General features: G+C 41.5%; 1 protein-coding gene, 2 long non-coding RNA genes and 2 other non-coding genes across 6 annotated transcripts; all 5 read left to right on the forward strand.

The window, feature by feature from the left end:
• The first annotated feature begins 6027 nt into the window (after positions 1-6027).
• Positions 6028-333025, forward strand: LOC124555150 (transforming growth factor-beta-induced protein ig-h3-like). The gene is made up of 14 exons (XM_047128967.1): positions 6028-6157; positions 158782-158880; positions 192194-192258; positions 234479-234624; positions 241529-241687; positions 256875-257006; positions 262529-262697; positions 284881-285090; positions 288977-289114; positions 289203-289318; positions 295719-295909; positions 314053-314302; positions 319057-319179; positions 332322-333025. The coding sequence occupies exons 1-14, from the start codon at positions 6036-6038 to the stop codon at positions 332409-332411; spliced, it is 2010 nt and encodes a 669-aa protein (XP_046984923.1). The 5' UTR covers positions 6028-6035; the 3' UTR covers positions 332412-333025.
• A 53349-nt stretch (positions 333026-386374) lies between these two features.
• LOC124556637 lies at positions 386375-418473 on the forward strand. 2 transcript variants are annotated; one of them, XR_006968635.1, is made up of 5 exons: positions 386375-386574; positions 386689-386726; positions 391498-391602; positions 414030-414138; positions 417897-418473. It is a non-coding gene; the product is annotated as an uncharacterized LOC124556637 (long non-coding RNA). The 2 variants fall into 2 exon arrangements; XR_006968634.1 differs by lacking the exon at positions 414030-414138.
• Positions 418474-425367: 6894 nt separating this feature from the next.
• On the forward strand, positions 425368-450666 carry LOC124556639. The gene is made up of 4 exons (XR_006968636.1): positions 425368-425732; positions 431511-431855; positions 432217-432316; positions 448055-450666. It is a non-coding gene; the product is annotated as an uncharacterized LOC124556639 (long non-coding RNA).
• Positions 450085-450157, forward strand: Trnat-agu. Its single transcript has one exon. It is a non-coding gene; the product is annotated as a tRNA-Thr (tRNA).
• Positions 450667-478233: 27567 nt separating the features above from the next.
• On the forward strand, positions 478234-478307 carry Trnat-ugu. The gene has a single exon. It is a non-coding gene; the product is annotated as a tRNA-Thr (tRNA).
• The last annotated feature ends 98409 nt before the right edge of the window (positions 478308-576716 follow it).

The raw sequence follows: 576716 nt of genomic DNA on the forward strand, positions 1-576716 counted from the left end.
ATCCGAAAAGATTGGCAGAGATGGGAGTACGGTAACTCATTCCGGCGCTCTTCAAACCACCACATACAACACGAGAAGCACGACACGTTCCATTGTCCTACGGATAGATGCCACCGAGCCGACGAAAAAAAAAAAAACCGCATGTGGCAGTGGACATGGTCCCCAAGGACATGTGTCTTTCAGAATAACAAGATCACGCAGGGAATGCCACAAAACATTCCATAACGCCCCCTCCGCCGGCCTGCGAACTTCCGATGATTGTTGCTGGGCGGTATATGCCAACGGACATCTGTCCGATATACATCTACATGATTACTCTGGAGTTCACAGTTAAGTGCCTCTAGAGGGACCATCGAACCACCTTTAAGCTTCTTCTCTAGCGTAACACTCACGAACAGCACGTGAGAAAAACAAGCACTTAAATCTTTCTGCGCGAGCTCTGATTTCTCTTATTTTATTGTGATGATCAGTGCATGCTACGTAGGTGGTCGCCAACAAAATATGATCACATTCTGAGCAGAAAGTTAGTTATTTAAATTTCGTGAGAATGTCGTGCCGCAGCCAGAAATGCCTTTGTTTCAATGAACGCCTCCCCCATTTGTGTAGCATATCCGTGCACTCTCTCTCCTGTTTCGCGATAATACAAAACGATCTGCCCTTCTTCGAAGTCAGAATCATCTGCAAACATTCTAAAGGGACTGCTCAGATTGTCTCCTAAATATTTTATGTAGGTCAGGAACAACAGAGGACCTGTAACACTTCCTTGAGAAACGCCAGATATTACTTCCGTTCTGCTCGATGACTCTCCGTCAGTTACCGCGAAATGTAACCGTTCTGACAGGGAATGACGACCCAGTCACACAATTGAGACGCTACCCTATAGACACGAAATTTAATTAGAAGTCGCTTGTGAGGACGGTGTCAAAAGCCTTCTGGAACTCTAAAAATTTGGAATCAATGTGACATCCCCTGTCGATAGGACTCATTACTTCGGGAGAGTAAAGAGCTAGTTGTGTTTCACAAGAACGATATTTTCCGTATCCGTGTCAATAAATGTTTTTTTTAAAATGATTTATAATGTTCGAGCACAGTATGTGTTCCAAAATCATACAACAAACCGATGTTAGTAATATCGGTTTGTAATTTAGCAGATTATTCTTATTTCCTTTCTTGGGTATAGGTGTGACTTGTGCAACTTTCCAGTCTCTGGGTACTGATCTTTATACGAGCGAGCGCTTCTGTATGATTGCTAAGTATGGAGCTATAGTATCAGCATACTCTAACAGGAACGTGACTTATGTACGATCTGGACCGGAAGCCTTGCCTTCCTTAAGTGTTTTAAGCTGCTTCGCATCACCGAGGATGTCTACTTCTAAGTTACTCATGTTGGCAGTTGTTCTTGATTCGAATTCTGGAGTATTTACTTCGTCTTCTTTGTGAAGGAATTTCAGAAAATCGTGTTTAGTAACTCTTCTTTGGCGGCAGTCATCAATAACATCACCATTGTTATCGCGCAGTGAAGTTATTGGTTGCGTCTTGCCACTGATGTACTTTACATACGACCAGAATCTCGTCGAGTTTTCTCTCAGATTTCGAGACTGAAATTCGTTGTGCGAGCTACTGAAAGTATCTCCTACTGAAGTTCGCGCTAAATTTCGAGCCTCTATATAACTTCGCCAATCTTGGGGATTTTTTGTTCTTTTAAATTTAGCGTGCTGTTTTCGTTGTTTCTACAATAGTGCTTTGACCCGTTATGCGCACCATGGGGGACCAGTATCATCTCTTTTTAATTTAATTGGTATATGTCTCTCAACTGCCGTCGATATTATTTCTTTGAATTTACACCACATCTGGGCTACGCTTACATAGTCAGACTGAGAGAAGTAGAGACTGCCTCTTAGGAAGGTGTCATGCGAATTTTTATCTGATTTTTTTTAATAGATGTATTTTTCGTTTCTTTTTGGTGGGTTTTGATGTTACGGTATTCAGTCTAGTTACAACAACCTTGTGGTCAGTGATCATTGTGTATCTGTCATGATGCTCCTTATTTGGTTAGGATTATTTGTTACTAACGGATCAAGTATGTTTTCGCAACAATGTACACTTCGAGTGGGCTCCTGAACTAGTTGCTTAAAGCAGTTTTCAGAGAGGCGTCCAGTACGATTTCGGACGATTGTTTATGTCAACCACCGACTTTAAACATTTATTTTCGTCAAAATATCGAGGGCAGATTGAAATCACCGGTAGTCGATAAAAATGAACCAGCTATTAATTTATTCCGGTTGTCAGGTATAACGTCTACCCGTACTAATTCACACGAACTTTTGTGCTTCAATTTCACTACCAGGTAAACTACTTCTGACACGAGTATAAAATGTGACTCATCAGTAGGACCACCTGTCACCACTCAGTGAACGTCAAGTTGCATACTGGCGTGCAAATTCCAGCCTTCGTCGCCGATGGACAGCAGTGAGCATGGGTGCATGAACCAGGCGCCTGCAGCGAAGGCCCATAAGCAGCCACGTGTGCTAAACGGTCGTTGAAGAGACACTGCTGGTAATCCCTTAGTTCATCTGGTGGGTCAGTTGCTGAACCGTTGCACGTCTATTCGCCCGTGCATCTCCGTAGCCGTCGTTCAGGATGGTTCAGATGGCTCTGAGCACGATGGGACTTAACTTCTGAGGTCATCAGTCCCCAAGAACTTAGAACTACTTAAATCTAACTAACACTAAGGACATCACACACATCCATGTCCGAGGCATGACTCGAACCTGCGACCGTAGCAGTCGCGCTGTTCCAGACTGTAGCGCCTAGAAGCGCTCGGCCACCCCGGCCGGCCCGTCGTTCAACCCAGTCATCTATGGCCCGTGGTGCACCACTGTTCAAAAATGGCTCTAAGCACGATGGGATTTAACATCTGAGGTCATCAGTCTCCTAGACTTAGAACTACTTCAACCTAACTAACCGCTCGGTCACAGCGGCCGGCCTGACCACTGTTGCCACAGCGCCGCTTTTGGGTAGTGCCATTTTGTCATGCGCAGTATATTTTAATCACGGAGACGCGCGAACAGTTTACAAAGTTAGCTGTTTCGGAAATGCTTCCACCCTTTGCCCGAAAGCCACTCATACTCCCTTTCGGACGTCAGATAAATCGCTCCGTTTCCACATTCCGACAACGACTACACTTTTAGGCGCGTCCCCAACACACGCGTTGTGTATCCTCCACTGCTATTCCTGCCACCTGACGTCTGTGAGTGGTTATTGGACGTGGACGTCGAACATAAGCGGTGGTCATATTAATGTGACTTAACGCTGCAGTTTAAGTTGGTTTCTTTTTTCTTTTTTGGGGGGGGGGGGCACCAGACAGCGAGGTCATGAGTCTCATTGGATTAGGAAAGGACGGGGAAGGAAATCGGCCGTGCCCTTTGGAAGGAACTATCCTGGTATTTGCCTGGAGCGATTTAAGGAAATCACGGAAAAACCTAAATCAGGATGGCTGGACACAAGATTGAACCGTCGTCCTCCCTAATGCGATTCCAGGCAGTTTAAGTGAACAGGTTTGGGGAAACACGTGAATAGTATACAAGCTTGTTACAGTGGCGAAACCTGGCACGAATGCCTCACTTGGACGTGTGTGCGCCGCAGCTTCATTTTCCGGCCGACTTGTCTTTCAGTTTTCACATATTCCTCTCATATTGCCCGCATCTCGTGGTCGTGCGGTAGCGTTCTCGATCCCACGCCCGGGTTCCCGGGTTCGATTCCCGGCGGGGTCAGGGATTTTCTCTACCTCGTGATGGCTGGGTGTTGTGTGCTGTCCTTAGGTTAGTTAGGTTTAAGTAGTTCTAAGTTCTAGGGGACTTATGACCACAGCAGTTGAGTCCCATAGTGCTCAGAGCCATTTGAACCCTCTCATATTTTTGCGAAAAGTTTCAATGCCGAGACTGGCAAGCGATATATTTCTACACTACTGGCCATTAAAATTGTTACACCAAGAAGAAATGCAGATGATATACGGGTATTCATTGGACAAATATATTATAATAGAACTGACATGTGATTACATTTTCACGCAATTTGAGTGCATAGATCCTGAGAAATCAGTACCCAGAACAACCACCTCTGGCCGTAATAACGGCCTTGAGACGCCTGGGCATTGAGTCAAACAGAGCTTGGATGGCATGTACAGATTCAGCTATTCAGCTGCCGAGCGGTCTAAGGCGCTGCAGACATGGACTGTGCGACTGGTCCCGGCGGAGGTTCGAGTCCTCCTTGGGGCATGGGTGTGTGTGTTTGTCCTTAGGATAATTTAGGTTAAGTACTGTATAAGCTTAAGGACTGATGACCTTAGCAGTTAAGTCCTATAAGATTTCACACACATTTCTGAACACGTACAGCTGCCCATGCAGCTTCAACACGATACCACAGTTCATCAACAGTAGTGACTGGCGTATTGTGACGAGCCAGTTGCTCGGCCACCATTGACCAGACGTTGTCAGTTGGTGAGAGATCTGGAAAATGTGCTGGCCAGGGCAGCAGTCGAACATTTTCTGTGTCCAGAAAGGCCCGTACAGGACCTGCAACATGCGGTCGTGCATTATCCTGCTGAAATGTAGAGTTTCGCAGGGATCGAATGGAGGGTAGAGCTACGGGTCGTAACACATCTGAAATGTAACGTCCACTGTTCAAAGTACCGTCAATGCGAACAAGAGGTGACCGAGGCGTGTAACCAATGGCACCCCATACCATCACGCCGGGTGATACGCCAGTATGGCGATGACGAATGCACGCTTCCAATGTGCGTTCACCGCGATGTTGCAAACACGGATGCGACCATCAAGATTCTGTAAACAGAATCTGGATTCATCCGAAAAAATGAGGTTTTGCCATTCGTGCACCCAGGTTCGTCGTTGAGTACACCATCGCAGGCGCTCCTGTCTGAGATGCAGCGCCAAGGGTAACCGCAGCCACGGTCTCCGAGCTGATAGTCCATGCTACTGCAAACGTCGTCGAACTGTTCGTGCAGATGGTTGTTGTCTTGCAAACGTTCCCATCTGTTGACTCAGGGATGGAGACGTGGCTGCACGATCCGTTACAGCCATGCGGATAAGATGCCTGTCATCTCGACTGCTAGTGATACGGGGCCGTTGGGATCCAGCACGGCGTTCCGTATTACCCTTCTGAACCCACCTATTCCATATTCTGCTAACAGTCATTGGATCTCGACCAACGCGAGAGCATTGTCGCGATGCGATAAACCGCAATCGCGATAGGCTACAATCCGACCTTTATCAAAGTCGGAAACGTTATGGTACGCGTTTCTCCTCCTTACACGAGGTATCATAACAACGTTTCACCTGGCAACGCCGGTCAACTGCTGTTTTTGAATGAGAAATCGGTTGGAAACTTTCCTCATGTCAGCACGTTATAGGTGTCGCCACCGGCGCCAACCTTTTGTGATTGCTCTGAAAAGGTAATCATTTGCATATCACAGCATCTTCTCCCTGTCGGTTAAATTTCGCGTCTGTAGCACGTCATCTTCGTGGTGTAGCAGTTTTAATGGCCAGTAGTGTGTACTTATGATTTAATTTTACTCATTACTGTCAGTGTTGCTTCGTGATTTCTGGAACTTTCGAATGGCTTTAAAGAGCACATCGTTCCATATATGTTAATTAAAGAATATTACCCGTAGAACAAAATTGTGTGCTCCTCTGTCCTCATCCATTTGCCGCAAACCTCGCTCCAATGTCTCGAACGGCTCACGAAATAAAAGAGGTACAAGTTTCGAGTTTTGTGCTATAGGTCTGGTCTTTACTAGTTCCCACCGACGGAGCAAGATTTCTAACTCTAACGACCTCGACGTAGACGGCAGCCGAAAGAGCGAGGAAAAAAGCGTTCGCGAATGGGCGCAAGTGACGGCCAAAAAGACGGTCTGGAGGCCGGACTGGTTGGAGGGCGTGGGCGTGTGGGTGGGGGCCTGCGGTCGGCGGCGGCAGCGGCGGCGGCGGTCCGCGGCAGCGAGCAGTGAGCAGGCAGCCATGGCCCCGCGCACCGCCCTCTCTCTGCTGGCGCTGCTACTCGCGCTCGCCCTGGGAGCCGCCAGGCAGCGCTCGCCGTCGCGCATCCCCTGGTGGAACATCAAGGTCGCCCAGGAGCAGGGGTAAGTCGCATGCACGCGCTAACTCCCCCTTCCCTAAATTTCCCTACTTCTTTCTCCGGATGCAATGACAGCCTCGTCACTAGGAGCCGTGAATAAATCGCCGATGTTTTTCTATTACTGCTGACCAGCTCAGTTACCACATTTACAACCTGAAGCCTTTGACATCCAGCTATTCTGTACTATTCCAGAACGGATCAAACCTAGTCACATGTTATACGGCACATGAATCTCATGAGGTCATTACACTTTGTAACGCCTCGCGCTACCACTATTGTACATCGTGACTTCCCATTTTGGTCTAATTGCCTTATAACAGCTGATTTTTAACGCCTTATATTTTGTGAAGTATGCTTCCGTATATCTTCCTATATCCAGTATCTTCTCAACCGTAGTTTCATTTCTTTTGAGCATACAACCAACGTTCCATCTCATACGAGCACAGTGCATATTTAAGACATGGAGTTGCTAGACTTGCAGTGGTAGGATTGTGGTTCAGGTCATCAAGTTTTATGCGTCCTGTAGCTACAGACAAATATAACTTCCGCCGTAACGTTTGCTACAGCTGCGTATGTCAAATCTTAAACAATCGTTCGTGTATGTGGAAATAGGAAAATTAACAATGGAAACCAAAATCTTCCGCAAATTATCTTTGTTACGGAGGATTTCGTCAGCGGCAACTATAATGGTTTTCTCACATTGCTCTGAAATACATCACGTTACTCACGTCCCCATGTCGTTCATTAAAGTCTGCCCATACTTAATATTTATGTCCTCAGACGAGCCAGTGAGAAATTACTTACTTCGGCATGTATATATCTGTATAGCTTTCCATCAATTTGTCTTTTATTTTATTTAATATTATCGCCTTCAAATTTACCCGTGAGACTTCTAAGACACGTGCACAGTAAAACCTTTCTTCCTGCTAGAGAATTCCTCGTCTGATATACCGCTATTAAAGACTGTAATTTACTAAATCATATCATTGTTGGAAAGATACTATCAGAATGTTGTAGACCTGACAGTGCCGGCCGTTGTGGCCGAGCGGTTCTAGGCGCTTCAGTCTGGAACCACGTGACCGCTACGGTCGCAGGTTCGAATCCTGCCTCGAGTATGGATGTGTGTAATGTCCTTAGGTTACTTAGGTTTAAGTAGTTACAAGTTCTAGGGGACTGATGACCTCAGATGTTAAGTCCCATAGTGCTCAGAACCATTTGAACCATTTTTTTGTCGCTGCCGTAACAACAGTTCCACTGCCTCTGCCCACGTAGTGCTTTGCTAGGTCAGCCCAACCAATAACTGACGAATTCACAGCTCTGACCCTTCCATGCGGTACGATCTTCCCTTTCTCTGACCTGTGGACTGGTATACCCAGGTAACTGTAGGAGGACCTATAATTCAACGTCCTTCCCGAACAACGCTGCATTGTAGCCAGTTTCACGTACAGCGTGGTAGGAAAGTTGATATTAACACTTAAACATTACGTGTTTACATTATTTCAAGACAAAAATGATCCCAGCTTACTGTACTGCATTAAAACAGCGCATCGATATGGGGATCACCAACGTTGTTACAGTCATTGTATCTAACAAGCATGTTGTGGTACACACTCTCTATCCCATCTGGTGTGTCTTCAGTTTCTAGTGTGGCTGCCAGAACTCGTGCAAGCGGATCTTCCTCTGTCTATACAGAAGTCTCGTAAATTATACGACACCATAAGAAGTAGACCAGACGAGTTAAATCCGACGATCACGGCAGCCACGCGGTTGGACCGCCTCGGCCTAGACATCTTTCACCATATTGTCCCTCGAGATGTCTCCGAACTGCACGTGAGAAAAGAGGTGGTGCACCATCGTGCGGAAACCACATTTCCTAACGGAAATTCAGTGGCACAGCCTCCAAGAACCGGTCATCCTGTCTATCCTATTGCATGCCAGGACAAGCAACTCTTGAGATTATTCTCTTTCCCTCAGCAGACGTGGACTAGTTATACATCTGACGGACATGGGTTCCTACTATGTACTCACTCCCCTCTACAAGATCGAAACAGGAATTTTCGAAAGCGCTGTATACAGCTGATTGCCAGAAAACTTTTTAATTCCCCAAAATATATATCGAGAAATTTCTCCTAAAGCAATCCCACATATCATATTCTTGAGCTGGAAATGATGGCAACCATCCAAAATTCACACGTGGTACGATTCAAATAAGGATGTATTCTCTCGTGGTACGTGACGGTCGGAAAGATGACGCAAACCATATCACTCATTTTGTTAAATTGTCATTTCTCTTCCGCCTATCTGAACACTTAGCTGTCATTTGCCTCTTGCTTAACGAACTTCGCTACACGTTACTTTCAGCACCTTTGAGATAAATTAATCGAACTGCTAAAAATCTGCAGCGTGAATCAGCGTCGTTGCTTCTGCGTAAACTGGAACAAGGAAGAGCTGTCGGCGATAAGTCGGTCTGCCGAACCAATAACAGGCAGTTTCTCGGGTATGACCCGTTCGTTTCGAGAAGTCCCATTAAGATAGGGGAGAGAATCAGAAAAACGCAGCGGTCTTGTGGTAGCATAACGAAGCTTTTGAAATGGTGAGATATTTGCAGTCTTCCTGGATCCCATTCGTATTCCAAGTCTAACGCAAGTACTTGCCGCTCTCTTTATCGTCGAGAACTACGTCTGATGACGTAAGGATGCAATGTTTTGTTCACATAAAATATTCCGTATCAGCGTTCCTTAGCCGCAAATCTATTGCAGACTTTTTACGTACTCCGGAAGAACTTACTTTTTTATTTCAAGATTCAGGACATTTTTGGCGTATCACTGTTTTTTGGTACTTCAGGCTCCTAAGAAGGCTGCACACTCACTGCGACGTGTAACAACTCGTTCTCTTTTATTCTTTTTCGTTATTCTTGTTCTTTCTGCGATTTAGTGACTCATCTACGGAGAGGTCATGGAGACGGCACAGTGGTTCAACTGGACGTAAACGACGCCAAAAATATGCCACGTCTTACTTGAAGGAAATATCTCACCACTCGGATAGCGTGAGTTAAAGCTACGACAAAACCTAAATGAGGACGGACAAACTGGGGTTCGAACCTCGCGAGAATTTTCACACCAACTGCCTCAGTTCTCATGCAAACAGTGTGCAAGAAGAGTGGCTTGTTGGGATTTATGATAAAGATGGTAGCATTGTTAAAAAGCTCAGATACGACGATCGCATGTGTACATGTGAGAAGATTTTTTTCAACTTTCAGTGTTCGTAAATCACAGCCTCTTGCAATGTATCACTTGATGATAACCACGAGGCCAAAAACTGTATTAGTGAAAATAGATAATTTCTACAGTCAATGGCGACTACTATGTCTTTTTAAAAAGTTTTACATGACTGCAAACCCTAAGCATGAGAATGTAACGCAGTATACTGTTCAGAAAATGAAAACGTGAACTCATGTTTCACATGCATGTTCATTTCAATGGACCACATGGTTTCACATGATCATACAGATACAAAAGACCAAGCAAATCACAAACCCTAAGCATGAGAATGTAACGCAGTATACTGTTCAGAAAATGAAAACGTGAACTCATGTTTCACATGCATGTTCATTTCAATGGACCACATGGTTTCACATGATCATACATATACAAAAGACCAAGCAAATCACCGTGTATTCGTATTAGCGCCCATGATATTATTTAATAGTGGAAAAGCAATGAAATTTTTTTGGAAATTTGTGGTGATCTCCAGTAGGACCAAACCGCTGAGGTCATCGGTACCTAGGCTTACGCTCTACTTAATCTAACTTAAACTGACTTACGCTAAGGACGACACACACCCCATGCCCGAGGGACGACTCGAACCTCCGGCGGAGGGAGTCGCGCGAACCGTGGCAAGCCGCCCTAGACCTGGCGGTTCAAAGCAATGAGATATTAAAATTGCAAGCACAGATGACTGGATGGAAACTGGATACTGATTCCCACGTGTTATATGGAAACAGTGAACTCCAATAAAGAAGTAATATTGTCCACGTTGAATACATACGACTGCAAATTATCTCGCGTAGATAAATTTGAGTGGCCGAGCGGTTCTAGGCGCTTCAGTGCGGAACCACGAAGCTGCCACGGTCGCAGGTTCGAATCCTGCAGCGGGCATAGATGTGTGTGATGTCCTTATGTTAGTTAGGTTTACGTAGTTCTAAGTCTAGGGGAATGATGACCTCAAATGTTAAGTTTCATAGTGCTCAGAGCCATTTTTGTTGTTGTTGATAAATTTGATGTTTCACGAAACACGACTACACAAATGCAGTGCAAACAAGCACCCATCTCACCACAATTCAGAAAGATGTCACTTCAGTGTACCCATTTCTTTATCACAAGGCGGTGTCTGTACTCAACAGACCGACACGTCCTCACGCCACCAAGTGGAAGAACAAATTTTTCGCTTTGTCCTCCAATCTTGCGGCCCATACTAACCAACTCTGCCCTCCTAGCTTTTATACTGGCTAGCTCATCTCGGAGTTTAGGCGACTTGCTTGAGACATGTCTTGCAGTTCCCATCTAAAGATAAATTACTCTAGCAGACGGATAAGGGACTGAGGTTCTGTAAGAAAGAGAAGTGCTTGTAGATGCGTGCATGAATCGCTGATGAAAGACTGTAGGAGAAAGATGTGGAGCTCCGTTTCATCTCATATAAACGTCCCACACGCGAGAGTACCTTCAGCATCTGCCTGAAGAGCGCCATGTTGGCACATCAGTATACAAGGCCACGAGTGATTGTCAACTAACTCGCGCACTGCCATTGGCGTATACCAACGTTTGCCACGAATGATCAGTGCGAACGATCTCTTTCCATGCTTCAAGAGTCCAATGGCAGTATTTCTCCGTCCACGCTGCGTGACGGCAAACGTGTTCTGCGCATCACAAAAAGGAGGCGTTTCTGGACGGCGTCATTGCTCATTTGTTGTTCGTGTCCAGCACTCAGCTTCTGAATGATTTTCTGCGCTGTGGTACATCTATCCGCTGTCAACAACCCTCGCTAGTTGAGAGTGACCGCTATCAACCGTGCGTTCTTAGCTGCGGCAGTTGGCTCTGGCTACCGAGAATCTCACGGTAAGCACACGAGACGATGTACGTGAAGTCCTCAGAGAGAGCCTCGTACACGCTGTGCAGACGGCTGGTACAAGGTCTTGCGACATTCGAGTAATGTGGCACGCCTAACCATTTCATCCGCCGTGGTAGCAGGAGCATTTTTATCTTCAGCACAGCTGCTTTCTCTTATTCGGTTCTACATGTTCATATTTTTTGGGATGAAAGTAAGATTGTTATTACTCTTTTATTTTCTCTTGCGTTCTACATACATGACGAGTTCTAAGTTACGCAGTCGACTGTGGAATACCCTTTGGACAAATTAGCTCGTTATCATTAACTGATGCTCCAAGGCTCAGTAGTGCCACGTGCACAGTCCACATCTTAAGCTCATCATCGGGTCAGTATAACGACAGGCAGAGACCATGTGAATTTCAGTATTTTACGAATACGTAATATTTGGTTCACAAGCCACATTATGCAGATACTGTGGCGTCGAGACTCTGACACGCGACAGGTGAGATGTTGCAGGGAAGTTAGTCAACATACAGGCTAAGGTGTGACGCTGCGCGTTCATGCGAATATGCACATTACTGTGTACATGTTAACTGTTGCCGGCCGCGGTGGTCTAGCGGTTCTGGCGCTGCAGTCCGGAACCGCGGGACTGCTACGGTCGCAGGTTCGAATCCTGCCTCGGGCATGGGTGTGTGTGATGTCCTTAGGTTAGTTAGGTTTAAGTAGTTCTAAGTTCTAGGGGACTTATGACCTGAGAAGTTGAGTCCCATAGTGCTCAGAGCCATTTGAACCATTTGTTAATTGTTGGTTTTTTCTCCGACCCCGCTTGTTTGGTTCCTAGCTTCAATAGTTTTTCGCTAAGGCATGAATTGTACTTCTTAGACTGAATTTTGGGTTGCATACATTTTCTAGATGCATTCATAGTTTTGAAAACAGGCTAATTTCTTTCCTACTGTTGTGTTTCTCCTGTCATAAAATGCATTCTCCCATATTATTATTGTTACATTTCGGTACACCTGTGCTATCATTACCTGGTAGTCATTTATTTCTTCAAAATTTCAATTACGCTTAGTGGCTACAATGGTACATTCACAACAAGGGTTCTCTGATAATCTTCACCATCGGAATGGAATCAAAGCAACAATAAAGAACAGTTAGAAGCATACATCTGTGCACACACCTAGAATGCAAAGTCATATCCTGTGAACTATGATTCGCAGAAACTGACGATATGTTCCTCTAGGATATCGCCGTCCCTCACGCTTTGCCAGAACGAGTAGTCTGTAGCCTCAAAGATGTGCTACTGATGGTAGCGAACTCGAATAGGGTTCATTGTTGGAAGTGTCGTTCCAAGTCTTTGCGGTAGCCCATCCCAAACAGAAATTGAAGGTAGCATTTAGGTGTTAGGAGTTGTCGGTCAGGCATTCTTTACTGGGGAAGTGGAGTCGTTATTTATCTCAAATGATAATTTAGACATTACTTTTGGGATTTCAGATTTCCTTCCCCAACACTCCCCAATATGAGCTCGTTTTCCATTCCTAATAATGTCGTCATCAACAGGAAACAAATGCATCAACGGGTGAATTTCGGGAAGAGACACTCGTCCACCGTTTCTAGTTCTGCTTTTGTTTGGTGTGCTCTTAATGTGGAAGATTACAGAAAGTATCAACATAGGATAGTTCTTCTAAAAGCGTTCACCATTGGCTCAAAGTAATTTGCACTACTTTTGCGTACAGTGGGAGCAGATTGGGTTCTGCGTATTTTGTGTCTCTTCCCTCAGACTGAGTGCATGGAAGTACAGGTATACATGTTTCCTCTGTTCTTTATCTGTAACGTGGTATGTATTTGACATTAAACGATGTTCACTCCTCATCAGAGATCGTACAGAATAAACGAGGGTATGCTGCAGAGTTATGCCTATGCATTTTATATGAAATCTCTTTAAATTTTTAAATAAAATAAACGCTACTAACATTCTACATCTTGAAACTTCCTGGCAGATTAAAACTGTGTGCCGGACCGAGACTCGAATTCGGGACCGTTGGCTTTCGCGGGCAAGTGCTCTACCATCTGAGCTACCCAAATACGACTGACGCCGCCTCCTTACAGCTTTACTTCTGCGAGTACCTCGCCTCATACTGCCAGGAAGTTTCATATCAGTGCACACTCCACTGCAGAGTGAAAATCTCATTCTGGAAACATCCCCCAGGCTGTGGCTAAGCCATGTCTCCGCAATTTCCTTTCTTTCAGGAGTGCTAGTTCTGCAAGGATCGCAGGATAGCTTCTGTGAAGTTTGAAAAGTAGGAGACGAGGTACTGGCAGGACGGGGCGTGACTCGTGCTTGGGTAGCTCAGATGGCAGCCGGCACGGTAGCTCAACGTGTTCGGTCAGAGGGTTAACTGCCCTCTGTAATAAAAAAAAACTGAGTGAATGGATCATTAACGAACTTCAACGGGCGTCAGGTGACGTCCGCCACGAACAATTGAAACGAAAAATAACGAACAAAATGAGATCACAAAAAAAAGATGGTAGAGCACTTGCCCGCAAAAGGCAAAGGTACCGTGTTCGAGTCTCGGTCCGGCACACAGTTTTAATGTGCCAGGAAGTTTCATATCAGCGCACACTCTGCTGCAGAGTGAAAATCTCATTCTACATCTTTTTTCTTCATCTCTACATATATATTTCTCAACATAGTAACCCCGGTGATAAACACATTTCTTCCAACAAGGGACCAGTTTGTTGATACCGTCACTGTGGAATGTTTGACTTTGTTGACAGAGCCACAACCTTGTACCGCTTCAACAATATCGAACAGAAGTTCTAGAAGGTGTTCTTTAAAGATTCGGTAATAGACGAAAATCGGATGGGGCCAAGTCGGGGCTGTATGGAGGATTCTCGATGACAGTGAACCCAAGGCGTGGATTATTGCAGACGTCACGGCGCTTGTGTGTGGTCTGGCATTTTCATATTGAAGGAGAGGGTGTTCTTTATGTGCAACAGCCCTTCGAATTCGTGCTTTCAGTTTTCTGAGGATATCTCACGCGCCGACGTACAGTAGTTACGTTACACACTGCCACTTTACACGCGACAATGAGGAGCCCTCTATCGGCAGAGGGTTGCAACTTGTGTCATCGAAACGAAAAAGTCGACCGAGTAATATGCACGACATGTAATACCTGAATCGATATTGTGAGCAGAATAAAAAGCTCGGAGGCATTACTTTCATCACCTTGGAAGGCTAGTTACCATTAGTAATCTTCAGGTTGTCAGATTCTGGCGCTTCAGTTCTCTGATTCTTCTTAGTTATAATGTCTATGTTTGTATTTGATATTGTTTGCTTCTGATACAGCAAATAAAATATAATCGTACGATTACATTATAATGAATAACAAAACACCAAATATGATTTAATTTCTATACTCTGTTCCTCACCACCAACAACAACGTTCGACGGGTGACCGCATCTAGTTCTGCATTTCAAATAGTGGAAAAAGTATATCCGCTCTTGTCCAAGCCTTAGATTACCCTCAAAAATAGCAACAAAATCTTCACTAGCGTAGTACAGTAGCTAAATTCGGAAACTTTCGACTTCGAAAAGTATTCTTTTCAGTTTGATGTACAGGGAAGACGAAACGCAGCTCACTACAGACCAAAGTGAGACGAAAACGTGGACGAACAAATTTCGATGTACTTGTTTTGCTTATTTTACCGTGAAAGGATGAGCGAACAAGCATACGCAGGACTGTATTGATACGTTCACTGTTTGGTTGTTCTTATAAAGACATTCGCTCTAGTCAGTGACACCCTTTACTGTTGTGACAACAGTTACGGGCCTTTCCGTAAGTACAGAAATAAGTAAGTCAGGACGACTTGACAGGGATTAAGTTATTTTCTGCAAATCCTAATTACCGGTTACTACAGCAGAGCGATATGTGAAAGACCCAATCGAGCGAGGTGGCACAGTGGTTAAGGCTCTGTACCCATCTCTGGGAAACGCGAGGTTCAAATACCCGTCCGACAGTCCAGATTTGAGTTTTCCGTGGTTTTCCTAAATCGATTAAGTTGAACATCAGAATCATTGCTTTGAAAAGGCTACTGAAATATTATTCGCAATTCTAGTCTAAGATGAACTCGCGATTCTTCTCCAAAAACGTTGACGGACCGTTATATCCTTTCGTCTCACTTTCCCACGAGAATGTGGCTACGACCCCGACGTTGAAAAGTATTTTTCTCTTGTGGAGGTATAAGTTGGCGAATGGAGGGGGGCGAGTGGGGGGGGGGGGGGGGGGGTTGGAAGGCACGCAGCTTCTTAGGATAACTGAGGAGGTGAACCACGGCCTGTTCACTGTTGTCGTCAATGAGCCTTAGAAAGATGAAACAGCAGTGTGTAGCAATGCACGTTCATTTTCACTTGATCATGTAGTTAAATTATTCATGTAACTTTTAATTCTGTTACGTCACTGTGTATATGACACAAGACCAACAGAACGTAACATAAACATATTTCTTAAAGAACTAAAAAGCACATTAATAGCACATTGAACCATGAAACGCCAAAATGAAACCGGATATGAAAATAGGAACAATAATAATCATAAGAGATATAAAGATTAAGAATTTTTTATTCTACGATGCTTAGCAACGAGAAAGGGAAGGGACAGGTGTTGGTCGTTGTCTATCAGACTGATACAGTTAGGCGTTTCCATAGTAATAATTTGAGACAAATACGGAATATTAAAATCAGGATGTAGTCAGTTAAATACACAGTGTCCGCGGACTAGTTGTTAGCTTCGCTAGTAGCTGACGCCAAGGTGTCAGTTACATTTCGGCGTGAACATGTCAAATTTTTATGAGATAGGCAGACCTGAACCGGGGTTTATTCTGCTGTGTAGAGCCAAATGAGAAGCTGTCTGACAAAATCAGTAGGAAATTTGACAAAAGAGTTGAAGTGGTTCCCATTTTTATTTATCTGAATCGTGCAACAATGAAAAGTGAGGTGCCAAGTACGGCATTACCCCTTTTAAATCTCATACTATTTTTTTTTCTCTGCGGGCTAAAGGAATGCTTACGACACGACTTGCTTACGACAGGAGCGTGCATCAAATGTCCGTTGGGAAATCTTGAATTACATTTGCTATTTTCCCTGTATCGCTCCAGATTAATGATTGGATGGTTTCACGAATAAATCCAGTCCTAATCCTTCCCTCATCCTCGTCTAGTAGCGCTAGTAACGAATCTGAAGCGTTAAATCATAACATTTCTGCTCTACTTTCCTTCCTCCACAAAATTAGACGATGAACTGGTGAGTTCGTGGTGGCACAGCGGCTACGTTTAAAGTTGAGCTGTTTAACGTAGGTATTCTAGTCAGTGGATCGTGTTACAAAAGTATTTTTGGCTGAGCGATGCTGAAACGCGGGTTGCACCAGAAAAGCGTGTGCAAATTCTGGTATAAGTTCGGAGCGGACAATGTAAGAAGCGATATTTTCAATGGCAACAAGTGCGGAGTTCCTGATGACTTGGCGATGCCACTCTTAATCATAAATAGCGGTCATAACGCAGCAGTTACAAAAAAAAAAAAATCTGTGATAGCTTTAAGTTTGACAGTTAGCAGTTAATAATCATTGACTGAAACACTTGAAATTACATTTTTGACACGCAGTCTTAGCTTCCGCAGAGCGTGTGGAGAAAAAACAATTGATTTCTCTATAATACAACGTTGGGCGTTGTATATGGGTTAGATAAGCTGATAAAAGATTGAGACATTAGTCACATAAATGCAAGCATAAAAAGTCTCTTTCAAAGAGATTCATCTAATACTGGTGTGTGTAATTGCAGAAAATTGCTCTTTACTTTTAGCGATGAAGAAATCATGGTGTGATGAAACAAAGTAATTGTTTAAAGCGTGTAATATTGAGTAAAAAGGGAATTATTCTAGCTAATAAAATTAAAATATAACGTTGTATTTTCTGGGCCCTTTGATACAAATGTTGGATACGTCAAGTAAAATGCTATTTTTGCGCGAAAAGCAACGAATCTGTTCGTATTGAAGTTGCATAAAAGGCAACAGATCTCAAATGGCTCATGCACTATAGTACGATGGACTTCTCAGACATGTAACTGGCCTGTTGTTATTAGTTTACTGTTTAATAAATTAAAACAGGTATCTGTGACAGCCACTTTTCATTTTCTCCCACGTCGCGTTTCGACGGCTTACACGCACATCGTCAGGTAGATTACGGGATTACATTTTTGTTTGCTGGAGATTGCCAATAGTCTGCTTTGAATTTCATTTCGACTGTGTTCCAGAAGAAAGAACCCTGAGTATCGGCATAAATATACATTTGCAAATGGTTCAAATGGCTCTGAACATTATGGGACATAACATCTGAGGTAAGCAGTCCTCTACAACTCAGAACTACTTAAACCTAGCTAACCCAAGGACATCACACACATCCATTCCCGAGGCAGGATCTACCGTAGCGGTCGCGCGGTTCCAGACTGCAGCGCCTAGAACCGCTCGGCCACCACGGCCGGATACATTTACATCTTTCTTGTTTGTATGCCATCTAAACATGTCGGCACAGTAGCTCAGCGTGTTCGGTCAGAGGGATGCCTAGGTGAAATATTCAGTGATGAACTTGAAGGGGTGTCATGTGACGTCCGCCCAGACTAAATGACGAGAACAATAACGAACAAAATTGGGAAAAAATGAAAATCTGTATTTATGACCACACGCAGGGTTCTTTCTGCTGGAACATATTCGAAAAGAAACTCAGAAAAGACAACTGGCTACACACGGCAACCAAAAATGTAATATAATCCACTTATCGACCTGAAGATGAAGGCGCAAGACCTCGAAACGCGTCGTGGCAGAAAATAAAAGTGACTGACAAAGACATTGGTATTAATTCATATTTTAAGTTTCAAATAAGCGCAGTTTTCGAACCATAGTCCAACTTGGACAATATAAGATACAGTTTATTGTTGCCTGGATTTGACTAAAACTAGGTTACGATGAGTGTGAAACTAAGAAGTCCCGCTAGATGTTTAGACTGGTAAGGGGTTAGGTATCACGACGATAAAGGACGTAGCGATGCCTACAGTAATGTAAAATATGTTGACTTTCCTCTTTGATTAAGGAAATCATGAGTACAAGAAAACCTTTCAAGGGAAACGAGTTACAACCCGCCTGTGTCGCATTCATGTATTAGAAGAGCGATGGCAGCTTCGCCTTGCTATTCAAAGTAAAAAATTGAAAATGTGGGGTCGCCTTCATATTTGCGATGGCATTGCTGGCCACTGTATTTCATGATTAGCCACCGCACGCCTGGCATCGCGCCATAATAGCTATCACCTGCCAGCACCACATGAACGGGTTTATACCTCTGCGTATCAGACCACCTTTAGTTCCCAATTGGCTGAACTCCCAGCTTATTCGGGAGGACGTCAGTTGAAATCCGCGTCCGACAATCCAGATTAAGGTTTTCCGTGATTTTTATAAACTGATCCAGACAAATGTCGGGATGGGTCCTTCGCCAGAGCACGGTCGGCTCCCTTCCCGATCCTTGACAATCGGAGCTTCCTCTCCGTCTCTAATTACGTTAAACTCTAATCTTATTTCCTTCCTTTCCAAAATTAATTCACGATATCATATGTAGCAAGAAGAAATTAAGAATACATACAGGAATAACGTGACGATATGTGTACTGAAAACTATTAAAGAGTTTTATTTTTCTTAGTAGTCCATAGCTTCTTAATCAGTGGATGCAAACTTTTGAAATTGGCCACTAGCATTCTGTAAGAATAGTGGGCGCCGGGGATGTGGTGTAGCAATAAAGAAAAGTCGTATGGCATGGCTGAAAGACCCGGAATGGCAGGCAACGCATTATCTGCATGTCTTCTATAAGCAACTGTATCGATTTTGCTCTTGAGTGTTTACAAGAATACATATTTTTCAAAAGTTCTACTTCCTTCTTTGGAGCATTCCGATCTTTCGAAACAGCTTGTTTGTTATTTGATAAACGAAGTTCTAGTGAACCATAATGAAGATACACAATGAATTGCGAATACATACCTTGTAACGCGCAGCATCTTCTGCCGGCCTGATGGCGACAACGGTGTGTTATCACATAAACTCCATGGGACAACGAAAGCGTTGGGTACCGCCACTGTCCATTACCGCTCAACAGACGCTCACAGATCATTGTTCGGAGATAAATCGAATGGGCACAAGGCACGCACGATGGTATCCTAGATGGGGTCAGTAGGAATGAGGTCAGGTTACCATGGTGGGCACACGTGCCGTGGAGAGTTCTGCAGTTAATTTTAAGACACTTCGGGAGAATTGGGGTAGTGCAGGTCGTCCGCGGTTTTTCTGTAAAGTCCACATTATCGACCAGTTGGTTTTTGACGGAGAGAGACGATGGCGGACCCCACTGAATCCCATGAAAACGTCGTCAGTATGATAACGTTTCCTAACATAGCTCTTTTGGCTAGCGCGATTTGACTTCCAACGAGTATACCGGCTCATCAATCTAGGTGACCGTTTTTCATACTCCAATTGTCCCTTGTTGGTTCTCCTAACCCTGTGCCCCGTGACATGCGGCGAACAGCGGTTCACATGACTTTTCTATCACACAGGAAGGAGACGGCTGTGTGTGGCCAGGCCGCTCACCAGTTGTTAAGCCGTCGGCACACGGATCGTGCTGTCGAACGTTAACGTTGAGCGTGCGAAGTTCAACGTGCTGCTGAACGCTCAGGAACGATGCTACTTGTGCATACGGTACGTGGGTCCCAACGTGGTGTACGCGATCGCAACGCACTCCAGCGGCAGTTGTTTCTAGTAGTTCGTAAATCACACTATTTACTCAACGAGCGTGCGTAAAATTTCCACGTTAGCTCTATTAAAACGCACATTTTCTCCATCGTCCACGAAAAGGAAAGTACCATGTCCAATCAATAAGGACACAGGCTTATAACAGTTCCATTACAAACAGCGGGGTACAAGTTGGAATACTTCTCTGCATACGATAAACATTATTTCATCATTCCCACATTTTAGTAAAACTCCAGGGTCAGGCTTACTTGATCACTGTTCCTACCCAGTAGCAGAATCCTTGCAACATGTGAATTACGAAGCGTAAAAGAAAAAGGAACAAAATAACTTTATACAAGTAGCGCAAGCTGTCCTGTAGATTAAGCCAATCGAACAAAGTCACCCCTCAAAAAAAGGTGAACTTATATTTACATAACATCAAATATTATAGCGTATAATTATATTAAACTAATAATAAAGTATCAGAACCTAATAATGCGAATGTTAGGAAAAAAATTTTTTGTACTGTTAAGACGCGAACCACCGCCCCAACAAAAAGAGCTTATCAGAGAGAGACGCTAACCATTACGCTAAACCCCTTCGACCCATGGTGTACTTAATCATATTGTATTACAGCTTGCTAAAACCGTTAATCGTAGATAATTATGTTACTAATTGAAATTTAATTATAACAAATTTTACCAAGAACAATGCGTTTTTGGTGGATCTTCAGTGTGTCGCTGCCTTCAAATAGCCTACTTTTATAATACGCAGGTTACAATAATTCTTTTGCCACGAATACGATGTTCCTCACAATGTTATTGGAACGAATCACACAACTAACAACGGGTTTTTCAGTGATTCTCAATTTGCTGGTGCTCAGAAACGGCATATATACATATAGGTTTGAAATGAACGCCAATATGGCGCCTCACAACTCTGTACTGATGGGAGACGGCGTGCGTGTGGCGTAGTGGCGCTGTGCCATCTCATTGGTCAACGCTCAGACGCACGCTCAGAATATCTGACATGCCAGATATTGCTCTGCACGTTCGGAAAGACTCCCGAACGTGCTATTCCACACTATGACGTCAGAAACTCGGCACGCTCAACGCTCAACGTTCAGATGCACGGTCCGTGTGCCGACGGCTTTACTATCCAGCGCTGAATCGACGAGTGCTTTGCTGCAAGCTGCACCGTGACTTTACCCACGATATTCAACAGCGACCTGTTATCAATAGTTTGTTGCCTGCGAGAGTCGACTCAGGTCGCGGCGTCTACAACCGTATTGAATTATTTGTGGTGCAGGCGACACACAGCAGCACGTGTGGGGACAGTGCCAGGTTATGGACTGTCCCATGCTATCCGTATCCACAATCACATGTGCCAATATATGACGCGTCTAGTCTAATCTGCATCTTCATCCCCCTCAATCGATTAATTTCATTTCAGTTCATTAAAATCAGTTCAAATAGTCTGTAGGTTTTATAGTAGGATAAGCTCTTATAGTGGCAATCTACCGTAATTATTATAGATAAAATAAAATAAGCTCTCTGTGATCGGCGATGAACTACTCTAAACTAAACCCAGGGCTTAGGTACAGAGGACCACGCGATGTCGACAGAGCTCTGCTACATAGTGTCCCAATGGCATCATTGGACGTCAGTTTGGTTGGAGAGGGGTATAGTTTCGTACCGTGGTCGAAAAATACACCTCGCGTAGTATTTATTCACAATATGACCAATTCTGATGGAAATACTGTTTTAGGGTAGATTTCGAAGAATGTGCTCTGCGGTCGGTGACGTTGAAACTTTCGTGCTTTTTCGCATTATTTGTGGTACAGCCGACTCACAGCAGCACGTGTGGGGACAGTGCCAGGCTATGGACTGTCCCATGCTATCCGTATCCACAATCACATGTGCCAATACACCTCGCGTAGTATTTATTCACAGTATGACCAATTCTGATGGAAATACTGTTTTAGGGTAGATTTCGAAGAATGTGCTCTGCGGTCGGTGACGTTGAAACTTTCGTGCATCATTGGTCTAATGGCAGTGGGAATTTCCGCAGACTTTTAGAACAGATTTACTGAATGCGATAAACCTCCATATTTCATACGAATGCTGGGTTTGTTCCTATGATAAAGATATCGGCCAGTTTGCTTCTCAATCCTTTTGCAATCAAAGATCCGGTCCGTTCCTATTGACCTTGTCGTCTACGGGATGGCAAACCCTTAACCTTTATCCTTCCCCCTTCCTACCACGCTTCAGTGATGCTTACTAACCAGGAAGAGACTGAGTGTGTGAGCGCAGTAGTAAATACGTATTGAGGAGGAGCGGGTGCGATGCAAATGCTCAGCCATACTGATTTACAGTGACGAGTCAAATCATTATGACTTATGCGCACAGTGAGACTGAATCCCGCCTTGTGGCTTTGCGGGAATGTGACACGGTAAGGAAAGTATATAAGAAGAACAGAGACAAATGGGGAATCATTCTAGCGACGATTAGGGCTGCAAATGAGGAATCTATAGCAGACTGTTATGGACCGACGCCTGGGAATGAGGATATCGGAAACTGTGAAGCTGGCTGGCGTGCAGTGCTCTTGCTGTCATCAGCATCTACGGAAAGTGGTAGAGGGATAGTGAAAGCACAAGTAGGCGACCACGTGTTGATCATCTACAGACCCTCACAGGTCGTTAGGTCAGAGGCTTACCCGCTCTGTAAAGTAGGATAAGCGGCGACCTGTGTCACATCTGACGACAGCATACAATGTTGGTGCAAGAACAAGTGTTTCAGAGCACACCGGTCAGGGCACATTGTTAACGTGGGGCTGCGAAGCAGACAGCCCTTACGTGTTCCCATGTCGATCTAACGATTGCAGTAGACACAGAATCATCGTGACTGGACCGCGGAGCAATGGAAACATGTCACCTGCTCGGAGAAATCATTTTTGTTGTTACACTTGCTCGATGGTCGTGTCCGTATACACCGCCATTCAAGCGAACGGCTGTTCGAAACGTGCAACATGACGTGGACGCATGTCGGTGGGGGCGATATTATGCTGTTGGGGGACGTTCACCTAGGCTTCTATGGGACGTGAAGCAGTAATCGAGTGCAGCGTGTTAGCTGTGGAATACGTGAACATTACTGTTGACCACTCGCATCGCTTCCCCGACGGCGATGGGCTCTTCCAGCAGGATAACTGACCGCGTCAAAAGGCCAGAATCCTGCTGCAGTGGTTTGAGGAGCATGGTAGTGAACTCATGTTGATGTCTTGGCCATCAAATTCGCCTGGTCTGAACGCTATGGAACACATCTGGTACGTTATCGGGCACACAAACCACAGGCGCGTTGTTTATGAAACCTGTGTGACTTGCGCATCAACGTCTGGTGCCACATACCTCAGGAGACCTACCAAGAACTTGTCTAACTCATTCCATGCATAATAGATGCTGTATTGCGCTGCGGAGGAGGAGCTGCACGTTATTAAGCATGTGGTCATAATGTTTATGCTCATCAACGTGTTTTTAGTTGGTCTCTATAGTTACATAGGTGAATCTCATGATCAGATTCTTAAGCTGTCATGTGCAAAAATGTTGTGAGTAACGGGAAAAACACACGCAGACGTGAGTGAATTCAAGTGGGCCATACGAGGTCTATTTTTTTTCTTTTTTTCAAACACTGATGGGTGGCGACATGGAAACCACAGTGAATATCAAAATTTGTTATTTTCAACCTTTAGCTACACCTTCCAGCTATTTCTCTGCACAGCTTCCGCTCAGACTTAGAGATTTATCGAAGCGTGGTACCAACTTTCCAGTACCCTCATCACAGAAGGCAGCCGACTGTGATATCCGCCAATTCCTTACGCTGGTCGGCAGCGCGTTGTCTGTGTCAATATGTTGTCCTCATAACCAACGGTTCATGTTAGGGTGGATGATTAGAGACTTCCCAGCGGAATCGCTGCAGGAGCGTCCTCGTTGCCCCTGCCATATGGGTCCGAGAATTGCCATGAAGATTGAAACGTATGACAGTTCTGTTATGTGGCAAGCATGAAATCAGGCGAAATCAGTAAGACTTCACACTTGGCGGGAGACTCTTCTTCTAGGCATCCTGACGTGCTCACTGTGCGCTCAGAACTGAAAAGGGCGACGTGACGCGATTAACGGGCATACTAGAGACACTGCGCGACACATCTGCGCAAAGCTGCACCGGATATTCAATGTGGTTTTAATTTCGCGACCAATCGGAGGTTGAAAAAAGATAGCCCTCGAGCCTTGAAGGTAATCGCCACAAATCGAACATACACTCCTGGAAATTGAAATAAGAACACCGTGAATTCATTGTCCCAGGAAGGGGAAACTTTATTGACACATTCCTGGGGTCAGATACATCACATGATCACACTGACAGAACCACAGGCACATAGACACAGGCAACAGAGCATGCACAATGTCGGCACTAGTACAGTGTATATCCACCTTTCGCAGCAATGCAGGCTGCTATTCTCCCATGGAGACGATCGTAGAGATGCTGGATGTAGTCCTGTGGAACGGCTTGCCATGCCATTTCCACCTGGCGCCTCAGTTGGACCAGCGTTCGTGCTGGACGTGCAGACCGCGTGAGACGACGCTTCATCCAGTCCCAAACATGCTCAATGGGGGTCAGATCCGGAGATCTTGCTGGCCAGGGTAGTTGACTTACACCTTCTAGAGCACGTTGGGTGGCACGGGATACATGCGGACGTGCATTGTCCTGTTGGAACAGCAAGTTCCCTTGCCGGTCTAGGAATGGTAGAACGATGGGTTCGATGACGGTTTGGATGTACCGTGCACTATTCAGTGTCCCCTCGACGATCACCAGTGGTGTACGGCCAGTGTAGGAGATCGCTCCCCACACCATGATGCCGGGTGTTGGCCTTGTGTGCCTCGGTCGTATGCAGTCCTGATTGTGGCGCTCACCTGCACGGCGCCAAACACGCATACGACCATCATTGGCACCAAGGCAGAAGCGACTCTCATCGCTGAAGACAACACATCTCCATTCGTCCCTCCATTCACGCCTGTCGCGACACCACTGGAGGCGGGCTGCACGATGTTGGGGCGTGAGCGGAAGACGGCCTAACGGTGTGAGGGACCGTAGCCCAGCTTCATGGAGACGGTTGCGAATGGTCCTCGCCGATACCCCAGGAGCAACAGTGTCCCTAATTTGCTGGGAAGTGGCGGTGCGGTCCCCTACGGCACTGCGTAGGATCCTACAGTCTTGGCGTGCATCCGTGCGTCGCTGCGGTCCGGTCCCAGGTCGACGGGCACGTGCACCTTCCGCCGACCACTGGCGACAACATCGATGTACTGTGGAGACCTCACGCCCCACGTGTTGAGCAATTCGGCGGTACGTCCACCCGGCCTCCCGCATGCCCACTATACGCCCTCGCTCAAAGTCCGTCAACTGCACATACGGTTCACGTCCACGCTGTCGCGGCATGCTACCAGTGTTAAAGACTGCGATGGAGCTCCGTATGCCACGGCAAACTGGCTGACACTGACGGCGGCGGTGCACAAATGCTGCGCAGCTAGCGCCATTCGACGGCCAACACAGCGGTTCCTGGTGTGTCCGCTGTGCCGTGCGTGTGATCATTGCTTGCACAGCCCTCTCGCAGTGTCCGGAGCAAGTATGGTGGGTCTGACACACCGGTGTCAATGTGTTCTTTTTTCCATTTCCAGGAGTGTATTAGGTACGCACAGAAATCTGCAGTATCAGAACTGTTTCTTTTGGCTCAGACGTCATACAAATTTTCAGCGGAACGCAAGAACAGACTGTTGTAAAGTGTTCATCCACTTCTAGTGAGATTGTCTAGTTTGGTCAAGCTTATCACGGCGTAAGGACGCAGTTGAAAATCATAAAACTGCACGCACTTACACGACATAACGAGTAGTTCCTTAGCAAAGCAAGAAGCCTCCTTTTTCTTTTTTTGTCTAACGTGATATGTAAGCAAACAGACAAAAAAATAAGCTAGTCATGGGCAGTAATCTGGCCATCTGACTTGCAGACACCTGTGTACGAGGGTTGGAACATTAATAGTAGCAACTATTTACTTAAAAATAATACAAAATAGATATATGTTTCAAATTTTTATTGTCCCTCAAAGGAGTCACTAGCATTGTGTATAGCCCATTGTGCGTGATATGGAAGTAGTAGGATGCCCTTAGCAGAGTCAGTTGTGTTGATAGCTCGAGTGGAGCGATCTATTGCCCGACGAATCTCTGTAACAGTTCTGAAGAGAATGCAATGAAGTGCATCCTTCAATTTAGGAATCAATTTAAAGTCATAGGGGCCTAAATCCGAGGAGTGTAGTGGGTGGTACAGCTCTTCCCAGCTCCATCGATCGAACAAATCAGTCACAATTTGCGCCATATGCTCCAGAACTTCTTTCTCTAAGCTGTTCGCATGTTGTGTTTCAAAATTCATCAGTTTATAGAAAGAAGCAGCGGCTCTTTCCGGAGGACCCGTACCTAATTTTACAGGACAATACTCGTGCGAATATGGCGCAAGTTTGTTCGATCGATTGGTCTGGGAAATGCTTTACCACTCACCACATTCCCCGTTTTAGGCACTTGTGACGTCAACGTGATTCCTAAATTGAATGAAAACATCATGGCATTCGCTGCAACACTGTTAAAAGATTCGTCGGACAGTAGACGGCTCCACTCGAACTATCAACACAATTGGGGCTTCTATGTGTGTCCTACATTTTCCACATCGCTGGTGACTACTTTGAAGGACAGTAAAACTTTGAAAGATATACCTATTTTACCTTGTACATAAATAGCTGCAACTATTAAAATTCCAACCCTCGAGCATAATTTAAAGTATTAATTTTTCGATACATGCAGCTTAATTAAAATGTAATATATTACAACAAGTAGGTGCACGACTATTAATTCGTCTTAATACGCCAAGTCCACCTCTGGTTTGGTGCCTTGGGCTGAAGGTTGGAGAAACACTTAAAAACATCAGTTTTTTGGCAACAGTGTCGAAGCTTAAATCGTTTATTTATGAGACCGTTAGTTATCTGTGGGATAAATATTAGCTCTTTTTGCTGGTTCCTCCAGGCTATTAGAGATTCTTTTTTCTAGCAGTGTTCTCTTTCTTGACTACTGCCAACCTTCGTGCTCGTTTTTGTCATTACTATGTTAATGTGCTGTTAAAATATGGCTACACAGCTAAACAAGCGATTACTGGCCACAGCCTGAAATTTATATTTTATTTATTAATGTGCAACATGTTTAGAATTTTTTGGCTCATGTATCACGTAGTTCCTGCGTAAGAACAAACTAAAACTACACGCAACGATGAGCTACTAAGCTTGGAACACGTAGCACAAATAACGAATGAAACAGGGTTCTCCCATGTTGCTGCAACACGTTTGCACTACGACAGCGGAAAGATTTATTTATTTATTTATTTATTTTTTGTTTTCGCCCTTGTGCTTAGAAGTAAAGTGTTGTCTGAACGTACATTGTGTGTGTGTGTGTGTGTGTGTGTGTGTGTGTGTGTGTGTGTGACCCTGTAGGAAACGAAACGTGTCTGCCGGCCGCGGTGGACGAGCGGTTCTAGGCGCTTCAGTCCGGAACCGCGCTACTGCTACGGTCGCAGGTTCGAATCCTGCCTCGGGCATGGATGTGTGTGATGTCCTTAGGTGAGTTAGGTTTAAGTAGTTCTAACTTCTAGGGGACTGATGACCTCAGATGTTAAGTCCCATAGTGCTCAGAGCCATTTCAACCATTTTTCGAAACGCGTCTTGTGAATCCATAAATAACAAAATTGGTGACAGGCTTAAAATATGAGCAGTAACATAAGCATTCTGTTGGCATCCGACAAAATATGTTCTACATCTACATTTACATCTACATCTACATTGATATCCTGTGAATCGTTTTTAATTACTTGGAGGAATGTTCCTTTTATTATATCTTATGATAGCAGTTCTTCGTGTTCCATTCACAGATAGAGAGTGGAAAGAATGCATGCTTGTACGACTCTTGACTGATTTTAAATGTATGTGTACTGTCTCTAAGATACGTAGGAGATTGAAGAATATTCGTACCTTTTGTCCTGAAAGACCGTTCTTATAGTTTCCTACGTAATTTTTTGTGAGATGTAGCGTGTGTCCCAGTTAAAACTTATCAACATTTATGGAACATAGCCTTTTGCCCCCGTTACCTGCACCACCGTTCTTTGAAAAGCTTCGTATTCCCTGATGTGGCTCCCATAAACCTGAGCAGTTTTTGAGTGTGAGCTGTAACAGCACGAAAACGGCCGTGAGCCAGGAAACGGGTTACGGACTCGCACGCTCCCGCTAAGATTCTTGAACTCTGTGGCAACGTTATCTGTGGTCGTGCAGGAGAAGACTGCTGGGAATTGCGCAAGCCGAGGTGAGTGTACGCGATCTTGCGGCGCCACTCCCGCGCCGTCACAGATCCCCGTCTCTTTTCCGGCCTGCAGATAGCCTTATCTCGGGAAGTGGAGCTTCCTCGGTTAGCGAACCCTTGTCGCGCACTCTCGCACACTTTTTACGGCTCCGGCGACACTGCGACCTCTGTTTGTTACGCTTAGGCAATCCACGCTGCAGGCCAACGCACAGGGTGCACGCCCTGGGGATCAAAGCATAGCGATTTTGATCGAATTCCAAATGCTTTACGTGTTCTGTGACCTACTGCAAGAGAAAACTAGAACGTCCTTGACACGGATGCTGCGTTAAAGTCGCGCGCTGCTCGCCCACCACCGACGTTGCCCAACGTGTCTCCTTCCCCGCTCCTCATTCGGAAGGTTACCGAATGGTCAAGTTGAAATTACGCAACGTTTCAGCGGTACGCCACTCGCGATCGTGATGTAATTGTAGGCACAGTGAGCTATTGATGGAGAGGTCATGACGCACTGAGGAGATATTTTGCAGCCTCGGCGTCGTTACCTGCCATTATGTGAGATACATATGCTCCACTGATCGAATTCCCTGTTACTCTTGTATGCCAGTAAGAGTTTCTTACGAAATAATAGCAAATGGCTTTTGATAAAATGAAATATTATAGAAAACGAGTAAGAAAATGAGTAGGCAAGTGTGAAAGAGCGACAGTGATTCGGCATGTTTCTTTCGAGGGGGGGATCGTTTTTTTTTCTCTTTAATTCAGTTTCATCTACATCTACATTTATACTCCGCAAGCCACCCAACGGTGTGTGGCGGAGGGCACTTTACGTGCCACTGTCATTACCTCCCTTTCCTGTTCCAGTCGCGTATGGTTCGCGGGAAGAACGACTGCCGGAAAGCCTCCGTGCGCGCTCGAATCTCTCTACTTTTACATTCGTGATCTCCTCGGGAGGTATAAGTAGGGGCAAGCAATATATTCGATACCTCATCCAGAAACGCACCCTCTCGAAACCTGGCGAGCAAGCTACACCGCGATGCAGAGCGCCTCTCCTGCAGAGTCTGCCACTTGATTTTGCTAAACATCTCCGTAACGCTATCACGCTTACCAAATATCCCTGTGACGAAACGCGCCGCTCTTCTTTGGATCTTCTCTATCTCCTCCGTCAACCCGATCTGGTACGGATCCCTCACTGATGAGCACTACTCAAGTATAGGTCGAACGAGTGTTTTGTAAGCCACCTCTTTTGTTGATGGACTACATCTTCTAAGGACTCTCCCAATGAATCTCAACCTGGTACCCGCCATACCAACAATTAATTTTATATGATCATTCCACTTCAAATCGTTCCGCACGCATACTCCCAGATATTTTACAGAAGTAACTGCTACCAGTGTTTGTTCCGTTATCATATAATCATACAATAAAGGATCCTTCTTTCTATGTATTCGCAATACATTATATTTGACTATGTTAAGGGTCAGTTGCCACTCCCTGCACCAAGTGCCTATCCGCTGCAGATCTTCCTGCATTTCGCTACAATTTTCTAGTGCTGCAACTTCTCTGTATACTACAGCATCATCGACGAAAAGCCGCATGGAAATTCCGACACTATCTACTAGGACATTTATATATATATTGTGAAAAGCAATGGTCCCCTAACACTTCCCTGTGGCACGCCAGAGGTTACTTTAACGTCTGTAGACGTCTCTCCATTGAGAACAACATGCTGAGTTCTGTTTGCTAAAAACTCTTCAATCCAGCCACACAGCTGGTCTGATATTCCGTAGGCTCTTACTTTCTTTATCGGGCGACAGTGCGGAACTGTATCGAACGCCTTCCTTTCGAATAACACAAGACTTGCGTTGGCTTTCTAAATCAATAGATGCGAGTCATCTCGAAATATTATTAACATCTAGATTACATTACCCTGTAGCATATGTCAACGCTAGTGATTCAGGGCCCTTAAACTAAAAGAGGCGATCAGAAAGATTCCATTGGAAGGCCACACTAACCCTTTGGCTACCTTTCGGTGCATATATACCCACATCCGAGGCGCGCTGCGTTGCATATACATTTCAGCAACGCTTTCAAGCGGAAATTTTAGTAGCTGCAGGTTTGCTCTCCAGAACGTCCAAACACTGATACATTGCTACCTAAATGGGTAATTCGTACTTGGAGATGGCGTTTTCTACAAATAGATACACTCGTGCTTTTTTCAGCTACATTATAACGTCCTCCCCCTCCCCCCCCCCCCCCCCCCACACACACACACAGATGTGCGTCTAGCGCGCAAAGTGCTGTAACTTCGTGTAAGTAACCTCGGCAGACTGTTTGTTCCCATTGTCGTGAAGTTCATATTCGCAGTTCAGTGACATATCAGATGAACTGAATACGTTGGCATTACGTTCTATTGATCTCACTGGTAGGATTTGTTAACAAAAAAGTACAAATAAACATCGAGGGCAACAAGATGACAGCAGAACTGCCTATGTTACAATGTAGGTAGTAGGTGGTGGTGGTGGTGGTGGTTAGTGTTTAACGTCCCGTCGACAACGAGGTCATTAGAGACGGAGCGCAAGCTCGGGTGAGGGAAGGATTGGGAAGGAAATCGGCCGTGCACTTTCAAAGGAACCATCCCGGCATTTTCCTGAAACGATTTAGGGAAATCACGGAAAACCTAAATCAGGATGGCCGGAGACGGGATTGAACCGTCGTCCTCCCGAATGCGAGTCCAGTGTGCTAACCACTGCGCCACCTCGCTCGGTTGTGTAGGTAGTAGCTCTGTCAGTTATACATGAGTGAGTGGACAGTAGGTGACTTTAATTTTTGTCGTGTAATTTGGTGGAATCAACAGAGACTTGAAGTCTCATCTCCTTCTAACATCTTGCTCACTGCTTGTTTAGTGATAATAGGAACATTATTTTCTGTACAATGTACAGCACTTTTACTTTAATTTTGTTGCTACTGTTTGAACAATCTGGAATCGTTGGTACTTTTCCCATTTGCTATGCCACAACGACTCACTGTTAAGTTTCCTTATATTAGCTGGTGTCTAGAGAACTAGAGAATGGACTAATCAAAGAAAGCAACGTTTAGATAATACGTTCAAAACTATTCACACATTAATTACTTGGAAAACTGCAGCTTCATTCAAGAAGCGTACAGACCATACGACACTTAAAAGATACACGGATCTGACAACAGCATGTGAATAATTGGACTTAAGTAACGATAACACGTGTATGAACGAACAACACTTCTTCAATAGCTACGCTAGATGTATGTGTACACGGTATCCACAAAGGACCGTTATCATTTCAAAAAATCATAGCTTGGAAACTATTAGAGAGAGAGAATCACGGTTTATTGTAAAATGTTTAGTAGCTCTCAAAAATTTTTCTTTTGTCGTTTGCTGTAAATTTGACTCGGAGTGCATCAAAATGTCGGTAGATCAAGAGAAGCCACAGTGTGTCATCTTAAATGCAGACTCCAAGTCTGTGACACAGGTACTGCGGAATTACCTTCAGCAGTATTGGACGATACCACCGGTAAAAACAAGCATAATGATCAAAAACTTTAAAGAGAGAGGCAGTATGAAAGTATTTCCTCGATGTGGACGTCCCCTGTGCTTCAGTCTCGTCGTGACAAAGTGCAAGCAGCATTTCTACACATCCCCCAGAAGTAAATTCGTTGTGCATCACAAGAATTGTAGGAAGAAAAATCACCTGTCTGTAAAGTATTACATAAGCGGTTACGCCTTTTCGGATACAAAGAGCAAGTGGCCCAAGCATTGCAGCCAAACGAGCACCCTCTGCAGTATGCATTCGAATGTTCCAAGCTGGTCTCCACAGATCCTGACGACGACTATCTAAAAAAGTGCCTGTTTTCAGGTGACACAACGCTCCATATTTTTGGACACGGGGATCGCCACAACATTAGGATTTGCGTTTCGGAAAACCCACGCAACACACGTGAACACATCCACAATAGCCTAAAGCTTAATCTTTGATGTGGCCTAATGCATCATAGAGTGATAGGTCCATTTTTCTTCGGAGAGGAAACAATAACGGGAAATCTTTATCTGGATGTGCTCGAACAGTTCCTGGTATCGAAGAACTACGGCCATTCATCATCTTCCAGCAAGAAGGAGCACCCCTCCCCCCCTCCCCAACACACACACACTTGAGTTTGAACGTGTGGGATGTGCTCGATGACACATTTCCTGAGAGGTGGATGAGCCTTAATTGTATCTTCGCATGGCTTCCGCGCTCTCCAGGTGCCACGCCATTAGACCGCATTTTGTGTGGCTACGTCAAGGGTCGCGTGTACATAACACCAGTGAATGACTTGCTATCCTTCGTGCACAAATCAATGAAGAAATCAGAGCTGATGATGCAGCAATGCTGACTCGTACCTGGGCAGAACTCGACTACCGCCTTGATGCTCTACGAGCAACGAGTGGGGCGCACAATGAAAGTCTGACATAACTGAAAAAAACTTTGAAAGCTGCTAAACTGTATACAACAAACCACGATGTTCTTTCTCTAATAATTTACAAATCGCGATTTTTTGAAATGACAGCAGGACTTTATGGACATCCTGTAAAATGTGCTGTAAGGAGTTGTGCGTCGTTGTAAGCCAACAGTAAATGTTAGGAGGCGCCATGTTACCAAGAGACGGAGTTTGAATAGAACGAATGGTCAGCGTTCGCGAATGTCGTTGGCCGTGTCGTGAAGTCATATACCTACAGCCGTGTCAGTGGGTGTTTGCAGCCCATGGACCGAAGAGCTTCAAACACTCGTAAACCTGGAAGAGTAATGTCCTTGTTTGGTGTCAGATACCTCCAGCGACGGAGCACATAAATCTTAATGTCGGTGTAGAGCGATGTCTGTTACGCAGTTGAAGGTGTGAACATTATTCTTCACGCACGGCATGACGATGTAAACATTTTACTGGAATTTGGCAGAATCGGGATTCAAGTTCGTGTCTGCCTATACTCATTCAGTTCCCCTAAACCAGATAGGGCAGATGCTTCAAAGATTCATTAAACATACGGTTCTTATTGCGTAGTGTGCCGCTTATGCTGGTGGTGGTCATGCGGGGGGTCCTGGTTCGATTCCTGACCGGATCGGAGAATTTCGCTGCTCGAGAACTGGGTGTTGTGTTGTCCTCATCATCATTTCGTTACCATCGCTAACGTCAGTTCCCAAAGTGGCGTCAAATAAAATGGCGAGGCGGCCGAAATCCCCGAAAGCGGACTCCCGGCCAAAATATGCCATACACACATTTCATCGATTTATTGTTCTGTATATGTAATCAATCTTTGTATCATTCTGGTTTATATATGGGCTACTTATCATCTTGCTGATGATAGTAAGCAGTAAAGGAAATAAAAGAAAAATTTGGAGTAGGAATTAAAGTCCATGGAGAAGAAATAAAAACTTTGAGGTTTGCGGATGACATTGTAATTCTGTCAGAGACAGCAAAGGACATGGAAGTGCAGTTGAATAGAATGGACAGTGTCTTGAAAGGAGGATATAAGATGAACATCAACAAAAGCAAAACGAGAATAATGGAATGTAGTCGAATTAAATCAGGTAATGCTGCGGGAATTAGATTAGGAAATGAGACAGTTAAAGTAGTAGATCAGTTTTGCTATTTGGGGAGCAAAATAACTGATGATGGTCGAAGTAGAGAGGATATAAAATGTAGACTGACAATGGTAAGGAAAGTGTTTCTGGAGAAGAGAAATTTGTTAACATCGAGTATAGATTTGTCAAGAAGTCTTTTCTGAAAGTATTTGCATGGAGCGCAGCTATGTATGGAAGTGAAACATGGACGATAAGTAGTTTAGACAAGACGAGAACAGAAGCCTTCGAAATGTGGTGCTGCAAAAGAATGCTGGAGATTGGATGGGTAGATCATGTAACTGATGAGGAGGTACTGAATAGAACTGGGAAGAAGAAGAATTAGTGGTACAACTTGACTAGAAAAAGGGATCGGTTGGTAGGACATGTTCTGAGGCATCAAGAGATAACCTATTTAGTATTGGAGGGAAGCGGGGAGTGTAAAAATCGTAGAGGGAGGTCAAGAGTTGAATACGCTAAGCAGATTCAGAAGGATGTAGGTTGCAGTAGTTACTTGGAGATGAAGAAACTTGTGCAGGATAGAGTAGCATGGAGAGCTGCATCAAATCAGTCTCTGGACTGATGACCACAACAACAATAACATCATCTTACTCTGATTCTGTTCCAATTTTCAAAAATAGTACTAAATAACACAATAAACCGTATGTATTATGGACTACAGTAGGATGCAAGATTTACGATGATATATCGCTGTTAGTACTGCATTAAGATTATAATAAGTAGTGTTACATAAATAAGATTTCTTCATTCTAATAAAGAAAATTATGTGAATGAAGAGTACTCCACTGTGACCCCGAAGTTAATGTCAAGGAACCGCTGCGGTATAAAAACTGTGGCAGAAAAATTGTGGCGGCACACATCCCGGGTAACAGGAAGCTGTTTACTGTGCCGGTGACTAACTCGCCGCCTCTCTGAAATCTGCGGTGAAGCGTAGCTTCCTGAAACACAGCAGCTTTAGGCGCTGACGTGTCGCGTCTTCTTCTGTACTCTGTGGTGACGTGCATATGTAACACTCGTTTCAATTTTAGCAGCAGTGTAATGTGGTCTGGCCTGCGAAATCCGTCATAGCCCGAATAGGTCATCTTTCTACACATGGTTCCTGATGTACAAATATCGTCTTGACTTCATCGACATGTATCTGAAATGACTTACATTTACGCGTGTACTCTGAACGTCATCTAACGGTATTTGGCAGAATGTAATTATGATACCATCACGTTTCCCCATGTCGCTGTTCCTTTCGCGAATTCTGCATTGGAAGAACGATACACGGTGAGCGTCCATCATGGCTCAAATTCCACTGATTTATCATTTCACGAGACGTACATGTGAGGTAAAAAATGTTGCTTGGCTGTACTTTGAACGTACACTCTCAGAATTTCAAAGGTAAACCTCTCCGTGATGAATAACCGTCTCTTATAACGTGCCACTGGCATTCCCGCAACGCTCTTACACTTACTAAACGACCTCGTGACGAAACGCGCTGTTCTTCGTTGGAACTACTCTATTTCTTCTACTAATACAACCTGATAAGGGTCGCAGACTGCTAAGCAATCGTCACAAATCGTTGTACTCATTGCTGAGTGTCGTGACGCCATCAACCAAGCGTCACCGTCGAGTATGGTTACCAACTAAGAGCCTGCTGAAGAGGTACATCTACTCGCTGCTCTCCCACTCGGCCTTTCGTTAAATGATTATTTGTTCTAGATTTTCTATACCTCTTCTTAAAACAAGGCCAAAGAACCTGAAAATTTTTTGGTTACACGAGAAGAACGACGCCTGTGAGATACTGAGTTGCTCAATAATGGACACATTAGGTATTACGGTCCGAAGCTTGAATGCACCAACACGATGTAAAAGAAGACGAAAAATGTAATGTTTCAACAAGCTGGATCTTTGTATTATTCGTTATTGGTTCAAATGGCTCTGAGCACTATTGGACTTAACTTCTGAGGTCATCAGTCCCCTAGAACTTAGAACTACTTAAACCTAACTAACTTAAGGACATCACACACATCCATGCCCGGGGCAGGAATCGAACCTGCGACCGTAGCAGTCGCGCGGTTCCGGACTGAGCGCCTAGAACCGCTCGGCCACTGCGGCCAGCGCAGTTGGTGGGATAGGACACAACTCTGCCTGACACTTCTTGAATCGTTGAAGAAATCAGACGTGCGAACACTTGTCTTCACAACTGCAAGGTGATTATTGTATATATTTCTGATAAGTGCTATCAAGTGCGGTGGGAGACGGAACTCTATAAGCACCTGTCACATTTTTTCCCACACACCACAGTTAAAGGCTTTACTACGGCGAAGCTAGCAGATGTTAACAGGAATTCTTGCAATTTCTCTACTAACTGTCGCATGTTGAGAATCTGTTCACGAGTTCCTTTTCCTCCCAGAACACACGCTTGTTCTGTGGATATGTGAGGCCAAATGAACTCCTACAAGCGGTGGTTCAAGACGTATAGCAAAACTTTGCTTGAGTGGGACGTGAGAGCAATAGTTCCGTAGTTGGAGCAATTTCGGATTGATTCTTGTTGTGCAGCGGAATGAAAACAGACTGCAATCATTCTTCTGTCCACTCTCCTGTTTCCCACATTCTTTTTAAACAAATGATGTAGCACATCGACACCTTCCTGCCTCAATAGTTTAGTCATCTCCCCAGATATGCCGTCTAGACCAAAAGATTATAGTTCTTCAGATGCTGAATTGCATTCTCAATTTCGCTGATTATGAGCAATACTCAGAAACAATTCGAAATAAAACTTCCTGGCAGATTAAAACTGTGTGGCCGACCGAGACTCGAACTCGGGACCTTTGCCTTTCGCGGGCAAGTGCTCTACCATCTGAGCTACCGAAGCACGACTCAGGCCCGGTCCTCACAGCTTTACTTCTGCCAGGAAGTTTCATATCAGCGCACAGTCCGCTGCAGAGTGAAAATCTCATTCTGAATTCGAAATAAGTTGGAATAGAAAATAAATACGACTGCAGTGTGCATAACCCGACAAAGTCGTTAGTTTTCGAATTTAAAAATGTTGCGTTATCTGAATAATGTACCGTTCATCGAAATTACAACGTCAAGCAGGATATACAGGGGGGTCAGAAACAGTGTGAAAAGCACGTAATGGTGTTGCAGGGTAGGTTTTGCTCAGAAATAATTATTAAGAAAGAAATTCGATACGTTGCACCGTTTCCGAATTAATTAGCTCTGAAATTAGTCAGTCAAGCCGTTGCGCGCGAAATTCCAAGCAGCCCGACAGAAATAATTAGTGTCAGTTTTTCTCATCGAGGAGATAATAGCGCACGGGACTGCTCTACCTTTGGCTCCGGTTCGATCCTTACTACCACTTCATGTCCAGTTTTTGAATCAGCCTTTTGTTCGGTGTTAGGAACCTAAATGTAGGACACATTTGCCGACACCGTCACTGGCGGGCCGCTTGAATTTGTGCGTGCAAAGGCCTGATTGGCTAACTTCAATGATAATTAACTCGGAAACGGCCCATCGTATCGAATTTTGTTCAACAGTTATTTCTCAGCACACCTTTCCCTGCAACACACTTACAAGCTTTTCAGACTGTTTCTGACCACCCTATATCTAAGTGAAACTAACTTTTACGTGACAGGCGACGCATGTATGGTATTACAGAGCTGTACGTGGTCTGATAATTTAGCGTGGTGTGAAGCCCGCGCTGCAGTCACAAGGTCTAGCCGTCGTGGCATGGACTCAGGGAGGACCTGGATATGCTCGTAGGACACATCCTTCCTCGCGCTTTATGGCTCTGAGCACTATGGTACTTAACATCTGAGGTCATCAGTCCCGTAGAACTTAGAACTACTTGAACCTAACTAACCTAAGGACATCACACACATCCATGCCCGAGGCAAGATTCGAGCTTGCGACCGTAGCAGAAGCACGGTTCCGGACTGAAGCGCCTAGAACCGCTCGGCCACCGCGGCCAGCTATCTTTCTTCAACTGGATCTGGTACGGATCCCAAACACTCGAGCAATACTCAAGAATAGGACTCACCAGCGTCCTATATGCGGCCTCCTATAGAGGTGAACCACTCTTACCTAAAATTCTCCCAATAAACCGAAGTCGACCACAGTTCTCACATGCTTGTTCCATCTCATTTCGCTTAGCAACGTTACGCACAGATGCTTCCTCCGAGGCTGCTAAATTTGGTAATATAAATTTTTGTCCCTGAGCTTTTTTTTAGAAAGCGTTTTGGTTCAGTTTCATTATTATTGCTAGAAAGATATTATTCGGCAAAAACAATGTCGCTTCAGTTTCATTTTATGGTGGATGTTTGATTACCATCTACAGGCATACTGCTTGCCGAAATTTCTAAAGAAATGCTGCGGCCGAATATAGCCACTTTTGCAATATTCATCAAATTGACTTTTATTTACCCATGTCTGCGAATAAGGATGATATTTCAGAATGTGAACTCCATACTGCCATATGCGTTGTGGAGGAGGATTTCACGTCAATACTGCCGTGTTTAGGAATAATAAGTAATGTTGCAGACGTGTTGGAATATTCAGGTATATCTCACGAAAAGACCATGAAGATAAAATTAGAGAGATTCGAGCCCACAGTGGGGCTTACCAGCGATCGTTCTTCCCGCAAACTGGAAGTGTTTGGAAGAGGAACAGGGGGAAGTGACTATGGTAATCAAAATACCCTCCGCCACACACCGTAAGGTGCCTTTTGGAGTAAATACGTAGATGTAGATGTACTGCAGTGACAATTAGAACGGATTTCTCTTATTAGATTAGACTGCTTTCCCATAGGCAACGCTATCGCTACACGATCTCGGTACTGCTGTCACTGTATTGCGAAAGCTGTACACGTGCTAGGGAAGGCTCCCTTTGCCAGCAGCCGCGATGTGCAGTTTTAGTGATCACACCGCAGCAAAGTCCGCTAGCACGCGCAAAAACGCTCTGCGGTAGCAACAAATAGCTTGTGACGTCATGCAGTGCGCTGAGTAACAGGAAACAGCTGGCGGCTCCCTCGGTTTGAACTCCTGCCCTATTTAGCGGTGATTATCCGGGTCACACATCTAGTCACCACGGCGAGACAGACGTAAACAAATTCTCCAGCGAGACTACTTTTATACGCGGCTTGTGCGCGGGTAGTGGGTAGTCGCGCATTTTTGCCGTCTCGTCCGCACGGCTGTCGCTACGGCGAACGAGATACGGTACACCTCTATTTTTAAATCTTTTATTATCTAGCTCAGTCACATCAGCCACCGGCCTTGTGGCAGTGGGAGCACCGGTTCCCGTCAGATCACCGAAGTTATGCGTTGCTGGGCTTGGCTAGCACTTAGATGGGTGACCGTCCGGGTCAGCCGATCGTTGTTGGCAAGCGGGCTGCACTCAGCGCTTGTGAGACCTATTGAGGAGCTACCTGATTGAGAAGTAGCGGCCGCGGTCACGAAAGCTGACAACGGCCGGGAGAGCGATTTGATGACCACATGACCGTTCTTAACCGCATTAAGTGACGCCGGTTGGCTAAGGATGACACGGCGGTCGGTCGTTACCGGAAGGAGTCAATCACATAAGTTTTCAAAAAGAAATCATTGATGTAGGGCATCATATGTCATCTTCAAGACGTGAAAGGGAGCAATACTACACTCACAAGCATATTGAGATTGTGGTTTTGCCAATATAGTTCTGAATACACAACTGCTTCCTCTCGTGATCAGAATGGTCGATGGCTGCCGAAATAGGTAGTTTCTTTCTGAAATTTTATGTGACAGTGTTGGACAATAAACCAATTAAAAATAAATTTATCAGTCGCAGTCGCCTCCATTAGGACTGAAATGTCTTTTTATGCTTATCCATTACGGATATTTTAGAACCGTGACTGTATATTGAATCTAAATAAGTAATACAGAACTGCAACCAGTCACATTTTTTAATAATTATGTTTTATTCTATGAACCGGTTTTCGAACCTTTTCAGGTTCATCTTCAGATGGTTTCAGGAAGTAATGATGTAACTCCTTGAAACAATCTGAAGATGAACCTGAAAAGGTTCGAAAACCGGTTCATGGAATAAAACATAATTATTCAAAAAAGTGACTGGTTGCAGTTCTGTACAACCTATTTACATGAAATGTCTTTGTTTCCAAAACACTATTAAGAGCCAGTATCTGGTCTTATTAACTAAATAATTAAAATAATTTTATGGTGGTGACGTGGCACTGTACACGATGGGGCAAAGTAGGCAGGAGCCAGGAATTGCTGCTTATCTCGTTTCTCGTATCTACATATTTCGTACTAATATTAGCAGTGAAGAAGCTTAAGGTAGGAAACTCACTCAAGGCAGGTAACGCAGCATTCAGCAAGACATTACGCTGTATAGGAAATCCTAATCCTTGTGTATGTTGTTCTGTCTAAGTTTAATAATATTCTAGAACAATAATTCGCTGTTTCTTCAGGTGCATAGTACAGTTATTTAAGGCAATTGAAAATCTCACGCTACGTCTTTCAAGAATAAGTGGCCATTTAATTCGATATTCACCATTCTAGCAGATGCTGTCTTACAAAACCCTCATTGTGATGACAGTGTATAATTTTCTTCTTAGGTTCTTATTTCCGTCAGCGGCAGCCAGTGATGCTCACACAAAAGTCCCGTGACCAGATCGTCCTCGGCCGAAACTTACGGCTGCAAAGTGGATGTGATCCATTTGATTTCTTCAATAAAACTCGATTCCTGTGCATTAGAAACTCCACATGTTACACTCGTCAACCATGACATGTATGGCGGTTGAATCCTGAGAACATGCCCAAGAGGAAGATGTGGAGAAGGATAAGATGATGGGTGTCTTGTAAACTGCGCCCACCAAAGGTCCACTAATCTCATTGTCCGAACTCACCACGCTGCCGACAGGTAGAGTAGCAGAGGACTCTTCCGTGGTGTGTTACCTTACAATGACTACTGGTGAAGGGTACTGGAGATACTCGAGCAAGAACTGTAATAAAGCCCAAATTTTAAAACTCTTACATTCGAAGTAATAACTTACTATATTTTTTGTGAGACGCAATCACCAAGTGTTTACTTATGATCATATCTTCAGAAACTACAATGTAAAATATGAAAACCAAAATACAAACACGGAATTTAAAAATATAAAATTAGATATAGTCGTGGATCAGTACATGGCACATGTAATGTACGAGGGCGTGCTGAAAACTAATGCCCCAGAATTTTTTAAGTGAAAACTCTTTAAGATTTTTAAATAAAACAAACATTATTAACATTTTACATCTTTATTCCTCAGACATACATATTTGCACCCCTCTGCTGCTAGAGGGCTCCGTATTTTAACGTGTGACATGGTGGTCTGTAACGTTAACTATGTCAGTGCGTGAAAAACAGCATGCTCTGCCCGAATTTTCAATTCGAAGAGTTCGTCCGCACATGGGGCACTCTCTCCATCAAATGTGGACTGAAAGGACGAAAACTGTTTTCTTTATCATTATAGTGCTGCATATGAGTCATTATTGCCAAGTAAGTGACATATGAGCATTATAAAATTGTATATTAAGTAAGCTATAATAATTCCAATCCCAAAGAAAGCAGGTGTTGACAGATGTGAAAATTACCGAACAATCAGTTTAATAAGTCACAGCTGCAAAATACTAACGCGAATTCTTTACAGACGAATGGAAAAACTGGCAGAAGCCGACCTCGGAGAATATCAGTTTGGATTCCGTAGAAATATTGAAACACGTGAGGCAATACTGACCCTACGACTTGTCTTAGAAGAAAGATTAAGGAAAGGCAAACCGACGCTTCTAGCATTTGTAGACTTAGAGAAAGCCTTTGACAATGTTGACTGGAATACTCTCTTTCAAATTCTAAAGGTGGCAGGGGTAAAATACAGGGAGCGAAAGGCTATTTACAATTTGTACAGAAACCAGACGGCAGTTATAAGAGTCGAGGGGCATGAAAGGGAAGGGAGTGAGACAGGGTTGTAGCCTCTCCCCGATGTTATTCAATCTGTATATTGAGCAAGCAGTAAAGGAAACAAATGAAAAATTCGGAGTAGGAATTAAAATCCATGGAGAAGAAATTAAAACTTTGAGGTTCGCCGATGACATTGTAATTCTAACAGAGACAGCAAAGGACTTGGAAGAGCAGCTGAAAGGAATGGACAGTGTCTTGAAAGGAGGATATAAGATGAACATCAACAAAATCAAAACGAGGATAATGGAATTTAGTCGAATTAAGTCGGGTGATGCTGAGTGAATCAGATTAGGAAATGAGACACTTAAATTAGTAAAGCAGTTTTGCTATTTGGGGAGCAAAATAACTGATGATGGTCGAAGTAGAGAGGATATAAAATGTAGACTGGCAATGGCAAGGAAAGCGTTTCTGAAGAAGAGAAATTTGTTAACATCGAGTATAGATTTGAGTGTCAGGTAGTCGCTTCTGAAAGTATTTGTATGGAGTGTAGCCATGTATGGAAGTGAAACATGGACGATAAATAGTTTAGACAAGAAGAGAAAAGAAGCTTTCAAAATATGGTGCTACAGAAGAATGCTGAAGATTAGATGGGTAGATCACATAACTAATGAGGAGGTATTGAATACAATTGGGGAGAAGAGGAGTTTGTGGCACAACTTGACTAGAAGAAGGGTTCGGCTGGTAGGACATGTTCTGAGGCATCAAGGGATCACCAACTTAGTATTTGAGGGCAGCGTGGAGGTTAAAAATCGTAGAGAGAAACCAAGAGATTAATACACTAAGCAGATTCAGAAGGATGTAGGTTGCAGTAGGTACTGGGAGATGAAGAAGCTTGCACAGGATAGAGTAGCATGGAGAGCTGCATCAAACCAGTCTCAGGACTGAAGACCACAACAACAACAACAACATACTTCAAAAAGGCAGAGCAAGCACTAAAAAACGTACATTAATATTTTTTTTAAAAGTTGAAATGAAATGTGTGTATGGCATATTTGGCCGGGGATCCCCTCCTGGGGAGTTAGGCCATACAATGCAAATAATTTTTAGTTCATGCCACTTCGGCGACTTGTTTGTCGATGATGGTGAGCTGATGATGAAGACAAAGACCGAAATTTACGACACGACTGTGAATCGAAACCGGGACCTCATGATCGATAGTCATCAACGCTGACCACAAGACCGTGAGACCACGAGGTGCTGACTTTCTAAAGTGACAACACGTAACCTGATTTTTCATATTGGAACAGAACATTCGCAAAAAGTAATTGCGTATCTGCTTTGTGACGTCTTCTTCCGTTGTAGGAACTGTATTTCTACCATTAACAAAACCACTGGTAAGCTACCAAACACTTTAGTCAAAGAAGTTGTTTTCCTGAGGCTGCTGTAATGCTGAGTAGCGGAGGCGCTATGTTAGTTGCAGAAATCGTGCCACCGTTGGCTGTAGATACTCTCAGTTTCAAAACATCTTGGGCATTGTGGAGCCACAGAAAATACGTCGCAAACTTCTAAGTTGTAATCATTAATTACCTATAACACGTCTTATTTAGTATCGTACAGAATCAAAAATTCTGTAGTAAATCTCTAGTCTTTAAATTGTTGTTTTGTCGGCTGCATTTGTAGCTTCTGTTGACTTGTTGGTAGATCTTTCTTACTATTCGCTGCATAGTCCAATGTTGTTGTTATGGCAATTTTGATTGTCTCTAATTTGAAGTCCAACATGTACTACAGTTCCAACTTCCTGCTGTATTAAAGCATTATGTTGTCGGTAAACCTTGTTAACAGTCTAATGCATGCACACGCATGAGTCCAATTTTGTACAGTCACTTATTTTATGCTGCTCCTTATCGGTTCTTTAGAAGTTTTAAACTAAGGATCGTTGACGTTTGTTGTCGAAATTTTTTGTTCAACTATGGTTACAACCCTGACGTCACCAGGCGTCGGAGACGCAGCAGTCTCTATTATTAATTACAAATTTGATCGCAAAATCAGAAAATAATCCAGTAGTCTCTAAACTTCAGGTTGCAGTTGAGCAACAACCATCTTCAGATCACGCTTTCATTGTAACGGTTACCTGAGACATCATACTGTGCTAACAATCAAAAAACAGTTACTACAAGTAACTCCAAAATATACTACACTCCTGGAAATTGAAATAAGAACACCATGAATTCATTGTCCCAGGAAGGGGAAACTTTATTGACACATTCCTGGCGTCAGATACATCACATGATCACACTGACAGAACCACAGGCACATAGACACAGGCAACACAGCATGCACAATGTCGGCACTAGTACAGTGTATATCCACCTTTCGCAGCAATGCAGGCTGCTATTCTCCCATGGAGACGATCGTAGAGATGCTGGTTGTAGTCCTGTGGAACGGCTTGCCATGCCATTTCCACCTGGCGCCTCAGTTGGACCAGCGTTCGTGCTGGACGTGCAGACCGCGTGAGACGACGCTTCATCCAGTCCCAAACATGCTCAGTGGGGGACAGATCCGGAGATCTTGCTGGCCAGGGTAGTTGACTTACACCTTCTAGAGCACGTTGGGTGGCACGGGATACATGCGGACGTGCATTGTCCTGTTGGAACAGCAAGTTCCCTTGCCAGTCTAGGAATGGTAGAACGATGGGTTCGATGACGGTTTGGATGTACCGTGCACTATTCAGTGTCCCCTCGACGATCACCAGTGGTGTACGGCCAGTGTAGGAGATCGCTCCCCACACTATGATGCCGGGTGTTGGCCCTGTGTGCCTCGGTCGTATGCAGTCCTGATTGTGGCGCTCACCTGCACGGCGCCAAACACGCATACGACCATCATTGGCACCAAGGCAGAAGCGACTCTCATCGCTGAAGACGACACGTCTCCATTCGTCCCTCCATTCAAGCCTGTCGCGACACCACTGGAGGCGGACTGCACGATGTTGGGGCGTGAGCGGAAGACGGCCTAACGGTGTGCGGGACCGTAGCCCAGCTTCATGGAGACGGTTGCGAATGGTCCTCGCCGATACCCCAGGAGCAACAGTGTCCCTAATTTGCTGGGAAGTGGCGGTGTGGTCCCCTACGGCACTGCGTAGGATCCTACGGTCTTGGCGTGCATCCGTGCGTCGCTGCGGTCCGGTCCCAGGTCGACGGGCACGTGCACCTTCCGCCGACGGCTGGCGACAACATCGATGTACTGTGGAGACCTCACGCCCCACGTGTTGAGCAATTCGGCGGTACGTCCACCCGGCCTCCCGCATGCCCACTATACGCCCTCGCTCAAAGTCCGTCAACTGCACATACGGTTCACCACGCTGTCGCGGCATGCTACCAGTGTTAAAGACTGCGATGGAGCTCCGTATGCCACGGCAAACTGGCTGACACTGACGGCGGCGGTGCACAAATGCTGCGCAGCTAGCGCCATTCGACGGCCAACACCGCGGTCCTGGTGTGTCCGCTGTGCCGTGCGTGTGATCATTGCTTGTACAGCCCTCTCGCAGTGTCCGGAGCAAGTATGGTGGGTCTGACACACCGGTGTCAATGTGTTCTTTTTTCCATTTCCAGTAGTGTAAATACGCCAACGGCATGTCTCTCGCGGTCTAGAACCAGATTTTCTTGTGGTTCTATCTGCTGCTTAAATTGTATGCTAGAGTTTATCAATCGTAGTGCTTGGTGTGTGGTGCGGTGCCAGTCTCTGGGTAGATGTTTTCAGCGGGTCACATATCTGGAGTACACGCTGGTGAGGGCAACAGTCGAGTATCCTATGTATCTAGGTAGGGATGGACAACACGGTCATGTGGTCTTGTGTTTTCTTGTTGAAAGATGACATCACACACCTCGAAGACAGACCTCAGCCACTGCCCAGAAATGTAACGGTTCCTGACCTAATTGACAAATATGAGAACAAGAGATGACCGTTTCGTGTAGCCAATGACACAACATGTTGTTTCACTGCTTGGAGGCAGGAAAGGACAGTCCTAAATCAGTAAGCAATGGAGACACAATCTTAACTGAAATATATTTATGGGTCATTACATCGATACGCTATATGAAGGAAGTAGTGTCCAGGTCACTGATAACTGTTCAATAATATGCAGAGTCTTTCCGTGGGGAATAAACGGGTTGTACTGAGTCCACTGTAGCTTGCTGCAAGTCTGTAGCACACTCAATAAGCTCTGCGTTAGTCAGACACGAGGCCGAATACAGTCTGCCGACTCAGTTTTTCTTTTTCTTCATTGTTAATTCATCCCCCACGTCTTAATGGGCGGTTCAAATGGCTCTGAGCACTATGGGACTTAATTTCTGAGGCCATCAGTGCCCTAGAACTTAGAACTGCTTAAACCTAACTAACCTAAGGACATCACACACATCCATGCCCGAGGCAGGATTCGAACCTGCGACCATAGCAGCAGCGCGGTTCCAGACTGTAGCGCCTAGAACCGCTCGGCCACTCCGGCCGGCAAGTTTTATGGGCGGGGGTGGGCTGTCAGCAGTGCGAGACTCCGGACTTCAGCCAAGACAATTCATAAGAGATAACAAAGGTGGTAGAAAAATAAAAATATGGGGACTGTTTACGTTCTAATTATAAATGATTAATGACGGACAGCTAAAAGACCGAACAATAGATACAATTTAAAAACACAGTTGCGACGAAATGGAATTCTTCCATGAAAAAACAGTGTAGCATTGCACTTTCACTTAACATCTGAAGGACCTGCACTGGGTGAGAAAGATTCTGAGAGTTGAGAATATGTTCCATAGAGGTTTGGGGGAAGTGAGTAAGGAGACAGAGGCCTGTTAGGTGGAGAAACTATGGAGATGATACTTAGGAGGTGAAGCAGATAATGTAAATATAGATAGTTGGAAGGACAGAGGGTAAGGAGGAGTAATGGTGTGTGGGAAGGGTAGTAGCACAAGAAGAAAGGGATAAGGGTGGGTGTAGAGGCATAAGGAGAGAGGAGTCCTGATGTGAACTGGGAGAGGTGGGGAAGGGTTAACGTTGGTAGGAGGCATAAATATAGGACCGCATCTCATTGTTTGCGAGAGGCCGTTGGTTGAAGTTGCGTGGAAACAGGATATGGAGTGTGTGTAGGTGTAGGGATGACGGGATGTGTTTGTGGATCTGCTCACTCAGCTCTGCGGACGGAAATAAATGCTAGCCGGCAGCGGCGGCACACTGAATCTTCCTTCAAGGCGCGATCGTAGGCCGCGTTATGGTTGATCATTCCGGCGGGCAGCAACTTCCCTCCTAGTGGTGTCGGTAGTGGAGCCAAGTGTGAGACTTGCCCTTCGATATCTCGATGCCACCACAATCATGTCAAGTCCTGGGCCCATATCACGAAGACGAATGCAATCCGGTTCAAAATGGTTCAAATGGCTCTGAGCACTATGGGACTTAACATCTATGGTCATCAGTCCCCTAGAACTTAGAACTACTTAAACCTAACTAACCTAAGGACAGCACACAACACCCAGCCATCACGAGGCAGAGAAAATCCCTAACCCCGCCGGGATTCGAACCCGGGAACCCGGGCGTGGGAAGCGAGAACGCTACCGCACGACCACGAGATGCGGGCTGCAATCCGGCAAAGCTCACTCACCCAGGAGCCTTTATCAGACGTATACGTACACGATGTGCTCAGTGTCACATTGATCGGAAGGGGAGGTCCAACTGTATGGTCACCTCGCACCCTTGACTGAAGCCTTTTGATATTGTTTGCGGGAATATATGAAAAGCCTCGTGTACATGACACCAGTCCCCGACAAAGAAACACTTCTCGCCAGAATACTTGCAGCATCTGATGAGCTTCCTGGGATACTTGGTGTACGTGATAGACTGCGCCAGAATTCCCTACGAAGATGTTAGTATAGAATGTGGTGGTCACTATTTTGAACAACTTTTGTAATTTACAATATTGTTGAGTAAACAGTAAACTGTCTATGAACGAGAGAGGTAGTGCAATGGTTAGAAAACTGGATTCGCATTCGGGAGGACGACGGTTCCAATCCTTGTTCGGTCATCCAGATTTAGGTTTTCCGTGATTTTCCTAAATCGCCCGAGGCAAATGAGGGGATGGTTCCTTTGAAAAAGGGAGGCCAGTTTTCTTCTCCATCCTTCCGCAATCCGAGCTTGTACTCCGTCTCTAATGACCACGCTGTCGACGGGACATTGCACCCCATCTTCCTTCAATTATCTTTTTTGAATTTAAGGTGCATTTGCATTGATTGTCCCAGTTTTTCCTAACATTCCTAGAGCTTTCACTGGTTCAGAGTTACTTCCAAAACCATAAGTCGTTGTACCAAAGTTAATGTATTTCAACTTTTCTCTCAGTTCCTTCAGTTTGTGCGCAATCGTTTGACTCACCCTCTGTGTTAATTAACAGTGGAGTGTAATAGATAGGATCAAGACATGTCAACACGTCTGCGGTCAGCGTTTATAGTTCAGGGACAACTGATTATCGCTTATCATTCTGTTCTTGTATTAAGTACTGAAGGAATTGTTTACTTCCAGGCAACAGTGCAGTTGTTGCTCACAATTCTATATTCAGCTACCTGCCTCCGTTGATGAGTTCGTTAATTCAAGACAGCAACACTGATGTCTACTATATGGGTCTCCAGTAAGGAGACTAGAATTAAATAGTATAGGTAGCATTACATTATATATAGGGTGTAAATTTTAAGTTGACAAACCAGAATTACTCGAAAAATAAGCTTCACTCGCAAAAATGTGTAGAATCCAAAGTTGCTTATTTTCGAGGGGGACATCTGCTGGTGCTAAAATTAGCCCGCCACCCCAGCCCCCTGGGAGCTGGGCGGGAGGAAACTTCAAAATTTCAGATGGGAACCACCATTTTTTATTGCAGACTCAGATTCTGCATAAAAAACTACGTACATTTTGTCTTAAACATTTGTTTTGATACTTGGTGGTTGGCGCTGTAAGTCAAGAAAATCCATGTCCTCATTTTTGCATGGAAAATGGTTACTGATAAATAAAAAATACTTATTTAATTCGTTGGATGTTTGGTTACTTAGTTAGCTAGTAAGCAGATTTGTTTGATAATTAAAAGTTGTGTGGTCTCATGACCACGAAACAAACAAAACTTCTCTGAATGTGCGGAAAAAATTAATATTTGGGTCAACATTTGTAAAACTCTAAGTTCTCTGTCTCTAACTCCACCCTATGGGGAGAGAGGGAGAGTTTTAATTTTAGCGAATCAAAATTTACGAAGTAAATAAGTATTTTTTATTTATCCGTAGCCATTTTCCACTCAAAAATGAGAACATGGATTTTCTTGACTTACAGCGCCAACCACCAAGAATTGAAACAAATGTGTAATACAAAATGTACGTAGTTTTTTATGTTGAATCTGATTCTGCAATAAAAAATGGGAGTTCCCATTTGAAATTTTAAAGTTGACTCCCGCCCCACCCCAGGGGCTGGGGTAGCGGGCTAATTTTAGCACCAGCAGATGTCCCCCTCGAAAATAATCAACTTTGAATTCTACACATTTTTTCGTGTGAAGCTTATTTTTCGAGTTATTCTGGTTTGTCAACTTAAAATTTACACCCTGTATATCAGAAAATTACGAACGAGAGCGGCAGCGCAGTGATACACGTCACGAAATGAAGTATGTTTAGTGAAATACATCACATCGTCTATGAATTCCTCTCATGTAGTGCCGCCTTTGACTTTCCTCTCAGTTCTGTTTACACTGATTGAGATTATCGGACAGAGGCAATTTTCCATTTTTTTTTTTTTTTTCGAATCCCTATCGTTTACCCTGTCTAGCACGAGATTCGCTTTTTTCCCAAGATTTGACTAATTTTATTTTAATATTTAAATATTTTTTATTTCAGTCTTTGATCACAATATGAATTGTTTAGACGATGACCGGTTTCAGTCCGTAATGACCATCTTCAGATCTCTTTAACAAAAAAATGGTTCAAATGGCTCTGAGCACTATGGGACTCAACATCTGAGGTCATAAGTCCCCTAGAACTACTTAAACCTAACTAACCTAAGGACATCACACACACCCATGCCCGAGCAGGATTCGAACCTGCGACCGCGGTTCCAGACTGAAGCGCCTAGAACCGCTCAGCCACACTGGCCGGCATCTTTTTTACACCATGTCCCAAAGTGATAAGGCCATAATAAGGACATGGTGCAACTTGGTAGTGGCTCCACAACGAGTGTGGGCTTTGTTTACATGGATTGAACAGATCATTAACCGGAAATGCTTATGTTCGGCTACTTGGAGACTATTTGCAGCCAATCATGGACTTCATCTTCCCTGTAAACGATAGAACAATGCGTTATCTCACCGGGCTACAATTTTTTGTAATTGGTTTTAAGAACATTGCGGACAGTTCGAGCTAATGATTCGGCCACCCAGATCGCCCAACATGAATTCCATCAAACATTTATGGGACGTAATCGAGAGGTTATTTCGTACACAAAATCCTGTAACAACAACTCTTTCGCAATTATGGACAGCCACGAAGGCAGCATGGCTCAATATTTCTGCAGTGGACTTCCAACGTAGAGGTGAAAAACGAGGTCCGACAAGATATTACGAGGTATCTCATGACTTCTGATACCTCAGTGTATAGTAGAATAGTATACTGAAGAATAGGATTTCTTCTCTGAAATCTTCTTATCACAAAGAGCATGTTTATTAATGTTTGTTGTCCCTAAAAGAGAGATCATTAGAGGCCAATCATTAGTTTTGCTGGACAAATACAGTGAAACTGTTTATTTATAAAATTACTGAGGGGGCAACCACAGCATTTGATGGTGCCACTGGGGAAACAAGACCAACCTAGAATACATAGGTTGATATGTAATTTCTGGTCTTAGTGAATGTAAATACACTGCCGGAAAAAGAATGCAACACCATTAGGAACTGTGTTCAGTGGCACCAGTGTAATACTTAGGAATTGTAGTGTCAGTGATTCATTTGTCATTGTCCTCGGGAATCAGATGGCGCTCAGGAATCCTGTCTGTGCACCTTGTATTTTGACTGTACAGGAGGTAAGTGTACTGAGTCAGAGGTGAATATGGTTTGTAACATTCATTCCAGGACACAACCACGCCCCACCGACAAGTACTTCCTGCTGCTGAACAGTTTCAGCCATTTGAACTGGGTCGAATTGTGAGCTTATGGGAAGCTGCATGAACATATCGACGAATTGCCTGAATTGCTGCATATGGTGGGTATAGTGTATCGGTGGTTCAAATGGCTCTGAGCACTATGGGACTCAACTGCTGAGGTCATTAGTCCCCTAGAACTTAGAACTAGTTAAACCTAACTAACCTAAGGACATCACACACATCCATGTCCGAGGCAGGATTCGAACTTGCGACCGTAGCGGTCTCGCGGTTCCAGACTGCAGCGCCAGAACCGCGCGGCCACTTCGGCCGGCGTGTATCGGTGGTGTGGAACATTCGCATACCTGTAGACCAGGATCTGGAAATCCGTGTAATACAGACGCACGTCAGGATCTACGTATTCAGCGGTGGGCACATGTTGTACCTTCTTTGTCATCACGAATCATTGGGGAGCGTCTGCTTGTAGCAGGATCAAGAACACGCGTCCCTCTGGCCAGGCTACCATTGAAACCACGACACCGCTAAGCATGGTGTCGTTGAGTGGGGAGTGAAATGGCGTTCTGTTATCTTCAGTGATGAGAGTAGGTTCTGTCCGTATGCGAATGAAGGACGTACTCTTGCATGGAATAGATGTGGTGAGCTACCTAATCTAACAGCGTATTAGCCTACGACACACAGGCTCTGTCCCAGGTTTCATGGTAAGGGGAGTGGGGGAGGAGGGAGGCGCATCAATTACAACTCGCAGCCACGTTTGCTGTTCCTGCACGGTAGAGTAACCAGTGCTCACTTCACTGCACAGGCGTTTATCCCTGTACTACTGTCATTTCTTCGACAAGAAGGTGATTTGCTTTTTCAGCACTACAATGCACGTCCACATATGGATGCTGCGGCGCAACGTGCTCTTCGTGGTGTACAACAATTACCCTGGCTAGTAAGCTCACCAAATAAATCGCCAGTTGAACACGTATGGCACCTCATGAAGCGGCAACTTACTCGTTTTCCAGGGTCTGCAAGAACCACTGACGAACTGCAACAAAAGGCGCAAGATGCTTGTGATAATCTATCTCAAGATGCCATTCGGCACTTTATGATCGTTTGCATGCGAGAACACACACCTGCGTTTCCGCCAGAGCGGAATATACTGTGTGCTGATGCAACTGGGTACTCTTTAATGTGACGTGTCATTCATATGGTTTGAATTTGTTATCATATACTCCTGCAGTGATGAACTACCTGTCACCTCACTTGTTAATAAAATGACCTCTTGCTTGAGGACGTTGCACTTTCTTCTTCCGGCAGCGTATATACACTATGTGATCCAAAGTATCCGGACACCTGGCTGAAAATGACTTACAAGGTCGTGGCGCCCTCCATTGGTAATGCAAGAATTCAATGTGGTGTTGGCCCATCCTTAGCCTTGATGACAGCTTCCACTCTCGCAGGCATACGTTCAATCAGGTGCTGGAAGGTTTCCTGGGGAATGGTAGCCCATTCTTCACGGAGTGCTCCACTGAGCAGAGGTATCGATGTCGGTCGGTGAGACCTGGGACGAAGTCAACGTTCCAAAACGTCCCAATGGTGTTCTACTGGATTCAGGTCATGACTCTGTACACGTCAGTCCATTACAGGGCTGTTACTGTCGTGTAACCACTCCGCCACAGGCTGTGAATTAAGACCAGGTGCTCGATCGTGTTGAAAGATGCAATCGCCATCCCCGAAATGCTCTGCAACAGTGGGAAACAAGAAGGCGCTTAAAACATCAATGTAGACCTGTGCTGTGATAGTGCCACACAAAACAACAAGGGGTGCAAGCCCCCTCCATGAAAAACACGACCTCACCATAACACCACCGCCTCCGAATTTTACTGTTAGCAGTAAACATACTGGCAGATTACGTTCACCGGGCATACCCACACTCGGCCATCGGATCGCCACATTGTGTACCGTGATTCGTCACTCCACACAACGTTTTTCCACTGTTCGATCGTCCAATGACACTCCTTACACCAAGCGAGGCTTCGTTTGGCATTTACCGGCGTGATGTGTGGCTAATGAGTGGCCGCTCGACCATGAAATCCAAATTTTCTCACCTTCCGCCTAACTGTCATAGTACTAGCAGTGGATCCTGATGCAGTTCGAAATTCCTATGTGATGGTCTGGATAGATGTCTGCCTATTACACATTACCACCCTCTTCAACCGTTGGCGGTCTCTGTCAGTCAACAGACGAGGTCAGCCTGTACGCTTTTGTGCTGTACGTGTCCCTTCACGTTTCCACTTCACTATCGCATCGGAAACAGTGGACCTAGGGATGTTTAGGAGTGGGGAAATCTCGTGTACAGACGTATGACACAATTGATACCCAATCACCTGACCACGTTCTAGGTCTGTCGGTTCCGCGGAGCGCCCGATTCTGCTCTCTCACGATGTCTAATGACTACTGATGTCGCTGATATGGTGTACCTGGCTGTAGGTGGCAGCACAATGCACCTAATATGAGAAACGTATGTTTTTGGGGGTGTCCGGATACTTTCGATCACATAATGTAGTTTTACAGTATTTCTGTATTGCACCATACCAATAAAACTGGTAACGTAGCGTCTCCAAAAGTTTAAAACACGTATCTTGATTAAAACTCTGCGTAGCTTATGAATCGTAATTTTGTGAATACATTTGTTTTGTGTGTGCATTTGTTTTCCTTAGTAATGTTAGGGCCTCCAGGTCTTGTCTTACATCTAACCAGACAGTCTTAGTGAGCCAAAACTACAATTTGTGTAGTACATGAACAATATGTAATAATAATAATAATAATAATAATAATAATGGAATTCAAGAAATGTTATTCTTATTAACATCGTGATAAGCTTCCGCAGCCAGTGTTATTTTGGATTAAATAATTTTGTGTATTAGGCCGCGTCATTGTAAACTTCTAAACAAGCTAATTTGCCGACGTTTCGATCGACTTACTGCGGCCTTTTTCAGGTCAGTTCACTGCTGCAGTGAACCGCAGCAAGTCGGCCGAACCGTCGGCAATTTAGTTGTTTTAGTAGTTTACAATGCAGCGGTCTAATACCCAAAATTATTGAATCCAAAATCGTGTCGTAGTTACGTCATTGTGAACTTGTCAAACGTGATTTGTGACATATAACAGAAATGTATGGCAACAGTACAAAATAATAGATTAGGATTAGCAGATGAGGTGGAAGGAAGAATAAGAGATAGTAAGCTATGAAAAAATACGATAGTTTTCAGTGTGACAGACATACTTGTTCCTTGTTAGACAAAAAGAAAACAGCTGGCATATGCCGAAAGGGGAGCTCCGCCGATAATAACAGATAAAGTTTTAATCTTCTTTTGAATGCAAACTTATTTTTGACAGCACGCAGGTCACAGGGTAGTTTATTCCAAAATCGTATGTCGGAAATGGAGATATTATTCTAAATTTTTGGGTGACATGTAAGCAAGAGAGATATTTCCTGCATGCTCCAAAATTTGCCAGTTAGATGCTCAACCAAGATTACCTTTTCACCGTTTTCTATTGAGTATTTGGATACAATCAAGAAGAGTTGGAGGAAGTCTTTCACGAAAGAATCCGTTACTCAACTTATGGTAAGACGCGAAGATTGTCTGTGACTTGTTAGGGTTTAGTTTAAGACCCATGTTTTCTGCTTATCTTGATATTGAACAAAGATCATCATACGTACTTGAAACGGCAGCAGCAGTGTTCTCAGGACTGCTGCTTTGAAGAGTACATGTTTCCGTCTTCACTTCTCTGACTCACATACGAGTCGCTGCCTTCTATATCTGCATGGATACACTGCAAAACACACTTGGGTGCCTGGCAGACGGTTCATCGAACCACCGGCGCAATAATTCGCTGTTATTCCACTCTCGAAAGCGAGCACTACGAACGAACATCTACATCTTTCCGTGTGAATTCTGATTTTCCTTAGTTCATTATTATGATCGATTCTCCCCATGTAGGTCGGCGACAGCAAAAAATTTTCGCATTCGGAGAAGAAAATTGGTGACTGAAATTTCGTGAGAAATTCTTACCACAACGCCTTTGCTTTAAAGATGTCGACCCCAAATTCAGAATCATTTTCGTCACACTCGCTCCCATATTTCTAGATAGCAAAAAACGTACTGCCCTTCTTTGAACTTTCTCGGTGTACTCCGTTAATCCTATCTGATAACAATCCCACAGCGTGCAGCAGTACTCAAAAACAGAACGGACAAGCGTAGTCTAGGCAGTCTCTTTAGTAGATCTGTTACATCCTGTAAGTGTCTACCAATAAAATACAGTCTTTTGTTCGCCTTCCCTACAACATTTTCTATATGTTCTTTCCTCGTAATTGTAATTTCTAGGAATCTAGTTGAATTTACGTCCTTTAGATTTGATTGATATATCGTGTAACCGAAGTTTAGAAGTTTTCTTTTAGCACTCATGTGGATGACCTCACACGTTATTATTTAGGGTCAATTGCCAATTTTCGCACCATACAGACATCATATCTAAATCGTTTCGCAATTGGTTTTGATCTTCTGATGACTTCACTAGGTGATAAACAACAGCCTCATCTGCAAACAACCTAAGACGGCTGTTCAGATTGTCTCCTAAATCGCTCATATAGACAAGGAAGAACAGAGGGCCTATAGATTAGATTAGATTACGTTGGGGAACGGCAGAAATAACTTCTGTTTTACTCGATGACTTTCTATAAATTACTACAAACTGTGACCTCTCTGACAGGAAATCACGAATCCAGTCGCATAACTGAGACGATATTCCATAATCACGCAGTTTGATTACAAGCCGCTAGTGAGGTACGACGTCAAAAACCTTCTGAAATCTGGAAATACTGTATCAATCTGAAACCCCCATGTCAATAGCACTCAACACTTAGTGTGACTAAATAGCTAGTTATGTTTCACAAGAGCGATCTTTTCTAGATCCGTGTTGACTGTGTGTCAGTAAACCGTTCTTCGAGGTAATTCATGGTGCTGGAACACAGTATACGTTCCAAAGTCCTGCTGAATATCGACATTAATGATATGGGCCTGTAATTTAGTGAAGTATTTCTATTGCCTTTCTTGTACGTTGGTGTGACCTGTGCAACTTTCCAGTCTTTGGGTACAGATCTTCATTCGAGCGAAGGGTTGTATATGAGTGTTAAGTATGGAGCTATTGCATCAGCATACTCTGAAAGGCTCCTAATTGGTGAGAAATTTGAACCGAAAAACTGTCAAACACATTATTGCACTGCTTCATTTTCATGATTAATATATCGGAATCAGTTGCTTCAGAAGCCTTGATGAAATCAAGAAATGCTAACATGGCCGCTTCTAGCCTGTCCATAGCTCGTTAGATGACTCGCTTTGATAGTGCAACTGCCGAGCTATGGTGTTTTCGGATGCCTGATTCATATCTATCGTAATTTTAGGTGTTTTCAGATAATCCGTCAGCTGTGAATGAAAAATGTGCTCCAAGGCTTTACATCTACGTCTACGTCTACATACATATTCCACAAGCCATGATATGGTGCGTGGTGGGGGGTACCTTGTATCACTACCAGTCAATTCGCTTTCCTATTTCACTCGCAAAGCGAGTGAGGCAAAGACGCGTACGACCCCTCATTTCTCTTATCTTGTCTTAGCGGTCCTTACGCTAAATGTACGTTGGCGGAGTAAAATCGTTCTGCAGTCAGCTGCAACTGCGTGTTCTCTAAATTTTCTTAACAGTCTTCCCTCCAGGGAAGTCCTTTTCAGTTCATGAAGCAACTCCGTAATACTCTTGTGTTGATCGAACTTATCGGTAACAAATCTAACAGCATGGCTCTGAATTGCTTCGACGTCTTCCATCAATCCGACCTGTTGGGGGTCCCAAACACTCTATCAGTACTCAAGAAAGGGTCGCTCTATTTTTCTATACCTGGTCTCCTTTATAAATGAGCTACACTTTCCTAGAATCTCCCAATAAACCGAAGTCTACGATTTGCCTTCCCTGCTACCTATAAAATTACATGCTCGTTCCATTTCACATTGTTCTGTTGCGTTATGGCCGGCCGGAGTGGCCGTGCGGTCCTAGGCGCTACAGTCTGGAGCCGAGCGACCGCTACGGTCGCAGGTTCGAATCCTACCTCGGGCATGGATGTGTGTGATTTCCTTAGGTTAGTTAGGTTTAATTAGTTCTAAGTTCTAGGCGACTGATGACCTCAGAAGTTAAGTCGCATAGTGCTCAGAGCCATTTGAACCATTTGTTACGTTATGCCTACATGTTTAATGGACGAGACTGTGTGAAGCAACACGCCGCTAACATTGTATTCGAATGTTACAGGATTGTTTTTCCTACTCATTTGCTGTAGCTTACTTTTTTCTTTAAGATTTGGAGCAAGCTGCCGTTCCTCTCACCTAATAAAAATTATAAATCATCTTGTACTCTGGCGTCCAAAATTAAAGCAACAAACGGAAATTTTGCAAGGTTGCGTTTATTTTGCCACAAAACACTAAGCAGAAACAATATAAAGAATACAGAACGTAATCAACTGCGATAAGCATAACGGCAGACAAAACTGTTCTTAGTTTCTTTTCCAACTAACCGGATTTGCACACATATTCCGACAACTGGTTAATGTGCTCAGCATAGGGTTTGATCACCTTTGGCACTAATAGAACCCTGACAAGGATGGGACATGCTGTGAATGATGTCATCAATCTCATGTTGAGGCAATAACGCCCATTCTTCGTAGAGAACTGCTCACAGGTCTCACAGGTCTTGGAGAGTGGTTGGTGGATACTGACGTGATGCAACCTGTCTCACTAGTACATCCCAGACACGCTCTATGGGATTCAAATCTGCAGAGCGAGCAGGACATGCCATGCGTACAATATATTCCGTTTCCAAAAAAAAAAAAAAAAAAAAAGTCTGGGCCCACAGCACCTCACTGATTCACACATACAATTTCATCATGAAGAGGTGTTTGAGTGGTCAAGCTGTCCACACCATTATGGAGCTTCCTCGATGTCTTTTTCTTTCCACAATTTTTGGGTCCCGAAATCGTGTTCCACGTGCCCTCCAGATGCGAATCCGTCGAGAATCGCTCTCCAGACCAAATCGGGGCTCATCTGAGACAAGAGCATCAGCCCACCGTTCGACCGTCCAGGTGGCATGCTGAAGGCTCCACTCTAGACGTTCCCTTCTGTGAAGACAGCAGGTCTCCAACAATAAAGGCCACTCTGCTGGAGCTTGCTGCACACCGTTTGCCTCGATATAACACGACCAGGGGATGATGCGAGGTCAAATGTTGGATGCAGTGCTGTACTAAGGCGGTACCCTCGTGCCCTTACCGCCAAATAACGGTCCACTCTTTCCGATATCACACGTGGTCCGCCCCGTCCTTGTCTCCGGGATACAGTTTCGGTCTCTATGAACTGTCACCTCATCCGAGAAACAAACATAACGATTCACATTTAGCCATCGGGCGACATTAGTTTGCGACTCTCCTGCTTCCATTCTTCCTATTTCCCTCCACATAGTCTGTAGGCGTCTTCTCTGTGCCATACTGCACCGTCTGTGACTGTCTACACAGCGATTGTGGATGTGGGACTACCCTGCAAACACTACCCCGCTTGATAGGTACCTTGACGTCATTGCTGGAGTGGTTGTCCGTTGATTGGAATGCCATCCCCTGTGCAGAACACGATCGTAACGACATCTGTTGACAGTTTGTATGATTGTATCTTGAATTAGACACAGTACGGGGGTAAAGCAGTTTGCTGCTTTAATTTTGGACGCCAGCATATTTTCCTACACTTTCTGAAAGGTAACACTTTCCAGAAAACTGTAGTGTCATCAGCAAACAGTCGCAGATTGGCTCTCACTCTATACGTCAGGTCATTTGTGTATGTAGCGAACAAGAGCGGTCCTGTCATACTTCCCTGAGGCACTCGTGAAGATACCTTTGTCTCTGAGGGACACTCGCCGCCCAAAGAAACGCACTGGGTTTTGTTACTTAAGACATCTTCGAGACACTCACATATCTGAGAACCTATTCCGTATACTCGGACCTTCGTTAACAGTCTTTACCGTGTCAAATGTGTTCCGAAAATCTAGAAACATACTCTGTGTGTTGCCATTCTTCCACGGATCGCAGGGTATCACACAGGGGAAGGTTAACCTGAGTTTCGCGGAAGCGATACATCCAAAATACGTGCTTATCTGCGGACAGAAGTTTTTCTCTGTCTCAAGGAAGTTTACCATTTTTGAACTTAGAATACGCTCAAGAATTCTGCATCAAGCCGATGTTAAGGATGTTGGCCTGTAACTTTAGGGTTTCGCCTATTTCCAGTCGCTTGGGTCTTCGAACTGAACGAGAGATTGGCGATAAGTGCAAGCTAAGTAAGGGGCCGATGACGAAGAATGCTTTCTGTAAAACCGAATTCAGAATCCGGACCTGGCAAGTTGTTTGGTTTCAACTCTTTCAGATGTTTCTCAGCGCCAGGGATGTCTACGTCTATTTGCTCCATACAGCAGTCTGTGCGACGGTCAAACGATGGTATGCCTACACAATCAACCTGTGTGCGTGATTTTTTTTAAGGAGAATGTTGAAACTTCAGCTTTCCTCTTTCTTTCTTTTATTGTCACGCCAGACTGGTTGACGAGTGACTGGATTGAAGACTTCAACCCGCTTAGCTATTTTGCATGGGACCAGCATTTTCTCGAGTTCTCGGGAAGATCTTTTCTAAGTTGTGACAATGAAAGCTGTAAGCTTCGCGCATTAGTCTCTTTGTAGACACACGAATTTCTACTAACTTTTGCCTGCAGACAATTCTGCGTTCTGTTTTGAACCAAGAGTGCAACAATATCTCTTTTTTCAACATTTTCTGAATTTTGTTCTTAAACCACAGTGGGTCTTTCCTGTCCTTAACCCATTTACACGGCACATAATTCTCCGGAGCGCGATTTACAGTCAGTTTAAACGTTTGCCATAAGTCTTCTGAGTCCATTACATTGAAAATAAGTGATGACCATTCAGTGCTTAAGAAGGGTGCTATAACTGTTTATCTGCTCTTTCTAGTATAAATACTCTCCTAGCCTTCTTGATTTATTAACTTTAGTGAACACCGTCTGTATGACGACATTATGATCACTATTCCCTGTCTCTATACTGACACAGTCGTTGAGGTCAGGCCTGCTTGTAACTACAAAGTCTAAAATATTCCCGTTGTGTGTGGGTTTCTATCTATCTGTTCAAGGCGTTGGTTACTTTAAGCTTCCACTCAGTACGATATGTATCACTAGCAACAGAGAGATTGAAAATGTCTGTGAGAACCAGAATATTAGAATTGGCAACTTTTTAATGATACCTACGCTCACTCCATCTTTACGTAGAGTATCCTGAAGAGATTCTCGTGAATACTTTTTGTACTCTATGTACAAACAAGGTTACAGAAAATTGCGTCTGTGAAGAAAGTGTAGTCTTGTAATTAATAATTTATCACAACTTGAGAACTGACTGCTGCTGAAAAATAGTCGTTTAATTAGACTGCAGAGGCTTGAAAAATAGCACCAAATTTTATCTTTCCTATGCAGAAGAAGCTCCGATTTTCCGACGGTACTGCAGGATTCAACTCACTGTATGCAGCAGAACGGGTGTGCCTATGTTAACGTTGCTCTTGCTTCGCTCCACTGTATTCGGCAGGTCCCTATATACTTCACATAGCTCACGTGTTGGATTTCGCTTCACTTTTCCATATACAGAGACTCGTGTATCCATTAACCGACGTAGTTAGCCATGCAGCCATGCAGCAAGAGGCCACTTTACTTTCACAGGCCTTAAAAAAGGTACAAAATGCACATATTACATTGCTATACTTTTCATCACATAATCCCAGATCTTAGTGCCTTGTTGTTTCTGAGAAACACAAAACGAGATGTTTCAATTTCAGGCTCGATTTTATTGAGCGTGACGGAAAAAAGTGATAGCTGTTAATGCGACGCAGCATTATAATGGCAAGAATAATGATTTAACGGTATCAAGTGCTGTCAACGTCCTTCTCTGAAGTAATAAGCAACACTAGGCCTGCAGAGTGACATTAGATAGCTATTCATCGCTGTGATGAATGGACTCATTCTGCTTGGCTGAAGAAGGAAAAAAAATGACATGAGCTCCGTTTTTGCTGCTGTGATGAATGTGCTCATTCATCTTCACTCGAGGAGACGCGAGAGAGAAAGGAGATTTGACTTCGGAAAAGATCTTATCTGGCGATGTAACATTGGCTTACGGGTTAGTTCCAGACTCTTAAGTGATATTTAATGACCTGAGGAATCTCCACGTTCGTTGACGACAAAACAAAAAATAGCACCCGTCTAAAATGAAATGGTGACAATCCTCTGATTGTACTCTTGTCACCTCATGTTGTGCGAGGTTCTTCCAATGGTAGAGGAAGCAAACTACCAATACCCCACACTACTAACAATGATTTATAATTTCGTATTTCCATTAGACGGCAAAGGTCCATGACAGAGAATTCTGTGTGATGCGATAGCACATCACACATTTAAACAAAAAAAGTCTCAACTAAAAAGTATTTCACATTGACGAAGCCCCCACCCTGAACAGCCGAAATCAAGCAGCGCATTAACTTTGAATTTTAACCCCCTGCGGGAGAAGTGAGGTTCAAATCCTCACCAGGTTGGACTGCTTTATATTTACCCAAATCACCTGAGGAGAGTAATACAACTGATATCGTGCTGCACGTCATCAAAGGCGTGTCGGTGTCAACATTTAACTACAGTCCGCTTTCTAATATCTAATGAGCTTATCGGTAATGTTATGCCGATCTGCATCATTTTTCCACGGCAGGAATACTTGCAGCCCTAGCTTCCCAGAATAAATGCTGGAAGACTGGTATGTAACCAGATAAACAATAATATTGTTGGTATACACTGAGCATTAGTTATAATTTGCACATGATATTGAGAAAGCGACGATTTACAGTTTTGAAATACTTTTCAAAAATCGTAATGTGGCACAATACACCTCTCAGACAAACAGAAGCTAAACGATGTCAAAGTTAGCGTAAGGACGGCTATGCGTGAAGCGTTCAGTGAATTCGAAAGTAAAATTCTATGTACCGACTTGACAGAAAATCCTAGAAAGTTCTGGTCTTACGTTAAATCAGTAAGTGACTCGAAACAGCATATCCAGACACTCCGGGATCATGATGGCATTGAAACAGAGGATGACACGCGTAAAGCTGAAATACTAAACACCTTTTTCCAAAGCTGTTTCACAGAGGAAGACCGCAGTGCAGTTCCTTCTCTAAATCCTCGCACAAACGAAAAAATGGCTGACATCGAAATAAGTGTCTAAGGAATAGAAAAGCAACTGGAATCACTCAACAGAGGAACGTCCACTGGACCTGACGGAATACCAATTCGATTCTACACAGAGTACGCGAAAGAACTTGCCCCCCTTCTAACAGCCGTGTACCGCAAGTCTCTAGAGGAACGGAAGATTCCAAATGATTGGAAAAGAGCACAGGTAGTCCCAGTCTTCAAGAAGGGTCGTCGAGCAGATGCGCAAAACTATAGACCTATATCTCTGACGTCGATCTGTTGTAGAATTTTAGAACATGTTTTTTGCTCTAGTATCATGTCGTTTTTGGAAACCCAGAACCTACTCTGGAGGAATCAACATGGATTCCGGAAACAGCTATCGTGTGAGACCCAACTCGCTTTATTTGTTCATGACACCCAGAAAATATTAGATACAGGCTCCCAGGTAGATGCTATTTTCCTTGACTTCCGGAAGGCGTTCGATACAGTTCCGCACTGTCGCCTGATAAACAAAGTAAGAGCCTACGGAATATCAGACCAGCTGTGTGGCTGGATTGAAGAGTTTTTAGCAAACAGAACACAGCATGTTGTTATCAATGGAGAGAAGTCTACAGACGTTAAAGTAACCTCTGGCGTGCCACAGGGGAGTGTTATGGGACCATTGCTTTTCACAATATATATAAATGACCTAGTAGATAGTGTCGGAAGTTCCATGCGGCTTTTCGCGGATGATGCTGTAGTATATAGAGAAGTTGCAGCATTAGAAAATTGTAGCGAAATGCAGGAAGATCTGCAGCGGATAGGCACTTGGTGCAGGGAGTGGAAACTGACCCTTAACATAGACAAATGTAATGTATTACGAATACATAGAAAGAAGGATCCTTTATTGTATGATTATATGATAGCGGAACAAACACTGGTAGCAGTTACTTCTGTAAAATATCTGGGAGTATGCGTGCGGAACGATCTGAAGTGGAATGATCATATAAAATTAATTGTTGGTAAGGCGGGTACCAGGTTGAGATTCATTGGGAGAGTCCTTAGAAAATGTAGTCCATCAACAAAGGAGGTGGCTTACAAAACACTCGTTCGACCTATACTTGAGTATTGTTCATCAGTGTGGGATCCGTACCAGATCGGGTTGACGGAGGAGATAGAGAAGATCCAAAGAAGAGCGGCGCGTTTCGTCACAGGGTTATTTGGTAACCGTGATAGCGTTACGGAGATGTTTAGCAAACTCAAGTGGCAGACTCTGAAAGAGAGGCGCTGTGCATCGCGGTGTAGCTTCCTCGCCAGGTTTCGAGAGGGTGCGTTTCTGGCTGAGGTATGGAATATATTGCTTGCCCCTACTTATACCTCCCGAGGAGATCACGAATGTAAAATTAGAGAGATTCGAGAGGGCACAGAGGTGTTCCGGCAGTCGTTCTTCCCGCGAACCATACTCGACTGGAACAGAAAAGGGAGGTAATGACAGTGGCACGTAAAGTGCCCTCCGCCACACACCGTTGGGTGGCTTGCGGAGTATAAATGTAGATGTAGATGTAGATGTATCTGCATATAATGTCTTCGTTGAAGCAATAGCAGTTTCGGTCACGCAACAGACCATGTTCAGGCATTAATAAAAAGATTCATTACAACGCATACGTGCAAATATGATAATTAGTTTCGAAATCATAGATATCAATTTTCTGTATCAAAATTGTAAAATGTAGGGAAGCAACAGCGTGACACATGAAGCAATACGTTGTCAGGGCGGAGCACTAGGCCAGCATCTGCGTGGGGTTGGTCTGTTATTTGACCGATATTTTTGTTGTAGTAAAGAAGTGACGTACGGCTGTTGTACCAAATCATGATTTTGGAAAGATATGATTCGGATCTGTTTCTTGATTATCGAACGATACTTTTAACAGGCTTGAACCGTTACGTGGATTCTGCTATAGTCTCCAACGAATGATTTACAAATTCTCTCAGCAAAAACTAGCGAGTGGAACCTATTTCTGAGGAAATCTGCAACGGTCGCTGTTTATAAAATGTAGTTGGTCCAAAGTGGACAACATATGGCACTTCGTGTAGATTTTCGCACACGGTGAACACCTGTTTCGTTTCAAAAACTTCGAGCTTCAAGAGCACAATGGATGATCGCTTGATTACACTAACAAGCGTACTTTGTTTCAGACATACATAACGAATAACTTTATAGTTATCAGTAAGAGGAATTTAATGTCCAAAAGCAATCAGCTGAACCGTAAAAGATCTTTTCCGTAGCGTGAATCACTTTGTACACAATGAAGTAGTGATGATAATATCAACGTTACTTCCACTCTCTTCTAATTCAATTGCTCGTAGCGCAGTTTCGCGGCATACAGATTGAAAAAACAATTGTCTTTCATGTTACATGATTGTGATCATAAATATGCATTATGTTTCTGAGGTTAGAATAAGGTTAGTGTAACTTATAAACTGTTGAAGATGGAGTTTCAAATTGAGGAAAATGACCGGATGCTATGTATTCTTATGTTTGAACAATGACTGGGTCATCCCAGTAACTTGGCATATTCAGAAGGACCATTAAACTCATTTAAAATGCTTTATAGTGGTTACCCACGATGATTAATGTCAATCAGACTGACTCACCACTTGGTGATCTGTGCTGCTCTGGTTGCTTATGAAGGACTTCGACCATTTCTGTAAAGGGCTGTTACCCTTTCCTTCGTCTCAACATGAAGAAACATGGTAAGAAGCAGCTGAGTCCCCAGAAAACGTAACTCTCTGAGCAAAAGCCAGTGAACCCAACATGAAGTGTCTGATGAGACAAGTAGCGTCTTGTTCTGAGAAATCCCTCCCAGGCACATAACGCTCCGTGCTGACGTTTATGGCCAATAACTCAGACGCTTTGCGGGAGCGACTCAGACAAGGGCTTACTGAGTGACCGGTTCACGGCCGCATCACACGAGCATTTATCCACGAGTGGCGTGTGTCCTTTGTGTACACCATGACTATGTAGTCAATTAATTATATGTGCATGCAATCGCCTCGTAAAATTCTTATTTATACAATTAGTTTCGCGCCATTTATCATTCACGCTCAGATGGGTGGATTAAATGCTTGTATTTTTGTAACTAAATCATCATGCCAGAAACAGATAATGGAGTTTAATATTACCGATCTACGTGATTTGCAGAGAAGTGAATGAAAATTGTAGCTATACCATCTCTTTGTCAATACGTTCCGAAGTTTCGAAGAGCTTTTTACAAAACTATAAAAGAAATGTTGTATTCAGCTCTAGCAATTAATATCATCACCTTTAAGAACTTTTCCCTGTTAATCCCTTTATGTGTGAGTCCACAACCTCGACGTGATTTCTGAACGCTAAAACCATTTTTTATGCCCACTGTAAGCTGTTGGACCTTTTTCATACAGATGAACTTTATTACATATTGTATGACATCACTGACAATTTTCAGCCTATGGGCATTTTCAAATGCCTGAAGTATCAAATATCAACGAGGTAATACAAGCTAAAGAAGTAAAGCACTCCGTCTTCAGGCCACCAGTGGCCCATCGGGACCGTCCGACTGCCGTGTCATACTCAGATGAGGATGCGGATAGGAGTGACGTGTGGTCAGCAAACCGCACTGCCGGTCGTTATGATGATTTTCTTAGACCGGAGCAGCTATTATTCGGTCGAATAGCTTTTCAGTTGGCATCACGAGGCTGAGTGCACCCCGAAAAATGGCAACAGCTCATGGCGGCCCAGATAGTCACTCATCCAAGTGCCGGCCACGCCCGCTTAACTTCGGTAATCTGACGGGAACAGGTGTATCCACTGCGGCAAGGCCGTTGCGTCTAAAGAAGTAAAACACTTTTTTTAATGTTGTCATACTCTACAAATTACAAGAGTTGTTATATTACTTACAGTTGCGTTCGTGAAATATATGTCGCTACACAGAGTGATTCCGTGATGATGTTACAAACTTTCAGGAATAATGGAGAAGGGTGGATATATTTAGACTTCTCCATCATTCGCTACTGTGAAGCATGTCTCTTCTACTGAACAAGTGCTCACAGCCCTTAAGGGCTGTTTGCTAGACATTTTTTTCTTGTTTTCGTCCATACTGCCACCTCTGAAAGTTGCCTACCCTACAATCTCAACAACAAGAGTAGTTGTAGATTTACTCCACTGTCAGAGGTATCAGAACAATTTTCATTTATAACTTTTGACTCGGCCGTTTTCGGAACGTGGTTCCTTATCTCAAGCTGATACATTTACCCTTCTGCACCATTCCCGACAGCTTGTAGTATCATCACAGAATCACCCTGTATTTAATACGTTCACGCCGGTGCTGAGAATTGTTTCTTGCTGTGAGGTGGCGCACATAGGGGTACTATGCCCTAAAAGCTGGCCAAAAGTGCACTTTTCAAATGCGAATAATTCATGGAATGCATAAATTCCTACGGTAGTCTCATAAATGAGGCCGTATATTATTTGCTTATTATGCACTGATACGCCGGCCGCAGTGGCCGAGCGGTTCTAGGCGCTACAGTCTGGAACCACGCGACCGCTACGGTCACAGTTTCGAATCCTGCCTCGGGCATGGATGTGTGTGATGTCCTTAGGTTAGTTAGGTTTAAGTAGTTCTAAGTTCTAGAGGACTCATGACCTCAGAAGTTAAGTCCCATAGTGCTCAGAGCCATTTCAACCATTTTGCACTGATACGCCGTAGAGCTACTTATTTACGTCTCACTTGCAGTGAATCTGAAGCTTCTCTGCTGGCTTGAAACCACTCTGCGTTTGTGAATGTGTAAAGTGAGTTTTTACTTGAAGTGTGGTGACAAGCAACATGGATTCCGAAGATCCGAGTATGTACGGTTACTTATCATTATTTTTATTCATATTATTTTCTACTTTTAAAAAATGGTTCAAATGGCTCTGAGCACTATGGGACTTAACATCTGAGGTCATCAGTCCCCTAGAACTTAGAACTACTTGAACCTAACTAACCTAAGGACATTACACACATCCATTCCCGAGGCAGGATTCGAACCTGCGACCGTATCGGTCACGTGGTTCCAGACTGAAGCGCCTAGAACCACTCTGCCACACCGGCCGGCTTCTACTTTTACTAGCAATCATTCTTTTTGTTATAGGTCAGGGTGTTTCCCTGCATATTTGCTAACAAAGTGTGATATAAAAATCATTTCCTCACAGTAAATTAAAAAACGTAGCTGTTGAATACTGCAGTTTGATTATGTAAGATTGTTTTACATTAATGAGTTGTCAGCTGTAATCATGTCATCTCCGAAATGAATTCCGAAAACATTAGTATTAAGCACTTTCGTCTGTACAGACAAGCGTTTGCTAGGAAATTCTCAAGAGAAGAATACAGTCTGGACATAATAAACAGGATACTTTTGACATCTGATCCATTAATAAGAGGTGTGAGACCGAAGTTAAAGAGAACCAGCAAATCTTTCTTGAAGAAATATTACATTTACTGCTCTCAAGCGAAGGCTGGATTAGGCAGGTTCCTCAAGCTGAAAATGATGATAAGAGGAGACCGCAATAGAAACAGACGGCTCAGATGAACAAGACTGGCAGACATCATTTGAATAATACATAGTATTGTAGCTAAAAAATAAAGAATCTAATAAAAATACCATAATTTTGTTTTATATAATATTATAAAGCACGTAAATGCATTGTTATTCTACCAATAACATCTAGTGTCTCACATTACAGAAAATACCAAACATTAATTTGGGCTAACTTTTTGCGTGAAACACTCCTATGTGCATCGGCCGTTTTCATTTTTTCCTCCGTGTGGCGGCGATGCTTTTCCTGTTTCTGCCGCGGGGCAGCGGTCGTATTCAAATGCCCTAGACTACTGTTTTAATATATTCTCCTTTTATTTTGAAAGTCCATTCTCTTAATACAACGAGAGATCGCATTAAGTAATTTTACACTAAATTAATCAAAATTTATGTGATATCTCATTTATTCAGAAAGCTCTCTCGTTGAAGGGTCACAAAAATCGTATTCGCAGCTGTTTTTGCGCCTAGCTGATAGGCAGTACATCATGTATTGCTGGTACCACTATTGCTAGCGTCGAGCGTGAACCACCGATGGTACACTCCGACCCAGGGGAGGATCTAGCGTGAGCCACCAGTGGTATACGTCGACGTGAACGTGTTAGAGTGGGAACAGATTTCCATTCCCACGTAGAATTAAGTAGTTTTCGAATATAATGCCACACATTTCACTGACACAAATGTACGTAATGGAACATCAGTTGTGATTTCCTAAGTGTGACAGTGTTAAAAATGGGTTTTAACATTTTGCCTTGCATTGCAGGCATTTCCAGTCTCTGTGTTCGAAAAGCAATTCATAACATTTGTATGATCAGTGAAGGAGTTGAAAGCACGTGAAAAAAAGTTACGAGCAACCTACGAATTCTCTTCTGCCTTTACGGACAGCTATTATCCCCATGAACAATGTTATGTGATCTAAGATTCCTCATTTCAACCTGTCTCTAATACCAGACATATTTTGAATCACAGGAATAAATAACTATAAGTAAAAATCATTTTCGAATGGAGCCTGTTCAGCTGTAAAGAGTGTGCTTTGAGAATCATTGTCTAAAAAAGAGTTCTCGATGCAGTGGTTCGCCTTTTCAGAAGTCGTGTAGGCACCTTTCATATAGCATGAGCTGAGTGTCTCGATTCGGTGAAAACTGTTGCCATCAGAGTCTTTCATCATGGACAACGTGTTGATGACAGGGCCATCGTTGAGTACTGTTAATTGTAACAGCGGGTAGGCTATCCAGATTGCAGTAAACCATTCCTCAGTTCAAAAACCGATCACCGTATCGCCCAGAAGCACCTCCTCGCTATGGGTTGCAGATGACAGTCCCAGATGAATCTACCTCTGCTTACCCCGTATGCCGACTGAAGGGTACAAGAACCGCTAAAACCAACGTGGTTGGCAACGCGATACCTTTAGGACTTTTTGTTGAGGCTCTTTGGTGTACAAATGTTTATACGGGGTAAAATACTTCTACCCTCGTCTTACTATAATCGTTTCAGTTAAAACTGAGTTTTGCTATTCTAAATCTGTTCGGAGTAATGGGCTGAGGCGTCTTGTCACGGTCCGCGCGGCTCCCCCCGTCAGAGGTTCGAGTCCTCCCTCGGGCATGGTTGTGTGTGTCGTCTTTAGCGTAAGTTAAAGAAAGATTAAATAGTGTGTAAGCTTAAGGACGGATGACCTCAGCAGTTTGGTCCCATAAGTCCTTACCACAAATTTCCAAAATTTCTAATGGGCTGAATTTTTCTACCGAACTGAACCGCCCCTTCTAAAATATTAAATTACTTACTGAAATACTCCAACTGTATTTTTTGACATATCTGAATGTCTTATTTGAATATTTTATCGACGTAAGAAGGTGTTTCCCACTGACATGGACATTAGTAATCTGAATTAGCTGGTATTTAACATGAACAGGCCCACTGTGGAGTCGTGCCAGTCTCTTGAGAAAGATCTGTCGTTGACGACGTGTTGTCAATGCATATCAGATTCAATGTAGCAAAACCAGTTTCTATATTTACTTAAAAAGTACTCGCATTGCTCCATATATTCCTCTTAGCTATAATTGGTTCAAAAATGGTTCAAATGGCTCTGAGCACTATGGGACTGAACATCTGTGGTTATCAGTACCCTAGAACTTAGAACTACTTAAACCTAACTAACCTAAGGACATCACACACATCCATGCCCGAGGCAGGATTCGAACCTGCGACCGTAGCAGTCGCGCTGTTCCGGACTGAGCGCCTAGAACCGCGAGACCACCGCGGCCGGCATAATTGGTTAAATTTAAAGTCTAATTCAATTGTGGCCAAGGATTAACAGATGTAGAAACTTCATTTATCACTACACTTCTCCGATATTACATCGCCGCAATTCATTTCTTCTTTTTTTTATTCTTAAGCAAAGACAACTGTGGCTTGTATCGTTAACCTTGATTCGGAAGAAAATAAAATTTTCTATTGAAAGGATAATTGCAAGAGTTACAGTACCTCTCTTAGCTGTCGTGGAGAAAAATGGACAAAAATGTCCGTACTGTTCAAAAGCACAGGTATAAAGTCAGAAGCAATGTTCAATTTAAACATTGTTTTGCAGGAACATTTGTATTGATTATAATTTTCTATTGAGACCTGTATTCACTTTGCTAATAGGTAGCTGTTAGACATGCAAGAATTGACCTGTGTATTCCGCCAGGAAATGAAATTCAGTGTACAAAAAACAAAAATCAAAATCCCATCGACGACGAGTTCATTACAGTCGGAGCACAACGTTGTATTGCGGGAGGATGTGAAAAGGCATCGGGATTGTCCTCACTGCAGCGGAGCCATCCCAGCATTCGTCTTATCACTAAAATCCTAAATCTGGATGGGCGAAGGGCGATTTCAACAAACGTCCTCGCAAACGAGTGTCCAGGGTTTCAGTGCACAAGTGTTCCATACAGAACCTGGACGCGTTGTGGTCAAAGTACTAAACGGAAGGTCACAGTGGGCATTACATTACAGAATGAGATGTGGTTCGCCATCTCCATCACCTGACCGGGTAACCAAGCGCGTCAAGTGTTCGTTTTAGGGACGGGGAAGCGACAACCCCGTTTCGAATCCGCGCGGTGGATTAACGATGACGGTCGGTGTGCCGACCAGCCTCTGGATGTGGTTTTCTGGCGGTTCCCCACATCCCACTAGGTGACTGCCGGGTTGATACCCCAGTCCCGCCACAGTTACGCGCAACGCAAAAAAATGTTCAAATTTGTGTGAATTCCTAAGGAGCCAAACTGCTGAGATCATCGGTCCCTAGACTTACACATTATCTAAACTTACGTATGCTAAGAACAACACACACACCCCTCCGGCGGGAGGGGCCGTGCAATCCGTGACATGGCGCCTCAAACCGCGCGGGCACACGCAAACTGGGTTCATGCTATTCGACTCAGGATAATCTATCTCGATCCGTAGCCAAAAGTGGAAAATACTGAATGAAAATATCTGTAAAGTGTGACATGATGAAATCTTAAGGCGTGTGCCATGGGTTGAGGCAGTTATGTGTATTCGATGTTCCAGCTCTGATTCAAAACATTTGATTCAGTATCAGAACGCCTACTACAGAAATAAATTTTAAAAGAATATTGATTCATGTTAACGAGTTAACTGAATACTTGTTGACAGGGACAACACAGCACATTATCCTCGACGAAGAGTTATTCATAGGAACAATTAATATCTGGTGTGTTCCAAGGACGTGCCACACATTCATTACTGTCTATGGAGTACATTGATGACTTTGAGGTTAATACTAGTTACACTCTCAGACTTTTCGCTTATTATTCATTTATTTGTGAGGATGTGTTATCCAGTGCAAATTGCAGTAATATCTGATTAGGGCACGGAAGGCTAACAACCTGCTGCAAAAATCTTGCACACAGCTCTTAACGCACAAAAATATAAAGCTTTGAGCTTTACGAAAGGCAAAAACGTAATAGCCTTTCACAGCACAATGTAAATGTATTAAGTTAATTGTGTCATAAAAATACGTGAGAGTAGCAGCAGTGTGTGGAAATCACATGGGCTCAAGCTTTGATTCGTTGGTATGACACTGGGAAACTGTAGTTTGCTTAGAAAACACTCTAGTTGCGCTGCTGTCACTAGAATATACCTCAACTGTTCGGAATCCATATCAAGTCGAACTGAAAGCGGACGTCGAGAGTATACGAAAAAGGTGGAGTGAACGGTGGTCGGTATGTTTAGCTGAAGGAGAGTTTCACAGCAATGCTAAAAAAGTGTATCTCCATAAACCTATTTGTAAAATTCAAATAACGAGCTTTCAGGGATAAATTACGAATATTGTTCAGGCCCACACGCATCGCTCCATTAAAGACCGTGAACAAATAAATGAACCTCTCACGCGTAAGTAGTAGATAGAGATATGGTGATGAAGCTCCAACTTCATTTATCGGCTTTCACGGAATCTATGAATTGATTTCGTATAGCATGGTAGGTCCGCAGCTGTAGCTGTGTATCAGGAGATGGTTAAAATTTTAGATATCGAAGACTTTTGATGGAAGTGGCTCAAAGACTATTTTAGAAAGGTTGTAAGAAGTTACGATAATAATAGTAGGACAAATAATGGCAAGTCTATCAGATAACTAGAAGAAAACACTGCACACGAATAAAATCAGTAATAGCAACAAGGCGGTGTTATAAGGCACTCACGTGTACATCGAAATTTGCAGTTACCATAGCGCCTGCAGTTCAACTACTGCTGCTTTGCACAACACCTATACTTCATTAACATAGCGCCATCTCCTCTTTGTCCTTGCGGCGAAACGAAAAACACAATTCATACATTTTTTGTACGCATCAACTTATAGGGCCTGTGATCAAAGCCACGAAGGAATGTTGAGTAAGAAATACCACTTATCACCACCCCCACATTGGTAGCTAGCAAAAAACTTGCAGTATATAAGAACGTTACTACTTCCTAAGGGAACCGAAAAGATGAATATGAGCTAACAGGTGTAAATCAACGAGTATTGCGCAATCCTAGAAGGTCTTGATATCTATTTTATTCTTTGTTTTTATATCATCAGAATGCGTTCTATTATCAAGTGCTTAAGTTACATCAAAAATGTATAATTTTGTGGTATCAGTTTGATTTGTTTCTTTATATGTATTCATTGTAGGTATGTCAAACTTATTCAGGTTCATAGGTTGTTACGGATCAGTCAGAGTTTGAAAAGATTTCAAAGTGGAGCAAAGATTGGCAACTTGCTTTATATGCTCTGAAATGTAAGGCTATGCACTTCACAAAACGAAAAACAGTAGTATTCCATGACTGTAACATCAGTGAGTGACAGCTGGAATCGATCAGCACATTCAAATACTTTTACAAAAAAAAAATTGCAACACCAAAAAATAATTAATGTAGAGTAATGAAATTTCGGGAACACATTTGTCTAGGGAACATATTTAAGTTCAAATGGTTCAAATGGCTCTAAGCACTATGGGACATAACATCTGAGGTCATCAGTCTCCTAGGCTTAGAACTACTTAAACACAACTAACCTAAGGACATCACACACATCCATGCCCGAGGCAGGATTCGAACGTGCGACAGTAGCAGCCGCGTGGTTCTGGACTGAAGCGCCTAGAACCGCTCTGCCACAGCGCCCGCCTCATATTTAAGTGATTAACATTGCAAGATCACAGGGTAATGCAAGCTCGAGATAAGCCATCGCAAATATGAAATGCTGGTACATTAATAACCGATGAAACCGTCAGAATGTTGAATATAAGCATACAAACGTGCATGTATTGTGTTCTAAAGGACCCGGATGTCAGTGTGTGGGACTGATTTCCATGCCTGTCGTACTTGGTCAGTCAATATAGGGACGATTAGTGCTGTTTAGGATGACACTGGCGATGTTATCAGATGATGTCCCATGTGTGTTCGACTGGAGACAGATCTGGTGATCGAGCAGTCCAAGTCAACATATCGACACTGTTGATCATGTTGGGTTGCAGCAGAGGCATGTGGGCGAGCGTTATCCTGTTGGAAAACACCACCTGCTCTTGCTGTCATAGGACGTGGCACCCCAGATAATAACTCCAGGTGTAGGTACAGCTTGTGTAGCACGCAGACAGATTGGTTGCTGGCTTCCTTCTAACGAAAACACGGCCATCATTGGCAGCGAGGCAGAACCAGCTTTCATCAGAAAATACAACAGACCTCCACGCTGCCCTCCAATGAGCTCTCGCTGACGCCACTGAAGCAAATAGTGGTGGTTTGGCGTCAGTGGAATGCACACTATAGGGAGCCTGACTCTGAGCTGTCCTTGAAGTTACAGATTTTTAACAGTGCTTTGTGCCACTGTGGTGCCAACTATTGCTCAGATTGATGGTGCAGATGCAGTACGATGCGCCAGAGCCATATGCAGAGGACGACGATTTTGCGTCTCGGTGGTGCCAAGTGGCCTTCACGAGCCCTGACCATACACTCATGTGACCACTGCTGCCAGAAATCATGTACAGTAACTACATTCCTGTCAAGTCTTTCTGCAGTATAGCAGAAGGAACGTACAGATTCTCGTAGTCCTATTACACGACCTCGTTCAAACTAACTGAGGTGAGGTGTTGATAATGACGTCTTTGTCACCTTAAAGGCATTCTGAAATAACATTAACTCACCACTCCATTCTCAAGAGTAACTAACTCTCCTCACCGTTACAGGGTATATTTAAAGCAAACCTGATTTTCATCCTGATATTGGCGCTACTAGCGCCACTCCTATGCAACTGGCGCGAAATTTGAATAGACATCATCATTCAGATTTAGAAACACATCTACCAACTTTCGTTTATGTCGCACAACTCCTTGTTGGTGTTGCCATTTTATTTGCCGTCAGTGTACCTGGCTGTAACACCTTGTAGCTATATGAAACGAAACGATCACATAGGCTCAGTCATAGATAAAGATGTGGTAGACTTCGATTTATTGGTCCCATACTAGGGAAATGCAATCAGTCAACAAAAGAGATTACTTACAAATTTCTCGTGCGACGCATCCTAGAACATTGCTCAAGTAAGTGGGACCCCCATCAAATAGGACTAATAGGGGATAAATGGCAGCACGAGTGGCCACCAGTTTGTTTGACGCGTGGGAAAGTGCTGAAAGAACTAAACGGGCAGACTCTTGAAGATGGACGTAAGCTATCCCGAGGAAGCGTGCTTAGAAAGTTTCAAGAAACGGCTTGAAATGGTGACTCCAGGAACATACTGCATCCCTTACTTATCGCTCCCTTAGGGATCGTGACAACAAGATGAAATACAGCGCGCATAGAGTCACTTAAATAGTCACTCTTCCCGCAGTCCATACGTGAATGGAATGGGAACAAGTCCTAATAACTGATACAATGGAATGTACAGTCGTGGACAAAACGTGCAAGACCCCTCGCCTTTTCGTTATGCTGATCCACACAGTTTTAAAGTCTGCTACACAGCATAACAGGCAAGGCGACCAAGTGCTACCAACATACTACGCACAGGCGTGAAATTGAAAAACTATCCGAACTTGGTCAGACTGTTTTCAATCATGTGTAAGACTATATTAATGCTGATTAGTGTGGTAAACACAACACGTAAATATAAGATATAAATGAAACAAGAAACGCTAATTAGTATGAACTGTACTAATAAAAATTAATTTCAGATTGTCGAGATAACATAACTGATTTAGTAAGACAAAGTACCCCAGATCGTTACGAATTAGCAAAATATTATGAGCGTTCGGCCGCGAAACGGTCTGTGTCAACTGGATTACCGTTGCTGACCGTGAAAGTGTGGAAATTTAGCAATGCGTTAAGATTCATAACGAAATTCAGCTAAAAATCATTCAGTGCCACACTTAAGTCAATTGAATTATTGACTGAAGCGGAAAAAGTACGCAGTAACAAGTATGAAATTCTACAAAAGTTTCATATTGACATCCACAGAGCGCCAGTACAGAATAAAGGTAGCAATAAAACGTATTGAAGGCGCGAGAATTTCTTACAAATGCTTTACTGATAGTCTATCTGCCTCCATCGAGATTAGAACCGAAAACAAACCAGACCTCCCTTGAAGTAGCAAACATCTTTCACTACGCTAGCAGACAACCCAGGCAAACAGCCCTCTATTATTACCCCAGACATGAATAAGTCAGCAATTCCGCAATGAAAATGGCAAAATGATCTGCAGTTTCTGTTGCATAGAGCTTTCTGCACTCAAAAACATGAATTCTCTACCTTTATGTCACCGCTTATGTGACAATCATTCTGGATGTTTATCGAAATAACAAAATACTGTTATTAGCGAGTAAATTTCGTAGGATAATCCTGCACCACACGAGGAAATAAACGGCGACATAGCTGCCAAACGTGTTCTACAATGTTTCGAATTCTCCATTAGACTCGCCACAGCCAGAAAACGTTCATTAGCCGAAGCGTTTCTTAAGCTAGCTAGCAATGGGAATGATCGCACTTCTAAAACGCGGTGGGATTAATAATGGGATCTGAATTACCACGTGTGTAGGCAAATGGATTTTATTTGGATTCCTGTAAACGTGATTTGGATCGAAAGCGTAACTGGAGGCAGCGGCAGGGGCATACAGGCTAAAATCTGGAAGAAAACTGGAAATCTTTAGGATATCCAGAATCCCACACAAATGCAATGAATTTCGGAAATATAAGAATGGGTGGAGAAGTTATGGCTGCCTATACATTAGCGTCCAGCTGCTTCAACATAACTTTCATCGTAACAATTCGAAGTTGGGAGCACTGGAAGAATGACTACGATACCGCTCAGGTCGCAAGTTCTGCTTTTCTGATGGGTCGAAAACAGACGGAGCTGGGGCCGGGGTATGTGGGGTACAGACTAGGCTATGAGAGCGCATTCTCTCTAAGGGGAGGCTCCAGACGGAGGTATCTGCTGTCAAGGTCTGCGAAAGAGATTTTACGTAGTAGATGCTACAGGGATCGTAGCTTCTCCATCATTCAGACAGCCAAGCAGCACTATACTCTCCATCAGCTCCTGCAACGTCTGTCAGCTCCTGCAACGAAGTCTTAGATCGTCAACCGTATGCCAGAACTCCTTGTGAGGCTAGGGGAAAGCAACAGAGTTAACCCGCTGTGGGTCTCTAGTCTCCCCAGTACTACTGGTAACGAATAAGCCGATAGGCTAACAAGGACAGGGGCAACGACCCCATTTGTTGGACCGGAACCTATCCTATCAGCAAGCTGATGACAAAATCTAAACTACGTGGCTGGTTGAGAAAGCAGAACGCAGAACTTTTGATTAAGATACGAAAACAGAAATATGCCAAGTTAATGATGCCAGGAGTTCTGGAATCCTGGGCTTGAACGAAGACACAGAAAGCTCATAGTAAGTTTAATGACTGACCACGGTAACATCAAGAAACATCTACACACGGTGGAAATAGAGAAAGAAGCCCGTAAGTGTAGACTATGTGAGGAAGGGGATGAAACCGTAGCAGATTTCACCTTCCATTATGAAGCACTGGAGGCCGAAAGACACAAAATATTTGGGCCACTAACTCCTAAAGAGACTGTCTGTAGCAAAGACCCAGCAAAAGGACTCCTTTACCAAATTCTGCAATAAATTGCAAAAAAATCGTCGAAGTAGCAATATTACAACTTCGACGGTTTTTGTAATTTATTGCATAAATTGGTAAACCGTACAGTTGCTGACATCATACCTTCCAGACTCCTGGAAATAAGTTAAAAAGTGACTCCCGCTACTCTTCAGAGGGCCGGCCGCTGTGGCCGAGCGGTTCTAGGCGCTTCAGTCCGGAACCACGTGGCTGCTACGGGCGCAGGTTCGAATCCTGCCTCGGGCATGGATGTGTGTGATGTCCTTAGGTTAGTTAGGTTTAAGTAGTTCTAAGTCTGGGGGACTCATGACCTCAGATGTTTAGTCCCATAGTACTTAGAGCCATTTGAACCATTTGAACTCTTCAGAGGTACTGGCTTGCTTCTCAAGAATGGCAGGGAGAGATACGGCAGTATTAATTTACTTTCGATGTGGACAACAGGGGACAAAGTCCACTGTTGTTTTGGCTTCCTGATTAAATACAATTAAATCAATAGGTTATTATCAACCGCAAACGAAAAAAACTACACGCCCCAGAAAAGTTAAATCAGATATAGCCGCCGCGTTGGTTAGAGAGAGGACGCTTATTTCGCTGCGGCGAATGGAATAGTTCCGCGAAACGTGTGACCTGGTACAGGCCGTGGGCTTTGCATTCTACTTCATTGTAGGCAAGAAGTGCATTTGATCGCGGTCATATGATGGGCGTCCGACGCAAGGGAGTCCGACCACCGCGGACGTACGCACCACCGTGTCAAGATTGGACCACTACTACCTCGAGCTGAGTAAAACGACCGCCGTTTGACGTAGGAAATAACGTATTGATGAATACTTTTCACTCCCAATTCGAAAAATAATGAGATAGTGCTGAATCGAATCCGTTTTCTTCATCCTGATCTTTGGTCTAATTTCGGAATTAATGGGAACTTCCATCTTCATAGAGCGATGGTGTTGACAGCGCGGCATAATGCCTCTGATTGGTACAAAAAAACAACCTTGTAGACGATGGCGTAATTTTTTCAGGTAGCGTATGATGGAGACGGGTGTTTTCGAAGAAATGCTCGCTATGACGTAAAAGGGGACTTGGAAATAGATGTTGTGTGACAGCAGGGAGAAAGTGGGTCCGCGGCAGGGAAAGCTGCTTTGCGCAACGCTTTGCGACCTCGGCCGCACCGCCTCCGCCTCCGCCTAAATCCGCGCCGCATGACCCCGGAAGATCTATGTTTAGCTTCCACTTATCATACCGCCTGCTCTTTCCACACTCAAACCAGTACCCACGTGCTTTTATTGCACATGTAACCCCCAATCGTGTTCTAACGCCCCGAGGCCGTTTTGCTCCATTACACAGAAGTCTATCGAGCTACCTGCTATTGAGAACGCGGCTTCTATCGACATTAACTTCCGCATTATGCGTGTTACGTGACTACTTCAAATGAAACAAACTGTCGTATTTAGTAGACTTTATTTATTCTTTACTTATTTGGTAACGTCATGTTTGTGTGAGTGGCCGTGTGTTTTCTTTACATTTGAAAGTTTTTTCTTCATAGTTGCACGTAAAACAGAATAATGTACTTATAAAAGAGTGCATGGTTTTGATAAAAAGCAGAACGACGAGCGCTTCACTTTTTACTAAGAATGTCATTATTACCCAAAGAAAATGTAAGTTTTATATTAGTACTTTCAATTTTCATTTGCTGAATAGGGAAGTGAGGATGAACATCAAAATCTTAGTGAGAAAGATGTGGATTACTAAAGACGATGTTCAGACCCGTCCCTGTGTAATTCAGTTATGGTTATAATTAGTAGGAACTAGTCAACTCATGATACTACAAACCTAAATGATTCATGCGTATGTTTGCGGCAGTTACACTCCAAAAACAGAGAAAACTCTACCCTAACTTTCTCTTAATTATCGAGTATGACGCAACAGTCCAGTCAAGCTTGGAATGCCTTCGAATTTCTTTCGAAGATGGAGCAAGTACGAATCGCAGACACATGTAAGGACACGAACGTTCACTTGTTGCTCGAAAACCACTGGTACAAACACTGATAATTAATTTGAACTGCACCGCATACGAAATGGACGCATGAGCAGCCACTGTCACACTTCTTTCCAATTCTCTGTAGACAATGATTCTCGACGAAGACTGGAAAGCGATAGAGGTTGGCACACTAGACTCACATTTGAGAAGATGGTAGGTTGTAACATTACATGAGTATTTCCAATATAGTAGGATCTACTTTGCGTCACGTGAGTGTAGGGGAGTCGAAACAAGTAGTGACCCATGACGTTATATCAACTTGAGATACTTTTATACACGTAATTCATTGTTAAATTTTATTGATTATTTGCAGAGTTAAAAAATTTAATTATGTACAACATTTAATAGGTATTGAGTTTTAATGAGATAGATATAAATATGTTTTGACATAGCAAATCACCTTGTTGCATTATGCATGATATGTTTTCTCTTCGTAAGAACAAAAACTTCCGTGAAACTTCCTGGCAGATTAAAACTGTGTGCCCGACCGAGACTCGAACTCGGGACCTTTGCCTTTCGCGGGCAAGTGCTCTACCAACTTTTTTATTTTATTTTTTTATTTTCATTTTTTTTTTATTTTTTTGCATTTTTGTTCGTTGATGATCGTTGTGTTTGGTCGTTGCGGACGTCACATGACATCCATTCAAGTTCGTTTTGTTGATCCTTCCACTCAGTTTTTTATTACAGAGGCCAACACGCTCTCTGACCGAACACGCTGAGCTACCGTGCCGGCAATACCAACTGAGCTACCGAAGCACGACTCACACCCGGTACTCACAGCTTTACTTCTGCCAGTACCTCGTCTTGCTCGAGTGCGCGGTCAAGTAGCGTCGAGTGCGGATCTGCTGTAACTTTCATGAATGTGCATAGAAATGTTAATTTACAACCCGGAGTTTATTTAAAAATTTTTCTAGGGAACCACGGCCCGACTTTGGTGCAAACAAATCGCGCGCGAATTCTCAAATATCGGCGCGGAATTTAAAATACGCGGCTGGATATTGGGCGTTATCCTCGCGTGAAGGATTCAATAACATTAACCGCAATTTACGGACATTAGCTTGATAATAACTATCAAAGACTTATATGAGCGGCATAGTAATCGTCTTGATGCTTAAAGCAAGCGAGAAGCGATTTACTGTCGGGATGCGACAAATATTAATCATTGCATAGTCAGCTTGTCGATACGTTGCTTAGCAACTCATAAACGGACAGTGATAGAATTACGAAACGATCTTTCAAGTATCAATGACCACTATAAAACACATCAGAAACTAATTACTCTAACTGTCAGTGACTTCTGGATTGGATGAGTTTCTAATTGCTATTAATAAACTTCTTTCTAGGTTGAAACTTGATCAATGGTGTCGCGCTCATTCAGTTTATTAGAACGATAGATAGCACTAGCTACGCTACTATTTATAGTTTTAAAAGAAAAGAGAGCACATACCTGTTTTTCTTTTGAGAAATGTTCGTACTACAGTCATACGTATTCTCAAAGCAGAGGCACGAGTGACGCTCCCTCACAGCACTACGATATCGTGAACCACCACACACATGTGCCCCCTTCTCACTACATTTCTGCATTGAAAACCCTGAGATATAGCGGCTGTACGAAGAAGGAAGAAAGAAGAGGAAAGATCAGCGAAAGAAACGGAGCAAAGAGAGAAGGGGAGGTCACATGGTCAAATCCGTCCAGATTTAGGTTCCTCTTGAAAGAACACGGCGTTTTTCCTTCCCGAGTTTCAGTTTGTGTTGTGACTCTTACGACGCTGGGATGTTAAATTTTCCTTCTAGAAGACTGAACAGGAAACAAAGGATACAACTTGTCAGTTACAACTTATACGTGGAACTAGTCAATGGAAAGTGTATGATCGTCGGGTGATAATGATACCTCGTGAGAGACACGAAATTCTTAGACAGTATAATAATGGGAAGGGAAAACACGGGCCAGTTCGATAATAACCGTCTACCCAAAGCAAACAGGAACTCGTGGGATGCCGCGCGGGATTAGCCGAGCGGTCTCAGGCGCTGCAGTCATGGGCTGTGCGGCTGGTCCCGGCGGAGGTTCGAGTCCTCCCTCGGGCATGGGTGTGTGTGTTTGTCCTTAGGATAATTTAGGTTAAGTAGTGTGTAAGCTTAAGGACTGATGACCTTAGCCGTTAAGTCCCATAAGATTTCACACACATTTGAACATTTTTGAACTCGTGGGATGTATTAGAGTGAATCTTCGTATTCCTTAAACGCTTTTGCGAGTCCTACAAAAGTTTCAAACTGCTTTTCGAACACAGATGACGATGTCTCGAACGTTCACATCTTTAATAACGCTAGTCTATAGTACCGAGTTATGTGAATATTGTGAATGATGATATCCCTTACAAGAGCTGATTACAATCACTTTTGTTATTGTTTTATACACTTCTTCTACGCGAGAGTTCCGTTCTCGTTAACAGATTTTGTATCCACGAACTTCAGTCAAATCTAAGTAAACAATGTGCAGTGCATCGTTTTTATTCAACTCGATTACGCAGTGCCCACTATGATGATTTAATGACAGCATACACGTCTTTTGCACTAACAGTCTGAAGATGACGGAGAAATGGCGCGAAATTATTATTGATGCGAGTTCTTCGTGGGGTGACTGGGCGCAGCTATAATTAATTGACTACACAGTCGTGATGTTCACGAAGTACCCGCTGCACACCTGGATAAATGCTTACGTCATGTGAGCACAGTGGAGCCGTGAGGTGCTCAGTCTGTCATCTCGCGTTTCTTGAGCTGCGTCCGGAATGCGTATGAGATACTGGCCGTAAACGCTAGTACTGATCATTACGCGTCTGGAAAACCTGCCTCAGAACAAGTCTAGTCTTGTCTGCAGCTTTCGCGTGGAGAGTTACGTTTTCTTGGAACTCATTTACTACCTTTTTTCTCAGTGCTGAAATTAAGGAGCCACTAATAAACCTTGAGAGGAATGATGCCAGAGCAGCACAAATCACTGAGTGATGAGTTCTACCACTTGTCAAGCAACTAATTACGGAACGTTTAGCAAGTAATATGAATGTCACACAGTAATTGATATGTCGTACATTACCGTATTTTGCATTTCTTGGTCCATCATCGTGACGTTACGAGTGCAAATAAATTAAATTCCTCCCCATAGTGATAATTATACATGAAATATATTCGCAGCTGCGAATATGGACTACCATCAGCTGTACGAGTATAATGGAATGACGACAATGAAAATTTGTGCCTGACCGGGAATCGAACCCGGATTCCCCGTTTATCGCTAGCGGTCGCCTTACCATTTGACTATCCGAGCACGATTCACGACGAAACCCTAACTTTTATATGTCGTCAGCCATGTATCTACAACCTGTACCCGTCAATCTATTATGTATTTTCCCGCACAGGGGAGATATTTTACTTGAAAGTCGCTCGCCTGGTGTCGGTGGATGATTACGATATTGCAGTGCCTATGTTATTGCGATTTAGACGCAAGGTTGCTTCGACATGCATCCATACATGTCCGAAGGAACTTTGCGTTGTAATTAGCAATAGCACAGGCACTCCAATCGTAATCATTGTTGTTTCTTGTACAGATCTCGCTATTTTTTTCAAAAGGGCTTTGTAGCACATAACATTCTTTTGCCATCATAAGAATGATACGTCGTGCCACTGAATCAGCGCGACACTGAAACTACTGGGCAACTTTCCCAAAGCATGACGACAGAACCCCATCATACGACTCACTACATTTTGGCAGGGCTGAGTCCAAGTTTCGTACATCTCAATCGATGGCGTCCAAGATGTGCTCAAGAGGAATGAGGTTGGCTTCCTTGTGTGAGACGCGCGGCTCCCCCCGTCGGAGGTTCGAGTCCTCCCTCGGGCATGGGTGTGTGTGTTGTCCTTAGCGTAAGTTAGTTTAAGTTAGATTAAGTAGAGCGTAAGCCTATGGATCGATGACCTCAGTAGTTTGGTTCCATAGTCCTTACCACAAATTTCCAAATTATTTTCCATGTGTGAGAGAGAAAGACTAACGGAGTGCTGCAATGCCTTGTGGTTAGTGCAAGTCGCGTGCAGGCTCTGCAGACGACCAAATGGACACATACAGTCCGCCACCAGGATCCAGTATCATTCGCCAAAGAGCGACATATCTTCTATCATCAACACGTCGCCGTCCACGTCAGCTGACGTAGGTGGCACTGGTTTTATCCCTCTCGAGATAAAAGTGCTACACCCTTGACACTACGGAACTTGAGAATCTGTGTGTGTACGACCACGGGGATTGGGTGTTCCTTTGGTCGTATCCCCATTATGTTGCCCCTATCTAACGCACTTCTTGTTCATAACGCACTATATTGTAACGCCAGTGGCTAAGGTAAGTTCACGTGTCTAGCAGATCCCATTTAAAACCATGTAAACAACGTCACTCAGGAATTCCTCTACTATCTTCCTGTACGCTGTCTTGTCGCCAACAGGATGCATCGCCTCACGTGGTTTTCACCTCATTCGTACCCTGCTATCACTGTGTGTCAATATGTGCCGCAACTCATCAATCCAGTCATCCAATTATCACGCCTCGAGTATGTAATTGCGGTGGCAGTACGCCCAAACTAGATCATGTGTCGTGTAGTGGTTGTTTTAGATGGTATGAATACTCAGTCTTGTTGGCCATCAAGTAAATTGCCGCACTGTGGCCCGTCCACACGTTGTTACAATCGGTTCTTGCCGACGGCCACTTCTATCATCAATACGTTGCCGTCCACGTCAGCTGACGTAGGTGGCGGTGGTTTTATCCCTCTCGACATACAAGTGGAACACTCTTGACACTATGGCACTTGAGAATCTGTGTGTGTACGACCACGGCGACCACGGGATTGGGTGTTCCTTTGGTCGTGTCCCCATTATGTTGCCCCTATCTAACACACTTCTTGTTCATAATGCACTAGATTGTAACGCCAGTGGCTAGGGTAAGTTCATGTGTCTAGCAGAACTTTTCCATCCTGACGCGAAATAAGTGCCCTCTCTCTCACCAAAGCGGTAGCGTTATCTGGTTTAATTCATCTGGTGTGTAAACTATTTTCTTTTGCGTTTGATAACATCCTACACAGCAATCCACTTCATGTCATGTCATCCACAATATGCCGTGTTCACTAAAACAGTTCTAGCGCCCAACACACAATGTAGCAGAAAGCGAAACTCTTAACACAGAACTTTCGTTGCTGTAAAAGGTAGGTGGTTTGCATGGTTTTCGACGTATTTTATCACGGGGTGTAATCTCTAAATTAATTATTATCGGCAATAGAATATGAAATATATAATAAACATTTATTAAAATAATGTATAGCACAATACTCAACTCGGAGTGCGGATAGCTGTGTGACACTGGGGTTCCAGTCCTATCTTCTGAAAGTTAATTGTCTAATCTATAGAGTCCTGTTTTGGCGGCTGTCTGTAGCAATTATTGAGCACAGTTTTCGCTAGACACCTGGCTTTCAACTGACCGATGATCGCTCGGAAATAGCGGCTTGCCTTTACAGCAGCAATGGATGATCAGCGCGGTTGGAAATATAAACTGGACTGTAGCACGGACGAACTGGTCAGCCGCAACTGGATCAGCAACTATAAAGCTACAGAAACATGCTGGGTGTGGTACCGCCTCTCCATGTATCGGCGACCGGCGGAATAATCTTCCATCTGCGATCTCACTGGCGATAGCAGAAAAGTAGTTCCGGGTTTCAGCGTCGCCTGTGGTGGCTGACGGAACTAGTGGCGGATGGGTCTGACGCTTTGAACAGCCCGTAGCGGAAGAATAAATTAGTTTCAGTATGTAAGCGCCATCAAGCGGAGGTTTGCTCGGATCTGTGAGACGCCTGGTGTGAACAGCGTCCGCTTCGTGGCGCCCTCTTGTGATTTCGCTGTGTATCTATTGACTGCGTACATAGCAGATAAATATAAATAAATAGATCAATTAGATATGTCATAAAACTAAACTATTTCCCATTGATATACCTTAAGTAATTGATAATAAACGCTTTCTGATGATATAAAAGCAGATTTAAAAAACAAACACTATCTGATCAAAAGTATCCGCACATTCCTACGTGATGTGGAACTGGCAAACACATGTTACCAGAGGCGGACCCGCCAGTATAAAAGCAGACAGGGTGTCCGTTCTCCACTAGAGCCTCACATGGGCGCAGAATATTCGTGACGTCGTAAACACAGCAGGGGGGCGTCTCCGCGCCCTGTATCCACTGCTAAATCCCCCGTCGTCGCTGCCTCCGTACCACAGCATTAGGCTCTAACACTGGTCACACCACTGCTAGAATACCCGGCCCTAGTGTGGGGAAAGGCCGCAGACGCACACATCGCAGCGCTGTAGAAGGTGCAGAAACGGGCTCTGAAACTCGCTCTATGCCTCCCGAGACTGTATTCAACTTGTCTGCTGCATAAGGAAATGGGCATCCTGCCGCTGCAACCCAGAATCCCGCAGAGTGCTCGAGCATCCTGCGACAATTCAGGTGAATACCGCAGTCGGCTCGTCCTACAACTGCGCCAACAACAACACCGCATGCCGACAACACGTTGACCGGACATGCTGCGAGAACAATTTTCTCCGCAGTAGCCTAAGGGCATCTCACCTCCACATCACCACAGGCCAACCTTGCTGCGAGAATAATTTTCTTCACAGCATTTTGAGGACAAGCATATCCACATTACCTGAGGCCAATCCTACACGTCAGATAATCATAACACGACATCGAGATGCTCAACAAGAATAACATTCTTATGTTTAACCTGCACACATGTGGAGCAAGGAATGCGCTACAGATAAGCGGCTAGCAAGTTTGTTGTCAGTAGGGAAACAGTAACAACAGTCATTAGATGTTACCAGTATAACAAATCCATAAGGGAAATTTCAACCCTTCTGAAGCTCCCCGGGTTGACTGTTGGTGATTTGGCTGTAAGGTGGAAATATACAGGAACAACCGCAGATAAACGAAAACCAGACATGCCTCACTTGCTGACGGACAGGAGCTGTCGAGCAGAAGGAGTCACTCCTGAGTTCTGAAGTGCTGCCAACAGTCCAGCTGGCACAATGATTGTACGTAGGGAGTTAAAATTATGGGCTTCAATGGTCGAGCAGCTCATCGTAAAGCCACACATTTCCGTTATTATTGCTAAGCGACACTTGAGGTGGTGTAAAGTGGACGCCACTGGACAGCAGATAACTGGAAACGAGTGATTTGGAGTGATGAATCACCCTATACCCTGTGGCAAACGGATGGATCGTTTTGGATTACGCGAATGCTTGGAGAACAATATCTGTCATTATGGGTAGCCCCAACACTGAAGTACGGAGATGGTGGGGTAACGGTATGGGGGTGATCGGCGTGGTTTGTTTCTGGCCCCCCTATTGCGCTTAAGAAAGGGCTCTACATGAGGAAGGATATGAAAACATTTAACAACATTATGTACAACGAACAGTAGAGGAACAGGTCGGAGACAACAACTGTTCCTGTTAGCATGGCAATGTACCCTGTCATAAAGCAGCACCTGTGCGCCAGCGGTTGGAGGACAATGGAATGGCCTGACCAGAGTCCTGACCTGGAACCAATGGTACACCTTTGGGATGAGTTAGGACCCAAGCGTCCGACATCACTAACTTCTCTGGTTTCGGCTCTTGGGGAAGAATGGACCTTCCTCCACCTTCCATTCGGAGCAGTAAAATTCTTTATATACTGCAAATTTTTTTGCTTGCTAACATTATGGGCTTATATACCGATTAATGGCATTACGTTGTGGCTTTTATGTCAGGTCCCACAAGTTGATGCGTTCAAAGAATACATGATTTGTGTCTTCCGTTTCGCCGTAGGCACTAAGTGGAGATGGTGTTATGTTAATGTGGGGTCGGCGCTGTACAAAGCAACAATAGTTGACCTGCAGCCGCACTATGGTAACTGCAAATTTCCGTGAACACGAAAGTTCGTGACATAAACGGCTGGCTTGTATGCCTGACGTTGTTTGTGCGTAGCATTTTCCTCTAGGTATCTCATTATTTGTACTACTCATTACAAATCCTCTTCTCGTAGTTCGGTAAGAGATCATTAGCGGGAATGAGTGCACAGTCTTCTTAACCTGAAATTACTGCGTTCTTCGCAAGGGAATAAACAGTTTCATTTCTCGATGTGTTGAGTGGGCTTTAATCCAATACGGACTCATTACGATCCTTTCTTTCCAGTCGGGCTCAATATGCCATCATCTCTTAGTTTGTACGCTTCAGGAGAGTGAGCGCAGATTTTGAGTTCGACAAGACTCCGATACCATTTGACAATAGTAAAAGGCGTCCAAAATCTCCGTAAATTCAGCTTAAGTTGTGGTAACTCGGCCGGCCGCGGTGGTCTCGCGGTTCTAGGCGCGCAGTCCGGAACCGCGTGACTGCTACGGTCGCAGGTTCGAAACCTGCCTCGGGCATGGATGTGTGTGATGTCCTTAGGTTAGTTAGGTTTAACTAGTTCTAAGTTCTAGGGGACTGATGACCAAAGATGTTAAGTCCCATAGTGCTCAGAGCCATTTGATTTGTGGTAACTCTCGTCGACAACATGCACTCAAGTCCATCTTAGGTATGAGAATCCCCAAAAGCGTATCCTGTACGCTCCTTCTTTTTTGAATCGAAAGTGCAGAGTATCCTTGCTTGTGTATAATCGGCCCCGGATTCAAGAAGAACGATCTTTTTAAACTGTTAGCCGGCCGGGGTGGCCGAGCGGTTCTAGGCGCTACAGTCTGGAACCGCGCGACCACTACGGTCGCAGGTTGGAATCCTGTCTTGGGCATGGATGTGTGTGATGTCCTTAGGTTAGTTAGGTTTAAGTAGTTCTAAGTTCTAGGGGATTGATAACCTCAGAAGTTAAGTCACATAGTGCTCAGAAACCATTTTTTAAACTTAATTTAACCGAAACATCAAGTCTCAAGTTTGATTCAAACTTTATACTCTGTACATTACCTTTGTGCAAACTTGATGAGCCGTCCTTCAGAACTGGTTAATCGGATGTTCGACGATGCCTCTACATACTCCCCTGTGAATGGAGATAGCTCTTCGCGCAACCAGCTATTTATGTCCAGAAAATTACAGGAAGTTTCTCTATGTGATCTAACAAAGCATCTTACGAAAAGTAATCTCTATTAATTAATAATGTTATACTTAGTTATTTTCGCCTCAAGTGGAGGTATGGTTCGTTACTTTCAACCAGTAATGCATCTGTTGGTATCGTTTTCTTGGCATCAAGACGTGCTCTAAGTGCCTTGTATTGTATTCTGTTAATTTTTATAATAAGCTGTCCGTCGCCGATCAGCACCATTTGCTTCTATTTCCGCAGTTTAGGTGCCGTCGTTCTAGGTGTTGTAGTCGGACGCCATGTTACGCCAGCCACTAATCTTAGCTCGTTAATACTTTTCTAACATGATACAGTTTGCTGTCGATGCATGGGAAAAGATAAAGGATATTGCACGTACGACACCAGTGTTGTCTCCGTCGCTGCGCGGGAACCAGCAACACTTGCCTGCCTTCCGTCACTGCATGACGTCCCAGCCCGCTGCTCGGACAGTGTGTCATGCGAGGTAATGGCGTGGAGTTATTTCTTGTATAGCGCAGCTGCATGACCGTAGTTCGCATACTACGTGCGCTCATTTGTTCCCACCTCAGTTGCTGCATGACAGCTCGGCGCGTCTTCCCCGAGGTAAAAATTCAGCAAGAGGCAATCCGAATAAATAAAGCGGACCCTTAATTTACAGCATGTAAACAACGTGACATCCATCTGCGAAAGAGTATCTTGACACCTTCTGAACACTGTGTCAAACACTCGTAGAATTTCGACAGCCGAAATTTTAGGAATCTACATCTACGTCGCTACTCGGCATTTCACTCTTAACTGCTCTCTATGTAAATGATAGGGATCTTCATAATGTTTTGGCTCATCAGTAGACACGCTATTAGTAGCTGGTTGCTGCTGAGGCAAAACTGGATATCTGTAATGGACTGTACTTGTATTTCATTGTTTCCACTTTCTCTGTGGAATCGCACTTGTCTAATACGTAATGGATGTGATGTTCGTATCACCGTTCTGTCCTACGTTATATCAGTCGTTCTCAAGATTTGCTTAAAATACTCTACAAATGAATTTTTCTCTTCATCTCAAGTTAAACAGCCTGTGGATATTGTCGGAGCACGATGCTCAGCTTGGTCCAACAGCGTTCAGTTTATATATTTGGATTACTGTTAGGGCTCCTTTAAGAAATATGTCCAGCGTTTGTATTACTAACATCGAGGTCCACGGAATCAGCTGTAATACATTATAGAAACAGCTCCATCATATTAATTGCGAAGAACGAGGGGTTAGATTTCTATACCTGTAATTTTCTGATACCTTTAATTTTTTCCCCTGTATACGAAATGGATGATCTTATATTTAAGATTTCTGAGTAGTTCTTCCAGTCATGTAATTTAAAAGTCATTTCACTTTCGCCTGCGCAAGGTTGAAATCAATGTACTTTGATTTGTCGTTTGCACACTTTCAGTATTTTTCAACGTTCCTCCACAGCATGTTTACAATCTTTATACCACCAGCCTGTCAAAGTTTTCTCTTGGAACGAACACTTTACGCTATCGTATGAACATCTTCAATGTTTTCTCAATATTTTTACTGAAATGTATGTAATGCTCTACAGGGTTTCCTCCAACTTAAAATATGTTTATTAGGGGTACTACAACCATTTTGCACTACCTCCAGTCTTCCTGTGGTGTTTTCCAACGCTAGCTAGAGTATACAATCGATTTCACGTGATCTCTTGGTATAAATTTGAGGATAACTGGTAAATAGTCCGAACCTAGTAATTCCTCCGACACCTTCCACGTGAAAGTTATAACTGTGGATGAGAACGCTAAGCGAAGGTCAGCTGCACTCCTCCGTCGCTAATGTTGGCTGATTGTCATTTGTCCCCAGCAGTGATTATTTCTAAGTTGTTTTCACCGATGAACTCTGCAGTTAACTTCCTAGAGCCTTCATCACAACCTAGACCAAATGCAGGTTGCTGCCTAATTAAGTTCCCCACTATTAATTTTTGGTTAATAGTGGTATTATTGTGAGTACGCCTCTAGCCTATCTTTATTTTATTATTTGGTGCTCTGTATACAGCGATTATATCAACGTTCCCAGTTTCTGAAAGAAAATCCTGCATCGGTAAGCGCTGAATCAAAATTTTTTGTATTGAACGCCATATTTATTTTGAAATACTATCTCTCCATAACCGTCCAATCGTTCCCCATGGACAATGTTATAACCCGACATGGAGAAGTCATCCGGTGCAGCTAACAATATCTCATTAACTGCGCAAATTGATATGCGCTGCTCTTCCATAAATGGCAGTAACCTATTTTTGTTACTCCCTATAGGAGGCTAGTTGTAAAGTATTAATCATCACTTCGACAAAAAGCAAGTTGTCACCATGAAACTTGGTAGTGGTGTTGGTCACCCTCCAATGTTTTCAAACAATGAATGGCTTGGCAGTGACATAAGTTGTAGAAGTGCGCATTTTGGTTGTTTAGGTAACGTTACACATTATAAATCACTACGTCATCACTCTGGAAACGCCCGTTAAGCAATGTTTTCTTCATCCGAAAAAAAAGAGTAAATGGGTGCCACATCAGGAGAATAGGTCGAGTGAGGCCAACGGAAACAACATGTGTGATTCTATCATGTGCAAAACTAGCCGGTTTTTTTTTTCGTGTAGCAAAAGTATCCCTTTGGACAAATACCAGTGACAGTTATGACGCCACCGAAATCTGACGAGGTTACAGAAGGCTATGTTGCTGCGAGAGTCAGATTCTTTCGAGAATTAAATGTTAGCACCACACCGTGGCAGTCCCGAAAACACTCAGTATCAACTATACCGATGATAGTCGATTCGTGCTCATTTTTTGACGGTAGTGAATCCACAAGTCCCGACTGGTTCCTTTGCTCTGTCTCTGGTCATAGTGATACACACAGAATACATCCACGACGATTAGGTGGCGTGTCGTCGCGCTTAAAGTATACCGTGCATGGCAAAACGGCACTATCAAAAACTGGCGCCAGGGGAACAGTGGTGCACAATGGGCCAAAGATGACAGAGATGAACGACGATTGTGGAGATGTGTACTGGCGAATAGACCCTGCAACAATCTTTGGAGCGTTATGGTCTGAGCAATGTTTTCTTGGCATTACCTGTGTGATCCCGTCATTCTGAAAGGCACAATGGATCAACACAAGTAGGCATCTATTGTTGGGGGCCATTTACACCCTTGCGTGTAGTTTGTTTTTCCTCGGCACGGTGGCACGTACCAGCAGGACAGTGCAACTTGTCACACAGTTCGCAGTGCACGTGCGTGGTTCGAAAACCACCATGATGAGTTTGTCACACTCCCCTGGTGCCAGCCGGTGTGGCCGTGCGGTTCTAGGCGCTTCAGTCTGGAACCGCGTGACCGATACGGTCGCAGGTTCGAATCCTGCCTCGGACATGGATGTGTGTGATGTCCTTAGGTTAGTTAGGTTTAAGTAGTTCTAAGTTCTAGGGGACTGATGACCACAGATGTTAAGTCCCATAGTTCTCAGAGCCATTTGAACCATTTTGAACTCCCCTGGTCACCAAGCTCCCCGGGTTTAAACCCTATCGAGAATCTGCGGGACCACCTCTGTTGGGCTGTTCGCTCCATAGGTTCTCAACCGGAAAACCTGCGCAGCTGGCCATGGCACTCCCTGTCAGTACCTTCCAGAACCCCAATGACTGTCTTCTTGCACGTCTCGCAGCGGTCCTGCGCTGCAAGAGGAGGTTATTCAGGCTTTTGACGGGTGGTCTTATTAATGTGACTGGACAGTGTATAAACAATTGTTACTCGGAGAATTTCCTTAGCTTTCTTTGGAGAATGTAACGGAACTCATAAATCAATACATTCATGTTAAAGGTGTTGTTCAGTGAGAGTCGTACGCATCCAAATTACACGTTCTCCTAGGGAAAAATAATTCAGTTTGGTAGCACAAAAACCCTGTGCATTCGAGCATATATTGCAGCGCCTAGCGACTACATTAAACATATTGTGCTGCATAAAAATCACCGATAACACTGTTACGTAATTGAGCAATTATTTGGAAAGAGCTTAAATTGACGTTGGTGTCATCTGAATAACGCATAAAAATATACCAGCTGATTTAGTCACCTAGGGTGACTTAGGTAAACGTAAGTGCAGCCTGACGGAGATTTGAGCGTCGGTCGTCCTGCAGACAACTGAATTTCCTCCCATGTCTGTACAGCTGGTTATTTATGCTGTTGTTGACAAGAGTTTCCTTGATGGACGGAATACGTGAAAACATGATCGTGCTCGATCCGAACAAAAATGAGGATGCTGCACACATATTCTGGAGATACTTTTCTGTTCAATATTTTCTTTTGATGTCTGGGTTTCCATCACATTAGGCAAAAATTTCATTACTTCACTTCTTTTGCTTAATGACGAAAAGCTGTTACGTATGGTTTTTGCGCTGTGCGTCACTGTTTTTTTTTTTTTCTTTTTTTTTTACCTTTTCTGGTGGGAAAAACTTAAACGGTATGAGGCGACGGGAGTCACAGAAGAGGGTCGCCACTTGACTAGAGATGACTAATCCTTTAACGTTTTAGTCGTCCGTCAAACTCGATGTTTTCAAGGTCACAGCGTTTCCTTTGCATTCTGGAACGACGTACATGGATATATCACATTACCGTAAAAGTCCCAGTTTGAACGTAAATGTCATTCATTTAGGGAACCTCACAATTTCGGGTAAGTCAGAAAGTAAGTATTTCTTCTGTTAGCCCCCGTTAACTGTTGCATAACCCAGTGATCACGCATTTAATCAGTTTATGAACTTCGTGTCTGTGAATTTCCATGATCTTACCTTTAATAATGCCTTACATGTTACCTGGTCTGGTTTTATTTTGTTCTTGATTTCATGAAGGTACTCTTCAGCGAAGTATTTTCAACACAAGCGCACTGTCGTTTGATACAGTACACCTTGGCTTTAACCAGTTTCCATTGTAAATTGGAATTCAGTGTCCTTATGCTTGTAGATCCCTATTGATTCTTACGGTGGAATGGACTTCATAAGGGGATCGCACTTACTCATCACCGATTTCGTCCAAATTGGTGGTATATGCAGGGCTTGACAGCAAACGAAAGTGACAAAAGTGAGAGCTACAGATGGTCAAACATTTACAAAAAATAACATATTCGGCGCCGGTCGTGCGGGACATGAGCCATTTACGTTAGCTGATTTTCCAGGCAGCGGTTTGAGCAGTGGAATGAGTGCAGAGCGATAATCCAAGTGTCATGGGGTTGAGTCCCTATGCGGAAACGTTGTTTTATTTTGAATTTTTACGATACTTATACTACAAATACACCGAAATAATGCTCAATATATTGTATTTATTAATATCATCATAGAAGGCATGAAAAGGAGAGGGAAAGGAAAATTTGGGGATTGCAAATGAATTTCCAAGATAGGATTGTGTATACAGCATCCACGAGGATTCTGCAAATAACTTTTGAAGAATGGATTTTAATTAAAGCATACAGGACACCGTATACCGTAAGTTTCATTCTGACCTTCGAATAGCCCTACGTAGTTACACACGATCAATGTGTTCCCGGAGTAAGAAGCCAAGATAATTCCTGCTTCCTCTGTTTTGACGATTTATATCACACAGAACGCATAAATCATCAACTGTACAATAATAAAAGTGTCTAATTATATATACGAAGTTCTCGTGTGCGCCTGATAATCCCTTCTCGGAAATTTATTTGCAATACCAAATTTTCCTCTATTTTTAAAATATTAATATAAACAATATGTTGTGCATTGTTTCGGTTTATGTGCAGCGTAAGTGACGTAAACTTTCAAAATTAAAAAATGGTTCCACATAGGGTTCCGACCCCAGGATCCTTGTATTATCGTTCCGTTCTCTTGTACTCTTATAGAAACCAGACGGCAGTTTTAAGAGTCGAGGGTCATGAGAAGGAAACACTGGTTGAGAAGGGAGTGAGACAGGGTTGTAGCCTGACGCCGATGTTATTCAGTCTGTACACTGAGCAAGCAGTAAAGAAAAGCAAAGAAAAATGTGGAGTAGGAAGAAAGCGGGAGGAATAAAACTTTGAGCTTTGCCTATGACATTGTAATTCTGTCAGGGGCAGCGAAGGACTTAGACGAGCAGTTGAATGTAATGGACAGTGACTTGACAGGAGGATATAAGATGAGCATCAACAAAAGCAAAACAAGGATAATTGAATGTAGTCGAATTAAATGAGGTGATGCTGAGAGAATTAGATTAGGAAACGAGACGGTTAGAGTATTAGATGATTTTTGCTCTTTGGGCAACAAAATAACTAATGATGGCCGAAGTAGAGAGGATAAAAATGTAGACTGGCAATGACAACAAAAGCGTTTCTGGAGAAGAGGAGTTTGCTAACGTCGACTAGAGATTCAAGTGTGGAGTGTAGCCATTTATGGAAATGAAACATGAATGATAAACAGTTTAGACAATATAATCTTTTGAAATGTAGTGCTACAGAAGAAAAATACATTAAAATTTTGACTGGATTAGGAAATTTGAAAATGATATGACTTCAGCGGCAAAGAATCCTCGTACTATTCTTGAACACCGTCTTGTTGTTTGTGATAACTATGAAGCAATTGGACCCACGCAGGTCGTGGGACAGCACACCAGGCTGTGCACAACACGTCACAAACATTGCATTATTGTCTGACACTTTCTCTAGAACTTAATGCACCTAAATGAGAAACGTTTTATGTATTCATACTTCATTGGCACTTCATTTTGCAAATTGCATCTGTTATGTGTGAAGCGAAACTCTTCTCGCCTATTTGGCTGTGGTGAGTGTGTGTAGGTTTTAGTGTGTTGTTCGTGTTGTTGATGACGTGAAAGGGAGAAGAGGGAAGGGAGAGGGGGAAATACTGTGGCATCACATAGCCTTTTCCTTCTGAGTAGAATCAAGATTTCCACCGAGCCTAACGCATCCTCCTGACCCATTGATCACCATCGATTAACACTCTTCCAAGTCCTTAATTTATGAGACACAAGAATTGTGCTTGAGATTTAACATAGGATTTAGAGCGAGGTCTGGTTGTCAGGAAATACACGAACCACCACTTCTCCTCATGGTCAGCGAATACTGATGTTGGCCATTTGGCCATTTCTTTCTCCAGGATTAGAACTGAAACAGCGATTTGTGATCATGTGCGCAGAATTTTTGCGGCCCTTTGAGCAATAAATTGACGTGTGACTGGTAGGAGTGTCTTCTGCGGATGAAATACAGTGCCAAATACCATAAATCAAAAGGATGTACCAAGAAATGTCGTTTTTCTCAAGCAATGCAAAAGTTTTGAGCGTGTATTCCTGCAACGAAGGTAACGACGACCCTTTTTGTGTGATAAACAGGGCATAATATTGGTGTGAACTCTTGCACAATTTCGTCATATTAAGACTTCTCATGCATGTTTTTTCTTGTCTTGTTCTGAAATGAATTGCACTCTGACTGTTCTTCCAATGGCTCTAAGCACTGTGGGACTTAACATCTGAGGTCATCAGTACCCTAGAACTTAGAACTACTTAAACCTAAGGACATTACACACATCCATGCCCGAGGCAGGATTCGAACCTGCGACCGTAGCGGTCGCGCGGTTCCAGACCTGACTGTTGTAACTGGATATCACGTTGTACATTATAATTGAAGGCCACGAACTGCCTGCCCAACAGTTCAAACATAAGCTAAACACTGGAACGCATTGTTAAAACACGGCTGGAATGGTGGTTGGATAGCCATTTATTACTGCCAAACAGCAAAAATCAGTTTAGCAACGGAAGGGCAATTTATGATAATAATGAAATATGAACGACCGACTTTTTAGCCGCGTGCATGCGACGTAGCGTTCTTGGTTTACTCTTAATCCGTATGTCAGTTGCGTATAACGACGTTAAACCTTTATGCAAATATACAAGATTTGCACTCTTAGAATTCGAGAGTCATTCGTCACGGCAATCTATGTGTTGCTTCACACTAGATGAAGTCACATTCAGCTGAGCAATGAAATGGTGAGAAAAACGACTGCTACAACCTTCTCTCCCCAGAATACGGTAGTTTATTAATCAGACGTGAGGTAGACGATGCCCAACGACCATCATATGGATGCGCTTCCAGTACAGAAACTTGTTATCTCCTCCATAGCAGAGGTTTGATCGACCCCAGCATCAGAAGGTGATTTTAATTACGTGCTCTTTTCGTGTGGGTGATACTGCAATCAGGAAGTAACTAAGAAAACTGAGACACTAATTCACCACTTATAACACCACTAACCTGGCATCAGAAAATGCAACAACTTACAGGACAAGAGTGGAGTTTTTAAGAAATTGTAACCTGCACGTATAATTAAGAGTCTGCTAATGTGGAAAGCTTCTGTCTGTCAAGGATAGTGCCATAGCTATGTACTGCTTAATCTTTACCTTTTGGAAAGCACCGTATAAACATAACATAATGTCACGATATTACTTCAGAACAAATTATTATATTTGTAGCGTTCTTAACCTTTTTTGTTTCATGTACATTTTTTGTTATAGGTTATCAGCTTGTAATCTTACCCTCCCACACATCACTATTAAATTTTTCTTAGTATCTTCATTAGTTCCAAAAGCTTCGAGAGGCGTAAGATATACAAACGAAAACATTTTTACTTATCCTCATTTTCTCTTGTTGTTGTTGGCTGCAGTTATTGCGTCTAGGGGTACATAATTGCAGCTGAAATTTTGATTTAACGTTTTGGGTTCCTGATAACTAAATAACTGGTGAAGATTTGCCTATATATTTCTTGAATTATATTCTTTGTCACATTTTTCAGTATCACACTGTCGTTACAATGTCCACTTAATATTCCAAATTGCATTGTTAGCGTCGATAAAAGAAAATTGCCCGTCTCCATCGGAGCCATACCCACTACTCCTTACATTATGCGGTACTCACAATATTCCAAAGAGTTTACAACGCATAAAGAGTTTACAAACTTTCTTGGGAAAAGAAGAATCATCACCAAGATGTAACATTATTTTATAAATGAATCCAGAAATAAATGTAATAATTAACGTTAGATTGCGCAATTAATAATATAAATTTTAAGTATGGCAGATATTTCATAATTTCAACTATTTTTGAAAGGAACAGTAATTTTAACTGCACATACAGATTAGTATGTTACGATTTTAACAAATTAATTCCTTTTTATACATTTTTGTCTGAAACATAATACATCGTATACAAAATCAAATGAAATTCTTTCAATGAAACAGCCGAGAATGTTCACAGGGATAAATCCTGGTATCTGCTACTTCTATATAAAAAAAGAAGGTTATGTTAGAAAAGGGTGTCCCATTACAAGCTCGTTTGTGTGTACGTACACAAATTTGCTTTAATTATCAGATGTAGCACTACACAGGGTTGTCAGAAACAGTGTGAAAAGCCTGTGAGGGTATTGCAGCGTACGCTGTGTTGCCAAATAATTACTGAGGAAAGAATTCGATACGTTGCGCCGTATCCGATTTAATTAGCATTGAAGTCAGACAATCAGGTCCTTGAGCGAGCAAATTCAAACAGCCTGACAGAGAAATTGTCGCCAAGCGTGTTCATCATTGGATCCCTTAAACCGAACAAACGTAGCTTTTGCTCAGCTAGGTTAAATTTATCACTTCTGAAAAAGGCTCATTTTTAACTGGTAACAATCATCTAAACAAGTGATATCTCACGGATCCATAGATGTCTGTACGCTACCGCATTTTAGTGCGTGCAAGGGCTTGAATTGGCGCGCGGAACGACGTGATTGGGTAACGCCAATGCTAATTAAATCGGAAGCGACGCAACAAATCGATTTTTTTCTTAACCATCATTTCTCAGAGTAACCGACCCTGCAACACCCTTACAAGCTTTTCAGACTGCTTCTGTCTACTCTGTATATTGTTTTTCTGGATGCACGGAATGTACACCACATTCTAATAAACTTCAATAAATAAATTAAAGATAAAGAAACTGTGAAAAGTATCAAGAATTTCTATGTTTAGCGTATCCCTCAGCCACCACAGGCTGTTGACCCCGCCTCTCGTACTTCCCATGTGTTTATGCCGGTAAGAGTGCCATTGAGAGAAGCGATGTTCTGTTCTCACGACGACTTAATAATTTCTATTTTGCTGGAATCATTTAGAAAGCGCCCGCACGACATTTATTGAACGTTAAGTACAATAAATTGAAAAATTTGGAGCACCATTATCATTACCTCATTACCTGTCCATTCGCTGGAAGAGTGGCTGCGGGCAAGTCTAGGTACGAACTTGAATTTATTTAATTTCTCCGGTCATGGTCATTTCGCGAGACATGTGTGTATATTATCGAGAGTAATAAAGTAACCACTTTTCGAGTTATCTTTGATCAGGTGAAACAAAAACAAAAATCAAACAAACTTTGATCCGGCGCATATGGGGCTGTGGAGTCACAGAAATTCTTTTTTCATCAAAAACTAGTTGACTTAATGGGCCGTACAACTGGGAGAGTGGTCATGCTGTAGAATAAAAATATCCGCAGTAGGCGATCTACTACAAATCTGCTATACAGAGCCGGCCGGAGTGACCGAGCGGTTCTAGGCGCTACAGTCTGGAACCGTGCGACCGCTACGGTCACAGGTTCGAATCCTGCCTCGGGCATGGGTGTTTGTGATGTTCTTACGTTAGTTAGGTTTAAGTAGTTCTAAGTTCTAGGCGACTGATGACCTCAAATGTCATAGTGCTCAGAGCCATTTGAACCATTTGCTATACAGAGTCATCTAAAGCCCCCTTATAAAAATAACTGGTTTATAGTTCAAACAAGAGTCACAAATTTTTGTGAATGATGCCGCTAATATAAAAAAAAAACGTATGGCCTTGATTTTGGACTTGCCCAGTAGAGCTTTTTTGAATCAAAGAGATTGGGCAGTGTCGTTAAATATAACGCATTCGAGAAATTCCATTGCCTTCTTTCCGCATTATTGATCACACATTTTTTTCTGTTTGTATTTCAAGGACTTACTATCTAATTCCGAAGTTTTTAGGAAGAAAGATTTATCGTAAATCAAGAGGAACTCATTATTCGTCTCATATGATAACAGATTTGAACTCGTAACCTTAAGAATGACTCTATCACTATGCCGCGGGGAGTGCCAAACGATATCTTTATGATACATAAGATCTATTTTCCAAGGTGAACACAGCTATAACAAGTAACAAGTGTCTAATGTCCCCTAAAAATCACAAAAACAGTACTTTCCTTACAAACGTCAGAATTTTTGCATTTTATCGAACATATGTAACACTGCAAGAAATTTCAATTTGACGAGAGAAGAAACGAATACTTTTAAATACATTATTTCTTTATCCAATTTAGGGAAATCATTGCCACAAAGACCCTAAATGGATGAAGAGACTTCAGTTTTAATTTTACAAAAGCATTAACTGTTATTGTTTTATTAAATGCATAATAGATACTCAATCAGCTGCCCTCTTTTTCTTTTAACTGACAGTTAAAGAAACCGAAACATTACTTTTGGTGTGACTTTTGTGGATGTGTGATACTTGTGTCTAGTGGACACACATCACAAAGTTCCATTGTAGAGTTGTGGAAATACGTTAGTCAATAGGTGTACACTGGTGCCGATGTGCTGGTTGTCTAAGAAAGTGACCTCGTCGACCCAGTTTATGCTGATTTGTAAAAACCTTGCTCTGTGATTTAAACAAAATCGAGTGACCTTGCAAGGTGACAGAAACTTCAAAGGTACCCTGCATATACAACTTTTTGTGTGACCTGCAGCAACCTTTTCTGTAGAAAGCCCTCTTTCTAAGGCCATTGCTAATTTAACCGATTCCTTACTCACACCTTCTCACAGAGATCTTTCCAAATTACAATTACGTCACACTAAGCTCATTACACATCTGCTTTCTTCTGGCGAATATTCACAATATTTCTTCTGTATATTTACCCATAATAAATCGACATCTTTATATTCCAAATTATATTCCCGATTTCTAAATTATAGTTACAAACTTTTATAGTCTATAAGTATATAATAGTACATGGGATAGAGTAGCATGGAGAGCTGCATCAAAGCAGTCTTTGGACTGAAGACCAGACAACAACAAGTATACAAATATTCTTTCTCAATTCTTTTCCCTAATTTTTAAGAAGTCTCACATCACTTCACCGAGCCACACCACGTAGGGTGTGTTGGTAATGAGACTTACCACACTGTCTACGATATATTTTTGTAGTATTTTCCGAATCTTGAGTACCATTTCATGTTACGCAGCCCAAGGGTCAAACTGTATCCAATGAAGTTGCGACATGCACATTAATAGAAAGGGAAATCTCACTTAACATTGTGATATTTTGCTCTTCCAAATTCTATGAAAAACGCTGTAATATCATATAAGCCTAACGCTGTGATATCGTATAGGACTAATGCTGCAAGTTAGTAAACATGTAAATGTGTTAGAATCATTATGGTTGTCATATCGGAAAATTCTACTCATCTACTTATTTTCCAATCATCATATACACAGTGGTGACAAAAGTCATGTGATACCTCCCAATATCGTGCCGGATCTCCTTTTGTCCTGCTTAGTGAGGCAGCTCGACATGGCACGGACTCAACAAGTTGTTGCAAGTGCCTTGCAGAAATGTTGAGTTATGCTGTCTCTATCTTTCTTTCTTTTGCTACTGCCTTTATCCCGCATTGTGCGCAGGGTTGGCAGGGTTAAGGACAGATGTGGCATAGTTAATTCTGAAGGGGTGGCCAGATGGCCAGATGCCCTTCCTGCCGCCACCCCGTACCCCCCGGGATGGAATTAGTGTACCCCAGCTGTCTGCATCTAGTGTAAATCGTGAAAGAGTGTGAATGTGTGTCAAATGTCTGCGAGTCGTGTAAGTGAGGCGGGACGTGGGGACCAGCCCAGTATTCACATAGTAGGATGTGAAAACCGCCTAAAAACCACGTCCAGGCTGACCGGCACACCGACCGTCGTCGTTAATCCGTCGGGCGGATTCGATCCGGGGCCGGCGCCCCTACCTGAATCCAGTAAGCAGCGCGTTAGCGCTCTCGGCTGCCCTGGCGGGTCTGTGCTGTCTCTGTAACAGCGTACAATTACGGAACTGTTGTCGGTGCAGGATTTTCTGAACGCACTGTCCTCTCTATTAGGTCCGTTAAATGTTAGATGGGATGCACGTCGGGCGATCTTGGTGGCTAGATCATTCGTTCTAATTGCCCAGAATGTTCTGACATGGCACATTGTCATTCATAAAAATTCCATGTTTGTTTGGGATCATGAAGCGCATGAACGGCTACAAATGGCCTCCACGTAGCCGAACGTAACCATTTAGACTATATATCAAGGCAGTATCTGTTCCCGAAAGAACAGATACCATTGATGACCGTGCAGCTTCTCTAGACTGAAATGATAATTAAATCGACACCCTAGCTGCAAACAGGCGTTGATATACATCATTGTAAGCACACGAGACCCGAGAACCAATGAAATGTGCAAATTTCTTCATTTTGGTACAAGTTTTATCAGTGCAGTTTAACACTGGTGTTTACCAGAAGATGGCTCCAGAGCGATTATCTCGACTTATAGATCTGAGGCACAAAGCCCTACTGAAACGTGCGGGGAACTCTGAATTCCGATTGTCTAGTACGTGAAGCAGCCAATGAGACCATATCAAGCATTTCTATACTCGTGGTATGTCAGCCAATCAGATTACTTCAAGTAATTTAGACAACAAATCTCGTAATTCCGAAACCAAATAAAATTTTATGAAAACAAAATACAATTCCTTTCCACAAAATAAATTACTAAAATTTTTATACTCACTTACCCTTCTAGCTGCCTTTTACAAAATTAAGCTCACCCGGACAAAAAAATGTGTGTAAAATCTAATGGGACTTAGCTGCTAAGGTCATCAGTCCCTAAGCTTACTGCTTAACCTAAATTTTCCTAAGGACAACACACACACCCATGTCCGAGGGAGGACTCGAACCTCCGCCGGGACCAGCCGCACAGTCCATGACTGCAGCGCCTTAGACCGCTCGGCTAAATCCGGGCGGCTCACCCGGACATACGGCACAAATTCCCCTATTGCGCAACAACTTTCTCACGCTTACATTTACATGGTTTAATAAAATATCTCATTCTCTCTTTGCGTATGTCCTCCATTCACTCTCTCAGTCTCTCCAAAACACTCACACAACCAAAACACGATGAAATAAAAATTTGCCAAAGTACTTTTAATTGCGAAAGAAATCTGTCCTAATCAAACTAAAGAAAATTCCAGAAAATTAGATTATATGAGTGTATACTCTTGGTTGTTGTTTCAGTTGATTCTATAGATAAATACATTAGAGTCCATAGCTCGGTTTCACAATGCCAGCATGACTATTATGGGTTTTATGTAAAAATTTATATCTCCGAAAGTATTGAAGATTTGAAATTTTAACAGTTGGGTTGTGTTATCCATAGAATTTGGTATACTAAGCATGAAAAAATCGATAATATTTAATAGTACTTCCTCAGATTTATAATGTGTATGTGTAACGTACTGCGCCGGCCGGAGTCGCCGAGCGGTTCTAGGCGCTACAGTCTGGAGCTGCGCGACCGCTACGGTCGCAGGTTCGAATCCTGCCTCAGGCATGGGTGTGTGTGATGTCTTTAGGTTAGTTAGATTTAAGTAGTTCCAAGTCTAGGGGACTGATGACCTCAGAAGTTAAGTCCCATAGGGCCCAGAGCCATTTTTTTTTGTAACGTACTGCACGCAGCATTAGTCAAGTACACGGCTCGCTGGCCCAGTAGCCAGCGTCAGCTATGCCAGCGCAAGAACCAATATCCGCTCTCCTTCCGGCTACACGTCAAGCTACGCTTTCATTGCAAGTTGACAACTCGTAACAGTTTGAACGTTACAAGGGGATATTAAACGTATACAGAGAAGGGCAGCACGAATGGTCACGCCGGCCGCTGTGGCCAAGCGGTTCTAGGCACTCCAGTCCGGAACTGCGCTGCTGCTACGGTCGCAGGTTCGAATCCTGCTTCGGGCATGGCTGTGTGTGCTTTCTTTAGGTTAGTTAGGTTTAAGAAGTTCTATGTCTAGGGGACTGATGACCTCAGATGTCTCATTGTGCTTAGAGCCATTTGAACTAATGGTCACAGGTTTGTTTGACCTTTGAGAGGTTGAAGGAACTAAACTGGCAGATACCTGAAGATACATGTAAACTAGGCCGAGTAAGCCTACTTACAAAGTTTCAAGAATTGGCTTTAAATGATGACTCTAGGAATATACCACAACCCCCTACACGTCGCTCCGATGTGGGTCGTATGGACAGGGATAGACTAATTACAGCACGCATAGAGGCATTTAAACAGTCATTTTTCCGCGTTCCATATGTGAAGGGTGCCATAGGACACACCCACTGCCACGCACTTCACAGCGGTTTACGGAGCATAGATGTAGATGTAGAATTACGTCTAGATACACAAAAAAAGAAGTAAGATCTTGGATACAGTTTCGCAGAAGTGGCGCTTGGTTCTCTTTTCTTTAAAGGTATTCGTTTATTCAAATGTAATACTGTAGCAGTCTACGAAACTACCCATTACTGAAAATGCAACATAGGTAGCTCTGCAGTTAACTGCGTTATGAGACAGTTGAAAGAATATCTCTGTGGCTACGACAGGCTCAGCTTGATAAATGTTGACACGGTTCAGATTTGTGTAGTTGTGAAAAACGTGCCATATTTTATGCTAACTTGCTTTACTGTCTTGAAAATGGTAGAACGTTCTACTTGAAGTGAAAATTCTTCTCAAAAGCTTTTCTGACTAGATCTAACCTGAAGAACTCACAGAACTTTGTCTTCGTTTAATAAATAACGATTGATAAGTGTCAAAAACTAAATTTTTATCAAGCCTTGTCAGCAAGATAGAACACGTTTCAGCTATTCCATTACGCAACTATTGGAATGAAATGTCTTCTTCTTCATCATCATCGTTTTCTTCCAGCAGAAAGTTCAATAATAATTCGCGATCACTAGTTTGGAAAAGATGCGCATATTTCCACGAAATGTTCATGACTGCGCTGCAGGCTACGGTAAATGGCCGCGGCGCGCTCAGGCAGCGCACACAAATAAAGTACTTTAACTTTTATTTTCTCCATACTGTACCGAGATATGGCTTTCGTTCAAACTTTAAAACAATTTCGATATATTAGCTACGTTTAGTTGGAAGCAACATATCACCTAAAACGAACGAAACGTAAAGTAGCCAGCGACCACATTTTTCACTGCAAACCCTTCAAAATTTGTGCTAAGTAGCACTTGGAAAGTAGGTATCACAGTTACTATGATCAACATCAACAAAATACGCACTTCATCATCAAGCTATAATTTGAAACTGTAAGATATGCAAATATCAACTTTTTGTCCTTATTAGACTCGAATGAGACGTATTTTATAGTGAGGAAAATGCACAAAACCGAAAGAATTGGTTTTTAATTTTTTTTTAAAGAAGAGAATCGCTACCGGAAAGCTAACTACGGGAGTCGGTGTAATTTTGCCTCATTTACATATAGTATTTTTTTATAGCAAGAAATTCGGAAAACTCATTTTTCTCTTGCACCACTATCTGCAGCTCTGTGGCGTGACTGGCGTCCCTCGCCGCTGAAAGACGCTGCTAGCCAGCGCGACGTGAACCGCACAGTCTGACCAGGCCTTTAGAGCTACGATTTCCGATCGGTGATTGTCGGTAAGCGTCTGAGGCAAGGGCACTGTTTTCGTAGCTGTAGTAGATTACAGTTAATAATACAGGCAAACAGTAAAACGAAGTACACTATTTTATTTTGACGATTTATTTTACAATCCTTTTCTGGCTTTAGTTTTTGCGAAATCGTCAATACGTACCGTTACATCTAGACTTAATGCGGCCTTGTTTTCGATTGCTATGAGTGCTAGATGTCGTAGTCGAGCTTGACCCAACTATTCCTTAAGTAAGTTTCGATTATTTTTAATTTGCTGTTGCCGAAGTGACAGGTATTGTATAAAGTAATAAAATTGTGGTAAACACTTTCGTAATGTCGCATTCTAGCACTGCATGTTTAGTTATAAGCGCCTTACATAATTGGTGAACAGTCCAGTTCACTTTCAATTTAGGTAGAACAAGGTGATGAGTATTTATAAACTGAAGTGAAAAATTAGGGCCTGTTATATCAAAGTATTTACTTTGGAACATATCACATTCTTGTAATAAATGGCTTCAAATGGCTCTGAGCACTACGGGACTCAACTGCTGTGGTCATCAGTCCCCTAGAACCTAGAACTACTTAAACCTAACTAACCTAAGGACATCACACACACCCATGCCCGAGCAGGATTCGAACCTGCGAATGTAGCGGTCGCGCTGTTCCAGACGGAAGCGCCTAGAACCGCTCGGCCACCTTGGCGCGAAAAACGTTTATTTAACTGAGCTATTATTGTGTCTAGTACATTTCTGAAAATAATAACTTTAAATATTCCTCCCCTGTTTCGAAATCGGTGGTCAGAAGCTAGTTCATTAAAACGTTTTTTTTTTAACTTTCTTTTGCCGTTTCTAGTGAAAATTGGGATCTATGTAATATTTTGTTTGCATTTTCAGTGGCTTTGTGCTTGAATGATGCGAATTCATTTCTGCAAAATATCAATCGAGTTTGTGTAAAATTTTAGATGCATAATTGATGTCATTCAATATTTGGTACATGAATTCACAAAGAAATACGAACTCGAAATTTAGCATTTTTGTTTTAATACTTTCTGCTTCGCTACGCTAATCTTTTCTGGAACTCTTCAGTACTATTTCTGACAATGCCTTGATTACTTATAAAAAAACCGAAGTTTTATTGCAGATATCGTATTACCTCTACTAGACGATCTAGTCGGATTTTTTTATTTATTTATTTTGAGTGGTTTCTGATTCGCCAGCGAATTTTAGCAGTAGATCCCAACGCTTCATTCCATTCCCGAAAAAATGATACCATTCTTACATTGTTGCGAAAAGATCTGTACTTCCACACAACTGCTAACGGCATCCTATATCACTAAACTCAAATTATGATTGGCGCAATGCACATAATCCACATTTGGCTGAATATCAAATCAATATTTCTGTCAATACAAAATAATTTAGTCACTTGCTTGACTAAATCTGCTGCGCCATTTTTGATGACTGCATAAATGCCTAGAAGTAATTCTTTTTCTTCTATATCGATTGGTTGTCCATTTTCCGATCTGGTTATTACTGCATATCTCAGAACAATGCTTAGCTGATATACCATCGTTATATACTATGTAGTGTTCATTATGATGGTGAAAAACGGTGATGCTCTAATTTGTTTAGCAGCTCATTTTCAAGTTTGTTCCCTAAGCACTCTATCGTTTCATTCTGAAATGTTGGACTCAGATAGCTTGTAGATCCTAAAAAGAAAATGGGTGATTTTAAAAGTCTGCTCCGATACTCCGCAAGCTCGTATTTTTTTCATTAAACGGCAAATCCGGGACGGTGTCAAATGCCTTACTGAAATCAAGAAACACGGCATCAACCTGAGCACCGTTGTCCACTGCGCAGTGGATCTCACGGAGGAACAGAGCGAGCTGAGTTTCGCAGGATCTCTTTTTGCAGAATCCACGTTGATTTTAAAAATACGAGCTTGCGGAGTATCGGAGCAGATTTGCGATAGGATTCAAGACTTTCTTGCAGATAGAAAAAATGGCTTGGCTCTGAGCACTATGGGACTTAACTTCTGAGGTCATCAGTCCCCTAGAACTTAGAACTACTTAAACCTAAGTAACCTAAGGACATCACACACATTCGTGCCCGAGGCAGGATTCGAACCTGCGACCATAGCGCCTAGAACCGCTCGACCACCCAGGCCGGCTGGTGCAGTAATTAACATAGTGGTTAATTATGCAAAGATTATTACATGCCTTAGTTGTGGATAGACCAGAATTACCCTGCTGGGGGAAGATAGTTCATTCAGTGTAAAATACTGCTATAAAAAGAAGTCAGCAATAACTTAATATAGAAGCAGTAACAGTCAGGTTTACGTTGTCAACTGGTAACTAAAATACATTTCTCATATAATCTCATTTACAGGAACTTTCAGCAAAGCATATTAATCCAGGAACCTTACACACACATAACTGAGTTAGAAAATATGTGAGCAGCATAGAAGTAAAACACAATACCAAGTGCCTGAAAAGTTTGTTACTGTGATATAATAAAATACTGGTTTTGTTATCTCAGGTATTTTAAGGAGCAATCACCCTATGTGATACAATTTGTAATGCATTATTGCATTTCTGGAAGCTTATTATGGGTACTTCATATTGTCCCACTCTTCTATTATATTTCATACGCAAACTTGCATGCTGCAATGAGGCTGCAGTCCCACGTTATTCGTTCGCCTTTGTTCACTCGCACCACCTGTCCCCCACGCTGTTGTCGGCCTCTATTTTCCTGCCCCCATTTTTTCTTCACCTGCCCCATTTTTCTATCTTCTTAAACTTCATTATACACGTCTGCCAGCTCACCTCTTCTCCCATGCCCCATTTTTCTCATCCTCCTTCCCCTCTGACATCAATATTATACCAACCCAATACAATGTGGATTTCTCTCCTTCCTCCATCCCCCATTTCTTCAGCTCCTTGTGCATCATGATGTCTGTTATAGTTTCTTCTGTCCTCCCCTCCCCCCTCCCCTAAGCTTTCAGCACCTTCGTAATCTGCCTGTCAGTCATAATTTCTTGACCTCCCCCTCCCAAGCCTACTCCCACTCCCTCATCACCAGTCTGATCTATCCAACTTCAACACTCAGTCGAATATTCATTCATGTTTCTTATGCAGTTTCCCTCTTCCAACCCCCCCCCCCCCCCCCCCCCTTCTACATCCCGCTCTGTCCTCCCCACCCCTACATGTACCGAATTTTCACACAAGATTTCATGCTTATTCATTCCACAAACTGACCTCTATAGGTTGGCCACCCCTCCCCCTACATTCCCCTCAGATCCTACCCATTCTTACCCTTCCAATAACACTCTTCACTTTCTTCCTTTTCTTAATCTTATAACCGTGAGAGGAGGTGCATTGACTGGCGCACTGGACTCGCGTTCGGAAGGATGACGATTCAAGCCTGCGTCCGGCCATTCGGATTTAGGTTTAACGTGATTTCGCTAAATCGTTTCAGGCAAACGCCGCGATGATTCCTTTGTAAGGACACAGCCGGTTTCCTTCCCCATCCTTCCCTAATCCGAGCTCCGTCTCTAATGACCTCGCTGTCGACGGGACGTTAGATACTAATCTTCTCCTCCTCCTCCTACTTCTCTTAATCTTATACGACTTTCACATAATAATATCCACTCCTACTTCAACTTCTCCCATTTCCACCCCCGCCTTTGTCCCCCCCCCCCCCCCCCCCTCCCCGCCGTTTCTTCACTCGTATATTTATGTTTAGTACCTTTTATATTATTGCTGGCACTTACTATATCGTTATGTGCGATTCATTGCCTTCTCTACGCTATTTCGTCTGTTTCTTACGGACTTCCGTTTTTTCGTGTTGTGTAAACGTATGTTCACTTCATATTACTCACGATCTGATGTACACGTCTAAATGCAAAGGTGATGATTCAAAATGCTGCCTCCAAAGGGAATGACATGCGGTCGGATGACACCTAACACTTGTTACCCTATTTCTGTAATACTTCTATATTTACTATATCTCCTACAGTCGACGTTCTTTGACAGTTCATCTTAAAGACATATGTTAGTCTTCTTTACCTGCTTTGGACTGCCTTAACAGATTTGTTCATAATAATGGTCTAACAAGTAAGTGAATGTCTTGTAATTTGATATCAGTGTGCCTGTAATATTTTTTTTAATTATCATTATTTTTACTATGTGTCTTACTATTTGCACGCTACAACTTTTAGCATTTTACTTGAGAATAACGTAAGAGCCGAAATCTAGATGGTACAGAAGATAAAAATATCGCATGACTGCGGCTCGACACCGTCGAAAACTGTATTCTAAGAGAGTTAGTAACAAGAACGGCACATATCGTGCCACCATTGAGTGGGAAGCACTCTAATTTCATATATTGTCGGACGTTGAACGAACTCCAGGATTCACAGCGTGTTTGTTAGCCAGCAGACAGGGTCACTGCAGTCATTTTTTGCCACACTGTCCTTCATTGTCTGCCTTCAAAGTGGCCAGCTGACAACGCGTGGGTGATAACCCGACTCATTACATTCAAATGCACCAATTTCAATGAAAATTAAATACAAACATACATAACTAACCGTAAGACTCTCACTTGCAGTCTCGCTCCGTTTACTTGCGTAAGTTGGAAGTGAAACGCGAAAATATACTGTCTGGAAAACGTTGAACTGGTCACAGCAGTAGTTTATCGCCGAAAACTACAATTTTCCACCCTCACAATACATGCACTAATAATGGAACTTTCCTTTCCTAGGCAGTATCGCCGGAAGGCCATCCTCGTCGTTTCCACGTGGTCCCGACGTCCATCCATGTTACTTTCTCCTCGTAGATACGTCTGTGCGGTACAAGTTGTGAACACATCTTTCGCCTTGTGACTGAAAGGGGTAACCCTGTCTTTTACTAATCTTCACTTACTCCAGTTTCAATCGCAGCAACAGTCGCTAATTTTGTAGCATTGTCTACTAACTATGACGGTAATTAAAATTAAAAGGAGCAGGACGCGACCTATATTCAGGGAAATCGATGGCAAATTGGCCAAGGGAATTAGCCGGCCGCTGTGGCCGAGCAGTTCTAGGCGCTTCAGTCTGGAACCGCGCGACTGCTACGGTTGGAGCTTCGAATCCTGCCTCGGGCATGGATGTCTGTGATGTCCTTAGGTTAGTTAGGTTTAAGTAGTTCTAAGTTCTAGGGGACTGATGACCTCAGATGTTAAGTCCCATAGTGCTCAGAGCCATTTTAACCAAGGGAATTCTTTGTTAGATTCCAAGAGATGAGGAAAGACAGAGATAAAAGTGGGAAGATGACATAACAGAACAATCGTAAATTGCGTGGATTCGTATCGCTGAACAGCAGAATGCATGGAAAATTCTAGAGGATGTCTTTATGCAAAGGTTTTTGCTAAAATAGCTAATTATATACACTATCTGATCAAAAGTATCCTGACATCCCTATTTATTGCGAAATTGACCATTAGATGTCATGAGAGGCGGATCTACCAGCATAAAAGGCAGCAGCTCAGTGACTTCAAATGTGGACCAGTCATTGGGTGTCACCTGAGCAACAAATCCATCAAAGTCATTTCAACCCCACTCGTGAGTTCTAAGTGCTCCCAGCAGTTCAGCTAGCATTATGACTGTGTGTACGGAGTTACAAAGGATGGACTGGAATGGTCGAGCATCTCCACATAAGCCACGCAGTTTTATAGTTAATGCCAGGAGACGCTTGAGCCGATTTGAAGAGCAGCGCCATTGGACAGTGGACGACGGGCAACGAGAGACTGGGAGTGATGAGTCACACTATAAACTATGCCAGTCAGATGGAACTGTTTGGTTTTGAACGAATGCCCGAAGAGCCTTACATGCTGTTATATATAGTGCTAACAACGATGTGCATAGATGATGGGGTTACGATCTGGGACTGGGTTTCGTGGTTGGGGTGTGGTCGCATTATTGAGCTTAATAAAACGCTACATGCATCAAGATATGAAAAAATTACACAGAATTATGTACTACATACAATAGAGGAACAGATCGAAAACGATGACTGTATCAGCAATACAACACACGCTGTCATAACCAGCATCTGTGAGTGAATGGTTTGTGGACAATGACATTCTTGAAATGGACTTGCCTGCCCTGAGTCCCGACCTGAACCGTATGGAACATATTTGTTATGAGTCAGAACGTCGTCATCGCTTCAGATCACAGCGTCGAGCCTCACTACCTTTTATGGCTTCGGCTGTTGAGGAAGAATGGTTTGCCATTCCTCCAAAGACACTCAGACACCTCATTCAAAGTGTCCCCAGCTGAATTCGAGCCGTTATAAAGGAGAAGAGCGGACCCATCCCATACTAAAGTCCGCTAATAGGTGTCCGGATACTTTTGATCGTATATTGATAGTTCCTTGCTCCAGTGATTGTACAGTTCCGCGGTGTAGAAACGTTAGCTAGAGATATGGAGGGCTAGTCATATGCACATCTGTCACCGTCCCCCGCAATTTGTACACCAAATTGGACATTTATGAGTTGCTTCACAGCACTATGACACACTCCCACACCTCCACTATGTGTTTGTTGGCTGCAGCAAACAAATATACGTCAGCTTAAGTGTGTTCGAAGTTACTTATCTTTCAGGAAATGTTCCTCCACGCCGTGGACATTTACACATTTCTAATACACGGTAAAATTTAGATATTAGTCAATAATGAGACGTTTTAAGAGCAACTTGTATTTCTAAAATTTTTTCCCTGTGTATTAGTGTCGTTTGTTACAATACAATGCACAAATTCAGCTGTTAAAGTACACTACCTAACAAAGAAGTCAAGTATCCGGAAGACATGATCGGATGTCAATGTAACTTGACACACGTACATGTCTTCGGTAGTTATGTAAAGTACTAGAGTTGTAATTCTCTGTAACAGGTAGAACGGCCACCAGAATGCGTTAATGCTGTTCGTGTTTAGTGTTGTTACCAGGTCTGAAAGGGTATATAAGGAGCTTAAACAGCGTCAGATGTTGCATATCATTGTGAAGGACACGGAGATATTGTGCACTCGTGTGAGACAACGTTATCAGCACCAGACAGAGTTCGAAAGGGGCCTCATTGTTGGTCTCCGTTTGGCCGGTTGTTGAATCATGGAATATCTAGATTTGTGGAACATACTGATGTGACAACGGCCCAATACTGGACTGCATGGGAACACGAGGGCACGTATACTCGTCGTCAAGGTTCCCTTCTAACACCTCTGACCGTCACAATGGAGGACTGCTGCATCGTGCACCAAGCACGCTATAACAATTTGAAATCTGCATCTGCCATCCGAAAACAGATACTGGACTCCCAGCAACATTCTGTGTCATGCTTCACCATTGGTCAGAGACTAGCACCAGCTGGACAAGAGAATTAGCGTCCCATACCCAGGCTGCCACTAACACCAGAACACAAACAGCTGCACTTGAAGAGGTGCCGTGGCCAGGAAGCATGCACTGCTAATCAGTTATGTAGTATTGTGTTCAGCGATTAATCACGGTTCTGCACCACTCCAACTGACAATCGTCGGCGTGTATGGTGGCGACCCGGGGAGAGGTCCTGTAATTCCAATGTTTTCGAGAGGCACACCGGTGTTACTCTTAACATCATGTTGTGGGTATCCATCGAGTATAACTTCAGGTCATGGCTAGTAGTGACTTAGTGAAGTCTGAAGGTACAATAGTACATCACGGAATTTCTGCATCCACATGCATCACCTTTCGTGCGACATTATAGATGTGTCGTTTTTCAACAGGACAATGCTCGTCTACATATGGCACGTGTCTGTAGGAACTGTCTTTGTGATGCTGAGGTACTCATGTGGCCAGCAAAATCGCCAGATCTGCCCCCGACAGAACGTGAGTGGGACCATGTCAGACGTTGTCTTTGTCTTAGTGCCACTATCCAGTATATGGACGAATACTTAAAACAGTTTTGGGCCAGTTTACGACACTCAGCCCAACCGAATCAGTGTATGCGTCCAGGTTAGAGGGGATGCAACGTCACACTGAGAAGTGGACCAAGTTCTTTTGTAAATTTGGCTCTACAGGGTGGTCCATTGATCGTGACAGGGCCAAATATCTCACGAAATAAGCGTCAAACGAAAAAACCACAAAGAACGAATCTTGTCTGGCTTGAATGGGGAAGCCAGATGGCGCTATGGTTGGCCCGCTAGATGGCGCTGCCATAGGTCAAACGGATATCAACTGCTTTTTTTTTAAAATGGGAACCCCCAATTTTTATTACATATTCGTGTAGTACGGAAAGAAATATGAATGTTTCAGTTGGACCACTTTTTTCGCCTTGTGATACATGGCGCTGTAATAGTCACAAACGTATAAGTACATGGTATCACGCAACATTCCGCCAGTGCGGACGGTATTTGCTTAAATAACTTAACTATCCGGCGAACGGTCCGGGCACTTGGATGATGTCGTCCAGGATACCGAGCAGCATACATAGCACACGCCCATTGGGCATTTTGGTCACAACAGCCATACATCAACACGATATCGACCTTTTCCGCAATTGGTAAACGGTCCATTTTAACAAGGGTAATGTATCACGAGGCAAATACCGTCCGCACTGGAGGAATGTTACGTGATACCATGTACTTATACGTTTGTGACTATTACAGCGCCATCTATCACAAAGCGAAAAAAGTGGTCCAACTAAAACATTCATATTTCTTTACGTACTACACGAATATGTAATAAAAATGGGGGTTCCTATTTAAAAAAACGCGGTTGATATCCGTTTGATCTATGGCAGCGCCATCTAGCGGGCCAACCATAGCGCCATTTGGCTTCCCCCTTCAAGCTAGACGAGTTTCGTTCTTTGTAGTTTTTTCGTTTGATGCTTATTTCGTGAGACATTTGGCCCGGTCACTATCAATGGACCACCCTGTATATTGTAATCACTGAATTAACAGTATTACTTCGTTACTACTAACTGTATTAGCAACACGTTTAGCAAACAGTATTCACATATACCACTGAATGTACTTGCAGAAGTAAATGATTGAACGACACAGAGTTCAGGAGATACGGCGTCATAAACACTGAGATGCGTGAAAAACTGCCGTATCATACATAACGTTTTAATTTATTACTTTTTTTACTACTAACTCTAACCGAAACACATTTCGCAGACAGTATCCGCATGTACCACTGGATGTACCCGTAAAATTATATCACTGTACAATACATAGTTCAGGAGATATCACCGAGCGGGGTGGCGCAGTGGTTAGACACTGGACTCGCATTCGGGAGGACGACGGTTCAATCCCGCGTCTGGCCATCCTGATTTAGGTTTTCCGTGATTTCCCTAAATCACTCCAGGCAAATGCCGGGATGGTTCCTCTGAAAGGGCACGGCCGACTTCCTTCCCAATCCTTCCCTAATCCGATGAGACCGATGACCACGCTGTCTGGTCTCCTTCCCCAAACCAACCAACCAACCATCAGGAGATATCAAGTCACAAACATTGAGCTACATGGAAACGAAACTGCAGGGTGAAATTCGCTACAGATATAGGTGAAATATGTGTACAAATATGAGTGAAATATGTTAAATATATGTGAAATATATAGTGTCTGTGACAAGTGTGCATGCAGGCAAAGCCTCGGGTGAAAAGCTCATCCTAAAGCCCTGGATCAGTTTCAGCCAGACTTAGCACACATGTTACTTACTATCTGGAAATAAATACTTTGGGGATAAGAACAAACAACCTCCCATTTGGGTGAGAGTGATAATGTGGAGAGAGAAGGGGGAGGAGGAGATTAACAGAGAGTGGGCGCTGGAGGAGCTGGAGAGAGAGAGAGGCAGAAGGAGGAGGCGGACTAATAGAAGATGAGAATAAATACACACCCCATCAACGCCTGGGACTCAGCTAGTACACCAACAATTAAAACTAACCTTTGGGAGACAGAAGCAGTACCTTACTGTAGAATCAAGTGTAACCGAGACAAAAAAAGCAGATGTTTTAAAAAATAAATGAAAAACCCTAGTTTCCTTAATAGCAAAAGGACACTGCGTGGGAAGATGACTGCCCTGTAATTGGCTGGCGAATCTGAAAAAGTGCTGAGCTAACAGAACGTTCCTTCAAGCCCGGATTGTCTTTTACTTCCCAAGGGGACGTTGCAAAGTTCACTTCTAGCGGAGACTTCGTGGCTTTGACTTCTCATGGCTTGATAGACTGAAGAAGGCGCAGTGTTATGCCATGATGGTAGTTGGTAGTGGCAATGAAACTAGATTCTGCCAGCAAAGCGTAAGACACGTTTATGTTTCTGTTACCATCGTGAAATATTTGTGGATAGATCTACTACTAATCAGGTATTTAAACCAACAGCAAATTGACGTGCTGATATTTGTAACGCTATCCTGATGCTTTTCTAATGGCCGTTAACAATGATGATGTAATAAGCTCTAATGTACACTGTCTGATGAAAAGTATCGAAAAACCCGTGCGTAATGGTAGTGAAATGCAAAGGTCCTAGGTTCAAGTCTCGGTCCGGCACGAAGTTGTAATCTGCCAGGAAGTTTCAGTATACCCTTTTCACAGACGTACTCATTGTTGGTAGAGTCTTTCAACATCTGGTGCATGCATAAAAAGAATAATTACCATCACAGATTCTGTTTTATATTGTTACTCGCTTAGCTTCATTGCACAAAAAGCTCGGCTTAGTGAAATGTTCACTTGAGCTAATAAGCAAAGCAGAATATATAGAGGAAAAGTGGTTTTCATTCCTAGAAGCAACATTTAATGAAATTCATATCCACTAAAAATTAAAAGCACCTTGAAGAGAAAAACAGATAGAATTTTCAAACAAATACAAAAAAGTGAGTACTATACAAGAGAATATTAAATAATGACATGTCAAGAAAGCTACATACAGGACATTTTCATCAGATCAGTAGCTGCCATACACCAACTGGCCAATCTTTTGTTAACACATCTTACTCAATACTACATTATGAAAAAACAGCAAAAACAGCTATTCGTCTTTGAAGACACATGGAAAGAGTCATCCCACACCAAATGTCGTCACGAAAACTTGCTGTTGAGGACAGATATTATTTACATGAGACTATACAGCAATTGAAAGACAACTTGAGAATGCACAACCAACTAACAAATTTACACTAACAGCAGATAATGCCAGAATTAAAGATGATAGAGGAACAACTCTTTTGAATTCTGCATGAACAGCAAACACAAGGGATGGCTACCTTCATGTTCCCCAATATAATTGTGGAAAAAGAAGAGCAAGTACCAACGTGTCGTCTCCAAAAACTAATAATCAAAACAACTGTGCATACACATTGACAGCACACTGCAGACAGGCCGGCCGCGGTGGTCTAGCGGTTCTAGGCGCTCAGTCTGGAACCGCGCGACGGCTACGGTCGCAGGTTCGAATCCTGCCTCGGGCATGGATGTGTGTGATGTCCTTAGGTTAGTTAGGTTTAAGTAGTTCTAAGTTCTAGGGGACTGATGACCACAGATGTTAAGTCCCATAGTGCTCAGAGCCATTTGAACCACATTGCAGACAGATGCTTGAAACGTGAAAATGAAACCACAAAAAGGACACACTTCAACATATAAGAACAAAACACAGACAAAGTAGGGTATGTAGTGAGATAATGAGGCGTTGACACAGCTTACAGAAGTAGCACTTTGGTACAGAAACATGCACCAAAACGCAGACGTCAATTGTTTACCAGTTAAGCTATCACAATTGTTAGAGACGAAACGCCCAGCAGAACCACTTCAATAATGTACAAAGAAACTAACGGAATTTTGAAGCAAATAGATCACTCAACAGAAAAAAACATACTTGGTACTCTTCCGGTAAACTATCACACGTAAACAGCAATAAAAAAAACTAAACACATTGAATATATTTCAGATCAGATGAATGCAGGTAAAAACATCCTCAAAAAAACGGGTGGAGATGGACATTCACAAACTATGTCTGTGGATCTCTCATCTATCAGAAAATTTGGCACGTGCATTATACATGAAATGTGATAATACGATACTCACTTCACTTCCATAATTTATCCTCGTATGAGATTTTAGGCCGTGTAAATTTGTGCCAATAGTCGATAGCAGAATTTCTTCTATTGCTGGATCTTCTTCACGAAATCAATCCCATCTGTATTGGAGTCGTTAAGATTACTGGTTAATGTTACGATAAGAGACAGAAAACGAGATTCTCTTGCCTGATGGTGCATAGATCTTCTTTCAAAGTCTGCGCAAAGCAGGAAATCCTTGAGGCACGAATAGAAAAAATACATATGAACAATAAAGTGGAAGTCAAGAACCAAAAGCAGTCGCTGTATAGACCAATATCTAATATTAATGCGTGTAAAAAATGGTTTCTTCTGTTGAAACAGTGGTAACTGATTAACCACGACAGACGGAAACTGAAGGGTAGCTGATCGACTTCTTCATTCTCCCAACAGAATGTCAATTTCCTTTCAACATCCGACGAGTTTCAAAACCATGAGATGGACTCTTTTAATATTCCTAGCACAAATAAAAAGCAGAATGAATTTACGAACTGTGTACTCCTAGAACTGATCATGCTGAACTGGCTTTTATACCTCGAATGATCGTAACAGATTCACTGACGCGTTCTGTACAGGGGGTAAAAATCAAACAGAATTCATTTCACTGACGGAGGAGTTGATTTTGAGTGTTTGGTCACAAATCGGAATTGTGTTACCTACATAAGGGAGAATAATTTCTTCCTTCGAATAACTTCGACAGACATAGATAACGAAAATCGATTTCTTACAACCAAGATGTTTCAGTAGTGTTTTCACTTTTGTTGTCGGCAGAGTGTATCATCTAGTTGAACCATAGAGAGTCTGTCTAGTATGTGTTGAGGAGATAAAATGCAGCTCACCAGCTACCAAACGAGGGCATCTCCAGATATCCAAACAGCGGTTATTCAGGAATGTGTTCGGCTGGTAGCAGAGATCTTGCAGCACTCACAGAGAACGTAGCAAGTGACTGCAGCCATAGGTAACCCTGTTTACTGTTCAGTGTTGTGTTGTGTGGAAGAAATTTTCTGTTAAAATGTGTCTTAGATTCCAGGATTTTTCTAAATACATACGTGTTTTGGACACTGTTTTGTACCATAAGGCTTTTTAATTGTTTTGTAATCCTTCTAATTAGTATCCTCTCATATTTTATCACACTAAAATTTACAATATATACAATGAGGTGACAAAAGTCATGGGATATCGATATGCACAAACACAGATGGCTGTAGCATCACGTACACATGGTATAAAAGGGAAGAGTTATTGACGGATCCGTCATTTGGACGCGGGTGATTCATGTGAAAAGGTTTCCGACGTCATTATGACCGCACGACGGGAAATAACAGACTTTGAACACGGATTGCAAATGATATAAACAAAACGACGTGGAAATATCTCAAAGAGAGGCAGGATTATAATACATTCTCGAATCATCGAGAATGAGTTCATCTCATAGTAATTATATTCGCGCTGGTGAGAAACAATTTTTTTTTTCGGTACAGTTCACTGAAGATCTTGCTTATACCATGTACGAACAGACCAAAACCTACCGTAAGAAGAAAGTTGTGGAAGAGCGTATGAAAGCAGCTGATAAACTAACAATGCGAAAATGTTGAATTTTTATCCCTATATCTTGGCTATGTGTATAAAGAGGCAGTATTTTATCCAATATCAAAATAATTCCTCCCGTTAAAATACATTGCGACAGAGTCTTCTGCTACAGTTGTGTGTGTGTGTGTGTGTGTGTGTGTGTGTGTGAATTCCTAACGGACCAAACTTTGAGGTCATCGGTCTCTAGACTTACAGACAACATAAACTGACTTATGCTAAGAATAACACACACACACCCATGACCGCGGGAGGACTCGAACTTTCGGCGGGACAGGCAACGCAATTTGAACATGGCACCTTAAACCCCGCGGCCACTCCGCGGGTCTGCTACAGATGCCTGAGGTACGGAGAGTTAAAAACAGTTAATGTTTTTCTCTAGGGAACTCAATGTCCTAGTTCTAGAGGAGAGTGAAACGACACTAGACATTACAGTTCAAGTACTTTGTATTGCTGACAGAGCGATACAGTAGAAATGGTTAAACATTTCCTCCTTCAGAATTCAAACAGATCGTGCATGTCTTGACTATTGGACTTCGTCAAACATACCGAGGATTTGAAATTCTATTTTGAAACAGCTGAAATACGAACGATGAAAGCCGGGCCTACAGTAAGTATTCCGCTACAGGCGAATCTGTTTCTCAGGAGAACAGCCCAGAGAAAAACATCTATGCGTTTGCAGGCTGTACTTTGTTAACTAAAGACCTAAAGTCATCCCTCGAAGCTATAAAAGTATACACTCCGCATCCCGCATGTAAATAGATATTGCTTCAGAAGGGTCATTTACTTTCTATAGCAAATATATCCTCTACAATTTTTAATACACAGCCCTTTCAGTTAGACAGTTCGTAATGTATTGCTCAATAAGCAGCATCATAATAGTGCACGCGTGCGTCACGGGATAGCTGATTATTGATCGCCGTCTCGCGACCGTCTGCCTGCATCACGATTACTCGCATCTGTTGCGTTTTGCAGCCTGCTTTAGATGCTGGGCAAACAAAGACTGGCACTAAATGGAACAGAAGTGACAATAAGTCCCGGTTCACACGTTACTCATTTACTCGACTGAATGCGCTAGGGATGGCGATAGTTAGGTCTCGTTCATAGTAATGCCTAGTTGAAACACGTTTCAGATATTATTTGACAGATGATGCGAGGAGTAGGTAACGATAGGACCGAACGTTTCTATCTATGTTAGTTAAGCCAGTAAGGGGACCAGACACTTTCTCATGGTAAAAAATAGTCAAAAATTCAGATGCTTCAAATGGCTCTGAGCACTATGGGACTTAACATCTGAGGTCATCAGTCCCCTAGAACTTAGAACTACTTAAACCTAAGTAACCTAAGGACATCACACACATCCATGCCCCATGCAGGATTCGAACCTGCCACCGTAACGGTCGCGCGGTTCCAGACTGAAGCGCCTGGAACCTCTCGGTCATAGCGGCCGGCAAAAAGTAGTCCTATGGCATTATTGGCTGTGTGTTTAAGTACATCAGGTAAGTGTAGCACAATCCCTCCTCCCCTCTGCTGTAATGGAAAAGGGAAATCAGGCAGTAACACCAGGCGTAACCAAGCGGTTACCCATCCAAGTACTGGCCACGTCCATACGCAGCTTAACTTCGGTCATCACACGAGAACCGCTGTATTCAACGAGGCAAGGTCGTTGGCACTCTTTTTCGTGGTCATAGTGTTCGTCGGTGTAACGTGACAATGTTTCTTCAGTTAACTGACGCTTCGTTTTATAGTACAAGGATCCCCTTGTTCCTGCTATAACTTCGTTCGTTTTATAGTTCAAGGACCTCTTGTTTCCGGTATAACTTCGTTCGCGATCGTCTTCGACAAGATCATTAGAGGCGGGGTACAAGCTGAGAGTGAACAGGGGAAGGAAATCGACCGTGATCTTTCGAAAGGATCCATTACGACACTCGCCTAAATTGATTTAGATTAATTGCAGAAAACCGATCCGTGGATGATTCGACAAGGATTCGAACACTACACCTCCCGAAGAGAAATCACTTAGAACGTCAGCAATCTCTCTTCCAGAAGCTCGATAAATGTGTTTCCATCCATCTGCTGTTAGTCACAATCAAAACAAAGCCATTAATGACACGTTACAGCAGAAAATCTTAACCAGATGTTCCTATGCACTGTGAAGTACTGTAAAACGTTCCATAAAAATTTAGGAAGAAAGCTCACTCCGTGTGTAACAATTTTAGTTCTTCTGTACTTCATTCTCACTTTACCGCGTCCCCTCATCACCACTGCACCACCTTCACCAGCTGACTGGCGCCTGTCTTCCCTCATCTGTCTTATACCATGCTTCCTCATTTTACCCATATTCACACATCGAGTACAATGAAATGAAATGAGCGTTTGGCGTCATTGGCCGGGAGACCCCTTACGGGGCAGGTCCGTCTGCCTTGGTGCAGGTCTTATTACATTCGATGCCACATTGGGCGATCTGCGCGCCGGATGGGGACGAAATGATGATGAAGACAGCACAACACCCAGTCCCTGAGCGGAGAAAATCTCCAACCCAGCCGGGAATCGAACCCGGGCCCGTAGGACGGCAGTCCGTCACGAAGACCACTCAGCTATCGGGGCGGATATCGAGTGCACTTGAATACCACAACTGCCCTCTTGTCTCCGCTACTTCGTCGTCGAGACAATCTGTTTATTTATCAAGTACACAAGCATTTACGTGCAACCTTGCTTTAGTAGTATGGCAAAATGCAAGGCTACCAGCAAAAGTAGACTTCCTGACAGTACCATCCGATGACTTTATAATTCTTATGTTCGCTTGTCGACATACAACGAACCATTCCATTCACGGATACCCACATTACTACTTCACACCAATAAACGCTGTGGATGTGCTTCCTGGATTGCTTCTCCTTACATGTTTTATTTATCTTCTCTAAATTCGTTGACATTCGCCCGCACATTATTATGAGCTCTATTATTGTTATTCACGTTTGGGCCCAACTGGACCAAGCGACGCACAAGGAAGAGCATATCCAGAGTTTTGCTTTAGCTCTTCTTTGTGCCCATATTACTTTAATTATCTCACAACGGGTTCTTTTCTGCTCGTCAGAGCAAGTTGTTCTGGTTTTATTTAGATTTTCTGCCAGGCCAGCTGTCCAGTGGTGAATGTTCTGCCTGAAATGTTTCGGTCCGGAATATTAAGTTGTGTTATTCCTGCTCCTTCGGGGTTTCTTTTATTGCACCGATTCATTTTATAGTCTTAATTTTAGCTTTACTGCAAATTTCGTAGAACTGCACAAACAGTCTAGCTAATACGGTTGCTTCTATTTTTTTAAATACTCCCACTGTTTTTTGGAGTTCTTTTTCTCATATCCGAATAAATGTTGGCATAATTTTCAATTTCTTTATTTGTTCTTAGTCCGGAGTTCCATCTTCAGTATAATTAAGGTATAAGACTTTCCTAATTACTTTTCGTTCTCTCTTTTGGATATTTTCAATATTTCTCCCCCTGTTTAAAATGCGTTTCAGCTTTATAAAGACGTTCTGGTTTTACTTACTGTGTTATGGTGTCCTCGCTTTTTATGTATTAAAATGTATTTTTTACATATTTGTTCGTAGTAATCTCAATGGTTCGTCAATTTCAATTTTAACTAAAGTTCCGCCACTCTCGGATTACTTTTAAAAATAATAGAGAGAGTCCACGATCTTGTCTCACTCCTCTTTTAATTTCTAACTGTTCAGAAATTTCTTCCTTGAATTTTACTTTAAATTTTTTACCATTTATTGTTCCACGAATAACTGTAGTGGTTTTGACGTCATGTCCAGACCTTGTTCTTTCATGATCTGGAAGAGAGATTTACGGGCCGCTGAGTCATAAGATTTTTTTAAAATCTGCTAAGGACAAAATAGTATGATGAGTTTTATTGTTAATTTCTTCGCTTTATCCGTTATAGAAAATCTAAAAAATGTTTATCAATTGAAGGGCGCAATATTTAACTCCACTGCTGCACTGTTACAGTACAGTAAAGGCCGAGATATGCCCAGTTACACAGCAGAAAGAAATTCTGTAGAAAAGTGTCAGGTTGTAAGGTTGCAACGCCCCATCAATACCGGGATCTCTAGGGACAGACTGGATTGTGTGCTCGTTTTGGACGAAGACGGATAAGCAAATCGATAGTTTTCTTGTTTAGAAAATCGCCTCAGTATTCGCCACAAATGTTTTACAAAAATACAGAAAGCCTAAATTATGATGATCGAATACTGATTTGAGCCCTGCTCCTCCCGGTTAATAGCCTGGTAACTGACTACTTCACTACTGGTCTTATAGTCAAAATGCTTCATACTATTACAACTCAAATCACACTAATCACACAGCATTCCAGAATAAAATCACATGAAATATATTACTTTCAAATATTGGTGTGGGGTAAAACATTAGGTTTTCACATTTAATAATAAGAGAATAATCTGTAGCGCCTCCCAGTATTTTACAGTGTATGCGCAACTTTAAAATAGTGTCAGATAGATGGCTCATAGCAAACGTTTCACGTTTTAAATGTGACTGTTCATTCAGTTTTTCTATCTCTAGGCGTTGTGTGTTCATAAACCTCAGAAGATTCGTAGAATGATGAGCTCCAGCTGAGAACCTTGGTTTGGAGGCATGCGAAATATTGTGGTTCCATTTCACCGCAAAGCTACAACACTGCTCTGCTTGGAAGGTTTGAATTCCCACCCGTGGTTGAATTTAACTGAATTTAGCATTTTTTGTTCTAATCGGAACGAGACCTGACTTATTTATACATTGCTTTATATAAAGAGAAAATAAAAGCAAAAAACTTAACATACAATATAATATAGTACAAACTGCCAGACATAGTAAGTGGAGAGCTAACAGTTGCGCGTGTCTGAGTTACCACACAGACCTACCTTCCGTTGCTGCATACTCCAAGTCCAGCCGTATATATTCGACGTGTTAATCATACCTGCCCTTACCTATTACGCAGTTTTTCATTCTCTGCATTCCCATATGTGAACATAACAAATCTCCAGGGGAGGTTGGCACAACATCATATAAAGAACTATATAATTTGCCGAGGCCCTGCGTCCTTCAATTTTGCTGGTGTACATGTGTTCCAACAATATTAAGCAAGGTTACAAGAGTGCGTATTAGAATTCAAGAAGTTTACGCTACCGAATACTACTCCCAGTTGGGAGCTCCTTTCTGCCCCCAGCATAATGGTTACTCGTGTATAAAATACCACTGTGCCACTGTCTACCAAACAGTTTCTGCTATCTGCCACGTGGGACTTAGAAACGAAACGCCAGGATTGTTTTGATTATATTGGGAATAAGTCACATGATTTTCTCTAGGACACAAAATAACCTAAACCCACCTTTGAGACAAGAAGGTCATCAGTGATGGCCTATTGACAACAGTGACATAGTATACTATTAGACAATCAACATCGTCCAACTCTCCGACAGCAGCACAAATCGTTGTAGATATGGCAACTGCAGCTGTGACTAATGATCTTGGGGACTAACAAACCGCTTCATCTGTATTTAATATTTGTATTATCGTTTCACAATCGGTTTTGTGGCACTGAAAACCACATCCTCAGGTGACATGTAACTAAGTCATAAGGGCTAAGCCCAACATTCATAGTCAGAATGCTAAATGGTGGTATGTCCGGCTGATTTTGATTCATTGACCTATCGCCATTTAGCAGTTTGTTAGTTTAATCTGACAAATAATTTTGATCTTCCATGTGCGGGGCTGCTAAGCTCTTATTACTTAGTTACATATAATCTGAGGATATGGTTTTAAGTGCCACGAAACTGATTGTGATCTTGTAACAGAAAGACTAACTACAACTGAAGTGGCAAGATGATTGGACTATAGTTCGAGTGATGGTGCATTACTCGACATATGCACGTTACATTCTTTGCACATTCGTCTAAGTCTGCCAAATACTGTTACCATACTTCAAACACCAGTTAAAAGGACTTCCTACGTGACAGCACTTCATCAGACATTGTCAACTTAAAATGAATAAGGGCAAAGCTTGTTAATCAGGTGAGTTGGAGCTGCCGTTCGACACCCACACTACCTCGCCCTATATCCGACACATTCTCCGAAACAATGGTCCATAACCCCTACTTCTAATTTTCTTGGGCTGCAGTGATGTCAGCCAATCAACTTTAATTTCCCTTTTTGTGGATGTGGGTTCAAAAATGACTCTGAGCACTATGGGACTTAACATCTGTGGTCATCAGACCCCTAGAACTTAGAACTACTTGAACCTAACTAACCTAAGGACATCACATACATCCATGCCCGAGGCAGGATTCGAACCTGCGACCGTAGCAGTCGCGCGGTTCCCGACTGAGCGCCTAGAACCGCGAGACCACCGCGGCCGGCTGTGGATGTGAGGTCTTACATCGGTTCCTCTAGGCTACACAACAATACATGAAACAATTTTCCATCCAAGTTAAGTCTTAAATACTGTAATTTTCTGATGGACCACTTTCCCATTCCCGAATTGCACAACCTTGACTGGGTCCACCTGTTTGTCGCCAAAGGGATGTCCAACTTTTACTTCTTACCCCTTCTAACTTCTTACGCCAGCCTTCCAGATCTGGTTGTATTTGGGCTAATTGGCCTCTTCCCAATTCCCGCCCTCTCCCCCCTCTCCCCCCTCTCCCTACCCCTCCTCCACCCACACACCTTCACCCCACGCGACAATGGCTGCTTGCTCGCTGTCATCAATTCCGGTTATAGCGCTTAATCAAAATTAAAATATATCGTGATCACAAGCTCGTATCATGATGTAGTTTACATCACTCTCTCATAAATAAAAATCTGCATCCACACAGCTTTTGTTTCTAACTGATTTCTTATCTTAATTAGATGCTATAATACCAGACCTTAGGGATTGGCACATCTCATACTGACTCCGACATCACAGAGCAACCAGTGAATGTTGGGTTAACAATTTCTTGCCGCAGAATGAGCAAACCAGTTCCTTTATAAAAACATTTAAATAGTTTCTGCCATCTAGGCCTACATTACAAATCACACTGCCCACTATTTTCCGCATGTCAGAAAATCTACGAAATAAATGTGATGGATGTTATGCAATCTTGGCAACTACACCCTGCTCTGTTCTGAACAGCTTCTCGTTCTGCAGTGAACAGTTCACTGATGAACTGTATACTCCTGCCCGCAATCCCATAAGCTGTCTCCTTAGAACAAGCCAGTTCATTAAATAACGCAATGTTCTTGCGAGACCTGTTCCCTGTACGTTGAATCAGCACCATAGGGCATAAACCAGCCACAAACGTGTGAACACTAAGTAGATTTTAATTATATATTACCTGACTCCAGCCAACATTCTAGTGACAGACGTAATGGTGAGGGAGCGAAGAACTCGAAAATTTGCCGGCCGGAGTGGCCGAGCGATTACAGTCTGGAACCGCGCAACCGCTACGGTAGCAGGTTCGAATCCTGCCTCGGGCATGGATGTGTGTGATGTCCTTAGGTTCGTTAGGTTTAAGTAGTTCTAAGTTCTAGGGGACTGATGACCTCAGAAGTTAAGTCCCATAGTGCTCAGAGCCCAACTCGAAAATTTATTTTCATATTGACGTCTACACAAACGAATTCGTGAATTAACTGAGCTGCTACTTTACCCATGTCAATTTTTATATGTTCCGCTGATTTCATTAATATCCTACTATATCTCTATCACCAGCAGAAGAAAGTGAAAGTGTGACAAGAGGTTTCGTCAAGTGCTTAGGCACCTTAAACTAGTGTTTAGTGGTAGAATTTGTGATAAAGAACTGGAGATCCAGCTTCAAGACCTAGCAGAAACAGGAACTGTAGTTGTAAATTGTCGTAGCTGTGTTGGAAAAGAATCTGAGCACCAAGCGCTAATAGAAAGTACTGAAGCTCAAATAGCTACAGGTACGCAAAGCTGGCTAAAGCCGGAAATAAGTTCAGCCAAAGTTTTTACAAAGGACCTAACCGTGATCAGAAAGGACAGATTAAGTGCAGTTCATGGTGAAGTGCTCATTGCTATCAGAAGTAGTTTAACTTGTTCTGAAATTGAAGTATATAGTTCCTGTGAGTTAGTATGGGTAGAGAGTATACTTGACAACCTGTATAAATTAATAATTGGTTCCTTTTACCGACCTCCCCCTCCCCCCCCCCCCTCACCCAACACTTACAGAACAGTTCAAAGGAAGCTTGAGTCTCATTTCAATAGATACCCCACACACACAACTATAGTTGGTGATAACTTCACTCTACTCTCGACATGTTGGCGAAAAATACATGTTCAGAGTCGATGATAAGCATAAAATGTCCGAAATAGTTGTGAATGCGTTCTCAGAAAATTACTTTGAGCATTTAGTTCAGGAGCCCACTCGAAATGCACTTGTTTGCGAAAACATAGATGACCTCGCTACAACAAATGGTGCTGAGCAGGCAGGGAGCATCCTGACAGATACAGGAATTAGTGACGACAAGGTTGTTTTAGCTAGACTAAACACTGTAACACCCAAACCGACCAAAAAATAAACTAAAAACACATCTATTTAAAAACAGATAAAAATTCACTTGACACCTTCCTAAGAGACGGTCTCCACTCCATCTGATCTGAGTATGTTAGCATAGAGCAGATGTGGTTTAAATTCAAAGAAATAGTATCGACGGCTATTGAGAGATACACACCACATAAATTAATAAGAGAGAGTACCGATACGCCATGGCACATAAAATAGGATAGAACACTGTTGCATAAGCGACGAAACAATCGCCCCAAATTTAAAAGAACGAAAACTCCGAAGATTGGAACAGTTTTACAGGAGCTCGAAATTTAGCGCGAACTTCAATTGAGGCGCTTTTAATAGTTTCCACAATGACGCGGAATCTTGCAAAAAATCCAAAGAGATTCTAACCGTATAGTACACCAGCGGAAAGACGCAATAAATACCTTCATTGCGCAATGACAATGGTGATGTTATGGGTGAGAGTGCCACTAATGTCAAGTTACTAAACACAGAGTTCCGAAATTACTTCAGTAAAGAAGACGAAGCAAATACACAATTCGTATCGATAACAACTGTCAATATGAGTAACTTAGAAGTAAATATCCACTGTGCAGCAAAACAGCTTAAATCACTTAATAAAGGCAATACCTTCTGGCCAGACTGTATACTAGTGAGGTTACTTTCAGAGTGTGCTGATACAACAGCTCCACACTTAGCTTAATTACGATCAAATACAACCGTTCACTCGTCGAACGTACCTAAGGACTGTAAAGTTGCACACGTCACACCCTATATACAAGAAAGAAAACAGAAGTAATCTGCTGAATTACAGACCCATATCACTAACGTGGATTTTCAGTAAGATTTTAGAATATGTACTTTATTCGAACATTATTAATTACGTCGAAAACAACAGTTTATTGACAGTTAATCAACATAGATTCGGAAAATATCGTTCTTGTGAAACACAACTAGCTCTCTGTCCTCACGAAGTAATGTATGCCAAATCGAGTCCATGTTTTTAGATTTCTGGAAGACTTTTGTCATCGTTCCTCCCAAGCAACTTCTAACCGAACTGCTTGCTATGCTGTACCGTCTCAATTGTGCGGCTGGATTCGTGACTTCATATCAGAAAGATCACAATTCGTAGTATCTGACGAAAAGACAAGGAGTAAAATAGATATAATATTAGGCGTTACCCAAGAAAGTGTTACAGGACTTCTGCTCTTCCTAATCTACATAAAGGATCTAGGAGACAAATTCAGCAGTCCTCTTAGATTTTTTGCGGATGATGCTGTCATTTACCGTCTTGCAGATTCAGATCAGATGATCAAACCAAAATTCAAAACGATTTAGACAAGATATCTGTATGGTGCGAAAAGTAGCAATTGACTCTAAATAAGGAAAACTGAAAGAAATTCGCTAAATTTCGGCTACATGATAGATCTCGCAAATCTAAAGGCTGTAGATTCAACTTTAATACTTACGAATTACAGTTACGAATAGCTTAAATTGGAGCGTTCGCATAAATAATGTTGTGGGGAAAGCAAATTGCAGCCTGTGATTTATTGGCAGAACACTTAAAAAATACAGCAGGTCTACTAAAGACCTGCCCGCCCTCTTTTGGAGTACTGCTGTGCGGTGTGTGATCCACATTACATGGGATTGACGAAGGACGTCTAAAAAGTTCAAACAAGGGCAGCTCGTTTTGTATTGTCATGAAATAGGGTAGAGAATGCCACGGATATGATACGCGAATTGGGGTGGTAGTCATTAAAACAAAGGCGTTTTTCTTTGCTCAGGATCTTCTCATGAAATTTCAGTCACCGTCTTTCTCTTCAGAATGTAAAATATTTTACTGGGTCTCATTCACATACGGAGAAATAAACATTATTATAAAATAAGAGAACTCAGAGCTTGCTCCGAAAGATTGAAGTGTTCGTTTTTCCGGCGCGGCCTTCGAGAGTGGAGCGGTAGAGAAATTCTTAAAGGTGGTTCGATGAACCCTTTGCCAGCCACTTAATTGTGACTTGCAGAGTAACCATGTAGATGTAGATGCAGAAGTGTGCGAAGATGAATGTGAAATACCATATGGAATTCACAGCGGGTGCGTCATTGGGTCTGCGTGGGTGACAGTATAGTATTTCGCATCTTCACCTACATTTACATGTATACTTCGCAAGCCACGTTACGATTTGTGGTGGAGGGTACTCCTGGTGGTACCACTAGCTTTTCCCCTCTTCCCTATTCCACTCGCGACACGTGCGTGGGAAGAATGACTGTCGGTGAACCTCCGTATGGCTCTAATTTCTCATATTTTCTCGTTGAGGTCATTTCGCGAGGCGTATGTGAGGGGAAGTAATATGTTGCCCCACTCCTTACGGAACTTGCTCAGTCGGAGCGGCAGTAATAAATCTCTCTGTAATGTGCAGCGCCCCTTTTGCTGACCACCTCCTTAACGCTCTCGCGCAGACTGAATGACCATGTGACGAACCGCGGCGCTCTTCGTTGCATCTTCATTCTCTCTCTCTCTTTCTCTTTCTCTCTCTCCACTATTAATTCACCCCGGTAAGGGTTGCAGACCGACGAGCAATACTCTAGAAACGGTAGAACAAGATTCTTCCAATGGATGTTAACCTGTCATCTGATTTTGCTACAATTTGTGCTATACGGTCACACTTTAGGTCGATCCGGATTGTTATGCCTATGTATTATGCGTTAGTTGCTGTTTCCAGTGATTAATCACGTACTGTAGTGGCTTTTTTCACCCTTTTATGCGCAACACGTTTCATCTACATACATACTCCGCAATCCACCACGCGGTGCGTGGCGGAGGGTACCTCGTACCACAACTAGCATCTTCTCTCCCTGTTCCACTCCCAAACAGAACGAGGGAAAAATGACTGCTTATATGCCTCTGTACGAGCCCTAATCTCTCTTATCTTATCTTTGTGGTCTTTCAGCGAAATGTAAGTTGGCGGTAGTAAAATTGTACTGCAGTCAGCCTCAAATGCTGGTTCTCTAAATTTCCTCAGTAGCGATTCAAGAAAAGAACGCCTCCTTTCCTCTAGAGACTCCCACCCGAGTTCCTGAAGCATTTCCGTAACACTCGCGTGATGATCAAACCTACCAGTAACAAATCTACCAGCCCGCCTCTGAATTGCTTCTACGTCCTCCCGCAATCCGACCTGATAGGGATCCCAAACGCTCGAGCAGTACTCAAGAATAGGTCGTATTAGTGTTTTATAAGCGGTCTCCTTTACAGATGAACCACATCTTCCCAAAATTCTACCAATGAACCGAAGACGACTATCCGCCTTCCCAACTGCCATTACATGCTTGTCCCACTTCATATCGCTCTGCAATGTTACGCCCAAATATTTAATCGACGTGACTGTGTCAAGCGCTACAGTACTAATGGAGTATTCAAACATTACTGGATTCTTTTTCCTATTCATCTGCATTAATTTACATTTACCTACATTTAGAGTTAGCTGCCATTCTGTACACCAATCACAAATCCTGTCCAAGTCAGCTTGTATCCTCCTACAGTCACTCAACGACGACACCTTCCCGTACACCACAGCATCATCAGCAAACGTCGCACATTGCTATCCACCCTATCCAAAAGATCATTTATGTAGATAGAAAACAACAGCGGACCTACCACACTTTCCTGGGGCACTCCAGATGATACCCTCACCTCCGATGAACTCTCACCATCGAGGACAACGTACTGGGTTCTATTACTTAAGAAGTCTTCGAGCCACTCACATACTTGGGAACCAATCCTATATGCTCGTACCTTAGTTAGGAGTCTGCAGTGGGGCACCGAGTCAAACGCTTTCCGGAAGTCAAGGAATATGGCATCCGTCTGATACCCTTCATCCATGGTTCGCAAGATATCATGTGAAAAAAGGGCGAGTTGCGTTTCGCAGGAGCGATGCTTTCTAAAGCCGTGCTGATGCGTGGACAGCAACTTCTCTGTCTCAAGGAAACTCATTATATTCGAACTGAGTATATGTTCGAGAATCCTGCAACAAACCGATGTTAAGGATATTGGTCTGTAATTTTGAGGATCCGTCCTTCTACCCTTCTTATATACAGGCGTCACCTGCCCTTTTTTCCAGTCGCTCGGAACTTTACGTTGGGCAAGAGATTCGCGATAAATGCAAGCTAAGTAAGGAGCCAATGCAGTAGAGTACTCTCTGTAAAACCGAATTGGAATACTCAATACTCAATACATTTATTTGCGTTCAGTGTTAACTGTCAGTCTTTGCACCAGTCATCGATCTTCCGCAGAATACAGTCCTCTCGCTTCTCTATCTTCTTATAGACGACCAAATCATCTGCGAATAGCTTCACGGAGCGTCCACTTTATCCACTAGATTATTTGTATATACTGTACACTGTAAGACGAAAACAGACTCACCATGAAGAAATTATCCGAATGGGACGGAAATCGGTAGGTGTGTTGTATATGTACAGAGAAACGAATGATTACAATTTCAGAAAAATAGGGTGATTTATTTGGGGGCCATGACCATAATGCTACAATTGGGGAGAGATACGGTGACATTGCTGCTCAAGGTAGGGTTCCTTTCCCCCTCTTCTCTTTCCACATTATCACCTGCCCCCCAATAGGAGGCAGGAGGTTATCACCCCCACAGAATTTCTTTCCAGATGGTAATTAATATGTGTACCAAATTTGATTCAAATTGTTCCAGGGGTTTAGGATGTCCTTTTTACCTGTGACTTTGCTTACGTACGTACATGACAAACATATTTCACATATATTTCAAGTATTTCACGCGTATCTGTACACATATTTCACCTGTATTCTTAGCGAATTTTGCCCTGAAGTTTCATTTTCAGACAGCTCAATGTTTATGACATATAATCTTCAGCACGATGTGTCGTACAATGATACAGTTTTGCCGGTACATCCAGTTGTATATGTGCTTACTGACTACAAAATGTGTTGCCAATAGAGTTGGTAGTAAAGAAAAAGTAAATTAAAACGTCATGCCTGATGCGGTAGTTTTTCACGCATCTCAATGAGTATGACGTCATATCTCCTGAACTGTGTGTCGTACAGCGATATAATTTTGTTGCTGCATTCAGTGATATATGTGAATATTGGCAAAGAGTGTGGCGAATACAGTCAGTAGTAGAGAAGTAATGAATTAAAACGTCATGTATCATGCGGCAGTTTTACTGCACGGACAGCGAAAACGTAGTAAGCGATAAACGTTCTTCCTTGCATCGTTTTGTGGTGGTTGTAAGCAAGAAAAAGTTTCGTACAGGTTTAAAATAATGTTTAATGTTTTTTGCAGGCCTTTAAGTCCTCTCATTTTCAATAACTGGATGAATAAAATGTGGGTATTCACGAGTCGTGCGCTACACTGCTTTTCACCCTCACCCCTTTAATAAGCAGGTGGTTATTACCCCACAGCGATTCTTTCCAGCCGGCCGAAGTGGCCGCGCGGTTCTGGCACTGCAGTCTGGAATCGCGAGACCGCTACGGTCGCAGGTTCGAATCCTGCCTCTGGCATGGATGTGTGAGATGTCCTTAGGTTAGTTAGGTTTAACTAGTTCTAAGTTCTAGGGGACTAATGACCTCAGCAGTTCAGTCCCATAGTGCTCAGAGCCATTTGAACCATTTTTTGATTCTTTCCAGATAGTAATTCAAACATATACCATGTTTCGTCGAAATCGGTACAGTGATTTAGGAGGAGATGTAGAACATAGATATATACATACTTCAAGTTTCATAATGTGTATGGACTGTAAAATGTAACTGTCCTATCACACTTCATTGGAATACTCTTGATATTATCTATATATTTGTCGATTTTGTTCCAATACGAAAGACGTATTTAGTTCGTCTACAAGTAAGTCCTGGATCCAGTCAAAAATTTGGTTCAATACTCGGTAAGCTTGTATTTTGTTCATTTAACAACGGTTCGGAACTGTGCCAAATGCCTTCCTGAAATCAAGGAACACGGCATTAACCTGGACGCAGATATCTGTGGCGCTCTGGGTTTCATGGGCTAACAGAACGAGCTGAGTCTGCAAGATCTGTGTTTGCATCGAGAGAAATGATGTAAGTATGGAAGATTAGGTTCTAACCTCGCGTTGACGATGAGGATGTACGTAGCGGAGACAATCTTTAATTGGACTACTATGGAAAAGTAAATTGGTGGCGTTCATTTAGAAGAAACTACCTGGAATTCAGGCATTCACTTCAAACTATTTAAAAAAAGCCTAGGAAAACCTAAACCAAAATGGTCGGACGAGATCTGTACCGACGCTCCTCTCGAATGTAGGTCCAGTTTCCTGGCCAGTGCTCCACATACCTTGGCGTCTCGCAGACAAGAAACGTGCGTAACGCACATCGCTGAAAGCACCAGAGTACTCATTATTCCTCAAACACACATGTGCTCGTCTTCCACTTCAATTAACTATATAGTCCAGCGAGGTCATACGGTGGTCCTGCGATCGACAATTCTATATTTCTCGTTTTCACGGTTTTCTGGACTGTCCACTGTCCACTTTAACGACGCTCTGATTCCTTAGATAGTTCCGCGACAGGTTCGTTTCAGATGGTAAAAAGGGAGTCCTTAGTTGACAGAGTGCCATTGAACCTTAACTAATTGGTAAATTCTATCTGAGAAATCTCTTGATACTTAAGCTCTGAAGAGAGAAGTTTTAAGATTCAGTCAATGTTAACAAGAACGCAGGATACTATAAACGTCTAATGACGCTATAACGGTGAAGTGGTCATATAGTGCGGACATTCATGCCGTCGAAGATACGGCTATTGATGTCGATTGAATAATATGGAGAACAAAACATCCGAATCAGTAGTTTCAGGATGTTTGCTTTTTCTGTTCTTTCTATTACACCATCTCAATGATGAAAATCTTTTGTGTTGCGTTAGTCATTTGCTCCACAATTAAACAATTAATATGTGATGTTAGGATATACCGGAAAGATATTAGTTTACTTCTGAACACAAATACGGACGTAAGCAGTCATTTTTACCAAACTATGAACAGTTTTCTGCCACAAACTGACGGCTACACTGCATTCTCATTTTTCCTCCTAGAATCCGAGTAAACAAACATTACTTGGTCTTGAAACAAGTTACTACATACTTCGTAGGATTGTGAACAAAAACATAAAAAAATAAACTGGTCGCATGCACTGTTACAAAGGTCTTAAATTGAAAAAGACATTAAACTCTAATAAATGATTCTGAACTGCGGAGAGGAATTCCTGTAAATAATAAGATCTGTCTGCAACAAGGAAGCCTTTCAACATTGATTTGAGAGTTTCTCTTCGAAACATAATAATAATAGAATCTACAGAAATGTGCACTTCTCTCTGTAAAATTATTACGGAAGTGCTATCCAGATTTAAATCCATTTCTCTCGATTTTTGACTGATGTAATGCAACAAGTCCATTTGAATAAGTCCATATTATTAATATTATTAGCTACAAATCCCAGGAGACCTTATATGTACAGGGGCGGTAGGGTTTTCATTCTGAGATTATTGAACAATGGTATGCACGATGTACGAGAATTGACACCATAGATTTCCCTGACCACACTTTTCAGGACTACGAATGTGCATTTGTAAACGCTATGCTTTTTCCCAAAATATGGTAACAGATAAGGCAATAGAGTGAAAATAACAAAAGTAAGCTGGTTTTCCTACTTCATAGTCAGTGACAATGTAGACTATGCGTATAGTGAAGCAGGCAGCTTTCAGTTTCCACAAACCACGCTGAATATAATACGCCTAAGGAATTTTTTAAAACTATTTTCAGTTCTAAGCATTTGAACTCTTCTACATCACCGATTGTTTGATCGCTCTATGATGGTAGCATTTTTCTTTAACGGAAGTGCTTCACCAGAAACTGTAGGCCTATGAACTATCAACTATCCTACTTGTAAGTTACATAACATTCCATGTCTTTCATGATAATACTTGTATCTTCTACAAAAAAGATACTGTTGTTAATAACCTGTCACATTTTATTGTGCTTTATTGATACTTTATAACTAAAGCCTTGGACCCAGAACAGCTTTGAGACCATTACCCTCCTCTGTCCCCTCAGCACCGCTTTATAACACCACTGTCAGACTCAAATGTGTCCCTGCTTGGTGACACTAGAGCAGACATGGGAAAACTTTGATTACCCGCAGGCCCCTATTCGCATACTTGCAGCTCGCAGGCCGCCTCGTCACGTAACGTAACAGCAGCTCTCCTGGCGCATAAGTCGAAATTTTATCGCTCGTCACAATGTTAATGGCGCGACACACCGGTGTGAATGGCACCCCTTCCCCGATACATCACGCTAACAATTTATGCCCCATAGAACGTGTTTCTTGAGAGAACATTCTTTTTATGTTTAGCCCGTCTTCAAAAATTCCGCTGAAAATTTCTGCAAAGCCGTTATAAAAGGAAAAAAGTTCAGGACACATAGATAAATGTAAACGTCTGAAAGTGGGATGAGCCGACCGGTGTGGCCGAGCGGTTCTAGGCGCTTCAGTCTGGAACCGGGCGACCGCTACGGTCGCAGGTTCGAATCCTGCCTCGGGCATGGATGTGTGTGATGTCCTTAGGTTAGTTAGGTTTAAGTAGTTCTAAGTTATAGGGGACTGATGACCTCAGATGTTAAGTCCCATAGTGCTCAGAGCCATTTGAACCATTTTTGAAATTGGGATGCCAAGCACCTTGACATGTCATCATGGAAAAACAAATCCCTGTAAAAGCAACTGGTTTCAGTTAATTCATTATAAATTAGATTGAGATTCAACAAGTGAAGTGTTCTAATACGTCACTCTTTCTATCATGATTTTTTTTCCTTGGGTCTGATTGAAACCAATAGCGAGCTCGATCTGACCCACATGCCAACGGTTGCCCATTAATATAGCAGAGGAAGTTTCCCGACAGCTAATTTTTGGGTATTAGACATTAAATGAATCAGTAATGAGCTATTCTCTTAATTCCACGACTCCAAAAGATCAATATGGTTTACACAAACCATGTAATCTAACTGCGATCCTGACAGCAAATTTCGCATACTGATATGTGTTATTACTCTCTAGCACAGTTCTCCCCAAAACTTTCTAACCCCTAGTGTGCATAGGTAACAGATCTAAGTAGATTTGTTTGCATCACACCGATGTGAGTCTTACCTCACGAATGATCTCATGATTTATGCAGTTTCCTCCTCACTTGTGTTATGTATCTTTAGTCGACGTAGATACATCGGGAATTCTTCTTTTGTGGCACTACAGTCACTGAGAGTCTTTTCCTCTTTAACAGTTTTCCGCCACTTATCTCGGTCCGTTGCCAGTGGTCTCCAGTTTCTATAACATCTTTTCCGTAGATCCTCAGTGACCCCATTATCTCGTATGATTCTCGGCCAACCACGGCCTCTCTGTCATCCTGTATTTCCTTATAATACCTTTTCAGGTACTTCCGCATCACTCGTCCGTGCTGCATGCCCAGACCAGAAATCTGGATGATTTCACTATTCTTCTGATAGGTGAGTCTTTATAAACCATGTGCAACTCATGATTGTATCATTTCCTCCATACTCCTCTTTCAAAAATTGGAGCGATTGTTCTTGGAAGAATCTTTCTTTAGAATGCGCTCAACATTCGATGTCTTTTGCTATTAGGGTCCAAGTTTCGGAGGCATATGTGAGCACTGGTCTTGTGGAGTTTTGTATATGGGTAACATGGTGGTACGGAATGGGGATCAATGTGATAAGAGTATTGTTAGAGCAAAATAGGGTCTATTGGCTGTTATTAGTCTCTGTTTGATTCCGTAGAAAGCGTGTTTCAGTAGGTGACTGTCGAGTCGATATACCTGAATTGCTTAACTCTTTCAAAGGCATAGTTTCCCACCATTATTGGGGAGCCATGGTATTTTGTTTTCTGCTGGTTGATGTTTAATACCATGTTAGCGTGGTCGAGGTTGATAAATGTCTCTTCCACCTTCTTTCGCGTTCTTGCTACTGTATGTATGTCATTCATTTAGTCGCGTATCTGTACTGATTTACGGAAGATCGTCCCCTTGCTCAAAAGGTTTGCATCTCTCACCACCTTTTCTAGAGCAGCATTAAAAAGGAAACAGGCCAGCGCGTCTCCTTGCCCTGCCCCATTTGCGATGTTTGCTGTGTCAGACCTCATTCTTCCAGTTTTTATGCTGCATCGCGTCTTCCTAGGGATTTCCATTTCAGCCATGGCATAACATAATTGCTCTCTATCTGTACTATCAGATGCTGGTTTAAAGTCTATAAGATGATACGTGCCAAAACCGAATTCAATCTTCTGCAGGTTTTGCCTTAGAGTATAGATCTGATCTAAAGATGATTTTGCTGAGGGAAATCCACATTGATATGCCCCCGTCTCTTAACTATTGAGAGGAGGCGATTGAATATTACGTTGGAGGATACTCAATATCCAAAATTAAGTAATGTGCTTCCCCTCCAGTTATCACATTTTAACTGATCTTCCTTCTTGTATATGAGGCATATTGTTCCTTTTTCCACTGAAGGCGCATTGCCTCCTCTTCCTATTCTAAAGTAAGCCATCTCTAACAAGATCCGTTCCAGTTCGCATCCTTCTTGCCTTAGCAGCTGTGTCGGGATACAGTCTGTTCTTGCCATCTGGTTGTTTTCCAGTTTCTTCATGGCAATTCTTATTTCTTCTGGGTTTAGTAGCTCTGACCTATCAGTCATTTCCTTCGTGCACCTACGTTGGATCTCTTTATGTTACTGTACTGGGGTTGAAGAATTTGTCAAAGTTTCGGCACCATCTTTCACATATCTCTTCCCAGCCACTTAAAATTATTCCCGTTTCATCTTTTATCAGGCTTATTTTACCACCACAGGGTTTCTGTGCTGCATTTACTTCTCTCTAAAATTTCCTTGCCTCCCTCTTATTCCTCACAAGCTCCATTTCTTCAGTGTTCTGTTTCATTCGCTCTCTCTTTCTTCTTTGATGGGCCCTCTTTTCAATCGACCGTTTGTCTTTATAGTCTTCCACCATCATTCTTGTAAAATGTGACTGTATTGTCCTGCTCCCATAGAAGAGGTTTAATATGTTGAGCGCTCGTCTTCTCCACTGATACTTTTTTCACAGCTGGCCATAATATGTTGAGAGATCTCCGAATCCCATCGTTGTATTATATGCTTTAGCCATTTATTTGATGGAAAAGAAATATGAAACAATACGATGTTATATATTTTTCATTAACCTGGACTTCTTGCCAAGAATACCCTTCTTAGTTTTAAACGTCAGTTTTCACGTGGGCCTGTATCCTTAAAATTTTTGTTTACTATCTTGGGATATAAACTGTGCCATGATTCTTCCAGTGCTATTATTATTACAGCATAATGTTACTAGCCATTACTGATTTTTCTCGCTGTGTTCTTCAGCTAGATAATAAGTTATAAACAGGTTAGTTTCACAGCTCCTTTTTACAGACTTACATCTTTAGAATAAAATTACTCGTAACAGCCGATCCTGTATACAATTTACATAGAAACATTGCGGTTAAAAACGCACAAGGCACACATTGACTGAAAACGTGAATCAAATCCTTGGGAGTCCAACAATCTTTGTTGTTACGTCATCCAACAGTAGCTCCACTTAAGGGTATTATTTCTTTCGCAATACTAATAATCTTAACAAAATAGTCTACTTCCATGACCAAAGTAGAGGTTACACTGAGCATAGTTAGAGAAAAGAATAGAAGCCGCAGGAGTTCCAGTCTTAGGACAGAAGTTTACGTAGTGTTTCCCAGAATAACGCTGCAAGTAGGTTCTGCGGTGTTGTGTAATTAAGTTGTGACAGCTTAACAGCTCCTGCAAAGGTTACAGAGCGGTGCAGCTGTAATAGCCACGGCATGTCACCGCCACGGGCAGATGTTAGATGACTGGTGCCCGTGGAAGGCGGCGCGAAAAGGCCACGACACACTTATACCTTCAGGAGGACTCAATTTATACGCCAAAGCAGAACGGCAAATGCACTGTCTTTCATATGCGAGCGTACGATCATTTCTGCGATGTAATTTGTAATTACACAAATTTTAATTGCACATATGAAACACTTTCGCTGTCAATACTTGCCTTTTGAACTTGATTCTGAAACACTTGGGTAAGATCTGTCTGTCAAAGAGGCTAACATCAAGCGAAAAAACTACAGTTGATGTTATATGATTACATGACTGCGAAAGAACAGACACCACACATTCATATAATTGATATGGCTCGATGCGCTATGAATCCACAATCTTCAGCGCAGATGCACATATACGTTCGTTCTCAGGCGGGAATCTAAAATTAGCGAGCACGGAGGACATGGACGGGGACTGGGGATAAGTGGTGGCGCTACTTGACTTGGAGCGTGCCGAAATAGTCTGCGCATTTGCGATGAACACTGTATCCTCCGTAGTTAAAGTAACTGCCTGCTACCCAGGAGATCCCGGGTTCGAGTTCCGTTCCGGCACACATTTTCAACCGTGGCCGCTGATTCTGCATGAAGTCCCAGTTCCTTCCCTTTCCTGTCCCCCCCCCCCCCCCGCCTCCCTCCTACCTTCAATTTACATAACAACTGAAGTTCACTTATTTTATTTGCTACTACCATCGAGGGCGCCATGAGGAAATAGATAAATATAACTACACAGATATCTGACCGCAGAAAGTAACTTTGAGTTCCATTCCTACGCTGACAAGATTATAAATACTCAAACAATGGAAGGAAGATCATCTTGATAACAAAATAAGCAAACGGGTGCAACTACACCTTGAACTTTATTGGCATGCACAGACCATTTAGACCTTCAATCAGTGTGACTTACGACTCTTATATTTGGTGGTAAGTGAAGAAAACTTCACAACCCAAGACCGCTAAAAAAGAATTTTAGCAGATGACTAGTTTCAGTAGAGCTATGCTGTCATCATCGGATCTTTTGGTTCCGAATTTTTATAACATATTATCCATCAGTGTTACACGTCGCTTCACATTGCATTGTAACACTGATGGATAATTTGTTGTAAAAATTCAAAAGCGTAAGTTCCAATGACGACAGCATAGCTCTCTCGAAACCGGTCATCCAATAAATGCTTTTTTTAGCTATCTCGGCTTGTGCAGTTTTCTTCAGTTACCATACATCGCAGATCGCTCCCAGACTGACCATGTCAGGAATATATATCTTATGCTTTTGATGAAAGTTGACGGTATTAAGTAATACGATGTATGTTAGTCATGCATTACTGTTATATCTATCCAGGAACAATTATGCAGGGCGATTTACTGATCTACGAACTGTCAATAGCGTTTGGTCCAATTATATTTACTGCTGATCGTTTTCTAAAATGCGTTGACATCCGTGTTTTAAACATGGCTGTTCGTCATCAGAAATTACACTCTTGGAAATGGAAAAAAGAACACATTGACACCGGTGTGTCAGACCCACCATACTTGCTCCGGACACTGCGAGAGGGCTGTACAAGCAATGATCACACGCACGGCACAGCGGACACACCAGGAACTGCGGTGTTGGCCGTCGAATGGCGCTAGCTGCGCAGCATTTGTGCACCGCCGCCGTCAGTGTCAGCCAGTTTGCCGTGGCATACGGAGCTCCATCGCAGTCTTTAACACTGGTAGCATGCCGCGACAGCGTGGACGTGAACCGTATGTGCAGTTGACGGACTTTGAGCGAGGGCGTATAGTGGGCGTGCGGGAGGCCGGGTGGACGTACCGCCGAATTGCTCAACACGTAGGGCGTGAGGTCTCCACAGTACATCGATGTTGCCGCCAGTGGTCGGCGGAAGGTGCACGTGCCCGTCGACCTGGGACCGGACCGCAGCGACGCACGGATGCACGCCAAGACCGTAGGATCCTACGCAGTGCCGTAGGGGACCGCACCGCCACTTCCCAGCAAATTAGGGACACTGTTGCTCCTGGGGTATCGGCGAGGACCATTCGCAACCGTCTCCATGAAGCTGGGCTACGGTCCCGCACACCGTTAGGCCGTCTTCCGCTCACGCCCCAACATCGTGCAGCCCGCCTCCAGTGGTGTCGCGACAGGCGTGAATGGAGGGACGAATGGAGACGTGTCGTCTTCAGCGATGAGAGTCGCTTCTGCCTTGGTGCCAATGATGGTCGTATGCGTGTTTGGCGCCGTGCAGGTGAGCGCCACAATCAGGACTGCATACGACCGAGGCACACAGGGCCAACACCCGGCATCATGGTGTGGGGAGCGATCTCCTACACTGGCCGTACACCACTGGTGATCGTCGAGGGGACACTGAATAGTGCACAGTACATCCAAACCGTCATCGAACCCATCGTTCTACCATTCCTAGACCGGCAAGGGAACTTGCTGTTCCAACAGGACAATGCACGTCCGCATGTATCCCGTGCCACCCAACGTGCTCTACAAGGTGTAAGTCAACTACCCTGGCCAGCAAGATCTCCGGATCTGTCCCCCATTGAGCATGTTTGGGACTGGATGAAGCGTCGTCTCACGCAGTCTGCACGTCCAGCACGAACGCTGGTCCAACTGAGGCGCCAGGTGGAAATGGCATGGCAAGCCGTTCCACAGGACTACATCCAGCATCTCTACGATCGTCTCCATGGGAGAATAGCAGCCTGCATTGCTGCGAAAGGTGGATATACACTGTACTAGTGCCGACATTGTGCATGCTCTGTTGCCTGTGTCTATGTGCCTGTGGTTCTGTCAGTGTGATCATGTGATGTATCTGACCCCAGGAATGTGTCAATAAAGTTTCCCCTTCCTGGGACAATGAATTCACGGTGTTCTTATTTCAATTTCCAGGAGTGTACCTAATGTTTCAGTGCAGGTTACTGGTGCAATACTTTTACAACTGGATCATATCTAATATTCTTTTTCATTCATACTTCTAAGTATTGTTGTGGGTGCACTGCCTCCTGAGTATGCATTCCATATTGACAGTTGTTTTTTTTATACTAGAGGAGTCTCTAGATAGCTTCTTGTTGCAATCACTTGGTTCTGCGAAGCCACCTAGGAACCAAAAGTTACTGGGAACAGCTGCCTGGGTGTCAACTAGCAGTATAACACTTCTGTGTCTGCTAGCTGATATCCATGTGGACCAGTCTCTCAATAGTTCTGAATTACTTTTCGAGCTTTTGTCTTTAATACTCGACATTTTCGCTGTAGTTCTTCAGCATCAATATTGGTCGAGTCGACCATTCAAAATGAATAACCTAATACAATATAAGGTCAGTTATTGGTGGCAGTGATAATTACCTTAGAATTAAGGCTAATGATAAAACTGTGACAAATGTGACAAAGCCAAGGTGAAAATCTCTCAGCCTAACGTGAATTCCCAACTGAAAGTAGGCCAGAACTCCTACTTACCCGTGGACTCCTTCCTCCTGCAACTAAACTCCTGTCTTTTTTGAGTTTCTACCCTTTCCGTACCTCATTTTTTCTGTGAGATCGTGTGTTCGAGTTCTCAAATCGATATATTTTTTATTATTCTAGATTAAAATCTACCAAATGCTCTTCCTGTTATAATGTCATTATTTTACATTCTTTTAGTGTTACAGAAAAGTCCAGTTATTGCCACTTCTAGTTTAAATCCTGTTATCCTTGTTTTGTCGGCTGAGCTATGCCCAGTGCATGCCCGAGGGATGACAGTTTCGCAAATTTCACGTATTTTAGCAAATCTTCATACTTATTAGTAACGATGAATTTGAGCTCCAGAGTCTGTATCTTTTATGAATCGCTACCCAGACCTCTCTTGTATGTAAGTTTGCTCCTCATAATTGTGTGTTTGAACTCAGATAACGTAGTTTTGCTCTTCTTAAAAATTGCACAAGGATCCTTTCTTCTCCTCCTTTCCCCCTCCTACACAAGCTCTTGTCTGAAATAGAACCACGTATCTCAATTTTTTCCATCACTTTTTCATTGTTCAGTCAAGAGAACGAGCGTACTGCTGTTTCCCACTGAGCACAAACTGAACTGTAATATCAGCTATTATAGGTGTTGCGACAATGCCCTCAGAATGTCAAATTTAACTTGTAGTAATCTTTGAAAATCGATGATTTAAAGATAGGAAACGTGTATCATACGTTGGCGATCTCACAGTCACATTCGTAGGTTGCATTTCATTTCTGTATCGTGTATTGTGTATATTGAACCGGCGACCTAGAAACGACGGAGAGGCTTCGGCCCGCCGTAGCCCTCAGTGGTTTGCAATCCACCCATCCCACCGCCGCCCCACACTGAACCCAGGGTTATTGAGCGGTTCGGCCCCAAGTGGATCCCAGAGGACCCCCCGGGAACGTCTCATACCAGACAAGTGTAATCCCAAATGCTTGCGTGGTAGAGTAATGATGGTGTACGCGTACGTGGATGGTTCAAATGGCTCTGAGCACTATGGGACTTAACATCTGAGGTCATCAGTCCCCTAGAACGTAGAACTACTTAAACATAACTAACCCAAGGACATCACACACATCCATGCCCGAGAGGGGATTCGAACCTGTCACGCGGTTCCGGACTGAAGCGCCGAGAGCCGCTCGGCCACCGCGGCCGGCACACGTACGTGGAGACAGTGTTTGCGCAGCAATCTCCGACATAGTGTAATTCAGGCGGAATAGGGGGATAGAAAGTAATATAGAGGACAGTATTACATACTGTACCAATGACCATGGGATTCTTTCATATAGCCGTAATTGGCAAAGTCGTGATCTTTCTGCAAGAGTATAGCTACATCCTAGTCTGTGACTGGAGGGTACATCTCTCTCTGTGAAGTGTTCTCGTTGTGAACTGACGTACTGCTTTCCTAATTATTCTTGCTGCACAGTTTACAGGTAGCACATCTGTAATATTGCCCTTCGTTTAGAGATTGATTAGTGGTTGATCATTCACAAAATATTCCGAATACCAATAATGACTACCTAACAAACCCGGTGATAACTTCACTAAGGGCAGTCAACAATTCTTATCTGGTTATCTCTCGCAGACGAATGCCTAAGGCAGACTGTAAACAGTTACTTGTTGCTCCCTGCAGAATGGCAACAGACTGGACTCGAGCAACCTTATACAGTTAATATTATTAGGCAAACAGGGAGACTGGCACTAGTGTGGATGTCAGCAAGTTCTCGTTTATTACGGAAGAGAGGATTACTGCGTGGGGTATAAAATATAAATGGTGCTCTTCTGCATATAATTCTGTTTTTATTATTAAACTAATTGGGTAAAAAGGTAATTTTATGTCTTCCCACTCATATCTCATCATCGAAAATAAACGGATAAAAATTAATGAGAACCAGTATTTACAACCGATGATGCATCTCACATTCTCTACACCTACGGGTAGAAATTTTTTTATCATTGAAAATGTCCAGTCGTTCTCTTTTGTTCATCCGTGGCAGTGTGGCCAACGAAACTAAGCATCTGCTTGAGTACAGATTCTCCCACTGACCTATTTTTCCGTTTAAGTTCCTGGAGGGGGGGGGCGGAGGGGGGTGAGAGGGGGAGCGAAGTACTAGTTGTCCCGGCGCGCTAGCGAAAGTACCGAACAAGACACAAAGGAATTAAGGCCATTAACTGTCTGTGGTCATTGATTTATAGCAATGGGGCAAGTTGGAAAGCTCGTAACGGTCAATGTAGATATTATCAGGAACCTCAAAGATATCTTTCAAGAGGGTAGCAGAGACAAATGAGGATGTCAACATGTTCTCACTTAGTATTCAGGAAAGGACGATAACATGGGGAATCCATGCCTGTAAGTAGGTCGAATGCTAAAACAACGCCGATAATTAGCCTGTTTCTGTAACTGCCACGTGATGTTAGTGCAGCTAATAAAGCAAAGTCGCATGGCATTGCTGGCTACGACATCCCAAAGGGCAGGTCCAGCCGCCTAACTAAAACACTTTTTCTTCCTTCGCGCACAATATCACCTTTCCTTCGAGAAGTGCGAAAGTTGTGTGTTTAGGTGTATCTGATACCTGTAGGTGACTGTAATGGGTACGTGTAGTGTGGTGCCATGTTTGTCACGGATGATGATGAGAAAAGGGGAAAGGGGAAACCTGGTTCCGGCACATAGCCTACTCCTATCGAATAGCAGCAAGGGGGCCGCCAATCTGAATGTCCCCATGCGCAGGACGGATCACCGTCAACGACATCACATGTCCCCACTATGTAGGACGCTGCGTAGAGTCCTGAAATTTAATTAATTTATTTTCTTATTTCTCAAGTAAAGACCTGCTGCCTGTTGTAATATAGCAGGTCGTACATTTTGTGATTTTATATTTTATATCACACAAATTCAGTTTTATTGCAATTTCTTTTGAGAATTTTGCAAAAGGATATATATATATATATATATATATATATATATATATATATATATATATTATATATACATATATATTTTATATCACACAAATTCAGTTTTATTGCAAAAAGAAATTGCAATAAAACTGAATTTGTGTGATATAAAATATAAAATCACAAAATGTACGACCTGCTATATTACAACAGGCAGCAGGTCTTTACTTGAGAAATAAGAAAATAAATAATATATATATATATATATATATATATATATATATATATGTGTGTGTAAATTTGTTGCTAACCTATATAAAGATAATAAAAAGATACATAATGAGCTGTGAATGTATTTTAAGTTAACATTAAAATTGTATGTAATGGAAGAAATAACATAACAATGAATTTTACTTACATATGATGTGTTTGGTATACATCTTTTACATATGATTCCTTGAGTGTGCCAATACTTAGTTAACCCTTTCAGACTTGAATTTTTTCTGGAGGAAGGAAAATTTTTATTTACTTGGTACTGCTTTTAGGTGATTTTTAATGATTTTTGATGTTAGATTTATACAAAAATATCTACTCGTTATCAAAACATTCTTTGTACACTTGACTTCATTTCATGGTCTAAAATAACTAATTACGAGATATTCTTTGTTGTAATAAATAGTAAAATGATCATTCAATAATTATCATGCAAAAAACAATAACAGTATTCAATTATACAGTGGAATATAGCGAACCAACCACATTCGTGTATTCTGGTGGTCACGAGCAGCTGCGCACTGTTAACGTTGACTTGCTGATGGCCAACAGTTGACACCACTTGCCAGATTGGACATTCAAAAATGTCTACCTCAGGTTTCCATTGGGAAAAAATACTTCTGTTGCAGCGAAGACACAGTAAAAGTTATGCACACAATTGTAGCCAGAGGGTCTGGAAGAGTTAATAATGTACTGGTCAGTTAGGTTACAATGCGTTTCCACCCTTAAGGTAACAGTGGACATTGGGAGTTGATAGTCAGCGGCATCACTCGCACCTGATGCAGCGAAAGTAGAAGAAATGTTACATCTTTATATAGTGTTACACGTTATGAAATGGTATAACAACCAACTACGTATAGAGTTACATTTTCAGATTGATTCGATTTAGTATTGGAGAACCTAAGCTTACTTTTACTATGTTCGTATGTGATCTCGTCTTCACTTCCTGTGCGTGGCATAGCATCTGAATCAGTGTCTGTGTTTGAATCTATGTCGTTTAAAATGTACTGCTGATCTGTCAGATGTGGAGCCTGTTGTATTCTAGCGTGTGGTCTCTCCTGTTTGTATGCCGCATGTACCACTCTCGATACTTCGTCTGCGATGTTGTTCATGGAGTTCCAGACATCCTGTCTGCGTATTAAGTGTCCTATTACTTGGTTCCCTATCCTCGGTCTTATATGTCCTAGGGCATCGCGGATGAGCACTACGCGTTTTGGTGTACCACCTTCACCACAGGCACAGGCGTGAGTTTTTTTTGGGCCAAACCTGTGAAGGTGCACAGGATACGGACCGTGACCCGTGAGGAAGTACGTGCTACATATTGGGTTTATGTACTTCAAATTCAACCGCCCTCTGATACTGGGGAAGAAAGAGTAGACCCGTCTTCACTTATCAGCTGCGTCCCACTCTGTTTGCCATGCACCAGTTCTCCACTTGCTTAATTTCCGTTTCTCTGTTACGTCTTGTCCAGTTATTTCTCTTATTTTGTTGCGTCTTTTCCTCTTCAGCCAGTAGGCCGCTGCTTTGTAGCGAATTGTAATAGCTATAGGGAAAACTCCCGGTACCACACACAGTGCCTCAATCGAGGTCGTGCCGGAAGCCCCCGAGATTCCGAGAAGAACACTTCTCTGGCCGCGCCTCACAATAGTTTTGTAAGTACCTAAGCACAATCGATGTACCCGAGCACTATCTGCGAAACAAGTTATTGACCCAAAGAGCACTATGTAATATGTCCTCATTGACTGTAGGGGTATTCTGTATCGTATAGTGTTCAGTCTTGCAAGTTCATGCACGAGTTTCGTCACTGTTAATTGTTAGTCTGCCATGTTCGTTAAAGCGTAAATGTTCGTCAGAACATATGCCGAATTATCTTGTCATAGCTTTCCTTTTTATAGATACGTTGTTTATATTTATAACTGGATTTCTTTTTTGTGAGCCTCTTAGAAGTAGGTAAACAGTTTCATTAGTTGCTATTGTTTGCTGTTCGTGCACCATTCACCAATGAACGCGAGGAGCTGCGAGGCTTTACTCTCTAATTGGAACCTGGAGTTTGCAGATACCATGACCATAAGATCATCAGCGTACGCAACCACTCTGTTTATCATGTGTTGTCTTCTAGCGCATTCAATAGCCTTTCTGTCGCTATGTCAGATTACATAAGTAACGGGCAAGGCGAACTCTAGCTTGCGGTTTATTGGCAGAATCCTGAAGCGATGCAGTCCTTCAACAAAGGAAATTGCTTACAATACGTTAGTTCGTCCAGTCTTAGAGTATTGTTCGTCTGTATGGTACCCTTACCAGTTGGGTCTGATTCAAGAGATTGAGAAGGTCCAAAGAAGAGCGGAAAGATTCGTGACTGGTACATTTAGCCATCGCGAGAGCGTTACAAATCTCATATAAAGTTTGAAGTGGGACACACTTGCAGTTAGACGACGCGATAAGCGGAAGGGGCTGCTCACTAAATTCCGAAATCCGATCTTCGCCGACAATGTAGAGCTTATATTATTATCACCAACTTTCAAATCGCGCAATAATCACCATTCAAAGATAAGGGAAATTAGGGCTCGTACTGAGACGTTCAGACAGTCGTTTTTCCCTCGCGCCATCCGCGAGTGGAATAGAATGGGGAAAATACGACTTATGCGCGAATTGTGCCCTCCGCCACACACCGCTTGGTGTAGATGTAGATGTAGATGACCCAGAAAAGCGGTCCGCATATGGATCCTTGCGGACAACCTCCGATTACTCTCTTTATAGCCTTTTGGTGACCAGTCTCCCATTGCACTATCCTGTTTTTACAATAATCTCTAAGGCTGTTATATAGAGCCAGCGGAGTACTCATTTCTCTAAGTCTTGCAGACAGGGCCGACCACCAAAGTTTGTCGAAAGCACCAGCTATGTCAATTTGTATTCCTACTATTTATTTGTCATGTCTTGTCTGCCGCACGGCAATCTCTCCTGTACATTTGCCAGAATGTTAATGAGGCATATTGGTCTGTATGTCTTAGGGACAGTCAGGTCTTTGTCCTCTGCTTTCTTGATTATAACTGCATTTGCCGTTGTCGATCTAGTCGGTATTCTTGTAGAGCATCATTCAGTAAGTTTGTCAGGTACGGTAAGATAAGTGGAGCAGCTTGTTTGATGGTTTCTTGTGGATGCCATTCGGGCCCGGAGGCTTTTTGTTTTTTATTTTGTGTACTGCAGTTTCCTCTCGTGAAAAGGGGATGGTCATACCTTCGTTTTCGTATTTGTCATCAGGTAGTCTGCGAAGGTCGTTGTGAAGTTGATTGTCCTGAGTGTGGTCATCGACAGGAAGTAGCTTGTTGAGGAGATACTGTGCTGTGCATCTCCAGCCCCTTGTATTTGTACCATCTGGTTTCTTCAGTGTTGAAAACACTGTAGGAGTCTGCAGTTTAAATGGCTCCCCCCAGATATCGCAGGTATTGTTCTGTAAGTTTGTCCCAATATATGTGTCCCAATGTTCTTTCGTAGTCCTATGTAGTTCTTCTTTGTATAGTGTTTTAGCGTCGCGGTAGTGCTAAATGTCTAATTTCTCTTTCCTGTACTGTCTTGAATTTTTGGTAATATCGTCGTTTATAAAAAAACGTTTCAAATGGCTCTGAGCACTATGGGACTTAACATCTGATGTCATCAGCCCCCTAGAACTTAGAACTCCTTAAACCTAACTAACCTAAGGACATCACACACATCCATGCCCGAGGCAGGATTCGAACCTGCACCGTAGGGGTCGCGCAGTTCCAGAGTGAAGCGCCTAGAACCGCTCGGCTACAACGGCCGGCGTCGTTTATCACGAATGTCTTTTCTTAGTCTAGTTAATAATACTGACCATGGTGGGTTTTGTTTGGCTACGTTGCGTTCTGCAGGCATTGCTGTAGCTAGTGCTCTCTGGAGGACGTCTGTAAGAATGTGACCTCTGTAATCTATGCTTCCTTGGGTGACACATTCAGTAAACTCTTGAGTCACGTGCATGCGTTTTTGCCACTTTGCTTTACGCAGCAGCAACCTTGGGTGTTGTGATGTGTCTGTTTTAGTGAATATAAATAAAAATAAAATAACTGAGTATTCTCCTATCGAGCATCTGCCAGTTCGATAACTGTGTTAATGATGCGCCGTTTTCCAGAGAAATATCAATGTTGCTTCCTATTCCACTATTTCCGCGGTTAAGTTGGCAGCTGGGCTAGTTTGCTTCAAACGAAAAGTTTACATTCATTTATAACGTTGATTATTATTTGTCCTCTGGCATTCGTTGTGTCAGAGGGTTTATCTAGGTTTATGTCTATCACGATAAGTAGTCGTCTGCCATTTGCAAATCGCGCAACTTCTTTTATTACTTCAGCTAAAGACTCTGTATCATTTAGTACTTGGCGTAGATCGACGAGATAATTCATGTTTCCCTGCCTGAAGTTATTTCGGCGGTAACCGTGTGTTGTGTGTATAGTTGCGTTATTTGTGTTACTGTAAAGTTAGTGTTCACTACAACGATTGCACCCATGGCCTTGTTTGCACCTGTGGTTTGCATGTACTGCCTCGGAAGGCCTGAAAATCTTCGACCTCGTCTGTATGAAAAAAGCATTTCCGCGCGTTCTGGATGTTATCGAAGTACACGCGTCCGTGCACCCTTACTAGGTCCTTGTAGACATTGTTAAGATTAAGGCCTCCATTTCTTCGTCCACATGATTTTCTTAAAAAAATTACAGAGTTCTCGTTTATATGTGTGTATGTTTTCGGTTCGTAGAATTATTCTGTCTGTTTGTTCAGTGGCGAGGTAGCATATAATGTTTCCCAGTGGGTGATTCATTCTTGTTACTAGTCCTAGTGAAGTATGAAAAACTTCTTTCTTTCCCAGTTGACTGAGGCGCAAGTTCTCTTCGATGTCGTCGTAGTCTATTTTGTTTCTTATTTCATGGCTTTGTAACTCTATCTGTTGTACTGGATCGTGGTGTTTATCTCTTACCGTAGTTTTCGGTTTTGGGTTAGTGCTCATATAGGCATATAGGCAGTCGTTTTTCCCTCGCTCTGTCTGCAAGTGGAACAGGAAAGGAAACGACTAGTTGTGGTACAGAGTACCCTCCTTCACGCACCGTGCGGTGGTTCGCGGAGTATGTATGTAAGTGTAGATGTAGTTTTGGTGTCTCGTCAAGTGGAGATTGTTGTGATATTTCAGTGTGAGCTTTTTTGTGTTTATGTTGTTTTTAGCGTCCGGATGGTCTATGGTCACGTCTTGTTTGAAGTTTTCTGTTCGCGTTCATTTCTCATTCATAATTGTTTGTTGCACCTGAGGTGCCTTTCGTGCGTATTCCCACCGTGGATGAGACATACGATTTGCATGTATTGTTTACATTTTGATGTAGTTGTTATTTTGTTATACTGTAAAATGTCCTCTGCCAACGGCCTTGCCTCAGTGGTAACACCGGTTCCCGGCAGATCACCGAAGTTAAGCGCTGCCGGGCTCGGTTAGCACTTGGATGGGTGAATATCCGGTATGCCGAGCGCTGTTAGCAACCGGGGTGCACTCAGCCCTTGTGAGGCAAACTGAGGAGCTACTTGATTGAGAAGTAGCGGCTCCGGTCTCGTAAACTGCAACACGGCCAGAAGAGCGGTGTGCTGACGACATGCCCCTCCGTATCCGCATCCAGTGACGCCTGTGAGCGAGGATGACACGGCGGCTGATCGGTACCGTTGCGCCTTCAAGGCCTGTTCGGGCGGAGTTTAGTTTAGTAGGCTGTCTTCTGGTGGGGGAAGATTTAATTCATGTATATGTTGTTTCGATGTGTCCTGAAGTACTGGTGTTTCGTCTGTGTTATGAACCTGTCTGTGTTATGAATGGGCTTGACCGTGTCTCTGATGTCTGTTGCCATTTTTCTGCATATCTACTGAGTGTAGCGTGTTGTTTTTGATGTCTTCTTTACTGAGGGCTTCCTCTTCCAGTTCTTCTACTCTAAGAAATGTCGCCGTTTGGAGAGTTGCCCACTGGAAAAGTTCATGTTTGATGTGCCTCCCCACATTGTAGTCCATGGAGCCGTAGAAGCACGCATCGTCGACGTAATCTGTTAGGCTAATATATATCTGCACAATGTTGCAACTTTTGAGGGGATTCATGTCCGTTGGAGAGTCTGTGATCAGCAGCGTTGTTGCCTCTAGGCTACTGCACGTCGCCATGCTCTTGTTTTGGTTCCTGGTGATTTGTGTTTGCTTCTGCGATTGGGAATGCTGGTATTCATATCTGTTTTGTTGGGAAGACGTTTGCACATTTCCGTTGTTGGTATTTGTATTCGTATCCCTACCTATATTTCCAGAGAATGTTATCTCACCGCTTTTGTTTTGGTGTGTGCTAGTTGACATTGTTGGTGACATCATACTCCGTTTTTTCTGTTTGTCTTTAGTAGAGTTCATTGTAAGTAGGGTATTCTACTCTAACCGCTTTGTTAAATGTTCTTTTTCTGTTCATGCAACGAATACAGCCAACGCTTGTTTCTTCATTACATTAGAATTTTTTGTGACCATGTTTCGCACATTTTCCGGAGATAGCTTCCCTGTCAACTCTTCTCGACGAATGGCCAGAATTCCAACAGTTGAGGTACTTTTGCTATGAAACGTAGTTCCTAATGCGTGGTGATTCAGATTGTATTTACACCCTATCCCTCTGTAACACCAGTAATCTGACCCTTGGTGTTACCTCTAGAATATTATTTACCGTTATTTTCCCTTTCGGACATGTTGTCAATCGTATATTGACTTCCTGAAGTTCCTCTTTGGTGATGTTACTTTAAACAGTTCTTCTACAATGTCTTGATCTTTAAGTGTCGTCGGAACGCTGCGTACTGACAGCAGTGGTTTTAGTTTCGTCGGCTCTTCGCATCGAACGTCCGTTAAGTGTGATGTTTTTTCAGTAATCTTCCTCTCGTCAGTCTCAAGAATTACTGTGTTTGCGGTATTCCTTGTTGTTTTGACTTTTATTTTGTCAAGTCAAGGGTTTATTGCTTTAGTACAAGACTAGTGATCAGGGACTTTACGCCACCAACCATCCTCCCCTCTGCCAAAAAGGCAAACGAAAAACAGCCAACACCACGTCCCTTTCCCAGCCGGTTACCCATCCAAGTACCGGTCACGTCCGATGTTGCTTAACATGAGGAATCTGACGAGAACCGGTATATTCAACGAGAGATGGCCGTTGGCTACTAGTAATACTTCACAAATTTCATGAAGTAATCAAATGACGAATCTGATTCTATTCACATCTAGGCAGAGGTAAGGCAAAGTCGCCTTCCACCTGGAAATTCGCTCGGATACCACAGAGCTTTACTAGGTATGGTCCTATTTGATGTTGCATACCGTTGCCTTCCGCCGATCTTTGAATTAGCTTACCCAGCTAGTTACAGCTGTCCTCCAGTTCAGCGTGGACTCCTAACGATATTATAATTTGATGTTTCTCACACATAAATATAATTGCCAGGGGTGAAAGAAGCGATAACAGAAAAAATCCTAGAAGGGAATGGGAATCAAACCCCGGACTTTTCGGTTTGTAATTTAACCTTCTGAGCTATTATTACGCTGATTTATACACATCGACATAAAAGGAGATACACCTTCAAGGACGATGAGAATATTCCAAAGTTGACAGATGGTTCCGCATTGCACAATATTCTAACGACTTCTTCTCAGTGCCAGGACATCCATGGTACTTTATCAGAGGTCGTACGATTCGTTTGCTATACCAGTAACTGGTGATGAACTTAAAGTGTGACCTCCAATAATACATCCGACCGAGGCGCCAATCAGCCATAGTTGCCCATGCATACATGATGGTAGCAGTCAGCAACTTACAACGAAGAATTTTACTCGTATTGGCAACTAAAATACGTTTTGAGTGCTTTTGCGTTAGCATGTGTGTATGTGTGTGTGTGTGTGTGTGTGAGTGTGTATTGTCTACTGCAAAACAACACGTTTCATTTCATTTGTAAATCTATATAGCCACTGTATCTCATGACTTGACTACAGTGCAGTATCTGACTTCGGCACAGCATGAGTGCAGTAAAGCGATCTGTGTAAGTAACCATCCAACTCTGTTTTTTTGTTTCTGACGATGCTTGGCTACAGTAGCCTTGTAACTATCTTATGGAATTCAATATGTGTACATTTAAATGTTTATGGTAATTCTTTAATTAATGTGCAAATTAAAAAATATGTGTAAAACTTTTGATTTTTTACGCAGTGTTGAAGACCAACTCACTTAGGTTCGGTGGAAAGAATAATAGCATATCAGCTCTTCCGTTAATATTTTTTTCAATTTTATTAACACGTCAAGTTCCGTAGAACTAAATTGAGGAACAAATCTCCAAGGTCATGGAACGTCTCAGTACATGAAATTACAACATAAAAGTAATAACAGATAAAAAGAAAATGTTTATGAACCCGAAAAATGTCAATCCATAAGTTTAAGTAAACGCAGTCAACAATGCAACAAGAATCAGCTTAATTTTTCAAGGAACTCCTCGACAGAACAGAAGAAGTGAGCCATGAGGAAACCTTGCAGTTTCGATTTGTTTGAAAACGAGTGGTAGCATACTGAAAATGGATGGAGCACTACAGTACAGGATTCTGATAGCTAGGCGACGTTGGCCAATCAGTGTGGTGGATATCTTCACCTTCGAGAAATTTGTCCACTACAGAAGGTGACTGCGGACAGACAACACTATCCATAGCGTGGTAGTATGCAACAGCCTCTCCTTCGAGACATAACACGTACGACTACAGGACATTGTCTCCGCGCCTCTAGGATTAACAGTGTTCTGGACTACCAACGAAGATATGAAGCTTTTTTAAATATCTATTTTCTGGCATAATAACAAAATAATTCACATAAATAACGATTTTCAGGCGCTCTTCAGTTCTATAAGAACCAAATGAAAGTGAATTTCAGATACAATTTTAAATATTTTAACATGGAACATTGTTAAAATTTAAATCTTGCGAGACTGTCACACCGTAGTGGGAAACAGTGATAATCTCGGTGTTACATGTAACAGCATTATTAACCAGTACAAACGGTGAGAAAATCTTACATTTTCATAGCATTGACGCATTGGAGTTGCCACAGCGTGAAACATTCGATGGTATACAGAATTGAAAACAATGATCTTACAAGACCAGTGCAAAATAAAATGCAAACTTCAAAAATAAAATAAAAGAAAAGAAAACAAGACGGTTATATAAGAACATTTTCCTACAAACAAATGGATATAACCTGCCCTCAATTACATTAAATAGCTACGTGTCTGATCTACATCACAGTATGACATAACTGCATTACTCGAACTACAATTTGGCCACTTATAATACCTGAAAAAATCCACATCGTAACTGTTTACGTCCTTTAAAAACTCTTTTCCGAGATAAGATGTGTACTAAATATTAAAGATGCGTATTACATACATAGCAAAAATATATTCAAACATTTTATTTAAACAAGGTTTTTTTCCATCTTAAAGTACCATACGAAATAAACAACATTTGTATATACAGGATGTTCCGAAACTATCCGTTCAAATTAACACAGGAGATAGACAGCATTAAAACGAATATATTTCAATAAGGAAAATATGGTCTCCGAAGTCAGCTTGTAATGTTAGTGGTGCTGACGTAAGTTGTATCGGTTTCGCTGACTGGAAATGTGTACTGCCATTCAAATATCAACAATTCGCATGTTGGGACAAATGTGGGTCCACGACGTACTCGATATCGTGCTCATCAATGGGATTCGGTGTTAATATGTGCGCGGCATTCTCAGTGGTAGGCTAATTGGACCATACATACTTTCATTCCGCCTCAACGGAAAGAGATATCGCGTTTTCACGGAACATGTGTTGTCAGAACTGCTGGAGGATGTAGCTCTCAATGCTAGACAAAGTATGTCCCGCCAGCACGATAACGTGCCTAACCGTTTCAGCACTGCTGTGGGAAATCATCTGAAAGCTACTTTCGGGAATCGATGGATCGATAGAGGTGGCTCTTTGGCCTGGCCTTCCGCGTCACTTGACCTCGAGTGTTTAGATTTCTTCTTCTGGGGGCATATGAAGCAGCTGGTGTAGGAAGCCGTTGTGGAAACAGAAGAAGACCTCTTCACTTGAATTGCGGTCGCTCCTGGTGCCATTCCCGACGTGCCAGCAGATTTCGAACGGGCTGGATAATCTATGGTCCGACGATGCATTGCGTGCATACAGGCCAATGGTAGCGCATCCGAGCAGTTCCTGAGAAGGCCACTGCTGTAAATTAGCATACTGAACTACCTCCTGTGTAAATCGTCCACAGCATCAGAAATTGCGGTCACACAACATATGTACCGTAACTAAATATATTTGTTTTGGTGTGTTTCTTTGCATGGCCAACTTCCGCAGCAATTGTTGACATCAGTTATTATTTGTTTCTTCGTCTTAAGCTTAATGCAATTTAACTAAATAGAGTATTACATCTGACGGTTTTCGCCTGAATTTATAAAGTATCTTCTGTGGTTATTGTTTTGCTGTTCTCTACCTCCTGTAGGTGTGTGGAAAATTTAAACAGTCATTCATCTCTGTACAGTGAGTAGTACTCATAATATTATAAACAATGTATCAATAACTTTCTACATTTACAAATAAAAAAGTAGAACTGTATTTCGATTGTATGGATCTGTAAACGCTTGATGTCTGCTGGGCAGATTGTTTCTATGAAATACTTCGTAAATAAACATTTTAAACATTTTGTAAGTCACTGTTTTTTTCCACACAGTGACAAACACATCATATTTTCCAAAAACATTAATATTCGTACATACATCGAGTATGATCTCTGTTCACACCAAGGTCCCATCGCCACCAGTCTGGTTCCTGTCCACGAGGTTCCCGTGACTCCAGTAGTTACCATTTCCCCTGCTGATGCTTGTGCAACAAAAATAATTATGAGAAATCAGTTGGGTTCATTTCTGGGGAATCTGCATCAAGGCACTTAAGGATTCCAAATGAAGTCTTTGGACCACTACGTTGTAAATTTCACCAGGCCTTATTCACAGTTATGCTTAACTTTTGGACACTAGTTTCATGTTTTCTAAGCACGAGGCTCCTCTCGTAGGAAAACCAGGAGGACTGCCCTTAGATGTTGACGTCATAAATTGCGTCTCTGAGTCTTCTGTACTACTGCAGTTACTGGCAATAACATCACCTCTTAAAGAACGGCCTTTTATCGTTACAAACTGTGGAATATACTTATAGAATGGTTCCCGCGATGTACTTACTGTCGACTATTTCAGTAGAGTTTCCGTCATGGTCATTACTTCTCGGGTTAAAGTGCCTGGAATTCGGCTAGATCTCCTGATCTTTCCCCAATAAAAAGCTTACAGGGTGAAATTAGAAGCGACCTCCAGAAAGCACGTTCAGTGCTCAGGCTTATCACGGGACGTCATCAGACAGCTGTGCGAAGCCTGGCAGCTATTCTCAAAACGAAGGCAAGAACACTACCTGCTCGCAAGAGACGTATCGAAACGTTCAGTAATAGTGTGAATGACTCGCTGAGGTTGAAATCGTTTCCTATCATCGATACTTTCTCCCTTCGTCCTAAATTTCACTCCATGAGAAAGTGCCCATTCTGTGCAACAGTTTCTCCCTCAGGTGTTTGTGGCATTAAGCCTGCGTATTACACACAAAAGCCATATACTTACTTCCTTCAAACGTGTCTAATGCTGCGCAGGAAGATGAAATCACAAGAAAGAAAAAGAAGCGAAGCAGGTGATAAACCTGAAAGAATCTTTGTCTTGTCATATATAGTTGGAAGATGACAATGGTAAACCACCTTCACCACGATCTTTTCCGGAAACGAATGGGCCTTTCATTGACTCCAAATGTAATTAACGAAACTTTTCATTTAATATACACAGGTAGAGGCTTACGTAAACGCTCATCTGAACTACGGTTTTTCTCTCAAAATATCAGATATTAACACAAATCAATATATTAGGCACATTTTTTGGTTTATATGGAGAAAATGTGTTTGAGATATATCTTTAAAATATCTTTGGCCTTCATTTTATTACAGATGATCTTACTTTATGGGTGGAAATAGTGCTTATATTATTCTATACTTACCTTTAGCTATACACTAAATATGCTTTCCACACTTCGTTTCAGGCCCAACGCTTGTGTTGTGGAGGAAGTACCCGGGACGAAGCTGCGATTCTACACAGAGTGCAAGTACTGGCGCAACAGAGACATCTGCGGACAAAAAACGTAAGTTATTCTGAAGTGTCAGTCCTCGTGTTTAGCTCATTCACAAATAATGTAACTAACAACATGCTACATAACGCAGACAGGACATACGCAGGCAAAAATTTTCGCTGTTTTATTTTTTTATTTTTTTTTTTTTTTTTGTAGCACTATGGGACATAACATCTATGGTCAGCAGTCCCCTAGAACTTAGAACTACTTAAACCTAACTAACCTAAGGACATCACACAACACCCAGTCATCAAGAGGCAGAGAAAATCCCTGACCCCGCCGGGAATCGAATCCGGGAACCCGGGCGTGGGAAGCGAGAACGCTACCGCACGACCACGAGCTGCGGACCTTTTCGCTGTTGCTCGGATGAATTCTTTTCGGTTATTGCCTATTACAAAAACTTTTTTATCACTTAAGACGATAACATTTTATCCTTGTGACAATGGAAATGATTTTCTATCAATTATGAAATGTCGCAGAGGCAGCGTACCTTGAAAATATTTTCATTCACCAGACTCGAGGTAGAGTTCGGAGTCAAATTCTCTTCTCCGTCTTTCAGGGTACAAGAACTATGATTAACTGATAAGAAAGGGTAATAAACTGTTCAATGAGAAAAATTAAGTACCTCGTTTTGGTGACTCGTTTGTCTGTCTTTTATTTGTTATTTGTCCACGGGAAGACTACTCGAAAAATCTGAAAAAAGCAAGATTAGCCAGCAAGACAACATTCGTCGTATGATCTATGTCTAGGCGTTACAACCCGCCACACCTTTTCCCGTTCGTTACGCGCGTACAATTTTTCCTATATAACCTACCTTCTCCGCGTTTCCTCCAGTACAGTCAAGCCGGTATCATATATAAAACCCATTTCATACCTCTTCTTGTGATGATAAATATTTCATATTTCACTCACGTGATCTGCTTCATTAGAGTAACACAATTGAGTAGATATTTGCAACTACGTTTCTCCTCCTTAACATTTAGTGCAGTCAGTGCCGTATTATTCAGTGTTACGATTACAGTAAGCTGAGTTCACCACATTATCGAAACATTTTTGGGTACTTCACTTCTTTGGCAACGCTGTTGCACATACCGTGTCTGATGGGTCCGCCACACTATCTCTAAACTCATACTGTGTACACTTTATAGGCTCAGTCTGTAACAAATCGTCTACGAAGTGATGTATGCACGAAGATGTCGCATGGGAAATTATGTGTCGTAAAGTAACGAAGGAATCATTAAATAATTTTAGAAATAAGATGATCTATTCCTTCAACAACATCCATTCTTCAGAAAAAAGGAGAGGACTTGACTCTCACGCGGGGTGTTACCCTGATATATTCTCTTCCTATTGTAGGAAATTTATTCTGTACGCTCAGGGAGAATTTGTTTTCAATTTTCCATGAGACAGACGTCAGGGAAATCAATTTTCAACTTGAAGTGTCTCTTCACTTTAGTATAATGGGGGTGAGGTATTCTAATCTACCTTACATGTTATCCTCAAAGTTAACACCAGACAGTTCATCTCCAGCAAAAATAAACGCGTAGGATTCTGCAACTTTGTGAATTTGGATCAGTAGACCTTGTTTTGGTTAATGTGCAATGTGATATTCGAGTGCTTTATGGTAAACTAGAGTAGCTCTCTCCTGTGTCAAGAAATCCCGGTGTCACAGTTTGCCTGTCTTCTGCAAATATAGCATTTCTCAAAAGAGTATTCTCTTTTGTAATGTGAGAAGCCACTTTACTAAGCAAATACTGAGATACACTTTCATGTATTCGTAAGTATGTTACGTCCTCCACAAGCTGCTCACGTAACACATTTTGCTGAATGCTTTTACTTTCTCGACGTAATACCTATGGCTTCATTGAAGTATGTTTCCTTTTTTTCCGCCGCTTTTCTGCCAAACACACACACAGTGCAGTTGTGGAACTAGCAACTGCAGTGCATAATAATAGGTTGTCGTCCGCCATCTTGAAATTTGATGAAAAATATGAAGACAGTGTAATACCCCTCTTTAGCGCCACGTCAGATATCTTTTTCAAACAAATTTGATGAATATTTGATCATATCTTTGACCAAATCTTTGTCAAACAAATATGATAATGTAATACCGGCCGAAGTCCACTAGACAAAATCTTAGACATCTCCTTTTAGAGGGCGCGATATTCGCTTTACAGTGTCGTTGCTGTTGCAGAACTGGTACCATGTGGTCATGTGACCTTCCACCGTTGACGCAAGTCATAGGAATACAGTGGTATACAGTGAAGAGCCAAAGAAACTGGTACACCTGTCCAATGTCGTGTAGGGCCCCCGCGAACACGCAGAAGTACCGCAATACGACGCGGCATGGGCTCGACTAATGTCTGAAGTAGCGCTGGAGGGAACTGACACCATGGATCCTGCAGGGCTGTCGATAAATCCGTAAGAGTACGAGGGAGTGGTAATCTCTTCTGAACAGCACGTTGCAAAGATGCAGGTGATCAGACAGGATGTTTATGTACGTGTCACCTGTCAAAGTCGTATCTAGACGTATCTGGGGTCCCATATCATTCCAATTGCACACGCCTCACACAATTACAGAGCCTCCACCAGCTTGAACAGTCCCCTGCCGACATGAGGGGCCATGGATTCATGCGGTTATCTCTGTACCCGTACACGTCCATCCGCTCGATACAATTTAAAACGAGACTCGTCCAACCAGGCAACATGATTGTAGTCATCAACAGTCCAATTTCTGTTTTGACGGGCGCAGGTGAGTCGTAAACCTTTGTTTAGTGTAATCATCAAGGGTACACGAGTAGACCTTCGGCTCCGAAAGCCCATATCGATCATGTTTCGTTGAATGGTTCGCACGCTGACACTTCTTGCTGGCCCAGAATTGAAATCTGCAGCAATTTGCGGAAGGGTTGCACTTCTGTCACGCTGAACATTTCTCTTCAATCGTCGTTGGTCCCTTTCTTGCAGGATCTTTTTCCGGCTGCAGTGATTTCGGAGATTCGATGTTTTACCGGATTCCTGATATTCACAGTACACTCGTGAAATGGTCGTAAGGGAAAATCCCTACTTCATCGCTACCTCGGAGATGGTGTGTCCCATGGCCGTACACCGACTATAATACCACGTTCGAACTCACTTAAATCTTCAGCCGGCCGAGCGGTTCTAGGCGCTACAGTCTGGAACCGAGCGACCGCTACGGTCGCAGTTTCGAATCCTGCCTTGGGCATGGATGTGTGTGATGTCCTTAGATTAGTTAGGTTTAAGTAGTTCTAAGTTCTAGGGGACTGATGACCTCAGAAGTTAAGTCCCATAGTGCTCACAACCATTTGAACCATTTTTTTGAAAAAAAGTTAGTTCCAGTTTCGGCCATCAAGTGCCAATCTTGTGCTGTGAAAGACGAAAGAAATGTAGTAGAGCATGCATATCCGAAGGAGCATTTCATCGAACTATATACACACTGTAAAATACAGACACTGTCCTAATGTATTTAATACCAAAGCAAGGCAATCTAACAACCAAAACACTGTCTCTCCCTGTGCGGGAAACATACAATTTGTTTGCGAGCACTATGGTTTGTAGACACTGGGACGTATGGAAGTTTGGCTCTGGCCGTTGAGTCGTGCACGTATAGCCATAGCGGTAAAGGCGACAGGTCGCCTAAAGCGAGAAATCCGGTTTCGCGTCCCAGTCTGGCACAAATTTTCGAATGTTACAAATTAATCGCGCAGCCGTTGTAGAATCCTCAATTTGCGAATGCATTTCATAATACAATAGAAATGTTTCTATATGTAATGGATTAGGAAAAGGATGTGGGCAGCATCTCGTCTACGTCTCCGGTGATGATATTGAAGAAATTGTGTAAGCGGCGATTAACAATAAAATCAACATTGTGCCTTTCTAGTGAGAAACCTTTTCTGCACTCGTCCTGTTGCTAATCCATTATATGTGGACACATTTCTTGCTTTCACAGAGCCAGATTTGTACCTGGCAGCCCAAATTCAAACTATTTTTTTCCAGCGCAGATCGGTTTCGCATTAACGCATGAGAATATCTACCAAGTTTCACTGTCAGCCGATAACTACAGCCCCCACTTTCTAAGAGTAGCTGCACTTAAATTACAACCATCGACAACAGCACTAAACATAGAGTAATGCAACAGCTCTGAGACGAATCGTGTACCCTGTGATGTGGTTACTGTCTATGCGGAAACAATTCAGCATAACGTCGCTGTGACGCTTTCCTATTGCGTTCAGTGAACCCACAGTCGAGCTGCACATTGGCAACTCTTCATTAGTAAACCTGCCTACGCTGGTGTGTATCATTCTTAAGGTACAGCTAACACTGCCGGAGAAGCAAACTCGAGACAGACCCGGGCAGCACTCAATTCAAGTTTGAGGACGAAGAGTAAATGGTCATTACTTTTGTCTACAGCAGTTTTCTTGAGTGAACGAAAAAATGGTTCAAATGGCTCTGAGCACTATGGGACTTAACATCTATGGTCATCAGTCCCCTAGAACTTAGAACTACTTAAACCTAACTAACCTAAGGACATCACACAACACCCAGCCATCACGAGGCAGAGAAAATCCCTGACCCCGCCGGGAATCGAACCCGGGAACCCGGGCGTGGGAAGCGAGAACGCTACCGCACGACCACGAGATGCGGGCAAAAGTTGAGTGAACGGAACAAGTTTGTTTCCAAGCAAGACACACACCGCATACCGACGGCATTTGCACTGTTGTGTCAATATTTTTACTGCAACGCAGATACAAAGATAAACGAGGGTAGGAAGTCAAATAAAATGCAGTTACTCAGTGCACTACAGGCAGTCTCATTACTGGCTAGAGTAGGTATTCACTATATCTACTTGAAATGAGTTGTAGGCAATAATTAACAACAACAGTCTTTTGCACGTTAGTTTTCGGAAAGAAACTCCATCGCTCCCCAGTTCATAGATGTTGCCTGTTGGTTCCTTGGACGCTTCCAAGGGCGTTGTAATGGAATTATTACTAATAATTCCGTCTAGGTTTCGTATATTTTGTATAATAATCCTTTTTCAATCTATACTGAATTTATTGTACGGGTAATTAAGTAAGCGGCCTCGTACTGGAGATTTTACCTCATTACTTATTAGTAATGACATATGCATCTAGCGTTATCTCCTGGCTATCTGATTGTAGAGTACGACTCCCTCGATTGGAAGAAACATCATTGTCGTCGCTGTTGACAACAGGAGTCTATTTTCGATCTGATTGGGCAGTTTGCGCGCTGCTAGCTGTCCAGATACTGGAGTTGTTGACATCAAACGTCTGCGCCGAGTAGCTTCTCGGTCTTCCGTCAAAATCGCCCATAGCACAGCGGATAGCGAGTGCCGCGCTATCCAACCCGTTTCTGAAATGATTTCTCTATCGAGGTAGAAGTTAAGTGTGACAGTGAAGTTACCTGGTCACGAATAACAGGTGTAGGTGAAAACAAGTAAATTGTTGAACGATTTTACAGGACACCCAGTTCCGCTGTGACAATTCTAGAATCATTCAAAGATAGTTTACTGTCAGAAGCGCGTAAATACCCAGATCATGCAATACTAGTTGGAGGAGACTTTAACCTACCGAGTAGAGACTGGGATGTCTATGGATTCACTGCCAGGGGTACAGAAATACTGGAAACTGTCTTGAGCAGCTGGCTCGGCAGCCCACACGCAATGGAATTATCTTAGATGTTGTAGCTACGAATAGGCCTGACCTTATCGACAGTGTCAGTATAGAACGGGGATTAGCGATCGTGATGTCATTATAGAAACTATGGTTATGAAAATTAATTAATCAATCAAGAAGGCTAGGAGAGTGTTTGTGCCAGGTAGATCAAATAAACAGTTGTTAACGTCACACTTAGACAATGAACTGACATCACTTAGTTCCAGTAAGACGGACGTAGAGGAATTACGTTCCATCAACAAAGGAGGTGGCTTACAAAACACTCGTTCGACCTATACTTGAGTATTGCTGACCAGTGTGGGATCCGTACCAGATCGGTTTGACGGAGGAGATAGAGAAGATCCAAAGAAGAGCGGCGCGTTTTGTCACAGGGTTATTTGGTAACCGTGATAGCGTTACGGAGATGTTTAATAAACTCAAGTGGCATACTCTGCAAGAGAGGCGCTCTGCATCGCGGTGTAGCTTGCTCGCCAGGTTTCGAGAGGGTGCGTTTCTGGATGAGGTATCGAATATGTTGCTTCCCCCTACTTATACCTCCCGAGGAGATCACGAATGTAAAATTAGAGAGATTCGAGCGCGCACGGAGGCTTTCCGGCAGTCGTTCTTCCCGCGAACCATACGCGACTGGAACAGGAAAGGGAGGTAATGCCAGTGGCACGTAAAGTGCCCTCCGCCACACACCGTTGGGTGGCTTGCGGAGTATAAATGTAGATGTAGATGTAGATGAAATGTGCGTGAATTCCTAAGGGACGAAACTGCTGTGGTCATCGGTCCCTAGACTTACACACTACTTAAACTAGCTTAAACTAACTTATGCTAAGAACAACACACACACCCATGCCCGAGGGAGGACACGAGGTTGCCTCCATACCCGCACACGTCCGTCCGCACAACACAATTTGAAACGAGACTCGTCCGACCAGGCAACATGTTTCCAGTCACCAACAGTCCAATTTCGGTGTTGACGAGCCCAGGCGAGGCGTAAAGCTTTGTGTCGTGCAGTCATCAAGAGTACATGGGTAGGCCATCGACTCCGAAATCCCATATCGATGATGTTTCGTTAAATGGTTCGCACGCTGACACTTGTTGATGGCCCAGCCTTGAAACCTGCAGCAGTTTGCGGAAGGATTGCACTTCTATCACGTTGAACGATTCTCTTCAGTCGTCGTTGGTCCCGTTCTGGCAGGATCTTTTTCCGGCCCAGCGATGTCGAAAATTCGATGTTTTACCAGACTCCTTGCTCGTGAAATGGTCGTACGAAAAAATCCCCATTTCATGCTATGTCCCATAGCTCGCTCGCCGATTAAACACCACTTTCAAACTCACTTAAATCTTGAGAACCTGCTATTGTAGCAGCAGTAACCTATCTAACAAATGTGCCAGACGATAATTGTCTTATATAGGTGTTTCCAACCGCAGCACGGTATTGTGATGTTTAAATATCTCTTTATTTGAATGCGCATGCCTATACCAGTTTCTTTGACGCTTCGGTGTAGATACTGCATGCAGAAAAATTAACGAGACCTTTGGATACAAGAGAACCACCTGCTCGAATATCAAGAGCTCATATCGAAAACCAGTCCTCAGCAAAGAAGGGAATGTAGAAGGGTGGACGGAGTATATAGAGGGTCTATACAAGGGAGATGTAATTTGCCCGCATCTCGTGGTCGTGCGGTAGCGTTCTCGCTTCCCACGCCCGGGTTCCCGGGTTCGATTCCCGGCGGGGTCAGGGATTTTCTCTGCCTCGTGATGGCTGGGTGTTGTGTGCTGTCCTTAGGTTAGTTAGGTTTAAGTAGTTCTAAGTCCTAGGGGACTGATGACCATAGATGTTAAGTCCCATAGTGCTCAGAGCCATTTTTGGAGATGTACTTCAGGGCAATATTATGGAAATGGAACAGGACGTAGATAAAGATGAGAAGGAAGATACGATACTGCGTGAAGAGTTTGACAAAGTACTGAAAGACTTAAGTTAAAACAAGGGCCCGGGAGGAGACAACATTCCTTTAGAGCTACTGATAGCCTTGGGAGAGGCAGCCATGACAAACCTCTTCCGTCTGGTGAGGAAGATGTATGAGATAGGTGAAATACCCGCAGACTTCAAGGAGAATGTAATAAGTCCAATTCCAAAGAAAGCAGGCACCGACAGGTGTGAAAATCACCGAAATATCAATGTAATAAGTCACGGTTGCAAAATACTAACACGAATCCTTCACAGAAGAATGGAAAATCTGGTTGAAGCCGACCTCGGGGGAGATCAGTTTGGCTTCCGGAAAAATGCAGGAACACGCGAAGCAATACTGACCCTAAGATTTCTCATAGAAGATAGGTTAAGGAAAAATAAACCTACGTTTATGGCATTTGTAAACTTACAGAAAGTTTTTGTAAGTGTTGACTGGAATACTCTCTCTCAAATTCTAAAGGTGGCAGGGGTAAAATACAGGGACCGACAGGCTATTTACAACTTGTACAGAAACCAGATGGCAGTTACAAGAGCCGATGGGCACGAAAAGGAAACAGGGAATAAGACGGGTTTGTAGCCTATCCCCGATGTTATTAAGCAAGCAAAAGAAAAATTTGGAGTAGGGATTAAAGAAAAGGGAGAAGAAATAAAAACACTGAGGTTTGCCGATGACATTGTGATTCTGTCAGAGACATCAAAGAATTTGGAAGAGCAGTTGATCGGAATGGACAGTGTCTTGAGAGGAGGAATAAGATGAACCTCAACAAAAGAAAAACGACGATAATGGAATGTAATCGAATTAAATCAGTTGATGCTGAGAGAATTAGATTAGGAAATGAGCCACTTAAAGTTGTAGATGGGTTTTGCTGTTTGGGAAGCAAAATAACTGATGATGGTCGAAGCAGGGAGGATATAAAATGTAGACTGGCAATGGCAGGAAAAGTGTTTCTGAAGAACAGAAATTTGTTAACATCGAGTATAGATTTAAGTGTCAGGCAGTCCTTTATGAATGTATTTGTATGGAGTGTAGCTATGTATGGAAGTGAAACATGGACGATAAACGGTTTAGACAAGAATAGAATAGAAGCTTTTGAGATGTGATGCTACAGAAGAATGCTAAAGATAGCAGGGGTAGATCACAGAACTAATGAGGAGGTAATGAATAGAATTGGGAAGAACAGAAACTTGTGGTACAGCCTGACTAGAAGAAGGGATCGGTTGATAGGACACATTCTGAGGCATCAAAGGTTCACTAATTTAGTACTGGAGGGAAGCGTGGGTGTAAAAATCGGCCGGCCGCGGTGGCCTAGTGGTTCTAGGCGCTCAGTCCGGAACCGCGCGACTGCTACGGTCGCAGGTTCGAATCCTGCCTCGGGCATGGATGTGTGTGATATCCTTAGGTTAGTTAGGTTTAAGTAGTTCTAAGTTCTAGGGGACTGATGACCACAGAAGTTAACTCCCATAGTGCTCAGAGCCATTTGAACTTGAAGCTTGCACAGCATAGAGTAGCATGGAGAGCTGCAACAAACCAGTCTCTGGACTGGAGACAACAACAACTGCATGCGATACTACCGCCATCCGTACATATGCACATCGCTATCTCATAGCTTTTGTTTCCTCAGTGTATTCCGACTAACAGAGTATTTATTATCTCTGATTTCTCGACTGACAGTACGAATATCCTTCCTTTACAAAAGAAATGTTCCACACTGGACACTGGTAACTGTCCGTGCTGGTGTTACGTGCAAAAGTCTATGCGCCCAGTTACAGGGTCAATAAATATCTTGCTCACTTTTGCGCACAAATTTTGTCACTCGCATGGAGAAGAAATAAAAACTTTGAGGTTCGCCGATGACATTCTAATTCTGTCAGAGACAGCAAAGGACTTGGAAGAGCAGTTGAATGGAATGGATAGCGTCTTGAAAGGGGGATATAAGATGAACATCAACAAAAGCAAAACGAGGATAATGGAATGTAGTCGAATTAAGTCGGGTTATGCTGAGGGAATTAGATTAGGATTTGAGACACTTAAAGTAGTAAAGGAGTTTTGCTATTTGGGGAGCAAAATAACTGATGATGGTCGAAGTAGAGAGGATATAAAATGTAGACTGGCAGTGGCAAGGAAAGCGTTTCTGAAGAAGAGAAATTTGTTAACATCGAGTACAGATTTAAGTGTCAGGAAGTCTTTTCTGAAAGTATTTGTATGGAGTGTAGCGATGTATGGAAGTGAAACATGGACGATAAATAGTTTGGACAGGAAGAGAATAGAAGCTTTCGAAATGTGGTGCTACAGAAGAATGCTGAGGATTAGATGGGTAGATCACATAACTAATGAGGAAGTATTGAATAGGATTGGGGAGAAGAGAAGTTTGTGGCACAACTTGACCAGAAGAAGGGATCGGTTGGTAGGACATGTTCTGAGGCATCAAGGGATCACCAATTTAGTATTGGAGGGCAGCGTGGAAAGTAAAAATCGTAGAGGGAGACCAAGAGATGAATACACTAAGCAGATTCAGAAGGGTGTAGGTTGCAGTAGGTACTGGGAGATGAAGAAGCTTGCACAGGATAGAGTAGCATGGAGAGCTGCATCAAACCAGTCTCAGGACTGAAGACCACAACAACAACTTCATTGTAGGTTTCCACTTGGCCAGCTGATCGAATCGTGCAATGTACACGTTCGTGAAACATTCGAACGTGACAGTGGCCCGATGTTGGACCGTATGGGGAGGTGAGGGCAGGCTTATTCGTCATCAAGGTTCCGGTCGAATACGTCTGACCACCAGAAGAGGTGTTTGCGGCATTGGGCACTATGAGCAGATAGCCGTATCGTAGGTGCAACCACAACGGAGGGGTATCTGTTGAGAGACGAGACAAACGTGTGGTTCCTGAAGAGGGGCAGCAGCCTTGTCAGTAGTTGCAGGGGCAACAGTCTGGATGATTGACTGATCTGACCTTGTAACATTAACCAAAACGGCGTTGTTGTGCTGGTACTGTGAACGGCTGAAAGCGAAAGGAAACTACAGCCGTAATTTTTCCCGAGGGCATGCAGCTTTACTGTATGGTTAAATGATGATGGAGTCCACTTGGGTAAAATATTCCGGAGGTAACATAGTCCCCCATTCGCATCTCCGGGCGGGGACTACTCAGGACGTCGTTATCAGGAGAAAGAAAACTGGCGTTCTACGGATCGGAGCGTGGCATGTCAGACCCCTCAATCGGGCAGGTAGATTGGAAAATATAAAAAGGGAAATGGATACGTTAAAGTTAGAGATAATGGAAATTAGTGAAGTTCGGTGGCAGGAGGAACAAGACTTCAGCTCATGTGAATACAGGGTTATAAATACTAAATCAAATAGTGGTAATACAGGAGTAGGTTTAATAACGAATAAAAAAAATAGGAGCGCAGGTCAGCTATTACGAACAGCATACTGAATGCTTTATTGTAGCCAAGACAGGCACGAAGCCCACGCCTACCACAGCAGCACAAGTTTATATGCCAACTATCTCCGCAGATGACGAAGAGATTGAAGAAATGTATGATGAGATGAAAGAAACTAGTCAGACAGTGAAGGGAGACGAAAATTTAATAGTTGTGGGGGACTGGAATTCGAGAGAGAAGGAAAAGTAGTAGGTGAATATGAAATGGGGGTAAGGAATGAAAGAGGAAGCCGCCTGGTAGAATTTTGCACAGAGCATAAATTAATCATAGCTAACACTTGACTTAAGAATCATGAAAGAAGTTTGCCTACATGGAAGAGACCTGGAGACACTGGAAGGCTTAAGATAGATTATATAATGGTAAGACGGAGATTTAGGAACCAGGTTTTAAATTGTAAGACATTTCCAGGGGCAGATGTGGACTCGGACAGCAATCTATTGGTTATGAACCGTAGATTAAAACTGAAGAAACTGAATAGAGGTAGAAATTTAAGGACATGGGATATGGATAAACTGAAAGAACCAGAAGATGTAGAGTGTTTCAGAGATAGAATTAGGGAACGATTGACAGGAACAGGGGAAAGAAATACAGTAGAAGAAGAATGGGTAGCTTTGAGAGATGAAATAGTGAAGGCAGCAGAGGATCAGGTAGGTAAAAAGACGCGGGCTAGTAGAAATCCTTGGGTAACAGAAGAGGTATTGAATTTCATTGATGAAAGGAGAAAGTATAAAAATGCAGTAAATGAAGCAGGCAGAAAAGGAATACAAACGTCTCAAAAATGAGATCGACAGGAAGTGCAAAATGGCTAAGCAGGGATGGCTAGAGGACAAATGTGAGGATGTAGAGGCATATATCACAAGGGGTACGATAGATACTGCCTACAGGAAAATTAAAGAGACCTTTGGAGAAAAGAGAACCACTTGTATGAATATCAAGAGCTCAGATGGAAAACCAGTTCTAAGCAAAGAAGTGAACACAGAAAGGTTGAGGGAGTATATAGAAGGTCTATACAAGGGCGATGTACTTACGGGCAGTTTTATGGAAATGGAAGAATACATAGGTGAAGATGAAATGGGAGATACGATATTGCGTGAAGAATTCGACAGAGCACTGAAATACCTATGTCGAAACAAGGCCCCGGAAGTAGACAACATTTCATTAGACTACTGATAGCCTTGGGAGAGCCAGCCTATACAAAACTCTACCGTCTGGTGAGCAAGATGTATGAGACAGGCGAAATACCCTCAGACATCAAGTAGAATATAATAATTCCAATCCCAAAGAAAGCAGGTGTTGACAGGTGTGAAAATTTTCGAACTATCGGTTTAATAAGTCACGGCTGCAAAATACTGACACGAACTCTTTACAGACGAATGGAAAAAGTGGTAGAAGCCGTCCTTGGGGAAGATCAGTTCGAATTCTGTAGAGATGTTGGAACACGTGACGCAATACTGACCATATTACTTATCTTAGAAGATAGATTAAGGAAAGGTAAACCTACGTTTCTAGCATTTGTAGACTTAGAGAAAGCTTTTGACAATGTTGACTGGAATACTCTCTTTCAAATTCTGAAGGTGGCACGGATCAAATACAGAGAGCGAAATGCTATTTACGAGTACAATTTGTACAGAGACCAGATGGCAGTTATAAGAGTCGAGGGGCATGAAAGGGAAGCAGTGGTTGGGAAGGAAGTGAGACAGGGTTGTAGCCTGGTCCCGATGTTACTCAATCTATCAATCTATATACTGAGCAAGCAGTAAAGGAAACAAAAGAAAAATTTGGAGAAGGAGTTAAAATCCATGGAGAAGAAATAAAAACTTTGCGGTTTGCCGATGAAATCGGAATTCTGTCAGAGACGTAAAAGGACCTGGAAGAGCAGCTGAACGGAATGGAAAGTGTCTTGAAAGGAGGATACAAATGAAGATCAACAAAAGCAAAACGAGGATAATGCAATGTAGTCCAGTTAAATCAGGCGATGCTGAGGGAATTAGATTAGGAAATGAGACACGTAAAGTAGTAGATGAGGTTTGCTATTTGGGAAGCAAAATAACTGATGATGGTCGAAATAGGGAGGATAAAAAATGTAGACAGGCAATGGCAAGAAACATGTTCCTTAAGAAGAGAAATTTGTTAACATCGAGTATAGGTTTAAGTGTCAATAAGTCCTGTTTGAAAGTATTTGTATGGAGTGTAGCCATGTATGAAAGTGAAACATGTACGATAAATAGTTTAGACAAGAAGAGAATAGAAGCTTTCGACATATGGTGCTACAGAAGAATGCTGAAGATTGGATGGGTACATCACGTAACTAATGAGGAGGTACCGAATAGAATTGGGGAGAAGAGGAATTTGTGGCACAACTTGACCAGAAGAAGGGATCGGTTGGTAGGACATCTTCTGAGGCATCAAGCGAACACCAACTTCGTATTGGAGGGCAGCGTGGAGGGTAAAAATCGTAGAGGGAGACCAAGAGTTGAATACACTAAACAGATTCAGAAGGATGTAGGTGCATTAGTTACTCGGAGATGAAGAGGCTTGCACAGGATAGAGTAGCATGGAGAGCAGCATCAAACCAGTCTCTGGATTGAGGACCACAGCAACAGTGTGTGACTGACCTCTCCTTACATTCAAGAAACAGAGTTGGTACTTTTTGTAGATCATACGAGTGTTATAATAAATCCCACAGAAGAGATTGTTAATGATGTTTATCAAAGAAGTAATAAGTCGTTGTCTGAAAATAGGCTCTCCCTAAATTCTGGGAAAACACATTATATTCTGTTCTGTTCAACAAATAGTTATAGCAATAATTAATGTAGCAGATGAGTAGGAGTCGGTGAGTAAGGTAGAAGGTCTCATATGTTTGGGTGCATATATTGACGAAAACTTGGACGGGAAGAAGCATATTACAGAACTTCACGAACAACGTAGAGAAAAAATCTTTTTTTAAGCATAGTTGCGTAAGTAGGACTAAAAAATTAAGTGTTCATTAATATTAACACTAATCATGCATACATATTCTGTAGACGGATTCGTTCCACATCATTTCGGTAAGAGAATCGTTCAAATGGACTATGGAATATGTAAATAACTAACTAACTCAAAATTTAAAGGCGTGTAGGTTTGTGCGACAACCTAAAGGTATAATATCCCACACATACGCTGTCACGACTGGGAGCATTTAGGCTTCTTAGCACATCAAAATAAATTCGCTGTCACCGTTACTCAACAATGACGAAAATGGTCTTCCATTGGACTGCAGTCCAGTGTATATCTTCGACTGCTCGTTACAAGCGTTCCTCCTGTTACGTTTGATGGGTGATAAATATTTGAGTGGCCGTCTCACATACACTGCCTGACAAAAAAAATGAAGCTCCCAGAAGACATGGTTGGTTGTGAAGGTAACTTCGTACATGTACACATCATCAGAGGGTATGTAAATGAATATCGCTGCAGTTCTCTGTGACAGGTCGAACGTTCACCAGAGTGCGTTAGTATTGTTCGTTTTTGGTTCTGTTACCAGACCTCGTAGGGTATATAACGGGCGTGAACAGTGTCGGATGTTGAGTGATCACTGTGAAGGACACGGAGCTGCCGCACACCAATGCGAGACTGCGCTAGCAGCACCTGACAGAGTTTGAAAGCAGCCTCATTGTGAGTCTCCATTTAGCCGGAGGGTCTAATCGTGCAATATCCAGGTCTGTGGGGAATTCAGATATGACAGTGGCCCCATGTTGGACCTATTCAAAAAAGCAGGTAAAAATTCACTTTTCGCCTTCCAGAGAGACAATCTCCACTCGCTCCAAATTAATAATATAAGTGTAGACCAGATGTGGCTTAAATTCGAAGAACTAGTATCGACAGCAATTGAGGGATTTATACCAAATAACTTAACAACCGACGGAGCTGATCTTCCTTGGTACACAAAACGGGTTAGAACACTGTTGCATAAACAACGAAACAAACATGCCAAATTTAAACAGACGCAAAATCCCCAAGATTGGCGGTCTTTTACACAAGCTCGAAATTTAGTGCCAACTTCAATGCGAGATGCTTATAACAGTTTCCACAACGAAACTTTGTCTCGAAAGCTGGCAGAAAATCCAAAGAGATTCTGGTCGTATGTGAACTATATTAGCGGCAAGAAACAATCAATGCCTTCTCTGCGCGATAGCAATGGAGATACTATCGAAGACAGTGCTGCAAAAGCAGAGTTACTAAACACAGCCTTCCGAAATGCCTTCACAAAAGAAGACGAAGTAAGTATCCACAATTCGAATCGAGACTGCCAACATGAGTAACATAGAAGTAAATATCCTTCGAGTAGTGAAGCAACTTAAATCACATAATAAAAGCAAGTCTTCTGGTCCAGACTGTATACCAATTTGGTTCCTTTCGGAGTATACTGATGCATTAGCTCCATACTTAACAATCATATACAACCGTTCGTTCGACGAAAGATCCGTACCCAAAGACTGGAAAGTTGCACAGGTCACACCAATATTCAAGAAAGGTAGTAGGAGTAATCCACTAAATTACAGGCCCATATAGTTAACGTCGATATGCAGCAGGATTTTGGAACATAAGTTGTGTCTGAACATTATGAATTACCTCGAAGAAAACGGTCTAGCCGGCCGGAGTAGCCGAGCGGTTCTAGGTGCTTCAGTCCTGCCTCGGAAATGGTCGTGTGTAATTTCCTTAGGTTAGTTAGGTTTAAGTAGTTCTAAATTCTGGGGGACTGATGACCTCAGACGTTAAGTCCCATAGTGCTCAGAGCCATTTGAACCATTTTGAAAACGGTCTATTGACACACAGACACCATGGTTTAGAAAACATCGTTCCTGTGAAACACAACTAGCTCTTTATTCACATGAAGTGTTGAGTGCTATTGACAAGGGATTTGAGATCTATTCAGTATTTCTGGATTTCCGGAAAGCTTTTGACACCGTACCATACAAGTGGCTCGTAGTAAAATTGCGTGCTTATGGAATATCTCCTCAGTTATGTGATTGGATTTGTGATTTCCTGTCAGAGAGGTCACAGTTCGTAGAAATTGACGGAAAGTCATCGAGTAAAACAGAAGTGATTTCTGACGTTCCGCAAGGTAGTGTTATAGGCCCATTTGCTGTTCCTTATCTGTATAAACGATTTGGGAGACAATCTGAGCAGCCGTCTTGGGTTGTTTGCAGATGACGCTGTCGTTTATCGACTAATAAAGTCATCGAAAGATCAAAACAAACAGCAAAACGATTTACAAAAGATATGTGAATGGTGCGAAAATTGGCAGTTGACCCTAAATAACGAAAAGTGTGAGGTCATCCACATGAGTGCTAAAAGGAACTCGTTAAACTTCGGTTACACGATAAATCAGTCTAATGTCAAAGCCGTAAATTCAACTAAATACCTAGGTATTACAATTACGAACAACTTAAATTGGAAGAAACACACAGAAAATGTTGTGGGGAAGGCTAACCAAAGACTGCGTTTTATAGGCAGGACACTTAGAAAATGTAACTGACCTACACTACGCTTGTCCGTCCTCTTTTAGAATACCTCTGCGCTGTGTGGGATCCTTACCAGATAGGACTGACAGAGTACATCGAAAAAGTTCAAAGAAAGGCAGCACGTTTTGTATTATCGCGAAATATGGGAGTGTCACAGAAATGATACAGGATTTGGACTGGAAATCATTAAAAGAATGGCGTTTTTCGTTGCGACGGAATCTTCTCACGAAATTGCAATCACCATCTTTCTCGTCAGAATGCGAAATTATTTTGTTGACACCGACCTACATAGGGAGGAACGATCACCACGATAAAATAAGGGAAATCAGAGCTCGTACGGAAAGACATAGATGTCCATTCTTTCCGCGCGCTGTGCGAGATTGGAATAATAGAGAATTGTGAAGGTGGTTCGATGAACCCTCTGCCAGGCACTTAAATGTGATTTGCAGAGTATCTACGTAGATGTAGATGTAGAAGGGAACGTGAGAGTGGGCATACTCATCGTCAAGGCTCCACTCGACCACCACAAGGGATGATCATCGTAGAGTGCATCAGGCGCATAGTAAGCCCTCACTTCTTCACCTGCCTTCCGAGAACAAGTAATGGACTTCCTGCTACGTTCTGTATCATCATGCACCGTTGGTCAGAGACTAGCAACAGCCAGACAAGGGAATTACCATCACATGCGTAGGCTGCCATTAACACCACAACGCAAACGGTTGCATTTGGAGCGGACTCGTGACCTTGAAGCATGAACTACTGGTGAATGGTGTCGCATTGCGTACAGCATGAATCGCCGTTGTGCACTATACCGGACGACCATTGACAGCTAGTATGGCGATGACCTTGCTCATACTGTCGTATTCTTTGTAAATTTTTCTCAATATTGCAATCACTGAAATAACATCACCTACTCTTTCAACCCGTGAAGCTGCGCTTCATTTCTTCGAATGATGTCTCGAGTCTTGCCTTTTGACTGAATAACAACAAAAATCAGTTGTCGATGCGTGTCGTAACTCTTGACCAGAGCTGAACGTATCTTCTCTCTATCCAACCTTAGGTTAGATATTGTTTTCATACTTCGACTTGAGGCCAATCCAGTTACCTTTGACAGGCAACCACTTAACCCCGCTGTTTAGCGTAGGTATTAACAGTTTGTGCTGTAAATTCGTATTTCCTGACTCAGCTGCCTGCCAGCCACTAGATTCCAATATATAGACTTTGTTAAAAATTGTACCTCCTTTGTAATTTCCGAGTGATTTCAGAACTCCTATGCGAATATGAAGTGTTTCTTTCGAGGTACCTAACAAATTCATCTTACCATCCTAGCCAGCAGATGAGAAATTCTCTTGGTTTTGTCATAAAAACAAAATCAAGAGTTGCGAGATTACACTGAATGCTTACTGTCTATGGTCTCCTTCCTTTCTCTAGCATTGATCCCGTTCAGTCCGGGTCAACTGTTTCGGGATTTGGAAAATTTTATTTTATCGTTGAACATTGTTGCCAGGTGCCCCTCTTGAAGTCACAGTCATCAAGGCAACCTAAGGCAGAGAATCGTGTGCACCCATTGCCTGTGAATCTGTAAATTTCGTTCTGTTCAAATGGCTCTGAGCACTATGGGACTCAACTGCTGTGGTCATAAGTCCCCTAGAACTTAGAACTACTTAAACCTAACTAACCTAAGGACGGTCTAGCGGTTCTGGCGCTGCAGTCCGGAACCGCGGGACTGCTACGGTCGCAGGTTCGAATCCTGCCTCGGGCATGGGTGTGTGTGATGTCCTTAGGTTAGTTAGGTTTAAGTAGTTCTAAGTTCTAGGGGACTTATGACCTAAGATGTTGAGTCCCATAGTGCTCAGAGCCATTTGAACCATTTTTTTTAACCTAAGCACAGCACACAACACCCAGCCATCACGAGGCAGAGAAAATCCCTGACCCCGCCGGGAATCGAACCCGGGAACCCGGGCATGGGAAGCGAGAACGCTACCGCACGACCACGAGATGCGGGCTTTCGTTCTGTTCATTATTATGTTTTAACTATTTGTGTATCGTATTCTGTGAGACGGGAATTGGGGACCACCCCAGCATTTACCTAAATGAGTGTGGGAAACCACCTAAAAATTACACTTAGGTTAACCAGTGTACCAGTCCTGGGTCGTTAATCCGCCGCGCGGGACTACCCACCTCCCTTTCACGCTAGGTAGTGCGCTGCGCATTATAATTTACGAGCATATCATTCAGTGAAGTTCGAGAATGAATCTTGTACTCATTTATTTGAAAGAGTACTCGTTCATACACAATTAGAGCGAATACCCGGGAAGAAATCTACTGACAACACTGTATCTTAGCCTCTGCTTAGATGGCACCTTGTTCTGTTTGGGTGACTGTGCTTGTAGTCATTATTAATACGTTTCTATATTCATATCGTTTTGAATGGCTTGGCTTCGTTCTTTTTTCTTCCTCACCATCCTATAGTCTCAATATGATGTTTCACATATTCTTATCTTCGCCTACTAGGTACTGTAGTGATACATTCTCAATGCTTCCAGTCTTTATTAAACTCGACGCTTGTTTTCCCTACAATTCCATACTCCAGAAATAATGTTTTTCACAAATTCTGATCTTCGCCTGTCACATACTGAATCAATACATTCCAAGTGCTTCCAGTCTTTATTACAGTCGATGCTTCTTTTCCATTTAATTTCATATTCCAGAAATAAAGTTTCTTAAACATTTCCATTAATTCAGTATTTCATACAACTGCAACTATTCGATAAATAACATTTTCATTTCCATTCTGCTTCTCGTGTCTTCCTTGTTTCACCCACCCGCTTTCTAGGTTAAAAAATCTTGCCATTCATTCTATTTTACCATTCCTAGTTTCGATGTTTTGACGGACGCTTTTCTTGTTTCCACAATTCTCCGTGAATGTTATCGTTATTTTGTTTGTCGTTAACAAATGTTCTGAGCTAAGTAGCCTCCCCATTTCACTCTTCAATTCTTCAACGGCTTTATACTTTCACCCAAAGAGCTATGTCACCAGAGTAACATATCGCTTGTGTCTGTTCGCGCTGTACTTTTATTCCTGTCCTGTTTGAAAATTTCTTTCATTTCCTTAATTGCATCATCGACATACAAGTTAAAATGTAGTTGCAATTACCTGCAATCTTGCCATACATCCTTCTCGTCACTGGCTTCTCATTATAACTTTTCTGATGTCATTGTTCCCACTTTCTTGTGGTAGATATTGTCGGTTACACGTGTTTCCGCTTAGGATTTCGATCATATTACATCACCTTACAAAGTCCAAGTGCTTTTACACTCGTAAGTCCATAAATGTTATGATGGTTTACCCAACTTTTTTCAACGTTCCTTTCAGTTCAAAGCGTACCATCACAATTTATTTTATTTTCTCTTAACTCTCTTGCAGCCAGCTGACCTTCATGTATTACGCCTTCGATTTTTCTTTCCATTCTTCTGAGTCTTATGTTAGCCATCAAGTTCCAAACCTGAAATGTCACATATATCATCCGAAGATGTTTACGTTTATCAGCTCCTGCCTTCTTCGGTAAGCTGGTGATAATTCTGGAAATCTGTTTGTAAGGCTTTTGTTCGATAGATTTTGGACACCAGCTCGAATAACTTTGACGTTGCGGTATTTCTTCTGATATCAGCGACTGCGAGTACATCTCAATGACTGCTTCTGAGTTATTTGATTTCGCATCATGCACCACTGTTAAAAAATCTGAGGCCATTATTGGTTCACCTATTTCTTTCGCATTAAACCCATCCTCCTCTATGTCATTGCGTGTCAGCTATTCTCTGGTTTTAGATATTTTGCTGCTGTCTTTATGCTGCATTTAACAGTCATTCTATTTGCGTTCCATACATTTGCATTTCATATACGTATATTTCACTGCCCGGTATTGTCGTTCAGTCTTCCTGAACACTGTGAATTTTACCACGAAAAATAACTTGCATTGCTGGCTACCCACGTAATCCTTGTACTTCAAGTATTTACTTTTTGCATCAATACATTTGCGTATTTTTAGTGTTACCCATAGCTTTTTCACTTCTAGCTTTCCTGTACCCATACAGGCGTTTACACTTTAAATTACTTTCTTCTTTGTGACATTCGCTAGCTCTTTCACTAAACTGACTTCAACTCCCTAACTCAGTCCTGTAGTCATCGTCTCGGAGAATGTCGACTTTGTCTTATTCTTTCTTAGATGATAAATGCCCCACTCCAAAGTATCAGCTCCGATACACTCTAATGAATTTAGTGATACAGCTCGTTGAATCCGTAGGCGTATCTGTATGCACTTAACAGGCAAACATTTAGTTCTCAACTCCTTATCTAATGTTTATGCGATCCACTCGATATCTTTTCGTATTAGTGTTTCATTTTCAGGTATATCTTCTTCCTTTGTGATTTTGAAGACTATATTTCTTGCAGTCATTTTTAACATATCGCAGATTTTAATTGTTTCTCCCCCTTCGTTTCGATTCTCTGTCGAATATTCTTCAATAACGTTGCCCTCGTTTTTCTCCTCTATTGTAACATTCCACATTCGGTAGTACGGTGATTCAAATCCCCGCCCAGCCATCAGTATTTAAGTTTTCGGTGGTTTCCCCAATTCGCTTGAGGCTAGTGCGAAGATGTTTCATTTGATGAGAACAAGATCGATTTCTTTCCCATCCTCTCCTAGCTAGTGCTAGTCTGTAATAACCTCGTCATCGACAGGACGTTAAACTCTATTATTCCTTTTTCATAGCATTTCAGTTAATCAAACTTACCACATTTTCGAACATCATCACACATTTTATGAAGTACTCAGTTTCCAATATAATCCCTCTGTCTCGTAATAATTAACCCGTCACATACATATAAGTCTGTTCAGCTGTTATTGCCGAAGATTTTTTCCAATACTGAAAAGATTAATTCCTCACTGTGTTGCTTATAGTAACTCACTCCGTTTGCCATATTGCTATTCATTACGAAGCTACCACTGTTTTACTAACTGCAATACTGTTGTTATTACCCTATAGTCTCCTGCTGAGAAGTACCTGTACATTCTCCGTTTTACGTTGCTAAACCCCACTGAATCTAATTTCATCATATTCATGCCGTTATGGAGGGTGAGTCTTAATTTTTAAAACCTCCGAAGTGCTGTAGATGACGCTGAGATAAGCAATTTAATATAAGATACATGCCGGGAAATACCCCAGGAGTGGAGGAGAAATGTTGAACATGTGACGTCACCAGATGACGTACCTCGCTACAAGTGCAGCTGTTGAGCCTGTAGGTCTGAAGCACCTGATCGTCCCACCCCAAGTCAAGTATTCAGGTCGGTGTCGCTCTAAGCCTACGGATGCGACTTTAGCACCTCGGGCTCGGGTTTCGATACTTGTTTCTGGCAGTCAGTATTTTTTCACTGCGTTCGACACTTATATGTCGACATTGAGGTAAGATTTATTATTTTATTTACCGGGCTCACGATCTCCACAGGTTAATTGCAAAGTACAGTACAACAGAAACCTACGTATTGCGTCAGAAGTAAAGCTTCCGAGTTGCATCGTTAGCAGTAAATGATCTATCCTTTCTTTGCTAAATAATATCTGTAAACAAAAAAAAGGCGAAAGGAAAGAAACACAAAAGAAGAATAGCTTTTACTTGGTTACAGAGAGGACAATAATTTTGCAACTTATAGGTTCTCAACAAATCACATTTACAAAAGGAGTTCGAAATCTGCGCCGTTTGCTGGAATGCAAGTACTACATCGCTCAGTCATCCCTTCACACCCGAGCTCAACCACTACACGTGCGGCGAAGTACGTCATCCGACGACGTGACGAAACGAAACTTCGGGGGTTGGATGTTGTGTGATGTTTTCAGTCATTATAACATAGAATCAAATTTACAACCATCTTTGCCATAGGAGCTCATTTATCAGTACGACGTAACACTCCTTCCAGCCTGTATGCGTGCGTTGATTTGCTTGGGAAGAATGTCATGAACCTGTTATGTCCTCTCCTGAGGCAAGCTGGCCCACAACTGTTGTAACTGATCCTTGGAATCTTGGGGATACTAGCACTGGGACTGAGATTACGTCCGAGCTGGTCCCGCACATGATCTATCGGGGACACATCTGGCAATCTTGCTGGCCACGGGGCTGCCTCAGCATCACTCCGACATGTCGTAGAGACGCGTGCCATTTTTGGACGAGCATTATCCTGTTGAAAAATAGCTCCTCGATACTGTCGCATGGGAGGACGCACGAGGACACAGGGTATAGGTGACTTACAGTTGCGCCATCAGAGTTTTCTCAGTCATTAGCAGCTGTGACCTGATGTAATATTCGATGACTCGCCACACTATGACGCCATGTGTAACACAGCTGTGCCTCTCCAAAACATTGAAAAATGGGGCGTCTACTCAGGTCGTCGCCATAATGCTTCCCGGTTACAGCACCACTCTAAACGCAACCGTTGGTGATGCAGTGCTAGTGGCAACCTGCTCATGGGACGGTAATTCCCTAGTCTGGCTGCTGTTAGTTTTCGACCAGTGGTGCGAGATGACACAGAATGTCACAAGCAGTTGATTACTTGTTCTCTGATGGCAGGCCCAGATGCGAACGGTTTACAATATGCTTGGTGCGCAATACGACGATCCTTCTTTGTGGTGGTCAGATGTGGTCGAACCTGACGTACCCATGCTGTCCAACACTGAGCCGCTGACACATCTGAATGTCTCACAAATCTCGATATTCCTCGATTTGACTAGCTGTCGAATGGAGAACTACAATGAGAACCCTTTCAGTATCTGTAAGGTGCTGATAACGCTACCTCACAGAGTGCGTGGTATCTCCGCGTCCTTCACGGTAAGAGCTCAACATCTGATGCTGTCCATGACCTTTATATACTCTACCAAGTCTGTTACAATATTAAACAAGGACAACACAAATCAACTTGGTGGCCGTTCTGCATGTCGTAGACAATTGCAACTCAAATTGTTTATATACCCACCGACGTTTTGTGCATGTACAAAGCTACACTGACATCAACTCATGTCTTTTCGGTGCTTCACTTATTTTATGGAAGTTTTCTATCTAGGAACATTTATTGATGTGAAAATATTTATTTAGTTAGTCTGACAAGAAACACTCACTGTAGTAGTGACATTTGCTTGTTTGTAGAAAAGACTGCTTGCAATCGAGATGGCAACCACATAGATTAAATCAACTCTATGTATGCTAGAAACGATATTACAGTATTTCATTTTTATAAAAATTATTTTTAACGAGGAAATTGATGAAAGTGAAATAAATTACGCTACACTCACTCGTAGATCACAGTGTGGAAGAATGCCATGAATCGTCACATTTAGAAGCATTTTTAATAGTTGGTATCCACTGAATTCACGTACTCGTTGCAAAAGACCCGTAGTTTTCGAGTATTCTTCTGTATTAAGCACTGACTACACTTTGACTTTCCCCTGGAATAGTCCAAATTATGTGAGATTTCACTGCATGGACACCAAGAATAAATAGTTTTGGGTCCATTGTTGTGTTGTTTGGTCAGTTATTATGTAGTGCTTCATCTTTTGGCACGCTTACTTCGAATATTAACCTTTTCGTGTACGTCAAAATTTTGCTGATGGTTCTTCGTTTCCCCATCACGTAATTGTCGAAGCGCTCGAGCAACACAAAATAGCATCCATTTGTGAGCGTGATGTGCCTGCACCAGGGCTCAGAAATTCTGTATACTATTAGGTTCTTATGAATCCTTCCGTTACTTTATCATTCACGAACGTTCACTACCTACTGCCCGACAAGGGCAGTTTTTATACGTTCTGGGTTGCACGATGATTCATCGCTGAGTACATACATTCGTAATGGACAAAGGCTTCTTTCAGACTTACTCACTTGTTATCTTCATCATTAGTCCAGTCGCACACTGGGCGTGTGTGTTGTTAGAGATTTAAACCCCCGCACGGCAATCCTGATCTAGATTTTCCATGGGTTCTCTAAATCGCTTCCGACGAATATCAGTATAGTACTTTAACTAACCCATGACTGAATTCCTGCTTCAGTGGTATCTAACTGAGAGTTTGCAACGTCCCTATTTATCCTCTATTCGCCATCCTGGTCGTCTAAATGTTACCTGTAGTAGTGAATGCAGCACAGAAGATTCTTAGTTCATTTTCGGTCAGATAGTGTGGCTATACGCACAAATCCTCTCCGTTCCAACTATGTAATAATTACTATGACCCCCTCAAATCCTGCCTTTCTTCTTTCTGATCTGTTCATCTTCCTGGGAAACACTGATATTCGTAGTATGCTTCTTTCCTTAGCGCGTCGAGTTAATCTCATTGGTTGGAAAGTTTGCGCATTTGTCGTCCATGTCCAGTAATCGTCCGTTCCGCGAATCGTAGGAGGAAGTGACAGTGGCTCACAAACTACCCTCCGTCACACACCATAAGGTGGCTTGCGAAGTGTAGATGTAGATGTCTCACTGCCATAGGCTGTAACTCAGAGTATGTGCTGGGTACTGACTTTATTATTTAAGCAAACGGTAAATTCACTTTTAAGTCGGCAGTTCCCAAGTGAATCTTTTTTTTTTTTATTTATTTATTTTGGTCTCCAACCGCTCGCTCTTTTCAGGTAGCTTAAGTAACTGACTTGTTGAAAAGCTCATTACCACCGTTGTAAGGCTTAACTGTCATCCTTTAAGCATACTGGTATGTTTTAGGTCTAAATGTACTTAATTTTCTGGTCTACTCTCACACTGTCCCATTTCAGTTCATTCATTCTTCATTGAAGATCTTGCTTATTACAAGCAAACAAAATAATGATATCTACAGACTGAAAATTGTTTAAGTAAGATTCGCTGGTGCAAACACTTTCTTTGCCCTAACATAGAGATTCGTAACATTTCTCTTAAGACTGCAGTACATGCACTCCCTAATTGCTTTCAAATTCTTTACTCTCTTGGTCTAACGGGGTAAGTAAAGCAAGGGAAATTACTGTTTAATACCCGTAGACAACGAGGTCATTGGGAGCAGAGAAAACGTTTCTATAGCACCAGGAAAGGAAAGGAAAATGGTAGCGCGCTTTCAAAAGAACCACTCCCACTTTCGCCGTAAACGATTAAGGCGAAAGTACAGCCTGAATGGCCTACTGAAGATTTGAACACCACTACTTCCCAGTGACTTGACCACTACTCACCTCGCTCTGAGGATGCGATTCCCCGTTTCTCAAATATTGTCAGCATGTATTCTGTTGAAGGGTGGCAAATAACGTTGTTAGAACCATAAGTTCCACATGAAGTGGCAACACCCACTCGTTGCTTCTGTTACATCGTTTAAAACTTGTGATTATACCATTGAGCTTCTCAGTTTTTTGTAACCAACTTGATTTCTGCTCTAGGTAAAGTATGGTGTATTTCTTGTTGTCATTTAGTGAGAAATTGGGTAAAACTTGTATTCAACTAACAGAAAGTTAATTACCTCACACATCTTCAACCTTTTGTTTCTCATGTATTACACGAGTTGATAATAATGGAAGTTTACTGCAATGACTTTGCAGCTAATTGAAAACAGTTGTCAGTTACGGTGGTCTTCTAAATATGGTGTACGATCTCCTTATGAAAACTTACTGTAATTAATTCTGAGTGTTTTCCCTTGTTTTTATCTTCCGCGTAGTTACCTCGACCTTCCCAGAAGACTTTCCTTCCCCAGTGATGAGACTGTCGCTATCTACTTTTATCCAATATTTTACTGATACACTCGTCCTATTGCCTGTATTTGGTTTTGATGGTTAAAACGTGAACAATGTTCTGGAGATATCTTCGAACACTTTCAAATTCGCTTCCCTTTGGACGTAATGGTGTCATATGACGTCCATCAACTATAGCTGCCTATTTTGATTTCTTCGTACTTCCGCATTTGAGATTGTCTCTGTCGTGGTCTCTTCACTACATTTTCCGGTGTCATCAACTAAGAGTATCAAAAGAGTTTTGGAAGGTTCAAATTGCTCTGAGCACTATGGGGCTTAACATCTGAGGTGAACAGTCCTCGAGAACTTAGAACTACTTAAACCTAACTAACCTAAGAACATCACACACATCCATGACCAAGGCAGGATTCGAACCTGCGACCGCAGCAGTCGTGCGGTTCCGGACTGAAGCGCCTAGAACCGCTCGGCCACAGCAGCCGGCTTTATGCGGTATAAATCTTCGATACAATGCCTCTTGGATTACGTAACACTTCGGCTTTCTTGGTTACGGGAGCACCGACCACACAAGCAACAACTATTTGCCCACATTCGAATTCGAATTTATTTAGCTCTTACTCGTATTTATGCAGTCATACCCACAGAGAACACTGTTGCGAATAACTGACACTTGGAACGTACTGAGCGCACGTGGTCAAACAGCTGCAGGCTCGTAATGGCAACAACCGAATGAAAAGAGTCGATTCAGTTCATTATCTTGTAGTTCTGCATATTGATGGAATTATTCATTCACTCTTTTCAGTGAAACCAGTCTGTGGGAGCAACTGGATAAAAACAATCGACATAGCGTATTATAGTTTCCAATATTGACTGAATTATTGATTTTAGGTTTTCTGTCAAGTAAAATGACTGTTTAGTTTTTCAGTTGACTACCCATTAATTCTTCTGAGTGAAACCAGTCTGTAGTACTTTTATTAGTTGAACTTAAGCAGTGATATACAACTGGGGTACGCGTACCCTCGGAGGGTTCATTTAATTATGTACTATAAAGACTAATTCTTTTTTTCATCATTTAAAATAATTAATGCATTGCTGGGGATGAAGATGCTCCAGATGTAATTAACATGTAAGTAATTAAGCTGATGTATCGTTGGTGCTACAGAATTGAGCATTAAAGTTTCAAACAAAATTTTAGCGACTGTTTGCATTCCGTTTTACTGAAAAGATGTCATGATGTCCATTAATTAAAAATCATTTGAAGCTAGCCCTTAAACGCTTATTGAACCATATATTTGTGTGGAAGGTAAATATATTGTGCAGAAGAGTTACGTTACCGGGCTACATACGTACAAATCATACTCATGCACACAGCACGCCTGATAACATTTTACAGCCTTTAAAAAGTAGCAGGTATAGTATTCCACGGGCATGACGAAGTACTATTCTCATTCATATTTTCGTACTTCAGTTTCACAGTTAGCCTATCTTAATCCATCACTGTAAACAGTGTTGCCAACCCCCTACGGACCGCTGGGAGCGACGTGTTACGTCACCTGCGCTGGCGCGCAGGGTAGCAGGAGCAGCGGGGAGGTGGCGCCTGTCATCCACTGGTTGCAGCCACCTGTTGCTCTAGCTCGACTCCCTACCCACTACTTCCTGCGTTCGGCTGCTATCCTGGCCGACAAGGAGACTATAGTCTAAGATCCTGTAGTAAAATATATATAATTTATACAATATAATGTCTATAATAAATATACAAAACGTACTAGGGATGCCGCTCCACATCCCTGCCCAGCTGTTTCTGATTAAAACTGTTTAGTTTAATTATTTCGATATTTACACTTGTGCAGATTCTTTAAAACATCAGCAACAATCAAGACATAAAGAAAACCCTGAAATAATTACCTTTTTCCAGGCAATAATGAAAGGTTGCTAGGAGAAAATAGGTATGCGTGTAGGAGTAAATTACCTTCATCGAGTTTCCTTATACAATAATATACACAATGTAGGTACTTTTACTGCGAACACGATGGTACAGGGTTTCCTTAGCAAAACTGGGACTAGTACTGCTGTGGCTTAGGTTGCAGTAACAGAGAAACACTGAACGTACAAATCTATGCGACAGAGAAAGACGCAGAATAGTAGCTGTGTGTGAGTCGCCGAGTAAAGGAAAGAGGGCATGCTCTTTTCTCCGTGTAACCAGACTCCAAGATAATGAATCGCGAAACTTCCACAGTTTTCTTGCAACCGCTACTGCAGCGCTGCCAACCGACTGGAGTGTAATAAACACTCTGTCAAATGATTGTGTATTGTATTTATTTAGTGTAGAAGCACGCTCAAAACGCAAATCTACACTCAGTGTTCAACGTTTTAAAGTACCTAATAATTTCCACTATATAAATTCACAATATACTAATAATAAGAAATATTCACTCACCTTTCATATTTTATGTATTTATTTATAAAATAGGGTCAATAAATGAAGAAAATAAATCAACACCTTAAAAACCTATCAGCACATTTGTTGTAACAGAAACAATATAGTACAATTTAAAATACAAAGATTTCAAATACTAATATTTATTCAGAATCTGAATACTGAAATACTGAAATACTTAAATCAAATTCTGAGGGATTGTCATCATTACTATCCCTGTGTGTAACCCGTAAAATTGCAGCCACAAGATTCAGGCTGTAGATTTACAATAAGGGTCGGTAGCATTAAGCCACATTGAATTTACATATATAGTGCGTAAAATTTTTTGTTTAACGATTTCCAGTACGGTGGTATTATATTTGAATTGAAGATTTTAATTTTTTAATATATTCCTCATTACCTTTTTAGTTTGAATAATTCGTTTGGAACATACGAAATTTTGCGTCGTTAACACTTTCGTACTGCTTTATGCCACACATAAAAGCAGTAGACTCCTGAACCAATTTACATTTTTCGTCAAACGTCGATGTCATCTGTAAATGACACAAAACTTGTTTTGCAGATTTTTGCAAGAAATTGAAAGGCTGTGACTTTTCCTGTATTGCAGAAAGCAGAGCTGTAATCACAGCTTGTAAATGCGTCGAATGCTGGTAAACTTAGACATAATGGGGTTCCAACATCGATGCTAATTCTGCGCAGTTGATACAATTAATATGTTCATTGTTTTTTTGTCTTAGGTGCTGAACCTGCCAACCAAATTTCAGACTCAGAGACTTTATGCATATTGGCCAGCAAAATTATTAAAACATCAGTATCAGAGAATTTTACTAAAATTTTTGAACTTAGTGGCATTTTGCTAATATGAATAATAATCCCCATATCCACTTCTTCATCAATTTCTTCAGTTTTCACGAAATTATTTTCTTTATTTGATAAGAGTACCTGTGACTTCCAACGGCTATAAATACTTCCTTAGTTTGCATTATTGATGCCAAATAGTCATTCTCCCAGTAATTGGCTAATAACTGTACCAAAGCCTTCTTAAAACGATAATTCTTAAGGCATCCAAAAAATCAGTATATCTGGGTTGTAAAGATTCTGTAATTCTATAAGTAATATCAAATCCTTGTCGATTTTGACGTTTAGACTTCAGTACTGCCTCTTTATTTTTATTCACCTGAGCTCTGGAGGTGCATTGTGATGCGGAATTAAAAATTCTGTCTCGTAATATCGGTTTCTCAAATTTTCCCGTAACGAAGTAGCTTTTAGATATAAAACTTAACTTTTGTTAACCTCCAGCTGACTTAGCAGCTAGCAAGAAATCAGTAACAGCGGATGCTGCTGCTTTACCTGTAGAAATGTTAAATAAAACCTATTTATCGACACTACTATCAAATGGATATGTTATTTTTAATCGTTATAATAATTTTTGTCCTTTTTATCCTGATTTTTTGCAAAGAATATGTCTCATCTTGTTGTGACAAAGCAATATTCTTCTTGACAGCAGTCAATATTTTCGTTCTCATACTATAGCTGATTGTGAGAGTCCATCTTTGACGCGAACTTATGGAGTCGATGGTAAGTTTATTAGCTGAGTGTAGATATGGGTTTTGAGGGTGCTTCTACCCTCCAATACACAATCATTTCGCAGTGTGTTTAGACATTCAAATCGTTTGGCGGTGCTGCAGTAGAAGTTACAAAAAAACTGTGGGAATTTCGCGAGTCATTATCTTGGACTCGACACGACAAGCTCTCGTACTCAGTTACTGAAACTTGAAACTGCAGCAACCCTAAAGTAGGCCCAGTTTTTCTGAGGCAATGCTATGCTGTCGTGTTTGCAACAAAGTTATCTACATTTTACGTATGATTGTATAAGGAAACTCAATGAGAACAATTTACTCTTACAAGTGTGCCTGTTTGCTCCTAGCTACATCCATTATTGAGGGGAAAAAAGACAGGCAACCTTACTTTAGTTTTTATTTACATCTTTTACTCCTCGTTGATGGTAATTAAAAAAACTACATGAGAGCAAATAGCGAAAAACATTTAATTAAACAATCCTTAATTAAAACAGCGGTGCAGCGACATGGGGCGGCAATCCTATCGCGTTTTGTTTATTTATTCTTTATAATATATTAAATATACGTTTTATTAGGAAACTCGATGAGGGAAGGTTGGCTTAAGTCGAGATCTTAGACTACTAGCTGTGTTCCGTTTTGCGCAGCAGGTACGTAAATTGCCGGAGAAGGGGGAGAAGGAGGGGAAGGGGGAAGGAGCCGTTATAAGTTCTTTTTTATCATAAAACTTATGAAAAGTCCGTATTTTACAACTGAATTTATTTCTGTTTACCAGGTATGTTTCGCCGGTTCATGTTAGGCATCTTCAGTGGTCTATAATATACAAAAAGATTATTTACTTATAAATATCTTGATATTAGATATGTGGTGATTTTTTGACAGTTTTGTTTAATTCTAGCTATTTCTATTTATACTTATGTGGCTGTATTTTTTTACTTACATTCCATACAGTTATGAATAGAAACAGATTTAAACAAAACCGCCACGAAGCTGTAAAAAATCTCATAACAAGATATGTGTAACTAAATAATCTTCTTACATATTATAGACCACTGAAGATGCCTAACATGAATAGGCGAAACGTGTCTGGTTCACAGAAAAAAGATTCATCTGGATAAGACGGAATTTTTATTATTTTTTTTATTGAGATTTTTCTCTATACAAAGATTTTTCTCCAACATAACAAATACACGGAAATTATTACATCTGTTACATAAGATCTTAATTTATCTCCTCAGGATGTCCCTCCAGGTGTTTCGATTTTATATATCTTCTTCCTCTGCGCAAAGTCTTCCCACTGTTAATCATACATTGTAGAGCTAGGTGATCATAAGGCGTCCTCTTTTCTTTCCCTCCGGTTCCCATTCCAGGATCATTTTCGGAATTCTAGCTTCCTCAGTTCTTCTTGCATGCCCGTACATTTGTAATTTCCTTTTATCCATCACATCATGTATTCTTTCTCTTACTTTCATTCTCTTCATTGTTTCGTCGTTTCTTACTTTCTCTTTTCTAGAAATTCTTGCTGATCTCTAGGAGTCCATTTCTACTGCTTGCAGCTTTTTATGTGTTTCAGATTAGTAATCCAAGTCTCCACTCCGCACATAACTATGCTCTCTAGTATCGATTTATATGATTTTTTGTTTTGTTTTGGTTTATTACATTTCTGCTCCATAAGACTGAGTTGAGCATCCCAGTGACCTTCCTTCCACTGGCAATCTTTTATTAATTTCTACCTCTGATGATCCCTTCATCTCTAAAATGGATCCCAAATAACAGAAAGTATTGACCTTCTAATTTTCATTCCCTCTATGAATAAGACATCTGGATCATTAGTGAGGTATTCTGTTTTGTGGTAAATAATCTTCAATCCCCAGTTTCTGTATTCCATTGCTAATTGGTTACATATATAATCTTTGCTATAACTACTTGATCATCAGCAAATAATAGGTGATGCAGATAAACTCCCTCTGTAATTCATAGCCCCATCCCATTGCATTTACGAGACTATGTATTAAGATTGATGTCTGTATCGATTTTAAATAATGTTGGTGTAACGGGGCAGCCTTGTAACAGACCATTGCTTGTTCTAAATTTCAGTGAAAGTGTGCTACCAATTTTCACTTGACATATGTTACCTTTATACATTTCTTGTACTATTTTAATTAAAGTATCCCTTATGTTTGTCGTATGTAATGCTCTCAAAAGTAGTTTGCTTGGGACAGTGTCATATGCTTTTTGTAAATCTATGAAATTTAATCCTATGTTTTTTTTATTTTCGCTATGTTTCTCTAAGATATGTCGTAATGTAAAAATATGGTCTAGGCATGATCTACCAGCTGTAAAACCACATTGTTCTTCCTGCGTTTTAATTTTTTTTTCCGGCTTATTTTCCCAAAACTTCTCATTAATGTGTTTATAACACAAATTGCTCGATAATTCGAGCATCTTTTGCGATCTTTTTTCTTAAAAATAGTATTAATATCGCCCAGCTTCATTTCCTTGGGTATTGTATCTCCACGTAACATTTTATTGAACAACCGCGTTAATAGTTTCACTATTTCGTCACCACCATATTTTAAAAGCTTCGGATTGATACTGCCTGGTCCAGGTGATTTGCCATTCTTTCCTGTTCTTAATACCTTACTCACCTCTCTTTCTAAAACTTGGATCTTCTCCCCTCCCTGTTTCTTTCCTTCCACTTTTCCTTCCTCTGGATACTCTTCTCTATCCTCATTTTATAACTTTCGGAAATATTCTTCCCGTTATTGTCCGTACTAACCCCCGCCTCTCCTCTCTCCTCCCCCTTCTCCCCCCCCCCCCCCCCCCAATTCTGGCATCGTACTCAGCGTTATACCTGTCAGCAGAATTGCGTACTAAAGCCTCTAACCAGCGTCATATATCACAGAACAAAAGCAAAACATCTATAATGAAAGTGCAGAGTATGAGCAAAGGCTGTGTTGTGTTTTGCAGGGTGATCCGCTACGAGTGCTGTGAAGGCTACCAGCAAGTCGCCCGCGAGCCAGGCTGCGCAGGAGGTAAGCCGCGTTTCTTACTATCATCTCTTATCTTCCGATTTCAGCCAGTGTTAACTTTTACTTTTACACTGCTTATTGATTATTTAAGCTCATACGAAAAATTTAACTTACTACAGTCACATACATTCTTGGTATGCCTTATTAGGCAATGAAGGCTTTCACGACCGGATGGTACTCTTGTTGATAATTCTTCCGGGTTATAAGGCCGTGGTCCATGGAATACTTATATTCCTAACGTTTCATCCAATACTACGTTGGACATCCTCAGAGGTATGGCTGGTCCTGTTGAGTCCTGCCGACTGACGAGTCGGGCGTCGGAGAGCGGCCTAAATACCGAGGGAAGGGGGCGTGGTCTAGCTTGCACACAGTAGCAGAGAGAAAACTAGTCAAAGATAAAATGTAACTATCGATAATAGTCCGTCATAGATAAAAATCACTTATCGATTCTGTAACGCCACTGTCCATATCTCGCTTAATTTCAAGGCCTCTTCTCTTCTATTAAAATTATCTTCATGTTTATAAATTTCAATAGCCTCCCTATACAGTCGTGGATAAAGTTCGTGGTAGCACTTAAAACTGTAGTTTCAGAAAACTTAACTACATGGTCTCCGGACTGAAGTGCATGTTCCGCATTATCTATTTTACCCAGTCGGAAAAAAGTTTTGTGCTCCTTTACCCTCGTATTCACACTTCTTTTCGTAGTAACAATATAGACCTTGCCACAGGTACACGGAGTTTTATACACACCGCTAGATGATAATGGTGGCCTTCTGTCTTTAACAGGACGAAGTACTTGTCCTATTTTTCTGGTAGGTTTGAATACCGGTTTCACTTTATGTTTCAGCAAGACCTAATTACAGCACGCCAAAGGACAAGGATGGTACACAACAATGGAAGAACACGGTGTCTTTACCTTTCATTAGTGAGGTTACAGATCGAATCGGCAAAATTTTGCTGAAACATAAAGTGAAACCGGTATTTAAACCTACCAGAAAAATAGGACAAGTACTTCGTTCTGTTAAAGATAGAAGGCCACCATAATCATCTAGCTGTGTGTATAAAATTCCGTGTACCTGTGGCAAGGTCTATATTGGTACTACGAAAAGAAGTGTGAATACGAGGGTAAAGGAGCATAAAAGTCTTTTCCGACTGGGTAAAATAGATAATGCGGAACATGCACTTCAGTCCGGAGACCATGTAGTTAAGTTTTCTGAAACTACAGTTTTAAGTGCTACCACGAACTTTATCCACGACTGTATAGGGAGGCTATTGAAATTTATAAACATGAAGATAATTTTAATAGAAGAGAAGAGGCCTTGAAATTAAGCGAGATATGGACAGTGGCGTTACAGAATCGATAAGTGATTTTTATCTATGACGGACTATTATCGATAGTTACATTTTATCTTTGACTAGTTTTCTCTCTGCTACTGTGTGCAAGCTAGACCACGCCCCCTTCCCTCGGTATTTAGGCCGCTCTCCGAAGCCCGACTCGTCAGTCGGCAGGACTCAACAGGACCAGCCATACCTCTGAGGATGTCCAACGTAGTATTGGACGAAACGTTAGGAATATAAGTATTCCATGGACCACGCCCTTATAACCCGGAAGAATTATCAACAACAATGCCTTATTAGGATTTCAGCTTGCTAACACTGATGTGGTGATCACCACGCTTTTCGTGCTAACTGCACAACCTCATATCACCTGTCACATGCTGTACAGAATGCCCTATCAGGAAATTTCAGTATTCTGAGAGATGCTATAAATGATCATTTGAAGCAAAAACTTCATGAAGACATATAATCCGCTCCGAATGGATCCAGGGGTAAACTCTTGTAAATTTTAATAATTTTATGAAATGGAGCGATGGTATTTTTCGGTTGGCTGACTGGAGGCAACAGGACTAGCAAAGCCTGACCGAGATTTCCCACAAGTGAACCAGGGTACTTCTAGCTGGTGATCGGAACACCAAAGTGTTTATTGGCTTTGTAGCGCAAAAAGACCAGGGCAATGCCAGGTGTCATTTGCCACAATCCGCGGCACGTCCGCAAACCAATTGGGCCTACTGACCGCAGCTGCCGGCACGCAGTTACGTGCTTTGAAGCCGCGGTGGCAGCGAGCCACACGCTACATTCCTGCCTGCCGGCGGTGCGTGCGCCTAAAACAGGCCTCTCCACGTTTGTGCACCACGTACTTGATATTCTAGGAACATCTAGCGTCGGAATTATGTGCGAGAATAAAGTTTTATGCTACGACGAGGTGTTCTGTGTGAAAGGCAAGCATTTTTTTTATGGTCAGTGTGCTGGTGTTGTTGAACCCGTTAAGACTTCTATGTGTGCATGTACGTTTGTTTAGGTGTGGAAGGTCGTTATGTTACCTTGTATGATTCCCTCTTCTTTAATATATTCTTCTGTTTTAGTGACATATTTTGTGTTTTTTGCTAATTTGGAGTTTTCCATAGTGAGCCTGTTCTTGTTCATCCTGTGAATATGTCCATAGAATTTTATCCTTTTTCCAGAGATGTCCGTTATTGTTTCTGTCTGTTTGCAGAGCTTTCACGACGGCCTCTTTGTCTAGACTCCCTTGCGAAAATTAGGTCCAAATATTTTCCTCATAAATTTCCTTTCCTGCTTTTCAGTCTCTCTTGTGTTTGTTTGACCAAGAATCGTCGTATTTCTGCAGCGTGGAGTTCCGCTAATACTACTGTGTTGTAATACCTTAATTTCGCATTGACAAAGAGAGATTTGTTACTGAAATGACGCAAATTGAGCTTGTGTGCTTCTTGTAATGTTGAGATTCTTCCTTGATTGGGACTATTGTGTTCAGTCCTGATGTCAGGATGGTCTCTCCTAGATACCTAGATTTTTTAAAGTGCGTAACTTAGGACACTTCCCTTCACCGACTTATAATGGAAAGATTATCTGCAAGCTTCCTCCGATCTATTTAATTTCCACGTAGGAAATTCGTAGGCCAGTTTGCTGTGAGCTTTCGTGACATTTCTCCAGGACAAGTTTGGCTTCTCCTCTAATGTTTGTAAAGCAGCGATATCGTCTGCGAAAGCCAGACGCTTCATATCGATTCTCTGCTCTTTTTTAATCCCGAGTTGGAGTCCCTTTATTTCCTTTTCCCATTATTTCACAGTTTTTTACAGGATTGTATTAAATGGGAGAGGGAGAGTCCGTCTGATTCGCGAACATCGGTGTGGATTTGAAATGCTTATGAAGTTTCTCCCATGAATTTAACTTTGGAGGCTGTAGCTGTTAACATCAGCTGGATAACTGCCATTGATTACCTGTCAATCGTGAATTCCTAGAAAATATATGTTTGGCTATCTATGAAATAATAAATCTTTTTGTAGTCGACAAAAGCTACAACAATGCACACGCGTAAGCTGCCCAAGAGATATTCGTTTTATTTATTTATTTAATGACAGAATGGTATCTGGCACATGCCAATCATCACTGGCGCCTGCATTACAGAAGGCAAAATATCTCTCAATATACATTTATCTCTAGTGTACAGTGTTTCCTGTTACTTAATGTGACTGCTACTTTTTCATACATCTTAATTTGCCTTATACATGGTGTTCCTAAATTCCCGTTATGAACTTATGGGACTTGTACAGAGGAATGAGTACATAGTATTTTCCATAGGAACCCTTGTCCGGAAACGTAGCGTTTCCGTTCTAGGATGGTCTCAGTTCAGGTGTTTAACTCATCCACTTCTGCTGAGGAGTTGAATTAGGCTTGACGCAATACAGTTATTGGGTAACAGTCCGAGAAGAAACATAACGAAACATCCATTTATCAATTAAGCATATTTGCTTGTATTAACATCTAAACAGTACGTGTTCACATTATTCCTAAACAAAAAATGATCCAGCATACTTTACGTACAGAACTGTACTGCTGCATTATAAAAGCTGCTCAATGTGGCGACCACCAGTGTTGTTACAGACATTGTACCTACGAGCATGTTCTGGCATACACTCTCCATTCCCCCTGGTGTCTCTTCAGTTTATACGAGTAGTGCAGCGGGCAGAACTCGTGCCAACAGAACTTCCTCCATCTCCACATGAGTCTCGTAAATTAAATTTTACATACGACCCCACAAGAAGTGGTCCATAGGAGTAAATCCGATGAACGCGTAATCCTGTATACACTATTGCATACCAGGAAAAGCAAGTCTGCGGCTTTTCTCTTTCCTCAGAAGACGTGGACGTGCTACTCATCTGAATTCAAAGCGTCGTAAAACGGAAACGACACGTTTCCGAACATGGGTTCCTCTTCAAAATGTCATGTAGTCAGTCCCCTCTACATGTCGCAGAAGTTTGTAACGGGAATTTCCTAACACCCTGTATACTGGTGTCTTAACACGTGTCAAAGACATTTGCCAATAACAGTCATATAATTATCTAGTTATATGTCAGTTTTAATTAGCATGATAATTTCGGATGTTATGTAATTGTCAATGATGATATGCCTAACATACGTATATACTCATTTAGTCGTTTATTTCATAGTTTATGTAATGATATTTCTAAACTGTATTATATGTGTTAAATACGAGGAATGCATAAGGTTAATGTTTCAGTAAAAGGTGTCTCACCAATCTAGTTACACCATTACATGCTTACGTGATTATAAAACAAATGAAAAAAGTTGCCAGATGTGTAAAACAAAAAGGTTAAATGATGTAGATCAAAAATAAATACGAGAAAAGTATAAAAAGTATTAAAGACCAAACTGTATTTATCACAACTAAAAATAGGAAAACGACTAAAAAATCGTGCATTTGAAATAATTATGAGATCGATTAACAAATTTGACAAAAGCGAACATCAAACGATAAGATTTAAGCACCAGAAAGAAAACATAATATTTTATTCCATCATCATAATCAGACACGGGCAATTTTGGAGTTCGATTCAGAATTTAAATGTTTCGATATAGTTACATGTTGTCAAATAGAATCCATACATATTGCAAAAATGGTTGTAAGTATGCGTGTATGTATGTATTATGTATGTATGCATGTTTGTTTGTTTCACATTTCCTCCTAAAGCACTGGACCGATTTCAACCAAACTTGGTACACTTATTACTTACTGTCTGCAAAGACCCATTGTTGGCGTAAAAACCACCTGCCTATCAAAGGGGTAGTGGTGGGTGTGGAAAGGCAGTGTCGACCACGACGTGTGGAAGCACAGATTTTATTAATCCAGTATTTGAGAATGAGAGCACTTAGTGACTTGCAACAAACTTTAACATAATTTCAAACTTTTACGAGAATTTCTCTCATCCACAAAATGATGAACGGGAAAAGGTTTATCACTTACTACATTTTCGATGTTCGTGCAATATAAATGCCACATCAGGCATGACATTTTAATTAATTACTTCCTTATTACTAACTTTATTCGCGACACATATTGCAGACAGAATTCACATACACTATTGAATATACCTGTAAAATTATATCAGGATGCTGCATGTCTATGTCTACATCTACATCTACATGGACACTCTGCAAATCACATTTAAGTGCCCGGCAAAGAGTTCATCGAATCACCTTCACAATTCTCCATTATTCCAATCTCATATAGCGCGTTGAAAAAACGAATACCTATATCCTTTCGGATGAACTATGATTTACCTTATTTTATTATGGTGATAGTTTCTCCCTATGGACATCGGCTTCAACAAAATATTTTCGCATTCGGAGGAGAAAGTCTGTGATTGAAATTTCGTAAGAAGATTCCGCCGCAACGAAAAACGCCTTTGTTTCAATGACGTCCAGCTGAAATCCTGTATCATTTCAGTGGCACTCTCTCCCCTGTTTCACGATAATACAAAACGTGCTGCCCTTCTTTGAACTTTTTCGATGTACTACGTCGATCCTGTCTGGTAAGGATCCCACACCACGCAGCAGTCTTCTAAAACATGACGGACAAGCGTAGTGTAGGCAGCCTCTTTAGTAGATCTGTTACATTTTCTAAATGTCCTGCCAGTAAAACGCAATCTTTGGTTCACCTTCCCCACAACATTTTCTGTGTGCTCCTTCCAATTTAAGTTGTTCGCAACTGTAATTCCTAGGGATTTCGCTGAATTTGCAACCTGTAGATTTGACTGCTATATCGTGTAACCGAAGTTTAACGGATTCCTTTTAGCGCTCATGTGGATAACCTCACATTTTTCATTATTTAGGGTCAACTGCCAATTTTCGCACCATACAGATTTCTATTCTAAATCGTTTTGCAATTTGTTTTGATTTTCTGATGACTTTACTACTCGATAAGTGACAGACTCGTCTGCAAACAACCTAAGGCAGCTGCTCAGATTGTCTCCCAAATCGTTTATACAAATAAGGTACAACAAAGGGCCGACAACACTACCTTGGGGAACGCCAGAACTCACTTCTGTTTAATTCGATGACTTTCCGTCAGTTACTACGAACCGTGACCTCTCTAACAGAAAATCACGAATCCAGTCACATAACTGAGCGGATATTCCACACAAAATACAAAGATGTGGTATTGCAAATGAAGAAATGTGTGTGTGTGTGTGTGTGTGTGTGTGTGTGTGTGTGTGTGTGTGTAAGTACAATCTAACTTCGGCACCATTTCAGTGCAGTAATGTGTTCATTGTAAATAAGTATTGTAGTAGTTCTATTACATGTTTATAACCTTATAAATAAAAAAACTTTTTTTATTTTAAATTCAGTGCATTAGTGTTTGTAAAATGATTCTTTCATATAGTGTTCATTAAAAAAATGACGATCATTCCACTTGGGACCTGTGGAAGGTAGGTACATTAGCTTATTTGTTTCAGTTGTAAATATTTGTCATGTATTATTGTTTTTCTAACATGTTCTACATCCTGGAGGACCTCCTCACTGCGGATCAATTGGAATGAAAGTAAATCTAATCTAATATCTGCTTTTTTGAATAGGTATATTTTTCGTTTATTTTTGGATGGTTTTGGGCTTACAATATTCAGTCTCGCTACGACAACCCTGTGTTCACTAATTTTTGTATCCGTTTCGATGCTCGTTATTAGCTCAGGATTATTTGTTGCTAAGAGGTCAAGCGTGTTTTCACAGCCGTTTATTATTCGCATGGGCTCATGAACTAACTGCTGGAAATAATTTTCAGAGAAAGCGTTTAGCACAGTTCCGGGTGATTTTTTATGTTTATCTCCGGAATTGAACTTGTATTTTCGCCAACATATCGAGGCTAAATTAAAGTCATCGCCAACTACAGTTGTACTGAAATCAAACTCAAGTTTTCTTTGAACCTTTCAGCAATCGTATCATCTGAATTGGGAGGTCGGTAAAAGAATCCAATTATTATTTTATTTCGACTGCCAAGGATGACCTTCGCCCATACTAACTCACAGAAACTATCTGCTTTAATTTCGTGACAAGGTATAAACTACTTCTAACAGCAACAAACACGCCATAGCCAACTGTGTTTAGCCTATACTTTCGGAACACCGTTAGACCAATTAGATTTCTTCCAGAGTATGCTGATACAGTAGCTCGATTCCTAGCAATCATAGACAACCGCTCGGTCGACGAAAGATCAGTGTCTAAAGATTGGAAAGTTTCACAGGTCACACCAATAATTAAGAGAGGAAATAAGAGTAATCCAGTGAATTACAGGTCCGTATCACCGACGTCGATTTGCAGCAGGATTTTGGAGCATATACTGTGTTCGAGCATTATGAATTACTTCGAAGAAAGCGATCTATTGACACACAGTCAGCACGGATTCAGAAAATATCTCTCTTGTGCAACAAAACTAGCTCTTTATTCTCATCAAGTAATGAGTGATATCGACAGGGGATATCAAATTGATTCCATACCCTTAGATTTCCAGAAGGCCCTTGACATCGTTCTTCACATGCGACCTCTACTCAAATAGCCTGCATATGGAGTATTATCTCAGTTGTGAGACTGGTTACGTAATTTCCTGCCACAAAGGTCACAGTTCGTACTAACTGACTGAAACCAATCGAGTAAAAAAGAAGTAACACCTGGCATTCCTCAGTGAAGTGTGATAGGACCTCTGCTGTTCCTGACCTACGTAAACTATATAGGAGACAATCTCAGCATCCCTCTTAGATTGTTTACAGATGATGCTGTCATTTGCCATCTTCTAAAGTCAATAGATGATCAAAACCAAATGCAAAAATATCTCTTTAGTGAGAAAAGTGGCAATTTAAGTAATGAACAATGTGATGTCATCCACATGAGTTACAAAAAGAATCTGTTAAATTCCGGTTACACGGCGCTACGGATATTCGGATTTAGCTTATCACATGTTCAATATGCCTGACATCATTGGCGATAATGTGACGTAGACGAATAGTGAAATTCTGCATGACCCGCTGAAGTGTAGTAACATCGATGCTGTCGACGTCCTGACTGGCTGTTTTCAGCTCAGCCATGGTTTTGGGGTTATTTCAGTACACATGGTCCTTAATATAGCCCCAAAAAAGGAGTCGCATGGGTTCAGATCCGGAGAATATGGCTGCGAATCGAGGCCGATGCCAGTGGCCCCTGAGTGCCCACGAGCCAGAATGCGGTCCCCAAACTGCTCCTCCAGGCCATTAAATACTCCCCTGCTTCGATGGGTCGATCTCCGTCTTGCATGAACTACATCTTTTCGAAATCAGGGTCATTCTGGATGATAGCGATGGAATTATCTTCCAAAACCTTCACGTACCGTTCGGTAGTCACCGCACCATCAAGGAATATGGCACCGATTTTTCTGGGACTGGACATTGCACTCAACACAGTCAACCGTTGAGGATGAAGAGACTTCTCGATCGCAAGATGCGGATTCTCAATCGCCCAAATGCGCCAATTTTGCTTATTGACGAACCCCTTCAAATGAAAGTGGGCTTCGTCGCTAAACCAAACCATGCATGCGCATACTAATTCCCATCACGCCCCACGGCCAACCTTGCAGTTTCAACGTCCTAACACAAGCCGTTCAGATGTTATGACGATTTTATTTCATATAGTTCAGTAACACAGGTCTACAAAAAAATATTTTTTTAAACTTGTTTCAAATTTGATAGCTGACTTTTATGTACTTTTCAAAAATGCAATCCATTTTTTCTATCAGACAGGTTTTCTCACAAAAAAGGAAGTATTTTGGGTATAATAAAAAATTTAAGCATTTATCACATTTTTTCCAACGTTATAAAATTTTATTTTATTTATAAATCACGTTGTAAACTACATTTACAGTACACTTCCATTTCTCTTGAAGCTCGTAAGTTCTTACAGCAACGCTTTCACTTTCTGTCGAAGCTTCTTTTATTGATTTTCCGGCTGTGGAATCGTCGAGGATCATCTCTTTTTATCATTCAGCAATAGTCCGCTACAATGTGAACGTTCCATCTTCCTTGATATCTTCTTTCCATTTCTTTGATATCTTGGTGCAATGTTCCGCCCTGATCTTCACTTACATTACCAAGGTATGCAGGGAAGTAGTCAAGATGTGAGTGGAGAAAATGAACTTTAATGCTCATGTTACAGTCCAGCTTCTCAAAGTTGTCGAGCATGCCTGCGACGATTTTCTTGTAGCTTGGATCTCTTTTGTTTCCTAGGAAACCCGTAACAACTAATTTAAAAGATGTCCAAGCCGCCTTTTCTTTTCGTTCCATTTTGTCCACAAAGTTGGGATCTGTCATTAGTTTTTTAATGTCTGGTCCGACAAAGATTCCTTCCTTTCGCTTTGCCTCGGATAAACCAGGAAACCCACCACAAAGATATCTGAAACACTCCCCTTCTTTTGGCAATGCCTTAACAAATTGTTTCATCAGCCCAAACTTAATGTGAAATGGTGGAAGTAACATCTTTTTGGGATCCACAAAGCTTTTCCTCTCAACATTTTAAACCCCTACCGGTAAGGTTTTTCTCAAGGGCCAAGCTTTTTTTATGTAGTGTTGCTTTCTGTCGCTACTGTTCCATTCACAGAGAAAGCAAGGGAACTTTGTTTAGCCACTTTGTTGACGAAGCAGCATTGAAATCACTTTTAAATCACCACGTAGTGTCCATTTGTGGTCTGAGTAACACAGTTTACTTAAAAGCAGTTCAAGGTTTTCGTAACATTCTTTTAAGTGAACCGAGTCTCCAGCTGGTATAGAAGCATACTTATTGCCATTGTGTAGAAGTACTGCTTTAATGCTTCTTTATGAATAATCAATAAAAAGTCTCCACTCATCAGGAGCATATTCTATTTTGAAACGTGTCATAAGTCCAGGAACATCACTGCAAAACACCAGGTCCCCGTCTTGAGAGAAGAAAGATACAAACTCCTTTTCCCTCGATCGATACCAAGAAAAGGATGTACCCGGAGCCACCATATGTTTATCTTTCAATCGAGATCCTAAAACCTCTGCCGATTCTTTAGAAAGGCCTAGGTCTCTAACTAAATCGTTCAATTCATATTGTGAGAATGGAATGGGATCGGTTGTGCCAGGATCGTAGGAGTCTGTGTCTTCTTCACTATCACCTTGCTGAGCCATTGGATCTTGATCATCTATATCATCCAAAGAATCTGGAGGAGAGGGTATTAGTACTTCAGGTCCATGCGGAATAGGGCGAATGGCTGATTGAATGTTAGTGTAAGAAATATCCTTTTTGTTTTCCAAATTGAAACCTCGTACGTTGCAAGAACAAAAATAGTAGTCATCACTATGATTTTTGGGCTCCCTCGAAACCATTGGTATTCCAAAACGTAAGGATTGCATTTTACGTTGAAACCATTGCTTCAGTTCTTCAACACACACTGAACAAACTTTGTGTGGGGCCCAAGGCTTATGTTGATCTAACTTTATACCAAAGTAGGTGAAATATACTTTTTCAACAAAATCGGAAATGTTTCTTTGTTGCTTTTTAACGGTATAGTTACCACAAATGTTGGAGAAGCTATCTGGCGAGTTTATATATCCTCTGGTAGCCACTGTCCATTGTCCATAAAACAACTTCACAACACAAGAAAACAATCACTACTTTAAAGCACTAGTAACAACAACACGTGAACAGCACAGAGTGAAGAGGTACTGTGAACTGAAGGACAATAGCAGAAGCTGGAATGAGATTTTCACTCTGCAACGGAGTGTGCGCTCATATGGTGGTGGTGGTGGTGGTTAGTGTTTAACGTCCCGTCGACAACGAGGTCATTAGAGACGGAGCGCAAGCTCAGGTTAGGGAAGGATTGGGAAGGAAATCGGCCGTGCCCTTTCAAAGGAACCATCCCGGCATTTGTCTGAAACGGAAGCGCTCATATGAAACTTCCTGGCAGATTAAAACTATGTGCCGGACCGAGACTCGAACTTGGGACCTTTGCCTTTCGCGGGCGAGGGCTCTACCATCTGAGCTACCCAAGCAGGACTCACGCCCCCTCCTCACAGCTTTACTTCTGCCAGTATTAATAGCAGAAGCTCACTAGTTGGTGATGGCCGGGGAAGGAGCAGCGCGACAGACAGGCACTGACATGAAAATACTGCTGGTTTATCCTAATTAATCTTTATTTTACGTATATCTAGTATAAAAACGGCTAAATAACAGTTTATGGAGATCCTAAAACCCAAAATTCAAGCTCACTTCAGTGCTGAAATATCGAAAACAGCTAAAACTAGACAATCAGTTTGTGAAATAACTGTACGTGATGGAATTTTTTCACTATTTTTCCCGAAATCAGCGTTGAAAATACTATAAAAATCACTTCATAAATTTGAAATAATTTTTACGTCGCAGGCCTGTGTAATTGTGACTCTGTAAATACCTATGAATAACAGTTCTGAACAACTTAAACTGGAACGATCACGTAGGTAATGTTGTGAAGAAGGCGAACCAAAGACAGCGTTTTATTGGCAGAACACTTAGAAGATACAACAAATCCACTAAAGACTGCCTGCGCTATGCTTGTCCGTCTTCTGCTACACATAGCTGGGCGCAAGACTGTCAACCCGTTAATCGTTAATTAACGAAGTTAACTTTTCGATTAACGGATTAACTTTTAAGTTAATTTTTAAAAAACGTTAACGGAATCTTTAACTTCTGTTAACTTTCTTTTGTTCGTTAATCGTTAATTAGGTATCTATCATTTATGATGAAAATAACGCTGCTCCGCCCGCGGAAATTATGTTTGACAAGCTGGGGTCATGTAGGTGTGTGGCTACGCGAAGGTGCACTCGATTGATGTAAAAAAACAGAGTACGAGGGAAAATAACTAGGTGTCGGCTGTTTATTGCTGGGTTCGCCTTAAGTAGGCTACTACTTTTTATTATTGAACTGACTGTGGAAAATAACACATGGAATCGGATTCTAGCTCCACAGCTAAAAAAATAATCCTTGCCCGCATTTAAATTATTACATTAATTTTATGAATGCCTAATGTCTGTTCTTTCGGAATCCGCAGCTTTGCTACATGCTATGTAATTGAAGGTGGAGGGAGGAGAAAGGAAAGGGACTTACGATATCAGCTGTGTTGGGACTTAGTGAGGAATCACCAGCGACGAGTGAAAATGTGTGCCGGATCAGGTCCCGGTCCCGGGATCTACAACTTGCTAGGTAGTTGCGTTAACCACTGCACCACCCTGATATGGTGTTTACCGCAAATGCGCGAACTATATCGGTACGCTTCCTGGCCGGCTCACATTCCCACCTAACGCCACCTAGCCGCAAACTCCGCCTTCAATTATGTATCCATATCGGGAGCACAAATACTTTTCCATTGTGTTAGCCTTAATGGTTAACACTTCGGGCCGTAACAATTTGAAACAACCCATTAGGAGAGCACATGAATCTCGATACATACAGTTCGAAGAAACAGAGAAGGCACGATGTGGTCTAGGAAAGTCGAAAAGAAAAATCAGCCTTGGAAATTCAGTTACCGACGGCGGAGCCAGTAGCAAAAAAACCGATTGAAAGAATACGACAGAGAAGCCCTGGAGAGACTCTTGGCAATGCAGCAATTGGCAGTGGTATGTCTCAAGATAGTGTGGACGAATGCGTAGTAAACTTTTTTACTACGAACATGATTCCTTTACCTGTCGTCGAATAGAAGTCGTTTGAGAAGCCGATAAAAACTTTAAACCTCAGATAAAGTTCAGTTTCGAAGAGAAAACTTGGTAGACGCATCGTTGATGAGCATATTCGATTAAAGCAATGTCTTATTAAAATATACTACCTGATTCTCTTGTATTTTTATTCTCCCGTGATTTGACAATGATTACTAAATAATTATAAAACCGAATTATTAAACCATTAAACTGTTTTTTATTTATCTTCCTCCCTAAACTTCCCCAACCAAAACATTTTTATTTAAGTAACCGTAATACGTATGATTCACTTGCCATTTCACTATACCACGACAAAGTTTACTGTTACGAGTTAACGATTAACGATTGATTGTAACTTCTCATAAATTTCCTGTAAAGTAACGCTTTAATGTTTAGTGAAGTTAACATTTTTAGTAACGGATTAACGAATACCGAAGTCAACTTTTTGATTAACGTTACCCAGTTATGTTGCTAGAGTACTGCTGCATGGTGTGGGATCCGCGTCAAATAGGAGTGACGGAGGACATCTAGAAAGTTCAAAGAAGGTCAGCTCGTTTTGTACTACCTCGAAATGGAGAAGAGAGCGTCACGGATATGCTACGCGAGTTTGGTTCAAATGGTTCAAATGGATCTGAGCACTATGGGACTGAACATCTATGGTCATCAGTCCCCTAGAACTTAGAACTACTTAAACCTAACTAACCTAAGGACATCACACAACACCCAGTCACCACGAGGCAGAGAAAATCCCTGACCCCCCGGGAATCGAACCTACGCGAGTTTGGGTGGTAATCATAAAAACAAAGGCGGTTTTCGACGCGGCGAGATCTTTTCACGAAATTTCAATTTCCAACATTATCCTCCGAATGCGGACATACTTCTCTGACACCCACTTACATAGAATGAATGATTATCGTTAAAAAAAAAAAGAGAAAACAGAGATTTCACCGAGAAGTTTAAGTGTTCGTTTTTCCCGAGCACTGTTCGAGAGTGGAACTGTAAAGAAATAGTGTGAAAGTTGTTCGATAAAATCTCTGCCAGGTACTTAAGTATTCATTGCAGAATAGTCATGTAGGTGTATACACAGATGCTTCCACGTTTCCATTTCATTTTACGAGACTTTCCTGTCTTAACTTGGAGCAACACCGACATTTCCGTTTACACAAGAGAGAACTTAGCTCTTCACACAAGTTCTTCGTCTCCCTGCAACCTTAAATATATATCGCTGGAACAATTCTCTCCGCGTTTGTACGCTTTCTGAATATTGCCATTTTCATAATTTCTATAGCGAACTGTGTGAGCATGGATATCTGTGAATCTGAGTCTGACTGGCTTCGCCAAATATTGCCGACCTGCTATATGTTACGTAATCTTCCTTGTCTATTAAAAAAGCGTAACAATTTTTATTGTGATGTACGTTGATAATGCCCAAGGGAGCGAAATTAGCTAATTGCTAAATAATGAAATAGAGTGCTTATTTAAAAATAAGACAACATTCTACGCAGAAAAAGACTTCCTGTAAGGTATGTTACATAGACAGCAAACTAATAGTGGGTACTCATTACACTTCACTCTCTCGAACTCGCAAGAACCTTCAGCTCATAATGAATATGAAGAACAAACACGTGATTTACTGGCCGTTGCTGTGTTTACGAAAAACTCAAACAACAGAAGTTATTTTGCGTTGTAAGCTGCGTATTCTTTGATATTTTGTGGTTGTAAAATCTCACTCTGTTTCCCTAATTGTACAGAAGGAGAGATAAGCTTTGGAGATTTTGAAGACGTGGCAGAGGGGAAGACTTGATGCGAAAAATCAATGTCCCAACGTCAGTCAGATTTTAAATGAGGGCAACGAAAGGCAATCCACCATAATTAATGCAGCTTTCCTCACAAATGGTCTCAGTCAAAGGCCCCTAGAAATAAACAGGACTATCTCGAAACAAAGATAATTTTACATTTGACTTGTATTTCTCCACAAAATTAACGCAGTCATCAGTGTCCTATTACATCAACGCAAAGGGTAAATCATTTTAAACATTTGTAAAAGCAACTGAGTTACGGTAGGACCTCTACAAGTAGGAAGTACAATAAAAAATATGTTTAAGATGTCTATATCACCGAAATCGCTTCACTCTTTATTGTCATCTTGAAGTCGGCAGGGATTCTGAGATTATTCTTGGTCCTGTGATTTTGATGCGGATGAGTCACTTACTGATCCCCACAAAATCCCCATTTCCTTCGATGAATTGTTTCTCTCTTAGTCGAAAAACCCAATTTTAAGTCGTCATGCGCTTCGCTCGCACTATTCCGTTCGCATGTAGCTTCCACCTTCATGGACCTGGCAGAAGAATTTCTGACAGAGCGTAGTGTGAAAGTCTTGTTGCTCAACTTATCCAGCCTGGGTTTAGGCCATATCAGCCTTGGGTGGATCCACTACTGGAGATATCGACCTTCCAGAAAAGTCAAGAAGCTATGGGGACCGAAATAGGATAATTACCTCAATCTTTGCGTAAAGATGATGACCGAAACACGCTATGTACCAAACATGTCAATTCCAGTTGTATGCACATATTTCAGAAAACGGTCCGTTTCAATGACATACGTAAAACTAAAGCGACTCATGTTCTCCTTTTTTTAAGAAATAAGCTTTTGTGCTAATGTCAATGTATCTTACGATGTTTTCCTGTATGATAGGTTACCAACACACAGCAGTTACATAACACGATCAACTGACATCACATGGTGCCCACGTTTTACGTGCTGTTTCGTATACATGAATAGTAAACAACGATTGTGTTTCAATTGAGGCGTACATCCATCCTCCACGCCTAACGGGTCAAGCTATCTGACTATTTAGTATGAAGTACTGATGGTGTTTGAAGCTGTGCCGCAGACGATTCGTGAAGCAATGCGGTTTCAGCGACGACGGGGTGCTGGCACGCTTTTTAGTTCCAATCCGAGACCATCTCGACTCAATACTGGGTCACGCAGTACTAAACATATAATCCAAGTAGCTGTATATGTTCATCAGCAATCGGGAAAGGACAACGTACTTAACAACCAAGGTCCCCCGAGTTAATTTTTAAGACTTTTTTCTTGTGGGACTAGAATAGCCTGCTATACAATCTAAGAAAGACCAGATTGCTCCAGTTATGGGTGACGCTGAAAGGATTCATCACACACTAGGTATATTCGACCCAACGTATCAGAAGTTAAAACGCAGATACAGCTAGCGCAGAGAACGTACAGTTAGCCAGATAGAGCAGCTTTTGTAGTTAATTATGTAACGTAGCCAATTATTAGCACAAGCTAGTTTCTCAGTGAAACGTAGTCCACGGAGTCCTATCTAAAGCCTTTATAAGTGTGACACAGAGGCCATAGAACACACTGTACATAATTATTTGCCAATAATTTTATAATGCGCGTCAATACATAGCTCTTCAAACAGCCGAACCATTATAGTCTAGTCAGCTAAGAGACAATTTTAAAGAAATATGTACTCGAAAATGGTAGCTTTAGCTTTTATGTAAAGCATTCATGTTAGAAAATAAATTAATTTTACAAAACAAATAATGAAAGATACACTACTGGCCATTAAAATTGCTACACCAAGAAGAAATGCAGATGATAAACGGGTATTCATTGGACAAATATATTATACTAGAACTGACATGTGATTACATTTTCACGCAATTTGGGTGCATAGATCCTGAGAAATCAGTACCCGGAACAACCACCTCTAGCCATAATAACGCCTGGGCATTGAGTCAAACAGAGCTTGGATGGCGTGTACAGGTACAGCTGCCCATGCAGCTTCAACACGATACCACAGTTCATCAAGAGTAGTGACAGACGTTTTCAATTGGTGAGAGATCTGGAAAATGAGCTGGCCAGGGCAGCAGTCGAACATTTTCTGTATCCAGAAAGGCCTGCACAGGACCTGCAACATGCGGTCGTGCATTATCCAGCTGAAATGTAGGTTTTCGCAGGGATCGAATGAAGGGTAGAGCCACGGGTCGTAACACATCTGAAATGTAACGTCCTCTGTTCAAAGTGCCGTCAATGCGAACAAGAGGTGGCCGAGACGTGTAACCAATGGCACCCCATACCATCACTCCGGTTGATATGGCAGTATGGAGATGACGAATACACGCTTCCAATGTGCGTTCACCGCGATGTCGCCAAACACGGATACGACCATCATGATGCTGTAAACAGAACCTGGATTCATCCGAAAAAATAACGTTTTGCCATTCGTGCACCCAGGTTCGTCGTTGAGTACACCATCGCAGGCGCTCCTGTCTGTGATGCAGCATCAAGGGTAACCGCAGCCGTGGTCTCCGAGCTGATAGTCCATGATGCTGCAAACGTCGTCGAACTGTTCGTGCAGATGGTTGTTGTCTTAACGTCCCCATCTGTAGACTCAGGGATCGAGACGTGGCTGCACGATCTGTTACAGCCTTGCGGATAAGATGCCTGTCATCTCGACTGCTAGTGAAACGAGGCCGTTGGGATCCAGCACGGCGTTCCGTATTACCCTCCTGATGCCACCGATTCCATATTCTGCTAACAGTCATTGGATCTCGACCAACGCGAGCAGAAATGTTGCGATACGATAAACCGCAATTGCGATAGGCTACAATCCGACCTTTATCAAAGTCGGAAACATGATGGTACGCATTTCTCCTCCTTACACGAGGCATCACAACAACGTTTCACCAGGCAACGCCGGTCAACTGCTGTTTGTGTATGAGAAATCGGTTGGAAAGTTTCCTCATGTCAGCACGTTGTAGGTGTCGCCACCGGTGCGAACCTTGTGTGAATGCTCTGAAAAGCTAATCATTTGCATATCACAGCATCTTCTTCCTGTCGGTTAAATTTCGCGTCTGTAGCACGTCATCTTCGTGGTGTAGCAATTTTAATGGCCTGTAGTGTATAATGAATATTAAGAAGTAGTCTCGCAGTATTATGACATATCGCATTATTTTAAGTCGGTAATTCTTTCTTCTTACTTCGTTTAGAACATACTTGCACGTATTCCTCAACGCGGAGCTATTCTTTGTTGCACACACCGACTAGTTTGGGAAACTGGACCATTGCATTCGAAACAGCACTCTATTTAATTGTCACGTTTGATTTTGTGATGACAGTTTACTTTACAGAATTGGCACTGCATTGCACAACGCACACATTTTGAGAGGAATTCGCTAAAGCATCCGCCTAGATAGTCGAGGCGGAATTTCCCCCCGCGCTGAGGAAGTACGAGGAAGCTGTGCGTCTGGATCGATCGCGGCGGAAGTTCTAGAGATAACAAGGGCGGATGCCTCGCTGATCTTGAATAGGTAGTCCAGTCGCAGTCCATTTTCACCTTCGACGTTCATCTCACAGGGTAGCAGCTGCGTTATGCTGATAACCCCTCCCCCCCCCCCCCCCCCCCCCCGCCTTCCACCACCGCCTCGTCCCTCCCTGCTCCTCCCACCTCTGGCCATTCATATCCATTAGGAGCATTTTGTGTAGGTTCTGTGTTGTCAGCAAGTAGAACTGGCGGCATCCCCTTACCGGATTATTCCTAAGTTCTTCGACATGTTGGCGACGGGTTACACGTTCGCCAGATCGCAACATCAGGCTGCCATTAGCACAGGCATTCTGTCGTCTCTTGCTTGGCCATGGTGTTGTTACTCGATCCCGAGGGTCACACTCCAGGCACAGTGTTAAGCACGAAAGCTAACAACTGCTTCTGTCGATACGGCCGCTTCCGCGCTGAAACCGCGATAAGAAGTAGAACTGCTGCACATCAGACACTTTGCCTCCATCGGCTCTTTGACAATGTGCAAAATATTAACCAGTCACGTGCTAAAACATGCAGTTAATTCACATAAATACCCCTCTGAGGGCGTGTTCTGGGTGAGAAGATCCAGCAGACTCAGAAGCCCTTTATTGTGAGCGGGAGCACACCTCTTCCATGTGGCGATGCTTCCTAAATAGTTTCATCTGTTTGGCCCTTTCCTCATACGAAGTATAAATTAGATATCGCACTATATTGATGTTTCTCCCCCTAAGAAAATCAGCTGCAGCCTAGTGGCGAAGGCAGGCAAACTGCTCAAAGGCATTTTCTTATCCCACCAGGTTCAGTACAGCAAAAAACCGCTTTTATGTCGCTGCGCAGAATGAAAAACTGTAATTTCACTAACCAGTCCCAATGCTAAAATCATTAAAACCGACTTGGAACAACATTTCCTAAAAATAAACAAACAAATGTAGAATTCTCTCGAGGAACCACTCTGCACTGACCGACAAGTAAGGCATCTACTTGTCTTGTCCTTAATAAAAAGAACTCTGATCTTGGTAATATGAAGGCTTCTTTTTATCAAGGTGCTATCGCACCTGAAATTACAGCCACTGTGAATATCCAATGAAATTTTGTGCAGATGTGTTGCGCAGTGTCTCCAGTAGGCCCGTTTATCGTGTCACATCGCACTTTTCAGTTCTGAGCGCACAGTGAACACTAAAGATGCCTAGCACAGAAGAGTCGCCCACCAAGGCCGAAGTGCGTGCAGTCATACCATTTCAGGGGTTCCGTCTCATTTCATGCAGCCCAAATCACGTAACTGCAAAGTGCAACTGAGCAGAAACTTTGAAAAAGCATGTATAGACGTTGACGATGCAGGCGGTCGGGGAAGGAAGCGAGTGTCAAACAATCTCCGCCAGTGGATCAGACGATTCGAGAAAATTTCATTCAGAACTAGTAAAGAGGAATGTTGTCATCAAGCATTGTCCTTCTTCATGACAGTGCTCAGCGGCACACTGCAGCTACAACACAGACGCTCCTGCAGAGTTTTCGGTGGGAAGTGTTTGATCATCCACCATACAGCCCAGACTTCGCTCCCTCTGGTTTTCATCACTTTGCTCACATGAACCGCTGGCTATCAGGACAGAATTTTTGGTCCAGAGAACGAGCTGTAGACCAGCGTAGAGAATTGGCGGAAAGCACAGGCGGCTACCTTCTATGTCTTCTACTGGAAAGTTGGTGCCAAGTTACGACAGGTGTCTAAGTCGTAGGAACGACTATGTAGACAAGTAGCTGGAAGGTGTAGCAAAATGTTGCAAATACAACCTTTTTTATTTTCAGTGTGCTGTCCATTTTGTGAGCAGTCGGACACTGAAAAAAAAGTAGCAGTCGTATAATATCATGGAAACTTTAAGTACGCAAGTTAATCCCGTATCACTGACAGCAGAGCAAAGCATTGGCTCCATGGGCGCTGAGGTATTATTCGTGAAATCTCAAACGGAATAACTGGGCTCAACTAGCTTCATGACTATTAACTCATGTAGTAACACAGTTAACTGACTCTTTTCAATTCCAACGGCATGTATTATGACAGAGTAGACCTCTGAGTAAATGATATTGCTGATCTCATACCATTACACAGCGCACCACCAATGGTATCGCTAAATACTGGATAACACATATCACCTAACTATGAGTCTGTGTTAAAAGTATGTTATATTTTTTTCTGATTCTACAACTGAGTTTCTTTTTCACACCCAAAACAATTTTTTTTTTTTTGAGTCGTCAGTCTTCTGACTGGTTTGATGCGGCCCGCCACGAATTTCTCTCTTGTGCCAACTTCATCGTCTCAGAGTAGCACTCGCAACCGATGTCCTCAATTATTTGTTGGATGTATTTCAATCTCTGCCTTCCTCTACAGTTTTTGCCCTCTACAACTCTCTCTAGTACCATGGAAGTCATTCCCTAATGCCTTAACAGGTGTCCTATCATCCTGTCCTTTCTCCTTGTCAGTGTATTCCACATATTCTTTTCCTCTCCGATTATGCGCAGAACCTCCCCATTCCTTACCTTATCGGCACACCTAATTTTCAACATTCATCTGTAGCACCGCATCTCAAATGCTTCGATTCTCTTCTGTTTTCCCACAGTCCATGTTTCACCACCATAGAATTCTGTGCTTCAAACGTACATTCTCAGAAATTTCTTCCTCAGAGTAAGGCCTATGTTTGATACTAGTAGACTTCTCTTGGTCAGGAATGCCATTTTTGCCAGTGCTAGTCTGCTTTTGATGTCCCCCTTGCTCCGTCCGCTGTGGGTTATTTTGGCGCCTAGGTAGTAGAATTCCTTAACTTCATCTCATTCACGACCATCAATCCTGATGTTAAGTTTCTTGCTGTTCTCATTTCCGGTACTTGTCATTACTTTCGTCTTTTTCAATCCATATTCGGTACTCATTAGACTGTTCATTCCATTCAGCAGATCATGCAATTTTTCTTCAGTTTTATTCAGGTTAGCAATGTCATGAGCGAATCGTATCATTGATATCCCTTCACTCTGAATTTTAATCCCACTCCTGAACATTTCTTTTATTTCCATCACTGCTTCTTCGATATATAGATTGAGCAGTAGGGGTGAAAGACTACACCCCTGTCTTACACTCTTTTTAATCCTAGCACTTCGTACTTGGTCGTCCACTCTTATTATATACCCCCTCGGCTCTTGTACATATCGTATATTACAAGTCTCTCCAAATAGATTACCTCTGTTTTTCTCAGAATCTCGAAAATCTTGCACCATTTTACATTGTCGAACGCATTTTCCAGGTCAACAAGTCCTATGAACGGTTCTCGATTTTTCTTTAGTCTCGCTTTCATTATCAGCCGCAATGTCAGAATTGTCTCTCTGGTGTCTTTGCCTTTCCTAAAGCCAAACTGATCGTCATCTAACACATCCTCAATTTTCTTTTCCATTCTTCTGTATATTATTCTTGTCAGCAACTTGGATGCATGAGCTGTTAAGCTGATTGTGCGATAATAATTCTCGCACTTGTTACCTCTTGCAGTCTTCGGAATTGTGAGGACGATATTTTTATGAAAGTCAGATGGTATTTCACCAGACTCATGCATTCTGCACAACAACGTGAGTAGTCGTTTTATTACCACTTCCGCCAGTGATTTTAGAAATACTGATGCAATGTCATCTATCCCTTCTGCTCTTTGAAATTCTGATTCCAACACAAAACCAGTCATTAGTCGCAATTATTTTTCATTATCTTACCTGTAACCGATCGTAGTATTGAGACTTTCATACGTATTGTAATTTGTCATAAATCGGAAAAAACTATTGCCCTTTGAGCATTAATTCATTAAATATTTTAATAAACAAAAATAAATTATTTCAATAGTTTTCCTGTGTGAGCGATAGTGTGAGAAAATGTGAGGTAATGAATGAAGAATGAAAGAGAGAAGTTCCCCTATTACTCTAATACTTAAACCATGAGTGGAAGGATGGCCGATCGCATTCGACTTCAAACTGACCAAAATATAAAAACGGAATAATTTTCGGGAAAAAAGGATTTTACGCACAAGGCACCTAAACTCCTCACTACACGAGGGTCTTTTTCCACTGAGGAAACATACAGGTAAAAACAACATTTCTCTATATTAATTATCCACACTTGTAGTTTATATGAGACAGCGATGTTGATACTTCCAGAGATAGCGCTGAAAAAATACAATAATTCTGCAAAGGGCAGTATGCAATTCATTTCGCTTGAGCCCTGTATATAGTCTAAAGGTTTCAGCTACTAAAGCTAATGTGATAACTAACATAGGGTAGGTACCAACCATAAACAATTTATATTGATGATAAAACATCGGAGCGGTATTCTTATTCCTAGTACATCGGCTGCGACAAAAAGGTAAAATAATAAAAAAGTATCTGTTAGAAAATGGGTGGAACAATTGCAAGAACTTTCAAAGTAAAACTGAGGAAATATATTTAAATAAAATGTTATAAAGCAGTGGCAGTCTCCATCTTGCTATATGTAGCATAATGTTTTGCTCAAATCAAGAAATATCTTACGAAAATGGAAACATCAACATTGAATGCTGTCTTGTCGAATGAGAACCGTGGCTGTAGTAAAATTATAAACAATTACAAATTCATCTTCACATGGCTCTTACAGATTTACTTGCTTTCCTTTTGGGATCTCGTGTTCGTTCACTACGATAAAAAAATTGTCGCTTAAAATTCGGTAAACTTACGAGTGAAATGTGCCGAAAACTTACGTGGTGTTTATTTCTGTGTGATGAATTCGTCATGTATTTGTGTGCGTCGATGTAGTTTTCAGAGAATTTAACTGCACTCACGTAGTGTACGTGCAAACATGTGTTAACTTTAAAATGCATAGCATAAATGCACGACGAATTCCTCGAGATGAAATATACAACACGGAAGTTTTCGCCAATTTTCATGCTGTATCAACTTTAAAATCATTCCCTATAGGTTTCTGTGCAGGTCAAAAAGAAAAAAATCTTGTAAGTTTACCTAATTTTAAACGACAACTTTTGTTTATGTTAGCTCGCAAAACCAGTACCGAGTACAAAATGAGACCCAGCAGGAAAATAAGGAAATCTGTTAGAGCCATCTCGCCGTGTGTTTTTAATCATTCCGAAACTGTTTGGTTCAAACAATTTTTATAAACCATGCTTGTGGATGGTGGTTGTTTGCATTATAAACCTTATAAACAACGTTAAAGTTCATCTGTTCTGTAAAAAGTTGCAACAGAGGAGTTAAAATCGGGAACATGTACATAAATCTGGAAATCGGTATGACGTACACAACAGGGAAAGCTGCATATAACAAAAATGTATGGAAGAAACACGTTCAGCACATGCCGGAGACCAGGATCCCAAGACATGAAAGAGTGTAGTCCACATAACGCACTTGTGTGGTAATTTCTTAAATTCTTTTTTTTTCGATCATCCTGCATTATCACCAATTAGAGCAAGATTAGTTATCAGTATTTGGTTCAAAACACGAAACAGATTTCGGATCGAATTGTCTCCAACGCACTACCACATTCAATCCGGGTTGTAGATCAAACGGTGTGCACGACAGCAGTGTGGGCTGCCTAACTCGCAGGCAACATGCTATACGCTTCCCCACTAAAGAACTTTGACTTCTGCGTTAACGGTGAGATTTCATACAGTGGTGGTATTTTCTCTCTGCTTTCAGTCTGCTGCTTCCTAATACTTGCTTGAAGTCAAGAGGTTCAAAGTTCTAAGTTATTTCGAGCATTACTTCAATTTTCGATCCTATATCGCTAGCAATTTCCGACTTAATACTAAATTATACGGTTCAAGTCGTACCTTTCAGGTAGACTAGCACCCTCAAAAATCACTTTAGATCCTTCGGTGTACACTGATGTACAGAACTTAAGGGCGAAGATAACTTTCGCATGGTGCATCACTGCCAAGTAACACTGATAGATCACCGCGGTTCATGATGGCCCCTTTATACACTACAAAACGCTGAAGGTTGTTCTTAATTGGGTGTGTGGCCACCAAGGACAGCAACGCATGCGCCACAAGGTGCCCCCTTGTTCGTAACGGGTTCTTGTGGCAGAATGTTACATTCCTCCACCAGCGCGGTTGATAAATGCTAGATGCTCGTTAGAGCCGGAATGGCCGAGCGGTTCTAGGCGCTACAGTCTGGAACCGCGCGACTGCTACGGTCGCAGGTTCGAATCCTGCCTCGGGCATGGATGTGTGTGATGTCCTTAGGTTAGTTAGGTTTAAGTAGTTCTAAGTTCTAGGGGACTGATGACCTCAGAAGGTAAGTCCCATAGTGCTCAGAGCCATTTGAACCATCCCTGAAAAGAGTCACATGGAGAAGAAATACAGTGTAAATATGACGTTGATCCGTGAGTGTATCACTTCCAAAGATTTTGAGGTCAGTACCCCCATGCAACATTAAGCCTCCCCTCACCTTAACACCCGTACCACCAAAACAATCATGTTCGACAATGTTCCTGGGTGAATTACGTGTTCCCACGTCTCGCCATAGGAGGGTACGTCCAGAATCACTACTCAGCCTGAATCTGCTCTCGTCCGAGGAAAGCATGCGACCCCACACATATTTGCTCCAATGCCTGCGCTCTTGGCACCATCGAAAACGATACCGCCGCTGTGCAGGTGCAAACGAAATACAACGTATAGGTCGTCGAATAAAGGGAGCACCCCCATGCAGTCTCCGTGCCCCTGTGGAACTTGATATTGCATGTCTTGCAGTCCTGTTAAATTTCGTTGACGATAGTCCCTTCATGCCTGTTGCACTATTTAGCAGTCATCTGCTATTGTACTTGACCTCTCCTTCGGGCATGATTACCTGTGGTTCGGAACGCTCACCATGCACGTGAAACAATACTCTGAGCAATACCAATCTCCTGGGCTACATTCGCCTCACTTCGTCCTTCTTCCAATTTCCCAGGCACTCTTCCCAGTGTGAAGTCATCCAGGTGTTGTCTCTTTAAGCCACACTGTCATGAAGAACACCACCAGAGTGTATCATAAATGCTTACTGACAGACATGCAATGTTTATTCCCGTTCTTTCAACTGCCTCGTGTTGCAGGGACAGTCGCATTTGGCACTACAGTCACGCTGAACTCACGCCATGTGACGCCCAACTGTCTGTGCATGACTGGGAAACCTTCGACAACCTGCACCTGCACTTTAATTCATCTTCACTGAGCAGTTAATATTAATGTATTATGTTACTTTATCTAGCTCGTCCCTAAGTTCTGCACTGCAGTGTATATGTCCCTTCCTCTTTATTTGTTCAAAGGAAATTACTTAAGTCGTATTAGCATATAGAAAACGTGGGCTATCCTAACTAAATGTTAATTAATTCATAATTAAATATATCCAATAGTGCGCGAGACTTGAAGCGAAGTAAACGAAAGGGTGAGTCGCACTTCTTTAGGAATGGAGTACAGGTACTCTGTGATTACACTAATGTGGAGAGTATGGAGAACGTACGGATGAAATTCAGAAGTGGTTTAGGATACGTAACACAAAAATTTCGGCCGTGGAAAGCAGACAGTGATTTTAAAACCCACCAGGGTTCAATAATAACATGAAAAAGTATGTATGAATAAAGTGAGAGATGTATGGTAGATTTAAAGAAAGCAATTCCTTGATGATAAACAAATGCTGAAGAATGTCGGAGCAAGCATGATTAAACTACACAACAAGTATTCAATACATTTGAAAGAACGATCTTACCTGTAGGTTTGTGAGAAACTGTAAGAAATTTTGTCCTACTTTACTTAGAGATGTAAAACTGACATACGGAACTAAATTACGACTAAAGTCGACTGATAGAGCACAAGAGAGCTAGTCCGACAAAGGAACTGCAAGGGTCCATGTCGAATACGTGGAGGAACTGGTCCACCTTCTGATAACAGATTCTCGTAACTCGCTGTAACTATGCAGCGTCCCACGTGATTCGAGAATGCTGCACATCGTTTGCGATTTTATGAAGGGTCACGAGGCAGATGAAGAATTATTAGAATTATGTATTAATACCTTCAGCTGCTGACGGGCGTTGATATATATCAACGGGGGCTGGTGAAAATGTGTGCCCCGACCGGACTCGAACCCGGGATCTCCTGCTTGCAGACGCTCTATCCTTATGAGCCACCGACGGCACAGAGGATAGTGCGACTGTAGGGACTATCTCGCGCACGCCTCCAGCGAGACCCACATTCTCACCTTTTATGTACACACACTACATTCGTAGTGTCCCTACCAACACACTCGTTACAGTGGAAGACAGTCCCGTAAGAGTTCGAGTAATATGTGTGCATCCGCACAGAAGAGAGTCATGGCGGGTACTGCCAGAACTATATACTTACATGGATATGGTGTCCGAAAGAACAGACACCATATCCATATAAGTATGTAGACGAAGAATTTGACATCTTTTACATGGAGTCTAATTGTTATACAATTATGAAATATACACTGACGGGAAAAAATCGCAACACTAAAAGATAAGTGATGTAGAGTGGTGAAATTTTGGGAATACCTTTGTCTAGGTAACACATTTAAGTGATAAGCGCTGTGAGATAACAGGTTAATGCATGCGCTAGATAAGCCATTGCAAATGTGATATGCTTGCACATTAATAACCGGCGAAATAGGCAGAATGTTGTATGCAGGCATGCAAACGTGCATGCATTGTGTTGTACAGGTGCCGGATGTCAGTTTGTGCAGTGGAGTTCCATGCCTGTTGCACTTGATCATTCAGTACAGGGACGGTTAATACTGTTTGGGATGACGCTGGAGTTGTCGTCCGATACCCCATATGTGCTCAATTGGAGGCAAATCTGGGTATCAAGCAGGCCAATGCAACATTCCGACACTGTGTAGAGCATGTTGGGGTACAAGAGCGGTATGTGGGCGAGCGTTATCTTGTCGGAAAACACCACCTGGAATGCTGTTTATGAATGACAGCCCAACAGGTCGAATGACCGGACTGACGTACAGTTTTACAGTAAGGGTGCGTGGGATAACCACGAGAGTGCTCTTGCTGTCATACGAAATTGCACTCCGGACCATAACTCCAGTTGCAGGTCCAGTGTGCTTAGAAACCAGACATGTTGGTTGCAAGCCCTCATTTGGCCTCTTAACCCACATACGGTCATCACTGGCACCGAGGCAGAACCAGCTTTCATCAGAAAACGAAACAGACCTGCATTCTGTTCTCCAATGAGCTCTCGCTTGACATCACTGACGTCATAAACTGCGGTGGTTTGAGGTCAGTGGAATGCATGCTCCAGGCGCCTGCTCGGAGCTGTGCTTTGAGTAACCGATTTGTAACAGTTCGTTGCGTCACTGTGGCGCCAACTGCTGCTCAAGTTACTGCTGCAGACGCACGATGCGCCGGAGACATACGCCGAACACGACGGTCTTCCGTCTCGGCAGTGCCACGTGGCCGTCCAGAACCCGTCTTCTTGCGACACTTTATTCTCGTGACCACTGCTGTCAGCGATCAGGCCAAGTCGTTCTGCAGTATCGAGGAAGGAACATCCAGCTTCTCGTAACCCTGTTACATGACCTCGTTCAAACTTCGTGAGCTGTTGATCATGGTGTCTTTGTTGCCTTAAAGGCATTCTTGACTAACATCAACTCACCGCGTCCAGTCTCAAAGGTAACCTACGCTCACCACCACTACAGGGTGAATTTAAAGAAACCTGATTTGCATCCTAATAGTGGTGCTACTAGCGCGACTCTTATGCGGCTGGCGTGAAATTTGAATAGACATCATCTTTTACATATAGAAACACGCATACCAACGCTCGTCTGTATCGAACAGCTCCTTCTTGGTGTTATAACCCTTTTTTCCGTCAGTGTATCTTCTACTTGCGTTGTTGTTGTTGTTGTTGTGGTCTTCAGTCCAGAGACTGGTTTGATGCAGCTCTCCATGCTACTCTATCCTGTGCAAGCTTCTTCATCTCCCAGTATCTACTGCAACCTACATCCTTCTGAATCTGTTTAGTTTATTCATCTCTTGGTCTCCCTCTACGATTTTTACCCTCCGCGCTGCCCTCCAGTTCTAAATTGGTGATCCCTTGATGCCTCAGAACATGTCCTACGAATCGATCCCTTCTTCTAGTCAAGTTATGCCACAAATTTCTCTTCTCCCCAATTCTATGCCGTACCTCCTCATTAGTTATGTGATCTGCCCATCTAATCTTCAGCATCCTTCTGTAGCACCATATTTCGATATCTTCTATCCTCTTTTTGTCTAAACTATTTATCTTCCACGTTTCACTTCCATACATGGTTACACTCCATTCAAATACTTTCAGAAAGACTTCCTGACACTTAAATCTATACTCGATGTTAACAAATTTCTCTTCTTCAGAAACGCTTTCCTTGCCATTGCCAGTCTACATTTTATATCCCCTCTACTTCGACCATCATTAGTTATTTTGCTCCCTAAATAGCAAAACTCATTTACTACTTTAAGCGTCTCATTTCCTAATCTAATACCCTCAGCATCACCCGATTTAATTCGACTACATTCCATATCCTCGTTTTGCTTTTGTTGATCTTCATCTTATATCCTCCTTTCAAGACACTGTCCATTCCGTTCAGCTGCTCTTCCAGGTCTTTTGCTATCTGACAGAATTACGATGTCATCTGTAAACCGCATAGTTTTTATTTCTTCTCCATGGATTTTAATTCCTACTCCAAATTTTTCTTTTGTTTCCTTTACTGCTTGCTCAATATACACATTGAATAACATCGGGGATAGGCTACAATCCTGTCTCACTCCCTTCCCAACCACTGCTTCCCTTTCATGCCCCTCAACTCTTATAACTGCCGTTTGGTTTCTGTACAAATTGTAAATGGCCTTTCGCTCTCTGTATTTAACCCTTGCCACCTTCAGAATTTGAAAGATAGTATTCCAGTCAACATTGTCAAAAGCTTTCTCTAAGTCTACAAATGCTAGAGACGTAGGTTTGCCTTTCCTTAATCTATTTCCTATGATAAGTCGCAGGGTCAGTATTGCCTCGCGTGTTCCAACATTTCTACGGGATCCAAACTGATCTTCCTCGAGGTAGGCTTCTACCAGTTTTTCCATTCGTCTGTAAAGAATTCGTGTTAGTGTTTTGCATCCTTGACTTATTAAACTGATAGTTCGGTAATTTTCGTATCTATCAACACCTGCTTTCTTTGGGATTGGAATTATTATATTCTTCTTGAAGTCTGAGGGTATTTCGCCTGTCTCATACATCTTGCTCACCAAACGGTAGAGTTTTGTCAGTGCTGGCCCTCCCAAGGCTATCAGTAGTTCTAATGGAATGTTGTCTACTCCCGGGGCCTTGTTTCGACTTAGGTCTTTGAGTGCTCTGTCAAACTCTTCACGCAGTATCATATCTCCCATTTCATCTTCATCTACATCCTCTTCCATTTCCATAACACTGACCTCAAGAACATCGCCCTTGTATAGACCCGCTATATACTCCTTCCACCTTTCTGCTTTCCCTTCTTTGCTTAGAACTGGGTTTCCATCTGAGCTCTTGATATTCATGCAGGTGGTTCTCTTTTCTCCAAAGGTCTCTTTAATTTTCATGTAGGCAGTATATCTTACCCCTAGTGATATACGCCTCTACATCCTTACATTTGTCCTCTAGCCATCCCTGCTTACTGACAATCTCATTTTTGAGACGTTTGTATTCCTTTTTGCCTGCTTCATTTACTGCATTTTTATATTTTCTCCTTTCATCAATTAAATTCAGTATCTCTTCTGTTACCCAAGGTTTTCTATTAGCCCTCGTCTTTTTACCTACTTGATCCTCTGCTACTTGCGTATGATAACTTTTTTTGGCTCAAATGGGCTCTGAGCACTATGGGACTCAACTGCTGAGGTCATTAGTCCCCTAGAACTTAGAACTAGTTAAACCTAACTAACCTAAGGACATCACAAACAGCCATGCCCGAGGCAGGATTCGAACCTGCGACCGCAGCGGTCTTGCGGTTCCAGACTGCAGCGCCCTTAACCGCACGGCCACTTCGGCCGGCTAACTTTTTTTGGAGACGAAACCATTGCTCCATGAGACTCGACGAAGATTCCACAAGCACCCATCTTTCTCTATTCTTCCATAAGATCCAGAAGATCTAACACGGCAGAACCCAAGTTGGTCCATTATTTTACTTTCGGGAATCCTTCGTTACAGGTCTGTATCCTCTCATAGTAAACGCGCTTATCACGGATCGAAGACGTTGTGGCGGAAGCGGCGCCAGAAGCGGAAGTAGCGTCCGACAAAAAAAAAAAAAGGAAGAATAGGATTTAACGTACTGTCGAGCACAAGCTCTTTTTAAAGTGAACATCCCGTTCTTTGCTTTCCACAATTAAGCGGAACAACAGAAAGCCTATTTCCGATTTATTGGGAACCGCCGTTCTACCGAATACGAGTGTGACAGGATCTTTCTTCTTCTCTACATAGACAAACGATCTATTGGATAAGGCGAGCAGCAGTTAGCAATGTTTGTTGATGACTCTGAAGTGTAAGGGAATGTGTCGTCGATGAGTGAACGTAGGAGGATACAAGATCATTTATAAAAAATTCTATTAGTGGCGTGCCGGTTGCCGCACTCACGTCGATTAAATGTCTAGACGTAACGTTGCAAAGGGATATGAAATGGTACGATCACGTTAATTCCAAGGTAGGGAATGCCAATGGTCGACTTGGGTTTATTGGGAGAGTTCTAGGAAAGCGTAGCTCATCTACATATGAGTCCGCGTAAGGAAGACTTTCGTCATCCATTCCTGTTTACAGCTCCAGTGTTTGGAATCAACACTAGGTCGGATATAAGGAAGACACCGACGCAATTCAAAGGCGGGCTGCTAGATTTGATACAGGGAGGTTCGATCAGCACGTGAGTATTACGAAAAGACTTCGTAATATAATATGGGAACCCATGGAACTTTGTTTTCCCGAAACACTACTGAGAAAACTTAGAGAACCGCGTTTACGGCAGACTGAATAGCGATTCTGCTGCCACCAACGTACGAGAGTGTGCTGAAAAGTAATGCCTCCGGATTATTTATGTTAAAACTTTTAAAGCTTTTTCAATAAAAAAAATGCTGTTAACATCCCACATCTTTAGTCTTCGTGTATACATATATATTTGTCAACATAGTCACCTTGGCAAGGAACACACGTCTCCCAACGAGAGACCAGTTTGTTTATTCCGTCAGTGTAGAATGTGTGGCTTAGTTGACGGGGCCACAACATCACGGCTTGCACCGCTTTATCAGTATCAAAGTGAAGTCATCGAAGGTGTTCAAATGGTTCAAATGGCTCAGAGCACTATGTGACTTAACTTCTGAGGACATCAGTCGCCTAGAAGTTAGAACTAATTAAACCTAACTAACCTAAGTACATCACACACATCCATGCCCGAGGCAGGATTCGAACCTGCGACCGTAGCGGCCGCTCGGCTCCAGACTGTAGCGCCTAGAACCGCACGGCCACTCCGGCCGGCTCGAAGGTGTTCTTTAAATTTTGGAAACAGATGAAAATAGGATGGGACCAAGTCGGTACTGTATGGAGAATGATCGACGACAATGAACACAAGGCGCCGGACTGTCGCAGATGTCGCAGCGCTCGTGTGTGGTCTGGCATTGTCATGCTGAAGCAGAGGGTGCTTCATGTGTGGACGAACTCTTCGAATTCGAAACTCGATTACAGCATGCTGTTTCTCACACATTGCCGTGTTAGATGCTACAATTCGGAGCCTCTAGAGGCAAAGGACAGCAAAAATGAAAAAAAGAAAGAAATGAGTTCGCATCTGGGGAAGTTCGTCAGCCGAGTTGCAAGTCTTTTCAGTTGACGCTACGCTGGGCGATTTGCGTGTCGATTGTGATGATATTATGATGAGGACAGCACAACACCCAGTCCCCGCAAGTAGAAAATCTCCGACCTGGCTTGGAATCGAACCCGGGGCGCTACATGGCAGTCTGATGCTCTGACCACACAGCTAAGGGGGCAGACAGGGAAGCATATACGTAAACACGAAGAATAAATTTGTAGAGTGTTAATTACATCTGTTTTATTTCAAAATCTTTAAGAGTTTTCAAATAAAAAATTCGGAGGCTTTGCTTTCCAGGACACCTTCGTACAAAATACAGCCAGCATCAGGTTAGGCGCTTTTTCAGGGACGAAAATGTTGATGGCATGCTGAACCCCAGCTGATATGTGAAGAGTGTCGGCTACTAGTGGGAAAGCTGTTGTAGAATGTTTCGGTTGCTTGCAGCAACAGAAGTGTGTGATCTCGTTGACTTTCAGTGCGACAATTTCTTGATAGGTTAGGTCGAACGCTGCTCTTTTCTTTGTAAATTGTTTATTCTGGCTTACTTCATCTGTAGCCTTGTGAAGACCATCGAAGAAAATTTTTTGTGATTAACAACCTAATATAGAATTCCAAGTTATTAGTTTGAAAAACAGCAACTCCAAACTAAAATGATTTGAGTTCCCCAGTGCAAGTTTTCCCTTTTACACGATTGAGGCTCGGTGATATTATACTTTTAATGTATTTATTTATGCCGTCACAATCGCAAATTATCAACTGCCTGTAATTCGATAGCTCTCAAGCACAATACCTAACGATTTTGAATGAATCAATGAGAATGTTCCGCGTACTGTGATATATGAACAGTGGGAGTTGTGGCCAAAGTGCAGAGACTTTTCACCGTATCTTTTATCTCAATGGACTGACTTAGGCGCCCGCCTTTACTTACGAACGTGCCCCCAACTGCCTCGCCGTGCTATTTACGTATTGTTTCTCAGTATTTCAGAGTTTAATACCGCTTCAAAATTTCATCTAATTACGCCTGTACCTTTCCTAAAGCCAAACCGATCGTCATCTAACTGATCCTCAATTTTCTTTTCCATTCTTCTATATACTATTCTTGTCAGCAACGTGGATGCATGAGCTGTTAGGCTGATTGTGCGATAATTGTCGCATTTGTCGGCTCTTTCTGTCTTCAGAATTGTGTGGATGATGTTTTTCCGAAAGTCTGATGGTATAACGCCAGTCCTATACATTCTACACACCAGCTAACATTCTACGCACCATCTAAGTAGATTTCGTTGGGCTTCTCTTCTTTTGCCTTCGTGTTTCTCTTCTCTTCTTTTTGTTTCATTGGGATACTTTTACTGCGCTATTTGACTTCTAAGAATGCAAGGCGAAAAGCTTGCCGAGTATAGATGTAGGTGAAGTATACTAATTGCTTAGATAAGCAAGTGATTATCGTTTCAGCGCAACCGGACAAAGCGGATAGGAGTAACTCCATCTACATTCTATATGTAAATAAAATTAAAGCAGCGGATTTCTCACCTAGAACTGACATTTAAATGTTGGTTGTTTGTGAGAACATCGTGTTATGCTTCGTGTAAGAAGGAGAAACATGTACCAGCATGTGTGGAACTTGTCAGCAGAAGGAAGGATTGTTTCTTATCGAGATTGCGGTTTATCGAATACGTAATCGATGGGTGAAGGGGCCATACTCAGCGCCATGTGAGATCTCAACGGTCCTAAGCGGCTAGCGCCAGAGAGGACAACCGTAATGTTCGCTAAGCCGTTCACGATCGTACAGGCACGTCAGGTATCGAGAGTCTGGGACTGGGCTTATTTGCAATAAGACAAGTATCCACACGGAGAGGGCGACGTCGTCTACAGCATCACGGACTGTGAGCACGGCGACCGTTGCTGTGGCTTCCTTAGACGCGACAACAGACAGAGACGCGTCGACAGTGATGCGTCCGACGACAACACCGGACACGGGAGCGGCAGCACGTGTTTTCTTTCACAGTGGCAGTTTTGCGCATAGCCTCTCGAAGGACGTATACGTGTGTGACGGCTCCGAGGAGAACTGTTGCCTCGGCCAGTACGTTGTTCAGAACTATCTTCCATTGGAAACCCCTGACCGTGAGTGGCTGAGGGGCTGGTTCCCCACCACTCGCCAGCGTCTGCGACTGATGAACTCTGGCTGAGAGTTGGAGCGGCGTGAGGTGACATCCCCGTATATGCTGGCCAAGTTCAAAGTTCGATTAGATGCCCAGCCGGGTTAGAACCGTTGCTGCTGCCAGAGATGGCAGCACAGCGTATTAAATTTCACACCCTGTATACCTTGTAAAACTTACCAATTTAATCATGTATGCACCTTACTACACTTGTCAGGAAGAATCAGTGTGCAAAGAAATGGGATACAGAAGTGCTAAGGAATAAAGAAATAGGCATGAAGTTCTCTGAGGCTATAGATATTGCGATAATGAATAGATCAGAAGCGAAGTTCATTTAAAGAGGAATGGACGTCTCTAAAAACAGCTATCATAGGAGCTGGAAGGAGAAACAGATACAGGGGAGGTAATTGCGAAGAAATCTTGGATAATAGAAGAAATACTTCAGCTGATCGTCGAAAGAAAGAAGTACAAAAATGTGTAGGGAAATTCAGGAATACAGAAATGTAAGTCGTGGAGGAATGAAATAAATAGGAAGTGCAGGGAAGCAAAGACGAAATGGCTACGTGAAAAATGTGAAGGAATCGAAAAGGAAATGATTGTCGGAAGCACTGACACATAACATAGAAAAATCAAAACAACTGAGAGGCACCCACATGCCTCGCTCATACTGTGGCATCAAACAGTCAGGCCTGCAACATGAGTGGTCTGCCAAGCGAGTGGATTCATTCTTATTTATCGAGTAATATGAACTCTCGTGCTCTCAATTAAGTTACAAATTATCCTCCTGTATCAATAATACGCAACGGAAACACGCATCTGACTATCAGTAATTTACAGAACTCTGGCTGTTCACTACGCACTGGCAATACCACATTTTCTTTTTGTCTTTTATTTAACGGCTTTTATCAACACGTGGCCACCGCACTGAGTATGAATGGCGCACACATTATAAATTCGGGACATCATGACAACATACAATTCGAAGGAAAAGTCCACCAATCTTTTTCTTTTCACTAACTTATTTATTCCGATAAATTCTATAACCTAAACACACAAATTCTATAACCTACAACAATAACACATGAGAAATTCCGCCCAGTGGGCATGGCTTAACATTGGTGATTCTCTACCTTATGGTCTCGTAATTATTTAACGCTACAGTGCACTTTCTGGATAGGATGGTGGATCTTTTATTATACCTCACACGTCGACTCTCACAATCATCATCACGAAACTTTCCTCCAGACCGAGCGGTACCGAAGGAACAAGCATAACCCACTAATCTTCTGAAACTACCTCGCTACTCTCCCATGCAAACTACACATACCCAAATTACATGACATACACCACACTACAATATGAAATACTATACACTAAATAGTCACAACACTATCGCTTTCAGCTTTCCCACTTCAATTAGTATTTATCCCAGTTTCACACGACACTGCCCCACTTTGTAATTCTACTTTCCTACTATGAACTCTGGAGATATATGCACGTCTTCCCGTGCAATGCAAGCCAAGTGGCGTTGCTGGATAGACGGCCGACTCACTTTGCTTCTCTCTCAGAGTTTGAATCTAGCGTCACACGGAATCATATCACGCAAAGTAATATTAAGAACATATTCATCACACACGCGAGTCCTCAACTGATACCATGGACGAGTACATCTCTTTATCCTTTGTCTCATACACAGATTGAGACTCACACAGTACTCACCACGTGGAAGTACTCGTCTCTAATTTCAAGTCCTGCACACGCCATTTCTTAAATATTTCAACTTATGGTACACACGCTATTTCTTAAATATTTCGACTTATTGTACACACGCTAGTAATTCAGCTTAACTTAAGCACACGGAAGTATTTCGACTTATTGCTACACGTGGTTTCATTGTGACCGTTGGTCGCTTCCGAAGATTACTACAATCCCATTAATATTACCTGCCTGACATTCAATTCTCCCCACAAAAGTTCCTGAAATAGAGAAATTATTATTTCAAACTACTCTTAAATATTCCACATGCATACCATGTCTCCACTCTTTTGTCATTACGAAGCACAACTAAAACAGGTCTTAACAGCACAAGATCCAGCGGCAGAGAGCTGAAACATGGCCATTCTTTAGGTCATCTCGCACCTCTGTCGAGGTGGGGGAAGACCATGCTACCGTATTGGTCAGCCACATTTCAGGCGCTCAAAGCTAAGTTTCATCTCTTTGGTTCCACCAAAGGTGGCCAAAGGATCGTCTCAAAGATGATCATATATTCACATTCACTATCTGCGGTTAGCAGACCAACATACAGTCATTCATTTCACAGATCTCACCAAACTGGATGTAGGGATTTATTTTGTGGGAGCGCACATGTGATCAATTAAATAAATAAATTGTCATTCTTTCCGACACTGGTATCCGGCTTCACTGTATTAATTGAAATTGAGTTATTATTAGAAAAAATATGTTGTTCTGACAAAAATAATGAAGTATGTTGTACCTATTTTCACTGTCGGGCGGTACTGTACCCTTTCACAACTATCAGTGAAATTAAAAGCAAGAGTAGTAACAATAAGAGTGCAATTGGAAATTCCACTGTTAACTGCAGTGGAGAGAGCGGGTACGTAGAAAGAGTAACTTGAAGGTCTCTATGAGGGGAAAGACTTGTCTAGTGGCATGACACACAAAGAAAGACGAGTAGATAAGGAAGAGATGGGGGATCCAGTATTAGAACCGGAATTTAAAATATCTTTGGGCGACAAGATCAAAAAGGCAGAAGTGACAGATAACATTCGATCGGAATTTCTAAAACCATTGTCGGAAATGGCAACAAAAGGACTATTCACGCTGGTATGTAGAATGTGTAGGACTGGAGGTATACCATCAAAAAAACATCATCCACACAATTCCGAAGACAGCAAGAGCCGACAAGTGCTACAATTATCGCACAATCAGCCTAACAGCTAATGCATCCAGGTTGCTCACAGGAATGGTATACAGAAGAACGGAAAAGAAAACTGAGTATCTGTTACATGACGATTGGTTTGGCTTTAGGAGAGGTACAGGTACCAGAGAGGCAGTTCTGACTTTGTGTTTGATAATGAAAGTAAGACTGTAGAAAAATTAAGACACGTTCATAGGATTTGTCAACCTGAAAACAGCCTTCGACAATGTAAAATGATACAAAATGTTCGAAATTCCGAAAAATAGGGGTAAACTATTGAGGAAGACTGGTAATACAGTCGAAACTGGTTATGACAGTGTCGAAGGGACCGACGGTTTACGTTCATTATAGCCGATAGTCGCAATAACTTAGTTTTTCCTTTGTTTTGATAAAAATTTTGCAACTGTAAATTTTAGATTGGCATAGAGTTAACACTGCAAACATTAGCAGAAATACAGTTCATCTACATTATTTATAATATAGTATTTGTAGAGAGAGTGTGAACAGGGTTTTTTACATTTGTGCATCACATACAGCAACAAAATATCACAAAAATGTAAAAACCTTTAAAAAGTGAGGAAAGAAGTAGAAAGAGTGTAAATTGTTCGATACTGTCAAACACGGCCATGGATAACGAATCACAAAAAATGTTGACGTGTCTAAATGTTCATGTAAGTGCTGTGTGGCATAACAGTCATCAATGACACAATTCCGTTCCAGCTGCTGTACTGCAAAAACTGATCAACAGCAGCAAAATTCCACGAAGACCTACACTTTCTCCTATGCTTCTCTTCATAACGTTGTACAAATGTGATGTATCGTACCTACTACAACACATTTAAAATATCAAACACACATAACCGCATAACATCAGTAACGAATACACTATTATTCCACTTCAGTACTTTGAAAAATTAACACACTCTGGGTTTTAATTTTCTAGTTGTCCACAGTCACAGCAAAGATTGAGTTGTTTAGTTTTTTAATCAGTTGCTTTAACTTCAAAATGCAGTATAGTAACGCATACTATAGTGTAATGTCCTGCTTAAAGTAATCTGTTCTCTTTATTTCTTTTTTTGCATTTAAGATGTGCGTATGCACTTTAAATTTGATGAAGTAGTCGTTTTAACTCCTGATTTGAAACAAAAAATCTCCAGAAAACAACAGTTTGAAAATAAGCGTTAATTGGTGTTAGTAAATACGTAACGAACAAAAATGAACATTTCACGTTATAGCCGATATGTTTTCTACGGAAATGTAATAAAAATACGTCGTTTTATACGATAAGTCTGAGTGAGGAATGTCGTACTTCGAGATTTTGTACAAGAACAAAGAGGGAACAATAACACTGGAAGACCAAGAATGAAGTGTTCGGATTAAAAATGGTGTAAGACAGATACGTCTTTCGTTCCTACTGTTCAATCTATACATCGAAGGAGTAAAGACGGAAATAAAAGAAAGGGTCAAGAGTGGGACTGAAATTCAAGGTAAAAGGATATCAGTGATAAGGTTCGCCGATGACATTGCTATCTTCAGTAAATGTAAGGAAGAATTACAACTGGCCGGAGGGGCCGAGCGGTTCTAGGCGCTTCAGTCTGGAACCGCGCGACCGCTACGGTCGCAGGTTCGAATCCTGCCTCGGGTATGGATGTGTGTGATGTCCTTAGGTTAGTTAGGTTTAAGTAGTTCTAAGTTCTAGGGCACTGATGACCTCAGATGTTAAGTCCCATAGTGCTCAGAGCCATTTGAACCATTTGAAGAATTACAGGATCTGTTGTATGGAATGAACAGCTTAATGAGTACAGAATATGGATTGAGAGTAAATCGAAGAAAAAAGAAAGTAATGAGAAGTAGCAGGAATGAGGACAGAAAGAAACTTAACGTCAGAATTGGGGATCACAAAGCAGACGAAGTTAAGGACTTCTGCTTTCTAGGCAGCAAGATAAGCCATGACGGACGGAGTAAGGAGGACATAAAAAACGGACTAGCACTGGCGAAAAGGGCATTCATGGCCAAGAGAAGTCTACTAGTATCAAACATAGGCCTTAATTTGAGGAAGAAATTATGGAACTTTAGGTCTGGAGCACAACATTGTATGGTAGTGAACGATGGACTGTGGGAAAACCGTAACGGAAGAGAATCAAACATTTGAGATGTGGTGCTACAGAAAAATGTTGAAAATTAGGTGGGCTTGTAAGGTAAGGAAAGAGGTTCTCCGCAGAAATGGCGAGGAAAGGAGAATATGGAAAACACTAACAAGAATCTGGGTCAGGATGATGGGACATCTGTTAAGACATCACCAAATAACTTCCATGGTACTACAGGGAGCTCTAGAGGGTAAAAACTGTAGGGGAAGACAGAGATTGGAATACGTACAGCAAATAATTGAGGATGTAGGTTACAATTGCTACTCTGAGATGAAATTGTTGACACGGGACAGGAATTCGTGGCGGGCCGCACCAAACCATCTACATCGACATTTACATCTACATAAATACTCTACAAGCCACCGTTCGGTGAATGGCAGAGGATAGCAGAGGGTACCCTTATCCCTACTGGTTGTTTCCTTTCCTGTTCTACTCTCAGATAGGGCGAGGGAAAAACGACTGGCTATATGTCTCCATATGAGCTCTGATTTCTCGTATCTTATCTTCATGGTCCTCACTTGAAATGTATGTTCGTGGCAGTAGGATGGTTCTGCTGTCAGCTTCAGATGCTGGTTCTCTAAATTTTCTCATTAGCGTTCCCCGAAAAGAATGTCGCCTTCCCACCAGGGATTTTCACTTTAGTTCCCAAAACATCTTCGTAACACTTGCATGTTGTTCAAATCTACCGGTAACAAATCTAGCAGCCCGCCTCTGAATTGCTTCGATGTCTTCCTTTAATCCGACCTGTTGCGGTTCCCAAACACTAGAGCAGTACTCAAGAATAGCGCACACTAGCGTCCTATACGTTGTCTCCTTTATAGATGATCCACACTTTCCTAAAATTCTCTCAATAAGCCAAAGTCGACCATTCGTCTTCCCTGTCACATACCTCACGTGATCATTCCATCTGATATCGCTGAGCAACGTTACGCCCAGATATTTAAACGACATGACTGTGTCCGAACATTTCCGGTTTGTTTTTCTTACTCGTCCGCATTAATTTACATTTTTGTACATTTAGAGCCTGCTGCCATTCATCAAACCAACTAGATATTTTGTCTAAGTCATCTTGTATCATCTTCGACACCTTCCTGCACACCACAGCATCATCGGCAAACAACCGCAGCTTGCTGCCCGGCCTGTCTACCAGTTCATTTATGTATATAAAAAATAACAACGGTCCTGTCACACATTCCTGGGTCACTCCTGACGATACCCTTGTGTCTGATGAAGACTTGTGACTTTTAAAAAAATACTGTTCACGAAAAATGAATTAAATTTCGTTGCTATCGTTCCTGGTGTATCACGTATGGTACTCTATATAACATTAAACTTTATTTCTCAATGTGCTGTTTACCAAGCTATTAGATTTACACTGACGAGAAAAAGAAATTGGTACATCTGCCTAATATCATGTGGGGCCCCCGTTAGCACGCAGAAGTGCAGCAACACGAAGTGGCATGGACTCGTCTAATGTCTGAAGTAGTGCTGGAGGGAACTGACGCCATGAATCCTGCAGGGCTGTCCATAAATCCTTAAGAGTATGAGGGGGTGGAGATCTCTTCTGAACAGCACGTTTCAAGGCATCCCAGATATGCTCAATAACGTTCATGTATGGAGAGTTTGGTGATCTGCGGAAGTGCTGAAACTCAGAAGAGTGTTTTTGGAGCCACTCTGAAGCAATTTTGGAAGTGTAGGGTGTCGCATTGTCCTGATAGAATTGTCCAAGTCCGTCGGAATGCACAATGGACATCAATGGATGCATGTGATCAGACAGGAAGCTTGCGTACTTGTCACCTGTCAGAGTCGCATCTACACGTATCGGAGGTCCAATATCACTGCAACTGCACACGCCCCACATAATTACAGAGCCTCCACCAGCTTGAACAGTCCTCTTCTGACAAGAGGTGGCATGGATTCATGAGGTTGTCTCCGTACCCGTACACGTCCATCCGCTCGATATAATTTGAAACGAGACTAGTCCAACCAGGCAACATGTTCCCAGTCATCAACAGTCCAATATCGGTGCTGACGGACCCAGGCGAGCCGTAAAGCTTTGTGTCGTGCAATCATCAAGGGTACCAAGTGAACCTTCGGCTCCGAAAGCCCATATCGATCATGTTTCGTTAAATGGTTCGTACACTGACACTTGTTGATGACCCAGCATTGAAATCTGCAGCGATTTGAGGAAAGGTTGGACTTTCGTTACGTTCAACGATTCTCTTCACACGTCGTTGCTCCCGTTCTTGCAGGGTCTTTTACCGCAGCAGCGATGTCCAAGATTTGACGTTTTATCGGATTCGTGGTATTCACAGTAAACTCGTGAAATGATCGTACGGAAAAATCCTACTTCATCGATATCTCGGAAATACTGTGTCCCATCGCTCGTGCGCCGACTATAACACCACGTTCAAACTCATCTTTACAACTTGTCATTGTAGTAGCAGTAACCGATCTAACAACTGCGGCAGACACTTATTGTCTTATGTAGGCGTTGCCGACCACAACGCCGTATTCTGACTGTTTACATATCTCTGTATTTGAATATGTATGTCTATACAGTTTCCTTGGTGCTTCAGTGTATGTATCTAGAGACTTCAGAATTGTTTTAGTGTTATACTATTGCTTTTCAAGAGTGATTGCAGCCTTGCTCCTGAGTGTGAGCCGTGGGCTGGGTGTGTGTGGGCAGTAGCCTGAAGTGCTTGTGTTGTGTGCAGTGCGGCCGCTGAAGAACGTGCTGGAGACGGCGCGCGAGCGAGGCGCGGCCAAGTTCGTGAGCTACGTGGAGCAGGCGGGGCTGGCCGACGTGCTCGCCGGCGGGCGCGCCGTCACGCTCTTCGCGCCGCTCGACCACACCTTCGACGTAAGTCGCCGCTGCTCTGCCTCCATTTTGGAATTTTATTTTACCTCTCTACTATAGAGACAATCGTGTGAACTTTTACGTGTCACCAGCGTGTCGTCACTAGGTAAGCTTACTGTTTCCAGCTCGGGTGTTAAATGAGAGTTCTCTTTAAATGCTGATAAATGGGAGATAACAACAGATGAAAGAAAGAACCTGATATTATCTGACTGTAACATTAGCGGTAACTTAAAATATTACTGGATTTCCAGTGTGCTACGCGGGTGAGTCAGATGAAAACCTTAAATTTGTAATAACAAATCGAAATTTCGCGCCGTTATCCTGTAAGTTGGTAAGCGTGTTACAAACAGCGTGCAGAAGGGCCTGTAGGTGGCAGCATAGTGCAGGTGCACACGTACCGTCGCAGTATCAGTATAAAGATGGCCGACTCACTTGCGACTTGTGGCCAAAGAGCGGCGTAGTATGCTGCTGCTGGCCTGCCTGTAAACAGGTTTAAAAATAACAATAAAGAAAAAAAAATTGCTACTTGCACCAGGGAAGAACAGCGTTCTGTTATTCGGTTTTTGCGCAGAGAAGCTGTGAAACCTACTGAAATTCATCGACGAATGAAGGTTCAGTTCGGTGATGCATGTTTGTCACAGCAGCAAGTCTACGAATGGAGTAGGAAGTTCGCAAATGGTGTGACTTCAGTTGAAGATGCTGTTCGTCCAGGTCAGGCACAAGGAGTTGTGACTCCACAGAACATTGCAGGAGTTGAAGCCATAGTGAAGGAAACCGGCAAGTGGCACTGAATGACATTGCAGCATGTTTACAGATTAGTCATGGGTCAGCACACTACATTGTGCATGATGTGCTCCAGTTTCACAAAGTGTCTGCAAGATGGGTGCCACGGCAGCTAACTCCTGAAATGAGATGGTTCAAATGGTTCAAATGGCTCTGAGCACTATGGGACTTAACATCTGTGGTCATCAGTCCCCTAGAACTTAGAACTACTTAAACCCAACTAACCTAAGGACATCACACACATCCATGCCCGAGGCAGGATTCGAACCTGCGACCGTAGCAGTCCCGCGGTTCCGGACTGAGCGCCTAGAACCGCTAGACCTCCGCGGCCGGCCCTGAAATGAGAGAACGACGTGCTGATGCTTGTGAAGAATTTCTTTGGCGCTTTGAACGGGAAGGTGATGGCTTCCTTGCATGAATCGTTACTGGGGACGAAACCTGGAACCACTTCCACCAACCGGAAACGAAGAGAGCGAGCAAGGAATGGCGCCATTCCTAATCACCAAAACCAAAGAAGTTTCGAACAGAACCATCAGCAGGGAATTTTATGCTGACACGCTTTTGGGACGAAAAAGGCGTCATTTTGGAGCATTACATGCCTAGAGGGACCACTGTCACCAGTGCATCATACACATATCTCCTAAAAAATCATCTGCGGCCTGCAATCAAATCAAAGCGACGTGGATTGCTGTCAGCAGATGTCCTTTTTCAACGTGATAACGCAAGTCACTACACTGCCCGTACAACAGTTGCAACAATCACAGACCTCCATTTTGAGTGTCTTCCTCACCCATCATACTCAACAACCTTGCCCCAAGCGATTTCCATATGTTTGGATCACTCAAAGACACAGTGAGAGGAAAGAAGTTCCGTTCTGATGAAGAGGTACGCCACGCGGTGCATGAATGGTTGCGCGGACTACCAAAAGATTTTTTTTCTAAAGGACTTTATGAACTTTGTAAGCGCTGGACGACTTGCATTGAGAGTGGGGGGGATTATGTTGAAAAGTGATACAGCTTTGTACCACTTCTGCACAATAAATAATATTTTTAAAAAAATTTAAGGTTTTCATTTGACTCACCCTCGCATATTAACTGCAGCCGCGTGGAGTGGCCGCGCGGTCAGAGGCGCCATCTCACGTACTGCGCAGTCCCTTCCGCCGGAGGTTCGAGTCCTCCCTCGGGCATGGGTGTGTGTGTGTTGTTCTAACCATAAGTTAGTTTTAGTAGTGCGTAAGTCTAGGGACCGATGACCTCAGCAGTTTGGTCCTTTAGGAATTCACACACATGTGAGCATTTTGATTAACTGCAGGATAGCAACTTGCATTAGCCAATTCGATATAGAAACAGCCGAAGTTGCAAGATTCGCTTTTTATTTAACTGGCAACAAGTTTCGATTTACCTGAAACCATTTTCAAATCATCCTGCGGGACGGAATATTAAAATTACAAGTTATTCGATAAACTATTACAAAAATTATTGAGTGCATTTGACAAGACACAGAATATATCGTACCAGTACATACTTACCAGATAGGCAATACAGTATTTTCCTAAATAGAATGTAAACCATGTCAAGATTTTACACATACCTACAAAAAAGCCAAGTTTAACAGAAAACGGTGACAGAACATATATATAACTACTAATATACTACCTCTGGTCCCACGAGGGTTCCTCAGGTAGGGGGTGACTTTCCTGGGTGTAGAGAATGACTTATAACAACTTCCATTCGTCAAGCATAAAACACTTAATGCAATAAAAGTACAAGTAACTACCACACTTAAGCTCTTCGAATTTTTTTCAAAAACAGCGGAAATTTAAATCTTTACTTGTGAAGTGTCATTTAAAATGGTTTTTATAATTATATATTCTGTTAGATTTGTTTCTGATTAACTATTTTACGATTATGATGTATTTCAAAAGGTGATGGTAATTTTTCGATGTCATACTACTTTGGTTCCTTTCCACATTATGATGTTACAAGTCGCTGTAGAATACGACTTTTGTTTGTATACGCCATATGTGGAGCTGCTGTTGTTCACTGTTCATTGGTTTTAAATACCTTGCTGTTTTTGAAAAAAAAAAAATATTAGTACGGAAGGCAAATGGAAGCTTATATTTGCTAGGGGAATTATGGAAAATTGCAGTGCAAGTGGCAGACAAACCTCACACAGGCCTCCTTTGAGACTTATTCTAAAATACTGCTTGGATATTCGGAGCCCAATCAAGCAGTCCTTTCCACAAACGCCGAAGGAACGCAGAAAAGCGGTTCTACCCTCGTAAGAGGTCAGTGTAGCTCATTAAAAATTTAACAGAGATACTCTGTAAACCGAAAAGAGAATTTCTGGAAGGAACCGGATATTGTTTTCGCGAAACACTGTTAGATAATATTAGAGGATTAGTATTTGACTGTCTGTATCAGAAATGCGAGATCAAAGCACGTACTGAGGCATAGTATCATTCTCCCTCTCTCAGTAATTGAGGACAATGGACATGGAGTGGCTAATATTGGTAGGAGTACCCTTCGCCTTGCATTACAAGGTAGTACCCCAAACATTCGAGAAGTGTGTCCTATACAAGGCATTGTTTTGGACAACAGAGCAGCTACTGCAAGCAACAAATTTTGCATTTCTTCTCCTGAGATTGCGTTTCGCCCTTGAGCCTTACCACTCAAAATATTATCAGGTTCACTGAGCAACGTTATGTGGCCGCCAGATATTGCTTACTGTATGGTCGGCTATACATCACATTGGAGAACAATTTTGCAGATGTCAGGGGCAGCAGCACAACGGGAATTGAGGAAAATAGTGGAGCCGTTTGGTCAAACTTGGTGACTTAGTCTAAAAACGCAAAACCATCACTATTAACCAAGTAATGTTTCTTCTAAGGTACCTTTCATATGCCTTCGAACTACAAAAAATTCGTAATAGTGGTCATGTAGCAAGTCTCTGAGGAAGGCTACCGCTGTCTCTCTGCAGACTTTCATTCCTCTCTCATTACGGAAAGAGTTATCGGAACTATATTTCCTCTCTAATTATTTTCTGTGGTGCAACCCAAGAAATACAGTAACCAGCTGCCCAGACGCATTTCGGACTTGGAACCATCTCGAGCTGTCGTAGGCGGCCACTCGGCGATTACTGCGCTACGACAGAGCATCAGTGAACCTTACAGTGTGTGCGCTACGCATTCAAAGGGGGAAAAGGAGCCATAAATTACAGGACGAAAGGCAGCTGTAACATGCAAAAAGCTGTCTATGAAAAACTTGTACTGACTGCGCGAAACTACACAAAATGTGGCTGGATGCTGTATTTCTTCTTAGTAACTGAACCCAGTCACGGAACTCTGTTACCATTAACATGGATAAGTACTTACTTACAAAAGTTCGCCACTTCCTTGTTATATTCAGAATAACAATTTCTTCCACTATTTTAAGAATGTGTACCGTTCTAAATTTGCTCTTTTCTCTTTAAAGATACTTCACTGCACCTCATAGTATAGAGCGGTATGTAACAGCCCTTCTCCTAAATGACATATTGTGAAGAGAGTTCCCTGTTGGCTGTGCGCTCTCACTAGTATTACAGTCACTATCTGATGTCTGTGGATAAGAAGCGATCCTCCTACTTTGTCTTACTGCAGTTTCTCTGGTTCCGCTATTTCTGTACAGAACACACACGAGATTACAAACGTTTAAATTTGTTATGCTGTGATCACTATCAGTCGCATTTGTTACAGCACGTTGGTAATCTGTTCGTGAAGATGCTGCTCGCGAGAGTCATATCATTATTCGTTATAACGTCTGCACTACTGGAGAATGATGGAAATAGGCTTGACAGAAATAGTTTATCCATTTCCAGTGCTCTCTTTTTCATCCTGTGTGCATAGCTGGGCACAAGACTATTAATTTGTTAATCGTTAATTAACAAAGTTAACTTTTCGAGTAACGGATTAACTTTTAATTTTAGAAAACGTAAACGGATTCTAACTCCCGTTAACTTTCTTTGCGTTCGTTAATCGTTAATTAGGCACCGACTATTTACAACAAAAATGACGCTACGCATCCCGCGGAAACATTGTCCGGACAAGTTTGGGTCATGTAGGTGGTGCGCTCGATTGATGTAAACAATCGAGTGCGAGCGAGAATAACTGGATGTTTGCTGTTTATTGTTGTTTGTTTACTGAGTGCGCACTAATAATTAATTACTACTTTTTGTTAGTGGGATTGACTGTGGAAACTAAATCATGGCATCGCATTCTAGCTCTCACAACCATCTAATGAGAAGCCATCTGCAAAAAGAGAAGCCCAGAGTCTAGTAAAAAATAAATAAATAAATGTCCGCAGCTCGTGGTCGTGCGGTAGCGTTCTTGCTGCCCACGCCCGGGTTCCCGGGTTCGATTCCCGGCGGGGTCAAGGATTTTCTCTGCCTCGTGATGACTGGGTGTTGTGTGATGTCCTTAGGTTAGTTAGGTTTAAGTAGTTCTAAGTTCTAGGGGGCCATAGATGTTAAGTCCCATAGTGCTCAGAGCCATTTGAACCAATCTAGTAAAAATGTCACTGGACATAAAGTCAAGAGACTCATGATGCGGTATTTTTTGGGGAACAGGTTTTAATAAATGTATTCATTAAATATAATTTTCTATAGGCAACGATAATTTGTCTCCTAAACGAGCCTCCCTCTCGGATGAAAACTACAGCATGTTGATGTTCATGAAGGGAAATATGCACGTTATGTCAGATACTAACTGATTCTCCTGTATTTTGATTCTTCCCTGACTTAACATTGATAACTAATTAATCATTAAACTAAATGATTAAATCATTAAATTGTATTTTTATGTACCTTCGATGTACTATCTACTTTCCAATCAAAAGATTTTTATTTAAGCAACGTTAATACGTTTGATTCACTTGCTCATTTCACTACATCCAGAACATAAAGTTTCCTATTACGAGTTAACGATTAATGATTAACTTCTGATAAATCTCCTGTAAAGTAACGCTTTAATGTTCTTACCTTTTTTTAGTAACGGATTAACGATTAGCGAGGTTAGCTTTCCGATTAATGTTTCCCAGCTTTGGCTGTGTGTTATTGTTCCGTACAGGGAGTTTGGATTCAGTGTGCACAAGTTCATATATACTTATGTAAGTGTTGTTAAGCTTAATGTAGTGAACTTTTGTGATACACAACGTTTAAAAAAATGTTACCGACAAAGGTCGAGGGGTTGTATTGAAAGTCTTGAAGAACAGATTGAGGACAAGAACTCATTCCGAAATACACTGCGCAAAAGAATTAACGAGTCACTCTTTTGCAACCTCTTCGTTTTCCCCCAGTCCGACGCAGCAGTGTGAAATTTGGCTCAAACGTGTCTACGAATTTCTTCTGCAATGGTGCAAAAGTGTGGCGCCCTGCGCCGGCTGCTGTGGCAGAGCGGTTCTAGGCGCTTCAGTCCGGAACCGTGCTGCTGCTAGGTCGCAGGTTCGAATCCTGCCTCGGGCATGGATGTGTGTAATGTCCTTAGGTTAGTTAGGTTTAACTAGTTCTAAGACTAGGGGACTGATGACCTCAGAAGTTAAGTCCCATAGTGCTCAGAGCCATTTGAACCATTTTTTCCCCAACCCGGCCGGGAATCGAACCCGGGACCCCGCGATCCAGAGGCAGCGACGCTACCCACTATACCACGAGCTGCGGACTCTGTCGGTGGGCCTGACAACATTCAGGACGTCGGATTGCATCGAATGCATCCACGCGTGCCACAGCATTGCTGAGACGGCCAAGTCTAATCAGTCAGCGTACCAACTCTCGTTTTCTGCCGTAAGGGTGGCATAGCGGAATGTTTTTGCCCTATATCTTAGACGATCTGTAGAGTCGTTTCTGTTACTCCTCGAAGTTTTGTTACAGGGTGTTACTGTTAGCCGGCCGGAGTGGCCGAGCGGTTCTAGGCGCTACAGTCTGGAACCGCGCTACCCTATGGTCGCAGGTTCGAATCCTGCCTCGGGCATGGATGTGTGTGATGTCCTTAGGTTAGTTAGGTTTAAGTAGTTCTAAGTTCTAGGGGACTGATGACCCCAGCAGTTAAGTCCCATAGTGCTCAGAGCCATTTGAACTATTTGTTACTGTTACACAGGAGCTGTCCCGGGAGGAGCGCGCGCGCCTGACGGACCAGTCGCTGCTGCTGTACCACATGGTGTCCGGACGCGTGCCGTCGCAGCACTTCCGGGCCGACCTACTGCTCGAGTCGCGCTACACCGGGCATCACCTGCGCGTCAACAAGTACGCCAGCGGGGTGAGCACTCTGACACATCAAACGCTACCGTATCTATCTTCCATGTCTGTGAGTTACTACTCCTGTTGGACACAAAATGTGTCATACACGAGATCTTTGGGTACGTTTACTCTGCACCCTCGCTGACCATTGTTAAACATCGCATCTCGCTGCTCTCCGGGAGTCTTCAGCATCGCTATTTGAATGGATTACTTGTGTAGTGTTGGCTGAAGAGCCAACACCGTGTTACTAGAGGAGGCCGAAAGCACGCGTTTTAGCTCACGCAGGATGGCGTGAGGAGGGAAGGACTATATTGACGTGAGGTCTGGAACGTGACAAGGAATTAGAATTCAGAAAGCGGAAGAAATTAGTTTGATACTTAACTTTAATCCATTAAAGATGAACGTCGCTCTTGACGGTACATGATTCACAATATTATCTGTTCAGATTATAGTAACTGAATATGGCGCCTTGCTAGGTCGTAGCAAATGACGTAGCTGAAGGCTATGCTAAGCTGTCGTCTCTGCAAATGAGAACGTATGTAGACAGTGAACCATCGCTAGCAAAGTCGGCTGTACAACTGGGGCGAGTGCTAGGGAGTCTCTCTAGACTAGACCTGCCGTGTGGCGGTGCTCGGTCTGCAATCACTGATAGTGGCGACACGCGGGTCCGACGTATACTAACGGACCGCAGCCGATTTAAAGGCTACCACCTAGTAAGTGTGGTGTCTGGCGGTGACACCACAACTTGTACTGATGTGAAACGAAAACTATATTTTCTGGGTCATTTGACGATAGTAAAACAGTCGCTCGTTCGCTTGGTAAGAGAACGAAGAGTCGGTGTGGATGGCCCCTTCGAACGCAGTATACACTGTAGAAACTTTCATTAGTTCTCATAACAGCTCAAAAATTCTCGAGAGAATTTTTTCAGGTTCGAATGTCGAATGCAGTTTTCTATTTTATTTAGGGTTGAATAACACTTAGACAGTTTTTTTTGTATGAACTAGTTTTCGGCTTATTAGGCCATCTTCAGATAACTACTGGCTATTGTTTACAAGGAGCTTGTGTTCTTACGAACCAAACATTCTGGACTAAGATACAGCGCACGTACATACGATCTTTAATTGTGGTATTGTCTTTGGAATTGTCAAACGTGTCTTTTGAATTTTTGTTCTGTAAAACTGTTCTTTAACATAATAAATCACATTTTATGGTTTGTCAGTACCATGTAACTCCATACCTTTAGATTTCAGAAGGCTTTTGACACTGTCCCCCATAATCGACTTTTACTCAGATTGCGTGTCGATGGAGTATTGTCTCAGTTGTGTGACTGGATTCGTAATTTCTTGTCAGAAAGATCACAGTTCTTACTAACTGACGGGAAAGCATCGAGTGAAACAGAAGTAATACCTGGCGTTCCCCGAGAAAGCGTGGCAGGACCTCTGCTGTTACCGACATGCGTAAACGATGTAGGAGACAATCTGAGCAGCCCTCTTATATTGTTTGCAGATATGCTGTCATTTACGGTCTTGCAAAGTCATCAGATGATCAAAACCAATTGCAAAATGATTTAGACAAGATATCTATATGGTGTGGAAAGTGGCAATTGATTCTAGATAATGAAGCGCGTGAGTCATCAACACTAATTCTACAAGGAATTCGTTAAATTTTGGTTGCACTATAAACCACACAATTCCAAAGGCTATCAGATTAGCTAAATAGCTAGTGATAACAATGATGAATAACTTAAAATGGAATGTTCACACTGAGCCGGCCATGGTGGCCGAGCGTTTCTAGGCGCTTCAGTCCGGAACCGCGCGACTGCTACGGTCGCAGGTTCGAATCCTGCCGCGGGCATGGACGAGCGTGATGTCCTTAGGTTAGTCATGTTTAAGTAGTTCTACGTTCTAGGGGACTGATGACCTCAGATGTTAAGTCCCATAGTGCTCAGAGCCATTTGAACCATTTGATCACAATGATAATGTTGTGGGGAAGGCGAACCAAAGACTGCGTTTTATTGGCAGAACACTTAGAAGATGCAACAAATACACTAAACAGACTACCTACGTTATGCTCCTCCGCCTTGTGCTAAATTGATTGGTTGGTTGATTCGGGAGAGGGGACCAATCAGCGAGGTCATCGGTCCCAACGGGTAAGAGAAGGATGGGGAAGAAAGTCGGCCGTGCCCTTTCAATGAAACCACCCCGGCATTTGCTTGAACCGATTTAGGGATATCACGGAAAGCCTGAATCAGGATGGCGGGACGCCAGTCCATTGTGCTAACAACTGCGCCGCCTCACTCGTTCTTCTGCTAGACGTAACTGGACACGAGAAGATTAACCTGTTAATTGTTAATTAACGAAGTTAACTTTTCAAGTAACGGATTCTTTCACTTCCGTTAACTTAATCTGAGTCCGTTAATCATTAATCAGGTACCTACTATTTATAATAAAAATGACGCCACACCGCCCACGAAAATTATGTTCTGAGAAGCTGGGCCATGTAGGTATGTAGCTACGCCAAGGTGCACGAGACTGATGTAAACAATCGAGTACGAGCGAGAATAACTAGGTGTTGGCTGCTTATTGTTAAGTTCGCCTTAAGTAGGCTACTACTTTTATTATTGGACTGACTGTGGAAACTAAACCATGAAATTGGATTCTAGCTCCACAACTAATAAAAATTCGTGCCCGTATTTAACTGATTACATTATATTCATGAATACGTACGTGGTGTCTGTTCTTTCGGACACATCCGAAAGAGCAGACACCACGAGGAATCTGCAGCTGTAGTACATCTTATGTAATTGAGAAGGTGGAAGGAGGAGAAAGGAAAGGAGCTTATGATATCAGCTGTTTTGGGACTTTATGCGGAATCAGCAGCGACGAGTGAAAAATGTGTGCTGGGCTGGGACTCTAACCCGGGATCTCCTGCTTACTGGGCAATTGCGTTAACCGCTGCACGATCCGGACACTAGGCGGATTTTGGGAAAGAGTAATTTGTCCAGGACTGCTGGTTTTTCAACACTCATTACAAAGTGAGTTCTTAAAGTCCCACGAGAAAGCCGCACGTTATATAAGTGCTGTAAGTGGGAGCAGGGAATGGCCAATGAAAATGCCTACATTTCATTCACTCCCGATGTGTATTAATTGGTAGGCGAGAATTTAAAATAATTTCTTCGAGAGATCTGTAGCTCGGCGAAATCAGCGAGCCGGCTGCAAGCCATCGTGGGACTGAGGCGGCAGGTCGTGGGTTCTCGGCGCCGGAGTTTGTGTTGAAAGTGGTTCTTATTCTTCTGGAAGTCGTTCGTTATCAACGAAGTTACTTTTCGCGCCCGGAAAGCCTGCAGAGGATTCGAAAGTGCGTTCCTATATACGGACGCCGAATTCTGCTTAGGTAGTTTTCTGTTTTTCTCGTCGAGTGTCTAGATTATAAATCGTGGACTTGTTGGCTAAAAAGAGGCCTCAAGGCAGAGCGTGGAGCCACTGGCCAGTTGGAGGTGGTGCTGGATAAAAGTGACGGAGTTGGCTAGGGTTAACTGATAACGAAAAAATTTTATTTGTTTAAGTGTCAATTTGAGAGTGGGGTTTTGGTGTGACTCTTTCCCTCTTGAATTTGATTTACTGCGAGCTAAATGCACCTGTAAGACTAACTGGACTTGTTTCTGCATCATCGGGGCATGCTGGTGACGTGCGAGCAGCGGGGATACAGGGTAAACGTACGCTTACTATATTTTGTTCGTGACGGGGCCATGTTGGCTAAGTCAAGCACCTGGAACAAGGTATCCATCGTCATGTAAAAACGCTGCTTTGACAGGCAACCGTCTCATGTGAGTGTTGTATATTCTTGAATTCGAGTAAAACTGTCGCCACAAGTACCAACCGCTTTCGTCAACGAAGTGTGAATCACGAGGTCTCTTATGGCTTGAAATTATGACAGTCGCCTATACGAGATAGCACCCATGAAAATCAGATATGGAATACTGAAACAACCATCCCACACAATGACATAACACGTCTGGGATCGTTGAGATTAGTATTTTAATGGTAGTTTTGACTTGAACGGAATAACACTGACTTTGAGAGTTCGTTACACTTATCGTAATCTCTCCATCGACTCTTGTCGCCTCCTGGCGTGGGCGACAGACCATGAACTTAACGCTGTATCGATATTTTTAATAGGGTTTCGGAGGAATTGTGCAGAAACTTTCAACTGAGACCTAAAAGAGGTAACATTTATTCTGTATAACTTCATAAACAATTAATTACGCAAATGAATAAGACTGCTCGGTGCTCTCAGGGTCGCTTGAGCTAGATCAAAAGTAGGGGAATACATTACATAGCGTGGCATGTTTGCGGAGTCCTGCTGCTTCAGAGGCTACCGATCGGATCGTTTATCCGGCTCACTGCGTCAATGGACCATCAAGTAAACAAACATTATGCCTGCATTCGGTATCTGACCTCCTATGTGGCGTGCAGGGTAGCCGCTATGTCTCGGGCGTCTTGTCACGGTCCGCGTGGCTCCCCCCGTTACAGGTTCGTGTCCTCCTTCGGGCATGGGTGCGTGTGTCGTCCTTAGCGTAAGTTAGTTTAACTTAGATTAAATAGTATGTAAGCTTAGGGACCGATGACCTCAGCAGTTTGGTCCCATGAAACCTTACCACAAACTTCCAATTACCTCCGATGTGCATCTAGTCATTGACTATGTGAGAAGCGGCCGCTACCTTCGCAGTTCGTCTCCGAGCCGCCTCTCTCAGTCTCAAACGAAAGACTCCTCCTGTCTACTAATTATCGTAGGATCCACAAAATCTCATTTTCCACTTCTATAACAAAACTTCGTCACCTCTTCCGTTCGTTATATATGACCAGGGCTTTGATTAGTATCGTCACAGTTGGCTTAGTTCATGCTTTCTGCCCGCCAATTCCTGTCTTTCTCTTTCTCTCTCTCTCTCTCTCTCTCTCTCTCTCTTGCTCTCTCCTTCTCCCTCTCTCTCCATTCTCCTCTCATTTATCAATTTTCCCCTTGATTTTCTTCGCCCAAGTACGTTGGAGCGCCTCACATTCAATGTACTTCAAAACTAGCATTCCTTCACATGGTCTTCAGCAGTGGACGTAACGAAGTGTTTAGGCGCCAGAGATAAGATTGCTCTCTGCATGTCGTACAATAGTGTTTACTTGTAACTTCATGCTAATAACCTTAAGCGTGACCAAGGGGACCTCTGGGTCTGTACCAAAATATGCTATATTGTGTGAATGAGTAGCTGGCATAACAATTTAAGTTCTGTCCGCATTCCTGGAATTCCGCTACGACCAGCGGAGCCTGGCAGCACTGTGACTCTGCGGAAGGCCGGTTTTTGTCGGTATATTACAGTATGTATACAGGCACAGCATCACATTACGTTTGAATCTGGAAAAACGTAGCCAACACTGATGACTCACCTCACCTGTTGGTACAAATGGATAAAAACAAATGGATAAAATGTAATAAGACTTCTGCTACATCTGCCATCGAATCTTGCAATGCAGGTCTCATGTTCAAACACTTTGTTCATCAGCAGCAAATTTTTCGATGTCTTCACATTCTGAAAGGCAGATCATTACCTCCGAATGCTCCACAGACATATGAAACCATCCCGGCATTTGCCTGAAGCGATTTAGGGAAATCACGGAAAGCCTGAACCAAGACGGTTTGAACCGTCATCCTCCCGACTGCGAGTCCAGTGTGCTAACAACTGTGCCACCTCGCTCGGTCACGTTTCTAACTCCCAAAATCGTCTGAATTGAACTCTCTTAATTACACGTTAAATTTTGTCCAAAGATGAGTAAACATCACATGCTGCTCTAATCAGTGCTGTGAATTGTGGATGACTGTTATAAGTCCGTGTACTTATACTTTGTGCAGTCCACGACATCATTTTACCATATTTGTCATTAGGGCCGAAAGGGATCTCACGCGTTACTAGGGCAGGGTCTTTCATCCTGTTGCTCAACAGTTCAGAACATTTTATGCCTAAATTATTCGCTAGAATTTTTTACAGAAATTGTGTAATTATATATTCTCATCCTATATTACTATTTCTTCGCTGTTATACAACTCCTCGCCCTTAACGAGAAAAGTGAGCTGCCAGTAGTAAAAAAAAATGTAACATCCATCTGAATGACGCATAAAGTAAAACAGAAAAATATTTACTCCCCAATAAATAAAATATTTGTGTATTAACGTTTGGTTATTTAATGTAAGACAATGGTGATCCTTATTGAGGATGCTCTTGATGGTGGCGTTAATAGCACTACATACACCTACAAATGGTAGATTGGGAGAAAGGACATTGAGTGGTCATTGTGTAGGTTGTGCAGTGGCAACGAAGTGAACCTGAGTAAAGATGAGTTACAGATGTTTGGGAAAATGTATGACGGAAGCAAGGCCGGAGATGTGGAAGTGAAGTAAAGTAGGGAAGCTGTGAAGGATGAAAATGCCCAACTAGTTCTCTACGGAAGAACTGATGCTAACTCGTAAAGCATCAGTTAATTTACGCTGTACGAGGGTTCGGAGAATCTAATTATGTATAGTAGGTACAGTGCGTTGATAGTGTGACAGAGTATTGGGATAACCAATGTGCGATACGATAGTGATTTATCTTACAGGTGTGCTAGAGCTGTACGAAGTTCCTAGGTGTTCTACGTAGGGAACAATCTAAATGAATTTGGTGAATTGGTAGAATGATTTCTTCGTGGGTAGGATGGCTCACACCAAATTTTTGTAGATATAGACGTTGGAAAGCGAGCCATTCCTAAGTTGAGCCGGAGAGTAGTTTTGGTATGTTTCGGGTTGATTGTTAGTAGATGAAGGATTATGATATCCTCTGGCCATTTAAATACGGTTTGTTGCTAGTGCAGAATCATCAAGTAACTGACAAGAAGAAGTGCCTTAGTTAAGGATTGCAGAATGTCACCATAAACGTCAGAGGCGAACGTAGCAGACATGAGTGTCATCACCCAGCGGTTCGCCAGCCGAGCATCTCTTATTGCTTTATTCACAGTATTCATTCGAGATCCATAAGTAACAATAGAGAATGTGAAATTTCATCAATTTTCTGTAACACGAAGGCAAAGGCACATAAAGTAGAATACGACTACAATCTCAGACGAACAAATTCGAAGGTCTTGACACTATTATTCAATCCTTAAAGGAAAAAAATATAGAATGTGTTAGCAGTGTCTACGTTCAGTACTGCAGAACGCGTGACAGCTTTGTATCATCGAATGACGCAGCCACTAGAATTTGCCTGGAGGTGTGCGAACATCTTCACGCTATTTATTTCCTTTCAACAGCTCTTCTGATTCACTTACGTTTCATAAACAAAGTTCTTCAAATATCTCCAGAGGAAGAATTTCAACTAATTTATATTGTTTCTCGTTAGGCACTGGTTACCACCTTTTAGAGGCTATGTAGCGTTTCCTATTTGTTTACCCTGGCTCTTTCCAAGGAACATTCTGTAACACTTCGCACACATTAACACATACACGATTACGCTTCTATGTGAATATCTCATGTCTGCGTTCTGCTTGACACATATGCACGATTCCATGAACTTATATCCATTTAAGTCGTATATGTATGAAGAACATCGGCCTAACAGTCTGGATCATGACGCAAAATCAAGGCACCAATAATAAGTAAAACATAACAGAATGAGAAATATTAGATTATTCACTAGTTCTGTAGGTACAAATATACTAAAATATAAGCTTTCGTGAATGGCATTTACTTCCATTCAAACGTTTGGTTTTTGGTTCTTAAAGTCTGATTTAAAGTAGTTGTCACTTGACGTTTGCGCTGCGAAGTTGCGGCGCTGTCACGTCAAGCACTGGCTGAAGGCAGCCGCCTCAGCGCATCGCTACCCCCTGCGATAGAAAATCGTTTTAAAGCCTGTATCTTCTACAAAAAGTAAGTAAAAAATTTCAAACCCACATCTGATGTATATCTCTACAATGTCTCTCAATCTGTCAAATATCTATTCTTAATTTTAATTAGGACAAGAGTTACGTTAATTTGTTTGAAACCATTTAAATTCTCGATTTCGCAAACAGCTTCTAACTTATCACGTCATTACTGAAAAACTATTGGTGTTAAGGCAAAATATTTTTTTTCCATTCGTTACCAAAACAATGCACTCGGGAAAGAATCCTTAAAAGTTTTCGTAGTGCATTACGTTTCCTGTATATAAATTTCTGAAAACAGCGTTTTTAAGCAACCCTATCACTACTGAACTCGAAACAAGTATGACGTTTAAAATCTCTATCTCCTATAAACATTATGTAAATATTTTGAAATTTACGTACAGTATCGGTCTCAGTGGTATCTTTAAGCATATCAAATATCTTTTCTTAATTTTAATTAGGCCCGTTGATACATTAACTATTGAAGTGTGAGAAATTTTCGCGTCCGGAAATGTTTTCTTATTTAGATTGCAAATCTCGAAAACTATTACACACATTGAATAACATCTTGGTGTATATACAAAATGAAATAGAATTAAAATTCAGTCTAACTTACCGTAAGGAAATGACGAGAGCTGGCCAAACAGTATTTCTTAGTCTCACAATAAGAATAGGAATTAATCGAAATAAATTCACAAAAACAATACTTAATGGCAGTAAGTATATTGCACACTAATCAGACAATGCGAAAACACCGCTTAATTCAGAGTCAGAGCCAGTGGAACTATCCGTGTCGCTGCTCGTATTGACAGATATAATCAAGTCTTCGACACTTTCTTGTAAGATACCTTCATGCGTCCTTTCACGTAATGCACTACCTTCTGCCAGTCTTCCGATGTCACAATTTCAACTGCCTCTTTCAAAAGGCGTTCCACTTCGGTTAATGTGAATTTCTTATTTTCTGCAGCAATATGCCGTTTAACCTGAGCCCAAATCAGCTCTATTGCGTTGAAATGGCAATGGTAAGGAGGCAGTCTGAGCCCATATTTTTTTGCTACTTCATCCACAATGTAAATAGGGTTCTTTGGCTTCTGTTGCGATACAAGTTCTAATAATTCTGCCCTTGTCAAATTACTGTCGAGCTGTACCTTATGTTTCTGTAACCAGCTAACAGTGTCGTTTTTCCTCGTTGCCTTTGTGGGTGCTTTATCTTGTATTACTGAGTGATAAGGAGCGTTATCCATAACAATGATAGAGTTTTTTTTAAGTTCTGGAGCACACAGACTTCAAACCATTTCACAAAAGTATTGTGGTTCATCTCCTCGTGGTGGTCGGAGGTCTTATTTGAACTGAATAGCAGCAGACAATTTGGAATGAAACCTTTTGAATTTCTGGCATGTGCTACAATTATCCTTTTCCCTCTGCCGATCGGAGCTGCCATACTACCGCAGATGGTACCGTCTGTCCAGCCTTTTTTTAAACTGTGTCCTGCATTCATCCACGTTTCACCAAGCCAAACGATATCATGAAAATTTGTCCCCACTAATTCTCTAAGAAAGCGGCATCGGCAGGCTGCAATATCTTGGCGTTCCATTAGTAACTTTCTGCCAGAGATGGATTTATAGCGGAATCCTAACATTTTCACGACTCGTAACAAAGACGATTTACTACCCTGAAACAGGTCAGTCGCTGTGAGGGTAACATGTAGTTTTTTGAGTGTTGGATGCTCCTTCCTCGGGGACTAATGACCTCAGCAGTTAAGTCCCATAGTGCTCAGAGCCATTTTACTCCTTCCTCGAATAAAATGCGTATATTTGACGACGAATGGCATCTTCCTGAAAAGAGTCAAGTTTTGTGACCCTCTTCTCTAGTCGCCTCTTTTTCCCAGGAGTCTCCAATTTAGATGATTCGCTTGAGCCTTCTTTCGTGAATTTCTCCTTGCAGATTCTTATTACTGATCGTTCGCTAACTTGCAGAGCAGCTGCAATTCACTCCGCCACCTTATCCAAAGGAACGAGAGGCCCTCCTGCATCCCTCTCTCTCTCTCAAAATACTCCCTTAAGGAACAAACGTATTCACGCGCCTGACTGCGTATAACGACTCCATGTCCGCCACTTTTTGGAGGTTTCCGAGGAGTGTGCAACCTTGGCCTCCCTCTCTTGTGACTGCTCTCATCAGACAACGTAAACACGCGAAGCTACAAGTCACTCAAATCTCTCACCCGCACGTCTACAACGGTTCGCTGAGGACTGACTGGCACAATCCCTTAGTCAGCTCGGCAGAGCGAAGTGGCAACGCAGTGGTAGCCGGCTGCCATTGGTTTGTTGGTGGCGAGAGCCCTGCAGCCCGTTGCCTGTCAAGTGACAACTAGTTTAAATATAGGGCATGGTCGTAGACAAATACCTCACAGTAGTGAATAGAAATATGACATAAGAAATACAAAACGAAGGAGAGTCACAAAGATAGAAACAGTAAACGAAATTCTTTGCCGAGCAAAACAAGGTGCAGTGTAAAAAAGCTTTAAACCGTACTGGAACTAGCGAGAGAAAGACCATAAATATAGAAAATAGAGAACGCGTCTCGACTAACCCCCCCTCCCCCCCCCCCCCCACCGCCACCTCCACTGAACTCAAATGCCTCTGTGTTGATACTGCTATCCCCACATGGGTCCTCTGTGTCTGGTAGCGGAAATGAGATCTTGGCACATAATTTTGCGTAATTTCTGTGCTGCCTAGTAACAGATGATTTAAACAAGTAAAACATCAAACATTCGAAAAGGGTTGCCAGTGTTACGATGAAAACGACGTAGGATTTTCTTAAACAGCGGGAGAGAGATTCCATAATAACTACTTTTCCACCAATACGTCCGCTATCAGGGTTTTAGACGTTCTTCTGGTCCTTGTTGAAACAGATCTGCTCACTGTTTCCCTTCATTCTTCACTTAATTTAAGCGTTAAGTTAAGGTTATGTGTGTTACCTTTAAGAGATAAAGCTCTTTCAAGGGAAATGTGTTGTCAAAACAATTAACGTGTATGTGCAGTATCGCGCTCATCGGGAGAGATGATATCTTGTTCGACAATGAAAATTGTAATAAGGAGTATGAATGCATGGTTATTTGGAAGCATCTCCAAGAAATCATAAACCTAAAACATACCTTTGAATTGTGTCCTATATCGAAATGAGGCCTACACATAAGCTGCAGATTCTGTATGTGGACGATGTAGTGTACGTGATACTTCAAGTGGAACCAAAACTTCATTCGGCACTATGTGGCGCTCACATATAGCCATCCTATGAGATATCCATACAACGTGGGACATGTCCATAGTGCCCACTTCGCGAAAAAAATAAAACTGAAAACTAGATTTTTTTTACAAACGAAGAATAATGTGAATTCGCTGTCTTGTGCATAATCGAGACTTTTTTCGCTTTTTTTTTTATATTTCATGAACGTAGAAATGCGCACACTTGCCTCGCCAGCGAAACCGCATGTAGTTATGGTATCACATTGGCGTGACTCCATATTTGCTGATTAAACTTAAAATTATAAATACTACATAAAACTGTACGTGGCCTGCGACTTATACAAAAGCACACTTTTCTCCCTCAGTCCGTTTAAATATCAGATTTAATTTGGCACGACAAAATAATGTGTAATTAATAGATGAGCACCTGATGACGGCATCATGCCGCTGAAACCCGTCGTCCCAGGTTTGTATTAAAACGTGACTGAAGTAAGAACCTGTGCTGCTTGTACAATGAGGTGACAAAAGTCGTGGGACCCTTCTAATATCGTGTCGGACCTCCTTTTGCCCGACCTAGTGCAGCATCTGAAAGTGGCATGGACTTAACAACTTGAAGTCCCCTGCAGAAATATTGAGTTACACTGTCTCTATAGATGTCCATAATTCCGAAAGTATTGCCGGTGCAGGATTATGTGCATTAACTGACCTCTCGATTATGTCACATAAATGTTCGATGGGTGGCCAGATCATTCACACCAATTGTCCACAATGCTCTTCAAATTGTTCACAGTGTTCTTCAAACCAATCACGAATAATTGTGGCCCAGTGACATAACATCGTTGTTTGGGATCGTGAAGTCCATTAATGGCTACAAATATTCTCCAAGTAACCGAGCATAACCATTTCCAGTCAATGATCGGTTCATTTGGACCAGAGGACCCAGTCCATTGCATGTAGACACAGTCCACACTATCATAGAGCCACCACCAGCTTGCACAGTGCTTTGTTGACAATTTGGGTCCATGGCTGCGTGGGGCTTACGCCACACTCGAACCCTACCATCAGCTCTGTCCAACTGAAATCTGGACTCATCTGACCAGGCCACGGTTTTCCAGTCGGCTAGGGTCCTACCGATGTCGCCACGAGCCCAGGAGAGGTGCTGCAGGCGATGTCGTGCTATTAGCAAAGACACTCACTAACGCCAACTTTTGCCACACTGTCCTAACACTACGTTCGTCGTACGTCCCACATCGATTTCTGCGGTTATTTCACGCAGACATGGTGGTCTGTTGGCACTGACAATTCTATGCAAACGCTGCTGCTCTCGGCGTTAAGTAAAGGCCGTCGGCCACTGCATTGTCCGTGGTGAGAGGTAATGCATGAAATTGGTATTCTCTAAACACTCTTCACACTGTGGATCTCGGAATACTGGATCCCCTTCCAGTTTCCGAAATGGAATGCCCTACGCGTCAGGCTCCAATTACCATTCCGCAACCGAGTGGGATAGCCGCGTGGTCTCATGCGCCTTGCCACGGTTCTCCCCGTCGTAGGTTCGAGTCCTCCCTCGCGCATGGGTGTATTTGTTGTCCTTAGCGTAAGTTAGTTTAAGTTAGATTAAGTAGTGTGTAAGCCTAGGTACCGATGACCTCAACAGTTTGGTCCCAGATGAACTTACCACAAAAAATACCACCACCATTCTGCGTTCAAAGTTTGTTAATTCCCGTCGTGCGGCCATAATGTCGTCGGAAACAGTTTTACATGAATCACCTGAGTACAATCCGCCCCGATAGCTGAGTGGTCAGCGTGACGGGTTGCCGTCCTACGTGCCCGGGTTCGATTCCCAACTGGGTCGGAGATTTTCTCCTCTCAAGGATTGGGTGTTGTGTTGTCTTTATCATCATTTCATCCCCATCCGGTGCGCAGGTTGCCCAATGTGGCGTCTAATGTAATAAGACCTGCACCAAGGCGGCCGGACCTGCCCCGCAAGGGGCCTCCCGGCCAATGACGCCAAACGCTCATTTCCATTTTTGCCTGAGTACAAATGATAGGTCCTACAATGTTCTGCTCTTTTATACCTTGTATACGAGATACTACCGGCATCTGTATTTGTGCACATTGCTATCCCATGAATTCTGTCGCCTCAGTGTTTAGGTAGCAGGCTACAGTGTCTAAACCACTTAGGCAAATACCTGTATGATTCCACTAACAAGTTCAATTACGTTTTCCTTCCCCATTCTTCGCCAATCCGAACTTGTGCTGTGTTTGAAATGCCCTCGTTATCGATGGAAAGTTAAACACTTACTTTCGTTATTCTCCTTTCCATGAACTACGTGTGAATGGCTTATGCTGAATCAAAGCTTCTTGTCACTTCATTCCCCATATGAGATGTAGGAATCCTTAGAAAAAGAAGACAGATTTCAAATTAGGAATGCAGTTGCTAGTAGTTAAATCTGAAAACACGTCATTGGTCGTGAACTCCAACTATGTACAGGACAGCTGTACGAGTGACGAGAATTTGTCGATCGTAGGACAAACGTGAACTCCCGTGCCGCTACGATGATCGTGTCATGCACGTTTCTCATTTCAGAGTTGTCGTGCGCCGACAGTCTACAACTAGTGCAACAAGTAATCACGTGAAGCTGTCACCGAAACACAGCATTCGAAATGCTCTCTTGCTGATCTGTGATTTGTATAAGGAATCGCTCATAATTTTCATGTGACGTCAAAAAGAATTACAAAAACAAAGCAGGGAAAATATTAAGCACCCTATAATCGTACCGTTTATATATCATTTAGCAGATGGAACGTCTTAACATCGCCATGAAATAGAAATATGTTTGAAGATCTACTTAGAGTGCTGATTCGGGGCGTACTCAAGAAAACTGATTTGCTGGGTAGCAACACGAAGAAAAAATTACACTTTGTTATTGGTTTGTGACCCATTGTCATGAGTGTTTGTGGGACGTATTAAAACAGTGTGGAACGGTTGCCTTCAGTTATTCAGTTAGAACATCAAGTATATCAGTGTCACGCGGATTACTCAGGACTGATTATAGAGTGTAGTTTTGTGTTTATGTTGTTTATCACCGTGGAAATGAAGGGAAAAGGAAATCTGGTGCACCACATACCTTCGCCACTAAGTTCGCATCAAGGGCCCGCAGACCTTACTGTGCCTCATATAACAGACGCACTCCCTGAGAAACTGCAACATTTTATAATTTTCACCGAGGACATTGGCTCAGTCTCATGTACAGGAACGTTACTCCACAATCTTTCCTTTTCCTGCCAGCCGAATATAGGGTTACTTATAAGCACTTCGGAGTTTCAGAAGATGACTGTGCGAAAACTTCAGTACATAAACAATAAAGACATATTTCTGTGGACAGAGCATCTCTCGAAGTTTTTAACTCACATTACCGATGCTTAATATGGGCACCGTCTGTAACCCGGTAAGCCGGTCGCTGTGGACGAGCGGTTCTAGGCGCTTCAGTCCGGAACCGCGCTGCTGTGGTCGCAGGTTCGAATCCTGCCTCGGGCATGGATGTGTGTGATGCCCTTAGGTTAGTTAGGTTTAAGTAGTTCTAAGTCTAGGTGAATGATGACCTCAGATGTTAAGTCCCATAATGCTTGGAGCCATTTGAATTTGTGACCCGGTAAACAGAAATTTTAAGAGCATTTCATTGAAGTCGCTGGCGCAAACTGCACGAGAAGGCGTAACAACGACCTCCGCTTTGTAAATCTTTTCACTGGGTTGCCCATATGCAGACACGAACTAATTCAATGCGATAGTACGGGGCGGATGATTTGTTTACATTTTCTTACACGCCTACCCACTAGAGCAACTATGCCACAGCGCGTATTACGAATCGAAACATGGAGAAATGCTCTCTCTACCGGTACGTGTCATGTTACTGTCTGTGTTGTATGTTCCACGCAGTCATCTTCCGAAACCACGGAGGTACTTTTTAATAACTCTGTATTGGTGATAAAAGTGTGTTCCAACCTAGTATGGGGTGTGTGTCAGGTGGAGACGGTGAACTGCAAGCGGATCGCGCGCCGCGACCTGGAGGCGACCAACGGAGTGGTTCACCTGGTAGACGGCGTGCTGGACCCCGTCTTCGTCGAGAAGAGGGACGTCGCTGAGATCATCATGGAGGTAAGGCCCTCATCACCCATCTGCTTAATGTCAGCCACCTTCTCTCGTCATCGCTATCGATATCTTCATTCGTTACAGTCAGTTTGGAAACGCAAACTGAAAAGACATTTGCTATCTTACCAGAAGAGATGTTAAATACATGTCAATGCTCAGTAAGAACGTCATATTCAAATAACATTCCGATAAATTCTCTACTCGTCACCTGACAAAATGTCGGAATCATGTAGGAAAATCATCTTATATAGACGTGACTCGTAAAGTGAGTGTTCCTGTCTGGTGGAGATGTGGTAGTAGGTGGGCCAGACGTCGAGTCCAGATGACACCACTCCGTAACTCCTACTGTATGCATAGCTCTCAGGGAACGCTCGTCTCGAATCGGCGATATGCAGTATCCCATGTGTAACTCAGATGGAAACCACTGTTCCGGTTGACTAAATTGCCATTCACTTGTATTTCCACAGTCTCTTTGTTTACAAAGTCTCAGAATCTATAGACAGGACAAGGATTCTTTGCTTTACGTCCAACAGCTGTCCTTCAAGGATACTGCGCCCTGGCCAGTGTTTCACATAGGCCCAGTAGTACAAACACTCTGACACTTGTCAGTTATCTTTATTAAGAAACACATTCTGCCAATATGTAAGGGTCACAGAGAAGCGGTTACTAATTGCCCATATACTTTACGAACAACAGCCAAAGCAGTAGAAAAGTTCACCTCCTAAAACTTTTCCTTTCACATAATAATTATCAGCTTGATTGTATAAGGGCACAAACGCTGTAGTATAGTCGCAGACCGATGCAGAATACTAGTACTACACCTTCGTACCGTGCAGATTTGATACAAATGCACGTATTATACACACATCAAAAAAAGTTTTGCATCACCTCGGTTCTGAGAGTTCCGGAACCTGTACTGAAAATCGGAATAGAGATCAACATAAACATCATTTCAGCCCTTTTTACTGCTCATGAAAACCACTCATTGCATGTTGTACCACCATACAGCGAGACCTTCAAAAGTGGTGGTCCAGATTGCGGTACCCACCGGTACCTCTAATACCCAGTAGCACGTCCTCTTGCATTGGTGCATGCCTGTATTCGTCGTGGCATACTATCCACAAGTTCATCAAGGCACTGTTGGTCCAGATTGTCCCACTCCTCAACGGCGATTCGGTGTAGATCCCTCAGAGTGGTTAGTGGGTCACGTCATCCATAAACAGCCCTTTTCAGTCTATCCCAGGCATGTTCGATAGGGTTCATGTCTGGAGAACATGCTGACCACTCTAGTCGAGCGTGTCGTTATTCTGGAGAAAGATGTGCACGATGGGGGCGCGAATTGTCGTCCATGAAGACGAACGCCTCGCCAATATGCTGCCGATATGGTTGCACTGTCGATCGGAGGATGGCATTCACGTATCGTACAGCCGTTACGGCGCCTTCCGTGACCACCAGCCGTGTATGTCGGCCCCACATAATGCCACCCCAAAACATCAGGGAATCTTCAATTTGCTACATTCGCTGGACGGTGTGTCTAAGACGTTCAGCCTGACCGAGTTGCCTCCAAACGCGTCTCCGACGATTGTCTGGTTGAAGGCATATGCGACACCCATCGGTGAAGAGAACGCGATGCCAATCCTGAGTGGCCCATTCGGCATGTTGTTGGGCCCATATGTACCGTGCTGCATGGTGTCGTGACTGCAAGAGGGAGTGAAGTTGCACATTATGCAGCCTATTGCGCACAGTTTCAGTCGTAACATGACGTTCTGTGGCTGCACAGAAAGTATTATTCAACATGGTGGCGTTGCTGTCAGGGTTCCTCCACGCCATAATCCGTAGCTAGCGGTCACCCACTGCCGTAGTAGCCCTTGGGCGGTCTGAGCGAGGCATGTCATCGACAGTTCCTGTCTGTCTGTATCTCCTCCATGTCTGGACAACATCGCTTTGGTTCACTCCGAGACACCTGGACACGTTCGTTCTTGAGAGCCCTTCCAGGCACAAAGTAAGAATGCGGACGTGATCAAATCGAGGTATTGACCGTCTAGGCATGGTTAAACTACAGACAACACGAGCCGTGTACCCCCTTCCTGGTGGAGTGACTGGAACTGATTGGCTGTCGGACCCCCTCCCTCTAATAGGCGCTGCTCATGCATGATTGCTTACATCTGTGTCTGTGATAGAATATCCGCAGTCAACGTCTATCTTCAGGAGTTCTGAGAACCGGTGTGATGCGAAATTTTTTTAGATGTGTGTATTATAAGGGCACTCAAACGAAAACCGACAACGGGATCATGGAATAGTTCCATTAAAAAGCAATTACCACACGCGTTAAGATGTTATATTGCACTGGGAGACGGGGCGACAAGTGCCTGTTTCGTAGAAAGTGGTCGACCGCTGACGGAGATGTCAAAACCACACGGCCAAAGATCCGGTCTGTAGGTAGGACTACTATGTTTCCCAACCAAATCGCTGAAACGTAGCCGTCGTCCGACTGGCAGTGTGGGGCGAGCGTTTTCGTACAGCACGATATTTCCTCTGCTCATGGAGTTCCTCGAGCGTGGAATCACAATCAATGCACAGCTCTATGAAGACGCTTTGAAGAAACTACCACACATCATAATGTCAAAACGCGCAGGAATTCTGTCGGACGGAAACAACCCCACGCTGCCAATCGGACGAATGCAACGTTTCGGCGATTTGGTTGGGAAACACAGAAACATCCTCTGTACAGTCCGGATCTTTCACGGTGTGATTTTCACATCTTTGAAGGCCTGAAGAGAGACACGCATGGACGTCGGTTTCGGTCGGACTAGGAAGTGCAAGAGTGGGGGCGGTTATGGATCCGTCAGCGGCCGACCGCGTTCTACGAAACAAGAATTTACCGCCTCGTCTCCCTCTTTTTAATGGCATTCAACATCATACTCCTAAAACTTTGACTTCATTGAAGCACTCAGTATATTTTAACGTCCAAATTCTGTGTTTGCTTTCAAAATTCTCTCGGTGGGGGTGTTTTGTCATGCTCGTCAGCGATATAAGCGCTTCGTAGCAGGTCCTCCTTAAGTTATTGTAAAATGAATTATTTTATGACGTTAATTAGCCATTTTGCGTGATTCCGTATTACTCATAGAAAGAGAAATGATTTCTTTGTGCATTATATACAGATGAATGCCAACACCAGTCATAGCTTGGGTATTCCTTTTCATCGTCAGAGTTCAAAACTAAGAACAGTACAATTTCAATTCCAATAATTTCTCTCTCCCCTATAATTCCTTACTGATTTAGTTCTTTGATTCTCTTCCAGTTGTTCGATAGATTAAATAAATTATTTTCAGTAATACGTCTTTGGCTAATATTAACAAATGCTTCCGTCGTGTTTCTTCTCTTTATATCTATCGTGTGAACTTCGGAAAAACTATTCTGGTTATAATCACTGCGCTAAAAGCTACTGAAACGATTAGCCCAATTTAAAACAAAATTTTAGTATGCAAGTAAAAGGATACACTAAATATAAAAATACACTGATCAGTAAACCGTTCAATGCCACTATGGGCTTCTGTTTTCGCATAGCTCTGAAGATGATGCAGTAGAATAAATCATCAATATCTACTTGTCTCCATTCAAGTCCTACACAAGCCTTGGCCTCTGTAAAAGAATCAAAAATAAATTCTAGTTACTTCTGCCACTTTCTTCTAATAGAAAAGAAAATCTTCCCTATGTCCATCGTAAGTTTTTATCCGGAACCTATCTCGCTTTGTTGCACCAAAGCAATTACAATTCATCGACTCAGCAAGTTCTCATTATATGCAGACTAAAATCATCAGTTTAATGCTCTGTAAGACAATGTTCTTCTGCAAATGCCTTACTCTAAGAACGACGAAATGTGCAGTTAACTACGATTTTCTATTTCCAACCATTTTCTCAAAACATAAAATAATAATGGCGGTCACCAGGTAAGGTCAACTGCAAAAAGAATCGTTTAAAATTTCCGAAGCCCTACAACCCTCGCTTTAAAATCCATCTTTGTGGACGACGAGTTCGTGATATGTCCAAGAGATGCCACCACCTTGGTTCAGTCACCTTAAAGCACAGGCTCTGTGCCGAAGCATCTCTTCACAGCACTACGCATTGCGCTTATTTTCAGAACATGCAACACATTAATAGAAAAATCCTTAACTTGTGAGGAAAATATTTTTAGCATTTCCAACACAAATCTATCATTATGTATTATACGAAGCCCTCCGACACGTATCCGTTTCCGAAACGGAACCTTTCAGCTGATACTGGAGACATGTCTCTCTGGCTGAGGCACGCTATTCTTGCGTTTTCCACCAAAACCCCCATCAATGACGAGAAACTCATTTCCGAACACGCGATTGGTGCACCAGAGAGAGGTAGTATGTAGTTCAGAGCCCACAAAGAACCACTTCCTATGGTTATATGGATATAGTTCTGGCAACACCGGCCATGACCTACTTCTTCTGTGCCGATGCACATATATTCGCCGAACTCTCACGGGACTTGGTAAGAATGTCTTCCAAGAGTAATGAGTCTGTTGGGGTGGGACACTACAAATTTAGTGTGTGGATATAGCCGGCCGGGGTGGCCGTGCGGTTCTAGGCGCTACAGTCTGGAGCCGAGTGACCGCTACGGTCGCAGGTTCGAATCCTGCCTCGGGCATGGATGTGTGTGATGTCCTTAGGTTAGTTAGGTTTAATTAGTTCTAAGTTCTAGGCGACTGATGACCTCAGAAGTTAAGTCGCATAGTGCTCAGAGCCATTTGAACCATTTGTGTGGATATACAAGGTAAGAATGTGGGTCTCGCGGGAGGCGTGCGCGAGATAGTCCCTGCAGTCACGCTATCCTCTGTTCCCTCGGTGGCTCAGATGGATAGAGCGTCTGCCATGTAGTAGTAGATCCCGGGTTCGAGTCCCGGTCGGGGCACACATTTTCACCTGTCCCCGTTGATATATATCAATGCCCGTTAGCAGCAGAAGGTATTAATATAATTCTACCTGTGGTGTCTCGATGCTGTACATGAAAATGAGAGAATTCCCATACTCCGAGGAGCGTAGGGGGACGATGCGGGAGACCCACACCGCCGTAATAGACAACTCAGAATGTTGTAGAAACATTGCTTAAATTTCGGCGAGAAAACCTGTATTCTCATACATACTTCATTAACACATAGTGGCATCTTAACGGGCGGCACCTACACTCGTTGAGCACAAATTTGACTTGCTGAAATGCGTACATAGTAATTCTCAATTGTTGACTGTATAGATCGATAAGGACGCGAGAAATGTTCATCTGGTACTCATTTCAAATAATTTCATCGAAAATCGTCAAGTGCGAGAACACAGGCAAACTATGAATTAGCACTTAGTAAAGAGATACTCATCTTTTCTTCAGCCTGGCTAAACACAAGAGTGACGCTCTCAGTCACAGTACTCGAATTTACAGAAGACTATCAGTTTCGGCCGTAACAGTGGTTTGCGACGTAAGCTATGTGCAGCATGTGTGTTCGGCAGGACGGGCGCTTCTGGCAGCTGGCGAAGGCGATGGAGCAGTCGGGGCTGGTGAACCGGCTGCGCGGCTCGCACCAGCCGTGCACCGTGCTCGCGCCCTCCGACGAGGCCTTCCAGAAGATCCCCAAGTCGCGCCTCGACCGCATCCTGCAGGACGACGCCGCCAGGGAGGGTGAGTTCTTCACTGCTTCTCACCTTTGTCGTCACGTTAAACTGTGGCAAAACTACTGCCGTAGTCGTTAAAAAATGCTCGATACTTCAGTCGAGGAACATTTCTTCAATCAAACATGGAGAACTAATTTCGTTTGCTGCAGGTACTACGCTGAGTGTAAATTTCGTCGCTGTATCGCAGAGTTTCAAAAGGAGCATTCACACAGCAAACGAAGTTTTCTTAACACTTTGATAATGACAGTGTGCAAAAGTCTCTGCGTCATACGTTAACAGACTAGTTTTTAAATTAACAAACTGAACCTAAAACATTCAAAAACACACACACACACACACACACACACACACACACACACACACAAGGAACGATAAGAAATTTTCCACCTCATGGCGTTGCTGCAGCGTATATGCCACTTAGTGAGACTCTGAGCCGGTCGCTGTGGCCGAGCGGTTCTAGGCGCTTCAGTCTGGAACCGCGCTGCTGCTACGGTCCCAGGTTCGAATCCTGCCTCGGGCATGGCTGTGTGTGATGTCCTTAGGTTAGTTAGGTTTAAATAGTTCTAAGTCTAGGGGACTGGTGACCTCAGATGTATTTGAACCATTTTTGAGACTCTGATGCGGGCATATAAACACCGACATGTGGGCAAGTGATTATCGGATTATCGTAGCATTCGTGTCCTTTCCGATGTGTGTGCGATAAATACGGGAACGTGAATTACGGCGACGTTATTATCAAATGCGTCAAAAAAGTACTAACGTGCTTTCATTCTTGAATTGGCTGCCGAAAGACAAATACAGGTAGACACCCACCGGAAAATTAAGAATATATATGAGTCACCATGCCCCTCGTAAACAACCGTAGTGGAATGGTGCCCCAAGTTCCGTGCGACATGGGGTGCTGCTGCTTCATGATAACGTACGTCCCCACATCGCAAGTGTCGTAACACAAAAGTTTCACAACTCAAGTGGGATACACTCGAGCACCCGCCCTGTGGTCTTGATCTCGCCCCACGCCCTTAAAAAGGGCCTTGAAGTTTAATACCACGTGTGCGCATCTTCTGTACATTACTTCTAGTAAAGAAATATTCGTGTCACCCGGCAAAACTGCCTTAGTCCAGCACTTAAGTTGATTTGCTTGTCAGGTATGCAGCTTTTTTCTCCGTTATTACAATACCTGTGTTTCATCTAGTGCTAAATAAATCTGTTTTGTTTTGTGAGGGATGTCCAGGGCAGAATAAGAACATTACCCTTATCAGGCTTTTAATGGTTGTAAGTGCTCAGAAGCATTGTTTGAGCATCGTATTTACTTTCCCCGTCGGAGGACACTCTTTTCTTCCGTCAGATAATGGCTTTGCAGTAGTGAAAAGAAGACTGAGACAGTGGACAGACTCTATACACTGAAGGACGTGTATGAACTCATAGTTAGCTCTAGTGGTAAAGGAAATTTTACAGTTACTATCATTGAAAGTGAAGATGTTTATGATTACAATAACTAGTGGCCATTTTATTACAAAAAAAAAGGTCAGTTCCATAGACTTCTGTTGAGGGCTAGGGATAAAAAGGTGTGCACTGCTCCAACTTTTAAGGAATTATGATTATCTGCTGAACAGAGCGGAATACTTGTGACAAAACCGTTCATAGCTGGAATAATTCAACATTCTTTCACACTCTGTCCAACATATCCACGTAGCCCAGAACTATCAACCAGACATGTTTATCCAAATGATGCGTGTCCGCTCAATGAGAACAAAATTAAAGATATTCGCAAAATGCTCAAGTACATTCCCGACAATCGTATCACATCGTACAGTAAGTTGGTGCACTATTCGCTTCAGGAAGATAATAAACTGGCTTTTGTTGTTTTTCAAAATTTACCTCTGAGGAATTAAGTCGTCTTGCAAATTCATATATATTCACAAACTGACTTTAAACTTTAAAAGAATACAATTCACAGATTTCTATACTATCAAAAATATCTCACCTTTATTAAACTAGAATACCAAGAAGAAATAACAGGGTAGAAAGTACTAAGTTCTTAGCTGTACATATTGGTGGAAACTTAAACTGGAAAAACCATATAGGAGACCTACTGAAGCGTTCAGGTAAGGCTACTTTTCTCATTAGAACAACTGTCAACTTTGAGCCTAAAGAAGTCAATAAGTTAATATATTTTGTACACTTTCATTCCCTGTCGTCTTATTGAATAACATCCTGAGGTGATTCCTCACTTACATTAAAAGTATTCATTGTTCAAGAGAACGTAATTACTCATTAACTGCTCTAACTCTGACACAGAACGCGGTGAAATATATAGCTATACAACTCTTTGATAATCTACCAACTGGAATAAAACGTCTGACAGACAGACAGAGTGTTTTAACAACTCCTTCTATACCACACATGAATTCCTGAATGGTAATGATTAATCATTTATACAGAAAAATCCGTAACTAGCCAGCGTGTACCCATACAAGTATTATTTTTAAGACACCTGTTCAATTGAAATGCTCCGCATTAAAGCGTATATCGTGAATCTGGTTTGGCTGACACGCATTAACTAACTAAATAACTCATCGACTATAATTCAGTACGAACAATTAACAAGAATACCACAAGCAATTTATAAATATCGTTATTCACTGTTGTCACGAGTATTGACACGTGGGAAGGAAACGTGCCAATCACCCGTCTCATTCACTTGACAAGCCTTTCTTGGTGTTGTTTTTTAGATTGGTTAGCATTACGTTGGACGAGTGGACGAACATCAGCTCTGATCTCCATATCGTTATTACTCTCAGACTTGTGAAAATCCACTCAGCTATCAATGATTACATTTGTTGTTAAACTAATCATATAGTTGGTTCCCACCCCATATCTGATACGTTATGTTCGAAATTATTTCTAAGCACGGCATGAATTTCAGATTTTTATTTGTCTTCAGCTCCTTAAGTCTCTTTTAACACAGCATGAACTCTTCAACTCGACTCGACACTCGTTAAACTTGTTGCTTTGACGTTTTACTCAAATCAGTTTCTGATAACCACTGTCATTGCCTACACCTGTTCCTGAAGCGATATGTTATATTCGCCTGGTGTTAAAATAGAAAAACACAAACTGAACTAATTCGAGATAACACTGACTTAGCCGGCCCCAGTGGCCGAGCGGTTCTAGGCGCTACAGTTTGGAACCGCGCGACCGCTACGGTCGCAGGTTCGAATCCTGCCTCGGGCATGGATGTGTGTGATGTCCTTAGGTTAGTTAGGTTTAAGTAGTTCTAAGTTCTAGGGGACTGATGACCAAATAAGTTAAGTCCCATAGTGCTCAGAGCCATTTTTTTAACGCTGACTTACTCAGATTGTTCACTGGCGAAGCTGTTGTCTGTCGGAAATTATAATCGCTGCTTGAGTTTAAAGACGACGCAACATGGCTCGGACAGTGTTTCCATCAGCTGGATTGAATAGGAGCTTTCTTTAAGATATATGAATGAACGTAAGTTAATGCCCATAAACAAGAAAATCCGACAGCTTCCGGTTACAGGATTAGTGGTAAAATGAGGAAGCATGCCACATCGTTTAAAAAGCTGCGGGTACTATTGCAAGTCAATATGGAATGGAAAGGATTCAAGAAATTGGTTTTTGAGTTGACGACCAGTAGACTTGGATAACAGTGAGTGGAGCAAGGGTAAAGGCAATGCATCGTGTAAGGAAAACGCATAAAAGGCCATAGCATTGAAGTGTAGCTCCCCAATGTTTGGAGCCTTCAATAAAGCGGGAATAACAGTAGAAATCAAAGACATTCACAGACACAATGCTAAGATTGCAACATGTTAGCATATCTGAAGTGTTTCAGAGAGGTGTAGGGAACTTGAATGAGAATCGTTAGACGACAGTAGTCGTTTTTCACATGAAATCCTGTTGTGTAAGCTGAGACAATCGGTATTGGCAACAGACAGCGTTACAGTTGTACTGTCTCTTTGATGTACTTCGAATGACAATCAGAGAGTAGATCACGCGCAGAGGCATGTAGATAGTCATTTTTTTCGTATTCCATATGCGAACGAAACAGCAGTGGGAATGGCTAACAATGCTACGAAGTAGCCTCCGCCTACCACTGTAAGAAAGCTTGAGAATTATACGTGTCGACTTAGTTACGTAAGAGAAATATGCACGACGACGAAAAAATCGATGTCACATGTGCCGGGCTGTGTGGCAGTGCGGTTCTAGGCGCTACAGTCTGGAACCGCGCGACCGCTAAGGTCGCAGGTTCGAATCCTGCCTCGGGCATGGATGTGTGTGATGTCCTTAGGTTAGTTAGGTTTAAGTAGTTCTAAGTTCTAGGAGACTGATGACCTCAAATGTTAAGTCTCATAGTGCTCAGAGCCATTTGAACCATTTTTTTGATGTCACATGTACCATAATTATTAAGCGAAACAGTGCAGAACCTAAATCTCGACGGCCAGACAGGGATTTGATCCAAATGAAACTAGTGATTGAGAATTATTCAACCTCGTCTGTGAACGAAGACACAATGAAAGAATATTACAATGAAGAGAAGCAGTCATAGAATTAGCATCACATTATAGTTTCGAATTTTCGTTGTGTTATTAGTATTCAACCGACAATGGGATGCTACTAAACGCTACTGTATTAGGAGGATATATGATATTTTTGTCCTAAATATAGAATTTTTGCTATAATATTTGCAGCCTGCAGTGCTAGGCGTAGCTGCAAATATTGGTAAGGCATTATTTTATATTAGTGGTATAGAATGAAAAATCCGTAATAGTTGTATTATAACCTGAAGCAAAGAGAGCAATATTACAAAGCAAGTAATGTTCTCGTGTTGATATGTCAATGGACCTACCATTATTTGGTAAAGAACTGACGCCTGAGGTCAGGTGGGCTGATGCCTTGTTGTTACAAGTAGCCAGAGCTCATGAACGGTGAAGGTTAACCGGAGCTACGGGTAGCGTCCCGCAGTATTACCGTAGGAGTTCATGAGCAACTACAGTGAACGGAGGGCAATCATTTGACCAAACTACAGATACAGAGGTTAGCGAAGCCAACTAACTGGCGAGTAAACCGTAGCTTTTGGCTAGTAGGCTCCCTCCGGTTATGTGCAATGCAATCATAGGAGGCGCCAAGGAAATATATGATACCATTATTTGCTGAAACACAGGATATAAAAATTGACACTCTGTGTTATAATATGCTTAATGTGTCATAAGGAGGAATATGTTCGTTGAAGTTTGAATACAGTGGTGTGCAAAACTTAAGGACTAAAGTAACTTTCGCATGATGTGCCACTGCCAAGTCACATAGCTCGATGAAACTTCGACTCTACATATAAGGAGCTGTTACAGTATAGTACAGTAGGTAACTGAAAGAAATAAGAAATGATACGAACAAAATGACAGTTTTGTTCATAGACAATAATTTCACCGAAATCACCGAAATTAATGATGGTCCCCTGTACATTATAAAAGACGGAACGTGGTTCTTAATTGGACGCGTGATCACCATAGACGGCAAGACATGCTCTGCAATGTGCTCTCATGCTGGCTATAAGGTTCTTAAAGAGCTCCTGTGGTAGTGCGTCCCATTCCTCCACCAGTGAGATTGTAAACTGCTGCATGGTCATTGGTGCATATGAACGTGCTACAATACGTCTCCCCAACGCATCACACACGTGCTCGATGGGATCTAAGTCGGGAGAACGGGCAGGCAAGTCCATTTGCCGAATATCTTCTCGTTCCAAGACCTTCTCCACGTGCGCAGTTTGATGCAGTCACGCACCGTCATCTATAAAAACGAAGTCGGAACTGAATGCACCCCTAAAACGACCCACATGGAGAAGGAGTAGAGTGTCACAATGACGTTGACCAGTGAGTGTATCGTGTTCAAAAATTTGGAGGTCAGATCGCCTATGCAAAATTATGCCTCCATACAATATAACAGTCGGACCACTAAAACGATCATGTTCGACAATGTTCCTGGGAGCATGGCGTCTTCCCGTCCCTCGTCATATGAGTGTACGTCCAGAATCACTACTCAAACTGCATCTGCTCTCAGCCATGAAGACCATACGACCCCATTCTCGTTGGACCAGTCCCTATACTCTCGGCACCATTGCAAATGCTGTCGCCGATGTGTGGGTGTCAACGGAACACGACGTTCTGCTAGTTGGGCAAAGAAACCAAAACCATGCAGTCGCTGTGATACTGTGGAACTTGTGATTGCATGCCTTGCAGTCCTGTTGTAGGTGACTTCAAGTGCACCCACATCGATGTGGGTACCTTCTTGAGTGTTGCACAACGTAGTACTCATCAGCTGCTATACTCGACCATCATCGACCACGTCGCCTCCTTCAGGCAGCAGTGCCTGCGATTCAAAATGCTCCTCATGCACATGAAACAGTGATAGCATTACCATACTCCTGGACTACACTCGTCACATTTCGTCCGTCTTCCTGTTTCCCGATGATTCTTCTCCAAATTAAGTTATCCAAATGTTGTCTCCGGGTCGTGCTGTAATGAAGAACACCACCAGAGTGCACCATAACTGCTCGCTAATTGACACACGCTGTCTTTTCCCAACCTTTAAACTGCCTCGTGTTACGGGGCCTGCTCCATTTGGCACTGCAGTCACGCTGATCCTACGTCATGTGGTGTCCAACTTCCAATGTACAACTGGGAGACCGCTGGCAACATACGACTGCACTTTGCCGGCCGTTGTGGCCAAGCGGTTCTAGGCGCTTCAGCCCGGAACCGCGCTGCTGTGGTCGCAGGTTCGAATCCTACCTCGGGCATGGATGTGTGTGATGTCCTTAGGTTAGTTCGATTTAAGTAGTTCTAAGTACAGGGGACTGATGACCTCAGATGTTAAGTCCCATAGTGCTTGGAGCCATTTTTTGAACTACTGCACTTTCACTTGTTTCCATCGAGTAGTTCATATAGTATGTCACTTTACTTATCTCGTCCTTAAGCATTTCAGACCAGTATATATACAGCGTGATTCAGCTACCTATGGGTTTTATGCAACCCGCAACGCCTTCATAAACGATGCACAAGATTTTCATATTCTCTCGTTCCCTACACGCAAACTGTTAGTCCTACGGAAAAAATGCACAGTGCCTTTTTGTAGGAAATTTAATGTAGTTAAATTTCGTACTGAGATACCTTTTTGCTCGAAGTCACGGTTTTAGAGTTATTCAAGAAAAACGCGTCTGAAGGTCACTTTTTACATCCTCCTTGAATAATTCTAAAGCGTTGGTCACTGGCAAATATATATCCCAGTGCAATATTAAATTTTCTACCAAAATGTGCTGTTCGTTTTGTCTGTAGAACTAAAAGTTTGCTCGCAGTGAGGGAGAGAATACGAAAATATTGCGCATGGTATTTGAAAGTGTTTCGGATTGCACAAAACCGATGGGTAGGGGCAGCTGAATCATCCTGAATAGTACTCCATTGCCAAAATTTCGGAGCCGGCCGTTGTGACCGAGCGGTCCTAGGCGCTTCGGCCCGGAACCGCGCTGCTGCTACAGTCGCAGGTTGGAATCCTGCCTCAGGCATGGATGTGTGTGATGTCCTTAGGTTAGTTAGGTTTAAGTAGGTCTAAGTCCAGGGGACTGATGACCTCAGATGTTAAAAGTCCCATAGTGCTTAGAGCCATTTGAACCATTTGAACAAAATTTCGGAGGTTGTTCTGGGATATTTTCTTCACATTTTCGTATAATGGACCTGTGGTTGCCAGTGGCGCATTATTGAGTAATTGCATTTCGTTTGATTGCTATCCCCCTCCCCCCATTAACTCGGTAAGTGTGTGTACCAAAACCTCTACACAACAGTGCAAATGACGGCTGTATGCGATGTGTATGTTGTTTGCGAAAAACTTTGTCAAATCACCCACAGTGCTTGTTGTTGTCAACAGTAACGTCAGCCTTACTCTTCGCCATAAATGTTGTTTTCGGTACTGAACGGTTCTGTCTCGGGTTTGTTCGTCTAGCAGCTTTAGTTGTTAACAGCGGTATGGGTAGATCTGCTGGTCAACAGTTGGCCGATACGCACTGCAAGAGCGGCAGAACGACGCTATGCTGAGCTGTTCCCGCAGCAATAGCAACCACATCTCACTACTTTTGCATCTGAGAGGTATTGCACTACCTGTGCGTTGTGTTGTGCGTTTTGGTGATGGTATATTACAGGCTTTTTGGGTGTTGGGAACGTGTTTTCACTGAAACAAAAGTAATTTGTGAAACGAACTCAATAAATTGTAATTACATTATTATCACTCTGCAACGAGCAGTCGGCAACCATGTATCCCTTACACCAAAATACTCACAAAGCACCCCTGAAAAACCTTAGTAGAATTGTCGGTAGAGAGAGAGAGAGAGAGTGATTGTGTGATTCAGAGATATAAATATTTCGTATCTAGGTCTAGGAAGAAATTATGCAGGAAAAAATATTTAAAGTTATTTTTTCCATGTGTTCGTATTTGATACGTACCACCCGGAATTTCATGTTTCTTTCTATATAAAATTCTTCGCTGTGAGAGGAAGTTCTCGATTAATTGTGTATTGTCTTTCTGAAGGTGACTTATGCCGAAGTTGATTTAATTAATCGTTCTCGTAAACTATCTGATGTCGTTCTTTTACAAATTTGTAAATGATTTTTAGGTCTACAATGGCTTTTAGTAATGAAGAAATAGCTGTCAATGTTAATTTACGGATAATGCATAGAGATTAGCAGACTGATCTAGAGCTACTGTTCTGAAACCAAAAAGCCGCATGGTTCCATTTGGAAAAACAAATCTGATGTCTGCATCTCGATGTGTAACAAGGTTTCGATAAAATGCTGTTTGTTGTTTTACTTGGGCATAGTAACTATTCGTCAAAGTGAAAACAGATTATCAATATCTTTAGCGCATCAAAAGGTATCTAAAGAGAAATGGATGCCTCGCTCTGTATGTAGGATTCAACTAAGTGGTGCCACCCAGAAACCACAGAGAAAAGCTGTTCGAAATTCGATCGCCTAGTACCCAACCGAAGCTACTCCGAGGCTCCCAGTGAAATGGCGCATAAGCTCCTCCACCGTTCCGTGACCAGTATTAAAAATGGCTCCACGTGTTGGACGCAGAATGTATCAAAACTGGTATCAGCATTAAGGAAAAAACAGACTACCAATACAGCTCTAGGAGACAGCGAAAGATTGATGATAGCCTAGGAAAGCACCGTGTGACGGTATTAATAATGGAGTAGATGCCTGTATAATACACTGGTATACGTCGGATACATCGGTCGCCTTTTATAGCGTCTTCTGCTTCTCAAACTGGCCACTCTGCGACGACAAATAGCTGTAGAGAAACAGTATCATACTTTTTACTAACTAAATTCAGTTTGAATAATAAGCTGGAATGCTGTTTTATGAAAATTACAAACTAATTTAAGTAAATTTAAATTTTAAAAAATAATAAGGGTTTAACGGCAGCATCCGATAGTAAATCAACATAATAATCTGTAGATACATAATTCTGTTGGGTTTAAATGGTTTATAGGGAGTAACAATAATTTCTAATAGTTATTGGCAATAAAATGCAAATAAATTCCAAACTTATTGCCCAATCAAAAACCAAAGACATAATGTAAAAGCTGATGGATTTTTTGTGTAGTGAGTATAATTAAAGTTCCAGATTCAAAACACAGTTAAAAAAAGGGACGTTGCTCACAACGACTTCATATCCGAACGGAATATTATCGCAGAAGGAGGGAACCTGTGAAAAGAAGAAAAAAATTGAACGAAAATTTTCCACAAGATTGCACTGTAAGCGTCATAACGTAAATGGTCCGGCTATGAGTGACATACGAGTCAAAATACGACGGCCACGATGAGAGTTGCACGTTACACCAACCGAATAATGTGCATGACCGAGCCGCGCGGAGTGGCCGCGCGGTTTAGGGCGCCATGTCACGGATTGCGCAGCTCCTCCCACCGGAGGTTCAAGTCCTCCCTCGGACATGGGTGTGTGTGTTGTCCTCAGCATTAGTTAGTTTAAGTAGTGTGTAAGTCTACCGACTGATGACCTCAGCAGTTTGGTCCCTTAGGAATTCACACACATTTGAATATTTTTGCATGACTGCACAACTTCGGCATTGAACAGCTGTGGCGCTGTTAGTTATGTAAGACTATCCATTACAATAAAGTCGCACCACATCGGATGGGAAAAATCGGCTTTTCATTGCCCTGAGTCCATAAACCGCATAAAAAGCGAAAATGACATCGGTTTTTGATTGTCCTGAGACCGAAAAACGCAGTCAAAGCTACAATGAAATCGATTTGTAACTGTCGTGAGCCTGACGCAAAACATTTTCAATGTGCTGTCCTTCGTTTTCTACCAAAAGTGAAATCAAGAACCCCCAGCATGATCCACAACAGATCGGAGTGCCTCAGAAGTCACGTTCAGAATGCAATGCGCAGTGCAGTCCCTCAGTTCATCTATGTTTGTAACAGGAATACTGAACGTAACATCTTTCTGATAAGCTGATAGCCAGAAGTCACGCGGATTAAGATCAACTAATCTGGACGGCCAGGCTGTAGATATGTGGTTCCAGCCTGAGGGCTAAAAAGTAATTTTCTGAAGGGTAAAACCAAAGGGTTCGATTGTGTTTCGGTGACGAAACTAAGTTATTTTTAAAAGATTGTTACTCTTATCGCTATTTCGTAAGACTATAATACTGATTACATTAATTAGAAATAATTACATATTTCTAAAGACTACATTTATCGGGTGAAACAATATGGTGGAAGTAACAGATTATGAAACGAACGTGTGAACATCATCTTCTTCACATAGTCAACGCGGTACACACATGCTTTGTTCTTTTTATCACGTATATAGGATAGTAAACTGGAGACACATACTGAGTACATCACATATGTTTAAATATCTCATGAAAATTCCTTCTCAGAGATGCTGATAGTTCTCACAATGGACCAGAAATCGCTTCATTGTTCACTTCGTAACAAATAAACGAACTAATTCACAGCAGAACTAACCAGTAATTATGTAATGGCTACTACACTGCTGTAGAATCTAAGTGTAATAATAATAATTACTATTATTAGTGGCGGTGGTCAGACACAAAACGTAGGCAGTCTGAAGTCTCCTAGTATCTACCATTTGCCAACACAGAGGTAAAAAGACTAATAAATCCAGAAATTATGAAACATACAAACAATAAGTATAGTACACACAGTTTCTGAGAAGGAGTTGCACTGAGAATTCCTTCATCATTCTATGAAAAAATATTGTTAGAAACAAGCAGTACAATCTGCCTCATTGACTCATTAGTTCTTAGTTTAATAAAACGCCTACAAAACTAAATACCATTATCTTTCGTCATTTTAAAAACTAGTTTTCATATCAAATTCTTTTCGTTCTGAAGTTCAGTGGGTGCTAATATTCATGATAGTGAGAGTGCTACCTAATACCTGATTCCACTCAGTGGTAATCGTCTCGTAAAGGTTGGGACCACTGCTGTAGGGAAATAACGGCTGATAACTCTAGCATTTCCAAAATGCCACTGCAGCAGCTGCTTCACTGGCTGTGCCGTGTTCGGAGGAGTCTCATCTTGCAGTAGAATAATCCTACTCACACATCCACGCTGTTGAAGGGTCGGAACGTCGTTGGTGCGCAAAAGACGCTCATCGCGTTTATCAGTGACGGTGCAGCTAACGGCACCCCCAGGACCCATCTCCTCGAGACATTATGGTTCTACGATAAACGACATCGTCAAACTGCACCACATACGTAGTACTTACCTCTGCAGAATGTAGCGGTACCGGTTCATGTGCGAACGGATTTTCCGTTGTTCGTCCTCCGCAATTCTGTGTATTGACGTGTTCTTGGGACTGGAAATGGGCTTCGTCTGTCTACGGAATGTTCCATTCCCATTCATTGTCCACTTCCATGCGAATAAACGTTTGTTTTACTGGGGGGTCAGCATGAAGCAACCACTGGACATGGTTAATTTTAGAATGAGGTTTCCACTCTGCAGCGGAGTGTGCGCTGATATGAAACTTCCTGACAGACTGAAACAGTGTGCCGGACCGAGACTCGAACTCGGGACCTTTGCCGCTAGTGGGCAAGTGCTTCACCGTCTGAGCTACCCAAGCACGACTCACACCCCACCCTCACAGCTTTACTTCTGCCAGTACTTCGTCTCCTACCTCCCAAACTTCACAGAAGCTTTCCTGCGAACCTTCCAAAACTAGCACTAGGATATTGCGGATACATGCCTGGGGGATGTTTCCAGAATGCGATTTCCACTCTGCACCGGAGTGTGGGCTGGTATGAAACTTCGTGGCAGATTGAAACTGTGTGCCGGCCGAGACTCGAAGTGGGACCCTTTGCCTTTCGCTGGCAAGTGCTCTACCGTCTGAGCTACCAAAGCACGACTCACGCCTCGTACTCACAGCTTTACTTCTGCCAGTACCTCGTCTCCTATCTTCCGAACTTCCTTGGGAGACGAGGTACTGGCAAAAGTACAGCTGTGAGAACGGGGCTTGAGTCGTTCTTGGGTAGCTCAGACATTAGATCACTTGCCCACGAAAGGCAAAGGTCCCGAGTTCGAGTCTCGGTCCGGCACACAGTTTTAATCTGCCAGGAAGTTTCATGGGTAATTTTGTACATGTGCAGAATTTTTGGTAGAATTTTATTCGTCTTTCTCAGATGCACGTCCAAAGTTCGAGCAGTCCCATGTGCCCTACGTGTTTGCAGACCACCGCTTGCCCCCTTAAGTGCTGTGGCCACATCTTCTATTGACGTCGGATCAATTGCTTTCCTGCCTGTGTCACACTGCACTTTGAAAGGACCTGTTTTTTCAGATTTCGTGATCATTTTGTGCAGGCTCTTGGCAGACATCAGACCAAGGCCTCTTTTCATTCCCTTAAGAGTCCCGAGCTTCTGCAGACCTATTGACGTACAGGTACCGTTCCCGTAAAAGAGCTCTATCAGCAGCGCGCGTTCCCGCATTGAGACAATGGTGGCGAGCGTCTCAGACGCAAACTGAGAAATAGCCGTGTATCCTGGGACTTTTATTCCACATATTCTGCCTCTTACAGCACCATCTACTCGTAAAATTCTCGTTAACTGTTGTTTTTTTTTTGTTTCCATAACGTTTCCCCCTTGTTTTATAATATTCTGTTCAAATCTGACGTCATTACGAGCAGTCGTTCTTTCTTTACACCCGTTTTGAAAATGGAACTTTAATTATAATCACCCTGTATTATACTTGTGGTAGCATTAAGTTTTAATATAGTCTTTATTCACGAAAAAGTTCGCTTGAGACAGCCGACAGATTGTATCCCAAATTTCGCAAGTAACCAATGTTAAATTAGCAAATAGTTGAAATCAACGCCTAAGTACGAATTGTGTGACGTGTTTAGACATACAATTTGAGTTGTAGTTATACAATTAATAATTTTTCCTGTTTTTGAAGAATCAGAGCAAATCACCTTACTTCTGGCCTGAGACAGGACAATCGACACCTACCGACTGCCGTGTCTTCCTCAGACAATGGCATCATTTGGACGCTGCATGAAGCGGCATGGTGTTGGCATACAACTCTTTCAACCGTTGTCGACTTTGAGGACCTTGGATCGGCTATTTCTCATTCGCACACTTCCTTAACTGGCATCACGACGTTGATGGACCCAGTTCCAGTCCTCCCACCAAAGAAACGTCCCTAACAGTACAGGGAATTGAACCCGGGTCCTCTGCATGACAGTCAGTCACGCTGACCACTATGCTACGGAGGCGGAATGATTTTGAAAGGTTGACGGATTTTTAAGCGATGCAGCCATCTCGTTCGGGACAGTCTTGCGTGCGTGTTCGACGAAGAAGGATCTTCGATAGCCAGCTGAATTTTGTGGCATATCGGTCAGTTGTAAAGATGTCTGAAAAGTTCATGCGATAGATCTAGGGACTTTTAATATTTCTAAATGTGTTCGCAGACTTAGTAAAAATTTCTGCATTATGTTGTATGGGCTCTAACTCTGGCTGAAGCGCGTTATTCAAGACTTAGTAAATCCTTGCACGAGTTCGCGGACAAGTAGTATTTTCCTCAGTGCACGTAATGGACTTCTGATTATTTCATGGAAAGCTTCGAGTGATTAGAACTTCAGCTTATTTTCCAAGAATCGCAAATATAACTCTAATGCTGAACTGTTGACAATTGTTGTTGCACTCCCAGTTCGTGCAAACGCCACTAAAAAATTATTTATTTAGCAAACTATAACCACTCCGGTATTATGGACAATTATTTTCTTCCAGTCCCATCGTGCCTGTAATTTAATTAATTTCCAGTAAACATCAGAACTATAACCGGATGGTGCGACGGATGTGTGGCCGCTCCCTAGAAGCACATGAAGCCATCGGACTTTAAAGGTGGTCACACATTTTGTATACGCGTTTAATACACATTCTCTGCACGGTTATAAGATCACTAAGGGCGTGTTTGGCTTCAATCGAACGACAGTTAGGCACCTATAATATGTACTGTCCATGGTGCATGCCTGTGGTGGTGGTTGCGCTGTATGAGACATCACTACGTGGGAAAACTTGGAATCTTTTGCACCTGTATGGAACATGCGACTGGCCTCTAGTATTGTGATCCAAATTTATTGACAGATTCCTAGATCTCGCTAGCGAGTCCATGGAATGGGTTCCTTTAACTGTGACAAATTCACCTAGCTAAGCATCTCGGAGTAGATGGGTTTTATCGTACGGTCAGAGAACGTTTAGGCCAACTGCAGCTCTAAATAATCGCAGATGTGGCACCAGTCACACATTTCTTTGCTTTACGAACACGAACAAAAATGTGAAATTGCACACGCTGATAAAAAGCGACGTGTCCTCCATCAAGCACCTACCATCACTAAACTCCTTTTCTTTACTAGTTTCTGCGTTCCCCAAGACGAGTGTGCGACGAGAATAATTTTGCGTATTGAAACAGAATTTGTCAGTAAAGAGCACATTGTTGTCTGCGCATCAACTTTAGGTTATTATGATTATTATTACTATCGTATGCATCAATTACAACCAATCCAATACACATTTAAATAAAAAATACACATATTCAACTATTTAAACTCCACAAATATCAAATAGCCCAGGCTACCCACTAATGTCGGAAGACTCAATCCAGTGGAGCACCTCGCTGGATGCTTCGTGTAGACTCTTGATGCCACCTGGGAAACGTCTGTTAGGATACTGATTTACAATGTAGCTCGTTGTCTGAATGTCAACACAGTCACATGTACTGACAGTGCAAAAGCCCCACTTGCTAATGTTTTTTTGCACATACCTTCTGCAGTCCGGTATCTGTTAAGCTATACCCACACCTCTCTCGAGTCATTAAAGTCTGGAACTTTAACATATGGGTTGTCAATAAGTTCGTGATTCCGGGTTTCTGTAGCTTTTGACTCATGTTTCCACTCAGTGGCGCAATTGAACGCAATGGAGAACATTTGGACTCCTCCATATACTGGTCTTCTGGATCTGAGGCGTTTACTAGGCAGCGAGAGTAAATCTTCGTGAAGACGAATTGACTCAGTTTTAAAAACTTGCTGTCAAAGATTGTAAAGAGCATTTAGTGTCACGAGCGGTCAACACCAATCTGCTGTAAGGTTAACGCTATGAATTGAGGAGGCTATGTGCCCCGTGGCAATGACACTTGTACTGGACTCGGCTAGTTAAGAAGTCCTTCGCGAAAAAGGGAAAGCCCAAGGAACGAACATTGAAGTTCAGTAGCAGCAACTGGTGTAGAAGAAGTGCACAAAAATTCAAGTACCACGAGAGATATAGTGCTGCCAGTGCCCAATGTGGAGACACAAGATGCAGAAATATAAGTTCTACATCACTGGTCGTAAATCGGCCGCCACAGGTTCAGCTCATCTATGACTGAAACGAAAGAATCGTCGGTGCAAAAAAACATGGGGTTTTATAGTTTAGGGTTTCTCTTCTTCAGATTCCCCTGTCGTGGGGACAGGCGGCCAGTCTCGCGTGATGGATTTCCGAGAGCGTCACGAAACTATTCCAGCTATGCGCGTCTCCCTTCATGTGACGCTGCGAGGGAGGTTTCCTTACTTTTTGTTATAGATAATATTAACAATTGTCACCTATACGACGTTTGGTAAGCGCAGGGCAATTGTTGTTACCCCTCTTTGTCTGAGTGGGGACCCACTTGCCTTAATGCCTTTTCGCAGCTTTCCCAAACCTAGAAGACTGTTGGGTTATGAATTCGCTCTGGCGGAAACAAGCGACCGGTTGCTTACAGTAGGCCTAGTACAGCTGTTTCACCGGAAACCTGGACGTAAACGATGAAGGTAACAGTTGTCTTCAGTGGCTTCGACTGGGCGATCCAGCATAGTAGTTCCAAGGATGAAATTATACTCGGTGAGACCAACAGGAAAACCGTTTGCGTTTCTACTGTTTACCCATTTAGCACTTCCAGCTTCGCCTCTCGGTTTCTCCCACGTTAACATTGGCGGAACAGATAGATTAATCTCAGCCTCCGATGCACATTTTGGCTGGAAACTGGATGCAGTCCATTCGACAGTGATACGTTCTGCAAGCATCACTGGATACTATAAATCAGTTAACTCCATACACTGGCTAATTATGGATTAGTTACTCCCGACAGACGTTTTACAGGCCTACGAATAAGATTTCCTGCGTCTCAGAAAGATGATATGAGTTTCAATGTCGTGGAACTGCCGGATTTGTAGGACTTATTTCGAGGCATACGAGGAGTATAACAATAACATAGCGTCAAAATGGCGCCATTGAGGTGTTATTTTGATTACTTCACCGAGAGACTGCCGTTTGTTCACAGCCGAAGCGCACACGTAAGGTAGACGTAGTGGGTCTAATGCTCTATTTCTCTTTGAATCACTTGGCCACTGGAAGGACGGAATGATACTTTCCAGTCACAAGTGCCCGTGAAAGCGAGCCCTGTGGCGAGAGTCCCGTTCACTTGTGACTACATTCAACAAGAATGAGCTTTCCACATTATAACTGAGTTGCCTATGTTTTCGCAGTCGCCTTTAGCACAACGACAAGCATTCTACACAGGAACTGTATCTTTCAGTGTACTCAGCATTTGGCTCCGACTTACGGAGATCAGCGCAAACCTCATTTTATTGTTAATGTAACTAAATATTGCAGAAAATCGGTTCCGTAGCAGTTTTAATATATACCGTTTAGTCGAGATGTCTACTGCTTACATTATTTTCGATTTCTTTGCGTTGTCATTACCAAAAAACTTCTCAATGAGAACCTCCGAGCAGGCCGGAGTGGCCGAGTGGTTCTAGGTGCTTCAGTCTGGAACCGCGCGACCATTACGGACGGAGGTTCGAATCCTGCTTCGGGCATGGATGTGTATGATGTCCTTAGGTTAGTTAGGTTTAAGTAGTTCTAAGTTCTAGGGGACTGATGACCTAAGATGTTAAGTCCCATAGTGCTCAGAGCCATTTTAAGCCATTTAGAACCTCCGAACATCCTTTTCGACATCAGCACACTTACCTTCGACTTCTTGTTTTGCAGAATACCCAGCCGAAATGTGCGATTTATGCAGTTCCTAGAAGTTCCGCGACACGCTGACTCGAATATTTCTAGAGATAGATCAATGGCAGTGGCTCTTTAAAAGTTGTAGTAAAAAACACGTAATAAAAGTGTGGGATTGTGGCAATAATTTTATGCATTCTGAAGAGCCCCTCTAAACTACAAAATATGTAAATTTGTCGTAAAACACTTCTAAGTAGATGATGGGAGAGATTAGGTTTACGGGGAGAAGAAAACAACTAAATAAATCGAACAAAGTGGCTACGTGCATTTCGCTTAACGCCACTGTATTAATAGCTTTACTGAGTGCTCAGAGCTCTACAGCTGCGCTCAAAATAACATAACAGTTGCCAGTGAAACGTCACATTCCTGTCAACTTTTTATTCGTCTCGCGGAACGTGACCTCGGCATAGAATGCACTGTTTGCTCTAAAGAGTCTATTTTGCGACGCATGCGTTGGAAGGTTGCTTATTTCCCACGTCAGTTACGTTATGGGCACTTAGCGGCACGACCGTGGAGAGGCACGTGTTTGCTACACTGTATATTTGTGTTACACACAGTGTTTCAAGCCCCATCTCCTGCAACATATCGATGCACAGTGGAAAAAGTGAAGTACAAACATCATGTTTCACTAACGGAGAGCCTTCAGAGGTTTGCGGCGAGTTCAGAAAACGCACACTAGACAAGCCAAACCTGTCACCACGTATCAGGACCACAGGCGTTCGCGGCCAACCTAGAATACACATAACAACCAATTAAAAATATATTTCCTGTAAGCACACTCTGACACTAGATTTATTTCGAAAATAATATGTTTTTCACCAACTCTAAATATATGTCGATAACCTGGCACCATTTCAGATGTTGGAACGGTAAGGACCGATCCGACAAGGGCAGCAAAGACTCAGTCATTTCAAAGGCCTATGCCTGAAAGTCCGTATAGAAGTGAATTTTCATAGATTAAGGTAAAGGTAACTGACTGGCAGAGTGACAATTTCGAAGTATATTCCAAATCGACAATGAAGGGCGGGACACGACGGGACGCTAGTTCCTTTGTTCAACTATCTTTCCCTTCTAATTCCTTTAGCTGACACAGTTCTAATTTTCTTCCCTACTATATGCTAAAATGGGCCAACGGCCTTGCCGCAGTGGTAACCCCGGTTCCCGTCAGATCACAGAAGTTAAGCGCTGTCGGGCTGGGCTAGCACTTGGATGGGTGATCATCCGGTCTGCCGAGCGCTGTTGCCAAGTGGGGTGAACTCAGCCCTTATGAGGCAAAACTGAAGAGCTACTTGATTGAGAAGTAGCAGCTCCGGTCGTGGAAACTGACACACGGCCGGGAGAGCGGTGTGCTGACCACGTGCCCCTCCGTATCCGCATCCAGTGACGCCTATGGATTGAGGTCGGTACCGTTGGGCCTTCATGGCCTGTTCAGGAGGAGTTTTTTTAGTTTTTATTTGCAAAGATAAATCTTAATTGCAGCTCAAGAAACGATTTATAACTAAAAATTTTCGATGTCATTTTAGGAAAGTTTAAGTTGTATCATTAATCACATATCACATCCGTCTGCTTTAAGAAAATGCTAAGCAATCAAATTCTATTTATTTCAAGCACATGCGTAATTCACCTCTGAAGCAGGGTCTCTGCTTTTACAGTAATAATGATTTATTATAGACGAACGAGTTTAGGCCGGCCGTTGTGGCCGAGCGGCTCTAGGCGCTTCAGTCTGGAACCGCGCGACCGCTACGGTCGCAGGTTCGAATCCTGCCTCGAGCATGGATGTGTGTGATGTCCTTAGCTTAGTTAGGTTTAAGTAGTACTAAGTTCTAGGGGACTGATGACCTCAGATGTTAAGTCCCATAGTGCTCAGAGCCATTTGAACCATTCGAACGAGTTTAGCACTGAAACTGGATACGTTAACCAATCACATCAGAGACAAACGAACAAAACGCGGCTTCCCTGCTCGTAACTGAAGACATACGTACGTTTTCAAATGAGCTCCAAGGTATCAAAAGTGACCTATGAGGCCATCAGTGTCTTTAGAGATGGTATTGGCAAAAAGGCCACTAGAGCTACAGAAAACCACTGGAGTTGAATCCCCGAATTTTGATATTCAGATAATTTGTGTAAAGAGTGGTTAATGAGCTGCGATTTAACTTTCGTAGGAATTGCAGTTTCTTGTTTTATGTTAGACGGGAGCTTGTTGAATATCTTACAACCGGAGTACATAGCTCTGTCCTGAATCTTAGGCATTAAGGTAAAGTTTACATCAGAATTACTTTTGTGTCTTATATGGTGACTGTATAAATCGCAGTTCAGCTCAAATGGAAACCATTCAGGAATAAACGTACTGTGAAGTGAACGTGCGAATCCCAAAGCTCCTTGGAAAGGCATATACATGATGTACGGTTATTCTACTTTAGTCGATATTCTTCCTACTCTCTAATGCCGAATAAACACCTCGTTTACTTTAGGTCCACTGACCCAGAACATAATTCTACATGACAAAGTGAAAATAAGCAACACACTTCTCTTTAGGTCAATACAGTGAGAGATGTTTCAAGGTACATAACTCCCTGAATGGAGATTCTTAGTTTATCTGTGGGTTGACTCCACTTTAGCTTGTTATTAGCTTAGCGCAATCTGCTTCGCCCACATTTGTATAATAATTACATCAAAAATAATTTCATAAACATACACTGTGTGATCAAAAGTATCCGGACACCTAACTGAAAATACTTACAAGTTCCTGGCGCCCTCCATCGCTAATGCTGGAATTCAACATGGTGTTGGCCCACCCTTAGCCTCGAGGACAGCTTCCACTCATGCACGTATACGTACCGTCAGGTGCTGGAGAGTTTCTTGCGGAATGGCAGCCCATTCTTCACGGAGTGCTGCACTGAGGAGAGGTATCGATGTCGGTCGGGGAGGCCTGGCACGAAGTCGGCGTTCCAAAACGCCCCTAAGGTGTACTGTAGGATTCACGTCAGGGCTCTGTGCAGGTCAGTCCATTAAAGGGATGTTATTGTGTAACCACTCCACCACAAGCCGCGCATTATGGTTCAAATGGCTCTGAGCGCTATGGGACTTAACATCTGTGGTCATTAGTCCCCTAGAACCTAGAACTACTTAAACCTAACTAACCTAAGGACATCACACACATCCATGCCCGAGGCAGGATTCGAACCTGCGACCGTAGCAGTCGCGCGGTTCCGGACTGAGCGCCGAGAAACGCTAGACCACCGCGGCCGGCGCGCATTATGAACGGCTGCTCGGTGGTGTTGAAAGATGCAGTCGCCATCCCCGATTTGCTCTTCAACAGTGGGAAGCAAGAAGGTGCTTAAAACATCAATGTAGGCCTGTGCTGTGATAGTGCCACGCAAAGCAACAAGGGGTGCAATCCCCCTCCATGAAAAACACTAACACACCATAACACTGCAGACTCCGAATTTTACAGTTGGCACTACACACAGTGGCAGATGACGTTCACCAGGCATTCGCCATACCCACGCCCTGCCATCGGATCGCCACATTGTGTACCGTGATCTGTCACTCCACATATCGTTTTTCCACAGTTCAGTTGTCCAATGTTTACGCTCCTTAGACCAAGCGAGGCGTCGTTTGGCATTTATCTGCGTGATGTATGGCTTATGAGCAGCCTCTCGACCATGAAATCCAAGTTTTCTCACTTCCCGCCTAACTGTCATAATACTTGCAGTGGAACATCTAACTAGGAATTAAAACACCAATTTCAATGGATTTAGCATTTTTGCAATATAACAAAATACTTTCTTAAAAATTTTCATCCCCTATTTCACCCCCTTGGGAGCTGAAGTTGCAAAAACAGTGAAACACGTATTTTTTCGTTTCTAACTGAGAAGCCAAACACCAATGTTGAAAGATTTAACTGTAAAAGTGTTCTCACAATGAAACTTTTCACAAAACATTTCACCCCTATTTCATCTCCTTAGTGGCTGAATTTCCAAAAACAGTGAAACGCGTATTATTTATTTCTAATCGAGAGGCCAAATTCAAATTTTAGTAGATTTAGCTTTAAAAATGCATTCATAATGGAATATTTTCATAAAATATTTCATCCCTTATTTCACCCCTTTAGTGGTTGAATTCCCAAAAACATTGAAAGACGTGTTTTTTTTCTATTTCTAATTGAGAAATCAAATACCAATTTTCATAGATGTAGCTTTAAAAATAATTTAGTAGTTCTTTGATAATTTGTTTTCAAAAATTCTTTCACTCGCTGTTTCACACTCATAGAAGTCAAATTTCCAAAAATGCTGAAACACGGACTTCTTTGTTTCTGACCGAGAAACCGAATATCAATTTTCGTAGGTCTAACTTCACAATTTTCGTAATAGCGACATATTTTCAAAACACTTTCCATCCCCTGTTTCACCCTTTTAGGGATTAATTATTCAAAAAATCCCTTCTTAAATGACGCCTGCAGCATGAGATCGATACCATCTGGAATTTCCAAGTTCCAATCCTTAGTGGTTTGAGCTGGGCGTGAGTGAGTTGTGTACTGAGATTACACGGTGTGACTGCTCTCTGCAGCGCTGCTGGCGAACCACGTGCTGCCGCACCCCGTGTGCCTGGCGGCGGTGCTGGGCGAGCAGAAGCTGCGTACGCTGGGCGAGCCGCACCTCACCTTCGACTGCGACAAGAACGGCGCCAAGGTGGAGGGCAAGCGCCTGCGCGCAGACTTCACCATCGGCCGCAACGGCGTCCTCTACATGATTGACGACCTGCTGCTGCCTGACAGGGGTCAGACACCTGCACTAACTCACTTTTTCTTTCAATTCGAACATTTTAGGTTAGACTTTACCGTGACTGTTACTGATGCACAACAAGTTTACTGTTGCCAGTCACCGTTAATTTGTAACCACAACGAGTTTAGAAGGTTTAAGCCTTCATCATCAGGTGAATTTATATGTATTAATACGACATGTGTGTGCTACATTAAGACTTCGGGGAAACCTGTGGCATTGTCTAGCCGAGAAACAAAGCACTATTTCAATACGGTTTTGGGGAGGTTTCTGACTAAAAACTAAGTGTAAAGATAAACACGAAAATAAAACAATTGAAATAGAATACCTCCAGTGGCCACAGGCTCCTCTGTCGTAATACACTCACGCTCATAAATTAAGGATAATTGCAGAATGTGGTGCCACACAACGTTGCACTACACAAAACTGACGCTAATAGCATAGGCACATAGGGAACACACACGACACAGATCCGTAAGTCCACGGTATTGGTGATAAGTTGAGAAAACCCGAAACACTTGTGCTACGGAACACCACTGTTTTCTGCGCATGTACCTCGACATCAGTATGCGATATGATCACCATGCACACGTATACAGGCCGCTCAGTGGGTTGGCATACACTGTATCAGGTGGGCGAACAGCTGCTGGGGTATAGCCTCCCATTCTTGGATAGTGCCTGTCGGAGCACCTGAAGTGTCCCAGTGGTGTGAAGACGTGCAGCGATACGTCGACCGAGAATATCCCAGACGTGCTAGATGCGGTTTAGGTCTGGAGAACAGGCAGGCCACTCCATTCGCCTAATATCTTCTGTTACAAGGTACTCCTCCACGATGGCAACTCAGTGGGGCCGTGCGTTATCATCCATCAGGACGAAGGTGGGACCCACTGCACCCCTGAAAAGGCGGTGCAAAATGACGTCCCAATACACCTGACCTGTTACAATTCCTCTGTGAAAGACATGCATGGGTGTACGTGCACCAGTCATAATCCCACCCCACACCATCAAACCACGACATCTATACAGGTCCCTTTCAAGGACATTAAGGGGTTGGTATCTAGTTCCTGATTCACGTCAGATGAAAACCCGGAGAGAATCACTGTTCAGACTACACCTGGACTCGTCCGTGATCGTAACCTGGGACCACTTTTCCAATGACCATGTACTGTGGTCTTGACACCAGGCTTTACGGGCTCTCCTGTGACCAGGGATCAGTGGAATGCACCTTGTAGGTCTCCGGGCGAATACCATGTCTATTGAGTCGTCTGTAGACTGTGTGTCTGGAGACAACTGTTCCAGAGGCTGCGGTAAGGTCCCGAGCAAGGCTACCTGCGGTACTCCATGGCCGTCTGCGGACACTGATGGTGAGATATCGGTCTTCTTGTGGTGTTGTACACTGTGGACGTCTCGTACTGTAGTGCCTGGACACGTTTCCTGTCTGCTGGAATCGTTACCATAATCTTGAGATCACACTTTGTGGCACACGGAGGGCTCGTGCTATGACCTGCTGTGTTTGACCAGCCTCCAGTCGCCCTAGTTTTCTACCCCTCATAACGTCATCAATATGTGTTCTTTGAGCCATTTTCAACATACAGTCACCAATAGCACGTCTGAAAACGTCTGCACACTTGCTCGCTGCACCGAACTCTGACATGCACCAACACACCTCTGCGTATGTGGACTGCTGCCAGTGCCACCGTGTGACGATGCATGGCCATACTCCGACGTGATTTAAACCCGAAAACTGCCCACCAGAGCGTTGTTTCACCATGTATCAGCATTATCCTTAATTTATGAGCATTAGTGTACATCACACATAAACGGTTACATTTTATAAACAAAGATGGTACCTTGAAATTACTAGATGCAGAGAACATATAGCAAAAACAGAAGTATTACTTCGAAGTGCAAAGAGCATATAACAAAACAACACTGTTATTTCAAAGTACGTTTTAAAGCATTGTGGAGATTTTTGGTTGAGTTTATGAATACCTACGTTAGAGTAGATATTTCAAGTGGTATACAAGTCATTTTCTGTTATGTAGACTACCTTTTGTACTCGTTTTCGTAATCGGGTGGCATGTTACAAATCTTAGGTGGAACGATTAGGATGGCAACGGTGGTAGAATTATATATAAATAACAGTTTTGGCTGAAATTCAGAGATAGAGTATGAAACGATTTCGAGAAAGAGAGCTAAGTTTTGGATATGCTAGAGCTGTGGGTTTGTTAAACTTGTATCTGCCACGTGTTATTTACTTAGCTATAACTCGAAAGAGTCGGTACGTGTCTTAGAGTATTTGAAAATACATCATCGATATAAAAAGTTACCGATTTTGTGTGACTAGGCACGACTCGATCCAGGATTAATTTGGTTGTCTCTATTCTAAAAGTACACTACTGGCCATTAAAATTGCTACACCAAGAAGAAATGCAGATGATAAACGGGTATTCATTGGACAAATATATTATACTAGAACTGACATGTGATTACGTTTTCACGCAATTTTAATACATAGATCCTGAGAAGTCAGTACCCAGAACAACCACCTCTGGCCGTAATAACGGCCTTAATACGACTGGGCATTGAGTCAAACAGAGCTTGGATGGCGTGTACAAGTACAGCTGCCCGTGCATCTTCAACACGATACCACGGTTCATCAAAAGTAGTGACTGGCGTATTGTGACGAGCCAGTTGCTGGGCCACCATTGACCAGACGTTTTCAATCGGTGAGAGATCTGGAGAATGTACTGGCCAGGGCATCATTCGAACATTTTCTGTATCCAGAAAGGTCCGTACAGGACCTGCAACATGCGGTCGTGCATTATCCTCCTGAAATGTAGGGTTTCGCAGGGATCGAATGAAGGGTAGAGCCACGGGTCGTAACACTTCTGAAATGTAACGTCCACTGTTCAAAGTGCCGTCAATGCCAACAAGAGGTGACCGAGACGTGTAACCAATGGCACCCCATACCATCACGCCGGGTGATACGCCAGTATGGCGATGACGAATACACGCTTCCAATGTGCGTTCACCGCGATGTCGCCAAACACGGAAGCGACCATCATGATGCTGTAAACAGAACCTGGATTCATCCGAAACAATGACGTTCTGCCATTCGTGCACCCAGGTTCGTCGTTGAGTACACCATCGCAAGCGCTCCTGTCTGTGATGCAGCGTCAAGGGTAACCGCAGCCACGGTCTCCGAGCTGATAGTCCATGCTGCTGCAAACGTCGTCGAACTGTTCGTGCAGATGGTGGTTGTCTTGCAAACGTCTCCATTTGTTGACTCAGGGATCGAGACGTGGCTGTACGATCCGTTACAGCCATGCGGATAAGATGCCTGTCATCTCGAATGCTAGTGATACGAGGCCATTGGGATCCAGCACGGCCTTCCGTATTACCCTCCTGAACCCACCGATTCCATATTCTGCTAACAGTCATTGGATCTCGACCAACGCGAACAGCAATGTCGCGATACGATAAACCGCAATCGCGATAGGCTACAATCCGACCTTTATCAAAGTCGGAAACGTGATGGTACGCATTTCTCCTCCTTACACTAGGCATCACAACAACGTTTCACCTGGCAACGCCGATCAACTGCTGTTTGTGTATGAGAAATCGGTTGGAAACTTTCCTCATGTCAGCACGTTGTAGGTGTCGCCACCGGCGTCAACCTTGTGTGGATGCTCTGAAAAGCTAATCGTTTGCATATCACAGCATCTTCTTCCTGTCGGTTAAATTTCTCGTCTGTAGCACGCCATCTTCTTGGTGTAACACTTTTAATGTCCAGTAGTGTATAATTCATAGCAATACACTTTTACGCATACATATTTACATACAATACCAGACTAGATATTTTCAAAGTACGTGATGTGCAGCGAAGAGCTTGCTGCAGCTGCTGCAGCAGGAGCGGCTGTACTCCTTCATGCAAGTGGTGGGCACCGCCGGGCTGGACGACGCCTTCGACAACTACGGCGAGTACACCGTCTTCGCTCCGGACGACCAAGCCATGGAAGGTAAGTCGTGCCTAGGCTGCCCGGCTGCCCGCCCAGACGGACACGGAGATGACGGACCCTGCCTGACTTGTGTGTATGTTGTGTGCAGCGCTGCCTCCACAGCGCCTGCAGGAACTCCGCACACAGCGGGAGAAGGCCCGCCAGTTCGTCCTCTTCCACGCCACCCAAGGCCGCATCAACAGCCACGACTTCACAGACAACCAGGTTTGTGCACAACTCGTAAGCTCTTACAACCGGTGCCTCTGAAGACATGTGTCCCTCAAAAATGCTAATTGGGCCTCCTGTCTGTGTAAGTACAAAAATTCTTATGAATGACTTGAATCCTATAGGCAGGATGTCCTATAACTTAATTCTGGGCAACAGGCTATAAAATGGCACAACGGGTTACAGCTTAGCATCCATTTGTCATATGGGTCGTTAGATACGAAAGAGTTGTTGCGACTGAAACGTGGATGCACGTATTGTCCAATCACATTAATGTGGTCGCCTGTCAAAAACCTGAATAACCACACTTGGAGCGTTGACGTGAGCCGGTGAGATTCTGGAAGGTGCCGACCCCCGTGCCGTGGCCACCTAACCTAGGTTTCTCGGTTGAGAATCCGCGGTGCGAATAGACACATCGTGGTAGCCCCAGAAGTTCGCGATTGGATTTAAATCCGGGGAGTTAGGTGGCCAGGGGAGTATGGTAAACTCATTTTAGTGCTTTTCGGACCAAGCGCGTACACTGAGAGTTGTGCGATACGTTGCATTATCCTGCTGTCAGATTCCAACGTGCCAGGGAAAAAACAAACTGCATGTTGGGGTCGACTTGTTCCCCAAGCAGAGATGCTTACTAGTGTTGATCCATTGTGCCCTCCATTATGTCGAGATCACCAAGGGAACGCCACGAAAACATTCCCCAGTTCTTAATCGTCCCTCTTCCTTACTACTATTGTTGCAGCGCCATAGCCAACGGCCATCTCTCCAGTGGAGCATGAAACGCGATTCATTTGAAAAGGCCCCCTGACGCCGCTCGGTGAACGTCCAGTTTCGGTATTCGCGTGCATGTATAAGATGAACATCAACAAAAGCAAAGCGAGGATAATGAAATGTAGTCGAATTAAGTCGGGTGATGCTGAGGGAATTAGATTAGGAAATGTGACACTTAAAGTAGTAAAGGAGTTTTGCTATATGGGGAGCAAAATAACACGATGGTCGAAGTAGAGAGGATATCAAATGTAGACTGGCAATGGCAAGGAAAGCGTTTCTGAAGAAGAGAAATTTGTTAACATCGAGTATAGATTTAAGTGTCTGAAAGCATTTGCATGGAGTGTAGCCGTGTATGATGGAAGTGAAACATGGACGATAAATTGTTTGGACAAGAAGAGAATCGAAGCTTTCGAAATGTGGTGCTAGAGAAGAATGCTAAAGATTAGATGGGTAGATCACATAACTAATGAGGAGGTACTGCATAGAATTGGGGAGAAGAGAAATTTGTGGCATAACTTGATTAGAAGAAGGGATCGATTGGTAGGACATGTTCTCAGGCATCGAGGGATCACCAATTTAGTATTGGAGGGCAGCGTGGAGGGTAAAACTCGTAGAGGGAGACCAAGAGATGAATGCGCTAACAAGGGAACCTCCCCATCGCACCCCCCTCAGATTTAGTTATAAGTTGGCACAGTGGATAGGCCTTGAAAAACTGAACATAGATCAGTCGAGAAAACAAGAATAAGTTGTGTGGAACTATGAAAAAAATAAGCAAAATATACAAACTGAGTAGTCCATGCACAAGATATGCAACATCAAGGATGATGTGAGCTCAGGAGCGCCGTGGTCCTGTGGTTAGCGTCAGCAGCTGCAGAACGAGAAGTCCTTGGTTCAAGTCTTCCCCCGAGTGACGAGTTTTTTTTTATTTTCAGACAATTATGAAAGTTCAGGCACTCACACACGATCAACTTCGCTCTCTAAAATTCCAGGACATGTTCAGATATGCTTGGACATATGCAGGATTTGACGGTCTACACACGGAAAAATTTGAAAACGTTAAAAACAAATGTTTTGGGAGAGCACAGGGAAAACTATGCGACTGTGAAACTGTTGCATTCATTTGTTGCAGTTTATGTGACAAACTCTTATGTTTTCATCACTTTTTTGGGAGTGATTATGACATCCACAAGAAAATCTAAATCGGTCAAGGTAGAAGAATCTTTTTACCCATTCGCCAAGTGCACAAGTTAGGTGGGTCGACAACATATTCCTGTCATGTGACGCACATGCTGTCACCAGTGTCGTATAGAATATATCAGACGTGTTTTCCTGTGGAGGAATTGGTTGACCTATGAACTTGCGATCAAATGTTTTCGGTTCCCATTGGAGAGGCACGTCCTTTCTCACGGTTTTGCGGTGCGGTCGCAAAACACAGACACTACACTTATTACAATGAACAGAGACGTCAATGAACGAACGTACAGATCATAACTTTGCGAAAATAAAGAACGTAAACTCTTCACCCGAGGGATGCCTTGCACCAAGGACCTCACGTTCCGCAGCTGCTGACGCTAACCACAGGACCACGGCGCTCCTCAGCTCACGCTTCCCTTGATGTTGCATATCTTGTGCATGGACTACTCAGTTTGTATATTTTGCTTATTTTTTTCATAGTTCCACACAACTTATTCTTGTTTTCTCGATTGATCTATGTTCAGTTTTCCAAGGCCTATCCACTGTGCCAACTTATAACTAAATCTGAGGGGGGGGGGGGGGGAGGTGCCAAGGGGGATGTTCCCTTGTAAGCAGATTCAGAAGGATGTAGTTTGCAGTAGGTACTGGGAGACGAAGAAGCTTGCACAGGATAGAGTAGCATGGAGAGTTGCATCAAACCAGTCTCAGGACTGAAGACCACATCAACAACAACATTCCGTCCTTCATCGACGATGAACAGCAGTCTGCACGGTTGCTTGAACCAGACGCCTGCCGCGGTGGCACACACGCGGCAACGTTCGCTGAACGGTCGTTAAGGAGACGCTGTTGGTAGCCCCTCGGTTCATGTGGGCAGTCAGCTACTCGACAGTTGCAGTTGCACGCCTGTTCGCCCGCACACACCTCCACAGCTGTCGTTCACCCTGTCGTCCGTGGCCGGTGACGCGCCACAGTTGCCTCAGCGCCAGTTTTAGATAACGCCTTTTACCTTGCACGGTATACTTTAACCGCGGCGGCACGCGAACAGTTTACTAATTTAGCCGTTTCGGAAATGCTTCCACCCTTGGCCCGAAAGCAAATGATCATTTCCTTCTGGACGTCAGAAAAATCGCAGCGTTTCCGCGTTACGACAACGACTGCACTGTTTTCCACATCCCCCGGCGAGCTTTATATACCCTCCACTGCTAGTGCTACCACCTGCTGTCTGCATTATTGCGCATCGACGTCGAACATAGGCGGCGCTCACATTAATCTGACTAGATCGTGTAATTCGGTTCAAACTAGTTGTCATCTGAGAGGTTGCGACCGGGACTGCGCCCTCCAGCAGCGCAGTTGGAGCCTGCCCTTGTCGGCGCAAAGCAAAACTCTCGATGAACTGTTCTAGTATGAGAGTCGCTTTACCTTTAGTTTCGCATGCCTCAATATCTGCGATGAAAGTAGTCGAAAGGTATACATAGGGGAGACGCTATAAAGATCTATACCACGCCTGCTTCAGAATTTTACTTGATTTTCATAGAAGATAGAGACTTTAAAATTCATACTTGTGAAATAAATATTGAAAAATTTGCAAAAAAAGTCCTTTTACAAAGTTTTTGTACATATCAAACCGAATACGGTGCGTAGCTTTAGAAAAATCTGTTATTCCAATCTTCTATTAGTCTGTCTCGTCCTCCCTCCTCTCTCTGCTTTATCCTTGCCTCTCTCTCTGTCCGTCTCCTCGTCCCCCTTTACTCTGTCCAGCTCCTCCTGTTTTCTTTCTCTGTCCATCTCCTTCTCTCCCCTCTCTCTGTCCATCTCGCCCTCCCCCACCTCTGTCCACTGTCCATTTCCTCCTCCTCTTATCTGTGCGCCTATCTCCTCCCCCCCCCCCCACCCCCGTTGTCTGCCCATCTCCTCGTCCTCCCTTCTCTCTCCGTGTCAGTACATTCGACCCAATAGGAGGCTTGTGGCTCTTACCCCTGCAGTACAGCCCTACAGTATATCTTTCCAGATTGTAAATAATGTGTGTACCAAATCTGACTGCAATCTCCCAGGGGATTAGCATAAGCTTTTTACCCTTGGCTTTCCTCGCACATGCACATGTCAGATATATTTTACACATATTTAACATATTTCACGCTCATTTGTACACATATTTCACCTATGTTGTTGTCCTGAAACTGGTTTGATGCAGCTCTCCATGCTACTCTATCCTGTGCAAGCCTCTTCATCTCCCAGTTTTCTTTTGTTTCCTTTACTGCTTGCTCAATATACACATTGAACAACATCGGCTACAACCCTGTCTCACTCCCTTCCCAACCACTGCTTCCCTTTCATGTCCCTCGACTCTTATAACTGCCATCTGGTTCCTGTACAAATTGTAAATGGCCTTTCGCTCCCTGTATTTTATCCCTGCCACCTTCAGAATTTGAAATAGAGTATTCCAGTCAACACTGTCAAAAGCTTTCTCTAAGTCTACAAATGCTGGAAACTTAGGTTTGCCTTCTCTTAATCTAGCTTCTAAAATAAGTCGTAGGGTCAGTATTGCCTCACGTGTTCCCATATTTCTACGGAATCAAAACTGATCTTCCCCGAGGTCGACTTCTACCAGTTTTTCCATTCGTCTGTTAGTATTTTGCAGCCGTGACTTATTAAACTGATAGTTCGGTAATTTTCACATCTGTCAACGCCTGCTTTCTTTGGGATTGGAATTATTATATTCTTCTTGAAGTCTGAGGGTGTTTCGCCTGTCTCATACATTTTGCTCACCAGATGGTAGAGTTTTGTCAGGACTGGCTCTCCCAAGGCCATCAGTAGTTCTAATGGAATGTTATCTACTCCGGGGGCCTTGTTTCGACGTAGGTCTTTCAGTGCTCTATCAAACTCTTCACGCAGTATCATATCTCCCATTTCATCTTCATCTACATCCTCTTCCATTTCCATAATATTGTCCTCGAGTACATCGCCCTTGTATAGATCCTCTATATACTCCTTCCACCTTTCTGCTTTCCCTTCTTTGCTTAGAACTGTGTTTCCATCTGAGCTCTTGATATTCATACAAGTGGTTCTCTTTTCTCCAAAGGTCTCTTTAATTTTCCTGTAGGCAGTATCTATCTTACCCCTAGTGAGATAAGCCTCTACATCCTTACACTTGTCCTCTAACCATCCCTGCTTAGCCATTTTGAACTTCCTGTCAATCTCATTTTTGAGAACCATGTACTGTGAAATGATGTAAATTTGCAGGTACATCCAGTGTGTATGTGCCTACTGTCTAAGAAATGTGTTGTGAATAGAATTAGCAGCAAAGAAGTAATACATTAAAACGTCATGCATGATGCGATAGATTTCTCTTGCATGTCAGTATTTGAAGTCATATTTCTTGAACTATGAGTCATACAATGATATATTTCTGCACGTACATTCAGCGGCATATGTGAGTACTATCTGACAAAAGTGTTACGAATAGAGTTGAAGCAAAGAAGTAATAAATTTAAACATCTTGCATGATGAAATGTGCAGTGGTTTTTCAAACATTCAGTGTTTATGAGGTCGTATCTCCTGAATTAAGTGTCGCACAATGACGTAATTTTTCTGGTACATTCAGTGGTATATGTGAATACTGCCTGCAAAATGTCAGGAATACTAAAGTAATCAATTAAAACTTCATGTGGCAGCTTTACTGCATGAACAGCGAAAATGAAAAGAGCCACAATTTTTTTCCTTTCATCCTTTCGTGGCGGTCATCAGCGAGAAAAAGTTTCGTGACGGTCTGAAATTATGTCTAAAGTTTGTTGCTAGTCTCCAAATTCTCTCAGTCTCAGAGACTGGATAACTAAAGTATGGGTAACGTCCAGCCGTGAGCTACACTGCATTTTCACACCGGCCCTTTTGATAGGACGGTGGTTCTTACCCCCACAGTGATTCTTTCCAGATAGTAAATGATATGGGAACCAAATTTGGTTGAAATCGGTCCAGTGGTTTAGGGAGAGATGTGGTACATACATACACAAATACTTACATTTTTATAATTTGTATGGATTACAGCCCCTATACTGAAATGTTATTATATTTTCCACGAAATATACTTGCAAACAAAAACGCATATCGCTGCCATCACTTTTAAATCGAAACAATTAAACGCAATTTGTCAGCAAAGCGCTAATGGGAAATGCTTACAAGTTTGCTGCACGCTACGTTCGAGAGCTTCTACAGAGGTTTGTGTGCGATTTGAAAGTCACTGTTTCAATCTGAGGATCCCCCTTGTAAGTTTAATGTGAAACTTATTCTTGAAAATACAGCCCCACGAACTCGTCCATTAATTTGAAACCACTGTGCATTACACAAAATACGACTGATGGGCATATGGTTTCGGTTCTTTGGGTGCGCTGCTTTAGGCTGAGGATTGTTGACAGAGGACAGTTGTAGTTGCAAGACTTGTGTTCAGGTGCTGATGTCGCTGGACGAGACACACCCGCTGCGACTGCAGGTCTACCGCAAGGCGCTGGGCGTGGAGGACGCAATGCTGCGCAGGCCCGACATCCACGGCATGAACGGCTGCATACACGTCATCAACAAGCCGCTCCAACCCCCCAACAGCTCGGCCGGCGACATCCTACGCCGTGACGGAAACTTCACGTAAGGCAGAAACAACTTCTCATTCGGCTTATGCATGCCACATTACAGACGGTAAGAACTATACGACCACTTTCAGCTATTAATGGTAAAGACTTTCGCGAAATTTTATTATTTCATATTTACCAAAAGTTGCTCAAAACTAAAGCCACTTTCCGCCACAAAAACATGCAGGAAGAGTTATATGTGGTGTGAACTCAAGAACGTCCTGCAGAAGCCTGTGTAGGGAACTAGGGATACTAACTACTGCTTCCCAATATATTTATTCCTTAATGAAATTTGTCATTAAAAATATATCACTTTTTCAAACCAACAGCTCAATTCATGGAATCAATACTAGAAATAAGAATAATCTTCACAAGGATTTAAAGTCACTTACTCTTGTACAAAAAGGGATGCATTATTCAGGAACACACATTTTCAATAACTTGCCAGCAGCCATAAAAAGCTTAACAACCAATGAAATTCAGTTTAAGAGAAGCCAAAAGGATTTATTGGTGGCCAACTCCTGCTAGTCCATTGATGAATTTCTCAGTAGAACCAACTGATATATACATATAAAGTACAATGTAACTTCTGCACCATTTCAATGCAGTAATGTGTTCATTGTGAATAAGTGTGTGTGTGTGTGTGTGTGTGTGTGTGTGTGTGTGTAAGTACAATCCAACTCTGCACCATTTCACTGCAGTAATGTGTTCATTATAAATAAGTGTTGTAGTAGTTCTATTACATGTTTATTACATCATAAATAAAAAAAAGTTTTTTTTATTTTAAATTCAGTGCATTAGTGTTCGTAAAATGATTCTTTCATATAGTGTTCATTAAAAAAATTACGATCATTCCACTTGGGACCTGTGGAATGTACATTAGCTTATTTGTTTCAGTTGTAAATATTTGTCATGTATTATTGTTTTTCTTACATGTTCTACAAGCTGGAGGACCTCCTCACTATAGATCAATTGGAATGAAAGTAAATCTAATGTAATCTAATATGCTTCCTGTGGAGTGAGGCCTCTGTGGACGGCTGTAGACAGAGCCGCGGTCGCGGCTTTTGACGAGACTGTTAACTGGGAGAAGTGATTGTACAAGATTTTCATTAGCATCATGAATTCAAACTGGTGTAAAAACACAAACATTGTACCGTCTGAGAAATAGGACATTTTTGTGGTCAGATGGAAGACTGCGAATATGAAGAATGTCTGGTCGACAGCATATTTCTTGCACAATGTCGAAACTGAAGTTTGTAAGTGAGGAAGTTACAATGTGGCTCCTTGCGGTTGTTTCAAGGAAAAAGACTCAGTGAGTTCGGTGGGTTGGCTAAGGCTTCAGGAATCCATCGAAGTGTTTGCAGCAAGACAGACGGCGTGCGTGTAAACACTTCATTGTTCCAGTATGCTTAGACAGCTACTGGCATATGCTGTCGTCCAGTGGAGCACGCTGACGTCGGTCCCCTTCATTCCTGTTCTACGCCGTGGTCAAACGTCGATCGCACGTGTCAGCCGCTAAGCGAGGACACAGCTTGTGACCGTATAGTACCAGTGTGGTGTCACCGCCAGACACCACACTTGCTAGGTGGTTGCTTTAAATCGGCCGCGGTCCGTTAGACGTCGGACCCGCCTGTCGCCACTATCAGTTATTGCAGACCGAGCGCCGCCACACGGCAGGTCTAGAGAGACTTCCTAGCACTCGCCCAGTTGTACAACCGATTTTGCTAGCGATGGTTCACTGACAAAATACGCTCTCAGTTGCCGAGACGATAGTTAGCATAGCCTTCAGCTACGTCATTTGCTACGACCTAGCAAGGCGCCATTACCAGTTACTATTGATACTGAATCACGTACCGTCAAGAGCGACGTTCACCATTAATGGATTAAAGTTAAGTATTCCACCAGCTACGTCCGTTTTTTCTAAATTCTAATTTCCTTGTCGTGTTCCAGACCTCACGCCAGCCTGCGTGAGCTAAAACGCGTGCCTTTCGGCTTCCTCTAGTAACACGGTGTTGGCTCTCCTGCCAACCTACAACAACCAGCATGGCACCATTGTTAACATTTGTCGTCTGCGAGTGACTCTGATGACGCCTGGAAGCCGTCCTGGTACCCTCCCGAAGGTGCAAGCCCAAACCTCTATGCCTGGCGTGTAGCAGGGATGACAGCTAGGCTATTGTGGGCGTGTTGTAGGCCCCAAAAGTTCCAAACGGTCCGGTTGGCGGCCATACAGCAGTTCTGCTGGGATGCGCTCTTCTATCGATGTGGTCCTCTAGGAGATCAGGAAATGGATCGGAATCTCGGCCTCGGGTATAGTTGACACCATCTTCTGCATCTGGACTTTAAAGATGGAGGAGAACTGCTCGGAATCACCATTTGAGGCTGCGTGGAACGGCGCCGTTGTCAGATGTTTTATGATGTTCCGAAAGCTGATATTCTGAAATATACTGGATGAAAACTGAGACCCATTGTACGAGACAATTGTTTCTGGGAACCCTTAAATAGCTAATATTTCTTTGCAAGGCGCTTATGTCTCCCTTGCTGTGGTTTTTGACTTTGGAATTACACAAGGTAACGTGGAAAATCAGTCTGTGAAGATAAACTGTATCTCTCTGAGGAAGGGACTGGCAAAGTCCACAAATAGACGCTCCCAAAGACGTGGAACCTCTGAAGGGCAAAGGGGCAAGGGTGGCGGGAGGCAGTAGCGAGTTGGCCTCTCAATGTTCTGCACAATGTCAGGCAACTAGGCTTGGGAAAGTTTTACACACACACACACACACACACACACACACACACACACTTTTTTGTTTTTTCATTTGTAATACCACATGTATGTATTTTGCGTGCGTGTATATGTGTGTGTGTGTGTGTGTGTCTGTGTGTCACAGAATGATTTTGAAGTGAGGCTGAGTCACTGCTCGATGCTCACTGTATGTAATCTGAGTGTAGTGCGGAAGAAGTGTGGTTTGTTGTGTCTGGTGTACTTGTTGCATTTACACTACAGTGAAGAAATGGAAACAAGGGTAGATTACATACAAGACAGTAAGTCATATGGTGCTTCATCTAACTGTATTTTTACCTGTTCCTTGACTCTGTTTTGATTGATCTGATTATTCCTTTGAGGACCAAATATGTAGCATAATGTGTACTTTAGTATACACCTAAATAATAACAACATGTTCCAGAAATCATTATGTAGGACTATAAAAAGAGGTTTAATATTGTCATTGCATATGAAAAATAGCAATTTGTTGTTGAGTACAGAGCCCATCTTCAGAAAATATACAATGAACTTTAAGGAGAGTGTCATCATAATGCCATTAATTTTTGCTTGCTGGGTAACATATAATTCCAGGGTAGTTACAATTAAATATTGGTTTACCAAAAGCTGTTACACATTTTAACATATACCTAGATATGTTTTCTGGTATATGCCTGACAGGAAGTTTTAATCCCTTACAGTCTTCTCCATTAATTACCAAATTACTTTTCAGAAAGAGCAGCCATTGTTATACATTTATGTAGTGTCTGTTTGGCTACACACATGACAGCTTCTTTTCGTCTTGTATATTAACGGTATTTATGTTCATAGAGTCAGATTTCAAGCATGCAAAAATAGGTTTTAAAGATCATGAAAGAAACCCCACAAGGGCACCATAAATTCTATAAAATTACTGTTTTTTTCCTTGTACTCATTCTACCACAGTGAAATTGGTAACAATACTTGCCAGTTACACCACAATAATGAAATTCAGTGCCACCGCACAAGAACTATACATAGGTGCAGAAAGAATGGGTAAATATATTCACAGCACAAGCTACAATACAGTTTGCTATATAGGCTACATCTCTCCCTCAGCAGGAAAAAAAAGAGTAAATGACAGAAACTATGTTACTGTACGAAGAGAGTTATTGTAAACCATCTGCCTGCTTAGCCGGAGTGGTAACATGCTTGTCTCACATGCAGCGGGCCCGGGTTCGATTCCTGGGTGGGTTGGAGATTATCTCTGCTCTTAGACTGGGTGTTGTGTTGTCCTCATCATCATTTCATCCTCATCACTGGCACACAAGTTGCCCGATGTGGTGTCGACTGCAATAAGACTTGCACCTGGTGGCCGAACTTCCCCAGACGGGGCCTCCTGGCCAGCAATGCCATATGCTCATTTCATTGTGAACCTTGCACATTATTTCTAATTGTTAGCAAACATGACTGTACACGCCACACAGCTAAATGAAATAGTCCATTATGTATATGAATCCAATTCAAATGGAATTTCTTCTCATATGCCTGTAAGTGTTCAATTCATGAAAACTGCAAATTTTCAGCATGCAGAACAGAACACTATGAAGCTTTCCTTACTGTAATTTCAGCTCAGTAAAGGATTGTTGTAACCAATCTTAGTGTGAGATTCCTACAAGCTTTATTTCTGCTCTTTTCTGCATCATTCATTATCATGGCACATCTACAATTTGCACCATGTAATGCGAAGTTACTGTGCATTTGATTCAGAGGTTCTAATAAGGAGAGAGAAGTAGGCAATCGTTCAAGCTCCCTGAATCTGTAGAATATTTATTAATTAAGAACAGTCCATTCTCTCCAGGAAAACATTTGTTTTTCTGCTTTCGGGTGTATATATAATGCTACTGTATCTATCCTGTAAATAATTATTAAATATGATATGCTACTGTCTGACAAGATGACTAAATGTAAAAGACTACAGACTATGAGCTATGTTACAATAACTGTGATTAGGAAGACAGGCTACAGTTTACCATACAAATGACAGTGAAAGGAAATTGCTGCCTCTGCTGTCACCTGTAAAGTAATTTGCAGACTGCTTCCTAATCAGTGAGATAAATTGTGTGTTATTTAAATTTGTTGTTGATGCCAAGATATATACAGGTTCTGCATTTTGAAAATTCCAGTAACATCACATAACAAAATTTATTAGTGTATGCTAAACAAGGCTTCACTGAACAGTATGGTGTGACACCATTTCAGTTGCTAAGTTGCGTACTTAAAGAAAAAATATATATTTATAGTGTAGATTTTACCACTGTACATCCAACTGAATTGAAATGAAGTAACACCTATGGCTATAATTTATATGAAAAATATTGTCAGGGTAGGATCACTGTCATATCTAGTTGCTCAATGAATGCTACTTTTACATCAGGTTTATTGAATCTTCAAATTTTTTCTAATGAATTGCCTTGAGCTACAGTCAAGTGTAATAATATACATCCAAGCAATTTAAATGCATGTTGAAGCATCACAGCGTGACAAAGATGACACTGATGAGTTAAAATATCATTGCTGAATTTGTATACAATCGCTTTAATATTGTCATTCCCTTCAAAATGTTAGTAACACAAAACACAGGAAGGATGGTATACAAAATAATTAACTTCTGTACAACAAAAATGAGACTTTATTTGGAACAACATCCCTCTGAAGCTACATGCTATACTGATGCTGTGATTTCTCCCTCAACAATCCCTCCCTCCCCCTCTTATTCCCTTATCAGGCACTGCATCACTTTCAAGTCATTGTGCAAAACTGTATTTCATTTGTGTGCGAGTTTTAGACTAAATGTTGTCTTTGTATTTTATCCTTGCTACCTTCAGAATTTTGAAGTGTGTAGTCCAATTAACAATGTCAAAAGCCTTGTCTATATGCATAAATGCTATAAGTGTATGTTCAGCTTCTGTATTCGAGATAAGCCATAGTCACTTCAGCCTCACATGTTCTTACGTTTCTGCAGATCCATAAGTTATCTTTCCTGAGGTCAGCCAGCCTCTACCCATTTTTCCATTCATCTGTGGTTGATTAGTTAACGTTTTGTAACCATGATGTGCCACACTCATAGCTGTGCAATATTCATGACTTTCAGTACTTGCCTTCTTTCAAACAGGAATTATTACATTCTTCCTGAAGTCTAAGGGTATTACACTTGTCTCAGATCTTACATACTAGGGGGAATAGTTTGTCCTGTCTGTCTGTCTGTCTCCACAAAGGTGAGAGAATGTTGTCTACCCCAGAGGACTAGTTTTGACTCAGGTCTTTCATTGCCCAGTGAAATTATTCTCGTAGTATCACATGCCCATCGTCATCTTCCTATAATATTGCCTTCAAATTAATTTTTTCTTTTAATAATTATCAGGTGAACTAAGAGCTCTTATTCAATTATTGTTGATTGTTTTGCATGTGAAATCTGCAATATGGCTTAGGATAAAGATAAGTTAAACAATTCCCATTCTTCCTGCTTGTTAAAAATATTTATAAAATGCCATGACACAAAATGTAAGTTATGGAAACAGAACCATCAACAAATGTAGTTATTGAACAGATCCTTAGTGCTTTTAATAAAAAGTTTGTTTCTGGTCTGGACATGTACACCAAGGCTTTTAAGTTATTCTGTCATACTTTGCTGTTACACAAATTGGATTCATGACATTAGAGGCAACCACTGGTTTGTCATATTGCTACAGTAGGATGCAGGAGACTGAAATCTCCAGGAAGGATGTGAAAATAGTTTAATCTAATAAAAGTGTTTACTTCGGGCATCCCTTGATACTTCTGGGAAACCCTGCTGCTTTTTTCACTAATTTGTAAATGATATATTTCTGAATCTGCCTTAAGGTAGCTAATATTTGGAGTAACAAATCTACTCTTGCATGGTGAAAGTTACCAGAAACCACAGACGTGAAATCTTCTCAGGTGATCAGCCGAGTAAAGGCGTCGTCTTCTCGCAACGTTTCGAAGGGTTTCGTACCCATCATCTTCAAGCGAAGACAAAAAATCACTTCGCTTGAAGATGATGGGTACGAAACCCTTCGAAACGTTGCGAGAAGACGACGCCTTTACTCGGCTGATCACCCGAGAAGATTTCACGAATGGAATACGCCGAGAAAGTCTCAAATCACAAGAAACCACAGAGTAAAACTGAAATAAGAGATTGTGACACAAGTAATATCAGTCACATATGGCAACTCATGTGGATTGCTAATGTTTTTAACAGCAGGCTCTCTAAACAATATAACAAATCTAAAAGGAAAAAATTAAGGAAAGATAACACAGGTATCAGGCACAAAATTACATGAAACTCAAGGCCAAGAGACATACAAGGTTCCTTAGACTAATGTGAAAAATACATATTGATGAATATAATTTTCTGGTGGTAAAGCTATCTCAAAATCTCAAGGTTTGTACCTGCCTTAGTGATGCATCACCATCATGTACTACTATTGAATGCTGCCTCTGTTTTGTGGGTGGTGAGTAATCTTCAGTACAGGCCTTACAAATTTAGCTTCCTTATGTACACAATTTGTGATCTTTTTCTGGCTCATTTCCAATAAAATTGTAATTCTTTGTACAGGCATAATCCAAGTCAACAAACTACCATATTATAATACACAGACAAAAAATTATGAAAATATGTTTCTTTTTCTATGGCATTTACAAATCATTACACATTACCAAAATCATAGTTAAAAGTATTATATGAACATTAGATATGAACTGCTTAAAATGGTTCATGTGTGTATCAAGTATTAAGTTTAAATGAATAATTCACATTTAACTGTTCTAATTCAACACACAATAGTCTTCAAAAATTGAAATTGTATCAAGTGTCAGCATTAAAGCAATAGATCTCTCTCTCTCTCTCTCTCTCTCTCTCTCTCTCTCTCTCTCTCTCTCTCTCTCTCTCTCTCTCTCTCTCACTACAGAACTGCTGAATGATCAAACTACAAGGAATTGTAGGAATTCCTTTGTCAACCCTTAAACAATACACACAAGAGATTTTTCTTCTAGATTTGAAAATATGTTTCAGGCTGTCAAATGTCTTAACAAAAGTGAAAGAAAAAAAACTCCTGATTATACTACTTCTCCATGCAATATCCCTTATGTGTTAACTACAAAAACTGCAAGCATTCTGGTATATGAATTTGCAAAGGGAAGTGGAAAATCTGTAATGCAGACACAAGAAAGAGAACATGGCAAAACTGTAATGGCTCATGCAGCTGCTATTATGTACACCAGACATGTCTATGGCGGAACACTAACTTCACAGGGGCAAATGTGGAAAATACTAATAGTATAATTTTGCTTACTCTGCTACCTCACACAAGCAATAGTCTACTTCTAGACTCAGGAGTTCTTGCTTCTCTCAGGTTATTCTATAATACAGTATGTTATGATCTTATGGCAAGATCAATAACAATCTGTGATGTTCTGTACAGGTCGGTATATAATTTCCCATTGTCTTCACCAATGGAAATAATACAGAAGTTAGACTTATTAGACTGATTGATCTTTGCCAACAGAATCTAACCATAACAATAATTTGCCATCTATTTCTATTGTTGATGTTTCTGAGAAGATTACAACTGCAGATTTGAACATTCCTCTGCCTTCTTAAGAAGTCAGAATAAGTGACAAAAGAACTGAGGTAATGCCTCCAGAAGACAACTGGCTTCATCCCACATCCTATCTTGCAGGTAGGAAGAAAAAATACCTAAGAAAAATAAAGCAAAGGTTCAGTTAAACACTCTCATTTAAAATGTCTTAATTATAAGCTAGATGAACAAAAGGGAATGAAGAAATTAAGCAGACCAGTAAGGAAAAAAATCTAGATATGAAAGACATAAAATATTAAATAAACATTTTCAGAAAAGGAAAAACATACACACATTCATTCATTCACACAAGGAAACACACCTCATGCACACGACTGCCGCCTCTGGCAGCTAGGACCAGAATCCATCTGTCACATGGAATGAATGCAGCAATCTGGAGGTGGTGGGGAAGGGAAAGGGCTATGAGGTTACAGGTGGGAGGAGAGAAGAGAACTGTTTGGTGGAGTGTGCAGGCAGGAACTAGATGGAGGCATGACAAGACTACTACCAGGTGCAGTGTCAGAAGGCTGTTATGGTAGGTAGATAGGGAGGGGGGGGGTGGAAAAGTAGAGGAGCAAGAAAGGGGAAAGACAGGCTGGTGTGCTGGCAGAGGGTGGGAGGTGAGAATAGGAAGGAGGTGACAGGAGAAACAGGATGGAAACTGTTAGGTGGAGGATGTGGGGACAGTATGTTACCATAAGTTAAGGCTGGAATAATTTTAGGAGTGGAGGGTGTGTTGTAAGGATAACTCACATCTGTGCAGCTCAGAAAAGCTGATGGTGGAGGGAGAATCCAAATGGCCTGGGTTGTGAAGTAGCCATTTAAATCAAGCATGTTATATTCAGCTGCATATTGTGGCACAGGGTGGTGTACTTTGCTCTTGGCCCCAGTTTGGCAGTGGCCGTTTATCCCGGTGGACAACTGGTTGGTAGTTATACCAATATAAAAAAACTGTGCAATGCTTGCAACGTAGCTGGTGTACGAAATGACTGATGGACTGCAATAGGAAGTGCTGGGTGCATGGATTGGGTAGGTCTTGTACCTGAGTCTTCCACAGGGATATGATCCCTTTGGTAAGGGACAGGGAGGGGGATAGTCCTATTGTTCAAATGCCGTTGAGCACTATAGGACTTAACATCTGAGGACATCAGTCCCCTAGACTTAGAACTACTTAAACCTAACTAACCTAAGGACATCACACACATACATACCCGAGGCAGGATTCGAACCTGCGACCGTAGCAGCAGTGCGGTTCCGGACGGAAGTGCCTAGAACCACTCGGCCACAACAGCCGGCTGATAGTCCTATGAGGACTGATCTTCAGCAGTGATGACTTCTATAGATGAAGATAGCTTCCACTATCATCAAAACTTCAGTGTGGAGCTGAGAAACTTGTAAAGCTTGCTGGACAATCTTATGGACTTCCATCCACTGACATGATCCAGCAGTCAATACAGTTTCACCATTATCTACACATACTTTGGAAGCCTACAAAACAAGCATAATGATTAGGACATCATAGCACATATTAATAAACCTAATGTTTAGGTACTACTAAGCATTAGTATCCTGAGGAAAAAGTTCTCACTAAGCACCCATTAATAACAAACTTTGCTCAGATATCAGTAGAGGGTATCAAGCCAGGAAATTATGTTGCCACATTTGTAGAAAGTGGCAGTAATTATGCTGCAGTCATATAGTTGTAAATTCTTCCATAGTTGAAGGTGTCACTGAATTTTTTTTAATAAACTATGTATGAGGAAAGCAACATTCATAGCCATTGGAGTACACAGACCTCAGTGTTCCCCCACAGGCATTTTATAACGAGAGTACCTCAGTGATAGCACCAAGAAAACAGCAGTAACAGAATTGTGCACTGGAGCTGAATGTAAATTAAGGATACCTGTGTGAAATTCTTGGGAATAACAAGACAGGATACATTTAAGTGCAATATGCATGCCCACTCTCTGGCAAGCATATTAATTACAATATATTTGCAATAAATACACTCAGCAAATACCCCAGTAATACCCATGTATTACAGACCATTTGTCATGTATTGATGTCATCAAATACAAACTATGTAACAAAATTATAGGAATCCACGACACAGGCAAACCATTGCAAAATTAAAAGACTCATCTCATGATTGTTTTACTTAAAGCTGGTATACTAACCATGTATATTTGTGAATTGTTCTTGGGGGCATGACACTTAAAGTGTTAAATTTGACCTGTCCAAACAATACAAGAAACAAAGGTTAGTGTCATCCCATAATGCACAGAACTGTACTGTATCAAAGTAGCCAATTGTATGCAGGTCAGAGGCTCAATATTACATTCAAGTTCAGCAACATCTCTCCCCACTGGACTATTTTACACCAACTAAAAAGAATATTGATTGGCAATTGACAGCAAAATTTCATATTGGCTACATACATGTACAGTATAATTATATAATATAACTGCTTAACATTCAAATTTGTTATTGTTTGCTTATAAAGTTAACAATCCTGAATGTCTCAATTACAAGAAGTTTACTATGTAAACCTATCTTGTGACACCATAGTATGTTTTAAAATGTGTGTAAAAAGTTTCAAATGTTGTAAAATAATGGTTTCAGAAAAATGATCTTTGTATCATCTTTGTTGCATAAAATTAATAATAGGTTTGTGCACAAAATAGCTTTCTGCTGCCAGCCTTGTTTTCCTTTTTATTTACCTTTCACATGATGCTTTCTGGGAAATGAGTCCCATTTTCATGTACAGTTTTCATATATTAGGGGATGGTGAGCCAAAATGACAGAGAAGGAAAAACAACATAGTTTTTCTTTTTTAAATTTGATGTCTGACAGGATTATAGCCTTTGGTTTACCTGTTTGCTAATGGTGGCTACACTTTGCCCACAAGCCATTAACCTTTGCTTGCTTGCATTTCATGAGGTGAGTTGTGGGGGACCACTTTCAAGGTCAATAAAACCGATATTTCTGTTCATCATCATCATCAGCAGCAGCAGCAGCAGCAGCAGCAGTGTCAGGTCTTCACATGTAGCTCTCCATGCACTTGTTAACCCTTTCATTTTCTCATAATTGTTTCCTGTTGCTATACTATCTACAATTTGGTATCTTCTGCATCCTCTTCTTCTTCTTCTTCTTCTTCTTCTTCCATTCACCATTCCTTCCATAGTATCCATCACCAAACAATCTGTTCTCATCCAGTGTCCAAGTGAACTTTATTTCCTCTTCCTGATTACCTTTAAAATTTTTCTCTCATCCCACTCTTCTCAACACCTCCATATTTCTCACTTTGTCTAGCCATTTTTGCCCTTGCATCCTTCAAATCCACATCCTAAATGATTTTATTCTTCTTCCTTCTTCTCTCTTTAGTGTGCATGTCTCAGCGATGTATAATGCCATGCTCTATATGAAGCACATTATCAGTCTCTTCCTCAGGTCCCTGAGCGTGCACTCACATAGAAGCCATCTCATCTTATTATGTTCCTCCTTGGCAATTGCTGTATGTGTTTCAGCTCCTTATCACCTCATGTCATGGATAATAATGCTTCCCAGATATCTGAAAGCACTAACTTGTTCTACATCTTCCTTTCCTAACTTTATAGTTTTTGTTACTTTTCTTGCACTTACCATCACAGATTTAGATTTTTTCTTATTAATTATCATTCCAAATTCCTCACAGGTCTTATTTCATTCTTTTAGCATTCTGGTTATTGTTCTTTTGCTCTGCCAATAACATAATATCATCTGCAAATTGGATACATTCTATTCCCCTACCACAAACTTGCATTCCTCTGTTTTCCTTCAAACATGTCGGAATAATATGTTCCAAATATGTTAAACAGTATTGGGGACAGCGGCAGCTTTATCTCACTCCCCTTCTGATTGTACTTTCCTCTGCCATCTCATTCCCAATCTGTACTCGTATTTTCTGTTGTAAGTACTGGTTTTCAATCAGTCTTATATACCCACAGTCAACACCATTCTTCCTTAGAATGCACATTAATTTATTCCACTGTGCTCTGTCAAGGGCTTTCTCCAGATCAATGAAAACAGTATAAACTTCTCATTCTCTTTCAATGTACCATACATCTATAATTCTCAGCAGTCCAATTGCCTCTCTTGTACCTTTCCCTCTTCTAACTCCATACTGTTCCTCTGCAATTCCTTTTTTCAGGTTTCCTTTGAAGTCTTCTGTTTATCACCCTTGATAAAACTATTGCCACATGAGAAATCAAAACTATACTTCTAAAATTCTCACATTTCTTGTTATTCCTTTACTTCTCAGTTGGTATCATTACTGTCAATAGAAAGTCATCTGGCCATTCACCTTTTTCACATATCTTATTACACAAATATGTTCACTCTTACACACCATTACTCCAAAGGCTCTTAAACAACTCTGCTGGTAATCCATCAATTGCATTTGCTTTATGATTTTTCATCTCTCTTAAAGCAATTTCTACTTCTCCTCCCAAGATGCAGTATCCTTTGTCCTCTTCTATATCTCTCATCTCCTCTTCTAATTCAATACTGTTTGGTTTTTGATTGGCCTCATATAGGCACTCTATATATTCTTGTCATATTCTCAACACTTCCTCTGATTTATGGTCCATAGCACCATTGCATCTTTCTATTCTCACACTTGTCCTCCTTTTCTTTGCTTCAAAGATTAGAACAACAGCTAATCTATATATCATTTCATATTGTCCTTCCTTTTCTAGTGTCTCTGTTTCTTTACATTTCTCTTTCATCCCTGTCTTCCTTGCTTGTTCTGTTTCTCTCCACACTGGACTCGCATTCGGGAGGACGACGGTTCAATCCCGTCTCCAGCCATCCTGATTTAGGTTTTCCGTGATTTCCCTAAATCGTTTCAGGCAAATGCCGGGATGGTTCCTTTGAAAGGGCACGGCCGATTTCCTTACCCGTCCTTCCCTAACCCGAGCTTGCGCTCCGTCTCTAATGACCTCGTTGTCGACGGGACGTTAAAACAACACTAACCTAACCTGTTTCTCTCCTTAATTCATTACTCAGCTTTCTGAACATCCTTTTTCCTTCCTCAGTTCCAACTGTCTCCCATTTCCTTCTTTGTTCCATCTTATCCAGCATTATTTTTGCTACCCATTCTCTCCCTATTCTTTCAAACTTCCTCACCCCTACAATTTTCCTACAATTTCTTCTGCAGATTGCTTAAGGTTTTGTCTCATCCTCTTCCATTTCTCATTTGCACTCTGTTCATTGGGCCCTCTATCCCATTTTTACATACATGTGTTTCCAACTCAGCATCCTTACCTTCTTCCATTAGTCTCTTGGTTTTCTTCCTCTCACTCACTTCAATCATAATTGCAGGTCTGCCACCACAAAGCTGTGGTCCGGATCTGTGTCTGCTCCAGGGTAGGATCTGGTATTCTTTATTCTCTCTTTGTATCTATTCTAAATTATGATATAATCTATTTTGTGTCTGTCATCATTCACTCTAGATATCCCTGTATATCTTCATCTTCTGTGGTCGGCAAGCAATGTGTTTCTAATCACAAGAGAACTTTCTCTGCAGAAATTAAACAGCCTTTCACCCCTGTTGTTCCTACTTCCCAACCCAGATCTTCCAGTCATTCCATCTCCTTTTCCATGTCCTGCCACTTATTCAGATCCCCTATAATGATGATGCAGATATTTCTTTTTTTTCTTCATCCTTAATTTCTTCAATCTTTTCATAATATTCCAGTGCTTCCTCATCTGTGTCTTGACTGGTTGGCATGCATATTTGTACACACATCAAAAAAAGTTTTGCATCACCTCAGTTCCGAGAGTTCCGGAAGCTGTACATAATATCGGAACAGAGATCAACATAAACATTATTTCCGCCCTTTTTATTGCTCTTGAAAATCGCACATTGCATGTTGTACCACTATATACTGAGACCTTCAGAAGTGGTGGTCCAGATTGCTATACACACCAGTACCTCTAATACCCAGTAGCACGTCATCTTGCATTGATGCATGCCTGTATTCATCATGACATACTATCCACGAGTTCATCAAGGCACTGTTGGTCCAGATTGTTCCACTCCTCAACGGCGATTCGGCGTGGATCTCTGAGTTGTTGGTGGGTCACGTTGTCCATAAACAGCCCTTTTAAATCCATATCAGACATGTTCGATACGGTTCATGTCTGGAGAACATGCTGGCCACTCTAGTCGAGCGATGTCGTTATCCTGAAGGAAGTCATTCGAAACATGTGCACGATGGCGGCACGAATTGTCGTCCATGAAGATTAATGCCTCGCCAGTATGCTGCCGATATGGTTGCACTATCAGTCGAAGGATGGCATTCACGTATCGTTCAGCCGTTATGGCTCCTTCTATGACCACCAGCGGCGTACATAGGCCCCACATAATGCCACTCCGAAAGAGCAGGGAACCTCCACCTTGCTGCATTCGCTGAACAGTGTGTCTAAGGCGTTCAGCCTGACTTCCAAACACGTCTCCGATGATTGTCTGGTTGAAGGCATATGCGACACTCATCCCGCAGTGTCAAGTAGAAATCCACAGATACCAGTCAGCATGAAGATCGCGTAATGTAGCGCCGAAACTGGTTGCTCGAACAAAATAACAATTGGAAATTTAGACGGCTGAAAGATATTTTGATTCGAAAGATGTAAGTGTTCGTTTTCCGCACGCACTTTTAGAGAGTGTAACTTGAAGGTAGTTCCATAAACCCTCTGCCAGGCACTAAATTGTGAATTGCAGAGTAGTCATATAGATTTGGGTGTAGATGTAGATGGGATGCAGCCCCTCACAACTGCACGTTGCATAGGAGGAGTGGCTATCACGGCTGTGGCGGGCTGCTGAAATGCGACGTCGTGTGGAGGAACTCTGTGCAGTGGCGCCGGGAGCTCCATCGCACACATGACACTCACTGTTGGCATAAACAGGAAACTGGCAATGCAGCCAGGCAGCGTTAACTGACAGTTGCGGGGTAATAAATAGCCACACTGCGCCACTATTCCCTCTGGATGCTCGAGTACTTTTTATGTTGGGTTTCAGCTAATAATGAGATTATTATGGACAATACACACATGATTACAATATTCACGTTCAGATGGATGTCTTGTATTTCTACGCACTGAATACAGACGGTGGATAGAAACGTAGCAGTTTAGATGTGTTATTCTACCTTTAATGTTACACTACTGTGGGAAATGTTTCATTCGTTATGATTTATTATTTACCTTTTTACACTCTATACTTTGTACGGTTTTTATTTTTAGATATCTTTCGTATTACGATTTTTCAAAGAAATACAAGACAAACCAGCACGCAGCGGCACACTTATCACTTCTGGCCGCATTTGGCATCTTTTAAAACATAGACTTGACGTTTACTTTTAGTCTATGATACACCTACTCGGTTGGGTAAGCGAGCTTGGCGATTGCATGCCAGGGATATGCAGCTGCCTATATTTTAAGGGTGCATTTTATGCCATAAGTTAGCCAGCATAGAGACGAATGTTATGTAAATGGTTCTTAAGGAATATTTTAACTATGTACTGTGGGGTTTTGACCATAGAATCGCTGATGATGGTACCTGGTACCAAAACAAATAAGTCATTAGACAAAATGTAGGTGTGACGGTAGATTAAAGTAAATATTTTTTTGTCAGTGTGACTGAGCAGAGTACAAAGCGGTCATAATCATTTACATCCGGTTTGGCTGATTTTTCTGAGAGTTCTTTTAGCTTCAGTGAAAACTGCTTTCTTACTGTTTATCGTAACACTATGGCATATTATGCAGACTTTGTTTAGAGACATTAGCTCGCTAATTAGTAAGCAAACATGTAGTACACGAAATTAATTCGCAGCTGCGACCATCAGTTGTATAAGGGAATGACGACAATGAAAATATGTGCCGGACCGGGACTCGAACCTCGATATACTGCTTTACGCGAGCGGTCGCCTTAACCGCTTTGGCTATCAATGCACGAGACACGGCGAGACCCAAACTTCCATATGTCGTCATTCCTGTGTCACAACCTACACTCGTACCGCATTAAGTAGTTCCCGTACAGAGCAGAACATTTCAATTGAAAGTCGCTGCCTGGTATAAGCGGATAAATACGATATTGCAGTGCCTGTGTTGTTAAGAAGAACGATACAACGTGTGGGTCTGCGCCACACTCGAACCATACCATCAGCTCTCACCAACTGAAGTTGGGACTCATCTGACCAGACCAGTCCAATCGATATGGTCACCAGCCCACGACAGGCGCTGCAGGGGATGACGTGCTGTTAGCAAAAGCCCTCACGTCGGTCGCCTGCTTCCATAGCCCACTAGCGTCAGATTTCGCAGCTCTGTGCTAACGGATACGTACGTCGTACTTCCCACATCGATTTCTGCGATTATTTCACGCAGTGTTGCTTATTGTTAGCACTGGCAACTCCACGCAAATGCCGCTGCTCTCGGTCGTTTAAGTGAAGGCCGTCGGCCAGTGCATTGTCCGTTGTGAGAGATAATACCTGAAATTTGGTATTACTGGCACGCTCTTGACAATGGGTATCTCAGAATCCTGAATTCCCTAACGATTTCCGGAATTGTATGTCTCGTGCGTGCAGCTCTAGCTACCATTAAGCACTGAAATTCTGTCAATACCGGTCATGCGGCCTTAACCACGTCTGAAACCTTTTCACATGAATCACCTAAGTACAAATGACAGCTTACCAGTACACTGCCCTTTTATATGTTGTGTATGCGGTACTACCGGCATCTGTATATGTGTATGTCGCTATCCCATGACTTTTGTCACCTTAGTGTGTAGCTGATCGCTGGGGTAGTCCCAGAGAGGAGGTGGGAATGTCAGGAAGCTCATCTGGACCCTGTCATGTTGACTGAGGAGTTCAGAGGTCCGAACAGCGGCTGCAGACCACCGATGTCAGCAGTTACGCGAGGCGCGTGCTCAGGAGTGTTGCGTCGGAGATGCCCATGGTGAATGACCCGCTAAAGTAGACCCTGCATTTTATTTAGTCTTTCAGTTGGTAGGGCGACACGCTAAATTCGTGGAGGGGTTACTTGGGAGGAGACAGCACGAATGCTGCTGGCTGTGGTAGGCGGCCGGGGGCGTCTGCCTCGTTGGAGTGTGGGTGGCCTCCCTGAGGCCACATTAGATTTTGTCGGTTATATGTAACGTTCCCAGACGTATCAATGTCTGTAACACTGCGTCGTCGGTTGTGTGGTAATTATCTAGGCGTTACAATGAACCGGTTTATGGGAAGACGATCGGGGGCGTGCCGTTTGTGTATATAAATAACGATTGGGAATTATGGCCGCCATATAAGCAACCCAAGACATTGGCAAAACGTCCGATAGTCTTCAATGCACTCTGTCGCTTTTCATATCAGTCAAATAACTACTTGTGACGCAGACTGCGTAACAATTAATTTTGTAGTGAGGATAAAAAGTCTTTTCCAGCACCGCATTGTGTACCACTGGAAGGTTAGCTGGACTACTAAATCAGAACCAGATAGACACGGGTACATGTCGAAGTAACTGTAATTAGGCCACGGAGATGGGAACTTAAATCCAGTATTTTCAAAGTAGAGCTGCAGAAATTGAGAAGGAAAGGATACTATCCTGCTCTAGGCTAGATAGTCAGCATCGCGTCAGTGCGGAGGGGAGGCGCTTTCTCTGTACAAAAAAAAGTAAACCCAGGAAACTGATGAACGTCGAGATACTTTACCAAAAGCGTGTGTGTTGCAGCATCTTCCTGTCAGCGATGGAGCGCGTCATGCAGTCCAACCCTGACCTCCTGCAGCTGGAGAAGACCACGTCGTCCACCTCTTCTTCCTCCTCGTCGTCGTCCTCTTCGTCTTCGTTATCCTCGACGACGTCCTCGTCCTCCTCGTCGTCTTCATCGTACACTTTCTTCGTACCGACGGACCAGGCGTTTAACAAGCTGGGCTCTACTCGGCTCCAGCGTATGATGAACGATCTTCCCTACCTGCAGCGGGTAAGTATATCATGAAAAAATCTTAGGACCTACTTGGACGTTGACGCGCAGACCTCTGAGTTTGTAATTTCCCACGTAACCACTGACACACAGAGCCACAATGCCACACACTGAAGCTACACTACTGGCCATTAAAATTGCTACACCACGAAGATGACGTGCTACAGACGCGAAATTTAACCGACAGGAAGAAGATGCTGTGATATGCAAATGATTAGCTTTTCAGAGCATTCACACAAGGTTGGCGACGGTGGCGACGCCTATAACGTACTGACATGAGGAAAGTTTCCAACCGATTTCTCATATACAAACAGCAGTTGACCGGCGTTGCCTGGTGAATCGTTGCTGTGATGCCTCGTGTAAGGAGGAGAAATGCGTACCATCACGTTTCGGACTTTGATAAAGGTCGGGTTGTAGCCTATCGCGATTGCGGTTTATCGTATCGCGACATTGCTGTTCGCGTTGGTCGAGATCCAATGACTGTTAGCAGAATATGGAATCGGTGGGTTCAGGAGGATAATACGGAACGCCGTGCTGGATCCCAACGGCCTCGTATCACTAGCAGTCGAGATGACAGGCATCTTATCCGCATGGCTGTAACGGATCGTGCAGCCACGTCTCGATCCCTGAGTCTACAGATGAGGACGTTTGCAAGACAACCACCATTTGCACGAACAGTTCGAAGACGTTTGTAGCAGCATGGACTATCATCTCGGGGACCATGGCTGCGGTTATCCTTGACGCTGCATCACAGACAGGAGCGCTTGCGATGGTGTACTCAACGACGAACCTGGGTGCACGAATGGCAAAACGTCATTTTTTCGGATGAATCCAGGTTCTGTTTACAGCATCATGATGGTCGCATCCGTGTTTGGCGACATCGCGGTGAACGCACATTGGAAGCGTGTATTCGTCATCGCTATACTGGCGTATTACCCGGCGTGATGGTATGGGGTGCAATTGGTTACACGTCTCGGCCACCTCTTGTTCGCATTGACGGCACTCTGAACAGTGGACGTTACATTTCAGATGTGTTACGACCCGTGGCTCTACCCTTCATTCGATCCCTGCGAAACCCTACATTTCAGAAGGATAATGCACGACCGCATGTTGCAGGTCCTGTACGGGCCTTTCTGGATACAGAAAATGTTCCACTGCTGGCCTGGCCAACACATTCTCCAGATCTCTCACCAACTGAAAACGCCTGGTCAATGGTGGCCGAGCAACTGGCTCGTCACTACTCTTGATGAACTGTGGTATCGTGTTGAAGCTGCATGGGCAGCTGTACCTGTACACGCCATCCAAGCTCTGTTTGACTCAATGCCTAGGCGTATCAAGGCCGTTATTACGGCCAGAAGTGGTTGTTCTGGGTACTGATTTCTCAGGATCTATGCACCCAAATTGCGTGAAAATGTAATCACATGTCAGTTCTAGTATAATATATTTGTCCAATGAATACCCGTTTATCATCTGCATTTGTTCTTGGTGTAGCAATTTTAATGGCCAGTAGTGTATTTTTCCTTCTTTCCAGAACTTTATGTGGTGTCTCGATTAAGGTTTCATTAAATAAATGAATGCTGCTAAAAACTGCCAGAAACTGGGTGCTTGGATTTGAACATAAAATTATAGCTAAATCTGTTTCTCAAATCCTGGTCGTAACATTTGTCACTTAACAAGTGTCTTAAATCTGTGAGACTCGTTCCGACTTAAGCTATATAACCTTAAATTTCTGGTTTTACTTAGTATTTTACCAAGAAAACTCTTTTTAGGCGTACCAGAATTACACAATTAAGAGTGACGCCACATAAAAGCAGCTGCAATCTTGTGTTGATAATGCGACAACATTTACATTTTAAAACCTGCAACAACAAAATTTTCCGTTTTCTTTTATCCGAAAAAGCCGTCAGTGTCACATGAAAATAAGTTTAAATATGCACAGAACTAAACATAAATCTTTTCAACTACGAGCGCAAAAAGAACAAGAAGATATTTAACTCTTACAACGACTAACTAAAAAGCGTTTGCCTTGCCGTACCATCGATCCAAAACAGTAGTTCCACTTATTTGAAGCAACTAACAGTTTTATTCTGTTATTTCTTTTAAAAAATCCGTGTCAAGCGTACTTTGAAAAGACGTTGAAACTGCGTAGACTAACTCCAAATTTATATCACAGACTTAAAATAGAATGATGGAAAAAAATCACAACACCGAGCAGGAGCTGTGCGACACACACTAAAGTTGATAGGTGTGTTACTACATCTGAAAGATGACGTCTGTTCAAATTTCGCGCCGGTAGCATAAAAGTAGCGCCACTATGATGATGTAAATCAGGTTTGCTTTAAATGTATGCTGTACGGTCATGAGAGTTAGCTACCTTTGACGTTCGATGTGTTGAGCTGATGTTAGTCAAAAATGCCTTTAAGGTGATTATTAATTAATTAATATCGTGTGACGAGGGCCTCCTGTCGAGTAGACCGCTCGCCTGGTGCAAGTCTTTCGATTTGACGCCACTTCGACGACTTGCGCGTCGATGGGGATTAAATGATGATGATGATTAGGACAACACAACACCCAGTCCATCTCCGACCCAGCCGGGAATCGAACCAGGGCCCTTAGGATGGACAGTCTGTCACGCTGACCACTCAGCTACCGGGGGCGGACTTTAAGGTGATAAAAACGCCATTATCAACACCTCCCTGATTATGAAATAGCACTACGAGAAGCTGGAGGTTCCTTCTGCGATATTGCAGAAAGACTTGGCAGGAATGTAGCCACTGTACATGATTGCTGGCAAAGTTTAGCCACGAAAATGTACGGTCGCAAGAAGACTGGGCTCCGGACGGCCACGTAGCACTACTGAGACGGAAGAGCATCGTGTTCGGCGTATCACGCCGGCGCATCGTACTGCTTCTGCATCAGCAGTTGACACTACAGTAACACAACGAAATGTTGCAAATCGGTTACTTCAAGGACAGCGCCGAGCCACCCGCCCTGTAGCGTGCATTCTAGTGACCCCAAACCATCGTCATTTGTGACTACGGTGGTGTCAAGCGAGAGCTCATTGGAGGGCAGGATGGAGATCTGTTGTTTTTTCTGATGAAAGCTCGTTCTGCCTCGGTGCCAGTGATGACCGTGTATTGGGTAGAAGGAAGCCAGTTGAGGGCCTGCAACCAACCTCTCCCCTTGCTAGACACAATACACCTACGCCTGAGTTATGTCCTAGGGTGCAATTTCGTATGACAGCAAGAGCACTCTCGTGGTTATCCCAAGCACTGTGGTGATTCGATCTGTTGTCCTTCCCAACCACTGCTTCCCTTTCATGCCCCTCGACTCTTATAACTGCCATCTGGTTTCTGTACAAATTGTAAATAGCCTTTCGAGTTACGTATATATTGCCCTAAGTTCAACTGGTTCAAATGTCTCTAAGCATTAAGGGACATAACATCGGAGCTCATCAGTCTCCTTATTGCCCTAAGTCTGATTTTATGAATATTTTGAAGAACTTCTACCCTTTCATAAAGTTTTCAGGAAGTGCAATAAATTAAAAAAGCACAGAACATGGCACAGCCGGCCGCTGTGACCGAGCGGTTCTAGGCGCTTCAGTTCGGAACCTCGCTACTGCTACGGTCGCAGGTTCGAATCCTGCCCTGGGCATGGATGTGTGTGGAGTCCTTAGGTTAGTTAGGTTTAAGTAGTTCTAAATCTAGAGGACTGATGGCTTCATATGTTAATTCCCATAATGCTTAAAGCCATTTGAACCATTTTTTTTTTAACATGGCACATGAGCTGCTGATATGTGTATCGATAAAAGAAGATCGAACTAGTAGTGTACCCCGTAAAGTGGAATTTCCATGGCAACTATATAGTCATTCCCACCCCATAATCTCCTGCATCATGTTCTCAGATGGAATATCATTGATTAAAGGTGACAAATAAGAGCTCCAACCTGAAAGAGTACTATTGTTCCTTTACAAATTTTGTGGAAGTTATATACAGTGTATTTCAGTCTATATCTCAAAATTTTCCGGAAAATAATTTTTATCTGGCCAAAAATTGTTGTATGATTTGTCTAGAGCAACTCAGGCAAAGAAAATAAAATGTCAGTTAATCTTTCCTACTGCAAACCGTTCATAACGCGAGTTCCACGTCCTTCATAACCTTTTACCAAGCATGGTGTCTCAGCAGCTAAGATTCTCCAATTGCATTCTAAAACGGCAGGCTTGAAATCCCTATTTACTCAACCTAATATAAGTTTCAGGTGGTTCCTCTAACTCAGTTGCCTGAATATCGCGTTGGCTGCGTGATCAAAGTCTCGCCTGGTCCTTTTTTCCAGCCGGAACGCTTACTACTCCGTCTCTAATACTCACCAGTATACCTTCCAGTCAAGTGGTTTTGGCACCTTAGTACATAAATAGCGCTTTTTCAACTCGGGAGTCAGTCACCGACTCGCTTTCATTAAGGGTGGAAAGGTCCCATCCGAAATATCGGAAGAGCAAATAATTGGATCATGGATGCATGCCAGGAAAGTTACTATTTTTGGTACATATTTTTACACTTCCACTTGGGATTCATTAAGACCATTCATTCTGGGTGTTGCCGTTTGCACAAATGTTAATTCAGATTACAAAGCTATTAAGCCTGCCTATCCATAAAGTTATCACTCTACGTATTTGATATTCATATAGCAGGTAACAATGTTTTCAAGCATCTAGTATAAACTGGGGGTATAACTGGTATATTACTTTTCTTTTCAGACAATCAAGAACCACCTGGTGGACAAGATGATGGCATCAGAAGCCTTCAAGCCCGATTTGTTCTACGACGTCCCAACGCGGCAGGATGTTGTAGATGTCGTAAAGAAGAATGGAAAGCTTAAGGTAAGAAACACATACAGCTCTGCATCCTATAATGGACATCCTTAAACTCACACAGCATTACGTAAAATAATGAAAGAACATTGCAGCTTCAAACATGTCACATTTTAAGTACTAGAGGTCAAGAAAAGATACAACATAGTCTAAAATTTACGACACAGGTCTCTCTCGAAGTACTATAGGCTTTAACGTGAAAAGTGAATTAGAATTTGCGCTGCGGCCAGGACTCGAACGCGGGTCTTCTTACTTTTAGTAGGCAAATATGCTGACCATTACACAACCGCAGTATTATGATCAACAGAGCTGCACGAACGACCCAAGTCAAAAACCCTCCCCACCACCAAGTCCAATTCACATCTCCCCTTGTTGTTGTTGTTGTTGTTGTGGTCTTCAGTCCTGAGACTGGTTTGATGCAGCTCTCCATGCTACTCTATCCTGTGCAACCTTCTTCATCTCCCAGTACCTACTGCAACCTACATCCTTCTGTATCTCTTTAGTGTATTCATCTCCTGGTCTCACTTTACGATTTTTACCCTCCACGCTGCCCTCCAATACCAAATTGGTGATCCCTTGATGCCTCAGAACATGTCCTACCAACCGATCCCTTCTTCTAGTCAAGTTGTGCCACAAACTTCTCTTCTCCCCAATCCTATTTAATACCTCCTCGTTAGTTATATGATCTACCCATCTAATCTTCAGCATTCTTCTGTAGCACCACATTTCGAAAGCTTCTACTCTCTTCTTGTCCAAACTAGTTATCGTCCATGTTTCACTTCCATACATGGCTACACTCCATACAAACACTTTCAGAAACGACTTCCTGACACTTAAATCAATACTCGATGTTAACAAATTTCTCATCTTCAGAAATGCTTTCCTTGCCATTGCCAATCTACATTTTATATCCTCTCTACTTCGACCATCATCATTTACTTTGCTCCCCAAATAGCAAAACTCCTTTACTACTCTAAGTGTCTCATTTCCTAATCTAATTCCTTCAGCGTCACCCGACTTAATTCGACTACATTCCATTATCCTCGTTTTGCTTTTGTTGATGTTCATCTTATATCCTCCTTTCAACACACTATCCATTCCGTTCAAGTGCTCTTCTAAGTCCTTTGCTGTCTCTGACAGAATTACAATATCATCGGCGAACCTCAAAGTTTTTATTTCTTCTCCATGGATTTTAATTTACTCCGAATTTTTCTTTTGTTTCCTCCACTGCTTGCTCAATATACAGATTGAATAACATCGGGGAGAGGCTACAACCCTGTCTCATTAACTTCCCAACCACTGCATCCCTTTCATGTCCCTCGACTCTTATAACTGCCATCTGGTTTTGTGTACAAATTGTAAATAGCCTTTCGCTCCCTGTATTTTACCCCTGCCACCTTCAGAATTTGAAAGAGTGTATTCCAGTCAACATTACCAAAAGCTTTCTCTAAGTCTACAAATGCTAGAAACGTAGGTTTGCCTTTCCTTAATCTAGCTTCTAAGATAAGTCGTAGGGTCAGTATTGCCTCACGTGTTCCAATATTACTACGAAATCCAAACTGATCTTCCCTGAGGTCGGCTTCCACCAGTTCTTCCATTCGTCTGTGAAGAATTCGCGTTAGTATTTTGCATCCGTGACTTATTAAACTGATATTTCGGTAATTTTCACATCTGTCAGCACCTGCTTTCTTTGGGATTGGAATTATTATATGCTTCTTGAAGTCTGAGGGTATTTCGCCTGTCTCATACATCTGCTCACCAGATGGTAGAGTTTTGTCAGGACTGGCTCTCCCAAGGCCGTCAGTAGTTCTGATGGAATGTTGTCGACTCCCGGGGCTTTGTTTCTACCCAGGTCTTTCAGTGCTCTATCAAACTCTCCACGCAGTATCGTATCTCCCATTTCATCTTCATCTACATCCACTTCCATTTCCATAGTATTGTCCTCAAGTACATCGCCCTTGTGTAGATCCTCTATATACTACTTCCACCTTTCTGCTTTCCCTTCTTTGCTTAGAACTGGGTTCCATCTGAGCTCTTGATATTCGTACAAGTGGTTCTCTTTTCTCCAAAGTTCTCTTTAATTTTCCTGTAGGCAGTATCTATCTTACCCCTAGTGAGATAAGCCTCTACATCCTTACATTTGTCCTCTAGCCATCCCTGCTTAGCCATTTTGCACTTCCTGTCAATCTCATTTTTGAGACGTTTGTATTCCTTTTTGCCTGCTTCATTTACTGCTTTTTTATATTTTCTCCTTTCATCAATTAAATTCAATATTTCTTCTGTTACCCAAGGATTTCTACCAGCCCTCGTCTTTTTACCTACTTGATCCTCTGCTGCCTTCACTACTTCATCTCTCAAAGCTACCCATTCTTCTTCTACTGTATTTCTTTCCCCAATTCCTGTCAATTGTTCGCTTATGCTCTCCCTGAAACTCTGTACAACCTCTGGTTTAGTCAGTTTATACAGGTCCCATCTCCTTAAATTCCCACCTTTTTGCAGTTTCTTCAGTTTTAATCTACAGTTCATAACCAATAGATTGTGGTCAGAGTCCACATCTGCCCCTGGAAATGTCTTACAATTTAAAACCTGGCTCCTAAATCTCTGTCTTACCATTATGTAATCTATCTGAAACCTGTCAGTATCTCCATGCTTCTTCCATGTATACAACCTTCTTTTATGATTCTTGAACTAATTGTTAGCTATGATCAAGTTGTGCTCTGTGCAAAATTCTACCAGGCGGCTTCCTCTTTCATTTCTTAGCCCCAATCCATATTCACCTACTACGTTTCCTTCTCTCCCTTTTCCTACTACCGAATTCCAGTCGCCCATGACTATTAAATTTTCGTCTCCCTTCACTATCTGAATAATTTCTTTTATTTCATCATACATTTCTTCAATTTCTTCGTCATCTGCAGAGCTAGTTGGCATATAAACTTGTACTACTGTAGTAGGCGTGGGCTTCGTGTCTATCTTGGCCACAATAAGGCGTTCACTATGCTGTTTGCAGTAGTTTACCCGCACTCCTATTTTTTTTATTAATTATTAAACCTACTTCTGCATTACCCCTATTTGATTTTGTATTTATAACCCTGTAATCGCTTGAGCAAAAGTCTTGTTCCTCCTGCCACCGAACTTCACTAATTCCCACTATATCTGACTTTAACCTATCCATTTCCCTTTTTAAGTTTTCTAACCTACCTGCTCGATTAAGGGATCTGACATTCCACGCTCCGATCCGTAGAACACCAGTTTTCTTTCTCCTGATAACGACGTCCTCCTGAGTAGTCCCCGCCCGGAGATCCGAATGGAGGACTATCTTACCTCCGGAATATTTTACCCAAGAGGACGCCATCATCATTTAACCATACAGTAAAGCTGCATGCCATCGGCAAAAATTTCGGCTGTAGTTTCCCCTTGCTTTCAGCCACTCGCAGTACCAGCACAGCAAGGCCGTTTTGGTTAATGTTACAAGGCCAGATCAGTCAATCATCCAGACTGTTGCCCCTGCAGTTACTGAAAAGGCTGCTGCCCCTCTTCAGGAACCACACGTTTGTCTAGCCTCTCAACAGAAACCCCTCCGTTGTGGTTGCACCTACGGTACGGCCATCTGTATCGCTGAGGCACGCAAGCCTCCCCACCAACGGCAAGGTCCATGGTTCTTGGGTGGGGGGGGATCTCCCCTTATATTGTCACTATTACCAGGGCTTTCCGACATTGGAATAGCGAATAGCACCCAACATTGGACGTAATGGGTGAGCGTTATACTACATGTGATCGTATAGACCTTAAATTAAATTTAAGTTTCTAATTTATCTACTATAACGTTGGAAGCTGAAGAAGTGAATTAAAATTTGTGCTGCGGCCAGGACTCGAACGTGGGTCTTCTTACTTTTAGTAGGCAAATATGCTGACCAGTACACCACCGCCTCATTATGGTCAAAGTAGCTGCACGAACTACCCAACTAAAACCCTCCCCGCCACAAATTCCGTTTCACATCTCCCCTTATATTGTCACTATTAACAGGGCTCTCCGACATTGGAATAGCACCCCAGCATTGGACGTAATGGGGAAGTGCTGTACTACGTGTGATCGTATTCAGATCTTAAATTAGTATGGAAGGATTCTTATAAATCTGATGGAATCAGAATACAAGGATCAGGTGCGCAACGATTACAGCCGTCAGTTATCAGAAATGGTTGTACGTTGATTAGTTCTGACAGCAACCAGGCTTTTAGTGCTCGTCCATTCATTAGCATACTGAGCAGATGTTCCGTTTGGGTCTTACTATCCATGATCTAGTGGACGGCGTTGCTAGCAGAAAACATGAAGGCCTCGAAATCCTCAGAATTTGATTGCTCCGGATTGTGATGATATGGAACAGGACCGCCCTGTTGGTTAGTTACTGACTGACATCAGTCTGCCCCCTTTTTTTGTTTAATTCCTTCTCCTTAAGTGAACAGATGGGCTAGTGAGAAGCACGAGTTCTACTGAGCCATAGACTCCAAGTGCATTATTCCCGTTTGGCTCAGTTTTCTGCACAACTGGATGGAAGGCTTGCTTTTATTTCATGGGTATCATTACCCACGACGCCATGATTCTCTAACCTCGCATTGCGCTCCTCTTAGATCTCTTGACCTCATTGCTTTCACAATTGCCTATTGACAAGTTTTCCTCGGCCTTCCTCGTTTTCTGCGGTTCAGTAGTTTCCATAGCATATTTTTTTTAGGTAATCTGAATTCAGCCAGTCCATTGAACGTGAACATCCGATAATAATTGTTTCTGTTCGATATCAGTTGTTAATGAACTTCTACGCCCATTCGAAATCGAAACTCTTCGTTACGTATTTTCTCTCTTCTGAATATTCCCAATGGGCGTCTGAACACATTCATTTCCATGGTCTCTAACTTCTTCTGCTAATTCTGTATAATTCCTCATGTCTGTGTCTCACACAACAAGGAACCTTTAATCAGAGTTTCATAGGTAATAAACTTCTGTTTTTTTTCCTGTTTCGATGCTACAAAGGATTCTGTTTAAACAATAGGTCAGTCTTCTAACATTAATTACTGTTTTCATAATTTCTTTTTCATATTTACCAGCGGTACCAAATTCTGCTCCTAGATATGTGTAACTATTGAGAACTGCAATTACATTTGTATCGAGCTGGATGCCGGAAAGTTCTGCCCCTATTTGAAGATAATTTTTTTTCGTAGGTGTTACGTTCCAAGTACCATCGTTCATACTCTTCCTGTGCTTTTCGAACCATATATTTTAGATTATCTTCTCCGTTGGCAGTCATGACTTCATAATCCGCAAAATACAGTGTATACGAGCAGATTTCATCCATATCAGTAGAAAGTGCACTGAGGTTAACACACATTAAGAAGGAATAAAGTGTTCAGAAGTATGGAAATTTATTACAAGTGTTAAGTCAAACGAGAAGAATCGTACCAGTATACAATTAATATCAAGAAAACAATGGGTAGACCACTACGAGTCGTTCCTGACAGAAAAAAAGGATGAATATAAAACCATTTCACAGACTGAAATATTAATCGAAGGAGACTAGATAAACCTCGACGTTTCCACACTTAAGAGAACTCTACATAAATTGAAAAATGGCCGACGTATAGGTCCAGCAGGAATCCTAGGAGAATTCATCAAGTGTGGAACAAAGAAACCATTCGAAGTCTTGACCTGGTATATAAACATGTTCTTAGACGGTGCTCCTGTACCAGGTACCGACCGAGGTGGGTGGCTAGCACACTGGACTCGCATTCGGGAGGACGACGGTTCAAACCTGAGTCCAGCCATCCTGATTTAGGTTTTCCGTGATTTCTCTAAATCGCTTCAGGCAAATGCCGCGATGGTTTTTTTTTTGAAAAGGCACGGCCGCCTTCCTTCCGCATCCTTCCCTAATCCGATGGGACCGATGACCTTGTTGTTTGGTCCTCTCCCCCGAATCAACCGACCAACGTGTACCAGGTCAGTGGAACGATGCCTGGGTGTCGTCCATTTACAAGAAAGTAAATAAACTGAATCGTGCAAATTACAGAGGGAGTTCAGTGACAAGTGCGATGAGTCGTTTGTATGGAAGGATTCTAATAAATCTGATGGAATCAGAATACAAGGATCAACAGGCAGAAGAGCAGTCAGGACTCAAAGCTCGCAGCGCTTGCACCCACAATGTGTTTCGTTTGAAACAAGTAACAGAGAGAAGTCCAAACACCGATCAAGAAACCCGTCTGATGTTTGTAGATCTTCATAAGGCATATTTTGGTAATAGATTGTCTCGAAGGTTTCCTTTTTTTGTTATTACTAAAGCTTAAATTTCGTGGAACGTCTTAATCTTCCCAACCATCTCTCATATAGCACAAAATCTTTGTCATTTACTACAAATAACAATAATTTGTAGTGGACATTGCACAATCTAAGAACGTCTAACGTTGCATCTCCTACGCAGCTTAAGTCGTTAGTACTACGTCACGACAAGTAACCTGGCTTTCCCTGTCGTTCAACTACCACCGAAAGCCGAATAGCGGGTGGTTCGCTGCTGGTAGAAGTTCCGAGCACGTGATTCGTGACTGCCCAGCTGTTTTTTTGGAGGCAGCTGTATGTGGAAAAGTTATGTAGCGTGCATTAAATGTCACACTGTCGCTGACACTGACATTGACATGTTTGCATGTTTCTAGCAAACCCACCAGTCAGCGCAGTTTGTGGAAATGGACCACATGCTTGCAGATGAGAGGTCTAACGAAGAAGATATACTATGAAATTACAGACATAATCTGATGATGTCTCCTTCTGCCATATAAAGAGAGACTTGTCCTGTAATTTACGCTTGCCAGACAACACTGCCAGAGTAAGCGTGGTGCTAATCATCCAATAGTATATACTCAAAGAAATACTACTACTACTGTCTCTGGTGTTATTATATTGTTGCAAAGTGGGATGATTTCGTTACTATCATGGCTGCATGCTATCAATATCACAAGTTCAGACTCGTAAAATTTATTAAAAGCAGTCATCAACCGGAAAATCAGTTTGAACAGCACGTGCTTTACTGTACATTATACAACTAGATGAACCTGCAGTCTAACGTTGAATCCGAATTACGGTACAGCTTTACATTTTTCAAATAGGCCTACTTCAAGAACTTCCGCAGGTCATATGAGGACAAATGTAAAAATAAAATTCTGGGAACGGTCGGGAATCAATCATAATTAACGTTGTACTTACGAAATACCCAGCCTCATATCAATAATCCATCGATTCATGATCTGGTTGTGATTCGGAACAGAGTGATTGAGGAATTTAAGTGTGTGTTCACACGTGAATGTACTGACTCAGTGGAGACAATGTTGGGAGAATACTTGGAGTTGGGAAACGTATCTGCCTGACAGACAACAAAAATATTAAATTCTGTCAAAAGAGACCTAGAATCCGTATGTCAGAGATCACTGTGGCCACGTTTAAGTGAAACAAGGCGAAGCTGCCTCACCAAATACGTAACTGCGATGAATGTACTATTTTATACCTGATTGAAAAAAAAAACTGTTGTGACGTTACCTATACTTGGGGTCGATGAAAATAACGTCTGAACCCTCACTCAGCCACGCCACAAATACAACTTGTGGATTTTGTCGCTGTAATCTTCTGAATTTAATGGCTACAGTCCATTCCAGGTTTCTGATCCCAAAGTTCACTTTTGCTCAGGTTTTGTATCTGTGTGCTATGTTAATACTCATAAGTCAAAGCTTTTCCTCATAGCAAAATATTTATTTCGTAAACGATTTACAAAAGATGTTCCCAGTAACATTGATATTCGACATGCATATCGACTATTACCAATCTACTTTTGGATGGTATTCGTATAAATTAAAAGTACTGCAGGTCTAAACGACCTCTCAATTCACTCTGAACTGCCGGTTTGGCATCTCTCCAAAATATATTAAAGACAATCCTCTCCTCACCAGTTTAAGGGATGTGAGGTCGCAAACATGAAGAATAAAAAAAGTTCATAATTAAGCTGCCTGGAGGCTAGTGTTATTTTAATTTATGTTAGTATGAACTTAAGAGAGCTTTTCCTTTACTTATTAAATTTGTTTGAATGTGTATCAGTGGAGTGTCAATCATACTTGAGTCCACTATTATTTCCTCAATCTTATCTGTCATCTTAGCACAAAATAAATGAAATTTTTACGAAATTTAAAACAACTTAGAATTGATGTGTGAAGTATCTCGTCTTATTGGAATTTTCGTATTGATTTCAAAACTGATCTTAGATTGTGTGGCTCTGTAGTATTTGCGAAGTTATCGAGAACTTAATATTACCACTTATATTTTATTGATATTGATTCAGATGATGCGTTGGTTACCGTTGTAAGTCTAAAACGTTATATTCTCTCCTCCGGGATCAACTGAATGAAAGGTACTTTCCAAAACAGTTGTTTAATTGAATTTTAATAACGCGGAACAGCTCCTTTTGTTAATACGTGACGCGATTTTTAATTTAATCAATTGAACAAGTCCCCCATGAACCCAATTATCATATTACGATATTTAGTTGCCATGGATCCTCAAAATATGGTAGAAAAATATGGGGTGACGAATTAAACTGATTTAAACATTCGAAATAAGGATTTCTTACGGGAATCCTAGAATACAGTTTCAGTTACAGTTCCTAAAATACAGTTTCAGAGGGAGTGTGTGGTATCTATGGAATCAGGAAGGTTTTGCTGTTGTTATAAATATGTCATGTATCAAATAAAGTGTAATTCATTTGATATACAATGGGGTAGGGTCAAACAGTTTGTTGTTAGGTGTCGCAATCGACTTTACTTCGATAATCGATTATGAAATTGTACCATACAATGCATGTCGTAGGAGCGCTGGGAAAAGCCCACTTCGACTAAACCGGAGACATCACAAACCTATAGTAACCAAATGTGTTCTCCTTACTTATCATCATTCTGAATAGTGATATACGACCACTGAATAGGACTATGCACAGACCATAGAAAAATTAAAATAAAGCAAGAGGATGTATACTGAAGCCAAAATATTATGACCGCTGCCCACTGCGATACTGAATGCGCCTGTAGACGTTGTGAGCACGTAACATGGTAAGGAAAGTATGTAAGCAGGGCATAGATGAATGGGAAATCAATAAATAAATTTTGCCGTAACCTGATTCACTCATCCACGGCAGATTGTATGGGCAATGGGCCTGTAGCACAGAGGGAGGGAAAAAAAAGAAAAAAAAAGGTGAATCACTCTAGCCACCATATGGACTACAAATGGGGAAATGCACTGGCATTAGAGATTTTGGCAAGGGACAGATTGTTATGGCCCGGCGACTGAGAACGCGCATCTTGGAAACGGCGAAACTGGTCAGCTGTCCGCATGCAAGTGTATATGGAAACTGGTTGAAGGACAGTGAAACCACAAGGTGCCCACGTCGACGCCTCAGTAGAATACATAGAGGTTGAAGGCTTTTCCTCTCTTTAAAGCGAGATAGGTGACGATCTGTAGCAAATCCCACAACTGAGTACATTATTGGTGCAGGCAGACGTATTTTAGATCACACTGAACAGTGTCCATTTTGAACAGGGGGCTCCGCAGCAACGATCCCTATGTGTTCGCATGATGACTCGACGACATCGTCATTTACGATTCCTGTGGGCACGGGATTCATCGAGCTGTGACCGTGGACCGATGGAACCGTCTCGCTTGGTCCGATGAATCACGTTTCGTGTTAACGAGGTCCGCGGCCGTGTCCAGAGACGCCGTCATCCAGACAAACGGCTGGTGGAAACATGGATCGTGCTATAAACACAGGCGGGATTGGACAGTATTATACGATGAGGGACGTTCTCCTGGGCTTCCATGGGACCTGTGGTATTAATCGTAGGCATCGTGACTGCTTTTGACTATGTTTACATTATTATAACCACCTGCATCCCTTCATGCTTGTCTTCTCCGACGGCGATAGAATCTTCCAATAGGATAACTTCCCGTGTCACAAGTCCAGAATCTTGTTACAGTGGTTTGAAGAGCATGGCCACCAAATTCACCAGATACGAACCCTATGGACCACATCTGGGGTGCTATCGGCCGCCAGCGCTGCTGTCACAACTACCCGTCCGTAATTGAAAGAAATTGCGTGACCTGTTCGTAGACATCTGGTATCACATACCTTCGAAAATCTGCTAAGGACTTGTCGAATCCACGTCACATAGAATTGTAAAGATGTATAAGTACACTATTAAGTATAGTTTTGACTCACCAGTGTGTATTACACATGCGTTCCTGCAACTGAAACGTGCATTCATTCATTCACTAAAAAAACCTGCAATGGCTGCGAGCTATTGCGTAAATTTTGAACATTTGAGCATCCTGGGAGCTCCACAGAACTTGTCCGTCCCTTGTAACAAGTTATTTGTGTGAGAGACAGTCGAAAGTAGTGTGGCCACAGTTATATTGTAGTACAATGGCTCACAGGACAACATAAATGTCTTGAAAGAAATAACAAAATAGCATAGTCCTGATAAACGATAAATGAAAGAAATATATTTCCTGAACAGATTATGAAGAGAGAAAATAAAAATAATCTTTACCACAGTTTAAGAAATGGTGCATGTTTCGAGCAGTAATCAAGTCTTACAAAATAGGCAATATTGGTTGACACGTTCTCATACACGTAATTTTTCTGTGGTATAAGTTACTGGTGTAGTCTTAAAATACTGTACAACTACATTTTTTGTCTGTGTAGCACAGAATCGTGTTGAACTTCATATTTCAAGTCTCAGCTGACAACATTTTCAGAGTCGGCATGTGCACTCTCTAACCTGAAAAACTATAAGTAGTTACGTGCGTTAGCCGGCTGGAGTGGCCGAGCCGTTCTAGGCGCTTCAGTCTGGAACCGCGCGACCGCTACGGTCGTAGGTTCGAGTCCTGCCTCGGGCATGGATGTGGGTGTCGTCCTTAGGTTGGTTAGGTTTAAGCAGTTCTAAGTTCTAGGGGACTGATGACCTCAGATATTAAGTCCTGTAGTGCTCAGAGCCATTTGAACCATTTTGAAGTGGCAACACTACTGTTCAAACACTATGCAATGGAATCTATTATTGTCGCCTATAGCACACGTTGTTGATATACCTACCTTACCTCCGAGCAAATGGACTCGCCCATCCCACGTCACCGGCGTGCGCACAACCGAGGGAAACATAGTCACTTGTGAGCGAGCGGTCTAACATAACGGTGTCACTATGTTTTCGAAACAGGAACAACGGGCACCGTCATTGCACAGTATTACTGTTCGTTTTTGGAGCATCACCTGCAACCAGCTTTGCGAAAGAAGCGGCGACACTTTCTGGGCAACGCACCCATCATTTTGCACGACAATGCGCGGGCGCATACAGCGCAAGCTGTGGCTGCTCTGTTGGGTCGATTGGACTGGGAAGCACTGTACCATCCACCATACTCCCCGGACTTAAGTCCTTGTGACTTTGATTTGATTCCGAAGATGAAGGAACCATTTCATAGCATTCGCTTCAGAACTCTTCCAGAGATTCGACAGGCAGTAGACCGCTCCATTCGCACCATCAACAGAACAGGCTCTGCTAACAGTATACTACGCCTTCCACATCGCTGGCAACGGGTTCTACACAACGCTGGTGACTACTTTGAAGGACAGTAACAGATGCAAACATGTAACTCTTTTGTATCGGTTGTGAGTAAATAGTTGCCACTATTTAAGTACTAACCCTCGTATAATGGATATAGACCAGTAGCAAGTGTACCCATACTCATTTTTGACGAAATTTCACAACCATTTCTTTATTCAACGCAAAACTGACACGAATGCCACTCCACAACTCCTGCCTGTATGCCCTCTAGGTCAGCTTATGTCATTTTGATTAACTGTCTCTAATCAGCTAATAGAGGTGCCCAAGATGTGCTGTGAATTGATCGATACTGATTAACAGTATGTTTTACAAATGCGCACATGTGTATGGGCACAAAAAGGCGTTTAGACATGGGACAGGCAATGCCGCGTGCTCTATAAAACGTAATAGGTTAGAGCGCATGTAAGTTCATACAGCAATCAGTAAGAAAAATGTTGGGCTGATCACATTTATATCGTTGAATGGACACGCCCTTAAATGAACTTAATTGTAAATTTACTGCTTGTACTAATTAAAATAACGGCAAAATGCGGTTCTAATCGTTGCTTCTGTGTGAGAAGAATTTAATTTCACTGGTGGACTTGTGTTTGTCCCCGAGGTTAGCTTGCTTTTGACAGCAGATGATATAGATTCATTACCATCGCTATCAACGGCAGCATTATGCAGAATTTTAGCCGCCTTATGATTGCTATAGCATTTTGAACATCAGAACCTGTGGCTTTCAATAAAGTTCTCCACTTTGATTAGGGAATATCGAAGGAGTCTTCCACAACATCTCTTGCTGGAAAAAGTCTCTCGTTGGAAACGCTTTTTCAGCTGATAAATTTCTTGTAGGTTATGATCATTCTACGAGTGTTTTTATTGGAAATGCTTCCTGCCCAATAAACACACGTAGCACTTTCAAATCTCACTTTGGAGGATGAAATGCCCAGGCAAAATAAGCCAATGTGATCAAATTTTCTAATGAAAAACCTCATTTTTCAGTACACCAGCAGCACCGTGTTTTCCATAATCTCAAACACCAACCGCTGGAAATTTCTATCTTGCATATGTTTTTGTCAGAAGAACAACTGAAAAGCGATATTCTAATTGTAGTACTGACGTCTAGAATGGCTAAGTTTAGGAATTGTTATATGTTTTCCATCAAGGACGCCGGTTGGGCCGGCCATGGTGGCCGAGCGGTTCTAGGCGCTTCAGTCCGGAAGCGCGCGACTACTACGGTCGCAGGTTCGAACCCTGCCTCGGGCATGGATGTGTGTGATGTCGCGATTATTTTGAAGGCGAACAAAGCTAGTTTCATTGTATCCCTCATTTTCCTTGTTTTAAGACAAAACTCGTGGAATTTTGTGCGCGCACTTTGTCTTACTTCCACCAATTTAAAAATATTAAACACTATGATTCAGACTGTACACTGTTACACAAAACTCTACAAGTTCTTGTAGCTTATTATTTTGTTTCTTTTTCAGGTGAACGACGCGACGATGGTGAACTGCGATATTGTGAATACGAACGGTGTGATCCACGTTATAAACGAGGTCCTGCTGCCAGAGCAATGACCGGAGTTTTGCATGACTTCGCGTCATCGTCGTAAAATTCGCCACGACAGGAAATCGTATATAATTTGCCGTATGCATCCAATAATCCCTCAGTCAAACGAGTGAAATCATTTAAATACCACAATAAAAGTTCTTTCGGGAATTTCTGCAATTGACCTATCGTATACGTCATCTAAGATCGAGACTCATCGTATGGCTGTATATGGCTGTTCCTGTTACTGTGTATTGAGTGACGTGCCCCGTTAAACATTCTGCGAGGAATTCGGAAGAACCTACAGCCGTGGAACGCAGAATGATAGCAGTAAGAAGAATACATTACGTTTTTACACTAATTCATCTCGACGACGCGTCTTTGTCAGCGCGTTTCACCGTACAACGTTTCTTGTTAGGTCACGTACCGGTACCTTTACCAGTATTTATCTCAACGGATTATTACTTTCTGGAGAAGTGACCCACGCCTCAACTTTTTTAACTTTTTTAATAACACTTAATGCGACCAACTGATTATCACAATTAACTAATTTGTCATTTGTATTTAATGCGTTGTAGTTTATAGTGGATAAATCATGTGATGACATTAAAATAAATTCCATTTGTATTTTTATTACTCTTGATATTATTTGTTTCATTAATTTTGTATTTTCTTCTTGCTACACACACACACACACACACACACACACACACACACACACACAAAAGCACAGAAATATTTTGCTCATTCAACTGAGATTGGCATTACAGATTTATTTGAAATCACAAACTATTTTAACGTAACACTGTGAGGTGGATGCCTGACATCCCCACAGACTGCAACAAACACCATAGCTGAAAACAAAACAGGAAGCTGAAAAGAGCTGAAAATTGGAAAATTGGTGCCACAGAACCAGGTCTGTACCAAGAAGCACAGAGCTTGAAGTTTCCAGTCATTTGTTTCTGGATACTTGTAAGCTGCATAGCCGTGTCGCTAATACATTTTACTGGCCATATTTACATGCACCCAGATGAAAGTGCTATTTTTAAGTAATTTTTAAAACTTTTTATTATATACAGGGTGAACCACATAACTTGGACTCCTCGAGTGTTTCGTAAACAGTTCTAGGTGTCGAAATAAAGTTTCTGCCTAGTAGTAGCACAGAAATGGGCTTGCTATAGATCTGTTGGTAACACTTGAATCTACTGATATACCGGTACTTCATTGGAAAAATTTTCTTTTTAATGGCACCTGAAACCTCTTGGAAAGAGGGGTTCAATGATATAAAGCTTCTCACATTCTACAAAAATATTTACGCAAAGCAGTAACATTATTTTCTAAATACCACTGTCGCAACAAGAGGAATGGTGCTGTCTCTCATCTGCTACGTGTTTCCGGCACTGAACCAAGTTCTGATCAATTAATAGTAGAAGGGAAAGCCCCTTGAGCATGCTTTGGCGCTTCTACTTAGTATCGCTCTCATAGTGGCCGTGAGAATACGATTAGATTAATTACAGCGTGCATAGAGAGATTTAAACAGTCATTCTTCCCGCACTCCATGTATGAATGGAATGGGGAAAACCATAATAACTGGCAGGTACAATGGGACGTACCATGTGCCATGTGCTCCACAGAGGTATGCAGAGTATAGATGTAAGTGTAGAAGTTATCTGGCTGGTTTTATGAAAATTTCGCTAAGCCTTAGCAAACATTATATCGTTGATCTACCGAGCGAGGTGGCGCAGTGGTTAGCACTTTGGACACACATTCGGGAGGACGGCGGTTCAAACCCGCGTCTGGTCATCCTGACTTAGGTTTTCCGTGATTTCCCTGCATCACTTCAGGCAAATGCCGTGATGGTGCCTTTTAAAGGGACGGCCCATTTACGTCCCCATCGTTCTCTCATCCGATGCGACCGACGACCTCGCTGTTTGGTCCCCTCGCCCCCATCATTGAACTCATCTTTCCAAGACGTTTCAAATGTCGTTAACTGTGGCGGCCGGTACTTATCATATGCTAATGTTCTCCAGCACATTCTAAATATCGCAGTAAAATTACGCAATTTCCCTTCGAATGCGGGCCGGAAATCGCACTAGAATTACACCATTTCTCATTGCATACGAGTCGGAATTTGCACTAAAACAATGCCATTTCTCTTAACATGCGTGCTGGTATTCTAATATAATGGAGGAAAACATGTTTTGTAGCGCTCTCTCCGTGATAACTAGAAACTAGAGTCAAGTATTGTGATTATGGACAGCCAAGCTATGATCAACTCAGAGAAGTGACACAGCTGTCTGTATTCTACTGCACATAGTCTGATGTGACGTCATCCCTTCCGGAACTACGAGTGCTATATTTCTCGCAGCACTAGGTCAGTATTTTGCTTTTAAATTGTGTATAGCGTATTGTGCATCTCGAAAGTATGAGAAATTTTTAAAGTGCTGTTGTCTCCAAGGCACTGTGGTGCTCGTTGTGAGAGAGGGCGCGTTTGTTTACTTGTGCATAGCAACTTATCTTCATCGACCATCATGACATTTTCCTACCGCTGAGCCATGATTAAATTGACTTTTCCTTTGGATCATGAACGACCAAAGGTGTATGAAATAGAACAGTTTATACAGTTGTCTCCCGCCGTAATATGTTCTCGGAATTCATTTTTCGATCTTCAGTTACACTGTGCACATAAATCTGCCGAATGAGGAGCTGTGCTCCTATGTTGTGTGGCGTCCCGATAATGATATCAAGTACCGATACTCTGACGGCCACGTAGGGAGCGTCGTGGTTGATCGCGCTGGTTTTGGCCTCCGACCGTTGAGAGTTTCTGAACTTCCGTTTGAGGTGCCGTCGGACGTTGTGGTGGTCGCTTTTAAACCTTATGGCAACGTCGTCAGTCGCGTTGCTGAAACGTGGAAGACGTTCTAAGCCTACCATGTCCTCATTTGTGTCCGCCAGATAAAAATTGATCTGAGGGAACACGTGCCTTCCTACTTGGTTATTACCAGTTGTAGGGCTGTCGTCATGAACGATGGCCAGCTGTGCACTTGTTCAATTTATGGCTAGGAAGACCATGTCAGCTCTGTATGTCTCCATCGTAGACTGGTTCAGCCGTTGATCAGAGACGTCGCTTCCCCTGCGGCGCCCAGTGCGTTACCTCTATCTTATGCGTCCGCAGCGGGACTGCTTGCTGCAGCCACTCTCAATTAGTCGGCACTTCGACTCCTCTTGACAGCTTGATGGACGTTTTGCTGTCTCTCCTACACTGCCATCGGACGCAGTACCATTGGACGATGGCCTTCAGCAGACACAAGCCGTCTGTCCCGACCTCATGGTAGTTGATCATGGAGCTGTACTGCCGTCTGGACGTATGTCGGACGACAGCCGCTCGCCATCCGACACAGAACAACATGTTACGAAGCAATCGTCGTCGAGCAAACGGAAGAGACAATGCCGTACCCCTTCTGATGACTATCTCCATTGGATGTGGGTACAGGATGACGACCCTCCTACTGATGATGCGCTCTCCTCTGACACTCTGGCACCGGGTGATGCGATGTCTCTCCCCACTTCTGTGCCGGCCGCGGTGACCGAGCGGTTCTAAGCGCTTCAGTTCAGAACCGCGCGACTGCTACGGTCGCAGGTTCGAATCCTGCCTCAGGCATGGGTGTGTGTGATGTCCTTAGGTTAGTTAGGTTTAAGTAGTTCTAAGTTCTAGGGGACCGATGACCTTAGCAGTTAAGTCCCATAGTGCTCAGAGCCGACTTCTGTATCCAGTCAACGTCCACCTACAGACACCGACCTTCCCCCGACTGCGTCTGATATGGTTGCCTTCATTTCTGTGTCTGACGCTACCTTTCGGGGCAGCTCTGATAGTGTTTCACTGAACCGCCCCAGTGAGACATCTGTCTCTTGGGTGGATGATATCGATGCCGAGGATCTACGTTCAGGAAGTACACATAGCGATGGAACCCCCTTGGTGGGGTCGACTTCCTCCCAGTCACAGTGATGTGCCCTTCCACAGGGGCCTAGCTGTGAACTCCCTGTGCTTCCTTCATGTTTGCGTCACCCATCACGCTGGCGATGGCAAAAAAGTGGTTCAAATTGCTCTGAACACTATGGGACTTAATATCTGAGGTCATCAGTCCCCCAGAACTTACAACTACTTAAACGTAACTAACCTAAAGACATCACACACATCCATGCCCGAGGCACGATTCGAACTTGCGACCGTAACGGTCGCGCGGTTCCGGACTGAAGCGCCTAGAACCGCTCGGCCACATTAGCCGGTGGCGATGGCAGCGTCTCAAACTTATCGCATAGTCACGGTCAATGTCAATAGATTTGCGCATGGCACAAACTGGCTTTACTCCATGAAATGCTGTATGTTGCAGACGTTGACGTCGACCTCCCTCAGGAGGTTCACGTTGCAACTGCATGTCCTCCCTATGGATTTATGCTTCCTCTACTGATAGTGGGGTGGCGATCGTTCTTCATGACGGTATCCTCGCTGATACAGTTGCTATCTTCCTGATGCCAGCTCTCACGTTTAGTGACGTCAGAATCATCAATGTCTATGGGCCAGCTGGTTCGAGTTGCCACTGTGGACGTTCAACTTTCTTCTGCGAGGCAGTTGCACATCTCTTCTTGGGTCAACAGAATGTACTGATGATGGGAGGCAACTTCAACTCCACTCAGACGCCCAAAGACCAACTGCTAAGTCACTCTGTCTGTGCAACGTTAGTGGCAATTCTCCAGCTCCTCAACCTTGTGGACTGTAGCGAGCATGTTCATGTTGTCTAGGGTTTACACATTTCACTAACCATTCTTCCAGTAGCCTCGATCGTCTTCATATCTCCTATGCTATCGTTGGTAGGATGCAGGCTGCTGAGATCTAGCCTGTTGAATTCTCTGACCATGATGCACATATTTGTGCCATCAATCTCTGCCGCCAAAGGCTGTGGTGCGGCCAGGGACCATGGAAACCGACCATGATCCATCTTACTTGACCTGACCACTGGTAGCTCATGAGACCTTGTGGATAGCCTGTCGTAGACGCCAGGTCGTAGCACGGTGGCGATGAATCCAGGATCTCTACTTCAGCATTCTCCACGAATGTACTATGATGATGCTATATGCCCCAGAGCATCACGCAATGATGAATCTGCCAAAGCACAGCTCAAATCCCTCTCTAGACATCACCTTGAAGGAGATATGGTCAGAGCATGGGCAAATGACAGGTTATCACAGGAGCATACACCTATGTAACATGTGAAGGAGAACAGAGCCAGTAACGGAGCACTCTGGTTAATGTTCTTACGACTGATGATGGGTGGTGCTTAGATACCCAAAGCGATATCGGGTCTGCCCTCTATGTGCATTATATTATGCAGTACCCTGCACAACGTCAGCAACCTGCCAACATTATGGCAGTCTCCTGACTCTCCTTTGTCTCAGTTTCTGGAGATATAACGATGAATCTGCAATGGCCGCCTCGCTCCTCCCTTCTTAATCTGTCGTTCGATATGTCAAGGCTGTCTGCCCTCTGTGCCTTGTATGCTTTCGCCATGGAACCATTGCTCTGCGGCCTCCATCTACACCTGTCTGGGATGTCTCTCAGTTCCCATGTGTTCAGCTGGACTACTTATGCAGACGATCTCGTCATCGTTCTTTGTAGCACTGCTGAGATCAGAGAATCACTGGTATGGGTTATCACCAACGGCGAAGCTTCTGGTAGCTGACTTAATGTCCGCATTTCGAGTGCCATGGCTACAGGTGCAGGCTCCTTGCGGACAGTGCTGCTCCATTGCCTGTAGCTGCTAATATCTGATGCTTAGAACTCAATTTTACAAGTGATTGGCAATGCACAATAGTAGTAGGACGAAGAGAGCTAGCCGCGCGGGATATCCTGAGCGGTCTAGGGCGCTGCAGTCATGGACTGTGCGGCTGGTCCCAGCGGAGGTTCGAGTCCTCCCTCGGGCAAAGGTGTGTGTGTTTGTCCTTAGGATCATTTATGTTAAGTAGTTTGTAAGCTTAGGGACTGTTGACCTTAGCAGTTAAGTCCCATACGATTTCACACTCATTTGAACATTTTGAACGAGGAGAGCACTGCCCAATGTTGCATTGTTGCATAATTTATTCAAGATGGCGGACCAAGATTTCACAATGACGTCACGGCAGGAATTCAAATTTTGGCGGGAAAATAGATCAACTGGGCTACCTCCACCTAACCACCTCCCCTCCCCATCGGCTACCTTCCCCTCCCACCACCCCTCCCCCTTTCCCTCCCCTCCCCTTCCCCATCTGGAAATTGGAGGGAAAGGCACTTAGTCTGTGCTGGACTGCGGGATAGGATGGACGTAAGTTTTATTTTGCATACATTATTTATTTAAACAATTTGAGTTGTCATAGGCAATAGCTCTATCCAGTGCGTTCACCATGAGGTCCAGAGTCCATCTGACCTAGCTCACAGTGCCGCTAAAAGAGAACACTGTCGTCCCTTCCCCTCCCGTGACGTGATCCAAGATGGCGATTTGGGGGAAAAATGGCGGGAAAAGAACCCAATCTGTGTCTGGCTGCTGGACTGGGAGGACCAATTGTTTACTGTGTTCAATGCAGGAGATATCAGTGCTGGGGAAGGAGGAGTATATTAGAATCTGAGGACTGTGTCTATAGCAATGATATTTGGTGAAGACGAATCTAGGCTATGTTACGCATAGCAACTCCTAGTGATAAATTCATGTGATGTAAATGAAGATAGTTTGATAAAAGTCCAGTAGCATTGATCTTTGGTGAAGACGAATACGCACTAAGTTGCTCTTCGCAATTTGTACTGATAAAAGCGAGTGCTGTAAATGTAGATCATTTGACAAAAGCCCAATCAAAGGGCAAGAGGCGAGGCGATCACCCACTCTGGCGTATGGCCTCTTCCAACGAGCCCAGGAATTCGGGCAGGCAACCTGCCGCCAAGTCTCCGCGCCGGCTTACGGCATGGTCGTGCTGTAGCTGCTAAGCACTTTCCGTCGTGTTGGAAATACCTGTGGCCTCCCCCACACCCTTCCTCAGCACACGGATACCCTTTGTCATAGAACACGAACTATTTCACTAGTTATTTTGTGTTGCGGAATACTTTCATGTGCGTAAATTGAATATAGCAGGAACTAAATGTACTACTGCACAAAGAGAGAGAGAGAGAGAGAGAGAGAGAGAGAGAGAGAGAGAGAGAGAGCTTTGCAGACGATGCGAGAGTATTTAAAAAATTACACACTATTTATTCCAAGAAATACCAGTACCGCCACACTTGAACACGGACTCTAAAAGAAAAAGACAGTGACACATTTGTGAAACCGTCCCCGAGCACTTCGCCCGCTTTTTTGGCCAAAAAACTTGCCTTTGAGCATGAGCTGCTTGAGGAGTTACTAAATCCTACTTCATATGTCTGTAAATACACATTCTAAGAGATTGATGCATAGTAGATTACCTCAATTTTGCGATGTACACCGGCACTGACTCTAAAAAACTTGTGAAACCTCCCTGTGACACTCGCACGCTTTTGTGGGAAACAGATCCCGAAACCAATATCAGCTGCAGTACCTGATTTTACATACAAAACGATGATATTTGGAAGTCGAAATAAATATCTCTGTAACACTAAACAGGACGGTCACTACTTTTGGAGTTTTAGCTGCTCATTTCAAGGCGCTGCCAGAGAGAGAGAGAAAACTTTCTAAGTTCTACAGCTGCTGTGGTGTTCAACAGTTTTCTGGAATGGTGAGTGGGCTTATTTTACGAGTATACAGGGCTATTACAAATGATTGAAGCGATTTCATAAATTCACTGTAGCTCCATTCATTGACATATGGTCACGACACACTACAGATACGTAGAAAAACTATTCGTAAATTCACTATAGCTCCATTCATTGACATACGGTCACGACACACTACAGATACGTAGAAAAACTAATAAAGTTTTGTTCGGCTGAAGCCGCACTTCAGGTTTCTGCCGCCAGAGCGCTCGAGAGCGCAGTGAGACAAAATGGCGACAGGAGCCGAGAAAGCGTATGTCGTGCTTGAAATGCACTCACATCAGTCAGTCATAACAGTGCAACGACACTTCAGGACGAAGTTCAACAAAGATCCACTAACTGCTAACTCCATTCGGCGATGGTATGCGCAGTTTAAAGCTTCTGGATGCCTCTTTAAGGGGAAATCAACGGGTCGGCCTGCAGTGAGCGAAGGAACGGTTGAACGCGTGCGGGCAAGTTTCACGCTTAGCCCGCGGAAGTCGACGAATAAAGCAAGCAGGGAGCTAAACGTACCACAGCCGACGGTTTGGAAAATCTTACGGAAAAGGCTAAAGCAGAAGCCTTATCGTTTACAATTGCTACAAGCCCAGACACCCGATGACAAAGTCAAATGCTTTGAATTGTCGGCGCGGTTGCAACAGCTCATGGAAGAGGATGCGTTCAGTGGGAAACTTGTTTTCAGTGATGAAGCAACATTTTTTCTTAATGGTGAATTGAACAGACACAATGTGTGAATCTGGGTCGTAGAGAATCCTCACGCATTCGTGCAGCAAATTCGCAATTCACCAAAAGTTACCGTGTTTTGTGCAATCTCACAGTTTAAAGTTTACGGCCCCTTTTTTTCTGCAAAAAAAACGTTACAGGACACGTGTATCTGGACATGCTGGAAAATTGGCTCATGCCACAACTGGAGACCGACAGCGCCGACTTCATCTTTCAACAGGATGGTGCTCCACCGCACTTTCATCATGATGTTCGGCATTTCTTAAACAGGAGATTGGAAAACCGATGGATCGGTCGTGGTGGAGATCATGATCAGCAATTCATGTCATGGCCTCCACGCTCTCCCGACTTAACCCCATGCGATTTCTTTCTGTGGGGTTATGTGAAAGATTCAGTGTTTAAACCTCCTCTACCAAGAAACGTGCCAGAACTGCGACCTCGCATCAACGATGCTTTCGAACTCATTGATGGGGACATGCTGCGCCGAGTGTGGGAGGAACTTGATTATCGGCTTGATGTCTGCCGAATCACTAAAGGGGCACATATCGAACATTTGTGAATGCCTAAAAATACTTTTCGAGTTTTTGTATGTGTGTGCAAAGCATTGTGAAAATATCTCAAATAATAAAGTTTTTGTAGAGCTGTGAAATCGCTTCAATCATTTGTAATAACCCTGTATTAGCTGTTGTTGGAGTGCCGGCCGATGTGGAGCTTCAGTCTGGTACCGTGCGACCGCTACGGTCGCAGGTTCGAATCCTGCCTCGGGAATGGATGTGTGTGATGTCCTTAGCTTAGTTCGGTTTAAGTATTTCTTAGTTCTAGGGAACTGATGACCTCAGATGTTAAGTCACATAGTGCCCAGAGCCAGTTTTTTGCTTGTGGAGTCAGGAACGTTTTTTTTCCTCACTTCTCGAAGCACACACTGGTGTCTAAGCACATATGGGAAAATCATAACAGTTAAATAAACAGAATTCGAAGCACTCTCCTACAGATGAGAACAATGGCTGGAATTTTCGGTGTCCCACAGCGCTGATCTGGAGATGCTCTAAGGCCACAATGGCGGATGAGGAACACCTTTCCACCAGAGATGGTCTGCTTGAACTTACCTTTGAACACTCGGACAAAGAAGACATCACGTTACTCTCAGAATTTTCTGTAGATACCTGTCCCCTTTCTTGTTCGAACCAGTGTGTAGAGGCCCCTATGTCCTGCACAGATGACGTATTGTGAATGAATGGAGCATTCTGAATGGCTATTACTGAATTTACCAACCAAACTGCTGCTGCTGCCACTGTGGGAGCACTGTCCGACAGTTTTTTCTACAGACAGACAAATTACGAGACTTTCAGCGGCAAAACTGTTTTGTACAGAATGATAAAAACATACAGCAGCCATATTGCACTGACAGTTAAACCCTGCAAAAGTGGTCTACAGATTATGAAATACAGAAAGACACTTCCTCAATCGCACTGATCTGCTACTGTCGAGGAAACTTTGAATATTTCAGCGTGAAACCGATCTCCAACCCAGGTATATCACCACATACCATATCGATGTAGTAAACACACAACTCGTATCCTGCACTATACAAGATCATCACTTCTACATCTTGCATATATAGCTGTCGTCGACCAGACACTTGTACATATACTGCAAAGACAGATAGCATAAGCACAAACACCGTATACACGTCTTGCAGTACTAGATATTACCCATGAGCTCCGTAGGTTATCCATGGCGGCAGTCACCAGTCATCTGCCCCCAAACACACGCTGGACCGACATGCGACCGGAGCATCCTCCACGGACAGCAGTCACTTTCCGAACTGCTGTACAAAGGCGGGGCCGGTTCCCCTCGGCCCAAAGGCGTTACTGTTTCTGGCCCCGACCTGCTTGCTTTCTTCACCAATCTCCAGACTCTGGGATAACAAGAACATATATACACTACTGGCCATTAAAATTTCTACACCAAGAATAAATGCAGATGATAAACGGGTTTTCATTGGACAAATATATTATACTAGAACTGACATGCCATTACATTTTCACGCATTTTGGGTGCATAGATCCTGAGAAATCAGTACCCAGAACAACCACCTCTGGCCGTAATAACGGCCTTGATACGACTGGGCATTGAGTCAAACAGAGATTGGATGGCGTGTACAGGCACAGCTGCCCATGCAGCTTCTACACGATACCATAGTTCATCAAGAGTAGTGACTGGCGTATTGTGACGAGCCAGTTGCTCGGCCGCCATTGACCAGACGTTTTCAGATGGTGAGAGATCTGGAGAATGCGCTGGCCAGGGCAGCAGTCGAACATTTTCTGTATCCAGAAAGGCCCGTTCACAGCGATGTCGCCAAACACGGATGCGACCATCATGATGCTGTAAACATAACCTGGATTCATTCGTGCACCCAGGTTCGTCGTTGAGTACACCATTGCAGGCGCTCCTGTCTGTGATGCAGCGTCAAGGGTAACCGCAGCCATGGTCTCCGAGCTGATTGTCCATGCTTTTGCAAAAGTCGTCGAACTGTTCGTGCAGATGGTTGTTGTCTTGCAAACGTCCCCATCTGTTGAATCAGGGATCGAGACGTGGCTGCACGATCCGTTACAGCCATGCGGATAAGATGCCTGTCATCTCGACTGCTAGTGATACGAAGCCGTTGGGATCCAGCACGGCGTTCCGTATTACCCTCCTGAACTCACCGATTCCATATTCTGCTAACAGTCGTTGTATCTCGACCAACGCGAGCAGCAGTGTCGCGATACGATATACCGCAATCGCGATAGTCTACAATTCGACCTTTATCAAAGTCGGAAACGTGGTGGTACGCATTTCTCCTCCTTACACGAGGCATCACAGCAACGTTTCACCAGGCAACGCCTGTCAACTGCTGTTTGTGTATGAGAAATGGGTTCGAAACTTTCCTCATGTCTGCACGTTCTAGGCGTCGCCACCGGCGCCAACGTTGCGTGAATGCTCTGAAAAGCTTATCATTTGCATATCACAGCATCTTATTCCTGTCGGTTAAATTTCGCGTCTGTAACACGTCATCTTTGTGGTGTAGAAATTTTAATGGCCAGTAGTGTATATTTTCATATGGTTTGCCAGAATTTCATATTATTTACGCGATAGCTCTCGATATCAAGCACACAGCAGTATCCTGCCGATCGCTTGGACAGTATAATTCTGAAGATAAAGACTGGAAACTATATTTCTAGAAACACTAAACTTTAGCGAGGTGGAACATATTGCAAAACACTGAGTAAGTAGAAACTAATCTCGTCTGCCAATATCTTTACGTGTAAACTCGAAACAATAGAGGAAACTTATACTTCCAGTCGCGAATACCTAAGTCAATGATATAACAGATTCCAAAGAATCCTTCTAATTTAAGAAGTCAACTAAGGTGTTTCTCATGTCTGGAAAACCAGCAAATCTGTCTTCCACCCATCCTTCACCATCTATATGCACACAACACAATAGATGTTCTCTCAGTCAAATAAAGACAGGAAATGTGCACAAGCAGTCAACCGGACAATTTACGTGGGAGGGTGAAACTGTCCAGCGCAAACACACATCCGTATCGAATCTTCTCAAATTTCCATGGAGAACACACGCGATCACGGAGGCTACCCAGCACTTACTGAGTATTAGTCCGCTATTCAGCCGTCCAGAGAGTGACAGGGTTAGGTCAGCTTCCTGCACCGCAGCCAGCCTCTCCATTTGGACAGCGCCGGCCAGAGTGGCCGAGCGGTTCTAGCCGCCACAGTCTGGAACCGCGCGACCGCTACGGTCGCAGGTTCGAATCCTGCCTCGGGCATGGATGTGTGTGATGTCCTTAGGTTAGTTAGGTTTAAGTAGTTCTAAGTTCTAGGGGACTGATGACCTCAGCAGTTAAGTCCCATCGTGCTCAGAGCCATTTTTGAACATTCGGACAACTCCCACCATAAGCTGGAAGCGTCAATCGTTCTCGCCACAGGCCGTTGCCGCATCGCACCACGCACCCCAGACACAATTCCTAGGAAACCAGCAGCATATATCTGATACAGTACTTACAATTAAATATTACTATTGCAGCCCCAATTGGACGACATTCGACAATGAGCGAAGTGTTGGAAACACCCCCTGACGACTGTGGCTCTGGAAATAGAAATATCTGTACCATTCTTATGACTGGACGTAATTTTACAAGTAAGAAAACCTTTCATTCCCTTTGCGGCTATCGCAATTTTCCACATCGAATCCGTACCTTCCTTATGGCAGGATATAGCCATTTTCTTTGCACGTGTTGGAACACACACATACTTTATGAGCCCACTGATCACAGCGAACCTATCATGCACCCCATATGATTAAATATAATACTTCGCCAATAACTGAATGCTGGCGATACCAAACAATACTGAGCGAAAATCCGCGATGGATGGGCATGTCTCATAATTATTCAATGAACTGTGGATGAATCCCGACCAAAAGGGAATTTCATGCATTGAGCGAAAATAATAGTGCATTGAGAATGGCTAGTTTCTTGCCGAAATCTAAATCTGTACAATAAAATTTAAAAAGGACGACTGATCGTTGCAGTCTATAATGTACATGTCTCATAAGTTTTTCTTGTGAATGCTATCAACCTCTCTTAGAAAGAGAGTTGCAATCGTCTAACAAGCCACCGAATGTTAAAAACACGATCGCAACGACTATGTTACTGTCACAATCGGTCTTAGTTCTACCAGAGCACTCAAGTATCCACACAAATCGAGATATGGTATTGCTTCCGAATGAAGTGGTTTTCCACACATATACCCCGACATTGAATATGAATGGTGATCTCTGGGGTGTGTATTAACAGACCGAAAGTGCGCGTGCACGTAGCCGGCGATGTAAGCTCCTAACAAAGTCACCAAATTTCGAAAGTGATTAGTCAAAGAAACATCGTATGAAGCCGGTATTTGCAACTCTCTCATGCCGCCGCTAGATATTTCTCCAGTATTTGTAACCAATTCTATCTCGATGGCATGTCAGAGGTTCTGCAGTATATCCACTGGGTTCTAGGCGATGGTTGATTGAGAAAGATCATGTACAGTAGACGGTGTGTTATGCGACGAATCACTTAAAAAAATGCTACACTAGATTGACTCGTAATAAATGTACAAAATACTCTGGCTTTTCAGATCTATATTGTTCGCTTTCTGATAGAAATGCTGTCTGTGATTTGGACTCAAGTATCTCCATTCAACCACAGACCTGCGTTGAATCCTGTGGAGATGCCTTTTAACGATTACAGCCTCTAGTGAACCATATTCATGGCACTCTCATATCTCGGAACGACTCATCGTTCTCGAATCTATCTGCTACAGTAAAATTCCAACGTGGTTTTAGACATTCCCTATGCATCTTGTAAGTGTTCCTCGGGCGGTGCCTGCCATCCCTGCAGCTTTGTGCATGTCATCGTTCCAATTAATATCGGAACTGTACAGACGTCGGAGAGCACTATATCTACCATCTTCTGCAACCAGTGCAGAAACAGGGTGAGCTGAGTTAAGGCAACGGGGCTGTGTTTTGACCACTTGATGGAAATGGGCACATATTATAGTAGCGCCGCCAACCATTTACGATGTGTATGGTCAGCACCAAACGAAGCTTTCTCGTGCAACATGAGGTAGTATAAAAGACAGTACGAGCAGTTATGGGACCTGGGAGAAGGTCGGGAATTTTACTGCTGAATTGCGGTGTGTCTCCAACCTACATACAGGTACTGCAGTCCGAAGGAGATATGTGACTGTCAGGGCGCATCCACGTCTGCCACCCAAACATTCTATCATGTACCCACCAACAGAGAAACCATTAACTACGAACTATAAAAGGCCGCTAACTTCGCTCGACAAAGAATTCGATATAATATCGAAAACAAGTACAGTCTATGTGCTGGCATAGAGCATATGCAATGAGCCCCATTGAATATACACTCAGTCGCCAGTACAGACCAGCGTAAAGCGTCATAAGCTCTACTGTAGGAGGTTCAAATGGGTCTGAGCACTAACCTAAGGACATCACACACATCCATGCCCGAGGCAGGATTCGAACCTGCGACCGTAGACGTCACGCGGTTCCTGACTGAAGCACCTAGAACCGCACGGCTACACCGGCCGGCTGTAGGAGGAGGAAAAAATCCCACAGACTACACTATCATTTGCAAGAGAAGGTCCCGGTGTTCCTGTGTCATTGTTTGAAACATTGTTTTTTTCTGCTGCAACACGCCCAAGCAGCGTATGACACAGTTTTGGACAGCACCATACATTTTGTTTTTCCCACCACAACTTCGAGATCTGTGTCAGGTTCTAAACTGACATTAAGATGTTTCGAGCTATTGGGTCTCACAGAGAACTTGAGAGGTGGCATGAGCCCCCTCTCATATTTCTATCTTACGATTCTCCTCTCTAATTGCATGTGGTGGAAAGTTGCTATTCCTTCACACGCGGACTTTCCACGCAGCGTCTCTCATCACCCGGGTGGTCCGGTGACAGGCGGGCTCTGCTGATTTTGAAAGGGTGTGAGGGAGTCAAGTGAATGCTTTCCAGACGCCGACATTGTCAAAAGACACGCCCGGAGGGGCCTGAAGTAGCGGCTGGGCTAGAGGTTCCGTTACTTCGCAGAAACTTAGCGAAAACACTTTCTGGCGGGCTACCAGCGAGGCGTGGGAATGACTTGTGTACCCAGGCAGTTGTGGCGGGAAAATTCCCGCGCTTTCTGCAAAATAGTAACTGTGATTGGCTTGCTCAGGGCATAGCTCCGTGACGTAGCAAAATCAGCGCAGAAATTGGTGCCAAGAATCTCCATTGGTGGAATGGTAGTGCTCCAGCAATGGAGTTGAATTTTCCGCCGGTTTTCGAGTTGCTGATTGGAACGTTTAACCACGGCCACTGTTGTGGGGGCAGGAATATTCGGTGTTCGGCATGTACGGGTGCTCTAGAGTAGTCGGCTCTCGCCTTTCGGTCGAGGACGTCGAAGCAACCAGCCATCGCCTCCGGTACGCCAGATCGTGTTCTGGCAGTTAAGAAGACAGTTTGGTAATGTACGTCCGCAGCACTGGCAGATAGGGATTTTCCTAGGTGATAATCAGAGCTCAGCAGAGCGCGCCTGTTCGTCTTTTTCTAACTTTGTTCTGTCTTGAGTAGCAGCAATTAATGTTGGGTTAGCTGTGTGTCTCTCTTAAGATTTGAGTGGCAAGGAATTGGCTCCACATACCACTTCGTCTTAAACCTCACAATCTAGTTTAGGGAAAACTTCACCTTCACAGTGTTTGTATGAGTATCCAATTTGAGCCAATTTGATGTATTATAAATGTTTCATGTGTTTTTTTTATTATTTTGTGTTTAGTCTTAATAAATCATATTGTTATTTTGGACAGAACTTTCATTCTGTTAATCGGTAGAGCAGCCCATCATTTCTCACTACGTTCATGAAACCTTCCTTTATTTAACTCATTTATCACATTAAATTATTGCAGGTGCCAAACTCTTTTCTACTCCACTTGCAGGGTTGATTACAGTCAGTTTGCAAACAGCAAAAGTCGGAGTTAGAAAAGGGGGGGCTTAGAGCATCATTTACATATGTAGATTCTAGAAGAATTTAGTGTTAAATACACTGCTTGCCCCGGCACCTCGCAAACTCGACATCACAAGGTGGAAATTATATTGCTGCTATTGCTCCCACAACACGCACACACTGGATAATTTTAAATATAAGACAGTCACAACACATGGAAATTGGAGGAATTTTGCGGCGTTGTGGAGCGTTTCCAAACAGCTACCTGAAGGTGGTTGACAGGCTGTTCACTTAAACTCATCTGTCACAGTAATGGAGTAGCTGACGACTCGGTGTTCATTTCGATTTATTCCTTGTATTGCAGTCATGTACGCGAACACTGTTTCGGTGCTAGCCATACCCGGAAGGTGATGTCCCTCCACCAAGACTCTATCTCAAACAAACTACTTCAGTCAGTCATTATGTGGTAATCAACACAGTAACAGTGGACAGATGGGATGAAACGACACATTCAATGTACTGTAATAATAAGCATCACAGTTAATATTGGCATCAATTTTGGCAATTTAACCATAAATTCAACAGCGACCAATTATGCAGCTGCATGCTCCCCAACTTCTGTACCAGTGCTAAACTGTCCTCTTCTACTTTGCAAGGACCATTGCGAATATAGATAGATGACTGTGTAGTGCGTCCATTCATTGTTGATTCTCGAACTTGTACACCAAAGTATACCAAGCACCAATCTAAATATTTCTAGCACTTCGATCATAGTGCGTAATTTACGAGCTTTCTCTATGTGTATGGAGGTAACGGAGAATTCTCGCATTCTTAGGATAAAGTTAGAGGTTGAAAGATCCCTGCAGCGCTCTCACCAATTTAATCAGCAGCTGACCAGAAGTAAACCGCTACATTCCACTTCTCGTGAAGGAATATGGTGAGCCGAATCTGTAACCACTGTTCCGCTCCTATCTTGCTCGTGGTATCCATCCAGGTGTACAAGATTTCTCCAGATAAGCTAATGTCGAGGAGATTAGCACCATTATCGGTGTACAGTAGTAGAAATGAAAGTGTTATGATGATATAATAAACGGTTAAGAACAAGAAACGAGAGGTTTATATACATGATGGAGCTCCAGTGGGACGGAGTTTGAAGCATTTGACGTAAATCAACTGCGCTATCAATTTTAAACTAATGTTCTAGTGCTGGGGGTCAGTACCAAGAAGGTATTGGTAAGAGGGAACATAAAGACATGCACTCCTAAGGCTACACAGATCTGCACTTAAAACACGCTATAATGTTAGATCGTTGCAGTTTCCGACATATTAGTCATGTTGAATGCAATGCTGTTACTATTCCAATGTAAGAAATATATTTTCAGCCCATAACGTACATCCTTCTTGAAAGCTTATCTACGGTAAACTATGGCGACAATCTGTAAAAGAAAAAAAAACTTCTTCCTTAAAACATCGATTCCTTGTGGTACGTGTACAATGTAGCTTTCCAGAAGTGTACAGCACCCACTGTTCACATCCGATCACGGTTCAGAAATTATTCTATGTTCGCATCAGTCCTATATGAAATAATCTTTAGTAATAGAGAATGCCTCTTACAAGGAAAGAGACAATCGCATAGCGGCGGTGTTTGACATGTGAAATTACATGTCATGCCACCACAATCTCGGTAAACACGATATCTGTCAAGCAGATATATACATGGGGATTGTAGTACCTCACAAACACCTGTCGCTAACTTAGTATCACTGTAGTTATGAAACTGAAGACTCGATTTTATGCCCAACATGCGGCAGGGGAATGGAGTACGTCGCATAAATCTTCGTTCATCTAGAGATTACCGCGAAACAGGATGGGTATGTTTCATCCTCATCACACGTGAGGTCGAAGTCCTCTGATGACCGCGCGGTCTCTCCGATGTAAGTTGTCTGGTTGACTGCTTCCACACATTTTCCGTCGTTATTCGGTTGAGAGATCATCTATTGTGGTGTGTGCATATAGATGGTGAAAGATGGGTGGAAGACAGATTTGCTGGTTTTCCAGACATGAGAAACACCTTAGTTGACTTTTTAAATTAGAAGAATGCTATGGAATCTGTTATATCACTCGTCTATTTTTCAGAGTTTACAGGTAAAGATCTTCATAGCCGACATACCTTTCTAGTTGCAGCATGTTCCAGCACGGTACACCTCGCTAAAGTTTCGGGTTTCTAGAAACACAATTTCCAGTCTTTATCTTCAGAATTATACTGTGGAAGCGAACTGTAGGGTACTGCTACGTGCTTGATATCGAGAGCTATCGCGTAAATGGTACGATATTCTGGCAAACCATATGAAAATATATATGTTCTTGTTAGCCCAGACTCTGGAGATTGGTGAAGAAAGCAAGCAGGTTGGGGCCAGAGACAGTAACGTCTTTGTGCCGAGGGGAACCGGCCCAGCGGTCTGAGGCGCTGCAGTCATGGACTGTGCGGCTGGTCCCGGCAGAGGTTCGAGTCCTCCCTCTGGCATGGGTGTGTGTGTTTGTCCTTAGGATAATTTAGGTTAAGTAGTGTGTAAGCTTAGGGACTGATGACCTCATCAGTTAAGTCCCATAAGATTTCACACACATTTGAACATTTTTTGGAACCGGCCCAGCCTTTGTACAACAGTTCGGAGAGTGACGGCTGGCCGTTGAGGGTGATCTGGTCGCGTGTCGGGCCAGCGTGTGTTTGGGGGCAGATGACTGGTGCCTGCCGCCGTGGATGACCTATGGGGCTCATGGGTAATATATAGCGCTGCCAAGGAGTATATACGGTGCATGTTCTTATGTTATCTGTCTTCGTGGTATATGTAGGAGTGACTGGTGGTCGATAGCTCTATGCACAAGATGCAGAAATGATTATCTTGTATGGTGCAAGATAAGAATTGTGTGTTTACTACATCGATATGGTATGTGGTGATATACCTGGGTTGGAGATCGGTTTCACGCTGAGATATTCACAGTTTCCTCGACAGTAGCAGATCAGTGCGATTGAGGAAGTGTCTTTCTGTATTTCGTAATCTGCAGACCACTTTTGCAGGGTTTAACTGTCAGTGCAATATGGCTGCTGTATGTTTTTATCGATCTGTATAAAACACTTTTGTCGCTGAAAGTCTCGTAATTTGTATGTCTGTAGAAAAAAATGGCTGACAGTGCTCCCACTGTGGCAGCAGCAGTGTGATGGGTAAATTCAGTAAGAGTCATGCAGAATGCTCCATTCATTCACAAGACATCATCTGTGCAGGGCATAGGGGCCTCTACAGACTGGTTCGAACAAGATGAGGGAAAGGTATCTATGGAAAATTATGAGAGTAACGTGATGTCTTCTTTGCCCGAGTATTGAGAGACAAGTTCAAGCAGACCATCCATCTCGGGTGGGATGCGGTCCCCCATCCGCCATTGTGGCTTTAGAGCATCTCCAGACCAGGGGCTGTAGGACACCGACACATTCCAGTCATTTTTCTCATCTGGAGAAGAGTGCTTCGAATTCTGCTTGTGTAATTGTTCTGATTTTCCCTTATGTGCTTAGACACCAGTGTGTACTTCGAGAAGTGATGAGAAAATAACGTTTTTTTTGTGTTTTGGTAACAAAAGCGCGCGAAGTTCTCAGGGACGGTTTCACAAATGTGTCACTGTCTTTTTCTTTTAGAGTCCGTGTTCAAGTGTGGCGGTACCGGTATTCCATGGAATAAAATGTGTCATCTGCAAAGCTCTCTCTCTCTCTCTCTCTCTCTCTCTCTCTCTTTGTGCAATTGTACATTTAGTTCCTATGATATCCTCAAGTTAAATATGTGAAAATATTCCGCAACACAAGATGTGATAACTCGTGAAGCAGTTCGTGTTCAATGACAAAGGGTACCTGTGTGCCGAGTATGGGTATGAGGTGACCGCGGGTATTTCCAACGTGACAGGAAGTGCTTGGCAGATACTGCGTGACCATGCTGTAAGCTGGCGTGGAGACTTGGTGACAGGTAGCCTGGCGCGTTGCCTGTCAGAGTCCCTGGGCCCGTTGGAAGAGGCCATACGCCAGAGTGAGTGAACGTCTTGCCTCTTTTGCTTCGGCTGGACTCTTACTGAATGATCTACATTTACAGCACACGCATTTATCAGTATGAGCTGCGAAGCATAGCTTAGCCCATATTCATCTTCACCAAATGTCAATGCTACTGGGCTTTTATCAAACGGTCTACATTTATAGCACACACATTTATCAGTATGAGTTGTGAAGTGTTACTTAGCTCGTATTTGTCTTCACCAAATATCAATGCTATCGACACAGTCCCCAGATTCTACTTTACTCCTCCTTCTCCAGCACAGATATCTCGTGCATTGAACACAGTAATCAATTGCGTCTGCCCCCCCAGTCCAGCAGCTAGACAAAGACTGAGTCCTTGTCCCGCCATTTTCCCCCCAGACCGCCATTTTGGATTACATCTTGGGAGGGGAGAGGGGCAGGGACGACAGTGTCCTCTGATAGCGGTACTGTGAACTAGATCAGTTGGACTCTGGACTGCATGGTGAACACAATGGATGGAGCTACTGCTTATCACAACTAAAATTGTTTAAATAAACAATGCATGCAAAATAAAGACTTACATCTGTCCTATCGAGCAGCCCAACACAGACTGAGTCCTTTTTCCACCAATTTCCAGATGGGGGAGGGAAGGGCAGGTGAACAATGCATACAAAGTAAAGACTTATGTCCATCCTCTCTGGCTGCCCAGCACATACTGAGTCATTTTCACGCCAATTTCCAGATGTGGAGGGAGAGGAGAGGAGGGAGGGAATGAGATGGGGGAGGATAGGGGAAGGGGTTAGGTTAGTGGAGGTAGGCCAATTGACCTATTTGCCCACGAAAACTTGAACTTCCCTACATGATGTCATTGCAGTGTTGTCATATCTATGGCCGCCATCTTGGACCCACTATCTTGAAAAAATTTGGCAACAATGCAATGTGGGGTGGTGCTGTCTTTGCCCTACTACTCAAGATTGCCCTCAACTGCCAGTGCCTAATGTCCAAACCACAACTTGGGCTCCTAGATCATCACTTATAAGCCCTCGATTTTCTGCTATGGACACGATATGATAATGTATATTTGGTGGCACGTATCCCCCACATGGCACAGACGCTTCCTCTTCCGCCATCTATGGCCCACCATATACCACGGACATTTCATTCTTATGTTTTCCACGGCTTGCTGTTCAAGGTAAGGTACGAGACCCTCAGGGGAGTTAGGTACGTAGCATGTCCCTTTTCGTCAGCTGCCAAATGGTGCTGTTGTCCCATAGGCCTAAGTGTCTTACCAGCCCATTGCTGGAGGCCCTTGCATCACGCTCCCTCTCAGCCCCTATCCAGATTTAGGACAGCCAACTGCCCTTCACTTACTTCCGCCATTTTTTCCTCGAACTTAGCTATGTTCGTACTGCTATACTTCCAATCCACTTGACATCCACATAGGCGATCTATGGCTTTCTGCATCAGCACAGGTCACCAAATGTGGTTTAGAGGAAGCATCCCCAAGTCGACTGGCGTGCCGTGCCGTCTGACAATTGGTGTGCACTCCCTATCTTGCCACTGACATCCAGTCTGCATGGTACGTTACTGTCAATGGGAAGCAAGTACGCCAGTTACGCCTTGCAGACACCCTGTTGTGCGTCGCCTGTGAAGTGCTGGACGCAGACGAGCATCGCCTGGTGTGCAGGTCGGCGATAGGTGTCTGGTTCTTGGTGAGACAGATGATGGCCCTAATTACCCATACGACTCCTCATCAGATACCTCCTCACCTGCTCCTCTTTCCGGACTCGGAATACTTACCGCAAACGAAGACTAAATCTGTGAAGTGGATTTGTGGACATGCAGTTTGCTGACGGCGAGCAAAATGTCCTTGACTTTTGGCTCTTTCTTAATAAACGCCGTTGTGTAGTTGTCCGCAATCTCAAATACAGACCCTTTTTCTCCAATTTCCTTTGTAGTGTCTTCGGAGTTGGCTTTTTACTGCAATGAGGAGTTGATCCACGCCTTTTCCACTCTTAGAACCTGTTATCCTCAAGCCATCAGAATGTTCGTCTCCGTAAAAGTATGCATCGATAGTCTCTCCGAGTCTGGCGACTTGCCTCTTCCTTCTCCTCGCGATGTCGATTTGCTGCTATTCTCGGTGATATTAATAATAATTAATAAAAACAAAGGGGAAAATAAATAAATATATAAATCAGTGATGTTCTTTGTACCCGTACTCCATGTTTCTTACACTTTCCTTGGCTCCTCGGGGGAGGGAATGGGACATGGTGGCCAGGTATTGGGTTGCGACCCCAGCACACTTTGCCCCCACCCCTCCTTTTGGGCTCCACGAAGATTCCTTTGAACAATGAAAAAAAAAGTGGTTCAGACAACAACTAGCAGTTTGCCGACCCGGGTTCGATTCCTGCTGTTGCCAACATTTTTTTCCATATTATTTTTTACCTCACAATGTTAAACTATTAATCATGAAACTTAAACATATTTCAACAGTTCAATTTATATATGCAGAATTAATATCTTCAAATTAGTTACGATCACTACCATTGTAAGTCAAAAGCCATGAGGCTGGATGGTGGTGAAACAAGCGAGTATACGAGGAAATTTAATATGAAAGTGTTTTCTGTATTCTGTAGATAATCTGCTACAGAGGCCTTTTTCCAGTAGATTTTTGGAGGATAAAGTGAGTTTTGAAGAGTCACGTTGATGTAGTTCAAATGTAAATGTAAAAACAGAGGAGCATGAGATGAGGCCATTTATTTGGCTTACATAACACTGAAAGTTTCGAAATTCTTGCAAAATATTTTGATCAGCTTCTTATTTGTCCAGAACCAACCCATAAGTTCGAATCCTCAAAGATGCACGAAAATCTATAAGAATATTTACCCCCAACTATCAAAGAAACTGAAAAAATTAAAACCTTGTAAAGCTAGTATAGAAGAATGTACAACAGCAGAACTTTTGAAATTGTTTCTACTAAAAATAAAAAATGAGGTAATATTAATCTTTGAGAAAACGTAGAAAACAGAAAAATTGCCAGGAGACTAGAAGGCGGCGTTGATATCTCCACTACATAAGAATGGCAACAAACATGTTAACAACTACAGAGGAATTTATTTGCAACCAGATGCATATAATATATTTTCCAAGATTATACTGTACACAGTATAAACAACATTGGAGAGTGATTTCGGTGAAGATGAAGGAGGTTTAAGGAAGAGCAGGTCATGTTCTGAACAAATATTTAGTCCGAAGTGAAATATTACTGAATTCTGGAGGTCAGTATTTTTCTTTGAAATTGCGTGTAGGATATTTTGCAAATGTGTATTTTGAAAGCACTGCTGTCGTGACGGCTCCGTGGACGAATAGTCAAAGCAACAGCCTAGCAGACTGTCTCAGATTTGATTCATGCTGATCCCATATTATTTTATTTCTCGCCATGTAAAACTAGTAGATATAAAATTTAAATATATTTAAACAGTTCAGTTTATATATGTAATATTAATATATCCAGTTTAGTTACGATTATTAACCTTGTAAGTCAAAGGCTGCAGGCCACCACAATGCAAAACACTGGTATAATTTTACACGAGTCACCACTGGTCGTTAAAAAAGTTTATTGTTCAACTGAAGTATCTCGGTTGATACAAGGGATTCAAGTGTTACCACCACAACAAATTATTTGTTTGGTTTTTTTCGTACCAGTACTATCATTCTAATAAAAACTTAATTGTGATACCTAGAATCGTTTATGAATTATTCGAGGTGTCCGAGCTATGCAGTTCATCACACAAACATTTTATGTATAAAAGTAGGACTACAGCAGACTATGACCTTGATAACCAACAAGCGTTTTTTCATGCTAGCGTTAAAAAGGCAAGTGATCAAGTGTCGAGAAATAAAAGCGCGGCAAAGCGGGCGACACTGCTACTGCTGGAGCAGTCCACTTCGCAATGTGTTACAGGTGAAGCTGTTACCTGGACCACTATGAGTAACTTGGGATCAGCGTTGAGCATAAAAACTGACAAACTGAAAATCACTGTACATGTCTGCAGTGCCTTTAGTTACTACGCCAAGGTAGAATAGTGGATCCTCTACCACATACTAAAAATTATTTACGATGTAGGATGGAGCTTGTACAATACAAGAAAATGGATTTGAACTCAGTAGAGACAAATAACTCAATCAGAACTACATGTGCGGAGACCGTTCTTTCGGTCATGTCCGAAAGAACAGACACCATTTTTGATCCGGCAGCCACTATGGATTAAGACACAAAGGAATTACAGTCATTGGCTGCAAGTGGGAACTGATTTAATTCAATGGGGAAAAGTGAAAATTTGTGCCGACCTGGGATTTTTTTAATCAAAGGTGCTATCCTTTTTTTATTTATTTATTTTTCAACTTTTTTTAATATTTCAATATTAATAAAAGAAGGAAATGTAAGTTGTTTTTTCACATATACTCCTTACACTGCTTTATTTTATTTTAGTACAACGAAAAGCAAAGTGACAATCCTCGTCACGGGTGGGAGTCAAAAGAAAACAATGATCTGCATCGCATTCCCAGCAGCACGCGGTGCTGCATCATTAAATTTTGCGTCCAGCCGGATAAACTTAATTATCGCCGCCATTGGGATGGCATCCCTATTTCGGGTGCCGACCGTTTATCGGAACATTATGAGAGTTGTTGCAACCGTGTACTATCGTTCGTACGACTCGTAAACATTATCCAATCACATGTGGTGGCAAAGAGCAAGGAGATAGTCGTCTTCTCAATGTGGAATGTGCCAACATGCATAAACCGTGTATCTTATCGTCTTTAAACGTCGCTGGAACTGCAGTTAACAGCATTGGCTTAGGCACTGGGCGCCAGACATGCTGCCGAGCTCTCGCTGGAAGTCTGATTTCCATGACATTGCGGTCTTGGTGACTCATCAAGCAGGAATAGATCTCCTCAGTCGTGGGTGTTCTCATGGAAGATAGTTCCAGACGAACATAACTATAATCCATAAAAAATGAGAATATTTGTGCAAGGAAGAAGAGATGCTGCCCACTGCTACCGGAGGTTCGAACGATGGCGGAAGAGTTTATCTATCAGAGCTGATGGTATGGCGTTTTTTCGCTAATGCCAATTCCGAACCACTGCTGGGAGATAAAGTGCCATAGCTTTGATGAGGACATTCATGAGGTTGAGGCTACCGTTCTGGAACCATAGGGTTACCGTGTCATACTTGCTATTAAATAGCACCCCAGGTACTGACATAGCTGGCAACGGCCTTGCCGCAGTGGATACACCGGTTCCCGTCAGACCACCGGAGTTAAGCGCTGTCGGGCGTGGCCGGCACTTGGATGAGCGACTATCTGGGCCGCCATGCGCTGTTGCCATTTTTCGGGGTGCACTTAGCCTCGTGATGCCAATTGAGGAGCTACTCGACCGAATAGTAGCGGCTCCGTTCACAGAAAACTATCTTAACGACTGGGAGAGCGGTGTGCTGACCACACTCCCCTCCTATCCACATCCTCATTGAGGATGACACGGCGGTCGGATGGTCCCGATGGGCCTCTTGTAGCCTGAAAACGGAGTGCTTTCTACTGACATAGCATCCAAAGGCAGCCATGAGGCAGTCTGCGAAACCCTTCGGTACCTGTAGGATCTGCACTACATGTGGCAGCGGTGACGCGAGGTGGCCGTTGGTGTACGGTACACGATGTACTATGTCGAGGGCTCTCAACGAATTGTTGCGTATGGACAACCGAACACTCTGAAGCAGCCGCCGACAAATCGCCGTCGCTGACCGCCTCAAAGAACGAATAAATGTGATCCCCTAGGCACCGCAGCGTTTCCACCGTCTGGAAAGGTCCTGGCACGTCTTCCAGATCTCGTCCAATGTGTATTAATTATACCGGACTTCGTCATGTTAACGACCGTATCTGCCGCCATCCCGTAAGTAGTGAGATGCCCGACAGCCTGACGCACTTCATGTCCTGAGCGGATGAGGAGTATCAGGTCGTCCGCATAGGCACGACAAATGAATGAGGACTCGTGTAGTTTTATTTCATTGCGAGAGCGTCGCATAACATGCATCAGCAGCTCGAGTGATATCACAAAAGCCACCAATGAAATCGGGCACCCTTGCCGCACAGAGCTGTTACGTGAACTGAGCCCGCTTCTCAACCGCTTACCATCACCTTTGATGTAGCTCCTCGGATCAGCGTCGTAACTATGGAGAAGAAGCCGGTTGAAACCGCCATTCGACTCATAACTGACGATATAAAGTCATGGTTTACCCTGTCGAATGCACGATCAAAATCCATCGACATTAGAGCTGCTCGCATTCGACATGTCCCTGCAAGGGCTATGGCATAACCATATTTACTTAAACCTGAGTGAATGTTGCTTCGCACCTCTAGGCGTGCCTTATCACGAGAGATAATCCTCGATATCGCAAGTTTAAGACGAGACACTAGCAGTCGTGCAAAGATTCTGTAGTCGTTGTTTAGCGTGGTGAACGGCCGATATTGTTTCGAATTGCGACTTCGCTCCGACTTTACAATGGGAAGAATAAAACCCGTCACAAAATCCGGCGGCACGCGCATGACAGGTTGCATCAGCTCATTGTCCATCAACGCCCACTGTGGCACCATCATTTCCGCGAATTCACGATAAAATTCTAACGTTACCCATCTGACCCTGGGGATTTATGTGCTGCTCCTTTCTTGAGTGCCCCCATTATTTCGTCTTCTGTGAGTGGCTCCATCAGATCAAATGGTTCAAATGGCTCTGAGCGCTATGGGACTTAACATCTACGGTCATCAGTCCCCAGAACTTAGAACTACTTAAACCTAACTAACCTAAGGACATCACACAACACCCAGTCATCACGAGGCAGTCCATCAGAGCAGCCTTACTCATTTCAGTCAGTCTCATTGGCAACTGTTACAATATGTCCTCCCTCATCCGTTGATCCGTCGGCGCTCCGGCAAAGAGGTGGCGGAAAAGCTCCAAAATTCCAGCCGCAATGTCCTTTTGTGTCATCAGTTGACGACGCTCTAAGTCATGAAGCACTGTGACTAATGATCGGCGGTAGCGTTTTTGTTCCCGCGACATCTACATCTACATCTACATCTACATTTATACTCCGCAAGCCACCCAACGGTGTGTGGCGGAGGGCACTTTACGTGCCACTGTCATTACCTCCCTTTCCTGTTCCAGTCGCGTATGGTTCGCGGGAAGAACGACTGTCTGAAAGCCTCCGTGCGCACTCTAATCTCTCTAATTTTACATTCGTGATCTCCTCGGGAGGTATAAGTAGGGGGAAGCAATATATTCGATACCTCATCCAGAAACGCACCCTCTCGAAACCTGGTGAGCAATCTACACCGCGATGCAGAGCGCCCCTCTTGCAGAGTCTGCCACTTGAGTTTATTAAACATCTCCGTAACGCTATCACGGTTACCAAATAACCCTGTGACGAAACGCGCCGCACTTCTTTGGATCTTCTCTATCTCCTCCGTCAGACCGATCTGGTACGGACCCCACACTGATGAGCAATACTCAAGTATAGGTCGAACGAGTGTTTTGTAAGCCACCTCCTTTGTTGACGGACTACATTTTCTAAGCACTCTCCCAATGAATCTCAACCTGGTACCCGCCTTACCAACAATTAATTTTATATGGTCATTCCAATTCAATTCGTTCCGCACGCATACTCCCAGATATTTTACAGAAGTAACTGCTACCACTGTTTGTTCCGCTATCATATAATCATACAATAAAGGATCCTTCTTTCTATGTATTCGCAATACATTACATTTGTCTATGTTAAGGGTCAGTTGCCAATCCCTGCACCAAGTGCCTATCCGCTGCAGATCTTCCTGCATTTCGCTACAATTTTCTAATGCTGCAACTTCTCTGTATACTACACCATCATCCGCGAAAAGCCGCATGGAACTTCCGACACTACCTATTAGGTCATTTATATATATTGTGAAAAGCAATGGTCCCAGAGGTTACTTTAACGTCTGTAGACGTCTCTCCATTGATAACAACATGCTGTGTTCTGTTTGCTAAAAACTCTTCAATCCAGCCACACAGCTGGTCTGATATTCCGTAGGCTCTTACTTTGTTTATCAGGCGACAGTGCGGAACTGTATCGAACGCCTTCCGGAAGTCAAGAAAAATAGCATCTACCTGGGAGCCTGTATCTAATATTTTCTGGGTCTCATGAACAAATAAAGCGAGTTGGGTCTCACACGATCGCTGTTTCCGGAATCCATGTTGATTCCTACATAGTAGATTCTGGGTTTCCAAAAACGACATGATACTCGAGCAAAAAACATGTTCTAAAATTCTACAACAGATCGACGTCAGAGATATAGGTCTATAGTTTTGCGCATCTGCTCGACGACCCTTCTTGAAGACTGGGACTATCTGTGCTCTTTTCCAATCATTTGGAACCCTCCGTTCCTCTAGAGACTTGCGGTACACGGCTGTTAGAAGGGGGGCAAGTTCTTTCGCGTACTCTGTGTAGAATCGAATTGGTATCCCGTCAGGTCCAGTGGACTTTCCTCTATTGAGTGATTCCAGTTGCTTTTCTATTCCTTGGACACTTATTTCGATGTCAGCCATTTTTTCGTTTGTGCGAGGATTTAGAGAAGGAACTGCAGTGCGGTCTTCCTCTGTGAAACAGCTTTGGAAAAGGTGTTTAGTATTTCAGCTTTACGCGTGTCATCCTCTGTTTCAATGCCTTCATCATCCCGTAGTGTCTGGATATGCTGTTTCGAGCCACTTACTGATTTAACGTAAGACCAGAACTTCCTAGGATTTTCTGTCAAGTCGGTACATAGAATTTTGATTTCTAATTCACTGAACGCTTCACGCATAGCCCTCCTTACGCTAACTTTGACATCGTTTAGCTTCTGTTTGTCTGAGAGGTTTTGGCTGCGTTTAAACTTGGAGTGGAGCTCTCTTTGCTTTCGCAGTAGTTTCCTAACTTTGTTGTTGTACCACGGTGGGTTTTTCCCGTCCCTCACAGTTTTACTCGGCACGTACCTGTCTAAAACGCATTTTACGATTGCCTTGAACTTTTTCCATAAACACTCAACATTGTCAGTGTCGGAACAAAAATTTTCGTCTTGATCTGTTAGGTAGTCTGAAATCTGCCTTCTATTACTCTTGCTAAACAGATAAACCTTCCTCCCTTTTTTTATATTCCTATTAACTTCCATATTCAGGGATGCTGCAACGGCCTTATGATCACTGATTCCCTGTTCTGTACATACAGAGTCGAAAAGTTCGGGTCTGTTTGTTATCAGTAGGTCCAAGATGTTATCTCCACGAGTCGGTTCTCTGTTTAATTGCTCGAGGTAATTTTCGGATAGTGCACTCAGTATAATGTCACTCGATGCTCTGTCCCTACCACCCGTCCTAAACATCTGAGTGTCCCAGTCTATATCTGGTAAATTGAAATCTCCACCTAAGACTATAACATGCTGAGAAAATTTATGTGAAATGTATTCCAAACTTTCTCTCAGTTGTTCTGCCACTAATGCTGCTGAGTCGGGAGGTCGGTAAAATGAGCCAATTATTAACCTAGTTCGGTTGTTGAGTGTAACCTCCACCCATAATAATTCACAGGAACTATCCACTTCTGCTTCACTACAGGATAAACTACAACTAACAGCGACGAACACTCCACCACCGGTTGCATGCAATCTATCCTTTCTAAACACCGTCTGTACCTTTGTAAAAATTTCGGCAGAATTTATCTCTGGCTTAAGCCAGCTTCCAGCACCGAGGTGTGTTCCCCAGTGATGTTGTCTAGACACCCTGCCGGGAACGGGATGCCTCCCAGTCGACTCGCATGGCCTGTAGGATCCGTGCCTTGACACGATGAGCTTCTGCATGATGTTCTGGAAACGAATCCCGAAATGACAACACACGAAGCATCTTCTAATAATAATCAAGAATGGTACACAAATCGGCTTGATGGTTGGTAAAGGCAGTGGGCTATCGTTCAGCATCAACAATCTTATCTCGCAGGCCAACAGAAACATATATCTGATCATGTCGGCTTGCCGAGTAACCAGTAAAAAACAGAGGCATACCGACAATCTTTCTTTCCACTAACAATATGAGACTGGAATAGAAGGGAGGACCGATAGAGGTACTCAAAGCACCCTCCGCCACACACCGTCAGGTGGCTTGCGGAGTATGGATGTAAATGTAGATGTAGATATATCCATCGCGATTCCCCTGAATTGTGTCCTATGTGTCGGATAAGTCCATTTCCCAGCAAATCGCTTGTATGTCACGACAGGTATTGGAATGTGGAGTTTGATACTTCGGAGCTAATACACAGTTGAAGTCTCTATCCACCAGCAAATGATCGAATATATTTCGCGCCTGCTCGTCTGTTTTCTTTTGCCGGATGCGGCATAAACGAAGACAATATGGATGCCATGAACTGTTATCGCCAGTCGCCGTACAGAAGGTACACTGAAGAGCCAAAGAAACTGGTACACATACCTAATATCGTATAGGGTCCCCGTGAGTACCCAGAAGTGCCGCAGCACGACGTGACATGGATTCAAAAAATATCTGAGGTAGTGCTGGAGGGAAACGACACCATGAAACCTGCAGGGCTGTCCATAAATCCGTAAGAGTGCGAGGGGGGTGGAGATATCTTCTGAACAGCACGTTGCAAGACATCCCAGATATGCTCCATAATGTTCATGTCTGGGGAGTTTGGTGGCCAGAGGAAGTGTTTAAACTCAGAAGAGTGTTCCTGGAGCCACTCTGTAGTAGTTCTGGACGTGTGGGGTGTCGCATTGTCCTACTGGAATTGTCCAAGTCCGTCGGAATGCACAATGGACATGAATGGACGCAGTAATCACACAGGATGCTTACGTACGTGTCACCTGTCAGTGTCGTATTTAGACGTATCAGGAGCTCCATATCACTCCAACTGCACACGCCCCATTCCATTACAGAGTCCCTCCCAGCTTGAACAGTCCCCTGCTGACATACGGGGCCCATGGATTCATGAGGTTGTCCCCATACCCGTACAAGTCCATCCGCTTGGTAGAATTTGAAACGACACTCATCCGCCAAGGCAACATGTTTCCAGTCATCAACAGTCCAATGTCGGTGCTGACGGGCACAGGCGAGATGCAAAATACGCGAGTGGGCCTTCGACTTTGAAAGCGCATATCGATAATATTTAGTTGAATGGTTCTTACGGTGACACTTGCTGATGGCCCAGCATTGAAATCTGCAGCAGTTTACGAAAGGGTTGCGCTTCTGTCACGCTGAACGATTCTCTTAAGTCGTTGTTGGTCCCGTTCTTACAGGATATTTTACAGGCCACAGCGATGTCGGAAATTTGATGTTTTACCGGATTCCTGGTATTCACGGTGCACTCATGAAATGGTCATGCCGGAAAATCTCCACTTCATCCCTAACTCGGAGATGCTGTGTTCCATCGCTCGTGCACCGACTATAGCACCACGTTCAAACTCACTTAGATCTTGGTAACCTACCATTGTAGCAGCAGTAACGGATCTAACAACTGTGCCAGACACTTGATGTTTTATATAGGCGGTACCGACCGCAGCGCCGTATTCTGCCTGTTTACATATCTCTGTATTTGAGTACGCATGCCTATACCAGTTTCTTTTGCGCTTCAGTGTAGTTCCATAATGACTATAAGCCAGGTCACGAACTGTGACCACCTCTCGGACCAATATCCCCATTCCACTATCTTTGTCCGAGTTCGGTGCTGTTTCCGAGATGTAGCCGTATAGGCCTACTTCCTGGAACGCAGTAGTACAGATCTTCTGCGCCATCAGGATTCCACATCTGAGAAATAAAGCATCTCCTGGTAAAGCTGTTGCTTCACAGGCGATCTAATAGTATTAACATTAGCTGTCCCTATTTTGCATGCCTGGTTCCGAGTATCCGCCATCTTCGCACTATGCTGAACTGGCAAACATCTACGAAGTCGGTGGTCTCATTGTACGCCCCCAGAAGGTTGCCGGTTCGACGTCTTCCCGTTGTATAAGTTCCTCTCAGTTGTGGAAGAGAGATACGAGTCTCCACTAAGTGCAGGAAGTCACATCGGTGATATCTTCGTCCTGCTCAGCCCAGTCGGTACCAGCGAGGGTCTCTACTACGCCGGGTTCTGTACTAGTATATAGTGTTCGTGAACTTTCCGCAGTATCAACCCCTACTGCTGAAAGGTCGGTGAACGCCTTAGGAGACAGATCGTCGGAACGACACGACATTCTTAGACTATTCAAATGCATTTGTTCAGTGACATCCGGTGGCGGCTAGCCCTTGTCGGAAAGGTCCATGTTGCCAGAATCATCAGGTGTCTCTTTATGGCCGGCCGGTGTGCCCGAGCGGTTCTAGGCGCTACAGTCTGGAACCGCGCGACCGCGACGGTCGCAGATTCGAATCCTGCCTCGGGCATGGATGTGTGTGATGTCCTTAGGTTAGGTAGGTTTAAGTAGTTCTAAGTTCAAGGGGACTGATGACCTCAGAAGTTAAGTCCCATAGTGCTGACAGCCATTTGAACCATTTTTGTCTCTTTATGGGGATGGGGCGAATCTCCAGATTCGAGACGCCATTTTTTACAACGCTTCGGGGAGTCTTGTTTATGCGCCTAGATCTCGACCTCGGGCGCTGTTCAATCCCGCAGCTCTTGTTGCATCACCGTTGCCGCAACGTCCGGGGACCCCTCCACATCAGTTTCGATGGCTTTTGTTGTGTGGTCGTCCTCGTGATCTATCACCTGCAACTTCTAGGGCAGGAGTGGCGTGGGAGACATCTCAGCACCATTGTGGCCTAATGCCCCCCCCCCTTCCCCCTCCGTACATCACATCACTTCCTCGCGGAGCGCCGACGCGTATCGCACATAGGGACCCTCCATACCATAAATCACGGATTTTGATGCACTTCAAATATGTTGTAGAGGCACTTACCCTGAGTAGCTGGCTATTCAGCGACGGGCCTTGGTTTTTGAGAAAAACGATTTTGAAGTTCATTGCGAGCTCTGTATATCCGTAACATTAGACGTATTTGGAGCAAGTCAGCGTAGCGCAGCGGTAAACGTTCATCGCTACCGCGGTGGAGATACTGTGTTAGAATCCTGCTGGTGTCCTCTTTTTTCAAAATCGACCGAATTTTTCAATTTTGTTTCAAAGAATATCAACAAACAGTGTAAGGTGTGCGAAATTATAAAGATATATTCATTTATTAATTTTTTCAAATATTCACTCCGTGTGTGGTTCGCATCATATTCTCCCAATTCATCTTCTTCGTTGAAATCTAAGAATTCATCATCAATATTAACCTGTCTTTCGACCAAGAGATCCTGTATTGCTATACATATCTCATCGTCAATTGCAACGGAATTGGCAGAGATCACGCTAGGCGATGTATTCGTTACGAGATTCAAATCGCAGAGTAGATTTTCGGCGTATTTAATGGCATTTGTGATTTCACCTTTCGATTCTTTGTTCAGCTTCTCTACTTGTGGATATTCTTCTGGCTGCACTACTGCGGAAACACTTGGTTTTTTCATTTCACAGAGTTCTTCTAACACACGGCACTAGAGGCGCTTTGCGAGCAACTGACGCTGTAGTTAGATGCGAACGTACAGGAATGCAACTCGCATCCTCATTGGCCTAGGAGCTGGGGTTCCCGTTACGGTTAACGGTATTCACGAGAGAGGGGACGATAATGGGCGGGGATCGATTTCAGGTAATACAAGAAGCGACCGTTGTACGAACATTTGTAACTTCAGCTGCGAAGCACAAACGGAATGAATATTTAAGAAAATTAATAACTGAATACAACTTTATAATTTTGCACACCTTACACTGTTTTTTGATAAAGTTGTAAAATTCTATCTATTTTTTAAAAAAAAGTACACGAGCAGGATTCGAACACAGTACCTCCGGCGCGATAGCCGTAAACTTTTACCGCTGCGCTACGCTGACTTCCTCTTAATACAAGTACTGTTACGGATATACAAAACACGCAATGAACTTCAAAATCGATTTTCTCAAAATCCAAGGCCCGTCGTTAAAAAACCGTATAACCAGCTACTCAGGGTAAGTGCCTCTATAACATATTTGAAGCTCATCAAAGTCCGCGATTTACAGTATGGAGGGTCCCCTTGTCAGTGGTAATGACGTGTGGTGGCTTCCGCGAGGTAGTTGCCCGAGTCTCCTCTTCATGCACTCAGATCGAAGCACCTCACCACCAAATCCAGAGCACGTCCAGATGACAATCGCTCAACAACAGCCCACATTTAAATAGGAGGGCACATGTCTTGTAGGGGCAATTCGCACATGACAAACACCGTTGGGCACTGGATATGCGCTTAAACTCGGCTAACATTCGGCTGTATGACTAATGACTCTGCCGCATGGCTGCAGTGATTCAATTATCAGTGATTCAGATACTTCGAAGGGCAGCTCGAAGATTCGAATCGTGTGTACGCTGAGGCCTGCATGAACCACTAACACATCGCTAATACGACCAAGAGTGTCGAAACTGGAATCCCCTTTTGGCGGATTCTGTAATCGTATCATATGCTGCGTCGCCGACCATCTTGACACAAACAGTGTTGCTTGGATCAACAACGAACTTGGACGGGTGTCATGGGACGTCCGTCCAGAAAAAATGCAAGGAACAATAACGATCAAATTATGATAAACAAAATAATAATCGGTTAAAGTATCTGCCTAGTAAGCAGGAGACCCAAGCTCGAATCCCAGTCCAGCACAAATTTTCAACTTTCCCCAGTGATTTAAATCAATATCCACTCGCAGCCAATGTCTGTAATTTCTTTGTGTCTTGAATCAGAAGTAATGGATAACGAATGCGAAGTTCACTTATCTCATTAATTTTATCTTAGCATTCATTTTTATTTAATACCAGAGTATACTCATTTCTGACAAAAATAAAAGTCAAGTATTGAGATAGTACTGGTCCAACAAAAAATTTACCGATATTCTAGGTCTCAGCATAAGTTTTACAGGTGGAAAGACTTTCAACAATTTTCCAGATAATGGCGATTACGTACTGGTACTTCTTTTCTATTGCAAGTAACGCTTTGCATCCGAATATCCACTGGTGGAAAAAACGGGAACACAAACACCAACAAATAATTAATGTAGAGTAATGAAATTTCGGAAATACATCTCTCTAGGTAACATATTTCACTGATTAACATTGCATGATCACAGGTTAATGTAAGCGCGAGAGAAGCCGTTGCAAATACGAAATGGTGGTACATTAATAACAGGTGTAACCTCCAGGATTTGAATGCAAGCGTGCAAACGTGCATGAATTGTGTTGTACGGATACCGGACGTCAGTCTGTTGCACTTGGTCGGTCAGTACGTCGACGGTTAATGCTGGATGTAGTGACGCTGAAGTTGTCATTCGATGATATCTCATATGTGCTCCATTCCAGACAGATCTGAGGATAGAGCAGGCCAAGACAACATGTCGACACACTGTGGAGCATGTTGGGTTACAACATCGGTATGTGAGAGAGCGTTATCCTGTTGGAAGACATCCCTCAGAATGTTGTTCAGGAATAGCCGCACAACAGTTCGAATCACCAGATTGACTTCCAAATTTGTAGTCAGGGTGCGTGGTTGTTGTTGTTGTGGTCTTCAGTCCTGAGACTGGTTTGATGCACCTCTCCATGCTACTCTATCCTGTGCAAGCTTCTTCATCTCCCAATACGCACTGGAGCCTACATCCTTCTGAATCTGTTTAGTGTATTCATCTCTTCCTCTACGATTTTTACCCTCCACGCTGCCCTCCAATACTAAATTGGTGATCCCTTGATGTTTCAGAACATGTCCTACCAACCTATCCCTTCTTCTTGTCAAGTTGTGCCACAAACTCCTCTTCTCCCCAATCATATTCAATACTTCCTCATTAGTTACGTGATCTACCCATCTAATCTTCAGCATTCTTCTGTAGCACCACATTTCAAAGGCTCCTAGTCTCTTCTTGTCCAAGCTATTTATAGTCCATGTTTCACTTCCATACATGGCTACACTCCATACAAATACTTTCAGAAACGACTTCCTGACATTTAAATCTATACTCGATTTTAACAAATTTCTCTTCTTCAGAAACGCTTTCCCTGCCATTGCCAGTCTACATTTTATGTTCTCTCTACTTCGACCATCATCAGTTACTTTGCTCCCCAAATAGCAAAACTCCTTTACTACTTTGTCTCATTTCCTAATCTAATTCCCTCGGCATCGCCCGACTTAATTCGACTACATTCCATTATCCTCGTTTTGATTTTGTTGATGTTCATCTTATATCCTCCCTTCAAGACACTGTCCATTCCGTTCAACTGCTCTTCCAAGTCCTTTGCTGTCACTGACAGAATTACAATGTCATCGGCGAACCTTAGAGTTTTTGTTTCTTCTCTATGGATTTTAATACCTACTCCGAATTTTTCTTTTGTTTCCTTTACTGCTTGCTCAATATATAGATTGAATAACATCGGGGAGCGGCTACAACCCTGTCTCACTCCCTTCCCAACCACTGCTTCCCTTTCATTTCCCTCGACTCTTATATCTGCCATCTGGTTTGTGTACAAATTGTAAATAGCATTTCGCTCCCTGTATTTTACCCCTGCCACCTTCAGAATTTGAAAGAGAGTATTCCAGTCAACATTGTCAAAAGCTTTCTCCAAGTCTACAAATGCTAGAAACGTAGGTTTGCCTTTTCTTAATCTAGCTTGTAAGATAAGTCGTAGGGTCAGTATTGCCTCACGTGTTCCCATATTTCTACGGAATCCAAACTGATCTTCCCCGAGGTTGGCTTCCACCAGTTTTTCCATTCGTCTGTAAGGAATTCGCGTTAGTATTTTGCAGCCGTGACTTATTAAACTGATATTTCGGTAATTTTCACATCTGTCAACGCCTGCTTCCTTTGGGATTGGAATTATTATATTCTTCTTGAAGTCTGAGGGTATTTCGCCTGTCTCATACATTTTGCTCACCAGATGGTAGAGTTTTGTCAGGACTGGCTCTCCCAAGGCTGTCAGTAGTTCTGGGTGCGTGGAATAATAACCACGAAAGTGCTCTTGCCGTCATGCGAAATTGTATCCAGGCTTTTACTCCTGGTATAGGTCCAGTGTGTCAAGCAGGCAGACAGGTTGGTTGCAGGCCCTCAACTGGCCTCCTTGTAACCAACACACGACCATCACTGCCACCGAGGCAGAACCAGCTTTCATTAGAAAACACAATATACCTCCACCCTGACATCGTTTGATACCACTGAATTCGCAAATAGCGATGGTGGTGGTGGTTAGTGTTTAACGTCCCGCCGACAACGAGGTCATTAGAGACGGAGCGCAAGCTCGGGTTAGGGAAGGATTGGGAAGGATATCGGCCGTGCCCTTTCAAAGGAACCATCCCGGCATTTGCCTGAAACGATTTTAGGGAAATCACGGAAAACCTAAATCAGGATGGCCGGAGACGGGATTGAACCGTCGTCCTCCCGAATGCGAGTCCAGTGTGCTAACCACTGCGCCACCTCGCTCCGTCAAATAGCGATGGTTTGGGGTCAGTGGAATGCACGCTACATGGCGTGTGACTCGGAGCTGTCCTGGAAGTAACCGATTTGTAACAGTTCGTTGTGTCACTGTGGTGCCAACTGCTTTTCACATTGCTATTGCAGAATCAGTACGATACACTTGAGCCATACGCCGAACACGATGGTCTTTCCTTTCAGCAGTGCCACGTGGCCGTCAGCAGCCCAGTCTTCTTGCGACCGTACATTCCCGTGATCACCGCTGCCAGTAACCATGTACAGTGGCCACATTACTGCCAGGTCTTTCTGCAGTATCGTAAAAGGAATATTAAGCTTCTTGTAGCCCTATTACACGATCTCGTTCAAACTCAGTTAGGTTCTGATAATGGCACCTTTGTTTCCTTAAAGGCATTCTTGACTGACGTCAGCTCACCATGACTAATCTCAAAGGTAACTATCGCTCACGATCGTTATTGTGTGTATTTAAATCAAACCTGTTTCATCCTCATAGTGGCGCTAGTAGCGTCACTACTATGCGACTGGCACGAAATTTTAATAGACACCATTTTTCAGACGTAGAAATACGCCTATCAACTTTCGTTTATGTCGCACAAGTCCTTCTAGGTATTGTGATTTTTTCCGTCAGTGTATTTAAGCAGTTATTGTTTCTAGATGGAACAGTATAATTTTTAACGGTACATATTTAAGTTGCCGAAAGTACTCGTAGAAATGGTACTGGGCTATTTAATAATCACCAATTCAAGTGCTGGTATGAAGATACGTTTTACTAATGACTGTCTTTCTGTTTTGACTGATTGCTGCTAAAAAGTCATTTAATGAAAAAATAGTATATAATGCAGAGAATAAAAGCAAAGCAGTCTGGGATGTTATAAAAAAGGAAACGGGGAGAGCCAAACAAACGCAGAACAACACACTTCTAAGGGAGAAGGATAAGGTAATAAATGATACACAACACTTAGCAAACTATGTAAACTAGCATTTTTCAAGTATTGCAGAGAAGTTACAGCAAAAATTCCACCAAACAAATATACCGCCTGTAAATAATGTTTCACTAAATACAATGATGTTACTTCCAACCACAGAGAATGAAGTCAATAAAGCTGTTCAAAAACTAAAAAATAAAAAGTCAGTAGGCTTAAATGAAGTACCAATGTGTGTACTGAGATAATGCATAAGGATTATACAAGACCCCTTAACAAATATAATAAATGAATCCTTCACATCAGGGGCATTTCCAGAGGAGTTAAAACAGGTAAGAGTTGTACCTTTGCTTAAGAAAGGTAATGCAGAAGACAGAAAATTGCCAGCCCATTTCCCTGCTGTCACCTTTCTCAAAAATAATAGAAGCATTATGAAAAACAGATTAATGATTTACCTGAGTAAATACAATCTTTTAAGTGAATCACAGTTTGGTTTCTGAAGTGGCAAAAATACTGAGTCAGCCACAGTAGAATTCACAAAAGTTGTACTTTATGCTCTTGATAAAGATAAGTGTGTCACTGGCATACTTTTAGATCTTTCTAAGGCGTTTGATATAGTCGACCACAAGATTCTATTAAATACACTCCTGGAAATTGAAATAAGAACACCGTGAATTCATTGTCCCAGGAAGGGGAAACTTTATTGACACATTCCTGGGGTCAGATACATCACATGATCACACTGACAGAACCACAGGCACATAGACACAGGCAACAGAGCATGCACAATGTCGGCACTAGTACAGTGTATATCCACCTTTCGCAGCAATGCAGGCTGCTATTCTCCCATGGAGACGATCGTACAGATGCTGGATGTAGTCCTGTGGAACGGCTTGCCATGCCATTTCCACCTGGCGCCTCAGTTGGACCAGCGTTCGTGCTGGACGTGCAGACCGCGTGAGACGACGCTTCATCCAGTCCCAAACATGCTCAATGGGGGACAGATCCGGAGATCTTGCTGGCCAGGGTAGTTGACTTACACCTTCTAGAGCACGTTGGGTGGCACGAGATACATGCGGACGTGCATTGTCCTGTTGGAACAGCAAGTTCCCATGCCGGTCTAGGAATGGTAAAACGATGGGTTCGATGACGGTTTGGATGTACCGTGCACTATTCAGTGTCCCCTCGACGATCACCAGTGGTGTACGGCCAGTGTAGGAGATCGCTCCCCACACCATGATGCCTGGTGTTGGCCCTGTGTGCCTCGGTCGTATGCAGTCCTGATTGTGGCGCTCACCTGCACGGCGCCAAACACGCATACGACCATCATTGGCACCAAGGCAGAAGCGACTCTCATCGCTGAAGACGACACGTCTCCATTCGTCCCTCCATTCACGCCTGTCGCGACACCACTGGAGGCGGGCTGCACGATGTTGGGGCGTGAGCGGAAGACGGCCTAACGGTGTGCGGGACCGTAGCCCAGCTTCATGGAGACGGTTGCGAATGGTCCTCGCCGATACCCCAGGAGCAACAGTGTCCCTAATTTGCTGGGAAGTGGCGGTGCGGTCCCCTACGGCACTGCGTAGGATCCTACGGTCTTGGCGTGCATCCGTGCGTCGCTGCGGTCCGGTCCCAGGTCGACGGGCACGTGCACCTTCCGCCGACCACTGGCGACAACATCGATGTACTGTGGAGACCTCACGCCCCACGTGTTGAGCAATTCGGCGGTGTCAATGTGTTCTTTTTTCCATTTCCAGGAGTGTAAATTAGAAGCATAAGGAATACGAGGGGTAGCTAATGACTGGTTTCGATCATACGTAGCAGATAGGGTACAAAGGGTAGAGGTAACACATACTTCAAATAGATCTAAACATTTAGTAAAACATTTATCAGAACGAAAATACATGAACATAGGGGTTCTGCAAGGTAACATATTAGGTCCAATACTGTTCCTGATATACATCAATGACTTTCCCAGTAGTGTTACTCATGGTGAAAAAATTCTCTTCGCTGATGACAGAAACATTATAGTCACTGAGAAAACAAGAGAACTCCTTGCCGAGAAAGCAAATGAAACTCTCAAGGAAGTTTATGATTGGTCAATAAGCAATAAAGTGACATTGAACATAAAGAAAACTAATGCCATGAATTTCAGTCTGAAGAGGAAAAATGACAATGTTAAATTAAATGTAGATGGCACCTCTATAGACTGTGTAACAAATGCAAAATTTCTAGGAATGAATATTGATTCTCAGTTTAAGTGGTGTGAACACGCAAAGGTACTTGCAAATAGAATGTCATCAGCATGTTACGCCCTTAGAAGCCTATCATCCGTGTATAACATGCAGTGTCTTTTAGTTACATATTATTCATATGTACACTCAATTCTTAACCATAGCATTCTTTTTTGGCTAACAAATACACAAAATATGAACACCATTTTCAAACTCCAGAAAAGAGCCTTAAGAATCATAACCAATAATACTAGTCGAGCTCATTGTAAAGATCTGTTCAAAACACTAGGGATTCTACATCTACATCTACATTTATACTCCGCAAGCCACCCAACGGTGTGTGGCGGAGGGCACTTTACGTGCCACTGTCATTACCTCCCTTTCCTGTTCCAGTCGCGTATGGTTCGCGGGAAGAACGACTGTCTGAAAGCCTCTGTGCGCGCTGGTGTGTGTGTGTGTGTGTGTGTGTGTGTGTGTGTGTGTAGTGTTATGAAACAATGTGTGTATAGTGCGTGCAGTGACTGATAGTGAGATATGAGTGAACACTGTGGCATTACATTATTTAATAAGTTATTTGTAAAAAAAGTACTGTAAACCAGGAGTAAATCTAATGATTGTCTCTAACTAGAAGTCTGTAAATATGTGTGTGCACGAATTAGCTTATTTTAAATTGATCTAAATTTGTAAATACTTTGACATGTCCTATATCCTTGTAAACAGAGATCTATGAATAAAGCTACTACTACTACTACTACTACTACTACTACTACTTGCAACTCTTGTGATCTAACAATCGTGGCTCTACAGTAAAGTGTTGTGTGTTTGAACTGAAAAATAAATAGGGTAAGGGGTGTGCTTGAACACAAACAACTCTACGGTATGCCTTCACATGACCTTGCTACTTCCATGCGTAATTTACACCATAGCCACAGATTTTCTGCGCGCATGCATGCGTAAAGCGGCATCATTGTATGGCAAATAAGTAACAGTCACCATCTTACGTCGCTTCTCAACATGGGGACAAAGTTCTCCTTGCTACTTTCTGCGCATCGCTCTCTCCGCTGAATTCGAAACTTAACTTAGCACCGATAACTTATATCGACTTGTGTCGGTACCTACGGAGCGCAATTATGACGTCTGAGATAATAAAACTTGAAAAAAAAAAATAAACGTGGTTTAAACATGATAGTGATTACCAAAAACTTGAACGCTTTTAATACTTTAGACTTTAGAGCGTTTCAGAGTTTAATCTATTGTAATGTAACAACAGTATACCCATAGGCGTCCGCAAGGGGATGCAATAGGGGGCACTTGCGCCTCCCCTCTCCCCTGGATACAGGCGTACGGAATTTTAGTCATATATTGAGTAGATAACAGTCAATAGTCTGTGATATTATATGTTTTTTGTACCATCTATTCAGTTTAGCTCTTATGGCATGACATGACTCGAAACTATCCAACTCAGTTACATAAAAATGCGAACTCTACAGTCTTGCCCGCTTCCCTCCGCCCCTCCCAAAAAATCTCTGTAAACGCCCATGAATATACCTAATACGTACATATGCCGTACCTGTTTCCAATGGCATAACAATACACGGTGTCTGTTTCCTAAGGTACTGACCAATCATCGAGTTTATGTTTGTTTACTTAAGGGTTAAATGACAAATACGAGTACAGTCTGCGGAATTTCGTCCCACTGATAGCAAGAAAGGCGCTGCAGCTGCAGCTGCGTGACGGAGTGTGTTGTTTGATCAGTTCATCTGAGGTGATGGTTCAAATGGCTCTAAGCACTATGGGACTTAACATCTGAGGTCATCAGTCCCCTAGACTTAGAACTACTTAAACCTAACTAACCTAAGGACATCACGCACATCCATGCCCGAGGCAGGATTCGAACCTGCGATCGTAGCAGGCGCGCGGTTCCAGACTGAAGCGCCTAGAACCGCTCGGCCACAGCGGCCGGCACCTAAATATACCTAAATATATAATTTTGCCTCATATTTCATTTCGGTAACAGTTCTAATGGGCTGCCGACCTGTCTCTGGTCGCCACACCTACAAATTATGCCTTTAAATACGCGATTTTGAGAGTTTTTTCAAATTGTGCCCATCTGGAAGGCAGCAAAAATTGATATCGTGGTGAAGAAAACTGAAAAGTGTTGAATACGACGAAATCACGTAAATCCCCAGCATGGCGAACCTTGTTTTTTTTCCGTAAGCCAATAGCAGTATAGCCTGTTCAATGGCGGAAATCTCCCACAGTGTTGACACTTACAGCTCGCGTTGAGATCTGACCACTTATTGTAATGGAAACGACACAAGAAAGTAACAAGGTAATGTGAACCCACTTTAAGGCTATGTTCACGTCCACATCTGGTTCTTATTTGTAGCTACGAATGTGAAATGGAATTAAATTAATGAAGCTGCTTAAAGTTAGCCAGTTCACTGGGTAGCGGCTACTGCAATGCGACTTACAATTAGTGTCGGCTTGTGCAAACTGGCACGCACAGTGGCAAGCCTCACCAAAACTTCCGAACTCTGTCGACAAACTCGTAGCTGTACTAGAGGACATTGCTTCAAGATAAGTTGGAAAAGCTGTACGGAGTAGCCACATTACGCGAATGCAGTGGCCCTTAGCGGACAAAGTAATAAACTGCAAGGTTACTTCACGCAAACATTTACGTATGATGCGGGTCAATTGCTTGGATCGCCGCTACATGAGCGTGAAAGAAATCGGAATGGTATGTTAAATGTCCACTACTTCCCCTTAGATAGGAAAGCTTTTTGATTTTGAATGTAAAGAAAAGAAATAAAGAAAAACAGCGGGTTACATGTGAGCAGTGGCGCGGTAATCGCAATTTTTCATTTAAACCCAAAAAACTTCAAAATAGAAGTGTAAATCAGAAACATAACTACCCACACCCCAGTCACACTCTTCAATTTACGCGACGGAGCTAATCGATCAATGAAAAAAATAGTCTATTGACTTCAATATTAATACCTTCAACGTTAATACTTATGTTGTAATGAATAAAATATTGCAGTGACGCACTTTCTTTGAACGGGTCTGTGTTGTGGAGGAATGGTTTCCAGGCAGTGCTACGCGCACTACTGGTGGAATGCAACGACGTTTCAGGTAGTTCGGGTAAAAGTGAACATAACACGTAGTGCTATAAGTAAAATTATTAGCTTACGTTACTATATTTGATAATAGGAAATTGATTGATAAAAGTAAGTCCAGTATATCCGTTCCGCATTGCAACTGCTGCTAACTTGTGTGGTGTACCAATTTGTGGGGCTGCGGTAGTCATTACGAAGTGAACGGTTTATTGTTGTCATTGTCGCTTTTTTTAGGATTTATATTGAGTGGTATAGTGATATGAAGGAAGCTTGCGTCTGGAACCGGAGTGTGCGTATTACAACGAGCTGATTCTTATTGTGACGTGAAGTTTAGCTTGATTTGTGACTTGTACGTCATTGTGTTTAAGTTAGCCATGAAGCGATCTTTAAGCCAGGAAGCTCTTTCTACCGCCTAGGATGCTGTTAAAAAACCTGAAACTACACCTAGCCGCAAGTGTGAAGAGAGCTACTTATAATTTTGCATTACAGTAAAGGGTGTACAGAAATCAGTGATAAGCTAATTTCCCAATTCGTTAAATGCTTAAAGATACTTTGAAACCAAAGCATGTTGCCTTCTTTATTAAAACGTCATAAAAGTTCTAAGCACTCTGAGATAGTTGGTAAACCATTCAATTAAAAAAAAAAAATCTGGGGTTTGTAAAAGAGGCTCCAAATGCATGGCAAATTTCATAAACACTGATAGTAACAAGGGAGTTGATAAATACCTCATACCTGGGTCGTTTTAGAATTAAAAAGGAAAGGAAACCTCACACAGTTGGTGAGTCTCTCTCACTGCCCGGAGCTAGAGACATTGTCCAAACAGCTCTGGGAGAAAAAGCTGCCAAAGAAATACAAAAAGTTCCGTTATCCAACAATAAGGTAAACTGAAGACACACCTTCCATTGTTGAAGAAATTTTGTTATTACAACTGCAAGAGTGCATTTATTTCGCTCTTCAGATGTATTATAACACAGACTTAACAAATATGGTGCAGTTAGTCGTTTGTGTATGTTTTGACCGTCATGAAGATATAAGAGAAGAGATTTTTTTTTCAAATCGCTTGAGTCAAATGATACAGCAGAAAACATTTTCAATGTGATTGACCTTTATTTGCTTTAAGTTGGTTTTCCTTGACAAAAATGAGATGGCGTTAGTAGAGATGGGGCCAAGGCAATGGATAGTCTTAACAGGGCTGGCAGCAAAAGCGAAGAAAGTTGCCTCTGATTGTCGAAGTACATAGTGTACAGTAATACGCTGAGAATCATTGGCTTCGAAGTATATGCACTAAGCCCCCAAACACTTTATACTTTGCATTGTTTTAGCAGACGCTGTAAACATTACAAACCTCATCAAGGCAACGGCTCTCAAGTCACGATGTATGAAGATGTGGGAGGTAAATTTTAAAGTGCTCCTGCACACTGAAGTAAGGTGGCTCTCGCGGGAAGATTTTAAGTAGAGTATTTGAACTGAGGGCTGAGGTTTTTATGTTTCCCAGTGACAAAAGCACTGGTATATAATACGAGGGTGGTTTGAAAAGTTCTCGGAACGGAATAGAAAAAAAGTACTTACATGACAAACTTTTTTATTTTTCAATGTAGCCTCCTTGTAGATTAATGCACTTGGTTCAACGATGTTCCAGTGCCTTGATCCCATCTCGAAGATGTGTTTCCTCCAGGCCTGCATAATAGTTGTCAATTCTTCGTTTGCAGTGTATCTTCGTCCACCAAGAAAAATTTCCAGTTTTGGGAAGAGATGGATCTGACGGAGCCATATCAGGTGAATAAGGCTGGTGTGGTAACAATTCATATCTTAGTTCGTGTAATTTTGTCATGGGGACGGCACATGTGTGCGGGCGCGCATTATCTAGATGGAAGATGACTTTCTTCCTTGCTAAACCTGGCCTTTTTTCGCGTATCTTTTGTTGCAATTTGTCCATGAGGTTAGCATAGTATTCTCCAGTAATTGTTTGCCCAGTGGGGAGATAATCTACAAACAGAATCCCTTTCGCATCCCAGAACAATGATACCATGACCTTTCCCGCCGAAGGAATTGTCATTGCTTTCTTTGGTGGCGGAGAATCAGCATGTTTCCACTGCTTTTGCTGTTGTTTTGTCTGTGGAGTATAGTGGTGGAGCCAAGTTTCATCTGTGGTCATAAACTGGCGCTACAAATCTTGTTCGTTTCTCCTAAAACGGGCCAAACATTGTTCCGATACGTCCATTCCCACGCAATTTTGACCCAGCGTGAAGAGTTGCGGCACCCATTTTGCAGATAATTTCTTCATTTCTAATTCTTCAGTTAAAATGTAATATACTTTTCCAGGTGGCATCTGGCAAGCGTGAGCAATTTCACACACTTTCAATCGGCGATCCTCCATGACCATTTTGTGCACTTTTGCTATGATTTCTGAGGTAGTGACACATCTTGGCCGACCACTGCTCGGATCATCATCTAATTCTAAGCTCTCCCAACCAAATTTAAATTCATTTGTCCACTTGGCAACAGTTGAATATGAAGGAGCAGAGTCCCCCAGTATATTGTGCAAATCGGCATGAATGTCCTTTGCTTTCATACCTTTCTTTCGAAAGTACTTAATCACTGCTCGAATCTCGATTCTTTTCCATCCTCGCACATCACTACGCGGGAACAACAGGAGAGTCACGTCACATCCACAGCTCTCTTCCAACAGCACAGACGTGGCAAGTGTTTAATGGCAGTTGTCCAATGAATATCACGTGAACAACTCGTTGCGCTAGCGCTGACATCTCGTGATGATTCCGAAAACTTTTCAAACTACCTCTTATGAAGAATTATTTCACTGATAATCCGTGGTTATCGATATAGGCTTATTTCGCTTATATCTTTGACAGGCTTAATATTTTGAATATGACTCTACAAGGAGGAGGAAATAAAACAGCTTTCTTAGCAGATAACAAAATATCGTCTTCCAAAACAAATTTGACACTTTTTAATTCATAAGTGCTGAACAATGACGTTTTCATATTACCCATTCTTACACCAGTGTTAGAAGACAATGAACTAGCTTCCGTTGCAGATTTAGGTCGAGATATTATTATGCCTTTAGCGGTCTTTCAAAAAAAGTTGCGAAAAGTACATTTCTTAAGATTACATAAAATATGACTGGATAAGAAATCCATTTTCAGGAAAAGTATCAGAAGAAGTAATCACGAAAGAAACTTTCACCGACATGACTAGCGACAGTTCAACGGAATGTGCTTTCAAAAAGAAAACTCTGCTTTCTTTTTGGATGGGAACAAAAACCGAATATGGTACCTTCTCTTGTGAAACAAGCAATCCTATTTTTGGCGCCGTTTGTTACTACTTACATGTTTGAAAGTGGGTTTCTGAGTTTTTGTACATTGAAAATAAATACAGAAACAGTGGTAATGCTGCAGAAGCGTTGGGAGTGAAGTTGAGCTTAACTGAGCCAGACTTAAAAGCTCTGAACAACATGCTTCCGACTGAAACAAGTATATGTTCTTTCATCAGTATCTAATTAAGAAAACTGATTATGAAGTGTGATTTAGCATCGAGGTTTGATTTGATCTTGATTTTTTTTTAAATCTGATTTACTACACTCTATGTTCAGTTTACTTTCTTGAAGAACTCGTTTATATCATTTATGATGTAAAAGTTTAATATGTATTTTAATGTTACTCCTCCCTTTCTCATTGAATATTTGTATCAGAATCGGCTTGATTTAATTTCATATTATTTGCCACAAATAAGTGCCACATACCAGCATGAACGATCCTGTAAAACAGTGCTTCCACAAACCTTATTTCTAATGTGTGTCACATTTCTACCACACATAGTAGTTGATCAGCATGACAGAAAATCCGCACTTTCTTGTCAGTAATGAGCAAGATGACGAAAATTTTACTCTAGTACCGTTCCGCACCCCTGCGGCAGTCGTCACTCAACCATCCCCCCACCCCCCACCCCCACAGTGTTTGATATAAAGTGAACCAGCCAGTGGTAGACCCAAATTTCTAAAAATGATATGTGGTATGCTGTTGCAAAAAGTCTGGGGACCCCTGTTCAGGAGGAATAGCAAAGTCAGTCTGTGGAATTTTTAAGCATTTCATTCTCTGAAATTTCTCAGTTTTCAGATTAAATTCTGGAAAATCGCGCTCCTTAAACTACTGCCATTCTTTTTCCTTAACACACAGTCTGTATGATTATTTTAGCCCTGCAATGCCACAACATTGTTCATTGCCACTTTTGAGGAACTATCACGGAGCCAACAGCTCAAAAAGGAACTTTGCAAGCATAAATTAAATCATTTTCTCAAAGTCAAGTAGCAAAATTGGAATCATCCGATGAAGACCTCAAAGAAAGTGGTGAAGAGGTTAAAAATACAGGAAAATCTTTCTAGTTTCACTTCTTCTTCTCAGTCTGATGTAGTCAGTTCAGAAGATAGGTACTATTGTGTTAACGTTTGTCCAATAGCAACTCCACTGTAAAAAGTGACATTCTTCAATTGTTGACAGAAGTAACTTAAGAGATGGTGACCGACTCGAAATATTAAACAATATATGGGTAACTATTCTGAGAAAGGAAGCTTTTGAGATGTTAAACAATACATGGGTAACTATGATGAGAAAGGAAGAATTTGAAATGGAATGTCGTATAAAATGCAGCCTGCAGGCGCTAAGTACTTGAGATTTACGGAGCGATTTACATCGACATCAATAAGCATCAGAATTTTTCTACTGCAGCGCGTTCATTTCCATTTATTTGTATCAGAATTTTCAGTGGATACAACATGTTTTCCAATTCTAAAAGTTGAAGCAGTTTATGCCAGTTCAGCTGCTAATATTTTGGGGTAACGAGTTGAATGAACACCTTTTAATTGATCAGAGCTGAACCCCCCCCCCCCCCCCCAATCCCCTCCCGCCCTCCACCAGAAGAAAAAATTGTCTCTGCTCCTGCAAATGTGGTTCCAATAAATAGCCAGAATGCCAGTGTAGATTAAATGTGGGGGGTACGACAGAAATGTCAGCACAAAATACCACACCATAAACAGGAGAAAATGAATAGGAACTAAGTTTTAGCCTCTAGTGTAAAATACGTGTAAGTGCAATGGAAATGGAAATGATTTTTTTGCCATGTCTTAAGTCGTGAATACTAAGGCATTTGAAACATGGTGTGTCATTTGGTATATGGTGATTAACATATAATTTTGCACTTATAACTCAGCGTTGTTTCTTATAAAATATTGGACACGCTTTTCTTAATTTTGAAATGAAGTGGTCGCTTTACATAGCCGTTCAGCTTTGGAAATTAAGAGGAAGTGTGAACAGTTAAATGTTGTGCATTTAATATTGCATGGAGTATTATGAGAGACCCTTTTATTTCCCTGACTTATTTTCCATTTCTTGAGTATAAACTCGTCATCTACGAAATACGGTCCGGTAGCTTCCGGGAAGCTAAAATTAAAGTGATGGTTGCTCAATTTACTGTCAGCCAATCACAGCGAGTACAGGACATTTCATCTAGTTAGCCGATTACAAGGAGAACAACATACGTCATTTAGCCAGCCTACTACAAGACGACTATTCCGCTGCACGCGCTTCTATATATATATATATATATATATATATATATATATATATATATATATATATATATATATATAAGTAGAGCTATCCCTTCATATACAGCTTTGGTTGTCAGAAATATGCAAGTAGAGCAGTGACATTCCTTTTCTTGCATGCGGTAAAAATTTGGCTGCTTTATTCCGAATATGTCGCAGTTTCCATATCTCGATTTCCGAAAGTATGGATGGGCTTGGATACAACAACACAACTCAAATTGCTGGGAGCGAAGCAGTGACATTTATACTTTCGTTGTCACAAATGTTTGGCTGTTATTCTCCGAATAGGTCGCTATTTTCAGGAGCATGGTGAGGCTGTTTTTTCATAACACCTTGCAATTTCCGAGGGTGTAATTAGGCTGGTACACAAGAGCACAACTTGATGTGCCCCAAAGAAACAGTTGTAATGAAAGACTAACCTGTAGCATAGCCCGAGTTCTTGGTTAGGCCGCAAGGTAACAGTTTGGTTGTGAGCTGGTGAAGCCAACCAATGTGAAAGTTAAGAATCTTTTTGTGAAGACAGGCTTATCTGTAGCGTAGCCCGACGTCAAGTTTAGGTTGGAAGGTGGCAGTTTGGTTGTGAGTTGGCGAAGTGAACGAACATGCAAGCAAAAAACTGGTTGTGCTGACAGACCTATTTGTTGCGTAACCCAAAGCTTAGATTACATTGGAAGGTAACAGTAGGGTTCTAAGTTGGTGAACTGAATGAATTTGAAAGCAAAAAATCTGGTGGAGGTAACAGATTGATCTGTAGCGTAGCCCGTGGTCTAGGGTATTTTGTAAGGTAACAGTTTTGTCGTTAGTTGGCGAAGCCAACGAATGTGAAAGCAAAAAATATGGTTGTCGTTATAGACTTACCTGTAGCGTAGCCCGAAGCGTAGATTAGGTTGGAGCGTAACAGTATGGATGTGAGTTAGCGAAGCGAATGAACGTGGAAGGAAAAAATCTGGCTATGGTGACAGACTGTTCTGTAGCTTAGCTCGATGCGTAAGTTAGGCGAGAAGGTAAAGTTTGGCTGTGAGTTGGCAAAGCGAATGAATCTGAAAGCAAAACAACTGGTTGCGGTGACTGACTAATCTGTAGCGTAGCCCGAGGTCTAGGTTAGAATGGAAGATGGAAGTGTAGTTGCGAAGAGGTAAATGTAAATGTCGTGTGAGTAGGGCCCTCCGTCAGGTAGACCGTTCGCCGGGTGTAAGTCTTTTGACTTCACGCGAGTATATCTTTCGACAGAAAGATTACAACACTGTTTCACTGGAGCGGGTAAACTTTACCCACCTGGCGGAACTGGGATGCAATAATTCTCTCGAAGAATGCTGCAGACATGGCTAGCCTTTTCGGGGAAAGCGATGCCTTCACTTGCCTTGGTATGTTATACCATTGCTTCCGTTGGTACTGTACACTTTGGGACACCTACTTCGTTCCTGCCTCATGCTTAATACTTATTCGTTGTTTGTTTTTGTGCATTGAAAATGTGATTATGTGATTGGCTGATTACATAACGTGTACTGTGCCTGATTCTGTGCTGTGATTAGCTGGCGAGATCACTTGTCCTGTGCTCTGTTCGGTGTTGACAGTTTGATGCTTTTTGCACCATGTCTGGTGCTTTTTAAATGCACCTGATGCCAGAGTTATGTAATTAACTCCATGGCGAACATCCGGTGCTATTTTTTCAAATAATTAGCGCTGAACCTGGTGCTGTTGAAAATAAAAGATATTATCAAATAAACAATTTAAACTGCTACTGCAAGCAACTGAAAACAACGGCTAATCAGCTCTTAGAGAAACCTTTCTTCGCCGTCTGCCACGCGCATTCATTACAAAGTTTTAAATGTGGCACAATTCGACGGATCTGCTGCCCGCACCGCGTTCCCAAGTAAGATTACCTGCATTCGTGTGATCTAAAATGGAACGTTGGTGGCATAAAGTCCTCTCCCACTCTTCCCCCTCACCAGACTGGGATTCCCCGAGATTGATTGATCAGTTTAGGAGTGACAGAGCTATTGAGTTGATATTTGAATGTGGTGGACAGTGAATAGTGAGACAGTTTTTGTTGATGTTTGCGCAAATATGTTATACGTCTGCAAGACATATTGTGCAGTGATGTGGACATTTGCGGAAAGGAAACTACACACACTTATTACCGTTATAATTAAATATATACTACTAGTCAGCTAACAGTCACGTGGAAACCGCAATATTCTTGACGATTTCGAAGTCAGAGAGATGTAAACGGTGGGTAATAAGAGTGAAGGGAAGCTATACTAAATATTATTGCACATATAGCAAGGTCTAATTACTTGCCAAGTTGGGGCATTTAGAGAAGTACAGTAAAACAAATAAGCACATAAAAGCAGAGGAACCATTCAGTGGCATCCGGCAGCGTGCTTTACCATAAAGCCAACCAGACAAGCATCGAAGTTGGTGGAAGGGCGGTTCGCAGAACATTGTTCGTTTCTGACCGCGAACTACATGTGTGACCTGTGTAAATCCTTCTTTTTCTGGCAGTAAAGGAGCAGTGGATAACTCTATCGTACAAAACGCACAGCAATTGCCCGTAACGTGTTAGCACCGCGTTTGAGCAATTGTTAGTAAGTGACTTAGGAGGTCAAGGATATAGCTTAATTTTAGAGGAAACAAATGACACTTCAACAACAAAATTACTAGGAATTGTGGTTAGGTACTATTCTATTGCAAGAAATATAATCGTTAATACCGTAGGTACCTAGAAATTTTACAGTTAGACGAACGCACTGCAAATGGAATTATAGAGGTTTTTAAAAACCACATTCCTAAAACAGAGATGAATTTAAATAAGCTTATTGCTACAGGCACATGCCTCTGTCATGGTAGAAATTAACAATGGGGTTTATGCTAAACTGAGAAGAGAAATTCCCCATCTACCATTAATTAAATGCATGTGCCATTCCTTGAAACCTGCGGCTTCACATTCTGCCGGTGAGTTTCTGTAAACGAATTTGGTATTCTTAATTAAAGAGACATACACATCCCGATGTGGGGGACATTACACATAAGGAACTATGTGCTACAACAGATGACGGTGATTTGTCATTAAAACTAATTCAGATGAGTGAGGCGAGACGGTTATCCATTGAAAGTTCAGTAACCCGAACATTACGGCAATGGTTGGAGCTTAAAACTCATTTTGAAATCTCGAGATTGAGAGAATGCATTATATGACCGAGCTTTTGTTTTCTGTGTATAAGGATGAATCTAACTACTTGTGGTTTTTTTTTCCTTAAGCCTATTCTACAGGAAGTTCAGAATGTAAATAATAAATTTGAATCGAAAAGTCAGGATCCCACAAAGCCATTGAATGACCTGATCTTACCCACTAAGTAACTATGTTCAAAAATTATGATTCCTAGATTCCAGTTAGATACGCTGAATTCCAAAGTTGAGGATCACCTATGGGCACTTCCCTAGCTTGGATTTTAATGCGAGACAAAACTTCCTTCAGGTAAGCTTTTTGTTAGTGAAGTTAAACAGTTGCGTCAGAGATGTGTTAAATTCCTTCCACAACTTATAAAACAACTGCGGCAACGGCTTCCTGATATCATTAAAGTTCTTCAGATATGTCGCTCTTTCCTTTGCGAGTGTCAAGTACCAGTAAAATGTCGTGTTATAGAAGTGGCAATGCAATTTGTTCAAGATCCCGCTATCATTACGTTAATATATAATCAGTATAAAAATTTACACCACATAAAATGGACTGAAGTAATGGACACAGTAGAATTTTATTGTGAAGTTACTTCATACAGAGGTGCTAGTGGAGAAAACCCATTTTATGAAATTGTAAAAATCGCAATTTCCATACTTTCCTTTCCCGAACGCCGATGTTGAAAGGGTCTTAAGCCAATCAAATGTAATAAAAACAAAACAATGAAATAGACTGAAAGTGAGAACCTTGCAAGTTTGGCAATAAGATATATACTTATAAATGCAGGTAAATGTTGTTGCGACCATATCATCATCGTCGAAGGATAATACAGTTTTTGTGGCAGATTCTGACGAAAAGGGCGATTTTGAAATTGAGTAGGCATAAAGCGTACGCAGTTTACATAATTGTACGTGATAATATTCGATATAGTCCCCGTCATGTGTCGTGGTATAATTGTAATGCTACCTCTAGCGCCGTTTCAATTGATTCAAGTTTGTAACTTCACTATACGTTATATAACTAGTTTTCTAGTCAACATTCTTTACATGGCGGGAGACGTATCGAATGCTAACCGTGGTTGTTAATTGATACCTCTAGTGCCTTTCTGGTACTTTTGAGAGGATTCGGTGCGGTTTTGATTTCCCGTGTTGGCAACACTGGCCCTGATTGTCTAACAGGGGCACATCGCACAGACGCACGCAGTATTGATTCACGGTTTGCGAAACTGTCGTGCGGTACTTGGTGGCTTTCGTATTTATACGTGCGTATTCCGATAATATGTAGTTTTAATGATACAGCGCATTAAATATCTATCCAAGACCCGTTCTTTTTTGGGGTTGTGGTACAGTGCCAAGAAGTCCGGTACCGATTTACAAAAACTGCTAACAGGTGTGACGTTTACAATCAATATCTATTATGAATAAACATATATCAGTGTGTATTATCAAGTCTACCTGTACTGAACCATGCAAGCATGCTCATTATTCTTAATCTACCACCCAGGCACCGACAAAAAAACTCAAATAATATCTTACATACCGGTACGTACCAGTTCTTTAACTTTCTTAATTACCCATTAATGCTGCATAGTGTTAAATTTCTGTTTCAATGTGCTGTTCTCTTAAAATTTAATTGAATGATGTGCTGAACGTAATAAATAGGTTATTTTTGATTTTTTGACGCTTACAAAATTATATTTTTGAAAATTTTCGTAAGTTACGAGAGGTGTGGATAACTTCAATTTCGTAGTAAATCAGCGTTTGTGACTCGCAGTTACTGCAAAAGAATAGAACACCGCGTATGTCAGCGTATATCAACGCAAATAAGCGTATATTTTACGGAAGTTACCGTTGTCCTATGCATAAACTAATTCGTAGTATTTAATCGGCGTTGGTGATTAGTTGCAGTAGCAGATATTGGAACTAACATATTGTCTAACATTTAGTTTTCCGTTTCAAGAGGAGTATATATTACATGCTTGCTTATTTATCGTAAATAAATTAACTCGATTTTCGAGTTTTTTAGCGGCTATAATTAACGTCAAAAAGTCTTAGGAAACTAGCAATTTTTACCGCAGGTTTTTCTGTTGCCAGAGACCCCATCTCGTAGAACACCTACTGAAAAGTCACCTCGTTAGTTACGGGTTAAAAACTTTCAATACCCGTTTAATGACTTAATACCATGAATGGTAGGTTGAATAAAGTTGGAACAATTCTAACGCTTTTTACAGTATGAGCTTATCTCTCTCAGCGACTAGTTTGCATCATAACATTTTTCACTAAATATTTTTATACTACAAAACTGGATCAGTTTGCTTAGTCATGTGGGAAATCTCATTTCTCATACCTGGCGGCTATAATTAAAGTGTATCTGTTCGCGGAGGTCCAGTGTGGGCTGTAATTGCCGTACGACAGCGAAACTCGATAGGTATGCTAATACGGATATCGATTTAGGGTAGAGGAAAATTAATTCCAGTTTTGGCCGCCAGGAGAAAATCTAGCGCTGTACAACATCCCGACGTCATCTCCGGTGCCCCTATCGAACAAATTGTGTATGTAGCGGTTAATAATGAAATCAACATTACACCGTTCTCACTTGTTTGATCTTTTATGCCTACATCCCATTCCTAGTCCATTGGATATGGAAACATTTCTATACGCTCATTTTGCTTTCAGAGCACATCTAAAATTGGTTCTAATTTTCTTCAGAGTGAATCGTCTCCACATTTATACGTTAGAATATCCACCAAGTTACGCTGGCATACGATAATTACAGCCCACACTGAATCTCTGTAATTAGCTGCATCTTAACTATAGCCACCCAGTGCGTAACATAATATAATGTACACTTACTTACTGGTGTCCAAAATTAAAACGACAAACCACTATTTCCCCTTCCTGTATCTAATTCACGATATAATCATAACTGTCAAAAGATGACCGTACGATCGTGTCCTGCATGGAAGATAGCATTCTGGTTAACGGATAACCATGTCGACGATGACGTTAGGGCACCTGTCAAACGGGATAGTGTTTGGCGGATAGTCCCACATCCACAATCACTGTGTACACAGACACAGACGGTGCAGTATGGCACAGAAAAGACACCTACCAGGCTCTTTGCGGTGGTGGGCCATGGGAAGAATGGAAGCAGGGCAGTCGCAAACTGATGTGGCCTGATGACTTAATAAGAATCATTGTGTTGTTTTTTGAATGTGATGACAGTTTATAGAGATCGAAACTGTATCCCGAAGACCAGGGCGTGACTGGCCATGTGTAACATCAGAAAGAGAGAACCGTTATTTGGCTGTAAGGGCACGATGGTACCACCTTATTACTGCACTGCAACTGGCATCTGACCTCGCAGCATCCAATGGACGTGTTGTATCGAGCAAACGGCGTACAGAAGGCTTTGGCAGAGTGGCCTTTATTGTCAGAGACCCACCGTATATTTACCTCTGACGTGTCTTCACAGAAGGGAATGTCTAGAGTGGAGCCATCAGCATACCACCTTGATGGTGGAACAGTGGGCCTAGTTCTTTCCTCAGATGAGTCCTGATTTCGTCTGGACAGTGATTCTCGACGGTTTCGCATCTGGAGGGAATGTGGAAATATTATTTCGGGACCCAAACATTAAGGAAAGAGACTGATATCGAGGATGATCTGTAACGCCGAGGGTAGGGATTATGTTGACCACTTGAACACCTCTTCATGAAATTGTACAATTAAATTGGTAAGGTTTAACTGCTGTCAGGTATCGTGAAGAGATATTTGGACCTCACATGCAGCTGTTGCTAGGTGATATGCGCCCAGACTTTGTATTGCTGGACGATAGTGCTCGGCCTTGTAGAGCATGCCTGGTTCGCATTTTGTTGGAAATGACATATATTGCATGCATGGTGTGGCCCCCTCACTTTCCCGATTTGAAATCCATAGAGCATGTCTGGGATGCACTAGGGTCATGGGTTGCATCACCTCAGCATCCACCAATCACTCTCCAAGACTTGCAAGCAGTGCAGCAGGAAGAATGGGCATTACTACCTCAACATGAGATTGATGGCATTCACAGTATGCAACGTCGTTTGCCAGCTCTGTATTGCTGCCAGAGGTGGTCACACCCCATAATGAGCGCATTAACCAGTTGTCAGAATGTGTCTGTAAATCCGCTATATTGGAAAAAACGAAGAACGTTTTTGTCTGCCATAATGGATTTTTCAGTTGTTTACGTTCTGTATTCTTAGTATTGTTTCTAGTTTACTATCACCTGGTTATACTGTTTTGTGGCAATATAAACGCAACCTTTCAAAATTTTGGTTTGTTACTTCAATTTTGGACACCAGTGTAGCTTGTGAGACAACTACTGAGAATACGGCTAACTACTGTCAGGTTTGCGTTCAGTATTAATGCATTTGACAGAATACATTCCAGATAATGCTAGATATAATCGAGTTCGTCAACTAAGCCCTGAAGGCCCAAGTGATGCCACCAGCTTCTGTGTCATCCTTGGCAATCAGGTGTCCTGCAGATATGGGATGGAGGTCATATGGTCAATACACTGGTTTCCAGATCTTATAGCCACTACTACTTAATCAAGTGGCCCCTCAGTTGGCATCATGGGCCTGAGTGCACACCATACTAGTCCTCTCACCATGGGAAATCCTTGGCAGTTCCTGGAATCGAACCCAGGTCCTCTGCACAGTAGCCATCTATGCTGACCACTCAGCTATAGAGGCAAACTAGTTGTGCATATGGGAATTATGAAACCTGATGCATATTTCCTGGAGACATGGATTTTGAAGGTCTGGACCACCACTAAATCATGGTCTATAGGAACAAGCAGCAATAGAAATTTTATTAATCACCTGTAGATCAAGTGAGGCAAGTAGGGGCACTAGTGCTCCAACCCCCTGCCGCCCCCCCCCCCCCCCCACACACACACACATGATCTGGAGTACATAGTTTTTCAAAGTTTTAAACATGACTGCTTGGTTTATTGGTTCAGTGACCATATCTAAATTAAAATTGAAACAAATGAACCCTCGGTCACTATTATTTTTACTCTTATTGACCAGGTTTCAACACTTCTAAGAGTGCCTTCATCATAATTAAAATAGTCTATAACATAGTTACAAATTTATAGGAAAAGACATTTTTATATAAAAAAAAGTGTAAGCACTGACTAACAATAAAAGACAGAGGCAATATTTACATGTCACATATAAAATAATTAACAGGCCAGAAGGGCTTTAGTCTCATAATATATAAAAAGGAATGCGTGAAGGCGAGCCACTATGGGCTGCTCGTACCTGTACAGCCACAGGTTGTAACGGACTGAGGCACCCACATTAACGCGTCTTTACTTACACTTTTTTATATAAAAAATGTCTTTTCCTATAAATTTGTAACTATGTTATAGGCCATTTTAATTGTTTTAATTCTGATGAAGGCACTCTTAGAAGTGTTGAAACTTGGTCAATAAGACTAAAAATAATAGTGACCAAGGGCTCATTTGTTTCAATTTCACATAGTTTTTATTGATTACAGAATTCTCATACACTTCGGAAAGTGATTTCCCCCATGACACTGCTCAAACCTCTCATTTAGCTGATTGTAGCATTACATGGCTGATTGCAGTGAGACAATACTATGGCTTCTCGAATCTGACCAACTCATTCATATAAAAAATGGTGATTTTAGAATCTTGTACACTCAATCCCTGCCCCCTCCTTTGCATAAATTCCTGTGGAAGCCCATGCTGCAGATATATGTACACAAGTGTACAGCAAAACAATAAATTTGTCCTCTCTGTATGCTGGTGACAGTCTAGACCAGTTGGTGCTCTTTGGAAATCCCTTTACATTAAAAATAATCCACCTATAATGTTTCTTTTACATCATGCATTCAGTATGTCACCATACATTTAATAAGACAATAATATCACCAGTGGTTGCACATAGCACTCTGATGATGTGCTTTAACTTGAATGGCATCAGACAACACATGACAGACTAATCTTAAAGTTTTGATAATCTGTCCTCACCGAGTATTGTAAGAATGTGTACTGCCAACTACATAAGAGTTCCACAGATTCCATGGTAACAGAATTAGAACAGTGCATATCTGGAAGCATACAGTCAATCGTTTATCCAGTTCTTCCTCTTTGAATGGAACAGGGAAAGGGGGGAAGAGGAACAATATTGAGACATACTGGTATGATACACACACTTGTAAATTATGTGGTGACTTGTAAAATATATAAATGTAGAAGCAGGTACTGCTAGTATGAGTTAGAATGGAATGTTGTGTGTTACAGGGAATGGTGATTCTGTCCCAACCAAACATTGTGAGGATGGTAGAAATTTCTACAAAGAAAGAGAGGGAAAATCCACCCCTTTAAGGTGAACTACATGCAAATAAGGTAAATGGGTAATGGAAGTGAAACATTGTGGCAAATGGTAGGAAATTTACAGCTCAAAACCAGACTACTATCACTGTCAGAGAATAGTATATCTATTTTGGCCAGTTTGTAAATTTGACTGGAGATGTATTATCACAAACCTTTTCACACTTTCATCTAGGCTAGCACGATTTGGAAGACATTCAGCTGTTCTGAGATTAAATGTGGCAGCAAAACTGAAAAATAATTAAAGATATCTTGCGATCAGTGTGTCCTTCCTATTTTGACCTACGCCCATGAGACCTGGACACTTCATGAATATACAAGACAGAAATTTAGAACTGAGCAGTAAGGTATGGAAAGGTCAGTGTTAAGATTTACAAGGAAAGACAAAAGGGACAGAAGACAGATCAATTACCAATGTCAAAGGCATTATGGATAGAACAGCCTCTACGAAATGGCAATAGAGTGGTCATGTTGCCAGAAGAAATCATAACTGATGGACAAAGGCAATGCTGGAATGGAGTAAAAGAGGCAGGAGACACAGACCACAACAAAGATCGCCATACTGATGAGGCAGAGACCTGTGGAAGATTGCTGGAGTTGAGTGACTTGAATATTGCCCAAGACTGTTGATCATGGAAGAAGAAGTTGCAGATGTGACCGATGATGATGATGATGATGTTGATGATGATTGATGATTGGTGATGATTTCAACTTCATCATCACCATCATCTTTATCATGTTCTGAACAATACGTCACACCCCAGGTCATATCGTGGAGAGAACAGCCACTATGAAATCGTGATAGGGTGGGCATGTTGCCAGAAGAAGTGATAACCGATGGACAAAGGCTCTGCTGGAATGAAGTGAAAGAGGAAAGAGACTGACAGACCACAACGAAGATTGCCATACTAATGAGGCAGAGACCTGTGGAAGATTGCTGGTGTTAACTGGCTTGAACATTGCCCAAGACTGTTGAGCATGGAAAAAGAAGTTGCAGATGTGACCGAGATGAGGGTGGGGAGGGGGGGGGGGTAATGATGATGATGAATGATGATTGTCGATGATTTCAACTTCATTATCATCAGCATCATTTTTATTGTGATCTGAACAACACCTCACACCCCAGGTCATATTGTGGAGAGAACAGCCACCATGAAATGGTGATAGGGTGGGCAAGTTGCCAAAAGTGATAACCAATAGACTAAGGCACTCCTGGAATAGAGTGAAGAAGCCAAGAGACTGACAGATCATGATGAAGATCACCACACTGATGAGGCAGAGACCTGCTGGAGTTAACTGGCTTGAATATTGCCCAAGTCTGTTGATCATGGAAGAAGAAGTTGCAGATGTGACTGAGATGATGATGATGAGGATGATGTTGATGATGATTGATGATTGGTGATGATTTCAACATCATCATTAGCATCATTTTTATCATTATCTGAGCAACAAGTCACACCCCAGGTCATATCGTGGAGAGAACAAGCACAATGAAATGGTGATAGGGTGGGCATGTTGCCAGAAGAAGTGATAACCGATGGACCAAAGCACTGCTGGAATGGACTGAAGGAGCCAAGAGACTGACGGACCATGATGAAGATCACCATACTGATGAGCCATTGACCTATGGAAGATTTCTGGAGTTAATCATCTTGAATACTGCCCAAGACTGTTGATCATGGAAGAAGAAGTTGCAGACATGACAGAGATGATGATGATGACGACGATGATTTTGATGATAATAGATGCTGATTTCAACTTCATCATCATCAGCATCATTTTTCTCCTTATTTAAACAACACATCACACCCCAGGTCGTATTGTGGAGAGAACAGCCACTATGAAATGGTGATAGGGTGGGCATGTTGCCAGAAGAAGTGATAACCGATCGACAAAGGCACTGCTGGAATGGAGTGAAAGAGGTAAGAGACTGACGGACCATGATGAAGATCGCAATAGTGATGAGGCATCTGTGGAACATTGCTAGAGTTAATTGGCTTCAATATTGCCCAAGACTGTTGATCATGGAAGAAGAAGGTGCAGACATGACAGAGATGATGGTGATGACGATGATGTTGATGATAATAAATGCTGATTTCAACTTCATCATCATCAGCATCATTTTTCTCCTGATCTAAACAACACACCACACCCCAGGTCGTATTGTGGAGAGAAGAGCCACTATGAAATGGTGATAGGGTGGGCATGTTGCCAGAAGAAGTGGTAACCGATAGACAAAGGCACTGCTGGAATGGAGTGAAAGAGGTAAGAGACTGACAGACCACGATGAAGATCGCCATAGTGATGAGGTATCGGTGGAAGATTGCTAGAGTTAACTGCCTTGAATACTGCCCAAGACTGTTGATCGTGGAAGAAGAAGTTGCAGACGTGACAGAGATGGTGATGACAATGATGTTGATGATGATTGATGATTGATGCTGATTTCTACATCATCCTCATCAGCATCATTGTTATCATGATCTGAACAACACCTCATACCCCAGCTCATATTGTGGAGAGAACAGGTACTATGTAATGATGATAGGGTGGGCATGTTGCCAGAAGAAGTGATAACTGACAGACAAAGGCACTGCTGGAATGGAGTGAAAGAGGTAAGAGACTGACGGACCATGATGAAGATCGCAATAGTGATGAGGCATCTGTGGAACATTGCTAGAGTTAATTGGCTTCAATATTGCCCAAGACTGTTGATCATGGAAGAAGAAGTTGCAGACATGACAGAGATGATGGTGATGACGATGATGTTGATGATAATAGATGCTGATTTCAACTTCATCATCATCAGCATCATTTTTCTCCTGATCTAAACAACACATCACCCCAGGTCGTATTGTGGAGAGAACAGCCACTATGAAATGGTGATAGGGTGGGCATGTTGCCAGAAGAAGTGATAACCGATAGACAAAGGCACTGCTGGAATGGAGTGAAAGAGGTAAGAGACTGACGGACCATGATGAAGATCGCAATAGTGATGAGGTATCTGTGGAACATTGCTAGAGTTAATTGGCTTCAATATTGCCCAAGACTGTTGATCATGGAAGAAGAAGTTGCAGACATGACAGAGATGATGGTGATGACGATGATGTTGATGATAATAGATGCTGATTTCAACTTCATCATCATCAGCATCATTTTTCTCCTGATCTAAACAACACGTCACACCCCAGGTCGTATTGTGGAGAGAACAGCCACTATGAAATGGTGATAGGGTGGGCATGTTGCCAGAAGAAGTGATAACCGATAGACAAACGCACTGCTGGAATGGAGTGAAAGAGGTAAGAGACTGACGGACCACGATGAAGATCGCCATAGTGATGAGGTATCTGTGGAAGATTGCTAGAGTTAACTGGCTTGAATACTGCCCAAGACTGTTGATCGTGGAAGAAGAAGTTGCAGACGTGACAGAGATGGTGATGACAATGATGTTGATGATGATTGATGATTGATGCTGATTTCTACATCATCCTCATCAGCATCATTGTTATCATGATCTGAACAACACCTCATACCCCAGGTTATATTTTGGAGTGAACAGGCACTATGTAATGATGATAGGGTGGGCATGTTGCCAGAAGAAGTGATAACTGACAGACAAAGGCACTGCTGGAATGGAGTGAAAGAGGTAAGAGACTGACGGACCATGATGAAGATCGCAATAGTGATGAGGCATCTGTGGAAGACTGCTAGAGTTAATTGGCTTCAATATTGCCCAAAACTGTTGATCATGGAAGAAGAAGTTGCAGACGTGACAGAGATGATGGTGATGACGATGATGTTGATGATAATAGATGCTGATTTCAACATCATCATCATCAGCATCATTTCTATCATGATCTAAACAACACCTCACACCCCAGGTCGTATGGTAGAGGGAACTGCCATTATGAAATGGCGATAGGGTGGGCATGTTGCCAGAAGAAGTGATAACCGATAAACAAAGGCAGTGCTGGAATGGAATGAAAGAGGTAAGAGACTGACGGACCACGATGAACATCACCATAGTGATGAGGCACCTGTGGAAGATTGCTAGAGTTAACTGGCTTGAATACTGCCCAAGACTGTTGATCATGGAAGAAGAAGTTGCAGATGTGACAGAGATGGTGATGACAATGATGTTGATGATGATTGATGATTGATGCTGATTTCAACATCATCCTCATCAGCATCATTTTTATCGTGATCTGAACAACACCTCATACCCCAGGTTATATTGTGGAGAGAACAGCCACTATGAAATGGTGATAGGGTGAGCATGTTGCCAGAAGAAGTGATAACTGATAGACAAAGGCACTGCTGGAATGGAGTGAAAGAGGTAAGAGACTGATGGCCCATGATGAAGATCGCCATAGTGATGAGGCATCTGTGGAAGATTGTTAGAGTTAACTGGCTTCAATATTGCCCAATACTGTTGATCATGGAAGAAGAAGTTGCAGACGTGACAGAGATGATGGTGATGATGATGATGTTGATGATGATTGATGATTGATGCTGATTTCAACATCATCATCAGCATCATTTTTATCATGATCTGAGCAACACCAGCCACACCCTGGGTCTACTTCACTTGCTGAGGCATATGTGTTCCTGTCCAAGTAGTTTAAATTTCTGGATGTTCTCATGAGGTGAAATGACATTTTTTATTTAATTATTTATTTACTTGGGCCTCAGACAATCTTATTTGATCACTGTATTGCATAGATGATCACATAAAGACATATCATTGTAAAATACTGACCTATTCAGTAGACAAATACATATAAATTGATAAGTAGCACATTATCACTTACAAATCAGTTACAAATTGTAAAAGAACCCACCATGTATGTATACATCATACAATGAAAAACTCATACTAAAGTTTATGCAAAACAATGTGATTTGTTGCAAGCAGAGTCTTGAGACCTGTGTGGATTAGATTCACAAATTACAGTAATAGTTAATTAGTCAGTTTTGTGTTCCATGGATGATATTGCATGAAAAATCTTAATGATGTGGAATGAGTAATTCTACATTCACATTGTTAACTAACTGGTAAATATGGCTACAAGCTGAGAATTATGCTCCTGTTTATTCATTTTTATTTTCATTTATTTATTTAAAAAACATAAAGATGTGAAGTAATAATTTCCTACCCACCATCTTTTGCATATTACAATACTAGATGTTCTTCTACAGAATAAGGGTGGTTGTCAAGGAGAAACTTTTTCAGTTTGTTTTCAAAATTTACTTTGTTGTCTGTCAGATATTTTATACTCTTTTTTTATGTGACAGTATTCATTAATTGGCTATACCATCAGTCACATAAAACTTTAATTTATATAGGAGAATAATGTGATTCATACAGTCAGATCCCTTGGATAGGTCACAGAAAATACCAACCAGCACTATTTTATTATGTAATGCTTGTAAAATTTGGTGAATGAACATGTAAATGGCATTCTCAGTAGAGCAACTCTTCTGAAATCCAATCTGTGGATTGCTGAGGATAGTATTGTTACTCCAGTGAGATATGATACTAGAATACATCACCATCTCAAAAATTTTGGAAAATGATGTCAGCAGTGGAAGAGTTAGGTTGTTACTGACAGCTCCCCCATCTCCTTCCTTAAATAGGCGTTTGACAATGGCATATTGCAGTATCTGGAAAAATGCCTTGAGTTAGTGATGCATTACATATTTCAGATAAGACCTGTATGTGAAAAAATCTTTAGTACTCTATTGGAAACACCATCAGAACCAGCTGAGCATTTGTTCTGGAGAGAATATATAATTTTCTTAATTCCAGAAGGAGAAGCTGGTAATATAGTCATATGACTGAATTTTATGAGAGTTAATTTTCTCAACATACTACTGTGATTTTTATCTTGATCTGTCTGTCCCTATAATTTGCACTGTATTTAAGAAATGATTATTTGCTACCTGTGACTCTTCATTTCTTCCATTTAGTTCAATAGTCATGTTATCCTGTTCTGTTCCTGGTTCTCATGTCTCTTATTTCACTACATTCATCTACAGTTATATCATACTCAGCAAGCCACCCAATGATGTGTGGCAGAGGGTATTTTTGTATCATTAACTGAGCCCTCCAACTGTGTGTTCAACTCACAAATAGCTTGTGGGAAGAAAGATTGCCAGTAAGCCTCTGTATTGGCTCTAATTTCTCATATTTTCTCCTCATGATCATTACACAAGACATGTGGGGGGGGGGGGGGGGGGGGGGGAAGTAATATGTTGCCTGTTGTGGGTGCTTTCAAAATTCCAATAGTAAATCTCTTTGTGATGCACAATGCCTCGCTTGTAACTTCTGCCAACAGAGTTTGCTGAGCATTTCTGTAACACTCTCGTGTCAGCTAATCAATCCCATGATTAGATGTGCTGATCTTCTTTGGATTTTCTCTATCTCTTCTATCAGTCCTATCTGGTAGGGATCCGAGATAGATGTACAGTACTTAAGTATTGGTTGAACAAGCACCTTATAAACCAATTCCATTGTGGATGAGTTACATTTCCTTAAGATTCTTCCTATGAATCTGAGTCTGGCATCTTCTTTTCCCACTATTTGTTTTATGTGGTCATTCCGCTTAAGGCCACTTGGGATAGTTCATCCTAGATATTTTATGGTGGATATTGTTTCCAGCGGTTTGTCAGCTATACAGTAGTCGATGTCTTTTCCTATGTATGCGCAACAAGTTACATTTATTTATGCTCAGAGTCAACTGCCAGAGACTACATCATTCATCAGTTCTCTGGAGGTCATTCTGCAAATTGTTACTATCTTCTGGTGTTGCTACTTTGTTACAGACAGCCACATCATTTGTGAACAGTCTTACAGATCAACCAGTGCTTTATACTAAATCATTTATGTATATATTGTAAACAGTAACAGCCCTATCATACTTACTTGGCGTACTCCAGAAATTACCTTTACATCTGTCGATTTTGTTCTGTTAAGAGCAACGTATTGAGTTTTACCTGCAAGGAAGTCTTGAAACCAATCACAAATCTGCCCCAATACTTGAGAAGCTCACTTTTCTTTCACTAAACAGGAGCATGGGGTGGTGTCAAATCCCTTCCTGAAGTCAAGGAATATGGCATCAACCTGAGCGCCATTGTCTACGGTGCTGTGGACCTCATGGAGGAACAGAGTGAGCTGAGTTTTGCAGGATCCCAGTTTGTGGAATCCAAAAACACCATAGTTCTTGAGCATAGAAAATGTTCCATAATTCTACAGCAGACTGACGTCAATGATATAGGTCTATAACTGTGTACAACCCTTTTTAAAAATGGGAATGACTTGCATTTTCTTCCAGTTGCTAAGTACTCTTCATTGCTCAAGCAGTCTATGACAAATTACTGCTAGAAGGGGAACAAGTTCTTTTGCATATTCTTTGTAGAATCTTATAGGTATCTCATCTGGTCCTGATGCCTTTCCTCCACTAAGTGATTTTAGTTGTTTTTCTGTTCCACAATTGGTTATCTCAATATTTGCCATTCTGATGTTTGTATGACAATTGAAAGGAGGGACTGCGTTACGATCGTCCACTGTGAAACAATATTGGAAGACCTAATTCAATATTTTAGACTTTTCTGTGTTATCTTCTGTTTCAATGCCAGTATGGTCACTGAATGAATGAATAAATGATTTTGACCCACTTAATGATTTTACATATGACCGAAACCTCTCATGGTTTTTCCTCACATCAGTTCACAAAGTTTTACTTTCAAAGTCATTGAACGCTTCTCTCATTTTCTCTTTACACTCATTTTTTCTTCGTTCAGCTTTTGTTTGTCAGCTAGGTTTTTACTTCCCTCGAATCTGAGATGAAAGCCTAGTTTACACGACGACATTGGGTTGCGCCACTCGTTGTGTGGAATGAGTTGCACACAAATAGTTTCATATTTGACTGTAGACACGGTGAAACCAGTATACACATCAGTTTCATCGTTTTGTGGGTGCCTGAGTTGTGTCTGAAATGAAAGTTTTGGCAACTGCACGTCGCACGAGATGTGATGGAGTTAAAGCTTGTTGCATGGAATCGCTGCATAAGAAAAAAATGTTTCGATTCGTGTCTAGATAAAGAAAAGACATCAGCTCGGTTGCTCAGCATCCTTGCTGAAATAATTTATAATGGGAGACCCGAGAAGTTCTTTCAATTATCTTAGAATGTCACCAGAACTGTTCATGTTTCTTCTAAATAGAGTTAATTATGCGATAAGGAATAAAGGTACTGTAATGCATGAAGCACTGTTGCCTGAACTGAAATTACATATCATATTGCATGCATTACTGCATTACAATTGAGAACACTCATCATGCTATAAGATATGGTTTTAGTTGGTGATGATGCTATTTCATTAACACCAATAATTATTCACATTAACAGTAATAATTATTAACATTAGCAACCATAATTATTCGAAGCAGATCAAACTGAGAAGAGAATGGTTTGCAAACTAATCTCTTGAAGATAGATCTGTACAGTGGCAATATTTCATACTTCTAACATACGTGAATGGGGAGCACTGCAGCGACGTTTTAAATAGATGAATATTGAATAAAGAATGCAGCTTCTTGAATTTGTATAGCCTTCCCTCCTGTCAACAAAATTCCTTAACTAAGAGTTGAGCAACTCGAACGATGGGATTTTAGTCTCGTAGACGAGAGCATTGCCACAGCTAGAATTACACTTGCTTGTCTTTTTCTTAATTCAGTTGTATATGTGCTCCTAACTCAATAAATTTTGCTGTGCAGCTCCAATATTGTCAAACCATCTATGTTATGATCGCACATGATGGTCTCAGTGGCAGCAATATGTTGCTTATTTTTGTAATCAGCATCACTCAAATCCCACAAACACCTGTGCAAAGCATAGATGTCTGAAAAGTGAACATTATTCTCCGTTCTCCACTTCATATTTCAGTTTGTCTACCCTCTACGAACACACATAACCTCAAAACTCATGCAACTAGCGCCGCCAAAGTTGGAACACGCCAAAAGTGTTTAGTCGCACCAACGAGTTGCGCAAACATGTGGCGCGCATGCGCAGTGGCCAGTAGCGCAGTTGCCTGAAACCTAGTGTTGCTGTGTAAATTAGGCTGAAGTTCTCTTTGTTTACGTAGCAGTTTTCTAACATGACTATTAAACCATGGCAGATCTTTCCCATTCTTTAAGACCTTACTCAGAACATACTTGCCTAGGGCATTTTGCATGATGCCTTTTAATTTTTTCCATTTGTTCTCCACATCTTTGTCCTCATCACCAAATATTTGATGCTGACTGCTCAGATACCCTGAAATTTGTATCCTGTGACTCTTGCTAAGCAAAAATTTTTCCTACCTTTCCTAACATTCTTTGTAAGAGCTGTTGTCATAGATGCTATCACAACCTTATGATCACTGATACCTTCGTCTATGTTAACTGATTCAATAAGTTCACTCTGTTTGTTGCTTGGAGTTACCCTCACAAGATGGTTCTCTATCTGCTCAAAGTAATGTTCAGACAAGACATCCAGAACTATGTCATACAAACCCCTGTCAATGTCAACAGTTTTGATAGCATGATACTCCCAATCTATACCTGGTAGGTTGACATCACCCCTTATTGCAACGGCTTGATTAGGAAAATTACTAACAATATTCTGCAAGTTCTATCTGAAGCGTTCAACCACTAGAGCTCCTGACCCAGGCAGTATATAAAAGCATCTGATTATAATTTTTGACAGATCTTTGATACTTAACTTCACCCAGATTAATTCACACTTGGAATCTGTGATAACGTTGCTAGATTTTATTGAATTCTTTACTGCAATAAACACACCACCACCATTGCTGACTAAACTATTCTTACAATAATTATTGGAATCTGAATCAATCCTGGGTATGATGCTACAAATAGACAGTTTAGCCTGAACCCTGTGTGCGATGCTAGTTGCCTTATCTTTAGCCTTAAGCCTATCATTGAAATTACTGATTTCTGACATTATGTGCATGTTCATTGATTTCTAATAACATTTCTTAGTAATTCCGAGTTGTTTTGTAGTGTGCAACTACTGCAGGATCTCTACTTCTTCTAGCCTACAAATGAATTTCCCTTTTTCTTTCAAAAGATGCCTTAGTCCCTCTAGTGATCCACAGTTTTTACATGGATGTTTAACGTCCTTTCTGATTAGCTAATGTGTAAAGTTACTTTCAAATAATGATGTGAATCTATCATGGAATAAATTAAATTTAGTGACAGCATTTGGTTCATTACAAATGTCATCTCATGTTATCTCTTGTAAACCATTCTTAAAAACATTTGACCTACAGTCATTAATTATTCAAACTGATTTCCACTGAAGAGTATCCATACTGTAAGACACTATGTTATTTATCATAACTAACTGTGCACCATGATCAGAGAGAGCACTTGTTACTGGGTGAACAGTTATTTTCTTACTTTGAGCTTCACCACAGAAAACATTATCAATCAGGGTTCTACTGTTTTTATCCACCGATATTGGAAAGTTAATCACTAAAATCAAATTTTAGTATCCAATTAAGGTTTCCTGATAGTTTTTCCTATCAGAGTCCTTTAGAAAATCAACACCAAAGTCACCACAGTCTATTAACTGCCTTCTGCTGCAGCACAATTGTGGCTTCCTACCACTCACGTACACAAAAAACAGTTAATTTTGGTCTTAAATCGGACATACACTCACATCACAATTTATTAATGATGAAGACAAGGCTGGAGACTATTAAGGAAGAAATAATGTGCAAAGAAGTGGGGTATGGAAATACTAAGAATGAGGAGATACGTCTGAAGTTCTCTGAGGCTATAGATACTGTGTTAATGAATAGCTCTGTAAGCTGTTCAGTTGAAGAGGAATGGTCATCACTAAAAGGGGCAGTCACAGAGGTTGGAAAGAAAAATGTAGCTACAAGGAAGGTAACTGTGAGGAAACAATGGGTAACAGAAGAAATACTTCAGCTAATTGACTATAGAAGGAAGTACAAAAATGTTCAGGGAAATTAAGGAATACAGAGATGCAAGTCACTTAGGAATTAAGAAAATAGGAAGTGTAGGGAAGCTGAGGTGAAATGGCTGCACAAAAAATGTGAAGAAATCACAGAAGAAATTATTTCGGAAGGATTGACTCGGCATATAGGAAAGTCAAAATAGTCTTTGGCGAAATTAAAAGCAAGGATGGTAACGTTAATGGTGCAGTGCGAATTCCACTGTTAAATGCAGAGGAGAGAGTGAATAGGTGAAAGGGTACACTGAAGGCCTCTATGCGGGTGAAGACTTGTCTGATGATGTGATAAAAGAAGAAACCAGAGTCCACAAGGAACAGATAGGGGATCCAGTATCAGAATCCGAATTTAAAAGAGGTTTGGAGAACTTAAAATCAAATAAGGTAAAAGGGACAAATAATCTTTGATCAGAATTTCTAAAATAATTGGGGGAAGTGTCATCAAAATGACTATTCACATTGGTGTGTAGAATGTATGAGACACAATATAACATTAGACTTTCAGAAAAATATCATCCTCATGGTGAGAATTATTGCATGATCAGCTTAACAGCTCATGCATCCAAGTTGCTGACAAGAATGAGGATCTGTTAAAAGGAAAGGTAAAGGCACCAGGGTGGCAGTTCTGACACTGTGGTTGATAATCGAAGCAAGACTGAATAAAAATCAAGACACATTCATAGAATTTGTCAACTTAAAAAAGCATTTGACAGTGTACAATGGTGCAAGATGTTTGAAATTTTGAGAAAAGTAGGGGTAAGGTGTAGGGCAATATGGGTAATATATACTATGTACAAGAACTAACAGGGAAAGAATAAGAATGGGAGACCAAGAACGAAGAGCTCAGATTGAAAAGAGTGTAAGAAAAGGATGTAGTGTTTTGCCCCTACTGTTCAATTTATATCGTGAAGAAGCAATGACGGAAATAAGACAGATTCAAGTGCAAGATTAAAATTCAGGGAGAAAGGACATCAATGATAAGGTTGATTGTTGACATTGCTATCCTCAGTGGATGTGAAGAAGAAGAATTGCAGGACCTGTTGAATGGAATGAACAGTCTAATGAGTACAGAATGTGGATTGAGAGTGAAAAACAAAAGTAATGAGAAGTAGCAGAAATGAAAACAGTGAAAAACTTAACATCTGAATTGGGGATCACGAAGTAGAAGAAGTTAAGGAATTCTGCTTTCTAGGCAGCAAGATAACCAATGGCAGATGGAGCAAGGAGGACACAAAAAGCAGACTAGTGCTGTCAAAAAGGGCATTCACGGCCAAGAGAAGTGTACTGGCGTCAAACATAGGCCTCAAATTTGAAGAAGACGTTTCAGGTTCAAATGGTTCAAATGGCTCTGAGCACTATGGGACTTAACATCTTAGGTCATCAGTCGAAGTTTCAGGTAATGTATGTTTGGAGCACAACATTGTATGATAGTGAAACATGGACTGTGGGGAAACTGTAACAGAAGACTGTGGGAAAACTGTAACAGAACAGAATCAAAGCATTTGAGATGTGGTGATACGGAATAATGTCAAAAATTGGGTGGACTGATAAGGTACGGAAAGAGGAGGTTCTCCACAGAATTGGTGAGGAAAGGAATGTATGAAAAACACTGACAGTAATAAGGAACAGGATGATAGGACACCTGTTAAGGGATCAGGAAATAACTTCCATGGTACTATAGGAAGCTGCAGAGGGTAAAAACTGTAGGGGAATACATCCAGCAAATAATTGAGGACATATGTTGCAAGTGTTACTCTGGGATGAAAAGGTTGGTACAGCAGAGGAATTCATGGCAGGCCACATCAAGTGAGTCAGAAGACTGATGACTCAAAAACAAAAAACAAAAATAAAAAGCATGGCAAATTTACAGCAGTAGCACACCAGTGAATACTGTAAACTTGTGGGCAAACATCCCCACTGGTTAAATTGTGCCATGCAACTTTGTCTGTACAATATTCCCTTGTACCAGAGTTAATGTTGAAATTAAGTATGTTTAACAACACAGATTTGATGGCAGAAAGCTCAGCCAGAATTAATATTGTGTACAAAATTTACATTAATTAAATGCAATGTATGTTTCTCAGTCTGTTGCCATAATATCTAATAATAGGAAAATTGATCTCAATAGTATTCTAGATTCATACAAAAAAGGCACAAAAGTTTTCCTTCCATTAAAATATGCAGTCATTGTCAAAAGAAACATTACATAGTAACTTAGTAAGAAAGTGTTGTCTAGTGATTTCTGTATCTGAATTGAAACACATTTTTGTGTTTCCGTACTTGCATATTTTGCTGCCCATTATACTATATGAAACTATTCCTCTGCTGTGATAACATGAAGTTAATTACTGACACCAGGGGGGATAATTATTTGTATATGAAGCAAAGAGGATTATGTGTAGTGTAAGGTATGATAAAATGGACATTGAGATAGAAATTCACTGACAGCAACTTCTGCTGTTATTCTGCTGCTGTAGGGTGCCTCCAACAACTTTAAGAAATAATAATGATGATAATATGCTACTAATGAATTAATTTTGATGTAATCAGTTTATTGAAAGCTCATCATAGCCTACACAACAGCAGCTATAGGAACACAGAAGTTTTCTGATAATTTTGTTGTTGAAGAAGAACAATGCAGTTGTTAGTACAATTCACAAGTCTTATTGCAACCTTGATTCACTGCCTGGCAGGACCAGTCATGGGTGTTTGCCTTGTAAATGCCAAACTACATCATAGAAAAGGCTCTGAAAGGAGTCTAAGATACTGTTTATAACAGGCATTTGGACATTAATCAGTTATGAGCCAAACACAGGATAAAAATAACATTGTAAGTGAACAAGCTGTTTGGTATTATTTCACAGTATTATGTATATAATGGTAAAAAGGAAAACGGACATCTACAATTACGAATAAGGAGTGGTTTTTCAAAACTTGATAAATGCAAAAATTTAAATTTTTAAGGATATGCACTTCTTAAATATCGTACCAAAATACTAAGTACATGAACAAGATAATGTATCATTTATACAACTTTTGTAGGTATGATTCCAATTGTCTGTCTAAGTAATTTTTATTGTTTATTTCACAATAGAAAGGCAACGTTTCCAAAGTCTATAAATGCAAATATGGAAATTAAAAGTTTTGTTAATATACATATTCAAATTTTTGTATCTATAAAACTAAATACAAAGAAAGCTACATAAATGTTGGACAAGCAGAAGTGCAAAATAGCAATGAACACTATTGATACTACACAAAATACCAGCTACAACAATACTAAACTGGAAATCTATTGATCACTTTCAAGAATGTTCCTCTAAAACTCTTCTGCTCCTTCTAGTACTTTAACAAGCCTCATTTGTCTCAAGACCTACTTTTTCTTTTCCTTGCTGGCTATGTTCTCCCCCAAATTGGCTGCTTTTCTCACTTCCTGGCTGCAGTTTTTCAATTTTCATACCTCAGTCTCTACAAGACTTTCAATATAAGGGTACAATACTGACAACAATACCTTCTTCTTACACTTTTAAAAAATAATCAGTTACAGAGCAGTTATTTAGAAAGACATCCTATGTTGTATGGCTTTTAGTGCACTGGACTTGAGACCCTTTGCTTCCCTGTCTTCCCTGTCTTGATGGTGTCCTGTTGTTCCAGCACTTTACATTATTCAGTCAGTGAAAGAATATCTTCCTTTTTCTGGTAGTCTTTATCCATCTTACCAAACACTCTGTCAAGACTACAGCTATGACCACAAGTGGGGAAATAATGGACCAGCTTATTAAATATTCTGCTTTTTTTCATGAAGGTTACTAGTGTACACATCATTACTGGATTTTTATCTTGACTGGTACAGAAATTAGAAAATAAATGAATTTCATTTGGACCATTTTCTGGCTTGGATGCATCGGAGTTTGAGAAAGTCCAGTATAGCAGAGGCTACTTCTTGGTTGCATCCTTTCAGTCCTTCTGTTTCAAGCCATGTGTAAAAAGCAGTCCTGCTCTTCGTATGTGCTCGGGAATGAATCATAATGCACAAATTGCATAACCAATCCTGTTTTGAATAGATTACTTCACCTATGGAGAGCTTTGGTACTGGCTGATTCTTTTGTATATCAAAACTTACTTTAACCATATTTGGGTTTTTCTCCTTCATTATTGCACAGAATTTTTTGCATGAAGTTTGTGCAGCATGTGGTTTGTTATTACACAGTCCCAATAGTGGGATGCGTTGCACAAATTTTTTTTTGTATCATTGTATTTCTCCAAATCTTGTTCTTTTTGAGAGTCTGTATTTAGACATTCGTGATATTGCTTGAAATGTTGCAGCCCATACAGATACTGTCTGGCCATCTTTTTCCCTTATGCTGCTCTTCATCAATACAGTATTCTTCCTTCTTGCTTCTTTCTTGATGTTCATTCTCCCTGACAAAGCTGGCTCAAACTGAGCAGTAGTAAGGAGTTAATGTTGTTCATTGAACCAGTAATTTATTTCTGTGTTTAGTTCTGTTGGCAAGTGCTTGCCTACAGTGCATGGTTTCTTCTTCTTCTCATCCCCCGCCCCCTTCTTTTTCAGTTGGCAGTGACATCCTATACTGTTATTTCTCCATCAGGTCTCTCAGAATCAAAGCACAGTTTGTGTTTATCGACTTTTCCTTTGGTAGAAAGTCTCTCAGACATGCAGCTGGATTGATGGATCATTGTAGAATGAATTTTCAATGTAATGTGTCATCATCATCAGGTTATTCCTGCTAACAGACATTGTGGACCAGTGGGTGCAATATATATACCAGTCATCTCCCCTCTGCATTGACACCATGTGTGGACTGTGCGATGTGCTGGCCACTTTGATGGGGGTAGCTTGCCCTCGTGAGTTGGGTTGTGGTCCACAGTCTGCACTCCACTTTGCCATGTTTAGTATTCTGTTTCCACTGCATCTGGAGAATTTTCAGTGCCAGAGCCCATTCTTGACAAAGTTGAAATCCATTGGCCTTTTTGATGTGGTTCTCATGTAATCAGATTTCAATGCTCTGCTTATATACACAGTCCCAATAGTGGGATGTGTTGCGCAAAATTTTTTTTGGATCTTTGTATTTCATTTTATGGTTGGTTTCAAGGCAACATTCAGCAATTGCTAATTTTGTGGGCTACTGGAGGTCGGTGTGCCATTTGTGTCCCATGTCTTTCTTCAATTGTATGAATATTTTGTCCGACATATGCATTCCCGCACTCACTACGTAATAGACTCCAGATTTCCAGAGTCACGGGTCATCTTTTACTGTGCTTAAAAGGGATTTGGTTATTGCTGGTGGGTGGTACATACATTTGATATTTTGTCATTATAAAATTTTACCAATTTTTCTGCATATGTTGTTTGTGTATGAATTGATGGCTCTCTTTTTCAGCTGTTCTTCATTGGGTGTTGGCTGTGGTGTGACCTTTGGCTTGAAGGTGTGTCAATCATGGTGGTCACTATAGCTGTTTTGCAGGTACATATCCCTGAAGTAATTTAGTCCTGGTTTAAGGCTTTATTAGTCAGAGATCTCACAAGCTTTGTGGACCAACCTGTTTAGCACTCCTTCCCTTTGTGATGGGTGATGACAGCTGAAAGCGTGAAGGTACTGTTGTGTGTGGGTGTTGTTCCAATAGATGCTGTGTCCCAATATTCTGCCCAGTTTTCTCTGTACCAGAACTTCCAAGGATGACAACTGACTGTTTTGCTCCAACTCCTTGGTGAAATGAATTTGGTTGTGTATATAGTTCAGGTGTTGTAAGAAAAAATGAAACTCATCTTTCCCATGAGGCCAGATGATGAATATATCATCAACATATCTGTAAATGTTGGTTTTAATGCTGCTGAGTCTAGTGCCTTGTCCTCAAAGTCTTCCATGTGCATATTGGCCACCACAGGTGACAGAACTACCCACTGACATGCCATTGGTCTGATCATAGTAATGTCCATCAGAAAGAAAATATGTGGACTTGAGCAGAAAATTGAAAAGTTTTGTAAATGAGAGCCCAAATTTCTTTGCAACATGTTCCAGCAACTCCTTGAGTGACACTCTGGTGAAAAATGACACAACATTGAATCTGACCATGAGATCTGAGCTGGCCTATCTCAGTTTCCATACACATACCACAAACTGAGCTGAGTTCTTGATGTGGTGCTCACGTTTGCCAACCAACAGGCTCAAAACTAACATCAAGTGTTTGCAAGCTGGTACATTGGCACTCTTATTGTACTCACTACTGGTCTAAGAGGTGTACCCTCTTTGTGTACCTTTGGAAGCCCATAGAGACTAGATGGTGCAGCAGCATGTGGCCAAAGTTTGTTCACCCAAGAGGGTGAGACTTCAGTAAAGTTAATTGTCTTGCGTTGCATCCGACTGGTAGAATATGTCGTCATCGTCTTGTAAGCTACGTCATCTAGGAATTTGTATATTTTCTCTTTGTATTCTGCCACGGATCATCACGCAAAGAATGCTGTGCAGCACTTTCCCATCTGGAGATATTATACCTTGGTGGTGCAGACCTGGCGAAAGTACAGCACATTTTCCACTGTATCTCCTCCACCATATTTGGTAGTGGAGTGGACGCAACTTGTTCCACCCCTATGATGATATCTGTGGCAGTTAATGCTGCTGCCATAGGGGCACAGTTTAAGCCTTTCTTAAGGGCAGACAAGGCAGCATTATTGGTGGTTTTCCCTGCAAGATTCATTATGGATCATCTAGTATCTTGTTTTGGCTGTTTTGTTGACAGTCAGTTGAATTATGAAGACTGTTTCATAGATGCCTTTTTTTGTACCCCCTGCTTGCACCCAGGTGAACATTCAACTCACTTCCAGGTAATGGAGGTGAGCATTCTAAATGTAGGGCAAAGAGCTTGCATTTTATGGAGTCAAGCTGGTGCCACGTGTGTCTGATCAGTTCGTGCACTGGAGCTAGGCTGGGTCCTCTGGTAATTCGGTTTGCTACTGGTGTCTGGATACAATGTATAATATCAAAAAAGCACATTTTCGAAAAGGCAAGTACACTCAAAAGGCATTGTTTCTTGTTTTGGAGCATATCAAGCTTTTTGAGTTGCTGCAGCATTTCCTAATGTGTGTTTTTAGGTTTTTCCAGCAAATATGTTGCTTCAAAGTCTCTTAGGTATGCAGCCAGATTGATTGATCATTGTAGAATGAATTTTTGATGGTGTAATGTGCCATCATCATCAGGTTACTCTTGCTGACTGACATCCTGGACCAGTGGGTGCAATATATATATACCAGATCACTCACCCCTTCACTGACCCCACATATGGACCACATGACATGCCAGCCTTGGTGGTGGAAATAGCTTGCGCTCAGAATTTGAGTTGGGGTCCACAGTCTGCACTCCACCTTTGCCATGATCAGTGTTCCATTTCTGCTGTGTTTTGATAATTTTCAGTGCCAGAGCCCATGCTTGACTGAGTTGAAATCCATTGTCCTTGTTGATGAGGTTTTCATAGCCACAGTTCAGCAGCCTCCTTGTATACACAGTCCCAATAGTGGGGTGTGTTGTGCATAATTTTTTTATCTTCGAATTTCATTTTGTAGTTGGTTTCAAGGCAATGTTCAGCAGTTGCTGATTTTGTGGGCTGTTGGAGGCTGGTGTACAGTTTGTGTTCCATGCACATTTCTTCAATTGTGTATACCACCTGCTGGCAAAGACCTAGTCCCTTTTAGGGACAGTAAAAGATGAACTGAGACTCCAGAAATCTGGAGTATGTTACATACCATGTGAGTGCAGGAATGCATATGTCAGACAAACTATTCACACAATTGAAGAACGGTGCATGTAACACAAATGGCACACTGACCTTGGGCAGTCCACAAAATCAGCAGTTGCTGAACATTGCCTTGAAACCAACAGTAAAATTCAAAACAAAGATACAAAGTTCTGCACAACACATCCTATTGTTAGGAATGTGTATACAAGGATGCTAATGAAATCCAGCTACACGAGGACCTCATCAACAAGGACAGGAATTTCAACTTGGTCAAGGATGGGCTCAGCTAGTGGAAATTCACTAAACACAGTGTAAACAGAAAAATGAGCATGGTGGAGGTGGTGTTCAGACTGAGACCACAGGTCAAGCTACCCCCATCACTGCAGCCAGAACATTGTGTGGTCCATTACATGGGTCAGTGGAGGTGGGAGATGACAGACATATGTATACTGCACCCAATGATCCAGGATTTCAGTCGGTAGGAATAATCTCATGATGGTAGCACATTCCACCATAGACAATTCATTCAACAATGATCAATCAATCTGGCTGCATGCCCAAGAGAGACTTTCAACCAGTATATTAACAAGGAAAACCTACAAACATACTTTTGCTTTAATTGCCTGAGAGAAAATGTCAAGTTTTGGAAAAACTCATAGGTTCCAACAGCCTATAACAACAGCAAATATGAGATTTTGCCAAAATCCTTTGAACATATCATCCATGGCAACAACCTTGATTTGTAACTTAAAAAATCTAAATTTTAAACAATCAAGCATTTATTGACTTTTGAAAGAATCCTCCTGAATTATAAACAAGAGTGTTATATTTGACTCTGATTCATAGCTGACGTGGACACTGATACTTAAACTGTCTTGATGAGGTGCAGTTAATAGTGTCATTTGGAAGTGCGTTGTTTAAACACATATCCACTCAAGAAAAGGTATATCATTAAATACTTTCATTACAGAAGTGCATGAAAGAGGAAATTGACACTAGAGATTATTGTGCCATTGGAACATCAATATATGGAGTCTTCCTTTGTTTCACAATATTGTGAACTTTTCCCATGAATGTAATTCACCACAATGTGTCCAAATTGTCTGTGAGTCTACTCCTAGTTAGGGAAAAGGATCTGTTATAGAAGAATCATATTTGAATAGAAAAAGATTTGACTTATACAAACATTATTGTGGGTTCTTCTGAGTTCTAGTTATACTACAAATTGCATCTGTGGCATGGTGACAAGTATTCACACTAGCAATTATACGAGAAATAAACTTCCTGATCCATTAATTAATTCATCACAGGCGGCCTGTAGTTGACATCCAGAGAAGAGGACCAGTGCATTGTGTCGACCCGGTTGCCACAACTGCAAAGGAAGCAGACCAGGAAGATTTATATGATTGTTTGATCAATGTTGGAAGATTAGGAACAAGAAGAGTTCAGTGAATGTCAAAAAGGCCTTTTGCATCTGCATGTATTGAATTTGTACAGGTGCAGACTGGTAGCAGTTACAGCCAGGTTTCCAGTAACTGGGTACAGATGGCAAGCATCCAGGGGCATTGTTGACGGAGATCCACTTGAGGTCATCACACTTCCGTGAGGCGGTGGAATATATAAGGTGTTTAACTGTGAGTCATTTAGGAGAAGCGTTGTAAGGTGCGTATAATAAGTGTTTCTTTATAACACAGTATTTTAATCCAGTGAATTAAGAATGGATGGTGAAGTGTACCAAATGTTAAAAGATTTAAAGAAGTAATTTGACAAAAGTAGCTGATAATTAAGAAAAGATAATAGGTCATCTAAAAATGATGTAACAGAAATTAAAAGGTATTGACAGTGACTTAAAAAGGATACTAAGGAACTTAGAAATGATAATCACAAGTTAAGGCAAGCGGAAATGGTTCAAATGAATGAAATTAGTAAAAACTCGAAGATCATTTTTATGAATCTCAGGCTGAAAAAGACCAGTTACACCAGGAAATTCAAATATTGACTACAGAGGTATCTAATTTAAGAATCACTTTACTTGCTGATCTAGATAATGAAAGTAAAGAAATCCAAAAGGATATGTGTGATAAATTAGAATTAGTCCAAGATGGGCTTATTGAATCGGTTAAAAAAGTGGAGTTAGGCCTTCAGAAAAAAAACAGGAAGAAAACTTTTCAAATTTGATGAAGGAAAATTGATCAAGAACATGAATAAATCAAAGCTGTAAGGAAGAAGGTATAATTAGATGGAAGGAGGATTGCTGAGTTGTAACAAAATAAGGTTAGTGAGGGCTTACAGTTTGCTATAAGTTCAGGTGCACCTAAACAAACAAATAAAAGTGATAAGGCAGTTAGTTAAAGTCAGAGATGTTGTATCAAATATGAATGGTCAGATGGTCTTGCCCATATGTAACAGAAAACCGTCACTTTGGCCTATCATATGGCTAACCTGTAAGGTACATGGGTTGTAAAGAACAGTAGGAAATGGTTTAAATGGGGGAGGTAATAGAATGTGACTGTGGTATAGTTGCATGGAACAACCATCTATTACTTCTGCTTTAGACTTGTGGAAAGAGTTCTGCATAGAAAGCAGAGATCCTTTAGCAAATCAATTCAAAATTTTAAACCTGAGAGTGATGTACCTCCTATTATTTTCCTGAGAGCATTTGAGAACACAATACCAACCTCATGGGCTGATAAGAGGAGAGTTAGATTTGCAGTGGGTCATTTAGAAAAAGAAGTCTCTGAATGGGAAGTTGTACACGCAGATCAGTTTCGTAGTTGGAAGATTTATACCAACAGTTCAAAGAGAAGTTTTGATCAAAAGGTGAACAACAAAAGGTGGCTTTAAAATTACTTGACCCAAATCCATATTATGGAAGTTGGAGTGGATTCAGAAATCTCTTTGAATGGCATCTAAATTGTAGGAAGATTAAGTATCATTACTTCAAGAACATGAGTAAATTAGTACAGAAGATTTTAGATCATGTTCAAGCTATGAGTGAGAGAAGGAAACTGGGTGGCCAATAAAATTATAATATATATTTGTCACGAGTGTATGTTGGTCTAAATAGGTGTGGCTATGTCTGTTAAAAGTAGTTACCACCAAAAGTGTGGTATGATGTATAGGAAAGGATTACTTGGTAAATGGTGTTTAAAAATGGATTTTGTCTGATAATGTTAGCCAAGTTGTTAGCAAGGACTTTAAGGAGTTGTTGGAAAGATATGACTTCAAACATGTAATGATTTTGAAATATTATCCACAAAGTAACCCAACAGCATGTATTATGCAAGACTTCATAGGAAAGGCTTCACAGGATGCATTGCTCTGAACGACATATTCCGTGGATGGACCTTGTCCCTGAATTTGAGAACATATTGAAGGAAATACCTCATATCAGTACAGGATTAGTGCCCATGGACATTATAGGAAAGGAGTTTGTAGGAGAGCCATTTTTGTCCTTGTTTGACTACCTGTCAGACAAAAAGCTCAAGTGAATGTGACTTCAGCATGGTAGAGAATGAACACAGTGGTGTTTGCTGATTAAGGAAACATAATGAAGTAGCACTAGTGTTTAGTTTTAAAGTAGGAGATAAAATGATGGTTCAGACCAGAGGATGAATTTCCAAATTATGTAAAGAAATTGGGAAATTCTTTCAGCTTTTCCAAGTGCCATTGGAGATGTTAGAAGTACCCCCTCCCAAAGCAGTTGTGCTGTGGGACCCAAACAATGGATAAATAAAAGGCTTATATAATATATCAAATATATGTAAGTATCATGAGGAACTATAAGTAATGTTGACCTTAAAGAAGCATCTAAAATAAGCTAACTGCCTGCAAATACTATAGTAGTAGATGTATGAAGAAGTTGCAAGTTAAAAACAATTGACCCTAGTGACAACTAATGAGGGAAAAGGAATGCATAGAGTTGTAGTAGATTATCTTGGATACAACATGGTGAATTAGCTGCTACATAGTAATTGAATGATCAGGTAGAAATGTAGACAGAAACAGTAAGTAGTAAGTACCATTGAGACCCCAAGTATAGAACAATAATAATTGCTAATGTTCGTTTTAACAAAAGAACCATGATGCTGTAAACATCTATGATAACAAGGACAGAAGTATATAAATCAGTAACCTTAAGTAAGTAGCAGGTATAATTGAAGTAGTCCATAAATAAGTATGTCTCAAATTAAGTGGTGGAAGGAAATGATTTTAAAATATCCTATTAGCCCACAGGCAGCATAGTATTATTGATCTACTGAAGTTGTAATCTCTAAGTTTAGGTACTTAGCACCAGGGCTGTATGGTAGACAGACCTGATTAACATATGCATTTGTAATGTTGTCACTGGCCCTTCTGTTCATGTAGAGCTGTTGGTAATATGATACTGGGGGGTCACATTACCGCGTAGGATGTATTATTAAATGTTCCTGTGTATCTAGCATTGAACATGCTTAAAATAGGACCAAAAAATGGAGCTCTGTTAATATCATGAAGAGAAAATAGTTAAGTAGTAGTTTGAGGCTGACAATGTGAGGGGAAGTAATGTCTTACATGTTCTCTCAGGACAAGGTAAAGGGGGTAAATGTATTATTATCCAGTGGGAGACTAATAGCCCTGCTTGAGAGAGATGCTAACAATACAAGTGATAGCATATGGTGGGCATTGACAGTAAGTCACAGATAACTATCTGTCTATCATAAATTTTGCTGTCAAGTTTTATTCCTGTATAATAAAAAACAAAGGTTTAACTACACTTTATAGAACCTAGTAAGTAAAACTATGGATCTATGAATCCTAATAGAGCATGGAAGATGATCATGTGATGGATAATATGACAAGTCATCTGTTTCACCAAACACTACTGTAGAAGCACAAGATGACCTTTGGATAAAAGAAAATGTGAATGTTCATCAATTATGTAACACTAATAAAAAGGCAGATAGTTTAAGGGAATGTCAGTCAGTGGGAAGACCGCTATAATTTAAAATAGCTTAATATTTACAAACAATAATAAGATGCTATTATTTAATCATGTATGTAAAAGATAATTACAAAACTAGATTTAGTATTGTTAGGGAATAACAAAGCGTGTAATTATTTATTGTACTATGGCAAACATAATACACAAAGCAATGCTAATGCACCTAAAAATAATAAGTCTTCATGTTAATGAAACAGTAATGGTTAATACATCCTAGTGACATAAAGGAACTGTAAGGTAGTACAATGAGGAAGTGGTGGCCATATGGAGGTACATCTAACTCTGCTAAAAAGGACCTCAATTCACATATTAAAAACAAAGATGTACCAGTAGGTAACCCTAAAAAATTAGCTGATTTTGTAAACTCATATTTCAGTAGTATTGCAAAAAAATTACAGCAGAAATTTCCAGATACGTATGATTTACCTACTCAGAACCAGCCAACAAACTCAATGGTGCTCTTGCCAACTACAGAAAGGGAAGTGGCACTAGTAGTACACCAACTAAAAAATAAAACTTCAGTAGGACTTGATGAAATCCCAGTCTGCGTAATTAAAGATTGTATAGACTCCATAAAGGGCCCATTAACAGATATAATTAATGAATCTTTCGAATCTGGATACTTTCTGGAGCACCTAAAACAAGCAAAAGTTATACCTATCCTTAAAAACGGAGATGTGTAAAATGTAGAGAACTACAGGGCGATCTCTATACTGTCTATCATTTCTAAAATAATAGAAATACTAGTCAAAAAGAGACTGCTAAATTACCTGAATAAATATAATCTTCTTTCCAATGACCAATTTGGTTTTAGGCCCAGAAAAGGCACACAATCTGCTATAGCACAGTTCACTAAAGTAATTTTAGAAGCACTGGACAAAGGTGAAAATGTAAGTGGTATCTTTTTAGACTTGTCCAAGGCCTTTGATACAGTTGACCACAAAATCTTACTTCATAAATTAGGGCAAATAGGAATAAGAGGTGTGACAAAGAAGTGGTTCAAATCATACTTGTAAAACAGAGTTCAACGAGTTGAGATATCACAAGTTTCAAACAATTCCCTTATAAAACACCTGTCTGACCCAGAAAATGTGAATATAGGCGTCCCACAGGGAAGTGTATTAGGCCCAATATTGTTTCTTATATACATTAAGGACTTCCGACAAAGTATCAGACATGGAGAAAAAATACTTTTTGCTCATGACAGCAACATAGTAATAACAGGTGAAAATCCAACACAACTGTCAGAAAGAGCAAACGAGGGTCTCAATGATGTCCACAACTGGTCATTAAAAAATAAAGTAACCCTAAATGTAAAGAAAACTAACTATATTAACTTCCAATTGAACAAAAAACACAATGCCACTAGAATAAAAGTTAATAATAATGAATTAGAATGTGTAACAAGTACCAAATTCTTAGGGATGAATGTAGACAGCCAACTGAAATGGACAAACCATGTCAACATTTTGGCAAAGAAATTATCCACAGCATGCTATGCTCTTAGAATCCTTGCACCGGTATGCAATAATACCTGTCTTAAAATAACATATTACGGATATCTACACTCAGTCCTCAGCTATGGGATCATGTTTTGGGGAACAAGTGCCAGTAACATACAAACTGTGTTCAAAGTACAAAAAAGAGCCATAAGGATAATAACAAACAGCAACAACAGGGCCCACTGTCTAGAATTATTTAGAAAGCTAGGAATTCTAACTGTTTCTTGTGAGTATATCTTTCAGAACATAATGTTCATTAAGAAAAATCTCAACATGTACAACACAAACAGCCTAATACATGACCATGAAACAAGAGCTTGTCACCACCTCCATCTAGATAGAAATAACAAGGCAAAGACACAAAAAAGCATATTTTATAATGGGATAAAACTGTATAACAAATTACCACAAGAAATTAAAGAAATAAATGAGCCCCTCACTTTCAGACAAAAGCTTAAAACTTTTCTAGTAAGTAAAAGTTGTTATACTGTAAAAGAATATTTAACATAGATGTAGATTATTAGCAACATATGACATTATCACCAAAATAATGTGTGTATGACTAGTTATAAAAACTACACAAAATATAAGAAACCTGTTTCATTGTAAATGTAAATGTGTGCTCATGTGTTGTAAACTGACGACATCCATACAATATTTATTGTTCCACAGATGAATAAATAAATAAATAAATAAATAAAATAAAAGCTCAAATGCTGTGAGTAAAAGAGTTAAGATATAGTAATGAAAATGAGTATGAGATGACGTAACCTGTGTAGCCAAATAAAGCCATAAAATGGAGCAAGATGCTTAATCATCCAACATAAACTATTAACTGTTATTTAGTTTAAAACTGAAGTATCTCAGCTAGTGTGAAGTATTTATGGTATATTGTGACAAACACTTATATGTTCCACTGAGTGACATAAGCCAAGTAGGAATATATGTTATAATTTTGTATTATAGGTATTATGTGAGTAAGTGTACTGAAAATGTTTGTTTTGTATGTGTTTCATGACCCATGATCCTGTTCAGCAAGATGTTCCAGTGCTGTTTTGATGACGCAGCAGGTGCTGTAGGGGTCCATCCACTGGCCAGCTGAGCTGGTGGCAGATGACCTGGAAGACATTGTCAAGACTGAATTTAATTATTAAAAATGTCTTGCTAATAAATGAACATAAAATTGTATCACTTTAGTATCTGATGTCCAACTGTTAGCATTAAAAAGTTGTGATATATCAGATCTATATGTGCTGGTGATTGATTGTACATAATAAGTTCTGAGCAGACACAGTAAGATAGTTCAGTTGAGAGAATTGGTTGATACAGAAGTCTTAATTTTGAGACTTTCTAGTTGCATGAAGATTAGCCAGGCAACTATAAATGACTATTTTTATAACTCAGGGAGTTTGTTAGAAGCTTAAACTGAGTTAAATGACAAAAAATGTTACTATACACAGAATAAGACTGGAAGTGTAGCAATATCTGTTGGCCACTGTGGCCGAGCAGTTCTAGGCACTTCAGTTCATAACTGCACTGCTGCTATGGTCGCAAGTTCGAATCCTGCCTTGGGCATGGCTGTGTTTGATGTCCTTAGGTTAGTTTGGTTTAAGTAGTTCTAAGTCTAGGGGACTGATGACCTCAGATGTTAAGTCCCATAGCGCTTAGAGCCATTTGAACCATTTTGCAGCAATATCTCTGACAGTTAATATAGTGATTATTTATACATTATTTTACACTTCAGTATTCAATATGTATTGAACTCTAATGAAGTTTTATGAACTGTTAATCCTTGTTTAACCATCTTAATAGTGACTTGATGGTTAGAGGAAAATCCGTGAATGATATTACTATGATTGTGAATTCTGTGTATATCAGCTATGCCGAGTGAACTGAATGGAATTATTAATGACACTTAGGCATTTTTAAAGAACTTACACGAGCTTATTGTGAGTTTTGTAACTGTACTGATGAGGTGCAGTTAATGGTAGCATTCGAAGTGAATTATTTAAATGCTTATGCACTCAAGAAAAGGTATATTGTTAAATACTTTCATTACAAAAGTACATGAAAGATGACATTGATACCAGAGATTATTGTGTCATTGGAACATTGATATATGGACGTTTCCTTTATTTCACAATATCGCAAATTTTTCCCATGAGTGTAATTCAACATTAAACATCCAAATTGTCCATGAGTCTACTCATTGTTAGTGAAAAGTATCTGATATAGAACAATTGTTTTTAAATAGAAGATTTGATTTATGTGAATGTTATTGCAGGTTCATCTGAGTCCTGACTATACTAATTTGTGCCTGCAGCATGGTGATGTGATCACACCAGCAACTACACGAGAAATAAAAATCTTTATATAGTAATTACTTCATCACAGGCAGCCTATAGTTGTGTCAGTAGAGGAGGGATAGGGCAGGCCTCTGAGTCAACATAGTCTCAGGCCAACAGAAATAGTGTATGCAATTGATGAGCATTTTCTCAAAAGTCGATAAATGCTCAGTTGTTCCAAATTTAGATTTTTGTAGTTGCAAATCAAGCTTGTTTCCATGCATAATGTGTTGAAACAGTTTTGTCAAAGCCAGTATTTGCTGTTGTTATGAGGTATTGAAAAATACAAGTTTTGCAAAACTTGATATTTGCTGTCAGTCAATTAGAGCAAAACTACCAAATTGTGATTTGATTCTGAGAGACCTGATGGGAGAATAACAATATAGGACATCACTGACAATGATAATAAGAGAGATTTTTCTGAAAAAAAGACTGTAGGCAAGTACTTGCCACCAGAACTGACAATAGAAATAAATTAGTGGTTTATGTGACAATATTAACTCCATTTTATTACTCAGTTCAAGTCATCTGTGTCAGGGAGACAGAGCATCAAGAAAGAATCAAAAAGGAAGTGTACTGTTCTGATAAAATACAGCATAAGGAAAAAAGAAGACTAGGCAGTCCCATTATACACTGGAACATTTCAAGAAACACCTGAGAGCCCCAAAGACAGCAAAAACTTCATGAAAAGAAGTTCTATGCAGCAATGAAGGAGGAAAATTGAAATGTGGTTAAAGTATGTTTTGATTTACAACAGAATCTGCCAATACCAAAGCTCTGAAGTATTCTATTCAGAGCAGGTTTGTATATACAGCTTGTGCATTTGATTCATTCCCAGTCATAGACAAAGGAAAGGATTGCTTTTAATACTTGGCTTGAAACAGAAGGACTGAAAGAATGCAACCAAGTAGCCTATACTGTAGTCTGTTTTCTCAGAAACCTCAACCCAACCAAAAAGTGGTTCAAATGAAATTTGTTTATTGTCCAGCTCCTATGTCAGTCAAAATGTAAATACAGTACTTATGTGCACCCTAATGGCCATTATGGAAGAAAAGCAGAAAATCTTATAAGCTGGTACATTATTTTGCTATTCATGGACCCAGCTATAATCCAGACAGAGTGTATGGTAGAGTGGATAGATAATTATTACTGGAAAAAAGACATTCTTTCACCAACAGAATACTATAAACTGCTGGAACAGTATGGCGTTGTCAAGATACTTAAAATATTGGGAAGCAAAGAATTTCAAGTCCAATTCGCTAAAAGCCATATGATCTGAGATGCATTTCAAAATCACTGCTCAGCAAATGGTGGATTAAGAAAAATGTAAGAAGATGGTATTGTTGTCAGCATCAGACAATTATGATGAGGTTGTACTGAAATCCAGAAACTGTAGCTAGGTAGTGAGGAAATCAACCACTCTGGAAAAGAACAACATGGTCAGCAAAGAAAAGAAAAAGTATCTCTTAAACCTTATGAGGCATTTTAACAAACCAGACGGAGTAGAAGATTGCACAATTAATAACATAACATACAGTGTAGAGCATTTACATCATGATGATAACCTAAAAATTAAATTCATGAACACCAATGCAGTGTGGCTGGACTGTTGGAAATGCTGAGAATACATGCACAGCTTCACCGTTTAATGTCAGCACTGTTGAATATGCACCTCCTTATCTTCTTGGAATATACTGACCTCAGTGTATTCCAACATTTATATCATTTGTCAGTTGAAAGAATAACTCCACTACAAACGTGATCAAAATAACCTGTTGTAGCAAACCTACATTAATGAATAATTGTATCATAAACTAGATGTCTGGAAATGAGAGTTAGTAAAAGTTATAAGAACATGAAAGATTTTCACAATACAAATAAATGATAAATCCCACATTTTGATAAAAAATATGATACCAGCAAGTAAATCATTTCCAGTGGCTTTAATCTACCTCGCCCCTCTTACTTACACAATAAAATGTTGTTCTGACATATCAGCAGTTACGAACCTCCACAAACTTCCTCTGTGACTGCTATGGATTACTGCCAACAACAAAACCAATATCATGAGTTTAAAGCACACGGCCTATCTCCATCGTCTGCTGTTGTCATCTGCTGAACCAGATGAGTGTTAAGTGCACGTGCACCGTAGCAGATCAGCACAAAAGCATATAACGTGATAGTCAGAAAAGTTAACTAGAGGCAAAACTTTACAGATCCATACCAAAAGAATAAAAAGACTAAGATTCTTTGTAGGCACTATAAGAATGTATTTCATCTTTCGGCTGGGATGAAAGTGAATTTCATGTATACATATGAACACCTTGTGTTAATTGAAAGGGCTCGAGGTGTGTGGGATGGTGCAGTGCGTGGTCTTGCCACTGCATGGTGGTGTCCACAGTGTGCGAGTTGAGGGCTGGGAAAACCCTGTCAGCAGTGGTGGCCATTGTGTCAGCACTCTGAAACTTCTGTGTGGCTAATACTATGCATACTACGGTGGGGAAAAGCACGCCAAGTTGTTACAGACAGTGTGAGGAGGTACTGGAGGTGTTGCAAGGGCCACTTGTCAGTGCACTGCTTGGATGATAATGCTGCTCGCATGCATGCACTGCAGCTCTAACATGGCGAGTCCGCTCTGTGAGCCTGCCACATAGGGCACTGATGTTGCCAAATTGTGGCCGGTTTGTAATTATGTCACATGTCCCCATGGCAATTAACAGTTCCAGCTGTGTGAAAGCAAGTGCAAATGTGTTGTATCATTCATAATGGAAGAGCCTGCAAATATTGCCTCTGCAGAAGTGAACCACAGGTGTGGGTCACACACGTTGGATGGCAGTAAGTGCACGGTGGGGTGGACAGGTGAAGAGGTGGGAGAAACTGCATGTGCACACCCAGTGGCAGCATGTGCAAGCTGTGTGAAGTGACTTAGGGATGCTTGGAATCCGCCCATCTGTGTGTGCAGGTTGGGGAGGGGGGATTTGGCCATTGGTGGGGGCCGGACCTGATTGAGGTGGTGTTGTGGGATTGTCTGTACCATGGCGTACTGCTCTCTTCACTAGCAGTGGCAGGCAGAGGGGTGGGGGTGGATGCACAATGCAGCTGTGCAATGCACATGACCCAGTACAATGATCGGAAGCCATATGGGGGGGTTCATCCGAGGGTCACCAATGTAGAAAATACGTTCCTCACTAACCTAGCACACTTAGCCCTGTAGTACACTAGTACATCTGAGCATTAGTGGAAAAAAAGGCAAACAGGACACAGAAAGTACCTTTGACTTTTTAGTTTATTTATTGGGGCAGGACACAAGTACATAAAAATTAACAGGGGACATTAACACAGTATAATTACTTAGCAATAAAGATGGACACAGTTCCTATAGCAGACAGTAGCCCAACAGAACTGAAGGTTTCAGGGACTGGCAAGTAATGAATCATAAAAGTTGAAAGTTATAGACAGCTATTCCATACCTAGCAAATACAAGAAAAGAAAGTTTGTGGACATGCACATGGTAGACTATGGCAGTCAGGCACTTCACAGCACACTAACCACTGTGATACAATCATCACTGAGAATTCTGTGATGCAGAAGCAGCCTACTGATCCTGTGAAGCTGGGGGTAGCATGAAAAACATCAATGTCGAATTGATCTGTTTGTTCAAAATTCTCAGGCTTTGTAAATGCCCACAATCAGCCAATGTGTTGGCTTCTCTGCAAGTGTATATGTCCAGAATATTGTCACTGCACATCATGGCAAGTCGCATCTTCAAAGTCACACAGCACAAAAGACATTCACTGTAAAACACTACCTTGCTCGGACAAGCATGTCAATCATTTGATGTCAGCATGGGAAGTACCATTCAGGGAGCTCTTTCTGTCTCATACTTCTCTCCAGGAAAACCCCCCGGGCTGCAACAAGGCAGAGCATGGCACAGAGAAGTTCCACTACTTCAGTCCGCTTTGCTCACGGCCTATCTGCATCGTCTGCTGTTGTCATCTGCTAAACCAGATGAGTGGTGAGTGTGCCTGCACTGTAGCACATCAGCATAAAATCATACAATGTGATAGTCAGGAAAGTTAGCTAGACACAAAACTTCACTGATCCATACCGAGAGAACAAAAAGATTCAGATTCTTTGTAGGCACTGTAAGACTGTATTTCATCTTTTGGCTGGGATGAACGTGAATTTCATTTATACATATGAACACTTAAAACATACCTTCACTCAAGAATATCAGGCTCATAAAACCAAGTGAAGTTTTGTTGGTGATGCAGAAATGGAAATATTTATCTAACTGCAAATTCAACTAGATTTTAGGATGTTTGCAAGTATTCCCAACGTGTATACAGGCCTGCACTTAGGGTCTCTTATTGATTGGAATAGTACATTTATTTCATAATTTTCACACCACATTTGGTAGCAGTTTCCCAGAGCCTTATTGCGGCTTTGTGTAGTTGAAGTGTGGACTCATTTGCCAGTAACAGGTTCATATATATGTAAGGATAATATGATTTTGCTTTATAATCTTACAGAGAACAATGAGTAGATAAAACAGTGCATCAAAGGACTGTGCCACAAGTGTGGAAAATTACATTATATGAAATAAACAGGTAAACTGCATCATTTCAATTATTTCAACATGAAGTGTCACATTTTATGTACTAGCTGCATCCTGAATTGCATGTTCCTGCTGGTGGATTAGTTTTATACTATCATTTGACTTTATGAGCCCAATGTTACTGAGTACAGCAATATACTACATTGACAGGAAATGAAATTAATTTCCATTTCAGCTGAAAGTTAAAATACATTCTTATAGTGCCTACAGAGAATTTTAATCTTTTTTTAATGTTTTTGGTGTGGATTTGTGAAGTTGATCACTAGTGAACCTTTGTATCACATTATATGCACTCAATCAGCACAAGTACTTGCAGACTGTTTATGCAGTAACTCTTACTTTAAACCCACAATTTCATTTTTGTGGTTGGTAGTCACCCATAACACAGTCACAGTGCAAAATTCAGGCGAGTTGTAACTGGTGATATGTCAGGATAATATTTTATTGTGAAAGTCAGTGGAATGAGTTAGGTCAAGCTACTGGAAATGGATTACTTGTTGGTATCATATATTTTATCAAAAGCTGTGATTGGTATTGTGGAAAGCTGTCATGTACTTATAACTATTGAGTTAATACATTGTCTCTTACACATAATCATTGCCAGTCATGTAGTTTACAGCATAATTGTGCAGTAATGCAGATGTGTAATAACAGGGTTTTTGTTCTTGTTTGCAGTGGAGTTATTGTTTCAGTTGACCAGTTATATAAGTGGTGGATTGTGCTGTTTCCATTGTACTACAGAAGACATGGAAGTATATATATTCAACAGTGCAGACATTAAATGGGGCAGCTGAGTACACACTGAACGAGATTAAGATGCTGTTCTCAGTATTCTCAACAGTCCAGCTATGGGCATTATTACTGATAATGATCCATGTGGTCTGTCGCACACTCCAAGTGATAAAGGGTGGAATTGTTTGTGATGCAGAAATAAAAATATTTAACTAGTTACAACTTCAAACAGATTTTAAGGTGTTTGCAAGTATTTCCAACATTCACATAACGCTGAACTTAGGATCTCTTATTAGTTAGAACAAGACATCCATTTCATAATTTTCACATCATATGTGTTAACTAGGAATTTTCCGTAGCTTCTGTTGTAGTTTTGTATAATTGCAATGTTGACTCATTTGTCAGTGAGACATGTCATATATATCTACAGATAATATGGTTTTGCTTTATAGTTGTACAGAGAACAATGTATAACTGATAAGAACATTTAATAAATTATCAAAACAGGGCCTCAAAGGAATGTCTCACAAGTATGAAAGATGACACTGAATAAAAGAATCAGGTTAACTGCACCATTTCAATTATTTTGACAAGTCTTATACCAGATATGTTCTGAGTTGCATGTTCTTGCTGATAGATCAGTATTATACCATAATTTGACTTTATGAGCCCAATGTTACTGAGTGCAGCAATGTTTGAGGTGTTCATGTATGTACATTACATTTGCAAGGAATGAAATTTAAAAAAAAAATCCTACTTTTTGTTACTAATTGAAATGTTACAAACAGCTGCTTTATTAGCTGGCATTGCAAAAAGAAAAAAACTAAAATACAACTAAATACAGTTCTGGGGTAGAGTCGCCAACAAACTCCCAGGCACTGGAACTAATACAGGAAAAACTAGCACTTGAAGAACTGTTGCCTACTACAAAGCCTAACTCCTAACCCAGTCTTCCCCAATGGCACTTTGACATGAGCTTAAGTGTTGGACTGTAACCAGTTGGCATGTGACATGGCCAGCTTTCATTGGCAGGAACTATCTGCAGTGGTTCCTGGTTTGGCTTAAATAGTCACCCTTCAAAAAGGGATGTGCTGCTCCTTGTGTCTCATGACCAGATGGAAGTGTGATTTTTTGGTGCAGCCAGTGACCTCATGCTGTTGCCAGGCTCCTGGCTATGTAAGTAGATATAAATGTTGAATTGAATTGAATTTTATTTGAACCTGTAAGATTACTTAGTGTACAGTAAATGTACGTGTAATATAGGACATGTCAAAGTATTAACATTCATTATCACTTATTTTTCTACACCTTTAGCTTACATTTTTACATAATTGATAATGAATAACAATATATACAAATTTAATGGCATAAGTATTCTGCAACACTGTGAAACTCTTTTTCAATGAGATGGTCTTTAAGTTTCTTTGGAAAGTCATTGTCAAGTACACTATCTTGCAGGTTTTTAGGCAGACTTCTTAGTAGTCTGTTACCAGAGTACTGGGGTCCTTTTTCTAGCATTGCCAGTTGGTGGGGTATGCTCCGTACTTCATTCTTCCTTCTTGTATTGTGGGTGTGTACACTAGCATGTGTAATCCAGTCCTCACTACCTTTTGTGATGTACATTATTGTTTTGTATATACACAACAATGAAAAAGTTAAGATACCTAACTTCTTCAAACAGTTTCTTCACATTTCAGAGGTCTTTCTCCTTAAAATGGTCCTAATTGCTTTTTTTGTGATGTGAATACTCGTTTTGTCTCTTGTTTGTTTGAGTTTCCCCACACAGTCACTCCATACTGTAAGTATGGTTCGAAAAGTCCATGATACACAGTACACAGAAGGTTCTTGTCTGAATGCTGTGATAGCTGCATCATTAAGAATATGACAGAGCTCAGTTTCTTACAGACTTTATTAATATGTTTTTTCCATTTCAGTTCATTATCCACAAGAATACCTAAGAATCTAGCAGATTCTACTTCTTCCAGCCTTGTTCCATCAACCTCTAAATCCATGTCTACAGCTTTCTCCTTGTTTTTAAACACTGCATAAATAGTCTTTTTTAGATTTATAACCAGTTCATTTTCCAGCAGCCATTGAGCTGTGGCATTTGCAGATATGTATGCTCTTCTCTCAAGCTGTTCCATATTTTGGTCACTATTTAGTATTGTCATGCCATCAGCATACAATATTTTCTTTTCTTCGTCCTCAACACCTATAACATTAACAAACACATTAAATAACAATGGCCCCATTACCGAACCCTACGGCACTCCTTATTTGATGGGTTTGGTTTCTGATTGGTATGAGTTTCCTAATGATACATACTGCTTAGTTGCCCAATTTTTGTATCAGCATTTCATGGTCAGTGGTGTCAAATGCTTTGGAAAGATCCAGAAACATTGCAGGCACAACCTTTTTCTCATCTGTGGGCTGTAAAATGTATTCTGTTAGACTGGCAATTGCTGATTCTGTAGATTTACCCTTTCTGAAACCATGTTGTGAGGGTATGAGAATGTTATGTTTGTCGAAATAATTAACTAATCTGGTATACATAAGCATTTCTAGGATTTTCGAGAAACCTGATATCAGTGAAACTGGTCTCTAGTTGTTGGGGTCATCCTTATACCATTTCTTGTACACTGGCACCACCTTCATTATCTTCAGTTTTCTTGGAAAAATTGCATCTCTGAAAGAACAGTTTGCTATGTTCTGCAGTGGTGTTATTATCTGCTCACTTACCAGCTTTATTACATGATTTGATATTTCATCATCGCCAGCTGATTTCTTGGACTTCAGTTTCTGTATAGTTTTCCGTAATTCATCTTCCGTGACTGGTCTCAAGAACATAGTACTGCATGATCTTTTTGGTACCTTAATACCCTTCATTCGGAAGGACGACGGTTCAATCCCGCGTCCGGCCATCCTGATTTAGGTTTTCCATGATTTCCCTAAATCACTCCAGGCAAATGCCGGGATGGTTCCTCTGAAAGTGCACGGCCGACTTCCTTCCCCATCCTTCCCTATTCCGATGAGACCGATGACCACGCTGTCTGGTCTCCTTCCCCAAAACAAACCAACCAACCAACCTTAATACCCTTCTGTTTTTGGCTATTTCTCTCCAATTTTAAGTTTTCTACTACACTGATATAGTTATTATTCAGTATGTTTGGTATTTCCTTGACATCTGTGACCACTGTGTTGTCTACTTTAATATACCTAATACCTTCTTCTTTGTTTGACCCATCTTTTTCCTTTCTTTCAGCATTGATTGCATTCCAAGGTGCCTTTGCCTTGTTGTTTGAGTTCATTATGGTGGTGTCAATTGCTCTTGCTTTGGCTTCTCTTTTTTTTTCTATACTTCTTTTTTAACATTTTATAGTTTTCAGCTTCGCCCATCCGTCTCAGATCCTGAAGCTTCCTTCACTGTTCTAGTATTTCACTGGTAATCCACTGTGTTTGATCTTGCTGCCTTTCTTGTCTCTTTACTTTGGGAAATGCTTCATTTAAATAATACTTAATTGTTGAAATAAATGCATCATATTTTTCATTTACACTCTGGGCCAGTAGGGTTTCATTCCAGGTTTCCTTACTTAACATTGTTCTAAAGATGTTGATATTTTGTTCACTGATGATCCTAATTTCTTTGGTTGTTCATTTTGGTTATGATACTGTGTCATTACTTCTGCAAAAGCTGATTAGTTGTCCATGATGATCAGATATTGCTGTATGAACTACATGTGACTCATAGTTACACATATTAGTAATTATGTTGTCAATAACTGTCTCACTGTGTGAAGTCACTCTTGTTGGTGCAGTTATTGTTACTTTCCTGTTATGCTGTATTAACAGTTCTTCAGAATCCTGTCTTATTTTTGTGTCTTCTCCCATGTCAATGTTGAAGTCTCCACATACAATAAGATTTCTCTTCATATTCATTCTCAATAAGCTAGCAATTCTTTTCAGAAAGATGCTAATATTGCCACATGGTGACCTGTACACACAAAACACTCTAAAATCAACTCACTGCATCCAATCTCATAGGCAACTAATGCTCATGACTATTTCAGAGTGTATTTAAAGTAATTATATATAAAAACAAAGATGAGGTGACTTACCGAACAAAAGCGCTGGCAGGTCGATAGACACACAAACAAACACAAACACACACACAAAATTCAAGCTTTCGCAACAAACTGTTGCCTCATCAGGATAGAGGGAAGGAGAGGGGAAGACGAAAGGAAGTGGGTTTTAAGGGAGAGGGTAAGGAGTCATTCCAATCCCGGGAGCGGAAAGACTTACCTTAGGGGGAAAAAAGGACAGGTATACACTCGCACACACGCACATATCCATCCACACATACATGTATGTGTGGATGGATATGTGCGTGTGTGCGAGTGTATACCTATCCTTTTTTCCCCCTAAGGTAAGTCTTTCCGCTCCCGGGATTGGAATGACTCCTTACCCTCTCCCTTAAAACCCACTTCCTTTCGTCTTCCCCTCTCCTTCCCTCTATCCTGATGAGGCAACAGTTTGTTGCGAAAGCTTGAATTTTGTGTGTGTGTTTGTGTTTGTTTGTGTGTCTATCGACCTGCCAGCGCTTTTGTTCGGTAAGTCACCTCATCTTTGTTTTTATATATAATTTTTCCCACGTGGAATGTTTCCTTCCATTATATTGTATTTAAAGTAAACTTGATTTGCATCCTAATAGTGGTGTTACTCGTGCCACTCTTTTGAGTGGAAAAAAATTTTTAATAGACATCATCTTTTAGATGTAGAAACACATTTTGCAACTTTTGTTTATATCATACAACTCTGTTTTTGTGATGTGATTACAGCAGCAGAAGGATGCTATACTAGCATGACTTATAAGGACATCAAGGTGATGAAGACACCTTTAGCAATACCTCACTGTCTTTGAACAAGGTCACATAATAGGGCCATGGGAGGTTGTATGTTCCTTCTGCAATACTGCAGAAAGACTTGTCAGGAATGTAGTCACTGTACATGATTACTGGTAACGGTCATCAGGGGAACATATGATCGAAAGAAGATGGCTCCGTATGGCCATGTGGCACTTCCGAAGGGTAAGACCATTGTGTTTGCCATATGGCTGTTGCACATCATACTGTATCTGCAGCAGCAATTTGTGCAGCAGTTGGCAGCACAGTGACACAATGAACTATTTCTAATCAGTTACTTCAAGGATAGTAACAAGTCAGAAGCCTTGTTGCGTGCATTCCACTGACCCCAAACCACTGCAATTTTCGAGTTCAGTGGTGTCAAGTGAGAGCTCATTGGAGGGCAGGATGGAGGTCTGTTGTGTTTTGTGAAGAGAGCTGGTTCTGCCTCAGTGCCAGTGCTGGCCGTGTATTGGTTAGGAGCAGGCGATTTGAGGATCTGCAGCCAGCTTGTCTGCATACTAGACTCACCGGACCCACACCTGGAGTTATGATATATGACAGCAGGAGTGCACTCACAGTTCTCCCACGCATGCTGATGGCCAATTTGTAAATCAATCTGATGGTTTGACCTGTAGTGTGTCAGTAATTAACAGCATTCTGGGGAAGCTTCCCAACAGGATTCATCTCTGGTGTCCCTCTATGATTTTTACACTCCCACCCCACACTTTCATAAAATACTAAATTGGTGATCCTTTGATGTCTCAGAATGTGTCCTACCAACTGATTCCTTTTTTTGTGAAGGTGTTCCACATTTTTGTTTTTTCCCCCAATTCCATTCAGTATGTCCTCATTAGTTACAGAACCTACCCATCTAATCTTCAGCAGTCTTCTGTAGCAGCACATTTCGAAAAGTTCTTCTCTGCTTGTCTAAATTGTTTATTGCCCATGCTTCACATCCACACATGGCTACACTCCATACAAATACCTTCAGAAAAGACATCTTAACACTTAAGTCTAAATTGGACATTAACGAATTTCTCTTCTACTGAGACTGCAGTTGTGTGTGTGAGGTTCATTTGTGTGTGTGTGTGTGTGTGTGTGTGTGTGTGTGTGTGTGTGTGCGTGTGAATATGCATGTCTACTGTTGACGAAGTCCTTAATGGCTGAAAGCTTTAATTGTCAGAGTCTTTTTGTTGTGCCTATCTGTGACTCAACATCTCTGCTATATGGTGAGTAGCAACTTTCCTTCTCATAATATTGTTACATTCCATCCTCAATTTTCCATTGTTTGATGGTATAATTACACACCAATACACGTGTTCAATAACAAGCTTTTTTGATCTTCTAAAAAGAAGGAGTTGTAATTTCAAAATATTGACAGTGATATAAATATTCTAATATGCTGAGGCCAAAGTGCTTCAGAAGACAAGTAAGTACATATTTAACAGTTCAGACATTAAATGGGCAACTGATTACACTTTGAACCAGATTTAGATGTTGTTCTCTGTATTCCCAACAATCCAGCCACATGGGATTCATGATTTTTAGGTTTTCGACATGTTGTATGCTATGTTATAATGAAATGCTTGCTGTGCTTATATAAGTTTTCATAAGAGATCTCGTATGCATCTTGCTCAGCAGGAATAGTCATGAGTGCTCCAAGTATAGTGTAAAATTATATACATGGAGCTACTGCACAATAAGGTTAAATACACAGAAACAAGAATCTGAGTAAAAAAATTCTCATATCAGTCTGTATACATTGTTTTGAGATGCACACGTATAATAACAGTTAAACACTGTGGTATATAATTGACCTTATTAATTCAAATAGACAAGAGACTATCCCATGGGTTTCCAAAGTTAATAGACTGTTATGTAATTCCAGTTCGGCTTTGCAATCAAGCTTGACTATCTTTTATTCTAGTATGTTTGTATTGCAAGATTCTACGCCATGTAAAGAAAATTTTATTGATGCTGAGTTCAGAGAGAGCACAAAGAATGTGATTCACTAATCATGTGGTTATTATATATGTTGTTTCTGTTCTTGCAGATGTGTACAAGAGGACACACACCACATATGTAATTAAGGCAAGGATGGCTAATGATCACTTCAGTGCAGATGCGCATAACACTCGAACTCATAAGGGAATCAGTGAACTCCCACAAGTAACGAGAATAACAGGCAAGGGGCACTGCATCAGTATTGTGTGTTTAAGTTAACAATCTACATCTGATGCAGGTGTCCTAGGGCAGTCCTTGCAGTTACGATGACACTGTGTCTGGATGGCGCAGTAGTCAGCACATCTGCCTAGTAAGCAGGAGACCTGAGTTTGAATCCCAATCCAGCAGAAATTTTCAACTTTCAATTTCGATTTAAATCAATGATCACTGGCAGGTATTGTCATTAACTCCTTTGTGCCTTAAGTATGACACACAGCTATTATTTGAGAATTATCTATCAAAAAAGAATGGTTCGAGAGCCAATGTGTTTATCAGCAATATATAGTCTTTGAAGATATTAGTATTTTGGGGTATATGTTCATTTTAATATAAGGCGCAATTTGTGATTCATTCTTTATAGTGTCCTTGTAGTGTAAGGTTCTTCATTTGCATAGTAATTTGTGCTTTTTTGTCATGGAAGTAATGCGTAATGTTAATAAGTGTGTCAGTGGGAAGAGCTGCTTGTAGTATGGTACATGTACTGAGTCCTTCTGTCATGTGTGTTTTGCTAATGGCACATTGATTTCTGTTTACAGGTAATGATATCATTTTCAATACATTTTGGTGTTGTGGTACTATGTGCATGTCAGGTCCTTTGTCCAAAGTAATTTTTCCTATACAAGTCAATTATTTGAGGTAGGTATCTTATGTGAGTAATGTGATATTAGTAGTTTCTGTAACTTGTAAAATGAAATACATTTTATGACATGAAGTGTATTCTTACATATCAGCGTTATACTAGCATGTTTCCAGTCAGTCACAATTGAAGGGTTTGGAGCAAAAGGGTGGTAACTCCAAAAGTCACGAAAAACTGCTTATTGCATCTGTGTATGCCATAAAATTAGTTGCCTATCTGATGCAACAATGAGGCAGATTCACTGGAAACTGATGGCAATACATGTGATTAAAACTTTAATACCTTTTGCATTTTGGGCAAAAAAGAGACTCTTCCAAGATGTACCTCTCTCTTGCCCCAATGTGTTTCAGCAGTTACGCAGTAGCGAGAAGCACATTCTGACTCTTGTGCACGTTGCTTTGAGTTCTCCAGCTGGTAGTTGGTTAAATATTGGAGAGTAGTGATGTGAGTGAACCTTGAGCAGATTCAGGCAGTGACACAGGAAATGAATCTTCACAGGAAAATGTAAATGAGAGTTATGAAAGCAGGTGAAAGTGGTTGAGAAATCCAATGACGTGGAAAAAGAATCTGAGGAAGTTGAGAAGTGCTAGGAGTGAAGAATGTATAGGTTTTACTGGAAAAGTTATATCAAGCAGGAAGCCTGCTACAGACTGCAGATGCAAGGGAAACTGCTTTTTAATTCTCACAGATGATGAGAAAACTGATGTCTTCACATTGTTCTGTGGAATAGAAAATCAATAACATCAATACTTAAGTGGTTCAATAACAGTATGAAGTATCATGAAATGTAGACCAACAACAGGGCAAGGGGTTGTTGAGATTGCAGTTTCAAGTTTAAGGTACATGTGAAACGCAACATTTTCAGAAATGAATGTCTGTTTATATGTTGCTATGTAGAGTAGTGGAGTTTCATTCTATATTGTTTCTGTTTAGGTTAGGATGGGACAAAGGGAACCATTTTTTGAACCATCTACTGATGCATTTTACTGTTGTCAACTTTGGATGTATAACTTCTGTGTCTATGGAATCAATAATTAGACAGCATTCCTATATATGTATGATGAATCGACTGGAAAGAAAAGTGCAAATGAGACAATCAGCTTTCTGAAACACTACTTTGGGAATATATTGAATGGAGATATTAGACATCTATACACATTCTCAGACAACTGTTGTGTGGGGGAAAAAAAAAAAAAAAAAAAAAAAAAACAGGAATATAAGAAAATAGTGAAAAGTGAAAAAGACATCACCATCAAAGTCCTGTGTAATCACTACTACTACTACTACTACTACTACTACTATAAATAGTGACTTTGAGTCATCAAAATCCTTAACTTCCTAGAAACCTTTAAAGGTGACACCAAAGATAGATTTCTAGTGTCTACTTACTGAGTAATGTATTTTGTGTCATTCACAACAGTGATGTCATAGAATGTAGTGTATCTGCAAGCATCCCTATCTTTTGCAGGTTCATGCTGCTGAAGCAATCTCAGAATATTACCCTCACTGCTCAATGTGCATATTAAGGAAAGCTGCCATTAAAACTCGCAAAACTAAAAGACATGATGACATTGGCAGAGTAGTACATACCACATAATGACAAGCAGTACTATAAAGCACTGAAGTGTACATTACGTGAGGGAAGTGCAGACTGTACTGACTATCTTACAGTATTGAACATTCATCATGCAGTGGTGACTAGTTTTGTTTTATTGTGTTTGCATATTTGGATTCAAAGAGCATAAGTCTTCATTCTACATTTGCTTTGTCATTTTCCACTTTAATGATTTGGATAATCAAATATTTAAACATATTTATAATATTTTGATCAAAGACAGATGTAACTTCATGTTATTATTTATATTAATATAAATAGTACTAATTGGTCTGAACTTTCAAATTGTATCCTCACACCACCCCCCCCACCCCCCACACACACACACAAAGTTATCGCTGTCTTACACGAATCAGACCCTTCAGTTGTTGCCTGGGATACTGCTCTTGAGAATGCATTATATTTGGAGCAATGTAACTTTCAGATGCTACTTTGGCATTATTTTGAGGGATTTGATTTATTGTACCCTATGCCCACTATAACTGGCGAAACATTGTGTTGTCTGCTGTTCACTCCAGGAGATAAAATGTGGCATTGTTGGTAATGTGGATATGAAAATTTTCAACTAACTAAAACTTCAACTAGATTTTAAGATTTTTGCAGATATTCCCAACATTACGTAGTGTTGCACTTAGGGTATCTTATTGGTTAAAATAGGACATCCATTTCATAACTTTTATATCATGTGTGTTCGATAGGAATTTTCCGTAGCTTTTATTGTGGCCTTGTATAGTTGAAATGTGGACTCATTTGTCAGAAGCAGGTAGGTTCAAGCTACTGAAAACGGATTCCTTGTTGAAAATATATTTTATAAAAAGGTGTGATCTGTGTTGTGAAAAACTTTCATTCTTTTACAACTATTGAGTTAAAATACATTGTCTCTTACTTATATTTATGCCTAACATCTAGTTTATGGTATAATAAAGCACTAATACAGATGTTCAGTAACAGGCTTTTTTGTTCTTTTTTGTAATGGAGTTTGTTTTTCAGTTGACTAATGATTTTAGTGTTGGAATGCACTGGAAGAAATGTACTCCATAAGATAAGGAGGTACATATTTAACAGTGCAGACATTAAACAGGATAGTTGAGCGCACATTCAACCAGATTTTGAAGTTGTTCTCACTTTCCAACAGTCCAGCCACACTGCACTGGTGTATGAGAATTTAATTTTTAGGTTATGACAATATAGGAAACAGTCTACATCCTATCTTATGTCCTCAATTATGAAACTTTTGCTGTGCTTACATATGTTTCTATAAGAGATCTTATATGATGGTTGCTCAATTAGAGCAGTCCTGAGTGCTCAAAACTGATTTGTCATGGTGTGATGCAAAATCATATGCACTGAGCTACTGTGCAGTAAGCTTACAAACACAGAAATGTGACCAAGACATGAAAAATTCTCATTTCAATTTTTATAGCTTGTTACAATAAAAGAGATACTCTGTGGTATATAGTTGACCACATTAATGCATGTAGCCAGCAGTCCATCCCTCGAGGTTGGAAGTTACTAGACTGTTACATAATTCCATTTTAGCTTAAAGTCAAGTTTGTCTTCCCTTTATTCTGCTTTGGTAGGTATGGTAGGAGGGGCTGGCTGCAGTTCACAAACAGCTGAATGCCAATGTGGAGGCTGGCCATCTGTCCTCACCTATTTGTCCTGTGGGTGAGCAGCTCGCTGCTCCTTCAGCAGAGTCCGAGCGGGTGCATTATGGAGCCACCTTAGGAAGATAATGTTCACGACTGGAAAGAGAGTCAATGTGTACTCATTGCACCTGCTGGGGGGGGGGGGGGGGCTTCATCAGAGATGTGAAGACAGCCTTGCCTGTGGCTATTGAGAGTGCAGGCTGCAGATGTTTGCAAGTTGTGACACATGTTGGCACCAACAGTGCCTGTCACATATGTTCTGAGGCCATTCTCTGTTCATATAAGAATCTGGTGGAGGTAGTGAAGGTTGCTGGTCTCTCATGCGGGGTGCTAGCAGAGCTCACAATTTGCAGCATTGTTCCCAGAGTTGGGCAATACCTTTGGTTTGGAGTCAAATGAAGGGTCTCAATCAGTGGCTTTGTTGACTCTGTGAGTCTTGGCTGCAGATTTCTATACCTGCATTATTGGGCGGGGATTTTTAGGACTCACCCTGATATGTCAAGGTTTCACTAAACAAAGGAAGCAGCTACGTGGGTAGCAGAGTACTTGTGGAGAACACACAGAGTTTTTTAGGCTAGGTGGTAGTTTTAGGTATTCTGATGAGTGCTCACCAGTCGGCACACAGAAAGGGAAGTCAGACTACATTCAACAAAGTTTCTGAATTTACTGCCCTTCAGGAAAGTTCTCACACTCAAATTATTCACGGGACAGAGAGCTAGCCTAAATATTAAGTAGGAAGCTCTGAGACATTTAGTGAGTCATGGAATGTATATTGGACAGACAGATGAGATACCACAGAAGGCTCAGTGTCATTGCAGTTGACAAAAATATTGTCTCTATTGTGGTCAAAGTTGAGTGTGATAGTGAAGTTATCTGGTCACTTATAACAGCTGTAGGTGAAACCAAGTTAATTGTTGGATGCTTTTACCAGCCACCCAATTCTTCTGTGACAGTTCTAGAGTCATTCAAAGAAATTCTGCTCTCAGTAGTACGTAAATACTGAGATTGGGGAATACTTATTGGAGGTGACTTTTACTGACCATGTACAAATTGGAACATCTATAGATTCATTGTTCAGGGGGGGATACAAATAGACAGTCTTGTGAAGTACTTTTGAACATGTCTTGAGAAGCTAGTTCAGCAGCGCAAACTCAGTGGAAATATCTTAGGCCTTGCAGCTGCAAACAAGTCAGACCCTGTCAACAGTGTCAGTATAGAGATGGGTGTTAGTGATTACGATGTCTTTATAGCAACTATGGTTACAGAAGTTGATAAATCAGTGAAGAAGGCTAGGAGAGTGCTTGTATTAGAAAGAGCAGATTAGTAGCTGTTAGCATCTCACTTAGACAATGAACTGATGTCACTTATTTCCAATAGAGGAAGTATGGGCAAAGCTTAAACAGATTGTGAATTCTGATCTGCAGAACTATGTGTCTTGTAAGTGGATTAAGGATGGAAAAGAGCCACCATCATTTACCAATGAAATTCAGCAAATGTTGACGAAGCAAAGGTTGTTGGACTCTCGGTTCAAAAGAGAACATGCAAATGATGACAGGCAAAGATAAGATTTGTGCATCTCAGAAAAGATCTATGTGCAAAGTGTACAACTACTTCCACTGTCAAACATTAGCAAAATATCTGGCTGAGAGACCAAGATAATTCTTGTTCTATGTAAAACTGCAAAGCAAATTTAAAGCTTCCACCCAGCCACTCATTGACCAGTCTGGTAAGGCACCTGAAGGTTGGAAAATGAAAGATGAAGTCTTAAAATCCACATTTTCAAACCAATTATGCAAAAGAATCATAAAGGCATAACATCATTTGACCATCGAACAGACTCCCGTGTGGACAACATAGTAATAAGGATCCCCACAATAGAGAAACACCTGATAGAGTTGAAAACAAATAAGTTAACAGGTTCCCAATTCAGTTTTACAAAGAGTACTCCTTGGAATTCACCCCTTACTTAGCTTACATCTATCATGAATCTCTCACTCATCACAAAGTCTCAAGCAACTGGAAAAAGTGCAGGTGACTACTATATATAAGACGGGCAAAAGAATGAACTCACAAAATTTAGGTCAATTTCCTTAAATGGTTTGCTACAGAATTTGTGAACACAGAGTCTGAATGTAATAAATTTCCTTGAGACAGAAAAGCTTATGTGCATGAACCAGCATGGTTTTAGAAAGCACCTCTCATGCCAAACTCAGCTTGCCCTTTTACCACATGATATATTGTGAACTATGGATGAAGGGCAACAGGTAGATTCCGTATCTCTAGATTTTCAGGAAGCCTTTTACAGTTGCCTCACTGCAGACTGTTTATGAAGGTAAAAGCATATGGTCCCAGACATGTGAGTGGCTCGAAGACTTCTTAAGTAATAAAACCCAATATGTTGCTCAACAATAAGTATTCATCAGCCAAGGGTATCATCAGGAGTGCCCCAGGGAAGTGTTGTAGTACTGCTGTTGTTTTCTATGTGGGTAACTGATCTAGCAGGCAGGGTTGGCAGCAATCTGCAGTTGTTTGCTATTGATTCTGTGGTGTACAGGAAGATGTGGAAGGTTAGTGACTGTGAGAAGATATAAAATTACTTAGGCAAAATTTCTAGTTGGTGTGATGAATGGCAGTGAACTCAAATGTAGAAAGAATATAAGGTACGGCAGACAAATAAGGAAAAAAAACTGTGACATTTGAGTACATGATTAGTAGTGTCCTGCTTGATACAGTCATGCCATTAAATATCTGGGTGTAACATTGCAAAGTGATATGAAATCAGATGAGTATGTGAGGATTGTGGTAGGGAACGCAAATGACTGACTTTAGTTTATTCGGAAAATATTGGGAAAGTGTGGTTCAACTGTAAATGAGACTGCATGTAGCATGCTAGTGTGACCTATTCTTGAGTAATCTTTGAGTGTCTGGTATACACACCATGTCATATTAAAGGAAGGTATAAAAACAATTCAGAGGCAAGCTGTTAGATTATTTGCAGATAGGTTCAAAAAACTTGCAGGTGTTACAGAGATGCTTTTGGAACTCAAATGGATATTCCTGGAGGGAAGGCACATTCTTTTTTTAGGATGTCTTTTCAGAAAATTTAGAGAACCAGCATCTGAAGCTGACGTCAGAATGATTCTACAGCCCCCAACATACATTTCACATAAGCACCATAAAGATAAGATACAAGAAATTAGGGCTCATATTGAGGCATGAAGATGGTTGATTGCCGGCCAGTGTGGCTGTGCGGTTAAAAGCGCTTCAGTCTGAAACCGCGTGACCGCTACGGTCGCAGGTTCAAATCCTGCCTCGAGCATGGATGTGTGTGATGTCCTTAGGTTAGTTAGATTTAATTAGTTCTAAGTTCTAGGCGACTGATGACCTCAGAAGTTAAGTCGCATAGTGCTCAGAGCCATTTGAACCATTTTAGCCAAGATGGTTGATTCTCCCTCATTCTATTTGCAAATGCCACAGGAAAGGAAATGACTAGTAATGGTACAGAGTACCCTCCACCATCCACCATGTCTTAGCTTGTGGAATACATATGTGAATGTAGACTGCAGGATCCTACACAATGTAAAGAAAATATTATTGATGCTGAGTTCAATGGGAGCAAGTATTCTTGGTGTTGTTTTCTTACTTATATAAAAGGAGCTTATAGGTCCAAAGTTAATTGCAGATATGCTATACATGTTGTGCTTGTACAGAGGAAAAGCAAGGTATAAGTTACATCTGAAAAAAGTGCATTTGATGTTGTACACATCTCAACTACTTCATCAGCCAAACTACATGTGCATTTCCAAAGGCCAATAGGTGCCAGCTGGTGGGCCTTTTTACCTGATGAAATTTGAATACAGAGCAATAAAATCTCACCATTATGCATTTCTATGCAGCAGATCTCCAAAGCCTCCAAGTTGCACAAGTTCTTCAACATTGTGGAGCACTGTAACATTTACAGGTACAAGGCACTTATGGTCACTCTAAAATGTACTGTCTATTCAGATTTGAATTGTTTTTTGAAAGATGTGCAGTATGAGCAGCTGTCTCGATAAGAACAGTTATTTTGTTATTCCCTTATAAGTCATGATAGTATAATGTCCTTCTGATACTGTAATGTTTTATAAGACATGGGAGATATTTAAGATTTAGTGTTCTTAAGTATGAAACACAGCCATTATTTGAGAATTATCTATAAAAAAAGAATGATTTGAGATTCAATAATTAATATCTATCTCTTAAGATACTCTCCTTTTCTCTTTTTTAGTAGTAGGTCATTTCAATGTGAGGTACAATTTCAAAATCATTCTTGTAGCGTAAGGTTTTTTAGTTGCATAGTAATTTGTGCTTTTTTGTCATGAGAGTAATGCACAGTAATAATAAGTGTGTCTGTGGAAAGAGCTGCTGTAGGATAGTAGATGTACTAAACCTTACTCTCATGCATATTTTACAAATGACACATTGTATTCTGTTTACAGGCAATAACATCATTCTCAAAACATCCCCAGTGTTGTAATACTAGGTGCATATCAGGTCCTTTGCCAAAAGTAATTTTTTCCCCATAGCAGTCAGTTCTTTGAGTTAGTTAAATTTTGTGTATCAAGTGACATTGGTAGTTTCTGTAACTTGTAAAATGAAATACATTTTATGACATGAAGAGTATTCGTACATATTAGTGTTATACTTACACATATTTGGTGAGTCAGAATTTTCGCCTGTGATATCAGTATTCTTGAAAAACTTAAATTCTGAAATAATGCATCAGCATTATCTTGCAGAAAGTGATTTATTGTACCCTATGTGCATTGTAACTGATGAAGCACATTGTTGTCTGGTGTTCAGTCCAGGAGATAAAAGGTGGCATTGTTGGTAATACAGAAATCAAAATATTTAGCTGTCTACAACAGCAATCAGATTTTAAGCCATTTGCAAGAATTCCCAACGGTTATATGACATTGCACTTAGTGTCTTGTACTAGTTGGAATAGTACATACACTTGTAATTTTCACATCATGAAAATTAGATATTTTTCATAGCTTTTGTCATGACATTGAAGAGTTCAAATGTGGACTCATTTGTTAGTAAGAGGTGTTGTATATAGAGAGACATAAAAAAAATCACATCACAAAGGAGGAGTTGTGCAACATAAACAAAAGTTGGAAGGCATGTTTCTATATCTAAAAGATGATGTCTATTAAAATCTTGTGCCAGTCACATAAAAGTGGCATTAGTAGCACCACTATTAGAATGGAAATCAGGTTTGCTTTAAATACACACTGAAATGGTTGTGAGCATTAGTTGCCTATGAGATTGGATGTGGTGAGTTGATGTTAGTCAAGAATGTCTTCAAGGTGGCAAAGATGCCATTATCAACACCTCACTGAGTTTCCACGAGGTCATGTAATAGGGTTATGGAAAGCTGGATGTTCCTTCTGCAATATTGCAGAAAGACTTTGCAGGAATGCAGCCACTGTACATGATTACTGGTAGCAGTGGTCATGGGAACATTTGGTTGCAAGAAAACTGGGCTCCATATGGTCATGTGGCATTTTCAAGAGTTAAGACCATCGGGTTTGGCATATGGCTGTTGCACATCATACTGTATCTGCAGCAGCAATTTACGCAGCTGTTGGCACCACAGTGACACAACAAACTGTTAAAAATCAGTTACTTAAATGACAGCTCCAAGCCAGAAGCCGTGTTGCACGCTTTCCACAGACCCCAAAGCACCACAATTTGCGACTTCAATGGTGTCAAGTGAGAGCTCGTTGGAGGGCAGAATGGAGGTCTGTTGTGTGATTGGAGATCTGTTGTGTTCCCTGATGCTCAGTGCCAGTGATGACCATGTATTGGTAAGGAGCAGGCCATTTGAGGGCCTGTAACCAGCCTGTCTGCATACATAGCACTGGACATACACTTGGAGTCATGGTCTAGGATGCAATCTTGTATGACACTGATGGCAAATTTGTATGTCAGTCTGGCAATTCGACCTATTATTCTGCCATTAATGAGCAGCATTCCAGAGGTGTTTCCAACAGGATAACACTTGCCCATTATCAATTTTGTAACCCAACATGGCCCACATGTGCCTTGGCTTGCTTGATCACCAGAACTGTCTCCAATCATGCACATACGCAGCATCATTGGACAACAACTCCAGTGACATTCACAACCAGTGTTAACTGTCCTTGTATTGACCATGCAATTAATTCTACATTAATTATTTTTTGTTTTGCAATTTTTATTCCCATTAGTGTATATCCAAGGACAATATGTTTTTGCTTTGTAATCTTGCAAAGAACAATGAGCAGTTGTAAAATAACATTTGACAAAACAGCAAAACAATGCTTCAGTGGAGTCTGTCAAATGTAAAATGACATTATATGAAAGAAGCAGGAGAACTGCATCAATTCAATTATTTTAACACGAAGTGTCACATAGGTATATCCTCAGTTGCATGTTCTTGCTAATGGACTAGTTTTAGACCATCATTTGACTTTATGAGACTATAGTTACTGAGTGCAGTAATGTTCGAGGTGTTCATAAGTATAATTTATATCCACGGGAAACAAAACGGTGGCTGGTGTCGCTGGTCCCCAAGGCAGAATTCAGCTGAAACCTGAAATACTTTTTTGTTGTTCTTCGGGTACGGATCTGTTGTGCCACTAGTTAACTTTTCTGACAACCACATTATTGTAGGTGGGGTCTTCAGTCCAAGACTGTTTTGATGTATCTCTCCATGTTACTCTTTCCTGTGCAAGACTCTTCATCTCCAAATATCTACTGCAACTTACATCCTTCTGAATCTGCTTGCTGTATTCATCTCTTAGTGTCCCTCTATGATTTTTACACCACCACCCCATGCTTTCATAAAATACTACATTGGTGATCCTTTGATGTTTTAGAATGTGTCCTATCGACTGATTTCTTGTTTTAGTAAAGTTGTGCCACAATTTTTTTCTTACCTCCAATTCTATTCAGTATCTCCTCAATAGTTATGCAACCTACCCATCTAATCTTCAGCAGTCTTCTGGAGCAGCACACTTTGAATGCTGCTCTTCTCTTCTTGTCTAAATTATTTATTGTCTAAGTTTCACTTCAGCACATGGCTACACTCCATACAAATACCTTCAAAAAAGGCATCCTTACACTTAAGTCTGTATTGGATGCTAACAAATTTCTCTTCTTCTTGCAATTGTGAGTCAAAATTGTATATCTTCTCTACTTTGGCCATCATTAGTTAATTTTCTGCCCAAATACCAAAACTCGTCTACTACTTTAAATGTATCATTTCCTAATCTAATTCCTCAGCATCACATGATTTAATTTGACTACATTCCATTACACTTGTTTTGCTTTTGTTGATATTCATCTTATATCCTCCTTTCAAGACACTGTCCATTCCATTGAACTGCTCTTCCACGTCCTTAGCGAAACAAGATTTTGAAATGTTAATGGGGGAGAAGGGAAAAAAGAGATTATAGAAGAAATAGGAATAGGACATTCTCAGACAGTGTGTTTGTGAATGTGGAAACCATGTTTGATCTGTTGTCACAATAGGAAACTTATGAGCCACAAATAGATGTAGGAGTAGACAGGACATAACAAACTTTGAAAAAGTGTTTGAAAAGTATGAAGTCAGAAGAAGCTGTAAAGAAGAAGAAAGTTTTGTTGTTAAGTAGCTCACCATGGTAGAGGTGTTGGCCAACTGTTGCAGGATGAACTAGAGTCAGATTACCAGGTCACAAATTCTTTTAAACCTATCGCAAGTCTGGTTCAGGTGATAGAGGATATAGGTTCATTTTGCTAAGACTTCACAAAGGAAGACACCATGGTAATAATGGGTGGGGCAAGCAACAGCATAGATAAGAACCATAATTATTCAGTTGAGAGTAACGTGGTAAAGATAGCTTTAGCAATGAGACATACTGGTTTGGACTTGGGACTGTTTTCAGGCACCATGACCGGCCTCATTTAAACTCTCCTGTTAGGAGAGTTACTTTAGAGGTGGAATGGCTGCTTGGATCAGGTATGGGGTCTCATATCAGTGTGGTTCCTGCTGACTCTATCAGCAGGTGGGACTATACTACTCATGGCATTCACATCAACAGGAAAGGGAAGGGAAAACTAAACTGTATGTGCTAATAGCAAATAACTTAAGATGGCGGGGGGGGGGGGGGGGGGGGGGAGGGGGGCACTGTCACAAGTGATAAAGAACCAGTGGGTACAAGTGACAGATCAGCAGTTTTTTCAGGGTGTGGAGGGTAGAAATAAAATATGTTCAAAGACAGGCTGAAAATGACATTCACATTGATAAAACAGGCAGCCAGAAAGCAAATTTTAATGTGCACAATTCTTGCAGACAGCCTCTGATTGAAACTAGAGATACTCAAAAACTGGCAGGAAAATTAGGTTCATCCAGTTGTAATTCAGCCAGTGCACGAAATCAGTTATCATTATTTCATCAAAATCTCTGATTACCAAGGGGGTAAGCTTGATGAGTTGCTTATTTGTGTTGAAGAATTAGAGTTGAGCAAACCAGTTGATATACTCTGCTTCTCTGGACATCATCTGACCACTGGTATAGATATGTTAAATGTTACAGGATTCTAGTTGCCTTCTTATTTCTGTTAAGAAAAAATGGAGAAAGGAGGAGTTGCCACATTTGTCAGAAACTGTTTTGATTTCAAGAATATTGATATTAATAAATTTTGCTCAGAGCAACACTTAGAAGCTTGTACAACACAAATAGTATTTCATAATAAGTCCTTTATAATAGTAAGTATAGACAGATCACCTTCAGGAAATATTAATAACCTCACCACAAAAAGTCTGGAAGCCCTGTTGTCCCATCTCATGGTAAAAAAAAAAAAGGAAATAGTGGTTGCTGGTGATTTTAATGTGGACTTATTGAAAAGCTCTGTTGGTGAACAATTATTGCAGTCAGTAAAACTATCATTCATTTTGGTTCCTACTGTGAACTTTACTACTAGGATATGTAAATGCTTCAAGACTGCTATTGATAATATCTTTGTAGACAAATCTAGGGAAAAAGTCACATCACAAAACCAATATTAAATGGGCTATCTGATCATGACATGCAGCATCTTGTGTTAAATGTTAAAGCTTGTCAGGAAAAAAAACTATTAAATCTGAGTACAGGAGGGTAATAAATAAGTAAAAAGTAGAGAAATTCAGGAAATTGCTCAAAGACGTGAACTGGATAGATGTTTGCAATACTTCTGACTCAAATGTAAAATACAAAGTGAACATTAAAAAGTTACCTCCATGTTTGAAAATTGTTTTCCCCTAAAGGTGACTCAAATCACATGGAAGTCAAAAAATAAACTGTGGTTTACAAAAGAAATAAAGATATAATGCGGGATGAAAAGGAGAGTGTATCTACTCTCTAGAAACAGCTTTGAAGTTAGAATTGTAATGCATTACAAAGAATATAGCAATAATATTCAAGCAAGTAATCCATAAATCGAAGTAGCTTTATTATGAAAAAATATAATTACATCAGGCAACAAAAGAAAAACTGTATGGGATATAGTGAAGACAGGTGGGGCCAAAAAGGAAGAGGGACACATAGCTCTAAAAATAAATGAGACTTTGATAACAAGTGCATGCGTTGCAAACCTCTTAAACAAGAACTTCATTTCTGTTACTGACAGCTTGGAGTAATCAGGTTCATTGAACAGTGCAATGGAGTATCTGAGACCAGTCTTTAAAAATAACTTCAGTAAAATGGAAATGGCACTCACGTCTCCCAAATAAGTAGTATCCATCATAAAATCCTTAAAATCTAAGTATTCCAGTGGGTGTGATAACATATCAACAAAGTTAATCAAAGAGTGTTGATGCGAAATGAGTTCCATCTTAAGTTATTTGTGTAATCAATCCCTTATCAGTGGAACATTTCCAGACTAGTTAAAATATACTTAAGTTAAGCCTCTTTAGAAGAATGGGGATAGACAGATACCATCAAACTATTGACCAATTATTTGCCGGCTTTCTCAAAAATATTTGAAAAGGTTGTGTTTAAGTGTCTCATTAAGCATCTGACTACAAATAATATTTTGTCCTTGTCACAGTTTGGATTTCTTAAGGGTTCTGATACAGAGAAAGCTATTTACACTTACAGTGAGAATGTGCTTAATTCGTTAGATAATAAATTAGAGGCTACTGGCGTTTTCTGTGACCTGTCAAAAGCCTTTGACTGTGTGAACCACAGCATTCTCTTAAGTAAATTAGAATATTATGGTGTTACTCGTAATGCTGCGGAATGGTTTGAGTCTTATCTATCTAACAGGAAACAAAGGGTGTCATCAGGAAATACCTGTGAAGTAAGCAGTCAGTGTTCATCTGACGGAATTGATTACATGTGGTGTTCCTCAATGTTCCATCTTGGGTCCATTGCTTTATCTTGTGTACATTAATGACCTTCATCTGTTACATTGCCAGCTGCTAAGTTTGTTTTGTTTGCAGATGATACAAACATTGCAATAAGTAGCAAGTCAGGTACAGATTTAGAAATAGGTGCTAATTAAATTTTCACTGACATTAATATGTGGCTTAAAGCTAATTCACTGTCATTAAACTTTGAAAAGACCCACTATATGCAGATCAGAACCTGTAAGAGATTTCCTTGCAGCATGTGTATAACATATGAAGACATGCAGACTGAAGAGGTTGACAGTGTTAAATTTCTGGGACTACAACTCGATAATAAATTCAGTTGGGAAGGGCATACCACAGAACTGCTTAAGTGCCTAAACAAGTGTGTATTTGCAGTGAGAATGTAGTCAAATGTAGGAGACATAAATATAAAAAACTAGCATTCTTTGCTTAATTTCATTCTATTATGTCATATGGGATCATATTCTGGGGCAACTCATCAAACTGATCAAAAGTTTTTAGGGTGCAAAAGCATTGATAAGAATCATTTGTGGTGTACATTCAAGAACATCCTGTAGAAACCTGTTCAAGGTTTGGTATTCTAACCACTGCTTCTCAGTGTATTTATTCCTTAATTAAATTTGTTGCAAGTAACATATCTTTATTTCTATCCAATAGCCCAATACGTAGTATCAATACAGGGAATAAGAACAATGTACATAAAAACCTAAAATCACGTACCTTGGTCCAAAAAGGGGTACAACATTCAGGAACACACACACATTTTCAATAAATTGCCAGCAACCATTAAAAACCTGGTTTCAAATAGCCAGAGTCTGAAAGACTTTTTGATAGGCAACTCCTTCTACTCTATGGATGAACATCTTAACAGGGACTTTTAGACAAGCTTAAGTAAAAATGTCTGTTAGATTTCAGTTTTGATAGCACTTGATCACAGTAGTCAAGATTAGGTATTTTGTGTATAATAAATTTATTAACAGTGCATAACAATGTTTCATTCTGACAGAGTGTTAACTCTGTAAATATTAGCTGTTCCAGTTTACCGCATTGCATTCACCTATTTCTACAATCTCCTGACAAATGATCAGGGTAATAAGCATTATATTCAAATGCTTTATGTTTTTATGGTATACTTTCTGACATGTTCCACATCCATGAGAATCATCTCATTTTTTGTGTGTGTGGGATGAAAACTGAATCTAATCTAATCTGCTGTCTCTGACAGAATTACAATGTCATCAGGGAATCTCTAATTCTTTATTTCCTGTCTCTGAACCTTAATCTTTGCTCCAAATGTATTTTTGGTTTCCTTTACTGTTTGCTAAATGCATGCATTGAATAACATTTATGATAGGTGGCTTCCTTTTAATGCCCATCAACTCCTATGACTGCCATTTGGTTTCTGTACAAGTTGTAAATATCCTTTCAATCCCTGTAATTTACCACTGCTACCTTCAGAACTTCAAAGAGAGTTTTCCAGTCAACATTGTGAAAAGCTTTCTCATCACATTATGCACTTTCAGTTGCCACAAATACCTTCAAATTGTTTGCAGTCACTCTTAATTTAAACCCTTGATTTCAGTTTTGTGGTTGGTAGTCATCCATAACAAATTCACAGTATAAAATTGTGGTTGCTTGTCATTTCTGATATGTTTAAAAAACCTTATTTTTGTGAAAGTTGGTTGTGTGAGGTAGGTTCAGTCTACCTGAAATGGATTATTTGTTGATATCATATATTTTATCAAAAGGTGTGATTTGCATTGTGAAAAGCTTTCATCTACTCATAACTATTGGGCCAATACATTGTCTCTAACTCATATTCATCACCAGACATCTAATTTAGCTTATGGCATAATTACACGCAAATACAGATATGCAATAAGAAGCCTGTTTGATCTTGTTTTTAGTGGAATTGTTATTTGAAAAAATTGACAGTGATGTATGAGAGTTGTTCCAAAAGCTATGCCTCCAATTTTTTGGTGACTTTTGATGTCCATGCCAGATGTAATTGGTGTAGTGTTAATGCTTGAACCTTCCTCTTTTATTTGCAGGTGGTTTTGTTGTCCTGCAGTAGTGGGCTCCAACAGAGGAGTCTTCCAACATGGAGTCTGATATGGACATGCATATAAAACAGCTATGTATGATTGAATTCCTCACTGCCGAAGAAATCACACCAACTGAAATCCACTGACACTTGCTAAAGGTGTATGGAGACAATGCAATAGACGTGAACACTGTGAGGCGATGGGTTGCAGCTTTTTCGAGGTAGTGGAAATGGTTTGCATGGCAAGCCAAGGCCTGGTCGACCCTGTACAGCTATCATCCCTTGCAATGAAGAACATCATGATTAACTCATCCAGGCCGATTGGCAGCTAATGACCAGAGAATTGTGTAGAAAGCTGAATGTCGGCTGTAATGCCTTGGAAACAGTGTTGGAACATCTTGGTTATTGCAAGATCTGTGAACATGCGTCCTGGTGGATCAATACGAAGCTCGAGGTGACAGTTTTCTGAATAGCATCGACACCAGAGATGAGACATGGCATCACCACTTCAAGCCAGAATCCAAACGACAGTCCCTTGAATGGCGACATGTGAATTCTCCATCAAAGAAGAAATTCGAGTCACAGCCATCTGCAGGCAAAGTGATGTTCACAGCCTTCTGTAATAGCCAGGATGTGGTCCTTTTGGATGTCCTGGATCCTGGAGAAACTTTCAATTCAGCATGCTACAGGATGACACTGACTAAGCTGAAAGCCTGAATTTCCAGGGTGAGGTCAGAGAAGAAGACCGCGGTCAGAGAAGAAGACCGCTTTCAACTGCAACATCATAACACCAGACCCCACACCAGTTTTGCAACCACACAACTCACTGCAAAATTGGCTGGACTGTCTTACCACCTGTACCATACAGTCTGGATTTAGCACCTTCAGACTTCCATTTCTTTGGGCCTCTAAAAGATGGACTACATGGTGAACATTTTCAAGACTCAGATGCTGTTGTCAAAGCTGTAAGGAAGTGGTAAGCCTCAGCTGGTTCTAATTTTTAGAAGTGTGGCATGGTGGCATGGTGGTGTCTATGTGGAAAAATGACAGTCTGTAGCTGACATATTGGTCTATTTAGCTATGCTGTTGTGATTTATGTATACCCTGTAGTTTCCATGTATAAATACAGAAGGCCTTACTTGGGGAATAACCCCTTGTAAGTGTTCTAATGTGCTGAGGCCAAAGTACCTCAAATGCAAGGAAATGCATATGTAACAGGTCAGACATCAACTGATAACACATGGAACCAGATTTAGACGTTGTTCTCAGTATTGCCAACAGTCTGGCAACATTGCATTGGTGTTTGTGAATTGTGATTTTTTAGGTTTTCAACACATTGTATGTTATGTTATCGATTATGAAATGTTTGCTGTGTTATATATGTTTCATAAGAGATCTTGTATGCTTTGTGCTCAGCAGGAACAGTCATGAGTGCTCCAAGTATAGTGTAAAATTATATCCATTGAGCTACTGTAGAAAAAGGTTACATACACAGAAACGAGAATCTGAGTAAAAAATAGTTTATTTTGAGATGCACACATATAGTAAAAGTGAAACACTGTGGTATATAATTGACCTCATTAATGCAAATAGACAAGAGACTATCCCGTGGGTTTGCAAAATTACTAGAATTTATGTAATTCCAGATTGACTTTGCAATCAAGCTTCACTATCTTTTATTCTATTATTTTTGGATGCTAGATTCTACACCCTATAAAGAAAATGCTATTGATGCAGAGTTCAGTGAGAGCACAAAGAATGTGATCCACTAATTAAGTAGTTATTATATATGTCATTTTTGGTCTTGCAAACATGACCAAGAGGACACATGCCACTTTTATAATTAAGACAAGGGCAGCCAATGATCACTTCAGTGCAGATGCACGCCGCACTTGAAATCTTAAGGGAATTGGTGAACTCCCACAAGTAATGAGGATGACAAGCAAGGGGCACTGCATCGGTAGTGTGTGTTTAAGTTAACAATTTACACCTGACTCAGTTATGCTAGGGCAGTCCGTGCAGTTACAATGACCACTGTGTCTGGATGGTGCAGTGGTCAGCACATCTGCCTAGTAAGCAGGAGACCTGGGTTTGAATCCCAATCCAGCAGAAATTTTCTACTTTCCACATTGATTTAAATCAACGACCACTGGCAGCTAATGTTATCAATTCCTTTGTGTCTTAAGTGTGATACATGGCTATTTTTTGAGAATTATCTATCAGAAAAGAATGGTTTGAGAGCCAATATGTTTATCATTACTATCTAGTCTTTGAAGATATAATATTTTGGGGTATATGTTCATTTTAATATAAGGTGCAATTTGAGAGTCATTCATATAGTGTCCTTGTAGTGTAAGGTTCTTCATTTGCACAGTAATTAGTGCTTTTCTGTTGTGAGAGTAATTTATAATGTTTATAAGTTTGTCAGTGAGGAGAGCTGCTTACAGGAATTTACTGAACCCTTTGTCATGTATGTTTTGCTAATGGCACATTTATTTCTGTTTAAGGTAATGATACCATTTGCAATTCATTTCAGTGTTGTCATACTATATGCATGTCAGGTCCTTTGTTAAAAGTAACTTTTCCCATATGAGTAAATTATTTGAGGTAGGTATCTTGTGTGAGTCATTTGATGTTAGCAGTTCGTGTAACATGTAAAGTGAAATACATTTTATGATACATAGAGTATTTGTAGATATCACTGATATATTTACACTTGTCCTGCCAGCCACAAATGTTGCCTCAGATGCTGTTCATGAGAGTGCATTATATTTGGAGGAATATTACTCTCAGATGCTACTTTAGCTTTATTTTGAGTACATGATTTTTTGTACCCTACGCCCACTGTAATTGGTGATACACTGTGTTGTCATCTGTATACTCTAGGAGATAAGGGGTAGTGTTGTTGGTAATGCGGATATGAAAATTTTCATCCATCTAAAACTTCTACTATATTTTAAGATGTTTGCAAGTATTCCCAACATGTATGTGGTATTACACATATGATATTTTATTGGTTAAAATAGGACATCCATTTCCTAATTTTCACACCATGTTGGGAATCTTCCATAGCTTTTATCATGGCTTTGTGTAGTTGAAATGTGGATTCATTTGTCAGGAAGATGCAGCTCCAAGCTACTGGAAATGGGTTACTTGTTGGTATCATACATTTTATCAAAATGTGTGATTTATTTTGTGAGAAGCTTCCATCATCTTACAATTATTGAGTTAAAACAAATTGTCTCTCACTTGTATTCATTGACAGACATCTAGCTTATCATTTAATAATGCCCTAATACACGTGGTCAATACCAGAACACCAAGGTTTATGAAGAAAATTCAGAAGATGTTGAGGAAGCAAAGGCTCTTGTTGCACTCTCGGTTCCAAAGAGAACATGCAAATGATGACAGGCAAAGATAAGTAGAAATTTGTGCATCTGTGAAAAGATCTATGTGCAAAGTGTACAACTACTTCCACTTTCAAACGTTAGCAAAAGATCTGGCTGAGAGAGCAAGATAATTCTTGTGAAGAACTTTTGAACATGTCTTGAGAAGCTAGTTCAGCAGCACAAACTCAATAGAAATATCTTAGGCCTTGCAGCTGCAAACAAGTGAGACCCTGTCAACAGTGTTGGTATAGAGATGGGTGTTAGTGATTACGATGTCTTTATAGCAACTATGGTTACAGAAGTTGATAAATCAGTGAAGAAGGCTAGGAGAGTGCTTGTATTAGAAAGAGCAGATTAGTAGCTGTTAGCATCTCACTTAGACAATGAACTGATGTCACTTATTTCCAATAGAGGAAGTATGGGCAAAGCTTAAACAGATTGTGAATTCTGATCTGCAGAACTATGTGTCTTGTAAGTGGATTAAGGATGGAAAAGAGCCACCATCATTTACCAATGAAATTCAGCAAATGTTGACGAAGCAAAGGTTGTTGGACTCTCGGTTCAAAAGAGAACATGCAAATGATGACAGGCAAAGATAAGATTTGTGCATCTCAGAAAAGATCTATGTGCAAAGTGTACAACTACTTCCACTGTCAAACATTAGCAAAATATCTGGCTGAGAGACCAAGATAATTCTTGTTCTATGTAAAACTGCTCAGCAAATTTAAAGCTTCCACCCAGTCACTCATTGAACAGTCTGGTAAGGCACCTGAAGGTAGGAAAATGAAAGATGAAGTTTTAAAATTCACATTTTCAAACCAATCATGCAAAAGAATCATAAAGGCATAACATCATTTGACCATCGAACAGACTCCCGTGTGGACAACATAGTAATAAGGATCCCCGCCATAGAGAAACACCTGAAAGAGTTGTAAATAAATAAGTTAACAGGTTCCCAATTCAGTTTTACAAAGAGTACTCCTTGGAATTCACCCCTTACTTAGCTTACATCTATCATGAATCTCTCACTCATCACAAAGTCTCAAGCAACTGGAAAAAGGGCAGGTGACTACTATATATAAGACGGGTAAAAGAATGAACTCACAAAATTTAGGTCAATTTCCTTAAATGGTTTGCTACAGAATTTGCGAACACAGACTGAATCTGAATGTAATAAACTTCCTTGAGACAGAAAAGCTTATTTGCATGAATGAGCATGGTTTTAGAAAGCACCTCTCATGCCAAACTCAGCTTGCCCTTTTACCACATGATATGTTGTGAACTATGGATGAAGGGCTACAGGCAGATTCCGTATCTCTAGATTTCCAGGAAGCCTTTTATAGTTGCCTCACTGCAGAGTGTTCATGAAGGTAAAAACATATGGTCCCAGATATGTGAGTGGCTCGAAGACTTCTTAAGTAATAAAACCCAATATGTTGCTCGACAATAAGTATTCATCAGCCAAGGGTATCATCAGGAGTGCCCCAGGGAAGTGTTGTAGTACTGCTGTTGTTTTCTATGTGGGTAACTGATCTAGCAGGCAGGGTTGGCAGCAATCTGCAGTTGTTTGCTATTGATTCTGTGGTGTACGGGAAGATGTGGAAGGTTAGTGACTGTGAGAAGATATAAAATTACTTAGGCAAAATTTCTAGTTGGTGTGATGAATGGCAGTGAACTCAAATGTAGAGAGAATATAAGGTAAGGCAGATTAATAGGGGAAAAAACTGTGACATTTGAATATATGATTAGTAGTATCCTGCTTGACACAGTCATGTTGTTTAAATATCTGGGTGTAATGTTGCAAAGTGATATGAAATCAAATGAGTGTGTGAAGACTGTAGTAGGGAAGACAAATGACTAACTTTAATTTATTGGGAAAATTTTGGGGAAGTGTGATTCAACAATAAATTGGACTATACCGGGTGATCAAAAAGTCAGTATAAATTTGAAAACTTAATAAATCACGGAATAATGTAGATAGAGAGGTACAAATTGACTAACATGCTTGGAATGACATGGGGTTTTATTAGAACCAAAAAAATACAAACATTCAAGAAATGTCCAACAGATGGCACTTTATCTGATCAGAATAGCAATAATTAGCTTAACAAAGTAAGACAAAGCAAAGATGATGTTCTTTACCGGAAATGCTCAATATGTCCACCATCATTCCTCAACAATAGCTGTAGTCGAGGAATAATGTTGTGAACAGCACTGTAAAGCATGTACGGAGCTATGGTGAGGCATTGGCGTCGGATGTTGTCTTTCAGCATCCCTAGAGATGTCTGTCGATCACGATACACTTGTGACTTCAGGTAACCCCAAAGCCAATAATCGCACAGACTGAGGTCTGGGGACCTGGGAGGCCAAGTATGACGAAAGTGGTGACTGAGCACACGACCCTCACCAAACGATGCTTGCACCAGAGATCTTTCACGCGTCTAGCAATACTTTTTTTTTTCTTTGGTTCTAATAAAACCCCATGTCATTCGAAGCATGTGTGTCAATTTTTACCTCTCTATCTACATTATTCCGTGGTTTATTAAGTTTTCAAATTTATACTGACTTTTTGATCACCCGGTATATAGGATGCTACTTTGATCTATTCTTGAGTACTGTGTTTGGGATCCATACCAGTCTGGATTATAGGAAGACATGAAAACAACTCTGAGGCAAGCTGCTAGATTACTTAAAAGTTGGTTCAAAAAACATGCAAGTGTCGCAGAAGTGCTTTTGGAACTCAAATGGGTAACCTGGAGAAAAGGCAATGTTCTTTTCGAGGAGCTCTATTGAGAAAATTAAGAAACTAGTATCTGAAGCCAATGTCGAAACAATTCTACTGCTTCTGACACACATTTCATGTAAGGAACATGAAGATAAGATATGAGATGTTGGGGCTCATATGGAGGCATATAGATTGTCATTTTTCCCTGACTCTATTTGCAAGTGCAACAGGAAAGGAAATGACTAGTAGTGTTACAGGGTATCCTCCACCATGCACTATACAGTAGCTTGTAAAACTGAAACTTATTGCCTCAAAGAAGATGATTCAATAATTTACATCCTCTACAGGTAGAAAGTCAGTTGCAGATATGCTACACATGTTGTGCTTGTACATAGGAAAAGCAAGACTTAAGTTACATCTGGAAATAGTGTATTAGATCTTTTACATTTCTCAAGCACGTCAGCCATACTATATTGCCATTCCAAAGACCAATAGTTGACAGCTGACTGGAGAGCAATAAAAGTCTCACCATTGTGCATTTCTATACTGCAGAGCTCCAAAGTTTCCACATTGCACAAGTTCTTCACAGTGTAGAGCACTGAAACATTCACAAGTCACTTATGCTCACTTTAAAATGTGCTGCCTATTCAAATCTGAATTATTCTTTGAGAGATGTGCAATATGAGCAGTTGTCGAGATAAAAAGAGTTACTTATAAGTCATGAGAGTATAACATCCTTCTGCTAATGTGTGAGAGACATTTAAGATTTTGTGTTGCTACATTAAGTGTGATACACAGTTATTATTTGAGAATTATCTGTCAAAAAAATTTTTTTTTAGATTCAGATTGTGTATAATTAAATCTACTCTCTGAAGATACTGTTTTTTTGGGATTAGATGGTCATTTCAATCTATGGTGCAACTTGAAAGTCGTTCTTGTAGTGCAAGGTTCTTTATTTGCATGGTTATTTGTGCTTTTCTGTCATGAGAGAAATGCATAGTGTTAATGAATGTGTCAGTGAAAAGAGCTGATAGGATAGTAGATGTGCTAAACACTACTTTCATGTATGTTTTATGGGTGACACATCAATTTTTGTTTACAGGCAATAACATCATTCTCAATACATCCTCAATGTTGTAATACTAGGTGCATGTCAGGTCCTTTGCCAAAAGTAATTTTTTTTCCATAGAAGTCAACCGTTTGAGGTAGATACAGTGACAGAAAAAAATCACAACATCAAGAAGGAATTGTGCAACTTAAACAAAAGCTGGTAGGTGTGTTACTACATCTGAAAGATGAAGGCTGTTCAAATTTCACACCAGTCAAATAAGTGTGGCGCTAGTAATGGCACTGTGAGGATAAAAATTAGGTTTCCTTTAAACACATACTGTAATTGTCATGAGTGTTAGTTACCTTTGAGATTGTACATGTCGAGCCAATGTCAGTTAATAATGCCTTTAAGGTGACAAAGACACCATCATCAACACCTCAATGAGTTTGAATGAGGTCATGTAATAGGGCTATGACAAGCTGAATGTCCCTTCTGTGATATTGCTGTAAAACTTGTAGGGATGTAGCTGCTGTATATGATTGCTAGCAGCAATGGTCATAAGACTATACCATCACGAGAAGACTGGGATCCAGACAGCCACATGGCACTACTGAGATGGAAGACCATCATGTTTGGCATATGTCACTGGCAGCAGTTGGCACCACAGTAACACAACAAACTGTTACAAATTGGTTACTTCAAGGGCAGCTCCAAGCCAGAAGTCCTCTAGGATGCATTGCACTGAAATTGAACCACCACCATTTGTAACTTCAATGGATCAAGCAGGAGCTCATTGGAGGGGAGGGTGGAGGTCTGTTGTGGTTTCTGATGAAAGCTGGTTCTGCCTTGGTGCCAGTGATGGCCTTGTATTGGTTAGGAGGAGGCCAGGTGAGGGCCTACAACCAAACCTGTCTGCATGCTGCACACACTGGATCTACACCTTAAGTTATGGTGTGGGGCACAATTTCATATGACAGCAGGAGCACTCTCATAGTCACCCCATACAACCTGATGGCAAATCTGTACATCAGTCTGATGATTCGACCTATTGTGCTGCCATTAATGAACAGCGATCCAGGCGGTGTTTTCCAGCAGGATAACACTCACCCACATACTGCTGTTGTAACCCAACATGCTCTACAGAGTGCCAAAATGTTGCCTTGGCTTGCTTGATAACCAGATCTGTCTCCAATTGAGCGCATATGGAACATCATAGGACGACAACTCCAGCATCATCCACAACCAGTGCAGCAGCGTGGTTCTTTCTGTCCCTTTATGACGGACCTGCACCTACCTGTGAACATTGTCTCAGCAGATCACCAGTAGGAAAGCCGAGTGAAACCTACTGTACTTTGACGTGAACCAGGCTGCAATTTAAGTCACTAATCTACGTTTCGAGAGAAACACGAAATGAAAGTTTGGAAATGTTGTCCTCAGTTAATATATTCTGAAACTTAGGTGATTAAGTATCACTGCCAAGCCCTTGCTAGTCTTAACACAGTCACTCACAATCCCTTTCACTCATGTTAGCAAGTTTATAGTGTTGCATTTCCCGAAAACGTAATAGCTACAAAAATACTGATTGTTTTGGATCGATAATGCTCACCAAATATTAAGTCTGTCGGTAGCAAATGCAATCACAGTTTTTAGCCACTGACCTGCTCAATATGCCACGTGGAATATATGTCTTATCTCGTCACAATATTCACTTAAAAATTCCGAAATTTCTACACACACATCGAAATAATTATGCCGTCACTTTCCAACACTTTTGATGTATGAAACACTGCTAGATCCGGCAACTTATCATTTCCATCGGAACTACTACTGCACACGTCCGATCTCTTTCATGGCTAGGCTTTGACTCTCTTTAGAATACTCTAAGTCTTCTCTATCAGCAGAGAAAGGTGTGCGAAGAATATTGCTTTACCATTGTTCAGTTTACTTAACAGCTAATAGCAAAACAACATTCTCCCGTGTCAGTCCGCGCTTTTCATCCATAACCAATCGCAAAATAGTAAACCTCACGAATCCACTTTTTACCAATGTAATTATCTAATATGCTGAAGTTTTGTTTATGCATAAAGTTATTTACTATTGTTATTTATATCTGTCTTAAATTTCCCTTTACCATTAACTTACTTTACAAATCTATTCTACAAAAATCCCCTTTGTTCATATCCATACTTCTTTGAAATGTTCCCACACTAAATCCTACTACACAACTTGTTAAACAATTATCTTCATATTAACCTTAAATCACACTCACGCATCATTCATACTGCTAAAACACATTTATAATATTTTACATACACAAAAAGACATACTAACACTTTATGAAAATACTAGAACAGTTTATGAAAACATTCTATTACTTTAGTGCACTCTACTGGGCACAATCAAAACTAAATCAGTCCCCTATCCAATACTGTCCTCTATCGGCTGATACATAAACTACATGCGCATCCAGTCTCACGTCACCATCTGTCACTATCCAACTCTGAGACACATCTCCCACTCAACCGCCTCCAAGGCAGGATCGTATATGGCGCTACGCCTCACCAGCACTAACAGTCCTTGTATTGACTGACCAATTGATTCTACATTAATTACTTTTTAGTTCTGCTGTTTTTTCTGTTAGTGGATAACTGAGGATAATGTGTTTTTGCTTTATAATCTTACAGAAAACACTGAACAGCTGTAAAACAACATTTGACAAAACAATAAAACTGTGCCTCGATGTAGTGTGTCAAATGGAAAATGACATTATATGAAAGAAGCAGGTAAACTGCATCATTTCAACATGAAGTGTCACATGTTTTCTACTAGGTATTCCCTCAGTTGCATGTTCTTGCTAATGGACTAGTTTTAGACCATCATTTGGCTTAATGAGACTAATGTTACTGATTGCAGTAATATTTCAGGCATTCATATATATAATTTACATCCACAGGAAATGAAACTGTGGCTGGTTCCCTGGTCACCATAGCAAAAGGCATTTCCGATGCAGCTGAAAAGTTGAAATACATTCTTGTGACGCCTGCACAAAATGTTAGTCTTCTTATTCTTTTGGTAAGGATCTGTGAAGTTTTGCCACTAGTTAACCTTCCTGATTAGCACACTGTTGTCATTGGAGTCTTCAGTCCAAGGACTGTTTTGATGCATTTCTCGATGGTGCTCTTTCCTGTGCAAGACTCTTCATCTCCAAATAACTACTGTAACCAACATCCTTCTGAATCTGCTTACTGTATTCATCTCTTGGTTTCCCTCCATGATCTTTACACCACCACCCCACACTTTCATAAAATATTACATTGGTGATCCTTTGACATTTCAGAATGTGTTCTGTCAACTGATCCCTTGTTCTAGTGACGCTGTGTCACAAATATCTTTTGTCCTCAGTTCAATTCAGTACCTCCTTATTAGTTACACAACCTACCTATCTAATCTTCAGCATTCTTCTGTAATGGCACATTTCGAAAGCTGCTCTTCTCTTCTTGTCTAAATTGTTAGTTGTCCATGCTTCACTTCCACACTTAGAGCAAAGTCTACAAAGAAGCCATGGATTACTCGAGGAATAGGGGTATCTTGTAAAACAAAAAGAAAACTGTATCTGTCAATCCGAAACATTTCCAATGTTGATGCTATAGCACATTATAAGAAATACTGCAAAATATTAAAGACTGTAATACGGATGTCAAAGCAAATATATTACAAGGAAAAGATAGTCATATCAGATAACAAAATAAAGACAATATGGGATATAGTGAAGGAGGAGACCGGTAGAACCAGACATGAAGAGGAACAAATAGCATTAAGAGTAAATGATGCATTGGTGACAGATGTGTATAGTGTTGCAGAACTTTTTAACAAACATTTTATAACTGTTACTGAAAAGATGGGGTTGTCAGGTTCGGTAGATGCTGCTATGGATTACCTTAGACCAGACATTTCAAGTAACTTCCATAATATGAATTTGACCCTCACTACCCCAACAGAAATAATGTCCATCATAAAATCTTTAAAATCAAAAACATCTAGTGGGTATGATGAAATATCAACAAAGTTAATTAAAGAATGTGATTCTGAGCTAAGTAACATATTAAGCTATCTGTGTAACCAGTCGTTTATCAGTGGAATATTTCCCGAATGGCTGAAATATGCTGAAGTTAAGCCACTGTTTAAGAAGGGAGATAAAGAAATAGCATCAAATTTCCGTCCAATTTCACTGTTGCCAGCATTCTCAAAAATTTTCGAAAAAGTAATGTACAGTCGTCTTTATAACCATCTTATCTCAAATAACATACTGTCAAAGTCACAGTTTGGATTTCTAAAAGGTTCTGATATTGAGAAGGCTATCTACACTTACAGTGAAAATGTACTTAATTCATTAGACAAAAAATTGCAGGCAACTGGTATATTTTGTGATCTGTCAAAGGCATTTGACTGTGTAAATCACAATATCCTTTTAAGTAAACTAGAATATTATAGTGTAACAGGAAATGCTGCAAAATGGTTCAAATCTTATATCTCTGGCAGGAAACAAAGGGTGTTATTAGGAAAGAGACATGTATCAAGCTATCAGGCATCATCCAACTGGGAACTAATTACATGTGGGGTCCCACAAGGTTCCATTTTGGGGCCCTTACTTTTTCTTGTGTATATCAATGACCTTTCATCAGTAACATTACCAGATGCCAAGTTTGTTTTGTTTGCTGATGATACAAACATTGCAATAAATAGCAAATCAAGTGTAGTCTTAGAAAGATCAGCCAATAAAATATTTGTAGACATTAATCACTGGTTCCTAGCCAATTCTTTGTCACTAAACTTTGAAAAAACACACTACATGCAGTTCAGAACTTGTAAGGGGTGTCCCAAGAGTATATGTCTAACATATGATGACAAGAAGATAGAAGAAGTGGACGGTGTTAAATTCTTGGGATTACAGCTTGATAATAAATTCAACTGGGAGGAGCACACCACAGAACTGCTGAAGCGTCTTAACAAATCTCTGTTTGCAATGCGAATTTTGTCAGACATAGGGGATATAAAAATGAAAAAGCTGGCATACTATGCTTACTTTCATTCCATAATGTCATATGGGATTATTTTCTGGGGTAATTCATCAAGCCAAGCTAAAGTTTTCCGGGCACAAAAACGTGCAGTAAGAATTATATGTGGTGTGAACTCAAGAACATCCTGCAGAAGCCTGTTTAGGGAACTAGGGATATTAACTACAGCTTCCCAATATATTTATTCCTTAATGAAATTTGTCATTAAAAATATATCACTTTTTCAAACCAATAGCTCAATTCATGGAATCAATACTAGAAATAAGAATAATCTTCACAAGGATTTAAAGTCACTTAGTCTTGTACAAAAAGGTGTGCATTATTCAGGAACACACATTTTCAATAACTTGCCAGCAGCCATAAAAAGCTTAACAACCAATGAAATTCAGTTTAAGAGAAGCCTAAAGGATTTATTGGTGGCCAACTCCTTCTACTCCATTGATGAATTTCTGAGGAAAACCAACTGATTTGTATATAAGTACAACATATCTTCTGCACAATTTCAGTGCAGTAATGTGTTCACTGAAAATTTGTGTGTGTGTGTGTGTGTGTGTGTGTGTGTAAGTATAATCTAACTTCTGCACCATTTCAGTGCAGTAATGTGTTCATTGTAAATAAGTATTACAGTAGTTGTATTACATGTTTCTTACCTTATAAATAAATAAAAAACTTTTTTATTTTAAATTCAGTGCAATAGTATTTGTAAAATGACTCTTAGTGTTCATTAAAAAATGACGATCATTCCACTTGGGACCTGTGGAATGGTACATTAGCTTATTTGTTTTAGTTTAAATATTTGTCATGTATTGTTGTTTTTCTGACATGTTCCACATCCTGGAGGACCTCCTCACTACGGATCAATTGGAATGAAAGTAAATCTAATCTAATCTAATCTAACATGGCTACACTCCGTACAAATACCTTCAGGAAAGGCATCCTTACACTTAAGTCCATAATGGCTGTTAATAAATTGCTCTTCCTGCAATTGCCAGTCAAACCTGTATGTCCTCTCTACTTTGGCCAGCATCAGTTAATTTACTGCCCAAAAACCAAAACTTATCTGGTGCTTTAAGTGTCTCATTTCTTAATCTAATTCCTCAGCAGCACCTGATTTAATTTGACTATGTTCCATTACACTTGTTTTGCTTTTGTTGATATTCATCTTATATCCTCCTTTCAAGACACTGTCCATTCAACTGAACTGCTCTTCCAGGTCCTTAGGTGTCTCTCACAGAATGTCATTAGCAAACCTCAAAGTCTTTATTTCCTGCCCCTGAACTTTAATCCATGCTCCAAATCTATCTTTTGTTTCCTTTACTGCTTGCTCAGTGTATCCTTGAAAAACATTCAGGGTATGCTACACCCCTGTCTCATTCCCCTCTCAACCACTGCTTCCCTTCCATGCCTGTCGTCTCTTATAACTGCCATTTGGTTTCTGTATAAGTTGTAAATATCCAAACTGCTGCGAATGCAGGAGGATGGTGTCAGTTATCTTCAATCGGGAAGAGTCCCAACAATTAGTAATAAAATGATAGTTATTAAATATGAAGAAATATTCAACTTAAATGATGCTTCTTCATGTGAAATGTCGAGTACAATTAGATGTTTGAAATTATGCCATCTTCTCTAGAATATTAAAGTCTTGTCATTGTGCCTCTGAGTGATGCCTACATAGAGTCCAGAGGTGGCCTATGATGCCTACAGAGCTTAAGTATCAGAGACAACTGACAAACACTGCAGATTTTAGACTTGGCAGTAACTGGAAACTGTTCACAACTCAGCAATGAACAGAACTTTGTGTTAGAACTCAGTGCTCCAGTATTTAGTGAGCCACTGACCAGTTGCTATCCACACATGTGATGCCCACGGGTTGGCAGCTGTGGCCCCTGGTGGACCTCGGTATAGTTCATACTGCCAACCCATATAGCTGGTGCACCACAACTGTTTTGAGCACAGCTTATCGATTATGGTGCGGTACTCTCTGAAGGCATGAGTACTGTCACCATACTTTCACTCCTTGTATTTTACCACTGCTACCTCTATAATTTCAAAGAGTATTTTCCAGTCAACACTGCCAAAAACTTTCTCATCACATTATTCACATTCATTTAACATCAGTACCTTCAAACTGTTTGCATGGTCACTCTTTCTTTTTTCTTTCTTTGTGTGTGTGTGTGTGTGTGTGTGTGTGTGTGTGTGTGTGTGTGTGAAATTCAGTGGTGTGAGTTAGGTTCCTTCTACTGGAAGTGTATTACTTGTTGGTATATTTATCAAAAGGTTTTTAATTATTTATTTACATGTCAGGTTCCATAGGGTCAAACTGGGGAGCAAATCTCCTAGGTCATGGAACATGTCAGTACATGAAATTACAACATAAAAGTAATAACAGATAAAAATTAAATGTTTATGAACTTGAAAAAAGTCAGACCATAAGTTTAAGTAAATTCAATCAACCATACTATAAGAATCAGCTTAAGTTTTCAAGGAACTCCTCCAAATAATAGAAGGAGTGACCCATGAGGAAACTCTTCAGTTTTGATTTGAAAGCACATGGATTACTGCTAAGATTTTTGAATTTGAGTGGTAGCTTATTGAAAATGGATGCAGCAGTATACTGCACACTTTTCTGTACAAGAGTTAAGGAAGTCCAATCCAAATGCAGGTTTGATTTCTGCCAAGTATTAACTGAGTCAAAGCTACTTATTCTTGGGAATAAGCTAATATTGTTAACAAGAAATGACAGTAAGGATATATATATATATATATATATATATATATATAATAGAGGGAAACATTCCACGTGGGAAAAATATGTCTAAAAAGAAAGATGATGAAACTTACCAAACAAAAGCGCTGGCAGGTCGACAGACACACAAACAAACACAAACATACACACAAAATTCTAGCTTTCGCAACCAATGGTTGCCTCGTCAGGAAAGAGGGAAGGAGAAGGAAAGACAAAAGGATATGGGTTTTAAGGGAGAGGGTAAGGAGTCATTCCAATCCCGGGAGTGGAAAGACTTACCTTAGGGGGAAAAAAGGACAGGTATACACTCGCACACACACACATATCCATCCACACATACACAGACACAAGCAGACATTTGTAAAGGCAAAGCTGGGCAGATTCGTTCCAGGGACCAGGCGCTCCTTCCCGCCCAGAAAGCCGTGCATTAGACCACACGGCCAACTGGGCGGGCCATGTAATATTAGTAGTTCTTGTAACTTGTACAATGAGTTTCATTTTATGACATGAAGAGCATTTGTACATATCATTGATATACTTATATGGACCTACCTTCTGTCAGTCATGATTGAGGAACATTTCCTCCAAAGTTGATAAATCTTCAATTGTTCAAAATTTAGATTTTTGTAGTTACAAAACAAGCTTGCAGCAAGTGGGTGCTGTTGTAAACCATTTTGTCAAAAACCAATATTTGCTGTGAGTAGAGGGTATTGAAACCTATAAATGTTTGTAAAACTCAATATTTCCCCTCAGGCAGTTGAAGCAAAAGTCGATAAATGAAGACTGTGCTTTCCTTCTGAGAGACCTGTCGGGAAAATAAAAATTTGGGACATCATTGTCAATGATAATGTGAGAGAGTTTCCTGGAGAAAAAAAAAGAAAAAGAACCTTGAACTTTAGGCAAGTACTTGCTGCTGGATCCAACAATAGAAATAAATGAGTGGTTTACAGAACATTTAACTCTGGCATATTGCCCAGTTTTAGCCAGCTTTTTCATGGAGAAGAACTGCCAAGAAAGAATCAAAAATGAAGAATATTGTTTCAATAATCAACATCAAAATGACAAAAGATGGCTTCACAATACCTGTATGTGCTGCAACATTTCAAGGAACATGAAGGATATCCAAAGACAGATTCTCAAAAGGAACAAGATCTGGAGAAAAAGAATCAGATAATAACAAACCACATGTTGCATGAAAATTGTATGAAATTGTGAATGAGGGAAGTCCAAATGTCATTAAAGTATGTTTTGATATACAACAGAATCAACTAATACTGGAGTTCTCCATAGGTGGAGCATTCTATTCAAGCAAGGTTTGGTTATACGAGTTGCGCACTATGATTTATTTCAGAGCACAGGCAATCGAAAGGACTGTTCTGTATACTTAGCTTAAAACATAAAGGCTGAAAGGATACAGTCAAGTAGCCCCAGTCAGATTTTCTCAGGAACCCCGAGGTATCCCAGCCAGAAAATGGTCTGAATGAAATTTTATTTAATTTCTTTCTCGTGTACCAGTCAAAATAAATACAGTATTGATGTGCACACTAATGGCCTTTATGGAAGAAAGCAGATAATAATAAGCTGGTACGTTATTTCCATGTTGTTGGTCGCAGCTTTACTCCTGACAAAGAGTTGGGTAGAGCAGATAAAGACTACTGGAGCAAAGATATTGTTTCACTGATAGAATACTATAAAGTGCTGGAACAACATGGCATTGCCAAGATACTAAATAAAGATCAGGATGCACAGGATATCAAGTCCAATATACTAAAAGCCTAAGATACCTTTCAAAATAACTGCTCAGTAAGTGATGGCTTTTGAAAAGTGTGAGAAGAAGGTATTGTTGTCAGTATCATACCCTCGTAATGGAAGTCCTGTAGAGGATGAGGTATGGAAATCCAAAAACTGCAGCCAGGAAGTGAGAAAAGCAGCCAATGTGGAAAAGAAGAACATGATCAACAAGGAAAAGAAAAAGTATTCTTAAGACTTATGGGGCTTTTTAACATACTAGAAGGAGCAGAAGAGTTTTATATGGACATTGTTGAAAGTGATTTTCAGTTTAGTATTGTTGTAGCCAGCATTTTCTGTTGTATTTCAGTAGCATTTATTGCTATTTTCACTTCTGTTTATCAAACATTTATGGAAAAGTGGAAAACCATGATGAAATAATAACAATAGTATGAAAAGGGTAGTTGCAACTGGCCATATAGCAGAGATGATGAGTTGGAGATAGGCACAAGAAACAGACTGTCAAACAAAACTTTCCACCAAACATTTGACTATCCAGTTAGTACTGCCTGACCTCATCTGTAACTTGGCACTGAGTAACTGTGGATTTTTCATTACAGAATGATTAGTGATGGCTACAGGTGACTATCAGAACACCATTCAATGAATGCTTAACAGAGACTGAATGTAGCATTTTCAGTGGTGACAATTAAAGACTACTGTATGGAAGTTTTTACACAATGTTAAAATATAGGGGTGTTACATATTAGTAATAGCATGAAATACAATAATTGTTGGCAGTACTTGTAAACATGTAGAAGTGAAGTTATTTTGATTTACTATCCATTAACTGGCACTAACATAGGCTCTAGTTTTATAAGCAGATATTTAGGTGTGCAATTTAGGTATGAAAGCCCACAAAAATTAGCCTAAAAATCAAAATGTAATGTTTGAGTCAAACAATGGAAAATCCAGGATGGAATGTTACGATATTTAGAAGGTGTTGCTACTCACCATATAGCGGAGATGCTGATTCACAGACAGGCACGACAAATAGACTCTCAAAATTATCGCTTTCGGCCATTAAGGCCTTCATCAACAATAGATAGACATATGTGTGTGCACACGCACACACACACACACACACACTCACACACACACACACACACAAATGTGTGTGAGTGAGTTGTGTTTGAGTGAGAGTGTGTGTGCATATGTCTGTCTATTGTTGACGAAGGCGTTAACAGCCGAAAGTTATAATTGTGAGAGTCTTTTTGTTGTGCCTATGTGTGACTAAGCATCTCCACTATAATGTAATATTTAAAATATTTCATTAATTTATGTCTTTTCTCAGAAATGGTACACATTTTTGTCAACAGAAAAAAATATTACATGAATTAACTTGTGATCCCCTGTCAGTAGCACTCATTAGTTCGTATGAGTAAAGAGCTAGTTGTGTTTTACAAGATGTCAATTTCAGAATCCATGCTGACTATGTGTGAATAAATGGATTTCTTTGAGATAATTCATAATGATCAAACACACTATATGTTCTAAAATCCTATTGCAAACTGATGTCAGTGATGTTGGTGTATAATTTCGTGGATTGCTCCCATTTCCTTTCTTATGCTTTGGTTTGACCTTTGTAACTTTGCAATCCTTAGCAAATGATCTTTTGTTGAAAGAGCGGTTATGATTCCTATGTATGGAGGTATTACATCAGCAGACTGTGAAAGGAAGCTATTTTCCTTTATTAAGTGATTTAAGTTGCTTTGCTGCAGTGAGGGTATCTACTTCTAACTTACTCATATTGGCAGCTATTCTTGGTCCAAATTCTGGAATATTTACTTTATCTTTCATGAAGGAATTTCAGAAAACTGTATTCTGTAACTCTTAGTGGCGCTGCCAGTGATAACATTAACATTGTTTTCATTGAGACCATCACAGTTGGGACTACAGTGTTTTGTACTGGAATTAGTCACTACCATTTTAACATTCCAAGCTACTTTCCAATTGTTTTTGGAATTTAAAATATACTCAGTTGCTTCACACTCAGTAATTTTAGATTAGTATTGTTTCCTCATATTTATATACCTTACTTTGTCCTTCCCACTTCTCTGAGGCATAGCATTCAGAATAATTATCTGCAACCTATGCCCATTTTGTTGTGGATTGTACCATTTGTAGGTACAATGCTGTCTGTGTGCAATATGAATGTAACATTTTTTGGTGACGCTTGTATATGTGCTATCTAGTAAGTCCATAATGTCAAAGGATAGTATCAAAATCTTAAATAACCTTGATAATTTTTATGTTGCCAGCAGATTTTGTAGAAGTAATTTAACTCAAGCAGGATCATGCATACTAGTGGAAATCTCAATGGAATGTAAAGCAAGACTCGATTTCAATTCCCTTGATGAAGAATGTATATTTGAAAGCTGCTGCATAGAGTTAGGGCAAAATATTGTAATTTTATCTGTGTACAGAATTCCAGGTGCAGAAATAACTAAACACTTTTTGTCAAAATTCCAGTGTCTGTTGCAAAAACTTCAAAAAGAAACCAAGAAAAGAATCATAAAAATCACTGATTTCAACGTACATCTAGCCAGTGAAGCCAATAACACAAGAAAATTCATTAATATGATTCAAACATCGAGTTTCAGCACAAATTTTACTGATTTCACTCGAGTATACGAACTGTCTGCAACATGTATAGATAATGTTTTAACCAATTACACTTGTAATGAGGCAAACAAGTTTTTTTTTTTTTTTTTATTACTTTCTGATCATTGTGCTCTGTTTATGGAGTTACCAAAAACAATAGAACCTTGCTCAAAAAAAAACCTACACCAAATGCCAGTTCAGCAAAGAAAAGATAAACTTATTCTATCATAGATTAAATAAGGGGGAGTGGTCTATAGATCGTAGTATTTTATGCTCTGAAGATTTTGCTACTTTTTTGGAAAATTTCCTTCTTGTTTTTAATGAAACTTACTGTACATCATATTAAAGTAGGAAATAAAGTAAAATGGTTTACTGAAGGAATAAAAATCTCGAGTGCAAGAGAAAGGCGGCTACATAGGGAACTAAAACATAATAAGAGTCCTGATTTTGTTACCTATGTAAAAGATTACAAAAATATTTTTAAAAAAGTTGTAAAGGCAGCCAAAGAACTGGCAAATAATACCACAATATTTCTGAAATCATGATAGAGGATAAAACTATTGTAAATCCTGCTCAAATTTCCAAATTGTTTAATGAATTCCTTATAAATGTAAACAAATCTAATGTCAATGTCGCAAGGTATCCAGACACGGTAAATTTCTTCAACAGTGAGCAACTTGACGGTGAATTTTTCAGTACCTTTACAAAAACTTCAGTAAAATATATATAAAATGTGATACTGTCACTAAAAAGTAAAACATCAGCAGGATGGGATGGGATACCAACAAAAGTGTTAAAAACAGTCTCTAAAATAATTACGCAGCCACTAACTACAATAGTTAACCAGTCCCTTCAAGAAGGTTATTTTCCAGTAACACTGAAGTACGCAGTATTTAAGCCACTATTCAAAAAAGGCACAAAAGAACACATGGGAAACTATCATCCAGTCTCTCTTCTTCCATCACTGTCAAAAATATTTGAGAAGGTAGTCACCATACAAATTCAAAATTTCATAGAAAAATTTAAAATAATCTCAAAAAATCAGTATGGATTTCAGAAAAGCAAAACCAAAATATCTGCTATAAATAATTTTGTTGATAAAATTGGCTCATCTTAGACAACTCACTGCATGCCACAAGAATTTTTTGTGACCTATCAAAGGCCTTTGATAGTGTGACTCCACTCTTTGCTACTCTGTAAAATGGAAAAGTATGGAATTAGGGGCTTGGTATTAGAATGGTTTAAATCCTATCTAACCAACCAAAGACAAAGAGTGGTTATAACATCAGAGAGAGGAGCTTATACTTCGGAATGGAAAACCATTTTACAAGGAGTACCCCAAGGTTCTGTCTTAGGTCCCATTCTGTTTTTGTTGTACATAAATGATCTGCCAATTAATATTGAATGTCGCTCAGTATTATTTCCAGATGACTAGAGGTGGGCCAAACGGTTACTCTGGAGTAACCGTTATCACAGTTCTGGCTATTCTTTGATAACCATTATTTTTAACGGTTATCAATAACTGTCAAGTTATTTTTCGCTACCGAATACTGAATACTCTGACAGGGTTACAGTTAAATAACGACATAGTTGGAATCCATCACATTAGTTATCAGTATAACTGTGAGTAGTGTGAAATGGCAGGAATGTCGTATGAATCGTGTCATAACCTTAGCTAATTAACTCCGGGTACATTTTAGTTGATGTTAGAATGATTATTAGTGTTTCATATTATATGTATGTAGGTTATCAGTCACTATTAGAAATATTATCTTCACAGCTGCAACAGAAAGTATGCAGAACTTTGCCACAGCACTGTTTAAGCAAAATGTTAACAACATGCGTTTTTAAGTATGAAGTAATATGTAAACTGAATACTGGAGGTTCAATTTGAAGCTTAATTTCTTGTGCTGCTCACTTAATAGAATAAGTGTACAGCCTTGTAATACAAGAAAAAACATATATAATGTGACAGATTCGTTTACTCTTGTCCTGTGCAAGATAGTCCTATTGGGGAAAGTGTGAGTACGCTAATCCAAGTTTTATGTGAGATTTGGAAAACTGCTCAATTTCTCCAGCTACAGCATGTTTCATAACATATGAAGACATGCAGATCAAAAAGGTTGACAAAATTACATTTCTGGGACTACAACTTAATAATAAATTCAGTTGGAAAGGTCATACCACAGAATTGATGAAGCGCCTAAACAAGTCTGTATTTGCAGTGAGAATGATGTCAGATGTAGGAGACATAAATATAGAAAAGCTTACATATTTTCACTCTATTATTTCATAAGGGATCGTATTCTGATATTCTGTGGTAACTCATCAAATGGAGCAAAAGTTTTTCGCACGTAAAAGTGTGTAATAAAAATCGTTTGTGGTATAAATTCAAGAACATCATGTAGCAACCTGTTCGAGGCACTTTGTATTCTAACCACTGCTTCATAGTATATTTATTCTTCAATGATATTTGCTGCAAGTATTTCCAACCAATAGCTCAATACATAATATCAGTACTAGAAATAGGAACAGCAATCTACATAAACACCTAAAATCACTTACCTTGGTCCAAAAGAGGTCCAATATTCAGGAACATGCATTTTCAATAAACTGCCAGCATGTCAGCAACCATTAAAAACTTGGTTTCAGATAAAGCATCGTTTACAGAGTATTTGAAAGACTTTTTGATACAGAAGTGTCCAATTCCACCCGCCTTCTTTGATGCAGGACATCATCAATATGCCGGAAATGGCTATTTTAAGTGTGTCCATGACATCACTACATACACATGGCAACAAACATGAAGATACATATAAATAATACAATAACATCTCAAACCAAAAATAAAATCAAACCAACGGGACAACTGCGGGAAGTTGGGGGTTTTAGGGTGAAGACAAGTTAATAAAAAAAAAACACAACATGATCCCAAAACTCAAAATGAAGAACAAAAAGAAAAAAAAATTACAGCTTTCTGCTACACCAACAAAATCTGCAGGAATCGGACACTTCCCTTGAACAATACAGATCAACCATAGGTGACCATACAAAAACACCAATAGATCGGCCAGCCCAACCCCCCTCCCCTGCACACACACGCACACACATTAAATGTCTTACCACACTACAAATAACAAACCAATAACACCTAACAAAAATGCCAAACACATAAACAAAAAAACCTGATAATTCACTGAAAAAACTTCCAAATCTTACGTTTGGAATTACAATTACTGCTGCAAAAAAAACACACACACAAAACCAACTCATAAACACCGTGCCGTAATAACATTCACACACCACAACACCTTTATGTCAAAGGAGACAGATGGAATCGGACACTTCCATTGACCCCTCCTTCTACTCTGTAGATGAATATCTTAACAGAGACTGTTAGACCAGCTTAAGTAAAAATTCTGCTATATTTCAGTTTTGACAGCACTTGGTTGCAACAGTCAACATCGGGTATTCTGTGTATGATAAATTTATTAAAAGTGCATAACTGTGTTTTATTCTGACAGTGTATCAATTCTGTAAATATTAGCAGTTATATATTCACATATTTTGACAATCTCCTGACAAATGATGAGGATAATAATTATTGTATTCAAATGTATTATGTTATACTTTCTGACATGTTACTTGTCATTCGCAATGGCCAGCGGCTATTTCCGAAGCAGTATGAAAATATTTGTTCGATCCAGTAACTATCCTCTCTGGAAATATCACCGGGGCCTACGACTGGAGTCACTGAGTCAGGAACAAAGACACACAGTTATTCCGTTACCAACTTCCAGGTTACCTGTAGTGGTAGCCCGATAACTGCCAGAGAACGAGAACTGTGAGCCAATAACGATACATGCCAGAGGAAAATACTGATCTCTGACAGTTATTTCCATAGTCGCTCGAAATCCTTATGGTAACTCTCTTTATACTACCCGTCCAAGCTAAATTGACATATAAGGCAGTGTCTCAAGGGAACGACCGTACTTGTTAATGCCTGTACTGCAGCTCCTATCAGCCACCACTTGGACATTAACTTTATTTAATTGTTCGTGCTAAAAGTAATGCAGGCACACGAAATAGTTCACAGTTCTTATCAACAGATGGCGTGCAGCCTCACAGTTATTCCCATGGCCTATAAAATGCCTTCCAAATGGTCTATCCCTCTCCTTCGTTTGTAGCCAGATCTCCGATGGGTTGAAGTGAAAGTGTAGTATGATCTTCGGTCAACAGATGGCGTGAGGCACTGTTGACACCAGACAGTTATTGAAATAACTACCAGTATCAGAGGAACGGTTATCGCAGTAACTGTTACCTTTCAGTAACTGGTTATTTCTATCAGTTACGTTATTTTTTGCCACCTCTACAGATGACACATCTTTAATCATTGAATGTACCATTACAGATCAAATTCCACAAACTGTATTAAATACTCTAGAAAACTTAGGTACCTGGTTTGATTTAAATGGATTAAAATTAAACATGGAATAGACTCAGTTAATGCAATTTAAAACAAAACAAGCAAAATTAAGTGATATTCAGGTCAGTGACAGAAACCAGGATTTGCAGGAAGCTAGCTGTGTGAAATTCCTAGGAATGCAACTAGATAAAAATCTATCATGGGGGTCACACATACAGTAGCTTGCAAATAAATTAAATAGCCTAGCATATGCAATGAAAATATTGTACAATGCTACCAGTATGGGCATAAGAAAAGAAGTATATCACGGCTACTTGAGTCAGTAATAAGGTATGGAATTGTATTTTGGGGTACCTCAAACCCTATGTGTCAAATACTAAAACTTCAGAAAACCATCATTAGAAATATGCGCTATGTAGGACAAAGAAAATCATGTCGCCCACTCCTAAAAAATCTGAGTATGCTAAGTGTTCCCTCACTATGTATATATTAGCTGTTTACCTTTGTACACAGTAACCCAGATTTATTTGTAGCAAACCATTTTCAACATGATTACAACACCAGAAATCAAAATAATTGTACACTGCCCACCCACTGTTTAAAACTTTATACTCAAATTCCACATTATATGGGTATGAAAATTTATAACAAAGTGAAAGGAAGAGAATTGCTCAGCATAAATTTAGAAACACTGAAAAAAACCTTATATGAGAAACTAGTTCAGAAATGTTACTATTCAGTAGAAGAACTCATAAATGACAACCTGAAAATTTGAGCAGTAGAGAGCAAGTGCTTAGGACTGTTAATCTTAAAAGTTTGTTACTTTTGAAGAAAAATTATTAACTGCTTAATTAAGTAATTATTCAGTACTGTATATTATATTACTGGTATTATAAGGAAAATTGTAAACCAGTTTTTGTGTCTCCTGTACTTTGAAGTCAATGGCTTGAAATTGTATGTTATGAGACAATAAACTTCTACTTCTACTTCTGCTTCACTTTCTTAACGGTTATACTGACTAACTACCATTAACTGGCCTCCCTTATTATGTGATCAAATATTATGTGTTAAATCTTCATGTTGTAGTCGGAACTGAGTTTCTTATTTCATTTAGTAATGTACACAGTTGGATGTTTCTAAATCTGCAATTTATCTCATTTTTTTCTCTTTGCTCGTATTTATGATAGTATCACTCACAATGATATGTTTATGTTTTTGATATTTAAAAAAGTGGAATATTAAAGTATTCAGTTCATCATCACTGTCTTACAGCTTATTATAAAATGGTCTGAGAAAGTAAAACAATTTTTTGTGTGTGCATTACTGTATCTGCTACTTAAAATATGCCTTCAAGGTGTATTCTGCTGAATCCTATGGCTGGATAATGCAAATGTATGTCGTTTTTAATGCAAAATGATACCTGACAATGTGTGATACTTATTCTACAGCACCTAACAGCAGCAAGTATCCCAGAAGATACTCTAATGTTTTTCATTCAGTCTTCATTTTATAAGAGACGCTGCAATCAATTCTCTCTAGTCACTATAGCTGTTCTTTAAGTTTTCCTGTAAAAGACTGTACGTACAAATGGAGAAAAACAGCATAATTATTACTACATAATTGTAGTTTTTGTTCATTGGGTCCATTATGTTTGTATATACTCACTGTGTTTTGTTCTCTAACATTTTTGAGTATATTTTGACCAATTCCTACCTGTATTAGATTTTGTCCATGTTAGTATCCCCCTGCAGTGTTTTATTCCTGGAGTGTACACAATGCTTTATTACCTTGACCAAATACATATCTTCCTACATTGAGTGTTTTCTTGCTTTTTGTAGACTTTTCTAGTTCACTTAGGTACAGACAGTGTCTTGTATGGTATGTTCTAAAGCACTGACACATGTTGACAAACAACGTACCAATTGCGTGGTTGTGTAATTTGCTTTCATAGACACTGTCACTTTTATAGTTTTAAAATTTTTGCTAATTAAATCACATGATTTGTTACCTTTGGTTACTTGATTATTTCTGTAGGATGATTCCATTGTGTTTAATAATTTGCGTGCTGGACTGTATGTGTAAGAACTTGCTGCAGTGTCGAACATGTTTGCAGATACACAAACATTATACATTTTTCTCAGTGAAAGGAAGTGTACATGCTGATGATTTGCATGATTCAAGTTTACTTTAATTTTAATCCACTAAACAATTTACAAAATATAACTCAACCATATGTAAATATTGTCTAATCATAAATACATATTTGGAGTAGAAGGAATTCTCAAGTAAAAATTTGTTCAGTTGGTTTTTAAAATTGTTTTTATTGCCTCATTACCTTTAATTTACAATGGAGATCATCAAATATTTTTATGACTGTGTACCTTGCTCCTTTCCATATAGTAATAAGGTTAAGTTGTAGATAGTTGAGCCATTTTTGATCCTGGTGTTGTATTTGTGGATGTTGCTATTATTTTTAAATCATGCCACATTTTTCTCAGTAAATTTCATAAGAGAGTAAATGTATTGTTAGGCTCGCCTGCATGACCTTCATTGCTGGACACCTTACAACATGTTTCTGTGCAATTAATAATTTACTGAGGTGCTACCCAAAATATCTTTGAATTTCATTCTAAAAATCATAAAACTATACCTATATTCTAATGTCCTTTATCACCTTCAAAGTAGTCACCTTGGGCATGTATGTAATGATCCCAACATTGTTCTCAATTTTGGAAGCACTCTTGGAAGTCCACAAGGTGAAGGGTGCTCAGGACCCATTGTGATTCCACTTGGATGTCTTCAGTCGAGTCAAAACAGTGCCCTTTCAACGTGATTTTCATCTTCAGGAAGAGGCACAAGTCACACAGGGTTAGATTTGGTGAGTGGGGAGGGTGGGGTTGTTTTTGGCCAGGAATTCCTTCACAACAGGCGAGATGTGCGAGAGTGTATTGTTATGGTGCAACACTCATCTTTCTTTTTCCACAACTCTAGCCATTTGTGCTGAACATTTTCCTTCAGTCACCTCAAAATCTCACAATAAAACTGCCTGTTGAGTCTGAACAGGTGGAACACACTCCTTATTGACTATTCTCCGAATGCCAAAAAAAAAAAAAAAAAAATTATCAGCATGAACATCTTGTTGCTGTGAACGTGTCAAGCTTTCTTCAGCCTTGCAGAAGATGGGATCTTCCATTGTGATGATTACTGCTTCATTTCAGGGTCATAACCACAAGCCCAAGATTCATCACCTGTTATGTCTCTGGATAAGAATTTTGGACACTCCTGATCTCTTTGTTGTAGCTTATTGCATGTCTAAATCCTGAGATTTCTTTGTTTAATGCTGAGAAGGTGGTGGCCAAACTTCATAGCAATTTCTCTCATGTTCAGTTAAACAGCTGGAATTTGTTGACATGCCAGTCTTCACGGCTCATGCCACGCACTTTCATGATCATTTCCGGTGTTGTGCATGTTGACAGTCAACCATAATGTTTGTCATTTCTACAGATTCTAGGCCTTCCTTGAAGTGCTTGAACAATTTAATGTTCTTGCTTGATTCACTGCACTCCCACCAAATGCCTCTGTCAGCTTGTGGCAGGTTTCAGATGCAGTTCTCTTCAACTTGAAACAGAATATAATGCAAGACTGTTGCTCCTTCACATCATCCATTTCACAATTTTGAGAAGCACTGACACATGTGCTGACATGCACCGCAACAACTCACAACTTCCTGCACCAGATGACACAACTTGGTGTGCCACAGTAATTGAGATGTGTACCTTGGAACAGCTAGCATCAGAATGTCGTACTGTTACTGGTTTGACTGGCACAATGAACTTCTCAGATAGTTTGTGTGCACCTTGTGTGTATAAGTGATGACTTGCTCCAGAAAATTGTTTCATATGCTATTAACAAAAGGAAGTAAACCAATTTTCTGATGCTTTCACTATCCAAATTATTGATACTATTGATATTGTCTGCAAGGTCATTAATAAACAACATAAACAGAAAGGATCAGAACACACTTTCCCGGGACACACCTGAAATTACTTCTACATTCATTGATGACTACACATCCAGATAATGTACTATGTTGACTGTAAAAAGAAGTCCACAGTTCAGTCACAAATTTCACTTGATACTCTATATGATTTTACTTTCAATAATAAGCATAGGTGTGGTACTGAGTCAAAGACTTTTTGTAAGTCAAGAAATATGGCATCTGTGTGACTGACATGATTTACGGCTTTCAGGATGTCATGTGACAAAGGCAGGAATTGTATTTCACATGATTGATGTTTTCAGAATCTGTTGTGGTTGGCACGGTAGTCATTCTGTAAGAGATATCTCATTACATTTAAGCTTGGAATATGGTCTAAGATTCTACTACAAACTGGTGGCAAAGATATTGATCAGTAGTTTGGTGGGTCACTTCTGCTACCCTTCTTGTAGACTAAGGTGACCTATTCCTTCGTTCAACTCCTGAACACAGCTTTTTGTTTGAGGCATCTGTGGTATATTGTGGTTAAAAGAGGTGTTACATTAGTTGTAAATTTGGTATTGAATGTGATAGGTATTCCATTGGCCTGTGGAGATTTGTTCAGTTTTAATAATATCAGCCATTTCTCAACACAGCTGTCACTAATATCTATTTCCCTAATATTTGCAGTGGTGTGAGAATTAAACTGTAGCAAAAGTCCTGGATTGAAAATAAAGGTCACAATTTTTGTTTTTGTTTGGCTGCTCTCAATTGCAGTTCCTGTCTCCTCCATGAGTGTCTACGACACTAATTTTGGGTGTTGTGAAAGATTTTTTAATAGTATTCTGCTACATTATTTGTTGAACCCTTCATGCATTGCCACCTTGCAGGCAAATATGTTTCATTCAGCATATTTCTGTCTGTAGCTCTATGGTATATTTTATATCTATTATGCAGTAATCGGTTTCCATAGAAGTTTCTTTACTATGACCGCATGTTGTACACTTGTAATACAAGTAGTAATTTGCTTCTACCCAGATTTATTGTGGAAACTGCAAGAGCTACATAAGAGTACCTGTTGCCTTACTATGGGTTAAAATGAAGTGAACCATTTACTCATTGTATATTCAGAATGATACACATTGAGTTTCCCTAAAAGAATGTTGTCATTTGGGTAGTAGAGTGCCATAGAGAGGTTACAAAAATTCCAAGTAGGAAAAATTTTGTCATTCACGTCTTTTAATTCGTATGAAGATAGTAACTGTTCTTGAAAGAACAGATACCATTGATGACCGTGCAGCTTCTCTTAGAATAAATGATAATTAATTGATACCCTCAGCTGCCGACAGGTGTTGTTGATATTCCTCGATGGGGACAGCTGAAAATGTGTGCCCCGACTGGGACTCGAAGCTGGGATCTCCTGCTTACATGGTAGATGCTCTATCTATCTGAGCCACCAAGGACGCAGATGAATAGCGCGACTGCAGGGACTTATCCCTTGCACGCTTTCCATGAGACCCACATTCCCAACTGTCCACAATCTACATACGTAATGTTCCTAACAGATATTTGCCCATCCAATCATTACTCATGCCAACTAGGTGACAATTCCCGTAAGAGTTCGGGCAACCTGTGCGCATTTGCACAGACAAAGTTCAATGGCTGGGTAGCCTCTAACTATATATGAAGATAATAACTGTTCTCGAAAGAACAGATACCATTGATGACCATGCAGCTTCTCTTAGAATAAATGATAATGAATTGAAATCCTCAGCTGCTGACAGGTGTTGTTGATATACCTCAATGGGGACAGCCAAAAATGTGTGCCCCAACTGGGACTTGAGTCCAGGATCTCCTGCTTACATGGCAGACACTCTATCCATCTGAGCCACTGAGGACACAGATGAATTGCGCAACTGCAGGGACTTATCCCTTGCACTCTTCCCGTGAGGCCTACATTCCCAACTGTCCACAATCTACATACATAATGTTCCTAACAGGTCTTTGCCCATCCACTCATTACTTGCAGAACTAGGTGACAATTCCCATAAGAGTTCGGGTAACCTGTGCACATATCAACAACATATGTCGGCAGCTGAGGGTTTCAATTGATTATCATTTATTCTAAGAGAAGCTGCATGGGCATCAATGATATCTGTTCTTTCAAGAACATTTACTCTCTTCATATATAGTTAAAGGCTACCCAGCCATTGAACTTCATCTGTGTGAATGCACACAGGTTGCCTGAACTCTTACAGGAATCGTCACATAGTTGGTGCGAGTAATGAGTGGATGGGCAAATATCTGTTAGGAACATTATGTATGTAGATTGTGGAAAGTTGGGAATGTGGGTCTCACAGGAAGCATGCAAGAGATAAGTCCCTGCAGTCATGCTATTCATCTATGTCCTTGGTGGCTCAGATGGATAGAGCGTCTGCCATGTAAGCAGGAGGTCCTGGGTTCGAGTCCCAGTCGGGGCACACATTTTCGGCTGTCCCCATCGAGGTATATCAACAAAACCTGTTTGCAGCTGAGGGCTTCAATTAATTATCATTTATTTTAATTCATAGTCGATAAAATGATAGATGGCATGTTCAGCAGAGGTGCTCTTTTGTAGCCCAAATTGTGACTGATTGAGAATCTCATAGTTGCCGATATATTCATCCATTCTGAAGTACCTTTTCCAAGGCCTTTAAGGAGTAAGAGTTCATAATTATTAACATCCATCATTATACCTGCCTTAAAGATTACTCTATTTATCTTTATTGATTTATATATTTCAAATCCTGTATACTTACTTAGTGAGACACTGGGATGTAGGAAGAGTCAAAAAATACTTACAAAAATTACTTCAAATATTATTATGAGGTACATAGAATATAAGAAATATAAAGTAAGAAACTGTTCATTCAACATGGTACAAGGCAGAAGATACTTAACACAGTGATAATGAAATAAAGAGTGTAACATGAACAAATAAGATAGGTTAACAGACATTTAAAAGAAAATTGAGACTTTGTATAAATAAAGCATGAATAATTAGTCAATAATTAATAGATTCTACTGAATTACATTAGATTATATTTATTAAATAACTGTATGGGTTACAGTCAAAAGTGTGCTGGCATAAGGTTGATTCCATTTAACCTTCAAAATTAGGTGACAGTTAATGAGGATTACATTACTCAAAGGTACAGCACTGCAGATTTAACAACAATTAGTAGATGTTTTCCCTTTTTGTTTAGATAATCATCTGAAGTATATATGGATTTTTCTTTTAGGAATTATTTAAGAAGGCATATTAAGTTTTGACTGTTCATCGACAACAGATGTAATGTGGGGGGAAAGAGTATTGAACACTTGTGTGATAGTGCGGTGCACTCCTTTGTGCATCATGCTAAGGTTCTTTAATTCACAATGTAGGTCAAGCTTTCTCCTTATATTGTGATTGAGATATGAAATGTTTGATTTTTACAAACCACCTCATCAGGGAGTCTATATATTGGGATAATGTCATCAAAATTCCTGATTTTCTAAACAGGTTTCTGCATGAAGTTCTGTGGTGAACCATGCACATGATTCTTATTACTCTGTTTTGAGTAGTGAACATCATTTTTTGTTGCCTGTAGCTGGGTTGCCCAGAATATAATGCAATAATATAACAGTGAGTGGAAGTAGCTAAAGTATGCAGTTCTTGACAGCATCAGTATCACAAATAGAAGTAAAAATATGGACAGCAGAAGAGGTTGAACTAAACTTTTTTAGATTCCACCCTCATTAAGTCTTGATCATTATATTTAATGTTAACCTCTTCCAGCATTTTTCTCCCACATGGAAATGCGCAATGCCTTACTTTAGTTGTCAGAGATACATTGTGAAAATAACTACACCAGAAACACAAAATTTGAATATTTTGTGTGAAATATTATAAACCTCCATGCATTTTTTTTTCTTGTAGGAGAGTTCATTATATTCTTTGTTTCCCCAGTAGGAGTTGAAATCAGATTGACTGAATGCTTGTGGTACTAATTCACTTGTACACTGCAGTGATACAAATTTGAAAAATGCTGAGGAATCAGAGATTGTTACATTCAGGTTAAAAAAAGAAAGTGCAAATGTTGCCATGAAAAAGTTAGTAGTGATTCATGCTTCCATAGCAAGATCAATGTACAAAGTGCACAACAACTTCCACCAGCAGAACTTATGGAAAGATCTTGCCAAGAACCTGAGAAAATTGTGGTCGTATGTAAAATCACTAAGTGAGTGAAAGGCTTCTATCCAGTAAGTCATCAACCTATCAACCTTCATGTGTGCAGTACAATACAGCAAAAGGAACCATGAAGTTTTAAATTTCACATTTAAGAAACCATTCACACAGGAGGATCATACAAACAAACTGTTGTTTGACTGTTGCACAGACTCACACTTGAAACACACAGAAATAGGCATACCTGGCATAGAGAACCCACTGAAAGAGTTGAAAACAAAGGTATCTCTAGGTCCCAATTGAATCCCAGTTTGGTTTTACAGAGAGTACTCTGCAGCAGTGGCCCCTTACTTGCCTTGCATTTAACATGAATCCCTCACCCAGTGCAAGGTCCCAAGTAACTGGAAAAAGTGCAGATGACCCCTGTATATAAGAAAGATTAAAAAATGGACTTGCATCATTACAGACCAATATCTTTTAACACTGGTTTCTGCTGAATTCTTGAACATATTCTAAGTTGGAATAGAAGAAATTTCCTTGTGCTATAAAAGCTTATGTCTGCAAATCAGCATGGATGTAAAAAGCATCACTTGTCTGATACTCAGCTTGCCATTTTCTCACGTGATACCCTGAGAACCGTGGATAAAGAGCACCAGGTAGATTACGTATTCCTAGATTTCTGGAAAACATTTGATATGGTGCTCCACTGCAGTCTGTTGATGAAGGTTTGAGGATATGGATTAGTTTCCCTGATATGGGAGTCACTCAAAGACTTCTTAAGTAAAACCTGTGCGGATAAAAATCATACGTCAAGATCATAATTTTTTCTTTATCAATTACCAGTTTTCGACCACTGGCACACCATCTTCAGATCTAAAATACAGAAAATTGCATATAAAAATGAACAATACAGAATACATTCAATATTTTAATTTCCATTATGCAATACATACCAGTCTAAATGTTGTTCAGTTTGTGACGATCACTACACATTGTCATATTCCAAGTTGCCTTAGTTGAATAAAAAATCACACAGGCATAATGGGAAAATATTAAAATGTGCCACAATAAAAACATGCAAAAATGTATGGTGAGTGATATGAAAAATGTAAATTGACAACATTAATCTCCAATCAAATATTGTTACAGTGCTCATATTGCAAACATGTGTAAAAATGGTTGATGGCAGTGATAGGTGTATCACCTGTGAGTGCATGTAGACAAGATATCATTTCTAATATTCATAACAGGAACAAGTAAGTGTGTGCATGACAGCCATCAGTCAACTCGTTGAGGTGTAGCATCATGGTTATGCTTCATATAAAAGCTGTGAATAGCTAAAAGTTACACAATGTTGTGACCTGATGCTTGGGTGTGAAGTATAAATGTCACTAATATATCCATTACCAAAACAGCAATAATTAATGAAATAGATATGTAAATGGTAGTAAATACATTAGGTGTCAATTACAATTATAAGTAGCCTTACATCAGTGCCATAGACATAGAAAAAAAAAAAGAAAAATTATCAGCTGATCGTAAGCTAAAGGATAACACATAACTATTTCAATCCTGTAGTTAAGGCAAGATCTGGAAGGCATAAAAAACAAAGGGCAGATAATCATCCAAATGTATCTCAAGGTCAATGTGTTACATGCATAAACCTCTAGTAGTAATTCATGGTCTAGGTGCTTCAAACAATGGATGCTCTGTGTTAAGATTTAATACAAAATTATAATATTTGCATAAAAGTGTAACAGAAAAACCAACAACATAAGGTATAAGCACATCCTAATATATATCCACTAATGTGCTGCATGTGACTAACCCACATGTGACTAACCTCATTATGGAAATTTTAGCTATTCACTGCTTGTGTGTGAAGCATAAATTCTTGAAGTACTTTACATGGCATCAATGTACGGGGTATGTCCACAAAGTAAGTTCCATTTGGTTATATAAAACAAATGTGTACAGATACAGAAAAAATATTTATTGTATAAAATCTACAACTGTTAAACTACTTTTCTACATAGGTCCTGAAATTTTGTAGGCACTTGTCATAGCGCGGCACAAGTTTTTGTATGCCTTCTTCATAGAAGGTTGCCTCCTGTGTGTTCAGCCATGTGGTAACATGTTCTTTCAGCTTGTCATCATCGTTGAGTAACAATTTCATGAATTAGTGATCATGAGATTTGCAGAACTTCCATAGCAAGGGCACTAAGTGTAAACTTGCCATTGTGCCTTATCTTCTCTTCAATTGTGCGAACCAGTTCATCAGTAACCATAGATGGGTGTACACTTCATTCTTCATTGTGCACTTGATCATGTCCTTCATTGAACAGTCTGACCCATCTTATAACCATTGAATCACTCATAGCATTTTGTCCGTAAACCTTGCAGATTTGCCAATGAATTTCCTTTGGTTTAACTTTCTTTGCATTTAGAAAATGAATCACAGCTCTGATTTCACATGCGGCAGCATTTTCAATTACAGCTGACATTATCAAGAAGCACTACGAAGCATACTTTGACAGCAGCGATCTGAAAATGATGTACATGTCTTCTCCTTGAGTCAGAGTAACTGCCGTACATGATCAGAACTGCGATCGTAGCTCTGCTTTGGATAGAAATAGAACTTACTTTGTGGATGATCCTCATATTGAACACCTAGACCTTAAGCGAGATGTGTACAATACATGGTGTAAATTTTAAGTTGACAAACCAGAATAACTCGAAAAATAAGCTTCACACAAAAAAATGTGTAGAACCCAAAGTTGATTATTTTTTAGGTGGACATCTGCTGGTGCTAAAATTAGCCCTGGGGGTGGGGCAGGAGGCAACTTTAAAATTTCAACTGGGAACCCCCATTTTTTATTGCAGTGTCAGATTCTACATAAAAAACTGCATACATTTTGTCTTAAACATTTGTTTTGATTCTTGGTAGTTGGCACTGTAAATCAAGAATATCCATGTCCTCATTTTTGTATGGAAAATGGTTACGGATAAGTAAAAAATACTTATTTACTTCATAAATTTTGATTCGCTAAAACTAAAACTCTCCCTCTCTCCCCATAGGGTGGGGTTTGAGAGACAGGAATTAGAATTTTACAGATGTTGACCATGAAACAAACAAAACTTATTTGAATCTGCAGACATAATTAATATTTGGGTCAACATTTGTAAAACTCTAATTCCTCTCTCTCAAACCCCACCCTGTGGGGAGAGAGGGAGAGTTTTAGTTTTATTGAATCATAATTTATGAATTAAATAAGTAATTTTTATTTATCCGTAACCATTTTCCACACAAAAATGAGAACCTAGATTTTCTTGAATTACAGCGCTGACTACAAAGAATCAAAACAAATGTTTAAGGCAAAATGTACCTAGTTTTTTATGTAGAATCTGATTCTGCAATAAGAAATGGGGGTTCCCATTTGAAATTTTAAAGTTGCCTCCTGCCCTACCCCCAAGGGGGCTGGGGTGGCAGGCTAATTTTATCACCAGCAGATGTCCCCCTCGAAAATAATCAATTTTGGATTCTACACATTTTTTCGTGTGAAGCTTATTTTTCAAGTTATTCAGGTTTGTCAACTTAAAATTTACACCCTGTATATGTATTTTATGGCTTCCTGATTTCAGTCTTTGAATGTGATTGACTTGACAAAAATATTACAAAATAAACTGGAATATTGCTCGTTAGTGATCGGCTCATTGTATTTTGACACATGCAGCAGTTCATGTTATGTTCTATAACAAACAGGTAAGTATAAGATCACTTCGATAAAATTCTTGACTTTTGATATCATATTCTATGACCTGTAACATTTAATGTCTCAGCCGTAATTCTGTTGGTTAGCCACATATATACTGGGTGGTTATCACATCCATTGGTTGAGCTGGTTGCATCTGGCACCTAGACCTTGGGCTTTGATATTATTTTGTTCTGGTATCCAATATTACTAATTTATGTTTCTTGATCAGCAGTATTGTTATTTTCTGTCTTTAAAATAATGTACTCTCTCCAGTTGTACCTTTGGACATGATTCCATGACATTTGGTACTTCCTGCTTTTTATTTTTCATTATTCAGTGAACAGATAATGCTCAGTGTGTATTTACCACAAACATAGAGATATGAATATAATTTCTTGAATTTATACAATGTAAATTTATTTAAAAAATGTATTGTATTAACATCCTTTGTCATATTAGTTACACATCTGTATTAAATTAAGTGGATGATAGCGCCATCTGACAGTTAGTGTTTTCGTGTAGCCTTTACGTTACTCCTCTGGCAGTTGGCTGATGGCTGTCACACAGACACTTTCTTCTTCCTGCTGTGAATATTAGAAGTGATATCTTGTTTACATCCACTCATGGGTGATGCACTTATCATTGCTGTCAATAGTTTGTACACATGTGGGGCAATATGGCCACAGTAACAATATTTGACTAGTAATGATAATAATAATAATAATAAAATTTTATTGTCATTTGGCTGATTACAGCAATAGAAAAAGTCAAGAGCATATATTTCTACATAAACTAATATATTGATGTAAATTGGTTTACATAAAATAGGTACACATTAGAATGCAGTGTTTTCATCTTCAAAACATTCATCAATGGTGTAAAATTGTATAATTGTAAATGGTGTAAAATTGTATAATTTAGCTTTAAAAATATTTACATGCAGTTGTTTAAAGTCAGCACTTAGTCTGTTAAACAATCTTAATCCAAGAACTAGGTAGGAGTTCTGCGATTTTGATAATCTATGATATGGCATGTCTACAGATGTTCTGTTTCTAGTATTGTGGCTATGAATATCACTTCTCAACACAAAATAAGAGACATTGTTTCTAATGTACGATAAAACATTGTAGATGAATAAGTACTACTGTAAGACACTGCAATTTAATAAACAGATGTTTACAATGTCCTGTTTTATCAGAATCTGTTATTATTCTTATTACTTTCTTCTGTAAAAGTAAGATGTCATTTACATGACTACCCCACAGTAAGATTCCATAAGAGATGATGCTTTGGAAGAAGGTAAAATATGCTGATCTCACATAGTCATTGGGAACATGTCTTTTTTAATTTCTAATTAGATAAATAAGTCTTGAAAGCCTAGCCATTATATTTTTAATGTGTGGTTCCAATGTCAATTTATTGTCATTAGTAACACCTAAAAATTTGACAGTTTCTAGTTCTTGGTAGTTAGGAATCTCTTTGAGGCTAAAGTAAACTGTCTGGGTTTTGTTTTCATTTAGTAAGAAGCCATTAGCTTTGAACCATAATGAGGACTGAGCAAGGGTATTTTCGGTCAGTGTTTTCAGTGTACCTAGATCAGAGTGGTGGTGGTGGTGGTTAGTGTTTAACGTCCCGTCGACATCGAGGTCATTAGAGACGGAGCGCAAGCTCAGGTTAGGGAAGGATTGGGAAGGAAATCGGCCGTGCCCTTTCAAAGGAACCATCCCAGCATTTGCCTGAAACGATTTAGGGAAATCACGGAAAACCTAAATCAGGATGGCCGGAGACGGGATTGAACTGTCGTCCTCCCTAGATCAGAGTGTTTATGTATAAAAGTTGTGTCATCAGCATACAATATTGTGTGAGAATTTATGAACAAAGGCAGTTCAAAAATGGTTCAAATGGCTCTGAGCACTATGGGACTTAACATCTATGGTCATCAGTCCCCTAGAACTTAGAACTACTTAAACCTAACTAACCTAAGGACAGCACACAACACCCAGCCATCACGAGGCAGAGAAAATCCCTGACCCCGCCGGGAATCGAACCCGGGAACCCGGGCGTGGGAAGCGAGAACGCTACCGCACGACCACGAGATGCGGGCAACAAAGGCAGTCATTAATCACTAGTATAAACAGTAAAGGTCGAAGCACCAACCCTTGAGGCACTCCGTACCTAACATTAACCAAATTTGATTTCTCCCTACCAATGCACACAACTTGTTGACGGTTCTCTAGAAAATACCTGAACATATTTATACTATTGTCATCAAAACCATAGTAAACTAGCTTATTCAGCACAGTGGCATGCTCTACACAGTCAAAGGCTCTGCTCAGGTCACAAAATGTACCCTGGGCATAGTCCCCAGCCTCGAACACATCTAGTACTAATTTTACGAGGGAGTCCATTGCATCCATTGTGGATGTACCTTTCCTAAATCCAAACTGTTTATCACTAATTATATTTAGTTTACCCAAGTAGACACTAACTTGCTCATACACAATTGTTTCTAAAATTTTTGAAAAAACTGGGGTTATGGATATAGGTCTGTAACTAGCGGAACAGTTCTTTTCCCCTTTTTTATACAGGGTGTTACAAAAAGGTATGGCCAAACTTTCAGGAAACATTCCTCACACACAAATAAGGAAAATATGTTATGTGGACATGGGTCCGGAAACGCTTACTTTCCATGTTAGATCTCATTTTAGTTTCGTCAGTATGTACTGTACTTCCTCGATTCACCGCCAGTTGGCCCAATTGAAGGAAGGTAATGTTGACTTTGGTACTTGTGTTGACATGCGACTCATTGATCTACAGTACTAGCATCAAGGACATCAGTACGTAGCATCAACAGGTTGGTGTTCATCACGAACGTGGTTTTGCAGTCAGTGCAATGTTTACAAATGCGGAGTTGGCAGATGCCCATTTGATGTATGGATTAGCACGGGGCAATAGCCGTGGCGTGGTACGTTTGTATAGAGACAGATTTCCAGAACGAAGGTGTCCCAACAGGAAAACGTTCGAAGCAATTGATTGGCGTCTTAGGGAGCAGGGAACATTCCAGCCTATGACTCGCGACTGGGGAAGACCTAGAACGACGAGGACACCTGCAATGGACAAGGCAAGTCTTCGTGCAGTTGACGATAACCCTAATGTCAGCGTCAGAGAAGTTGCTGCTGTACAAGGTAAAGTTGGCCACGTCACTGTATGGAGAGTGCTACGGGAGAGTTGTAGCATCGCGTTTTAGTACCTGAATAGTGTAAATTCGCGTAGTCGTTTGTCTTCTGTTTTTGTTTTGAACGGCCAGTGTCGGTTGGTCACAGTCAGTGTGCTCCCTGCCGCCGTTGGATAAGCAGCTGAGCAGCAAGTCGTATACTCCTAGCTCACTCATTTGTTACATAGTTTAATTCCTAATTTCTTTGCGTGTTTTTGGTACTTGCATTGTTTAATTCATAAATTTCGGGCGTATTGTAGTATTTGAGAGTAGCATCGCGTTTTAGTACCTGAATAGTGTAAATTTGCGTAGTCTCCTTCCGCCGCCGAGCAGTGTCAGCAGTGCGCAAGTAGCAGCATTACTGCATTTACTAGGCAATCTTGTAATTTAATAACCGTTTAAATTTTGTTGATTTGTTTGTGCTCTCTGTAGATTGGTTCAGACATTCTTTGCAAAACAGTTTTTAGCATGGATAGGGACTGCAACTGCTGTGTTCGGATGCAGGCTGAGTTGGCATCCCTTCGCTCCCAGCTTCAGGCAGTGTTGGCTTCGGTCACACAGCTTGAGGCTGTTGCCAATGGGCATCACTGTGTGGGTCCGGATGGGGGTTTGTCGGGGACGGCCAGCTCGTCCCACGCATCCCCTGATCGGACTACGACTGTGGTTGCCCGGGATACTGCCCGCATTGAGGCTGATCCCTCACCTGTGGTAGAGTGGGAGGTCGTCTCAAGGTGTGGCAGGGGGCGAAAGACATTCCGGAGGGCTGAACGGAAAGCCTCTCCAGTTTGGCTGACGAACTGGTTTCAGGCTCTGTCTCAGGCTGATACTGATCTTCGGTCTGACATGGCTGCTTGTCCTGTTCCAGAGGTTGCCCCTCAGTCTGCAAGATCCGGGCAGTCGCAGACGGTGGGCTTACTGGTAGTTGGGAGCACCAACATCAGGCGCGTAATGGGGCCCCTTAGGGAAATGGCACCAAGAGAGGGGAAGAAAACCAATGTGCACTCTGTGTGCATACCGGGGGGAGTCATTCCAGATGTGGAAAGGGTCCTTCCGGATGCCATGAAGGGTACAGGGTGCACCCATCTGCAGGTGGTCGCTCATGTCGGCACCAATGATGTGTGTCGCTATGGATCGCAGGAAATCCTCTCTGGCTTCCGGCGGCTATCTGATTTGGTGAAGACTGCCAGTCTTGCTAGCGGGATGAAAGCAGAGCTCACCATCTGCAGCATCGTCGACAGGACTGACTGCGGACCTTTGGTACAGAGCCGAGTGGAGGGTCTGAATCAGAGGCTGAGACGGTTCTGCGACCGTGTGGGCTGCAGATTCCTCGACTTGCGCCATAGGGTGGTGGGGTTTCGGGTTCCGCTGGATAGGTCAGGAGTCCACTACACGCAACAAGCGGCTACACGGGTAGCAGGTGTTGTGTGGCGTGGGCTGGGCGGTTTTTTAGGTTAGATGGCCTTGGGCAAGTACAGAAAGGGCAACAGCCTCAACGGGTGCGGGGCAAAGTCAGGACATGCGGGGACCAAGCAGCAATCGGTATTGTAATTGTCAACTGTCGAAGCTGCGTTGGTAAAGTACCAGAACTTCAAGTGCTGATAGAAAGCACCGAAGCTGAAATCGTTATAGGTACAGAAAGCTGGCTTAAGCCAGAGATAAATTCTGCCGAAATTTTTACAAAGGTACAGACAGTGTTTAGAAAGGATAGATTGCATGCAACCAGTGGTGGAGTGTTCGTCGCTGTTAGTAGTAGTTTATCCTGTAGTGAAGTATAAGTGGATAGTTCCTGTGAATTATTATGGGTGGCGGTTACACTCAACAACCGAACTAGGTTAATAATTGGCTCCTTTTACCGACCTCCCGACTCAGCAGCATTAGTGGCAGAACAACTGAGAGAAAATTTGGAATACATTTCACATAAATTTTCTCAGCATGTTATAGTCTTAGGTGGAGATTTCAATTTACTCAGATGTTTAGGACGGGTGGTAGGGACAGAGCATCGAGTGACATTATACTGAGTGCACTATCCGAAAATTACCTTGAGCAATTAAACAGAGAACCCACTCGTGGAGATAACATCTTGGACCTACTGATAACAAACAGACCCGAACTTTTCGACTCTGTATGTACAGAACAGGGAATCAGTGATCATAAGGCCGTTGCAGCATCCCTGAATATGGAAGTTAATAGGAATATAAAAAAAGGGAGGAAGGTTTATCTGTTTAGCAAGAGTAATGGAAGGCAGATTTCAGACTACCTAACAGATCAAAATGAAAATTTCTGTTCCGACACTGACAATGTTGAGTGTTTATGGAAAAAGTTCAAGGCAGTCGTAAAATGCGTTTTAGACAGGTACGTGCCGAGTAAAACTGTGAGGGACGGGAAAAACCCACCGTGGTACAACAACAAAGTTAGGAAACTACTGGGAAAGCAAAGAGAGCTCCACTCCAAGTTTAAACGCAGCCAAAACCTCTCAGACAAACAGAAGCTAAACGATGTCAAAGTTAGCGTAAGGAGGGCTATGCGTGAAGCGTTCAGTGAATTCGAAAGTAAAATTCTATGTACCGACTTGACAGAAAATCCTAGGAAGTTCTGGTCTTACGTTAAATCAGTAAGTGGCTCGAAACAGCATATCCAGACACTATGGGATGATGATGGCACTGAAACAGAGGATGACACGCGTAAAGCTGAAATACTAAACACCTTTTTCCAAAGCTGTTTCACAGAGGAAGACCGCACTGCAGTTCCTTCTCTAAATCCTCACACAAACGAAAAAATGGCTGACATCGAAATAAGTGTCCAAGGAATAGAAAAGCAACTGGAATCACTCAATAGAGGAAAGTCCACTGGACCTGACGGGATACCAATTCGATTCTACACAGAGTACGCGAAAGAACTTGCCCCCCTTCTAACAGCCGTGTACCGCAAGTCTCTAGAGGAACGGAGGGTTCCAAATGATTGGAAAAGTGCACAGATAGTCCCAGTCTTCAAGAAGGGTCGTCGAGCAGATGCGCAAAACTATAGACCTATATCTCTGACGTCGATCTGTTGTAGAATTTTAGAACATGTTTTTTGCTCGAGTATCATGTCGTTTTTGGAAACCCAGAATCTACTATGTAGGAATCAACATGGATTCCGGAAACAGCGATCGTGAGAGACCCAACTCGCTTTATTTGTTCATGAGACCCAGAAAATATTAGATACAGGCTCCCAGGTAGATGCTATTTTTCTTGACTTCCGGAAGGCGTTTGATACAGTTCCGCACTGTCGCCTGATAAGCAAAGTAAGAGCCTACGGAATATCAGACCAGCTGTGTGGCTGGATTGAAGAGTTTTTAGCAAACAGAACACAGCATGTTGTTATCAATGGAGAGACGTCTACAGACGTTAAAGTAACCTCTGGCGTGCCACAGAGGAGTGTTATGGGACCATTGCTTTTCACAATATATATAAATGACCTAGTAGATAGTGTCAGAAGTTCCATGCGGCTTTTCGCGGATGATGCTGTAGTATACAGAGAAGTTGCAGCATTAGAAAATTGTAGCGAAATGCAGGAAGATCTGCAGCGGATAGGCACTTGGTGCAGGGAGTGGCAACTGACCCTTAACATAGACAAATGTAATGTATTGCGAATACATAGAAAGAAGGATCCTTTATTGTATGATTATATGATAGCGGAACAAACACTGGCAGCAGTTACTTCTGTAAAATATCTGGGAGTATGCGTGCGGAACGATTTGAAGTGGAATGATCATATAAAATTAATTGTTGGTAAGGCGGGTACCAGGTTGAGATTCATTGGGAGACTGCTTAGAAAATGTAGTCCATCAACAAAGGAGGTGGCTTACAAAACACTCGTTCGACCTATACTTGAGTATTGCTCATCAGTGTGGGATCCATACCAGATTGGTCTGACGGAGGAGATTGAGAAGATCCAAAGAAGAGCAGTGCGTTTCGTCACAGGGTTATTTGGTAACCGTGATAGCATTACGGAGATGTTTAATAAACTCAAGTGGCAGACTCTGCAAGAGAGGCGCTCTGCATCGCGGTGTAGCTTGCTCGCCAGGTTTCGAGAGGGTGCGTTTCTGGATGAGGTATCGAATATATTGCTTCCCCCTACTTATACCTCCCGAGGAGATCACGAATGTAATATTAGAGAGATTAGAGCACGCACGGAGGCTTTCAGACAGTCGTTCTTCCCGTGAACCATACGCGACTGGAACAGGAAAGGGAGGTAATGACAGTGGCACGTAAAGTGCCCTCCGTCACACACCGTTGGGTGGCTTGCGGAGTATAAATGTAGATGTAGATGTAGATGTAGATGAACCTGTTGTTTCTGTACCATGTACAGCGTGTGCAGGCACTATCAGCAGCTGATTGGCCACGACGGGTACACTTCTGCGAATGGTTCATCCAACAATGTGTCAATCCTCATTTCAGTGCAAATGTTCTCTTTATAGATGAGGCTTCATTCCAACGTGATCAAATTGTAAATCTTCACAATCAACATGTGTGGGCTGACGAGAATCCGCACGCAATTGTGCAATCGCGTCATCAACACAGATTTTCTGTGCACGTTTGGGCAGGCATTGTTGATGATGTCTTGATTGGGCCCCATGTTCTTCCACCTACGCTCAATGGAGCATGTTATCATGATTTCATATGGGATACTCTACCTGTGCTGCTATCACATGTGCCTTTAGAAGGACGACACAACATGTGGTTCATGCACGATCGAGCTCCTGCACATTTCAGTCGAAGTGTTCGTACACTTCTCAACAACAGATTCGGTGACCGATAGATCGGTAGAGGCGGACCAATTCCATGGCCTCCATGCTCTCCTGACCTCAACCCTCTTGACTTTCATTTATGGGGGCATTTGAAAGCTCTTGTCTACGCAACCCCTGAACCAAATGTAGAGACTCTTTGGGCTCGTATTGTGGATGGCTGTGATACAATACGCCATTCTCCAGGGCTGCAACAGCGCATCAGGGATTCCATGCGACGGAGGGTGGATGCATTTATCCTCGCTAACAGAGGACATTTTGAACATTTCCTGTAACAAAGTGTTTGAAGTCACGCTGGTACGTTCTGTTGCTGTGTGTTTCGATTCCATGATTAATGTTATTTGAAGAGAAGTAATAAAATGAGCTCTAACATGGAAAGTAAGAGTTTCCGAACACATGTCCACATAACATATTTTCTTTCTTTGTGTGTGAGGATTGTTTCCTGAAAGTTTGGCCGTACCTTTTTGTAACACCCTGTATATGGGGACAACTCTAGAAATTTTTAGTATGTCGGGGAACTTACTTTCAACTAGGCATTTGTTAATACAAAAAGTTAAGGGATAAATCACACAATCAACAACATCTTTCAACAAATTACATGACATATCATAGTAATCAACACTAACTGAAGGTTTGAAATTTTTCACTATTTTTAGAATGCTATTTGGGCTCACTTCTGTGAAAGTGAAGGTGCTTGTGGAAGCTTTTCAAAGCAGCTGTCCATAATACTAAGTGCATTTTCAGGGGGTTTGTTTATTGGGCTACTAATATCTTCAATGGACTGAATGCAATATTTATTAAATTCTTTTGGGGTAATGTTGATTTTCTCTTTGTGTTTAGTGTGAGCAATGGGGTTTATTACACTACAGGCCGTTTTGCATTTATTGTTAGATTTTTCAATGTTTACTATGTTATGCAGTTTCTTTGCTTCATTTATTGCCTTCCTATACTTGTATTTAGCTTTATCATACAGTTCTGATTTACTGATTTTGTACAGGCTAGAATACAGCATAACAGTATTTTTCAGTTGCCCTAACTGTGGAGTATACCATTCCTTCGTTTTCCTTTTCTTGTAATTACTACTAATATTCATTGAACATTTTTTCAGAGGGATGTTATTTTCAAATATATTTAAAAATATGGAGAAAAACTTGGTGTAAACAATATCAGCTGAACAGTGTTGAAGCCTAATAAAATGTGTGTCCCAACTGAAATAATCCCCTCTCTGTTCACTGGTCTAGTAATCACAATTTTAGATTCTGGTTTGGTGCAGTCTGAAGTTACATTAATAAGTCTAAGATATACTGCATCATGGTCTGAGTAAGGGAAACTAATTACATCAGTGGACATACAAGTTCTCTTAATATTTGTAAATATATTGTCTAGACAGGATGAGCCTCTGGTAGGTTTGCAGTTAACATAGTACAGGTTAAATTATTGAAGCACATTTTTGAGCTCTTTCACAGTTTTTCTGTCCTTCAGGACATCAAACGTTGAATCGATATCCCCTCCAATGACAATATTGTATTTTTTCCATTTCGGTATACATATGTACATTAAGAGTTCAAGTTTCTCCAGAAAGATATGGGGGTCACCACTAGGTGGCCTGTACACTACTACTGTCATTAGCTTAAGGTTCTCAATTACTAGATCTGATATTTCAAAATGCATTTCATCACAAATGGTATTGAGATCCATCCTACCACAGTTTGGTGCAAGAGGTGTTTTTGCATATATTGCTACCCCACCACGTAAGTGCTGTTTTCTGCAATAGCAACTAAGTAGTGTGTAATAATCCAATACTTTGTACCCAAGCTCATCCTCTTTACACCAAGGTTCACTCAAACATAGAATACCTACCAAGTTTTCTTTTGAAAATTCGTTGACTATTAAGTTTTTATCTGCCATACCCTGAATATTGAGGTAGCATATTTTAAACTCTACTTTAGGCAGTTCTTTTTTTGCATATTCTCTTAGTTGACAAGACCTAATGTTACCACCTGAAAGTTGACCAGGTTGTATCCTAGAACACCCAGCCTGGTCTATGCATACAAGTTTTTTGTCATCTCAGTTGAAACATTATCCAAGCACTTTACTGGTCTTTTTTCCTTCTCTAGCTTATCCGATACTATTCCAAGAATTGTATCACTTAAAATACATTTACCTAGATTATAGAAATGTTGACCATGCTTACTATGCCATTCTCTGCTGCAACTACTGGTGTTAATTAAGGAAACGTTCTTAAAGTGCTTACAGATAGCTTTTTACTACTTGTTGGTCTGCTCCACTTCCTTATTCACACATTACCACTGGGGCAAATCATGTTGATGAGGCACATTAACGACAATCACGTTGGTGTGGGTTAACACTCAGAGAGTCTTCTTCAGTGTTGAAGTAGCTATCTTCCTTTCATTTCTGCTGATGTTGTTTGCTCTGGCCATTACCACTACAAAGTCTCTGTCCACAAGGGCTGGGCTTTCGTTCTTGATTGATGTTGAAACGTCTCATAAACCAGCTCCTGATTTACTGGTACCTTCTATTTCAAACTTGTTAATCACACGAGGTCCGCTTTCCATTAACATAGGTGCTAATCCTCTGGCATAACTGTCTGAAAAAATTTGGATTTTACAATTAATGCTGTCAATTTACATTTTTCATTTTAGGTAAGATATTTCATATCACTCACTATATATTTTTACATGTTTTTATTTTGCACATTTTAATATTTTTCCCATTATGCCCATATGATTTCTTTTTATTTGCTAGGGCAACTTAGCTCTAAGAAAATGATGACATGTAATGACCATCACTCTCTGAACAAAATTTTAGACTAATATGTATTGCATAACTGAAATTCAAATATTTAATATATTTTGTATCATTCACTTTTTATACACAATTTTCTGTATTTTAGATCTGAAGATGGCTAGTCAGTGATCCAAAACTGGTAATCAATAAAGAAAAAAATTGATGATCTTGAAGTATGATTTTTATCCACACATGTTTTAAATCAACAGATTGTGTGTTGCCCCACTGACAATGTCAAGGAATTATTTCTAAAGTAATTGAAAGCAGTGCATTGTCCTCAATGATGAGTGTTCATCAGAAACAAAGGTATAACTAGGAGTGCCCCTGGGAAGTATGAGGGAACCACTCTTATTTCCTACATATAGAAATGATCTGATAGACAGGGTGGGCAGAAATTTACAACTGTTTGCTGATTATACTGTGGTGTACATGATTTGTCATTGTTGAGTGACTGTAGGAGGATACAGGGTGACTTTGAAAGAATTTCTAGTTGGCATGATGAGTGGCAGCTTGCTCTAAACATAGAAAAAAATGGATGCATATGAAAAATAATCCTGTAACATTTAAATACAGCATTAGTAATGTGCTGCTTGATACAGTCACAGTGATTAAATATCTAGGCATAACGTTGCAAAGCAATATGAAATAGAAGGAGCATGTTCGATTGATAATAGGGAGGGTGAATAGTTGATTTTGTTTTTTGGGATAATTTTGAAAAAGTGTATCTCATCTATAAATGATACCTTGTATAGAACATAAGTGCAATCCACTCTTGATTACTGCTTGAATATTTTGGGTCCCCACCATGTCTGTTTCAAGGAATATATTGTAGCAATTCAGAGGTATACTGCTAGAATTGTTACCGGTAGTTTTGATCAGCATGCAAGTGTTACAGGGATGCTTCATGAATTTCTTTCTTAACATACTTCCCAGTTTACCTTCTAATTACTCTCCATATTGTTGTAATTTTATTTTCAAAATTATTAATTCATAATACAACCTGCAAACATTTTGATTTTTTACAAGCCTTCTCACTTAAGAACAAAGATACTGGGAACTAAAAGAACAAGAGGAGACAAGTAAATCATGAACTGTATATTCTGATAGAAAGGCTATTGGATACCAGCAGAAAAAGTACTACTGTGTTATTTAGACACATTACTAGATTGGACCAGGGGAGATTGACACAACAGATACTGCAGTTTTTGTTAGCCAGAAAAATAAAGTCTACTGGATTCAAGTGACACAAATGGATTTGAAATGGGAATACAGAAAACCAAGACTTACACAGTTTAACTTTCAAATTAAAATCTGGAACATAGGGCTAGGCAGAATAAATCTTGGACAGACAAGCAAAGGTCATTTCAAAGTGTGGGAATGAAAAAATACTGGACAAGAATATAGACCAAAAGAAAAAAAGATACTCCAAATTAATGTGGTCCACACAGTGTGAAAAATGAGAAGAAGAAGAACAAATTCTTCTATAATATCAAAGCAGTTACATACATGTACCTGTCCTGACAATTTTGTAATGGTCTCTTTTCCTGTTGCACGATACTCACTTGCGAAATTTTTGCCCTAGACAATTGGTGGCCTATTTCACATGTTTCATTGGCATCAGCCATTAAAAAGTACTTATTTTATTTTGCATGATCAGGCCCAGAGGACTGTGTGATGGCACAGTTAAGGCTCTCCATTTACTTTTGTCTTTTTCTATCTGGTTACAATTCTCCAAGCCTACCAGTTGCAGCAAGTCTTTTGTTATTCCAACCATCCATACCTTTCTAGTCTTGTTACTGGTCTCCTGTCTGATGGTTTCCAGTCCATTACAATTTTGGGTCATCTCATTTCTTCCATTCTCACTACGTGTCCATCCAATTGAAGCCTTTTGCTTTCAACCATTTCATTAGTGTTAGGCTCTTTGCACAGCTCTTCCAGTTTTGTGTTGCGATGCCTTGCCCATTCTCCAGTGGTTGGATCCAAGTCTGGTCTATATATAATTTCCAGATTACCTTTCTCTGAAATGTAAGCAGTCAGTTAAGGTCTTGCTTAGTGCTCCAGCTTTGACAACAATATAGTACCATTGGCATCATTATTGTTTTAAATAGTTTTAATTTTAGTTGATGTTTCTGTGTGTTGCCTGCTGTCTTGCCTTAATCACCACTTCAGTTGATGTTATTTCAGTTAAAACTGATCCAAGATATTTGAACTGCCATTAAACTTGAATAAATAACTTTCCTTTTTGCAGTTTAGTAGGTCCCTGAAGTAATCCATCCATTTTCTCCCAGTCCTTTGATCTTCCATTAGCACCTTTTGATTGTCATCTTTTATGAATTTGTGTTAGTGGTTTGACCCTCTTTTAATCCTCTTTTTGACCCATCTGCTTGTCTTAGTGCAGTTTCCACTTGGAAACTTTGTTTTTTTATTGCCTATCTTAACTTCAGCTTTTGTTGTATTTAACCATATATCTACAACTCTAACCACTTTCTTTAATTGTAGGATTATGTCAGGGTTTTAATTAGAATCTGCCTATGGATGCTATTGTAAGACTTCTTGAAGTCTATGTAAAGCAGATGTAAACTTCCGCTGTATAATGACACTGTGGAGTTTGGAGCAGAGGACTGTGTCTCCAACCTTTAGAAAGTCAGTGGGAATTTCACCCTCTCCTGGATGCTTGCCACTCTTAGGGTTTTCAATTTTTTTCTTATCTCATTGACGGTAGGTGGAGGATAACATGGATCCACTGTTACATAGTCATTAAACTTGAATAAATAACTTTGCTCTTTGCAGTTTAGTGGGTCCCTGAAGTAATCTATTCATTTTCTCCCAGTCCTTTGATCTTCCACTAGCATCTTTTCATTGTCATCTTTTATGAATTTGTGTTAGTGGTTTGACGCTCTTTTGAACATTTTTATTTTCCTATAAAGTTATATCACTTTTTTTCATGAAATTCTTGCTGAGATTCCTCCATGATACTTCCTACATACCTTCTCTTTGCTTTCCTTAGTGTGGCTTGAGTCTGCCATCATATTTCTCTGAATTATGATTTTCCTTCTCGCTGTATGTTATTTTGTACCCATTGTAATTTGGCCTGCCATATCTGTCACATAGCTTATTCACATTCCTCATCAAACCACCCTTCTTTGGCTTCATTTGGTTTGAAATTACTTCTTGTCCTGTTTCTTTAACTGTATCTGCAGTTACCGCCGAACTCTGATTTTATCTCAGTATTTCTGTCATCTTCATTTTCCAGTACTTCAATATGATTGGTCAGTTTGATCCAGAAAGTACCTCATAGATTACCTTTGCTCATGCTGCCCTGATCATATAGAGAGATTTATGTTTTTTGTATTCCTTCACAATTTCTGGGTTTCCAGATAGTCTTCGTTGCTATTCTGACAAGGAAGTTGTCCAATCCACATTCAGTATTGCTTGTCACCTGGACATTCAGTATCCATTTCTCTATTCTTGCCTCTGCCAATACATGGTTAATTGGGTTCAGTGTTTTCCCAGCAAGAGGTAAACAAGTTCCTTGATATACTTACTTCCTGTCAAAGTCAGTACTACTTACAAACATGCTTATTGCAGTTATAAAATTAGACAACCTAATGCTGTTATTGTTGCTCACATCATTTAAGCTGTGCTTTCCAGTGGTTTTGTTGAAGGCTACTTCTTTTCCTACTTTTGTATTAAGATATTTGAAGATGATTTTGTAATGCTTCCATGTTACATTGTTTAAGACTCTTTCTAGCTCCTCAGAGAATACATATTTTTGATCTCATCACTCTCTTTGGTGGGGGTATGACAATTTATGCATGTGACTGTGTTTACTGGTGTCTATTGTTACAAGTGAGATTTTTGTGTTTGTAAATGTAAAACTTACAAGACCAGTATGCAGTGACTTCTTCACCACAAACCTATGCACCTAGTTCATGATTTGCTTCTTAGACTCCATGGTTGGTTGGTTGGTTGGTTGGTTGGTTGGTTGCTTAGTTTCATGTTCCATGGAGCATTTGCATTATAAAGTGTAATGATGTGGAACAAGATTTTGCATTCACATAACAAATGATTTTGTAAATATGCCTACATGCTGATCATTCACAAGGTTTGTTTTATTATTATTATTATTATTATTAAATATACATATATGAATAATTCCCATCCATCACCTTTTACACTTTACAATAACAGAAATTCTACAGAACAGGAGGAGTTGTCAAGGAGATACTTTTTCAGTTTCTTTTCAAATTTTACTTTGCTGTCTGTCAAACATTTTATATCACTGGATAAGATATTTAAAGTTGTAACTGCAGCATCATCCACGCTTTTTTCTATTTCTGTAGACCTGGTTTTAACTATGAAAAATAGGGAGAAATTACTTAGAAATGAATTAAATTTTAATTTTACATCTACTGCATTATGTACAATTAACACCACAAAAACTGACCATCAGCAGCTGCAGTCAGAGTTAAATTCTTATGCAATTCTACTTTAAATAAAATGCATCATGTCAGTTTTTTTCATTTATATTGGGATTAGCTAAGTACCTGGCATTGCCCAGGTATGTATTTATTCGTCTTCTAGTAGCCTACCTCCTCCTCCTGCCCCTCTCCCTTTCCACATCATCCTTCCCCTCTCTCTGTCCATCTCCTCCTCCTCCCCCTCTTTCTGTCCACCTTCTGCTCCCTATCTCTGTCCTCATCTACCCCCTTCTCTCTGTCCACTCCCCTTTCTCTCTCTCTGTCCACATCTCTCTCTCATGGTGTCCATCTCCTCTCCTCCTTCTCCCCTCTCTCTCAGTCCACATTCTCCCTCTCTCTCCCTCTGTCCTCTCCTTCACACTCATCCCTCTGTCCACCTCATCCCTCTCTCTGACCATCACCTCCTCCTCCCCCTTTCTCTGTTCCTCTCCTTCTCCCCCCTCTTTCTGTCCATCTCTAGGTTTCCCATCTTTTTGTCCATTTCCTCCTTCCCCCTCTCTCTGTTCACCTCCTGCTCCCTATCTCTGTCCTCATCTGCCCCCTTCTCTCTGTCCACTCCCCTTTCTCTCTCTCTCTGTCCACATCTCTCTCTCATGGTGTCCATCTCCTCTCCTCCTTCTCCCCTCTCTCTCAGTCCACATTCTCCCTCTCTCTCCCTCTGTCCTCTCCTTCACACTCATCCCTCTGTCCACCTCATCCCTCTCTCTGACCATCACCTCCTCCTCCCCCTTTCTCTGTTCCTCTCCTTCTCCCCCCTCTTTCTGTCCATCTCTAGGTTTCCCATCTTTTTGTCCATTTCCTCCTTCCCCCTCTCTCTGTTCACCTCCTGCTCCCTATCTCTGTCCTCATCTGCCCCCTTCTCTCTGTCCACTCCCCTTTCTCTCTCTCTCTGTCCACATCTCTCTCTCTTGGTGTCCACCTCCTCTCCTCCCACCTCCCCTCTCTCTTAGTTCACCTACTCACTCTCTGTCTCTGTCCTCTCCTTCACACCAATCCCTCTGTCCACCACCTCCTGCCCCTCTCTCTGTCTGTCTACTCCTCACCCCTCTCCTAACTGTCTGTCTTGTCTCTTCCTCCCTCTCTAACTGTCCATCTCCTCTTTTGTCTGTCTCCTCATCCCCCATCTATCCCCTCTCCTCCCCCGCTCTTTCTTCCTCCTCCTCTTTTATCTCCACCTGCCTCTCCCTGTGTCCATTTCCTCCCTTTTCTATCCATTTCCCTCTACCCTTATCTGTGTCCATCTCTTCCACCGTCCTTCTCTCTCTACACCATCAGCCCCACCCCAATAGGAGGTTGCTTGTTCTTACCCCAATAGCATTTTTTTCCAGATTCTAAGTAATATGTGCAACAAGTTTGGGTGAAATTGATTCAGGAGTTTAGGAGGAGCCTTTTACCCAAGGCCTTTGCCCTTGTACACACATCACATATATTTCACCTGTATCTTTCACAAATTTCACTGTGCATTTTCATTTTCAAGCAGCTCAATATTTTTCATGTACATGCCATGCAATGAAATAATGTTGCAGGTACTTGTAGATACTGTCTGTGAAATGTGTTGTGAATAGAATATAGAATTAGCAGTACAGAAGCAATAAATTAAAAGGTCATGTTTGATGTGGCAATTTTACTGCATGAACAGCAAAAACTGCAGTAAGTGATAAACTTTTTTTCTTTTCCTCATTTTGTGTGGTATGTCAGTGAGAAAAAGTCTTGTAAAGGTTAAAATTTATGTGTAAAGTTCATTGCAAACCACTTAGTTCTCTCGTTCTCAAATACTGGATGGATATAGTCTGGCTATTACCCATCATTAGCTACACATCTTTTTCATCCCCACTCCAACTCCTTTGAGAGGTTGGTGTTTCTTAACACACAGTGGTTCTTTCGTGAGAGTGAGACATGTTTGGTTGAAATTTATCCTGTGGTTTAGGAGGATATGTGGAACATAAATACATCTACTTTTATAATATATATGTATTACAAGGAAGACAAAATATAACTTCAAGAATTTTCTGAAACTGGTCCTATAAGTATCCTAGACCTACTCCAAGAAGAAACAAATAATTTTCTGAAAATTGAATGTACTGTTATTATTTGTAATAATAATGTGTGGTAACTATATAGAAAATATTCTATCACTGGTCTTTGTAACTTAGTGGTCAACATGCAGACATTCCAGATAAAGAGTGCCAGATTCAGCTGTAGTTATTCACCCCTATCCCGCCCCCACCCCACCCCACCCCTCCATCCCCCTGCCCTCCCAGGAAGGTATGATAAAACTGGTGGCAACTCTTACTTTTAGCAATCCCATACAGGGTTGCTCTGACTTCTGCAAAATAATAATTAAAATTTAAGTCTGTTGCAGTAGAGTAGAAAATTGTAGATGATCGAAAACTGATTATTCAATCTACACAACAACAACAATGGCAACGGCAACAAGAACGCTGGAGTTTTCTTATGATTATGTTACAGAATTTCATTCCTGCCACTTGCGACTGGTTTAAAAATTGTTGAACTGGTATTTCCAAGTCAGTGAGACATCAGTGCCTGGAGAAGACTCTCATTGCTGTAATGGTGGCTAAACCAAATTATTTGCAACAGTAATGTTGAAACATGTAGTCTCCCTTCCTTCCTACTTCCATCTATTGTCCACATTTAACTATGTCCTATACAAGTAATTAATAAGCGAGGTCTTTTATGAAGATTTCAGAGGAGCAAATATTACAATAAACTTTCTAGTTTACTTAGCTTGTCATGTTGAGATGGATCCAGTTTTTCTTGTCTAGGGGTCTGACTCTTGAAGCTGAAAATCTCATATTTAGTTTGAACTAAATAAATCTGAAGATTGCTGCCACATTTTCTACTTAGATATATTTTCTCACATTTTAGTATATCACACAGTATTTTTGATTTTTCAAGCTGAAGTTACATTGTTCACACAAAAATACAAAAATACAAATGATCAAATCAGAGGCAAGCTTATGACTCCCACACACTGCTGAAATAACCATATTCCAAAGAGTATACAATTTTTCTTCCCACTACATTATTAATTTCGATTATTATTTCATAAATGAATCCAGTAATAAACATAGTAAACAGTACAGGATTGCATAATTAATAACAGAAATTTTAAGTGTGCCAATAATTCGTAATTTCAAATGTTTCTAAAAACAATAATTTTGACTGTACATTCATCGATTATGACATTGAAACTAAAATATTTTATAAAGTAACTCCTTTTCATAAATTTTAGCTTGAAATATAACATACTGTGTATAAAATTATATAAAAGTTTTCAGAAAGTCAACTGAGATAGTACTGACCTGTCCAAAATTTGAAAAATAGTACTGATATAGACAACTACTATTGAGGAAAATTAATGCTGCAAGAGAATGTCCCATTACAACACCCCCCTCACATAACACGGAAACAATGTGTTGACAACATTTTGTGACCTACAATAAGGTTTGCCAAATGGTGCACAAAATGATGCCAAAAGATAGAATACAGATTGTCAGAGTTAAATTCCAAAATTACAAGAAAATTTTAGGTTGTATAGGTTAGCTTAGAAAAAACTGCAAAAAGCATCTGACAAATTTTTGATTACAACAAACAGAGTTCTTCTTGCTTACAGATTGTCTATAGTCCAAGTGTGAAACCTGAGTTGTGAAATGGCAAAATTGACATATGGTGACAATTTTCAAAATTATGGACAAAATTCACATGAAGTTGCTCTAATATGTCTAGTTTCATATAGAATGGTCTAATGTAGTGTAAGCTTTAAGTCTCTTTCAGCATTTCAATGAATGAGGCTTAAATGTCTGTTAATGTTATGTAAAGAAGAATAATAAAATATTATAGAAAAATGTTACCATAGTAACATAATGTAAATGAATATAACACAAAAGTGGAACATATTAGTGAAAAGAGAAACATAGTAAATACCACAAGTATAAGCATATTAACCATCATGAAGTAGAATTCAGATGTATAGAAGTATCTGATACATAACATATTACAGAAAACGGAAGAAAAATATCTACTATACAGTTCATAATCTGAACATATATAAGGAGATGGCATTCAGGTTTTCAGATTTGTGAAACATAATGCCCAAAGACAAATGATACCAAGTAAAAACCACAAATTACAACAGTTAACTATAAAAATAACTGCAGAGGCAATGTAAAGTATTGTAATTACAAATTGCAAGTTTACATCAATAAAGTCACACCTTCAAAATCATCAAAACAGAAGAAAAAAATTTTCAGAGCCTAAGTGTATGACAAATAAGCTGACTTGAAAAACTCACAACAATGGGTACTCACCAGAAGAATATACTCAATCACAAGTAAGAGTATACCACAAGTTCAATCAGCCACATAAACCAGAGTAGTTAAGAATATTTGACTCATGAAAAGAGAAAATAATGAAAAAATATTAGAGTCTATGCTTACAATGTGGGGAGCGACCCATGAATACAAACCACACTGAGTACACACCAGCAGAAATGTTTCGACGCAACAAAATGAATATAGTTCATAATCATATATCAATAAGTTCAATCATATGTAAAGAATAATTAGAGGAAGCATCTAGCCTCAATCAATAGTTGCACACTCTCCTCAACTACACACACACACACACACACACACACACACACACACACACAGTTGCGATTACCAGTGGTACCCAAAACAGAGTTAATCATGAGTTTGCACACAACTCAAGTTCCAATGAGATACAATAATGAAGTACACAGGATAAATACAGGCAATCAGAGTCATTAATAGCTTGGAATGATGACATAATCAACTAGCATGAGGACCAAAATTAGTGTGTGAAATCAGAAATGTATACGTCTTGTTATACAGTCTATACACAATTTATGATCACAAATGTGAATGCCTTCCACACTATTTGCTAATTGTTCATACAAACTAACCTACATACATAGAAGCCTAGAAGATTCATTTATAATTTAAAAAATACATAATGAGTGTTGAGATAAGAAAATTCATTGAACTGTATGACTACCAACCTAACAGTAGTTAATTTAGCAGATTCTGATAATTATTTATAACATGGTTCATAGAACATACTCCTGAACTTCTTAAGTTTTCACATTTCCGTGTTAAACATTACAAATAATCTGTCATAGAACATCAACCTTCCACAGATTTATACCCAAGTCAAACAAGATTTAATGTTACAAAATGTGTTGTAAAGTTAATCCCCCTACTTGAAAAAAACATACATTTATGCGGAATAATACTGTCCATAGCAGTGACATCTTTTCTAAACAAATAGTTCCTTGAAATTTATATAAATACAAGACTTCTCCATACAGGATAATTTCTTGGCTATCAGTTTACAAATTTCAATCACGAGACTGATGTAGTTGACAGATGCTTGAGTATGTTACCCAGCACCTATGATCTCTTGTAAGTTGACTGGACCAACAACGGTGCAGCCATCCAGTAGTGTGGGAGCAGATCCACCCACGTCTTTCAGTTGCCTCTTAGATTTCTCATCACACACTCTAACGGATAGGCAACTTCCTGTCTAGCTTTCACATCAAATTCTCAAATATTGTTTTGTGTACTAAGTATGCTGTTCAATATCTCCTTTACATCACATGGAATATGCTTTGCCTATCTATGTTGAAAAAATAAGTATTCAGGGTTTACATCAGAATGGATTAAAAAGTGTTAACACAAATGGTACATTAATAATCAGAGTGAAATGCAATGAAAATGAACTAGTGAGGTAATATACACCTATATACTAAAGATATCTCAAGGTAACATTCACTTGGCAATTAGCAGATTAAAAGAAATTATTTACACAAGCAATATAAGTTGGACTGCACTGGTGCAGCATCCGACAGTTGACTACAAAATGAGGTATGGACCATTGTCCACAGTGTACTTACAAATGAATTCTGTGTTTAACATTCACAAGTGTTTGGTTTGCACATATGAAATTTCAAGATTCTATTCCCAATATTTACAGTAAACATGAATAAAATGAGTTTTCACTCAATTTACTATAACACCCATGACTTTACCCAAAAGAGTTCCTGACAATTAAATTAAATCATGTTCTGCAGAGTACACAAGAATAATAGTAATGATTAACACTAATAGTATTCTAAAATTAGAAATCTATCACTAGATATTTAATGGCATTCTCACATTTCAAAACTGTAAAAGATCTACCCATTTAGTTACATGGCATATATTTATCAAAATCTAAAGCACAAATCTATTACACAATAGAATTATATAGTTTTATGAACATGCAAATATAGTGTGGCCAAAGATATAAACTCAGTCAATACATAAGACAGAACTTTAGAAATCACATAAACTTACATACTTAAATCCCTGAAAGAGGAGAAAGAAAAGAAAATTAGATACTTATGGATCATAGAATAAGATTCCCACTCTGCAGCAGAGTGTGTGCTGATATGAAACTTCCTAGCAGATTAAAACTGTGTGCCGGACTGACTCAAACTCGGGACCCTTGTCTTTTGTGGGCAAGTGCTCTACCATCTGAGCTACCCAAGCATGACTCACACCCCATCCTCACAGCTTCACTTCTGCCAGTACCTCATCTCGTACCTTCCAAACTTCACAAAAGCTCTCCTGTGAACCTTGCAGAACTAGCACTCTTGGAAGAAGGGATATTGCAGAGATATGGCTTAGCCACAGCCTGGAGGATGTTTCCAGAATGAGATTTTTACTCTGCAGTGGAGTGTGCACTGATATGAAACTTCCTGGCAGATTAAAACTGTGTGTCGGTCCAAGACATGAACTCAGGACCTTTTCCTTTCATGGGCAACAGCACTGATATTCTTTCTGTTCAGTTTCAGATACATGTCCCATCTCATTAACACTGTTATTACTGTCTAATTCCAAGTGTAACTTAGGGGTCCTGTGCTTGTTGTGTTTTCTCGCCCCAAAATTATGGACCTTCATTGAGGCAAACTGCCATTTCCAGAGTAGTTTCTTCTATGATTGTTTCTTCTATTAAGATGCCCATGATTATTCCCATTGTTCCTGTCATGCTGATGTTCAGAATTTTTCTCTCTATTGACACTTTGATCCAGATGGTAGTTACCAATATCTCTGTTTTCATGATTACTGCCATTGTTATTTTTATCATTTCTATTATTGTGGTACATTCTTCTTTCTACTGCCCTATCTAGCCTGTCGACATATTGTAAAAACTGTACTAGACTATCGTCATGTCTGTGTACCAAATCCCACTGCAGTCATTCTGATAATCTCCTTTTAAGTGCCTCAGTCAAGGTCATTTCATTGAGTGGATTGTCAAGATGTCCTAATTTTTTTATGTTGGTTCTTACAAAACTCTTTCAAAGTGCCATACCTATTCCTGTAATTAGGACCATTCAAAAATCCACTTTTGATTTTCCCTGTTCTGCTTCTGACCAAATTTATTTAAAAATCTTTTCTTTAAAGTTTGATATGTCTCCCACTAACTTAAATTTAAATTTACCCATGACAGAGGTTCACCATCAAGAAAACTTTTAACAAATTCAATTTTTTGATTGTCATTCATGCCTCACAGAAAGCTATCTCTGCAGTGGTGCAGAAAATCCACTGGGTGTAAATTATCTGATAGAAAACTTTTGATAGGAGTGTTGGACCATGGAATACCGTTGTTTGCACACATATTTTTGTTTATACAACTTTTCTGAACTGCATAAATTTTTTACATTAGTTTGCACATCATTGTCTAAATTTAAACTTTTTTGGTTTAAATTGGTGAGATTTTGTTTGGCGGTAGCTCCCAACTCACACAGTTTTTCGGCTATGGCCTTCTGGTCAACTCTGACATCAGGAACATTCTTCGATTGTTTTGCTGACTCAACTACAACTTAATTTTCTAAAACAATAAATTTATTTTTTAAAACAATAAATTTATTTTCTAAAACATCAAATTTTTCATTTACACTTTTTAACCATTCTGACAACCCATTTGTAGCTCTGAAACTTGATTACTAAGTTGCCCTTTCTGATCTTGTACCCTGTCCATTTTACTATTGTTTTCAGTTTTCAAGTCATTTAATTGTATTTGTAGTGAAGGAAATTTGCTGTTGTTACCTATTATTATTTCAGTTAACTGATCATTAACTGCACTAAATTTGCTATTTTTATCTGTCTTCATTTCCTGTAGCTTTTTCCAAAATTAACTGCAAAACATCAGTCTTTACTGTTTCTTTACTGTCTACAGTTTCACTCAGCTCAAACATGTCCTGACTGGATCCTACAGCTTTCATTTCCACCTCACTTTTGCTTTCATCCATATTCATTTTGTTAACAAGCACATAAGCCTACATACAAATTAACTTCACAAATAATTTGTACTTATCTTTCCTTTTTGATGTCCCTGGTTGTAACTGTAAAGTCCTCCTCACTTTCATTAGATCTGGTCCATCATTATTGGCAGTGCATCATCACTGTTGGTATAAATATCCTTTGTTGGGCAGTCTTCAGTTTTGCTCCATGTGAGCGAAAATTTATTCATACATAAATTTCAAAAATTAACGAAATAAAACAATTTTAGCTTGTCATGTTGAGATGGCTCCAGTTCTTCTTGTCCAAGGGTCTGCTTCTTGAAGCTGAAAATCTCACATAAGGTCCTTGTGGTTGGTTTGAACTAAATAAATCTGGAGATTGTTGCAGCATTTTCTATGTAAATATATTTTCTGACATTTTAGTATAGCATACGGTATTTTTGATTTTTCACATTAACAAAGGCGAAATTACATTTTTCACACAAATACATCTGATCACATCAGGCAAGCTTATGACTCCCACAAACTGCTGAAATAACAATATTCCAAAGGGTATACAATTTTTGTTAACAAATGAATTTCTACTAATTTCCATTACATTATTAATTTCGATTATTATTTCATAAATGAATCTAGAAATAATCATAGTAAACAGTACAGGATTGCATAAATAATAATAGAAATTTTAAGTGTGCCAAAATTCGTAATTTCAAATGTTTCTAAAAAAATAATTTTTACTTTACATTCAGAACTAGTACTTATCGATTATAACATTGAAACTAAAATATTTTATAAAGGAATTCTTTTTCATAAATTTTAGCTTGAAATATAACATACTGCATATAAAATTATGTGTAAGTTTTCAGAAAGACAACTGAGGTAATAGTGATCAGTCCAAAATTCAAAAAAATACTGGTATCGACAACTACTGTTGAGGAAAAGTAATGCTGGAGGAGGATGTCCCACAGCAAACAGTTGAAACTTTCATAAAGAATAATGTTCCTTGAGACAAGAATCAAATTTACTATCTCAACATCAAATCACATCAGAATAATTTAGAACAGCTGGAGACCACTCAAAATAGAAGGAAACCCTTAAGAATAAAGAGGACACACACACACACACACACACACACACACACACACACACACACACACACACACAGGAGTGCACAGAAATGCACATGTGCACGACTGTGCCCACACATGGTACCGGCTGGACATAAAATTCAATCCTGGCAGGTAGACTAAGGTGGGGTGGGGATGTGTTGGTAGGAGGGGCATGGGGAACAGAAGTTGGAGGCAGGAAGAGGGTTTAGGACAGGTAGCTAGCTGCTTGCATACAGACAGCAGCTTCACTGATCAAGAATGTGGGAGGGTAGGATAACAGGTGCGTGGGCTAGTGATGAGACAGATGGGTGCTGGAGCAGATGGGAGTGTGCCACACATTGAAGGTGGTATGGAGATGTGGGGGCGACAGAACAGAAGAACAGGAAACTGCTGGGTACATTGTGTGGGGTCAGTTGGTTAAAGGAAATTGAAGCCAGGAGGATTACCAGAGCAAAGGATGTGTTGCGAGAATGACTCCCGTCTGTGTAGTACACCGCTCTGTGTAGTACTTGACATATGAAGTAGGTAGTGTACTGACAAAGCAAATTTAACATTTAATGACGCCTGGGGCCACATACATGCCAGCGAGCGCTGTGATTGGTCGACAAAGCTTGCTCCGCGCATGCGTAAAAGGTTTCAGCCATCTAGCGCCATGAGCCGGCACACAAACGACCCCCATATTGTTGTGAAACAGTCGATCAGAGACGTCGAATACTCCAGCACTAAACTGTGTATGTGTTCTCACTTAGGAACTGCAAAGGCTGCTTGGTAATACGACCTGAAGAAAAAAGTACACATGTTTCTCACACGAAAAAAAATAGTGATGAATTTGATTTTCACATTTTTATTCAATAATTTTACTCATTATTTTACACAATTTGGTGAAAGGTGGCTGCGGACCCCCTAGAAAGAGCCGATGGACCCCTAAGGGGTCCGCAGACCACACATTTGGAAGCCCTGTTGTAGCTCATATAATCAGTAATGTGTGCACACAAAACATGAGAACATTCTACTCTATTCACTGTAGATTCGAGAAAAATATAGTTTTTATGCCAAAGGTACATTTTTTTGGATCACGTGATTATCAAAGATGACCTCATCCCTATGGACGAGCATAATGAAGTCATCGTCAACCTGCTGGCAACGAAGAACATGAAGGAACTGGAGTCCTTTTTGGGCAAAATATCTTATTATGCTAAGTTGGTTGTATTGTCCACAGACTGTCAACAGGCTTCTCAGTCCCTCAAACAGTAGTGTTCATGCTCTGCTCCCTCTTTGGCTTCTTTTACACCAGGTATTCTGTTAACCCTGGTCTTTGACACATCCCAGTATGGCATAGGTGTGGTCCTGTCACATCAAAACCTAGATGGCACTGAGAAGCTCATCACTTACACATCAGACACTTTCAGTAGCACAATTTAGCCATTCACAGGTGGAAATGAAGCCACTGGCTACCATTTTCAGCATTAAAAAGTTTCAAGTTTTTCTTTATGGGGCAAAGTTACTAATCATCACCAACCACAAGCCACTGATTTCACTATTTGGATCTCATTCTAAGGTACAGGATAGGACTGCCCATTGACTGCAGAGGTGGGAACTCTTTCTCAGTACAGCATTTTATCTATCTTTAGCAACTGTATTTGTATCTATTGAAATACCAAGCAACCACTTGCACAAAAGATATTTTATTCCCTTAACTGGTTTCAGGAGCCTAGTACCCTTCTTCAGAAGGTTATAACTATCATATTACTTGCAAGTGTCAAAAATAAGATGCATTCAGCATATTGCTGTGGTCGCATGGCTCATAGTGGCAAAGAACCACAAGACCACGCCAATATGCTGCATACATCTAATTTTTGACACTAACAAATAATGCAATAGTTATAACCTTCTGAAGATGGGCACTAGATGCTGAAACCTGTTAAGGAAATAAAATTTCTTTGTTGGTGATTACTATGATATTCATTACTGCCCAGCACACTAATGCAAATGTGCTATTGTGGTTGCCATTGTGATCTGATCCAATTGACAAGATGCTCTCATTTTCATATTGGGTCATACCTTGCAGCAGATATAGCTATATTTTCCCTTGATGGCATGGGAGGTCACTTCTGCCATGGCTACTGACCTGCTTTTCCAGAAAATCATCTCGGTAGTCCAGATGGGATGGCCCGAGCACACTCCTTTGGGTGTGGATTTTCCCTGCTGTGTGATTGACTTCACATTGTCCAGAGAGACCTCATGATTGCCATGGAGTAGCAAAGCTGCCAATTGATAGTCTGTACAGCACCGTGTCCTCACATTCTCCAGTTGCTTTGTGCATAGGGACACCAAAAAAATTACTTAATAGATACTATTTCATAGTGAACTGCATCCAGATCAACTATTTTATCAGAGATAGTTTGAAATTGCTTTATTTTCTGCATATAAATATCGAAACTGTAACCAATTTTCAGTTACTGGTATTTTATATCATCTGGCAAAGCCAAATTTGGAAAGATAATGTGGGTAAGAACCTGTTTTCAAAATAAGAAGTGTATGAACACAATGATGTACCAGTGCACCCAATGATCTGGTGCCATGTTAATTGTGGGTGGTTGAATGGTCTATTTAAGATACGTATCATGTAATATGATGTAGTACTCATACATAGGACCTAGCATTTTGTAACAAAGAAATGTGTACATTTGTATGTTAGCTAAAGCTCAGCGGGCACTTTTAAAGTGGCAAATTAGATGGATGTTTTGAACTGTGGTTACATTTAATATAACTAGAAGTTGGGCCTGAATTATGTCATTAACAATACTCTGCAAATCTCAACAAGCAGTTGTGCGGTAACCGTTCCCAAGTGCTTTGTATTGTGTGTTGCTCAATGTTTTCTTTTCTTATTTTGAAATAATTGAAGTGACTAACCCAGGTCCATTATGAATTCGGATTATGACCCTTACAACACCAGAAGAGATCTGTGATCCCTGATGTCTGTCAGTTCTGCTGTGAGCTGCTGTCCTGCGAAAGGGAGGGGGAGTTTGTTTGCTCGCACTCCTCTCCCCTTTGGCTGTCAAAATTCTAATTTGTTTGCACTCATGTCCATCTGCCACTATAGCCTATAGCACCTGCACTCTGTGCTATTGTGAATGGAAAACAAAATCTTTAACATTTTTCAACTGCGTCAAAATTCTTCCCCTAACATTAAAACAGATTTACTGTATGTTTGGTTCTACTTCTATGCTAACTACCTTGTCAGTTCTATCTGTAGCATTGTCAAGTATGGGTTGCATGGCCATGAATGACCCCAAAAGGTCGAAATTGATAGTTTGCAGATTTTGTAGTTATCAAATTGGGTGTAGAAAGACAAATAATGCCCAGAAACACCAGAGCCTCATTCAGTTAACTGGCGGCAAAATGATGCTGCTTTTTGACAGAACAATCACATTTGAAAGCTCATGTACAACCAAAAGCAGGAAACAAAAACCATTTTGTGAGAAAATGGTGCTGAAGTTTTTGCAAAAGCAAACATTCCAGACACAAAGTTCCCAATCCGCACATCCGTTCAAAGAACTAAGGCTTTGTTCATCTTCACTTTTAAATTTGTGTGTCTAATCACTTACAAAAAAGATGCAAATTTTGACAAAAATAGATGCAAATTGTGCAAGATGTGAATTTTGCAAGATGTGAATTTTGCAAGATGTGAATTTTGCAAGATGTGAATTTTGCAAGATGTGAATTTTGCAAGATGTGAATTTTGCAAGATGTGAATTTTGCAAGATGTGAATTTTGCAAGATGTGAATTTTGCAAGATGTGAATTTTGCAAGATGTGAATTTTGCAAGATGTGAATTTTGCAAGATGAGAATTTTGCAAGATGAGAATTTTGCAAGATGAGAATTTTGCAAGATGAGAATTTTGCAAGATGAGAATTTTGCAAGATGAGAATTTTGCAAGATGAGAATTTTGCAAGATGTGAATTTTGCAAGATGAGAATTTTGCAAGATGAGAATTTTGCAAGATGAGAATTTTGCCAAAAATAAATACTACATTTTCCAATCCCTATGCGTTGCATTGTGGTATATCTTGTATGAAGGTTTTGGCATGGTGTCATGTCTTCTGTCCAGTGATCAATCACATTATTGAACATCTTTGCTGGCTTGAATGGCCTGTGTACGTGATTGTTGGTAATGGATTCATTGCCCAATTTCCAGTATGTTGCCAAACTGTCTTCCACAACTTCAACAGCAATTATTCACGTGTAGTCAGTCATTTTTCATTTTTGCGATTGAGGGATCTCTCCCCCCCACCATTGTTCCCAAGTTTTCACCTGTCCCCATAATCAATAATAACGCTGGATGTGACAATAGGTGTTTTATCTTAAGACAGCTGTCAGTTAAAATGACATATTATAGCACACTCATTCTGTTCAGTGGCTTCCCTAACTTTAGAAATGATTTCACGTCTCACTTCATTGACTGTATCTTGAGACTCTCAAGACACAGACCTAGGTAAAGGCAAAATCTGTTGTGCATTCACTGTATTGCAATTCCCATCAATGCTGATTAGTTATGCGAAAGACATTATTAGTCTTTGTCACTAAAAATGTTGGAGGGCCATAGGTGCAACACACACATTAGCACATACTTGACTCTGATTGTGTATTTATCACTCTTAGAAATTGTGGAGGATCTTGAACAGTCAATATTTGAGAACTTATGACTTACCATGATCACAGCAGTTCCCTCGTATATGAGTAAAACTGCTTACCATTGTCTTCAGCACTGAATATGTCCCACACGATAATATCTCTTTCAACCAATATCTGTAATTAAAAACAGCATGAATAAACTTTTTTTCTATCAAATTCTCTTGCCTCCTTAAAATACAGTGAAGTGGAGGGCAAGGAATAAGCCAAGAGGGAAGTATTATAACTACTATTCCCATTTGTTCCTCATCAGCCCTCCCCTCTTTTACTCTTTTTTCCCTTACACAACTAGTGATAATCCTGAACCTTCGTCTGAAATTGAACCATATTTGACATTTCTAGCTTTATTTAGAACCGAGACAGTGTACATAAGATGATGAGTGAAAGAAATGCACCATTTTTTTAATAAGATGATGAGTGAAGGAAATACACCTCTTTTTGACACAGCACTTATTAGAAATTAAAAGATTTACAAAAATAATTTTTTGGCTCCTTTATTTCAAATGTTGCTGGAATAAGCAAGGAAAATTTCAGGAAAATCCAATAAAGTTGTGTTTGGCACTTTGTTCATCTGGCATGAAATGACCTAAATTCCTAATAAAATGAAACAATTAAAAACTTGAAATTATACCAGCTGGAATTACCTGGACTGTTCTGCACCTGTCCAGTAGACTGCATAACTTGTCTCTGACATCAAGGAAGAGAAAAATGACTCATGAAGAAATGGAACAATGCTTTACCACACGTCAGCTTGGTGCATCACAAAACAGATAATTTAAATTAAACATTGCCAAGTATTAGTGTTGCACTACAATGGAATGATTCTTCCAGTATTCACAGGTGTTGAAAAGGTTGTTAGGCTCAATAATAATAACTTTTAACTGAAAGGAGCACTTGATAGCAGTCCCCAAAATCCCAACATCTTCAGGAGAAGAGCAAGCCCAGGGCCATTTCCACCATCAGGCAAGACTAGGCAGCTGCTTAGGATGGTAAAATTTTTTAGGGGTGACAAGGGGCAGAAAAAAATTAATTTCAAATCAAACAGTGAAAAAATTGAGTAAATGAGGGGAAAAAATGAAAATGAGGAAAAATTAAAACACTGAACTGTTTTTGAAAGCATACAGAACAGTTACTTAATAAGTATTTATTTACTTTGATGAAAACGGATGCTGAAAAAGATGAGAGTTATGCCTCAATCTAAAAAATATTTCAATTAAAAAATTAAATAACTCTATGATTAACCAGATGACCTTGTTTGAAGCCTCAGCATGCTCCCATCAGTATAGCATAATTTCTGAATTCAAGAAAAACTGCATTCACAATAGAAAATAGTTCCACACCTTTATTAGTCCATTTTCTTGCAATTAAATAAAATAAGTAATTGATGCCAAATTTGGTTGCACTGGTATATTCAGTTGAGTTCTAGTTTAAAATGTTGAGCACATTCTTCCTAGTTCATTTATTTTGGAACATTTGGTAACCTTAATCAGTTTTAAAGGAATTGAGGACAAATTATGAAAATTGAGACCTGTCCCCAGAAAATGGGGACATCTTGTCACCTTAGTTTAATGATTAAAACTATAATAGGAGATTTGTGTTGTTGTGCCTTTGGATGTTGGCAGTGGTAGATGTAGGGAGGATATTTGGGAGACTGATGGTAGTAAAAAAGAAAAAAAGAAAAAGGTTTTTCATTATTCACTCCTCACCTAGTGTAGCAAAACACCTAGCAATGGTGTTGAACAAGCCATGTCTGTCTATCAAACATTGAAGAAATAAGATATAATTGACAAAATTGAGGCACTTTGTAATAACAACAGCAAGCAACACAGGTCAACATAATGGCTCCTGTACAAATGTGTAAAAATGGTTTAATCATTATCTATTGCATCACCCTTCCTGCCATCAAATTTTTTAATTAGTTTTGAGGAGGAGCTGTTTTGTCTCACTCACTCAGACACAATACATTCCCAAACAATTAGAGAAATCTGTATCAAACTCAATAATACTTTTTAAATGACTGGTGATCTGATGTTCCTGTTGTCCACTTTACCGTTCCTAGTTTACATGAACACTACTTTGTCCATGCAAAAACAACAGGGAGATTATTAAAAATAATGTCTGGAGTTAGGTGGTGGGGTTCCAAAGAACACTTATTTTGTGTAGTAGGAGCAGTAAGTCATGTTAGCTGGTTCTCTTGTATTGTATTGCATATTTGTTGATCCAGCTTTTGCATACAGTGCAGGATGTACAAATGCTATTGGACAAATCAAAAAACAAAATAACATAACACAGAGTACAAACACAAAACGGAAATCTGTTAACATCTTTTTCATTTTAAATTTAGTTGGTTGATATACAGGGTGTTTGTAATGAAATTCTCCATTTCAAAAAGCTGTGGGAAGAGAACCACTGCTCAGAGAAATGCAAAATTTGAGCAGCATGCTGTTGATGCGGTTGGGTTGGGCTGTTTGGGGGAGGAGACCAGACAGCGAGGTCATCGGTCTCATCAGATTAGGGAAGGACTGGGAAGGAAGTCAGCCGTGCCCTTTCAAAGAAACCATCCCGGCGTTTGCCTGGAGCGTTTTAGGGAAATCATGGAAAACCTATATCAGGATGGCTGGACATGGGATTGAACCTTCATCCTCCCGGATGTGAGTCCAGTGTGCTAGCTACTGTGCCACCTCACTCGGTACTGTTGATGCAGGGGGAATGTCACAGAAGGGGGAAAATTGCCAGTAGATTGCGCAGTAAGCATCTTAACATAAATGGGGTTGGCTAAAAATGACAGATGTATTGCAATATAACAGCTATGGTATGAGTTACATATTACACCATCTGCACTGTTTGATGTGCATGACTGCCCAAGTTTGGCAGTCAACAGTTGTGGCACTGTGAATTAGGTAAGCCCATCCACCTCAGCAAGGCTGTAATCACATCGGATGAGAAAAATCAGTTCTTAATTGTCCTGGGGTAAAAATCACAAAAAACAAAATGACAGTGGTTTCTAATTCTCACAAGACTGGTGCAAGACATGTTCAGTATGCTGTCCACCATTTTCTGTCACAAGCTGAAATCAAGAAAGAGCATGCTCCACAACAGATCAGAGTGTCTTGGAGGTCACCTTCACAATACTTTACGCAATGTGTGCCTTCAATTCAGCTATGTTCATAACTGGAGAACTGAACACAACATCTTCCAGATAACTTTGCAGCCAGAAGTCATACAGATTAAGAGCAGGTGATCTGGATGGCCAGGCTGTTGGGAAATGATGACTGATAATTCTAGGATTTCTGAAATGTCTCTGCAGTAGCCTTTTCACTGGCTGTGCAAATTGTGGAGGAGCACCGTCTTGCGAAACAGTGATCCTACTGTCACATCCACACTGTTGAAGGGCTGGAAATATGTTGGTGTGTGAAAGATTCTCATTGTTTTTATGAGTGATGGTACATACAACAGGACCTGCAGGACTACAATAAATGATGCTGTCAATCCATACCACACAGTCACCCTTGCAGAATGAAGCGGTACCGGTTGATGTGCATGCAGATTTTCCATTGCTCACATTTTGTGATTCTGTGTATAGACATGTCCTTGGAGATTGAAATGGGCTACATATGTCCACAGAATGTTCCATGATCCAGAGTAAAAATTTGTCTTGCTGGCAGGTCAGCAGGAAGCAACTCCTGAACATGGGTGATTTTGTGTGGATATTGATGCAACATGTTTCATAGCATTTTATGCATCATACTCACAGGTATGTCAAAAGTTCAGGCAATTCTCTATACAGTGCTTGTTTGCACACCATCGCTCGACAGATGTCAGATCAGCTACTTTCCCCCTTCTCCTGCGCTGCACTTCAGAAGAACCTGTCTTAAAATTTTGTAACAATTTTCTCCAGACCCTTAGCAGACATTAGACCAATGCCATTTTTTCCTACCCTGAAGTGTTCAGAAGTTCACAAGGGCTCCTGGTGCAGAGTCACTGTTCTTGTAAAAGAGCTTTACCACCAACACAAAATCCTTCATGGGAACAGTCATGTTAGGTGCCTCGGACACAAAATGAGGAACAGCTGTGTGCTCTGCATCTGTTGGTGTGCATATTCTGATGCTTACAGCACCATCTATCGGTCAAATTTTTGTTATTATTATTTTTTTTCCCCCACGATGTCTCCCTCTGGGTCAATAATATGCTGTTCAAATCTGACATAATTCTGAGCAGTGGTTTTCTTTCTACAGCATTTTGAAATGAACTCTAATTAGAGACACACTTTACAGTTGAAGAAAAATTACTTTTTAAAAAATTTTTCTACATACTGGTGCTTAGAAATTCTTTTACAGAATAAAAGCACTGTTGTATTAGGAATGTCTTTAGTTTATTCTTAAATAATGGTTCTGGAGCAATTTATTTCATCTAGTGTGGTATTGTATAATGCGACACCACAATGGATTATACTCCTCAGATACATTGATGTTCTGGAGAACATTTGGCTCTGTTACACTGTCCTCTGGTACCCTAATTCAAGTTATCAGCTCTTGGCACAAAAACTTTCATCAAGAGATTTTCTATCACCACTGACTTCCTTGACAAAACCTTTTAACATGGAAGAAAGCTCCTGGTTACAAAGTTGGAATTGGAAAATTTTAGGAGAGAGACCCATGTGGAAAGAGGTATCAAACTCATCCAAGATTACAAGATTACAAAATCATTGTCATGAAAGACAAAACTGAAAAATAATTTGATTGATAGATCACTGCTGAAAAAAAAACTCTTATCAAATACATTTTTAAGGAAAGAGGGTTATTGTCTCTTTATTCCCATTGCATTTTGGTTGAACAGAAGTTGTAAATAAATGTGTGTTTCTGATATAGAAGTTGTGTGCATTACTAAATAAAATGGTTTCATGTTTTTCAAGAATTGTTGGAAAATATTGATTGGCATATTTGGTTCAGAATGTCCTTATGTGCCCCCATAAATTCCTCTTGGAATAAAAAAGAAGTGACAGAGACTGGGAAGAGTATAAAACTGTTCCACAGAATTAATTGGTGAATGGGACCATCTTGTTGTCCCATGATTATAGTGGGAAAATAAATAATTTACTTCATCACTGTCAGGCACCCTAATGAAACTCTATGCTGGAGCAAGCCATGACAGGTAATTCAGGAACATAATTGGAGGAGTGTGGATGGCTCTTTGGAGCAACGCATGGTACGTGTCATTAGTAAGATATCAGTGATACCTCCCCCATAAGGGGGGGGGGGGGGGAGGGTTCTTTCACCGAGTACAGAGGCAACCATGAAAACTTTATTGACAGTGGATCATTTTTTTTTTTAATGTCTTGAATTCAAGTGTGATAACAATAAGGCCATATTTCTCACAATTTATTGTAGTTAACACTTAATACTTTTAAAAATGCATTCTTAGTGATTTTAATTATATAAGTGTGTCATACTATTTTACTTAATAGTAACATGTAATTGAAATTTTGGTGGAAGTGGTTGTTCTGGTCAATATATATCATAACTGCTATTACAAACTACTTGAGTTTTCCTCTTTTTGGGTAAGAATCTCATGGATAAAAAGAAATCACCTATTACCATCTCTAAAGATTGTGCTTTGTGTAAAGACGTAGTTTGGGAAAGCCCTTTCCAAAGATAGAAAATGTTTCAAATGTCTCTTTCAGAAGTTCCGTTGCCTGTCAGATGTTAAATTGAAAGAAGGTGTGTTTGTTGGACCCAACATTTAAAGAAATGATTTTTAATTCCAGGTTTGAATCAAACATGACTGTGTGAGAGAGAGGCTTGTATCTCACTCAAGGAGGTTTTTATTAAGTTCCCATGGTACAGAAAGGAACCACATTATATTTTTGATGTAGGCAACCTTCTAGAAAAGTTGAAGTAGTTAGGCTGATTGATCAACCTCCTGATTTTTGAAAGCCACCTTGCTTTTTCCCTGAAAATTTTGATGTCAGTGAGGAACAAATTGAGCACTTTTATCAAGACATAAAACTGATGGATATATGGTAGCAGGGCCACTGGAACACAAATATGATAGGAGACTACACAAAGACATGCACAGGCTATATTAACTGCTTTACAGAGAAAAGAAGAAAGGAAACAGAAGCTGTGGTATCACATAGCAATACCACTCCATGGGCATCATAGCAACAGAAGTGCAAGTTTCCGTCAGACGCTGACAGCAGTCACACGGGATCTGGTGGACCCAATTGTGTGCACCCACTGAGCTGTGCCTCCAGTGGCTCCAGACCGTGATATGGGACAGCCACTGGTAGTGATGCAGCCCAATTGGGTTCAGAGCCACATCACTACAGGGACTTACACAGATGCCGCCTAGTCACATTGTTATCTGTACACAACAGAGGCCAATGGACATGTAATGAAGAGGTGTTTCCATATACACTCTTCAATCAAACCTTTGTTCATAATTAAATTACTTCTTGTTCCAGTTATAGTGTTTTGCAAGTTTTCTAGTTTTAATGAAGTCATATAAAACAATGACAAGAAGCGATCATCTAACAAAAAGTAATAAGAAATTGTTTTCATTGGGATGTGTTATAAGGAACTTGAGACTTTATTTCACATTCTGTCTATCTTCCTCTCAGCTTCTGGAAGGATTCTTCAGGAAGGGAAAAAACCTAATCACAGCATATCTCAAATTAATACTTAAGCATGTACATGAAACCAATATATATATTTATTTGATGAAAATTTGGAGACGTTGTCTGTTGGTTGGTATGCAGCCTTTTCTTATTGTCTTTGCCCCAGCATGAGGTCTCAGCCTCCACCAATCCCAGGGAATGTGTCAGAACTTTGCTCACAGTTCCTAATCAAGTTGATGGGAACATACCAGGTATTCCCATTTGTCTGGCAGCAAAGCACAAGGTGAATAATATGGAACCCTGCAGAAATGGTGTTATGTGGACAAACCCCGTGCATCACTGTCTACATTGTTTTCTCAGAAAATAATTAGTCATCTTCATCAGTAAATCAAAGATATGCTGTGGAACTCCTCCAGACTAACACATGGATTGTTGAGCCATCCAACACAGATAATCATGGTAATGAAGTTGACCAGTGTTCTTACCACATATTTCATCTTGTTCCACCAGTGAAGTACTGTTATAACTTTTTTATTTGGACATGCAGAACCAGAACTTGAATAATCGGTCACCAGTGTGTGACTGTTCACACTTGCATCATACTCATTGTGGCTTGCATTTGAGTGCTTCTGAGCTGAGACTATTTGCACAACTACTTGCCGAAATCATTCACTAACCAGAACACAACTTTTTTATACCTTTGTGGTTGTCAATGTACTGACAAGGCATTATTTTCAAAATAAGGCAGAGAAGGATTAAACTGTATAGTTGCAGGTGAAGTATATTTATTAGTACATAAGGGTAGATTTATGTCTATACTCTGTGGCTAACTGTAAAATGCATGGAATATTTTTATTGTACCATGTATTAAGCTTTTGTCTCATTTCATTTGAATATCCTGTTAGACAAATGATTGCTTACATGCTTCCCCGTATGCTGTTATTAGTCATAACATTGTTTCTGTAGTCTCTATGGAAGTGGTAACCCTGTGGATTGGAGGATACTTGTAGGTTCCATCTAGACAGCAGTTACTGGAATCTTCTGAGCAGATTTTTGTGAGGTATTCCATGCGTTTTTTTTTTTTTTTTTTTTCAAGGGTCTGTCAGGTGAGATTTCTAAAAATTTCTGTTACCCTCTTTTGTAAGGTAACCAGATTTGTGATAATTCACACTGCCATTCTATGTATATGTTATGGCTGACTCCAGCTGTGACACATCAGGTTTGTAGTTAAAGGATACTAAATTTTTAGAGTTTGTAAGGTTCACAAATATAAACTTCTCTTCATTAAGATATGGTTGCCAATCTTTACTGTGTGTTAATATTTTGCCCACATCAAAGTCACTATTGCAATAATTTTTATCAGGTAATACTTAACCATAGGTTGCCATATCACTGTGGATAGTCTGAGATTGCAACTGACAATATGTGCTAAGTCATTAAATAGAACACTAACATGTAATGATCATCACCTTTTGCTGGGGGCACATCTGAAATTCCTTTGTGTTTGTGGATGACTCTTCATTCAGTTTTTACTGCATACAACAATGAAAAACATAAAAAAGGTGTGCAAGCTTGCTGAAGTCTGAAAATGATGATTTTCAACTTGTATTGTTTATGCGGGAATATTATTCAGCTAAACAATGCAACCACATACTTAAATGTTTTGTTTGACAAAAAAGTAATGCCAGCACTTGACACAACAATTTTAGCAAAGTATTGAGATGAATCACAACATATTTGGGCAAAATAAAGACAAAATATAGTTGCAAAAGATACATAAACTAGATGAAATTGTAATGATCACATAACTGTAGTAAAAGAACCCTATTCATTAATTGTGAGCAAGAAAAGCAAATTATTCTCTCATGTGTCATATGCAATGTCTCAGTTATAATATTTAGAGAAATATCACAAATATCACAAATCTTCAGAATGAAGTAAATGAAGCAAAAACTATAGGTGAGAAGATTTTTGCAGTGCTTTAAAGTTAGTTTTCGATTTTGTCACATGAGCTTAAAATGAGACAAAACTGGGAAGAAAAGACAATGAAGAAATGGAATCTGAGTATGGAGTTCTAAGAAAAGAGAAATCTAATTAATTCATAGATTAGCTGTAATTAAGAACAGAAGCTACATTAAGAACAGTAAAGTAATGTCCTTAATAATGTCCTTAATTGTGTTACCAAAATGTTAAAGGACTACACAACAACATTTTTTTACAGAAAACCTCAAAGGAGACTCGGGTCCTTGACTGTAATATGAGTTAGATTACTATGAAATGAAATTATTGACCATCAAATTCAATGACTACTTCTTAGTGGTGATAGAAGAAATAGGAACTAAAAATAATGGGCAAATATAGATTTACTAATACTTACTGTGCAAGCACCCTTAAGAGCTGTTGACTTCTAGTACACTCTCAGCAAAGAAATTGCTACAACTGTAAAATCACTTAAAAACAATGAGTTTTCAGTTGTGAAAATGTGTCCAGTCTAGAAATGAAATACTTTGTCATCTTGAAAACACCCATTTAACTTGACCACCCTAAATTTGAATTACTGAATAAAAAATACAGGGTGCCATTTAAGAAAGTCATACCACTGTTCATATCTCTGGACAAACAGTTATTTAGGGTGGTCAAGATAAACGGGACACCCTGTTGACTAATGACCGTAGACACATTTTATAAAAGATTGAAGTATACTTGTAATACTCAATTATCAAAGGATCATTAACCAAGTACCATTCAATTACTGACCCAACTCATTACTTCAAATTTTTGCACTGATCTTCCAGAACAAGCCTACGATAGAATAAAGACCTACTTTTCTGCAAGTAATTTACTAACGACTGTCCATTTTGCTTGAGTAAGGACTTCTCCACTGACAAAGCTGTATTTGCTTTCATAAGTAAGTCTTGAGAGAGTTTAACAGGGATAAAGTTTGTTAATTACTTAGTCACTTGTTCCATAAATCATGTTCATTATAAACATTGCGATTATTTATTCTTCAAAATTACAGCTGTTATCTTTAAAACTAATGTAGTCTGTATAAGTCACATTTTATTTATTTATGGTACATTATAAACAGTAAAATAGTGATGCTACAAACATGCTAATATTAAAACTATTTTCTACTACTACAAAACTAATGTAAATCCATTTACCAATTACCCAACTACCAAGACTACTATTAGCACTACAGATTCAGTTCTGTTTATGTTTATTTACTGGGGTGCATCTAAATTGTAGATGGTTGTTTCTGCTACTGGATCTACCCTCATACTACAGCAGTCAGTGGCCATTATCTGCTGGATTCCATGGGCACAGGGCAGCATGTCAGCAGTGTTTCCATTGTAACAAGTGATTCCATGATTCACTATAATGTCTTACTATCCACACTTCCATCACACTTCTGTGATCACCTGCATCAGTGTGAACTATTTCTTCAGTGGTTATTGACCTCAGTTGTCTTCTCTCCATTTGCAGAGTATACTGAGTAGCCAGTATGTCAGCACATTACTGTGTGACTGAGTGCCTTGTGAACTCATGCTAGGCCTGCAGTTTCCGTATCATTCAAGATGTAACAGGCTGACTTACCCCTCAGCTCTGCTTTCAGATTTAGTATCCTTAATGCCTGACAACCATTACCCATTGCATCTCTGTAGAGTGTTCTCTGAAGTGACCCCATTGCCGCAGTTTTGACTATCATCCTGTCGTTTTATTTTGTACAGGTACAAAGCATATGGGCCATGAATGGCCAGGTAATGCATCAGTCTACTTGATGGGTTAAGAAATCTCATTTTAGTCTCTCCATGTCATTAGGGAGAAATTCATATGCTCTCCCGCTCGTGCCCGAAGTGTCTCATTCTGCCACAGTTGTAATATGTGATCTTGTATTGTGTTTATCTATTGACCTCAATTCCAAGTGTCCTTTGTACTTATACTTGATTGCCTTTCTTTAACCAATAAAAGGTCTCCCTTCTCCTGATTTTGAAGCCCAATGATCGTATTCCTAGAATTACTAAAAGTGCATTCTTCGGAGGTGTGTAGTAGGTACCCTTTAATCTTAGTAGTACTGCTTGTTGAACTCATCTGACTAATGTAGCTGACTTCACATGCTGCAATCTATGAACCCAAACATGTACACCACGTCCTACAACTGGTACTAATACGGGTTGGTTGTATGCTCTGATTGTTCTCAAGGTAAGTCAAAATTACCCATTTGCGAATGTTGCAATTTTGTGCATCACTTTTATACCTTTTCTGCCTCCCTTCTCTATATGATGTTCAAAATTATGGCATTCATACAGAAATACACCTAGATATCTCAATACTATGCTTCTTCTAACTGTTAAACTTTTGAATTTTATTTTGGGATTTCTTGCTGGGTTCCCTTTCAGCAGGAAGTATGTAGTTTAGTAAGGTGGTAGTGACAATTACACACTTCAGCACTATCCTTCAAGTTCATGGAGTACTGCATTACATTTGTCTTGTATAATTCTTCTGGAGTAATTGCTTATGATGAACAACACACCATCTTTCACTAATCTGCTTAAGTTACAACTGTTGCGTAAGTTAATTGAAGTCCTGAATTTCTGAAATATCTAAGCACACACGAAAAAATTTGACAAAGTAGTTACACTAGCTAAGTGTACTGCAAACAATACATTCATTTTAAAGGCAAAAAACAAATCCAAAGCTGTTTGGTCTGTTATGAGAAGTAAGTTTGGCAGCGAAATGGAGAGAAAACATCCCTCTAAACTAATAATAAATGGTAGGAGACTTACAGATCCCAATGCCATATGTGAACCCTTCAATAATTTCTTTATTAGTTGCAACAAAATTGGTAATGCTCACCATCAAATAAAATTTCTAGTGTGGCAGAGGGATATTGGTGAGGTTCTAATTTTTCACCTGTTTAAAGCTCTGGTGTCATTGAAATCATAATGCCCCTTAAAAAATTTAACCTCTATGGGTAGGGGTGAGGTCTCCACTAAAATAATAATGTCAGTACATCATAGTATTGCACATCCACTCTCCCTTATAATCGATCAGTTATTTGAAGAGGGATGGTTTCCAGATCAGTTAAAATATTCTGAAGTTCAGTCGATTCATAAAAAGGTCATACAAGGTGAAATGGGAAACTGTAGGACTATCTCAATGTTACCATTTTTTTTTTTTTTCAAAAATATTTGAAGGAGCTGCATGTGACCAGACAGAAAACTATAACTCATCCCACAATATTATTTTATGCAATCAGTGTGGTTTCAGGAAAGGCTGCAGCACAAGCCACACAATGAATGAATTGGTCACAAGGGTTGGCAATTGTCTACGTAACAGAATGTGTATATCGGGCATCTTTTGTGATCTTATCAAAGCCTTTGACACTGTAAATCATGACTCACTTCTTTAAAAACTGAATAGCTGTCGTTTTCAAGGAAAATCTCTCAGTTGGATGTCATCATACTTGGCAAACAGAAAACAAAGAGTACTTGTTAATAACAGTGGCAAGAAGTTCCTTTCTCACTGGAAACACATAAAATTAACTCTGGACCACACACTCATCTCTTCAGACATCCTTTTGATATGGCCTTCAACATTTTCTTTCCTGGGAATATTAAAGGTGCATGGGTCCCACATCAGTAGTTTCTCAGGCAGTCGTGCAATACCTCTGAACACTGCATGTCCAAAGGCAACCAAACAAACAGCCACCATAGTTTACTGATAGTGCCAATAACACTGAGCACCATTGCTGGAGCATGCATAGAATGAGAGATCATCACTACTGATATTGACTTATTAATTGTGTCTTCAGTTGACTTACCTCTTCTAGATCCATAATGTTGAGGGCTGATAGTGTGTAGCAGTCTATGAATAATAGTTTTCCAAATATCATACTGAGAACATTCAGAAGAGAAACTGGTCTGTAGGATTTGGGTATCATCGAATACTTGTCTTGCCCTTTGCTAATAATCACCACTTCAGCATTCTTCTACAAGGCAGGTTCCTTATTTTCAAGTGACATTCATTGCACAGTTCACACAATTAGACATCTAATTGGCTTAATCTTGCTTGTCTTATCCAGCAAGCATCCAAATTGGTCCTCAAGATTTTTTTGTCTTAAAGTTATTTGCCTAAATTCTCCCTTGTGTGAAGGGGTACACAAGCTCATTGTTTCTATATTCTTCCCATAACACTGCTTGTAACCTACACTAATCTTCTCTCATCAGAAAGCAGTATTTCCATATGCAGAGCAGCTAACTGTTCCCAACTTTGTTACCATACCATCTGCTTGTCATCGTCTGTTAGGCATATACTTGTGGGACACTCCTTACAAATTCTGAACTGTAGGACCCCACATGTAATTAGTTCCCACTTGGATTATGCCTGATAGCTTAATACATGTCTCTTTCCTAACAACACCCTTTGTTTCCTGCCAGGGATACAAGATTTGAACCATTTTGCAGCATTTCCTGTTACACCATAATATTCTAATTTAATTAAAAGGATATTGTGATTTACACAGTCAAATGCCTTTGGCAGATCACAAAATATACCAGCTGCCTGCAATTTTTTGTCTAATGAATTAAGTACATTTTCACTGTAAGTGTCGATAGCCTTCTCAATATCAGAACCCTTTAGAAATCCGAACTGCGACTTTGACAGTATGTTATTTGTGATAAGATGGTTATAAAGCCAATTGTACATTACCTTTTCTAAAATTTCTGAGAATGCTGGCAAAAGTGAAATTGGGCAGAAATTTGGTGCTATTTTTTATCTCTCTTCTTAAACAATGGCTTAACTTCAGCATGTTTCAACCTTCCGGAAATATTCCACTGATAAACAACTGGTTACACAGATAGCTTAATATGTTACTTAACTCAGAATCACATTCTTTAACTAACTTTCTTGATATTTCATCATACCCACTAGATGTTTTTGATTTTAAAGATTTTATGATGGACATTACTTCTGCTGGGGTAGTGAGGGTCAAATTCATATTATGGATGTTACTTGAAATGTCTGGTCTGAGGTATTCCATAGCAGCATCTACAGGACCTGACAACCCCATCTTTTCAGTAACAGTTATAAAATGTTTGTTAAAAAGTTCTGCAATGCTATACACATGTGTCACCAATGTATCATTTACTCTTAATGTTATTTCTCCTGTTCATGTCTGGTTATACCGGACTCCTTCTTCACTATATCCCATATTGTCTTTATTTTGTTATCTGATATGACTATCATTTCCTTGTAATATATTTGCTTTGATGTCCGTATTACAGTCTTTAATATTTTGCAGTATTTCTTGTAATGTGCTATAGCATCAAGTTTTACAAGATACCTTTATTCCTCGAGTAAACCATTGCTTCTTTGTAGACTTTGCTCTAACCTTGGTTAGTTTTTGGGGAAAACAGTGTTCAAATAAGGTAAGCACTTTATTAGCAAAAGTGTTATATTTTTCATTCATGCCATGAGTACTGTAAACATCACTCCAGTGAATGTCTTTGAGGAGTGTCCTAAAATAATCAATTTTTGGGTTATTGATTACTCTCTTGAGCACAGATTTAACAGATTTTATATCCTGTTCAGTATTAGCATTTAACAGAAAGAACTGCATGTCATGGTCTGAGAAGCCATTAACTATTGATTTTGTAATATAATTTTGTTCATTGGACTTTTCTATAAAGATATTATCAATGGCTGTTTGTGAACAATTGGCTACCCTAGTTGGGAACTTTACAGTGGGAATTAAGTTGAATGATAGTGTTACTAACTCAAATAAGTTTTTATTGGGAGAGTCTTCAAGGAAATCTACACTGAAGTCACCAGCAACCACTATTTCTTTGTTTTTGGTTGTTAAATGGGCCAGTAAAGCTTCAAGGTGGTTTATGAACAGATTAAAGTTACCTGCAGGTGCTTGATATAACTTAATATTATGAAAGATTTTTTGTGAAATTCTACTTCTGTTGCACATGCTTCCATACGCTGTTCTAGGCAAAATTTATGAATGTCTATGTTCTTAAATTTATGATAGTTCCTGACGAATGTGGCAACTCCTCCTTTCTCCATTTCTGCTTTACAAAACTGAGATGCTAACCTAAATCCTGTAACACTTAAAAGTTCTATACCAGTGGTCACGTGATGTTCAGAGAGGCAGATTATGTCAGCCAGGTTTGAGGACTCTAATTTATCTGTGCAGATAATTAATTCATTCATTTTATTTCTCAGCCCTTGAATATTTTGAGGCAATAAAGATAGCTGACATTTCACATTGACTGAGTTAAAATTGGGTAGAGTTGAAATTCCTGCTGACTGTTAACAATTCTTAACCAATAGCTGTTTATGCTGATGTAATAAGCTAGAATTATGTTTTTTTGGTTTATTTCTCAAATTGAAGGTTTGTCTCAATCCTAACCTCTCTTAAAACTTGGTTTCTTTCTGTCCTCCCTACCTTAAAAAAGGGTCTTTTCTGAACCCTATAACCACTGGTATTTTATCACTCATGACAGTGCCTCGCATCTTTAACTTTCCTGACATCCCCCCTTTAACTTTCCTGTCAACCAACATTTAAAAGCAAATTAAAAGAATTTCTGAATGACAACTCCCTCTACTCAATAGATGAATTCTTGGATATGAAGTAGTAACTGTAAAAAAATTAATTATTTTGTGTAAAGAAAACTAATGTTAAAGTGGCACATTCCACATAATTACGAAATGTCGTATTAATGATCTATGGAACAAGGATTAATGTATGAATGTAGAACATAATATAAGTTCCAGTAGATGTTAGTTCTGTCATAGAAGTAGCTCCAAAGTTTGTCTGAAGTTCCTGACTCCATTATATACATGATGTCTACAGTTCCAGTAGACGATAAATCCCAACAACAATATAGGACCTAGAACCGTTATATTCAATGCATATTCAATGAAAATGAAAAAGACACATTTCCAAAACCCATTATCTCAGTACACAAACTGTATTTAAAATATATTTTAAACATTATATTACTTTTTTGTGAGGTAATTTCGACTATTTCGTTTAACTTTCTGTATTATATATTTTTCGCATTGGAATACCTGTCAAGTTGGATTTTGGTGCAAATACATATTATTGAGTTACAGCTGGTTGGCCGGATTGGAAACAAAGTATGTTCAGAAAGCACTATCCTGAACACCTGTGATTATTATGACATCATTGGAAACTTTGGGACTATTCACAAACTTGGATCAGATATAGATGTGGCTGACTGGAAGACATCTCTTAAAGAAGCCAAAAAACCTGCATGGTATTTTCAGTTCAAGCATTCAAAAACCTTATTGCTTAAAACGAAAGGTCAGAGCACTATCACTGTTCAAGGAGAACAAAGTTGTAACACTGATACAGCATGTTGTAAAAGTGTCTGCAAGAAGGGTAAATGTTGGGTAGGAGTAAAACCAGCAGAGATACATGAGGGTGTTATGGTAAAACCAGAAAAAAGTCAAAGATGTAACAGTCCTTTTACTGAACCACTATGGAATAGGCTAGATGGACATTAATGAACTCTTATTCTCCAAGAATGTCTTGAAACAGGAGTTTGAAGCTGAAGTGGATGTAGACTCTAATGTTGGAGAGCTACGTAATGAAGACCGAGCGAGGTGGCGCAGTGGTTAGCACACAGGACTCACGTTCAGGAGGACGACGGTTCAATCCCATGTCTGGTCATCCTGATTTAAGTTTTCCGTGATTTCACTAAAACTGCTCTGGGCAAATGCCGGGATGATTCCTTTCTAAGGGCACAGCTGACTTCCTTCCCCGTCCTTCCCTAATCCGATGAGACCGATGACCTCGCGGTTTGGTCTCTTCCTCCAAAACAACCCAACCCAACCCTACCTGATGAGGCTGAAGAGCAAGCAAATAAGTATTTGATATAAAAAAGTAGTGCTCTCATAATGATGTACTATTTTAAAGCAAAGTTGACAGCAACTGTCAAAAAAAATTAATTAGTAGATATGCATTTATTATTCCTCCTATTGGTGACTAATAATTTTTTAACTGGAATAAATATTATGAAACATATACGTTATTTTTCATTTGTACTCAGCATTTTAAAACCAAAACATTTCCAGAAACAGTTATGTACAGAATACAGTTTCAAAAGTCGTAATTTTCAAAGTAAAATATTTATTTTAAATAAAAATATTATGGTATGATTTATGGGAAGCATAAATATAAATGCGGAATATAAAAGAAAATCGTAATAAATAAAGTACAACAATAAAAACCAAGCAACTACCAAATGACAGTTTTTTCTCGTTTCTGAAGTTTTTGTTACAAGGAGATAAGGTACTTTGGAAACGGTCGACTCGTATGTTAACTAAATTACAGACGACTATCGTTATTTTCCCAGTGCTCTTGGATTCTAGAGAATATTTTAAGTTCAAATATTGAAGTTCCTGCAGGAAAGGAACATTCTCTCAACTATTCATCGCAGGATCAGGAAGAATCACTCTTATGAAACATAAGTCACTTTATTTAAACACAAGATGCTTCAAATAGAAGATTCCCGAAAGGTACCGAGCGAGGTGGCGCAGTGGTTAGCACACTGGACTCGCATTCGGAAGGACGACGGTCCAATCCCGCGTCCGGCCATCCTGATTTAGGTTTTCCGTGATTTCCCTAAATCGCACCAGGCAAATGCTGGGATGGTTCCTTTCAAAGGGCACGGCCGACTTCCTTCCCCGTCCTTCCCTAATCCAATAAGACCGATGACCTCGCTGTTTGGTCTCTTCCCCCTAAACAACCCAACCCAACCCAACCCCCCCCCCCCCCCCCGCACGAAAGGTGGTCAAAACTGCACAAAATTATGAACTGATGACCTAGTCATATAATATCCTCACATATATGTTATGGTACGATGAATGATTGATTACTAGAACACATGAAATCGTAAAATGTGTCATAGGGAATAACAGATCGTAATGGGAGGCCAGAATGGAATCGTAGGGGGAAGGTAGGAATCAAAAAATAACGAGAGAGTTTTGTTCAAAAATGGCTCTGAGCACTATGGGACTTAACATCTATGGTCATCAGTCCCCTAGAACTTAGAACTACTTAAACCTAACTAACCTAAGGACATCACACAACACCCAGTCATCACGAGGCAGAGAAAATCCCTGACCCCGCCGGGAATCGAACCCGGGTACCCGGGCGTGGGAAGCGAGAATGCTACCGCACGACCACGAGCTGCGGACGAGAGGTTTGTCTCTGAAACCGAAATCAGAGGGGGAAATATTGGTAGAATTATGTGCTGGTCATTGTAGACACACTTTTCGAGATATCCTTGAGTATTAAAGGAAAAAAAAGGAGGAAGATTCGGATTTTACGTTCCATTGATGACGAGGTCATTACAGATGAAACGCAAGATCGGGTTAGGAAATGAAATGGACGCTGGTAGACTTGGCCACTGTTTCTATGTTTCGATACAGTGTATCGATACGTGGAACTGTTTCAGTGTTTCGGAACGGCTGTGGTTCACTGTTTCGAAACAGTGGGGTGTTTCATTCCGTCCCTGTCTCGGATATCCGGACCAGATTCGATCTCGAGCCAGACACAGAAACTATATCCTTGTTTCAAAATAAAGCTGTTTCAGTCCACCTTCCTTGGAACGGACTGATTGTATCGAAACAGTGATGTTTCATTCCGCTCTGTGTCGGACGAGATTCGGGCTCGGTACAGGTACTGAAACACAACATACCACTTCGTGAAACACTTTCAAGAGTGTCGAAATCGTTTTGACAAGCAGTAGCATGAAGCTTAAGATATCCGAAAATAAAGCTTCGTTTCTAGATGACTGTCCTATTCCGAAATTGCGTAACATTTGCTTTATAAACATTAGCCAAACAATAAAACAACGCATACTATTCACATTCAAAATAATAAATATGTGAAAATCATTCAGTTAAATTACACTTTTTTTTATAACATACGTTTCTCTGTTCAAGTACAGTAAACATATTAAGAAACGCAAGTAAGCCTAGAACATTTTGAATAAAAAAAAGGCGTAGAGTGACAGTTATTATACATGTACATAAATTTAATGTAGGTATAATTGCAAGCAATCTGTTTGACATATCACAGATAGTGTAATGGTGAACGGGAAGGGCTGGGAAGCATGGTGAATTTATTTATAGTTACGGTTCGAAACACCTTGAAAGACAAAAATTTTTCTGTTATATTTTGTTATTTATTCGAATTATTTGGCATTATTTGTGAGTCTATAGTCACTGTGCCTATTATCCACAATGATTCCCTTTGTGTGCATGGGAATTAGCAGAATGGGTATATTCCCATACTAGCGGAATGTGGGAATCCCAGTACCATATCCGTTGTTTCTGCAGTTCGCTCCCACCTCCAGTTCCGTTCGTGGTGGTTCTTCTGTCTTCAGCTATGGTTGTCCTCAGCCTATTGAAAAGTATGAAAGTCACACGACACGAAAGCAGCGCATTTGCTGCATGAAATACGAAACTGCCAAGACGCCTAAGTGATAGTTTCATACTTTCTGCGATATGATTAGCGCTCTCGCACCTCATTTGTGTTTATATGGACATACCTATACAGTAGACATTCAAGATGATAAAATGTCTAGGTTTATTAGATTACAAAACACAAACTGTTTCACTGTTTCGAAACAGCGTATCGAAACATTACATTGTACTGTTTCATTTGTTTCGAAACAGTTACGTGTTTCAGTTTGCCCATCTCTAGACGCTGGTTTTCAAAGGAACCATCGTATCATTTACGCTTCGAAATTTAGAATAGGTAGATGATGTGGGAAGTACAGCAGAAGATATTACAATGACTTTATTTTGGTAAAATAAAAATGTAGGAATCAGGGACTGTGGTATTACCGAAGTGATGACATTGTGACAATAACCAATTGAAATTCAAAAACGCTAGTTAAAAAATGGAGTAGCTTACACGTTGGAACCTACACAAGTTGAAGGAGCCACACGTTCAGACCACCTAGTGACAAAAGAAATAATGAGATTTCGAGGAGTTACTGATGTGGAAGACTGATGGAGTGGTCGTAAAAGAAATGTGAATGCAGTGGAAAAAGAGGTAGGATCGAAAAAAAGGTAGAAAAAAGGCGACCATGTGTGGCATATGAGATAATGGAATTAATAAAGAAACGACTAAAGTGTCGAAATAAATGAAATTATCCAGAAATGTAGCAAAGATACAGAAAAGAAGTTATGAGGCAGATACAAAATTCAAACCACTTAGCCTAACCTAAAAGGCACAAAGCTTAATAATCACAAATAGGGTGCTGAACAAGGAACAGAGTGATGGGAGATGAAGAAGCTAAACTGGGCATTGGAAACAATAAATAAGGCTAGAAGATGGAAAAAATACTTGCGCAAAATGAATAGCTGCCCAGGAGTAATTGCGCCAATTGAGAAGTATGTAATACCAGTGGAACCTGTGCGGGCATCAGACCGTCGGACGGAGCAAGTTCGTGAATGAAATTTACGTAACTGGAGTATTTCAAACAGATTTAAAAAATAATGTAATTATTTCACTTTTTCGAAGAAGTAAAGAGTGGACAGATGTGAAATCTGTCGCACAATCTGTCTGTAAGGGACATTCAAGTGAACACGAGACAGATGGAGAAAAGTAAGTAAACTGTTTATTATTTAAAAAATAATCGCCGTTATTGTTAATACATTTATCCCACTGTGATACAAGATGATCAGTGCCTTTATTGAAAAGTGTTAGAGGTTTCCTGCGGAACCATGATTCTACCAAGGCGTGTATCTCTATGTCCTAAAGCAAATTAACGACCACGAATATCTTTTTTCAGGGCTCCAAAAATACGAGAATCGCATGGGGAGAGATTGGGAACATGTGGATTTTTGCAAAGTGTCCACATACTGCTGTACGTCAGTTGTGGTGTCGTGTTCCAGAAAGCCAATGAGTGGTGGATTCTTGCTGTCAAAGAAAAACGTTGCTAAGTTTGTTTCAAGTACACTGCAGATGTTTCGCTAGGAAGCCCTTACACATCCTCCATACAGTCCCGATCCTTCCCCATGCGATTTCAACGTTTTTGGAAGCCTGAAGAAAGACATTTGCAACCAGTTTGCTTAGGACGATGAGGTGCACACCTGCGTACAATCATGGTTCTGTAGGCAACCACATACATTTTCCCATAAAGGCATTGATCATCTTTGCTCACAGCAGGATAAATATATTAACAGTTATGGCAATTACTTTTGAAATATAAACAGGCCATTAACATTTTTCCATCTATCTTGTTTTCATTTGACTGCCCATGATACACTGAAGGGCCAAAGAAACTGCTACACCTGCCTAATATCATGTAGGGCCCCCGTGAGCAAGTGGCATGAACTCGACTAATGCCTGAAATAGTGCTGGAAGGAACTGATACCTGAATCCTGCAGGGCTGTCCATAAATCCGCAAGAGTACAAGAGGTGGAGTTCTCTTCTGATCAGCACGTTGCTGAATAATGTTCATGTCTGGGGAGCATGGTGGCCGGCGGAAGTGTTTAAACACAGAAGAGCGTTCCTGGAGCCACTCTGTAGCAATTGTGGACATGTGGGGTGTCGTATTGTCCTGCTGCAATTACCCAAGTCCGTCGGGATGCACAATGGACGCAGGTGATCAGACAGCATGCTTACGTATGTGTCAACTGTCAGAGCCGTATCTAGACGTATCACGGGTCCCATATCACTCCAACTGCACACGCCCCACATCATTACAGACCCTCCACCAGCTTGAACAGTCCCCTGCTGACATGCAGCATCCATAGATTCACGAGCTTGTCTCCATACCAATACACGTCCAACCGCTCGATACAATTTCAAACGATACTCGACCGACCAGGAAACATGTTTCCAATCATCAACAGTCCAATGTCTGTGATGATGGGCCAGGCGAGACGTAAAGCTTTGTGTCGTGCAGTAGTCGAGGGTACACGAGTGAGCCTTCGGCTCTCAAAGCCCATATCGATGATGTTTCGTGGGATGGTTCGCACGCTGACACTTGTTGATGGCCCAGCATTAAAATCTGCAGCAATTTGCGGAAGGGCTGCACTTCTGTCACGTTGAACAATTCTCTTCAATCGTCGTTGGTCCCGTTTTTGCAGGATCTTTTTCCGGCCGCAGCGATGTTGGAGATTTGATGGTTTACCGGATTCCTGATATTCACGGTACGCTAGTGAAATGGTAGTACGGGAAAATCCCCACTTCATCGCTACCGCGGAGATACTGTGTCCCATTGCTCGTGCGCCGACTATGACACCACGTTCAAACTCACTTAAATCTTAATAACCTGCCATTGTAACCGATCTGACAACTGTGCCAGACACTTTTCGCCTTACAGGATGAGATTTTCACTCTGCAGCGGAGTGTGCGCTGATATGAAACTTCCTGGCATATTAAAACTGTGTGCCGGACCGAGACTCGAACTCGTGACCTTTGCCTTTCGCGGACAAGTGTTCTACCATCTGAGCTACACAAGCACAACCCACGCCTCCTCGTCACAGCTTCACTTCTGCCAGCACCTCGTCTCCTACCTTCCAAACTTTTCAGAAGATATCCTGCGAACCTTGCAGAACTAGCAGGCTGTGAGGAGGGGGCGTGAGTCGTGCTTGGCTAGCTCAGATGGCAGAGCACTTGCCCGCGAAAGGCAAAGGTTTCGAGTTCGAGTCTCTGTCTGGCACACAGTTTTAATCTGCAGGGAAGTTTCACTTGTTGTCTTATATAGGCGTTGCCGATCGCCGTATTCTGCCTGTTTACATGTCTCTGTATGTGAATACACATGCCTATACCAGTTTCTTTCGCGCTACAGTGTAGTATCACATGCACGAAAAGGACACACAGATCTGATCTAAAATATCTAGACATTCGTATATAATGAGAAAGTGAGCACTAGATGTCAGGAGAGGGGGAGCAGCCAGTATAAAATAAGGCTGGGAGTATTGTGTTGTCAGTAGGGAAGCAGGAACAGCAGACTGGCTCGACCAGGAGAGCTCATTGTCTTCACATGTGGATGTCACCTGAGTATTCGATCAGTCAGGGATATTTCAGCCCTTCTAAAGCTGCCTAAGTAGACTGATGGTGATGTGAATGTGAAATGGAAACACGAAGGAACAACCAAAATTAAATGAAGACCAGGCAGACATCTATTGATGGACAGGGACTGTCGAGCATTTCGGATGGTGGTTGTAAAAAATCACTCGAAATAAGCGGAAGGAATCACTCATGAGTTCCTAAGTGCTACCCGCAGTTCAGCTACCAGAATGATGGTGGGTAGGAGGTTAAAAATAATGGGGTGCAGTGATCTAGCAGCTCGTCACTAGCTAAATATATCTGTAGTCAGTGCTAAGCGTCGCTTGAAGTGGTGAAAAGAGGATGCATCTAGACATTGGATCACTGGAAACAAGTCATTTGGGGTGATGAATCACACTCTACCCTGTGGTAATCGGATCGAAGGGTTTATATTTGGCGAATTCCTGGAGAACGTTAATCCTAGTTTACACGACGACATTGGGTTGCGCCACTCGTTGCGTCGAATGAGTTGCACGCAAATGGTTTCATAGTTGACTGTAGACACGGCGAAACCAGTATATACTCCAGTTTCGTCGTTTTGTGGCTTCCTGAGTCGTGTCTGAAATGAAAGTTTTGGCATCTGCACTTCGCACGAGTTGTGGTGGAGTTAAAGCTTGTCGTGTGGATTTGCTGCATAAGAAAAAAAATAAGAAACGTGTTTCGATTTGTGACTGGATGAAGAAAAGCCGTCAGCTCGGTGCTCACCATCCTTGCTGAAATAATTTGTAATGGAAGACCCAAGAAGTTCTTTTATTTATCTTAGGTTGTCACCAGGACTGTTAACGTTTCTTCTACATAGAGTTATTTATGTGATAAGGAATAAAGATATTGCAATGCATGAAGCACTGTCGCCAGAACTGAAATTACATATCACATTGCCTGCATTATAATCGAGAACACTTGGCGTGCTATAACATGTGGTTTTAGTTGGTGATGACGCTTTTTCAGTAACACCAATAATTGTTAACATTAACAGTAGTAATTATTCGAAGCAGGCCGCATTAAGAAGAGAATGGTTTGTAAACTACTGTCTTAAAGATAGATTTGTACAGTGACAATATTTCAAAATTCAAACATATGTGAGAGGGGAATACTGCTACGACGTTTTAAATAGATTAATATTGAATAAAGAATGTAGCTTCTTGATCTGTGTAGCCTTCCCTCCTGTCAACAACACTCCTTAAAAAAAAAGAGTCGGCCAATTCGAATGATGGGACTTTATAGTCTTGTAGACAAGAGCATTTCTACAGCTAGAATTACATTTGCTTTTATTTTTCTTAATTCAGTTGTATATGTGCTCCTAATTCAATAAATTTTGCCCTGGAGCTCAGATATTGTCGAACTATCAGTTCTGATCGCACGTGACGGTCTCAGAAGCAGCAATATGTTGCTTATTTTTGTAATCAGCATCACTGAAATCCCACAAACACCTGTGCAAAGCATAGATATCCAAAAAGCGTACATTATTCTCCGTTCCCCACTTCATATTTCAGTTTGTCTACAGTCTACGAACACACATAACCTCAAAACCCACTCAACTAGTGTCGCCAGAGTTGGAACACGCCGAAACTGTTTAGTTTCACCGACGAGTTGCGCAAACGCGCGGCGCGCATGCGGAGTGACCGGTACGCAGTTGGCTGCAACCTAATGTTGTGTAAACTAGGCTTTACCTGCCATCCTGTATAGTGCCAACAGCGTAAGTACGGAGGAGATGGCTTTAAGGTATGGGGGTGTTTCTCGTGGTTAGGATGTGGTCTCCGTATTGCACTTCAGAAAATTCTAAATGTGAAAGGATATGAACACGTTTTACAGCACTGTTGTACTGCGTACTGTGGTGAAACAGTTCGGAGAGGATGAATGCTTGTATCAGCATGAAATAACATTTCGTAACCCCCCAACCACGTGTAAGGCTCGTAGTCCGGTATTCGGGCCAAATGTGATTATCCCAAGTCTGGCTCACGGTACGTCGGTCGAGCCAAAAGTAAACATCACGAACCTGGCCCGTTGCACGACAGTTGCGACACACAGACTGGCCAGGCTTCAGATAGAGTCTTAATATCTCTTTGCATCACACTCAGTTACAGGTTGTTCATGGTCACATTCGCACGTCGAAATGTATGCTCCTAAATAGGGAAGTATACCCATAAAAAGTTTTCAAATCGTAAATGTTGTGATGAGAACATGAGCGTTATATTGATACTTCTGCTACCGACACTGGCTGTAGTGACATCATACCTCCTGTACGACAAAAATACAGGTGATTAGCTACTGAGGATAGTACTGCTGACGAATATCAACATCAGATCTCTGTATTTGTAAAGAAATATGAAATAGTCCGAAAATTTGGAATTATGCAATAACTCCTAACATAAAAGAGGAAATCTTACGTCAAGTACGAGTAAATAAAAACAAATTAGATACATTTAATACAATATCTGGTAATATGTTCTGAGGGAATGTTGTAATCGAGACTAAGTCGTACGCAGAACAAATACTAATCAACACAAACGAAGTACGAAGAATCGACAACAGTTGCTTTCCTGTGAATTGTAATGGAATTAAAAGATTTTTTCATTGTCCATAATAATGACGCAGGTGAAAAAATCAAGAAGTGACCTGAATTGGACGAAGAGCGCTGTTACAGAAGCGCCCATATTAATAAAAACAACGAACAGCTACAAATGTATTTGAAAATTACAAGATGTTCGCATTTTGCAAATAATGATCTGGTTCCAAGTACAGACAAAATGAGCAAAATGAGACCTGTGACCAAGTATGTGAATTAAACATTTAAAGAAGTGTACACAGTGATACAGGACACTTCTGCCGGGGAATCTCTCATGATATTTGAGGGACGTATATATTACAAACAAATCAAGTCATCAAAAAACGCACGATTCGGTATTAAATTTTACAAACCATGCGAGTCAGATTCAGGTTATTGCTATGTCTTTAAAATACATACAGGCCATGATAAGATAAATTGCGACGATAACGCCTCCGAAAGTGTTGTCAAAGAGGTATCACAATACGTATTACCAAGAGGACGTACTTTATACTCATATAATGGGATAATTGGTACCTTTCACCAAAATTACTTATGATACTATCGCAGAATTATAAAACAAATGTTACTGCCACAGTACGTGCTAATAGAAAGAATAAGCCAAAAGTTTTCTTTAAATTCAAATTAAAGAGGGGGGGAATACAGAATGAGGACATGCAATCGAGTACTCTCTGTAAAACCAGAAGATAAGCGAGATGTTCATATTATGACGAAAAAACACGAAACAGTAGAAATGACTACCCAAGAATCCAACCGTAGTTAGAAACAAAGTTACATTACTGAGTACGACAAGTGTCGCCGTAACTGCCGTTTGCTGTGCAGCAAGCTACGTAAATTTAAGTATTAACTGTGTTTTTCTTACTTGTCACTTCTTTTTCCATGTGTTTTTGCTTTAATTTTCGAGTACTAGTAATAGTGTTCCATAGATTTCGTGTTTGTTTTGAATATAGTCCAGAGACAGAGCTTATTTTCATTATTTCCAACAAGAAGTGTGTAGTAACTACCGTTTAGTCAGCTGTCAGCCGCCTTTAGTGAATTAGCAGTCAAGTTAATAGTTGATTACTTAACTCTCTACAGTAAATTGTTGATTTTTAGGATGGATAGGATGTGTGCCTGCTGTGTAGGACGCAGGAGGAGCTGGCCACTGTTCGCGAACAGCTGAGCGTGCTGATGACCACGGTCAGCCGTCTTTAGGTTGCTGCCTCGGAGTGTAGCGGCAGTGGGGAGTCCAGGTGTTGCACGCTTCACTCACGGTCCCTGCTGTCGAAACATCTTCGCGGGTGCCGGGCGCGGTTGGGCCACCCTCTCCCCAAGGGGAGTGGCGGGTTCAACGGCGTTCGCGTCGCACGAGGCTCGTCGTGTGGCATCGCCCGCTCTGCCTGTGAGTGGACATGTGGCCGCTCCTTCAGCAACGTCCGAGCAGGCACACGGGGGGACGGGTTTATTAGTGATTGGGAGCTCCAATGTTGGGCGGGTGATGGAGCCCCTTAGGGAAATAGCGGAAAGGTCGGGGAAGAAGGCCAGTGTTCACTCTGTCTGCTTGCCGGGGGGTCTCGTCCGAGAAGAAGCGAAATGTAGTGTGAGGAGGGCTATGCGAGAGGCGTTCAACGTATTCTAAAGTAAGGTTCTATGTACTGACTTGGCAGAAAAATCCTAAGAAATTTTGGTCTTATGTCAAAGCGGTAGGTGGATCAAAACAAAATGTCCAGACACTCTGTGATCAAAATGGTACTGAAACAGAGGATGACAGACTAAAATATTGTGCTATGCATAGCTCGGGGGTAAGTATTTCTATAAAGGAAAAAAGGAGGAAAAAAAAATAAAGTGAAGGTTTTATGTGGAATGTTGGATGTTTTATAATCATTATTATTATTATTTATTTGTATAACATTTTTTTTATCAACCCCCTACTCTGTTTTATCTAAGTAATTCCTCAATCTATAAAATGTATTGAGTAACAGGTACTTTTTAGCTGCCTTTTTAAATAAGTGTATGTTTGCAATTTCTTTAATATCTTTTGGTATTTTATTGTACAGTTTTATTCCTTGGTAGAAAATGCTGTTTTGAGTTTTATGATTATTTTTTCTTGGTAAATGTAAGTTGAGTCTCTCTCTTGTCGCATGGTCATGGACAGAGCTGTTTGTGCAGTAATTACTAATGTTATTTTTGATGTGTACAACTGACTGGTAAATGTATTCACATGGAGCAGTTAAAATCCCCAGCGTTTTGAAAAGATCTCTACAATGAGCTCGACTAGTATTTTTGGTTATTATTCTTATGGCTCTTTTCTGGAGTTTGAAAATTGTGTTCATATTTTGTGCGTTTGTTTCCCAAAAAAGAATTCCATAGCTAAGAATTGAGTGTACATATGAATAACATTTAACCAAAAGACACTGCATGTTACACACTGATGATAGGATTCCAAGGGTATAACATGCTGATGACATTCTGTTTGCAAGTACCTTTGTGTGTTCACACCATTTCAACTGAGAATCAATTTTCATTCCTAGAAATTTTGCATTTGTTACACAGTCTATAGGGGTGCCATTTACATTTAATTTAACATTGTCATTTTTACTCTTCAAACTGAAATTCATCCCATTAGTTTTCTTTATGTTCAATGTCATCTTATTGCTTATTGACCAATCATAAACTTCCTTGAGAGTTTCATTTGCTTTCTCGGCAAGAAGTTCTCTTGTTTTCTCAGTGACTATAATATTGCTGTCATCAGCAAAGAGAATTTTTTCACCAAAAGTAACACTACTGCGAAATTCATTTATGTATATCAGGTATAGTATTGGTCCTAATATGCTAACTTGCAGAACCCCTATATTAATGTATTTTGGTTCTGATAAGTGTTTTACTAACTATTTAGATCTATCTGAAGTATGTGTTATCTATACTCTTTGTACACTATCTGCTAGGTATCATCGAAACAAGTCATTAGCTACCCCCCTTATTCCTAATGCTTCTAAGTTATTTAATATAATCTTGTGGTCGACTGTACCAAACGCCTTAGAAAGATCCAAAAATATGTATGTGACACACTCATCTTTATCAAGAGAATCAAGTGCAACTTTTGTGAATTCTGCTATGGCTGACTCCGTATTTTTGCCACTTCAGAAACCAAACTGTGATTCGCTTAGAGATTTTATTTATTCAGGTAATTCATTAATCTGTCTTTCATAATTGCTTGTATTATTTTTGAGAATGCTGACAGCAGGGAAATGGGCCGGTAGTTTTCTATGTCTTCTGCATTACCTTTCTTAAGCAAGGGTACAACTCTTGCCTGCGTTAACTGCTCTGGAAATGTCCCTGATGTGAAGGATTCATTTATTATATTTGTTAAGGGGTCTTGTATAATCCCTATGCATTGTTTCAGTACACACATCGGTATTTCATCCAAGACTACTGACTTTTTATTTTTATTTTTTAGTTTTTGAACAATTTTATTGACTTCATTCTCTGTGGTTGGAAGTAACATCATTGTATTTAGTGCAACATTGTTTATAGTTGTTACATTTGTTTTCGGGAATATTTGCCTCAACTTCTCTACAGTACTTGAAAAATGCTCGGTTGCATAGACCGCTAAGTGTTGTGGATCATTTACTACCTTATCCCCCTCCCTTAGCAGTACGTTATTCTGCGTTTGTTTGCCTCTCCCCGTTTCCTTTTTTATAACATCCCAGACTGCTTTGCTTTTATTCTCTGCATTATATATTATTTTATCATTAAATGACTTTTCTGCAGCAATCAGCACCTTCATATAGATCTTTTTGTATCTGTGATAGAAATTTAAGAATTCTGGATCATCGCGAATCTTTTTCATGGAACTGAGGTGTTTAAGTGTTTGGGAGGACGTCTTAATACCTGCTGTTATCCATCTGTTTTTGTGAGATGTTGATACAGGCATGCATACTTTTGGAAATTCCTTTTCGAAGGTCAATTTAAACAATGTGGAGAATTTATAGAATTTCATATTGACATTGGTTTCATTATACACTTCGTCCCAGCTTTGTTTTTCTAGTTCTTTAGAAAAATCTTTTATTTCGATATCTGATAGATGTCGTTTGTAGGCTTGTAGTTTAGGGAATGATTCAATGCCTGATTTTACTGTTGTTATTTGACAGAGATGGTCTGATAGTCCGAAATCTTTTACAGCTACATCACATTTTTCCCTGTCCATATTTGTGGCCACATGGTCAATTACTGATGCAGTCATTGTAGTAACCCTTGTTTCACTATTAACCAATAGGGAGATGCGAAAACTTTGAAGGAAGTTTATGAAGGTGCTGCTGGATTCATTTATGATATTAGTGTTGATGTTAATGTCCCCACACAGAATTATGTTGACCTTTGTACTTGAGGCTTTATCTAGAACTTCTGTTAATTTATTGAAAAAAGTGTCCACACTACCACTGGGAGATCCACACACACACAATATGATTAATTTCTTGGTGATATCAAGCCCTGTTAATTCAATAGCTGATATTTCAAAGTGTTTATCTTCACTTGCTGTACTGAGGTCATGTTTTGATTTGAACTGTGTTCCCATTCTGATATAAATGCATGATCCTCCACCCCTTGAAGTAGTTCTGCAGTAAGAGTTTGCTCTTTAGCTGATATTTCAAAGTGTTTATCTTCACTTGCTGTACTGAGGTCATGTTTTGATTTGAACTGTGTTCCCATTCTGATATAAATGCATGATCCTCCACCCCTTGAAGTAGTTCTGCAGTAAGAGTTTGCTCTTTCATATAATGATAATACTACATGTTGGATTTCTGTGTCACTACACCAGTACTCAGTAATACAAACTACTGTGCAGTTCAAAGACTGGAGCTCAAGTTCTAATAGTTGTATTTTATTTTTTATTGATTGCATATTTTGATGGAGGATTGTTAAGTCTGTGAAATGCCCCATGTTACTCTTTCCAAAGGTTTGGTTTTCTTTGTGACATATGGTATGTGTGATATTTGAAGTGTTAAAATCTGTCTTGTGAGTGATTGTTTCAGTATTTTTGAAACTGCTGGAGATAGTATTTAGGCAGGGGAACCTGTTATCTGGATTTATCCTGAAAATACCTACTTTTCCTACTTATGTCAACACGTAGTTGACCATGTGTGGCCTGAGATCCACCCCCTATAATTTCATGAATCAGCTGTACTAATCTTTCCTTCCCAGCCCTGTTTAGGTGCAGGCCATGCCTGGTGAAACCCCGTCTGTTGATAGTCCCGATGGGCACCAGAGAAACATGAGCAAAGTTGGCTGTCCTCAGAGCCATCCCTAATCCCAAATTGATTCGCCTCACAGCTCAATCAATGTGTGGTCGATCATGACGCCAGAACAGCTCAAAACGCGTACGTTGGTGCTATGAGTCAGGGAAGCCATCTTGTCCAGATCACCACCTATGTAATATGCCCCATCCATGTCCCAACTGTGTCCCACCCCACCCACTATCACTACATGGTCCTCTTTCGTAAAGTCCTTACATAAAAATCCTAGGTCCTCCATCACAATACTTAGCCCTGCATTTGGCTTGAAGATACTGGTGGCCTGGTACGCTGCCCCTAAGCTTTCCTGTAGCTGAGGGCCTACACCTCGCTCATGGCTACGACATAGCAGCAGCACTTTCTTCTTCCTAGCACTTTGTACATTCCTAGGCTTCTTGACCTTGGTTGAAGTGTGCTGCACATTTCCTGCTCCTCGTTCTACCTGAGGCTCTTCTCCACTTAACTCTGGCAGTGGTAGAGACCTGTTTTTGGTGTCAGATCGCGTTCCTTTCTTCCTATCCTCCTACCAGCTGCCAGTTCCCAACCATCCTCCTCCCCCCCTATCTCCCTTGATCCTTACGAGATCCTTCCTTGCTTCCTTTCCTGTGCCCCAATCAAGATGTTCCTATTGCATACTCTGCACATCAAGGAGAGAGCCTCTTCCGTTTTCCGAACATTCTCCCCACTGCACCCCTCCCAGTCGAAATATTTCGTACAGAATCGGCAACAAATCCCTCTACTCACTACCCTATAACAGCTCCCACGTTTCTCGCTCATGGTCAGTTTCGAAACAATAATTAAGTTTAAAGAATGTTTCAAATTTGTCAAGGACGCGAGATTGGCTGTGTGTAAACAAAAAACGACACAAAGGTCTTACGTGCGGTGGTTGTTGTTTTTGTACTGATTTAGAAAAATTTGGAAATTTATGGTAAGTTCTATGGGACCAAACTGCTGAGGTCATCGGTCCCTAGGCTTACACACTACTTGATCTAACTTAAAATAAGGACAACACACACACACTCATGCCCAGGGGAGGACTCGAACCTCCGACGGGTCAGCCGCGCGAACCGTGGCAAGACGCCCAAAACCGCACGGCTACCCCGCGCGGCACCGATTTAGAGATACAATGACAGGAGAATAAATTTGTAATTACTTTGCTTTTAGAGAATTTACGTTATCAGGCGTGTTTGGTCAGATTTTTAAACGTTTATAATTCAAAAAATTTTGGCCTAGCTCGCGTCTATCTAGCTAGTAAACAATGATGTTAGTTAAAGTTTTATTATACTTTTATTGCGACAATAGACACTGATGAAACTAGTAGCTGTCTTTTTTACGACGAATTTTGCACTATCAAGAAAACCTGAATAGAATCTTTTGTGTTTTTGTCACGTAAAATTTCGGGCTACCCGTCGGGATTATCGGTACTTCCGCTAAAGAACAAGTTTTTTCGAGAACAAGCTCTGCTGGGACGCTAATATTCGGTTGTGTGACAAGAAAGGACACTACAGCAAGCATACAAAACAAAGAAAATTTAAATTTGACACTATTTCCTCTTAAATATGTTCTTTTAGCGGACGATGAAAATACCTGTGATCTCACTCGGCGGCCATCAAATTGCGAAATCATTACTGAAGAACATACCAAAACCAGATTATAAAGGACGAGGAGGATTATCGTACTGAGATTTACCAAGGAGATTGCACGCCAAACATTGGGCCCATTTTCCTAAGCATATTGGCAATTAAGTCTCTGTATAGTTTACACGAAAAATAAAAAAACGTAGTGAAACAACGTGGGAGTGCAAAAGATGCAAAGTTCCATTACACGTTCCCCTGCAGTCCGAGAGATGGCACCAACAGCACGTATCGAGGTCATGTTTAGTTAGTAGCATCTTTGGAAAGAACGCACACCAAGTTTCAGCCAAATTGGTATATTTCTTTGTGTTTGGCATTCGTGTGAATCAAGTGATTGTCAAAAAATGAACAAAAAAGAATTTCGTGTGTTGATTAAACATTACTTTATGAAAGGCAAAACACCTCAGGAGACTAAAGAGAAGCTTGATAAGCATTACAGTGACTCTGCACCTTCTATTAGAACAGTTTATAAGTGGTTTCGAAATTTTCGGAGTGGCCATATGGGCACAAGTGATGCTGAACGTTCTGGATGCCCTGTGGAGGCTATGACTCCAGAAATCATTGATAAAATCCATGATATGGTAACGGATGACAGAAGAGTTAAGTTGCGTGAGATTGCTATGCTGTGGGTATATCGTGAATGAACGGGTACATAATATTTTTCATAAACATTTGGACATGAGAAAGATATCCGCAAGATGGGTTCCGCGACTGCTCACGCTTGACCAAAAACGGAATCGTGTGAAGTATTGCAAGGATGGTTTGTAGCTGTTCGGGAAGAATCCGCAGGACTTTAAGTGTCGTTTCGTCACTGTGGATGAAACATGGATACATTACTATACTCCTGAGACCAAACAATAATCTAAACAATGGGTTATCAAGGGAGAGTCTGCACCAAAAAAGGCGAAGACCATCCCTTCGACCGGAAAGATTATGGCGACTGTCTTTTGGGTTTCGTAAGGGATAATCCTCATCGACTATCTGGAAAATGGTAAAGCTATTACATTTGCATATTATTAATCGGTATTGGACCGTATGAAAACCGAGCTGCAAGAAAAACGCCGGCGATTGGACCGCAAAAAAGTCCTTTTCCATCACGACAACGCACGAGCACAGACCTCAGCAGTTGTGGTTGCAAAATTAATGGAACCAGGATTCCAACTCGTTTCACATCCTCCCTATTCTCCTGAAGTGGCTCCCTCAGAGTACTATTTGTTCCCCAATTTGAAGAAATGGCTGGTGTGACAAAGATCTTATTCAAATGAGGATATGAATGGAGCAACTAATAGCTATTTTGCAGACTTGGACAATTCCTGTTATTCGGAAGGGATTAACAAATTAGAACAGCGTTGGATGAAGTGTATGAGTCGAAAATGAGAGTGTCGAAAAATAAAAAAGGTTTACCCCAAACATGTAAGTAGTTTTCATTTTTGCACAGACTTTTCAAACGCCCGTCGTAGCATCTTAAGAGTGTAATTTTCCTGCTCAGTAACAAACAAAGATACTTAGAGCAAAAGTAATGTTTCAAGATGTGCTTAATTTTAATTGTCTTTGGTGAATGTGGCCGTGAACTAAGTAAATTTATCTGTTTACCTCACGGGCGAAGGGGAAAGTAGCGTGGGCACTGAAGGGTTAGTGGATGTGACAGCAAGCACTGATCGGGTGCAATGACATAAATTTTTACACAGAGCTCACATGGATTCGTGAATGCTTTTTATAGACACGGTCATCTTCAAATACAGTGAAGAATATAAATTATACTAAGGCTGTTATAATACAACAGTAAAAGAAAAATTACATCCAAAACCGTTAGTAAACATTTGTGATCATGTCTCATATTGCATATTGCATTTGAATATAAGTGTAATTATTGTTACTAACCAATTAATCATCCACTCACATAGACAATACAACACCTCATCAGGCAACTGGGGTCGCTGAGGGTGGCAGAAATCTGGAACAGACACAGTCGAAAGAACATGATGCTGACTTTTAACGATCAGGACTTGGGGGCCGTTGGCCAACTTATCGCACCCTAGTCTAGTAGGCGCTCACATCATACTAATTTATGTAGGTCACCAATTAATAATAAGACAGGTACATGTCCAGCCTGAGGTGCCGCCCCATAATGTCGGTTTCAGCTCGTGAGGAAATAGTTTGACGACCACTGTGTTAGAACGTCCACTTCGCTCCAGATCCCAGCGTCCAACATCACTACATTCTCTGGTTTCGGCTATTGAGGAAGAATGGGCTCCATTCCTCCAAAGACATTCAGGCACCTCACTGAAAGTGTCCTAGCAGAGTTCAAGCTGTCATAAAGGCGAATGATATACACAGTTAGTATGGCTGTTCCAGTTCGAGTATTGTACACACAAACAAAGTTGACACTCGGAGCGCTGGCTGATGGGAGCGGCTGTAAATGGGACATGCCTTTGCAGTCGCTCCCACCCATGCACTGCGCCGAGTGTAAACTTCGTTTGCGCGTACATTACTCCCCCAGTGTCATCACGCAACATTGCTACATTTCCCCATCCCCCATTATATGGACCAAGCGCCCTATGTGTAAAATAGCAGGAAATTCAAATATTCCAATTGAGCTAAGTGTAAAATGTCGGAAATTCAAAGATCCAAGATGGGGCATTGTACTATTGGTGGAAGTAGACCATTTGTGTCAAGTATACAGGATGAGTCCGTGATGATGTTGCAAAATTTCAGGGCTGATGGAGAAAGGTAATGTATCAATTTGAGATAAGGGACGCTGGTCTGGAAACAACCAAGTTGAAAGCTATAAATAAAATTTTTTCTGATACTTCTGACGATGGAATACGTGTACCGGTACTGTTGTTGCTAAGATTGTTGGGCAGGCAGCTTTCAGAGGTGGTAGTATGGATCAAAATAAGAAACAAATGTCTAGTAAACATGGGGTATAAAATGCATACCTTAAAAACTATGAGCACTTGTTCATCTTTGATACACTGAAACACACCTCTTCTACTGAACAAGTGCCCATAGATCTTAAGCTCTGTATTTGAGAGATCATGATTACCAGATTTTTTTTCTCGTTTCAGTCCATGCTAACACCTCTGAAAGTTGCCTACCCTACAGCCTTAGCAATAACAGTACCAGTACATGTATCCCACTGTCAGAGGCATTAGAACAATTTTTGCTAATATTTTTCGACTCCTTTCTTTCTGGACCAGATCCCTTATCTTAGATTGATGAATTTACCCTTTTGCATCATCCCTGGAAGTTTGTAACATCATCATGGAATCGCCCTGTAGAATCCAATGGAGCATGAGATACGGGCTCAGGCTGAATGGTTGTCCGATTTCCTCGACCCTGTGACGTCAAAATCAAAGATTGCAGACACAGAATACGAGTGCAGGCTGGATGGTTGGTTATCATGTGTCGCTAGTCCTATGACTTCAAGATAGCGGACAAGGGATTACAATCACAGGTCCATAATGTGAGAATTCAAGTTTAGAATACGAGCCCAGCCTGCATGGTTACCAGTTTTCACATATTCGAAGTATGGAATCAGGTCCTAAGTTTAAAATGGCGGGAAATTCAAAAACTAATAATTTCCCCTCTCCTATGACGCCACAGTTCACTTGCCTAAAGTTCAAAAAGTTCCCCAACCCCTCTGACGTTACAGCTTACAATTTCCGCTTTACCCTCCGACACTGCAGTGTAAATAGTCATCACCCTAAGTTTAAAACTGTGTGCTGCGCAGTAGAAATAAGATATGAGTGTTTAAACAAATACCATGTCAATAAAAGCCTTCCATCCGCAGTCTCTAGGCATGCCAATCGAGAAGTTAGCCATCCACGAGTTTTGTATTGTGCCAAGTGCTGCCGACTTACCTGCTAGCGCCACTGGAGTTTTGAGACCACCCTGCCCCTCTCGCTGCCGCCACAGCCACCAACCGCCTCAGAACTGCACAGACAATATGTTGTACGACACGTATTGCTGCTTTGGCTGCCTAACACGAAGTGCTGGATAGTGGTTCTGATTTCAGCCCAAGTAGGCATGCTGAGTGGGCTCTGCCACAAAGTTGTCACCGATGACGTCACCAATGACATCACTGACAATGGCATTTATGAGTCATGGGATTCCCTCTGCCCCCACCTGACAAAGGTCAGTTGCCCTGTGTATGAAATGGTAGGAAATTCAAATTTTGGCATGGTTTTCCCTCGATGCTACGGAAGTAGGGCTAGTGTTCTAAGTATGAATTGATTAGAAACTCAAAAGTCATGGCACATTGTCATGCTGACTGGCACAGAGTCTTTGACCTCAGAATCCAAGATGGTTAACCTGGAATACTGGCACTGGCTCTATGATGTCAGAATCCAAGATCGGAATATTGGCATTGCCTCTATGGTATCAGAATCGAAGTTCTGGTTGGTTGGTTGGTTGGTTTGGGGAAGGAGACCAGACAGCGTGGTCATCGGTCTCATCGGAATAGGGAAGGATGGGGAAGGAAGTCGGCCGTGCCCTTTCAGAGGAACCATCCCGGCATTTGCCTGGAGTGATTTAGGGAAATCACGAAAAACCTAAAGCAGGATGGCCGGACGCAGGATTGAACCGTCGTCCTTCCGAATGCGAGTCCAGTGTCTAACCACTGGAAGTTCTGGAATACTGGCATTATGATGTCAGATTCTCTGAGACAAAAGATGTTTGTGCAGGTCCAGGCTTGCCTGTTGGATGAATTGACATGTTTCCTCAAGCTGGTAATCACGCAGAGGTGAGCACTGTATACTAATTGCACTTCTCCTGAATCTAAGTTTGGATCTCTCCATTTGTGTCTTTATTTAAGCAAACACCGTGGGGGGGGGGGGGGGGGGGGGGCTCTCCGACCACGCAACCACTCCTGGGAGCAGTCTGTGTACACCAGCTGCCTGAAGAGAGCTCGGTCTGGGGGTCTGGTAGGGAACAGCTGCTGCACCACACCTCATGGAAAGAGGCCTCTGCAGTGTAGGAAAAATGCCATTTTATCACGGTCCAGCCCATCTGGTGGTATCCTGCAGGCTACAGTCATCACACGTGAAGTGCGCACTTGAAGTGGAATGTAGAAGCTCTGATTCCCAAAGCTAGTATGCTGTTGTGGCAGCACTGCAGCCACAGCCCGCGTGATATGAGTGAAAATGACAGCAGACATGATAAATGCAGGAAGCGCACTTGTGCCTTGACCCAAAAGAGTGGGTGTAAAAATTCACTTAAGTTGAAAATAAAGTATAGCCCACACATATGTTCTGACTGGAAGCTGAAAAAATCGAAAGATGAACATTTGTCCCACTGCCAGAGACACTTGTGCAGAGGGTGTGAAGCCAAAAGAAAGAGGTTCAGGTATTATGCTTGTAAAATTCACCACTATAATTTGTATATATAATGGTCAGTGGCTATTTTATTCGTAGTAACACAACAAACCATCATAATGCCGTCTAACCAGCGAACTTTTATGTACCAGTCATGTAAGAACATCATTTGAGATTGAAACACACTTATACTTACAAGTAGCAACGTAGTCACAAAAAAGCGGCAAATACATACGAGGCGAAATTATGATATTTTCTACAAGAGTAGTGGTCATTACCACATTTCAAGACGAGAAACTGTACTGCCATAACCAGCAGAAATTATCGCCATCTTGTCGATGCAATAGGCAACCTAGAGCCCCCGCACGCTGTCTCTGTATGAGTGAAAGCGGTGCACTTATAAATACAGTGCAGTTATATGATTCATTCAACCAGACGAGGTTCATGTTCCGACCGAATCAATTGCCTGGGCTAAATTCCTTCGGGAAATGCCTCCCGCCGACGCCATATACATCTTCACTATCGTCGGCAAGCCTTCCTGTCCGTCATTGTCATTGCCTCCACTGCTAGACGTCGCCACTGCTGTCAGTAGTCGCTGCCAGTCACTTATCACCTTCACTGCCACATGACGCCATTACTGCCAGTCACTATTGTCCATCACATTCGCCACTAGTCCTCTCCTTCGGTGCTGGACAACGCCAGTGGTCACCAGCCCCACATCTTCACTGCCAGCCTACACCTCCGTCAGCTATTCATCACTGTTGCTACCCTCATTCGACAGCGTAAGAAATTATGACATCCAAAATCATTTACTCGCACCTGCACTCAACATCCATCTCCACTTACTCCTTTACCCCCTACTCACTGCCACCTCCTGCTCTTCCCTTCTTTCCCTCCTTCCCCACTACTTGGATGACGCCATTCGCCGGCCGGAGTGGCCGTGCGGTTCTAGGCGCTACAGTCTGGAGCCGCGAGACCGCTACGGTCGCAGGTTCGAATCCTGCCTCGGGCATGGATGTGTGTGATGTCCTTAGGTTAGTTAGGTTTAAGTAGTTCTAAGTTCTAGGGGACTGACGACCTCAGTAGTTAAGTCCCATAATGCTCAGAGCCATTTGAATAATTTGACGCCATTCACTTTCCCACTCACACACACTGCACCCTCAGACGTGAGTAACTTGTCATTTGTAGATGTCCTCCCTTTGGTATATACTACAGCTCCATTGCTATCTCTGCTATCACCACCACTGCAACCCTGTTACTCAATCTCAGAGCTGAGAACTGCACTAGCCAGCTGCAACATCAGCCTCTACTGCTGCTTCATTGCCCCTGCTGTTATTACATCTGGATCCAGAAGTAGAAGCTCCACCCACACCAATCCAGCAACAACCAGACCAGCATCAACTACACACACCGCAGTTGGGCCTCCATCAGCAACATCTGCATCAGGTTCAACCCAACCAGCTAGAAGCAAGAAAACTAAGAAAAGTCATACAAAATCCTGTTCCACTCAACAGTAAATACCTTCAGACACCCCACCCTCAAACGATCCCTGCCGCCCACCTAGTACAGATGTCCCACCTCTGATACCCAACTGTTGCCCCCTCAGCCCCACACCCCACTCATCTCTTCCAACACATTCCTTCATCCTGTCACACCCCAATGTCACCTTCCTCAATCATAAAACATTTTTCCTCGAAATAAAAAAAAATATCTTCCAAATATCAATTTATCACAACTCATACCTCGCAAAGAGTCTGTAATCATCAGATCCCTTATAATGACTTCCAAACCCACCTACTGCAATGGGTACCTTCCATCACCTTTGGTCTACATGCCTCCCTGTCCACTCATCCTACCACATCCCACACAACCCCAACCCCCCTGCCCCACGCTGCCCACCGACTCTGCTGTGATCAAGTGGGTGGACCCAGATATCACAGTAGGGGAAGTTGAGCAGGAGCTAAATTCCAATCCTGACTCACAAATCCAAAAAGCCCTTTGAATTCATCACCATTCTGGTCCTACATTCCTCATTTGCATGTTTTCTGAAAATCTGTCAACCACAGATCGCCTCCTTCAGAATGGAGCCTCCATCTATCGCCACAAACAAGGTTGACCCTTCCCAATGCCAAGCTCAAGCCAACCGTTGCCACAAATGCCTCATCTAAAATGATCATCTAACTTCTGACCGCAAGAATCCGCCTACGTGCCCCCACTGCAAAGCCAACCACCTGCACCAACACTGTACCAACTTCCAGTTCCCACCCACCTGCAACACTTTCAACCAGTCCCACCCTACTTACTCCTATAAATGTACAGCCAAACCCCTCCCACCAAACCTGAACTGACTGTCCCGATCTGCCCCATTGACACACCACTCCACCCAAGCAACTCCCTATGTCCTACCCCTACTGCTGAAGACATCAGTTTCATCACCAACGTCCTTCAAAACATCCACCCATTTGAGCATTCACATATCCCGAGTAGACACCCTAGTTTAATGCATTCCATCCCACCTTTGAGCAGCCTCTCCAACCCCACAGCAGCCTACATCCCTTCGAAATCTACCGCATTCACAGCCACACCAACAACTTTTCTCCTTCTCCATAACGTTACTGCCAGCTTTCTATAGTTTTTTTTAATTTCACTCCCCACCACGCTATCACAATCTGTTCCATCTATCCCTTACCTAGAGCTGGCAGTCAAGCAGACAATATCAGCATTATCTCCTGCAACTCATCGCCCCTGAGCAGCTCGCCATTAAACGCCAACTCCACCGTATCAGTGTCATCTAGAGATTTTCAGAACTCATCTTTTGTTCACCTTTCTATGTTTTAAAACTTTACATTATTATGTTCAAGACTGTACGCTGAAGAGTGACTACATCGCTGCTGCCAGCCTGCCCCCACATGAGGGAATGAAATGACAAAGAAACAAAAAACTTAATTGTCAAGCTGCACCAAAACACTACCATAAACAACTGCTACATTAGACTTCTTGATAACTTCCTTCAAGATAGGAAATTGTATGCGTGCATCGACGATAAGAACTCTGCCAAGGGACCAGTCCATACTGATATCCCACAGGGATCTATAATATCGCCAGCACTTTTCAGTATCTATATCAACGACATACCTACAGTTGCACAGGTGTCAGTTAGCCTATATGCTGAAAATACAGTGTTTTTAATAAGAGACGGAAAAATAGATCAAGGGGTTGTGAGCTTGCAGTGAAAAATGGATCTCATGGAGCGATGGGCACAACTTTACAAGGTTAGAATCAACCCAGATAAAACAGTGGCCATTATTTTCATAAGATGTAGATCGGTCATCCGTACGAGGCTTCATATCGGAACACAACCTATCCCTTAGTCCATGGCGATAACTAGCTGGGCGTTTACCAGGACACGAAACTACTCTTCACCCACCACATAGCAGAAAAGAAGAAAGCTGGAGTAAGAATGTTGAGACGTATCATCCCCTTCTTCAAGAGTAAGGATCAGAATGCTGTCACAAAGATGATACTATACCGATCCATGTTGGAGCCCACACTGCTCTATGGAACGATCTCCTGGGGCACAACATACAACACCAATTTCAAGAAGCTCCAAATCATACAAAACGAATGTCTCCAATGAACCCTCGGAGCGCGCTGGAGGATAAGGACAAGGGAACTTCATGGTGTGCTGCACGAAAAATACTGCGCCAAATAGTGCGGGAAAAGTGCCTCGATCCATCATGGCAAACGATGGAGTTGCACCTGTAGGACACTAAATAATCTCAATTCAAGTACGACTTATAGTAAAAGAAAACTACGCCCACCATCACTATAGACGAAAGTACCCTTTTGCACGCCCTGCACTCGTAAATAAAGAGCAATAAATATAATCTGAAACCGCTCCCTCATCTAACACGGGCAGCCAAATCTCTGAAGGAGAAATGGCTCCACCGCCACCACAAATACGCACACACACACACACACATACACACACAAAGACGCTGTTCTGGCTGGAGCGCTGACAGCTCCCCTTTTCTAACAGCAGGATTTTACCTGAATCTGCCAGCCAGCAACGCTACACGGTATATTCCATATGCGCTGCAGAAAGGCTTGCAGGGTTTATACAGTCGCTTAAGGCTTGCAGCTTAGCAGCAGCAGTGTGAAAGTCTACAGCTTGCAATAGCGCAATAATTTCACATGTTCCTTCCTTTACAGTACACAACAGCACCCCACTTCAACATCAGTTACGAAGACATCGATACAATTTTGAAAGCATTGAATATAGTACTAAGCCGGCCGCGGTGGCCAAGCGGTTCTAGGCGCTTCAGTCCGGAACCGCGCGACTGCTACGGTCGCAGGTTCGAATCCTGCCTCTGGCATGGATGTGTGCCATGTCCTTAGGTTAGTTAGGTTTAAGTAGTTCTAAGTTCTAGGGGACTGATGACCTCAGATGTTAAGTCCCATAGTACTCAGAGCAATTTGCACCATTTTTTTTCAATATAGTACTAAAATAAATGAAAATTTGTACCTGCAAATGTGTAATGCCCGCCCGCCCCCTCCGCCGCCACCAGGTATGGCCTTAAAACATGCTACAACAAATATTGTACCGACAACATTGAATCTTGCGTTGAAATTAGCGATTATATTGCAAAATAATCAATTTTCCACTTAAATATGAGAATTTCCACGTCAAATCCATCTCCCCCCACGGTTGGACATATTCATCGATGAATCAAATGTAATCAATCACCTAACAAACGACGCAATACAGCAACCACATTACAGAACTTCACATCTAAGGGTCGCACCTCACTATACGTTTTACCGTGCATACTTAAAATCAGACGTCTCCACTGGATTTGTAAATGGTGACAAGAGGTATATATAGAGCAAGCCGGACCTAAACCACAACAAAAACAAGGAAACTGAGAGCTGAACACTCGTTTCTGGCGAATACTGATGCTAGTGTATAACGGTTGGCAATGTCACTTAGAAATCTTAGTCTTCACTCCGCGTCACCAATACATTACGAAGCCAAAGAACGACTCAGCTCTAAATGTGATGATCATTATCATAACAATTCCATATACTTGACGCTATTTCACATGTTTAGCGGTATTACATCTGAAGTATATGATGTTATGTATTTAGCTGTCGATACTGCTTTCAGTTCGTTGGAAGTCTCGGCGTTTTGTCCCAACTGACACAGCATGCTGCACTAACGTGTGAACAGAAGACTAGATCAGTACAATCTCTCTCTTTCTCTCACACACAATAGCTCTTAAGCAAATGGTTAGAGAAACACATGCATAGATCTGAAAGAACGACACCAAAACTTAAGTTTTTTACGTTGAACATTGAACATTCTACATACGTAGCAGGTTTCTTATGGTGCAGTCTTCTGGGTGTGAACTTGCTGATGATGATTTAAAACCATCCAACGATCCTTAGGTCCATGTTTTACAATAAACTCGATAAATCGACTTCATTTACTTCCGGTACGATGGACGAGGAAGAATTATGGGCAAATTTTAAACACATTGTAAATCACGCATTGGAGAAGTATGTGCTGAAAAAGTGGGTTGCGGACGGAAAAGACCCACTGTGGTTTAACAGCGCAATTCGGAGAATGCTCAGGAAGCAAAGACAGTTGCACTCGCGGTACAAGAAAGGTCGGGAAAACGAGGACAGGCAAAAGTTAGTAGCGATTCGTGCAGCTCTAAAAAGAGAGATGCGCGAAGCATACAACCACTACCACCGTCATACCTTAGCAAAATATCTTGCTGAAGACCCAAGGAAATTCTAGTCTTACGTAAAATCGGTAAGCGGGTCGAAGGCTTCCATCCAGTCACTCACTGATCAGTATAGCCTGGCAACGGAAGACAGCAAAACTAAAGCTCAAATTTTAAATTTGGCATTTGAGAAACTTTCACGCAGGAGGATCGTACAAACATACGGCCGTTTGAGTCTCGTACAGATTCCCGTATGGAGGACACAGTGATAGATATCCCTGGGGTTGTGAAGCAGCCTGAATGGGTTGAAAATAAATAAATCGCCAGGTCCTAATGGGATTCCAATTCGGTTTTACAGAGAGTACTCTACCGCATTGGCTCCTTACTTAGCTTGCATTTATCGCAAATCTCTTGCCTAACGTAAAGTCCATAGCGACTGGAAAAAAGCGCAGGTGACGCCTGTATACAAGAAGGGTAGAAGGACGGATCCTCAAAATTACAGGCCAATATCCTTAACATCGGTTTGTTGCAGGATTCTCGAACATATTCTCAGTTTGAATATAATGAATTTCCTTGAGACAGAGAAGTTGCTGTCCATGCATCAGCACGGCTTTAGAAAGCATCGCTCCTGCGAAACGCAACTCGCCCTTTTATCACATGACATCTTGCGAACCATGGATGAAGGGTATCAGACGGATGCCATATTCCTTGACTTCCGGAAAGCGCTTGACTCGGTGCCCCACTGCAGACTCCTAACTAAGGTACGAGCATATGGGATTGGTTCCCAAATATGTGAGTGGCTCGAAGACTTCTTAAGTAATAGAACCCAGTACGTTGTCCTCTATGGTGAGTGTTCATCGGAGGTGAGGGTGTCATCTGGAGTGCCCCAGGGAAGTGTGGAAGGTCCGCTGTTGTTTTCTACCTACATAAATGATCTTTTGGGTAGGGTGGATAGCAATGTGCGGCTGTTTGCTGATGGTGCTGTGGTGTACGGGAAGGTGTCGTCGTTGAATGACTGTAGGAGGATACAAGATGATTTGGACAGGATTTGTGATTGGTGTAAAGAATGGCAGCTAACTCTAAATATAGATAAATGTAAATTAATGCAGATGAACAGGAAAAAGAATCCCGTAATGTTTGAATACTCCATTAGCAGTGTAGCGCTTAACACAGTCACGTCGATTAAATATTTGGGCGTAACATTACAGAGCGATATGAAGAGGGACAAGCATGTAATGGCAGTTGTGGGGAAGGCGGATAGTCGTCTTCGGTTCATTGGTAGAATTTTGGGAAGATGTGGTTCATCTGTAAAGGAGACCGCTTATAAAACACTAATACGACCTATTCTTGAGTACTGCTCGAGCGCTTGGGATCCCTATCAGGTCGGATTGAGGGAGGACATAGAAGGAATTCAGAGGCGGGCTAGTAGATTTGTTACTGGTAGGTTTGATCATCACGCGAGTGTTACGGAAATGCTTCAGGAACTCGGGTGGGAGTCTCTGGAGGAAAGGAGGCGTTCTTTTCGTGAATCGCTACTGAGGAAATTTAGAGAACCAGCATTTGAGGCTAACTGGCAGTACCATTTTACTGCCGCCAACTTATATTTCGCGGAAAGACCACAAAGATAAGATAAGAGAGATTAGGGATCGTGCAGAGGCATATAGGCAGTCATTTTTCCCTCGTTCTGTTTGCGAGTGGAACAGGGAGAGAAGATGCTAGTTGTGGTACGAGGTACCCTCCGCCACGCTCAGTATGGTGGATTGCGGAGTATGTAGATGTAGATAAGTACTGCATTGGTGTATCTAGTTTTAGCGTAAATCAGAGAATTTCCACGTCAAATCAATCTACCCTGTAATTGGACATAGACATCAAAGTATCAAACGTAGTTACCCACTCAGCAAACGACACATGACAGCAACCATGTCACTAAATTTCACATCTAAGTGTTCCCACCTCACCATGTGTTCCACGCTGCACACGTGATATCGGGCGTCTCCATAGGATTTGTAAATGGAGGCAGATGACATGCAACCAGAAAATCGTTGAATGTATGTCGAAGAATATGTGTCGGTACCATTTACATCTAAACCTACATGGATACTCTGCAAATCATGTTTATGTGCCTGGCAAAGGGTTCATTGAACCACCTTCACAATAACACTATTATTCCAATTTCGGACAGCGCTCGGAAAAAAACGAACACCTACATCTTTTCGTGCGAGCTCTCAATTTTATTATGATGACCGTCTCTCCCTATGTAGGTAGGCGTCAACAAAATATTTTCGCATTCGGAGGAGAAAGTTGGTGATTTAAATTTCGTGAGAAGATCCCGACGCAACGAGAGATGCCTTTGTTTTAATGAGTTACACTCCAAATCCTGTATCACGTCAGTGAGGTACTCTCACCTATTTCTCGACAGTAAAAAATGTACTGCTGTTTTTTTAAATTATTCGATGTACTCCGTTAATCCTATCTGGTAAGGATCCCACACCTCGCAGAAGTACTCCAAAAGAGGACGGACAAGCGTAGTGTAGGCCGTCTCTTTAATAGATCTTTTTCATCTTCTAAGTATTCCGCCAATAAATCGCAGTCTTCGGTTCGCGTTCCCACAACATTTTCTATGGATTCTTTCCAATTTCAGTTGTTCCTAGCAGCAATTCCTAGATATTTACTTGAATTTATGGCCTTTAGATTTGACTGATTTATCGTGTAACCGAAGTTTAAAGGATTCCTTTTAGAACTCATGTGGATGACCTCAAACTTTTCATTATTTAGAGTCAATTTCCAATTTTTGCACCATACAGATATTTTTTCTAAACGGTTTTGCGATTTGTTTTGATCTTCTGATGACTTTACTAGACGATAAACGACAGCATCACCTGCAAAAAACCTAAGGTGGTTGCTCAGGTTGACTCCTAAATTGTTTATATAGTTAAGGAACAGCAGAGGCCCTATACCTTGGCGACCGCAGGAAATCACTTCTGTTTTACTCGATGCCTTACGCCTTACGTCAATTTCTAAGAACTGTGACCTCTCTGACAGGAAATCACGAATCCAGTCACATAACTGAGACGATATTCCATAAGCACGCAATTTCACTACAAGCCGCTTGTATGGTACAGTATCAAAAGCCTTCTGGAAATCTAGAAATACAGAATCAATTTGAAACCCCTTGTCAATAGCGCTCATCACTTCGTGTGAGTAAAGAGTAGTTGTGTTTCACAAGAACGATGTTTTCTAAATCCGAATTGACTGTGTCTCAATAGACCGTTTCCAAATGGTTCAAATGGCTCTGAGCACTATGAGACTTAACATCTGAGGTCATCAGTCCCCTAGACTTAGAACTACTTAAACCCAACTAACCTAAGGACATGACACACATCCATGCCCGAGGCAGGATTCGAACCTGCGACCGTAGAAGGAGCGCGGTTCCATTGACCCTACGCTACTTTTAAAAGTGTGTAGTACTCACTTCTAAAAGTAGCCTAGGGGAATTGTACCAAGGAGCGCGCAGTCCTATAGAGAGCGCAGCTTGTGTTCCTGGCAGCTGACTAAACGGATCAGCGCGCCATTGACGTAGTTTTATTCAAGTAGTATCTGAAACGTCTCGTAGAAGTTGTGTGAAGAAATTCTGTGTTGTCGAAGTGAAAGAGTCAGCAGTTACACGTGCGTCAAGGGTCGACGAAACTCGTCTGGCAGTGTCCACCCACCGCTCTGGAGTCTGAAGATGACTCTATGAAAGAGTCGAAACCGGTAACTCACTCCAATAAATAAAAAAAATGCGATCAAGACTGTTTTAAATTTAAATTTAAATTTTAAGGGTAATGGTACTTCTGTGATCCGCTCTACAAGTACTAACCAGCATGAGTAAGTTTATAACCTCTCAAGTAGTCATCGCCGTCAGAATCCAATATGGCTGACTGGGAGACATGGGCACAGTCTGAAGCAGTTGCTCGAATTCCTGTGGTGCTGCGGTCGTATACCCCTACCACTCATACTTAGCGTTCAGGCCTACTAGTCATCAAGCATACGCACCGCTATGCTCTTCTCTCCACAGTGAAAGGCTGATGGTCATCATGAAGCGCCATCAGAGGTGTATCACCTCCAGGCACTAAAAACTGGCTCGTAAAATCGATTTTAAGTATTAAACAATTCCTCTCTCAATGTTTGTTATTCATTATGTGTATGTGTGTGTTTTTCATGGTTTTCTTTTACTTCTCCCTCAGTTCAACAGTTCTCTGACATATCCAATGGAGTGCCTGATACATATGAGCAGCAGAAGCAGCACCAGCAGCACCTGATGCAGCTGCAAACACGTTGGAGTGGTAATCAAGTCAACATGCAGAACTGTACCCATCACCTGCACCACTAAATCAGAACGCAGAATGACGCCATAATGGCCGGCCGGAGTGGCCGTGTGGTTCTGGGCGCTACAGTCTGGAACCGAGCGACCGCTACGGTCGCAGGTTCGAATCGTGCCTCGGGCATGGATGTGTGTGATGTCCTTAGGTTAGTTAGGTTTAATTAGTTCTAAGTTCTAGGCGGCTGATGACCTCAGCAGTTAAGTCGAATAGTGCTAAGAGCCATTTGAACCATTTGACGCCATAATGCGGTGCCTGTTATACTGGGGCAGGACACAAAATTATTTCCAGACTTCGAGTTTCCACTATCATCTTGACCTAAACCACTCACCAAGCCGCTACCATGGTTTATTGCAGCTATCAAAGTGGTGCTGTTGGCTGCAACATGCAAGTTAAACGCGAGTGACAGTGAACGCGTAGTTTTGGGCATCTTCTCGGATCATGATTTAAATGTTATGGTAATTTTAGAAAATCCACTATTTACTGACTTGAAAGGAGTGGTTTCAGGCTATGAATGGTATCAATTGTCAGAAAGGGACGCAAAAAACTGCTATGTTCAACACTCAAACGCCTGCAGTGTGGTAAGGACTTCCTGTGGTAGGGGTTTCTTTTCCTCAACCAGTGAGGTTGACAAATTGCTGGATGGTCACTGGTACATGTGGACATGCTGCAATACGTCCCACACGTACTCAATGGGATTTAAGTTGGGGGAACGGGAAGGCTAGTCCATTCGTCAAATATCATCTTGTTCTAAGAACTCCTCTGCCTGCAGTGTTCGATGCGAGCCCACTTTGTTATCCATAAAAAGGAAGTCTAGGCCCAATGCGTCCCCATAAAGACATACATGGGGAAGGAGTGCAGTGTCACTATAATGTTGACTTGTTAGTTGATTGTGTCCAAAGATTTGTAGGTCAGTATGCCCATGTAACAATACGCCCCACCAAATCATAACATCAGGACCACCAATAGGATTACAATGTATCTGGGTGCATCATGTGTTCCCACCTCCCGCTGTATGAGGGTATCGAAAATTACCGTTTTGGTGGTCCATTTGTTACAATTTGGGGAGATAATGTTGGATGGGTGTACTGACCTCCAAACGGTACACTCACCGGTCAGTGTTACTGCGACACTGTACTTCTTCCCAACGTGCGTCTCTTCAGGGGTGCAATCGGCGCTGACTTAATTTTTATAAATGTCAATGCATTGTCGCAGTGAACCACAACACAGCTGGAGCAGCACTTGGAAGGAGAAGATATTCGGAAAATGGTGTGGCCTGCCTGTTTCCCCGTCTAAAATCCCATCAAGTACATTTCGTTGATACGTATTCAAATGTTTACACAAGCTCAAAATTCAAGTGGCTCTAAGCACTATGGGACTTAACATCTGAGGTTATCAGTCCCCTAGACTTAGAACTACGTAAGCCTAACCTAAGGACATCACACACATCCATGCCCGGGGCTGCAACCATAGCAGCAGCGCGGCTCCAGACTGAAGCGCCTAGAACCGCTCTTCCACAGCGACCGGATACACAAGTTCATCCTGAATCTTTTTATATATCTTTTGTTGTGGTAAACATGCGTTTATTGAACAGTGCGCGATCCTTGTAAGCACCTACGTGTTCAAAGGTGTGTCACTGCAAGTTTCTGTTTCAAAATCACGTCTAAATACATACTGTACAAGCCACTACATAGCAGGGGTGGCCTACCGGTCGATCGCGATCGACAAGTCGATCGCGGCCTTTAGTCCAGTCGACCGTGGCAAGGCAAAAGGCATGTAAAGTTAATATACCAAATAATAATCGTTATATGTAAAAAATACATGGAACACACTTCGCTTCGTAATCACCAAATGCTGTGCACATAATTTTATATCGTTTTTCACCCGGCGTTCAGTCGCGTTATTTATCCTCAGTTCCACGCAGTAGCTCTCTTGTTTTCGGCACGAGATGGAAATAGACGGGAACCGCGAGGGACGCGGGGGTTGGGATAGTGTCAAACCGTCAGCTGAGTGCAGGGACTAGCGGAGTTACGACGTCAAGGACTACCGATGTAAATCAGGATTAGACTCTGCATCGCGCCTCATACGCTATGGATATGTGGTTGAAGAGAAACGCTGAACGAACTTCAAATCGAGAAAGGAATGCTTCTGAAGGTTCATCGAATAAAGTAAGATAATATTTTCGGTGGATCAGGCGAATTACCCTCCTGCTAAGACAAACGGGGTGATTTCGGACGATTTTGAGATTTTTTTTTTACAATAACTTCCACAGGTCTTGTTGGATTGCATTGTTTGTTACAGAAGTAGTGGGGTATATGCATAAAGAAATCACCCCACACAATACACAGTTTTGTAAAAACAGCGTTATTTTATAACTTTACACGAAAATCTTGACAAACTTGTACAGCAATTGTCACAACGTCGTAGGCTACTGATTTAGTTGAGAACCGCAGCTACAATACTTTCCCACCGGCCGCAACAACAGAAAGTTTCCGCTACATAATACTGCGTCAACTTTCAACAGTCAGACTGTTCGTCAGATAATTACGTAGGTAAACAATCGAGCCATCGTACAAGTCGCGGAACGCGAGAAATACATTCGCATGCTTAAAATGAGCAGCGAGTGGAGGTGACAGCGTGAATTCGTTTCTATACAGCGGGAGAGAGAAGATAAACTATACTGTTCGAAATCCATTCGGTATCGGAAACCATCCCGCTTGATCAAAAGCGTAAATAAATAAAAACTTAGAAATAATGTTCACTCACTAACATTTTGCCATTATTATGAAAATAAATTTAATGCACATTTAGTAGTAAGATACATCTACTTTTATTATTATACGAATTATGTTATTGAAATTATTTTATTTTTGTAGATCCTCCAAAAACGTGCTCCAGAGAAATAAAAAACGTATCGCTTTCCCCAAGAATTGGAACTGGACTACTTTACTATGGTGAAAGAAAACTGTTGCTGCTTAATATACAATACTTCCGTGGCAATACCGCAAAAAGGAAATGTAGAGCGATATTTTAATACAATTCATAGTAAATAACGGACAGACTTTTCACATAACATCGAAATAAGGAAGAGTAAATTGCAAGCAATGAAACTGCAATTAACAATCCAATAAAATATGTTTTCTAGGCCTATTGAGCAAAGTAAGACTACAACTGAAGCTTCTTTCCAAGTAAGTTACAGAACTGCACAAAAGTGCAAACTTTTTTCAAATGGAGAACAAATCAAGGAAATTTTCGAAGGAGTCTCAGATTCGCTGTTCGCGAATTTCAAAGATGAAAATGAAATTAAAAAAGCTATTCATGGTTTACAGCTGTCTCGGAATACTGTGATGCGACGTATCGAAGCGATGAGTGAAAGCATAAACGAACAACTACAAAGAGATATCGTCTGCTGAGTTTTCTTTTCTTTTTTTTTTTTCGCTACAGTTTGAGGAGTCAACAGATCAACAGATATCACTGATCCGTACAATTACGTATTTTTATTCGTATAGTCTTTGAAGATTTGTCGACGAAAGAAGAGCTGCTTGATTTCCTCAAAAGGAAAAACTCGTGGCCTTGATATATTTACGGGATTCAAAGCATATACTGCCAATATTAAGCTACCTATGTGCAAACTCGTATCAGTGACAACTGATGTAGCCGGCCGGAGTGGCCGAGCGGTTAAAGGCGCTACAGTCTGGAACCGCACGACCGCTACGGTTGCAGGTTTGAATCCTGCCTCGGGCATGGATGTGTGTGATGTCCTTAGGTTAGTTAGGTTTAAGTAGTTCTAAGATCTAGGGGACTAATGACCTCAGCAGTTGAGTCCCATAGTGCTCAGAGCCATTTGAACCATTTTTTGAACAACTGATGCGGCTCCGGTAATGACAGGTATTCATAATGGTCTTATCGCTCTTTGTCACAAAAGCGAAGACTTTCCAGACTTCTTAGCTACCACTGCATAATCCATCAACAATTACTGGCTAGTAAGAGACTAAAAACAGAACATATAATGGAGATTTGTTTCAAGATTGTAAATTCCATAAAAGGAAAATGTCTCCAAAGGCGCCTCTGCAAGTAGCAAGTAGATGAGAAGGAGCAAGATTTGGCATTGTACTCTGACATGAAGTGGATAAGTAGAGGCAAGTTTTTGCAAATATTTTGAGATCTGTTGGACGATATAATAAAATTCCTTGAAGAGAGAGGTGACGATTATCAGCCACTGTGTGATTTAGACTGGCAATGTACCATTTTTAACAGATTTTACCGGAAAACTGAGCACATTAAATCTAGAATTGTAAGGCAGAAATAAAACAGTAGCAGAAATAATGAGTTGCACTGCAGCATACCAAAGTAAAATAGCGCCTATGATGGTGTGTGTATGGTGTACTAAACCGGGGACCTAGCAACGACGGAGAGGCTTCGTCCCGTCGTAGCCCTCAGTGGTTCACAACCGCACAACAGCCCACAGCAGTCCACCCACCCCACCGCCGCCCCACACCGAACCCAGGGTTATAGTGCGGCCCGGCCCCCAGTGGACACCCCCTCCCATGTGCTTTCATGTATTAAGTGTTCTCTGTCAACTGGGTTCGATAATGCTGTGAGGAAAACGTCAGGTGACTATACAGCCATTAAATGTGCGTTTCCTACAGAAAATGTGTACGGGTGAACTATGCAAGATGTCTGAGGGAGGCAGGCAGGCTGCTCCCTTCGCGAGTGGCAGCCCGTTCTGCTTCGCGACCGGCTTTTAGCGCCGCACCCAGTGGTATCCAGGTACTGCATACAGCCAACCGCACAGCACATCGTATATGCCGTGTAGTGCATTGTGCTATACCGGGCACTGCGTCAGTCTACAGCGCCGCTCAAATCGGGTACCCCGTTCGTAAGGCTGGCTCTCATGAGGGGAGCGATCTCTCTCCCTCCTCCTTCTCAAAGACATCTTGCATAGTTCTCCAGAACATACCTCCATTTTTGAGGAACTTCATTCCACGCACATTTTGCCTCTTCTAATAATGAACTTCTAAGTTTGTCTCTAACACAGTGGCAGCAACTGCAAATGTATGCACTGTTAAGCCTCTCTCTGACATTGCTCCAGTTGAACCGTTAAGTTTAATTTAATGTAAAATTTGCGAAGTCTATTCGATACAGCAATAGCTGGACTGTAAAGTTGGACACCCTCTTCCCCCCTCATATCAATGACTGATCACTAGATATATATATATATCCCGTGGATGGACAACTACTTACAGAAACCTGACCTACTGTTTTTCTGCATGCTTCTGTCCACAGGTAAATGTTTCCAGTTCCTCCTAGCGAGATATGTCCCGACTGCCTCTTTAGCTAGATTAATGCATGCGAGAAGAATTTTGTTGTCATCTGTACTGTAGTAACTGAAATCAGTAATTACCAGGAATAGGGAAATGACATGGAAGGACTAGGCCCCTTTAACCAACGTCATTTATCCTTGGGCAACAATATTTATTTTTACATATTTTTTGGGTAACAAAAGGCTCCCTTTAAAAACAGACAGGAAAATAGAATTTAATTTGCCATTACAGACATGAAGGCGTTCAAAATAGAGACTGAGACAGCTGTTGAATTACAATAATAGTAACCCCAAAAAAATTCAAGAAATAAGACCTTAACAATATTGGCCTTTTTAAAATTTTTAAGTTAAATAATTTTAAATAAACATTCCAGTTAAGATAATTAATGCAGTGCTAGATAAATTTTTTTCACGGGAATTCAAATCCAAGACATTATGTAGGTCCCCAAAAGATAGCAATTGACCTTTAGAGATTACCCAAAAAGAAATATGGTACAATATGTATTATACATTAAAGGTAAAATTTCCAGTGCGAAACCAGTTAATAAAAGGCGTCTTTGCAGACAGCAAAAATTCGTTTACAGTGTAAATCAGATAGCGTAAGATACTCAGCTTGAGTACAGGCAGCCAGGACGCCCGACTGCAAACAAATAGCAAGCCGCGCTAGGAAATGCTCGAGATCTGGGCACACGGCCCTACGTAAGCCAGGCCCAAGCGGCAAGAAGCCGCCGACACGGAACATTCTCCCTCTAGCGAATTAAGTGCTATTAACAAACAAGAAAGATAACTGTCTGGCTGGATAATACTAAACATAAAAGTTAGTGGTTTAACCATGACTGCACTTATAGAGCGCATCCAATAAGTTGATACGGCCCAGGAAATAAGCTTCACTAATGGAGAACTACTGAAAGAGGGCTGTAATTACTTCCAGTCCTGGCGAAGAAGAATGGACGACGACCCGGAAAAGACGTCGTGCTGATCCGCGCCGCGTGTCCTTTGCTGCAAGCACTGCTGCTGCCCCCAGCTCCGCACTGCTTGCCAACTGCCTGCGCCGCGTTCGTCGGAGGCTTCTCTCCAGACGCGACTCTAGTGGCCGCTTCTGAAGACTAGGCGAAGTTATCGATAGTTGGAGGGTGAAATGAGCCGCCACGTTTCAGTAATGTTAACTACATATTTTAATCAACAGGTTTGATCGTTTTTGATGAAATGAAACACTGTTTAGAGAGATAAATTCTCTTTTATTTTCACTTTTTTAATTTGGTTTAACATAATAGGATGTATAAATAAACATAAATATGCACGTAATTCTCAAGCAACGTCAGATACTGATGATGCAGGTACATCATACACGCTGCACTCTGAAGCACATCACGCATCGAAATTAGAAGTAAAGGCTTCTTTTGAAGCATTCTGACGTATAGGCTCTGTAAGCACGTGCCAGACATTTCCAAAAAAGACATTTACATAAGGGCAACATTCCACACGCTCACGCACCAAAATCTGATGGCTGAACTAGCACACATCAAGCTTCTGAAAGTACACTACTGGCCATTAAAATTGCTACACCAAGAAGAAATGCAGATGATAAACGGGTATTCATTGGACAAATATATTATACTAGAACTGACATGTGATTACATTTTCACGCAATTTGGGTGAATAGATCCTGAGAAATCAGTACCCAGAACAACCACCTCTGGCCCTAATAACGGCTTTGATACGCCTGGGCAGTGAGACAAACAGAGCTTGGATGGCGTGTACAGGTACAGCTGCTCAATCAGCTTCCACACGATACCACAGTTCATCAAGAGTAGAGACTGGCGTATTGTGACGAGCCAGTTGCTCGGCCACCATTCACCAGACGTTTTCAGTTGGTGAGAGATCTGGAGAATGTGCTGGCCAGGGCAGCAGTCGAACATTTTCTGTATCCAGAAAGGCCCGTACAGGACCTGCAACATGCGGTCGTGCATTAACCTACTGAAATGTAGGGTTTCGCAGGAATCGAATGATGGGTAGAGCCACGGGTCGTAATACATCTGAAATGTAACGTCCACTGTTCAAAGAGCTGTCAATGCGAACAAGAGGTGACCGAGACGTGTAACCAATGGCACCCCACACCATCACGACGGGTCATACGCCAGTATGGCGATGATGAAGACAATGCTTCCAATATGCGTTCACCGAGATGCCGCCTAACACGGATGCAACCATCATGATGCTGTAAACAGAACCTGGATTCATCCGAAAAAATGACGTTTTGCCATTCGTGCACCCAGGTTCGTCGTTGAGTACACCATCGCAGGCGCTCCTGTCTGTGATGCAGCGTCAAGGGTAACCGCAGCCATGATCTCCGAGCTGATAGTCCATGCTGCTGCAAACGTCGTCGAACTGTTCGTGCAGATGGTTGTTGTCTTGCAAACGTCCCCATCTGTTGACTCTGGGATCGAGACGTGGCTGCACGATCCGTTAGAGCCATGCGGATAAGATGCCTGTCATCTCGACTGCTAGTGATACGAGACCGCTGAGATCCAGCACGGCGTTCCGTATTACCCTCATGAACCTACCGACTCCATATTCTGCTAACAGTCATTGGATCTCGACCAACGCGAGCAGCAATGTCGCGATACGATAAACCGCAATCGCGATAGGCTACAATCCGACCTTTATCAAAGTCGGAAACGTGATGGTAAGCATTTCTCCTCCTTACACGGGGCATCACAACAACGTTTCACCAGGCAACGCCGGTCAACTGCTCTTTGTGCCTGAGAAATCGGTTGGAAAATTTCCTCATGTCAGCACGGTGTAGGTGTCGCCACCGGCACCAACCTTGTGTGAATGCTCTGAAAAGCTAATCATTTGCATATCACAGCACCTTCTTCCCGTCGGTTAAATTTCGCGTCTGTAGCACGTCATCTTCGTGATGTAGCAATTTTAATGGCCAGTAGTGTATTTTGGATTGGTATGCCACAGAAATTGGGATAAATATTTCGGATTGGCAACGTCACGTATACCCAGATCGGCTATCTTTGATTCTGAAGTCATAGCAATGCCATTTTTGAATGTCATCTTAAATTTTAAACTTAGTGGCCATATTGGAGACTATACTTAGCACAAGCGAACTGTTATCAGTATGATGTCAGGGAAAAACCCCTAAATGCAAGTAATCTGACAACGCAGATTGCTCCAGCTATAGAATGTTTGTGAGTTTTAACAAGATCCTACAACCCTTACACCCCATGACATCAGGAAAAAAATCAAGTGGGGTATAACTGTGTTGTGTCATAACTGCCTTGCACGCTGTGTGGTTCTTTAGTGTATACAGGAGCGAGGAACAGAGAATTCAGATACTGATTTATTCTACACCTAGTATCAAATAGTAAAAATAATACACAGCTTTGTTGCTGCACTTGCAGCGTCAGTTGCTAATAGTAGCTTTGAGTGTTGAAACATATACAGATGCTGCAGTTTGACAAATCAGTCAGTCTTCAGTACAGTAACAGAGGGGATGCTTGCATCTCACAGGCAGTAGCGTAATCGTTAGCGGCAGCGCCCTCATGCCACTGTGGCGGCTGTAGGAAATGCAGCGGTGTAACTTGGGTATGAAAGTGCGGCCGACCGAATAGCGGCCGATACCACACGTTGGAGCTATGAGGAATTTGGCAATAGCACTGACCACTTTTGAAAGATATGGCATTACATGTATTAATAGCCTTCGTATCACCCTGACTAATATGTGAGTGATGCAGAACTTGTATCAATCTGCTGTCTTGTGTCTGTGGTCTGCCTACAAGCTCATGTGGTCCTCTACTGCTTGTAGGAGTTCAGTGAGTTTTGCTGTAAAATAGCGTATTTTACTAAACTTTACTGTAACATGTGGCAGATAGTTACAATTTTACTGTAACATGGAGCAATTTGTTGCAATTTCATTGCAACATGAGGCAGTTTATTACAATTTTTGCTGTAACATGTAAATGTATGGGATGAAGTGTTACATAGTAGCCACTGATCAACACATGTATAGTTCAATTTCTTCTCATATACCCACTTCATATAAAATATTCAAACTCCAAATTTCATCCAAAATAATTCAGACTAGCTTTCACAAAATCAAACTCCCTCTAGCCTCCAAGTTCGACGATTGTCAGAAATATTTTACTATAGTCAACACCAGTGTATTTCCATGTCCTACAGTCTAGCAAGCTTGTAGAATTTCTCCAAGTCTGCACATGTGAATTTCTCACATAGTATCTCCTGACCTCACTACCATGACCGGTAAAAGATTTCCTGCATGAGTGCCCTTGTAGAAGGAATCATACAGGCATTCATCCGAAAATGATTTATAAATCCAATGGGATGTACGCTTGCAATAGAAGCCCCACCACCCAGCCAATCCGAAACAAAGATAATAACGTCCACATATCGCTTACACCTTCAGATTTCCCAACTCCAGCCATTTAGAAATTTTCTGGAAATGTTAGGTAATTTATGTATAACGTAAAATACGTTTTACGTGAGGACTCACCAAAACATCACTTAAAAATGCAATGCTAGCCTAGATGTTAGATCACCTTCTGTTTACAGTAAGGGCGATTAGAGTTTAAGATTTAGTCTACATCAATATGTAATTTCCATCGCACCAACGATCAGTGCTATTTAAGGAAAAATAGTGTCATCCATCAAAAATTCTGTGGTTGTTGTTGTTGTGTCTAGACAAGACAGCCTAGACACAATGAGAGGAAGCCGAAAGGCACGCGCTAAGCCAAAGCAGGATGGCGTGAGGTCTGAAACAGGATACGTAATGAATGCTATAAAGAAAAGTACGTAGCTTCTAGAATACTTAACTTTAATCCATCCTTTTGGTACATCTGGAGATTGTGGCGATACAAGTGAGACTCTTTAGATACATGCAATGTTACAAATGGCGCCTTGCTAGGTCGTAGCCATTGACTTAGCTGAAGGCTATTCTAACTATCTGCTCGGCAAAGGAGCGAGGCTTCGTCAGTGTGCATCTCTAGCCACGTCGTCCGTACAACTGGGGCGAGTTCTAGTCAGTCTCTCGAGACCTGCCTTGTGGTGGCGCTCGGTCTGCGATCCCTGACAGTGGCGACACGCGGGTCCGACATGTACTAGTGGACCGCGGCCGATTTAAAACTACCACCTAGCAAGTGTGGTGTCTGGCGGTGACACCACAGTTGTAGTACAGTTCGTAGAGAATTTATGGTATAAATATTGTGTATTGTATTGTGTATTAAAACGGGGACCTACACACGACGGAGCCCTCAGTGGTTCACAACCCCACAACAGGACACAGCAGTCCACCCACCCCACCGCCTGCCCACACCGAACCCAGGGTTATTGTGTGGTTTGGCCGCCAGTGGACCCCCCCCCCCCCCCCCCCCCCCCCAGGAACGTCTCATACCAGACGAGTGTAACCCCAAATGTTTGCGTGGTAGAGTAATTATGGTGTACGCGTACGTGGAGACTGCTTGCGCAGCAATCGCCGACATAATGTAACTAAGGCGGAATAAGGGGAATCAGCCCGTATTCGCCGAGGCAGATGGCCGGCACACCGGACCTCGATACTATTCCGTCGGGCGAATTCGTAGCGGGGACCGGCACCCTTCCCGCTCGGGAAGCAGCGCGTTAGACCGCGCGGCTAGCCGGGCGGGCACTGTTATAAATATACTCCAGCTACAGTTGTTTGAGAATCTATTTGAATCTATAGTATGAATCTACCGCTACTATCTTACTGAATTCGCCATGCGACCTACTGTTTGAATCTTGAGAATGAATGTACTACCACAACAAAGACCAGTACTCTACTTACTGCGCCATATAGACGAATACGTTTTTAAGAAGTATAGCGTGTTTCCCTCACAAGTACCTACATAACTGACAGTAGTATAAGACTCAAACCGTGCCACAGTTGTTTGTGGAAAACTCATGTTGATATCTTAGCCATCAGACTCGTCTGATCTGAATGCATCTGGGACACTATTGGACGTTGGCTCTACGTCTGCAGTTTACGAGAGTTGTGTGTAAACATATGTCAGATACCTCTGGAAGCCTAAAAAATCCAGTGTAGCATGCCTGACCTGCCGATAATCCTAAATCGTCATCCAGACTGCGGTGTAAATTCTAAACCGCTAACCCTCGCTATTGTGCGTTTTCACAACCTTTTTCAACAAAAGGTTTATTGGACAAACACACTTGTTGGTGGAAGCGCACATGTACTCGTCTGAAATGATTCGGAAATCCTATCCTTAATATCGTGGCGGATTTTCTTTTACTCCTTTTGCCGGATGTAGTGCAGCAGCTCGACTTGGAATGGACTCAACAAGTCGCTGGAAGTCTCCTGTACAAATACTGAGCCATGCTGTCCCTATAGCCGTCCGCAACTGCGAAAGCGTAGGTTTTTGTGTAAGTACTGACCTGTCGGTTATGTCCCATAAATGTTGGATCGGATTCACGTTTTGCGATCTGGGTGGCCAAACCATTGCTCGAATAGTCCAGAATGTTCTTCAAAACCAATCGCGAGCAACTGTGGCCCAGTGAGATGGCGTATTGTCATCCATAAAAATTCCACCAATGTTTGGGAACATGAAGTCCATTATTGGCTGCAAATGGCCTCCAAGTAGCCGAACACAACCATTTCCAGTCAATGACCAGCTATGTTGGACCAGAGGGCCCAGTTCATTCCACGTATGCACAATCCATACCATTATGGAACAACACCAGCTTGCACAGTGCCCTGTTGACAACTTGGTTCCGTGTTTTCGTGGGGTCTGTGCCACGCTGGAACCCTACCATCAACTCTTACCAAACGATGTGATTAAGAGCCCAGGAGAGGCGCTGCAGGCGATGTTGTGCCATTAACAAAGGCACTCGTGTCAGTCGTCTACTGCCATAACCTATTAACCCCAAATTTCGCCGCACTGTCCTAACGGATACGTTCGTCGTACGTCGCACATTGATTTTTTGCGGCTGTTTCACGCAGTGTTGGCTGTCTGTTTGCACTGACAACTATACACAAACGCCGTTGCTCTCGATCGTTAAGTGAAGGCCATCGGCCTTGCGTTGTCCGTGGTGAGAAGTAATTCCTGAAATTTGGTATTCCCGGCACTCTCTTGACACTGTGCATTCCGGAATATTGACTTCCCTAACGATTTCCGAAATGGAATGTCACATGCGTGTAGCTCCAACTACCATTCCGCATTCAAATGCTGTTAATTTCCGTCGTGGGGCCATAATGTACGTCGTGGGGCCATGATGTACCTAAGAAACCATTTCGCATGGATCACGTGACTACAAATGACAGCTCCACCAATGCTGTGGCGTTTTATACCTTTTGTAAATGATGCTACCGTCAGCTGAATATGAGTACATAGTTCTCCCATGACTTCCGACTCCTCTGTGTAAGCCTATACCGCACTTATAAACGCATATCCTGCCGATCATTGCAACCCGTGCAACCCAAGCACTGTTCACTTGGAATCTCTTATACAAGCTGATTTTAACATGAAATTAACTGATTCTGACGCTAAACTGAACGAATTGCTGTGTGTGTGTGTGTGTGTGTGTGTGTGTGTGTGTGTGTGTGTGTGTGTGTGTATGTGTGTGTCTAAGTGTGTGTGTGTGTGTGTGCGCGCGCGCGTATGTTTTTCGTTGTGGTAAGCATGCATTTTCTGAAGTGTGATACTCGTAAGCACCAAGGTGGTCTTAGGTGTGTCACTACAAGTTTCTGTTTCAAAATCACATCTACATACATATTGTAGAAGCCATTATATAGCGCATAGTTGAGGGTATCTTGTATGACTACTAGTTTTTCCCTTTCTTATTCCACTCGTGAATGGAGAGATGGGCTTACGACTACGTGCTTTCGTGTATTTAGTGTTCTCTGTCAAGTAGCTTCGTCAATGTTGTGAGGAAAACCTCAGGTGACTATACAGCCCTTAAAGGTGTGTGTCCTGCAGACCAAATGCGGTACTGCTCGGATGATTTTGCTTCAAAATAACGACCTTGGAATTTTGAATGATGTTAAATCATCTCCAAGTTAACGTTGTGAGTTCTGACATGTATTCAGCGCAGCTACCAGACACATTTCACTAACGACCCATTCCTCGACTCTTTGTGGTTACTATGCATTCTATTGGAATATTTGGAAAAAATCGCTACTGTCGAACCAGAAACGGACGAGAGTTTTGTAAACACCTGATGCCGTGACCTTTTCTGATTATATAACGATATTTGATTCTTCGGTTTATAGGTTCAACGGTAGGGCAGCAGGTTTGATGTAAACAATGTGACGATCACATAAAGCAGTATTAGAATATGCAGATGGAAGGGTTAGACTTGTCGGAAGGATTTTCGGAAAATGCCATGTACTGTAGAGGAAATAGCGTAGAAGACGCTAGTATGATCAATTCTAGAAGTTTGTTTGGGTACTTTTGAAGTAAGCATAAACAGCAGATGTCGAACGAAACCAGAGACGTCTTCCACAACATAATAGACGTCTTGCATAACGGGTACATACACAGAGGTGACAAAAGTCATGGAACACCTCCTAATATCGTGTCGGAAGTCCTTTTGTGCGGCTTAGTGCAGCATCTCGACGTGACATGGGCTCAACAAGTTGTTGGAAGTCCCCTGCAGAAATACTCGTACTGAGGCATGCTGCCTCCACAGCCTACCATGATAGCGGAAGTGCTGCTGGTGCAGGATATTGTGCACGAACTGACCTCAGAATTTTGTCTCATAAATGTTCGATTGGTGGCCAAACAATTCCCTTGAATTGTCCAGAATGTTCTTCAAACCAATCGCGACCAACAGTGGCCCAGTGACATATCGCATTGTCATCCATAAAAATTACGTGGTTGTTTGGGAACAAGAAGTCGATGAATGGCTGCAAATGGTATCAAAGTAGCCGAACTAACCATTTCCACTCAATGATCGGTTCAGCTGGACCAGAGGACTAAGTTCATTCCATGTAAACACAGCCCATACAATTATGGATCCACCACCAGCTTGCACAGTGCCTTGTTGACAACTTGGGCCCATGGGGTCTACGTCACACTCGAATCCTACTATCAGCACTCTTACCAACTAAAATTGGGACTCATCTGACCAGGCCACGGTTTTCCAGTCGCACAGGATCCTACCACTTCGGAAACCATTTCACATGAGTCACCTAAGTACAAATTACCGCTCCGCTAATGCAATGCCCTTTCATACCTTACGTACGCGATACTACCGCCATCTGTACATGTGCATATCGCTATTCCGTGAGTTTTGTGACCTCAGTGTATAGCTCAGACAAACGTGTAAAGATAACGGGAGAGGCTGATTTGACGAGAAATTCATTGAGTTCGGTTCAGTACCCTACTGTATCATTAGACTTTGCGTAAACATGTCAGGTTATCAGGTAACGATTCTTTAGCGAGGGAAAACAAGTGAATGCCTCCATGTGATTCCTGATTTCTCTTACCTTACCTGTCATTACGTGAAATGTGTTTTTATTGTAGTAAACTTCTGCAGTCTGCCGCAAATCTTAAATCTATAAACGTGCATCTTTATCTTTTTTGACTGCTTCCATTTAGGAATCCTGTGGAAACGTCTGATGTCATTAGACTTTGCTTAAAACATATCAGACCAAATACCAATCCTTCAGAGAAGGGAAAATGGAAGGAAGCCTTCACGTCTGCAAGTTGCTTCTGTGTCTTCCTAAACTGAACTGGGATGCAGCACAGCAATCGTGGTAGTCTAGCTGTATAGTAGATGCGGCGGCGCCTGAGATGTCCGCGTCGAAGGTTCTGGCTGCCCAGGCGCACAATAGGCTTACCTCGTGCGGGTACCTGCATATGGTTCAGCAGCCGACAAGGGGCTCTGTTTGTGAAATGGAGGCGGTGTACTGTAGTGTCAGAGAAACTATCAACGAACGGTAACCTGAAACGTCCTTTACAAATTACGATCGGGTTGTGTCGTGTTTCCTGTTTACAAATGTACAGCCGACCTCTGTTGTGTGTGTGCCTAGTTGAGCATATGCAATTGCTACAGCGCCAGTCAGGATGCACATTTCTACCACCACCTGGCGCGCTACTAATTTGGCAATTTTCAGCTATTTCTTTTAATACTTGCAGTGCCTCTTAGCAGCTAAAATTTTGATAGAGCATTTCTTTCGTTGTCTTCTCCCTGTGTAAAAAATTTCAGGATAGGTTTTGACATGTCTTATTGGACCATTCCCTTGTAAGACACACTGCAAGGAGTTTTTATAAAAGTTGATAACTGTCATATTTATAGTCTCCAGTGAGCTGGAGAGATGCAGGCTCTTACCGTAGCGGTAGCAGATAGGACATGCGCAATACAGCATACGTCTAGCTTTGGTTCACAGCGCTTCGGTAAACAGATGACATGGTTGAAATGCTTCAATGGCTCTAAGAACTATAGGACTTAACATCTAAGGTCATCAGTCCCTAGAACTTATAACTACTTAATCCTAACTAACCTAAGGACATCACACACATCCATGCCCGAGGCAGGATTCGAACCTGCGACCGAAGCAGCCGCGTGGTTCCAGACCGAAGCGCCTA

Source organism: Schistocerca americana, chromosome X (genome assembly GCF_021461395.2).
Source record: "Schistocerca americana isolate TAMUIC-IGC-003095 chromosome X, iqSchAmer2.1, whole genome shotgun sequence".
NCBI classification, from domain to species: Eukaryota; Metazoa; Arthropoda; class Insecta; order Orthoptera; family Acrididae; genus Schistocerca; species Schistocerca americana.

Coding starts and splice junctions, on each gene's coding strand:
- LOC124555150 (XM_047128967.1), top strand. CDS start 6,036: ATGGCCCCGCGCACCGCCCTCTCTCTGCTGGCGCTGCTACTCGCGCTC. Junction 289,115..289,202: donor GGACGACCAAGCCATGGAAG/GTAAGTCGTGCC, acceptor TGTTGTGTGCAG/CGCTGCCTCCACAGCGCCTG. Junction 314,303..319,056: donor ATCTTCCCTACCTGCAGCGG/GTAAGTATATCA, acceptor TTTTCTTTTCAG/ACAATCAAGAACCACCTGGT.